This window comes from Stomoxys calcitrans, chromosome 2 (genome assembly GCF_963082655.1).
Source record: "Stomoxys calcitrans chromosome 2, idStoCalc2.1, whole genome shotgun sequence".
NCBI classification, from domain to species: Eukaryota; Metazoa; Arthropoda; class Insecta; order Diptera; family Muscidae; genus Stomoxys; species Stomoxys calcitrans.
The window spans coordinates 107,884,549-108,444,161 of NC_081553.1; the positions used below are offsets into that span (position 1 = coordinate 107,884,549).

Below are 559,613 nucleotides of genomic sequence, written 5' to 3' on the forward strand. Positions count from 1 at the left end.
TCTATAATCGGACGTTATTTTCCGACAGTTGGACCATAAATATTTTTCATCCCTATGCTCGCTTTAAATCTCCCAGAACAATTTTAATATCATGGGCGGCAGCATCGATTATTTTCTCTCTCTAGTAATCGTACAAAATATCCTTGGACTACTCGTCGTCCATGGGTTAAGTGGGTTCGCACACGTATCCCAAACTTCACGCCACAATTCGTAGTTATTAAAATTTGTCACTTATATGCATTAAATTTGGTACGAAAGGTACCTAGGTGCCAAAGTATATGAAGATTGGTTCAGAATTAGATAGGTTAGGTTTAAGTGTCAATCTGCCATCAGACTCACTTAGACGTTTTCGTCCATTGTGATACCACAGGAAGAGAAGAAGGAAGATGCCTTCTAGTTCCTACCGTTGAACCATCCAGATCGCTTTAAAAAGCCATATAACTTACGAATGTTCACATCCGCTAAATCAGACAGGTTCTCAAAGAAATGAGAAACTCCTTCTGACTGCTAGTGCGGGACACACACACAGTAGGTGTTCTATAGTCTCTTCTTCTTCGTTGTCCTTACAGCTTCTGCAAAAGTCGTTGCTGGCTACCTTCAGTTTGTCAGCATGTTTTCCGATTAGACACTGACCTGTCATGACGGACACAATGGCTGAGACGTCTATTCAAGCCAATGACAGCAAAGCGGTAGACCTCTTAAAGTCAAGATTAGGGCACATAGTTTTGCAATGCTCACTGCTCCCTCTTTGTGACCATCTATCATTTGTTGGCCTTCGGACCTGGTCCTGAAAACTTAGCTTACATGTCGCTAGAGGCATACCCACAGATTCCAGTATCCCTGGAATGTGTAGGGTAGATCCTAGTCTTGCAAGCTGGCATAGAGGCCAATTTTCCAATTGCACTTTGGGGGCTTATACTATTGGTTGCCCAAAAAGTAATTGCGGATTTTTCAAATAGTCGGCGTTGACAAATTTTTTCACAACTTGTGACTCTGTAATTGCATTCTTTCTTCTGTCAGTTATCAGCTGCTACTTTTAGCTTACTTTAAAAAAAAAAGTGTAAAAAAAGTATATTTGATTAAAGTTCATTCTAAGTTTTATTACAAATGCATTTACTTTCTTTTAAAAAATCCGCAATTACTTTTTGGGCAACCCAATAGAATCAAACTTTCCCCGGAAAGGCAGTATTTCGTGGAAAAAGCTTAATTTTAACTTAAATCTCTCTAAGTATATGTAAATCTATTTTTATGCAAAATTAAAATCTTACCTCGGGCTTGAGAATGAAAAAAGAATCCCACATGCAAATTTCTACTAGCAATCCTTTCAGTTTGTTTTTATAGATATGTGGGCTTTGAAATACGCATTTACTCCCACATCTCACTTTGCATGCAATGCAGAAAAACTCATGTGGATATTCGAATCAATGTCAAAGATTCCTTTTGGCTCTATCTAAGCATTTATTCAATCACATGTCGAAGCTTTCACTCTTCAATGCATTGCTCTTTACGTTGAGTGCCATATCAAAGGTAAGTTTGTGTGCGGGTACATCTGGCGCACGACTCACGTCCTTTCGGCAGTGGCATTTGGCTACATGGCCTTTTACCAAATCAATTTTCAGCAGCCAATATGTAAGATGGGCTTCCGAGGTCTTATTCTAATACAGTTTTGAAATGATTTTGCTCTTCTGTGTCCCATGGAACTGCAAGGACTCCCAAGTAACCAAATAAATGTTAGTTCGTTGTTTTTTTTTTTTTTTCGTTTGATAGACACCTAGGAACTCGAATGTCAATTTTGTATTTGCTACACCTTATGATGGTTAGTGGTCAAAGCAGCTTCAATTGAAATATTCGTGTGGGTGAATGCAAGTAAAGTACGTAAAGTAATTCGATTTGAATATGTAGTTGTAACTTGAAGAGTATGGTGTCCTTCATGTGAATTTAAATAAAGTGAGGGGGGAGTCCTTCAGGTATATTAGAAATAATGATGCCATGGAGCATACACTTCTACTGGCCCGTAATTTGGATACCCAGATTATTAATTAGTCTGTAAGGATCTCTTAACTTCCATCAAGACGGTAAGATCGCGAACAGTGTTGGAAGGTAAGAAGGAGCCAACGCCCTCTGAACATGGCACGATCGACATGGTTTGAGTGCCGGGTCATGGCGTAGTAATGGGGAATGAGAAAGCAGACGATTTGGCAATGAAGGCCAGAGAACTGCCGTCAATAAACTTGGTTAATCCAAAGCCTTTCGGGTCGACGCATTGCGAGTTTAGGACGTGGGCGACGAATGCGTATAAAACCCTGTGGAACAGCGAAACAGTCGGTAGAACTTCGAAATTCCGTAATGACACTTTAAGTCGATCTTGACATGTATGCCGTCTTTTCATCCGGCCGTCTGTTCATCCGTCCGGCCATTTATCGAACGAGCACCAACTTTCGAGAAAATAAAGGTAGACGCCTGAAATTTTTCCATAATAACTTTTTGCGAGTGTAGTTCAGTTGGGATTGTAAATGGATCAAATCGGTCCATGAATAGTAGATATTATAAATAAAAATCAATTCGTGTATGTTTGTGTGTTCCCTATAGACTCAGAAACAGCTGAACCGATTTTCTTGAAATTTTCACAGATGGTGCATAATGGTGAAAATAGGGTACTATATTTTTGATATCTGAAGGGGGGGCGGACCCTCCCCTTAGCCTAATTTTCAGAAACGCCAGATCTTGGAGATTGTTGATGCGATTTAAGCGAAATTTTGTGTGCTCTCATATAGCACCCTAAAAATAAAAATTTGGTATCCAAATTTCAGATGGGGTACCAAGGGGGGACGCCCCACCCTAAAACCTACCAAACATATTTTTAGACCAATCACGACAATATGCGACTCAAATGAAAGGTATTTAGGATAAGAAAACATATCTGATATCCAATTGTCGGACCAAGTGTTAAGGGGTCCACCCCAACCCCCAAAACACCCCTAAATCGGACATATTTACTGACCATGGCAATATGGGACTCAAATGAAAGGTATTTGCGAGTAGAATACGGATCTGATATCCAAATGTGGAACCACGTTTCTGGGGGTCCATCCCCTTTCCCAAAACACCCCCAAAACAGGACTTATTTACTGACCATGGGAATATGGGGCTTAAATAAGAGATATTTGAATGTAGAATACGAATCTGCTATCCAAATATGGGACCAAGTGTTTAGGGGGCCGCCTCTCACCAAAAACAGCCCCCAAAGGGGACAAATTTACGACCATAGCAATATGGGGCTCAAATGAAAGGTCTTTGGGAGTAAAGCACGAATTTTTAAAGTAAAGTAAAGTTTTTAAAGTGCAACACGAATCCGATATATATTTTCAAGGCCAACTCACTGAGTGGCCGCCCATGCCCCAAAACACCCCCCGAGCCGGTCATGTTTGCCAACTATGGAAATATGGGGCTCAAATTAAAGGTATTTGGGAGTAGACCACGTATCTGATATCAACATTAAGGGCAAACTGTCTAGCGGACGTCCCATCACCATAACAACCCCTAAATAGGACATATTTGCTCACCAAGACAATTTCTGTCTTAAAGAGAGTGGAACTAAATATTCATAGCTTTTAGGGCCAATACCCCAAACCGGACATATTTGCCGACTTTTGCAATAAGAAGTTTAAATGATATTAGAAAACGAATTTGATATCCAATTTTGAGGGCAATGGCAATATGGGGTTTAAATAAATTATTTATATTGGGTTGCCCAAAAAGTAATTGCGGTTTTTTTAAAAGAAAGTAAATGCATTTTTAATAATACTTAGAATGAATTTTAATCAAATATACTTTATTTACAATTTTTTTCTAAAGCAAGCTATAAGTAACAGTTGATAACTGACAAAAGAAAGAATGCCATTACAGAGTCACAAGCTGTGAAAAAATTTGTCAACGCCGACTATATGAAAAATCCGCAATTACTTTTTGGGCAACCCAATAGATATATGTGAAGCTTGAATTTTCTGGGGTCTACCCCTTTCCCAAAATACCCCACAAACAGCAATTTTTTACTGACAATCGCAATATGGGACACAAATAAAGGTATTTGGGAGTAGAATACGAATTTAATATCCAAATATAGGACCATATATTTAGAGCATCACCCCTTTCCCAAAACGCCCCCAAAGGAAAAAAATTTTCAACCATGCCAATATGTGGCTCAAATGAAAGGTATTTTAGAGTAGGAAACGAATTTGATAACCTATTTTGGAGCCATGTGTTTGGGGGACGCCTCATCCTGTAAACTCCTCTTAAGCCAATGGCAATATGGGGTTTAAATAAATGGTATTTGAGAGAAGAGCACGATGCTGATATTTTTTCAGGGCCAATTATCTGGGGGACTTTCTCTTCCCCGAAAACACCACTAAATCAGACATTATGCGAATGTCGGGCTTAAATGAAGTATTTCAAGAATGGAGTACACCTTACATCCAAACTTAAATTCGTAGAGCAATTAAGATCATACGGGATTCAGATAAAAGCACTTATATTGTTAAACTGTTGGTCATGTTAATATGGTATTTCACTAAAAGATCTTTAATTGTCGCAAATAAATATTCCAATGAAACTTTTGTTTCATATAAAGTTAAAGAAGGCAGAGCGGAGCGGGCCTGGGTCAGCTAGTAACTCCTATATAAACCGATGTCCATATTTTCCCTCTTGAGTCCTTAGAGAGCGCAATTCTTTTCCGATTTTCTGAAAATTTGAAAAATGACTTCTTTTATGACTCCCAACAGATGTTCTAAATATGGTTCGAATCGGTCAATAACTCGGTATAGCTCCCATGTAAACCGACTCCGAATATACTTCTTGAGCCTCAGAGGAAGCAATTCTCATCAATGCATATAAAAAATCCATGGCATTTCTTGTTGTGACCTTCCATTATTGTACCCACCACAATAGGATGGGGGTTTACCAATCTAGTCATTCCGTTTGTAACACCTCGAAATATTGATGTGGGACCCCAAAAAGAATATATATTCTTAGTCGTCCCGACATTCTGACTCGAACTAGCCATGTCCGTCCGTCCGTCTGTCGAAATCACGATAGCGGTCGAACGCGTAGATCTAGCCGCTTGAAATTTTGCCCAGATACTTTATATTGATGTAAAAGGTCCTCCTAATGGCTGGATTTGACGTGGTTCTTATCCAGGAACCATGGGTGTGTGGTGGAGAGATGGTACATGGACTAAGAATTCCGGGATTTTAACTTCTCAAGGGTACGGGGAATGGGGGACACAGAGCCTGTATTATTGCAAAGGGCAGTCTAAATGGTTATCTTCTTCCGTCGCTAAGCACTGAAGATTTAGTAGTAGCCAGCCTCGAAATAAATAAGTCTCAGTATTGGCTGGCACACGATTCAGCGATGCCGCCTTCAAGTCTTAAGTCTTGGAGCTGCTTCTGTAGGGAAGAAAATCCTCATTGCAGGAAGTGATGCTAATGCACATCATCAGGTATGAGGAAGTTCGGATGTCAACGAAAGGGGTGAGCTGCCGACCTTTATTACCAGAAACAGGCGGGAGGTACTAGATTTTATCTTTGTATCGGAAGATATAAAAAAAAAAAATATACGACTGGGAAGTGTTGGATGACCACAGCTTCTCTGATCATCGTTATAATAGTTTTAGCTTTGGAGAAAATACTGAAGTCCGGTCCCTCGGCTAAACAGAAGAAAGGTGGATTGAGATAAATTTAGGCACAAATTCTGCACCACTATCCCTTCTAGACCGGAAAAGGAAGTGGAAACTACGGAGGATATACACATAGTGGTCAAGCGGATCACGAAGGCTCTGAATGACTCGCTTGGGTCAGCATGCCCCTAGTGCCAAGCTAAGGGGCAAACAGCGACCGCCAGGTGGACCCCAGAGCTTGTTGGTCTAAGGAAGGACTGCAGAAAACTCTTCAACAGAGCAAAACCCACAAGAAAACCACACGATTGGGACATCTAAGGGTGGCCACCGTAGCGCAGAGGTTAGCATGTCCCCCTATAACGCTGAACGCCTGGGTTCAAACCCCGGCGTGGACATCAGAAAATTTTTCAGCGGTGGTTATCCCCTCACTAATGCTGGCTACATTTGTGAGGTACTTTGCCTTGTAAAAACTTCTCCCCAAAGAGGTGTCGCACTGCGGCACTCCGTTCGGACCCGGCTATAAAAAGGAGGCCCCTTATCATTGAGCTTAAAATTAAATCGGACAACACTCATTGATATGTGAGAAGTTTGTCCCTGTACCTAAGTGGAATGTTCATGGGCAAATTTGCATTTGCATAAGGCTGAGCTAAGAAAATATAAGGGCGAGAACGAATCATCAATCAATCAAATGCAGCTCCGTGGTGGATACGTCTGAGACCTCTAGGCTAAGGAAGATTCTGTCCTCGAGACCTATTACGGTGCGGTATATCCAGAAGTCAGAGAATGTATGGACAATGTCAAGTGGGGAATCAGTAGAAATACTCGTTGATACACACAACGAACAACGTGGCGCCAGAAGAGGTGGTCACTGATATGCATTCATCGGAGGCCATTAGTGAAAATTGTGTCTGAGCCGAAAATCCTTTGGGCGATAAGAAGTTTCGACTATTTTAAGTCGTCAGACCCTGATGATGTATCACCGGTTGAATTACAAGCTGTGTCTGATAGACTGGTTCTCTGGCTTAGGGAGATATACTCTGCTTGTATCAGAATGTCATATATATCTGTGGGATGGAAGGACACGAAGGTCATTTTCATTCCGAAAGTAGGAAAATCCTACCACACGAAGGCGAAAGATTTTCGTCCTATTAGTCTGTCATCTTTTATGCCAAAGACTCTTGAGAGGTTGATACAAACATATCTTAGGGAAAGGTCCCTCGAGGCGGTAGCCCTTTACGTCGGCTACATAGAGGGTTCTCTCGCTGTCATGGAATATACAATGGTAGCATTTCTTGGTGCTTTCAATTATGTAAAACCGACGTCAATCATGAAGGAGTTGGAGTTTCTGGGCATCAACTCTACCGTAAGAAAATTTATTAATAATTTACTTACTAAAAGATGCATTACGGCATGCTTGGGTCCTGTGGATCTAAAAAGATGGGTCAGCAGAGGATCTCCTCAAGGAGGTGTACTGTCTCCTCTCCTTTTGTATATAGCCATTAACAATATATTGGGTTGCCCAAAAAGTAATTGCGGATTTTTTAAAAGAAAGTAAATGCATTTTTAATAAAACTTAGAATGAACTTGAACTAAATCAAATATACTTTTTTTACACTTTTTTTTTAAAGCAAGCTAAAAGTAACAGCTGATAACTGACAGAAGAAAGAATGCAATTACAGAGTCATAAGCTGTGAAAAAATTTGTCAATGCCGACTATATAAAAAATCCGCAATTACTTTTTGGGCAACCCAATATTATTGTCTCTGAAAGAAAAAGGCGTAAAAGTGGTCGCATATGCTGATGACGTGGCAATTGCGGTTGGGGTAAGTTTCCCAGTACTCTAAGAGATATAATTCAGGAAGCTCTATGTGCAACAGCAAAGTGGGCTACCGAAAGTGGTCTGAGTATAAATTCGTGCAAGACAGAAGTAGTTCTTTTCAGCTGGAGATACAAGTTGCCTACAGTGGAACCTGTCTCCTTGGGTGAAGAGAATTTTCCTTTTACGGAAAACACAAAATACCTGGGTGATTTGCTGGACAGGAAACTGAATTTCAAATCCAACATTATGGAAAGGGCAAGAAAGGCAACTCTTGCTCTATACACTTGCAAGAGAGCCATGGGCAAAAGGTGGGGATTTAGACCGCGTGTCATGCATTGGCGTATCATGCAGGCCTATAATGCCATACGGTGATGTGGTCTGGGGGACGGCGATTCAAAAATCCACCTCCTACTCAATACTTAACCGGATCCAAAGGATGGCTTGTTTGTTTATAACAACCGCACTGAGGATGACACCATCTGGTGCACTGCATTTAATGCTACATCTTTTGCCTCTGGACATTGTGGCTACCCAAATTGCAGCGACCACTAACGTGAGGTTAAGGGAGCTTTCTCATTGGTCATGTGACGGCTACGGACACTGTGTTATCCTCGATACAATATCCGATGTTCCTGGCAGTGTGGATTACACCCTACCTAAGCCATTTTTTTGATTAAAATTACTATACCATTATTCCTGATAGAACCGATTGGAACCATGATATCCCTGGTAACAGAATTTACATAGACTTCTATACGGATGGTTCCAAACTACACGACCTGGTGAGCTTTGGGGTGTATTCTAAAGATCTAGATCTGGTCATATCGAAGAGGTTATCTGACCACTGCAGTGTGTACCAAGCGGAGTTCTTTGCAATTAAGGAAGTGGTGGAATGGCTAAGATATAATGTCATTACGACGATTGCTATAAATATCTTCTCAGACAGCCAGGCAGCCATTTAATCCCTGGAGAACGTATTTCTGAACACAAAAACCGCCCTCGACTGTGGCAGATCTCTCAACGAGATGGCTGAACAGCTCAAAATTCATCTGTTCTGGGTGCCGGGCCACAGAGATATCCCAGGGAATTGTAAAGCGGATGAGCTTGCGAGACTAGGAACTACCCTACACTTTCCAGGGATACTGGAATCTGTGGGTATGCCTCTAGCAACATGTAAGCTAAGTTTTCAGGACCAGGCTCGAAGGTCAACGAATGAAAGATGGTCACAAAGAGGGGGCTGTGAGCATTCCACAACTATGTGGCCTAATCTAGACTTGGAGAGGTCTACTGCTTTGCTGTCATTGGCTAGAACTGAAGTCTCAGTCATTTTGTCCTTCATGACAGGTCACTGTCTAATCGGAAAACATGCTGATAGACTGAAGGTTGCCAGCAACGAGTTTTACAGAAGCTGTAGGGACATCGATGTAGAAGAGACCATAGAACACCTTCTGTGTGTATGACCCGCACTAGCAGTAAGAATGAGTTCCACTTTAGGTTCTCATTTCTTTGAGAACCTGTCTGATTTAGCGGATGTGAACATTCGCAACTTTTTGGGCTTTTCAAAGCGATCTGGATGGTTCAACTGTAGGAACTAGAAGGCATATTCCTTCTTCTGTTCCTATGGACGAAAAGGTCTAAGTGAGTCTGATGGCAGACTGCCACCTTATATTGATGTAGGTCGTTGGGGATTGAAAATGGGCCATATCGGTTAAGATTTGGATATATTGGGTTGCCCAAAAAGTAATTTAGGATTTTTCATATAGGCGTTGACAAATTTTTTCACAGCTTGTGACTCTGTAATTGCATTCTTTCTTCTGTCAGTTATCAGCTGTTAATTTTAGCTTGCTTTAGAAAAAAAGTGTAAAAAAAGTATATTTGATTAAAGTTCATTCTAAGTTTTATTAAAAATGCATTTACTTTCTTTTAAAAAATCCGCAATTACTTTTTGGGCAACCCATATGCTCCCGATTTGACTTCTTGAGCACCTGAAAGACGCAATTTTTGTTCGATTTGGCTGAAATTTTTCACTTGGTGTTCATTTATGACTTCCAACAACTGTGCTAACCTGATTTGGCTTCCATATAAATCGATCACCTGATTTGACATCTTGAGCCCCTAGAAGTCTCAATTGTTGTCCGATTTAGCTAAAATTTTGCACATAGTGTTCTGTTATGACTTCCAACAACTGTGCCAAGTACGGTCCAAATCGTAAGAGAACCTGACATAGCTCCCTTATAAACCGATCTCCCAATTTGGCTTCTTGAGCCCTTGGAAGCCGCAATTTTTATCCGGTTTGGCTGAGATTTTGCACATAATGTTCTGTTATGACACCCAACAACTGCACTAAGAACGGTCCAAATCGGTCTGTAACCTGGTACGGCAGGAGTTAACAAAAATATGAAACAAATATTTTTGGTGGATAGATTGTGTGTCTCATGGCATAAATATAAGGGAGAAAGTGGTTCAAGTGGTACTCCTATGGGTGACCACCATAAATGACCTATTACGGACGCTGACTGAGGAGGGATTTGAAGCCATCTACGCAGACAATGTTATAATACTTTTAAGGGGTAAAGATTTGAAACAGCTTTCGCAGAAGGGCCGAAAGGGTCTTGCATTGCTGGTAGGTGGTAGCTTCCACACAGCAACCATGGTATGACTCATTTTGACCTCTTAGTTAAGGAGGCGGAATGTTGTTAGGTTATATTTATTGGGTTGCCTAAAAAGTAATTGCGGATTTTTTAAAAGAAAGTAAATGCATTTTTAATGCATTAAATTGCCATTTTGTTTGATAACCTTTTGCCATCTTCCTGGCAAATTTAGTATTCCACGCTCATAGAACTTCTGGCCTTTATCTGCAAAAAACTGAACCAAGTGCGATTTTATAGCCTCATCATTGCCGAAAGTTTTACCATTTAAGGAGTTCTGCAAAGATCGAAATAAATGGTAGTCTGATAGTGCAAGGTCAGGGCTATATGGTGGATGCATTCCCAGCCAAGCTCACTCAGTTTTTGGCGAGTGACCAAAGATGTGTGCGGTCTAGCGTTGTCCTGGTGGAATATGACACCTTTACGACTGACCAATTCTGGTCGCTTCTCCTTGAAGGCTTTATTCAATTTGTCCAAGCTGTCACTTTTTATACCCTAAACCACTACTGTTGTACAGAGTATTATAACTTAGTGAATTAGTTTGTAACACTCAAAAGGAAGAGAGATAGACCCATTGATAAGTACACCGATCGACTCAGAATCAATTTCTGATTCGATTCAGCTACGTCCGTCTGCCTGTCTATCCGTCCGTCTGTCTGTCCGCCCGTCTGTCTGTCCGTCCGTCTGTCTGCCTGTCCGTCCGTCTGTCTATCTGTCTGTCTGTCCGTCCGTCTGTCTGTCCGTCCATGTTAATTTGTGTACAAACTACAGGTCGCAATTTCCATCCGATCGTCTTCAAATTTGGTACGGGCATGTTTTTCGGCCTAGAGACGAAGCCTATTGAAATTATAAAAAAAATCGGTTGGGATCTGGATATAGCTCCCATTTATATGTACATCCGATTTTCAGTAATAATGCAATAAAATGGTCATTTCTTAACCGATTCTCTCGAAATTTTAGCAGGAATGATTTTTTTACGACTCTCGACATTAGTGGTGAGTTTCAAGGAAATCGGTTCAGATTTTGATATAGCTCTCATATATATATCTCGGACGATTTTCACTCCTAGAGCCACTGCACGAACATTTATTGACCAATCTTGCCAAAATATTCAACAACGCTTTCCTTGACGACTACCACAATTTAGATAGAATGTGATCAAAATCGGTTCAGATTTAGATATAGCTCCCATATATATGTTCGTCCGATATTCAGTAATAATGCAATAAAATGGTCATTTGTAAACCGATTTTCTCGAAATTTGGCAGGAGGAATTTTCTCTTGACTTTCAATATTACTGGTGAATTTCATGGAAATCGGTTCAGATTTAGATATAGCTTCCATATATTTATATCGCCCAATTTTAACTTCTGGAGTCACAGCAAGCGCATTTATTGATCCATCTTGCCAAAATTTTACAAAACGCTTTCCTCGACGACTGCCACGGTATCTGAGGAGTTTGCTCGAAATCTGTTCAGATTTAGATATAGCTCCCATATATATGTTCGTCCGATTTTGAGAAATATTTCAAAAAAGTGCTCATTTGTTAACCGATTCTGTCGAAATTTTGCAGAAAGGATTTTCTTATGACTCTCAATATAACTGTTGAATTTTGTGGAAATCGGCCCAAATTTAGATATAGTTGTCATACATGTATATGGCCAGATTTTTACCCCAAGAGCCACTGCAAGCGCATTGTTTGACCAATCTTGCCAACATTGTGCACATTGCTTTCCTTGACGACTACTAAATTATCTGAGAAGTTTTTCTCGAAATCGGTTCAGAAGTATTGGGTTGCCCAAAAAGTAATTGCGGATTTTTTAAAAGAAAGTAAATGCATTTTTAATAAAACTTAGAATGAACTTTAATCAAATAAACTTTTTTTACACTTTTTCTCTAAAGCAAGCTAAAGGTAACAGCTAATAACTGACAGAAGAAAGAATGCAATTACAGAGTCACAAGCTGTGAAAAAATTTGTCAACGCCGACTATATGAAAAATTCGCAATTACTTTTTGGGCAACCCTATAGATATAGCTCCCATATATATGTTAGTCAGATTTTGGATAATTTGCCATAATGTAGTCACATGTCAACTGTAGTTTTTACAGTTTGAACATATTTGCTCACCGAGGTCAATCAAAATTGGTTCAGAATTGGATATAGGTCCCACATTGTATTTACAGGGTAGGTGTAGGGTATTTTACAGTCGGCAACGCCCGACTTTTGCCCTCCCTTATTGGTTTAAGGCTACATTTAGTTTTGTCAATAAGGCCTATTGTCTGTGCATCGTTTGGACCTCATTATTTTAGATTTAGGTTTAATTATCCACCCAAAAATCCCTCTCATTTGAGAACCAAATTGTTCAGATCTCTCCACATTTCCGTTTAGTTTGTGGTAAGAGGAAGTGAAGTCCATTGAATTCCATTTTTAGTGCCTTAACTCTGCTGCAAGCTTTTGCGCTGTGAAACGTAACCATCTGTTGCCCATTTCTACTTACATCGAATGATGCACCAAATCCGCATTTTACAACTATCAATGATAACTGAGTTAACTGCAATTGCTCGTTGATGCAGATGCTTATGGCCCAGATGGTTAAGGGCTATAAAAATAGTTATTTTTGGACATTTCATGCCATCGTGAATGGCCGCCAGTGTTCAGTTGGTCTTTTTTTTTTTTTTTTGCTGCTGTTTTCAGCTCTAAAGCTCTTTCTCTTCCCCGCCCTAGGACAAGGTATCTCTGAACACCATGCGAACGAATCACCAGACAAAAGAAGTGAAATAAAATTCAATTGAATTTTTCTACGCTCACCCACGCATCCGCTCAATTGCCACCTGTACAGCGGTGACGTGACTGCTTCATGTGGTCGTTGCATTTGCGGCAGTTACAAATTTCTTACAGGCGATTACACGCGCCTCCATTTCTGTCTATCTGTCGATTCCTATCAGATCCATATTGGCACTTTAATGCTCGGGGCAAATTACCACGTGCCACGGAATGACTGGAACACATCGGATTTAAGTGTTGCCACATTCAAACAATGTCTGTCATGCCACAGAGAGCAATATCAATGTGGTCGATTATGCTGTGTTAGCGAAACGCATGACTGCTATGGTTATGGCTGGGGGAGGTGGCATCTGAGCATTGACTGTTAGTAAAGTAACCATAACACACAAAAAAGGGACGATTTGAGATCTTGTGAAGAGATATTGTGCCTACCCTGTTGTTGTCAAAGGGGGTAGGTGGTAAATGGAGAACTGTCAGATGTAGGGCAAAATTTATAGAGTCAAAGGCATGTTTTTCGATTGTGAAGTAATATCTTTAAAGTTTTTGTTAAATACTTTAAGTTAGGTTGAAATGAGGGTGAAGATATTAATCAGCTCCTTGCCACTATAGACATACATCTAAGTCAGTAATCTAACATCTAACCTCGAAAAAGAAAATCTCTGTTAGGAATTCCGTGCTACTTAAAAAATCCTAAATAATTATCCTTAATATCTTAAGTTGGCAACCACAACTGTGGGAAGAGCTCAGAGGGACACATATACCATCTACCGTGGTAAGCATTTATTCTTTAGACGCTTTCTATTTATAAGCAAAACCTAAAAAATAATCCATAACGAATAAAAATTGATCCTTCTAGGTTCTCAAGAACTTCAAGAACTTTGAAGATCTGCCTATATATGAGAGCAATATCAGACTATTTTTTGTGAAGACTTTTTAAAAAGGTGTCCTACTCTGGCACGCCATTCATGCTCGGCTTTAAAAAGGAGGTCCCTTATCACTGAGTTTGAAAATTGATTCGGATGGCTTTCATAGATTATGTGATAAGTTTACTCCTGTTCCTTAGTGGAATTTCCAATGGCAAATTTGCAATATCAGGTAATGAGTCGATTTAACAATGTGCGGACCAACACACCGATCCAATCCTTAGACCAGTATCGGGTGGACCCAGCCCTTAGAAACTGGATAAACCATATGCTAAGGAATAGGTGGATAAATTGTGTGTTCCATGGCATAAATATAAAGGAGAAAGCGGCACAAGGCACGCCACAGGTGGGCATTTTATCACCACTCCTATAGGTGATCACCATAAATGACCTATTACGGATGCTGACTGAAGAGGGATTTGAACCCGTTTGCTACGCAGACGATGTTATAACGCTTCTAAGAGGTAAGTATCCGAACCAGTTATGCAGAAGAGCCGAAAGGGTCTTGCATATACCATGTGACTGGGCTATACCCAGAGGTCACAATGTTAACCCAGAGAAGACAGAAATATGTCTGTTCACGAGGAAGACGAAGATGGGCCAATTTAATGCACCACGTTTCCTCAACGAAACGATTTCGATATCTGACAAGGTCAAATACTTAGGTGTGATCTTGGACAGGAAACTAAATTGGAAGTGTCACATTCAGAAGCGTACTGAGAAGGCTCACAGATGTTGGGCACAAAGTAGTCGGGCCATGGGATCGCAATGGTGCCTGAATTCGAGGATAGTTCTATGGGTCTACAGAAGCGTGATTAGACCAATACGCCTCAGCAATATAATGGGGAATGAATCCGATGATAGTCCACTGGCTCTACAGGAGCCTGATTGGAACAATATTTACTTATGTCTCAGTAGTTTAGTGGACTTCTAAATAGGAAAAGTGCAACAGGACCAAACAACAGGTTTAGAGAACATGTTGTCTTGGCATAGGTGGAGCGATGAGGACCACGCCCACTAGGGCACTGGAGACTATTCTAGATATCCAACACAGAGACGTGCAGATTAAGTGTGCGGCTATGAGACTTAAGGCGATGGGAAAATGGATTGAGGATGAGAGCAGCTCATACCATCGCGGTATAATCGAGGTGACGATAGGAAACCGATAGGAAGGGAAGAGATTTCCGATCGGATACCTGAGATGAACCTTGAGGTCGAGTGCGAGGCACTGCTGCCAGCGGCACAGTCTTGGATTAATGGAACCCTAGTATTGCCATCTGGAAGATCGTGCTACACGGATCGATCAAAGCTAGAGGACAGAGTGGGCTTGGGGGCCTACATTGAGAACCCAAGGAGTGAGATCTGTTCTAGGCTGCCTGATCAAAACCCAGTCCTGCAGGCGGAGATACGGGCGATTACGGAGTTCGTGAAGTGGTGCGATGCTAACGCGAGGACATCGAGTATGAACTTCTTTACGAACAGTAAAATGGGCATAAGGGCAATTACAATCAGGACGGTAAGGTCAGGAACAGTCTTACAGTATAAGAAGGAGATGGCGAAAATCCTATTGGGGGATCCAGATCGTGAGAAGACGAGGCTATTGCTGAAAGGAAGTAAGAAGGGGATCAGTATAGCTATTGGTATCATAACGGGCTCGATTATGTAAAATCGGTGCGGCAAGTAATAGCATGTGTAGGGGTTGCGGGGAAGATGATAAGACATTGTAGCATTTCCTTTGTCTTTGCCCGCCTTTCGCGTCTAACAAATACCGGCACTTAGGTGGGAACACAATGCCAGACATTAACCAACTTAGGGGCGCGACATGGAAAACAGTTAGGATTTTGCCAGTAACACTTACAATAATACCTAACAAGATTTTCTATTTTGATGTAACTTTTTTTAGTATTTAGAGCATAAAACAAGCTGATTAATGGCTTAGGTGTATGTCCATAGTGGCATGGGGCGGAATAACATCAGCACCCTCTTTTCAACTTAACCCAAGCTATACGCAGTGTAATAACTTACCTGTCTGTAATATGCTCCTTTACGAACTGCAACAAATTGTATCCTAAATTCATGGAGGCCGTTTTTTGTCCCGCTGTGGAATCAGATGTAGATTTACTAGGTAGCCGCTCTACAAAATGCGATGGACTTTCTCAATTTGACCAGTTCCATCAGTCGACAAATATCCTCAAAATGATAAAACAATTAGGCACGGTTTTTCAGCAGCTTTTAAAAGGAAAGAAGAAAAGGAACAAAACAGAAACAAGAGAAAAGGCACTAAGTTTGGAGGAGCCGAATTTTGGATACCTACTATTTCGTGGATAAGCAATAACTGCGCTTAGACGTCAGGTTGGGTCCTCAAGATCTGGAGCTAGATTTTCAGTGAAACCAAGGAGAGCCTCTAATAAAGCAGCGTATCAGGCAAGTTAAAAAAGCATATATAAGTATATCCGGAAGTGGAAGCGGTAGACACTTACTATGCTTTACTATTTTATATCCTACACCACTACTGTGGTACAGGGTATTATAACATAGTGAATTTGTTTGTAACACCCAGAAGGAGGAGAGATAAACCCATTGACAAGTATACCGATAGACTCAGAATCACTTTCTGATTCGATTTAGATATGTCCGTCTGTCTGTCCGCCTGTCTATGTTAGCTTGTCCATGTTAACTGGTGTTTTTTTTTAACAACCCATTTAAAAACATCCGCAGAGGCCCATCAAAATTGACTCAGAATTGCATATGCCTCCCACATTGTACTTACAGGGTAGGTTTAGGGTAATATACAGTCGGCATCGCCTGACTTTTGTCCTTAATACCACAGGAACAGAAGAAGGAAGATGCCTTCTTGTTCCTACCGTTGAACCATCCAGATCGCCTTAAAAAACCCAATAACTTGCGAATGTTCACATCCGCTAAATCAGACAGGTTCTCAAAGAAATAAGAACCTAAAGTGGAACTTCTCCTAACTGCTTGTGCGGGACACACACACAGAACGTGTTCTATAGTTTCTTCTTCTTCGATGTCCCTACAGCTTCCGCAAAAGTCGTTGCTTGCAACCTTCAGGCTGTCAGCATGTTTTCCGATTAGACAGTGACTTGTCATGACGGACACAACGACTGAGACGTCTGTTCTAGCCTATGACAGGAAAGCAGTAGACCTCTTCAAGTCTAGATGAGGCCACATAGTTTTGGAATGCTCACAGCCCCCTCCTTGTGAGCATCTATCATTAGTTGACCTTCGGGCCTGGTCCTGAAAACTTGGCTTACATGTCGCTAGAGGCATACCCACAGATTCCAGTGTCCCTGGAATATGTAAGGTAGCTCCTAGTCTCGCAAGCTCATCTGCCTTAGAATTCCCTGGGATATCTATGTGTCCCGGCACCCAGAACAGGTGAATTTTGGACGGTTCAGTCATCTCGTTGTGAGATCTGCGACAGTCGAGGGCGGTTTTTGTGTTTAGAAATACGTTCTCCAGGGATTTAATGGCTGCCTGGCTGTCTGAGAAGATATTTATGCCAATCGTCGTAATGATATTATGTCTAAGCCATTCCACCACTTCCTTAATTTCAAGGATCTCTGCTTGATACACACTGCAGTGATCGGGTAACCTCTTCGATATGACCAGTTCTAGATCTTTAGAGTACACCCCAAAGCCCACCTGGTCGTTTAGTTTGGAACAATTCGTCCCCAATTGATTCTATCAGGAATAGTGGTACAGTAAATTTTATCACTGCCTGGAACATCGGATATTGTATCGAGGATAACACAGTGTCCGTAGCCGCCACATGACCAATGAGAAAGCTCCCTTAACCTCACTGCAGTGGTCGCTGCAATTTGGGTAGCCACAATGTCCAGAGGCATAAGATGTAGCATTAAATTCAGTCCATCAGATGGTGTCATCCTCAGTGCGGCTGTTATGCACAAACAAGCTATCCTTTCGATCCGGTTAAGTATTGAGCAGTAGGTGGATTTTTAAAGCGCCGTCCACCGGACCACAACACCATAAAGCATTATTAGTCTGATAACTGCAGTATATACCCAATGCATGATACTTGGTCTAAATCCCCAACTTCTACCAATGTCTCTCTTGCAGGTGTATAGGGCAGGAGTGGCCTTTCTTGCCCTTTCCAAAATGCTGAATTTGAAGTTCAATTACCTGTCTAGCTAAACAATCAGTTTTTTTTGCACTTTCTGTGAAATGGAACATTCTCTCCACCCAAGGAGACAGGATCTACTGTAGGCAACTTGTACCTTCTGCTGAAAACAACTACTTCTTGGATTTATACCCAGACCACTTTCGGTACCACATTTTGCTGTTGCGCTAAGAGCTTCCTGAAGTATATCTCTTAGAGTGCTGGGAAACTTTCCTCTAACCGCAAGTGCCACATCGTCAGCATACGCGACCACTTTTATGCCATTTTCTTACAGAGACAATAATATATTGTTAATTGCTATATTCCATAGTAGAGGAGACAGTACGACTCCTTGAATTGTTCCTCTGCTAAACCATCTTTTTAGATCCACAGATCCCAAGACTGCCGTAATGCATCTTTTAGTATGTAAGTTATTAATAAACTTTCTTACTGTAGAGTTGATGCCTAGAAACTCCAACACCTTCATGATTGACGTCAGTTTTACATTATTGAAAGCAGCTCCAATGTCAAGAAATGCTACCATTGTAAATTCCTTGACAGCGAGAGAACCCTCCAATATAGCCGGCTAGGTCGTGAAGGGCTATGTCAATGGATTTTCCTTTACTATATGCATGCTGCTTCCGCGACAGGCGATCTTAAGGGATCTTTGCCCTATGATATGGTTCTATCAACCTCTTAAGGGTCTTCAGCATAAAGGATAACAGACTAACAGGACGAAAATTTTTCGCCTTCTTGTTTTAGAGTTTTGCTGCTTTCGGAATGTAAATGACATTCCCACAGGTATATATGACATTCTGATACAAGCATAGTATATCTCCCTAAGTCAGGGAACCAGTCTGTCAGACACAGATTGTTATTCAACCGGTGATACATCATAACCATTGTCTGTTGGAGAATTTCCCGGGAAATGTATCAACGAGTAGTTCTAGTGTTTCCTCACGACATACTGTTCATACATTCTCATGACAGAAATCGCACGATCTAGGAGGCCAATTGACAAGTCCCGAATGTGTAATAAAATGTCCACCGAACTCGCCTCTCAATAAGTCCATTTTCAGAGTGCTGTGTGGCATGTGGCACCGCCTTGTTGAAACCACAAGTCACGCAAATCAAGCTCTTGGGTTGAATATCATCGCACAACCAGAATGGTAAGATGACTAACAGCCTTGGAATGTAAGAAGGAGATTGACGCTTTTTCTGAGGATGGCTTGATCTGCATCGTTTGGGTGCTGGGCCAAATCGGAATAAATGGGAATGAGAAAGCAGAGAATTTGGCAATGAAGGCCAGAGAACTGCCGTCAATAAACTTGGTTAAAATGAAGCCATTCGGGTCGACGCAGTCCGAGTTAAGAGCGTGGGCGACAAACGCGCCTGTAACACTGTGGAACAGCGAAACGGTCAGTAGAACTGAGAAAATCCTATGGGGAGGTCCAGATCGTGAGAAGATGAGGCTATTACGGAAAAGAAGTAAGAAGAAGGTCATTGGTATCATAACAGGACACATTGCACTACAAGCTCACTTATATTAAATCGGTGCGGCAAGTGTAAGCATGTGTCGGGCATGCCTAGAAGACGACGATCGGCAATCCCTTGTCATTGACCGGCAGTTAGGTGGGGACACAATACCGGACATGGAGCAACTAAGGGGCGTGGCATGGAAAATTATTAAGGATGTTGTAAGTAACACGGAATTCCTAATTTAGATTTGCTTTTTCGAGGTTACTATTTTAAGTATTTAGTATTTAGAGCACACAACATGCCGATTACTGGCTTAGGTGTATGTTCATAGTGACATGGACCTAACCTAACTTAACCTAACCATCTCACGATAGCGCTCACCATTCACAATTACGTTACGATTCCCATCAGCTTTGAAGAAGTACGGTCCAATGATGCCACCAGCCCATAAATCACACCAAACTTTGACTTTTTATAGATGCGTTGGTAGCTCAAAAATCGACAATTCTGTTTATTTACGTAGCCATTGAGCCAAAAAATGAGCTTCGTCGTAAAATTGAAAAAGCGTGCAATGATCTTTCGTAACAGAGCTCGCATTTTGATAATAAAATTCAATGGTGTACAAGCGTTGTTCGTTTGTAAGACGATTCATGGTTAAATTATAGACCAATTTGAAGACGTTCAGCGGTGAAACAAAACACGAAACGTGGGTCAGCTGTTTAAACCAGTTTTGCTAAAAGATAATAGCTAAAAAATCACCCTTTATAAATAAAAAATGGGATTTCTAGTTGTGGTATTTATTAAATTCTGCCTATACAGAGAGAATGTGCAAAGATCTCTACAAATGCGATCAATTGGGGAGGCTATTTAAGGTTCGGCCCAGCCGAGCCGAACATACTTTCATATACCTTTATCTATGTAAGGTGTCACAATGGAACAGAATGAACCTCCGAGTGAGCTCATCCCATTAGTCGACTATCCATTGAGCTAACCTAAGCATCAGTTCAATATAAATAAAGCGTGAGACAAATATGACTTACACTTCCTCAAAATGTCATTCATGTTCCAAGTACGTGAGTCATATGCTCATTTTTACAGGGAATTCAATTTGCCATTGAATGTCATGTACCATTGAAGAAATCCTTTCTTAATTTCTTAAATAAAGCCATTAGAAAATTACAACACAAAACACTCTCACTTATCAAATTAAACTATTATTCAAAGTTTGGGTAATTACCTTAATTATGGCCATAAATTATTTAAGGGAATTAAGAAGGCGGTGTGTGACAATAACAAGAAATACGCCGTTTTACTCTTTCGAGTTGGAAGGACATAAAGATTAAGCCCTCATTAAAATCATCCATCCTGGCTGGCAGTTAGGTCAGTGTGTAAACGTGAGTGTGTGTGTGTAAGTGTAAGCAACAACTATAAATAAATTTGCCAAGGTTACTAAGCCAATGGTTGGATACATTGAAGAAGAGAGACAAAGTTTTAAAAGGAAACAGTAAGAGAGGGCAAGAGAGAGAGATAGAGAGAGAGAGTTTTAGAATGCCCTTGTCATTGTGAACTTTGAGCTAATCGTTAAATTAAGCAATTGTCGTAAATTTCTAATGAATTGGCATATTTGGTTAAAGGCAACCCCAGCGATCACCCATGTACCACATTACCAACCAACACCAACCCACTCACATTGACTTTTAGACCCACCCAAGCCATAGGAAAAGCCAATTACCCGGATTCTGTAAACACAGTTGACTTAAAATAGAACAACGCTAGCGAGTGGGTGGACATCCGAGCACAACTGTTTATGTGTGCGTGCATTGTCCCTTGATCAGAATGGAATCGTTACGACACCTTGGGTAAACATATTCACATTCCCATTGGCATTGTGGCTAATGTGGAGGAAATGGGTTTTTGCATTTTATGTCATTTTAATTAATTCCTTTTCTTTGGTCTCTAACAAATTGCAATTTTTATGATACCAAATTAGTTGGATCAATTTCGGAGAGAAGTTTTTCAAATAAAATACCCATAAAGACGGCGCACATAAATGTATCAATTATCCGAACACGTACGTAAAGGCACGTTGATGATGCCACTTTGCCATGCAAGGACATTAAAATAAATGTTCATTTAATTGGCCCAACATTTTGTGAGAATGGCAAGGGGGAAATAAATCTGTGTATCTATGTTTTGTCCTTGAAGCCAATATCTAATAATTGAGTCAATTTAGTTCGGAGAACAACTTAAAATGATACGTTTTGGAATGCACTCATTCTTGATGATATTAACGACATTGAAGTAATGGCAACTGAAAACTTAGTTTAATAAAAATGTCTATTCTGATAAGATAGAAACAAGTAAAAAGGCGTTAAATTCGGCCGGGTCGAAATTTGGATACCCATCACCTCGGTTATATATGTAAACCACCTTTCGTCATAATCCGGTGAAAAATGGAAAATGTATGCCCCTATAGCAGCTATATCGAAATATGTTCCGATTTAAACAAAATTCGACACGGAGTGCAAAGGTTTGTATGTTCGCCTATGGCGCTGAACGCCTGTGTTCGAATCCTAGCTAAGCCATCAGGAAAAATTTTCAGCGGTGGTTTTCCCCTCCCTAATGCTGGCAACATTTGCGAGGTACTGTGCCATGTAAAACTTCTCTCCAAAGAGGTGTCGCACTGCGGCACGCCGTTCAGACTCGGCTATAAAAAGGAGGCCCCTTATCTGTGAGCTTAAATTTGAATCGGACTGCACTAATTGATATGTGAGAAGTTAGCCCCTGTTCCTTAGTGGAATGTTTATGGGCAAAATTTGGAATTTTGCCTTGGAGATTTCCAATGGGCCACATCGGCTCAGATTTGAATATAGCTCTGGAATTTTTGCACGATTTAGCTGAAATTTTGCATGTAATATTCTATTATGACCTTCACAGAGCTCCCATAAAAACCGATCTCCTGATTTGCACATTGTGTTCCATTATGACTTTCAACATCTGTACGTATTGGGTTGCCTAAAAAGTAATTGCGGATTTTTTTAAAGAAAGTAAATGCATTTTTAATAAAACTTAGAGAGAACTTTAATCAAATATATAATTGCCATTTTGTTCGATAACCTTTTGCCATCTTCCTGGCAAATTTAGTATTCCACGCTCATAGAACTTCTGGCCTTTATCTGCAAAAAACTGAACCAAGTGCGATTTTATAGCCTCATCATTGCCGAAAGTTTTACCATTTAAGGAGTTCTGCAGAGATCGAAATAGATGGTAGTCTGATGGTGCAAGGTCAGAGCTATATGGTGGATGCATCAAAAGTTCCCAGCCAAGCTCACTCAGTTTTTGGCGAGTGACCAAAAATGTATGCGGTCTAGCGTTGTCCTGGTGGAATATGACACCTTTACGATTGACCAATTCTGGTCGCTTCTCCTTCATGGCTGTATTCAATTTGTCCAATTGTTGACAGTTTTAATTAATTAATTGTTTGGTTCCTTGGAAGCAGCTCAAAATGTACCACACCCTTCCAATCCCACCAAACAGACAGCATAACCTTCTTTTGGTGGATATCAGCCTTTGAAGTGGTTTGAGCTGGTTCACCATGCTTGGACAATGACGGTTTTCGACTAACGTTATTGTAAACAATCCATTTTTCATCTCCAGTTATGATTCGTTTTAAAAACGGATCGAATTCATTGCGTTTAAGGTGCATATCACAAGCGTTGATTCGGTTTGTTAAATGAATTTCTTTCAATACATGTGGTACCCATATTAAAATTGACGCCAAACAAACAAATGTAAACAAAATTTGGCGCACTTTTTTTCTAAAGCAAGCTAAAAGTAACAGCTGATAACTGACAGAAGAAAGAATGCAATTACAGAGTCACAAGCCGTTGAAAAAATTTGTCAACGCCGACTATATTACCGACAATTACTTATTGGGCAACCAATTAGTACGGTTCAAATCAGTAAAGAACCTGATACAGCTCCCATACAAACTGATCTCCCGATTTGTCTTCTTGAGACCCTGGGAGCCATAACTTTCCTCCGATATGGCTGAAATTTTGCACATAGTGTTCTGTTATGACTTCCAATAACCATGTCAAAATAGGTCTATAACCTGATATAGCTCCCATATAAACTGATCTCCCGAATTGATTTCTTGAGCCCCTGAAAGAAGCCATTTTTATCCGATTGCTGAAATTCTATAACCTGATATAGCTTCCATAGCAGAATCCATAGTGTTGGGTTCTCAAGTTTCGGCCCGGCCGAACTTAGCACTCTTTTACTTGTTTCTTCTATGATCCCTTCCAGGATTTGGTGAATATGTGGTCTAGGGTGAATTATCCTGGACTTAAGCCGCATTGATAGGGCCCAATTATCTCTTTGACTTTAGGTTTTAATCTTTTACACAGTACGCTCGAGAGTATTTTGTATGCGATGGGGAGGAGACTTATTCCTCTGTAGTTGGCACATTCCGTCTTATCTCCTTACTTGTGTACGGGACATCGTATGCTGAGATTCCAGTAATCGGGTGTGCGTTCTTCTGACCAAATTGCGCAAACAAGCTGATGCATATGCCTTATCCACGTATCGCCTCAGGTCTTAAATAATTCAGCGGGTAACCCGTCGGCTACTGCTGCCTTGTTGTTCTTCATTTGGGTCACAGCTATTGTATTTGGACCTTTTTCTAACTAGGAGGTAAACATTCTATACCATCATCAGGGATTGGTTCTGCAGTATCCTCTTCGCCGCCATCGTCGGACTCCAGGTAAGGTTCGGTTACAGTGGCTGTCTAGTCTTCTAGTTCCTAACGTTCAACCATGCAGATCGCTTTAAAAAGCCCAACAACTTGTAAATGTTCACATCTGCTAAATCAGACAAGGTCTCAAAGAAATGAGAACTCCTTCTGACTGCCATTGCGGGACTCGCACACAGCAGATGTTCTATTGTCTCTTCTTCCGACATTTTCACAGCTTCGGCAAAAGTCGTTACTGGCTACCTTCAGTTTGCCAGCATCTATTCCGATCAGGCAGTGGCCTGTTGACTGAAACGTCTGTTGTGGCCAGTGACAGCAAAGCGATAGACCTCTTCAAGTCTAGATTAGGTCACATAATTTTGAAATGCTCACAGCCGTCGGACACTAGCACACTATCTGTGTCAGTTACCAGATTTCCTTCGTTGTCTCTGTAGGAGGAGTTGCCTGTATCAAAGCTATGGGTTTGATGTTTAATTCGGATAAAAAATTGAGGCTTTCAGGGGCTCAAGATGACAAATCTGGAGGTCGGTTTTGATGGGGGCTATATCTATCAGAGCCGATATGGCCCATTTGCAATCCCCAACGGATAACTTTAAGTGTTCGACCACTATCGTGATTTCGACAGACGGACGGACGGACATGGCTAGATTGACTCAGAACGTCGAGACGTTCAATAATATATATGGGGGAATATTTATGGGATCTTAGACGAATATTTCGAAGTGTTACAAATGGAAAGACTAGATTAGTATACCTCCATCCTATGGTAGTGGGTATAAAATATGGTTTTATGCTGATTATGGCTAGCCTTTCATCCACCGGAGTAATGCTGGAGACAAGGTGTTTCAGTCTCCGACTAACCACAAATCCACAGCCAAATTGATTGATCGTTGAGTGCTGTTGTGACGCCATTCCCGATCCATCGTACTTTGTGTAAGGCGGTAATATCTGCCTTGTACTTCTCCAATACATCCGCCAATGCGTAAACTGCACCTTCTCTATAAAGGGTCCGGACATTACAGATGCAAATTCGCAAATCATGGTCCTTTTTTCGTTTACGTGAGTCGTCAACGTTGGGGGATCCTTTGTCTCTCATAGTAGTTCTCAAATTTTTTCGTTGGCGGGTTACTGGCCCAGCGCCCCAATCGCATTTGAGATTGCGCATCCAGCCGCCCCCAACCTGGGAACAGACGCTGATGTTGGCCATTGGTTATTTGAAGGTGCCAAAACGTGCCTTGTCATCTCGAGTATAATTTGCACTCAGTATTTAAATAAGACCCGGTGACACCTGACCCCCCACCGAGACTCTCCTCTCGAAATCGCTGACTGTCCGCTGCCGCATTTGCAGTTACTCCACATAAAAACGAAGCTTTCCACTATCAACAACCTGTGGACGCGCTCTGTAGCTTTCAGCTAAGCTTCCCGTGATAACGATGAACACCATACAAGTCGGAGCTAAAAATTTTAGCGTAGACAGACAGACAGCCAGGCAGCCATTAAATCCCTGGAGAACGTATTTCTGAATACAAAAACCGCCCTCGACTGTCGCAGATATGCCAACGAGATGGCTAAACAGTTCAAAATTCACCTGTTCTGGGTGCCGGGTCACAGAGATATCCCAGGGAATTCTACAGCAGACGAACTTGCGAGACTAGGATCTACCTTACACACTCCAGGGACACTGGAATCTGTGGGTATGCCTTTAGCAACATGTAAGCTAAGTTTTCAGGACCAGTCCCGAAGGTCACCTAATGATAGATGCTCACAAGGAGGGGGCTGTGAGCATTCGAAAACTATGTGGCCTCATCTAGACTTGAAGAGGTCTACTGCTTTGCTGTCATTGGCTAGAACAGACGTCTTAGTCGTTGTGTCCGTCATGACAGCTCACTGTCTAATCGGAAAACATGCTGACAGACTGAAGGTTGCCAGCGACGACTTTTGCAGAAGATGTAGGGATATCGAGGAAGAAGAGACTATGGAACACCTACTGTGTGTGTATCCCACACTGGCAGTCAGAAGGAGTTCCACTTAAGGTTCTCATTTCTTTGAGAACCTGTCTGATTTAGCGGATGTGAACATTTGCTAATTATTGGGCTTTTCAAAGCGATCTGGAGTTCAACGGTAGGAACTAGAAGGTATATTCCTTCTTCTGTTACTGTGTTACCATAATGGACAAAAACGTCTAAGTGAGTCCAATGGCAGACTGCCACTTAAACCTAACTTAACATGTTCGTGAGCCGAAAGAATGCAATTCGCGTGAACATCTTATATTGCTCAGATCAATAGATCAACAGGTGTGGGCTGATTCTCATTTTACTCCATTTGGACCAGTTTGAGCCGATACACGTGTCACTTGGTTTCACGATTTCTGTCATTATCGTTTCAGTTTTAATTTTAATTTTCAAAAAAATTGTTTCTGGTTGTTAATTATCTTTCCGTACATCTATCATTTAAAATTTATTCTCACACCCCGTGGAATAATCAAAAAGTCAATGGCATTTCTTAGTTGTGTAACTGAAATTTATGGTAAAAAACTTGAACTTGCTGCACAAAAGCGTTTTGACCATTGATCACATGCAGTATCACTGACATGCAACGCTTCAGCACTTTCGTAACTCAGGTCTTAGCCCACTGGGAAATTTAAGCTGAACTTGGGTTATTGCAGTTCACGCCACCACAGCCCAAACCCTTCTATGCCGTGTTTGGTTTTTGTTTTTTTATTTGAATTTACAAAATAATCAATGAATATGAATATCAAAATATTCAAAAACGTGTTTAATACACAAACACCATATCTGTGACATTTTAATACAATTGGGGCGGAGTGACATATGGAACCGGGCAGATTAGGCAGACTGACGCGTCGTCAGTTCGGCAAAGTAACACTCCCTAGTAAATCATCAGTGCGCCTCAGCATAATATGCAAATTAATTGCTTAATTATATGCAAAATTAATTTTGTCAAATAAACAAATTCAACGTAATCTGCGCCAACTAAATATTTGCATTTATAATAAAGATGAACTAAGGACTGTCCACAGTTGAAATGGGAAGAGATACACCATTAAGTTACAATAGACTCAACAAGTTGACCATCTCTCAAACTGGGAGTCCACGTTACAAGCTTCCCCAAAAAAAATTTGCTTGTGGGTTATTGGATCTTGGCCCAGTTACCATACTATTGGTTGCCCAAAAAGTAATTGCGGATTTTTTAAAAGAAAGTAAATGCATTTTTAATAAAACTTAGAATGAACTTTAATCAAATATACTTTTTTACACTTTTTTTCTAAAGCAAGCTAAAAGTAACAGCTGATAACTGACAGAAGAAAATATGCAATTACAGAGTCACAAGCTGTGAAAAAATTTGTCAACGCCGACTATATGAAAAATCCGCAATTACTTTTTGGGCAACCCAACAGTTCTGGCTTCTGTAGTACCGTTACCTCATCTGTTGGGTCTTTGAGGTCTTTCTTAATCATACACCTTGGCTTGATATCTGCCGCTCTACTTTAAAATCGAAGATTAACATAGACTACTTAGGATTTAAAAGCTGTTCCCAATTTAAGATGCCACCACTTCCTTAACTTAACTAGGGCTGCGGAGTCTGACGCTTGACTCCAACCTCGGAAAGAAGTCGGAGTATTTAACCGACTTCGATTCCAGCTAAAAAACCTCTTCTGCTATCATTGCTGTAAACCAACTTTGATTTTTATACCCTACACCACTACTAGCAGGCCACCGTAGCGCAGAGGTTAGCATGTCCGCCCATGACGCTGAATTCATGGGTTCAAATCCTGGCGAGACCATCATAAAATTTTCAGCGGTGATTATCCCCTCCTAATGCTGGCGACATTTGTGAGGTATTATGCTATATATTGGGTTGCCCAAAAAGTAATTGCGTAAAGTAATAATATAGTCGGCGTTGACAAATTTTTTCACAGCTTGTGACTCTGTAATTGCATTCTTTCTTCTGTCAGTTATCAGCTGTTACTTTTAGCTTGCTTTAGAAAAAAGTGTAAAAAAAGTATATTTGATTAAAGTTCATTCTAAGTTTTATTAAAAATGCATTTACTTTCTTTTAAAAAATCCGCAATTACTTTATGGGCAACCCAATAAAAACTTCTCCTCAAAAGAGGTGTCGCACGCCGTTTGGACTCGGCTATAAAAAGGAGGTCCCTTATCACTGAGCTTAAACTTGAATCGGTCTGCACTCATTGATATGTGAGAAGTTTGCCCCTGATCCTTAATGGAATGTTCATGGGCAAAATTTACAATTTTCACCACTACTGTGGTACAGGGTATTAAAACTTAGTGCATTTAATTGTAACACCCAGAAGCAAGAGAGATAGACCCATTCATAACCATACGATCCACTCAGAATCACTCTCTGATTCGATTTAGCTATGCCCGCCTGTCTGTCAGTCTATTTGTCCGACTGCCTGTCTGTCTGTCTGTCCGTCTGTCCATGTTAATTTGTGTACAAACTACAGGTCGCAGTTTTTAACCGCTCGTCACAAAATTTTAGTACAGGCATGTTTTTCGACCTGGAGACGAAGCCTATCAAAATTCAAAAAAAATATTGTATAACGCTTTTCTCAACGACTTCCTCCAAGTTTCCTCGAAAGCGGTTCAGATATAGATATAGCTCCCATGTATATGCTCGTCCGATTTTGAGAAGTATTGCAATAAAGTGCTCAATTGTCAACCGATTCTCTCGATAGTTTGCAGAAAGCTTTTTCTTATGGCTCTCAGCATTGCTGGCGAATGTCATAGAAATCGGTTCAGATTTAGATATAGCTACCTCATATATATAACCAGATTTTCTCTCCTAGGCCACTGTCCGTGTGTCTGTCCATCCGTCTGTTGTAAATACTCTACAGGCTTCAAAAATTAAAACATTGAGATGAAATTTGGCACAGATACGTCTGTTTGATGCATGCTGGTTAAGTTCTTGAACGGGCCAAATCGGACCATATTTGGAAATAGCTGCTATATAGACCGATTTTCCGATAAAGGGTCTAATACCCATAGAAAATTCATTTTTCATTCGGTTTTGCTGAAATTTTAAACAGTGAGTTATTTTTGGCCTCCTGAGTCCCGACCTAAATATGATTCAGATCAGACTGTATTTAGATATGTCATATTGACCGATCTGCCGATAAAGGGTCTGAAGCCCATAAAATCTTTATTTTTTCACCGATTTAGCTGAAATTCGAAACAGTGAGTAATTTTAGGCCTACCAATATCTGACTCAAATATAGTTTAGATCGGATTATATTTACAATGGATATAGCTGCCATATAGACCGGTCTCACGATATAGGGTGTGAAGTCCATAAAAGCTTTATTTATTGCCCATTTTCGCTGTAATTTGCAACAGTTGGTAACTTTAAGCCTCCCGACATCTGACGTAAGTATGGTTCAGATCGGAATATATTTAGATATATTTATAGCTGCCATATAGACCGATCTGCCGATAAAGGGTCTGTAGCCCATAAAAGCTTTATTTTTCCACCGCTTTCGCTAAAATTTAAAACATTGAGTAATTTTAGGCCTACCTACATCTGACCCAAATATGGTTCAGATCGGATATTTAGATATAGCTGCCATACAGACCGATATACCAATAAAGGGTCTGAAGCTTTTAAAAGCTTTATCTTTTTAACCAAGGGGTAAGGATCCGAACGAGCTATGCAGAAGGTCTGAAAGGGTCTTGCATATGGCATATGACTGGGCTAGACCCAGAGGTCTCAGCGTTAACCCAGAGAAGACTGAAATATGCCTGTTCACGAGGAAGACGAAGGTGGGCGAATTTAACGCTCCACGTTTCCTCAATAAGACGATTTCGATATCTTACAAGGTCAAATACTTAGGTGTGATCTTGGACAGGAACTGAATTGGAAGTGTCTCATTCAGGAGCATACTGAGAAGGCTCCCAGATGTTGGACACTATGTAGACGAGCCGTAGGCTCGAAATGGGGCCTGAATCCTAGGATAGTCCACTGGCTTTACAGCAGCGTGATTAGACCAATACTTATTTACGCCTCAGTAGTTTGGTGGACTGCTATGGAGAAAAAGTGCAACATAAGGACCATACAACAGGTTCAGAGAACATGTTATTCTGGCATAGGCGGAGCGTTAAGGACCAAGCCCACTAGGGCACTGGAGACTATTCTAGATATCCGACCCATTGACATACAAATTACGTGTGAGGCAGCCACTGCGGCTATGAGACTTAAGACGATGGGAGAATGGATTGAGGATAGGAGCAGCTCACCCCATCGCGGTATAATCGAGGCGACAATAGGAAACCTGAAAGGAAGGGAAGAGGTTTTCGATCGGATACCTGAGATGAACCTTGAAGTTGAGTGCAAGGCACTGCTGCCATCGGCACAGTCTTGGATTGACGGAACCCTAGTATTGCCATCTGGAATATCATGTTGCACGGATGGATCAAAGCTAGACGACAGAGTGGGCCTGGGGGTTTACATTGAGAACCCAAGGACTGAGATCTGTTTTAGACTGCCTGACCATAATACAGTCCTGCAGGCGGAGATCCGGGCGTTCACGGAATGCGTGAAGTGGTGTGGTGCTAACGCGAGGATGTCGAGTGTGAACATCTTTACCGACAGTAATCAGGCCATAAGGGCAATAACAAGCAGGACGGTATGGTCACGAACAGTCCTGCAGTGTAAGAAGGAGATTGGAGATTTCTCTGAGGATTGCAAAATCCTCATCGTTTGGGTGCCGGGTCATAACGGAGTAAGGGGAAATGAAAGGGCAGACGATTTGGCGGTGAAGGCCAGAGGACTGCCGTCAATAATCTTGGTTAACCCGAAGTCTTTCGGGTCGACGCAGTCCGAGTTAAGGGAGTGGGCGACGAATGCGCATGCCATTCAACATTGTGGAACAGCGAAACGGTCGGTAGGACGGCGAAAATCCTATGGTGGGATCCAGATCGTGAAAAAACGAGGCTATAACTGAAAGGAAGCAAGAAGGAGGTCTGTATAGCTATTGGTATCATTACAGGACACATAGGACTACGAGCTCACTTATGTAAAATCGGTGCGGCAAGTGTTAACATGTGTAGGGCATGCGGGGAAGATGATGAGATGTTGGAGCATTTCCTTTGTCATTGTCCGGCTTTCGCGTCTAACAGATACCGGCACTTAGGTGGAGACACAATACCAGACATGAGCCAACTTAGGGGAGTGGTATTGAAAACAATTAAGGATTTTGTAAGTAGCACGGAATTCCTAACTTAAAATTGTCTTTTTAGAGGTTACTTTATAGTTCTTAGAGCGCACAACAAGCCGACTACTGGCTTAGATGTATGTCCATAGTGGCATGGGGCGGATTAATATCGGCACTCTCTTTTCAACCTAACCTAGCCTAACCATGGTCAAAATCGGTTCAGATTTAGATATAGCTCCCATATATATATGTTCGTCAGATGTTGGGTAATTTACAATAATGTTGTCATTTGGCAACCGTAGTTAATACGGTTTGAACATATTTGCTCGAAACCCATCTGAAAACATCCGCCGAGGTCCATCAAAATTAGTTCAGAATTGGATATATTGGGTTGCCCAAAAAGTTATTGCGGATTTTTTAAAAGAAAGTAAATGCGTTTTTAATAAAACTTAGAATGAACTTTAATCAAATATACTTTTTTACCCTTTTTTTTTAAGTAAGCTTAAAGTAACAGCTGATAAGTGACAGAAAAAAGAATGCAATTACAGAGTCACAAGCTGTGAAAAAATTTGTCAACGCCGACTATATGAAAAATCCGCAATTACTTTTGGGCAACCATAGCCTCCACTTTGTACCTATAGGGTAGGTGTAGGATATCATAAAATCGGCACCGCCCGACTTTCCCCATTTTCTTACTGGTTTAAAAGCTTATATTGGGACAGTCTTTATTTTAATTTCCGCATATAACATTCACATCTATGCTTGTATGCGTGCACATCTCATTAGCACATGAAATTCAAAATAAATATTTTTTTTTTTTTGTAGATCAAAGCCTTTTGTTGCTGCTGTGGGTTGATGAGCGGCACTTGAAAGAAATCATAATCGTGTAAAAATTTGTAATATAAAGGATTTTAATGGGACTCTTTTGAATGCCATTACGCAAATATTATGGTTATCGCCTTCTTTGGTGGGCTATGGGTGGGCAAGTAGGTTCATCAAAAACTGTCAATAAAACCAACAATCATGCGAAATGCTGGAACGACAATGGGCTTAGAGTATCCAAATGTGGCCAACCACAGTTGGATAAGACCACATTAACTTGACCCATTTTGTATGGGAATTTCAGCTTAGCCCTTGCAAGACAATACCAATTGATTAGTAATTTAATAGCATTGTTTGCCATTGTGTCTCTGTCATAAATTATGTCGCTATGGTGATTTTTCATCTTCTTCATTGACCGAACATCAAACTCTTCTATTTCATTATGTTTCGCCTTTCAAATGGTGTCGAATGGCAGATTTCCAAGATTTGTGTTAATTTCAAAACAATTTCCCGCTTTAATTAACCTCTCATTATTAATGAAGGCTCTAATGCGATTAAAGTTATTAAGGTGGAATTTCATGCCGTATTAGGTGTTATCTCCATCAACATCAAACCTAAAAAGTTTTTTTTTTTTATTAAATTATAGCCAATGGCTGTAGTTTGATGGATTAAAATTCCTTTTAAAATTGACTGTGCGCGTGTAAGCTACACAAATGGAATAGGCCTTTTTTCAAGTGAAACAAAGAGACAATAGATTTAGGTTGATATTAAAAATCGAATTTTATAGACCTAGAGAAACCGAACTAAATGAGTTTTCTTTTCTTATTGAAAAAGTTGGTATAATGACTTTTGATGTTGTCATTATATGCGCGTAGCTAACACCTTCCACAAAACTTTACACTTGCAGGTTTTTTTTTTAAGTTAAAGTGAGTTGAGTTTTAAAATGGTTATGTACTTCATTCATTTATTTATTTTATCACTTAACTTTGGAAAACGTACTGTACGTAAATTAGGTTAGGTTAGGTTGAAAAGAGGGTGCAGGCTTTAATCCGCCCCATGTCACTATGGGCATACTCCTAAGCCAGTAATCGGCTTACTGTGCGCTCTAAAAACTACAAAGTAACCTCAAACAAGTAAAAAGGCATTAAGTTCGGCCGGGCCGAACTTTCGATACCCACCAACTCGGGTATATATGTAAACCCCCTTTCGTCACAATCCGGTGAAAATTGGATAACTTAAGCACCCAAATTCGACACGGACATTGAGTGGTCTAATATATATGTCACTATTCAATTTTGTAGAACAAAATATTGATCTTTTTGGCAGATATATCCAATTATAAACCGATCTGAACCATATTAAGGTCGGATATCGGAGGGCTCTGAAAAACGCACTGTTTTAAATTTTAGCGAAATCGGTAAATAAATAAAACTTTTATTGGCTTCAAACCCCTTATCGACAGATCAGTCTATATGGCAGCTATATCCAAATATAGTCCGATTTGAACCATATTTAGGTCGGGTATCAGGAGGCTAAAAATAACTCACTATTCCAAATTTTAGCGAAATCGGTGAAAAAATAAACCTTTTATGGCCTTCAGACCCTTTATCGGGAGATCGGTCTATATGGCAGCTATATCTAAATATAGTCCGATCTGAAACATATTTAGGTCAAATATCGGGAGGTTAAAAATAACTCACTGTTCCAAATTTCAGCGAAATCGGACAAAAAATAAAGCTTTTATGGCCTTCAGACCCTTTATCGGGAGATCGGTCTATATGGCAGCTATATCTTAATATAGTCCTATCTGTACCATATTTAGGTCGGGTGTCAGGAGGTTAAAAATAACCCACCGTTTCAAATTTAAGCAAAAGAGGTTAAAAAATAAAGCTTTTATGGGCTTCATACCCTTTATGGGCAGATCGGTCTATATGGCAGCTATATCTGAATATAGTCCGATCTGAACTTTATTTGAGTCATATATTGGTAGGCCTGAAGCTACTTACTGTTTCAAATTTTAGCTAAATCGGTGGAAAAATAAAGCTTTTATGGCCTTCAGACCCTTTATCGGGAGATCGGTCTATATGGGAGCTATATCGAAATATAGTCCAATCTGAACCATACTTAGGTCAGATGTCGGGAGGCTTAAAATAACCCACTGTTTTAAATTTCAGCGAAATTGGGCAATAAATAAAGCTTTTATGGGTTTCAGACCCTTTATCTGGAGATCGGTCTATATTGGAGCTATATCGAAATATATTCCAATTTCAACCATACTTAGGTCAGATGTCGAGAGGTTAAAAATAACTCACTGTTTCAAATTTTATTGAAATCGGCTAATAAATAAAGCTTTTATGGGCTTCAAATCCTTTATCGGGAGATCGGTCTATATGGCAGCTATATCTAAATAAAGTCAGATCTGAACCATTTTTAGGTAAGATATCGGGAGGCTTAAAATAACCCACTATTGCAAATTTTAGCGAAATCGGGTAATAAATAAAGTTTTTATGGGCTTCAGACCCTTTTTTGGCAGATCGGTCTATATGGCAGCCATATCGAAATATAGTCCTATCTAAACCATATTCGAGTCAGTTGTCGGTAAGCTTCAAACTACTCACTGATTCAAATTTTCAAAATCGGATGCAAAATAAAGTTTTTATGGTCATTACATGGGCATTCCTTTATCGGAAAATCGGTCTATATAGCAGCCATATCCAAATATGGTCCGATTTGGTCCGTTCTAGAACTTAACCAGCGTGCACCAAAAACACGTATCTGTGCCAAATTTCAGCTCAATATCTCAGTTTTTGAAGGCTGTAGAGTGATTACAACAGACGGACGGACAGACGGATAGACGGACAGACACACGAACATCGTTAAATGGTGTTAGAATTTTACAACGATCCGAAATATATATACTTTGTAGGGTCGGAAATTGATATTTCGATGTGTAACAAACGGAATGATTAAATGAATATACCACCTATCCTACGGTGGAGGGTATAAAAAGAAAATTTTAAGTTAGGAAATCCGTGCTACTTACAAAATCCTTAATTATTTTCAATGCCCCTCCCCTAAGTTGGTTAATGTCTGGTATTGTGTCTCCACCTAAGTGTTGGTATCTGTTAGACGCGAAAGCCGGGCAATGGTAAAGGAAATGCTCCAACGTCTTATCATCTTCCTCGCATGCCCTACACATGCTATCAATTGCCGCACCGATTTTACATAAGTGAGCTCGTAGTCCTAAGTGTCCCGTTATGATACCGAAAGCTATACTGACCTCCTTCTTGCTTCCTTTCAGTAATAGCCTCGTCTTCCCAGGATTTGGATCCCCCCATAAGATTTTCGCCGTCCTACCGGCTGTTTCGCTCTTCCACAATGTTGCCTGCGCATTCGTCGCCCACTCACTTAACTACGGACTGCGGCGACCCGATAGGCTTCGGGTTAACCAAGTTTGTTGACAGCAGTCCTCTGGCCCTCACCGCCAAATCGTCTGCCCTTTCACTCACCCTTGGATTGTGCCATCCTCAGAGAAGGCGTTTATCTCCTTCTTACACTGCAAGACTATTCGTGACCTTACCGTCCTGGATGTTATTGCCCTTATGCCCATTTTACTGTCGGTAAAGAAGTTCACGCTGGACGTCCTCGCGTTAGCACCACACCACTTTACGCATTTCGGGATCGCCCGAATTTCCGCCTGCAGGACCGTATTATGGTCAGGCAGTCTAAAACAGATCTCAGTTCTTGGGTTCTCAATATAAACCCCCAGGCCCACTCTGTCTTCTAGCTTTGATCCATCCGTGTAACATGATCTTCCAGATGGCAATACTAGGGTTCCGTCAATCCAACACTGTGCCTCTGGCAGCAGTGCCTCGCACCCAACTTCAAGGTTCATCTCAGGTATCCGATCGGAAACCTCTTCCCTTCATTCCAGGTTTCCTATCGTCGACTCGATTATACCGCGATGGTATGAGCTGCTCCCATCCTCAATTCATTCTCCCATTGCCTTAAGTCTCATAGCCCCAGTGACTGCCTCACACGTAATTTGTATGTCAATGGGTCGGATATCTAGAATAGTCTCCAGTGCCCTAATGGGCGTGGTCCTCATCGCTCCGCCTATGCCAACACAAAATGTTCTCTGAACCTGTTGCATGGTCCTTATGTTGCACTTTTTCTCCATAGCAGTCCACCAAACTACTGAGGCGTATGTAAGTATTGGTCTAATCACGCTCCTGTAGAGCCAGTGAACTATTCTCGGATTCAGGCCCCATTTCGAGCCTACGGTCCGTCTACATAGTGCCCAACATCTGTGAGCCTTCTCCGTACGCTCCTGAATGTGACAATTCAGTTTCCTATCCAAGATCACTCATAAGTATTTGACCTTGTCAGATAGCGACATCATCTTATTGAGGAAACATGGTGCGTTCGTCTTCCTCGTGAACAGGCATATTTCAGTCTTCTCTGGGTTAACATTGAGACCTCTGGGTCTAGCGCAGTCATATGCCATATGATCTTCGGCCCTTCTGCATAGCTCGTTCGGATCCTTATCCCTTAGAAGTATTATAACATCGTCTGTATAGCAGACGGGTTTAAATCCCTCCTCAGTCAGCATCCATAATAGGTCATTTATGGTGGTCACCCATAGGAGTGGCGATAAAATGCCCCCCTGTGGTGTGCCCTATGCCACTTTCTCCCTTATATTTATGCCATGGGACACACAATTTATCCACCTGTTCCTTAGCATATGGTTTATCCAGTTTCTAAGGACCGGGTCCACCCGGTACTGGTCTAAGGAGTGGATCAGAGTATCGGCCCGCACATTGTTAAAAACCCTCTCGATGTCAATGCATACCGCCTGTGTGTACGTTTTGGCATCGAAGGATTCTTCTATTTTATGCACAACCACGTCCAGGGCAGTCTCCACCGACCCTCCCTTGATATAGGCATGCTCTTTGTATTTGAGCAGTTCGTTGGTTGTCCTACTCGTACTCGTTAGCGTATGGTTTATCCAGTCTCTAAGGACCGGGTCCACCCGGTACTGGTCTAAGGATTGAAGCGGTGTGTCGCTCCGCACATTGTTAAAAGCCCCCTCGATGTCAATGTATACCGCCAGTGTTAACGTTTTGGCATCGAAGGATTCTTCTACAATATTTTATGCACAACCTCGTGCAGGGCAGTCTCCACCGACCTTCCCTTGATATAGGCATGCTGTTTGTATTTGAGCAGTTCGCTGGATGTCCTACTCTTTATCATGGTGTCCACAATACGTTCCATGGTTTTGAGTAGAAAGGACGTAAGGCTTATGGGTCTGAAGGTCTTTGGTGTCGCATAACTTGCCTTGCCGGGCTTGGGTATAAACACCACCCTTGCCTCCTGCCAGGCTTTCGGAGTATATCCGTATATATAGTATATAAGTCCTAGGTACGCTGTGAAAATTTTAGCCAGACGAGGCGCTAGATAGTCTTCCTCTTTCTGTAGGAATGCCGGAAATATTCCATCAGGTCCAGCTGACTTAAATTTTTTGAAGCTCCTCAAGGATTCCCTCACCATAAATTCCGTTATTATAAACCTTCGATCTACATCATTATTCCAAGATTCCGGTGTCTCCGTGAGTCCCTTCGTATCCTGTGGAAAATTGGTTTTCATCAAAAGCCTCAACATGTCCTCCATTGTCTCTGCTCTTACTCCCATGTCGTCTACTAAAGTTTCAGTTTGGTCATGGGTGTTGGAAAGAAGCTTTTCTATCTTGGCGGCGTCATTAACGCTATGGACCTGTTCGTAGAAAATATTCCAGGAGGCACGTTTTGCCGCACTGGTAATCTTATTGTATTCCTTGAGCCGTGTGTAATACTCATCCTAATAAACTTCCGCTTTTTTACGATGTGCTCTGTTAAAAATCTGCGGACCTCTTTCCCAATATTGCGAATCTCCCCGTTCATCCAGGGTTTTTCTTCGGCTGATTTCCTTTGCTGAAGAGGACAACAAAGTGGGCTACCGAAAGTGTTCTAGGTATAAATCCAATGCAAGACAGAAGTAGTTCTTTTCAGCAGGTGATACAAGTTGCCTACAATGGAACCTGTCTCCTTGGGTGGAAAGAATGTTCCATTTACTTAAAACGACGAATACCTAGGTGTTTTGCTGGACAGGAAATTGAACTTCAAATCCAACATTTTGGAAAGGCTAAGAGAGGCCACTCTTGCCCAATACACCTGCAAGAGAGCCATTGGCAAAAGTTGGGGGTTTAGACCGCTCGTCATGCATTGGGTATATACAGCAGTTGTCAGACCTATAATGCTTTATGGTGTTGTGGTCTGGTGGACGGGTCTTCAAAAGTCCAACTACTGCTCAATACTTAACCGCAACCAAAGGATGGTTTGTTTGTGCATCACAGCCGCACAAAGGACGACACCATCTGATGGACTGAATTTAATGCTACATCTTAGCCTCTGGACATTGTGGCTACCCAAATTGCAGCGATCACTGCCGTGAGGTTAAGGGAGCTTTCTCATTGGTCATGTCGCGGCTACGGATACTGTGTTATCTTTGATACAATATCCGATGATCCAGGCAGTGTGGAATACACCCTACCTGAGCCGCTTTTTAATAAAAAGTCCGTCATGACTGGTCACTGTTTAATCAGAAATCATGCTGACAGACTGAAGGTTGCCAGCAACGACTTTTGCAGAAGCTGTGAGGACATCGAAGAAGAAGAGACTAGCAATTAGAAGGAGTTCGACTGTAGGTTTTCATTTCTTTGAGAACCTGTCTGATTTAGCGGATGTGAACATTCGCAAGTTATTGGACTTTTTAAAGCGATCTTGATGGTTCAACGGTAGGAACTAGAAGGCATCTTCCTCCTTCTGTTCCTGTGGTATCACTATGGACGAAAACGTCAAAGTGAGTCTGATGACAGACTACCATTTAAAACAAACCCAACCTAACCTAAGGGCTCAAGAAGTCCATTCGGGAGATCAGTTTATATGGGAGCTATATCTAAATATTAAGTATCTGTACAAACAGCTAGCCTTACGCGTTCGACCGTTTTCGTGATTTCGATAGACGGACGGACATGTCTAGATCGATTCAGAACTTCGAGACGATCAAGAATATGTATATTTTATGGGATCATAGACGAATATTTCGAGGTTTACAAACGGAATGATTAGATTAGTATACCCCCATCCTATGGTGGTGGGTATTAAAAAAGATGTCACAGCGCTGAACACAACTCACGGACAAAATCGGACGATAAATGCGCCTTTTAAGGTCCCATGACCTTTTTCAAATTTGGACCTACCTGAACCAAATTGAAAAAGTATGTCGAAGGGACGAACGCCACTCATTGTCGCAAATTGCGGCGAAAACGGTTAATAAATGCGCCTTTTATGGGTCCATGACTTTAAATCGAGAAATCGGTTTATATTGCAGCTATATACAAATCTAGACCGATCTGGGCCAAATTAAAGAAGGATGTCGATGGGCCTAACACAACTCACTGTCCCTAATTTCCGCGAAATCGGACAATAATTGCGCCCTTTATGGCCCCAAGACCTTCAACCGAGAAATCGGTCTATATGGCAGCTATATCCAAATCTAAATCGATCTGGTCCAAATTGAAAAAAGGATATCGAGTGGACTTACACAACTCACTGTCGTAAATTTCAGCAAAATCGGATAATAATTGTGACTTTTATGGGCCTAAGACGTTAAATCGGCAGATCGGTCTATATGGGGGATTAGACCGATCTCATGCATATCTATCCAAAATTATTGTAACTATGCTATTTTAAGAGTAAATAGGGGCTATATCTAAATCTGAACTCATTTTTCACAAAATTGATAACGTTTGTTTTTAGTCTTACAACGTTATATCTGCAAATTTTCTCGATGATTGATAAACAAATGCGATCTCCACCTTAATTACAAACAAAAAGTAAAATAAGTGGATCGGTTTATATGAGAACTGTGTCAGGCTATAGACCGATTCAGACCATAATTGAAACGTATATTGAAGGTCATGGGGAAAGTCGTTGTACAAAATTTCCGCCAAATCGGATAAAAATTGCGCACTCCAGAGGCTGAAGAAGTCAAGACCCCAGGTCGGTTTCTATGACAGATATATCAGGTAATGGACCGATTTAAACCATACTTAACACCGTTGTAGAAAATCATAACAAAACACCTCATGCAAACTTTTAGACCTCTAGTGACTCAAGAAGTCAAGATTCAAGATAGGTTTATATGACAGCTATACCAGATCATACTTAACACAGTTGTTGGAAGTGATACCGAAACACTACGTGCAAAATTTCAGACAAATCGGACAAGAATTGCGCCCTCTAGAGGCTCAAGAAGTCAAGATCCAAGATTGGTTTATATGGCAGCTATATCAAAACATGGACCGATTTGGCCCATTTACCATCCCAACCGACCTACACTAATTAAAAGTATTTATGTAAAATTTCAAGCGGCTAGCTTTACTCCTTCGAAAGTTAGCTTTCGACAGACAGACGGAGGTGTTTTGTTATGACTTCCAATAGCTGTGCAAAGAATGCGCAAATCGGTATATAACCAGATATAGCTGCCATATAAACCCATCTGGGATCTTGACTTCTTGAGCCTCTAGAGGGCGCAATTCTCGTCCGATTTGGCAGACATTTTGTACAGCGGCTTCTCCCATGACCTTCAACATACGTGTCTAATATCGTCTGAATCGATCAATAGCTTGAAACAGCTCCCATATAAACCGATCTGCCGATTTTGCTTCTTGAGCCCCTACACGGCTCAATTCTTATCCGAATGAACAGAAATATTACACAATGACTTCTACAATGCTCAGCATTCATTTATGGTCCGAATCAGACTATAACTTGATATAGCTCCAATAGCATAACAGTTCTTATTCAATATTCTTTGTTTGCCTAAAAAGAGATACCGCGCATAGAACTCGACAAACGCGATCCATGGAGGAGGGAATATAAGATTCGGCCCGGCCGAACTTAGCCCGCTCTTGCCGGTTAAATACTGTGACCGTGATTTCAACAGACAGATGGACGGACGGAAATAGCTAGATCGTCTAAGATTTTTACTACGATACAGAATTTATTTAGTTTATAGCGTCGGAAACGGATATTTCGATGTGTTGCAAAGGGAATGACAAAAAGAATATACCCCTTCTCCTGCGGTGGGTATAAAAATGGTATGGCAGCCATGTAAAAACTTCTACCCATAGAGGTGTCGCACTGCGGCACAATGTTTGGTATCGGCTATAAAAGGGAGGCCCCTTATCGTTAAGATTAAACTTGAATCGGATAGCACACACTGATATGTGAGAAGTTTGCCCCTGTTCCTTAATGGAATGTTCATGGGCAAATTTGCATGTGCAATAGGATGGGGTGATTAGTATGGAAGAAAAAACATCTTAATGAGCCCTTCGCGTTTCTCATTCTTGGGGTTGTACTGACAAACACGTCCACTAGACCATACACCTACGGTGAGAATCAAGCCTTTAAATTTTGAATTGAAGTTTTTTCTCAGATTTCTATCAAGCTTTTTTTGGGATATTTTGACCTTTAAAACTCAAACCATTGAGATTTTGTAGTCCATTCGCTCTGGAAACAGACCCATATCACCAACCGACTAGTGGATAATTCAATCGTTGCTATAAAAGGCTTTAACATTTTTTTGCGCGACAGGTAACCCTACTCGCAGACTAAGACTCGTTTTATCGCTTTTCTTATACACAATTAAAAAATATTTAAAAAACAACAACTTTGGTCAAAAAAACAACTACTAAAATTGTCAATTTTCTCAACTATCCAAAGTACAAAGTTGTTGTTGAAATGCACTCTTTGCAAGCTATCATATAACAACAACAACAATATATTCATAATCAAGCCAAACAAGTAAAAGCGTGGTAAGTTCGGCCGGGCCAAATCTTATATACCCTCCACCATGGATCGCATTTGTCGAGTTCTATGCGCGTTATCTCTTTTTAGACAAACATAGAATATTGAATAAAAACTGTTATGCTATTGAACCTATATCAAATTATAGTCTTATTCGGACCATAAATGAATGCTGAACAAGAAGTCATTGTGTAATATTTCAGTTCATTCGGATAAGAATTGCGCCTTGTAGGGGCTCAAGAAGCAAAATCGGGAGATAGGTTTATATGGGAGCTGTATCAAGCTATTGGTCGATTCAGACTATATTAGAAACGTATTTTGAAGGTCATGAGAGAAGCCGGATGAGAATTGCGCTCTCTAGAGGTTCAAGAAGTCAAGATCCCAGATCGGTTTATATGGCAGCTATATCAGGTTCTATACCGAGTTACGCCATACTTAGCACAGTTATTGAAAGCCATTACAACATACCTCAACATACCTGGCTCAAAAAGTCAAGCTCCAAGATCGGTTTATATGACAGCTATACCAGATTATGAATCGATTTGAATCATACTTAGCACAGTTGTTGGAAGTCATACCAAAACATTACGTGCAAAAGAGGCTCTAGAGGCTCAAGATGTCAAGACCCAAGATCGGTTTATATGGCAGCTATATCAAAACATTGACCGATTTAAACCACACTCAACGTTGATGTTGGAAGTGCCACCAAAACACTAGGTGCAAAATTTCAATAAAATCGGACGAGAATTGCGCCCTCTAGAAGCTCAAGAAGTCAAGACCCAAGATCGGTTTATATGGGAGCTATATCAAAACATGGACCGATGTAAACCATACTTAGCGCAGTTGTTGGAAGTGATACCGAAATACTACGTGCAAAATTTCAATAAAATCGGATAAGAATAGCGCCACCTAGAGGCTCAAGAAGTCAAGTCCCAAGATCGATTTATATGACAGCTATATCAAAACATGGACCGATATGGCCCATTTACAATACCAACCGACCTACATCAAAAAGAAGTATTTGTGCAAAATTTCAAGCGGCTAGCTTTTTATTCCTTCGGAAGTTAGCGTGCTTTCGACAGACAGACGGACGGGCGGACGGACGGACGGACATGGCTAGATCGACATATGGGGTCTCAGACGAATATTTCGATTAGTTATAAACGGAATGACGAAATTAGTTTACCCCCCATCCTATGGTGGAGGGTATAAAAACCATCCCACCAGCCCCAACCTGTGCTTTGCTTCGGGTGGTGGTGTTTTTATTTTTTTTGTTCGGCTCGTGCTGCTTTTTCTCGTTCGTTTTATTGCAGCTCTCGGGTTTTTCTTTGTCTCTCTCTCTCTCTCTATAATTACCCTTAAAAATGTTAATAATTTTGGTGCCGCAGAGTATTGAACTCATGATTTCATGTTTGGTAGTCTTGCATGCATCCTCTAACCTACCGACATCATATTCTTTATGATGAAATAAATCAATAAGTACTGCTGCACAGTAATAGGTGTCTCAATTAATTAAATTAAGAAATTCAGAATACGAAATTCATATTTTTTATGCCGAAATTTCTTTAGAGAGAGTGACAAAGAAAAACCCCAGAGCTGCATTAATGCGAACGAGAAAAAGCAGCACGAGCCGAACAAAGAAAATAAAAACACCACCATCCGAAGCAAAGCACATATGTTGGCTGGTTGGATGGTTTTTATACCCTCCACCATGGGATGGGGGGTATACTAATTTCGTCATTCCGTTTGTAACTACTCGAAATATTCGTCTGAAACCCCATATGTCGATCTAGCCATGTCCGTCTGTCCGTCCGTCCGTCCGTCCGTCTGTCCGTCCGTCTGTCCGTCCGTTCGTCCGTTCGTCCGTCCGTCTGTCCGTCCGTCCGTCCGTCTGTCCGTCCGTCCGTCCGTCCGTCCGTCTGTCCGTCCGTCCGTCCGTCTGTCCGTCCGTCTGTCCGTCCGTCCGTCCGTCCGTCTGCCCGTCCGTCTGTCCGTCCGTTCGTCCGTTCGTCCGTCTGTCCGTCCGTCCGTCCGTCTGTCCGTCCGTCCGTCCGTCTGTCCGTCCGTCCGTCCGTCCGTCTGCCCGTCCGTCCAATGATATTTGCCCCATCACCTGCGTAATGCTAATACAGGTTCATTCCAATTTTATAATAATAGATGAGAAATGCATTAAAATGTCACTTGGTTTTTTTTATCTACATAAGCCAACCTCTTTTTTTTACAAAAAAAAAACCATTTTCACTCTCCTAGGCCTTGACCTTGTACAAGTTTAAATAAAAAGTTGTCCCACATTCACTAATTAGCCCACATTAATTTTTACAAAAATTGAATTGATTTTATAAAGAATTCCCCAAACGGGATGGGCTTAAGTGTTCATAAGCAGACAAAAAGACGGCATACATTGACAATGGGTCATCATCATCATCATTGAGGTTGAATTGCCTTTAACTCAAAACATTTCTATGATAAAGCATTTGGACCACATGTGGTTTTCAATAGGGGTACATCAAATCTGTGCCATTTGTCGAAGGCAACACCGCTTTTGTCGCTATGGTTGTTTTTACCAATTAATTATTGACTTGGCTTAATCAAAATGTAAAACGTGTGTAAGCCATGATATTTTCTTTGGCTGTCTTTTGAGCGGCTGTGGCAGTTGAGCCCCTATTACAAAAAGAGATATGTAAACAACCCCACAAACACACTTGGCCTTTTCGACTTGTCGCCGCAGTGAGTGACGGTTACATAAAATTTGAATTTGAAAATTGAAAATGTTTGGTTACAGTTTGTTGTGGCTGGTAGCACACAGACAGACAGTTAGATAGTCAACATTGCATGTGGTTTCAATCATGGCTGGGTATGTGGTAAATGTTCCTCTCTGGGTGAGTGTGAGTGTGTGTGTTAGTATGTGTTTTGTGCCATTGTCTTTAGTATCCAAATATACGCTAATAATGGGTATTTAGAGGGATATTTCCAAAAAGGTTTTGGTAACAGCAGCCGTTTTTTCTTTGTGGTTACATCCCAATGCCTTGGGAAATGATACGGGCTATAATAACTTTTAATCTCCATCATTTATAAGTCTAGCATTCAAGTGTGTTTGGGAGGAAAAAATATGCATTTAGGAATTTAATGGATTCGCAAACTTACACTGGCGAATATAATGATAGCAAACGTTTCTTATAAAATTGATTTAAAATTTAATTTGTATGGTCTTTGATATTGGAATGCAAATGCAAATATTTATATGTAAATTTGCGCAAATATGTGTATTAATATGTAATTCGTTTTCTAATCTCAAATACCTTTCATTTGAGCCACATATTGGCGTGGTCGAAACAAATACCCAAATACCCCTCATTTGAGCTCCATTTTTCCATAGTCGGCAAACATGACCGGCTTAGGGGGTGTTTTGGGGAATGGGCGGCCACTCAGTGAGTTGGCCTGGAAATATATATCGGGTTCGTGTTCCACTCTAAAAACCCTCTTATTTGAGCCTCATATTGTAAAAGTCAGCAAATACTTACTATTTGGGTGGTGTTATGGGAGTGATGTGGCCCCATGGACACTTTTATGGACACTGGACCCAAATACTGATATCACATTCGTGGTTTACTTCCAAAGACCTTTCATTTGAGCCCCATTTTGCTATGGTCGTAAATTTGTCTTATTTGGGGTATGTTCTCGGGGATGTGCGATCCTCCAAACACTTCGTCCCATATTTGGATATCAGATTCGTATTCTGCATTCAAATACCTTTTATTTAAGCCACATATTCCCATGGTCACTAAATAAGTCCTGTTTGGGGAGTGTTTTGGGGAAGGGGTGAACCCCAGAAACGTGGTCCCACATTTGGATATCAGATTCGTATTCTACTCACAAATTCCTTTCATATGAGTCCCATATTGCCATGGTTGGTAAATATGTCCGATTTAGGGGTGTTTTGGGGTTGGGGTGGTCCCCCTAACACTTGGTCCGACAATTGGATATCAGATACTATTTCTTATCCTAAATACCTTTCATTTGAGTCCCATATTGTCGTGATTGGTCTAAATATATGTTTGGTAGGATTAAGGGTGGGGCGGCCCCCCTAGGTACCCCATCCGAAATTTGGATACAAAATTTTTATTTTTAGGTTACTATAAGAGAGCACACAAAATTTCGCTTAAATCACATCACCCATCTCCGAGATCCTGCGTTTCTGAAAATTAGGGTAAGGGAGAGGGTCCGCCCCCCTTCAGATATCAAAAAATTTAGTACCCTATTTTCACCACGGGATCATTATGCACCATCAGTGAAAATTTCAAGAAAATCGGTTCAGCCGTTTCTGAGTCTATAAGGAAGTATAGTCCAATGACCCCGCCGGACTATAAACCGCACCTAACAGTCACACGTTGAGGATGGCTTCTCAAAAATAACTCCTAGGTTTTCCTGCGTCAATTTTGAAGTAATTCGGTCCGCAAGGTGCTTCACAGCGACCCAAAAATGCTTTTTTTTTGCGAATTGGGACTTTAAAATTTTTACTGCAAATGCAAATTTGCCCATGGACATTCCACTAAGGAATAGGGGCAAACTTCTCACATATCAGTGAGTGTTGTCCGATTCAAGTTTAAGCTCAATGATTAGGGACCGATTCCAATAGCCGAGTCCAATCGGTGTGCTGCATGGCTGCCATACCAAAAGGTACAGTACCTCCCAAATGTCGCCTACATAGGGAGGGGATAACCACCACTGAAAATTTTCATGATGTTCTCACCAAGAGGCGAACCCAGGCGTTTAGCGTCATGGACGGACATGCTAACCTCCGCGCTACGGTGACCTCCGAGTGTGTTTTTCACTGCTACTATGGAACTTAAGGCGATGGCAGAAAAGATATTTAGAATACACGAACAGACGAGGAGAGACGTCGATAGGAAACCTGGATGGATTGGAAGGGGTTTTAGATAGGATACCTAAGGCGATTTTTGATATCGAATGCAAGACACTACTGGCAGTTGCACGTTCTTGGACTATCTGAACTCTGATTTGCTATTTGGTAGTTGATGTTACACAGATGGATCAAAGCTAATGTATCAATTCCCGACTGCCTCACCATATTAAAGTTCTGCGGACGGAGATCCAAGTGCTCACAAAATGCGTGAGGTGGTATGGTATTAAGTAAAAACGTCGAGTGTGAACCAGAAGACCGATTGCTACCATTCGCTTTTATAACCGAAAATAAGAGATAATTTGCACCATTCGTTCAGTATTCGTTAACATTTTGGTGTGGTTCGAAACATGGAGTTAGAAATTTTCGAAATAATTAAAAGTACCTTACGCCAACAGCATCGCCTAAAAACAAAATTGGACCGCTCGGGGGCATATGTGGCTCAAATAAATGGTATTCGCGAATAGAGTACGAACATCATATTAAAAATTAGGTACAAGTATCTAGGGGGCCGCCCAAGCCCTAAACCGCTCCAAAAGTTCTGCCTAAAATCGAAGTGGACCGATCGGGACAATATGGGACTCAAATGAAAGGTATTCCAGGGGTAGAGTACGAATATCATATAAAAAATTGTGTCACCCCAAACCCAAAACCGTCTAGACACAACGTCCAGAGACATTAGGTGTAGCATTATAGTCAGTGTATCAGGTGGTGTCGTCCACAATGCGGCTGTTATGCACAAACAAGCCATCCTTTGGATCCAACTGAGTATTGAACAGTAAATTAAGTTTTGAAGCGTCGTCCACCGGATCACAACCACAAATTTAACCGCTCCGTTCGGTCTTTTTTTTTCACTCCGCTCTCGCTCCTTTATGTTTAAATTGACTATTTATTTTTCACACCTATATAGTACAAGTGACATACATACATACTAATTAAGTTGTTACGTTTAATCCGATTTATGTATTCTTGATCGACGTCAATATCGGATCATATCTTTAGATAGTTCTTACTATTAAACCATGTTAAACTTTTGAACAAAAAATATGTTGGCTTCTCTAAATTAGCGCCATCTACTGTCAGTTGAATCAAGTAAATTCAATTGAAATCTGCCAGTAGATGGAGCTAATTTAAATGTTAGTGCTACTCGATTGGAGTGTCATTATTCAGTCTTTTTTAAATTAATTCAAATTCAAACCTATTTTAGGGGGTTTTGGGGTTATATAGCCTATTGCTCCTTCCAGAACAACCTACACAATCTGTAAAAATTTCATAGGAATCGGTTCAGCCGTTTTTGAGTCTATACGGAGCAAACAAATTTACAAACCCACAAACAAACAAATATACAAACAAACACAAATTCATTGATATATGTATCCAATAAGGAACACACCCCTTTCATTTCAATGACAGTTCAATGTCATAATTAGTACCACGTTTAAAATTTCAACTAAATAATTGCGCTTTCTAGAGGCTCAAAAAGTCATAGATCGGTTTCTATGTGAGCTATATCAGGCTATAAACCTATTTGCGCTATACTTGGCACGGCTGTTGGAAGCCATAGCTAAATTTTACGTGCAAATCTGATTATAATTCCGCCGTCTATAGAGTCAAGAAGTCATATCAGAAGATCTGTTCGGATCGGAAATAAAAGACATTTATTGCTGGTTAAAAACCGATCTAGACCATACTTATCATAGTTATTGGAAATCAAAACAAAACACCTCATGCGAAATTTCATCCAAATCGGTTTAAAATTGCGCTCTCTAGAGGCTAGAGAAGTCAAAATCTTAAAACGGTTAATACGGCAGCTATATCAGGATATGAACCACTTTGGACCATACTTGGCACAGTTATTTAAAGTCAAAGCAAAACACCTCTTGCGAAACTTCAGTCATCGGATAAAAAATTGCGCCCTCAGCAAGCTTAAGAAGATAATAGTGCAGTTATATCAAGACGTAGACCAATATGGCTCATTTACAATACCAACTGAAGGAAATAATTGAGCAAAATTCAAGCACCTAGCTTTACTCCTTTGAAAGTAATCGTGTTGTCGACTCAAAGATAGACAGACAGACGGACATGGTCAAATCTACTTTAAATATCAAGAACATCAACAAGTAAAAAGGCATTATGTTCGGCCGGGCCAAACTTTGGATACCCACTACTTTGGGTGTATATGAAAACCCCCTTTCGTCATAATCCGGTGAAAATTGTATAAATAAAGCACCCAAATTCGACACGGACATTAAGTGGTCTAATGTCTTTGACACTATTCAATTTTGTAGACCAAAATATTGGTCATTTTGGCAAATATATCCAATTATAAACCGATCTGAACCAGAAAAACTCACAGTTTCAATTTTCAGCGAAATCGGGTAATATATAAAGCTTTTATGGCCTTCAGACCCTTTATCGGCAGATCGGCCTATATGGCAGCTATATCTAAACATAGTCCGATCAGAATCATATTTAGGTCAATGTTGGGAGGCCTTAACCTACTCACTGTTCCAAATTTAAGCGAAATCGGATAAAAATAAGGCTTTTATAGCCTTCAGACCCTTTATGGAAAATCGGTCTATATGGAATATCTAAATGTAGTCCAATCTGAACCATATTAAGGTCAGAGATCGGTCTATATGGCTGATATATCTAAATAAAGTCAGATGTCGGGAGACTTAAAATAACCCACGGTTTTAAATTTCAGCGAAATCGGGTAGTTTATAAAGCTTTTATGGGCTTCAGACCCTTTATCGGCACATCGGTTTATATGATAGCTATATCTAACATAGTCCGATCAGAATCATATTTAGATCGGATGGTGGGAGGCCTTAACCTACTCACTGCTCCAAATTTCAGCGAAATCGGATACAAAATAAAGCTTTTACGGCCTTCAGACCTTTTATAAGGAGATCGGTCTATATGGCTGCTATATCTAAATATAGTCCAATCTGAACCATATTAAGATCAAATGTCGGGAGGCTTAAAATAACACACTGTTGCAAATTTCGGCGAAATCGAGTAACAAATAAAGCTTTTATGGGCTCAGACCCTTCATCGGGAAATCGGTCTATATGGCAGCTTTATCTAAATTTAGTCCGATCTGAACAATATTTGGGTCAGACGTCGGGAAGCCTTAAGCTACTCACTGTTTCAAATTTCAGCGAAATAAGAAAAAAAAATAAAGCATTTATGGGCATTAGACCCTTTATCGGAAAATCGGTCTATATAGCAGCTATATCCAAATATGGTCCGGTTCGGCCCAATTAAGAACTTAACCAGCGTACAACAAAAAGACGTATCTGTGCCAAACTTCAGCTCAATATCTCAATTTTTAATGGCTCTAGAGTGATTACAACAGACGGACGGACAGACGGAAGAAATTAAGAGCAGTCTTTATATAAGACCGCTCGACATCTGTGGCGGGCTAGGCTAGTAGTTTCTTTATCGCTTCATAATATAATATTTGCGTATATATGTTGCATAATTTACGTTTGTTTCTATAAGCCTGCAAGTCGCCAAAAGCATGTTTCTCGGATTTATATCTAATTGCGTACATTAACGTTTGTTTGCACTGGAAGGTTTTAAGGCTCATATAAGACCCAACAATTTATTGTATTTTAAGACATTTATAATTATTACATATAAGTCTTTTATATTGAAATTGAACAAAAATAATCTGTAGCACTTGATAAAACCAATAATGAAATTTATTCTAAAACTAATGTGAAATAAAAATTTAGATACCTAAGTAAGCTCTCTTTGATGCGTATTTTTCCCTTTTTTTTAATCCAGTTGACACTTACCGGAACTCGTTTTTGAGAAACTGTAATTTCCCATTAACGTTTATCTTCTCTTATTTTTGCCATTGCATCCCCATCATGCCAACTTAAGCGTGGCCATTTAAAGTAAACTGAATTGTCAATACTTTGGACCGCCACCCAATGGCAGTCAAGCATCTAACTTGTTTTTACATAATTTCCAAACAACTATGCTTTGTTTGGGTTTTTTTTTATATCTTGGCGCTAAAATTTCTTGTATCAGCCATTTAGTGTTTGATGTTTTGCAAAATAGACATTTTCGGCGACGGGTATCACATCGACATGGGTGTCTCCATGCCTGTTATTAATCAGCTTTGTAAAATGTCATATTATTGGCTCTGCAGTGTTGCAATCATTTCAGAGGGTAAGCCGTTATGCATACACCGTGCCGTGGAAACTAAGAAATAAAAAAAGCAGAAAAAATTAAACAATTTCTCTATAAAACACCATGAGTGACCGGTCGTTGGGCTTAAACACTAACTAAACGTCGCGACATCGGTTTCCGTTAGCGTTTTTTTGTAAATATTCGTTAAAATTGATCCAAACACGAAATGCGTAGATTTCTCGTAAGTGACCAAATATTTAACAAAAACAAAATACTGAAAAAATGATAAAACAAAGATAAAATTAACTGAAATTGAAATAAACAATGATCAATGTGAAATATTCCCTTAGCATGAACTGAAAAATTCTATACAAGAACTCAAAAAGTGCAAAAGTGAGAGTTAGTGGACTCTACACACCTAATTGAAATTATTTATGTGCATTCAGTGAAAACTCCTACACAATATTAACCCAGTGAAGAACTTGCGGAGGATAATTTCTGGACTAATGTGATATGAGCCGATTGAAGACGGCTAATACAGTGAAGAAGAACTCAATCTAAATTAAACAAAAACTTTAATCATATGTTTCTATAAGACGATTAGACTTCAATTATTATTCATAAGTTGAGGATAAACAAAATGTGGCACATATTGATTTCTTCGAGGTTTTTATTTCTTTTATTAAGTTAGACGCATATAGCATACAAATTTGTGAATTGAAAATGATTGAGCGACGTATATATGACTGTCTGTCCGCCAGGGTGCAGTATAAAACCAATATCACAAAACTAGATGCAACCCTTCCTTTTGCATCTTTCATATTCCGTGATTCGAAGAGGTTCTTTCCTATTTTAAGTGAGGATTGTGTGCCTTCTAGTGTCGTCCTACAAAGTCATACCAATTCTGCAGGCATACCGATTTAAGATATTGCTTGAAATACCTTTGAACGCGTAAGGCTGTCGAAAGCGGCTTTGTAGTGGCCAAATGTACTTGACATAGTAAGTACATTAGGGCGGGTTGATTTGTATGGATGATAAAAAAAATGATAGAGCAAAAATAAAACAAGTAAAAAGGCATTAAGTTCGGCCGGGCTGAACTTTGGATACCCACCACCTCGGATAAATATGTAAATCCCCTTTCGTCTCACAATCCGGTGAAAATTGGATAACTTATGCACCCAAATTCGGCACGGACATTGAGTGGTATAATACATATGTCACCATTCAATTTTGTAGAACAAAATATTGATCTTTTTAGCATATATATCCAATTACGAACTGATCTGAACCATACAAAGGTCGGATATCGTGAAGCTCAGAAAAACTCACTGTTTCAAATTATAGCGAAATCTGGTAATAAATAAAGCTTTTATGGGCTTCAATCCCCTTATCGGCAGATCGGTCTATATGGCAGCTATATCTACATATGATCCATATTTGGGTCGGGTATCAGGAGGCTAAAAATAACTCACTGTTTAAAATTTCAGCGAAATCGAGTAATAAATAAAGATTTTATGGGCTTCCGACCTTTTATCGGCAGATCGGTCTATATGACACCTGTGTCTAAAAAAAGTCCGATCTGTACCATATTCAGGTCGGATGTAGGGAGGCTTAAAACTGCGCACTATTCCAAATTTCAGCAAAATCGGATGAAAGATAAAGCTTTTATGGCCTTCAGACCCATTATCGGGAGATCGGTCTATTTGGCAGCTATATGCAAATATGGACCCATCTATTTAAGTCAGATATCGGGAGGCTTAAAATAACCCACTGTTTCAAATTTCAGCAAAATCGGGTAATAAATAAAGCTTTTATGGTCTTCAGACCCTTTATCGGGAGATCGGTCTATATGGCAGCTATGTCTAAATATAGTCCGATCTGAATCATACTTAAGTCAGATATCGGGAGGCTTAAAATAACTCTCTGTTATAAATTTCTGCGAAATCGGTTAAAAAATAAAGCTTTAATGGGCTTCAGGCCCTTTATCGGCAAATATGACAGCTGTATCTAATTATGGACCAATCTAATCCATATCTGGGTCAGTTGTCAAGAGGCTAATAATAACCCACTGTTGCAAATCTAAGCGAAATCGGTTAATAAATTAAGCTTTTATGGCCTTCAGACCCTTTATCGGGAGATCGGTCTATATGGCAGCTATGTCTAAATATAGTCCGATCTGAACCATACTTAAGTCAGATGTCGGGAGGCTTAAAATAACTCTCTGTTGTAAATTTCAGGGAAATCGGGTAATAAATAATGCTTTTATGGTCTTCAGACCCTTTATCGGGAGATCGGTCTATATGGTAGCTATATCTAAATATAGCCCGATCTAAGCTATATTTGGGTCAGTTGTCGGGAAGCCTTAAACTACTCACTGTTTTCAATTTCAGCAAAATCGAACAAAAAATAAAGTTTTTATGCGCATTGGACCCTATATCGGAAAATCGGTCCATATAGCAGCTATATCCAAATATGGTCCGATTTGGCCCGTTTAAGAACTTAAGAAGCATGTGTCAAAAACACGTATCTGTGCCATATTTCAGCTCAATATTTTAATTTTTTAAGACTCTAGAGTGAGTACAACAGACAGACGGACAGACACACGGGCATCGTTAAATCGTCTTAGAATTTTACGACGAAATAGATATACTTTGTAGGGTTGGAAATTGATATTTCGATGTGTTGCAAACGGAGTGACCCACCACCTATCCTACGGTGGTGGGTATAAAAATATAGCAAAAACGTAATTTACATAAAGAAAATTCACCAAAGAATCCATGGATCTAAAATCAAAACCCAGGTTAGGGGTGGCTGGGGGCGGGCATCGGATCTTGAAGCTTTTCACTTGAAGCAATCGGATACATGCAATCAAGGGATACATGCGATCTCACATAACCCATGCGGTTGGGACGCTACGCCTGTAATCCGCACCCGAAAAATTATAGCAGTTACACGAAGAAACAAAAGAATAGCATAAACGGACTCATCTACAGTTGACAACCCACGCAAACGAAAAAAGGACCATAATCAGTAGATCTGCACCTGGCCTGTTTGTAGTGAAGGTGCTGTATATGCACTGTCCGATGTATTTGTAAAATACAAGGCAGATACTACCGCCTTACAGTAAGTGCGATGTATCGGGAAAGGCTCCACAACAGCACCAAACGGTGACGAACTTTACTATAGCTGTTATGATACGAGGCATGCATTTGGCTAAGGTTAGTCGGAGACTGAAATAGCATGTTTTCAGGTTTCATCCGGTGGATGGGAGGCTATCCACAATCTGCGAAAAGGCACAGATGTTGGAAGTCGTAACAGATCACCATATACAAAATCGGCCAAAAATTGCGGCTTGTAAAGGCTCAAGAAGTTAAATCCGGAGATCGGTTTATATGGGAGCTATATCAGGTTATAGACCCATCCGGACCGTACTTGACACAGTTATTGGAAGTCGTAACAGAACACCGCATTAAAAATTTCAACCGGTAGGTCGGTTTATATGGGGGCTATATCAGGTTATAGATCAGATTGGAAGTCATAACAAAACACTTCATGCAAAATTTCAGCCAAATCTAAGTCACCCGAAACTAATTCAATATTTCCGGTGTTACTACAGAAAGAGGCATACTCTCTGGTGCCCCACCTGGCCAATATTTACACAGTGTGCCTGGGACTTGCACATACTCCGAAAGCCTAGCAGGAGGCAAAGGTGGTCTTTATACTCAAGCTCGGCAAGGCATGCTATGTGCCACCAAAGGCATACAGACCTATTAGCCTTACGTCTTTTCTATTCAAAACCATGGAACTTATTGTGGGGACCATGATAAAGAGTAGGACATCCGGCGAACTGCTCAAATACAAACAGCATGTCGAGGGAAGGTCGTAGGAGACTGACCGGCTTGAGGTTGTTTCATAAAATAGAAAAATCCTTCCTTGCCAAAATGTACACATTGGCGGTATGCATTGACATCGAGGGGGCTTTTACCAAGGTGCGGACCGACACACTGATCCAATCCTTAGACCAGTACCGGGTGAATCCTGTGCTTAGAGACTGGATAATCCATATGTGGATAAATTGTGTGTCCCATGGCATAGATATAAGGGAGAACTGTACCACTTTCTCCATTTTATCGCCACTCCTATAGGTGACCTGCATAAATAACCTATTACGGATGCTGACTGAGGAGGGATTTGAAGCCGTCTGCTATGCAGACGATGTTATAATACTTCTAAGAGGTAAGGATCTGAACGAGCTATGCAGAAGCGCAAAAAGGGTCTTGCATATGGCATATGACTGGGCTATACCCAAAGGTCTCAATGTTAACCCAGAGAAGACTGAAATATGCCTTTTCACGAGGAAGACGAAGGTGGGCAAATTTAACGCACCAGGTTTCCTCAATAAGACGATTTCGATATCTGACAAGGTCAAATACTTAGGAGTGACCTTGGATAGGAAACTTAATTGGAATTGTCACATTCAGGAGCGTAATGAGAAGGCTCACAGATGTTGGGTACTATGTAAACGGGCCATAGGCTCGCAAGGGGCCTGAATAAGAGGATAGTCCAGTGGCTCTACAGAAGCGTGATTAGACCAATACTTACTTACGCCTCAGTAGTTTAGTGGACTGCTATGGAGAAAAAGTGAGAAACACGCCCACACTGGAGACTATTCTATATATCCGACCCATCATAATTTCGGGGCTCTGGCGGCCTACATTTATTTGTGTTCCCCCACACATTAATTAAATCACACAATGTCCTGTTAGGTCATTATAATTTATCGACTGTTTTGGGGTGAGGTGGTCCGCTAGATATATGAGCAGAATAAAGATATCAGATTCGTATTTCACAACCTTATACCATTAATTTAAACCCACATTGTCATGATTGGGGTATACAGCCGTTTGATGGAGGGCGTTATGTGCCACACCCCATATGCCACTTCACCACAAACACTCAAAAAAATCAATCCCTTGATTACCCATTGTTTTAATAGGTCAAATAACTTATTTGAGGCGATTTTAGGAGGTAAAGCATCACGTAGATACTTGGACACAAAGATTAATGTAATATTCGTAATCTGCTCTCAAATGCCTTTCATTTGAGTATTATCAAGCTATGATCGAGGTAGGCTTATCGGAGATGGGGCAACCATCTATTACTTGAACTTCATTTTATGTCATATTCGTAGTCTACTCCCGCATACCTTTCATTTGAATCCCATGTGTCTGTTTGGAGCAGTTTTTGCAATATCTTTCAATTGATACCTATATTGTCCCTATCGGTCCACTTTTGATTTTGGGCGGCGTTTTTGGGGTAACGGGGGATGGTCCGCCCCCTTCCAATATCAACAAATTACATAGCCTATACCTATTTCCTGACCATATTTGTAATCTAACCCCAAATACTTTCCATTCGAACCCCATATTGTCATTATCGTCCAATAAACCTATTTAGGGAGTTTTTGGGTTGGGGCGGTCCCCCAATTACTTGGACCCAATTTTTAATATGGAATTCGTACTCTACTCTTGAATACCTTTCATTTAAGTCCCATATTGTCCCAAACGGTCTTTTTTTATTTTTGGGTGGTACTTTTGTGGCAAGGGGGAGGGCCCGCCCCCATCCGATATCAAAAAATTAAACATAGCCTATTGCTCCTTCCGGACCATTCCCCACAATCAGTGATAATTTTAAAGAAATCGCTTTAGCCGTTTTTTAGTCTATACGAAACAAACAAATTTACAAACCCACAAACAAACAACAATACAAACAAACACAAATTCATTTTTATACCCACCACCAAAGGATGGGGGTATATTCATTTTGTCATTCCGTTTGCAACACATCGAAATATCCATTTCCGACCCTATAAAGTATATATATTCTTGATCAGCGTAAAAATCTAAGACGATATAGCCATGTCCGTCCGTCTGTCTGTTGAAATTACGCTACAGACTTCAAAAATAGATATATTGAGATTAAACTTTGCACAGTTTCTTTTTTTTTCCCTAAGCAGGTTAAGTTCGAACATGGGCTATATCGGACTATATCTTGATATAGCCCCCATATAGACCAATTCGCCGATTTAGGGTCTTATGCCCATTAAAGCCACATTCATTATCCGATTTTGCTGAAATTTGGAACAATGAGTTGTGTTAGGCCCTTCGACATCCTTCCTAAATTTGGCTCAGATCAGTCCAGATTTGGATATAACTGCCATATAAACCGATCCGCCGATTTAGGGTCTAAGGCCCATAAAAGCCACATTCATTATCCGATTTTGCTGAAACTTGAGAGTGAGCTTTGTTAGGCCCTTCGACATGCTTAGTCATTTTGGCCCAGATCGGATCAGATTTGAATATAGCTGCCATATGAACCGATCCTCCGACTTAGGGTCTTTGGCCAAATAAAGCCACATTTACTATCCGATTTTAGTGAAATTGAGGACAGTGAGTTGCGTAAGGCCCTTCGACATCCTTCTTTAATTTCACTCAGATCGGTCCAAATTTGGATATAGCTGCCATATAGACCAATCTCTCGATTTAATGTTTTGAGCCCATACAAGGCGCATTTATTGTCCGATGTTGCGAAATTTGGGACAGAGAATTAAGTTAAGCCCCTCCACATATTTGTGCAATTTGGTCTAGATCGATCAAGATTTGCATATAGCTGTCATATAGACTTATGTCTCGATTTAAAGTCTTGGCCCCAAAAAATTACGCATTTATAATCCGATTCAACTGAAATTTGACACATTGACTTATGTTAGGTTTTTCGATACCAATGTTGTATATGGTTCAGATCGGTTTATTTTTAGATATAGCCACTAAAATGGCCAATATTTTGTTATACACAATTGAACAATGACTTGTACTTATTAGTATTTGGTCCAAACAGGATCATATTTCGATATGGGTTATATGGGACATAAGGTATGCATTTTTCACCGGATTTTGATGAAAGGTGGTTTACATATATACCCGAGGTGGTGGGTATCCAAATTTCGGCCCGGCCGAACTTAACGCCTTTTTACTTGTTATAAGTATATTTTTTTCGAAATATTTCTATTGTGCCCACTTATGTAAGCTATTTTTTTTTTTTTTTGAAGAAAGCTTCCATATTTCCATTCGATTTAAAGTCCAGTTGAGCAACCCCCAAACGGCTCAATTGCATACTCGACCATAGAAATGTGCAACAGCTTAAAGAAAATTACAATTCATAAAATTCACGTTGTGCAGGCCTTTAGTTAAAGATACTACCATTAACACTTTTTGTTAATTTCAATATGTGTTTTGCTTAATTTTTAAATTGGATGTTTTAAGCATCTCTTTGTGATGCTCATAAAAACGGCTTATCTGATTAACCGTCTCGATCACTGCTTTTAAATCTTTTTCCGGACTTATACTCTGCTATAAAATTAAGTGAGTTGGTTATGGTATTTTATCTAAAGATCTTTAGTGCTTTCAAATAAAAATACAAAGGCTATTCTTCATTAGTAATGATAATTAGGATAGCAAGAATTTTATAACCCTTTAAAAAAGTTAATACCGATATTCACAAAACTTTAAGCAGATTTGAAATTGGTTTACTTGACAGATTTCCTTTGTAGAACTGTCAAATAAACCAATTTTATGGCTTCATTAAGTTTGGTGAATAAGTCTTTTACGATATAAAAGTGTACTACTAATGGCTTCAAAATGGCTTTGTATGAATACACCAATAACTCCTTTATCTGTCTCTCTTTGTCTGCAGATCCTTGTCTGCTTCGCTCTGGCCCATGCTGAAAAACTGGGATACAATTACCCAACGGGTAGACCGCTTAATGGATTTGGAAATCGATTTAAACACCGTGGAAACTCCAATGCCACCCCAGCACCCACACCAGCTCCCACCCACTCCAACCAGGGAGTTGCCTCTGGGACTAACACTGGACTTGGTGGATTCCCTGCCGATGCAGTTAACGGAGACCAACAGTACCAATCCCTAGCGCCCCAATCAGAGTTCAACAAAGAGTTCTACTCGTATACAGCACCCGAAGATGCCTTTATGGACATTGAGGGAGCCGAACGTGCAGCAGCAGCTATGCGTAAAAATCTGCGCATTGTATTCATACGGACACCGGAAAACAATGCTCTCACCAATGCAGCCTTGCAGTTGGCCAAACAATCGGCCGAATCTAAGACAGCCATTTATGTGCTCAGCAAGCAGACCGATGTCTCCGAATTGGCCAACAAATTGCAAACAGCTCAGCAAGGCCTGTCTGAGAAGCCCGAGGTACACTTTGTCAAATATCGTACGCCAGAAGATGCTGTGCGTGCTCAGCAAATCATTCAGCAAGAGTATGATAATTTGGGTGGCACTTCACGCTACTCGAATGAAGGCATTGCTCCCGTATTGGATTTTGCCTCTATAAATGAGGGTCTCTTGGGACCCGTCATACCTCAGGCATCAGACAGTGATCTTATTGCACCACCTGCACCAACGAACAACGGATATTTGCCTCCTAAGATAAGGCATTAGCATTTGTTATTGTAGTATTAAGGCATATGCCATCGCTTAGTAATTTATTAAGTATTAAATTATTATGTACAATGTAAATAAATTCGTTTTAGAAAATACACTACGAAAAATATCAATAAAGGAGGATCAACAATGGAGGACCCTTATCATTGAGCTAAACATGAATCGGACAGCACTCATTGATATGTAAGAAGTTTGACCCTGTTCTTTAATGGAATGTTCATGGACAAATTTGCAATTTTGTAATGACAATTTTTAATTACTTCTAACTTTTACTTACTTTAGGTACTTTAGGTTCTTTTTGCCACTCACATGATCCCTATTTGATCCCAATAAGCAAACTAAGAAATATCGGGTTTTTCAATACGACCGCCGCAAGTTTTTTTTTTCTTTTAATAAGACATGAACAGTTGTGGATGTCAATGAAATTCTTTATTTCTGTGAAAGTACGTTCAACGCCGTTATGTATGAAACTCGATTTTTTTTGCATAGCCACCACGGGCATTGCCACCAAGTCCATACAGTTTTCAAGCATAAAACGACCGATACTGCTGCAATTTCGCTTTCGATATTGTACGAAGTTCATCAATCGTCACTGGCTTGTTGGCATAGACCATTAACTTGACGTAGCGCCAGAGGAAATGGTCTAACGGCATCAAATCGCACGACCGATGTGGCCAATCGACACGATCATTTCGCGAGATAACACTTTCTCCAAACTTCGCTTTCAATAAATTGATTGTGACATTCGCTGTGTGGCTTGTGGCGAAGTCCTGTTTGGCAACACATGCCTTCTAGGTCCATATCATCCAATTGGGGCCAAAAATATTCTGTTGACATTGAACGGTAACGTAGCGGTCTTGATAATCACTGAAGAAGTACAACCCAATGACGACGCCGGCCCATAAACCGTACCAAAACCATAATTTTCATACCCAGCACCATAGGAGGGGGGTATACTTATCTAGTCATGCCGTTTGTAACACCTCGAAATATTCGTCTAAGACCTCATAAAGTACATATATTCTTGATCGACTCGTCGTTCTGAATCGACCTAGCCACGTATGTCCGTCCATTCGTCCCTCTGTCGAAATCAAGACAGAGCTCGAACGCGTAAGGCTAGCCGTTTGAAATTCTATACAGATACTCAATATTGATGTAGGTCGATGGGGATTGCCAAAGGACCATATCAGTACATGTTTTGATATAGCTGCCATATAAACCGATCTTGGGTCTTGACTTCTTGAGCCTTTAGAGGGCGTAATTCCTATCAGATTTGACTGAAATTTTGCACGTGAACTTTCGATATTACTTCCAACACCTGTGTTAGGTATGATTGAAATCGGTTCATAATCTGGTATAGCTGTCATATAAACCGATCTTGGATCTTGACTTCTTGAGCCGCTGGAGGGCGCAATTCTCATCCAATTTGGCTGAAATTTTGCATGACAAGTTTTGTTACAACTTCCAGCTACTGTGCCAAGTAAGATTCAAATCGGTTCATAATCAGGTATAGCTGTCATATAAACCGATCTTGGGTCTTGACTTCTTTAGCCTCTAGAGGGAGCAATTCTTAACCGATTTGACTGAAATTTTGCACGTGAAGTTTCGATATCACTTCCAACGCCTGTGTTTGGTATGATTAAATTCGGTTCATAATTTGGTATAGCTGTCATATAAACCGATCGTGGATCTTGACTTCTTGAGCCTCTAGAAGGCGCAATTTTCATCCGATTTGGCTGAAATTTTGCATGAGGTGGTTTGTTATGACTTTCAATAACTGTGCTAAGTATGGGGCAAATCGGTATAGAACCTGATATAGCTGCCATATAAACCGATCGGGGATCTTGACTTTTTGAGCCTCTAGAGGGCGCAATTTTCATCCGATTTGGCTGAAATGTTGCATGAGGTGGTTTGTTATGACTTTCAATAACTGTGCTAAGTAAGATTCAAATCGGTTCATAATCTGGTATAGCTGTCATATGAACCGATCTTGGATCTTGACTTCTTGAGCCTCTAGAGGGCGCAATTTTCATCCGATTTGGCTGAAATTTTGCATGAGGTGGTTTGTTATGACTTTCAATAACTGTGCTAAGTATGGGGCAAACCTGATATAGCTGCCTTATAAAACGATCTGGAATCTTGACTTCTTGAGCCTCTGGAGGGCGCAATTTTCATCCGATTTGGCAGAAATTTTGTACAACGGCTTCTCTAATGACCTTCACCAGACGGGTTCGATATGGTCTGAATCGATCAATAGCTTGATACAGCTCCCATATAAACCTATCTCCCGATTTTGCTTCTTGAGCTCTACAAGGCGCAATTCTCATCCGAATGACCTGAAATATTACACAATGACTTCTACAATGTTCAGCATTCATTTATGGTCCGAATCGGACTATAATTTGATATAGCTCCCATAGCATAACAGTTCTTATTCAATATTCTTTGTTTGCCTAAAAAGAGATACCGCGCATAGAACTCGAGAAATGCGATCCATGGTGGAGGGTATAAAAGATTCGGCCTAGCCGAACTTTGCACTCTCTTACTTGTTTAGTATATTTCCAACTTACAGATGGGACGTCATAAACAAGTTCAAAAATTCACAAAATCAACCACCTCAGTGGCTCATAAAATCATCAGTATGATCTAAAAACGTTTATAAGCCGTTACATAAAAGCCAATATTGGAAGTCATCTCGAATTTCGTTTTATTCAAATGCAGAATGGAAGCCGCTCCTTAGTCGCCAAATTTTAGATATTCAGCCAGCTTTAAAGACTTCCCTGCTGTGATCCATATATAACTCAAGTCAATAGAGATGGTTGTGCCGCTCTAAATGATATGAAATTGGGAAATTTCAGACAATCCATAATAATATCAAATTCCGATCTTAATATATTCCCAGTCACAGTATGAGGCCGATCATAAAATTTTTTCAATCAATGCTAATTCACCGACTGTGCCGGCGCTTGAAATTTATCTCAAAATCTTTTCACTTAAAAACCTGTTGCATGTTTTTGGGGCTTGAGTGTTTTTTGTTGATGGTTGTGGATGTTTTTGTTGTTACAAATCCCTCGTGAAGACCGTTTTCAACTCAACCACACAATGAGCGTTTTCCATGCTGTTGTGGCCCATAATAAGGGCCATTTATCAAAAACTTGTTAACACAAGTAGCTTAACTACTCTTAATGACCCTTAGTTTATGGGACTTACCATCAGAATGCACAAAGTGTGACATACACACACACACACGACACATGACTTTGCCTAACATGGATGAATGAATTTTTCTTTCTTCTCAGTTTTGAGCCACGAAAGTGGAATTTTACATTCAAGTTTACCGTAATAAAATGTGGGCAAAACTGCCAATGTATTTGTTTCAAAACAAAGCGTGTAAAATCATAGGCATAGGGTAAGGTAAATAAGTTTGGAGTGGGTATGTGTTGAACAGATTACCTGCTTCTTAGACATAGACTTAAGCCTGCGGAAAGAAAATTATTCATAAATTCGGTACGATGAATTGTTAGGACATGCTTTTATACGAGAGATCTTTATTTTGGATCATCAGGAGACTTGGAGCGGAGCGGAACAGACCTATTTTTGCCGAAGCTGGTGCGAAATTTTTGGAAACCAGAGCGGAATGGTTTCCAATATCAAAATCCGCTCCGTTAAAATAAAACCAGTAAGGAATGCAAAAGTCGGGCGGAGCCGACTATATATTACCCTACGCCTACCCTATAATTAATAATTCGGGCAATATATAAATATATATGTATACTAGATGACCCGGGCCCGCTCCGCTGCGCCTTCTTTTACTTTACATGGAACAAAAATTTCCTTGGAATATTTATTTTCGACAATTAAAGATTAGTTAGTGAAATACTATGCTAACTTGACTAACAGTTTAACAATATAAGTGCCTTTATCTGAATCTCATATGAACTTTATTGGTCTACGAATTCAAGTTTGGATGTAAGGTGTACTCCATTCTTAAAATACTTCATTTCAGCCCGAAATTCTCATGATGTCTAATTTAGTGGCGTTTTCGGGGGAGAGGTGGTCCCCTAGGTGCTTGGCCTTGACAAAATATCAGTATCGTGCTCTTCTCTCAAATAACATTTATTTAAACCCCATATTGCCATTGGCTTAAGAGGAGTTTAAAGGATGAGGCGTCCCCCAAACACATGGCCCCAAAATAGGTTACCAAATTCGTTTTCTAATCTAAAATACCTTTCATTTGAGCAACATTTTGGCATGGTCGAATTTTTTTTCCCTTTGGGGGTGTTTGGGAAAGGGATAATGCCCTAAATACATGGTCCTACATTTGGATATCAAATTCGTATTCTACTCCCAAGTATCTTTATTTGAGCCCCATATTGCGATGGTCACTACAAAAATGTTGTTTGTGGGGTATTTTGGGAAAGGGGTAGACCCCCAGAAAATTGGTCCCGAAAAAAGGTATCAATTCTTGCTCTACCCCCCAATACCTCTCATTTAAGTTCCACATTGACATGGTCGGTAAATATGCCCGATTTAGGGGTATTTTCGGGTTTGGGGTGGTCCCCCAAACACTAAGCCCGGAAAATATATCAGCAACGTGATTTATTCTAATATATCTACATACTATTTATTTGAACCCCATATTGTCATTGCCCTCAAAATTGGATATGAAATTCGTTTTCTAATCTGTTATAAACTCCTTATTCCAAAAGTCAGCAAATATGTCCGGTTTGGGGTATTGGCTCTAAAAACTATAAAACTCTCTTTAAGACCCAAATTGTCTTGGTGAGCAAATACGTCCAGTTTGGGAGTTGTTATGGTGGGGGGACTTCCGCTAGACCATTGGCCCCTAATGTTAGTATCAGATGTGGTCTACTCCCACATACCTTTAATTTGAGCCCCATATTTCCATAGTCGGCAACATTACCGGGTGGGGGGTGTTTTAGGGGATGGGCGGCCACTCAGTGAGTTGGCCTTGAAAATATATATCGGATTCGTGTTGCACTTTAAAAACCCTCTTATTTGGGCCTCATATTGCAATAGTCAGTAAATACTTTCTATAGACACTTTTCCCGAATATTGATATCAAATTCGTGCTTTACTATCAAATACCTTTCATTTGAGCCCCATATTACTATGGTCGTAAATTTGTCCCCTTTGGGGGATGTTTTTGGGGAGAAGCGGCCCCCAAACACTTGGTCTCATATTTGGATATCAGATTCGTTTTCTACATTCAAATACCTTTTATTTAAGCCCCATATTCCCATGGTCAGTAAATAACTCCAGTTTGGGGTGTGTTTTGGGGAAGGGGTGGACCCCCAGAAACGTGGTCCCACATTTGGATATCAGATTCGTATTCCACACGTAAATATCTTTCATTTGAGTCCCATATTGTCATGGTCGGAAAATATGTCCGATTTAAGAGTGTTTTGGGGCTTGGGGTGGTCCCCCTAACACTTGGTCCGACAATTGGATATCAGATACGTTTTCTTATCCTAAATACCTTTCATTTGAGTCCCATATTGTCGTGATTGATCTAAATATATGTTTGGTAGGTTTTAGGGTGGGGCAGTCCCCCTAGGCACCCCATCCGAAATTTGGATACCAAATTTTTATTTTTTGGGTACTATATGAGATCACACAAAATTTCGCTTAAATCGCACCACCCATCTCCGAGATCTGGCGTTTCTGAAAATTAGGGTAAGGGGGAGGGTCCGCCCCCCTTCAGATATCAAAAAATTTAGTACCCTATTTTCACCACGGCGTCATTATGCACCATCTGTGAAAATTTCAAGAAAATCAGTTCAGCCGTTTCTGAGTCTATAAGGAACACACAAACATACAAACAAACAAACACAAATTGATTTTTATATATAAGATGAGAGCTATATCTAAATCTGAACCGACTTTCAAACAGATCGTTTGAAAATTGTTGTTACTACGGTCATATAAGTTCAAATCCAGCGATAAATATGTATGGAAGCTACATCCAAATTTGAACCGATTTTGATGAAATCTCGCAAACAGTCACAAAGCTGTCCGTGTCAAATTTTGGGCAGATCGGTTGAAAATTGTAGCTACTACGGCCACTTAAGTGCAAATCGGGTGATACATATATATGGGAGCTACATCTAAATCTGAACCGATTTTGATGAAATTCTGCAGATATGTTAAGATCAGTAGCAAAACAATCCATGCCAAATTTTGTGCAGATCGTTTGAAAATTGCAGCAACTACGGCCATTTAAGTGCAAATCGGGCGATACATATATATGGGAGCTATATCTAAATCTGAACCGATTTTTCACCAAAATCAATAGCGTCCGTCCTTGGACCAAAAAAGTGATATATGCAAAATTTTGTGATGCTTGGACAACAAATACGAACTGCACTTTGATTACAAGAATACATGGACTCATAGACGGACGGACGGACGGACGGACGGGCAGACGGACATGGCTAAATCGAATTCTGAGTCGATCGGTATACTTATCAATGGGTCTAGATCTTATCCTTCTTTGCGTTGCAAACAAATGCCCAAACTTATAATACCCTGTACCACCCTGTACCCTGTCGTCAATATGCCCCAAATTGGTCTTCATTTGGACACAGCTGCCTAAGAAACCGATCTCCCGATTTAAGGACGCATTTCTTATCCGATTGCCCTGAAAATTGGAACAGTGAGCGACGTTAGGCTTTTCCAAATCCATGACCAATATGGTTAAGATTGGTCAATATTTGGATGTTAATGTCATATATACCGATCGTCTTATTTAAGTTATTGGGTCCATGAAATGCGCATTTGTTAACCGATTTCGCGAAATTTGCTAAGGAGAGTAGTATAATATCCTCATATATCCTTTCCGAATATGGTGGAGATCGGACTATATTATTTAGATACAGCTATCACATAGACCAATATTTTGTGTTACCGTCTTGAAGAGTGAATTGTTTTAGACCACTCGGCCTCTGTGTCGAGTTTGGTCCAAATCGGGCATGCATTTTTTACCGGACTATGTGGAAAGGGGACTATGAGGTAAGGGGAAAGGAGTACATATCTAAGGTGGTGCGTATCCATAGTAAAGCTCCACCATAGGATGGGGTTATACTAATTTCGTCATTCTGTTTGTAACACCTCGAAATATGCGTCTAAGACCCCATAAAGTATATAAAGGGTGATTTTTTTGAGGTTAGGATTTTCATGCATTAGTATTTGACAGATCACGTGGGATTTCAGACATGGTGTCAAAGAGAAAGATGCTCAGTATGCTTTGACATTTCATCATGAATAGACTTACTAACGAGCAACGCTTGCAAATCATTGAATTTTATTACCAAAATCAGTGTTCGGTTCGAAATGTGTTCATTCACCGTAACGTTGCGTCCAACAGCATCTTTGAAAAAATACGGTCCAATGATTCCACCAGCGTACAAACCACACCAAACAGTGCATTTTTCGGGATGCATGGGCAGTTCTTGAACGGCTTCTGGTTGCTCTTCACTCCAAATGCGGCAATTTTGCTTATTTACGTAGCCATTCAACCAGAAATGAGCCTCATCGCTGAACAAAATTTGTCAAAATTTGAACACATTTCGAACCGAACACTGATTTTGGTAATAAAATTCAATGATTTGCAAGCGTTGCTCGTTAGTAAGTCTATTCATGATGAAATGTCAAAGCATACTGAGCATCTTTCTCTTTGACACCATGTCTGAAATCCCACGTGATCTGTCAAATACTAATGCATGAAAATCCTAACCTCAAAAAAATCACCCTTTATATTCTTGATCGTCGTGACATTTTAAGTCGAACTATGTCCGTCCGTCTGTCTGTCGAAAGCACGTTAACTTTTGAACGAGTAAAGCTAGACACTTGAAATTTTGCACAAATACTTCTTATTAGTGTAGATCGGTTGGGATTGTAAATGGGACAAATCGGTCCATGTTTTGATATAGCTGCCATATACACCGTTTTTGGGTCTTGACTTCTTGAGCCTCTAGAGGGCGCAATTCTCGTCCGTTTTGACTGAAATTTTGCTCGTAGTGTTTTGATATTACTTCCAACAACTATGCCAAGTGTGGTCCAAATCGGTCCGTAACCTGATATAACTGCCATATAAACCGATCTGGGATCTTGACTTCTTGCGCCTCTAGAGGGCGCAATTCTCGTCCGATTTGACTGAAATTTTGCCCGTAGTGTTTTGACATCACTTCCAAATTTTTGCGAAGTATGGTCCAAATCGGTGCATAACCTGATATAGCTGCCATATAAACCGATCTGGGATCTTGACTTCTTGCGCAATTCTCGTCCGATTTGACTGAAATTTTGCCCGTAGTGTTTTGGTATCACTTCCAACCAGTTTGCGAAGTATGGTCCAAATCGGTATATAACCTGATATAGCTGCCATATAAACCGATATGGTATCTTGACTTTTTTCGCCTCTAGAGGGCCCAATTCTCGTCCGATTTGGCACAAATTTTGTACATGGCCTTCAACTTACGTGTGCAATATGGTATGAATCTATCTTTAGCTTGATACAGCTCTCATATTAACCGATCTCCCGATTTTTCTTCTTGAGCCCCGAATCGGACTATAACTCGATATAGCTCCTCCTCCTCCGTCCTTATTAATTATACTTTGTTTGCCTAAAAAGAGATACTGCGCAAAAAACTCGAGAGATGTGATCCATGGTGGAGGGTATATAATATTCGGCCCGGCCGAACTTAGTACGCTTTTACTTGTTACTAGTTTATTTTTGTAATTCCCACTTGATGTCGCTGTACCTAACTTTAAGATGTTAACAATCATATAGCCAAAAACAAACTGTTTATTTTACTTAAGATGCAACATCTTTCCGCCCAAAATTTTTATGGGAAAATTTGGTTACCCACGGGTTCCTCAACCTGTTTTTGGTCTTTTTAAATTATGTACTATTAAAAAAAGAGCGTCAGCATTAAAATGCAGATATTTCAACAAATGAATTGTGTAAACTCTTGAGATCTATGAGCCCATTGATAGGCACATTTAGACACCATATGTGATAAGGTGTACAAAATTTTCAAAACACTTCTCAATGACAGATTGCAACTGTTTCTTTCATTTATTTCGTGACGCGGTATGCAAATGACTGCATAAATGTGGCTGATTTGCTTAATTTGGTAATTAAGCGAATATTTTCAATGGGAATGTGCAAACGTAGCAAACATTCCACGATAATTAAGCTAATTTTGATATAGATGTCAAAAGAGCTGTTTCGATCGATTATCTAGTTAAAATATCTCCCTTTGTCGTACGTTACACACAAACAAATAACTAAACACACTCACTCAGACATTATGAAAATATTTTCCATTTTTTTTTATTTTCTCAAAGTGATAAAAGATTAGTCTCGTCATAAAAGTTGAAATTGATTTAAATCCCATTGAGAAGAAATCAAATTGCTACACGTATGCAGAGGCGTGGCATTAACATCTAGACGATAGGGGCAAATAAAAGAAACCAATCAGACTTTGTAATCTAATGAATGTTATGTCTCTCTTACAATTTCAATTGGAGCTAAAGAAATCTCATTGCGATTAACTGGTGATTAGATCTACGAAAGGAAGCTCATATTCTTCCAGGGAAGACAGGTGAGAACTTTTGAAATTCCAATCATAGCAACAAGTCCTTGTAAAACATAGCACTGGTCTAAGCAAGTATCGGCATGCATAATTTTCCAACTGGCTGCAATACGCCCGTGGTAGATTAATTTCACCATTACTGTTCATTTTTGATAATAGGAACAAGCAAGCGCTGATTAAAGTGGGGCCGACCTTTTAATACCCTACACCGGATTGGGTCTAGCCGCTATACCGTCGATATTTTTTTCGATCAAATTACGTACATATTGTTGGTGTCATAGGGAAAATCGCTGTGCATAATATTGTGAAGATCGGTTGATAAATGCGCTCCAAAAGGGAAATTCGGATCGAATATATATACGGGAGCGATATTTAAATCTAAACCGTTTTCTGTGAAATTTCACAGCAATGTCGGCAGTTGTGGAAATCGGTTAAAAAAATGTCAAACTATTGCAGGATTAATTAAAATCAGTCGAACATCTGTATATATTGGGTTGCCCAAAAAGTAATTGCGGATTTTTCATATAGTCGGCGTTGACAAATTTTTTCACAGCTTGTGACTCTCTAATTGCATTCTTTCTTCTGTCAGTTATCAGTTGTTACTTTTAGCTTGCTTTAGAAAAAAAGTGTAAAAAAGTATATTTGATTAAAGTTCATTCTAAGTTTTATTAAAAATGCATTTACTTTCTTTTAAAAATCCGCAATTACTTTTTGGGCAACCCAATATAAAAGCGTTTGGGCTAGGCGAAGATCAGTCAGCTAGAATCATGAAATTTTGCATGAATATTGGTCTAGGGTTGTAAGCAAGGGATAAGGCTGGATTTAGTGATATTCGTACGATTAGGTACTAAAAAGAACCAAATAGTAGGAAATGGTACATATTTGCCCAACGCGAAAGGAAGGGGCTAGAATTATGTTCTTGGGCTCAAATTAAAGAGCATCTCGAACAAATAAGTTTAACTACAAAAAATATTGGAAAATCGTACCAGAAGTGGGACAAATAGAACGTTTAGTACCGCAATTGGTACTCTTTGGTACTTTCTATATAATTCTATATAGAGCTCTAAATTTTGGAACTTAGGTACACTATGGCAACCTTAATTGGGTGACCATAAGAGTTTTTACAAATCTGTACATTTAGGTACAAAAAAGGTTCGAAATGGGTGAACTTTGTACATGGCGGATGGATAGAGGTAAATTTTTGAAATTTGACTTAATAGACATCTGGTGCAAAAGGATGAGGGTGAAAAAAAAATGGAACAAGTAAAAAGGCGTTAAGTTCGGCCGGCCGAACTTTGGATACCCACCACTTCAGGTATACATGTAAACCACCTTTCGTCAAAATCCGATGAAAAATCCATACCTTATGCCCCAAAGAAACTATATCGAAATATGTTCCGATTTGGACCAAATACTTATCAGTATTGTAAATAGAATCAATTGTATATAAAAAATATTGGTCTTTTAAGTTGATACATCTAAAAATAAACCGATGTGAACCATTTACGACACGGATGTCGAAAAGCCTGACATAAGTCACTGTTCCAAATTTGAGTGAAATCGTATTATAAATGCGCCTCTTATAAGGCCAAGACTTAAAATTGAGAGATCGGTCTTTATGGTACCTAGTCGAAGAAGAATGAAGTCGAAGGGCCGAAATCGGACAATAAATGCGCCTTTTATGGCCCCAAAACCTTAAATCGAAAGATCGGTCTATATGGCAGCTATATTCAAATCAAGACCGATCTGGGCCAAAGTGAAGAGGAATGTCGAAGGGCCTAACACAACCCATTGTTCCACATTTCGGCGAAATCGGACAATAAATGCGGCTTTTATGGGCCCAAAACCTCAAATCGAGAGATTGGTCTATATGACAGCTATACCCAAATCTGGACCGATCTAGGCCAAATTGAAGAATGTAGTCAAAGAGCCTAACACAACTCACTGTCCCAAATTTTTGCGCCAACGGACAATAAATGCGCCTTTTATGGGGGCAAGACCTTAAATCGAGAGATCGGTCTATATGGCAGCTAAATCCAAATCTGGACCAATCTGGGTCAAATTAAAGAAGGATGTCGAGGTGTCTTACACAACTCACTGTCCCAAATGTCATCAAATTTGGATAATAAATGTGGCTTTTATGGGCCTCAGACCCTAAATCGGCGGATCGGTCTATATGGCAGCTATATCCAAATCTGGACCGATCTGGGCCAAATTGACGAAGGATGTCGAGTTGCCTAACATAACTCCCTGTCCTAAATTTCATAAAAATCGGATGATAAATGTGGCTTTTATGGGCCTACTATATCAAGATATTGTCCGATTTAGCCATTCCTCGAACTTAACCTGCTTATGGACAAAAATAATCTGTGCAAAGTTTCAGCTCAATATCTCCATTTTTATAGACTGTAGCTTGATTTCAACAGACAGACGGACGGACATGCCTAGATCGTCTTAGATTTTTACGCTGATCAAGAATATATATTCTTTATAGGGTCGGAAATGGATATTTCGATGTGTTGCAAACGAAACGACAAAATGAATATACCCCCATCCTTCGGTGGTGGGTATAAAAATAGTACTGGTTTTGGGAGATATCGTACGTTTAGTACCGCAATTGGAACCATTTCTTTACAGATGGAGCTAGAGGTCAGAAATTTGGCCTGTAAGTAAAACTAGGAAAAATGTGATGGATGAGTAAATGATTTATTCAAAATTCGTACATTTTGGTACCAAAATTTGTACCATTTGGTACTTTTTTTTATAAATAGAACTGGTGGTGTGAAATTTAGCATTCAGGTACAACTAGGAAATATATATATGATGAGTGACTATGATATTTTTACATTTCGTACATTTTGGTACTAATGTTGCTACCACTTGGTACTTTCTGCGTAGATGGAGCTAGCGTTCTGGATTTGATAAGTAGGTGAAACTTAGATATATATGATGGACGACTAAATAATTTTTTCAAAATTCGAACATTTTGGTACCAAATGGTACATTCTTTGTAGATGGAGCTAGAGGTCCGAAATTTGGAATCTAGGTAGAACAAGGAAATACATGATGGGTGACTAAATAATCTATTCAACATTCTTACATTTTGGTACCAAAACTGATAACATTTTGTACTTTCTTTTCAGCTATAACCTGAGGTCTGCAATTTGGCATGTAAGTACAAATAAGAATATATGATGGGTGACTAAATGCTCTATTAAAAATTCATAAATTTTTGGTGAAACTAGGAAATATATGATGGGTAACTAAATTCGTACATTTTGGTACCAAAATTGGTACCATTTGGTACTCTCTTTACAAATAGAACTTGAGGTGTGAAATTTAACATGCAGGTACAACTAGGAAATATATGATGGGTGACTATGATCTTTTTACATTTCGTACATTTAGGTACCAATATTGGTACAACTAGGTTCTTTCAGTTAAGTTATAGCTTGAGGTCTGAAATTTGGCATGTAAGTACAACTAGGAAATATATGATAGGTGACTAAATACTCTATTAAAAATGCATGCATTTTTATACCATTTGGTACTTTCAGTTCAGATGGAGCTAGAGGTCTGAATTTGGCATGTAGGTACAACTAAGAATTGTATGATGGGTGGCTAACTGATCTGTTCACCATTCGCATATTTTGGTACCATTTGGTACTTTCTTCAATGATGGACTTAGAGGTCTAAAAGTTGACATGTAGTTACAACTAAGGAATATATGAATGATGACTAAATGATCTATTAAAAATTTATGCATTTCGGTACCAAAATGGGTACTATTTGGTAGTTTCTTAAGATATGGAGCTTGAGATTTGAAACTTGGCATGGAGGTGCAACCAGGAAAAATATGATGGGTGACTAAATAATCTAATCACAACTCCAACATTTTGGTACCATTTAGTACTTTCTTTTCAGATGTAGCTAGAGGTCTAAAATTTGGCATTTAGGTACGAAAAGGAAATATATAATGGTAACTGGGTGAAGATACATTCAAAATTCGTACATTTTGGTACCAAAAAGTGCAAAATAATACGAAATAGCTTATCTTTGCCTGATATAGGCGCCATATAAACCGATCTCCCGATATACTTCTTGTCCAATATCGTTGAAATTTTGTATATGTCGTTTTGGTATGACTTCTAAGTATGGTCTAAATCGGTATATAACCTGATATAGCTGTCATATAAACCGATCCCCCAGTTTGACTTTTTGGGCCTCTGGAGCCTCGATTTGCCTGAAATTTTGGAGTTGGTGTTTTTCTATGACTGGTGTTCCATGGTGGAGGGTATATAAGATTCGGCCCGGCCGAAGCACGTTGTTTTACCCACCACCGAAGGATGGCGGTATATTCATTTTGTCATTCCGTTTGCAACACATCGAAATATCCATTTCCGACCCTATAACTTGATCAGCGTAAAAATCTACGACGATCTAGGCATGCCCGTCCATCTGTCTGTTGAAATCACGCTACAGCCTTTAGATGGAGATATTGAGCTGAAGTTTTGCACAGATTCTTTTTTTTTTTTTGTCCATAAGCAGGTTAAGTTCGAAAATGGGCTATATCGGACTATATCTTCATATAGCCCCCATATAGACCGATCTGCCGATTAAGATCTTAGGCCCATAAAAGCCACATGTATTATCCGATTTTGATGAATGGAACAGAGTGGTATGTTAGACCCTTCGACATCCCTTGTCAATTTGGCTCAAATCGGTTCAGATTTAGATATAGCTGCCATATAGACCGATCTCTCGATTTAAGGTTTGGGCCAATAAAAGGAGCATTTATTGTCCGATGTCGTCGAAATTCGAGACAGTTGGTTAAGTTAACTCCCTCGACATATTTCTGCAATATGGCACAGATCGGTCCAGATTTGGATATAGCTGCCATATAGACCGATCTCTCGATTTAAGATTTTGGGCCCATAAAAGGCGCATTTATTGTCCGATGTCGCCGAAATTTAGGACAGTGAGTTAAGTTATGCCCCTCGACATATTTCTGTAATTTGGCCTAGATTGATCAAGATATGCATATAGCTGACATATAGATCTATTGATCAAGATATGCATATAGCTGACATACAGATCTATCGATTGAAGGTCTTGGGCCCATAAAAGGCGCATTTATTGTCCGATTTCGCCGAAATTTGGGACAGTGACCTATGTTAGGACCTTCGACATCCTTTTTTATTTGGTCCAGATTTGAATATAGCTGCCATATAGACCGATCTCTCGATTTAAGATTTTGGGCCCCTTAGACATAGTTCTTCAAATTGGTCCAGATTGGTCCAGATTTGGATATAGCTGCCATATAGACAGATCTCTCGACTGAAGGTCTTGGGCCCATAAAAAGCGCATTTATTGTCCGATTATACCAAAATTTGGGACAGTGACCTATGTTAGGACCTTCGACATCCTTTTTTATTTGGCCCAGATCGGTCCAGATTTGAATATAGCTGCCATATAGACCGATCTCTCGATTTAAGATTTTGGGCCCCTTAGACATAGTTCTTCAAATTGGTCCAGATTGGTCCAGATTTGGATATAGCTGCCATATAGACAGATCTCTCGACTGAAGGTCTTGGGCCCATAAAAAGCGCATTTATTGTCCGATTATACCAAAATTTGGGACAGTGACCTATGTTAGGACCTTCGACATCCTTTTTTATTTGGCCCAGATTGGTCCAAATTTGGATATAGCTGACATATAGACAGATCTATCGATTGAAGGTCTTGGGCCCATAAAAGGCGCATTTATTGTCCGATTATGCCAAAATTTGGGACAGTGACCTGTGTTAGGACCTTCGACATCCTTTTTTATTTGGCCCAGATCGGTCCAGATTTGAATATAGCTGCCATATAGACCGATCTCTCGATTTAAGGTTTTGGGCCCATAAAAGGCGCATTTATTGTCCGATATCGGCGAAATTTGGGATTGTGGGTTAAGTTGAGCGCCTCGAAATATTTCTGCAATTTGGCTTAGATCGATCAAGATTTGCATATATCTGCTATATAGACCGATCTCTCGATTTAATGTTTTGGGCCCATAAAAGGAGCATTTATTGTCTGATTACGCCGAAATTTTGGGTCAGTGAGTTGTGTTGGGCCCATCGACATTCTTCTTCAATTTGGCTCAGATCGGTGTCGATTTGGATATAGCTGCCATATAGACCGATATCTCGATTTAAAGTATTGGCCTTATGAAAGGCGCATTTATTATCTGATTTCACTGAAATTTGACACAGTGTCTTATATTAGGCTTTTCGACGTTCGTGTCGTATATGGTTAAGATCGGTTTATTTTCATTGGATATAGCTTCATAAAAGACCAATATTTTGTTTTACAGAATTGAACAAAGACTTGTACTTATTAGTATTTGGTTCAAATTGGAACATATTTCGATAGAGGTTATATGGGGCATAAGCTATGCATTTTTCAGCGGATTGTGACGAAATGGGGTTTACATATATACCCGAGATGGTAGGTATCCAAAGTTCGGCCCGGCCGAACTTAATGCCTTTTTACTTGTTTTTCTTTTTTTTTTAATTTAGTACATTTAGGTTCTAAAACATACAAAATGGTACTTTCTATATGAATTGAGCTAAAGCGCTCAAAATTGGGATTTATTTATACCTTGACAATATATATAGGGTGACTTAATTAATTTTTCGATGTTTTGTTTTTCTTGGTACTATTTGATACTTTCTCTACAGAAAGGGACAGATTTCTGAAATTTTATTCACAATTATTACAAAACTCTATAATCTTATAAACTGAGCGACTACCAAGGTTTTTGGAAGTCCTTCGGTAAAAAGGGGGTATCAAAAACGGGGGCAGCGAAGTGGACCACCGAGATGCTAGTTCATATTTATAGGAGCTACATGTGATTGTTTTTTAGATGCCTGTGCCAAGTTATAGAACGATGGTATGAAAATTGCGACCTGTACTTTGTGCAGGCAGACAGATAGATGGACAGACAGATAGCTAAATAGAAACAGAAAGTGATTCTGAGTTGATCAGTATACATATAATTGGGCCTATCTCTCCTCCTTCTGGCTATTACAAACAAATGCGCCAAGTTATTGTACCTTGTACCACAGTAGTGGTGTAGGGTATAAACAATATGAAAACTGTGGTACAGGGTATTATAACTTAGTGAATTTGTTTGTAACACCCAAAAGCAAGAGAGATAGACCCATTGATAAGTATACCGATCGACTCAGAATGACTTTCTGATTCGATTTAGCTATGTACGTCCGTCACATTATCTGAGAAGTTTGCTCAAAATCGGTTCAGAATTAGATATAGCTCCCACATATATGTTTGTCAGATTTCGAGTAATTTGCAATAATGCTGTCATTTGTCCACCGTAGTTATTACAGTTTAAACATATTTGTTCGCCGAGGTCCATCAAAATTGGTTCAGATTTGGATATAGCTCCCACATTGTATTTATAGGGTAGGTGTAGGGTATTATACACTAGGCACCGACCGACTTTTGCCCTCCCTTACTGGTTAATCTATTAAACAATCACATTATGTGTACATTCAAACAAAGAAGAATTAAATAAGTCAAAACTTCCCCATGCCATGTAGCATGCGTTATTTGCGCATCCATTTATTGAACGATTGGGAGTTTCGCATTACTGCCATCTGTTAGAGTTATTTGGAACACATTCATTACTGTCTTCACATTCCTTTTAGTTGCTAAAAGCTTTAGTAAAGCCACAGAGCTTGTTTGTATTTATATTGGAAGCAAACCTTATCCAAAGCACTTAACGTATTTTTGCCACATCAAATCTCATGGTGGATAAAAGCTTTCAATATTTTGCTTTTGACGTATATCTGCTAATAAATGATTTTCGTAATGACGACACTGTTGTTGAGTGTAGCTGTTAAAACTTGGAAGCTTTGAAAACAATACTTAAAATGAAATGTAGATGCCGTTAGAAAAATCAGATAACATTAGAACAAGTAAAAGCATGTTAAGTTCTGCGTGGCCACATCTTATATACCCTGTAGCAAATATAGCATGTGAGAAGTTTTTGAATGACAATGATCGCGATTTCGGCCTTCTGCGCTCATTCTAGAATCTCTGACACTCGTAGTTTCGAGGTGCCTCCCACCACTTGATCTTTCCATCGGGCTTTTGGTCTTCCCGGTTTGCGTGTACCACCGCCGTCGCCTTCAAAAGACATCTTTGCTGGAGCTTCTTCATCTATTCTGACAACATGACCTAGCCAACACAGCCGTTGAATTTTGACATGTGCAACTATCGTCGTCATACAGCAATATTCTCCATTAACTCAAACTGGTCCATATATTTTACGAAGAATCTTTCTGTTGCTGGTTTAACCAGCTTAGAGCAATGTGTTTTTATTTCTTGCTTCTATTTCAAAACAAAACAACAAAAACACTCTAAAGTGTCTCAACATTTGTGGTGTGTTAAATGTATCAAGGGGCGGGCTGCAATGATTGCGATTTCGGCCTTTTTCAGTCTGACGAGGCCCCTGGCAAAGGCCGAAATTGCGATCATTGCAGCCCGCCCCTTGATACATTTAACACACCCCAAAAATTTGAGACTCTTTAGAGTGTTTTTGTTGTTTTGTTTTGAAATAGAACCAAGAAATAAAAACACATTGGTCTAAGCTGGTTAAACCAACAACAAAAAGATTCTTCGTAAAATATATGGACCAGTTTGAGTTAATGGAGAATATAACTGTATGACGACGGTAGTTACACATATCAAATTGCAAAGGCTGTGTTGGCTAGGTCATATTGTCAAAATGGATGAAGAAGCTCCAGCAAAGATGTCTTTAGAAGGCCACGGCGGTGGTGCACGCAAACCGGGAAGATCAAAAGCCCGATGGAAAGATCAAGTGTTGGGAGACACCTCGAAACTTAGTGTCAGAGATTTTAGAATGAGCGCAGAAGATCATTCTAGAATCATGTACCACACTGTAGGTTTTTTTTTGTATTTTTTTTTTTTTGGTTCTTTAATATATAACTTCACATAATGCTATGGAGGCGCTTGCAACGCTATTCTACGTTAAAGAAGCAGAAGACTTACCTTATTTGCAACTACCTATATGAAATGATACCAATTATCTGGGATAGTTTATATATATGTATGTATATATAAATTTATTTACAAAAATCATAAGGAAACATTATTTAAAAATAATCAAAATGAAGAACTTAAAAATAAAATTATATTTATATGCTTATATCTTGTTTTCGGTTGCGGCTGTCACTGCAAATTATCAATAATTACAATCATAATAATAGTAATAATAATAAAAGATGATAACATTTTGTTTTGTTGTTGTGTTTTGTCGCTTTACTACATCAATGATTAAAATAACAATATTATATACTTTGGTTTAGTTTTATTAATGCATGTGTATATATATGTTCTTTATTTACTTTATATCGATTTTATCATACGTATTTTATATATATATATTTATTTTGTATATATAGTATATATGTTTCATTTATTGAATGTTTGTTGTTTTTTTGTTATTCTTTATTTTATTATTTAGCAGTTTGTCTGTCTGTTATTATTTATTATTGAGATTATTGTATCGATAATGATGCTGTACATTGAATTATTTTACTTTTAGTTGCTGCTTTTAGGTATATATATATAGATGTATATTTTTGTTCTTTTCTTTTATTTTTATTTAAAAAATATCTGTTTTCATTATTATTAGCATTATTTATAACGTTTCATCTTTGATTATATTATACATTTATATATAAATATTTTTCTGTTACTATTGTTAGATTTTTTGTTTTTATATATTTTTGGTGATGAGTGAAACATCCATAAACTTTAACAATTAGTTATTGATTCTCTAAGTTCTTTGTCATGTGTTTGCCTTTTCTTCATTATCCTCTTACACATTTGTTTATAGTTCTGCGGTTTCTGTTATTGATATAAGGTATGCATGTTTGTTTTTCTTGTTTTATTTTAATATGTTTGGCCCCCGAAAGTAAGAAACTAAAAACCAATTGTCAAACATAATGGAAATTACTGGAAGGAAGTCAACTACCATGCAGAGAGGAAAGACAATGTTGTATATTTTGTTTTTGTTTTTTCTTTCTTTTTGAGAGAATGATAGTTTCTTTATTTGAATTTGACGATTATATAATTGGGTTAAAGTTTTACCTTCATGTACCACACTCTAGGTTTTTTTTGTATTTTTTTTTTTTTTTTTGTTCTTTAATATATAACTTCACATAATGCTATGGTTTTTATTTTATAAGCTTTTTACCTTAAATTTGTCTATACTTCCGTATTCTTTCTTTTATTTCCTTCTTCACTATGCAGTATATTTTTATATAGGTAGTTTTCAGTTCTAATATTTCTAAATATTTTAATGTTTGTATGTGTGTGTGTATGTATGTATGTATTGGTTTTTTATATTACAGAGCTGGATAAAGTTTCACGTACATTAATAGATGGTTAGCTTGTTTTTACTTCTTTTGATATAGAATAAATATAATTTGTAATATGTTTTTGATTTAGTTTTTTTTTTCATTCATTTTTTTGAATTTGCAAATAAGTTTAAAGAGATCAATTTTTGAAAGAAAAACAAATTAAATTCATTTACTTTTCATAAAACCAAAGCAAAAAAGAAAACTAAGATAAGTTTATTTTGTTTTAATTACCCTTTCAAAATAATAAATATGGGGAAGAATAATGAAAGTAAGCCATAAAGAACAATTTTTTGTGATTTTTGATAACGAAAAATGTGTTATTTTTAAAATTAATACAGTAAGGAAGATTCGCAAAAACTAGAAAGAAATGATTGAAAAAAAACTTTATTATAATCTTGTGATTGTTGATTATTATAATTTGTATTGAAAATTAAAAAAAAAAAAAAACATAAATAAAAAAAGAATGCCGAATGTTATGAGTTTGTTAAGCGAAATCTTGAAATAAGGAACAGTGGCAAAAAAAAACACAATATGAAATACATCTTTGGGGAAAAATTGAGAGATACCGATAACTTGTTGGAAATTCGTGAAAACTGCCAAACTTTCCCCAAATCTCAAACTTCGAACACATCTAGCAAAGAGAGTATTGCGGAAGGAGGAATAAGGAAATTTTTTAAGGAATCGTACCACAAAAAGGAATATTGAATGTCAAACTTGTTACAGTGTGATATCATCTTGACGAAAATTGCACTACAACTAAACGATTTCGTTATACTTCTTCACTTAATATCACTTTAGAGGAAGAAGGCGCAGCAATGATGTATTGAGCACTTATACACTGGGATATTTCAAAGTAAGTGATAACATCATTTTAAATGTAAGTACAACAATTTGATCAATTGATGATTTAGTGCTATAAATCAAAACTTTGTCCATTAACAAATTAGGGCATATTTCCCACGAGATTTCTTCCATATCAATGAGAACTATGCAAGTCTTTATTTAATTCCAACAACAAATGAAAATTTATTCATGAATAGTTTAAAATTTAGTTCTTGAAATTCAGTTCTAATCTTCAAAGATAGTACAAACCATTGTCAGTGTGCAGTTTGTGTTGTACTCCATATCATTTAGTATTTTATTTGCGGAGAAATTAAATAATCTTGAATCTATGGGAATGCAGATTAAAAAATAAGCAAAGTCAAGGCTAATTTGGGCCCCTTCTTCATCTCAACCGTAATGGTAAGGCAGCATGCTGTATTATTTCAACCATAAGAATTTCAGAAGCTTGGATTATGGTTTTGGCTTGAAAGCCACTTTTGAGAAAAAGAAACGAACTTCAAGAAAAAATAAGTAGTAATATCCTTTTTATTGTTGTTGTAGCCACATTTGCATGTAGATGTAGCGAAGTAGATATTTGCGATCCATATGACCGACCGCTTCTTCTTGTTGTTGTTGTAGCCACATTTTCGTGTGGAGGTGGCGATCCTCATCAAGCCATTGGTTATTTAAAGGCACCAATAACTCGCCTTGTTATTTCGAGCACCATAGGGACTCAGTACTTGTGCAAGAGACAGTTCCGCTTCCCGTGACAGCAATGAACACCGAATAGATCGGACCTCAATGTTCCAGCCTGTGCGGTACTCACTGCTATCCCGTGCTAGGCACCTTCATAGGCAAGTGTTCGATGGGAGAATGAATAGACGATAGGAGAAGACCATCACAGTATAGTCGAGGCAACGATAGGAAATCTGAAGAGGTTTCCAATCGGATACCTGAGACGACACTTGGGGTCGAGCGCGAGGCAATGTTGCCGGCAGCACAGTCTTGGATTTGACGGAACTCTAGTATTGCCAACTGGAAGTTCAGGCTACATGGATGGATCATTGCTTTAATGGGCCTGGGGCCCAAAAATTAATGCCCAAGGTCTGAAATCTGTTTCCAACTGTCTGGCAATAATACACAGATAAAAATAATTTTGAAAAACAACAACTTTGGTTGAAAAAATAACCGCGCAAGTTGTAAATTTGCCTGTAACAATTTATTTTGTATCTCAACGAGCCAAAGTACAAATTTGTTGTTGATAGGCACTCTTTGCAAGCCAACATACAACAACAATAATATATCCATAAGCAAGACAAAACATACAACAACAACAATATATCCATAAGCAAGACAAAAACCATATACCAACCCGCCGCGTGTGCTTTGCTTCGGGTGGTGGTGTTTTTATTTTCTTTGTTCGGCTCGCGCTGCTTTGCCTCGTTCGTTTTATAGCAGCTCTCGGGTTTTTCTCTGTCACTCTCACTATTACCCTTAAAATGTTAATTGGTGCCGCAGAGTATTGAACTCATGATCTCATGTTTGGTAGTCTCGCACGCATCATCTGGCCTACCGACATCTACTCCTTTACCATGAAATAAATAAATAAGTACTGCTGCACAGTAAAAAGTGTCTCAATTAAATGAATTTAAACAGAGAGGTAAAAATCACTCTAAAAAAATTTGTCTGAGATGGTTGTAAAGCACCATGATCGCAATTGAAATCGCGATACGGGTAACCAGTCAAATGCATCTGGCAACAACACACTTTTGTTTTTTCCTATACTGTTCTTTGAAAAGAAGGCATTAAACAATATCAGACAATATCCTGCAATGAAATCTCAACGAATTAGGTTAGGTTGAAAAGAGGGTGCAGATATTAATCCGCCCCATGCCACTATGGACGTAAACCTAAACCAGTAATCTGCTTGTTCTGTGCTCTAAAAACTATAAAGTAACCTCTAAAAAGAAATTTTTCAGTTAGGAATTCCGTGCTACTTACAAAATCCTTAATTGTTTTCAATACTACTCCCCTAAGTTGGTTCATATCTGGTATTGTGTCTCCACCTAAGTGCCGGTATCTGTTAGACGCGAAAGCCGGGCAATGACGAAGGAAATGCTCTAACGTCTCATTATCTTCCCCGCATCTCAACAAATTGGATAATATTTGCATCGTCATGGAGCTAGAGAAGTTAGATAGGAAGATTAGATTATATTGAACCCTAATCAGGCTAAAAACCAACATGAACCAATTGGTTGTGGATTTATGACGGAAAATAAAGCACCACATTCTACCAGCTTAAGATCGGTTTATGTGGGACTATATATAAATACGAAACGATTTGGGCCATTTATAGTCCAAACCGACTTATACTAATAAGAAGTTTTCTGCAAAATTTCAAGCTTTACTTCTGGGCCATTTATTGTCCAAACCGATTTGCGCCATTTATTGTCCAAACCGACTTATACTAATAATAGGTTTTCTGCAAAATTTCAAGCTTTACTTCTGAAGCAGACGGACGAACAGGCATCGCTAACATAGGACCGTTATTTGGATGTTCAACAAACGGAGCGACATTGAAGACATGAACTGTGTTCCGAAATCTGATAAAAAAATATATTCTGTGTGCCCTGATAGGGTAACATTGGGAAAATCATCTATATGAGGATCATACCATGCGGATATTAATCCGCCCTATGCCACTATGGACATACTTCTTAGCCCCACAGTTGAACCTACGTATCCAATACTTGCCACTGATGTAGAGGCTGCTTATACAACTCATCATTTCAAACTTCGTACACGGATAGCATTATTTGTGAAACTAGTAGTGTGCTTAGGGGGAAACAGTAGCTCAGAGGTTAACATGTTCGACTTTGACGCTAAACGTTTGGATTCAAACACCGTCGAGAACATCAGAAAATTTTTCAGCGTTGGTTTTGACGTCTTAGTACCATCGACACTTGTGAAACTATGTACCTTAGATAATCCATCGTTAAACCTGCTAAGTGAATTCGCTCTGCCGCAAGCCGTTCAGTCCCGGCATTAAAAAGAAGGTCTCTAATCATTGTGCTTAAACTTTTATCAGACATTACTGATTGATAAGAGGGAAGTATACCCGCTCTTCCTAAATGAAATGCTTATGAGCCAATTTGTAGTAGTGTCCTTAGAGCAAATAGACAGGCAAATATACGGACGACATATAGACACATGGGTGGACATACATATATGTCTAATTCGACCGCTTCAAATATTTAAAATTGATTGCACACAAATTGTTTTCGTAGCATTTACTATTACTGACAATGTACTTCCATCATATTTGTACGATATTTAGAAGACTTTAAATGTAATATGTTCACATTTTCCCCAATAATCGGGAGTCGGGACAGCCGTAAAAAGCCGCGATAAACCCGACTATGCACAAGTCATTCCATCAAGAATCTGGAGTCGGGACAGCCGTAAAAAACCGCGATAAACCCGACTATGCACAAGTCATTCCATCAAGAACAGGCAAAATATTTGGTAATCAACAAAACAAAGATAGAAACACAAACATTCTACATTCTATAACCACCACACAAAAATGTTATGATGGTATTGCCAGGATTCGAACCCAGGCGTACAGCGTCATATGCGGACATTCTAACCTCTGCGCTACCATGGCCTCCAATATACTCTTTCGCATTTCTCTCTCTCAATCTCACTTTCTTTCACAGCAACCCATTATTTAAAGTGTTATGAACTGCGTTCTTAACATACAGAAATCCGAACATAGGCAACACTTTAGGTATACTGTTCATAAAATACATGAATAGATTTTGCGGTGTAGGAAATCAGCAAATATCCTTAAATATATATTCCCCAATGTACTACTCACTGTTAATGGGTAGAAGAGGCATGGTAATCAATTTAGCGGATCTGGCTGATGGACAAGGTAAAGCCTGAAAATTGGGAGTTTATCAAATTCAATGTACTTTGTGTTTTAAGTTGAGAAGTTGAATGTCGATTTTACATTTAAGGTGGGTATTAAGTTCGTTGACTGTGGAATGTTTCCACAAAACATTGTTTCAATAAAAAAAAAAGTAGTACAAGCATTTATTTTGGTAAATTGTGTTGCTTGCGTAGTCATCATAAAAATAATAGTGGAAGAGCTATTTTTGCTAATAATCGTTATTTAAAAGTCAATGAATGCAAATGCGACAAAAAATCTACTTTCGCTCAAATTAAAATATGCTCCGTACAGTCTTTTAATGAATATCAATTTTCCGCTCAGTGGAGAACTTAGTATCTCAAATGAAAATGTCTTCACAGATTGTTTCACAATTTTTTTATGGAATACCACTGTGAAAACTGAAGTTAATACCCACCTTTACCTGTTGCGCATTAAAACTTTCGAACTCGATAATCTTCTCTTTTCTAATCACTATTAACCGGTAGATGGGATAAGTTAAATTAACTTAACAAATCAAACGTCGTTGAATATATTGGAAATAGTTGAATATTCACTAGGGTTTTTACTGAAGTGAAATTTGTATCACTAATTAATTTGTTACTTAATAGAGAAAGGATAACATTTTAAGGTGCCAAAGCATAGAATTTAACTGAAATAAGCAAAAACTCAATCAGATTCTTCCAATAAATATAAATACAAAGATAATAATATTTTTGAGTGAATGTTGAATTTTACATTACATTATTCCGAAGAATAAATGTTTGGCATCCAAACTCATTCCGAACTTAGGCAATATGTTGCTCATACGATTGTTATAACGAAATGGGTACCATGTTGTCTAGATTGGGGTACTGGTCTACTCAGGGAGTTTTTCCCTCAAACGTTAGAGAAAGATTTGTGTTTCTGGGACAAATGTGAAGGGTGCGCACTAAAACATTCTTTATGTCTAGATTTCTATTTTAATTATTGTTATGAACATATACTGTAAATACACCAGAAAAGTTTTCAATACAATTGGAATGGTATAAAAACAAAGAGAACAAAATTTTCAGAAAGATTCAAACATATCACCCCCCAATGTATAACCACAAAAGATAATTTTCGGATAGAAATTATGAAGAACTTTAAAAAGATGCTTAAAGCAATTAACAACCCATGTTTCGGTTTCCAAAATCACAAAATATAAAAGAATAAATGATTGCCTTTATCCTTTAATCCATATTCCTTTAATGTTTTAAATCACGAGGTTGCTCTTAGTATATAGAAATCTTATTAAACTAGAGATCCAAGCAACGACATAGCAAGGTTGCATGAAATGAGAAAAATAACATTTTACCTTTTGCCATTTGGGAAGCCGAAACATGGGGAATAGTCCTAACAAATTATACAATACAATTGTTAATATTTCTAATTTAATGTGAGTTCAAAATTTAGTATCATTTGGAAAGAAATTATTTAAATTTTGCCGAACAAGAATCTTTAGAAAAACCGTAATAGAATCATTTACATCTTGGGGCAACAAGAACCCTTATAAAGTTCTTTAGTAACCTAGTTGGGAATTTGATTTTTTATGGAAACTGTATACTCACTATACAACTTTTTTTCATGAAATTATGTTCGTTCTTCAATTAAATATGTATAACAAAACCATTCATTTCTTTTTTCCTTGACTATTTTTCTACTACTCAAATATTTTCGTTTTTAAACCTCCTACACACATACTCGGAAAGAAATGTTCTTTTTTTTTAAACAAAATCAGAATAGTTTTAAATAACCATATGCAATATTTCTCAAATATGTACTTCAACAACTATTCAATTCCCTCAATTATATAATTATATAGTGTTTTTATCCATTCACATTTACCTAATTAGTACATAAATACATACATGTCTATATCATTATCTCATTGCACTTTTCGTTAGTTTTCTCTTTTATAAGAACTTCTGTTTTTTTGTTGTTTTTTTTTGGTTTTTCTCATGTAAATTTGTAACTTTGTAAATTTCGAAACTGAATTCAATTGGCCTTCTGTTACTGAATGTGGTTTGGAATGTGTGTTGGTTAGTGGGTTGGTTGTTTGGTTGGTTGATTAGTGTCTCTCCTTGACGTAATACATCACGCGCGTTCTACTAATTCCAGCATAGCCAATGTAAAGGCTGGTGTTTTACTTGGTAGCCCCTGAATCTCTCCTATTTGAGTTGTTTTATGTTGGCGTTGCTTTGGCCTGAACGAATTATTGCATTTTCTTCTCCTCGTGGGCCTTCTTGACAATGGCCAGTTTTGAGTGAGGTGAAGCGGGTGATAATGTTCGATAGGGTGCCTCTTTTGTGCCGTGTAATACCAGTGACCAATCGATTAGCCAGCCGGAACGAGGTTGATTTGAATTAAAGCGAGCCTATGAATTGAAATAGAATTAGGGATTTTATTCAATATTTTTTGTTATTTTACAAACCTCCAGTTTCCAGGTACCATGAGGATATTCACCCCATGAGTGTGTTGTCATAAATGGCCATTTGGTAAATCCATCACGATGATCATCGTCATTGACACGACGTGATAAAATCATAGATCTGAAAAGAAATTATAGTTAGTATTCAATAGTTTATGAGACCTTCATCTTGAAGATCAAATCAAGAGTTAGGTTTATATGGCAGCTCTTATCAGGTTATGGACCGAGAAATGATTCCGACCATCAAGTATCCCAAAATACTTGACGTCACATTTGACAGCTTTTACACATTCTCCCCACATGCCTCAGCAATTTGCGATAAAGTCAAAAGTAGAAACAAGGTCCTCAAGCCGATTGTAAACAGGGACCGCACGATACACGTCATCAGTTTAACTGCCCAGCCAGACCCAGTTCCCTGTGGACGCACCCCGTCTTAGTCGCAGAGTTTCTGGGTCTTGACACTCAACAGATCAAGCAGACGAAATATAGAACACAACAAACTGCTACAACAACAACAACAAAAACCGACCTGAACCATATTTGAGTCGAATATCGGTAGGCTTTTATGAACTCACAATTTAAAATTTCTGCGCAATCGGGTTATAAATGCAGCTTTTTTGGGCTCAAGACCCTTAACCGGCAGATCGCTCCATATGGAAGCTATATCTGAATATAGACCGATCTGAAATATATCGGATATCGGGAGGCTTGATTCAACTCCCTTTTTTTAAATTTCAATGAAATCGCATAATAATTGTGGCTTTTATGGGCTTAAGACCCTAAATCGTTAAATCGGTCTATTGGGTTGCCCAAAAAGTAATTGCGGATTTTTTAAAAGAAAGTAAATGCATTTTTAATAAAACTTAGAATGAACTTTAATCAAATATACTTTTTTTATACTTTTTTTCTAAAGCAAGCTAAAAGTAACAGCTGATAACTGACAAAAGAAAGAATGCAATTACAGAGTCACAAGCTGTGAAAAAATTTGTCAACGCCGACTATATGAAAAATCCGCAATTACTTTTTGGGCAACCCAATATATGACAGCTATATCTACATATATTGCGATCTGAACAATATTTAGGTGTGACGACGGAAATCTTAAAATCGTGTTACAAATATAGCTTTTATGGGCTCAAGTCCCTTAGTCGGCTGATCGCTCTGAATGGTAGGTATATATGGACCGATCTGAACCATATTTGAGTCGAATATCGGGAGGCAGAAAACAACGCACTATTTAAAATTTCAGCGAAATCGAACAATATTTGCGTTTTTTATGAGCTTAAGACCCTAAATCAACAGATCGGTCTATATGACAGCTATATCTAAATATGATCCGATCTGAACCATATTTGAGTCGGATGTCGGGAATCTTACAACAAATCACTGTTTTCAATTTCAACGAAATCGGATAATAAATGCACCTGTTTAAATATTTATGTTCGACAATGAAAGAGCTTTTAGTGAAATACCATGCTACGAAAATAGTGTTTGTTGAAGGCTCCCAGGTGGCAAACCCAGAAACGTGGTCCCAAAAGTGGTTATGAATTTCGTGATCTACTCCCATATACCTAACATTTGAGTCCCATATTGCCTTGCCTTAACCCCATATTGCCATTGGTGAAAGGGAAGTTTATGGGATGAGCTGTACCCCAAACACTTGGCCCCAAAATTGGTTATCACATTTGTTTTATAATCTCAAATACCTTTCTGGTCGGTAAATTTGTACCCTTGGGGAAGGGGCGGTGCCCCCAAATATATGCTCCCACATTTGGATATCAGATTTGTATTCTACTCCCAAATACCTTTACTTGAGTCCCCTATTACGATGGTCAATAAATAATTGCTGTTTGTGGGGCGTTTTTGGGAAGGGGTAGACCCCCAAAAAAATTGGTACCGAAAATGGGTATCAATTTCGTGCTCTACTCCCCAATACTTTTCATGTGAGCCCCACAATGACCTGGTCGGTAAATATGTCGGATTTAGGTGTGTTTTGGGGAGTGAGGTTGTCCCCCAAACACATAGCCCTGAAAATAAATCAACATCGTGCTCTACTCTCAAAATATCATTTATTTGAACCCCATATTGCCATTGGACTCAAAGTTGGATATCAAATTCGTTTTCTAATCTTAAATACCTTTCATTTAAATCCCTTATTGCAAAAGTCAGCAAATATGTACGCTTTGTGCAAAGCTACACTCTCTTTAAGTCCTAAATTGCTATGGTGAGCAAATATGACCTATTTGGAGGTTGTTATGGGGGTGGGATATCTCCTAGACAGTTGGTCCCGAATGCTGATATCAGATTCCTGGTCTAATCCAAAATATCTTTCATTTGAGCCTCATATTTGCATAGTCGGCAAACATGTCCGGTTCGGGGGTGTTGTCGGGGATAAGGCGGCCACTCAGTGACTTTCTCCAAAAATATATATCAGCTTCGTATTCTGCTCTAAAGTACCTCTTATTTGAGCTTCATATTGTAATGGTCAGTAAATACTTCCTATTTGGGTGGAGTTATGGGATGGGTTGGCCCCATAGAAACTTTTTCCCGAATATTGATATCAGATTCGTGCGGTTCTTCCAAAAACCTTTCATTTGAGCAACATATTACTATGCTAGTAAATTTGTGCTCTTTGTGGGGTGTTTTTGGGGAGGGGCGGCAATCAAAACACTTGGTCGCACATTTTGATATCAGATTCGAATTCTACTCGTAAATACCTTTCAGTTGAGCCCCATATTGCCATGATCGGTTAATATGGCCGATTTAGGGGTCGGGGTGGTCCTCCAAACACTTAGCCCTGAAAAAAATTAGTATCGTGCTCTACTCTCAAATATCATTTATTTGAACCCCATATTGTCATTGGACTCAAAGTTGGATATCAAATTCCTATTCTACACTCAAATACCTAATATTTGAGCCCCATATTGCGATGGTCAGTAAATAAGTCCTGTTTGGGGGTGTTTTTAGGGGGAGACGGCCCCCACTCTTGACACTTGGTCGCACATTTTGATACCAGATTCGTATTCTACTCGATAATACCTTTCAGTTGAGCCCTATATTTCCATGATTGGTAAATATGTCCGATTTAGGGGTGTTTTGGGGGTTGGGGTGGTCCCCCAAACACTTGATCCCACATTTGGGTATCAGATTCGTATTCTACTCTTAAATACCTTTCAGTTGAGTCCCATATTGTTGTGATTAGTCTATATATATATTTGGTAGGTTTTGGGGTGGGGCGTCCCCCTAGGTACCCCATCCGAAGTTTGGAAAACAAAATTTTTGTTTTTAGGTTACTATAAGAGATCACACAAAATTTCGCTGCAATCGCACACCCATCTCCTAGATCTGGAGTTTCTGAAAATTAGGGTAAGGGGAAGGGCCAGCTTCAGATATCAAAAAATGTAGTACCCTATTTTCACCACGGGAGTCTATAACCACAAATGTATTTTTATATATAAGACAAGATGTGGCCCCAAATGAAGAAGCTGCAAGGTGTTAAAACACAATACCTCGGTGGTCAAATGTGATCACCACTTTCACAGATAACACGACCCGGAAACTTTTCACGTAGAATAGAAATGGATTCGTTGCTCGTGTATCACGTTGCGATATTGTTCAAAGTAAACGTTGTCCAGACCAATGCCTCCAATTCCGACCATAAAAGTGAGGTCTAATGACCTCGCCGAAAAATAAACCGCACTAAACAGTCGCCTATTGAGGATGGGGAGGCTTCTCAACAATAGGTAAGGTTAAGTTTAAAAGAGGGTGCACATATTAATCCTCCCCATGCCACTATGGACATACAGCGGTCAAAAAAAGTATTCATCATTAGCAAAATTGATAATAAATTCTCTTATTTTGGGTAATTGAAGAAAATTTAAAGTAAACAAATAATGCAGTTTTATGCAATAGTTTATTTTTCGTAATATGTTTTAAAATAAATTCAAAAAATAAATTTAATTAGCGCAAAAAAGGCAATTTTATATAATAACACCAAAAACAGAACAAAAAAAGTATTCATCATTGATGTGCTATCATCAAAGTCAAATTCAAATATTATTTGGGAATCCCCCTTTTCTGTTTTATTTAGTAAAGGAGGCTTTGCCCTTGACAGCAAATATTTAATTTCATTGAAAATATAGTTTTTGTCAAAATGGGTCGTAAGCAAAACGAGGTTTCTGATGAGGTAAAAGTTTTGATAATAAAACACCACAGGAATGGTTTAACTCAAAAAACTATCAGTGAAATATTAAATAGACCACGATCTACTATACAATCCATCATCAGAAAGTGGACAGAAACGAAAACTGTTGACAATAAACCAAGATCTGGTCGACCAAAAGCACTTTCAGTTGGAGATGTGCGTTGGCTAGTGCGGCAAGTTCAGAAAACTCCGAAGACAAATGCGACCATTCTTCGTAAAAACACTATGGAATATTTAGGGAAGGAAGTTACTACACAAACAATTCGAAATACACTCAAAAGGCATAGTTACAGAGGAAGAACTGCACGTAAGAAGCTCTTTATAAATAAAATAAACCGAGTGAAAAGGCTAAACTTCGCAAAAATGTATGTAAAACAGCCCGAATCATTTTGGAAAACAGTCATTTTTGCAGACGAGAGCAAGTTTAATCTTTTTGGGTGCGATGGAAAGGTCATAGTGTACAGAAAACCAAATACAGAGCTTGAAGAACGAAACACAGTTGCTACTGTAAAACATGGTGGAGGTGGTTTAATGGTTTGGGGGTGTATGGCGGCTTCAGGAGCGGGAAATCTTGAAATTATTAATGGAGTAATGGATCATAAGTATTACATTGACATTTTAAAGAGGAATTTAAAAGATAGTGCTGTAAAACTTGGGCTTGGTAATAACTTTCAATATTATCAAGATAATGACCCCAAACATTCTGCTTTAAATACCAAGATGTGGATGCTGTATAACTGCCCCAAAGTCATTAAAACTCCTCCTCAAAGTCCCGACTTGAACCCAATTGAACATCTTTGGGAACATCTCGAACGCAAATTGAGAACGCGCAATTTTTCGAGCAAGAGTCAAATGCAACAGGTGATAATGGAGGAATGGACTAATATAGACCAAAATATAACCGCTAAATTAGTCCAATCGATGTCAAACCGTTTAAAAGAAGTTATAAGACGCGGTGGTGTGTACATATATATCACACAAGCACTACTGCATCATTAGTTTAATATGTTTTTATTCCAATTGTCTTTTGTAGACTTATTAAAAAAAAAACATTGAATGATGAATACTTTTTTTGACCGCTGTACACCTAAGCCAGTAAACGGCTTGTTGTGCGCTAAAAATAAATCTTTAAGCTAGGAATTCCGTGCTACTTACAAAATCCTTAATTGTTTTCAATACCACTCCCCTAAGTTGGTTCATGTCTGATATTTTGTTTCCACCTAAGTACCGGTGTATGTAGGACGCGAAAGCCGCCCGGCAAAGGAAATGCTCCAACGTCTCATTATCTTCCCCGCATGCCCTACATTTGCTGTCACTTGCCGCCCCGATTTTACATAAGTGAGCTCGTAGTCCTATGTATCCCGTTAAGATACCAATAGCTATACTAACCTCCTTCTTGCTTGCTTTCAGTTATATCCTCGTGTTTTCACGATCTGGATCCCCCCATAGGATTTTCGCCGTCCTACCGACCATTTCGCTGTTCCAAAATGTTGCATGCGCATTCGTCGCCCACTCCCTTAACTCTGCGTCTGCGTCGACCCGAAAGGCTTCGGGTTAACTAAGTTTATTGACGGCAGTCCTCTGGCCTACACCGCCAAATCGTCTGCCCTTTCTCTTACGCCGTTATGGCCTGGCACCCAAACGATGCGGATTTTGCCATCCTCAGAGAAGGCGTTAATCTCCTTCATACACTGCAAGACTGTTCGTAACCTTACCGTCCTGGTTGTTTTTGCCCTAATTGCAATTTTACCATCCGTAAGATGTTCACCCTCGATGTCCCCGCGTTAGCACCACACCATTTCACGCATTCCGTGATCGCCCGCTTCTCCGCCTGAAGGACCGTATTATGGTCAGGCAGTCTAAAACAGAACTCAGTCTCTGGGTTCTCAATGTAAACCCCCAGGCCCACTCTGTCCTCTAGCTTTGATCCAACCGTGCAACATGATCTTCCAGATGGCAATACTAGGGTTCCGTCAATCCAAGACTGTGCCACTGGCAGCAGTGCTTCGCACTCGACTTCAAGGTTCATCTCAGGTATCCGATCGGAAACCTCTTCCGTCCAGGTTTCATACGGTCGCCTCGATTACACCGCTATGGTATGAGCTGCTCCCATCCTCAATCCATTCTCCCATCGCCTTAAGTCTCATAGCCTCAGTGGCTGCCTCACACTTAATTTGTATGTCAATGGGTCGGATATCTAGAATAGTCTACAGTGCTTTAGTGGGTGTGGTCCTTATCGCTCCGCCTATGCCAAGACAACATGTTCTCAGAACCTGTTGTATGGTCCTTATGTTGCACTTTTCTCCATAGCAGTCCACCAAACTACTGAGGCGTAAGTTAGTATTGGTCTAATCAGGCTTCTGTAGAGCCAGTAGCCTATCCTAGGATTCAGGCTCCATTTCGAGCCTACGACCCGTCTACATAGTGCCCAACATCTGTGAGCCTTCTCGGTACGCTTCTGAATGTGACACTTCCAATTCAGTTTCCTATTTATGATATTTGACCTTGTCAGATATTGAAATCGTCTTATTGAGGAAACGTAGTGCGTCAAATTGACCCACCTTCATCTTCCTCGTGAACAGGCATATTTCAGTCTTCTCTGGGTTAACATTGAGACCTCTGGGTCTAGCCCAGTCATATGCCATATGCAAGACCCTTTTGGGCCCTTCTGCATAGCTCGTTCCGATCCTTACCCCTTAGAAGTATTATAACATTGTCTGCGTAACAGACGGGTTCAAATCCCTCTTTAGTCAGCATCCGTAATAGGTCATTTATGGTGGTCACCCATAGGAAATTGCAAATGCAAATTTTGCTCATGAACATTCCACTAAGGAACTGGGGTAAACTTCTCACATATCAATGAGTGCATTCCGATTCAAGTTTTAAGCTCAATGATAAGGGGCCTCCTTTTTATAACCGAGTCCGAACGGCGTGCCGCAGTGCGACACCTCTTTGGAGAGAAGTTTTACATGGCATAGTACCCTCACAAATGTTGCCAGCATTAGGAGGGGAAAACCACCGTTGGAAATTTTTTCTGATGGTCTCGCCAGGATTCGAACCCAGGCGTTCAGCGTCATAGGCGGACATGCTAACCTCTGCGCTACGGTGGCCTCCATAGGAGTGGCGATAAAATGTCCCCCTGTGGCGTGCCCTGTGCCACTTTCTCAAGAATAATTCTTGGGTTTTCCGAACCTCAGATGTGACAATTTTGCTGTACTGCTGACCGATAGGGTGTTTCACGACAACCCAAAAATGCTTTAGTTTTGCGAACTGGAACAGCCAGTGAGGTAGTAACCTTGGGTAATAAGACGTTTAAACTTCTCTGTTTAGTGGTATCGCTCTGTGACAAGCCGATCGTTACCAATGAGCTTAAGCTTGTATTAGACAGCACTAATTGTTATGACAGAAGTACTTATCCCCGTTGTCGGCAGTATCATTACAACCTTATCGTTAAAGATCTTCTTACCTTGTTCCCATCGGTGATGTCAAGAATAACTCCAAATCGCCTCTCCGTGATGCATTTGCTGAAATCACCGCCTGAACATGTTCCAAATAATTTACTTCGGTGTCGGTTCCCTTGCAGGCATCTGTCTTAATTTCCAGAAACATGGAACGACCTGAGTAAATAGCACTGAAATAGAAAATAGTGACCTCTATGGCAATAAGAAAGGAGAAAATCTATTAAAAATATTTACTGTGTCTCTTGAATATCTCCTGCCTCGCAATGATATCTTGGCGGTACGGTGTGCCACTGTTTGGCCAATGTTACCATGCCGCCGGCATCTAAAACGCCAAAACCGAACAGATGATTAAATTCAAGGCCTACTCCATTCATGGTCCAATGGAAACGATTTTTGGCATCAAAAAGAGAATTACGTTTCGAAGTTAGAACAGTCAAATGTTGAATATCACGCCAAGTTAACTCAGGGCTGAAAATAAAAAAACAGGATTTTTTAAAAAATGGAAATCCTTGATATTCTGTAGCTGGCTGTAAAATTCTACGATTTATGTCCATCTGTTTGTAAGTCCATCTCCTTCTCTCCCCATTTTGACTCTCAATTATATTGGGTTGCCCAAAAAGTAATTGCGGATTTTTTAAAAGAAAGTAAACGCATTTTTAATAAAACTTAGAATGAACTTTAATCAAATATACTTTTTTACACTTTTTTTCTAAAGCAAGCTTAAATTAACAGCTGATAACTGACAGAAGAAAGAATGCAATTACAGAGTCACAAGCTGTGAAAAAATTTGTCAACGCCGACTATATGAAAAATCCGCAATTACTTTTTGGGCAACCCAATATATGTTTAGAATCTTTTGAGCTCTGTTCACCTTTTCCCCCAAGAAATTACGATGAGTCGGAAGAGCAGCGTTCCAGGAGACAAAGCTGACCAACACCTGCAGCTTGCACAGCTGTCACGGTTACAATGTGCTACGTAAACATCACGCAAGGAATGGAGGTGGGGGATTGGCCTTCGTGATACACCATTCCGTGCAATTTAGACCTATCTCGCGCTTGACGCTAGTGACCCTTACATGGAATGCATGGGGATAGCAGTCAAGTCCGGTACTGCCGAGATAGAGCTATACAACGTTTACATACCGACGGTTGGTAGCTGTGTCCCGAATAATGGCCACGCTTACAACCCTGACATAAGTGGGTTGCTATCTGGCCATAATCGTCTGGTTCCAGGGGACTTTAATGCGCATCACTCTTCATGGCATTCTCCCCTATGTAACGACCAGCGTGGCATAGCTTTGGCAGAGCAGATTGAAAACTCCACGTTTTGCACGGTGAATGAGTATGCCCCCACTAGGATTACGAGGAGGTGCAGCAGCTCGCCAAACATCTCCATTGCATCCCCTGATCTCCTGAGTGACGTATCCTGGCAAGCCGTCATCTCTTTGGGGTCAGACCACCGACCCATAATTCTCACCATCGACCGACCACCACCACCACCACCAGAGATTATACCAATCGCCGCTTCAGTGAATTACCACCCCCCTCTAGTGGCCAAGAGGAAATTCCGCGGCCCAATTTCCCGGCGCCAGCAGTGGTACTCGCAGACGAGCGTGATGGGATTCATGGTATGGACCCCTCTAACCCCATAATCAGCGAGCTGAATGTGGAAATAAACAGGGTAGTCAACGAACATAAGCGGAATTTGTGGCTGGAACACTTGGAGCAATGTAACTTAGGCACCGGTGTGGTCTACTGTTAAGTCACTCTCGAACCCCGGTAGACGGAATGACAGGACCTCAGTCACTTTGGGCGAAATAACCGTGACTGAGCCGAAGAGATGCGCCAGGTTGTTCAATGTTCAATTTTTTGTGCATCCCTAGAGAGACAGGGCAAGGAGGAGAGCCATTAGCCATATTCATGGTCTCCGAGCCGATGAACAGCCATCACAATTTACCGTGGGCGAAATTACGCATGTCATCCGTGGCGCCAAATCATCTAAGGCGTTGGGCCCCGACGAAATCTCTACATTGATGTTGAAGAATCTGGATTCACCTGGAGTTCAGTACCTTTCCACTGTCCTCAACCTTTTTTTGAACACTCTTATGATTCCCGATGTCTGGAAAATGGGCAGAGTGATCCCGCTACTGAAGCCTAGAAAAGACCCGAGTTTGGGGGAGTCGTACAGACCGATCACCCTTCTCTCACTAGTGGCAAAGACGCTTGAGACATTACTCCTCCCGAGCCTCGTAGAAGAATTTCCATTCGCCGAGTATCAACATGGATTTCGAAGACTGCACAGCACAACAACAGCTTTGCATGCCATCACCGCACCCATTTTCCGTGGCTTCAATCAGCCCAGGCCATGTGATAGGGCGATCCTTGTGGCACTGGACCTATCGAAGGCATTCAACACCGTCAGCCATGACATTTGAGGACATCGCCAACACGTCCCTCCATTCAGGCCTGAAAAGCTGCTTCGCGAATTATCTGTGTGGTCGCCAGTTATTTGTGGAATTTAGGGATACGAAGTCGTGGAGCCGTAGAGTGAAACAGGGAGTTCCCCAAGGAGGGGTGATATCTCCGGCACTGTTTAACCTCTACCTATTCTCCATTCCACCCCCTCCAGACGGCATAGAGATCGTATCATATGCGGACGATTGAACGATCATGGCATCAGGCCCCCCAAACATTGATGACATCAGCGATAGGTTGAACGTCTACCTCAACGAGCTTGCCTCATATTTCGCTGCAAGAAATCTGAAGATATCCGCCACCAAATCTTCAGCCACAAATACGCCTGAGGTGAATACTGAGTTGACTGCGATGATCGATGGGCAAATGATTCCGACCACCAAGTATCCCAAAATACTTGGCGTCACATTTGACAGCTCTTACACATTCTCCCCACATGCCACAGTAATCTGCGATAAAGTCAAAAGTAGAAAAAAGGTCCTCAAGTCACTTGCTGGCAGCACTTGGGGTGCAAAAAAGAAACCTTGTTGACCACGTACAAAGCAATTGGCCGTTCTGTGGTAAATTATGCAGCGCCAGTGTGATCTCGTCAACTATGTGACACGCAGTGAAATAATATTCAGATCTGTCAGAATGCCGCCCTCCGAACTGCGATGGGCTGTCTCCTTTAGCTCTCATGTGGACCACCTCCATCAGGAGACAGAGATCCTACCAGAGCGAAGACATAACTACATGCTGTCTAAGCAATACCTTTTGGGCTCAGACCATCGCAGAGACCATCCAAATCATCATCTTGTGGATAAATATCCACCGCTCAGAAGCCTTAAGGGAGATCTATTGGGTTGCCCAAAAAGTAATTGCGGATTTTTTAAAAGAAAGTAAATGCATTTTTAATAGAACTTAGAATGAACTTTAATCAAATATACTTTTTTTACACTTTTTTTCTAAAGCAAGCTAAAAGTAACAGCTGATAACTGACAGAAGAAAAAATGCATTTACAGAGTCACAAGCTGTGAAAAAATTTGTCAACGCCGACTATATGAAAAATCCGCAATTACTTTTTGGGCAACCCTACATGATCTAGAGCGTGAGGTTCAGCGCTACAAGAGAGAACCTCTAGATCAAGCGGCGTATCTAGCAGGTCTAAACAACATTCAAGCAGACATGGCAGCAGATGTGGTAATTGGCTACCGGGTGAATATAGTCCTAGGAGAACGACCGCCTCCCATTGCACCTGAAGAAATTGGCCTCCCCCGTCAAACCAGACTAATTCTGGCTCAATTACGTTCCGGCAGATACAGCTGCCTCAATTCCCACAGAGCTAGGATTGATGCCGACCTGCAAGATGTATGTCCCGATTGTGATCAGGGACCGCACGATACACGGCACCTGTTTAAGTGCCCGGCCAGACCCACTCGACTTAGACCCAGATCCCTGAGGACGCACCCCATTTTAGTCGCAGAGTTCCTGGGTCTTGACACTCAACAGAATCAACAGAATCAAGCAGACGAAGGATAGAACACAATAAACTGCTACAACAACTACTACTTATGATTTCATTATAAGCTGTCAACATTCCTCCTGTGTTTATAAATTTTAATCACTGTGGGGTGTTTTGTTGTGATCATTCTACGTCACATCTAATCATTATGTCCCGCCTCATATCCGCTAACTCATAAGACTTGGAAAACCGTTTAAATAACAGGCTCATATAACAAAAAAACAAACGATTCCCCCTAATTTGCACTGATAACAAATCTTGTTTTTTGTTTCACTGCTTGTGTGTTAGATACCCCACCAATTTACTTCACCATTCAGACTGACTAAACAAATACCGAACGTTTGTTTTGGTGGGCAGCAACATTTTTCCAAGTAATTCAAGTACATCCGCCATCCACATGTGATACTCACTTTGCTTCCAAGGCCAACGCAAATACGCCAGCTGCTTCCGGTGCGGCTGCACTGGTCCCGGAATGGGTTGTCGTACACTTGCCATACAAATCTGTTGTTGCCACCCCGGTGTTGGGATCCTTGGCTCCATTGCTGAAGGTGCTGGCCAGAGTGGAGCTACAGCTTTCATCGTAATGGGCATTTTGGCCATCGTTTATGGCACTGTTAATGGATATTGTCCACATGGAGGCCGCATAGCCATCGCAATTGCAGTCATCCTCCTCGCCGCCATCGCCCGAAGCCCAGACGTATATGTTGCCCAATCCATTACGGCCCTGTGTGTGAGAAATATGTAACATGACATTTAGTTTTACACCATTACCATCACCATCAGCAACGCCATCATCATCGGCAGTAGTTGTGGCAATGGAAAAGCAACGCCAAATGACCATAATAATACACACCTCATTGACGCCCTGGACAATGGCTCTCATGGTGGCGTTGCGAGGTCCATCCACAGTTTTGCCATCGTCGGTGGGACCCCATGAGGCACTGTAGATGTGAATCTTGTGCGGTTCGTGGCCCATCGAGTTGGCCTCTATCAAGTCCGTCATATAGGGTTGATCCAACATGCGTATACCTGTTGAGGAGAGAAGAGAAAAACAGCAGAGGGCAGTGAGCAAAGGTAAATCAACAATCGAAATGTTTATGGCTAAGTAAAAAAATGCTACTTTCGTCCTTCTTCTTCCTCCTCCATTGCCCACCTTCAGGACCCATCATCTATCCAGTGTTTAATCAATGCCTACAATCACCTAATCTGACACTTTATCGTGCACTTGTCCATACAACATTAGACGTTCGTTTGACGCTCGCCTCGACACAGTTTTGTTTGCTCGAATCCACTGTGCCCATATGGCAATAATGGCTACGGGATATCGCTCAAATTTATGATTCGTAATAAAAATCACTCTGGCCATGTTTACACATTTACGGCCAAAGTACAATGGTGTACCCATGGACACGTACACACATGTATACACACATTTGATACATATTTAACTAGTTTAGTGTAGGAGTTCCTTATAAAATTTTCCGAAAGGGATTTAGTAAAATCCCTAAATGGTACTTGTCATGTTTCCACTTTCTTTATGCATAAATTTGGGAACTCGAAATGTTAAAGAAAAAATCATTTTTAAACTGGAAACAAAATGAGAGGATTGCTTGGAGATTTTTTTTTTAATTTAAGTTTATTATATCCAGCCCAGTATGCGCATTGTAATGACGGTAGACTCTCTTCATTTCGTGCTCGACCCCTCACTATTTTCTTGATATTTTAAGTCGTTCTTACCATGCCAGGCCATTCATGGGTACAATACCTTCAAATGATGGATCGCTTTACATGGGCGCTATTTCGAAATATATTCCGAACAAAACTATACCCGGCACGGACGTCAAATATAGTCCTCACAGTACTATTTATATTGAACTATTCGGTTAACTCGTTAAGAGATCTCCGATAGTCAATGGCGTCTTTTGAATGCAGAAATACGTTTTGCTGAGATTTTATGAATGGCTATGTGAGAAAATATTTATGCTAACTCTTAACCTTTCATCACACTCTGAATTGCAAGGACCTCCTCTGGATGCATACAATAGTGATCCCATAACCTACACGATATACCCAGTCCCAGTTCTTCAGATCACATGGATCAGTTTGGAAGCATCCGTTCAATATAACTCCAATCGGTTCAATCAGTTTCAGTGGTACAGCACTTTTTTTTTCAAATACCGGCTGAGACATTGGTATATTGGATATTGTATCAAGGATCATATAGGATATCAAGGATCATAGATAGATCAATAGTATCCGTGATTGCCGAATGACAAAAAGGATAGCTTCTTTAGGCTCACAATAGTGATTGCAGGAATTTGTCTTGCCACAATGTCATTATGGGCCTTAACATAGGTGTAGCATTAAATCCGATGGAGCCATCACCAATGCGACTGTGATATAAAAATATGCAATCCTTTGGAAACGGCTGAGTATTGAGCAGTAAAGGATTTGTTCGGGTACCAAGCACTAGACCACAAAATCATATAACATTGCAGGTCTGACAATAGCAGTAAGTCAATGAACTGTTGGCTAATGAATGGCACTCTTGCAAGTAGGTTCGAAATCTGGTTAGAACATCAGAAAAAATTTTCTGAGGTGATTATCCCCTGCTATTGCTGGTGACATTTGTGAGGTACTATGCCATGCAAAAATTACTCCCCTATGAGGTGTGGCATTGAGCTTAAACTTGAATCGGACAGCACTCATTGATCTGTGAGAAATTTGCCCTGTTACCTAATGGAATGTTCATGGGTAAATTTATGTTATATTTACTTGCTGTTTAACCAGTAAGGAAGGACAAAGTCGGGCGGTGCCGACAATATAATACCCTACACCTACCCTATAAGTACAATGTGGGAGCTATATCCAATTCTGAACCGATTTTGATGGACCTCGGCGGATGTTTTCAGATAGGTTATTCAACAATCCATATCAAATTTCGAGCAAAGCAAATATGTTCAAACTGTAATAAATACGGGGGACAAATGACAACATTATTGTAAATTACCCAAAATCTGACGAACATATACTTGGGAGCTATATCTTAATCAGAACCGATTTCGAGCAAACCTCACAGATATTGTGGTAGTTGTTGAGGAAAGCATTGCCCAAAATTTTGGCAAGTTTGGTTAAACAATGCGCTTCCAGTGTCTCTTGGGGTGAAAATCTGGCGATATACATGCATGACAGCTATATCTAAATCTGATCTGATTTTTATGATATTCACCAGTAAGAGTTAAGAGTCGAGAGTCAAGAATATATGTTGGAGACCTGTGTAAAATGTCAGCCAATTCGAATAAGAAAATTGTGCCCTTTGGGGACTCAAGAAGTAAAATAGAGAGATCGATTTATATGGGAGCTGTATAGGCCGATTCAGACCATAATAAAGACGTATGTTGATGGCCATGGGAGGATTCGTCGTATACAATTTCAGGCAAATTGGATAATAATTGCGACCTCTAGAGGCTCATAAAGTCAAGATCCCAAATCGGTTTATGTGGCAGCTATATCAGGCTATAGACCGATTTGAACCTTATTTGGCACAGTTATTGAAAGTCACAATAAAATATGTCATGCATAATTTCAGCCAAATCGGACAGGAATTGCGCCCTCTAGAAGCTCAAGAAGTCAAGTCCCCAGATCGGCCTACATGACAGGTTATGGACCGATTTAATCCATACTTGGCACAGTTGTAGGATATCATAATAAAATACTTCGTGCAAAATTTCAGCCAAATCGAATAAGAATTACGCCCTCTAGAGCCTCAAGAAGTCAAGACCCAAGATCGGTTTATATGCCAGCTACATGAGGTTATGGGCCGATTCGAACCATACTTGGCACAGTTGTTGGATATCATAACAAAAAACGTCGTACAAAATTTCAATCCAATCGGAAAAAAATTGCGTCCTCTTGAGGCTCAAGAAGTCAAGACCCAAGATCGGTTTATATGACAGATATATCAGGTTATGTACCGATTTAAACCATTCTAAACAAAGTTGTTGGATATCATAACAAAATACTTCGTGCAAAATTTCAGCCAAATCGAGTAAGAATTAGGCCCTCTAGAGGCTCAAGAAGTCAAGATTCAAGATCGGTTTATACGGCAGCTATATCAGGTTATTGACCGATTTGAACCATGCTTAGCACAGTTGTTGGAAGTCATAGCGAAACACGTCGTGCACAATTTGAATCCAATCGGATAAGAACTGCGCCCTGTTGAGGCTCAAGAAGTCAAGAAGTCATGACCCAAGATCTGTTTATATGACAGCTATATCAGGTTATGGACCGATTTGAACCATATATGGCACAGTTGTTGAATATCATAACAAAATACTTCGTGCAAAATTTCATTCAAATCGAATCAGAATTACGCCCTCTAGAGGCTCAAGAAGTCAAGACCCAAGATCGGTTTATATGGCAGCTATATCAGGTTATGGACCGATTTTAACCTTATTTAGCACAGTTTTTGGAAGTCATAGCAAAACATGTTGTGCAAAATTTCATTTCAATCGGATAAGAATTGCGCCCTCTAGAGGCTCAAGAAGTCAAGACCCAAGATCGGTTTATATGGCAGCTACATCAGATTATTGGCCGATTCGAACCATACTTGGCACAGTTGTTGGATATCATAACAAAACACGTCGTGCAAAATTCCATTCAAATTGAATAAGAATTACGCCCTCTAGAGGCTAAAGAAGTCAAGACCCAAGATCGGTTTATATGGCAGCTATATTAGTTTATTGACCGATTTTAACCTTATTTTGCACAGTTGTTGGAAGTCATAACGAAACACATCGTGCAAAATTTCATTGCAATCGGATAGGAATTGCGCCCTCTTGAGGCTCAAGAAGTCAAGACCCAAGATCGGTTTATATGACAGCTATATCAGGTTATGGACCGATTTCAACCATGCTTGGCACAGTTATTGGATATCATAACAAAACACGTCGTGCAAAATTTCATTTCAATCGGATAAGAATTGCGCCCTCTAATGGCTCGAGAAGTCAAGACCCAAGATCGGTTTATATGGCAGCTATATCAGGTTATGGATCGATTTGAACCATACTTGGCACAGTTGTTGGATATCGTGGTGAAGGCAATCACGATGGCACACTCAAAGCGGGACAACCAAAAGCCTAACGGAAAGATCAAGTGGTGATAGACATCTCGAAACTTGGTGTCAAAGATTTTAGAAAGAGCAAATTTCTGTTATAGCCTATTAAAGTAAGTAAAGTATGAATATGCAACCTGTGGATGCGCTGGAAAGCATTTCAGCTTAGCTTCCCGTGAAAACACTGAACACCACACAAGAGGTCAAAGTTCCAGCCCGTGTGATGCTCACAGTTATCCCATGTGCACTTGTCGATATAAAAATCCAATTACTAAAATTTCTCCCGCATTGGCATCCCTATTTCCTTTCATTTTCATTATGATATGTGGCCTGTTGAAAACGGAAATGTAATGATATTTGTGATTGTTTTTTTTTTTATTTTTCCTCTTTATTTTTATCGTCAACGCGTATTTGGAGATAATATATCGTGCTTTGATTTCACTTTATGCCATAAACTATAACAGCCATCAAGCAATGGAATGGAAAAGAAATTTTCTATTCCATTTTGTCATTCTGTTGAGAGCATTCAATTAAATGCTCTTAGAAAAGAAAGTTAATAAAAACCAATAATGACGATGACGATAATAATGATGAATGAAAGCAAATTGATTTAAAGTGATATTAGATGTCCTATTAGCAGAATCAATGAAATAGATTATTAGAGGATTAGAGTTTGACAAAGCTTCTGACAGTAACAACAAGGGAAACTAAAAAAAGAGAAATGACCATGAGGGGATATAGGATTATGTCCAAAATTAGGACTACACGGTATTTCATGTGAACATTATAGAGCAATTTTTAAAAATGTGTGTTATAGTGGTTCGAAAAGCGAAAAAAATAGAAAAGGTAGGTATATACAGCAAATCTATTGGAAATTCTGCACCCATAGAAAAATTTCTTATATTTTTCCAATTTAATTAAAATTTTACTTCAAGCTCCGTGGAGGATACATTTGAGACCTCTAGGCTAAGGAAGATTCTGTCTTCGAGACCTATTATGGTGGGGTATATTCAAAAGTCCGCGGAGGCCACCGTAGCGCAGAAGTTAGCATGTCCGCCTATGACGCTGAACGCCTGGGTTCGAATCCTGGCGAGACCATCAGAAAAATTTTCATCGGTGGTTTTCCCCTCCTAATGCTGGCAACATTTGTGAGGTACTATGCCATGTAAAACTTCTCCCAAAGAGGTGTCGCACTGCGGCACGCCGTTCGGACTTGACCTTTAATTTGAAACGAACTCCACTCAATGATATGTCAGAAGTTTGCCCTTGTTCCTTAGTGGAATGTTCATAGGCAAAATTTGCATTTGAAGGTGCTTTCAATAATGAAAAACAGACGTCAACCATGAAGGAGATGAAGTTTTTAAGCATCAACACTATCGTAAGAAAGTTTTTTAATAACTTACTTAATAAGAGATGTATTACGGGAAAAAGGTGTAAAAGTATGCTCATGACGTGCCTATTGCGGTGAGGGGAAAGTTTCTCAATACTCTAAGATATGTACTTCGGGAAGCTGCCGAAAGTGGGTCTAGGCGTAAATCCATGCAAGACAGAGGTAGTTCTTTTCAGCAGGAGATACAAGTTACCTACAGTGGCACCTGTCTCCTAAGGAGGAGAGAATGTTCCATTAAATAAAAGCGCAAAATATCTGCGTGTTTTTCTGGACAGGAAATTGATCTTCAAACCCAACATTCTGGAAAGGGCAAGAAAGGCAACTCTTGCCTTATATACCAGCAAGAGAGCCATTGGAATAAGTTGGAGGTTTAGACCGCGCGTGTATACTGCAGTTGTCAGACCTACAATGCTGTATGGTGTTGTAATCTGGTGGACGGCGCTTCAAAAGTCCACCTACTTCTAAATACTTAACCGACTCCAAAAGATCGCTTGTTTGTGCATCTCATTGAATTTAATGCAAAATCTAATGCCTCTGTATATTGTGGCTAGACAAATTAATGCGATCACTGACGTGAGGCTAAGGGAGCTTTCTCTTTGGCCATGTGGCGGCTACTGGCATTATGTTATCTTTGATACACCCAGCCTGAGTTGCTTTTTTATAAAAAGTACTGTACTACTATTTGTGATCGAACCTTCCAATCGGTTCGATATTCCTGTCAATAAAAATACAAAGTCTTCTATACGGATGGTACGAAACTAGACGACAAGGTGGTTTGATGTGTACCCGAAAAGGGTACCCGAACACTGCAGTGTGTATCAACCGCAGGTACTTGCAATTAAGGAAGTGGTGCAATGTCTAAGATATAGTGTCATAACGACGATTGCCATAAAATCCCTGGAGAACGTATTTATGAACACAAAAACCGCCCTCGACTGTCGCTTTGCTGTCACTGGCTAGAACAGGCGTCTCAATCATTGTGTCCGTCATGGCAGGTCACTGTCTAATCGGATGAAACATGCTGACAGACTAAAGTTTGCCAGTAACGACTTTTGCGGAAGCTGTGAACCCAAGAAAAGACTAAAGAATACCTTCGGTGTGTGTGTCTCGAAATAGCAGACAAAAGGAGTTCCACTTTAGGTTCTCATTTCTTTAAGAACCTGTCTGATTAAGCGGATTTGAACATTCACAAGTTGTTGGGCTTTTTGAAGTGATCTGGATGGTTCAAAGGTAAATAAATTAAGCAAAGTTACTGATACACTATATAAAAAAAATTTAAAAAAGCCGAAAAAGAAACTTAAAAGAAGATTTAACAATTTAATCAAAGTTATTGACAAAGTAAATAAATAAAAAGTTATACAAAAGACAAAACCAATAATAAATTCAAATGATTGCAAATCGAAGATTTGAACTGTCGTTCATTACTTATAATTTGAATATTATTGCGAAGATTATTCCAGAGACGTATAGCATTAACAAAGAACTGTTGTTCAGATACACGACATTGATGACGCATTTGTATTACTTGTTTACCTCTTGTAGAGTTGGCAAAACGCATTACAGAAGCCAGATGTGAAGGTTCATTGGTATAAATAATTTTGTGGATCATTTTCAACGAGCGTACCTTAAGGAACGAGTTAAATGAGACACCATATACTTTTTTGGTAATGTCAGATTCCGGGTCTCTTCTAGGGAAACCAGAAATGTCTCTAACGACTTTGTTAAAGGCTACGTGCAATTTATTCCTATGAGTTGCATCATAACCGCAAAAACTTCGCAAGAGTATAATAGTTTCGGCAGAATAAATGTCCTAGCCAAAAGATTTCTTATGGACAAAGGGGTGTACTGTCGACTCATATATATCAGTTTCGTAAGACGCCATAGGTACTGATTCTTCTATGAAAGTCTATCATTAAACTCCAACCCAAGGTTTCTTGCAGATGATACAATCTCAATGGGGCTCCAGCAATTGCCACATCAAGATTGGGCGGCATTGTCATCCGATTGGCGTTGCCCATGTGTTTATCCTATCCAAGTCACTATTAAGGTGAAGTACGCCATCGATCAGCTTCTCGGGCGAAGAGCTCAAATACAGCTGTACGTCGATAGCATACATATGAATACCACAGTTCTGCAACTGTCCAGGAAGGTTATTGCTATATAAGGAAAAAAGGAGTGGACCCAATACAGACCCGGGTGGAATACCTCTTGAGCCTGGAAGATAAGTAGAACACCGGCTATTAACACATACTGATTGGCTTCCATTCGAAAGATAGGAAAATATAAGATCCGTTGTTCTTTCAGGAAATTTAAATACAATATATGTTTCAGTTTAAGGCAAAGTATTGGGTTCCTAAAAAGTAATTGCGGATTTTTTAAAAGAGAGTAAATGCATTTATAATAATACTTAGAATGAACTTTAATCAAATATACTTTTTTACACTTTTTTTCTAAAGCAAGCTAAAAGTAACAGCTGATAACTGACAGAAGAAAGAATGCAATTACAGAGTCACAAGCTGTGAAAAAATTTGTCAACGCCAACTATATGAAAAATCCGCAATTACTTTTTGGGCAACCAATATATTGGGATCAACGGAATCAAATGCCTTTGAATGATCTAAAAGAACAAAAAAGGTAACTTTATCGCTGTCAATATCACTCCTTACATCTTCAACTACTTTCAAAAGTGCAGTAGTGTAACTGTGCTTTGGCCGGAAACCAGATTGAAAATCTGTTAACAGCGAATTATTTGCAATATATTCTGATATTTTCCGGTTGACTAGAGTCTCAAATATCTTAGAGATGAATGGAAGTATTGCTATTGGCCTAAATTCCTGGCTATTCTTCCAAGACTGTGGATAGAAACTTCTTAAAATAGTATTGTTAAAAAGATGGCACATATACGGAAGAATAAAGGGTAGAATTATCCTAAAAAATCTTGAGACAATACCTTCAGAACCAATGGCATTAGACTCTATCGAATCTACAGCGCTTACGACATCGCTTTGTTCAAAACGCTTAAGAACAAAACGTAGGTCTGGTGAGGTGTTGTTACTACCATGGTTTACGTTACTAAATTCAATGTCATAGAAATGTACGTTTGTATCAGGAAACGATATGTTCAAGAAACTCCTATTAATCTTATCCAAGTCAACATGACTACCAATTGTTGCATTATCACTTCCTATTCCAATTGACTTAATATGTCTCCAAGAATCTTTCGTGTTCAATGCCTCTTGAAATTTACGACTCAAATAGGCTATTTTCTTCATCTTTATCTTTGTCTGTTGAACCAGACGAAGCAATGGGTTTGAAATCCATGTCATACCATCTCTGTACGATCTGATCTAAAACTGTAACCATATACGGATACCAGTCTATTCCCATAATGTGGTTGAAACCACGTCTCAGAGACTACAGTGGAATTTTGTTAAAAATATGTTCATAATATTTTGGCCTTTAAAAAAGTTCTTATTGAAGTTTTGTCCTTAGAGAACATCTCACTAAAATTTTGTGTTTAAAGAAAATTTCACTGATATTTTGTCTTAAAAAACAATTTTTACACATCGGTCCTTGGTTAAATTTTCATCGAATTTTTTATGGCAATTTTTTTGCAGGTTTGAAAAAATTTAATTAAGAATTTGACTTTGCTTTTTACTGCTTAACCTAAAATGTACTTCTACTCATGTCAGCAGCCATATCACTTCAATAGGATTGAAACTGTATTAAGCCTCAGTATTAATTTCTTGAAACTGATTTGAAGTCTGGAGTCGCCAAAAGCCTCAATGTTTTTTTATGTTGTTAAATATGTTTGATACAGCATATTTTTTACTTTTAAATATCATGTCAAAATTTAACTTCAAAAACCCTGGCATTCCTCATTTTATTGTAGATTGCATTACCTACACATTTGCTTTAAATATTTATTGTTCCCATGCTTCTTTAAGCAAACATGTTACTTTGAATATGGGAACATCTTACTTGGAAATTTGTATTTAACAGACTCACCTGCAATTTTACTGTCATAGGCAACGCCAACACCGCAAATTCCATTATCGCGAGCAGCAGCAACTTCACCAGCACAACGTGTTCCATGACTTTAGCAGCAGAATATGGAGCAGTAGAAGAACACAAACAATGAGAGAAAAGACAAATAAAACAAAAAGTTTAAATCCCGCACATTTTTCGTTATCACATTTTATTATTTTATGTTGTTACTGTAGTCCTTCAAAAGTAGACCCCTCCCTCAATCTTCACCATTCTCCCCCACATAAAAATACCCAGGTGGCCAAATGTGATGGCCTTCATGATTTTTCCTTACCTATTAAACCAATCATCAGTGTAACGTGGATAAGGGAATGGATCATTGCTGCTGAAATCGTAACTGGCTTCGGCATTCTGTAAATAAACGCAAAAAAACAAAAACAAATACAAAATTAATTAAATTTTCAATGAAGTTGCGGTGTAGGAGGTGAAAGAAAGATATTGAACAAATCAAGATAGCATTATAAGGGCCATTTGATTAATAAGAAATATAAAAAAAAATATTTTTCATGTATCCCTCCTTAATCAAGAGAATTAGTGTTCAAAATTCTACCAACAGTGAAAGTATGGGGTTTTAAACGTTCTGAAAGGACCGTATTTATAAAGACCCACCGTAAAGGTTTTTATAAAGATGGTTATAGCTGTTGAAACACTTTTAAATAAATCCTTTCCTTTTTTTACAATCACATGACTACCTGCTTAGAGACTTCTTTTTATATCCATTTTTATTGAAGTATGGATGTCAGTTGGATTTTAAAAGGGCAAAATATGATCATTTTAATATACAGATGAGAAGTAAATTTTTATCAAATTTTACTAAAATTTCGTTAGTAAAGCTTTATTATTATTTCCTGATATGGTTCAACTACAAACGGATAGTCTGCATTGACTTCCCACCGGCAGACGGAAAGGCGTGTCTAGGAAATTCATAACAATCAAGCGTTCGATTTGCACCGTAAACTGTATTGGAAGTTTAATAATAAGCCTATTGGAGTCTCAGCCAACCTATTGGTCGAGCCCACGCGTTCAGCGTCATAGGCGGACATGCTAAACTTTGCGCTACGGTGGCCTTCTAGATAGACTTCTTGAGACTCTGGAGAGCGCAATTCTTATGCGTTTTGACCGAAATTAAGCACGGTGGCTTCCAACGGATATTACAGGAATGGTTCTACTCGGTCCAAAACCTGATATAGCTCCCATACAAACCGACCTCTCGAATATACATCTTGAGCCCCTAGAGAGCACAATTCTCATCGGAAATTATGCACTATGACTTTTCTTATGACTTCCAACAGATATACCAATTATGTTTTAAATGGGTTCAAAGCTAATACAGCTCCCATATAAACCGATCTTTCGATTTTACTTCTTCTCAATTCTAATCCAAGCATATAAAAAAGACAATGTGGATTTCTTGTTCCGATGTCCCATGCGGCCCTGCTGAATTTAACACGCTCCACTGGGGCGAAGTTAAAGACTGGGAATACTGGATAAAGTCTCTGGTTACCTAACAATGACTACAATTCATGATAGAATAGTCAGTATACGAATTTCAAACAGAAAAGGTTTTGTGTGGACGATGAGATTTGGAAGCTGTCAAGACAGTCGGTAACGGAATTGAAGGTATAAAATTTTAAAAATTAAGGATGTTAGCGAGTTTTCACAAGCGTTGCATAAATATATATAGGTACCGACTATTTCTGAGAAGCTACTCTTTGCCTTCAGCGAAACGTGGATGGTTGATGACTTTTCATTGTATGGTATCAAAAAAAAATCTACTAACAAAGGGTGATTTTTTAGCTATTATCTTTTTGGTAACATTGGTTTTAACAGCTCACGCATGTTTCGTATTTTGTTTCACTTTCAAACATCTTTAGTTTGGTCTATAATTTAACCATGAATCGTCATACAAACGAAAAACACTTGCAAATTATGGAATTTTATTATCAAAATGCGTGCTCTGATAAGAAAGTTTATCGCGCACTTCTTTCATTTTACGACGAAGCTCATTTTTGGCACAATGGGTACGTAAATATGAAGACTTGTTGATTTTGGAGTGAAGATCAGACAGAAGCATTGCTAGAGCTACCTACAATATATCCGTCTGTCTGTCGAAAGTACGCTAGCTTTCGAAGGAGTAAAGCTACGCGCTTGAAATTTTGTAAAAATACTTCCTACTAATGTAGGTCGGTTGAGATTGTAGATTGGCCATGTCGGTAAATGTTTTGATATAGCTGCCATATAAACCGATCTAGGATCTTGACTTCTGGAGCCTCTAGAGGCCGCAATTATTATCCGATTTGGCTGATATTTTGCAGTAGGTGTTTTGTTTTAACTTCCAACAACTGTGCCAAGTATAGTCCGTATCTCGAATTTTGACTTTTTGAGCCGTTAGAGGGCACAATTATTTTGCATGAAGTTTTTTGCTTTAACTTTAATATAAAAATATTTTCCAAACAATTTTTGATGACAAACCTGATCTTCTGATCTCAAAAATTGGATTTTAGTTATATATAGCCGCTATATAGATCGATCTCTAGACTTTCTATGTCATGTACTATGTCAGTAACAAGGTGCTTTAGGTGTCTAGAATTTGGATATATTACAAAAGCTTGTAAGTCTCAGGTGGATAGATCCAGACTCTGCCGAAAATGTGTGTGGGACATATATCTAGAGAACGCAACGAACCGCAAAACTATCAAACTGCATGCTGAATTCAAACAGCGTTGGCAAAAAACGAAACAACATTACTGGAAACGACAGTTACCCATTTTAAAAAGGGCTGAGTTCCACGGCAATGAACCTAAACCACCGCAGGACAGCCCAAGACCTTCTAGCCTAGGTGGTCTATGGGTAATTTATTGACGTCGCAATTATCTGCGAGCAGTATAACTTAGAAAATCATGTGTCTGCAATATGGGCAACAGAAAAAATAGTCATAGAAGAGGAAACGAACAACCCCGAAACCGGATTCATCAAAATCAAGATGGGAGGTATATATTTATACAGCTGTTACATATCTCCTAACATCCCACAAGGCGAGTTCGAAGAGATCATTGATCATATATTTAATGATGATGAGCCTTCACAGACCTGTATTTATAGGGGAAGACTTCAATGCCTGCGCAATAGATTGGGGAAGTCGGAGGACAATCGACAGAGGCAGAATTCTACTAGATGCTATAGCAAGGGCAGATGTAGCCCTACAAAATATAGGAGATACGGGAAGCTGACTCAAACTCGTAGTGTAAAGCATAGCAGGTTTTAATGTCTAAGCTGAAAGGGAGGAAATCGCCGCAAACAACATGGGTATTTGCTGTGTGTGTATGTACTTTCACGATTGTGAAGATATTTTTTTCTAGAGAACCTTGGGTACACGTAGCTCTAAATGGCCAACAACACGAAGTGGATATATCGGAAGAAGAAATTGTTAATCTCTGTCAGAACATAAAGGACAAAAAGAAAAAACGCCAGGCCGAATTTCATACCGAACCAGAGCTCTAAAGCATGCAATGAAACTGAGACCATCATTACTTGCTATGATCTTTAAATGGAATTTCCAAAAAAGACAATACGGCTTCCGGTAAGCTACATCAACAGTCGATGCGATCAGACTCGTAATGGAGACTGTTGAAATGCCATTATGGCAAAGGGTAAAAGAAGAAAGTACTGCGCAGTCATTACTCACGCCATCAAAAACGCTTTCAATTCTGCGAGTTTGAAACACATTGTTATACCCTCCACCATAGGATTGGGGATGTACTAATTTCATCATTCCGTTTGTAACACTTCGAAATATGCGTCTAAGAACCCATAACGTATATATATTCTTGATCGTAGTGACATTTTAAGTCGATCTAGTCATATCTGTCAGTCCACCCGTCTGTCCGGCTGACGTTAACATCCGAAACAGTATAATCAGCGGCTTGAAATTTTGCATGAGATGTCTTGTTATGACTTCCATTAACTGTGCTAAGTATGGTTCTACTCTGTCTAAAACCTGATATAGCTCCCATATAAACCGATCTCCCGAACATACACCTTGAGAGCACAATTCTCATCCGAAATTTTGCACTAGGCTTATGACTTCCAGGAGATATATCAATTATGTTTTGAATCAGTCCAAAACCTAATATAGCTCCCATATAAACCGATCTTTCGAATTTACTTCTGGAGCATCTGGAGGGAGCAATTCTTATCCAAGCATTCAAAAAATCCTATGTGGATTTCATGTTCTGATCTCAGACTCGGCCACGCTTTTACTTGTTTTTATACCTACCATCATAAGATGTCGGTATACTAATCTAGTCATTCCATTTGTAACACCTCGTCTAAGGCCCTATAAAGGATATATATTCTTGATCGACTCAACATTCTGAGTCGATCTTGCCATGTTCGTCACTCTGTCGAAATCACGATAGCTGTTGAACGCGTAAAGCAAGCCGCTTGAAATTCCGCACAGATACTTACTATTGATGTAGGTCGATAGGGATTCCAAATCAGCCATGTCGGTTCAGATTTAGATATAGCTCCCATTATGACCGATGTCGCGATTTGACTTCTTGAGTCCCTGAAAACCACAATGTTTGTCCGATTTGGCTGAAATTTTGCATTAAATGTTCCGGTAAGACTTGCAACAACTGTGCCAAGTACTGACATAGCTCCCATATAAACCGATCTCCCGATTTGACTTCGTGAGTCCTTACAAAATGCAATTTTTTCCGATTTGGCTGAAATTAAGCATGCTGTTACTTCTTCCAACAACTTTGCCAAAAAACGTTCCAAATCAGTCTATAACCTCATATAGCTCTCGATTATCCTGGTACGGTTCCCAGAAACTTTAATGTTTGCTGTTTCGAAAGAAGTATGGTATGTATGCCCTTCAACTAATTTTATTTTTGTATAAATTGTTAACAGAATCTTGGAGGCGAATTCCCAAGATTCGGCCCGGCCGAACTTACCACGATTTTACTTGTTTTAAATACCCCCCACTGGGGCGAAATTAAACACCGGGAATACTGGATTAAGTCTTTGATTACTTAACACTGACTATAATTCATGATAGAATAGTCGGTATACGAACTTCGAACTTCCAACAGATATGATTGTGCTTATACGATGAGACTTGGGCCATCAAAACAGTCGCTAACGGAATTGAAAGTATAGAATTTAAACAAGTAAAAGCGTGCAAAGTTCGGCCGGGCCGAATCTTATATACCCTCCATCATGGATCGCATTTGTCGAGTTCTTTTCCCGGCATCTCTTCTTAGGCAAAACAAGAAGTAAAATAGAGAGATCGATTTATATGGGAACTGTATCAGGCTATAGACCGATTCAGACTATAATAAATACATATATTGATGGTCATGAGAGGATCCGTAGTACAAAATTTCAGGCAAATCGGATACTAATTGCGCCCTCTAGAGGCTCAAGAAGTCAAGACCCAAGATCGGTTTATATGGCAGCTCTATCAGGTTATGGACCGATTTAAACCATACTTGGCACAGTTGTAAGAAATCATAACAAAAGACGTCGTGCAAAATTTCATTCCAATCGGATATGAATTGCGCCCTCTAGAGGCTCAAGAAGTCAAGACCCAAGATCGGTTTATATGGCAGCTATATCAGGTTATGAACCGATTTGAACCATACTTCGCACAGTTGTTGTATATCATAACAAAACGCGTCGTGCAAAATTTAATTCCAATCGGATGAGAATTGCGCCCTCTAGAGGCTCAAGAAGTCAAGACCCACGATCGGTTTATATGGCAGCTATGTCAAAACATGAACCTATAAATGGGCTATTTACAATCCGAACCGACCTACACTGATAAGAAGTATTTACTCCATCGAAAGTTAGCGTGCTTTCGACAGACAGACGGACGGACATGGCTAGATCGACATAAAATATCACGACAATCAAGAATATATATACTTTATGGGGTCTCAGACGAATATATCGAGTAGCTACAAACAGAATGACGAAATTAGTATACCCCCATCCTATGGTGGAGGGTATCTAAAAAGAGATACCGGGAAAGAACTCGACAAATGCTATCCATGGTGGAGGGTATATAAGATTCGGCCGGCCGAACTTAACACACTTATACTTGTTCTATATATGAAAGCGTGGGTGGTTGTATGGTAACAGGGAAAACATTTACACCTACCATCTTCACTTGATAACACAATTCTACAACATTAGAAACAAGCGCACGTGCCGAAGTAGCAATAGCTTCAAATTTTAACTTCTTTTTGTTTACTATGGTTTTGCAACGCCATATAATTTTAAACACAATGTCAAAGGTCAATTTATATTAACCATCCTATATCAAAAACTTTTTTTCTCTTTTCTCAACATGCTTATTCTAATATGCGTTTACACAACCTTCTAACTAGCCCCATTTAATAAGTATTTATTAACCCAACAATTCGCAAACGTGAGTTTTAAACGCAATAAAAATTGTTCACAAATGTGCATTTCTTTTGCTCCCTCCAGGGTCCAATTCTAAGTACTTCCTAAGAGAATCCTATTACACTTAAGATGATTTCGTTTTAAGCAGATTTTGTTCGTTTTAATGGCATTTTGAGTTCTTGCCTTTATGGGGTATGTTTGGGCCGCAAAGACAGCAAACGATGAAGATGGTGAGCGTTGACTTAGGTTCAGTTCACTTTTCAAATACGCGCAATCTTTAGTCGCTTCGAACTAGCGCTTGCATCATTATTCATATTTAATCTGTTTTTATGGAAATGCTTTTTATGATTTATTTCAGCCAAGGGATATAATTCAGTTCGGTTCGTTTATTCGTTCTTTGCAAGCCATTTAACGGATGAGGCTTTCTTGCAACACACAAACATATCAATTGTTGGTTAGATGTTGCTATGAGACTTTTAAATAGAAAGAATTGGCTCTAACTTGATGAAGACATGTTGAATTGCTACAGAAGTAATTGACGATTTTAATTTGTGGCAGTTTAATGGGGAAAAAGTTGAGGAATTACAAGAATATACTTGTTCACCAAGCTATTCTCATCGAATGTCAAAAGCAGCTACTTGTGGTGTTTCCGGTTTCCTGTCTGACGACAGCCCATAAGCGCAATAATCTTAAAATGTGAATGAGGAAATGTGTGGATGTATCCAAACGGATAGAAGGAAGTTAAAGCCTGGAGAAAGGAAGTTAAGGCTACTCGTGTTTACAAAAAGGCACAACCGGTGTTTGAACTCTCCTAAATGAAAGTAAAGTTTACGCAGTCGCAAATGTGTTGGAGAAATATACGGCCCATATTAACGGAGGCCACCCTAGCGCAGAGGTTAGCATGTCAGTCTATGACGCTGAACGCCTGGGTTCGAATATTGGCGAGATCATCAGAAAATTTTTCAGCGGTGGTTTTCCCCTCCTAATACTGGCAACATATGTGACGTACTATGCCATGTAAAACTTCTCTCCAAAGAAGTTTCGCACTGCGGCACGCGGTTCGGACTGGGCTATAAAAAGGAGGCCCTTATCTTAGAGATTAAACTTGAATCGGACTGCACTCATTGATATGTGAGAAGTTTGCCCCTGTTCCTTAAGGGATAAAATTTGCATTACCATGTTCCTGGAAGAAGGATGGAGTCATAAAGCCTTCAAAATGTTTGCCCTTTGCTAGCCAGGAAACACAACTGAATGCAGATCGTCTAAGTGATCGTCTAACCTGACCTACATCAGCACTCAGGCTGGTGGCATATATGAGGTTTTCTGTCATGTTAAACTTCTCTAAAATGAGCTTTTACCCCACAGAATGCCGCTTATACCAATGAAAAACAAGTAAAAAGCGTTAAAAATCGGCCAGGCCGAACTTTGGATACCCACCACAATCCGGTGAAAAATGCATACCGTATGCCCCATAGCAGCTATATAGAAATATGTTCCGATTTGAACCAAATACTAATGAGTACAAGTCATTGTTCAATTGTGTGTAGAAAAATATTGGCCTTTTTAGTAGCTATATCTAAAAGTAAACTGATCTGAATCATATACGACACGGTTTCGAAAAGCCTAACATAAGTCATTGTGTCAAATTTCAATCCGATTATAAATGCGCCTTTTATGGGGCCAAGACTTTAAATCGAGATAGCGGTCTGTATGGCAGCTATATCCATATCTAGACCAATCTGAGCCAAGTTGAAGAATAATGTACAAGGGCCTAACACAACTCACTGTCCTAAATTTCGGCGACATCGGACAATAAATGCGCCCTTTATTGACCCGAAACCTTAGATCGAGAGATCGGTCTATATGGCAGCTATATCCATATCTAGACCAATCTGAGCCAAATTGAAGAAGAATGTCGAAGGGACTAACACAACTCACTGTCCCAAATTTCGCTGACATCGGACAAAAAATTCGCCTTTTATGAGCCCCAAACCTTAAATCGAGAGTCCGGCCTATATGGCAGCTATATCCAAATCTGGACCGATCTGAGCCAAACAACTCACTGTCCCAAAATTTGTCAAAATCGAAAAATAAATGTGGCTTTTATGGGCCTAAGACCCTAAATCGGCGGATCGGTCTATATGGCAGCTATATCCAAATTTGGACCGATCTACGCTTAACTCAACTCACTGTACCAAATTTCGCCAACATCGGACAATAAATGCGCATTTTATGGGCCCGAAACCTTAATTCGAGAGATCGGTCTATATGGCAGCTATATCCAAATCTGGACCGATCTGAGCCAAACAACTCACTGTCCCAAATTTCGGCGAAATCGGACAATAAATGCGCCTTTGATGGGCCCAAGACCTTAAATCGAGAGATCGGTCTATATAACAGCTATATCCAAATCTGGACCGATCTTTGGCATATCCATATCTAGACCAATTTAAGACAAATTGAAGAAGAATGTCGAACTCACTGTCGCAAATTTCAATGACATCGGACAATAAATGCGCCCTTTATTGGTCCCAAACCTTAAATCGAGAGATCGGTCAGCTATATCCAAATCTGGACCGATCTGTGCCATATTGCAGTAGTATGTCGAGGGGCTTAACTTAACTCACTGTCCCAAATTTCGCTGACATCGGACAATAAATGGGCTTTTATGGGTCCAAAACCTTAAATCGAGAGTCCGGTCTATATGGCAACTATATCCAAATCTGGACCGATCTGAGACAAACAACTCACTGTCCCAAAATTTGGCAAAACTGGAAAATAAATGTGGCTTTTATGGGCCTAAGACCCTAAATCGGCGGATCGGTCTATATGGCAGCTATATCCAAATTTGGACCGATCTTTTCCATATTGCAGAAGTATGTCGAGGGGCTTAACTTAACTCACTGTCCCAAATTTCAGCAAAATCGGACAATAAATGCGTCTTTGATGGGCCCAAGACCTTAACTGGAGAGATCGGTTTATATGGCAGCTATATCCGAATCTGGACCGATCTGAGCCAAATTGATGAAGGATGTCGAAGGGCCTAACACAACCCACTGTCCCAAATTTCAGCAAAATCTGATAATAAATGTAGCTTTTATGGGCCTAAGACCCTAAATCGGCGGATCGGTCTATATGGGGGCTATATCAAGGTATAGCCCATCTTCGAACTTAACCTGCTTATGGACAAAACAAGAATCTGTGCAAAGTTTCAGCTCAATATCTCTATTTTTAAATACTGCGGAGTGGGCTACCGAAAGTACTCCAGTCCTTAATCCGTCTACGAGGGATGTTGTTCTCTTCAGCAGTTGGTTCAAGTTTCTCAAAGTGGCACCTGTCTCCTTGGGAGGAGAGAATGGTCTATTTACTGAAAACGCAAAATACCTGGGTGTTTTGCTGGACGGAAAATTGAACTTCAAATCAAACATTTTGGAGAGGGCAAGAAATTCACCTTTTGCCATTTACACCCGCAAGATAGCCTGGGTGTCTGCAAAAGTTGTCAAACCCATAGTCTTATATAGTGTTTTGGTCTGGTGGACGGCGTTTCAGAAGTCCTCACCATCTAACCACTGAATTTAATGATGTGAGGCTTAAGCAGCTTTCTCTTTGGTCATGCGACGGCTGCGGACACTGCGTTATTCGTAGTACAATGCCCATTGTTCCAGGCAGTATGGAGTCGAGCCGCTTTTTGATAAAATGTACTCTACTCCACCGTAGCGCAGAGGTTACCATGTCCGCTTATGGCACTGAAAGCCTGGGTTCGAATCCTGGCGAGACCATTAGAAAAAATGTTCAGCGGTGGTTTTCCCCTCCTGGAGGCCACCGTAGCACAGAGGTTAGCATATCCGCCTATGACTCTGAACGCTTGGGTCGAAACCTGGCGAGACCATTAGAAAAAATTTTCAGCAGTAGTTTTCCCCTCCTAATGCTGTCAACATTTGTGAGGTACTATGCTATGCAAAACTTCTCTCCAAAGAGTTGTCGCGCTGCGGCACGCCTTTCGGACTCGGCTATAAAAAGGAGGTCCCTTATCATTGAGCTTAAACTTGAATCGGACTGCACTCATTGATATGTGAGTTCATGGGCAAAATTTACATTTGCAAATTTTCATTTGGTATCCCCCTCCTAATGCTGGCAATCTTTTTGAGGTACTATGCCATGTAAAACTTCTCTCCAAAGAGGTGTCGCTCTGCGGCACGCCGTTCGGATATAAAATGGAGGCCACTTATCATTGAGCTTAAACTTGAATCGGATTGCATTCATTGATATGTAAGAAGTTTGTTCCGGTTCCTTGCGGAATATTCATGGTCAAAAATTTTCATTTACTCCACTACTATCCCCGATAAAACCGATTGGAACTACAATAACCCTGGCAATAGAATTAACGTAGACTTCTGTACGGATGTTTCCAAATTAGAAGATCGGGTAGGATTTGGGGTGCACTCTGTAGGACTGGTGATATCGAGAAGGCGAGCCGATATCACCAGAGTAGCGGAGATCCTTGCAATTAAAGAAGTGCTGGAATGGCTGAGATAGAAAGCCTTAACAACAACAGGCATAAATATCTTCTCAGAGAGCCATTAAATCTTTGAGGAACATTTTTCTGAATTTAAAACCCGCTCTCAACTGTTGTAGATCTCCTAACGAGATAGTTAAAAATTCAACTTTTCTGGGTGCCAAGACATCTCAGAGAATTGTAGGACAGACGAATTTGAGAGATTAGGAACTACCTTACACATTCCAGGGAAACTGGAATCTGTGGGTATGCGTTTTAGTGACCTGTAAGCTAAGTCTTCAGGATCTGTCCCGAAGAGCAACGAATGACAGATGGTCACAAATTGTGGGATGTGAACATTCCAGAATTATGTGGCCTAATCTAGACTTGAAGAGGTCTACAGCTTTGCTGTCGCTGGCTAGAACAGACGTATCAGTCTTTATGTCCGTCATGTCATGCTGGCAGAATGAAGATTTCAAGTAACGACTGTTGCATAGACTGTGAGGACATCGAGGAAGAATATCTGTTGTATGTGTTTCCCGCAGTAACACTAAGAGGGAGTTCCACTTAAAGTTCGCATTTCTTTGAGAACTTGTCTGATTAAGCGGATGTAAACATTCGCAAGTTGCTGGGCTTTGAAAATTGATCTGGATGGTGCAACGGTAAGAACTATGGCATCTTCGTTTTCCTGTTGCTGTGGTATTACAATGGACTGAAACCCTTTCCCAACCTAAGATTTTAAAACCAGTTCTTTAATAATACAAAACTTTAGTTCACTATCCTAAACTTAGATTTCAAAGCCAGTTCTTTTAAAATAAAAAACCTTAGTTCACTAAAAATATGGTAAACAGTCTGATATGGTATCTGGTCTTGTTTATGACACTTTTTATTAACCCACTCCATTGGATGTTACAAGTATTGGATTTAATTAGCTAAAATTTTCTATGACGCAATTGAAACATATTTTAAGCACTTATTTATTACAAAACCACCATAATACAGCAGACATAAATATTCTTTTAACATGAGTGGCGACAAAATTAATTTGTTTCATACGGCTAAGTATGGTAGGTGGTAGGTAAACAAATATCTTGCTTGTATTCATATAAATCACCATTGAAGATATTAATAAAATCATTGTTGATATTTACATATGATGAACAAGAACAATTTTATTGCTTGCAAACAATAGGATGTGTTCCAAGAGCTTAAGTAAATGTAATAAAACAATGTATAGCTAAAATTACTTACATAATTAAATTTAAGATCCGGATGCATATAATCGACACCTAAAAATAAAAAGAAGAACAAATATTTCATGGAGTATGAGATACGATATCATAGAGATTTTGTGTATGATCCCCTTGCGATACTTACCATCATCCATTATTGCGGTTGTAACATTTTTCCCGGTGATACCTTGATCCCAAGCAGCCTGAACATTTAAATCTAATCGGGCTTTGCCCCCATTTTGACCGGTATTTTTCAAATACCATTGAAATGGAAAGTAAGGATCTGTGGGCTCGGTGCTCTCCGTACTCGATTGTGTATTGTAGGTAGCATCAAATTTTAGGCCATGAATCGCATGTACAGCTGGTCGTAGACCCCGCTTAACACGCTTGAAACCAGGCTGCTGAACAGCAGTATGAATCTGAAAATGGAGAGAAAGAGGGAGATATCAATTTGGTTATGGTTTTAATTACCGTCACCAACTATGAGTTGATCATTATATTACGTAAGTGGTCCCTACACCCCCAAGTACCTATTACAATTTTTTTTTCTTCTTTTTTTGAAGTCTGGAAATTCTACCAAAGAATTAAATATCAAACCGATGGCTTTGGTGGAGGCACATGCTCCTGCAGAAACCAAAAAGAAATCTGGTAACTGATACAGATAACATGCTGAGGATATGAAAAGAACATTTTACCCAACTGCTAGTGTCCGACGTTGGCGGCAAAGAGTATACCGCAGAACCAATCCCTGATGATGATATAGAATGTTTACCTCCTAGTCAGAATGAGGTCCAAGTAGCAGTGACCCGACTAAAGAACAACAAGGCAGCAGGAGCCGACGGGTTACCCGCTGAACTACTTAAGACCGGAGGCGACACACTGAAGAACGGCTAGAAGAACGCATACGCGATGATTGGAACCTCAGCATACTATATCCCGTACACAAGAAAGGGGACAAGACGCAATGTGCCAACTACAGACGAAAAAGTCTCCGGCCCATCGCATACAAGACGCTCTCGAGTGTACTGTGTGAAAGATTAAAACCTAAAGTCAATGAGATAATTGGGCCCCATCAATGCGGCTTTAGACCTTGTAAATCCACCCTAGACCAGATATTCACACTGCACCAAATCCTGGAAAAGACCCGAGAAGGACAAATCAACACCTACCGTCTCTTTGTTGACTACAAAGCCGCTTTCAAGCCATGTCTGAGTTTGGTATCCCTGCAAAATTAGTAAGACTCAGCAGGATGACACTTGCTGATACGAGTTCCTCAGTAAGAATAGGAAAGAATCTCAAACACAAATTTTGCCCATGAACATTCCACTAAGGAACAGAGGCAAACTTCTCACATATCAATGAGTGCAGTCCGATTCAAGTTTAAGCTTAATGATAAGGGGCCTCCTTTTTATAGCCGAGTCCGAAAGGCGTGCCGCAGTGCGACACCTCTTTGGAGAGAAGTTTTACATGGTATAGTACCTCACAAATGTTTCCAGCATTAGGAGGGGGAAACCACATCTGAAAATATTTTCTGATGGTCTCGCCAAGATTCGAACCCAGGCGTTCAGAGTCATAGGCGGACATGCTAACCTTTGCGCTACGGTAGCCTCTCTCCGAACCACTTAATACCAAACGAGGTTTCAGACAAGTGATCTCTTTAATATTCACAAAAGAACCAATGCTACTCGCCTATGCCGACAACATCGATATCATAGGTCGGTCACCGGAAGTAGTAACTGCAGCCTTTGAAAGAATCGAAAGAGAGTCAGTGAAAATGGGTCTGGCAGTAAATAGTAAATGGAGATAAGACGAAATGGATGGTTTCAACTTCCAAAAAGCCTTGCACAACCGAGCAGATAACGAAAATGGAGAAAGTTTTCGTTTCCAGTTTTGAGATTTAGCGAAGAATAAAACTGGCAAATAGATGTTACTTTGGACTAAGTAAGCAAGGCCACCTCTCGACAGGCGAAGATAACACTATGCAAGACACTGATACTACCCGTGCTGTTATATGGTTCTGAAGCATGGGTACTTATGAAAGCAGATGAGACAGTGCTTGGAGTATTTGAGAGAAAGATTCTTCGTAAAATATATGGAGCAGTTTGTGATAATGGAGAATATAGGCGACATATAAACCACGAGCTATATGAGCTGTATGACGACGATAGCATAGCTACGCGCATCAAAATACAACGGCTGCTTTGGCTAGGTCATGTTGTAAGAATGGATGAAGAAGTTCCAGCAAAGAAGTATTTTGATGGCAAACACGGTGGTAAACGCAAACCGGGAAAACCAAAAGCCCCATGGAAAGATCAAGTGGTGGGAGACACCTCGAAACTTGGTGTCAGAGATTATAGAATTAGCTGAAGATCAAGGCGCTTGGAACGCTATACTACGTTCGGCTAGTGGAACAAAGTTGCCCAGGGCCTTTGATCTTTTTCGGATCCACAATATTTAATATGTTTATCATATGTTGGTAGAAATACATACAGGATTTTTTCAGGGAAGCTACAAAAAAGTAGATCGATAGGCACAGTAAGAGCTCTTTTGACATTTCTTTTCAGTAAGGTTTGCCATTTGATGATGGAAAGATATACGAGCCAACAACAAGTCGAAATTATTAGAATTTATAGCCAAAATTCGGAGTCAGTGGCCTCATCGTTAAGAGCGCTACGTCCAATTTAGCTATGAGGCTCATTTCTGGCTGAATGTTTTCCTCAATAAGCAAAATAGGCTTTATTGGTCAGACAGCAATCTATATGTACTTCATGAGTGCATCCCGAAAAAATACGGTTTATTTCGGTTTATGGGCCGGCGGCGTCATTGGGACGTTCTTCTTCTGTGATGCTCAAGACCGGCACATTACTGTGAATGGGAATCGCTACAGCTCAAAATTAATAGAATTTTGTTGACCCCTTTGGATGATATGGACTTGGAAGACATGTCGTTTCAACAGGACTGTGTCACAAGCCACACAACGAATGTCACAATCAATTTATTGGAAACCAAGTTTGGAGAACGTGTTATCACACGAAATGGTCCAGTTGATTAGTCGCCTCGTTCGTGCTATTTGACACTGTTAGACTATTTGCTGTGAGGCTATGCCAAGTCTTTGGTCTACGCCAACAAGCCAGCGACGATTGATGAACTTCGTACGAATATCGAACGCGAAATTTGCACGTGGTGTTCCGTTATGACTTCCAAGTACGGTCCGAATCGGTTTATTACCTGATATAGCTCCCATATAAACCGATCTCACGATATGACTTCTTGTGACCTTGCAAGCTGCTATTTTTGTCCGATTTGGCTAAAAATTTGCTCGTGGTGTTTCATTACGGCTTCTAACACATGTGCTAAGTACCGATCTCCCGATTTGATTACTTGATCCCATGGAAGCTGCAATTTTTGTCCGATTTTGCTGAAATTTTGCATGTGGTGTTCTGTCAAGTGTCGGTCCGAATCGGTCTATAAACTGATATAGTTCCCATATAAACCGATCTCCCGATTAGACTTCTTGAGCCCTTACAAGCTGAAAGTTTTGTCAGATTAGGCTGAAATTTTGCGTACGTTCCTCTGTTATGACTTTTAATAATTTTTACAAATACGGACCAAATCGGTCTATAATCTGATATAGTTCCCATATAAACCGATCTCCCGATTTGACTTCTTGAGCCCATACAAGCTCCAATTTTTGTCCGATTTGGCTGAAAATTAGTACGTGGTGTTCCGTTATGACATCCAACAACTGTGCCTAGTACGGTCCGAATCGGTTTATAACCTCATATAGCTCCCATATAAACCGATCTCACGATTTGACTTTTGAGCCGCTGGAATCCGCAATTTTTGACTGCTTTGGCTGAAATTTTGAATGTAGTGTTCTGTTATCACCTCCAACAACTATGCGTAGTACGGTCCAAATCGGTCTATACCCTGATATAGCTCCCATATAAACTGATCTCCCGATTTGGCTTCTTTAGCCTTTATAAGGCGCTATTTTTGTCCGATTTGGCTATAATTTTGCATGTGGTGTTCTGTTATGACTTTTAATAACTGTGCCAAATACGGTAGAAATCAGTCTATAACCTGATATAGCTCCCATATAAACCGGTCTCTCGATCATCCTTGTTCGGCTCCTAGAAGCTTTCATTTTAGCTGGCTTGACAAAAGTTTGGTATGTGGAATAAAATTATGCCCTTCATGGAGGTGTGTTCCCAAGATTCGGCCCGGTCGACCTTAGCACGCTCTTATTTGTTTATCTTTTTCACTGAAGGCTGAGTTTCCTCGGCCGATCCTTTCCTAGAGAAGTAGTGTGACGCAAGGTCGACGGTCCCTCGAATAGCTGCATGGTTCACCTTTTGCTGAAACTTCACTCTAGTATGAGGATATATCGGACCATATCTTGATATAGGGTCCATATACCGAAATACCGACCTGCCGATTTAAGGTCTTAGGTCCATCAAAGTCACATTAATCATCCCTTTTGCTGATATTTGGGACAGTGAGTTGTGTTAGGCCTCTCGGCATCCTTGTTTAACACGGCCCACGTCGGTCCAGATTTGGATATATTTAGCTGCCATATAGACCGATCTCTCGATTTTGTATCTTGGGCCCATAAAAGGCACATTTATTGCCAATATTCAGGTCAATTATGGTCTGAAATGAACCATAAATTGATATTGTTCCAATAACATAGCAAGTCTTTTCTTTTATCCTTTGTTTGCCTAAAAAGAGATACCGTGGCAAGAGCTCGACAAATGCGATCCATGGTGGAGGGTATATAAGATTCGGCCCGGCCGAACTTAGCACGTAGCGCAGAAGTTTACGTGTCCGCCTAAGAAACTGAAAGCCTGGATTCGAATCCTGGCGAGAACATGTAAAAAATTTTCAGCGGTGGTTATCCCTTCCTAATGCTGGCGACATTTGTGAGGTACTGTACCATTTGGTACGGCAGCCATGTAAAAACTACTCCACAAAGAGGTGACGCCCTGCGGCACGCCGTTCGGGCTCAGGAGGCCTCTTATCATTGAAAAAAGGGAGGCCTGTTGTCATTCAGTTTAAAATTAAATCATTGACATGTGAGATGCTTGCTCCTTTTCCGTAATGCAAAAATTTCATGAGCACATGTGCAAATAAAGGGCAATTTTTTTAAAGGGCTATAGGAAAGTTTTTCAAAAAACAAACACATAAAATTCAGAAAAATGCATGAAATCTTAATTTGAATTGATAGTACGGTCCATATAATTTAATGTTTGAAGATTATTTCATACAAATGTTGACCGTGACTGCGCCTCAAATGGTCCATCAAATTAGTCCAATTATACTCTTTCCAACATATCGGCCGGTATCTCATGAATACATGGTTCAATGTTGTCTTCCTATACGTCAATTGAAGAAATTGAAGCGGTCTTGTCTGTATAGACATGAGCTTTAACATAGCCCCACAAAAAAAAGTCAAATCGGGTCAAATCGGACCATATTTGGATATAGCTGCTATATAGACCGAATTTCCGATAAAGGGTCCAATGCCCATAAAAACTTTATTTTTCATCCGATTTTGCTGAAATTTGAAACAGTGGGTTATTTTAAGGCTATGTTTAGATATAGCTACCATATAGACGATATCCCGATAAAGGGTCTGAATTCCATCAAAGCTTGTTTTATTACCCGATTTCGTTGAAATTTAAAACAGTGGGTTATTTTAAGCCCCCCGACATCTGACCTAAATATGGTTCAGATCGCACTATATTTAGATATAGCTGCCACAAAGACCGATCTCCCGATAAAGGGTCTAAAGGCCATACAAGTTTTATTTATTACCCGATTTCGCTGAATTTTAAAACAGTGAGTTATTTTAAGCCTCCCGACATCTGATGTAAATACGGTTCAGATCGGACAATATTTAGATATAGCTGTCATATAGACCGATCTGCTGATAAGGGGTCTGAAGGCCATAATAGCTTTATTTTTTACCCAATTCCGCTGAAATTTGGAATAGTGCGCAGTTTTAAGCCTCCCAACACCTGAATTAAATATGGTTCAGATCGGACTATATTTAGATATAGCTGCCATATAGACCGATCTGCCGATAAAGGATCTGAAGCCTATAAATGCTTCATTTTTTACCCGATTTTGCTGAAATTTGAAACAGTCAGTAGCTTTAGGCCTCTCAACAGAGGACCCAAATATGGTCCAGATAGGACTATATTTAGATGTAGCTGCCATATAGACCGATCTGCCGATAAAGGGTCTGAAGCCCATAAATGCTTTATTTAGTACCCGATTTTGCTGAAATTTGCAACAGAGGGTTATTTTAAGCTTACCGACATCTGACTTAAATATGGATTAGATCGGTCCATATTTAGATATAGTTGCCATATAGACCAATCTCCCGATAAAGGATCTGAAGGCCATAAAAGTTTTATTTATTACCCGATTTCGCTAAAATTTAAAACAGTGGGTTATTTTAAGCCTCCCGATATCTGACCTAAATATGGTTCAGATCGGACTATATTTAGATATAGCTGCCATATAGACTGATCTCCCGATAAAAGGTCTGAAGGCCATACAAGTTTTATTTATTACCCGATTTCGCTGAATTTTAAAACAGTGAGTTATTTTAAGCCTCCCGACATCTGATGTAAATACGGTTCAGATCGGACAATATTTAGATATAGCTGCCATAAAGACCGATCTGCTGATAAGGGGTCTGAAGCCAATAAAAGCTTTATTTATTACCCGATTTCCCTGAAATTTGAAACAGTGAGTAGGTTAAGATCTCCCAAAATTCGACCTAAATATGGTTCAGATCGGACTATATTTGGATATAGCTACCATATAGACCGATCTGTCCATAAGGAGACTGAAGCCCATAAAAGATTTCGCTGAAATTTGAAACAGTGAGTTTTTCTAAGCCTCACGATATCCGGCCTTAATATGGTTCAGATCGGTTTATAATTGGATATATCTGCTAAAAAGACCAATATTTTGTTCTACAAAATTGAATAGTGACATATATATTAGACCACTCAATGTCCGTGCCGAATTTGGTTGCTTAAGTTATCCAATTTTCAATGGATTGTAATGAAATAGGATTTACATATATACCCGAGGTGATGGGTATCCAAGGTTTGGCCCGGCCGAGCTCAATGCCTCTGTACTTGTTTTAGATGCATTGGTAGCTCTTGCAATGCTTCTGGCTGATCTTCATTCCAAAATCGACAATTCTGCTTATTTACATACCCATTGAGCCAAAAATGGGCTTCGTCGCCGAATGAAAGAAGCGCGGGATGAACTTTCTTAACAGACCTTTACTACAGTAGAGGTGTAGGGTTTAAATAATCTTATACTTATCTTTAAATGTTTCTCCTTAAAAAAGATTATCGAAACATTCAAGCTTTTGGGATTAAATTCTAAATTATACTTTTGGGTTAAATTGAAGGTTAACATCCTCAACCTCATCCTTGAGCAATTCAATATCAACCTTTGAAGATAAATTTCCTTTTAATTTAATTAAATCTCCCTACCGTTATGTAAATTAAGGCGCATTCGTTAGATTACATTACTCTCCGCTCTTTAAGCGTTTAAAGTTATCAGGGTTTCATGAAGTCAAATTTATTTGTGTGTAACAAGAATACGAGCGATTCCACAATGTTGCCTTTGTGTTGAGAAGTGCCAGTAAGCAAAGACTCTTCAAGCTATTCCACAATACAATGAAGCAAAACATGTGAGAAGAGAAATTGTATTGTAAAGTTTTGCTACGTAATCTTTGGTGAAAAAAGACCAAAGAATTGCTAGTCACCTGCAGATATATTATGTAAAATATTAAAAAAAAAGACGATATAATGGTGGCTGTGGAACATGGGAAATAAGTCTTCATTTCTTAGTAATTTTTCTTTAAAATATCCTTATTTAAAAAGAAATAGAAAAAAAAATAGCGGCACAGGGAACAGTTCTTTAAAGGTTAAGGAAATTCTTTGAATTTTCGATCATGTTTCTTAAAATGTCAAAAGCTTATTCAATATTAAATATTAATACAAATAAATATTGAACTTTTAGAAAACTTGTCAGACAGATTTCACTAAACTTTCGAAACCAGTTAGACATTCATATTCATAGTACAGCGCTACTTATTACTTTCTTCTGCAGACGTCTATACATACAATTCATATAATATTTTCCAAAGTATGTCTGTGACAATAATTGACCTTTAAATGTATGATAAAATTGTTTTGATTGCAATTCAATTGTGAAGAAACTCCCCTAACTGGCCATTGCTCATTGACACATATGCTTGTCAACGTGCTCAAAATTACGTCCATAGCAATGATGTGGAAAAATCGATTGTTATTTACACTTACCATGGGATGACTCTTGAGAAGACGTGTGTGAGTGATACTTCGACGGGAACGTGCATGGGGCAAAGTACGATGTTTGAAGTGATATTCATGACCTTTGCCGCCCACCAGCTGAAATAAAGAAAAGAAAATTTTAAATCAGAGTGTGAAATTGTGTATTGAATTATTAAAGAATATTGTTTACAAGCCACCAGCCAGCATTTGTTTCTAAGTTTGATTAAATAAGAAAGTAATTCGTGATGGAGTTCAAATGCAATAGTGTGATTGCTGTTTATTTGGCTGGAATCACAACCGGCTATTGTTGGCGAACTCAAACACCTTAAAAAAGGTGTGTACCGCATCATAAATCGCTTTAATGATACTGGTAGAGCCGTGAATTCGGTAAGGGAAAGCAGGAATTCAGCGAAATCCGCACCGTAGTGGCAATCAAATGCATTAAGAGCTGAACAATTAAAAGTGGGTCATGTTATGCTGGGGCCAATCTTGGGAACGCACTACCATAGATTCTGCTAAATGTTAACACAAAATTAGCTTTGTTGAAATTTCTGCCAAACCAAGTGAAAACTGTAGAAGGAAGTAATATTAAAAGGAATGAGATTGTTCATTCCGACTAAGAATTCATTGTTAAATCAAAAGATAAAATTTGGTTTAACCGGGCAGCCAGAGATGCTGTCAGATCAAAAGAGGATGCATTTAGGACTTGGCGTCTGAACAAAAATGCGAATACCGAAATGCAGCGCAAACAGGCAAAAACTTCGTGTACCAGAGTACTTAGACACGAACATTTTCTTTACGAACAGCGTCTTCTTGCCAAAGTTATTGCTTCTCCGAGGGAAAGCAAGAGCTTTTGGTCATTCGTAAAAAGAGTAAAGGGCAACCTATCGGCAATCCCAACTCTTGTTAATGATGATCAGGTATTCACTGAACCGGTTGATAAGGCTAATCTACTGGCTGAAATGTTTGCAGGAACTTCTTCCTTGCCGTTTAGCAATCAACCTCTCCCCGTGATTGATAGTGTACCTAGTTCGATGCCTCAGATATTCTTTCGAACACGTGGAGTTGAAAGGGTTCTTGCGGATCTCGATGCTAATAAATCTCTGGGCCCGGACGGTATATCAACACTTGTCCTTTTCATCCTTGCTTACCGTGTGGGAGTTTTTCCGGCGCGTTGGAAGGTTGCGAACGTTCAGCCCATCACCAAAAAAGGTGGGGCCAACAACTCTGCGAATTACCGGCCAATTGCGATATGCTCCGCACTCTCCATGGTTATGGGGAGTATGGTTAACCATCATCTTGTCAGATACTTAGAGTCCAATGGCCATCTTAGCGACAGACAGTATGGGTTCCGCAGTAATCGCTCTACGGTAGACCTAATGGCATTTTTATCGGAAAAATGGTGTCGCTCTAACCACCAGTTTGGTGAGAGTATGGTCGTGGCGCTGGATATCTCAAAGGCATTTGCTAGGTTCTGGCACGGTGCACTTTTATCAAAGCTTGTCGCTGTTAGAGTCGGTAATAACTTTGTTCGATTTATTTCGAGCTTTCTCAGAGATCGCACTATACGAGTTGTTGTAGATGGGTTATCATCAGATGAGTATACATTGACCGCAGGTGTGCCACAAGGCTCTGTCCATTACCCTTCCCTTTTTCTTATTTTCATTGACGATGTATTGGATCAGACTGCGAATCTAGTCTACTCATTTGCCGATGACAGTAGTCTGTGTCATTCATATTAATTCGACCACAGGCCCAGTCCTCAAGAATTTGTGGACAAGAGGCGCATTATGGATGAGACGCTCGCCTAGGATTTGTTGGCCATTTCCGAGTGGGATAGAATGAACAGAGTAGACTTTAACGCAGAGAAGACGCAATGCTGTTTCTTGCCTCACAATCAATTCACTGACCCATTTCAATCTTCGATATTTATCGAACTGTCAGATGCTCTTGATGTTCTGGGGATGAAGATACAATGTGATGTCCGTTGGTTAAAGCACGTATTCGAAGTGTCGAAAGAAGCATTCAAGTGTTTGGGCTTTCTTAAGCGGTGCTAGCAATATTTCACCTCTTTTGATCTTCTCAATAGGAGGATGTAGATATAACTCTCATATATGGGCAGGAGCTCCAGAATCATCCTTGAAGCTACTTGACCGTGTCCAACGGAGAGCAATGGTGTTGATTGGGGACAGTAGAGTATTCAACTCTATTGCTTCTCTTGAACATCGTCGGAATGTGGCTAGCATTGTATTGCTCTATCGTTATTTTCATGGCGTGTGATATAAGGATATTCGTCTTCTTATCCCTGACGTTAGGATGTTCACCAGGAATACAAGACTTGCCAGGAACTCACACCCGTTTGTAATTGATTTGCCAATCGACCGAACCATGCATTTCCGAGAAAATTCATTTTTCGCCCGAACCATTCGTATGTGGAATCGACTTTCGGCTAAAGTCTTTCCCACCGGCATTGACGTTCAGAAATTTGAGACTAATATCAATAAACACTACTAACTCTTTCCCCCCTCCAACCCTTAACTTTCCTAATTGCCAACGCAATGCACTGCATATATAGGGGCCATCCCCTGCCTGTTGGTTACGTAAAAAAAAACAAACCATCCATGCTGGAAGTCTCTACAAATCACTACATGAAAAATTTGAAATCGAATAACAATTGCGACATCCCGTGAGATAGGTTTATATGGGAGCTTTATGGACTGATTTGAACCATACTTCTCTCGATGGTTGTCCCGAAGTTGTAACAGAACACTACGTACAAAATTTCAGCCCATTCAGAAAACAATTAGGGCTCAAGATAAAAAATTGGGAGATCTGTTTATATACCGCGATCGTTGAAAATCGTAAGAGAACATTATGCGCAAAATTCAGCCAAATCGGGCTATAATTGCCACTTCTAGAGGCTCATGAAGTCAATTCGCAGAATCAACATAAATTGCGAGTTATATCCAAATTGTTATATACATATGGCCAGATCAATATTTGGAGGTGCCACAAGCGGATTGACTAGACTTGTAAACCCCCCCTCCTATAGTGGTGGGTAAAATTACAACCTTAAGATAAAGATGTTCAAGTTCGCAAGAGGTAAACATTCCTACTCTAAAGCAAAAACAAGGAATCTGTATATCCTCCACCACGGATCGCATTTGCCAAGTTCTTTGCACGGTCTCGTTTATTGGCAGAAAGTAAAACAGGATAATGGGGCGTCATAAAAAGAAATCCCCATAGATTTTCTATAAAATTGGAAAATAATTGCCTACTTTAGGTGCTCAAGATGTCAAATCGAGAGATTGGCTTTCAAAGGACATACATTGGGTAATGAAATCATTTGGGCCATATATTTTGGATGTGGTAGCAGAAGTAATCGTGCGAAATTTTAGCCAAAACGGATAAGAATCACGCCCACTAAGGTCTGAAGGAGTAAAATCGGGTAATCGGCTTATATGGTTGTAGAGCGATATGGCGGCCTTTAATTAGGATGGCTGTTAAAGGTACACGAGAAGTAATCTTGCAAATCTTCAGCCAAATCGATTAACAATTGCACCTTCTAAAGAGAAGTATTCTAAGGAGATCGCTTTACTAGAGAGCTATATCAGGTTTGAGACCGATTCAGACCGTACGTTTTACATCTGTTGGAAGACGTAGAAAATCGTGACAACTTTTAGCCATATCGAATAAGAATTGCGATCTCTTGAGGTTCATGAAGTAATGATGTAATGATATGGAACTTTATGATCAGTTTCTGCTTTACCCATAGCGAAAAAATCGAAATTTGGAACAAACTTCGCATGGAAGTCGAGGAATATAATACAATTCACGGTATTAGATGGTAAAACAGAATATTGATCTATAACGCAGCCATATCTAAATATAGTCCGATCTCCATCATATTCGGAAAGGGCATGAAAGGGTCAAATACATCTGATTGTACCAAGTTTCATCGAAATCCGCTTATAAAGACCAGAACTTAAACCGGGAGATCGGTGTATATGACAGCTTTATCCAAAAACAGACCTATCAGAACCATATCAGGCATTAATGTCGATAAACCTATCAAACCTCAGTGTGCTAAATTTTTAACGAGATCGGATAACAAATGCTCATTTTATTGACTCAAGACCTTAAGAAGATCGGTTTATATGGCAGCTATATCCAAAAATAGACCGATCTGCGCCATATTAAACACGGGTCTCGAAGAGCCTAATTTGCCGAAAGTGGGTAATAAATGCACCTCAAATCGCGGGATCGGAATATATGACAGCTTTATTCTCATATTGTCCGACCTTTTCTATAGTTTAGGTCAGGTTTAAGTGACAGTCTGCCATCACACTCACTTAGACGTTTTCCTCCATTGTGATACCGCAGGAACAGAAGAAGGAAGATGCCTTCTAGTTCCTTGTGTTGAGCCATCCAGAACGGTCAAAAAGCCCAACAACTTGCGAATAATTACATCAGCTAAATCTCACAGGTTCTCAAATAAATGAGAGCCTAAAGTGGAACTCCTTCTGACTTCCAGTGCGGGACATACACATACATGTCCTCACAGCTTCTGCAAAACTCGTTACTGGCAAACTTCAGTCTGTCAGCATGTTTCATCCGATTAGACAGTGACCCGTCATGACGGACACAATATCCGAGAAGTCTGTTCTAGCGTCTAGATGAGGCCACATAGTTTTGGAATGCTCACATCCCCCTCTTTGTGACCATCTATCATTCGTTGGTCTTCGGGCCTGGTCCTGAAAACTTAGCTTACATGTCGTTAGAGGCATGCCCACAGATTCCAGTATCCCTGGAGTGTGTAGGGTAGTTCCTAGTCTCGCAAGCTCGGCTGCTTTAGAATTCCCTGGAATATCTCTGTGGCCCAGCACCCAGAACAGGTGAATTTTGAACAGTTCAGTCATCTTGTTGAGAGATCTGCAACAGCTGCAATTTGGGTAGCCACAATATCCAGGGGCATAAGATGTAGCATTAAGTCGTTGCCATACTAAGTACGAAAATCGAGAGGACTAACGCAACTCATTGTGCCAAATTTCACGCAAATCGGGTAATGGGCCCATACCCGATCAAGGTATGGGCCCAAAACCTTAAGTCGGTATATTGGTCTATATGGCAAATATAGACCGACGTGGACCATTTTTGGGTCTGGTTTTGGCCATTGTGGTACCCTAGAGAGAGAAAGGGAAGAAAAAGAAAAAATGTGAGACCTCCTACTAGAGGTTATACACGAATACAAACAAAAAGACAAAAGACAGGAGGAGTGGAAAAAAACCCGAGCGGGAGCTGAAGAACCGCCCTTCGCTACGCAAGCACGGACCTACCTACGCCGGAGCCTATTTCACTCCCTTTTCGGAAGCATCCTGTTCCCTCAACAAATCTCAGGAGAGATACCAGAGGTACGTTCACAAGTTCACCCAGATCACAGAAGAAACGGCTCCCCATAAAGGAAAGCCAAAATCTCTGCAGACGCGGACAGGAACAAAGCAAGTGCTCAATAGTCTGCTCCTCATCGAGGTATCTCCTACAGAAGTCATTGTACGGTATCCCCATGCGCGCCGTCATGTGGCCTATGGCACAGTGTCCGGTTATGATCCCTGTCAAAGTACTCATTGACCTCTTATCGAACGCCAACAATTGCCTCCTCCGGTCGATGATCGGCCATAGCGCCTTTGTAGTCGCTCAAGAATATAAAGGCTGATTTTTTACCTATAATCTTTTTGGCAACACTGGTTTAAACCCGCTCACGCACATTTCGTGATTTGATTCACTGTCAAACATCTTCAGTTTGTTCTATAATTTAACCATGAACCGTCTTCCAAACGAACAACTCTTTCAGGACAAAGCTCAGTTTTGGCTCAATGGGTAAGTAGAAAAGCAGAATTTTCGATTTGGCGTGAAGATCATCCAGAACCATTGCAATAGCTACCAATGCATCCAGAAAAAGTCACAGTTTGGTGCGGTTTATGGGCTGGTGGCAACATTAGACCGTACTTCTTTAAAGATTGTGCTAATCGTAAAGTAACTGTGAATGGTGAGTGCTATCTTGAGATGATATCCAACTTTTTTTTTGCCCAAAATGCAAGAGCTTGACTCGTATGACATGTGGTTTCAAGACGGTGGCGGCCTAGATCGTGCGATTTAACGCCTTTAGATTATTTTTTGTGAGGCTATATAAAATCTCATGTTTATGCAGACAAGCCCAATTGACGCATTGGAAGACAACATTGAAGCATTTATTCGTGAGATATCTACCGAAATGTTGGAAAGAGTATGCCAAAATTGGACTTAGCGGATGGAGCATTTGAGGCGCAGACACGTTCAACATTTGCATGAAAAAATCTTTAAATATTTAATTAGGTGAACCGTACTACCGACTCAAATAAACATTTCATGCATTTTTCAAATGTTTCTAATTTTTTTTCCTATAGCTCTTAAAAAATCTGCCTTTATATACTTTGTGGGTCAGGGAATGAATATTTCGATGTGTTGTAAACGAATTGGCTAAATGAATTTGTCTCCCTGGTGATGGGTATAAAAAAAAATTCACTCAGAAAGAACACTTCTTGTCATTTCTTGTACCCATATTTCCTTTCGTAAGACTTCGACAGTTTAAAGATATTCGTGGACATGGTGTCATTCAATATAGTACCATATCATGTTGTAAACATTATTCACAGGTTTATGATTTAAATATGACAATCAAATTATTTGCAATCATTTGGTTAAGGCCTACTCAATAGTGCTGTACTTCGATGGCATTCCTTAAAGTAGGAGACCTAACGAAAAAAGATCTTTTTATTTTTCAACATAATCTTCCTTTAGCTTTCCATAGCTTTGATATCCTGTTTTTAGTAACAACTGTCAAGCTCCTAAAAAAAATAGCCACCAACTGCAACTTCTACTTCTTCATTTCTAATACTATATTTGGCATGAACATTCCATTAAGGAACAGGGGATACTTCTCTCATATCAATGAGTGCAGATCGATAAAAATTTAAGCTCAATGATAAAGGGCCTCCTTTTTTATGCCGAGTCCAAACGGCGTGACATGACAAAAATTGTCACAATTCATACAATTCGTCTTTTCATAGTCTTAGTAGACAACAAAAATCTGTTCTAATGTTGGCAGATAAGAAAATGATAGGCATATAGGCCACAATTGTTTGCAAATGCAAATTTTGCCCATGAACATTCCACTAAGGAACAGGGGCAAACTTCTCACATATCAATGAGTGCAGTCTGATTCAAGTTTAACCTCAATGATAAGGGGTCTCCTTTTTAATGCCGAATTCGAACGGCGTGCCACATGGCATAGTACCTCACAAATGTTACCAGCATTAGGAGGAGAAAACCACCACTGAAAATTTTTTCTGATGGTCTCGCCGGTATTCGAACCCAGGCGTTCAGCGTCGTAGGCGGACATGCTAACCTCTGCGTTACGGTGGCCTCCAATCCGTTGTCTGGCTTTAATCCACAATCTTCCTCCGGAATAAACATAATCTTGTAGTGTCTTCATCCCTTCCAATCAGGGAACCAGGAAAGCGTTTGTTAAACATTTGTTCTAGTTTATCGCAATAGATAAAAGTTAAATAGCCCGTTTTGCCTGCAAACTTTCCTTCAAAACTACCAAAGTTAAATTTTTCTTCTTCTGTCCTTATCCCAATTCCTAATATTTCACTTTATAACGCTATTGTCTTAATTAAAAGTTTTTCAGTATTTTCAGCAAAAACATAATTAATAGCATTTTAACATTTATAGCCCCTATAATGGTCGTAATCATGGCAAGAATCAAAAGATAATAAGTTTTCTCATGAAGCACTTCTTTCGATTGAGAAATAATTACTTTCGCAAGAGTATGGAGTATTACCACAACCACACACACACACACAGACAAGAACAGATGCAAATCCAGCACCCTTTATCCCAAAGAGCAAACATTTAACATTGGGTATAAAGTACAAGTACAACGTTAAACAGTATTCAAGCTATGATGGGTTATGGAAAACATTCAATTATTTATTTATGCCACATTTAAGCAAATATTTAATGAAAATCTAATTCCAGTGTAATTTTTGGATTATTTTAAAGTTTAAAAAAATCTCAATTTTGGGGAAAATAATAATTCAAAGAGATATTTAAGAAGATGAAGGAGTTTTTTTCGCATTTATGTCCATCTTGGATATGGGATAACAGATTTGAGTCAAATTTGGTACACTTCATTATGTTTTCTCATGTTCGTCTTTCAACTTTTGAAGGCAGTGATCGTTTTATATATCGATCCGCTAGAATATCTCTGAATTAGGTACTTTGTAATAGGTACTTCTTTTCTATGGACTTTCTACCACTTTGGTAATTACAACAGTACTTTGCTCCACACGGTTCATGGTCTACGTCTGTTTTCGGGCTTAGAATAAGCTCCAAAGGCCCAACAGCTATGGTGGTGGTATCCAACCGTAGCTTGCTGTCTGCTACTGAAACCTCAATTAGCGGTATGGCTGTACAAGGCTCCAGTAGGCGACGGGCGAGTCAATACTCGCTTGTGACGAAGACTCCTGGGTCAAGATTGATGCAATATCGTCTACGCATTGTCCAGGCCATCGGTTTCTCTGGCAATAATATAGGCCCCTTGAAGATGTGGAATACCCAGCATGATGTATTTCGTAATTCGGCAACGGTAAAGCAGTCACGGATATCGCAGTGAGAATATCATCTTCAAACAAGTAAAAAGGATTTAAGTTCGGCCTGACTGGCTTAGAATAAACACCAAAGACCCAAAAGCTATGGCTGTGGTATCCAACCGTAGCATGCTGTCTGCTACTGAAACCTTGACTAGCCGTATGGCTGAACAAGGCTTCACTAGGCAACGGGCGAGTCAATACTCGCTTGTGACGAAGACTCCTGGGTCAAAATTGATGCAATATCGTCTTCGCATTGTCCAGGCCATTGGCTTCGTGGGAAAAATATAGGCCCCTTGAAGATGTGAAATACCACGCATGGTGTATTTCGTAATTCGGCAACGGTAAAGCAGTCACGGATATCGCAGTGAGAACATCATCATCAAACAAGTAAAAAGGCATTAAGTTCGGCCTGGCTGGCTTAGAATAAACACCAAAGACCCAAAAGCTATGACTGTGGTATCCAACCGTAGCATGCTGTCTGCTACTAAAACCTCGACTAGCGATATGGCTGTACAAGGCTCCACTAGGCGACGGGCGAGTCAATACTCGCTTGTGACGAAGATTCCTGGGTCATGATTGATGCAATATTGTCTTCGCATTGCCTAGGTCATCGGCTTTTCAGGCAAAAATATAGGCCCCTTGAAGATGTGGAATACCCAGCATGATGTATTTCGTACTTCGGCAACGGTAAAGCAGTCACGGATATCGCAGTGAGAACATCATCATCAAACAAGTAAAAAGGCATTAAGTTCGGCCTGGTCGAACTTTGGGTACCCATCACCTAGGGTATATATAAATAACATTTCGTTTAAAACCTGTGGTCTGAACCGGTAGCAGCTATACAAACATTCCACAATTTCAGCAAAATCGGCTAAAAAATTAGTCCCATATAGGTTCAATACGGTAAATCAGGAGATCGATACATATAGCAGCTGGTAGAGGTTAAACATAGCTAACTCTACTCTCCTTAATTTCAGCAAAACCGCAAATGACTTTCAATGGGGAGTTCAGTCTATATGGGGGCTCAAAAATGGACCGATCTAAATAATGCCCGGCACTGTGTATAATTTCAGCGAAATCGGGCAATCAACCCGTCTTTTGTTGGCCTGAGACCATAAATCGGAGATTTAAACCATATTCGGAACGCATGTCTAGAATCTCATCACAAGTCATTGTGTGAAGTTTCTTCCTGTTCGGGTAGGTTAGGTTAGGTTTAAATGACAGTCTGCCATCAGACTCACTTAGACGTTTTCTTCCATTGTGATACCACAGGAACAGAAGAAGGAAGAAGCCTTTTAGTTCCTACCGTTGAACCATCCAGATCGCTTTAAAAAGCCCTATGACTTGCGAATGTTCACATTCGCTAAAACAGACAGGTTCTCAAAGAAATGAGAACCTAAAGTGAAACTCCTTCTGACTGCTAGTGCGGAACACACACAGTCTCTTCATCTTCAATGTCCTCACAGCTTCTGCGAAAGTCCTTGCTGGCAACCTTCAGTCTGCCAGCATATTTCCGATTAGACAGTGACCTGTCATGACGGCCACCATGACTGAGACGTCCATTCTAACCAATGACAGCAAAGCGGTAGACCTCTTCAAATCTAGATTAGCCCACATAGTTTTGGAATGCTCACAACCCCCTCTTTTTTGACCATCTACCATTCCTTGTCCTTCGGGCCTTATTCCAGTATCTCTGGAATATGTAGGGTAGTACCTAGTCTCGCAAGTTCGTTCGCTTTACAATTCCCTGGAATATCTCTGTGGCCCGGCACCCAGAACAGATGCATTTTGAACTGTTCAGCCATCTCGTTGAGAGATCTGCGACTGTCGTTGGCGATTTTTGTATTCCAAAATACGTTCTCCAGGGATTTAATGACCAGGTCGTGTAGGTTGGAACCATCCGTATAGAAGTCTATGTAACTTCCGTTAACAGGGATATCGTAGTTCCAATCGGTTCTATCTGGAATAGTGGTACAGTAATGTTCATCAAATAACGGCTCAGGTAGGTGGAATCCACACTGCCTGGAACATCGGATATTGTATCAAGGAGAACGCAGTGTCCGTAGCCGTCACATGATCAATGAGAAAGCTCCCTTAACCTCACGTCAGTGGTCGCTGCAATTTGGGTAGCCACAGTGTCCAGAGGCATAAGCAAATTGCAAATTTTGCCCATTAACATTCCACCAAGGAACAGAGGCAAACTCTCACATAGCAATGAGTGCAGTCCGATTCAAGTTTAAGTTCAATGATATGGGGCCTCCTTTTTATAGCCGAGTCCGAACGGCATGCCGCAGTGCGACACCTCTTTGGAGAGAAGTTTTACATGGCATAGTACCTCACAAATGTTGCCAGCATTAGGAGGGGAAAATCACCCCTGAAATTTTTTTTAACCTCTGCGCTACGGTGGCCTCCCAGGGGCATAAGATGTAGCATTAAATTCAGTGCATAAGATGGTGTCATCCTCAGTGCGGCTGTGATACACAAACAAGCCATCCTTTGGATTCGGTTAAGTATTCAGTAGAAGTAAAATTTTGAAGCGCCGTCCACCAGACCACAGCACCATATAGCATTGTAGGTCTGACAACTGCAGTATACACCCAGTGCATGACACGCGGTCTAACCTCCAATTTTGCCAATGGCTTGCTTGCAGGTGTATAGGGCAAGAGTTCCTTCCAGAGACAATAATATATTGTTAATGGCTATATTCCAAAGTTGAGGAGACAATACACCTCCTTGAGATGTTCCTCTGCTGGCCCATCTTTCTAGATCCACTGATCTCAGGCCTGCCGTAATGCATGGTTTAGTAAGTAAGTTATTAATAAACTTTCTTACGGTAGAGTTGATGCCTACAAACTCCAATTCCTTCATAATTGACGTAGGTTTTACATTATTGAAAGCACCTTCAATGTCAAGGAATGTTACCATTGTATATTCCTTGAAAGCGAGAAAACATCAATGTAGCCGACTAGGTCGTGAAGGGCTGTTTTAGTGAATTTGCCTTTACTATATGCATGCTGCTGTCGCGACATGCCATCTCTAGGGATCTTTGCCCTAAGATATGTTTCTATCAACCTCTCAAGAGTCTTCAGCATAAAGGATGACAGACTTATAGGACGAACATATTTCGCCTTCGTGTGGTAGAGTTATCCTGCTTTCGGAAGGAAAATGACCTTGGTGTCCTTCCATCCCACAGGTATATATGATATTCTGATACAAGCAGAGTATATCTCCCTAAGCCTGGGAACCAGTCTATCAGACACAGCTTGTAATTCAACCGGTGATACATCATCAGGGCCTGGCCACTTAATGGAGTCGAAACTTTTTATGGCTCAAAGGATTTTCGGCTCAGACACAATTTCGCAAATAACCTCCGACGAATGCATGACAGTGACAACCTCTTCTGGCGCCACGGGAAATGTCTATCAACGAGTAGTTCTAGTGTTTCCTCACTAGACATTGTCCATACATTCCAGACTTCTGAATATACCCCACCGTAATAGGTTTCGAGGACAGAATCTTCCTTAGCCTAGAGGCCTCAGATGTATCCTCCACGGAGCTGCAGAATTCTACCCAGGATTTGTTCTGAGCCTTTCTCAGCTCGTCCTCGACACAAGCGAGTCATCCAGGGCCTTCATGATACGCTTCACCAATTATCTATATCCTCCGTAGTTTCCACTTCACTTTCTGGTCTAGAAGGGATAGAAGTGCAGAATTTGTGCCGTAATTTATCCTAATGCGTCTTTTTTCTGTTTAGCTGAGGGACCACTACTTCAGAATTTTCTCTCTATGATCTTTATTGGTCCCCATGATCTTTATTGGTCTACGAATTTAAGTTTGGATGTAAGGTGTACTACATTCTTAAAAAACTTTATTTAACCCCGACATTCTCATCTTATCTGATTTAGGGGTGTTTTAGGGGGTGAGGTGGTGCCCCAGATACTTGGGCCTGAAAAAATATCAACATAGTGTTCTTCTCTCAAATACCATTTATTTAAACCCCATTGCCATTGGTTTAAGGGGAATTTGTTTTCTAATCTCAAATACCTTTCATTTTGAGGGTGTTTTGGGGAAGGGGTGATGCCCTAAATACATGGTCCTACATTTGGATATCAAATTCGTATTCTACTCCCAAATACTTTTATTTGAGCCCCATATTGCGATGGTCAGTAAAAAATTGCTGTTTGTGGTGTATTTTGGGAAAAGGCAGTAGACCCCCAGAAAATTGGTCCCGAAAATGGGTATCAATTCTTGCTCTACCCCCCAATTCCTTTCATTTAAGCCCCACATTGACATGGTCAGTAAATATTCCCGATTTAGGGGTGTTTTGGAGAGTGGGGTGGTCCCCCAATCACTAAGCCCTGATAATATATCAGCAACGTGCTCTATTCTCATATATTCGAACCCCATATAGCCATTGGCCTCAAAATTGGATATCTAATTCGTTTTCTAATCTCAAATACCATTCACTTAAACCCCTAATCGAAAAAGCCAGAAAATATGTCCGGTTTGGGGTATGGGCCCTAAAAACTATGAATATCGAGCTCCACTGTCTTGAAGACCCAAATTGTCTTGGTGAGCAAATAGGTCATACATGGGGGTTGTTATGGTGGTGGGACGTCCCCTTGACAGTTGGTCCCGAATGTTGATGTCAGATTCATGGTGTACTCCTAAATACCCTTCATTTGGCATACATAACCGGTTTGGGGGGTGTTTTGGCGTATGGGTCGGCCACTCAGTGACTTGGCTTTGAATATATATATCAGATTCGGGTTCTACTCTAAATTAACTCTTATTTGAGCCTCATATTGCAATGGTCAGAAAATACTTCCTATTTAGGTGGTGTTATGGGGGTGGGGTGGTCCCATAGACACTTTTCCCGAACATTGATATCAGATTTGTGCTTTACTTCCAAAGACGTTTCATTTGAGTCCCATATTGCTATGGTCACAAATTTGTCTTCTTTGGGGGATGATCTCGGGGATGGGCGTCCCCCTCCCCCCTCCCCTAACACTCGGTCCCATATCTGGATATCAGATTCGTATTCTACACTCAAACATCTTTTATTTAAGCCCCATATTGTCATGGTCAGTAAATAAGTCTTGTTTGAGGGGTGTTTTGGGGAAGGGGTGGACCTCCAGAAACTTTGTCCCAAATTTGGATATCAGATTTGTATTTTACTCACAAATACCTTTCATTTGAGTCCGATTAAGGGGTGTTTTATGGGTTGGGGTGGTCCCCCAAACACTTGGTCCGACAATTCAATATTAGATACGTTTTCTAATCTTAAATACCTTTCATTTGAGTCCCTTATTATCGTGATTGGTGTATATATATATATATATATATATATATTTGGTAGGTTTTTGGGAGGGGCGCCCCCCTTATGTACCCCATCCGAAATTGGGATACCAAATTTTTGTTTTCATTTCGCTTAAATCGCACCACCCATCGCCGGGATCTGGCGTTTCTGAAAATTAGGGTAAGGGGGAGGGTCCGTTCCCCCTTCAGATATCAAAAAATGTAGTACCCTATTTTCACCATGGGATCATTATTCACCAAGAGTGAACATTTCAAGAAAATCGTTTCAGCCGTTTCTGAGTCCATAAGGAACACACAAACAAACCTACAAACAAACACAAATTGATTTTTATATAAAAGAAGAAGATGTAGCTGCCATATAGACTGACCCCTTGATTTCAGATCTTAAGAATGATTTTTTATACTATTGAGCTTCTGGAATTTTATTTTAAGCGATTCCCTATGAAATGATAACTAAATTTAGTTGAAATAATCTGTGAAAGTTTAATCTTACTCCCTTAACTGCTGCAGGTAATTTATTAACCATTACCCTTGAATGTCCTTCGGCATGTTCTTCCTGCTAAAACATTTCTTCGTATGGCATCCCAAAGTGCATATCCTACTTATTACATGTCGTGATGGGAAAACTAGTTTCTGACCTAAAGTTCAAAGTTGAAAAAAGCTGTTTTTAATGATTGCTATCTGGGTAGATGTGATGCTAGAAGTTGTGTCCTTCTTCCATACAAAATGAGAAGAAAATAGTTTTTAAAAACATTTGACCACAAAAGGAACTGAGTATTTTGGTTACATAAACCCCATAAGCAAGTAGGATAAAAAGCAAAAAGAAAATTTTAGTTAGGATTTAAAATAGCTCACTCTACTCTACTTAATGGAAGATTTAAGATTTTTAAAGTTTATAATTTTTGCCAATATTTTTCTTTAGACATAAAATAAAAAAAATTGCGTTTTACTATTCTTATGGAATAAAGAATGGATAGTTTTGCAACGATTTAAGACCTTTTGAAATGCTTTATTCATTAATAATGGCGCAGCTAAACTTTCCGTTGCCATTTCTTTTGACCCATTTTCTCAAATAAATTGTAAAAGCCGATGAAGACATTATCTGATCCCGATATTTACATGGAGATTTTGCGAGTGGGAAGGCCCCTAAGGTGGTGATTGGTGGGTTTAGGGGGTGGCTTGAAACCTCATTGTGGACTCCAGAAAATGGGTATTAATTTCGAGCTCTACTCGCAAATACCTTGAGCCACATATTACCATGGTCGATAAATTCGGTGCACTCACTCTGTGGGGGGTGTTTGGGGGAAGGGGCGGTGCGCCAAGTACATGGACTTACATTTTGATATCATATTCGTATTCTACTACCAAATACCTTTATTTGAGTAAATTATTCGATGGTCAGTAAATAATTGCTGTTTGTGGGGTGTTTTGGAGAATGGGTAGACCCCAGCAAACTGGTCTCGAAATTGGGTATCAATTTCGTGCTCTACTCCCCAAAACCAATCATTTGACATGGTTGACAAATATGTACGATTATAGGATATTTGGGGGAGTGTGCCGGTCCCCCTAACACTTTGCCCCGAAAATAAATCAGCATTGTTCTCTACCCAAAAATATTATTTATTTGAACCCCATATTGCCATTGGCCTCAAAAGTGGGTATCAAATTTGTTTTCTAATCTCAAATACGTTTCATTTAAACCTCTTATTGCAAATGTCAGCAAATATGTCCGGTTTTGGATATGGGCCCTAAAAACTATCAATACCGAACTCCACTCTCCTTAAGGCCCAAACTCTCATGGTCAGCAAATACATCCTATTTGGGGGTTGTTATGGAGATGGGTCGTCCCCTAGAAAGTTTCTCCGGAATGTTTTTATCAGATTCGTGGTCTACTACCAAATACCTTTCATTTGTGCCCCATATTTCCATAGTCTGCAAATATGTCCGGTTTGGAGAGTCTTTTGGGGGATGGGGCGGCCACTCAGTGACTTGGCCCCGAAAATATATATCATTCGTGTTCCACTTCCCACTACCTTCCCGTATTGCAATGGTCAGCAAATACGCCCTTTTTAGATAGGGTTAGGGGGGTGGGGTGCCACCACAGAAATTTTTCCCGAATATTGATATCACTCCCAAAGACCTTTCATTTGAGCCCCATATTGTTATGGCCTTGAATTTGTCCTCTTTGGGGATGTTTTTGGAGAGGGGTGGCCCCAAAACACTTAGTCCCACATTAGGATATTGGATTCGTATTCTACACTCAAATACCTATTATTTGAGCCCCATATAGCCATGATCAGTAAATAAGTCCTGTTTGGGGGGTGTTTTGGGGAAGAAACGTGGTCCCACATTTTGAAACGAAACGTGGACCCACATTTGGATATTAGATTCGTATTCTACTCGCAAATACCTTTCATTTGAGTCCCATATTGCAATGGTCGGTGAATATGTCCCTTTTGGGGGTGTTTTGGGGGTTGGGGTAGTCCCCCTAACACTTGGTCCGACAATTGGATATCAGATACGTTTTCTTATTCTAAATACCTTTCATTTGAGTCCCATATTGTCATGATTGCTGTAAATAAATGTTTGGTAGATTTTAGGGTGGGGCGGTTCCCTAGGTACCCCATCCGGAATTTGGTTACCAAATTTTTGTTTTTAAGTTAATATAAGAGATCACGCAAAATTTTGCTTAAATCGCACCACCCATATCCAAGACATGGCGTTTTTGAAAATTAGGGTAAGGGGGAGGGTCCGCCCCCCCTTAAGAAATTAAAAAATGTAGTACCCTATTTGCACCACGGGATCATTATGCACCATTTGCGAAAATTTCAACACAATTGGTAAAAAGGAAGATATGCCATGTATAGAAGTCATGTAAAAATTTCTCCCTAAAGAGATGTCCCACTGTGGTACGCCGTTCAGACTCGGCTATAAAAGGAGGTACCTTATCATAGAGCTTAAAACTTCAATCAGCACCTGCTCCTTAACGGAATGTTCATTAGCAAATTTGAAATCTCGCCAGGATTCAAACTCAGAAGTTTGACGTCAACAACAAAGACATAACAACCTAAACGCAGCGAATACCTTCAATTGATCTGGTGAGTCAGTGATTAAATGGGGGATCGCCCCTCCCTAATCTCATAACTTATTAGTCTGCACTACTTGCCTTTTTTAGCTTAGTTTAGTTTCCCCCAACATCAAGCTGCCATTGTTACATGCACGTACACCCATACAACGCAAAGGACTCTCGGTTGTCTTGTGCCCGTGAGAAAATATCCTTTTTTCCTTCAAATGGACATTGAATACAAATTCTTAGCGAAATTCCACATCGCATGACTTTTATTTACCCAAAAATTACCTTCATCACGGATGATGAAGCAATGACATTTTCTTCAAAATCGCTTATTTTCGGCAAAGGAATTCCACAGCGACTACCATATCGCACAAAGCACGACTCCAACTTATCCTCTTTGGCTCCACATCTCGTTCCTATTACATGCCAAGTGAGTATTAGCTTCCAGCATCCTTTGTCCTTCATTCGTGCGGAAATGTTAAATTCAGGGCACTAGAGAATTCATAGAGGGGTGGTTTTCTTTGTTTTGGCAATAAAGTTGTACAACAAATTGCAAGGAATTCAATTCATTCGGTCTAAGCGTTTGTAGTTTTCGTCAGTGGAGATGTTTAAACGCTTCAAAGAGTTTTCGTCCAACGAAATTAGGGGAAATGTGAAAGGCTCTGAGGCAGCATTTACCTGGAACTTTAAGCGTGGGTTTGAGGTTAATTAAAGACTTTGCATTAATCTGTGGATGATTTTAATGAGATGTGGAGGTCAAAATAAAGTGTAGAGGTGTGTTCAATTAATTGTTTGTTCTAGGAGTTAGTAGAAAAATTACTTTTTTGTTAATACTAAGAATTATACAAAAGCACCATCAGTATTTAGTTAAAGTTAAAGCTACGAGGTAGGTGACTCAGCAACCGACCTGACATACAGATAGTGATAGTAGTATGAAAATAAATACTTTCGTGAGAAGTAACAACCATCCTAAAACATGTATATTAAGTTTCAAGCCGCCCGTTGTTAAGTTTTTATTTTTATTGGAGCACTCAATAGTTAACGATTTCAATGAATTTGTAAAAATGGGAAACAATGGGAATACTTCCTATTCCCCATATTCCTAGGATATGTTTTTGTTTCAAAACTTGAGCATAGTGTGTCGAAGCTATTGAAAAACAAGTAAAAAGGCGTTAAGTTCGTCCGGGCAGAACTTTGGATACCCACCACCTCGGGTATATATGTAAACCACCTTTCGTCAAAATCCGGTGCAAAACTCATACCTTATGTCCCATAGAAGAAATATGTGGAGGGGCTTAACTTAACTCTTTGTCCACAATTTCGGCAACATCGGACAATAAATTTGCTTATTATGGTCCCAAAACCTAAAACCGAGAGATCGGTCTATATGGCAGCTATATCCAGATCTGGACCGATCTGTGCGATAATGCAGAAGTATGTCAAGGGGCTTAACTTAACTCACTGTCCCAAATTTCGGCGACATCGGACAATAAATGCGTGTTTTATGGGCCTAAGACCCTAAATCGGAGGATCGGTCTATATGGAAGCTATATCCAAATCTGAACCGATATGAGCCAAATTGACGGAGAACGTCGGAGGGCCAAAGACAGCGCACTATCCCAAATTTCAGCAAAATCGGATAATAAATGCAGCTTTTATGGGCCTAAGACCCTAAATCGGAGGATCGGTCTATATGGCAGCTATATCCAAATCTTGACCGATCGGAGCCAAATTGACGGAGGATGTTAAAGGGCTCAACACAACTCACTGTCCCATATTATAGCAAAATCGGATAATAAATGTGGCTTTTATGGGCCTAAGACCTTAAATCGGAGGATCGGTCTATATGGCAGCTATATCCAAATCTAAACTGATCTAAGCCATATTGACGGAGGATGTCGAAGGGCCTAACACAACTCAACTGTCCCAAATTTCAGCAAAATCGGATAATAAATGTGGCTTTTATTGGCCTAAGACCCTAAATCGGCGGATCGGTCTATATGGGGGCTATATCAAGATATAGTCCGATATAGTCCATCTTCTGTGCAAAGTTTCAGCTCAATATCTCTATTTTTGAAGACTGTAGCATGATTTCAACAGACAGACGGACGGACATGTCAAGATCGTCTTAGATTTTTACGCTGATCAAGAATATATATACTTTATAGGGTCGGAAATGGATATTTCGATGTGTTGCAAACGGAAAGACAAAATGAATATACCCCCATCCGTCGGTGGTGGGTATAAAAACGGAAAAAATATATCCAACTAAAAGGAAATACGCCCCATGCCACTATCGACATAGAGCTAAGCCAGCAATCAAAGCGTTGTGCGCTCTAAAGCCTAAAAGTATCCCAGAAGAAATCTATCTCGGGAGTTTCGTGCTGCTCACAAAACCATATTCCGTTTTGTGCTCTTAAGCTGGTTTAAATCTGGTATCGTATCCTATGTACTAAAGTCTATATGCTGCGACAAGAAAACTTTCCAGTCTCACCAAATCCCCCACATGCCCCACACTATCTATCACTTTCCGTACTTATTCTGCCTAAGTGCACCCATACCACTATGTGAACTGTAATCATACCGATACTCATACGTAGCTCTTTCCTGCTTTCTCTCAGTAATAGCCTCATCTTCTCATGATCAACATCTACCCATACTACACTACATGCCTTTTCGTTCTCCATTGCCTTATCTCGGACTGCGTCACCCCGAAAGTTTTCGAATTCACCAAGTTTACTGATGGTTGTCCTTTAGTCCCTTCTGCCAGTTCCCCCATACTCCGCTTTAGCCCAGCAACCAAACGAAGCGGATTGTATAATCCTCAGAGTATGCGTAAATCTCCTTGTTACACTCCAAAACTTTTTCTGACCTTACGGTGCCGTTTTTTAAGACATAAAGGCCAGTTTACTGATGGCTGTCCTCTGGCCCCTACTGCCAGTTCTCCTATACTGCTCTGTGGCTCGGCAACCGAACAAAGAGGGGCGTGCAATCCACAGGGAAGGCTTTAATCTCTTTCTTATACTCCAAGACTGTTTTTGATCTTATCGTACTGTCTATTATAGCCCTAATGGCCAGTTTACTGCCAACTCAACGTCTCCAAGTTGACATCATACCACCTCAATCATTTTGTGATCGCTTGTCGAAAATAGACTCGTCCTCAATGTGGAACACTAGGCCCACTCTATCTTCTAGCTTTGTTCCAGTCATGTTGCATGAACTTTCAGATGGCAATACCAGAGTTCAAGACTATAACGCCGGCAGAAGTACCTTGCACTTGATTTCAAGCTCTTCCAATATCCATCGGAATCGAAATCGAATCGATCATACCAGAATGGTATGACCTCCTTTTCTCTTGTGAACAATCAGATTTCTGTCTTCCCTAGGTTACCATTAGACCCCTAGGTCCTTTAGGTAGACCTAGACCTTGCACTTGACTTCAAGCTCTTCCAATTCCATCCGAATCGAAATCGAATCGATCATACCAGAATGGTATGACCTCCTTTTCTCTTGTGAACAATCAGATTTCTGTCTTCCCTATGTTACCATTAGACCCCTAGGTCCTTTAGGTAGACCTAGACCCCTAGGGGTGTGCCATTTCCAAGATCCTTTCGGCCATTCTGTGTAGCCGATTCGGATCCCTACCCCTTAGGGCTATTTTAAAATCGTCTGCGTAGATGGCTTCATATTCCTACTCATTCAGTGTCACTGTGTCCTGTGTCATTCTCTCCCTAATCTCTATGTCATGGAACTCACAATTTTTCACCTGTTCCTTAGGATATGGTTTATCCAGTCTCTAAGGATAGAAATAAAGTAAGGTTTATTTTTGGAATCACATTTTACGATATAGCGGAAGACACGGTAGCGCAGAGGTTAGCATGCACTCCTATGACACTGAACGTTTGGGTTCGAATCCTGGCGAAAACACCAGAAAAAAAGTCATAGGGATATAGGTTAGAAGAGAAATGCTTGCAACATTTGGCAGTGGTAAATGCTTGCAACATTTGTGAGGTACTATGGCATGTAAAAACTACTCCCAAAAGAGGTGTCGCACTGCGGCACCGTTTGGACTCGGCTATCATTGAGCTTAAATGTGAATCGAACAGCGGTTAGAAAGTTAACAAGGTGCGGACCATATCCTAAGGAATAGAGGGATAAATCGTAGGACCCATGACATAAATAAAAGCGAGAAAGTGTCACAAGGCACGTCACAGGGGGGCCACCATAAATGACCTATTACGGATACTGACTGAGAAGGGGTCTGCTACTCAGACGATGTTATATTACTTCTAGGGGTTGAGGATCCGAACCAGCTATGTAGAAGGGCCAAAAGAGTCTAGCAGATTGCATACGACTTGGCTAGACCTAGGTGTCTCAAGGTCAACTCAGAAATGACTGATATCTGCCTGTTCACGAAGAAGACGAAGGTAGGCCAATTTGATGCACCCCATTTCCTCAATAGAACGATTTCGATATCTGACAAGGTCCAATACTTAGGTGTGATCTTGGATAAGAAACCGAATTAGAAGTGTCACATTCAGGAGCGAACCGAGAAAGCTTACATATGATGGACACTATGTAGACGGGCCGTAGGCTCGAAATGGGGCCTGAATACGACGATAGTCACCTGGCTCTACAGAAGCGTGAAGACAAAACCACAGGTTCAGAGGACATGTTGTTTTGGCATAGGCGAAGCGATGACGACCAGGTCCACTAGGGCACTGGAGACTATTCTTGATGACGGACCCATAGACATACATATAAAGTGTGAGGCAGCCACTGCGGCTATATGGTTTAAGGCGATGGGAGAATGGATAGATGGTAGCAGCAGGTCATACCATCGCGGTACAATCGAGGCAACGATAGGAAACCTGGAAAGAATGGAAGAGGATTCCAATCGGATACCCGAGACGACACTTGTGGTCGAGTGCGAGGCACTGCCGCCAGCGGCACCGTCTTGGATTGACGGATTCTTGGTATTGCCATCTGGAAGATCATGCTACACAGATGGATCAAAGCTAGAGGATAGAGTAGGCCTGGGAGTATACATTGAGAACCCAGAAATTGAGATCTGTTTTAGACTGACTGACCATAATACAGTCCTGCAAGCGGAGATCCGGGAGATCAGGTAATGCGTGAGGTGGTGTGTTGTTAATTTGGGGACATCGAGTGTAAATATCTTTACGGACAGTAAACTGTTCATCGGGGCAATAACAACCAGGACGCTAAAGACACGAACAGTCTTGGAGTGTAAGCAGGAGGTTAACGCCTTCTCTAAGGTCGTTTGGATGCCGAACCATAACGAAGTAAGGGGGAATGAAAAAGCAGGCGAATTGGCTGTGACAGCCAGAGGACTGCCATCAATAAACTTGGTTAACTCGAAGCCTTTCGGGTCGACGCAGTCTGAATTAAGGACGTGGGCGACGACCGCGCATTTAACACTGTGGTACAATGAAACGGTCAGTAGGACGACGAAAATCCTATGGGGAAATCCAGATCGTGAGAAGACGAGTCTATTACTGAAAGGAAACAAGAAAGGGACACTTAGGACAACGAGCTCACTTATGTAAAATCGGTGCGGCAAGTGATAGCATGTGTAGGGCTCACAGGGATATAACTGAAATATCAAATAAAACTTGGAAATTTTATTCTTGAGCACCTAGTGATAGTAGTTCTTGTTAGATTTGGTGAAAAATTGCACAACGACTTCTCCTATGACCTTCAAAGTACGTGCCAAGTAAATCCAAACAATTGGGACATCTATAAGGCTGAGCTAAGAGCTGAGGCTGAGCTAATTTAAGGGCGTGCTGTGTAATTCTGGGTGGGTATAAAAACGCTACTAACGAGTTTCGATAGAATGGTAGTAATCGTAGTAAAATTCTAAAACGATTTAACGATGTTCGTGTGTCTATCCGTCTGTCCATCCGTCTGTTGTATCTCTCCAGAGATTTCTGAAATGGAGATATTGAGCTGAAATTTGGCACAGATACGTCTTTTTGATGCACGCTGATTAAGTTCTTAAACGGGCCAAGTCGCACCATATTTGGATATAGCTGCCATATAGACCGATCTGCCGATAAAGGGTCTGAAGCCCATAAAAGCTTTATTTTTAATTCGATTTCGCTGAAACTTGCAACAGTGAGTTTTTTTAAGCCTCCCAACATCTGAACTAACTATGGATTAGATCGGTCCATATTTAGATATAGCTGCCCATAAAAACTTTATTTTTCATAAGATTTTGCTGAAATTTGCAACAGTGAGTAGTTTCAGGCTTCCCGACAACTGACCCAAATATGGCTTAGATCGGACTTTATTTAGATATAGCTGCCATATAGACCGATCTCCCGATATAGAGTCTGAATAACATAAAACCTTTATTTATTACCCGATTTCGCTGAAATTGGCAACAGTGAGTAGTTTAAGGCTTCCCGATAACTGACCTGTATATGGTTCAGATCGGACTATATTTAGATATAGCTACCATATAGACCGATCTCCCGATAAAGGGTCTAATGCCCATAAAAACTTTATTTTTCATCCGATTTTGCATAAATTTGCAACAGTGGGTTTTTTTAAGCCTCGTGAGAACTGACCTAAATATGGTTCAGATCGGACCATATTTAGATATAGCTGCCATATAGACCGATCTGCCGATATAGGGTCTGAAGCCCATAAAAGCTTTATTTATTACCCGATTTCGCTGAAATTTGCAACAGTGAGTTATATTAAGCCTCCCGACAACTGACTTAAATATGGTTCAGATTGGACTATATTTAGATATAACTGCCATATAGACCGATCTGCCGATATAGGGTCTGAAGCCCATAAAAGCTTAATTTTTCATCCGATTTCGCTGAAATTGGCAACAATGAGTAGTTTAAGGCCTCCCGACAACTGACCTGTATATGGTTCGATAGGACCATATTTAGATATAGCTGCCATATAGACCGATCTCCTGAAAAAGGGTCTAATTCCCATAAAAGCTTTATTTTTCATTCAATTTTGCTTAAATTTGAAACAGTAAGTAGATTCAGGCTTCCCGAGAACTGACCCAAATATGTTTCAGATCGGGCTATATTTAGATATAGATGCCATATAGACCGATCTCTAGATAAAAGGTCTGAAGCCCATAAAAACTTTATTTTTTAACCGATTTTGCTGAAATTTGAAACATTGAGTAGCTTTAGACCACCCAACATAGGACCCAAATATGGTTCATATCGGACTATATTTATATATAGCTGCCATATATACCGATCTGCTGGTAAAGGGTCTGAAGCCTATAAAAGCTTTATTTAGTACCCGATTTCGCTGAAATTTGAAACAGTTTGTAGTCTTAGTTCTCCCAACAACCATCCCAAATATGGTTTGGATCGGACTTTATTTAGATATAGCTGTCATATAGACCGATGTGCCGATTCAGGGTCTGAAGCTCATAAAAGTTTTATTTATTACCCGATTTTGTTGAAATTTCAAATACAAAATTCAACAGTGACTTATATTTATTAGACTACTCAATATCCGTGTCGAATTTGGGTGCATCCAATTTTCACCGGATTGTGACGAAATGGGGTTTTCATATATACCCGAGGTGGTGGGTATCCAAAGTTCGGCCCGGCCGAACTTTATGCCTTTTTACTTGTTTAACCTAATTTGCACCTATAATCATAGATTTCCCATGCCTATTTTTCACTCCAACCCAATGTTCGTTTATTTTGCAATAGGGACTACTTTAATATCATTCTTTATATTGTTAGCTTAAAGGATTCAACAACGTTTGGTGTAATGCAAAGTTGTTACAATGAAGTTTGTCTGAACTGAAATTGATAACATTGTGTCTTAATCCTACCAAAGACCTAGATGAACACATACACATTCACTTACGCACACCAGTGTATACCGTAATGGATATAAGATAAAAGTGGGTGCGTTTCATCCTAAACGTCTCCCTAACAATGTCCTTTTTGGAATTACCTTTAAGTTTTTTTTTTCCCCAATGGTCTCAGTGTGGTCATGGAAAATAAGAAGAAATACTTTAAATTTGACATTTTTGTACGGCGAATCACTCAATGTCGGTGAAAATATTTTAGATTCTACATTCATTTCACGTTATAAGGACTAAATGGATTAACTCAAAGTCAAATTAACATCATAATGTTGCCAAGGGACGGCTGCTATTGGTATGCTTAACTAAGAATATGTTTTTTCGTAGTTGAATGGTTGTCAATCAGTTTTTGTTAAACCAATTTTTATTAAATTTTCTTTTACATGAGAAAAATTTCTGAAATATTGTATTTCGAAATGAACACAAACACCTGCTCTTTAGTTAGGGGAAGTGGTAAGCACCCCTTCTTGCCCGTGGCAAATACTCGTATAACGTCCATTCTATCCCTTAGAATGGATTTTATAGACATGAAACATATGACATTTTATCCCTTAACTTAGGGCATGTGAATTGACCACATTTCATATTTTATTTGATAAAAGCTTTTCCTATGACATTTCATCAACGCCATAGTTGAACGAATAGACTGGCTCAACATAATTACATTAATATTTCATTAAGTTAAATTATGACATTTCTAGATGGATTATTGAATGAAGGACAGCATTGGAAATCAATTTGACATATTTTACGTCAGTAACTTAAATGGATTTGATTTTACGAAATAGAATTACTCTACATGCGTATGTATGTGTATAATTAACAGCCTGTCCCACCAAGTTTTTTGCTTCCATTCACTTGTACGCTATTAGAAAAACAGCTGATTTGAGTCCCAATAAAAAGCAGAGAAACAAATAATCGAGTGAGGGGCAATGCAAAGCAATTTGCTATGTAATCGGGTTTCACTATGGGTGTATTGGTGTCAATTATAAGAATACAAGCATTAAAAACGTTCACTTGCTTTTTATACCCTCCACCATAGGATGGGGGTATACTTATTTCGTCATTATATTTGTAACACCTCGAAATATGCATCTGAGACCCCCTAAAGTATATATATTCTTGATAGTCATGCCAATTTAAGTCGAATTTGCCATGTCCGTCCGTCTGTGCCAAATTAGGTTCAAATCGGTAATTAACCTGATATAGCTGCCATATAAACCGATCTGGGGTCTTGACTTCTTGAGCCTCTAGAGGGCAAAATTCTTATCCGATAGGAATGGAATTTTGCACGACGTGTTTCGCTATGACTTCCAACAGCTGTGCTAAGCTAGGTTCAAATCGGTGAATAACCTGATATAGCTGCCATATAAACCGATCTTGAATCTTGACTTCTTGAGCCTCTAGAGGGCGCAATTCTTATTCGAATTGGCTGACATTTTACAGAGGTCTCCAACGTATAATTTAATTGTGGTACGAACCGGACTATATCTTGTTTTTATACCCACCACCGACGGATAGGGGTATATTCATTTTGTCATTCCGTTTGCAACACATCGAAATATCCATTTCCGACCCTATAGAGTTTATATATTCTTGATCAGCGTAAAAATTTAAGACGATCTAGACATGTCCGTCCGTCTGTCTGTTGAAATCACGCTACAGTCTTCAAAAATAGAGATATTGAGCCGAAACTTTGCACAGGTTCTTTTTTTGTCCATAAGCAGGTTAAGTTCGAAGATGGGCTATATCGGACTATATCTTGATATAGCCCCATATAGACCGATCCGCCGATTTAGGGTCTAAGGCAAATAAAAGCCACATTTATTATCCGATTTTGCTTAAATTTGGGACAGTGAGTTGTGTTAGGCCCTTCAACATCCTCCGTCAATATGACTCAGATCGGTTTAGATTTGGATATAGCTGCCATATAGACCGATCCTCCGATTTAGGGTCTTAACGCCATAAAAGCTACATTTATTATCCGATTTTGCTGAAATTTGGGACAGTGAGTTGTCTTAGGCCCTTCAACTTCCTTCGTTAAATTGGCCCAGATCGGTTCAGATTTGGATATAGCTGCCATATAGACCGATCCTCCGGTTAAGGGTCTTAGGCCCACAAAAGCCACATTTATTATCCGATTTTGATGAAATTTGGGACAGTGAATTGTGTTAGGCCCTTTGACATATTTCTTCAATTTGGTCCAGATCGGTTCAGATTCAGATATAGCTGCCATATAGACCGATTTCTTGATTTATGGTTTTGGGCCCATAAAATGCTCATTTATTGTCTGATGTCGCCGAAATTTGGAACAGTGAGTTAAGTTAAGCCCCTTGATATACTTCTGCAATATCGCACAGATCGGTCCAGATTTGGATATAGCTGCCATATAGACCGATATCTAGGTTTTAGGTTTTGGGGCGATAAAAGACGCATTTATTGTCCGATGTCGCTGAAATTTAATACAGTGAGTTTGGTTAGGCTCTTCGACGTCCTTCTTCATTTTTGCCCAGATTGGTCCAGATTTGCATATAGCTGCCATATAGACCGATCTCTCGATTTAAGGTTTAGGGCCAATAAAAGAGGCATTTATTGTCCGATTTCGCCGAAATTTGGGACAGTGCTTTGTGGCTTTTCGACATGTTTGTGCAACTTGGGCCAAATCGATCCAGATTTGGATATAGCTGCCATGTAGACCGATATCTCGATTTAAAGTCTTGGCCCCATAAAAGGCGCATTTATAATCCGATTTCACTGAAATTTGACACAGTGACTTATGTTCGGCTTTTCGACATCGTGTCGTATAAAGTTCAGATCGGTATGAGGTATATGAGTATAAGGTATGTAAATTTCACCGAATTTTGATGAAAGGTGGTTTACATATATACCCGAGGTGGTGGGTATCCAAAGTTCGGCCCGGCCGAACTTAACGCCTTTTTACTTGTTTTTTTTTTATTTTTTTAATACCGACCACAGAAGGATGAGGGTATATTCATTTTGTCAATCCGTTTGCAACACATCGAAATATCCATTTCCGACCCTATAAAGTATATATATTCTTGTTCAGCGTAAAAATCTAAGACGATCTAGACATGTCCGTCCGTCTGTCTGTTGAAATCACGCTACAGTCTTTAAAAATAGAGATGTAGAGCTGACATTTTGCACAAATTCGTTTTTTGTCCTTAAGCAGGTTAAGTTCGAAGGTGGGCTATATCGGACTATATCTTGATATAGCCCCCATATAGACCGATTCGCCGATTTAAGGTCTTAGGCCCATAAAAGCCACATTTATTATTCGATTTTGCTGAAATTTGGAACATTGAGTTGTGTTAGGCCCTTCGACATCTTTCTTCAATTTGGCACTGATCGGTTCAGATTTGGATATAGCTGCCATATAAGCCGATCTCTCGATTTAAGGTCTTGCGCCCATAAAAATCGCATTTATTGTCCGATTTTGTCAAAATTTGGGATGGTGAGTTGAGTTAGGTCCTTTAACGTCCTTCTTAAATTTGGCTCAGATCGGTCCAGATTTGGATATAGCTGCCATGTATACCGATCTCTCGATTTAAGGTTTTGGGCCCATAAATGGCGCATTTATTGTCCGATTTTGTCAAAATTTGGGACGGTGAGTTGAGTTAGGTCCTTTAACGTCCTTCTTAAATTTGGCTCAGATCGGTCCAGATTTGGATATAGCTGCCATATAGACCGATCTCTCGATTTAAGGTCTTGCGCCCCTAAAAATCGTATTTATTGTCCGATTTTGTCAAAATTTGGGATGGTGAGTTGAGATAGGCCCTTCGCCGTCCTTCTTGAATTTGGCCCAGATCGGTTCAGATTTGGATATAGCTCCCATATATACTCATCTCTCGATTTAAGGTTTTGGGCCCATAAAAGGCGCATTTATTGTCCGATGTGGCCAAAATTTGGGACAGTGAGTTGTGTTAGGCCCTTCGCCGTCCTTCTTCAATTTGGCCCAGATCGGTCCGGATTTGCATTTAGCTGCCATATGGACCGATCTCTCGATTTAAGGTTTTGGGCCCATAAAAGGCGCATATATTTTCCGATTTTGCTGAAATTTGGGACAGTGAGTTGTGTTAGGCCCTTCGACATCTTTCTTCAATTTGGCCCAGATCGTTTCAGATTTGGATATAGCTGCCATGTAGACCGATCTCACGATTTAAGGTTTTGGGCTCTTAAAAGGCGCATTTCTTGTCCGATGTGGCCGAAATTCTGGACAGTGAGTTGTGTTAGACCCCTCGACATACTTCTGCAATATGGCACAGATCGGTTTAGATTTGGATATAACTGTCATATAGACCGATCTCTTGATCTAAGGTATTGCGCCCATAATTTGTCCGAATTTGTCAAAATTTGGGACGGTGAGTTGAGATAGTCTCTTCAACATCATTCTTCAATTTGGCCCAGATCGGTCCAGATTTGGATATAGCTGCCATATATACCGATCTCTCGATTTAAGGTTTTGGGCCCTTAAAAGGCGAATTTATTGTCCAATGTCTCCGAAATTTGGGACAGTGAATTGTGTTAGGCCCTTCGACATCTTTCTTTAATTTGGCCCAGATCGTTTCAGATTTGGATATAGCTGCCATATAAACCGATATCTCGATGTAAGGTTTTGGGGCCATAAAAGGCGCATTTATAATCCGAATTCAATGAAATTTGACACAGTGACTTATGTGAGCATTTTGACATCCGTGTGTATTGACGAAAGGTGGTTTACATATATACCCGAGGTGGTGGGTATCCAAAGTTCGGCCCGGCCGAACTTAATGCCTTTTTACTTGTTTAACTTTTCCCTTTCCAAAATGACTTATTAAGAAATTTAGGTATGATTTATTGGTAACACAAATGCATCCTATAATTACATATGTTAGCCATAATTTTCCTTAATTGTGTTTCCATATGCTGAAAATAAAAGTTGTAGCATGATTTAATTAGACCTCCTACATACTAATGAAGCTATGAGCCTACATAATTTCACTCTCAAAATAATATCAAATTCTTCAAATTAATCCCGCTCCACCAAAATAGGAATTCATGCAGCTTTATGCGGAATAATATGTTTTTTGTTGCGTAAGACAAGATTACCCAAAAGAAAAAAATGCCTTAACATTCTTATATATATATAAAATTAACGACGCAAATTTCGCTTTCATATAAAATACTAAAGGCAGGATTGTCTGCATGTCTATACCAGCTGAAGCATGTAAATAAATAAATATGTGGAAATAATAACGGCTATAAAACAATAATGATTATAATGAATTTCAGCCACAGTCCTTGGGCCTGTCATATTACAATATTTATACATTCATTTTATTTCAAATTTTGCATGTAATGGATTCCACATACGGACATCTGTACACATACATGTGTGATAATCTTGGCAACAAATTTGGGACCTTCTAATGTTTGGTTGGAATTAGAGGATATAAAATGTGCTAAAAATGGAAATTCAATACATCCATGTGTGTATTTCCTTTATAAAATACATACATTTTACATTGCTTTATTTATGCAGGGGAAAGTATCTCATATTTAACCGGAGATTACTTCTTCACTCCCAAGAGATTGAAAACCTACAATACTTAAGTAGAGGTATTAGTGAATTCAAACGAGGGAATCTTTGGAATGTTGGACAAGTTAAACAACGTAGTTACAGGGATCAATCCTGTTTATTATTTGGGAAAATGCAATTCGGGAAAATCCAATTTGGGAAAATGCTAAATTAATCTTCTATTCTTTGAAGACTTGTATAAATTGAGGAAGTGAACATTGACAAGTTATTCTCTGAATGCGGAAGATTCTTATCTGATTCGATTGAAATTTTTAATTCTGGGGTTTTGTTTTGACATCCCACATCCATGTTCAGTATGCTCCATATCGACTAATAACCAAATACACCTACCATATAATTGCTCCCACAATTGTGTTCTAGAACTCAAACTCTAATACGAATAATGAAAAATTACAAATGATCTTCTTTCATAACCTCATATTGTGTTTTAGTTTTTACCAATAAAAAGGAATCGTTCAAAGAATTCAGCAATGTTCTCTATACCGGAAAGCATATAAAGTTCAGCCTGACCGCCCTAAACACATGTCTACTGGTTAAGTATTACAATTTCTCTGGGGGTGAACTAAAAAATTTCCATCTGTAAAGCCCTTAATGCACACATATGGGGAACAAAATTCTCTAAATCTAACATTAACATAGTAAAGTGTGTTAAAATAAACTCCACTCATTCCAAACGCTGTTCCAAACAGGGAGAGAGAATTTGCACCTTCCTAGTCCTTTCAATTTGTTTCTTCATAATTCATGGAAAACATTCGATTTGTTTACTCTGCCATGGCATGGTATGCAATTAAGAACTTCCATCAAGACAAATGTACCAAAGCGTAGACATAAACTTTTGCTACACGCATCCAAGGCAATCAATCAATCAATATTTATGTATCCAAAAACAAATTGATATCGTTAGCCAAGGGTCATTTGGTCTCCGCTCCAGCTCATGCTGCTGCCTTGCAACGGAGAAGAAAGCTTCTTATGGTTCAATGGCATTTTTCCAATGAATGTGGGAAAATTCCTAAAAATATCGACATTGAGAGGAAAAAAAAAACTGAAGAAAATATTGCAATTAGTAACATGAACATGGAATGAGATAAATAATGATTATATTTTATATATTCTAGGCAGAAATTAGCATGGGAAATTTGGTCAGCATTATTTAATGCTCATGACCAATTTGGGATTTTATATCATACAATATATAGGAATTTATTGTATTCATGAAAATGATGCATATGAACATGAAAGCTTGTCATATGATATATTGATTCATCTACAGAAAATATACATGGGCGTGCGTAGCATTGGAAAGGGGAGAGTGGGGGCAGCAGTATGGTCCTTGTTTGGGAAGATTTAGTCAAGTTGGCACTCAGAAGTCTCAAAGAATAATTCTTTTGGGAGCAGAGCTGCGTAGTCAACCGGACATAAGATTCAGAATCAAGAGTCGATGAACTTATGCAGAGACAAAGTTTTGATCGGATAACGCAGCCCTTCTGATAGGCGACAAAGTCGGATCGACTACGAAGAAGGCGCTTGCAACAAAGGATTTTTCTCTGCCACCTCCTTGAACCAAGGCAAGGTAACCAGAAAGCACAGCACATTTAAGCTGATGTAAGCAGTCATCGACACATATGGTGTTTCCGGGAAATCACCAATCAAAGGTAGAGGATCTGGTCAACAAGCAAATGTAACAGAAGCTAAATTTTTTTCTGATCATTAGCTGTAATTATGAAAGGGATATCCTGATGCTGAGATTTGCTTCAAAAGGAGCCTAAGGCTTATTTGAAACACCCACTTTTGGCCAAGACTATAGCTTAGATTTGCTTCAAAAGGAGCCCAAGACCAATTGGAAACACCCACTTTTGGCGAAGACTATAGGGATGGCATTCTCTGAGGAAACCGACACACTTGCCCCTCTGCGCTTTGAACAAATGGCTTCATAAACTCTTAGCGCCGAACGTATGTAAACCAGCAGAAAGCTGACTGGCCTGACTTCAACCTCCATACCGAACAACGTGTGCTAATGCACAGTGGGCCAAACGGTGAAAAAACTGGAAATAAGTGGTAAAAATGTTCCACCGTCATAATTGGTTGAAAAATTCATAATTTATCGCTATATCGAAATACGGTCCGATTTGGACCAAATTTGGCACGGACATTGGTACAAGTCATTGTTCAATTTTGTAGAACAAAATATTTGCCTTTTTGGTAGCTATATCCAAATATAGACCGTTCTGAAACATATACGACACGGATGTCGAAAAGACTAACACAACTCACTGTCTCAAATTTCGGCGACATCGGACAATAAATGGGCATTTTATGGGCCCAAAACCTTAAATCAAGAGATCGGTCTACACGGAAACTATATCCAAAACTGGACCGATTTGGGCCAATTTGAAGGAAAATGTCGAAGGGCCTAACACAACTCACTGTCCCAAATTTCGGCGACATCGGACAATAAATGCGCCCTTCATGGGCGCAAGACCTTAAATCAAGAGATCGGTGTACATGTAAACTATATTCAAAACTGGACAGATCTGGGCCAAATTGAAGGAATATCGAAGGGCCTAACACAACTCACTGTCATAAATTTTTAGCAAATTCGGACAGCAAAAGCGCCTTATATGGGCCCAAGACCTTAAATCGAGAGATCAGTCCATATTGCAGCCATACCAAAATCTGGACCGATCTGGGGCAATTTGAAGAAGGATATCGCAGTACCTTACATAATTAACTGTCCCAAATTTTGGCAAAATCGTACAATAAATGCGCCTTTTATGGGCTCAAGACCTTAATCGAGAGATCGGTCTATATGGCAGCTATATCCAAATCTGAACCGATTGGGGCCAAATTGTAGATGAATGTTGATTGGCCTAACACAACTCACTGTCCCAAATATCAGCAAAATCAGAAAATAAATGTGTCTTTTATGGGTCTGAGACCCTATGGTCTTTATGGGGACAATATCAAGATATAGTCTAATGTAGCTCATCTTCGAAGTTAACCTGCTTATGGACAAAAAAAGAATCTGTGCAAAGTTTCAGCTCAATATCTCTATTTTGAAAGATTGTAGCGTGATTTCAACAGACAGACGGAAAGTCGGACAGGAGTCGGAAATGGATATTTCGATGTGTTGCAAACGGAATGAATATACCCCTTTCCTTCGTTCGGACTCGGCTGTATAAAGGAGGCCCTTATCATTGACCCTAAAACTTGAATCAGACAGCACTCATTGATATGTGAGAAGTTTTCACCTGTTCCTTAATAGAATGCTAATGGGCAAATCTTCAGAAAAATTAGCAATTTTTGCCAAATAAATCGATCACGTATCTTGACTTCTTGCGCCTCTAGAGGACGCAATTGCTATCCCAGTTGGCGGAAATTTCGTATAACGTGCGTTAATCTTCTTTTTACAGTGCAAGACTGTTCGTGATCTTACCGTCCTAGTTGTTATTGCCTTTATGGCAATTTTACTGTCGGTAAAGATGTTCACACTCGACGCCCTCGCACCTCACCACTTCACGCAGTCCGTGATTGCGCGGATCTCCGCTGCAGGACCGTATCATAGCCAGTCAGCCTAAAACAAATCACAGTCCCTGAGTTCTCAATGTAGACCTCCAAGCCCACTTGGTCGTTTAGCTTTGATCCATCCGTGTAACATGACCTTCCAGAAGGCAATACTAGGGTTCCGTCAATCCAAGACTGTGCCGATGGCAGTAGTGCCTCGCACTCGACTTCAAGGTTCATCTCAGGTATCCGATCGGACCCTTCTTCCCTTCCCTCCAGGTTTCCTATCGTCGCCTCGATTATACCGCGATGGCATGAGCTGCTCCCATCCTCAATCCATTCTCCCATCGCCTTAAGTGGCTGCCTCACACTTAATCTGTTTGTCATTGGGTCGGATATCTAGAATATTCTCCAGTGCCCTAGTGGGCGTGGTCCTTATCGCTCCGCCTATGCCAAGACAACATGTTTTCTGAACCAGTTGTATGGTCCTTATGTTGCACTTTTCTCCATAGCAGTCCAGCAAACTACAGAGGCGTAAATAAGTATTGGGCTAATCACGCTCCTGCCAGGGGACTATTCTCGGATTCAGGCCCCATTTCGAGCCTATGGCTCGTTTAAATAGCGCCCAACATCTGTGAGCCTTTTCAGTACGCTCCTGAATGTGAGACTTCCAATTAAGTATCCTATCCAAGATCACTCCTAAGTATTTGAATTTTTTCAGATATCGGAATCGTTATATTGAGGAAACGTGGTGCGTAAAACTGGCCCACCTTCGTCTTCCTCACGAACAGGCAAATTTCAGTCTTCTCTAGGTTAACATAGAGACCTTTGGGTCTAGCCCAGTCAAATGCCATGTGCAAGTCCCTTTGGGTCCTTCTGCATAGATGGTTCGGGTCCTTACCCATAGGTAAGTATTATAACATCAAATCCCTCTTCAGCCAGCATCCGTAATAGGTTATTCGTGGTGGTCACCCAAAGGAGTCATCCAAAGGAGTGAGGAGTTAAAACGGCCCCCTGTGGCGTGACGTGTGCCACTTTCTCCCTTATATTTATGCCCTGCGACCCGCAATTTATCCACCTGATCCTTAGCATATGATTTATCCAGTCTCTAAGGACCGGGTCCATCCGGTACTGGTCTAGGGATTGGATCAATATTTCGGTCCACACATTATTAAACGCCCCCTCGATGTCAATGCAGATCGCCAATGTGTACATCTTGGCATCGAAGGATTCTTCTATTGGGTTGCCCAAAAAGTAACTGCGGATTTTTTAAAAGGAAGTAAATGCATTTTTAATAAAACTTAAAATGAACTTTAATCAAATATACTTTTTTTAAACGTTTTTTCTAAAGCAAGCTAAAAGTAACAGCTGATAACTGACAGAAGAAAGAATGCAATTACAGAGTCACAAGCTGTGAAAATATGAAAAATCCGCAATTACTTTTTGGGCAACCCAATATTTTATGCACAACCACGTGCAGGGCAGTCTCCACCCATCTTCCCTTGACATAGGCATGCTGTTCGTATTTGAGAAGTTCGCTGGGTGTCTTACTCTTTGTCATGGTATCTACAATGCGTTCCATGGATTTGAGTAGAAAGGACGTAATGCTTAAAGGCCTGTAGGCCTTTGGCGTCGCATAACTTGCCTTTCCGGGCTTGGGTATAAATACCAACCTTGTCTCCTGCCAGGCTTTTGGAGTATATGAAAGTCCTAGGCACGCTGTAAAAAATAGTGGCCAGATGAGGCGCCAGATAGTCGGCCTCTTTTTGTAGAAACTCTGGAAATATTCCATCAGGTCCGGGTGGCTTAAATGGTTTGAAGCTCTTCAATGCTTCCTTGACCATAAATTCCTTTATTATAAACCATCGATCAACCTCATTATTCCAAGATAGCGATGTCTCCGAGAGTCCCGTCTTTTCAACCTAACATAACCTATTAATGTCTATCTTTTATTGCAAATACCCTGTACCACAGTAGGGGTGTAGGGTGTTAAAACTAGATACAGCATAAATCAGGCTTGTAGAAACAACAATGCTTCTTTCAGTTTATATTCCTTCTATTATAAACTTATTATTCAATTCCAACATTTAGAAAATACTCTCGATTTTAATATAAATATTATTAATAATAAAATTTTTCCATAAACATCCATACATTCATTCTTCCACTCGTGGTGCATGGAAAATGAGGATGTGTTAATAAAGCCATATTATTAATAAAACCTATTCTTAAGCATCAATTTAACGCAGCCCTCCTCCACTCATCATTTATACTGTATGAAATTTAATATCATAAACTCATGCTCACGTATGCATGGCTGGATTCATGTGCACAACAAGGACTTCTATGGAAATAATCGCATATAAATTCAAGTCTTAATACTCATGCGCCTTCACATATAGATATACAGCGGTCAAAAAAAGTATTCATCATTAGCAAAATTGATAATAAATTCACTTATTTTGGGTAATTGAAGAAAATTTAAAGTAAACAAATAATGCAGTTTTATGCAATAGTTTATTTTTCGTAATATGTTTTAAAATAAATTCAAAAAATAAATTTAATTAGCGCAAAAAAGGCAATTTTATATAATAACACCAAAAACAGAACAAAAAAAGTATTCATCATTGATGTGCTATCATCAAAGTCAAATTCAAATATTATTTGGGAATCCCCCTTTTCTGTTTTATTTAGTAAAGGAGGCTTTGCCCTTGACAGCAAATATTTAATTTCATTGAAAATATAGTTTTTGTCAAAATGGGTCGTAAGCAAAACGAGGTTTCTGATGAGGTAAAAGTTTTGATAATAAAACACCACAGGAATGGTTTAACTCAAAAAACTATCAGTGAAATATTAAATAGACCACGATCTACTATACAATCCATCATCAGAAAGTGGACAGAAACGAAAACTGTTGACAATAAACCAAGATCTGGTCGACCAAAAGCACTTTCAGTTGGAGATGTGCGTTGGCTAGTGCGGCAAGTTCAGAAAACTCCGGAGACAAATGCGACCATTCTTCGTAAAAACACTATGGAATATTTAGGGAAGGAAGTTACTACACAAACAATTCGAAATACACTCAAAAGGCATAGTTACAGAGGAAGAACTGCACGTAAGAAGCCCTTTATAAATAAAATAAACCGAGTGAAAAGGCTAAACTTCGCAATAATGTATGTAAAACAGCCCGAATCATTTTGGAAAACAGTCATTTTTGCAGACGAGAGCAAGTTTAATCTTTTTGGGTGCGATGGAAAGGTCATAGTGTACAGAAAACCAAATACAGAGCTTGAAGAACGAAACACAGTTGCTACTGTAAAACACGGTGGAGGTGGTTTAATGGTTTGGGGGTGTATGGCGGCTTCAGGAGCGGGAAATCTTGTAATTATTAATGGAGTAATGGATCATAAGTATTACATTGACATTTTAAAGAGGAATTTAAAAGATAGTGCTGTAAAACTTGGGCTTGGTAATAACTTTCAATATTATCAAGATAATGACCCCAAACATTCTGCTTTAAATACCAAGATGTGGATGCTGTATAACTGCCCCAAAGTCATTAAAACTCCTCCTCAAAGTCCCGACTTGAACCCAATTGAACATCTTTGGGAACATCTCGAACGCAAATTGAGAACGCGCAATTTTTCGAGCAAGAGTCAAATGCAACAGGTGATAATGGAGGAATGGACTAATATAGACCAAAATATAACCGCTAATTTAGTCCAATCGATGTCAAACCGTTTAAAAGAAGTTATAAGACGCGGTGGTCGAATAACAAAGTATTAATTTTTTTAAATTATGTTATTTATTTTTTTGTTTTTTTGCAATGATGAATACTTTTTTTGTTTAATTTTTTGTGTTCAGCTGTAAAATGGCCCTTTTTGTTCCAATAAATACTATTTTTTTCTTTAAAAACAATGAAATTGTGTACATATATATCACACAAGCACTACTGCATCATTAGTTTAATATGTTTTTATTCCAATTGTCTTTTGTAGACTTATTAAAAAAAAAACATTGAATGATGAATACTTTTTTTGACCGCTGTATGTATTAAATTTATAAAACCCGAATAAGCGAAATCGGAAACGACTAAAATACTTTCTTCTCTTCATGTTGTCATTTTTTGGTACCCCTAGGAAGAGAACGAAAAGAAAAGCTGAATCGATTTAATCAACATATGGTGGCAATATTGTATATCAACTGAACATACGGTAAGAAATGCTTTACACACACACACTAGAATGGGTCAGTGAAAAGGAAGTCTAACCTTTTTATGTTCAGTACAAGTGACTTGGGTAAGAGTTAGAGTTGTTAATATTAACTTGATTTAAATCAAGCACAAGTACAATTTAGTATCAAGTTATTGGAATACTTTTGAAAAAAAAAAAAAAAAAAAAAAAACATGGAAGAGCGTGCTAAGTTCGGCCGGGCCGAATCTTATATATCCTCCACCATGGATAGCATTTGTCGAGTTATTTGCGCGGTATCTCTTTTGAGGCAAACAAAGAATAATGAATAAGAACTGTTCTGCTATTGTAGCCATATTAAGTTGTAGTCCGCTTCGGACCATAAATTAATGCTGAACATTGTAGAAGTCATTGTGCAATATTTCAGTCCATTCGGAGAAAATTTGAACCAGGTAGGGGCTCAAGAAGCAAACTCTGATGATCGGTTTATATGGGAGCTGAATCAAGCTATAGATCGATTCAGACTATATCTCACATGTATGTTGAAGGTCATGGGAGAAGCCGTTGTTCACAATTTCAGCGAAATTGGATAATAACTGCGCCCTCTAGAGGCTCAGAGAAGTCAAGATCGGTTTATTTGGCAGCTACATCAGGTTATGCAACGATTTGCGCCATACTAAGCACAGTTGTTGGAAGTCATAACAAAACACCTCTTGCAAAATTTCAGACAAATCGTATGAGAATTGCGCCATCTAGCGGCTCAAGAAGTCAAGATCCAAGATCGGTTCAAATGGCAGCTATACCAGTTTATTAACCAATTTAAACCGTACTCTGCCCTGTGGTTGGTAGTGACACCAAAACACCACGTGTAAAATTTTAGACAAATCATATGAGAATTGCGCCCTCTAGCGGCTCAAGAAATCAAGACCCAAGATCGGTTTTTATGGCTGCTATATCAGGTTATGAACCGATTTATTCCATACTTAGAACAGTTGTTGGAAGTCATAATAAAATACCTTATGCAATTTCAGACAAATCGGACGAGAAATGCGCCCTCTAGAGGCTCAAGAAGTCAAGACCCAAGATCTGTTTATATGGCAGCTTTATCAGGTTATGTAACGATTTGCGCCATACTTAGCACAGTTGTTGCAAGTCATAACAAAACACCTCATGCAAAATTTCAGACAAATCGGATAGAAATTGCGCCCTCTATAGGCTCAAGAATCAAGACTCAATTCATGTTTATAAAGGGTGATTTTTTTGAGGTTAGGATTTTCATGCATTAGTATTTGACAGATCACGTGGGATTTCAGACATGGTGTCAAAGAGAAAGATGCTCAGTATGCTTTGACATTTCATCATGAATAGACTTACTAACGAGCAACGCTTGCAAATCATTTTCAGTGAATCATTTTCAGTGAAATCATTTTCAGTGAATCGACAAATTTTGTTCAGCGATGAGGCTCATTTCTGGTTGAATGGCTACGTAAATAAGCAAAATTGCCGCATTTGGAGTGAAGAGCAACCAGAAGCCGTTCAAGAACTGCCCATGCATCCCGAAAAATGCACTGTTTGGTGTGGTTTGTACGCTGGTGGAATCATTGGACCGTATTTTTTCAAAGATGCTGTTGGACGCAACGTTACGGTGAATGAACACATTTCGAACCGAACACTGATTTTGGTAATAAAATTCAATGATTTGCAAGCGTTGCTCGTTAGTAAGTCTATTCATGATGAAATGTCAAAGCATACTGAGCATCTTTCTCTTTGACACCATGTCTGAAATCCCACGTGATCTGTCAAATACTAATGCATGAAAATCCTTACCTCAAAAAAATCACCCTTTATGATAGCTGTATCAAAACATGGGCCGATTCAGCCCATTTACAATCCCAACCGACCTACACTAATAAAAAGTATTTGTCCAAAATCTCAAGCGCTTAGCTTTACTCCTTCGAAAGTTAGCGTGCTTTCGACAGACAGACAGACGGACGGACGGACAGACGGATTAACGAACAGACGGACGGACAGCCGGACGGACAGACAGACAGACGGACGGACAGACAGACGGACAGACAGACGGACAGACAGACGGACAGACAGACGGACAGACAGACGGACTGACAGACGGACTGACAGTCGGACGGACATTGTTAGATCGACTTGAAATGCCACGACCATCAAGAATATATATACCGTATGGGGTCTTAGACGCATATTTCGAGATGTTACAAACAGAATGACGAAATTAGTATACCCCCATCCTATGGTGGAGGGTGTAAAAAGAAATTACTTTTCCTTTTATCACACATTGAAAAGAATAACTTCGAGGAAAAATCATCATTACATTTTTAAATCAAACAGTTAACGTTCAATGATCTTTTCAAGTATGTGTGAAGTGATTTAATCAAGAAAGTATTGGAAATTATATTGAACTCCAAACAAATTTTTTTGTTGAGTTAATGGTTGTCATACCCATACATATGTATACACATGTATACAGCATATGGCACATCTGAATGCACCAGTAGGTAAAGAAGCCTCAGAAGCCTCTCTCCTTTCGGCCATCGTAGCGCAGAGGTTAGCATGTCCGCCTATGACGCTGAACGCCTGGGTTCGAATCCTGGCGAGACCATCAGAAAAAAATTTTCAATGGTGGTTCTCCACTCCTAATGCTGGCAACATTTGTCAGGTACTATGCCATGTAAAACTTCTCTCCAAAGAGGTGTCGCTCTGCGGCTCGCCGTTCGGACTCGGCTATAAAAAGGAGGCCCCTTATCATTGAGCTTAAAACTTCAATCGGACTGCACTCATTGATATGTGAGAAGTTTGTCCCTGTTCCTTAGTGGAATGTTCATGGGCAAAATTTGCATTTGGATGCTTCTGTTCCTTAATGGAATGTTCATGGGCAAATTTGCAATCATCGCAATCTATGTACATCGACAGTTCTGTCGTGGTTATATTATGCTCGAGAAATAAATCGGTTTCTCAAGGACATTCCTCCAATGAACCTCCAAGTTCAACAAAGAAGAAGAATAACCCAAGCTTCAACGGAAAAGAACAAGTAAAAAAGGGTTAAGTTCGGCCAGGCCGAACTTTGGATACCCACCACCTCGGGTATATATGTAAGCCACCTTTCGTCAAAATCCGTTGAAAAATGCATACCTTATATCGAAATTTGTTCCGATTTGGACCAAATAATATTAAGTACAAGTCATTGTTCAATTGTGTATAACAAAATATTGATCTTTTTTGTAGCTATATCTAAAAACTAACTGATCTCAACCATACACGACACGGATGTTGAGAAGCCTAACATAAGTCACCCTGTCAAATTTTATGGGGCCAAGACCTTAAAACGAAATATCGATCTATATGGCAGCTATATTCAAATCTGGACCGATCTGAGCCAAATTGAAGAGGGATGTCGAAGGGCCTAACACAATTCACTGTCCCAAATTTCGGCGACATTGGACAATAAATGCGCCTTTTATGGCTCCAAAACTTAGCTCAATGTCCCAAATTTCGGCGACATCGGACAATAAATGCGTCTTTTATGGGGCCAAGACCTTAAAACGAAATATCGGTCTATATGGCAGCTATATTCAAATCTGGACCAATCTGAGCCAAATTGAAGAAAGATGTCGCGGGCCTAACACAACTCACTGTTCCAAACACATCGGACAATAAATGCGCATTTTATGGGCCCAAAACCTTAAATCGAGAGATCGCTCTATATGGCAGCTATATCCAAATCTGAACCGATCTGTTCCATATTGCAAAAGGATGTCGAGGGGCTCAACTTAGCTCACTGTCCCAAATTTCGGTGACATCAGACAATAAATGCGTCTTTTATGGGACCAAGACCTTAAAACGAAATATCGGTCTATATGGCAGCTATATCCAAATCTGGACCGATCTGGGTCAAATTGACGAAGGGTCGAACACAACCCACTGTCCCAAATTTCAGTGGGCCTAAGACCCTATATATGGGGGCTATATCAAGATATAGTCCGATATAGCCCATCTTCGGACTTAACCTGCTTATGGACAAAAAAAAGAGAATCTGTGCAAAATTTCAGTTCAATATCTCCAACTTTAAAGACAGCCGGACGGACATGGCTAGATCGTCTTAGATTTCTACGCTGATCAAGAATATATATACTTTACTAGCCGAACCGGGTCCGCTCCGCTGCGCCTTCTTTTACTCTCTAACATCTTTTTAGGTTGGGCACACTTCGCCCTGACTGTGGATATCGAATTACTGCCATTGTAGCCAATGACGCTGTACGCGTTCGAATCCCGGTGAGAACATCGGACAAAGCGGTGTTTATCCCCCTCTTAATGTAGCCGACATTTGCAAGGTAAAATGCCATGCATGGTCATTTAAAAATTTTTTCTCCCAAGAGGTGTCGCCGTTCGACCTCGGCTTTAAAAAAGGTCCCTTATCATTAAATTTAAACTTGAATCGGAAAGCACCCATTGATGAGTGAGAATTTGCCCCTTCTCGGTTCTGGGTGGTAATGTTCTTCTTTAGGGTAATGTTCTTATTAGGGGAGGGATGGCACCTCAGACATTTCGTCTCAAATATGGATATCAATTTCGTTCTTTATTCCCAACGGACATGAAGTTCAGTTTAGGGGGTGCTTTAGGGCGTACCCCAAAACACTTGGCTCCAAGATTGGATATCAAATTAGTTTTCTACGCTCAAATACCTTTCATTTGAGTCCCATATTGTCATAATGGGTCAAATAACCAATTTGCCGTATCTTGGGAGGAAAAGCGCCACCTAGACTTGAACGCAAATTTTCATGTCATATTCGTAATCTACTCCTCAATACCTTTCATTAGAATCCCATATAGCCATGGTCGGCTAATATGCCCAAATGGCGGGTATTTGGGGGTGGGTGACCTCCCATTACTTGGACTTTTATGGTTTATGCCATATTTGTAATCTACTGCCTAATACCTTTCATTTGATACTCCTATTGTGCCCATCGGACCACTTTCGGAAATGGGTGGCGTTTTTGGGTAAGGGGGAGGGTCCGTTACCACCCGATATGTAAAAATGATATAGCCTTTGTTTCCTTCCAGATAAACGTACACAATCTATGAAAATTTTAAGAAAATCGGTTCAGCCAAGTATCATATAGATATAATGGGTCTAATGGTGTTTTTGGGGATTGCCGTAACTTTTTTTTTGATTTTGAGTTGCGTTTTTGGCATAAGGGGGAGGGTCCGTCCCCGGTCCGATATCGAAAAATTATATAGCCTATGTTTCCTTCCAGACCAATCTACACAATATGCGAATATTTCGAGAAAATCGGTTACTCAGTCACGGAACAAACAAACCGAGTCCCATATATCCATGATTGGCTAATGTGCCCGTTTTGGGCGTTTTTGTGGGGGTGGGGTGACCCCCTATACTTCGACACGAATTTGTATGCCAGATTCGTTACCTACTCCATTCATTTGATACCCTTATTGACCTTATCGGTCCACTTTAGATTTTTGGGTTGTGTTTTTGGCATAAGGAGAGAGTCGGTCCCCCGTCCGATATCGAATAATTATATAGAAGGGATGGCACCTCAGACATTACGACTCAATTTTAATACCATATTCGTATTATACTCTCCAATACCTTTCATTTGATACCTATATTGTCCCGATCGGTACACTTTTGATTTTGGGTTGCGTTTTTGGCATAAGGGGGAGGGTCCTTCCGATACCGAAAAACTATATAAAGCCTATACTTCCTTCCAGACCAACCTACACAATATGCGAATATTTCGAGAAAATCGGTTTCTCAGTCACGGAACAAACAAACCGAGTCCAATATATCCATGATTGGCTAATGTGCCCGTTTTGGGCGTTTTTGTGGGGGTGGGGTGACCCCCTATACTTCGACACGAATTTGTATGTCAGATTCGTTATCTACTCCCGCATATTTTTCATTTGGTACCCATATTTTGCTTATCGGACCACTTTTGATTTTTGGTGGTATTTTTGGGGTAACGGTGAAGGGTGCGTCCCCTTCCGTTATCAATAAATTATAAAGTATATTCCTAATTCCTGACCATATTCGTAATCTATGCCCGAATAACTTTCAATTGAGTCCCATATTGTCATGATCGTCAAATAAACCTGTTTTATGTGGTTTTGGGGCTGGGGCGGCCCCCCAGGTACTTGGACTTAACTTTTATTATGGAATTCGTACTCTACTCTTGAATACCTTTCATAAGAATCCCATATTGTCCCGATCGGTACACTTTTATTTTTGGGTAGTCCTTTTGAGGTAAGGGGAGGGTCCGCCCCCCTCCCGATATCAAAAAATTATGTAGCCTATGTTTTCTTCCAGACACAATCTGTGGAAAGTTCAAGGTTTTTGAGTCTATACGGAACAAACAAACAAACAAACAAACACAAATTGAATTTTATATACAAGATAGGGTCTGAAATGTATATTTCGTTGTGTTGCAAACGTAATGACAAAATGAATATACCTCCATCCTTCGGTGGTGGATATAAAAAAGTCGATGGGTTGAAAGTGTTGAATATACTGGAAATTTATTCTGAGTAGCCTAAACCTATTTCAATAAAACTAATACAGAATATTTCCTTCCACTCAATACCTATATCCCAATGCTTATTGAAAGCTTAAGGATTATGTTACTTTAACTCTTATCTGGGATAGTAACCACTCATGACCCTAATTCCAATGTCTTGTTAATACATGTGTGTCATTATTCCATCCTGTTCTCCATTAGAAGAGTAATGTAATTATTTGCCATGACTTGTAAAACATTTTTCATATATATTCCCATTGTTCGTACGTCTACTTCAGCACATTCTGTCATAAAAACTGATATGAAAGGGAAGTGAATGAAGAAAACTAAGTCGCAACTGCTGCCATATGTGAATATAATACCACACGTTTCAAGAAAAACATGTCCCTAAACAGTAACAAAATTAAAAATCAGTGCATTTTTTGTTGGACATAATAAAAAGGAAGAGTGATGCAATTCAGTTTAAGTTGGTCGTAAAATCTGTTATAAGCAGAATTTTCCATGGACTCATAGAGCATGAAGTAAAAGGGTATGCAATAAAAGAGATATTATGTACTCAAGTTATGTGGCTGTTAATAAAACAAAAAAAAAGTTTAACCGAAGCCTCTCTTGTAACTCTGCGCAAAGCAATAACAAAATTTATTTAGACCGTTTTCAATTCTGGGCGAGATAATAATTTAGTCTCCTTTACCGAATATTTAGCCAGAAACCCTACAGTAAAGAGTCTAAAACATTTCAATGAGAGCAAGCAATATCATCGTAACATCAGGTATGTTTCAATGGAAGCCTTTTTTTACAACTGTGTGTGGAGCAATAACAAAATTTATTTATACTTTTTTCAATTTAGGACGAGATAATAATCTGGTCTCCTTTGCAGAATATTTAACCAGAAACCCTGCAGTAAAAAGTCTAATACATCGTAACATTATATTGGGTTGCCCAAAAAGTAATTGCTGATTTTTCATATAGTCGGCGTTGACATATTTTTTTCACAGCTTGTGACTCTGTAATTGCATTCTTTCTTCTGTCAGTTATCAGCTGTTATTTTTAGCTTGCTTTAGAAAAAAAGTGTAAAAAAAAGTATTTGATTAAAGTTCATTCTAAGTTGTATTAAAAATGCATTTACTTTCTTTTAAAAAATCCGCAATTACTTTTTGGGCAACCCAATATATGCTTGAATAGGTAAAAGGCATAACAAGTAAAAGTGACCTAAGTTCGGCCGGACCGAAAATTGAAAATCATCCACCATGGATTCAGCAAAAGTATCCAAATTTCTACTAAATCAGGCAAAATTTTAATGATACAATTTTAATACTAGCCACGATTGTTGGACGCCGCAACGAAACACTACAAACAAAATTTCAGCCCAATCGAGCAACAAGTGCGGCTTCTATGGGATTAACATGTCAAGTCAGTAGATCGGTTAATATGGGAGCTATTGTATATTAGGTTATAGAACCATACGACTCATACTTGACACGAATGTTGGAAGTCGTAACACAACACTACGTTCAAAATTTCAGCCCAATCGTAGAACAATTGCGGCTCATAGATTCTCTAGAAGTCAAATGGGGAGACACAGTTATATGGGAGACTAGCCGAACCGGGCCCGCTCCACTTCGCCTTCCTTAACTCTCCAATATCTTTTTAGGGTTGGGACACTTCGCCCTGAATATGTATATCGAATTCGTGTCACTGTAGCATATGTCCCCCTATAACGCTGAACGCCTGCGATCAAATCCTGGCGATAACATCGGACAAAATATAAAGCAGTGGTTATCCCCTCTTAATGCTGGCGGCATTTGCCATGCACCGGCTATAAAAAAGTCCCGTATCATTGAGTTTAAACTTAAATCGGAAAGCTTTCATTGATGTGTGAGAAGTGTGCCCCTTCTCGGTTCCTGGTAAATTTTTACTCCACTCCCAAATGCCTTTCTTTTGAGTTCTATTGGGTTGCCCAAAATGTAATTGTCGGTAATATAGTCGGCGTTGACAAAGTTTTTCAACGGCTTGTGACTCTGTATTTGCATTCTTCTTCTGTCAGTTATCAGCTGTTACTTTTAGCTTGCTTTAGAAAAAAAAGAACGCGAAATTTTGTTTACATTTGTTTGTTTGGCGTCAATTTTAATATGGGTACCACATATATTGAAAGAAGAAACATTTAACAAACCGAATCAACGCTTGTGATATGCACCTTAAACGCAATGAATTCGATCCGTTTTTAAAATGAAATATAACTGGAGATGAAAAATGGATTGTTTACAACAACGTTAGTCGAAAACGATCATGGTCCAAGCATGTTGAACCAGCTCAAACCACTTCAAAGGCTGATATCCACCAAAAGAAGGTTATGCTGTCTGTTTGGTGGGATTGGAAGGGTTTGGTACATTTTGAGCTGCTTCCAAGGAACCAAACGATTAATTCGGATGTTTACTGTCAACAATTGGACAAATTGAATGCAGCCATCAAGGAGAAGCGACCAGAATTGGTCAATCGTAAAGGTGTCATATTCCACCAGGACAACGCTAGACCGCACACATCTTTGGTCACTCGCCAAAAACTGAGTGAGCTTGGCTGGGAACTTTTGATGCATCCACCATATAGCCCAGACCTTGCACCATCAGACTACCATTTATTTCGATCTTTGCAGAACTCCTTAAATGGTAAAACTTTCGGCAATGATGAGGCTATAAAATCGCACTTGGTTCAGTTTTTTGCAGATAAAGGCCAGAAGTTCTATGAGCATGGAATACTAAATTTGCCAGGTAGATGGCAAAAGTTTATCGAACAAAATGGCAATTATATATTTGATTAAAGTTCATTCTAAGTTTTATTAAAAATGCATTTACTTTCTTTTAAAAAATCCGCAATTACTTTTTAGGCAACCCATATATTATCGTATTGGTAAATATTTCCGGTTTAGAGACACACTTGGCCCTTAATGTAAATATACGGTTCGTGTTCTACTTTCAAATACATTTTATATAAGCCCCATAAGGCCATGATCTGTAAATAAATTCTGTTTGAGTGTGGGGTGGCCTCCAGGGTCCTATCTACTCCCATATAGACATGGTCGGCTAATATGTCCATTTGGGGTACCTGGGGGTGGGGCGACCTCCCATTACTTGGACCTAATTTTTTATACCATATTTGTAATCTATTGTCGAATACTTTTCATTTCAGGCCCATATTGACATGAACGTCGAATACATCTGTTTAGAGGAGTTTTTAGGTTGGAGAGACCCGCTGGGTACTTGAACCCACATTTTAGTACAATATTCGTTTTCTAGTCTTCAATACCTTTCATTTGATACCCATATTTTGCCCATCGGTTCACTTTTGATTTTGGATTGCATTGTTGGGGTAAGGGTGAGGGACCGCCCCCATCCTATATATAAAAATTATATAGCCTATGTTTCTTTCGAGACAAACTTATACAATCTGTGACAATTTGAAGAAAATAGGTTTAGCCGTTTTTGATTCTACTGAACAAACAAAAAAAACCGATTCCCATATAGTCATGGTGGGTCATAGGCCCATTTAAGGCGGTTTTGGGGGCAGGATGACCCCTTATACTCCGATCTGATTTTGTATGGCAGATTCGTGATCTACTTCTGAATGCCTTTCATGTATGTTTGGGGGAAATTTGGGGTTGGGGCGGCCCGATGGGTACTTAGATCCAAATTTTAATACCATATTCGTATTCTATTTTCCAATACCTTTCATTTAATACCCATATTGTTCCGAACGGTCCACTTTTGATTTTGGGTAACAGGGGAGGGTCCGCCCCTTCCGAAATTGACAAAGCCTATTTCTCCTTCCTGGCCATATTCGCAATCTACTACCGAATACTTTTCATTTGAGTGCCATATTGTCATGATAGTCCACAAAACCTATTTTGGGGTTGGGGCGGCCCCACAGTTACTTGGAACCTCCTTTTTAATATGAAATTCGTCCTCTACTCCTCAATATCTTTCATTTGAGTCCCATATTGTCCCGATCGGTCTACTTTTATTTTTGGGTAGTACTTTTGGGGTTAGGGGGAAGGTCCGCCCCCTTCCTATATAAAAATATTATATAGCCTAAGTTTCCTTTCAGACCAACCAACACAATCTGTGAAAACTTCAACACAAATTCAATGAAATCTTTATTTAAACAGAAGAAAGGTCCGTGTCATTTAATATTTGAAGTCTATTCAATGCAAGTGTTGACCGTGACGGCGCCTCAAATGGAATATCCGCTTAGTCCAATTTTGGCAAACTTTTTCCAACATTTTGGCCGGTATCTAACGAATAAATGCTTCAATGATGTCTTCTAATGCTTCAATTGAAGCGGGCTTCTCTGTATAGACATGAGCTTTAACATAGCCCCACAAAAAATAGTCTAAAGGCGTTAAATTGCACGATCTAGACGGCCAATTGACCGGTCCCGAATGTGAAATACGCGTGCATGTGGCATAGTCTTGTTGAAATCACAAGTCAAGCTCTTGAATTTTGGGCAAGAAATGTTGGATATCATCTCACGATAGCGCTCACATTCACAGGTACGTTACGATTCGCATCATCTTTGAAGAAGTACGGTCCAATGATGCCTCCAGCCCATAAACGGCACGAAACTGATTTTTTCTTTTTCTGACTAAAAAAATATCAGAATTTCTGAGGAGTGAAATCTGCCTGATCACGAGGAAGATGAAGGGGGGCCAATATGATGCACCACGTTTCCTCAATAGAATGATTTCGATATCTGACAAGGTCAAATACTTAGGTGAGATCTTGGACAGGAAACTGAATTGGAAGTGTCACATTCACGAGCTCACCAAGATGGCTACAGATGTTGTGCACTATTTAAACGGGCTGTAGGCTCAAAATGGGGCCAGAATCCGAGGATAGTCCACTGGCTCTACAGGGGCTTGATAAGACTTACTTGCGCCTCAGTTGTTTGGTGGACTGCGATGGAGAAAAAGTGCAACATAAGGACCATACAACAGGTTCAGAGAACATGTTGTCTTGGCATAGTCGGAACGATGAGAACCACGCCCCTAGATCACTGCAGTCTATTCCATATATCCGATCCATAGACATAGAGATTAGCCGCAGGCACTGCGGCTATGAGATTTAAGGCAATAGGAGAATGGATAGAGGTTAGGGACAGGTCATACCAATGCGGTACAATCGAGACGACCATAGGAAATCTAGAAGGATTTGATGAAGCTTTCGGATCGGATACCTGAGATGACTCTAGACGTTGGCAGGACTCTGGATGTAACATTGACATGATCATGCTACGCAGATGGATCAAATCAAGAGGACAGAGTGGGCCTAGGGTTCTACATTCAGAACTCAGGGACTGAGGGACAGGGACATCCGAGCGATCTCGGAATCCGTGAAGTGGTGTGGTGCTAACGCGAGGACGTCGAGTGTGACCATCTTTACCGACAGTAAAATTGCCATAAGGGCAAAAACAACCAGGCCGGTAAGATCACGAACACTCTTGCAGAAGAAGGAGATTAACGCCTTCTCTGAAGATGACAAAATACGCGTCGCCTCTCTACGGCCCGGCTACACAGTGCCCAACATCTGTGAGTCTTCTCAGTGCGCTCCTGAATGTGACACTTCCAATTCAGTTTCACGTTCAAGATCACACCTAAGTATTTGACCTTGTCAGTTATCGAAATCGTCTTATTGAGGAAACGTGGTGAGTAGGCCTTTGGTGTCGCATAACTTGCCTTGCCGGGCTTGGGTATAAACATCACCCTTGTCTCCTGCCAGGCTTTCGGAGTATATGAAAGTCCAAGGCTTGCTGTGTAAATTTTGGCCAGACGAGGCGCCAGATGGTCGGCCTCTTTCTGTAGTAACGCCGGAAATATTCCATCAGGTCCGGGTGACTTAAATCGTTTGAAGCTCCTCAAGGATTCCCTCACCATAAATTCCGTTATTATAAACTTTCGATCAACGTCATTATTCCAAGATTTCATCAAAAGCCTCAACATGTCCTCCGTTGTCTCTGCTCTCACTCCCATGTCGTTTAGTAAAGTTTCAGTTAGGACATGGGTTTTTGAGAGAAACTTTTTTATCTTGGCGGCGTCATTAACGCTATCAACCTGTTCGCAGAAAAGCTTCCAGGAGGCACGTTATGCCGCTCTGGTAATCTTATTGTATTCCTTGAGCCGTGTGTAATACACATCCCAATAAACTTCCAAGTAAGAGCGTTCTAAGTTCGGCCGGGCCGAATCTTATATACCCTCCACCATGGATTGCATCTGTCGAGTTCTTTGCGCAGGATCTCTTTTTAGGCAAACAAAGAATAATGAATATGGACGGAGGACGAGGTGGAGCTATAACAAGTTATAGTCCGATTCGGGGCTCAAGAAGCAAAATCGGGAGATCGGTTTATATGGCAGCTGTGTCAAGCTATAGACAATATTGCATACGTATATTGAAGGCCATAGGAGAAGCCGTTGTACAAAATGTGTGCCAATTCGGATGAGAATCTCTAGAGGCTCAAGAACTCAAGATTCCAGATCGGTTTATATGGCAGCTATATCAGGGTATGGACCGATTTGGACCATACTTCGCATAAATGTTGGAAGTGATATCAAAACATTATGTGCAAAATTTCAGTGAAATTGGATGAGAATTGTGCCCTCTAGAGGCTCAAGAACTCAAGATCCCAGATCGATTTATATGGCAGCTATATCAGGGTATGGACCGATTTGGAACATACTTCGCATAAATGTTGGAAGTGATATCAGAACACTATGTGCAAAATTTCAGTCAAATTGGAAAAGAATTGCGCCATCTAGAGGCTCAAGAAGTCTTGAGTCTTGACTTCTTGAGCTCTCTAGAGGCTCAAGAACTCAAGATCCCCGATCGGTTTATATGACAGCTATATCAGGTTATGGTTATGGTTAAACCATACTTCGCGCAGAAGTCTTGAGTCTTGACTTCTTGAGCTCTCTAGAGGCTCAAGAACTCAAGATCCCCGATCGGTTTATATGACAGCTATATCAGGTTATGGTTATGGTTAAACCATACTTCGCGCAGTTGTTGAAAGTGATATCAAAACAGTCAAATTTCAGTCAAATCGGACGAGCATTTGGCCTCTAGAGTCTCAAGCAGTCAAGACCCAATATCGGTTTGTATGACAGCTATACCAGGTTATGGACCGATTTGAACCATACTTAGTACAGTTATTGGAAGTGATATCAAAACACTATGTGCAAAATTTCAGTCAAATCGGAGGAGAATTTCGCCCTGTAGAGTCTCAAGAAGTCAAGACCCAAGATCGGTTTGTATGGCAGCTATATCAAAACATGGACCGATTTGACCCATTTACAATCCCAACGGACCTATACTAACAAGAAGTATTTGTGCAAAATTTTAGGCGGCTAGCTCTACTCCTTCAAGAGTTAGCGTGCTTTCGACAGACAGATGGACGGACGAACGAACAGACGAACGGACAGACGGACGGACATGGCTAGTTTGTTTTACAATGTCACGACGATCAATAATATATATACTTTATGGGGTCTTAGACGCATATTTCGAGGTATTACAAACAGAATGACGAAATTAGTACACCCTCATCCTATGGTGGAGGGTATAGAAAGTTATGGAAAGATTACATTCAGTGGTGATTATAAACATCCACTGAGATGTTTATACAGCTGTCATTTGCAGCAAACAACAGACTTTTCAGCTGTAAGCCTGCTACTCTGTAATTGCAGTGGTACTGTTGCAATAGCAGAACTACTGCTACAATAGCAACAAAATGAACTGCTAATATTCAGCAGACAGTGTTTGCTATTTTCAGCAAACTTTTTTCTTGGAGTGTATCGCCAACCTAACATTTATTTAAGGGTAGACTCTCACAACTATTTATTATTTATACAAAAGGATTTCAGTTAGAAGAAAAATCAGTTTTTAACCACACGCGCAAGCACCCAAGGCCAAGCAAGGTTGGCCTACTTTTCCAGCTGTGCGAAAGAACATTCATCAATTACCATGGTGACACTTTGATGATTTCTAAGAAAAATTAAAAAAAAAAAAAATACAAAAAATGGCCCAAAACTTCTAAGGAAAAGCTTCTCTTTCATTCCATGTAGCCCATGTCGTTGAGTATCGTGCAGCGTATGCTTTGTTAAAATTCATGACAAGTTCATTGTAGCCGCTTTGCTTTGGGATCTTAAAATAACAAAATAATAAAAAAATGTCTCTTTTTTTATTCTTTAGCTATTTGATGAAATTTCCACACATTGACATTCGTATGTTTACCGCTGCATGAGTAGTGAGTGAGTGAGTCAGTGTATGTGTGTGGTAGATTCATGGGAACACCAAGATCAGAGGCTATACAAACGTCTACATACTTTGAAATAACAGCGGGGTAATAACATACGAACACTAAAACCCTGTTGGCGCCTTGCCTCTAGATAAATTTCATTTAGATTGTTTGCCTTTTGTCATGCTTCTTCCTGTGGTTCTTTTTTTTTTCGTTCTTCATTATTCTGCATATTCACAACATTGCGATTATATCAACCATACGTACTATTATTGCAGGTCCAATCTATTCAACTTGCTGACTGTATGAGACAATGTTAGGAGCATGAATGGAATTGACACAAAACCCCATTTCCAGGATACATTTAATCATTCATTCGCGCCCACACAGCAATATATGTGGCGGTTACTATTGTCATCATCATCATCTGTGGTAGAGTGATGCATATGGGAGAGCAAGAATGAATAGGAAAACTATGCAAATCAGCGCAGTTTCAATGAAACCATATGGGGTTGATGAAAAAATAACAAAAATAGTTGAATTTTGTAGGCAGTGAAGCGCAACAGATTTCATTTGGGCATATATATGCCCTTAACCAGCGAATTGAAAAAGCCCACGCAATGTCTTTCACTTATCAAAATTGGCCAACCTTAGAGCCGTTGCATCGATCTCAAGAGCTCTAATAATATCATGCCGCCAAGCCATGAGTATACGAGTACTCATAGTGAAAAGCTTTGAAGTTTTATATGACTCGCCAACTCACAAACTCGTCTCAGCCCGACTTCTCTGATGCTGAAAAGCATACAAGGTGACATATGAATTAAGCAGGAAACAGGCTTATGTAGTGGGTTGCCCAAAAAGTAATTGCGGATTTTTTAAAAGAAAGTAAATGCATTTTTAATAAAACTTCGAATGAACTTTAATCAAATATACTTTTTTTACACTTTTTTTCTAAAGCTGATACATGACAGAAGAAAGAATGCAATTATAGAGTCACAAGCTGTGAAAAGATTTGTCAACGCCGACTATATGAAAAATCCGCATTTACTTTTTGGGCAACCCAAGAGCATACTGAACGTACTTCTATTTCAACCGATACAAAGAAGCTGCCTTCTAAATTATCCTATGTAGTGAGTTCACAATTCCGTACCGTTTCAATTCTCCGTTCAAAACATCCTGCTAACACACACTCAAATACAGCGGAAGTACACTCAATAATATTTGGGTGGCATCCGTAGATAGAACAGTGTGAGTCGCAGTAATTTTGACAAAATCGCTACCCACAGAAATAGCATGAATAAGACATGCCGCACATACACATGCAACATACAGACCATCATACATGACAAAATCAAAATTTTATACTGCTCAGCCATCCGAAGAGCCTGTATGTTATACCACCCCAATCCAGAGACTGAGCTAAACGCGGGTTGATGTCTAGACTAAATGCTGACAATTACAGTGCGCCATCCTAGTTACTCGAATCCTTTTGAGATTCAGTACTGAGACGTTGGGTGAGGCACACAAGCTTTTTTATTACAAACTCGCTGAAACGGGCCCGGTCCGCTGCGCCTTCTTTTACTTCATATGGAAAAAAATTATCCTTTGAATATTTATTTTCGACAATTAAAGAGCTTTTAGCGAAATACCGTGCTAATTTGACTAACAGTTTAACAATATAAGTGCCTTTGTCTGAATCCCATATGATCTGTATTGGTCTACGAATTTAAGTTTGGATGTAAGGTGTACTCCATTCTTAAAATAAATATTGGGTTGCCCAAAAAGTAATTGCGGATTTTTTAAAAGAAAGTAAATGCATTTTTAATAAGACTTAGAATGAACTTTAATCAAATATACTTTTTTTACACTTTTTTTCTAAAGCAAGCTAAAAGTAACAGCCGATAACTGACAGAAGAAAGAATGCAATTACAGAGTCACAAGCTGTGGAAAATTTGTCAACGCTGACTATATGAAAAATCCGCAATTACTTTTTGGGCAACCCAATACTTCATTTTAGACCGATATTCTCACGATGTCTGATCTATGGGTGTTTTCGGAGGAGAGGTGGTCCCCCAGATACTTGGCCCCTAAAAAAATATCAGCATCGTGATCTTCTCTAAAATACCATTTATCTGAATACCATATTGCCATTGGCTTAAGAGGAGTTTACAGGATGAGGCATCCCCCAAACACATGGCTCCAAAACCTATTTTGGGGTTTCGTTTTCTAATCTCAAATACCTTTCATTTGAGCCACATATTGGCATGGTCGAAAATTTTTAACCCTTTAGGAAAGGCGTGATGCCCTAAATACATGGTCCTACATTTGTATATTAAATTCGTATTCTACTCCCAAATACCTTGATTTGAGCCCCATATTGCGATGGTCACTAAAAAACTGCTGTTTGTGGGGTATTTTGGGAAACGGGTAGACCCCCCAGAAAATTGGTCCCGAAAATGGGTATCAATTCTTGCTCTACCCCCCAATACCTTTCATTTAAGCTTCACCCCGATTTAGGGGTGTTTTTGGGGATTGGGGTGGTCCCCCAAACACTAAGCCCAGAAAATATATCAGCAACGTGCTATATTCTCATATAACTATATATCATTTATTTGAACCCCATATTACCATTGGCCTCAAAATTGGATATCAAATTCCTTATTGCAGAAGTCAGCAAATATGTCCGGTTTGGGGTATGGGCCCTAAAAACTATAAATATATAGTTCCACTCTCTTTAAGACCCAAATTGTCTTGGTGAGCAAATACGTCCTATTTGGGGGTTGTTATGGTGGTGGGACGTCTGCAAGACAGTTGGCCCCTAATGTTGATATCAGATACGTGATTTACTCCCACATACGTTTAATTTGAGCCCCATATTTCCATAGTCGGCAAGCACGACCAGCTTGGGGGTGTTTTGGAGGATGGGCGGCCACTCAGTGAGTTGGCCTTGAAAATATATATCGGATTTGTGTTCCACTTTAAAAACCCTCTCATTTGAGCCTCATATTGCAATAGTCAGAAAATACTTACTATTTGGGTGGTATTGTGGGGGTGGGGTTGCTCTATACACACTTTTTCCCGAATATTGATATCAGATTCGAGCTTTACTCTCAATACCTTTCATTTGAGCCCCATATTGCTATGGTCGTAAATTTATCCCCTTTGGGGGATGTTTTTGGTGAGAGGCGGCCCCCAACTTGGTCCCATATTTGGATAGCAGATTCGTATTCTACACTTAAATACCTGCTATTTGAGTCCCATGGTCAGTAAATAAGTCCAGTTTGGGGGGTGTTTTGCGGAAGGGGTGCACCCCTAGCAGCTTGGTCCCACATTTGAATACCAAATTTGTATTCTACTCGCAAATACCTCTCATTTGAGTCCCATATTGCCAAGGTCATTAAATATGTCCTATTTGGGGGTGTTTAGGGGGTTGGGTTGGTCCCCCAAACACTTAGTCCGACAATTGGATATCAGATTCGTTTTCTACTCCTAAATACCTTTCATTTGAGTCCCATATTGCCATGATTGGTCTATATACATATTTCGTAGGTTTCGGACAAAACGGACAAAAATTGCGGCTTCCAGAGGATCAAGAAGTCAAATCAGGACTCCTACCAAAGGCCTTTTATTGCTGTCCTTTTCTATCCTGATCGGCATTGCCCTCTGACACGTTCTTTCATTTGAATGCAATATATCCGGCTTAACGGAGGACGTGACCCATATACTGAACCTTTCGTTCAATTCCCATATTATCCCGATCGATTTACACGTCTTATGGAAGCGTTTTAGGTGGGTGAGCCGGTCGCAGACTCTGTTCCAGATTCAGATTTGTAGGGTTCAGATTTGTAGTCAACTCTCAAAGACCTTTCATTTTATACCCATTTTGTGACATTGGACATTCATGCCCGTTTTGGAGGTTTTTGGGGTTGGAGAGGCCCCGTAGACATCTTGGACCAAATTCTTATAACAGATGTGTACTCAACTTCAAACCCTTTTAATTTGATACCCATATTGTCCCAATCGGTAAATATGTCCTGGTGAGGGTTTTATGAGGGGTGGGGAGACCCCCCATACACCAAGGAATAAATTTGTATGTCAGATTTGCACTACTCCTAAATACCTTTCATTTGATATTGCCCATATTGCCCAAAGCATTGAAAGTGTCCTGTTGGGTGATGTTTTTGGGGGTGGGTAACCCCCCGACACTTAACTCACTCACTCCCTATCCCAAATTTCGTCGAAATCGCACAATAAATGTGCCTTTTATGGGCCCAAGACCTTAAAACGAGAGATCGGTTTATATGGCAGCTATATTCAAATCTGAATCGATCTGGGCCAAATTGAAGAAAGAGGTCGAAGGCCCTAACAAAACTCACTGTTCGGCGACATCGGACAATAAATGCGCCTTTTATGGGCCCAAAACCATAAATCGAGAGATAGGGCAACTATATCCAAATCTGGACGGATCTGTGCCAAATTGCAAAAAAAAATTTGAAGGGGTCTAACACAACTCACTGTCCCAAGTTTCGGCGAAATCGGACAATAAATCCATTTTTTATGCAACCAAGACCTTAAATCGAGTGATCAATCTATGTGGGTATAAAAATCTAAAAATTTGCCCATCACTGTTCCACATGTGAAGTTTTGTGGACACTTTCTTTTCACAACAAAACACCATTCGTTCCTATCCCCATAGAAAATCCAACTTTATATGCGCAGCAGATGAGAGGCAAAATCTTTGTGAAAAGCAAGGACAGATTATTTCATGGGTGGTAGAATTTCCTCAGCCATACGACATAATGTTAACCCCCATTATGGATGGATGTCGTTGAAAACTTCTATCCTACATTGCATCTTTCATCCATAGTTCAAAAAACCATAGGAGTCCCGTCGTATGTGAATGTCGTTCATTCATTTGCCATCCAATCGTCCATATGTATGCCATTTGAATCCCATCAAGGGAACATCCTGAAAATTCATTTAAAATTAGTGCCTTTTATCCGTGTATGTGTGTGTGTGGTTAATTTTCATCTTGATTTTGGTTGAAATTGAAGTGGATACAAGTGTATAACGATGTCTGCACTGAGAAAAATTTCTCTATTTATATGCATATACTTAATTCTTTGATAAAGGTTCCATAAAAAAACATTCGTTATGAATTTTTAAGGCGAAGCACTTGAGCCATATGAAAGATTCGATTTCAATAACTCCATTAACGGAATGCATAATGCCACCCACCCTATGGTGGTGTTGTTATACAATAAACAAATTTTATTTGAAGCATAGGCGCTCCAGTAGTCAAGTTGATAGCGTGCTCGGCTTGCCAGTGTGTTGGTTCGATTCCCACCAGAAGCCTTGGTCTTTCGCAACTGTGGTATCGCAATGGACTAAAATTGCCTAAGTGAGTCTGCAAAGGACTCCCGGTCTTACCTTACCTTATTTGAAGCAGTAAGAATATCATCATTCACTCAGGTCACAGTATTCAGATCTACTTACGGAATTAAACTAATATAATATGATTGAAAATGGCTTACCTAAAAAGAAAAGAAAGTAAAAAAAATTACCATTAAAAGTTGTCAGTGGTAATGATGTAGCAAAAGAGAAAACTAATAATTTTAACAATGTTATCGTTAGGTACTTATTAGGCATTTATTTTACACGAAAATTTAATAGCCACTCTGACTAGCAACAGCAGAAGTATCCTCTAAGTGGTTGGTGGTCTGCGTCTGTATCCAGTGTAGCAGCGAATCTAAATCCCAGTTTAGAATGGGTTAGAAGTTCAAAGACCCAACTTCGGCTGGTGGAGCGGTTGCGACAAGTTATTCTAGCCAACAGGCAACTGGTATTCAGAGGCTTTTGCCGAAGTCACCTGGTTCGAATCTTGAGGACACAGCCGATCCTATATCACCTTCGCATGAATGTAATTAGTTTAGGCCCACGGGTTTCACTGGCAAACGAATGCGAATTTTGACGGCGTGGGATAAAAAAGGCGTACCGCTCTAAGACTCTTATCTGTCCAATCCTATGGCAGCCGGTTGTATGTACCGGATAGACACGATGAAGGAATTCATCGGGTCTATCCGGTTTGGTGAAGGAATTCATCGAGTCTATCCAGTACATACAACCGGCTGCCACAGGATTGGACATATAAAAGTTTTGGAGAGGTACGCCTTTTTTATCCCACGCCGTCAAAATTCGCATTCGTTTGCCAGTGAAACCCGTGGGGCTTAACTAATTACATTCATGCGAAGGTGATATAGGATCGGAATGAATGATGAATTTCTTCATCGGGTCTATCCGGTACATACATCGGTTCTATCCGGTACATACAATCGGCAAGGGCTGCCGCCTCAGCGTACCTCACACTGCTACTACAACAACAACTCTTACCGGTAACTGCGCTCGGGGACAGCAGTCAACACGCTTTCATCCCTTCCTTTAAAGAACTTAAGCGAACAATAGTAATGTGGGTCCAATAATGTCTGTTACTAAAGACAGGTTGGTGACAGTTATTGTCGACAAGGGAAAAGAAGAGGGCTGCATACCTAAGACTAAATTGAGTGGGATATTCTATAGATTGTCATCAGAAAACTTTAAATTTCTCGCAGATTTACTGGCAACTCTTACAGGGATCAACCTTCTTTTGACATTTATCTATGCGACTGCAGATTGCAAGTAGTCCTTCTTATGCTAAATCCAAAATTAGGGGAACTAATTAACAGCAATCCCAATTTTTAAAAAACCGTCTGGAAGATTAGTAGAGGCATACAGTAATCGTACCAAAATCCGGCTGCCTCACAGACCTCAACAAATTTGAAGGAGTTTATCCTACGAATTCAACAAGTTACACCAAAATGTGTATAGAACCGATGGTAAAAAGTAATAAGCAGACAACTCAGCATTTGTTGCTGAAGACCTTGATGAAGAACTATCACCCTGAAAAAGTATTAAGTCTGAAGGATTACAGGAAACTGAAGAATTCCCTATTAAAATCAAAAGAGGAGGAGAATGCGTCGAGTAGGGACCCGTTAAGTATAAGAAAACTAATCATGAAGACATCGTGAGGATGAAATCCTGGCGGACTCGAGGACATCGAGGACTCAGACATCGAGTGGTGTAAAATCTGAACTTGGCATATTGTTCGATTAAGTTAGGTTTATGTGGCCGTCTGATATCAGACTCACTTAGACGTTTTCATCCATTGTGATACCACCGGAAGAAAATGCTTTCTAATCCCTATCGTTGAATCATACGGACCTCTTCAAAAAGCTCAACAACTTGCAAATGTTCACATCCACTAATTCAGACAAGTTTTCAAAGAAATGAGAGCCTAAAGTGGAACTCCTTCTGCTTGCCAGTGCAGGACACATACCCCAGACGTTTTAAAGTTTCTTCAACGTTCTCACAGCTTCTGCAGAAGTCATTACATGCAACCTTCCGTCTGTCAGCATATTTTCCAATCAGACAGTGAACTGTCATCATGGACACAATGACTGAGACGTCTGTTTTATCCAGCGACAACAAAGAGGTAAAATTCTTCAAGTATAGATTCAATCACATAATTTTGGAGTGCTCATAACCACCACTTTGTGACCATCTGTCATTCGTCAATCTTTGTGATTGTTCCTGATGACTTAGCTTACATGTTGATATAAGCATACCCACAGATTCCAGTTTCCATGGAACGTGTAAACTAGTTCTTAATCTCGTAAGCTCACCTGCTTTACAATTCTCTAGGATGTGTCTATGGCCCGTCACCCAGAATAGGTGAATTTGAAACTGTTCAGCCATCTCGTTGAGAGATCTGCGACAGCGGAAGGCGGTTCTTGAATTCAGGCATATGTTCCCCAGAGATTTAATGGCTACCTGGCTGTCGGAAAAGATATTTATGCCAATCGTCGTTATAACTTTATATCTTAGCAATTCCAGCAATTTTTTAATTGCAAGGATCTGCATATGATAAATACTACAATGGTCGGGACATCTTCTCGATATTACAAGTCCAAGTTATTCAGAATGCATCCCACAGCTCACCTGGTCGTCTCGTTTGGAACCATCCATATAGAAGTCTATGGAACTTATATTATAAGGGATATTGTAGTTCCAATCGGTTCTGTGGGTGCTTTTAATCAAAAAGCGGCTCAGGCAATGTGCAATCCTCACTGCCTGGAGCATCAGGCATTGCAGTGTCTGTTTCGGTATAGCTTCACAACAGTGGTTGCAGCAATTTGCCACTCTGTCCAAATGCAACAGATATAGCAATAGTTCAGTGCATCAGATGGTGTCGTCCTCAGTGCGGCTGTAATGCACAAAAAAGCCAATATTTGGATCGGGCTGAGTATTGAACATCAGTGGACTGTTGAAGTGTCGTCCGCCACATCACAACACCATATATCATCAATCCCATGGCAGCCGGTTGTACGCACCGGATTGACCCGATGGAGTTCTTCATCGGCAAGGGCTGTCTTCTCAGTGTTTAACACACTGCTACAACAACAACAACAACCATATATCATTATAGGTCTGACAACTGCAGTATACACCCAGTGCATGACACACGATTTAAACCCCAATTTTATCCAATGGCTTTCTTGCATTTCCAAAATGTTCGATATGTAGTCCAGCAATACCCAAGTATTTTGCACTTAAATTAAATGGAGCATTCTCACCTCCCAAGGAGACAGGTGCCACTGTGGACAACCTGTCTATCCTGCTGAAAAGAACTAATTCTGACTTACACAGATTTATACATAGGCCACTTTTGGTAGACAGCTTTGCTGGCAAACGTAGGGCTTCCTGAAGTATATCATTAAGAGTGCTGGGAAACTTTTCCTTTATCGCAATAGCATACGCGTTGACACCTTTTTCTTCCCGAGACTATAATATATGGTTAATGACTATATTCCAAAATAGAGGAGACAGTACATCCCTTTGAGGTGCCCCAATGCTAATCATCTTTTTAGATCTAGAGGTCCCAATCCTGCCGTAATGCATCTTTTAGTTTTACATTATCAAAAGCACCTTCAATGTCAAAAAAATGCTACCATTGTGTATTCCGTTACAGTGAGAAAACCCTTTAATAGCCGACTAGGTCGCGAAGGACTGTTTCAGTGGACTTGCCCTTACTACATGCATGCTGTTGCCGAGACAGGGGATCTCCACGGACCTTTGCTTAAGACATGTTTCTATTGACCTCTCAAGAGACTTCAGCATAAAGGATGACAGACTTATAGGACAAAAATCATTGCCCTTCGTGTGGTAAGGTTTTCCTGCTTTTGAACAGAAAATGACCTGTGTGTTCCTCTATCCCATGGATATATACGACATGCGTTGCGACTTAAGAAAAAGAATAAATAAAAAGATTGATGACATCTGGCCAGGCGATTCAGGGTATTTATTGGAATAGGAAGATATTTATTCTCGAGCAATAATACACACAAAGGAGGCAGGGAGTCCTTCAGATCCAGAATCGAAAGCTTGGGGGACTACATGACTGCAATAACCAACTTTCAAAAACCGATTGAAAGATTAGATGAGGCTAATGGCTATCGAAGGAGTTGTATTCTACGAATTCGACAAGGTATAGCTAAATGTGTGTAGGAACGGCGGAGTCGGGATATATGTAGACAACAAGTGTCTGCGGCCTGCGTGGGTACAAATTCAAATTCGAACATTCCATTGAGGAACAGGGGCAAATTTCTTACATATCAATGAGTGCTGTTCAATTCATGTATAAGCTCAATGACAAGGGTCCTCCTCTTTATAGCCGAGTCTGAAAAGCATACCGCGGTGCGACAACTCTTTGGCGAGAAGTTGTTACATGGCATAGTACATCTAAAAATGTCGCCAGCACTAGGAAGGGATAACCACCGGTGAAAATTTTTTATAATATTGTCGCCAGGATTCGAACCCAGGTGTTCAGCGTCATAGGCACTCATGCCAACTTCTGAGCTATGGTGGCCTCCTCGGTGTGGCTTGGGAATCGAATTGGATTGGGCTCAAGTTGTGGGCCAGCGGGGAATGATTGAACTAAGAAGATACTTCGACAGCAGCAGCTGGGAACTCATCTTAGTGTCCAGCAGCCTGAAGAAGTGTTTTCTTAAATTCTCCTGGAGGAATCTCATCATAAATACAATCGAATGCATCTTTTGAGGATGTACTGCTGGCGGATTCGGACTACAGGGCTAATGCTACAGTGGTGAAAAATCTAAGTACTGACTATGGTGCGGTTTTTGCAGATAAATCTCCAACACTAGAAAATCGCTTCGGCGATACATGGTACAGGTAATGTGAGAAACAGTAGTTTAATTACTCAACTTGGTTTGTGGCAAAGCACGGAAGATTCAGTAGTAGTCAGACTTGAAATTAAGAAGTCCCATTATTGGCTGGCTTTCCCATATATATGTGGCACACTTTTCAAAGATACCGCCGTCAATTCTTTAAATTGCTGGTTGAAGCAGCTTCTGCAGCGATAAAGAGCCTCATTGTGGAAGTGATGCTAATACACCTCACCAGATTTGGAGCTGTTCGCACATCAATGATAAGCGCGAAATGCTTATCAAATATATTATAAGCTCCAATTTGGCGATTTGTATTAAGGAAATGAACCGACGCACAGTGGGATGGAGAAAAAATTAAGTGGAAATAAGTCTGCCATTTTAGAACTGATAAAGATATCTTGATCCACTGTATGCAAAGCTATACTTAATGCTTCTCGACATTGAACAAATTGCTGCGACCTCTGCTGAGTTTGAGTGAGCTTTCTCTATTATTTTTGACACAATACCCTATATCCCAGGCAGTGTGTTTTATGCACTGCCGCTATTTGCTCCACCTAGACAATTGTCGAGCAGGAAACTGTGGACATGCCTCCAGCGTAAGCTTATTCCTTGAGATAAAGCGCCATGGGCAACGGATGAATGATGATAAAAAGTTATGAATGTTCCATGTTTATGAGGTCTATTCTACGTTAGGTTAGGTCGATAAGAGGGTGCATATATTAATCCACCCCATGCTACTATAGATAAACACCTAAGTCAGTAATCGGCTTGATGTGCGCTCTAAATAAAAAAAAAACTGTAACTTCAAAAAAGAAAATCTAAGTTAGGAATTCTGTGCTACTTACAAATTCCTTAATTGTTTTCCATACCGCTCCCCTATGTTGGTTCATGTCCAGTATAGCGTCCCAACTAAGTGCCGGTATCTGTTAGACGCGAAAGCCGGGCAATGACAGAGGAAATGCCCCAATGTCTCATCATCTTCCCCGCATCCTTTCCTAATAGCCTTTCAGTAATAGCCTCGTTTTCTCATGATCAGGATTACCCCATAGGATCTTCGTCGTCCTAGCGACCATTTCGCTTTTCCACAGGGTTACATGAGCATTCGCCGTCCACTCCCTTAACTTGGACTGTGTCAAGTTTATGGACAGCACTTCTCTGGCCTTCACCGCCTAATCGTCTGCCCTTTCAATTTCCCTTACACCGTTATGGCCCGGCACCCAAACGATGCGGATTTTACCATCCTCTCCTTCTTACACTGCAAGACTGTTCTTGACCATACCGTCCTGGTTGTTATTGCCCTTATGACAATTTTGCTGTCCGTCAAGATGTTCACAATCGACGTCCTCTCGTTAGCACCACACCACATCGTGCAGGACAGTATTATGGTCAGGCGGTCTAAAACAGATCTCAGTCCCTGGATTCTCAATGTAGACCCCAGGCCCACTCTGTCCTCTAGCTTTGATCCATCCGTGTAACATCAGTACTAGGGTTCCATCAATCCAATACTGTGCTGCTGGCAAGAGTGCCTCGCACTCGACACCAAGGTTCATCTCAGGTATCCGATCAGAAACCTCTTCCCTTCCTTGCAGGTTTCCTATCGTTGCCTCGATTATACCGTGATGGTATAAGCTGCTCCCATCTCCAATCCATTTTCCCATCGCCTAAGTCTTATAGCCGCAGTGGCTGCCTCACCTTAACCTTTATCTTAATGGGTCGGATATCTAGAAAAGTCTCCAATGCCCTATTGGGCGTGGTCCTCATCGCTCCGCCTATGCCAAGGCAACATTTTCTCTGAACCTGATGTATGGTCCTCATGTTGCACTTTTTCTCCATAGCAATCCACCAAACTACTGAGGCGAAAGTAAGTATTGGTCTAATCACGCTACTGTAGTGCCAGTGGACTACCTCCGGATTCAGACCCCATTTCGAGTCTACGGCCCGTCTTCATAGTGCCCAACATCTGTGAGCCTCAGTACGTTCCTGAATGTGACACTTCCAATTCAGTTTCCTGTCCAAGATCACACCTAAGTATTTAACCTTGTCAGATATCGAAATCGTCTCATTGAGGAAACGTGGTGCGTTAATTTGGCCCACCTTCATCTTCCACGTGAACAGGCAGTCCTCTCTGGGTTACTACTGAGACCTCTGGGTGTAGCCCAGTCAAGTGCCATATGCAAGACCCTTTCGACCCTTCTGCATAGCTCTTTCGGATCCTTATTATAACATCGTCTGGGTAGCAGATGGGTTCAAATCCCTCCTTAGTCAGCATAGGTAATTTTTGTTAAAATGTCCCCTTGTGGCATGTCTTGTGCCACTTTCTCCCTTATATTTATGTCAAGGGACACACAATTTATCCACCTGTTCCTTAGAGCATGGTTTATCCAGGCTCTAAGGACCAGGTGCACCTATTGTCTATTCTAAACTTGAAGAGGTCTACCGCTTTACTGTATTTTTTTTTTTGAAACTGAAACCGCACTTATTGTGACATCTCAGCAATTGGAAAACATACTGATAGCCAAAGGATGCCGAGGAGGAGAAAACTGTGGACACATATTACATATTTGTTCCGCACTGGCTCAGAAGAAATTACACTTCAGGTTGTTATTTCTTTGAAGTCTTGTTGTAGGATGTAAACATTCGCAAGTTATTGAGTTTTTTAAAAGGATCTGACGATTCAATGGTAAACTAGAAGGCTTCTTCTATCGCCTGACAATGTGTTATCAGAATGGAATAAAATGTCTATCCGTATTCGTATATGGTTCTGATCGGTCTTTATTGGATATAGCTACCAAAAAACAATATTTTGTTCTACAAAATTGAACAATGACTTGTACATAATAGACCATTCAATGCCCGTGCCGAATTTGGCCCAAATAGGCCCATATTTCGATATAGCTGCTATGGGGGAGTAAATTATGCATTTTTCAACGGATTTTGACGAAAGGTAGTTTACATATATACCCGAGGTCGTGAGTATCCAAAGTTCCCTTTTTAAATTGCTTCGGTATTTTAATTTTCCTATAACCTGAATGAATAATGCGCAATAATAAAACATTTAATTAAATTCAAAATGTTTATATTGGCTTTATGTAAATATCAGCATATTTATGCTGAACAACTAAAAGACAATTTTTAAAAACGCTAATCCACATCAAATACTGAATGATTGACATTAAAAGAGGCCTCCCTCCCCCACTCATCATTTTAAAATTCACCTGCAATTTACCTTCAATAACAAAATTTTAACATAAGATCACTTCACAAAAAGCAGCCCATCAAAATTTATTCACTTGAAAAATGTTTTGAAATTTTTCACATATTCCACATACAACAGCATTCCATGGCTGCTCATATATCGACGATGGTGATGCCAAAATGAGGCAATTTGAATGCAAATCATGAAATGTCAACACATATTAGCATAGCAATACAATCATGTGTTTAAGTATTAAATGTTTGTGGGTTTTTGTGGCTGGATGGAGGGATGGAAGGACAACAAAGACTACAGATATTGGTTGCTTTGTGAGGTCGTTATAACTTGTTGTATATACATGAGTATGGGATATGCACGAGGCATATTAAAGTAAGTTTAACAAATAACTGTTGAATTATTTTCGCAAATTATTTTAGTTATTTCAAAAAATCTAAAACTTTTATACTCTATATTGGTCACGAGCCTTGGTCGGCCTTGTACTTAGGGCAGGTAAGGGCTAAGTTATTTGAATATTGGGAGTGCCCTAACGTTTCATTCCGTTGTTGTTGTAGCAGTGTGTTTCCACTGCTGAATTACTTTCAACATCTATTGGTCTATGATTTGAAGGTTTTGAGCCGATAAAAGGAGTACTTCTCATCCGATTACAATGAACTTTGGAAGAGCAAGGTTTTGTGAAAAAAACGAGGAAAAACAAGCAAAAGCATGCTAAGTTCGGCCGGGCAGAATCTTATATACCCTCCACAATAGATTAAATTTGTCGAGTTCTTTTCGCGATATCTCTTTTTGGGCAAACAAAGGACAAAAGATATGAATTGCTTTAATATTGGAGCTATATCAAGTTATGGTCCGAATCGGACCATAGTAGAAGTTATAGTGAAAATATTTAACCAATTCGCGTAACAATTGCGCCCTTTAGGGGCTCAAGACATGTATGATGAAGGTCATGGGAAAAGCCGTTGTAAAAAATTTCAGCCAAATCGGATAATATTGAGTTGCCCAAAAAGTAATTGCGGATTTTTCATATAGTCGGCGTTGACAAATTTTTTCACAGCATGTGACTCTGTAATTGCATTCTTTCTTCAGTCAGTTATCAGCTGTTACTTTTAGCTTGCTTTAGAAAAAAAGTGTATAAAAAGTATATTTGATTAAAGTTCATTCTAAGTTTTATTAAAAATGCATTTACTTTCTTTTACAAAATCCGCAATTACTTTTTGGGCAACCCAATAATTACGCCCTCTGGAGGCTCAAGAAGTCAAGATCCCAGATCGATTTATATGGAAGCTATATCAGGTTAAGTATCGATTTGAACCATTTTTGGCTTTTTTGGGTATAACAAGTTTTTGGGTATAACAACACAAAACACGTCATGCGAAATTTCAGTCAAATCGGATAAGAATTGCGCCCTCTAGTGGCTCAAGACGTCAAGATTCAAGATCAGTTTATACGACAGCTATATCAGGTTATTTACCGATTTAACCATACTTAGCACAGTTGTTAGAAGTCATAACAAAACACGTCATGCAAAATTTCAGCCAAATCGTATAAGAATTGCGCCCTCTAGTGGCTCAAGACGTCAAGATCCCAGATCGGTTTATATGGCAGCTATATCAAAACATGGACCGATTTGAACCATACTTGTCACAGTTGTTGGATACCACAACAAAACACGTCGTGCAAAATTTCATTCCAATCGGATAAGAATTGCGCCCTCTAGAGGCTCAAAAAGTCAAGACCCAAGATCGGTTTATATGGCAGCAATATCAAAACGTTGACCGATCTAGCCCATTTACAATCCCAACCGACCTACACTAATAAGAAGTATTTGTGCAAAATTTCAAGCGGCTAGCTTTATTCCATCGAAAGTAAGCGTGCTTTCGACAGAGAGACGAACGGACAGACGGACGGATAGACGGACGGACAGACGGACGGACATGGCTAAATCGACTTAAAATATCATGACGACCAAGAATATATACTTTATGGGGTCTTCGAGATGTTACAAACAGAATGACGAAATTATTGTAGTATACCCCCATCCTATGGTGGAGGGTATAAAAAACGAACCCCCCTATGTAAACGACCTCATAAACGTTTTAAGGACTATAACATGCGTAACGGCACCTGGAATGTCCGCACTCTTTAAAGAAAGGGTGTAGTATACGCACTGGCCGATATATTAGGGAAGTACAAGAAGTGCGGGGAACTGGGAAGGGCTCCACAACAACTACGAGAGGTGACGATACTATAGCTGCCATGAAACGAGGCATACATTTGGGTGAGGAGGTTAGTCGGAAAAAGAAACACCTTGTCTCCAGGTTTACTCCAGGGGATGAGAGGCTAGTCACAATACGCATAAAGGCCAAAGTCTTCAACACCAGTCTTATTGGAGCCCATACCTCGACGGAAGGTAAGGACGAACCAAGGACCAAGGATATTTTCTACGAGCGCCTAGAATGGGAATATCACCATTATCCCTCCTACGATATCAAAATCGTTCGTGGAGACTTTAATGCGAAAATAGGGAAGGAAAATATCGTTGGCCCAACAGTGAGAAAATTTTGCCTACACGAAGAAACTTCCGATAATGGACTGAGGCTTATAGACTTCGGCCCGGCAAAGAACATGGTAGTTAGCACCACTAGTTCCCAACATCGAAGGATTCATACGGCCACATGGCTGTCACCCGATCAAAACACGAGAAACCAAATAGATCATGTATTGATGAATGGAAGGCATTCAACCAACGTGTTCGATGTACGATCGATCCGAAGGGAGAACATCTATTCGATCATTACCTTGTTGCAGCAAAGGTTCGCACACGTCTTAGTGTGGTGAAAAACATACGATTTGACACTGAAAAGGGCTGGACATTGAAAATCTGCAAACACAACATATGGCAACGGCATACATCACTCGACTGACCCATCTGCTTGATGAAAGCACCCTGTCTCGATCATATAACGAAGCAGTGGCAATCCATTCCCTACTCCATGGAAAATGCCGCGAAATCCGTACTTGGGTACAGGAAGCCTCCCCCAAAAAAACCTTGGTACAACCAAGAGTGTCGAAATGCTACTGAAGCCAAGAATGCGGCATATAGAGCGATCCTGCAATCAGTTGCAACGCGCCAGATGAAAGGGAAGTGTCGGGAGAAAAGAAGAAGAGTGTATACCGCACAAAGAAAGGGAACTAGAACGTCGTGAGTGTGAGCGAATTGAGATGTTGTAACGACAAGTTACCTCTAAATGCTGGGGTTAAACTTAGCAAGGTTCGTCACAGGAATTTATTGGATCTGGGACTGAGAGAGTGAAACGCTTTTGAATTTGGTTTTATATGCCTTATTTGCTGGATAGTGTCTTAAAGCTAAAAGGTGAAGCGTGTGTTTCAGGGCCACGGTCGCTAAGGGGTTCGGTGGGTCGGTTTGCGAGCGGGCACACCCTAATATACGGTTGGGCACTGGGGTTAGACAGCCGGTAGGTGAAACGAAGCACAACCCAATTATCGGTTGGGCACTGTGGGTGGCTGAAGGCACGCCCTAATAAACGTCGCTGTGCGGGTAAACCGGCGTTCACGGCACGAAGATGCGGAAGGTCACACCGTTGCGAAGCGAGATATTGGGTTGCCCAAAAAGTAATTGCGGATTTTTTAAAAGAAAGTAAATGCATTTTTAATAAAACTTAGAATGAACTTTAATCAAATATACTTTTTTTACATTTTTTTTTCTAAAGCAAGCTAAAAGTAACAGCTGATAACTGACGGAAGAAAGAATGCAATTACAGAGTTACAAGCTGTGAAAAAATTTGTCAACGCCGACTATATGAAAAATCCGCAATTACTTTTTGGGCAACCAATATATTCGGGCACGGTAAACGAAGGAAGAGACACCCTAATATGTGGTACGATACGGGGTTTGGTGTCAGGGGCACACCCTAATACATGGCACTGTTCGGGTTCACAGGGGAACGGCACGAGGAGAGAGGACACTCCTTTGATAAAAATAGGGATTTCGAGCGCGGTGGCAAGCGAAGCCTATTACACGGTACTATACGCGGGTTGGTGGCTAGGAGGCACACTCTAGTACATTGGACTATTCGGGTTAACTCGGTAACGGTACGATAGAAGTCTCCTCCCCATGATAAAGTGGTATTTCGAGGACGATGACAAGCAAGTGGCAAGGAGGCACACCCTATTATACGGCACAATATGCGTGTTGGTGGCTAGGAAGCACACCCTAGTACACGGCACTGTTCGGGTTCACTAGCTGACGCCATGAGGAGCCGAGAGAGGGCACTCCGTTGATAAAGGGGGAGTTTCGAGTGCGGTGGCAAGGGAATGGCAAGGAGGCATATCCTAATATACAACACTGTTCACTCGCGATCACAAAACTAAGAGACAAGAGGGCACTCTGCTAACACTAGGCACTGGGCGATGAATGAGCACAACCTAATATATTTGAGGCAGTAAAGCACCCTTAGCTCACTGCACGGCTTCTGGCTCCTTCCTTGACAATCTCAAGTATTCGTTGCGACTCCCTTTTATATACGCCCATCCTAAGCTTCGCCACTTTTCTCCTTGAAAACAAGTTGTTTATCATTTTTTAGAAGTAAACCACTCCATGTTTTGTTGTTGCAGTAACGGTTGGAAATAATTTTGGCGAAAACAAACCCCTGTGTAGTCTTCTGGTCAGAATGAGGTCCTAGTAGCTGTGAGCCGACTGAAGAAAACAAGGCAGCAGAAGCCGACGGGTTACCAGCTAACAACTTAAGACCGGAGGGGACAAGCTGATAAGGCGTATGCGCGGTGGCAAGCAAGTGGCAAGGAGGCACACGCTATTATAGGTCACAATAGGCGGGTTGATGGCTAGAAGGCACACCAAGCTGATCTGGCGTATGCTTCAGCTTGTCTGCGCTATCTGGATAGAGGAACGCATACCCGATGGTTGGATCCTCAGCATACTATGTCCCGTACACAAGAAATGAGACAAGATGGAATGTTCCAACTACAGAGCATACAAGATACTCTCGGGCGTACTATGTGATAGATTAAAACCCTAAGTCAATGAGATAATTGGGCCCAATCAATGTGCCTCTATACCTGGTAAATCCACAATAGACCAGATATTCACACCGCGCAAATCCTGGAAAAAACCCGAGAAGGACAAATCAACACCTACCATCTCTTTATAGACTACAAAGCTGCTTTCGATAGCCCTATATGTTCAACTATGTCTGAGTTCGGTATCCTTGCAAAATTAAGAAGACTCCGCAGGAAACACTTTCCTCAGTAAGAATAGGAAAGAATGTCTCCGAAGCATGGTGGGAGACACCTCGAAACTTGTTGTCAGAGGTTATAAAATGAGCGCAAAAGATCGAGGCGCCTTGAACGCCATTCTACGTTCGGCTAGTGGAACAAATGTTCTGTCATAGCCAATTAAAGTAAGTAAAGTAAAGCAAAGCCCCTCCACATCTACTTTGCTATAAGCAAAAACAATAATCGCATATACAGATCTTGTGCTGCTTATCCCAGGCAAATAAGTTTCGGAGATTTGTGAGATCTTGGAAGTGTCGCCGAGCATTTTAACAAATTGTGCGTCGTAGAATGAGATGAGGATGGTCCCAGGGAAAATGGTGTTGGCGTTCTACTGCTTATTTTTATACTCACCACCATAGAATGGAGGTATACTAATCTAAGACCCCATAAAATATAGATATTCCTGATGGTCTCGAAGTTCGGAATCGATCTAGGCATATCCGTCCGTCCGTCTGTCGAAATCACGATAGAGATCGAACGCGTAAAGCTAGCCGCTTGAAATTTTGTACAGATACTAAACATTAATGTAGGTTCTTGGGGTTAGCAAATGGGCCATATCGGTTCAGATTTAGTTAGAGCTTAGTTAAGACTTCCAATAACTGTGCTATGTACGGTTCGAATCGGTTTATAACTTGAATAGCTCCTATTGGGTTGCCCAAAAAGTAATTGCGGATTTTTCATATAGTCGGCGTTGACAAATTTTTTCACAGCTTGTGACTCTGTAATTGCATTCTTTCTTCTGTCAGTTATCAGCTGCTACTTTTAGCTTGCTTTAGAAAAAAAGTGTAAAAAAAGTATATTTGATTAAAGTTCATTCTAAGTTTTATTAAAAATGCATTTACTTTCTTTTAAAAAATCCGCAATTACTTTTTGGGCAACCCAATATATAAACCGATCTCCTGATTTGACTTCTTGGATCCAAATCGGTCTATAACTTGGTATAGCTCCCATGTGAACCGCTCTCTCGACCATCCTTGTTGGATTGCTATAAGCTTTAATTTGGCTGGTTTGACAGAAGTTTGGAATGTATATATTTTTAGCAGAATCCATCGTGGTGGGTTCCCAAGATTCGTCCCCGACGAACTTATTCGATTTATTATTCTTGCTATTTTATTTCACACTTATTTTCATACACAACAATGACCTTGGCACTCATTCTGACCACTGCAAATATTAAACGACAATTTATTTTATTTTTCTATTTTTTTCTTTTTTTTTCAACGCCCCCAAGAGGTTGATTATTTCATTCCCTGTATCCAGACACCCCATGTCGTCTATTGCACAATGATTGATTACGCCATGAATTACTTGAAATCTCTGTTGAGGCTTGAAAACCATCATTAATCATAATACATTTCAATGTGAAATTGCTTTGTGCCCAACATTCAGGTAATAAATGAAAAATGGCCATGTTTAGTGTGTGATATCCGAATAATATAATTTACTAACAATTGTAATTTGCCACCAAATGGCAAATAGTAAAATAAATCACTTGCAGACAAAAATAAAAACAAAAAAATTATATTAAAAATAGATGCAACACCTCTGGAGTAGGAAAATATGGACAAATTTATAGGGCTGTGCAAAAAATGTGTAATTTAAATCACCCACATAATGGAGTAAGCAATTCGCTTGTTATTATTATGCCCACTAGCAAAGGTACCAAAGGATGGGGGGGATACATTAATTTTGTTGTTCCTTTTGCAGCACAGCGAATAGTTGATTTCTAACCCCATCAAGTATATATTTAATATTGATATCACTAAAGATTATATTATATATAGAACTAGCTGAACCGGGCCCGCTCCGCTACGCCTTCTTTTACTGTATATGGAACAAAATTATCTTTTGAATATTTATTTTCGACAATGAAAGAGCTTTTAGTGAAATACCATGCTACGAAAATAGTATATCGCTTGGCTAACAGTATAACAATATAAATGCCTCTATCTGAATATACGCCTTCATTGGTCTATGAATTCGTTCGAAGGGGTGTTGGTCCATTAACGTTTGGATGTTAGATATACTCCATTCTAATAGTCCTTATTTCAGCACAATATTTTCATGATGTCCGATTTAGAGGTGTTTTCGGGGTCGAAGTGGTCCCGTTGACACTTGGCCGTGAAAAAAATATCAGCATCGTGCTCTTCTCTCAAAAACCATTTATTTATGAGGGATGAGGTGTCCTCAAACACTTGGCCCTAAAATTTTTTCTCTTTGGGGGTTGTTTTGATAAATGGGCGGTGAACCAAATACACGGTCCAACATTTGGATATCAAATTCGTATTCTACTCCCAAATACCTTTATTTGAGCTTCATGCTGCGATGCTGTGTAAATAATTGCTGTTTGTGGGGTGTTTAGGGGAAGGGGTAGACCCCCTTCCTCCCGAAAGTGGGTATCAATTTCGTACTCTTCTCCCCAATACCTTTCATTTAACCCCCCTCCCCCATTGACGTGATCGGTTAATATGCCCGATTTTGGTGTGTTTTGCGGAGTGGGGTTATCCCCCAACATCGATAGGGCTAAACATATATCAGTATCGTGCTTTACTCTCAAATATCATTTATTTGAACACCATATTGCGATTGGCCTCAAAATTAAATATCAATTTCGTTTTCTAAACTTAAATACCTTTCATTTAAACCCCTTATTGGGCTATGGGCCCTAAAGACTATTAATATCGAGATCCACTCCCTTCAAGACCGAATTTGGGGTTGTTGTGGAGATTGGACGTCCCCTAGGCGGTAGGTCCCGAATATTGATATCAGATTCGTGGCAATGTCTCGCTTTCTATCAAAGTAATGGTCAAAGTATTCTCTTTTACTTATCATTAGTACCAACATTGGACAAGTACTTGGTTGGCCCTTGAAGTGTTGGGCGTGCAAGTATCCTTTGCGGCAGTGTCTCTGACTTACAATGACAAAGTTTCATCGATTCTATTCATGATTAGTATGCTTCATTGGCTCTGAGTGAGCTAAACAAAGAGGACGCAACAGATTGTTTGTGAATAATGGAATATTCCGACTATTTTTAAAGTTTGTTGTGGCTTGGAGTGCTTAACAGAAGGGCCCATATCATTTGCATAAATTGAATAATAAATAAGTCACACGCTTCCAAGTGAGAAGAACGTCATTAATAATTTCACACTTATCGGAGCATGAATATCGATGGATGGCCCCAAGCCCACACACACACAAGCATACACACAATTGCTTGCACGTGTACAATTTTTTCCTTTTTTGTGGGAGAGAGGCATAGCATGGGAACTCTGCTTACATTGTCAGGATCAACATAATCATTTACGCGTGGGCGTCATCTATCTAATGACGAAAGTATGTTATTTTCCATTGTGCTGTAATCACAAATGATTCCGGTCTTTGGTGTAAGATAAAGTGCTTCAGACAGTCATTTTTCGGGGAATTTGCTTAAATGTATCAAATTAATTTTCATAAATTATTTAAAGCAGAAGGAATTTAGCAGTTGCAATTTATGTATAATAACTGCAGACAATGATAACTGCTAGAGATTCATGCGAAATTCATACGAATTTTCACAATTTTCAGCCAAAGTACACCCAGATCTTAAATGAAGAGAGACTGTTCAATTTAGCCAAATTTGAGGCATTTTATAACATAAAATACCCAAACTGCTGATTGCTTTCACAACTTCTACCACAATAAGAAAAATTAGATTGTAAATTAGAATATCCCATTCAGCCGTAGACCTTAGTTAATAAATAAATCACAATAGTCTTTTAAATTATGATCGATATGAAGCTGCTCTTAACTAGTTTAAGGCATATTTTTGTTTCCCTTGCATATGTCATTCCCCCCACGCAGATATTCCATTCTCATAGCCTTAAGTGTGAAGTATATGAGTGAAAGCTTACATGACATGACAAAGGATAAACACAGAATATAATCCAAACAAATAGTTATGAATGTCTTACACGCTCAGATAAATGTATGTGTGCGATTAAGGGGTTTTTTCTGTGTGTGTTTACTCTTTATGTCATATTTGTTTTTCCATGTGACAAATGGATAGGCTATAGCAAATAAGGCCTGTTTAGTGGCAGGCAAGGAATTTTCCTTTATACAATACTAGCCGAACCGGGCCCGCTCCGCTGCGCCTTCTTTAACTCTCTTATGTCTTTTTAGGGTGGGGACACTTCGCACTGAATGCGGATATCGAATTCGTGCCATTGTAACTTATGACGCTGAACGCGTTCGAATCCTGACGAGAACATCGAACAAAGCGGTGTTTATCCCCTTTTAATGTTGGCGACATTTGCGAGGTACAATGCCATGCATGGTCTTTTAAAAAAATTTCCCCAAAGAAGTATCGCACTGCGGGACGCCGTTCGGACTCGGCTATGAAAAAAGGTCCCCTATCATTGAGTTTAAACTTGAATCGGAAAGCACTCATTGATGTGTGAGATTTTGCCCCTTCTCGATTGTTGGTGGTAATGATCTTCCTTAGGGTAATGCTCTCATTAGGGGAGGGATGGCACCTCAGACATTTCGACTCAAATATGGATATCAAATTCGTGCTGCCCTTCCAAACCCCTTTAATTTGAGCCCCATATTGCCATGGCCGGTATATATGAATCGTTTGGAGGGTGTTTTGGGGCTGAAGCGTTCAAATTCGTTCTTTATTCCCAACGGAAATTAAGTTCAGTTTAGGGGATGCTTTAGAGCGTTCCCCAAAAACACTGGGCTCCAAAATTGGATATCAAATTCTTTTTCTACTTACAAATAACTTTCATTTGAATCGCATATATTTATAATCTACTCCCTAATACCTTTCATTTGAGTCTCATATAGCCATGGTCGGTTAATATGCCCATTTGGAAGTATTTGGGGGTGGGCAACCTCCCATTACTTGGACATTGTTTTATACCATATTTGTAATCTATTGCCTTATACTTTTCATTTGAGTCCCATATTGACATGAGCTTCGAATATATCTGTTTAGAGTAGTATTTGGGTTGGGGAGGGGAGCCCGCTGGGTACTTTGACCCAAATTTTTATTCCATATTCGTTTTCTGATCTCCAATACCTTTCATTTGAGTGTCATATAGCCATGGTCGGTTAATATGCCCATTGGGAAGTATTTAGGGGTGGGCGACCTCCCATTACTTGGACCTTATGTTTTATACCATATTTGTAATCTATTGCCTTATACTTTTCATTTGAGTCCCATATTGACATGAACTTCGAATACATCTGTTTAGAGAAGTTTTGGGGTTGGGGGGGGGAGCCCGCTAGTTACTTTGACCCAAATTTGTATTTCATATTCGCTTTCTGATCTGCAATACCTTCCATTTGATACCCTTATTGTGCCCATCAGACCACTTTCGGATATGGGTGGCGTTTTTGGGGCAAGGGGGAGGGTCCGCCTCCACCCGATATCTAAAAATTATATAGCCTTCCAGACAAACTTACACAATCTATGAAAATTTTAAGAAAATCGGTTCAGCCAAGTATCATATAGTCATAATGGCGAATACCTATCATTTGATCCCCATATGGAAATGAACGTCCAATATGTGTGTTTGGAGGAGACTCAAATTTTGAATACCATATTCGTATTCTAATCTCCAATACCTTTCATTTGATACATATATTGTCCCGATCAGTCCACTTTTGATTTTGAGTTGTGCTTTTGGCATGAGGGGGTAGGTCCGTCCCCCTTTCAATACCGAAAAATTATAAAGCCTATGTTTCCTTTCAGACCAAACTACACAATATGCGAAAATTTCGAGAAATACGATTCTGCCGTTTTTCAGTCTAAACGGAACAAACAAACCGAGTTCCATATATCCGTGATTGGCTAATATGCCCAATTTGGGCATTTTTGTGGGGGTGGGGTGACCCCCTATACTTCGACATGAATATATATGCCAGATTCATTATCTACTCCCGAATACTTTTCATTTGAACCCATATTGTTCTTATGGGTCCACTTTTGATTTTGGGTGGTGTTTTTGGCGTAACGATGGAGGGTCCGCCCCCTTCCGTTATCAATAAATTATAAAGCCTATTCCTACTTATTCGTAATCTACTCCCGAATACCTTTCATTTGAGTCCCATATTGTCATGATCGTCAAATAAACCTTTTTTAAGGGGTTTTGGGACTGAGGTGGCCCCCAGGTACTTGGACCCAACTTATGTACTCCCCCATACTTTTCATTTGATACCTATTTTGTCCTTATCGGTCCACTATGATTTTGGGTGGTGTTTTTGGGGTAACGATGGAGGATCCGCCCCCTTCTGTTATCAATAAATTATAAAGCCTATTCCTACTTCCTGACCATATTCGTAATCTACTCCCGAATACCTTTCATTTTGAAATAACCCTATTTTAAGGGGTTTTGGGGCTGGGGCGACCCCCCAGTTATTTAGACCCAACTTTTATTATGAAATTCGTACTCTAGCTTACATTTGAATCCTATATTGTCCCGATCGGTCCACTTTTAATTTTTGGTTAGTACTTTTGTGGTAAGGGGAATGGTCCGCCCCCTCCCGATATCAAAAAATTATAAATCCTATGTTTGCTTCCGGACCAACCTACACAATCTGTAATTGGTTCAGCCGTTTTTGAGTCTATACAAACAAACACCAATTGAATTTTATATATAAGACTAGCTGAACCGAGCCCCCTCCGATGCGCCTCCTTTTACTTTATATACCAAATTATCCTTTGAATATTTATTTTCAACAATGAAAGAGCTTTTAGTGAAATACCATGCTACGAAAATAATATATGTACAATATATCGCTTGAGTAACCGTATAACAATATAAATGTATTTATTTATATCTCATATGGTCTTTATTGGTCTATGATTTCGCGCGGCGGTTTTAGGGTCATCTAAGTTTGGATGTTACACGTACTCCATTCTTAAGATTTTATTTGAACCTGATATTCTGATGGGGATTTTGGGAGTGGGAAGGACCCCATTGTGGTGGTTGGTGGGTTGAGGGAGTGGTGTGGACCCCCAGAAACGAGGTCTTGAAAGTGGGTATGAATTTCGTGATCTACTCCCAAATTTCTTTCATTTGAGCCCCATATTGGTGTCGGCGGTAAATACATATGTCCAATTTAGGGGTGTTTCTGGGGGTGAAGTGGTTCCCCAGACACTAAGCCCTGAAAAAATATCAGCATCGTGCCTTACTTTCAAATATCCATATTGTCATTGGTTAAACGGAGTTTAAGGAATGAGGCGTACCCCAAACACTTCGTCCCAAAATTGGTTAACAAATCTAATTTTTCTAACCTCAAATACCCTTAATTTGACCCACAAATGGCCTTGGTTGGAAAATTTTTACTATTTGGGGGGTGTTTTGGGGAAGTGAACCTAGACATGGTGCCACATTTGGATATCAGAATCGTCTTCTTCTCCCAAATACCTTTATGTAAGCCCCATATTGGTTAGTAAATAATTGTATGTCAATTTCGTGCTCTACTCCCCAATACCTTTCATTTGAACCTCATATGACCTGGTCGGTAAATATGTCCGATTAAAGGGTGTTTTGGGGAATGGGGTTGTCCCCCAAGCACTTACCCCTGAAAATAAATCATCACCGTGCTTTACTCTCAAACATCATTTATTTGAACCCCATATTGCCATTGACCTCGGTGGAGTCCCATATTTCCATGGTCGGTAAATATGTCCGATTTAGGAATATTTTGGTGAGTTGGTCTCACAAACACTTGGTCCGACAGTTGGATATCAAATATGTTTTCTAATCTTAAATATCTTTCCTTTGAGTCCCATACTGTCGTGACTGGTTTTGGGAGTCTCCTCCTCCAAATCTCCGGGATCTGGTGTTTCTGAAAATTAGGGTAAGAGAGGGTCCTCTAGCCAAATCGCGCAGACAAGCTGGTGCATACGCCTTATCAGCGTGCCACCTCCCATCTTAAATAGTTCAGCGGGCAACTAATCAGCCTCAGCTGTCTTGTTGTTCTTAAGTCGGGTCGCTGCAACTTGGACCTCATTCTGACAAGGAGGTAAACATTCAATATCATGATAAGAGATTGGTTCTATGGTATCCTTTTAGCCGCCATAATCGGACACAAGCAGCTGGATAAAATGTTCTTTTCATATCTCCAGCATACTATCTGTATCAGTTACCAAAATTTCCTTTTTTGTCTCTGCAGGAGGATGTGAGTGTACCATAGCCATCACTTTGATGTTTGATTCTTTGGTAGAATTTTCGGAGTTAATTCTAACTCCTGTACATCTCAATTCGCGCACTCGTTTTTCCATTTCCTTTCTGCGGATAAGACGTTTGTCCTCTCTCCTTTTCTCTCGATACCTCTCCTTCATCAGTTCAATTGCTACTGATTGTAGGGTTGCTCTGTATGCCGCATTTTTCGTTTCGGTAGCATCTCGACACTTTTGGTCGTAGCATGGGTATCTTGAGGAAGGCTTCCGGAACCCAAGTACGGATTTCGCGGCATTTTTCATGGAGTGAGCAATGGTTTGCCACTGCGCCATTATATCATCGCAACAAGGAATGCTTTCGTCAAGCAGTTGGATCAGTCGAGTGGAGTATGCCATTGCCGTCTGTTGTGTTTGCAGCTTTTCAGTGTCAGATCATACTTTTCTCTTCATACATAATGATCGGAATTATATTCGCTGTTCGGATCGATCGTATATCTAACACTATAGGTGAATGCCTTCCATCTATCAGAACGTAATCAATATGGTTTTTCTTGTTCTGATCGGGTGACAGCCATTTGGCCGCGAAAACTATTTATTAGCCTCAACCCATTATCAGACGTTATCTCGTTAAATCTTCCAACTGTTGGACCAAAGATGTCTTCCTTTTCTATCTTTGAGTTCAAATCTCCCAGAACGATTTTAATATCATGGGCAGCGTTCATATTCTCTCTCTAGGCGCTCGTAGAAAATATCCTTGGCCTGCTCGTCCTTTTCTTCCGTCGGGGCATAGACACAAATAAGACTGATGTTCAAAAGTTTGGCTTTTATGTGGATTGTGGCTAATCTCTCATCCACCGGAGTAATGCTGGATCAAAGGTGTTTCAATCTCCGACTGAATGTGGCAATTAGCAACCCTAATGATGTCACTGTTGAATTTCAGTTCAGATTTAAATATAGCTTGCATATGCATTTTGTTTTCCGCCGACTTTTTGAAACTACTTTGATAATAAAAGTTACTGGTGCAGTGTTTAAAAAGATCGATTATGCCCAACTTTAATCAGTACTTGCTGTTTACAAGAAGTGGTGGAATGGCTAAAATATGTCATAACGACTATTCTTAGCCAGCCAGGCAGCCAAATCAAAAAACTTCTTCGACTGTAGCAAGTCTTTCTCACGAGTTGGCTAAATAGTTTAAAATTCAGCCTTTCTGGGTGCCGGGCCACAGAGATATCCCAGGGAATTGTAGAGCAGGCGAGCTTGTAAGACTACGGTTTATCATACACATTCCAGGGAAACTGAAATCTATGCGTATGCCTCTCACGACGTATAAGCTACGCCTTCAGGATCAAGTTTGAGAGGCAACAAATGACAGATGGTCACAAAGTGGGGATTGTAAACACTCTGATATAGATTTGGAGAGGTTTGCTGTTTTGCTGTCGTTGACTAGAACGGGCGTCTCAGTCATTGTGTCCGTCATGACAGGTGACTGTCTGAACGGTAAGCATGCTGACAGACTGAAGGTTGCAAGTAACGACATCTGTAGATGACGTGGTGTTGTCGAGGAAGAAGGGACTTTATAACATCTGCTGTGTGGGTGTGTGTGTCCCGGTTTTTTTGTTGTTGTTGTGGCCACATGTCTTTATGTGGCGGTGAGCAAACTCGTTCCGATCCAAAGGACCAATCGCCGCGGGAACATGATGGCCATTAGTTATTTAAAGGCCCCAATAACTCGCCGTGTCATATAGAGCATTAAAGGCACTCAGTATTTATGCAAGAGCCGGTGCTGACCGTCCTCTCTTTGAAACTGTCCGCTCGATTGTCCGCTACTGCAATTACAGCTACTTCGTATGGATCATTCCACTATCCGCATCCTGTGGACGCGCCCGGTAGCTTGCAGCTAAGCTTCTCGCGATAACAATGAACACCACACAGTTAGGAGCTCAAATTTCCAGCTCATGTGGTGCTCATAGTTATACGCTGCCGCACTGGCAGCGACCTCAAAAGGAGTTCCCCTTAAGGTTCTAATTTCTTTGAAAACTTGTCTGATTTAGGATATGACCTATTACGGATGCTGACTGAGGAGGGATTTGAACCAGTCTGCTACGCCGACGATGTTATAATACTTCTAAGAGGTAACGATCCGAACGAGCTATGCAGAAGGGCCGAAAGGGTCTTGCATAAGGCATATGGCTGGGCTAGACCCAGAGATCTCAATGTTAACCCAGAGAAGACTGAAATATGCCTGTTCACGAGGAAGACGAAGGTGGGCCAATTTAACGCAACGATTTCGATATCTGACAAGGTCAAATACTTAGGTGTGATCTTGAACAGGAAACTGAATTGGAAGTGTCACATTCAGGAGCGTATGGAAAAGGCTCACAGATGTTGGGCACTATGTAGACGGGCCGTAGGCTCGTAATGGGGCCTGAACCCTAGGATAGTCCACTGGCTCTACAGGAGCGTTATCGGACCAATACTTACTTCCGCCTCAGTAGTTTGGTGGACTGCTATGGAGAAAAAGTGCATCATAATGACCATACAACAGGTTCAGAGAACATGTTGTCTTGCCATAGGCGGAGCGATGAGGACCACGCCCACTACGACACTGGAGACTATTCTATATATCCGACCCATTGACATACAGATTAAGTGTGAGGCAGCCACTGCGGCTATGAGACTTAAGGCGATGTGAGAAAGGATTGAAGATGGGAGCAGCTCATACCATCGCGGTATAATCGAGGCGACGATAGGAAACCTGGAAGGAGGGAGAGAGGTTTCCGATCGGATACCTGAGATGAACCTTGAAGTCGAGTGCGACGCACTGCTGCCATCGGCACAGTCTTGTATTGAAGGAAACCTATTATTGCCATCTGGAAGATCATATTACACGGATCGATCAAAGCTAGAGGACAGAGTGGGCCTGGGGGTTTACATTGAAAAACCCAGGGACTGACATCTGTTTTAGACTAAAGTGCAAATTTTGCCCATGAACATTCCACTAAGGAACAGGGGTAAACTTCTCACCTATCACTGAGTGCAGTCCGATTCAAGTTTTTAGCTCAATGATAAGGGGCCTCCTTTTTATAGCCGAGTCCGAACGGCGTGCCGCAGTGCGACACCTCTTTGGAGAGAAGTTTTACATGGCATATTAACTCACAAATGTTGCCAGCATTAAGAGGGGAAAGCCACCGCTGAAAATTTTTTCTGATGGTCTCGCCAGGATTCGAACCCAGGCGTTTAGCGCGGCGGTGGCCTCCATCTGTTCTGTTTTAGACTGCCTGACCATAATACGGTCCTGCAGGCGGAGATCCGGCGGATCACGGAATGCGTGAAGTGGTGCGGTGCTAACGTCGAGTCTGAACATCTTTACAGTAAAATTGCTTTAAGGGCAATAACAACCAGGACGGTAAGGTCACGAACAGTTTTGCAGTGTAAGAAGGAGATTAACGCCTTCTCTGAGGATGGGAAAATCCGCATTATTTGGGTGCCGGGCCATAACGGAGTAAGGGGAAATGAAAGGGCAGACGATTTGACGGTGAAGGCCAGAGGTCTGCCGTCAATAAACTTGGTTAACCCGAACCCTTTCGTGTCGACGCAGTCCGAGTTAAGGAAGTGGGCGACGAATGCGCATGCAACATTGTGGAATAGCGAAACGGTCGGTAGGACGGCGAAAATCCTATGGGGTGTTCAAGAACGTGAGAAGATGAGGCTATTACTGAAAGGAAGCAAGAAATAGGTCAGTATAGCTGTTGGTATCATAACGGGACACATAGGACTACGAGCTCACTTATGAAAAATCGGTGGGGCAAGTGATAGCATGTGTGATAGCATGTGTGATAGCATGATGATGAGACGTTAGAGCATTTCCTTTGTCATTGCCCGGCTTTCTCGTCCTACAAATACCGGTACTTAGGTGGAGACACAATATCAGACATGAACCAATTTAAGGGAGTGGCATTGAAAACAATTAAGGATTTTGTAAGTAGCACGGAATTCCTAACATAAAATTTTCTTTTAAGAGGTTGCTTTATAGATTTTAGAGCGCACAACAAGCCGAGTACTGGTTTAGGTGTATGTCCATAGTGGCATGGGGCGGATTAATATCGGCACCCTCTTTTCAACCTAACCTAACCTAGGATATCAACATTCGCAAGTTGTTGGGGTTTTATAACGATCTGCATAGTTCAACGGTAGGAACTAAAGGGCATCTTCCTGGTTCTGTTTATGTGGTATCACAATGGGCGAAAACGTTTAAGGGAGTTTGATGGCTGACTGCCACTTAAACTTAACTTAACCTAACCTAAAGCGATCTGCATAGTTCAATGGTAGGAACTAGAGGGCATTTTCCTTCTTCTATTTTGTGTGGTATCACAATGGTCGAAAGCGTCTAAGTAAGTCTGATGGCTGCCTGCCACATAAACTTAAACAAACCTACTGTTAACCTTTGATTTATTTGCAAGGCCTTATTACCTAAATTTCAATACCTCCGTATTGACACCTGTTACGAAATAGACAATGTCTCAATGGGATTTTTTTCGCTTCTTGTTAAGGCACACAGATTAAGTGAATACGAAAAATTACGTTACAGGTTTCATAAATGGGTACATCCTACTCGCTACATCTGCTTACTCTCCATAGACAGCGGGAAAGAGGAATGTACATTAGATACAGCAAAAATATGTTGAGAGGGATTTATTTCAGCCATATCAAACGTGCAACGATGTGGGAAAACATTATGCGGAATCGCAGATTTTGGTTTTCGTTATGTTGTTTTTTTTTTTCTAACAACTCTGTTATGTCTTTCACAAATCAATGGTGGTTTGGCTCTAAGGTTAAACGCCATTTGCCATGGTAAGGTTGGGTTTTGCTTGAATTGCTGTTTCCAAGAGCTGAAGAGGATATATTTCTTTACAAATTTAAATACAAACTGAGTTTGTACAAAAGTATTCAATACACCATGAATATCGTGCAAATCTCACGTTGACGCCTCTTATTTGGGGTCTTGAAAATTTATGCAGACAATAAGGCGAATTAATAATCCTCATCATAAGGCCATTGTCGCAGCATAATAATTTAAGAACCACAATGCATCAACCCATACCACTTTGAGACAAGTAAATGAAGAGCCACCTGTGTAAAATTGTTAGGTACCGTGTCACTTGAAAAAAATGGTTTGGCAGCCATATAAAAACTTATCCTCAATGAGGCACTGGCGTGACTGCGGCACGCCTTTATTGGGTTTAAGGTTAAATCGAAAAGCACTCTTGGATATGTGAGCAGTTTACCCTCTGTTCCTTAATGGTATGTTTGAGAGAAAATTTGCAATTTTTTTTACGCTGAATTAAAGTTGAATCCCTTTTCGTAGTTTAAATTTCAATTGCGATTTTTTGAGTTCTGAAATCACTTTCATAAATTTGATTTAATTTTTTCCTTCTCCTACTCCTTAAAGCAACTTAAACAATTTTGCTTCTCGCTAGTTGGCAAAGTTGATTTAAAATATTATTGTGGTCATCCCCAACCTCAAGTTCCGTTCAACGCTAATGAGGATGAGAGCATAATCAGCAAAAACTCAATTGTGCACATTTACTCGGTACCTTATCTGTAAGTTAGTAGCCGAGGAATAAAGAATTGCCGCTGACTAAATAAACACTCTGATAGATAAACTCTCTGTTTATGCTCCAATACAGGCACCGTTTTAAAAGTCACGTATTTCTATCCTTGCCAAGATAAGGACCACAATGAAGTAGCAGCTGCATACGGTCTTCTACTGGCCAGAAGCAAGAGAGGTAGCACGCACGCAAATAAAATATATAATGTACTGTGGGCCCTAGGCAGAGTTTAAGAGGATAAAATCGATTTTGAAACCAAGCTTTTATTTAATGAAAAATATGTAATAACCAGTTAGGCTATATCTTCTTCTTGTATATAAAATTCAATTTGTGTTTATTTGTCGGTTTGTTCCGTATAGACTCAAAAAAGGCTGAACCGATTACAGATTGTGTAGGTTGGTCTGGAAGGAAAAATAGGCTATATAATTTTTTGATATCGGGAGGGGCGGACCCTCCCCCTTACCACAAAAAAATACCCCAAAAATAAAAGTAGACCGATCGGGACAATATAGGATTCAAATGAAAGGTATTCAAGAGTAGAGTACGAATTTCATAATAAAAGTTGTGTCCAATTACCTGGGGGGCCGCCCCAGACCCAAAACCCCTTAAAATAGGTTTATTTGACGATCTTGACAATATGGGACTCAAATGAAAGGTAATCGGGAGTAGGTTACGAATATGGTCAGGAAGTAGGAATTGGCTTTATAATTTATTGATAACGGAAGGGAGCGGACCTTCCGCCGTTACCCCAAAAACACCACCCAAAATCAAAAGTGGGCCGATAAAGACAATATGAATATCAAATGAAAAGTATGCAGGACTAGATAAGGAATCTGGCATACAAATTCATGTCGAAGTATAGGGGGTCACCCCACCCCCACTAAAATGCCCAAAAATGGGCACATTAGCCAATCACGGATATATGGATATATGAACAACGGCAGAACCGATTTTCTCGAAATTTTCGCATATTGTGTAGGTTGGTCTGGAAGAAAACATAGGCTATGTAATTTTTCGGTATCGGAGGGGAAACGGACCCTCCCCCTTATGCCAAAAATACAACCAAAAATCAAAAGTGGACCGATCAGGAGAATATAGGTATCAAATGAAAGGTATTGAAGAGTAGAATACGCATATGGTATTAAAATTTGAGTTCAAGAACCCATCGGGCCGCCCCAACCCCAAAACAGACATATTGTACGTTCATTTCAATATGGGGCTCAAATGATAGGCATTCGGGAGTAGATTTTGAATCTGACATACAAAATTACATTGAAGTATAGAAGGTCACGCCACCCCTCAAAAACGCCATTAGACCCGTTATGACTGTATGATACTTGGCTGAACCAATTTTCTTAAAATTTTCATAGATTGTGTACGTTTGTTTGGAAGGATAATTTTTAGATATCGGGTGGAGGCGGGTCTCCCCCTTACCCCAAAAACGCCACCCATATCCGAAGGTGGTCCGATGGGCACAATAAGGGTATCAAATGAAAGGTATTGGAGACCAGAAAACGAATATTGCATTAAAATTTGGGTCCAAGTACACAGCGGGCCCCTTCCCAACCCCAAACCTCCTCTAAACAGATATATTCGAAGTTCATATCAATATGGGACTCAAATGAAAAGTATAAGGCAGTAGATTACAAATATGGCATAAAACATTAGGTCCAAGTAATAGGAGGTCGGACACACCCAAATACCACCAAATGGGCATATTAGCTGACCATGACTATATGGGACTCAAATGAAGAAATTAGGGAGTAGATTACGAATATGACATTAAAATTTGCGTTCAAGTCTAGATGGCGGTTTTCTTCCTGAAGATACGTCAAATTGGTTATTTGACCCATTTGACGCATATACTATATAAAGCTATATAAGACTATATATACCCCTACCCTACAATTATAAATTCGGGCAATGGATATATGTATATGAGAGTTATATCTGAACCTGAACCGACTTTTTTCGAACAGATAGGTAGTAATTGGTATTACTAAGGCCACACAAGTGCAAATCGGACGATACATATATATGGGAGCTATATCCAAATCTGAAGTCTTGCAGATATATTAAGATCAGTAACAAAACAACCCGTGCCAAATATTGTGCAGATCGGTTAAAAATTGGAGTTACTACAGCCATAAAAGCGCAAATCGGGCGATATATGTATATGGGAGCCATATCGAAATCTATATCTAAAAAGAGACTTATGCAAAATTTCGTGACGATCGGACAACAAATACGACCTGTACCTTGATTACAAGAATACATGGACTCACAGACGGATATGGCTAAATCGAATCAGAAAGTGATTCTAGGCCGATCGGTGTACTTATCAAAGGGTCTAGCTCTTTTCCCTCTTAGCGTTGCAAACAAATGCACAAACTTTTAATACAAACTATTAATTTGTACCACAGCGGTGGTGTAAAATAGAAAATCTAACGCCTTTTACAGCTCCAATATAAACCGAACTCTCTATTTTACTTCTTGAGCCCCTAGAGGGCGCAATTTTCGAATTGGTTGAAATTTTACGCAATGACTTCTTCTATGGTCTCAAACATTCAATTAAATTATGGTTCAAATCGGACCACAACTTAATATAGCTCCAATATTATAGCAATTCTTTTCTTTTATCTTTTGTTTGCCTAAAAAGAGATATCGGGAAAAGAACTCGACAAATGCGATCTATGGTGGAGGGCATATAAGATTCGGCCCGGCTGAACTTACCACACTTTTATTTGTTTCTGGTGGTCTTGTCAGGATTTGAACCCAGGCGTTCAGCGTCATAGGCGGAATTACTAACCTCTGCGCTACGATGGCCTCCGGCGGTGGTGTAGGGTATAAAAATAGGCGCCCAAGTAGCGGGCTCGTAAAACCAGTGCAGGGTACTGGGTTCGATTTGTATCAGAGACTTTGGTATCAAACTGGATAAAAAATGTTCAAATAGTAGTCCTATTAAAGATATGAAGCCGAGTCCGTGCGGCGTGTGACACCTCAAATGTCCCTAGCATTATTGAGAATATAACCACCGTTGAAATTGTTGATGTTCGATGTTCTTGTGGGGATTTGAACCCAGGCGTTCGGCATCAATAGCCTCACTACTGTTGATGTTCGCTAAAATTGTTGATGTTCGATGTTTTTGTGGGGATTTGAACCCAGGCGTTCAGCATTACTGGCCTCAAAACTGCTTCTAGACCCATGTTAGAAGCTCATAATTTCCATGAAATCTACCCAAATCTTATGAAAGAGATCAGTTTTTGGCCTTCGGTAGACTATAAGTGTCCAATTTATTGCCTTGAACCTATTTTTTTCCTTGAAATTTCTCAAACAATGATCCTTATAGCCACAGTGCAATGTCACAAAAGAAGAAAATGAATACCCGAGCATCTCATCTAACCGTAATGCAAAAGGTCATTTCAAGTTAAATTCATGTAAAATCAGTTAAATATGTAAATGTGCAAATAATTCGAAGCCAACGGTACCGAACGGCACGAGGCAAGTCACTTATACCGTAAAATCTGCAGCAGCACTCTCAAATAAACAACGGTAATGACTTGACAAAATGGGCATATAAAATAGAAGAGAATAAAACAAGTTGAACGTAAAAAAAGATGTAACGAGGAGCTAGGCTGAGATAGGTGCGCATGTTGATTAATGATTACTTTTGGGTTTTTATGTACATGCATAGACTTATGTATGCTGTTATCAGCAAACACTGTTTTGCCAATTCAATAAAAACATTTAAATTTTTCTGATATGTTAGAAGACATTTTAAGCATTGACTAAACATTAATAAAAAAATTAGTTGAAACCCATTTATTGAAAATTTTTCCCATGAACATTCCACTATGTAACAGGGGCAAACTTCTCACTTATCAATGGGTGCAGTCCAATTCAAGTTTTAAGCTCAATGATAAGGGGCCTCCTTTTTATAGCCGAGTCCGAGCGGCGTGCCGTAGTGCGACACCTCTTTGGAGAGGAGTTTTACATGGCATAGTACCTCACAAATGTTGCCAGCATTAGAAGGGGAAAACCACCGCTGAAAATTTTTTTCTGATCGTCTCGCCAGGATTCGAACCCACGCGTTCAAATTCATAGGCGGACATGCTAACCTCTGCGCTACGATGGCCTCCAAACCCATTTATACTTTGAATAAAAACAAGTAAAAGTGAGTTAAGTTTGGCTGGGTCCAATTTTTATAAAGGGTGATTTTTATGAGGTAGAGGAAAGTCTTTAAAAAACGCACATAAAATTCAGAAAAATGCATGAAATCTTCATTTGAGTCGATCGTACGGTCCATATAATTTAATGTTTGAAGATTATTTCATGCAAATGTTGACTACAAATGCGCCTCAAATGGTCCATCTGCTTAGTCCAATTTTGGCATACTCCAACATTCCAACATTTCTGCCGGTATCTTACGCATAAATGCTTCAATGTTGTCTTCCAATACGTAAATTGAAGCGGGCTTGTCTATGTAGACATGAGCTTTAACATAGCCCCACAAAAAATAATCTAAAGGCCTTATATTGCACGATCTAGGCAGCCAATTGACCGGTTCCGAACTTGAAAGAAAATGTTCAACGAACGCGCCTCTTAACAAGTTCATTGTTACGTCTGCTGTGTGGCATGTGGCACCTTCTGATTAAAACCACATGTCATGTAAGTCAAAATCTTCCATTTTGGGCAAAAAGAAGTTGGATATCATTTCACGATAGCGCTCACCATTCACAGTTACTTTACGATTCGCATCATCTGTGAAGAAGTACGGTCCAATGATGCCACCAGCCCATAAACCGCACCAAACTGTGAGGTTTTCTGGATGCATTGGTAGCTCTTGCCATGCTTCTGGCTGATCTGCACTCCAAAATCGAAAATTCTACTAATATACGTAACCATTGAGCCAAAAAGGAGAAAATGGAAGAAGCGCGCGATGAATTTTCTTAAAAGAGCACGCATTTTGATAATAAAATGCAATAAATTGCAAGCTTTCTTCGTTTGTAAGACGATTCATGGTTAAATTAAAGACCAAACTGAAGTTCAAGCATCTTCAGTTTGGTCTATAATTTGAAATAAAACACGAGCTGAGCTGTTTGAACCAGTAGTGCCAAAAAGAGAAAGCTAAAAATCACCCTTTAAATTGGAACTATATTCAAATCTGAACTGTTTTTTCGAAATTAGGAAATACAAATTTGTTCAGAAATTATATGTGTGCGTCTTTATACTCACCACCATAGAATGGGGATATACTACAATAATTTAGTCATTCCGTAAAGAATATATATTCTTGATCGTCTCGAAATTCTGATTCGAACTAGCCATGTCCCTCCGTCTGTCGAAATCACCATAGAGGTCAAACGCGATAAGCTAGCGTCTTGAAATTTTGCGCAGATGCTTTATATTGATGTAGGTCGTTGGTGATTGCAAATGGGCCTTATCGGTTTAGATTTGGATGTAGCTCCCATATAAACCGATCTCCCGATTTGGTTTTTAGAGCCCTTGGAAGCCACAATTTTTGTCCGATTTGGCTGAAATTTTGCACATAGTGTTTTGTTATGACTTCCACCAACTGTGAGAAGTATGGTCCAAATTGGTCAATAGCCTGATATAGCTCCTATATAAACCGATCTCCCGATATGGCTTCTTGAGCCCTTGGAAGCCTCAACTCTCATCCGTTTGGCTGAAATTTTGCACATGGTATTCTGTTACGACTCCTAACAGCTGTGCCAGGTACAGTCTTAATCGGTCTATAACCTGACATAGGTTCCATATAAACTGATCGCCCGATTTGACTTTTTGAGCCCTTAAAAGCTGCAATTTTTGTCCGATTTATCTGAAATTTTGCATGTGGTGTTTTGTTATGACTTTCAACAACTGTGCCAATAACATCCAAAATCAGTATATGACCTGATATAGCTTCAATGTAATCCGTTCTCTCGGTCATCCTTTTTCGGTTCCTGGAGCCTTGAATTTTAGCTGGTTTGATATAAGTTTGGTATGTAGAATAAAATTAAGCCCTAGAACTTTATTTATTTTGTATAAATTTTTAGCAGAATCCATGGTAGAGGGTACCCAAGATTCGGTTCGGCCGAACTTAGCACATTTTTACTGGTTATATCTTCCATCATAGGATGTCGATGTCAGTCAAAGACTCTTTAAAACACTCTATAGAAATATATCATGAGGAGGGTCTCAGTGAGGAGTCAGGTGGCACTGGCTCTTAATTAAATACTGAGTGCCAATGATACTCCAGATGACAAGGCGACTTATTGGCGACTTAAAATAACCAATGGCCAAAATCACCGTCTGTTCCCAGGTTAAGGGCGGCTGGAGGCGAGCTTCGGATCTTGGAGCAAGTGGCTTGCCACAACGAGGGATACTGTGCAATCCCACAAAACCCATGCGTTTGGGGCACTGGGCCAATAACCCGCCCCCGGAAAACTATGAGAACTACTATGAGAAACAAAGGAATAGTAAAAACGGACCCCTCAACATTGACGACCCACGCCAATGTAAAAAGGACCATGAATGCACCTGGAATGCCCGCACTCTTTATAGAGAAGCTGCAGTATACGCGCTGGCGAATGTATCAGCGAAGTACAAGGCAGATATTACAGCCTTACAGGAAGTGCGATGGATTTGGAATGGCGTCACTACAACACCAAACGGTGACGAACTATACTATAGCTGCCATAACACGAGGCATGAATTTGGCTGTGGATTTGTGGTTAGTCGAAGACTGAAACACCTTGTCTCCAGCTTTACTCCGGTGGATGAGATGCCAGCCACAATCCGCATTAAAGCCAAATTCTTCAACATCAGCCTTATTTGTACCCATGCCCCGACGGAAGACAAAGACGAACAGACCAAGGATATTTTCTACGAGCGCCTGGAGAGAGAATATGACCGCTGCCCCGCCCATGATATTAAAATCGTTCTGGGAGATTTTAATGCGTATATAGGGAAGGAAGACATTTTTGGACTAACAGTCGAAAAGTTTAGCCTCCACGAGCTAACGTGCAGTAATGGGTTGAGGCTGATAGATTTCGCCGCGGCAAAAAAGCATGGTAGTTATTATACTATAAAAATATTCACAAAGCTACATGGCTTTCACCCTATCAAAACACGAGGAACCAAATTGTTCACGTTGTGATAGATGGAAGGCATTCATACAGAATGTTAGATGTATGATCGATCCGTGTAGCGAATATAGATTCGGATCATTACCTTGTTGCAACAAAGGTTCGCACCCGTTTGAACATGGCGAGGAAAGTACGATCTGACACTGCGCGGAAGTTGGACATTGAAAAGCTTCAAACACAACAAATGGTAACAGCACTCCACTCGACTGACACAACTGCTTGATGAAAGCACTTCTTGTTCCGACTATTGCTCACTCCATGAAAAATGGCGCGAAATCCATACTTGGCTACCGGAAGCCTTCTCCAAGAAGCCCAAGGTACGATCAAGAGTGTCGAAATGCTACTGAAGCCAAAAATGCGGCATATAGAGCAACCCTGCAATCAGTAGCAAAGCGCCAGATGAAGGAGAGGTATCGGGAGAAAAGGAGAGAGGAGAAACGTCTATTCCCCAGAAAGAAAAAGGAAATGGAAAGACGTGAGTGTGAGCGAATTGAGATGTACATGAGTCAGAATGAAGTCCGGAAATTCTACCAAAGAATTAAACATCAAACCGATGGCTTTGGTGCAAGCACATACTCCTGCACAGATAAAGAGAGAAATCTGGTAACTGACACAGATAACATGCTGAGGATATAGAAAGGACATTTTACCCAACTGCTGGTGTCCGACGTTGGCGGCGAAGAAGATACCGCAGACCCAATCCCTGATGATGGTATAAAATGTTTACCTCCTAGTCAGAATGAGGTCCAAGTAGCAGTGACCCGACTGAAGAATAACAAGGCATAGGAGCCGACGGGTTACCCGCTGAACTACAATAAGATCGGAGGCGACACGCTGATAAGGCGTATGCATAAGCTTATCTGCGCAATCTGGCTAAAAGAACGCATATGCCGCCGATGATTGGAACCTCAGCACACTATGTCCCGTACACAAGAAAGGAGACAAGACGGAAGAAAGATACTCTCGAGCGTACTATGCTAAAGATTAAAACCTAAAGTCAATGAGATAATTGCGTCCTACCAATGCGGCTTTAGACCTGTCAAATCCACCCTGGACCAAAAATTCACACTGCGTCAAATCCTGGAAAAGACCCGAGAAGGACATATCAACACCTACCATCTCTTTGTTGACTACAATGCCGCTTTCGATACCCCTTTAAGTCCAAGTATTTCATGCCATGTCTGAGTTTGGTATCCCTGCAAAATTAATAAGACTCTGCAGGATGACACTTGCTGACACGCGTTCCTGAGTAAGAATTGGAAATAATCTCTCCGAACCATTTAATACCAAACGAGGTTTCAGGCAAGGAAACAGCCTATCGTGTGATCTCTTTTATATCCTGCTGGAGATGAAGATTATACGAGATGCGGATGTGAATAGATATGGCACACTAATCACAAGAGAACACATGCTACTCGCCTACGCCGACGACATCGATATCATAGGTCGGTCACCGGAAGTAGTAACTGCAGCCTTTGAAAGAATCGAAAGAGAGTCAGTGAAAATGGGTCAGGCAGTAAATGGAGATAAGACGCTGTAACCGAAACGAATGACACCAGTTTTGAGATAAAGCGAAAAATAATTCTGGCAAATACATGCTACTTTACTTTAGAAACAAGGTTCTTAAGAATGGCTACTAGTGAAAACAGATGAGACAGTGCTTGGAGTACTTGAGAGAAAGATTCTTCGTAAAATATATGGACCAGTTTGCGTTAATGGAGAATATAGGCGACTTATGAACCATGAGCTGTATTATGACTATAGCATAGTAACACGCATCAAAATACAACGGCTGCGTTGGCTAGGTCATGTTGTCAGAATGGATGAAGAAGCTCCAGCAAAGAAGTCTTTTGAAGGCAAACTCGGGAAGACCAAAAGCCCGATGGAAAGATCAAGTGGTGGGAGACACCTCGAAACTTGGTGTCAGATGTTTTAGAATGAGCGCAGAAGATTGAGGCGCTTTGAAAGCTATTCTACGATAGTGGAATAAATGTTCTGTCAAATAAAGTAAGTAAAGTAAAGCAACCATACCCACCACCGTAGAATGGGGATATAGTATTTTACTCATTCAATTTACAACTTCTCGAAATAGTTATCTACGACACCATAACGTATGTATACTCTTGATCGTCTTGACATTCTAATAGTCCATCTATGGAAATCACGATAGCGACCTAATGAACATGAATATCCGCTTGAAATTTTTGCACAGAGACTTCGTTTTGATGCAGGTCGCTAGGGACGGTTAATGGCTGCATCGATTCATATTTCAATATAGCAGCTACTTAAAGCGGTTCTTCGATTTGATTAGCCGATAATCTAGTATAGTTAGCCGATAACCTAGTATAGCTTCCATATAAATCGATTTCTCGGCAAGTCTTCTATGGCCACTAGAATTATACATTTTTGCCTAATTTGGTTGGCGGGGGTCACCGTAGCGCAGAGGTTAGCATGTGCGCCTATGACGCTGGACGCCTGGGTTCGAATCCTGGCTAGACCATCAGTAAAAAATTTCAGCGGTGGTTTTCCCCTCCTAATACTGGCAACATTTGTAAGGTACTATGCTATGTAAAATTTCTCTCCAAAGAGGTGTCGTACTACGGCACGCTGACTCGGCTATAAAAAGGAGGCCCCTTATCAATGAGCTTAAACTTGAATCGGACTGCACTCATTGATATGTGAGAAGTTTGCCTCTGTTCCTTAGTGGAATGTTCATGGTCAAAATTTGCAATTTGGTTGAAAATGTGTACATAGAGTACACATATATACTCCAACTAAGTTTATTTAAAAGCCATCGCAGCGTAGAGGTTAGCATGTCCGCCTATGACGCTGAACGCCTGGGTTCGAGTCCTGGCAGGACCATCTGAAAAAATTTCTGCGGTGGTTATCCCCTCCTAATGCTGGCGACATTTATGAGGTACTTTGCCATGTAAAAACGTCTCCCCAAAGAGGTGTTGCTCTGCGGCACGCCGTTCGGACTCGGCTATAAAAAGGAGGTCTCTTATCATTGAGCTTAACATTGAATTGGACGGCACTCATTGATCTGTGAGAAGTTTGCCCCAGTTCCTTAATGGAATGTTCATGGGCAAATTTACATATACAAGTTTATTTGTGCACATTTTAAGCAAAATCCATGGTGGTAGGTTCCCAAGATTAGTCCCCTCCATTGAGCTAAGCACGTGTTTACTATTTTTGTATAAGTTAAAACTTGTGTGTGTTTTAAATAATTTTGAACCTTTCTAGCTTATATTTTTATCCTTTTGGTTACCCCATTGGCCTACACTTAACTGGCTTCATAAATAGCTCAAAAACCCATTTTTGTATTACAAGGATTTGCATATCAGGTATACAGAAACAAGAGTTTATGTCTCACCGCAAAGCGGCAGCACGTAAATTTTTAATCAAAAATATAATATTGCATTAAAATATTTATAACAAAACAAACCCTAATTGTAGGCAAAAAAAAACCAACAACTTGTTTTCGTAAGGCCAGGCAATTTGTTGTAGTCAAAGCAAGTCACAGCAACAACTTTCTATGGCTACCGATATGACTACTGGTGGTCGGTGTGTGTGTTTGTGTGTGCTCTTTTGAGTCATAAATTAATAATGAAATTTATTAAAAGACCAATTTCATTTTTATGTTAAATGAGACGTTGCACAGTGGGCCAAATGGCAAAAAAATTGGAAATAAGTCTACAACTTTTTATCTGTTGATTTTAGCCATACAAAATGTTCTAGACATTTGTAGAGGAGGACATAGGCTTTCAGAAAAGTGCTGTTGTTGGTCCATATCTTTAATACAGGGTGAGCTACAGGGTGTCAAAGTTGACCACTTTTGACTTCTCCAAGCTTCTGGGGGCCATAACTTTTGATCTACTCAACCGATTTACATGATTTAGGACTCTAGAGAAAGAGCTTGACAAGATCTAAAAAACTTATGCATAAAGTACCATGCCATCGTGTACTGTTAAGGAGTTATGAATTGTTTAATTTTAAAATATGAAAATTTGGCCTTGGTTTTTTTCAGTGTTTTTTAAATAACTCCGTCAATTTTAAAGCTATAAACTTCATACTTCACACAAATTATGCCAGCATATGTGTGCATAAAATACAAAAGGAATCACGTGAATATCTTTGGCGGTTTAAAAATGGCATCGTTTTCAATATGAAAAATATTTTTTTTGTCAAAAAATTGCAAAATTTTTCAAAAAAGATACTCCCATTTCCTTTAAGTTTTCGCAAACTTTGGCCGTCAAAGCATTATCATTTCTTTCCATTTTCACAAAGTCGAGGTATTAAGAAAAGTTTTAAGTGCTAATTTGGCTAATTTCGATATCAAACAACACCGTTATCTTAAGACCAAAATGGCCAATTTTTTTACTAAACTTCAAAAGTTTCTCACTGGAAAAAAAGTTCCACGGGGATTTTTTCGCTTTTTTTGAACTTAAATGAAAGCTTAAAATGTTCCCAACATTTTAAGGTATGTCTCGCCATATCCTAGCCATAAATGAGATCGTAGCGATCAAAATACTGAAAAAAGTCAATTTTCAAGTAGTGCTATATTCATTGCTAAAAAACAAGTATTACGTCACATTTTATTGCAAAGATGTTAAATAAACTTTTATTTGGTAACACTTCTTCTACAAAACACAAAAAGAATCATGGAAATATCTCTATTCTATTCCATTTTATGGAACCGGCAATAAAAAAGTCAATTTTTCAAAAAAGTCGAATTTCCCAAATTTTGTTTTTGTTGTCCTAATTGCACATGACACACTATAGCCATATTTACGCAACATACCTTATCGTAAAGGAAATTTTCATACCTTTCCAACAATGTATAAAACATTTCTCAACTCGGATTCTATCTACTCTAAAATTCATTTACACTTCATTAAACTCTATATAAAAATGTCTATTTGTGAAATGGAACCTTATATGGGGCCTACACTAAAACATTGATAGATTTGCCCAGGGTTTACAATACAAATGTGTTAGAATAAAAAAAGGTCTCCTGCCAAAGTTTAAAAAAATTGGAATAAAAATATGTGTTTTAGAGCGAAAACACTTCGCATCGGCGTGCGTTTATATGTATATTAGCTACTCCCAAAATAAAAAAGCATTTTAGTTTTGTATTATTTGATTTTATTCTCTACCAAATAATCTAAGGTATCAAAATTTAAAAGCTCTTTAATTTGAATGGCATCGGGATCGTCCTTATCTATATCGTCACATATTTTTGGTAGCCATTTAGTTCTGATGCTGTATAGTACCGGATCAGACGATAACAATAAATATTGAAGTAAATCATAATTTTGGTTAAATTTGGTGCTCTTTCGGGTATTGAAAAGCCGGAACTGTTTAACATCTCTATTACGGGATTCCTGAGCTTCTTCTGTAAGTTCTCCTAACGGAAGTATGTTGTATTCCACAATTTCCTTGCCATGATGTAAGACTTTATGTACTGTCGGTGTTAAAGCTTTCCACGAATATAAATCAGATAAAATGTTTTTTGTGTCATTACTATAAGCTTCAAATTTGGTTGAATTTATCATCTTTTTGCTATTGATTACAGCCAAAATCACTTTGAATCGTCTTAGCAAGTGTTCATCAAGACCGGTTATTTTAGATGTCGATACGGGGTCCTCAAAAAACCGCCTTGCCGAGTTGCCATCATTTGTGCTTCCGTATCCGTAAAGAGGTTTATCTATTATAAGTCCCTTTTGTTTAAACTCCAACTGGATTCGATTCTTCTCTTCCTGCCTCATTTTGTGAAGATCTTGGTTGTTTCTAGCAGAGACATCGCGGTTTCCAGGGCTAGTCCGATATTTAAGGTCATACGATAAATGCAAACAATACTCCATGAATCGAATTCTACAGTGCAGGGGCGAAATACCGAAATTGAGCGCATTTTCGTTTACTAAATTTTCATCAGACTTGTCCTCGAATTGCCCATTCTTCTTGCCACAAATATTGCATCTCCAATTGGACATAACGCCAGTTAATGCGTTTGCCACCTTTCCATCGATCATAGTGAGTTGTAGTTGAAACGAAACTTTTATATTTCTTCCCAATTGGTTTATAACAATCATGGGTAATGCAGCAATTTCTTCCTTTATTTCGTTCACCAAAGATCGTGTTGTGTTCCGGTCTTCCTTTGTATACTCAAACCGAATTGGGCGACATAAATATTTTGACCCAGGTGTTCTATTTATCCATATATCTTGAAATGCATTTTCTTTCGATGATGAAGATTGGTCCTTGTACAATCTCATTCTCAATGGTACTAATGATGCCATGAAAATTGATGCGAAGTTGGTATCTATTTCTGTTTGTTGCTTATATTCGGAAAATCCAGATGATCCATCACAACCCCATTTGCTGATCAAAACCACTTCGGAATTATTACATGTGTTCAACTGTTCTTCAGTAAAATTAGAAATAATTCTAACAGCTGTATTTTCAACAAGATCAGCAAGTTTCACTCTTGCTTTTAATTCGTCCACGTATATATTTGATGGCACCATTTTCGTCCTGGTGTTGTACAATTTATGTTTTGAGGGTAAACAACCCCATCCTTTTTCACGAAGAGCCTTCCTCATTGTTGAGTATTTGTTTCTTGAGAGGCCTAGGTTCAAAATCAGGGCCAGTGCATCTTCCTCCGTGAATTCTGTAGTCGATTTTGGAGTTGGAATACTTTCTACCATTCTCTTAACCCTTTTCGGAGATGCTAATGGTAAAACATCGACAATTCGTCCAACATTTTTTGGTTGTGTTTTTAACAATGCTGTTTTGAACGTATCTTTTATTAAATTTGGCGGATGTGCCGCCAATAGTTCCTCTTGTTTTTTCTTTTTGGTTTTCTCCGTAACTTCGTCGTATGCTTTGCTAGGCCGGCCGGGAATCAGCGGTTTAATTTCAATAAGTAGATCCGATTTCAGCCACTTCTCATACATTTTGAAAAACTTGATTTTTGCGAATGAACATTCTGGCAACCTTCTCTCAAATGATTTGTAGAATTTTTCAAGTTTGTCTAAAGCGTCTTTATTTAGCCTTATTCCATATATGTGGTCCAAAGTGTAAACAAGTTCCTTAAATGACTCCGTGTATGATTTGGAATCATTTTTGATGTCCCATACAATTTTCGAAAGAGTGGAATACTTCAGTATGACTTCCATAACTTATAAATGTCCTTTACGCCTCTACAAAATATAATGAAGAAAATTTGGATTTTGTTCAAATATTTATGCAATATATTCACAATTAATGACCCATTTCAGGTATCAGACGCAATCGTAAAAAGGGGTCCAAAGTGCCTCTTTTTACTTACTCTTCTATAATTATTTACCTGGACTCGAATTTGGTTAAAAAAAATGACAATGAATTTTTTATGGGTAGGTTTTTTCACATTCATTGATACGGTGGATTTCCTGGGAATTCGACATAGCGAAACAGGTAACATTTGTCTGCATCAAATCTTAACACAAATATATATATATATGCAGGTATATTTCTAGGTTACTTTTTATTCAAAAATCATCAGCTTACATTAAAAATAGATGTAGGTACTATACAAACGCACGCCGATGCGAAGTGTTTTCGCTCTAAAACACATATTTTTATTCCAATTTTTTTAAACTTTGGCAGGAGACCTTTTTTTATTCTAACACATTTGTATTGTAAACCCTGGGCAAATCTATCAATGTTTTAGTGTAGGCCCCATATAAGGTTCCATTTCACAAATAGACATTTTTATATAGAGTTTAATGAAGTGTAAATGAATTTTAGAGTAGATAGAATCCGAGTTGAGAAATGTTTTATACATTGTTGGAAAGGTATGAAAATTTCCTTTACGATAAGGTATGTTGCGTAAATATGGCTATAGTGTGTCATGTGCAATTAGGACAACAAAAACAAAATTTGGGAAATTCGACTTTTTTGAAAAATTGACTTTTTTATTGCCGGTTCCATAAAATGGAATAGAATAGAGATATTTCCATGATTCTTTTTGTGTTTTGTAGAAGAAGTGTTACCAAATAAAAGTTTATTTAACATCTTTGCAATAAAATGTGACGTAATACTTGTTTTTTAGCAATGAATATAGCACTACTTGAAAATTGACTTTTTTCAGTATTTTGATCGCTACGATCTCATTTATGGCTAGGATATGGCGAGACATACCTTAAAATGTTGGGAACATTTTAAGCTTTCATTTAAGTTCAAAAAAAGCGAAAAAATCCCCGTGGAACTTTTTTTCCAGTGAGAAACTTTTGAAGTTTAGTAAAAAAATTGGCCATTTTGGTCTTAAGATAACGGTGTTGTTTGATATCGAAATTAGCCAAATTAGCACTTAAAACTTTTCTTAATACCTCGACTTTGTGAAAATGGAAAGAAATGATAATGCTTTGACGGCCAAAGTTTGCGAAAACTTAAAGGAAATGGGAGTATCTTTTTTGAAAAATTTTGCAATTTTTTGACAAAAAAAATATTTTTCATATTGAAAACGATGCCATTTTTAAACCGCCAAAGATATTCACGTGATTCCTTTTGTATTTTATGCACACATATGCTGGCATAATTTGTGTGAAGTATGAAGTTTATAGCTTTAAAATTGACGGAGTTATTTAAAAAACACTGAAAAAAACCAAGGCCAAATTTTCATATTTTAAAATTAAACAATTCATAACTCCTTAACAGTACACGATGGCATGGTACTTTATGCATAAGTTTTTTAGATCTTGTCAAGCTCTTTCTCTAGAGTCCTAAATCATGTAAATCGGTTGAGTAGATCAAAAGTTATGGCCCCCAGAAGCTTGGAGAAGTCAAAAGTGGTCAACTTTGACACCCTGTAGCTCACCCTGTATTAAAGATATGGACCAACAACAGCACTTTTCTGAAAGCCTATGTCCTCCTCTACAAATGTCTAGAACATTTTGTATGGCTAAAATCAACAGATAAAAAGTTGTAGACTTATTTCCAATTTTTTTGCCATTTGGCCCACTGTGCGTTGTTTACTTTGGGAGTTGTATTGTGGGGCCAATGTCGAGACTGCCCAGCCAACCAGCCGGGTAGCAGAGTGGCTGGCAGTATAATAATGCAGCCTGACAAAAATTAACGAAGGAGTATGTGGCAAACAATGTGAGAAATAGCCTTACGTGCAGCCATTCAGCAAGACGTTCGCAGCAAAAAGACCAATCAACCATCCACAACACCCTGGATAATATACACAATTTTCCCACTGTTGCTGTTGCTGGAGCTGAGGTAACCTAGTCACTTGGCCAAGCAGCTGGCATTCTAATTCTATTTTGGTTGGCCCTATTCAAAAATGATGGACGTTATTGCTTCATTTGTTGGCCACCAAAAAGGAAGGTATCAGCTGAGCCTCAGCTCTGAAGGCGCCACCAACGCAACACTCCTAAGCAACAAACAGAAACACAGCAAACACACATGCTTGAGAACATCATGGTCAAATACATGGAAAATGGCTCTTGGACTCCTTCACATACCAACATGTTGACAATGAAGACAAATATATTTACCTAGGACTTTGAGTATGTGGTGTGTCCTTAGGCTTTAATAGAGAAATCCTTAAATTCACATTACGTAGACATAAAATATTGGACCTTTGTGTTTACTCCTCTTCCTCGTTATGCGAATATGTAGAGAAAGGGAGTCGGAATGAAGCAATGATGAACGAGCCCCTGTTATGAACGGTATGGTATGCTTTCATGAAGGACATCTTTTTGAATGTATGCCCTTGGGCCCTCCACACCCCCAAGAGTGCTTTTGGATTTAATGTATGTATGCGTGTGTTGTATTGCGCCTTGCGTTTTCAAGGAAATCTCAGATTTACACAGTATCAACTGTTCCAAAACAAAACGACTTTGAGACACTGAAAACTCTTTACAAAAATATCAGCAGATTATTTATTATGCTTTAAAAATGATTTCGGGCAATTGGGCTAGGTTCAACTTCGAAAAAAACGTAGCGAGGTTGAAAACCGCAATGTTTTCGTCTGCCTGCTTGTCGAAAGTACGTCAACTTTCGAAGGAGTAGAGAAAGATTAGCTTGAAATTTTGAACAAATACTTCTAATTGGTGTAGGTGGGTTAGGAACATAAATGGGCCAAATCGATCCATGATTGAATATAGCTGCCATATAAATCGATCTCCCGTTTTGACTTGTTGAGCCTATAGAGGGCGCTATTACTATCCGATTTGGTTGAAATTTTGTGCTATGATGTTTTCTACAACATTCAACAGATGTACCAAGTATGGACTGAATCGGTCCTAAACCTGATGTTGCAAATTTTGCCCATGAAAATTCCACTAATGGACAGGGGTAAAGTTTCTCATATATCAATGAAGAGATCGTTCATCTTGACTAAGAATTTATCGGTTAAAGATAAAATTTGGTTTAACCGGGCACGCAGATATGCTGTCAGATCAAAAGAGGATGAATTTAGGACTTGTCGATTGAACAAAAATGCCAATACCGAAATGCTGTTCAAGCAGGCAAGGACTTCGTGTGCCAGAGTACTTAGACCCGAAAAGTTTCTTTACGAACAACGTCTTCGTGTCAAAGGTATTGCTTCGCCGAGGGGAATTAAGAGCTTTTGGTCAAAGAGTAAAGGGCAACCCATCGGCAATCCCAACTCTTGTTAAAGTATACACTGACCCGGTTGATAAGGCTAATCCACGGGCAGAAATGTTTGCAGGAAATTCTTCCTTGGCGTTTAGCAATCAACCACTCCCCGTGATTGGTAGTGTATCTAGTTCAATGCCTCAGATATACTTTCGAACACGTGGAGTTAAAAGGGTCCTTGTGGATATCGACGTTAATAAATCTCCGGGCCCGGACGGTATATCAACACTTGTCCCTTCTAAGTATACTTCGACGCTTGCTCTTCCACTACGCAACCTTTTCAACTTTGCTTAGCGTGAGGGAGTTTTCCCGGCGAGTTGGAAGGTTTCAAACGTTCAGGCCATCCCCAAAAAAAAAAAAAAAAAAAAGGGGGGGGGGGCGAAAAACCCTGCGAATTACCGCCAATTATGATATGCTCTGCGCTCTCCAAGTTTATGTTAAATAACACGCCGGTTGATAAAGCTAATCTACAGGCTGAAATGTTTGCAGGAAATTCATCACTCCCCTAGTTCGATGCCTCAGATATACTTTCGAACACGTGGAGTTAAAAGAGTCCTTGCGGATCTCGACGTTAATAAATCTCAGGGCCCGGACGGTATATAAACACATGTCCTATGTAAGTGTTCTTCGACGCTTGCTCGTCCACTACGCCGTCGAGTTGGAAGATTGCGAACTTTTAGGCCATCCCCAAACAAAGGAGGGGCGAACAACCCTGCGAATTACCGGCCAATTGTGATATGCTACGCGCTCTCCAAGGTTATGGAGAGTATGGAAAACCATCATCTTGTCATATACTTAGAGTCCAATGACCTTCTTAGTGACAGACAGTATGGGTTCCGCAGAAATCGCTCTGCGGGAGACCTAATGGCATTTGTGTCGCAACGAGGGAGTCGCTCTATCCACCAGTTTGGTGAGAGTAAGGTCGTGGCTCTGGATATCTCCAATGCATTTTATAGGGTCTGGCACGGTGCACTTTTATCAAAGCTTGTCGCTGTTAGAGTCGGTAATAACTTTGTTCGATTTATTTCGAGCTTTCTCAGAGATCGCACTATACGAGTTTTTGTAGATGGGTTCTCATCAGATGAGTACACATTGACCGCAGGTATGCCACAAGGCACTGTCCATTCCCCTTCCCTTTTTCTTATTTTCATTGACGATCTATTGGGTCAGACTTCGAATCCTGTCTACTCATTTCCCGATGACAGCAGTCTGTGTCATTTGCCGATGACAGCAGTCTGTGTCGACCATAGGCCCAGTCCTCAAGAAATTGTGGGCAGGAGGCGCATTATGGATCAGACGCTCTCCCAGGATTGGGGTATGGGTTCTGCAGAAATCGCTCTACGGGAGACCTAATGGCATTTTGTCTGAACGAGGGAGTCGCTCTATCCACCAGTTTGGTGAGAGTAAGGTCGTGACTCTGGATATCTCTAAGGCCAAGGCCAAAGCCTGTCGCTTTTGGAGACGATAATAAGTTCGTTCGATTTATATCGAGCTTTCTCAAAGATCGCACTATACGAGTTGTTGTATTGGTTGCCCAAAAAATAATTGCGGATTTTTTAAAAGAAAGTAAATGCATTTTTAATAAGACTTAGAATGAACTTTAATCAAATATACTTTCTTTACACTTTTTTTCTAAAGCAAGCTAAAAGTAACAGCTGATAACTGACAGAAGAAAGAATGCAATTTCAGAGTCAAAAGCTGTGAAAAAATTTGTCAACGCCGACAATATGAAAAATCCGCAATTACTTTTTGGGCAACCCAATAGATGGGTTCTCATCAGATGAGTATACATTAACCGCAGATGTGCCACAAGGCTTTGTCATTTCCCCTTTCCTTTTTCTTATTTTCATTTAGGGTCTATTGGGTCAGACTTCGAATCTCGAAGTCTCCTCATTTGCCGATGACAGTAGTCTGTGTCATTCATATTCATTCGACCATAGGCCCAGTCCCCAAGAAATTGTGGACAGGACGCTCATTATGGATGAGACGCTCTCCCAGGATTTGTTGGCCATTTCCGAGTGGGGTAGAATGAACAGAGTAGACTTTAACGCACAGAAGACGCAGTGCTGTTTCTTGTCTCACAAGCGATTCACTAACCCACTTCAATCGTCGATATCTATCTATGGTATAGATATTGAACAGTCAGATGCTCTTGATATTCCGGCCATTAAGATACAATGTGATGTCCGTTGATCAAAACACCTATTCGAAGTGTCGAAAGAAGCATTCAAGTGTTTGGGCTTTCTTAAGCGATGCAAGAAATATTTCACCTCTTCTGATCTTGTCAATATCTGTACTACCTACATCAGGCCGAGAATGTAGATATAACTCTCATATATGGACAGGAGCTCCAAAATAATCCTTGGAGCTACTTGACCGGGTTCAACGGAGAGTGATGGTGTTGATTGGGGACAGTAGAGTATCCAACTCTATTGCATCTCTTGAACATCGTCGGAATGTGGGAAGCGTTGTATTGCTCTATCGTTGTTTTTATGGCGTGTATTACAGGGATCTTCGTCTTCTTATCCCTGACGTTAGGATATTCACCAGCAATACAAGACATGCCAGGAACTCACACCCGTTGGTAATTGATTGGCCAGTCGACCGAACCACGCATTACCAAGAAAATTCATTTTTCGCCCGAACCATTCGTATGTGGAATCGACTTCCGACTTAAACTTCCGTTCAGAAATTTAAGACTAACATCAATAAACACTACTCCCTCTTTCCCCCCTCCAACCCTTAACTTTCCTAATTGCCAACGCAACGCACTGCATATATAGGGGACATCCCCTGTGTGTTGGTTATGTGAAAAAAAAATACAAATCGTTCTCTTGAGACCACATGGGGCTGCCTGAAATTTTGTACAATGACTTCCATTAGTCTTCATCATCCAAACCAAGTATGTCTCGAATCGGTCCATGGCATAGCAATTCTTATTCATTATCCTTTGTTTGCCCATAAAGAAATTCCGGGCAAAGAACTTGATGAAGAACTTGAACCATTTCAGGTTCTGCCGTTTTTCCCACTATCATGGCTTTTGGAAACGCCATCAGTATCACTGTAACGATTTATGGTGCGATATACAAATATCAGGCCTTTATTCACAAAACTTAGAGAAGATTTGAAATAGATTTGTTTGACATATTTCCTTTATAGAACAGCCAAACAAACCTATTCTAAGACTTCATATGGTTTCATGAATAAGGCCGTAAATTCTTTTTGAGGTGTTGAAGTTCCCCAACTATAGCCGGCTGTGACGTCTTTCTTAGCTAGGCCCAAACACATTGAAAAAACTTAACATAAAACCTCAATCACTACATTCGTATAAGTGAAATCACTTCGCACCTTTCCTATATACATTTCAAGGCTATCGTTCCTTTTAATAAGGATTGAAGAAAGATTCCAACATTGATGCTAAAAATACAATTTTCAATCAGAAAATGTAAGACGACCCTTAAAAACCGCATAAAAACATATCGTTTGCTTAAGACCTTGAACAAAAAAAAAGGAGATGCTAGCACAATGCTTCTTTATATTTATTCAATGACAAAAAAACACAGAAAGAGACATGAGGAAAAGCAATCCTTGTTTTTCCTTTGAACAGTAGAGATAATTAAGCCTTTTCAGGCAGCTCAAGTAGGCATATAAATTTCACCTTTTCAATTTTATTAATTTGTTAGATTTACTTTCATTCTAAGATATGAAAATGGCAAAAAGTTCGAGGTTAGCAAATTTATGTATACTAGAGTGTCCCAAAAAACAAAAAGTCTATTTTTTGAAACGCATACCCTCTATTTTCGTCCTTTTGATCCCGATACGAAAAATACGAAATATTATGACAAGCGGTTAAAATACACCTTAGGAATCCGGTTAAGTATTTTAGGCCCCAGCATAAAATTGGTGAACTACTCACTTACTTTTATTGCCTTTACAGAACATTTGTTCCACTAATCGAACATAGAATAGCTTTCCAATCGATTTTCCGCGCTCATTCTATACTCTCTGACACCAAGTTTCGAGGTGTCTCCCAACACTTGATTTTCCATCGGGCTTCTAGTCGTCCCGGTTTGCCTGTACCACCGTGTTTGCCTTCAAAAGACTTCTTTGCTGGAGCTTCTTCATCCATTCGGACAACATAGCCTAGCCAACGCAACCGTTGTATTTTGATACGTGTAACTATGCTATCGGGCCGGGGTGGTAGCCAAGCGTGCTTGGAAAACCAGTGCAGGGGTCGTTCGTCTTATCCATTTCGTCTTATCTCCATTTACTGTCAGACGAATTGTCACTGATGATCTTCCGATCCTTTTAAAGGAATCAAAGGAATTCCGTGCTACTTACAAAATTCTTAATTGTTTTCAATGCCACTCCCCTTAGTTGGTTCATGTCTGATATTGTGTCTCCACCTAAGTACCGGTATCTGTTGGACGCGAAAGCCGGACAATGACAAAGGAAATGCTCCAACGTCTCATCATCTTCCCCGCATGCCCATGATGTCACTAGCCGCACTGATTTTACATAAGTGAGCTCGTAGTCCTATGTGTCCCGTTATGATACCAATAGCTATACTGACCTCCTTCTTGCTTCCTTTCAGTAATAGCCTCGTCTTCTCACGATCTGGATCCCCCAATAGGATTTTCGCCGTCCTACCGACCGTTTCGCTGTTCCACAATGTTGCATGCGCATTCGTCGCCAACTCCCTTAACTCGGACTGCGTCGACCCGAAAGGCTTCAGGTTAACCAAGTTTATTGACGGCGGTCCTCTGGCCTTCACCGCCAAATCGTCTGCCCTTTCATTTCCCCTTACCCCGTTATGGCCCGGCACCCAAACGGTGCGGATTGTGTCATCCTCAGAGAAGGCGTTAATCGCCTTCTTACACTGCAAGACTGTTCGTGACATTACCGTCCTCGTTGTTATTGCCCTTATGGCAATTTTACTGTCGGTAAAGATTTTCAGACTCGACGTTCTCGCGTTAACACCACACCACTTCACGCATTCCATGATCGCCCGGATCTCCGCCTGCAGGACCGTATTATGGTCAGGCAGTCTGAAACAGATGTCAGTCCCTGGGTTTTCAATGTAGACCCCCCTGCCCACTCTGTCGTCTAGATCCATCCGTGTTACATGATCTTCCAGATGGCAATACTAGGGTTCCGTCAATCCAAGACTGTGCCGATGGTAGCAGTGCCGCGCACTCGAGGTTCATCTCAGGTATCCGATTGGAAACCTCTTCCTTCCAGGTTTCCTATCGTCGCCTCGATTATACCGCGATGGTATGAGCAGCTTCCATCATCAATCCATTCTCCCAACGCCTTAAGTCTCATAGCCGTAGTGGCTGCCTCACACTTAATCTGTATGTCAATGGGTCGGATATTTAGAGTAGTCTCCAGTGCCGGGCGTGGGCGTTGTCCCCATCGTTCCTCTTATGCCAACACAACATGTTCTCTGACCGCATTGATAGGGCCCAACTATCTCATTGACTTTAGGTTTTAATCTTTCACACAGTACGCTTGAGAGTATCTTGTCTGCTATGGGGAGACTTATTCCTTAGTAGTTGGCACATTCCGTCTTGTCTCCTTTCTTATGTACGGGACATAGTATGCTGAGGTTCCAATCATCGGGTATGCGTTCTTCTAGCCGGATTGCGCAGACAAGCAGAAACATATGCATTATCAGCGTGTCGCCTCCGGTCTTTAATAGTTCAGCTGGCAATCCGTCGGCTCCTGCTGCCTTGTTGTTTTTCAGTCGGGTCACAGCTACTTGGACCTCATTCCGACTAGGAGGTAAACTTTCTATACCATCATCAGTGATTGGTTCTGCGGTATCCTCTTCGCCGCTAACGACAGACACAAGCAGTTGGGTAAAATGTTCTTTTCATATCCTGCGTCATTTACCAGATTTCCTTCTTTGTCTCTGCAGAAGGATGTGCCTGCACCAAAGCCATCGGTTTGATGTTTATTTCTATGGTAGAATTTTCGGACTTCATACTGACTTCTGTACATCTCAATTCGTTCACACTCACCATTTCCTTCTTCTTTCAGCGGAATAGACCTTTTTCCTTTTCTCCTGAAACCTGTCCTTCATCTGGGGCGTTGCTACAGATTGCAGGGTTGCTCTGTATGCCGCAGTTTTGGCTTAGTAGCATCTCGACACTCTGGGTCGCACGATGGATTTCTTAGGGCGGGCCTTCGGTACCCAAGTACGGATTTCGCAAAGGTTTGCCACTGCACCATTATATCATCGGGACAAGGAGTGCTTTCAGCAAGCAGTTGGATCAGTCGAGTGGAGTATGCCGCTGCCATTTGTGGTTTTTGCAGCTTTTCCAGCTTCCGTGCAGTGTCAGATCGTACTTTCCTCGCCACGTTCAAACGGGTGCAAACCTTTGCTGCAACAAGGTAATGATCCAAATCTATATTCGCTCCACGAATCGATCGCTGGATGAAAGCCTTCCATCTATCACAACGTGATTAATTTGGTTTCTCGTGTTTTGATCGGTTGACAGCCATGTGGCTTTGTGAATCCATCGATGTTGAAATCTCGTGATACTAACTACCACGTTTTTTTCCGCGGCGAAGTCAATCAGCCTCAAGCCATTACTAGACGTTATCTCGTGGAGGCTAGACTTTACGACTGTTGGACCAAAAATGTCTTCCTTCCTTATCTTCGCATTAAAATCCCCCAGAACGATTTTAATGTCATGGGCGGGGCAGCGGTCATATTCTCTCTCTCTAGGCGCTCGTAGTAAAGGTCCTTGGTCTGCTCGCCCTTTTCTTCCGTCGGGCATGGATACAAATAAGGTTGATGTTGAAGAATTTGTCTTTTACGCGGATTGTGGCTAGCCTCTCATCCACAGGAGTAAAGCTGCAGACAAGGTGTTTCAGTCTCCGACTAACCACAAATCCACAGCCAAATTCATGCCTCGTGTTATGGCAGCTATAGTATAGTTCGTCACCGTTTGGTGTTGTAGTGACCCCATTCCTAGTCCATCGCACTTTCTGTAAGGCGGTAATATCTGTCTAGTACTTCTCTAATACATCCGCTAGCGGGTATACTGCATCTTTTCTTCTATAGAGAGAGCGGACATTCCAGGTGCAGGTGATTTTTTGGTTTGCATGGGTCGTCAACGTTGGGGGGTCCGTTTTTACTATTCCTCTGCTTCTCATAGTAGTTCTCAGATTTCCGGGGCCGGGTTACTGGCCCGGCGCCCCAACCGCATTTGTGGGATTGCAAATGTATCCCTCGTTGTGGCGAGCTGCTTGCTCCAAGATCCCACGCTCGCCTCCAGCCGCTCCCAACCTGGGAACAGACGCTGATGTTGGCCATTGGTTATATGAAGGCGCCAATAACTCGCCTTGTCATCTCGAGTATCATTGGCACTCAGTATTTAATTAAGAGCCAGTGCCACCTGACTCCTTACTGAGATTCAGCTTTCGAAAATCGCTGACTGCCCGCGGCCGCATTTGCTGCTACTCCGCATAAAAACGGAGCTTTCCACCATCCGCAACCTGTGGACGCCCCCGGTAGCTTACAGCTAAGCTTCCCGTGATAACGATGGACACAAAACAAGTCGGAGCTCAAAGTTCCAAACTGTGTGGTGCTCATAGTTATCCCGTGTCGGCCGGTGCAAATTTGCATTTGTAATTTAATGGAGGCCATCGTGGCTTTAAGTTTAGAATATCCATCTATGTGTGATTCTGATCACTTGTACTAAGATCACAGTGCGAACACCAAAAGAAAAACTATATTGACTCTAGTTGATAAACTTCACCTATTTTCCTTTTTGAAGGAATGACGAATAAACACATCCCCATTCCATGGAGTCTTGTCCCTTGCTATATCTTACAATAAAATTCTAAATTTATGAAATTTAAATTCACTATGGCCTTCTGTTTTATTTTGCTTTATCTTGAATTTTTTCATTATTCCTTCAGTGTCCTTTAATGTCCTTATTACAACCAATCTTGTGCATGTCAGACTCGTTTCAAATACGCACAAAGTTATTTAAGTCAACATTTGCAACCTCGCGAAATGGGTCAAGCAAACACTCTGCTTTATTAATATTCCATTTTATTCATGCAATGCGCGCGCTGCAACGGCATCTGCGATGAGTTCACATCGTCAGTTACTTGATATAAAAATCATTTCATGAAAAAAGTACGGAAATGCCCCCAAACTGTCCGTTTCATATTCCATGTTGTACTTGGTACTTTAGTTTCCTATTAAAAACAGCTGCAGCTGAAAAACCCACTGAAATATACATGAAGTAGTGAGAAGATTTGGTTTGGCGAGCATGAGGATAAAGTGTGGACTTCTTGAAATGATTTGTTTTTAAATTATAACAGTAGCATGTAAAAGTGCGTTACGTTTGACCAGGACGATCGTCAGACCGGTCCATATGGCAGATTTATCAATTACAGAATTTCACACGAATCCTGTAATGATTGGAGGCCACCGTAGCGCAGAGGCAAGCATGTCCGCCTATGACGCTGAACGCCTGGGTTCGAATGCTGGCGAGACCATCAAAAAAAATTTTCAGCGGTGGTTTTCCCCTCCTAATGCTGGCAACATTTGTCAGGTACTATGCCATGTAAAACTTCTCTCCAAAGAGGTGTGGTACTACGGCACGCCGTTCGGACTTGGTAATAAAAAATAGACCCCTTATCATTGAGCTTAAACTTGAATCGGACTGCACTTATTGATATGTAAGAAGTTCCTTTGTGGAATGTTCATGGGAAAAATTTGCGATTTTGATTGCGCTGACCAGAAGTGCAATAAGTTTGATTGGGAGTTAGGTTTGTATCAGTCTAGATGGCCCAGTGCGACTAGATGCACCATAAAATTGATTTTTGAAAATAGATTTTTGTTTTAAGGTTAGTTTAGCTTAGATTGAAAAGTTGGTGTGGACATTAATCCGCTCCATGCCACTATGGACGTACTCCTAAGCCAGTAATCGGCTTGTTGTGCACTCTCAGTACTAAAAAGTAACCTCGAAAAAGAAAATTTAAGTCAGGAATTCCGTGCTGCTTACAAAATCCCTTATTGTTTTCCATACCACACCCCTTAGTTGGTTTATGTCCGGTATTGTGTCCCCACCTTAGTGCCGGTGTCTGTTAGCCGCCTAAGCCAGGCATTGACATAGGACATGCTCCAATATCTCATCATCTTCTCCGAATGCCCTACACATGCTATCACTTGCCGTACAGATTTTGCATTAGTAAGCTCGTATTCCTATGTATCCTACCGAAAGCTTTATTGACCTCCTGCTTACTTCCTTTCAGTAATAGCCTCGCCTTCTCAAAATTCGGATCTCCCCATTAGATTTTCGTCGTCCTGCTGATCGTTTCGCCGTTTCAACGTGTTACAAGCGCATTCGTAGCCCACTCTCCTAACTTGGACAGCGCCAACCAGAAAGGCTTCCGGTTAACAAAGATTGTTGACGGCAGTCCTCTGGCCTTCATTGTAAAACCGCCTGCTTTTTCATTCCGCCTTACTGGGCTATGGCCCGGCACCCAAACGATGCAGATCGTGCCATTCTCAGAGAAGGCGTTAATCGCATTCGTCCTAATTGTTATAGCCCTTATGGCAATTTTACTGTCCGTTAATATGTTCTATATACAGGGTCCAGACGCCGTTTTTTTAAGATGTACTATTAATTGTTCTTTAAATTTCCTTTTTGGAGTTTCACTACCCTACCATACTGAAAGTCTGTCGTTAGTCAACAAAATAAGATCGATAAAATCATACTAACTGTGTTGTTATGTGGTACCGAAGCCTGGGTACTTGTGAAAACAGAAGAGATAGTGCATGGAGTGTTTGAGAGAAAAATTCTTCGTAACATTTATGGACCAATTTACATTGATGGAAAATATCGGCGTCGCATGAACGAAGACCTGTTACCATAGCTTAACCACGACTTCAGCATAACATTATGTATTAAAATACAATGGTTGCGTTGGTTAGGTCATGTTGCCAAAATGACTGTAGGAGCTCCAGAGAAGAAGTCTTTTGAAGGCAATCACTGTGGTACACGCAAAGCGGGACGACCAAAACTCCGATGGAAAGATCAAGTGGTAAAAGGCATCTTGAAACTTGGTGTCAGAGATTGAATAACAGGCGCAGAAAATTTAGGCGCTTGTAAATCTATTCCAAATCGGCTAATGCAACAAATGTTCTGTCTTAGCCAATTAAAGTATGGAAAGTAATCTATTATATAACAAGTAAAAGCGTGCTAAGTTCGGCCGGGCCGAATCTTGGAAACCCACCACCATGGGTTGTGCTAAAAATTTATAAAAAAATAAATTTAGTTGAACGGCAAAATTTGATTCTACATACAGAACTTCTGTCAAACCACCAAAAATTACAGCTTCTAGTAACCGAACAAGGATAAACGAGAGATCAGTTTATATGGGAGCTATATCAGGTTATGAACCGATTTGAACCGTATTTGGCACAGTTGTTGGAAGTCATAACAGAGCACTATGTGCAAATTTTCTGCCAAATCGGACAAAAATTGAGGCTTCCAGGGTTTATATGGGAGCTATATCAGGCCATAGACCGATTTGGACCGTACTAAGCATAGTTGTTGGAAGTCATAACAAACCACTTTGTGCAAAATTTCAGCCAAATCGGACAAAAATTGCGGCTTCCAGGGGCTCAAGATGTCAAATCAAAAGATCAGTTTATAAGGGAACTATTTCAGGTTTAGACCGTACTCGGCACAAATGTTGGATGTCATAACAAAACCCTACGTGGAATTTAAGCCCAATCCGGTGAAAATTGCGGCTTTTAAGGGGTCAAGAAGTCAAATCGGGAGATCGGTTTATATGGGAGCTATATCGTAATCTGAACCAATATGGCCCATCTGCAAACCCCAATGACCTACATCAATATTAACCAAATGTAAGAAATTTCAAGCACCTAGCTTTACCCGTTCGACCGCTATCAGACAGACGGACATGGCTAGATCGACTCAGACCGTCGAGGCGAATGTTTCGAGGTCTTACAAGCGGGATGACTAGATTTTGTGAGTGTGAGCCCCCGGTAATTTTTTGATATCCGAAGGGGGGCCGACCCTCCCCTAATCACAATTTTAGTAAACGCCAGATCTCGGAGATGGGTGCACTGATTTAGGCGAAATTTTGTATGCCACCTCCAAAAACACGAAATGAGTACAAAAACGGGTTCCCAGATAGTAGAGTGTGAGCTCCCGATGAAAATAGGGTACTAAATTTTTTGATATCCGAAGGGGGGCCGATTATCCTCCTTATCTCAATTTTTATAAACGCCACATCGAGGAGATGGGTGCTCTGATTTAGGAGACATTTTGTATGCCACCTCCAAACACAAGAAATTAGTAAAAAATGTTGGGGCCAAATAACCTGGGGGGACGCCCCATCCCAAAACCCACCAGAACGGCCATGTTTACCGATTGGGGCAATATGGGTATCAAATTAAAGGTATTTAAGAGTAGAATACGAACTTGGCTACAAGTTTCACCCTTAGTGTTCGGGAGGTCCCCCACCCCTAACAGGACACTTTCACCGCTTTGGGCCATATGGGTATTAAATGAAAGGTATTCAAAAGAAGAGAGCAAATCTGACATAAAAATGTATTCCTTGGTGTCATGCAGACACGGTAGTAGGTAGGTAAGGTAAATAGCTACCGGGTGAATGTAGTCCTTGGAGAACGACAGCCTGCCATTACATCTGAAGAAATTGACCTCACCCGGCAAACCAGAGTAGTTCTAGCTCAACTATGTGCCGGCAGATGCAGCCGCCTCAACTCCAACAGAGCAAGGATTGGTGCCGACGTGCAAGATGTATCTCCCGATTGTGGCCAGGGACCACACGTCACACATCACCTGTTTAGCTACCCAGCCAGACCCACTCGGCTCTGACCCTGATCCCAGTGGACGCACCCCATCTTAAGCGCAGAGTTCCTGGATCTTGACACTCAACAGAATGAAGCAGACGAAAGATGGAACACAACAAACTGCTAAAACAACAACAACTACAACCGATTGGTACAATATGGGTATCAAATGAAAGGTATTTGGAAGTTGAGTACACATCTGTTATAAGAATTTGGGGAGGACCCCCAACCTAAAAAAACCCCCAAAACGGGAATGAATGTCCAACGTTAAGAAATGGATATCAAATGAAAGTTCTTCGGAGTTGATTACGACTCTGTTATACACATTTGGCAGAGTTTGGGACCGACCTACCCACCAAATGCCCATCAATAGGACGTATAGTTCGATCGGGATAGTATGGAAATTAAAGGAAATATCCGCGACAGTAGAGTTCGAATCTAATGTTAATATAAGGATCCAAGTATATAGGTCATGTGTTACCATTCAGCAGGACAAGCAGATCATGACAATAAAGGACTCATATAAATGGTCTTTTGGATCCTAGCGTCGGGGGGCCGACTCTTTCCTCCCAATATAAACAACACCATACTGTCATATAGAACGAATGAGCACATATTGTACACAAAAAGCAAAGGACGTGTCAGAGGACAATCCCCTCCCCCCATCCTATGTAAAAAAAGGAATTAAAAATAATATTTGAAGTTTGGTCAGGATGTAATAGGACAGTTATAAAAGGTCTTTGATAGTAGAGCACACTTTTAAACTGGGATAGACACAGGAAGGACCTGCGGATCTTTAAAAGTGCGTCATCCCGAGCGATAGCTGTGGAATATGATGTTGAAAGTAGATAACCTATACAAAAACAAAATAATTAGTGTTGACTGAACTAGGCCCGTAGTCTTGATCACCAGCTTAAAAGAAAAAGCACTTTAAAATTTAACATCATTAAAATCTCTTCTTGTTAGGAATGTTCTTTCGTGAGTGTAGCCAAATGATTTTTTTTTTTTTTCAATTACCAATTAAAATTCATTTGAATGAAGAATTGAATTACATTCATCATCGTGTAAGACATTCTAGGGCAATCCATCACGCATTTCATTGGAAAAATATCTTTGGTAATTCAATCAAAAGCAAAAGTCTCTCCCCAGTTCAGTAAATCTTTCTGTTGTTTTTATTAATGCCAGACTTCTTGGAAGCGAGTTTCTCTTCTCGAAAAACATATCCTGGACATCAGTTTTAATTATGAATTAAGTAGTAAGCCATTAAGGAAACAGGCCTTTAGCAATTTTATGATTCCCAACATCATAGCCCAGTATGCATAGGCAAATGGAATCATTTGTTGGTGTGTCAAATACCAATTGGATGTGAAATTTTTATATTAAGGCAGTTCGACAAAAATATGAAAGCCAGAATTTTCTCCATTTTATGACCACCAACATAGGATCTGCGTCCCGATAATGTATTTCTGGACATTTTGAGTCGATCTAGCCATGTCCATCTGTCCCTTCGTCTGTCAAAATCACGAAAGCGGTCGAAAGCGTAAAGCTAGCCGCTTACAATTTAGCACAGATACATTTTAATGATGTAGGTCGCTGGGTATTGCAAATGGGCCATATCGGTTCAGATTTTGATATAGCTCCCATAGAAACCTATCTCCCCATTTGAAATATTAAGCCCCTAGAAGCCGCAATTGCTATCCAATTGGGCAGAAATTTTGCAGGTAGTGTTCTGAAACGACATCCAATATCCCTGCCAAGTATGGTTGAAATCGGTCTATAACCAGATATAGCTCCCATATAACCCGATCTCCCGATTTTCCAACTTGAGCCCCTGGAAGCGGCACTTTTTGCCCGATTTGGCGAACATTTTTCATGAAGTGTTCTGTAACGACTCTTAACAACTGTGGCAAGCACATTTGAAATCGGTCTATAACCTGGCATAGCTCTCATATAACCCGATCTCCTGATTAGACATTTTGAGCCCCTCCAGTCCGTAGTTTTTGTGCGTTTTGGCTAAAATTTTGCATGTAGTGTTCTATTAAGACTTCCAGCAACTGCTCCAAATACGGTTGTAATCGATGTATAACCTGATATAGCTCCCATATAACCGATGTCCTGGTTTAACGCATGGAACCCCCGAAAGCCGCAGGGGTTTCATGCGATTTGGCTAGCATAGGCGGAGCGATGAGGACCACGCCCACTAGGGCACTGGAGACTATTCTAGACATCCGACCCATTGACATATAGATTAAGTCTGAGGCAGCCACTGCGGCTATTAGACTTAAGGCGATGGGAGAATGGATTGAGGATGGGAGCAGCTCATACCATCGAGTTATAATGGAGGCGATGACAGGAAACCCGGAAGGAAGGGAAGAAGTTTCCGACTGGATACCTTAGATGAACCTTGAGTTCATCTACGGCATCCGATCGGATACCTAAGATGAGTGCGAGGCACTGCTGCCAGCGGCACAGTCTTCGATTGACGGAACTCTAGTATTTCCATCTAGAAGATCATGTTACACGAATGGATCAAAGCTCGAGGACAGAGTGGGCGTGGGGGTGAAATTCGGGAAGAAAGGGAAGAAGTTTCCGATCGGATACCTAAGATGAACCTTGAAGTCGAGTGCGAGGCACTGCTGCCAGCGACACAGTCTTCGATTGATGGAATCCTAGTATTTCCTTCTTGAAGATCATGTTACACGGATAGATCAAAGCTAGAGGACTGAGTGGGCCTGGGGGTGGAAACCTGGAAGAAAGGGAAGAAGTTTCCGATCGGATACCTGAGATGAACCTTGAGGTCGAGTGCGAGGCACTGCTGCCAGCGGCACAGTCTTCGATTGACGGAACCCTAGTATTGCCATCTGGAAGATCATGTTACACTGATGGATCAAAGCTAGAGGACAGAGTGGGCCTGGGGCTGGAAACCTGGAAGAAAGGGAAGAAGTTTCCGATCGGATACCTGAGATGAACTTTGGGATCGAGTGCGAGGCACTGCTGTCAGCGGCACAGTCTTCGATAGACGGAACCCTAGTATTACCATCTGGAAGATCATTTTACACGGATGGATCAAAGCTAGAGGATAGAGTGGGCCTGGGGGTCTACATTGAGAACCCAGGGTTTGAGATCTGTTAGACTGCCTGAACATAATACGGTCCTGCGGACGGAGAAATGAGCGATCATGGAATGCGTGAGTCGACACGTCGAGTGTGAACATCTTTACGGACAGTAAAATTGCCATAAGGGCAATAACAACTAAGACGCTAAGGTCACGAACAGTCTCTTAGTGTAAGAAGGAGATTAACGCCTTCTCTGAGGATGGCAAAATCCGCATCGTTTGGGTGCTAGGCCATAACGGAGTAAGGGGAAATAAAATGGCAGACGATTTGGTAGGGAAAGCCAGAGGACTGCCGTCAATAAACTTGTTTAACCCGAAGCCTTTCGGGTCGACGCAGTCCGAGTTAAGGGCGTGGGCGACGAATGCGGAAGCAACCCTGTGGAACAGTAAAACAGTCGGTAGGACGGCGAAAATCCTATGGGGAAGATTCAGATCGTGAGAAGACGAGGCTATTACTAAAAGGAAGTAAAACAGGGATCAGTATATCTTTTGGTATCATAACGGAACATTAGGACTACGAGCTCACTTATGCAAAATCGACTCGGCAAGTGATTGGATGTGTAGGGCATGGGGGGGAAAATAATGAGAAGTTGGAGCATTGCTTTTGTCATTGCCCGACTTTCGCGTCCAACAGATACCGGCACTTAGGTGGGGACACTAAACCAGACATGAACCAACTTAGAGGAGCGGCATGGAAAACAATTAAGGATTTTGTAAGTAGCGCGGACCTTCCTAACTTAGATTTTCTTATTCGAGGTTAATTTTTTTTTGGTATTTAGGGCGCCCAACAAGCCTATTACAGGCTTTGGCGTATGTCCATAGTGGCATGGGGCGAATAAACAACCACAACCTCTTTTCAACCTAACTTAACCTATGTTCCGATTTTCACTAACTGTGCTAAATACGTTCCAAATCAGTCTTTAACCTGATATAGCTCCCATATAAACCGATCTCTCGATTTTCCTTCTACGGTTCTTAGAAGCATTTATTTTTGCCGGGTTTGGCAGAAATTTGTTATGTAGAGTAAAATGATGTCCTTCAAAAATCTATTTTGTGTAAATTTGTAACAGATTCCATGGTGGTGGGCGATTCTGCACATTTTTATACCCTACACCACTACTGTGGTACAGGGTATTGTAACTTGGTGCATTTGTTTGTAACACCCAAAAGGAAGAGAAATAGAGCCATTGGTAAGTATACCGATCGACTCGGAATCACTTTCTGATTCAATTTTGCCATGTCCGTCTGTCTGTCTTTCCATCTGTCCATGTTTATTTGTTTACAAACTACAGGCCGCAATTTTCGTCCGATTGTATTCAAATTTGGTACAGACATGTTTTTTGGCCTAGAGAAGAAGCCTTTTGAAATTGAAAAAATCGGTTCAGATTTGGTTATAGCTCCCATATATATGTTCGTCCGATTTGCAGTAAAACTGCAATAAAATTGTCATTTGTTAACCGATTCTCGCGATTCGCGATTCTGGCAGGAGAAACTTTCTTGTGACTATCAACATTATCGGTGAATTTCATAGAAATCGGTTCATATTAAGATATAGCTCCCATATATATGTTCGTCCGATACGCAGTAATAATGCAATAAAATGGTCATTTGTTAACCGATTCTCTTGAAATTTGGTACGAAGGATTTTCTTTTAACTCTCGACATTACTGGTGAATTTCATAGAAATCGGTTAAGATTTAGATATAGCTCTCATATATATCGCCCGATTTTCACTCCTAGAGCCACTATAAGCGCATTCATTGGCCAATGTTCCCAAAAGTTTGTACAGCGCTATCCCCAACGGCTACCACAATATCTGAGAAGGTTGTTAGAAATCGGTTCAGATTTAGATATAGCTCCCATGTAAAGGGTGATTTTTTTGAGGTTAGGATTTTCATGCATTAGTATTTGACAGATCACGTGGGATTTCAGACATGGTGTCAAAGAGAAAGATGCTCAGTATGCTTTGACATTTCATCATGAATAGACTTACTAACGAGCAACGCTTGCAAATCATTGAATTTTATTACCAAAATCAGTGTTCGGTTCGAAATGTGTTCAAATTTTGACAAATTTTGTTCAGCGATGAGGCTCATTTCTGGTTGAATGGCTACGTAAATAAGCAAAATTGCCGCATTTGGAGTGAAGAGCAACCAGAAGCCGTTCAAGAACTGCCCATGCATCCCGAAAAATGCACTGTTTGGTGTGGTTTGTACGCTGGTGGAATCATTGGACCGTATTTTTTCAAAGATGCTGTTGGACGCAACGTTACGGTGAATGAACACATTTCGAACCGAACACTGATTTTGGTAATAAAATTCAATGATTTGCAAGCGTTGCTCGTTAGTAAGTCTATTCATGATGAAATGTCAAAGCATACTGAGCATCTTTCTCTTTGACACCATGTCTGAAATCCCACGTGATCTGTCAAATACTAATGCATGAAAATCCTAACCTCAAAAAAATCACCCTTTATATGTTAGTCCGATTTTGAGAAATATTGCAATAAAGTGGTCATTTCTTAACCATAAATTTCAAACGGGTTGTTTAATAACCGATCTGAAAACATCCGCCGCGGTCCACCAAAATTGGTTCAGAATTGGACATAGCTTCCCCATTATACTTTTAGGGTAGGTGTAGGGTATTATACAGTCGGCACCGCGCGACTTTTGCCCTTCTTTACTGGTTATTTATTAATTAACCACTAACTATTTTTTTGTCTGCTCATAAATCAACCCGCCTTAATGTCTATGAAAGTTATTATCATATTCTTTCCCTTTGCCACCAAGTTCTAAAGACCAACAAGTGTTCTGCGAGTGTATAAGTTTCCGGGTCATGGAAAATGAATATTTCTGTGGAAATTTAGCACGCTGCACCAGCTACCATCATCATCCGTAGTTACCAGCACAAGAAGCCAAGGCACCAGTAATGAAAACACAAAAAAAAAACAAGAGAAAGCCAGCAGCTGTTACTTGAAATATTAATACCAGCAACGAGCATTATGCTGAATGAAAGGTGAATTGCGATGATGATAATGATGGTGATGTATTTTAAAATAGCAACGCTGATAATAACTCGCTCTTGATGTGTTTCATTTGAACTTGTATGGAATAAAAGTAAATCATGTGCATGGCGTTATAATCAACCTTGAGTTGTGAAATAGTTGAAAGGCTTCTGGAGTGGCATCAGAGATGTATGTGGGTTTGTAAACTGTGCGGGATTTGAATGTTTATTCCGTTGTCAATGCTTCCATGCGAATGACTTTTACATTTAATTCAACTTTATGATTCCCAAGAAAATCTCTGCATTTTATGTGGCATAAACTTTAAAGGAAATGACATATAACTGGAATTATTATTGAAAAATATGGCAAATAAATCCTTAAAGAGGATTTCGTTAAATTACATATGCTCTTTGTACTTAATTTCATGATGAATGGAGAAATAAGTTACACGTGCGTAAATTTCAACTCAATTACTATGCAATGTGAATGAAAAAATGGATAGTGTACTTAACTAATAGAGCATGTAGTAGTTGTGCATTTATTAAAGAGTATGACTATATTATATTGTTTTTCCTTATATAAATTGTTTTACAAATTTAGGAAAAAATCTACTTGTGCTATACGTTACCTACTTTTATATAAAAAAAAGTATACATGGCATCACTTACCTGAAAAGAGAAAAATAGCAATTAGTTAACTGCCACCACATTTTTAAGTCAAACAAATGGGGAGCAAAATTTCATTAAACCATAAACGCCTGACCCTTGTCCGAATTTGATGAAATATCATATATTTATTTTATTACCTAATATTAGGTTGCCCAAAAAGTAATTGCGGATTTTTCATATAGTCGGCGTTGACAAATTTTTTCACAGCTTGTGACTCTGTAATTGCATTATTTCTTCTGTCAGTTATCAGCTGTTACTTTTAGCTTGCTTTAGAAAAAAAGTGTAAAAAAAGTATATTTGATTAAAGTTCATTCTAAGTTTTATTAAAAATGCATTTAATTTCTTTTAAAAAATCCGCAATTACTTTTTGGGCAACACAATATATCTTTGTTTGTTCGGTATAGACTCAAAAGCGGCTGAACCGATTACCTTGTTATTTTCGCAGATTATGCATGTTGGTCTGGAAGGAAACATAGGCTATATAACTCTTTGATATCGGGAGGGGGCGGACCCTCTTCATTATCCCAAAAGTAATACTCAGTTGATAGGTATTCAAGAGTAGAGTACGAATAAAAGTACGGTCCAAGTACTTGGGGGGCCGCCCCAGTCCCAAAACCCCTTAAAACTGGTTTATTTGACGATCATGACAATATGGGACTCAAATGAAAGGTATTCGGGATTAGATTACGGGAAGTAGGAATAGGCTTTATAATTTATTGATAACGGAAGGGCGGACCCTCCACCGTTACCCCAAAAACACCACCCAAAATCAAAAGTGGACCGATAGGACCATATGGGTATCAAATAAAAAGAATGCGGGAGTAGATGACGAATCTGGCATACCAATTCATGTCGAAATATAAGGAATCACCTCACCCCCACAAAAACGACCAAAATGGGCACATTAGCCAATCACGAATATAAGGGTCTCGGTTTGTTTGAACGTAACTGAAAAACGGTAGAACCGATTTTCTCGAAATGTTCGCTTATTGTGTAGGTTGGTCTGGAAGGAAACATAGGCTATATAATTTTTCGGTTTCGGAAGGGGGACGACCCTCCTCTTTATGCCAAAAACACAACCCAAAATCAAGAGCGAACCGATCGGGACAATATAGGCAGCACATGAAGGTATTGGAGGGTAGAATACGAATATGGTATTAAAATTTGAGTCTAAGTACCAATATTGGACGTTAATTTAAATATGGGGCTCAAATGAAAGGTATTCGGGAGTAGATTTCGAATCTGGCATACAAAATCAGATCGAAGTATAGGGGGTCACGCCAGCCCTCAAAAACGCCATTGGACCCATCTATTCGTTATGACTATATTATACTTGGTTGAACCGATTTTCTTAAAATTTTCATAGATTGTGTACGTTTGTCTGCAAGGAAATATAGGCTATAAAATTTTTAGAAATCGGGTGGAGGCGGACCCTCCCCCTTGCCCGAAAAATGCCACCCATGTTCGAAAGTGGTCCGATGGGCATAATATGGGTATCAAATGAAAGTTATTGGAGACCAGAAAACGAATATGGTATTAAAATAACCCCAAAACTTCTCTAAAGAGATATATTCGAAGTTCATATCAATATGAAACTCAAATGAAAAGTATTAGGCAGTAGATTACATATATGGCATAAAACATTAAGTCCAAGTAATGGAAAGTCGCCCACCCCCAAATGGGCATATTAGCCGACCATGGCTATATGGGACTCAAATGAAAGGTATTGAGGAGTAGATTACGAATATGACATTAAAATTTGCGTTCAACTCTAGGTGGCGCTTTTCCTCCGAAAGTTACATCAAATGGATTATTTTACCCATTATGGCAATATGGTACTCAAATGAAGGGTATTTGAGAGTAGAAAACGAATTTGATATCCAATTTCGGAGCCAAGTGTTTTGGGGAACGCCCTTAAGCACCCACTAAACTGAACTTCCTTTCCTTTGGAAAAAAATAACGACATTGATATTTATTTTCAGTGCAAATTGCCGGTGGCTACCCCAGCCCCAAACCACCCTCCAAACGTTTCATTTTTACCGGCCCTGGCAATATGGGGGTCAAATTAAAGTGATTTAGGAAGTGCAGCATGAATTTGATATCCCTATTTGAGTCGAAATGTCCGAGAAGGGGCAACTTCTCACACATCAATGAGTGCTTTCCGATTCAAGTTTAAACTCAATGATAAGGGACCTTTTTTTATAGCCGAGTCCGAACGGCGTCCCGCAGTGCGACACTTCTTTGGGGAAAATTTTTTAAATGTCCATGCAGGGGATTGTATCTCGCAAATGCCGTCAACATTGAAAGGGATTAAACACCGCTTTGTCCGATGTTCTCGCCAGGATTCGAACGCATCAAGCGTCATGGGCAACAATGGCACTAATTCGATATTCGCATTCAGGGCGAAGTGTCCCCACCCTAAAAAGATATTAGAGATATAAAGAAGGCGCAGTGGAGCTGGCCCGGTTCGGCTAGTATATTATAAAGGAAACCATCTGGACAGGGCCCGCTCCGCTGCGCCTTCTTTCACTGAAATATTGTAATATCAGCATCGTGCTAGAGCACGATTTTGTATAGCCCCATAATGTCAAGCATTTTGAAGGTGGCTATCAAGATATTCAGAGCAACTGGTCTCGTACAGATCCTCAATAATTATTATTTTGTTGTAATTTTGGTTATCTACATTCAAAATCATATTACAAAGCTACCACTTGGGATATCACAATTTTAAAGATCAGTAGGTCCTCCTGTGTCTATCCCAATCGGCCTTCATATATTATTTTTAATCCCTTTTTTTGGGTAGGATAGGAGGAGGTGGATTGCCCTCTGACAAATCCTTTCATTTGAATACAATATATTCTCGGTCATCCTATATGACAGTTTGGCGTTCCTTTTTTTGGGCAGGGTAGGGGGAGATGGATTTCCCTCTGACAAATCCCTTTATTTGAGTACAATATATTCTCGGACGTCCTACATGACAGTTTGGTGTTGTTTTTATTGGGAGGAGAGGGTCGCTCGCCCCGACTCTAAGACCCATAAGACAATTATTTGAGTCCTTTATTGTCGTGATATACATATCTTGCTCAACGGCAGGACGGCTGGACGTGACCCAGATTCCTGAGGCCTTATATCAACATTCAGTCATGTCGTCGATGAAGAAATGACTTTAGTGTGTTTCGCGCACTGGCGAGCAGGAGGAGTTCCAATTTAGGTTCCCATTTCTTTAAATACTTGTCCGAATAAGCAAATGTGAACATTGGCGATTTTAAAGCGATCGGGATGGTAAAAGGCAAAAACTAAAAGTCATCTTCCTACTTCGATTTCTAAGGTATCACAATGGCTTATATAGGGTGGAGGCCATCGTAACGCATGGGATTGATTGTCCTATAAGCTAAACTTCAGGTTTAAATCCTGGAAAGAACACCAAAAAATTTGTCTGCGATTGTTATTCCCTTCTAATGTAGGTACTACATGCATGGATAGAAGCCATGTAGTGAGGCACGCCTCTCGCATTAGACCAAAAAAGGGAGGTTCCTTAACACTGAGCTTAAAATTTAGTTGGGCAGCATTTATTCATATGTAAGAAGTTTGCTCCTGATCCTTAACTGAGTGCTTTTAACTTTTATTGCAACCTAGGGAAAATTATGAAAATTTTTGCAAATTTTGCCTATGATCATTCCACTAATGAACACCGGCAAACATTTCACATATCAAATAGTGCTGTCCGATTCAAGTTTAAGCTTAATGATAAGGGACCTTCTGAATTTCGTAAATTTTGAATTGTTCAGCCATCTCCTTAAGAGATCTGCGACAGTCGAGGGCGGTTCTAATATTCAGAAATATGTTCCCCGGTGATTTAATGACTGCCTGGCTTATTATTATTCGTTTTTGCGCTTGTTTAATTTGGTCACACAAATTATTTCATTTTGTTGTTGGATTAACCAGCTTAGGTCAATGTAAGTCAGTAAGTAAGTAATACTTTAAAATATATGTTTTAACTTTGAAGCCGCCACTGTATTTAGTTTTTTATACCCACCACCCATTCATTTAGTCATTCCGTTTGCAATATATCGAAATATCAATTTCCGACCCTACAAAGTATATATATTTCGGTTCGTCGTAAAATTCTAAGACTATTTAACGATGTCCGTGTGTCTGTCCGTCCGTGTGTCCGTCCGTCTGTTGTAATCACTCTAGAGTCTTCAAAAATATTGAGCAGAAATTTGGCACAAATACGTCTTTTTGATGCACGCTGGTTAAGTTCTTGAACGGGCCAAATCGGATTATATTTGGATATAGCTGCTATATACACCGATTTTACGATAAAGGGTCTACTGCCCGATAACTGATCCAAATATGGTTCAGATCGGACTATATTTAGATATAGCTTCCATATAGACCGATCTCCCGATAAAGGGTCTGAAGACCATAAAAGCTTTATTTATTACCCGATTTCGCTTAAATTTGCTTCAGTGGGTCATTTTAAGCCTCCCAACGTCTGACCTAAATATAGTTCAGATCGGTCCATATTTAGATATAGCTGCCATATAGACCGATCTCCTGATAGAGGGTCTAAAGGCCATAAAAACATTATTTTTTATCCGATTTCGCTGAAATTTAGAATAGTACGCAGTTTTAAGCCTCCCAACATCCGACCCAAATATGGTACAGGTCGTAATATATTTAGCCACAGCTGTCATATAGACCGATCTGCCGATAAAGGGTCTGAAGCCCATAATAGCTTCATTTTTTTACCGATTTCGATAAAATTTGAAACAGATTCCCGACCTTAATATTGTTCAGATCGGACTATATTTAAATATAGCTGCCATATAGACCGATCCGACGATAAGGGGACTGAAGCCCATAAAAGCTTTATTTATTACCAGATTTCGCTGTAATTTGAAACAGTGAGTTTTTCTGAGTCTCACGATATCCGACCTTAATATAGTTCAGATCGGTTTACAATTGGATATATCTGCCAAAGAGACCAATATTTTGTTCTACAAAATTGAATAGTGACATATATATTAGACCACTCAATGTCCGTGCCGAATTTGGGTGCTTAAGTTACCCAATTTTCACCGGATTGTGACGAAATGGGATTTACATATGGGTGGGTATCCAAATTTCGGCCCGGCCGAACTTAACGCCTTTTTACTTGTTACTTGTTTTCAAATGGCAGATTTTTTACAACTTTTTTCGATGCTTTCCCACTGTGCGATGGCAGAGTACATAGAAGATAAAAGCAGATCTTGCCATCGCACCGACGATGGGAAAACTGGTTGGATTGGAGCGAGACACTGTTGCCTGCGGACCAGCTTTGGAATGACAGAACTCCGATTTGCCATTTGGAAACAACAGTCCTGGGATACTTTATTGACTCATTGATGCAGAGCCGATGATTCATTGATTTAGAGACGATGCAGAGGGATGAGAGATGCCAAGAAATGCCCTAACAACTTAGGGCCTTAAAATAGTCCACATAATCTGGTTAACCTCAGCTCTGATCATTCAAAATCTGTCGTTCTTAAAGAACAGTTTTAGTCTATCCTAGATTCAGTCTATCCCACTTTCCGACACCCTTGTAGAGAAGTTTTTAGTTGGTTGGATATCTCACAAATGTCACCAGCATTAGTGAGAAGATAAACACCGTTGAACCCTTTTTCAGATGTTCTTGAATCGTATAAAACGATGAACTAAAACACGAATTGGAAGTTCTTCCTCTACCAAACTATACTATATGCACCTGTAAAATTAATTAGCCTATGAGTATTTCATTAAGGACAGGGGCAAACTTCTCAAATTTAGGCTCAGTTATAAGCTGCCGATTCAAGTTAAAGCTTATCTAAAAGGGGTCTCCATTTTATAGCCTAGTCCAAACTGCGTGCCGCACCTCTTTGGGTAGAAGATTTAACATGGCTTCAATGCATGGCATAGTACCTCACAAATGTCAGCATTAGGAGGGGAAAACCAACACTAACATTTTTTCTTCTGATGTTTTCGCCGCCAATCGAACCCAGACGTTCAGCTTCATAGACGGATATGCCAACCCCTGCTCTACGGCTGCCTTCCACATGCTTCTGTTGTTCACATTTAAAAGTATGTAATTTTAATCAGTGATTTAAAATCCTGCTCTTTAATTAATGCCACAACTATATTTCATAATTTTTAGGCATTCGGTGTTACACTACGGCACTATGTCTCAAATAGACATGTCGCTCTCTAATAGAGCTTAAATATTTCACATTCATCAAAGTCAAAGCGTACACCCACATAATGATGTGCTCATTTTTTAAGTACTTAAAATATTTCTCGTCTCGTGTTACACTTGGTTAACTATTTCATGTGTGAAAGAGCACCCTCAGCGCAATTGGGCCCAAAGGTGTGGGGGAGTAGTGTTGAGTGAGTGTATATGTGTTTATCTGCAGAGGTACACACACACACATCAATAAGGGAATACGCGTGTGTGCGAAAGTATGCAGTGACAAGTAATTATGTGTCAAATGACATTGACATGTTGGCATTTGAATGTGCAAAACAACGATTATTGTTACTCTTACCGTCGATCTCATTCCTCACTGTTCCCTGTCATGAGTTCTCTCTCTCTCTCGCTCTCTCTTGTTGGCTCTTAACATGTACATATATAGCTACAGTCGTTTTTAATGTTTTTCCCTGTTAATGGTGTTGGTGGGGGTTAAGGCATTAACATTCAAGCGCTCATAAAAACATTACCCAGTCTTTAACATTAATCTGTGCAACATACATTCGCATACTTGCACATACTTGGGGGCGCACACACACATGTGTATGTATAAACATGCCAGCACTTGTTTATTTTTTAGTGCTCAGCGACTATGAATGTCTAGAACATGAGACAAAAGCAACAAGTTGTGGTGCTGAAATGTTCCAAATGACTGCGACGATTGAATTGCGCTCAATGTGGCGTAAGTTTAATGGCAATTTATGTGAATGTTGCTCATTGGCACCCATGTTCCAACAAAGTGCAATGTTCATAGTAGAGTAGGGATACTTAAAATGCGGACAATATACACAAGCACCATGTACATTGAATGTTAGTGCTTAAAAGTTTAATGAAAATTAAAACATGGTGTTTTAACTCTGAGAAAACTATCCTACAAACTGGTTTTTCATAGAACAAAAGCAAAAATGTCAGCAGAAGGCATACTCTTTAAAAATGTATTAAATGTGAAAACAAGGTAGAGTGTTATGGATATTGGGGAAAACAAATATAGAGTATTGTGGAAAAAAAGACGACTCTCAGAAAAAAATTTGCGGCAACCCTCGAGAAACCCAAGTTAAAACTTAAAAAATCAAATTTTTTTAAGATATGTCCCAATTTAGACAGTTTTCTACAAAAATCTATTTATAATTAAATTCTACGGTTGGCATAGCACAAAATAGAATATCAACATAGCGGCTAGCAGACAAAAAAACATCAATCACTCACAATGTTAAAAATTCGTTGCGATTTCTATTCCATGTTCTCATGAAAATCTAATTTAAGTGAAACATTATATAAATTTTTAATTTAATCAATTTCTATATAATGCCTCTGGCGAATTGAGAACACAACACAAACAAATCTATGCTAAACTAATTAAAATACACAAGACACTAACACGGCGCACAGAGAAGGCAGAGGGACAGACACACAAAATGAGAAGCAGAGGCAGAGACAGAGATATGCTTTAGTTTAGTTCACATTTTATATAGAAATGAAACAAAAGCCAAAGTTTGTGCTTTGCTACTTTGAAAAAAAAGACACACTCATACATACGCATTAACCAACACCTACATAAGTTTATTCAATTTTTATCGTGACAATTACTTTATTGACAAGAACAATGCAAGCGTAGTTGGAACACTGAAGTACGTTGTCTCCAGCCACCTACTCATGAAAATTTGTATTGAAACTTTGTGGTGCAGATCCATCAATCTGATGGTGAAATACATCAAATTGGACAAACAAGCGGCAGTGGACCAAGTTATTAGAGTGATAGCAACAAAATCAAGCTGACTACACAGGGAGAAAAAGGGCACAGAACCAATTCACCTAGTCACGGTGTCATTTTAGGTACTTTTTAAACAAGAAAGCTGCTCGTTTAAGTTAAGTTTTTAAACGAGAAGGTTTTTTTCGCGGAGTTCTTATTGTCTGCCGCCGGCAATGAAAAAGAAAAGTAGAAATTCTTGCACAGCCTCGTCACCCATAGAAACGCAGTTCTTTCTTCTTTGTTCTTACATATCAGCAATAACAAGCGAACAAACGCCATTCGATAAGCCCAGCGTCGTCTTTAAAGGCCAGTCATATAAAATTATCAAATCCGAATTTCGTAATAAGTAAAAAACCAAAATTGCAAATTGCAAATTTTACCCATGAACATTCCACTAAGGAACAGGAGCAAACTTCTCACATATCAATGAGTGCAGTCCGATTCAAGTTTAAGCTCATTGATAAGGGGCCTCCTTTTTATAGCCGAGTCCGAACGGCGTGGCGCAGTGCGACACCTCTTTGGAGAGAAGTTTTACATGGCATAGTACCTCACAAATGTTGCCAGCATTAGGAGGGGAAAACCACCGCTGAAAATTTTTTCTGATGGTCTCGCCAAGATTCGAACCCAGGCGTTCAGCGTCATAGGCGGACATGCAAACCTCTGCGCTACGGGGGCCTCCTAGTAAGTAAGTAAAAAACCACCTGTACAAAATTCGGAAGATTAATCAGGCCACGGTAGAGTAAAGGTAATGACGCTGAAGACATGGGTTCGAATCCTGGCAAGAACATCATAAAAACAAATAAAAGCGTTCTAAGTTCGGCCGGGCCGAATCTTGGGAACGCACCACTGCACGGATTCTGCTAAAATATGGGAGCAATATCTGGTCATATACTGATTTGGAGCATACTTGGCACAGCTGTTGAGAGTCATAACAGAACACTATGTGCGGTTTATATGGGAGCTATATCAAGTTATAGACCGATTTAGACCGTACTTGGCACAGTAGTTGGAAGTCATAACAGATCACTATGTGCAAAATGTCAGCCAAGTAGGATAAAAAGGCTAGCAGGGGCTCAAGAAATCAAATCAGGAGACCGAAAGATCGGTTTACGTGTTCGACCGCTATCGTGATTTCGACAGACGGACGGACGGGCATGCCTAGATCAACTCATGATGTCAAGATGATCAAGAATATATATATTTTACAGGGTCGTAGATCAATATGTCGAGATATTACAAACGGAATGACTAAATTGGTATACCCTCATACTATGGGAGCCACCGTGGTGCATAGGTTAGCATGCCCGCCTATCGTGCCCAAAGACCGGGCTCAAATCCTGCCGGCGAAAACACCTTAAAAAATTTTTCAGCGGTGGTAATCTCCTCACCAAATGCTGGCAACATTTGTGAGTATTTCAGCCATGTACAACTTCTCAACCAAGAGGTGTCACTTTTCAGCGACACGCCGTTCCGACTCGGCATAAAACAGGAGGTCCCCTTATCATTGAGCTTAAATTTGAATCGGGCAGCATTCAATTGTTATTGTGAGAAGTTAGTTTCCCTCTAATTTGTTCCGCAATGGGATGTTTGGGAAACACTAAATCACAAATCACATACTATGGTGGTGGGTAATCCTTTGAAGCCAAGAAGTACACATTGGCGGTATGCGTCGACATCGAGGGGAAGTTTAACAATATGCGGACCGACAAACTGATCAAATCCCCAGACCAGTACATTTTGGACCGGGCCATTAGAGACCGGTTAAACCCTATGCTAAGGAACAAATGGATAAATTGTGGCTTCCATGACATAAATAAATGGGAGAAGGTCGCACAAGCCACGCCACAGAGTGCATTTTATCGCCACTCCCATGGGGAGTAAGAATTCGAATGAGCTATGTGGAAGGACCGAAAGGGTCTTGTAGATGGCATACGACTGGGCTAGGCATAGGGGTCTCAATGTTAAGTCAGAGAATACTTAAATCTGCCTGTTCACAAGGAAGACGAAGGTGGTCTAAGTTGATGCACCACGTTGCCTCAGTATAACGATTTCGATATCTGACAAGGTCGAATATTTAGTAGTGATCTTGGGCAGAAAACTAAATTGGAGCGTACCAAGAAGATACGGGTTATGTTGGGTTCTATGTTGATGGACCGTAAGCTCAAAATGGGGCCTGAATCCAAGGAAAGTCCACTGGCTCCACAGGAATGTGATTAAACCAATACTTGCTCATACCTCAGTAGTTTGCTGGACTGCAATGGAGAAAAAGTGAAACGTAAGGATAATACAACATTTGGTCTCGGCATAGGCGAAACGATGAGGACCACACCCACTAGGGCACTGGAAAATATTCTATATGTCCAACCCATAGACATACAGTTATGAGACTTAAGGTGATGGGATAATGGATGAAGGATGGGAGCAACTCATACCATCGCGTTATAATCGAGTTGACGATAGGAAACCCGGAAGAAAGGGAAAAGGTTTCCGATCTGACACCTGAGATGAACCTCGAGTGCGAGGCACTGCTGCCAGCGGCACAGTCTTCGATTGACGGAACCCTAGTATTTCCATCTGGAAGATCATGTTACACGGATGGATCAAAGCTAGAGGACTAAGTGGGTCTGGGGTGGAAATCACGAAGAAAGGGAAGAGGTATCCGATCGGATACCTGAGATGAACCTTGGGATCGAGTGCGACGCACTGTTTCGAGCGGCACAGTCTTGGACTGATGAAACCCTAGTATTGCCGTCTGAAAGATCATGTTACATGTATGGATCAAAGCTAGGCGGAGCGATGAGGACCACGCCTCCTAGGGCACTGGAAACTATTTTAGATATCCGACCTTTAGACATACACATTTAGTGTAAGGCAACCACTGCGGCTATGGGACTTTAGACGGTGGGAGAATGGATAGAAGATAGGAGCAGGTCATACAATCAAGGCATAGTCGAGGCGACGATAGGAAGTAGGCCATGATAGCGCAGTGGTTAGCATGTCCGCCCATGACGCTGAACGACTGGGTTAAAATCCTGGCAAGACCATCATGAAATTTTCAGCAGTGGTTATTCCCTCCTAATGCTGGCGACATTTGTGAGGTATTATGCCATGTAAAAACTTCTTCTCAAAAGAGTTGTCGCACTGCAGCATGCCGTTCGGACTCGGCTATAAAAAGGAGCCCCTTATCATTGAGCTTAAACTTGAATCGGACTGCACTCATTGGTATGTGAGAAGTTTGCCCCTATTCCTTAATGAAATGTTCATGGGCAAATTTGCATTGATAGGAAATCTGGATGGAATAGAAGACGTTTCCGATCGGATACCTGAGATGAGACTTGAGCTCAAGTGCGAGACACTGCCACTGACACGAGACGGCACAGTCTTATATTGACGAAACTCTGGTATTTCTATCTGGGAGATAATGCTATACAGATGGATCAAAGCTAGAGCGCAGATTGAGCCTGGGGGTCTACATTGAGAACCCAGAAACTGAGATCTATTTTCGACTACCTGACCATAATACGGTCCTGCAGGCAGAGACCCAGACAATCACAAAATGCCTGAAGAGGTGTGGGGTTTACTCCTGGACCTCAAGTGTGAACATAATACCAGGCATGAACCAACTTATAAGCGTGGTTTGGAAAACAATTAGGGATTTTGTAAGAAACACGGATTTCCCGACTTAGATTTTCTTTTCTGTTTAGTACTTAGAGTGCAAAAACAGCCAATTACTTGCCTAGGTTTATATCCATAGTGGCCTGGGGCGTATTAATATTGACACCCTCTATTCAGTCTAACCTTACCTTTACTTGTACACCACTATTATTGATCGTCTTCACACTTTTATTCAGTCTAGGCGCATGTTTGTTCATCTTTTTAAATCATTATAGCGATCAAACGAATAAAGATATCTGCTTTGAATTTTGTAAAAAAAAAAAGTTTTTATTGAGGAAATGTCGTTGGGCATTTTAAACCTCAGGTGTTTGCCTGACTTTTGCTGAAATTTGTCACATGAAGGACTTTATCTGAGTTTTGGTATGTGAAGTGTACTTCAAGTGCCTTTGAAGTATAAACAGTCAAACGTTTATATTTCTATTAAATTTAATGAAAATCATTTCAGATTAAGATATGGCTTCCATATATACGCAAAGCTCATGGAACTTCACATTAGGTCCCCAAAGAACTTGACATTAAGTTTCTTAGACTATGGGTATGATTCAGAGATATTCAGTCTTTTCGGCGGAGGTTTTCGAAATTCTTATTAAGTCAATGAAGTAGAGACTGTCCGGTCGGAATGTCACGATGTACCTTGACGGTCGGCTCTGGCATCAAGCCATATTGGGTCGAAGTTGGCTATGAGATGCAAAGAGTTTCTTCGAATCATGGGGAAGGTTTTAAGGCACTACTTGGTTCCGGCTCTGGCATCGGGCAATATTAGGTCGAGGCTGACTAGCAGATGCAAGGAGTTTCTTCGAATAATAGGGCACTGCTTGGTTCTGAGCTATCAAGAGTGGCAAGGAAGGAGGGAGCCGACGAGCTAGCTAGAAATGAGCGCATATATTGGGTTGCCCAAAAAGTAATTGCGGATTTTTTAAAAGAAAGTAAATGCATATTTAATAAATCTTAGAATTAACTTTAATCAAATATACTTTTTTTACACTTTTTTTCTAAAGCAAGCTAAAAGTAACAGCTGATAACTGACAGAAGAAAGAATGCAATTACAGAGTCACAAGCTGTGAAAAAATTTGTCAACGCCGACTATATGAAAAATTCGCAATTACTTTTTGGGCAACCCAATAGATCAAATGAATTAGTGAACTGTTCGAGCTTGGTAGAATGGACGCTCACAAAAGCAGCGTTGGCGGAACAGTGGCTTCAAGGATTGCAGGTCACCGAAAGCCTAAGTCCGAGCACTTCAAGATAAACAAGGACACTCACGCTACAGTGAGAAAGCATGGCTTCAGACTGCTGATAAGAGTCCTCCCTGGTCATTGTAACTTCGGATTTTTGATATCGCAACGGAGGACAACTCCAGGGTTTCCAATGACTCGGAGGACGTGGAGACGGTTGGACATCTTTTGTATCACTCCACCGTTAATAACGTATAATCCCATTTAAACACCGCATCAAATGTGGTGTACATCTAAATTCCACTTTTGTTTCTTAAGCACAAGTCAAGCTTAGTTTCTCTCCAAATTATGGTATGATTGCATATTTAAATTAATTTCAAAACATTTTGAATTCTTATTTTATTAAACGTTTTAATTGAAAATATTTTCCTCTGCACCACCAGATCGATCCATTTTTTCTCCATGTAAATTAGTGCTGTGCTAACGAATACATTAACGTAATTATCTTTAAGTAGAAGTTCGTGATTTATGTGATTTCATGCTAAAACTCAAATCCATTTGCATTCATAATCACCGATTGTGTTTCATTTTTCCCCTGAGTTTTTGCGTTTCATGGTATCGCTGTTATTTGAACGTAGCACGAAATACATTCACGATAATGCAATAATGGCAATATAACACCGGAAAGATATCGCATTTAACGGCTCATTCATTTTCTTTTGATACGCTTTGGATTGTCAAAAGCATGAAGAAGCAATCAATACTTTTACAACAAAATACAACTAAAAAGTAGATTAAATTCTAGGTAAATTGGTGCAAATAGACCTTTGGGTTTGGGCCAGCATGGACATTTCCTTTTTATTTGATATGCTATTTAAAAAACGCCCTTGGATCGAAAGTAATTAGGAATTATTTTTTATTATATTAATACACTTAATTAATTTTTCGTGACCAGTGCATTCCCTTTAATGTTCAATAAAACAAAAAAAATATCAAATGGTCAAATCAATTGAAGTGATTTCCTTTTTAGGCCATTGCCAAAATTTCTTTGTTTTCCCGTGATTCTTGAATCCTACTTCCTACCCCTAAGGACAAATGTTTCTCAAAGCCATTTAGTCAAATATTTTATATCACTTCAGTTGTATGAATGTACCACCCATGCATACATGCCAGCTATACACGTGACCCCAAGCTAACGAAAACTTAATACCCAAGCCCTATTTAATTTTAATTGCCATTCCCTATGATTCGCTTTAAACGATGGCTGGGTTCACAGCTTAATGAAGCGAATGAGAGGATTTATGTATAAGAAAGCACATTTGTACATAGGTTAGGTTGAAAATAGGGTGCAGGTATTAATGCGCCCCATACCACTATGGACATGCACCTAAGCCAGTTTGTACATACATATGTACTATGTACACTTTATAGTGTCATGGTGATATATCACATATTACCAAGAGATGAAATGAAAACCAATTGAGAGAAAGTCTTGAGCAAGATATTGTAATTTGGATTTGCCAAACAACAATGATACAGACTAAAATGTCGACATGATAACAACTGCAACATTGGGGACTTTCGAAAATACCTCTCCTGTCCTCTCCGAGAAAGGAAATCAGCCCAAAACCAGCCCTGAATGACCAAGGAGATTAAAAACCTTGGGTAAGAGCTCCGCAGACCTTATAACCGAACACATCGTAAAAGAGCCGCAGTTTTATAGGGTGTTTAATATACAATGCTCAAGGCATACAATAAGAAGATCAGAGCGGCAAAGGCACCTCCTGGCAACATTTCTGCTAAGATGTCGATGGCGTTAAAAATGCCGTCAAAGTGAAAAAGTTTCTCTCAAAAACCTTTGGCCAAACTGAAGCATTCGTAGACAACATAGGACTTAGTTTAAAGATAACTGAGGACACGTTGGGACTTTTGGTGAAAACGCATTTTCCAAAAGATACGACACACAGCAGGCCAAACGGCGGAAAAATTGGAAATATGTTATCAAATGTTTATACCCTAAACCACTAGTGTGGTGTGGAACTAGATTGTAACACCCTAAAGGATGAGAGATAGACCCATTGAAAAGTATACCGATCGACTCAGAATCACATTCCGATTCGATTTAGGTATGTCCTGCCTGTCTATCTCTCTGTCTGTCCGTCCGTCTGTCTGTCCGTCCGTCTGTCCGTCAGTCTGTCTGTCCGTCTAGCCATGTTAATTTGTGTACATAGTACAGATTGCATATTACAGATGGTCTTCAAATTTGGTATAGGCATGTTTTTCGGCCCAAAGATGAAGCCTATTGAAATTGGTAAAAATCGGTTCAGATCTGGATATAGCTCCCATATATATATTCGTCCGATTTTCAGTAATAATGCAATAAAATGGTCATTTGTTAACCGATTCTCTCGAAATTTGGCAGGAGGGATTTTTTTACGACTGATGAATTTACGACATTACTGATGAATTTCACGGAAATCTGTTCAGATTTAGATTTAGATCTCATATGTATATATCGCCCGATTTTAACTTCTAGAGCATTTATTGACCCATCTTGCCAAAATCTTGCAAAACGCTTTCCTCGACGACTGCCACAGTATGTAGATAAGGACATACTGTATACATAATGTGGCAGACATCGAGGAAAGCGTTTTGCAAAATTTTGGCAAGATGGGTCAATAAATGCAGGACAATCCCATGGCAGCCGATTGTATGTACCGGATCGACCTGATGAATTCCTTCATCGGCAAGGGCTGCCGCCTCAGTGTACCACACACTGCTACTACAACAACTGCTACAGTATCTGAGTTCAGAATTAGGTATAGCTCTCATATATATGTTCGTCCGATTTTGAGAAATAATGGAAAAAAGTTCTGATTTGTTTACCGATTCTCTCGAAATTTTGCAGGAAGGATTTTCTATGACTCTCAATATAACTGGTGAATTTCATAGAAATCGGCCCAGATTTTGATATATGGCCAGATTTTCACCCCAAGAGCCACATTGTTTGATCAATTTTGCCAAAATTTTGCACAACGCTTTCCACGACGACTGCCACAGCATCTGAGAAGTTTGCTTGAAATCGGTTCAGTATTAGATATAGCCCGTCAGATTTTGAGTAATTTGCCATAATGTTGTCATTTGTCAACCGCAGTTTTTACAGTTTGAACATATTTGCTCGCCGAGGTCCATCAAAATTGGTTCAGAATTGGCTATAGGTCCCACATTGTACTTATAGGGTAGGTGTAGGGTATTATACAGTCTGCACCGCCCGACCCTTGCCCTTTCTTACTGGTTTCTTCTTGTCTTATGCATTAGTTTCGTTTTTCTGTCCTTATTTGCTCTCTTGTACCGTTCTGTGGTGTATGTTGAGCTATTTCGCTCCATCTTCTCTCTCTAGGGTGTACACAATGGATCTAAGGTCTCCGAATGAAGCGGTTAGTAACCGAAGTCGCCGTCCGCATGTTTGTGTGTTCCTTATAGACTCAGAAACCGCTGAACCGATTTGCTTGAAATTTTCACAGACAGTGCATAATGACCCCGTGGTGAAAATAGAGAACTACATTTTTTGATATCTGAAGGGGGGGGGCTGAACCCTCCCCCTTACCCTAATTTTCAGAAACGCCAGATCTCGGAGATGGGTGGTGCGATTTAAGCGAAATTTTATGTGATCTCATATAGTACACTAAAAATAAAAATTTGATATCCAAATGTCGGATAGGGTACCTAGGGGGGCTGCCCCACCCTAAAACCTACCAAACATATATTTAGACCATTCACGACAATATGGGACTCAAATGAAAGGTATTTGCGAGTAGAATACGAATCTGATATCCAAATGTGGGACCACGTTTCTGGGGGTCCACCCCTTTCCCAAAACACCCCTCAAACAGGACTTATTTACTGGAATATTGGGCTTAAATAAAAGGTATTTGAATGTAGAATACGAATCTGCTATCCAAATATGGGACCAAGTGTTTGGGGGGCCACCTCTCACCAAAAACATCCCCCAAAGGCGACAAATTTACGACCATAGCAATATGGGGCTCAAATGAAAGGTCTTTGGGAGTAAAGCACGAATTTGATATCAATATTCGGGAAAAGTGTATACGGGGCCACGCAACCCCCACAACACCACCCAAATAGTAAGTATTTGCTGACTTTTGCAATATGAGGCTCAAATAAGAGGGTTTTTAAAGTCGAACACGAATCCGATAAATATTTTCAAGGTCAACTCACTGAGTGGCCGCCCATGCCCCAAAACACCCCCAGGCCGGTCATGTTTGCCGACTATGGAAATATGGGGCTCAAATTAAAGGTATGTGGGATTAGAACACGTAACTGATATCAACATTAGGGTCCAACTGTCTAGCGGACGTCCCACCAACATAACAACCCGCAAATATGACGTATTTGCTCACCAAGACAATTTGGGTCTTAAAGACCCATCGCAATATGGGGCTTAAATAAAGGTATTTGGGAGTAGAATACGAATTGAATATCCAAATGTAGGAGCATGTATTTAGGGCATTACCCCTTTCCCAAAAAAAAAACCCCAAAGGAAAAAAAAAATTCGACCATGCCAATACGTGGCCCAAATGAAAGGTATTTGAGATTAGAAAACGAATCTGATAACCTATTTTGGGGCCATGTGTTTGGGGGACGCCTCATCATGTAAACTCCTTTTAAGCCAATGGCAATATGGGGTTTAAATAAATGGTATTTGAGAGAAGAGCACAATGCTGTTATTTTTTCAGGGCCAAGTATCTGGGGGACCACCTCTCCCCCGAAAACACCACTAAATCAGACATCATGAGAATATCGGGCTGAAATGAAGTGTTTTAAGAATGGAGTACACCTTACATCCAAACTTAAATTCGTAGACCAATAAAGATCATATGGGATTCAGATAGAGGCACTTATATTGTTAAACTGTTAGTCAAATTAGCATGGTATTTCACTAAAAGATCTTTAATTGTCGAAAATAAATATTCCAAGGAAACTGTTCCAAAGAAGGCGCAACGGAGCGGGCCCGGGTCACCTAGTATCTCATACAATCGATTTCCAAATTTAACTTCATCAAACGACTGATGCTTACTTCTGATTACATAGCTTTTCTTTTCTTACCTAGGCAAATATGCATAACATGTCCCATGCTGCATATCAAAATCCCACTTCATTAAATATTAATTAGCTTAAATTTCATTTCAACAACAAACGTTTACAAAATTTTTCGACTTGAATTTTCAACAACTGTTTATGTCAGAATGTTAACGCCATCTGCATGTGAAATGGTGTTATCAACATTTTGACCCGTTTATCTATAAAATAGAAGTTAGCTGCAATTCTTGAAATGTCAAGAATCTTTTCCGAAACAAGCATATCCAAGGCTTTAAATAAGATTGGATGCGCAATTAACTTCTTCTTGTTATCCCAACCTTCGATGAACTAACTCTGTTCGTTTAGACTAAGCTCTATAAATCCGTCCACCAAAGCAGTTTTGTTATTTATTGGTAAGAAAACATAAAATCCAAATAAAAGTATATTTGCTATTTCTGCAAATTTATTCCAATTGTGTATGTTTCTATTTCTTTCCAAAACGGCAACGAGGAATTTGCGGTCATATTCTGTGCCTAAAATTCATCAACAATTCGTCTTTCAGAGGGCCTAACTACACCATCCTAGGATTAATTCCAACCTTCAATACAGTCCACCATACCGAATTTGTTCATGGTCCTTCGAGCCGGATAAGGCAATCCCCGAAAGCGATTAATATTGAAGACCGTGATTCCAATGCCACCACTTCAAAGCTGCAGGTACGTTTGCATACAAGTTTTTGTAAAGTTCCAAATGTTAGGCAGTAAAATTATGAAATAGAACAAGTTGTTAATTAGCGTGCATTCGCTATAAGTTAGACACAGAAACCGATTTAAGGTTATGGATTCATTGCCATCAGATCGTACGTGGAAAACAACAACTAATATGAGTGAATAACCAGAGCATAGCCCGTCAATATTTCTACCGTCATTCCGAACTGTGTCCGTTGGGAAACAACATAAGACTATTTGTCGCAGGAATCTCCGTCATCATCTTATGCTTAGGTACAAGAATATTTCCATTGCGTTTCATTCCCATTGACTCCCACTCCAATCGCGAAACTGCAAGTTAAAGCGTACATGTGAAATTTATGCTAGAGAAGAATTTCATTTCTTTCCTACAATCATTTGCTTTTCGCATGTTCAAGTGATCAAATTTTGGCACAAGGCGCAGAATTGTTGAAGTGTTATTTCTAACTGTACGTTAAATCAATTTTTTTATGAGGAAGAAATATGACCGTGAAGGCTGGTGCCTGAAGTTTTATTGTATAGTGCATGTGCAGTAAGAAGGATCAATGATGTCACTAGTGGGATTATAGAGAAGACTACAAGAGGAGCCACGCCATAATTTTTAGTGATTGTTATCAGGTATGTTGTTCTTCAGTTCCAAATTTGATACAATATGATGAAAAGTGATATTTTTTTAAATGATATGCATGCATTTTGAATTCGTATTGAGATAAAGTGCTTGTAAACACTAATAAAGTGTATGAACTGGTTTCATCATAAAACTCAGACGAGAATATTTTCAGTGCGAATTTTCATTATTTTTTTATTTGAAATCTTATATTAATCGAAGATAAAGTATCTTTGCTGTGAATTTTAACGCAGACGGACAAGTGTTTTCATTCGCCATTGATTTACTGTTTCAGAAATTCTACTGGTAACAACAAGTGTATACCCTCTAAAATAATTTCTATTCTGCGAGTTAGCCTTCTTTGACACTCATAGGCAAAGCATTACTTTTTTTGGCTGTGCTTCTGTCACCGCCTATTCTTTTGCTTAGTTACACATGAACGCATGCTACACATAAAAGCAACGTGCTTTACAAATTATATCTTTCCCCCTCGCCATTTCTGAATTTTGCCCTATTGTCAGTTCAAGTTTTTTGTTGGGTGCTCTCTTTGATATTTCGCTGAGAGTTATGTTATTCATTGCGCCTTAAGATTATGTTCCAGTTTTCGTTCACTCTCTTCAGTTCTGCTCCTACCAATGAGAGCGCATTTTATATTTCCACTTATTTTATAACAAGCATTACATTTTCCAGTCTGTTACATTCTTCTTGAGAATAGTTGAGAGTTTAACATTTTTGGACTGCGGGGAATTTACTTGCTATTAATGGTTTTAGTTCCGATTCCACTTGTTTCAACCTCTCTTCAGCTCACAGCAGTACCATTTTTTTTTTTTTTTGCTATTAATCCGCCTGGTCATCTGCATTCGAGAAGATACAATCTGTGGATTAGATTTATTTACGTTGCATCCATGGGATACATTTGTATATATTTTACATGGCATATTTATAACTGATGTTTTCATTAAGTTTATAAAGTTTTCGTTTACACTGCTATATAATTGATATTTTTCCAATTTTAATTTTAAGGAGAAAAGAGACAAATGAAGTAAATATATAAGTAAATATATACATACATATATTGATATTAATTTCTGCTTGAATTCCTCTCGCCTTTTATGTATCTCTGGTTTCTACGATCGACGATCAGATTGTGTTATTGGTTCTCCGACTGGCTTCATTATTTAATTTGATTGATACTTTATTTTCGAGACTACTCTCTTCCTACAATGACTTCCCTTTCCAATTTTATTTTGATTTCTGATGCGTTGATAGAGTTCAATGCAGATATTTGTGGCGAGACCCTATCCTCTTCAACAGTTCACTCTTTGGAGGTACACAAAGAGGAGTTAAGAAATCTATGGCTACGTGTTAGGCCAGTTTATGAGTCCAGTATGAGCGAGGTCTCAAGATCTGACGAAAATGCAAAGGTTGATATTGAGACGTTGAAAGCTCGATACCAGACTGCATACCAGACATATGTTTCCAGTATTTCTAGGATCTGCGAGCAGATTGAGCTCAAGAGGGCAATTTCGACAGCATCTTCCGCTCCAGTGGTGCAGAATTCCGACATAGGTCTCCATTCTAACGTTCATTTACCCCCTTGCGACATTGAGGCATTCTCCGGTGATTATTCCAGTTGGCCGTCATTTCGTGATTTATTCACCGCTCTTTATGTTCGGAATGCACGATTGTCTTCCGTGGAGAAGTTGTTTCACCTTAATAATAAGACTCGCGGTGAAGCACTGGAAATTGTTCGAAAGGCTCCACTTACGAATGAGGGGTTTGATGTCGCATGGGGGGCTTTACGAGCAAGATTTGAGAATAAGAGGCTGCTTATAAATACCCAGCTAAGGATTCTCTTTAGTCTTGAAAACGCTTCTGTCGAATCCAGTGATTCTATTAAGAGACTTCGAAGCGCCATTAATGGGGTTATATCTGCATTGAGGCTGTATGACGTTGATATTTCAAGTTGGGATCCTGTATTTGTGTATCATTGCAGCACGAGACTCTCAGAGACTACACTGTCACTGTGGGAACATTCGTTGCAGGATAAGAGGGAGATCCCCTCTTGGAATGAACTTGATTCATTTTTGACCAGCCGCTTTCAGACTTTAGAGACAGTATCCGATTTTAATAGGTCATTACCGTCCGCTAGTTCGAATGATAAGCCCAAGAATCAGGCCAAGAGTCACATTCCGAAACGTGTGGGCTCATATCAGAATAGTTTGGCTCCTCCAGTTTGCAAGCTTTGCCCAGATGAACGTCACACTATTCGATTGTGTCCACGCTTTATTTCTATGAATTATTCTGATCGATTGTCGTGTATAAAAAAGTACAAATTGTGCTTAAATTGCTTCTCGAAGGCTCATGGGGTTAGGGATTGCAAGAGTGCTTATAACTGTGGTGAGTGTCAGAGAAGACACAACACTCTTCTTCATAGAGATGTGCCTGAGCCGGTCCAAAATGCCCCTCCAGCCGAGGATCCCACCGTGGGGGACAATACATTGCAGGTTCAGTCTTGTGCCGCGACTCGCATTAACATGGTTCTCTTGGGAACGGTGGTAGTTAATATTGTCTATAATGACGAGATTTTCCCTGCACGGGCCTTGATAGATTCGGGTTCCGAGGCATCCTTCATCTCTGAGAAACTTTTTAATCAATTACGGTTACCCTCTAAATTCGCTTCCACCAAGATATTTGGTTTGAATGGGACTACTTCGGCTCAATCCAAAAGAATGTGTTCGTTGACCATCGGATCTCGATTTGATGCCGAGGTAGTCATTGAGGCAACGGCCATAGTTATTCCACATCTCACATCGGCTTTGCCCACTTTTGGTGTTGAACGGGGAATATTTTCATCACTTCCCGATTTGCGACTTGCTGACCCGGAGTTTTACAAGACCTCACATATAGATATGTTACTGGGTGCTGACTTGATTCCGTTTATCATGCTGGGTGGAGTTCGGCGTAACGTATGCGATTCACTTATAGCTCAGGAGACGGTGTTCGGATGGATTTTGACTGGCCCGGTCAAGTTGTCTCCGATTAGCTCCTTTAACGCCCGTGTCTCCTTTTTCAATGGGGCTTCCTTGGATAGGCAGATATCTAGGTTTTGGGAGGTGGAAGACCTTCCCAGACATAGAGAGATGAGTCCAGACGATTTCATATGCGAAGAGAATTACAAGAATACGACTAGAAGGGACTCCTCCGGACGTTATATTGTATCTCTTCCATTCAGAGAGGGGTTCCCCCACTCCCTTGGCTTGGGACACTCCCGAAAGTTGGCGGTAGCCCAGTTTCTTCGGAGTGAGAAGCGTCTTCTTGGAACGCCCGATGTTAAGGCTCAGTATGACGCTGTTGTTAATGAGTATCTTGAGCTGGGACATATGAGGGAGGTATGCCAGGATCCGGAATTAGGTTATTACCTTCCTCACCACGCGGTGTTTCGTCCAGAGAGTTCGTCTACGAAGATCCGAGTAGTGTTTAACGCTTCAAGCCCGACTAGCAATGGACGAAGCTTGAATGACGTTTTGCTCAGTGGGCCATCCTTGCAGCTCGATTTGACCCTGTTACTCCTACAGTGGCGTTTCTTCCGCTATGTTTTTAACTGTGACATCGAAAAGATGTACCGCCAAATTCTGGTGGATAATGAACACACACGCTTTCATAGGATTGTCTTTCGTGACTCGCCCTTGAATGCCATTAGAGAATACGAATTGAAGACAGTCACGTTTGGGGTCAATTGTGCTCCATATCTTGCGATACGCACGCTCCTGCAATTGGCTGAAGATGTGGGTGAGATCTATCCTATAGCCAGCCACATTTTGAGGACATGCATGTATGTCGATGACGTTTTGGCTGGCGCTCACGATATTGAGGAGGCTATGGAGGCTCAACGTCAACTGATAGGGGCACTTGAATCCGCAAAATTCTCCCTAAGAAAATGGACTTCGAATTCCGCTACCTTCCTACGAAACATTCCGAAGGAGCATCTTTTGAACGGAGACTTTCTTCAACTCGAGGATAGAAGCACTGCGAAGACTTTGGGAGTGCGCTGGAATGCCAAGTCCGATTCTTTTTATTTTTCCGTTGAGAGATTGAGTATTCCTTCCCATCCCACTAAACGGCAGGTCCTTTCGGAAATATCGAAGCTTTTCGACCCTGCGGGGTGGTTGTGTCCTTTTATTGTTTTGGCCAAGTTACTAATGCGGGACATTTGGGTTTCAGGAATTGACTGGGACGATAAGTTGTCCCCTTCACTTCTCGCGAAATGGCAGGACTTTTCCAATAATTATCCAAGTATAGAGCAGATTGTGATTCCACGTTGGATAGACTATTCTCCGGAGTTTGATGTCCAAATTCATGGGTTTTCCGACGCTTCCGAGAAAGCGTATGCCGCTGTGGTTTACATTCGTGTTGAATCACCATCCGGTGTGGTAACGACACATCTTCTGACGGCAAAATCTCGTGTATCTCCTCTCAAGACATTGTCGATTCCTAGATTGGAGCTTTGTGGGGCCGTTCTACTCGCTGAGACAATTTCTTCACTTGCAGGTCATATTCCAATTCAAGACTTTAAAGTCTTCTGCTGGACTGATTCGATGATAGTCCTTGCCTGGCTCAAGAAGCCGGCATTTCATTGGAAGACTTTTATTGCCAACCGAGTTTCGAAAATTTCTGAGCTTGTAAGTGTAGAGTATTGGTCTCATGTTGAATCCGGACAAAACCCAGCGGATATCGCCTCCCGCGGTTCAATCCCTTTGGATCTAATTCCCTCAGATTTATGGTGGTTTGGGCCTCCATGGTTAGTGACCTCGGCTAGTCTGTGGCCTCTTGAGTCTACTTTTTCCATAGACGAAGACATGCTGGAGGCAATGGCTGTCGCATGTAACTTTTCTTATTTTCAAGACTACGATGACTTATTAGCGAGATTTTCTTCATTTCATCGAGCTTTGAGAGTATTTACTTATGTATTTCGTTTTATATGCCGTACCAGGAGACAGACAACCTTTCAATCCGAACAGCTGGCTTTAGATTCTCGTGAGGTTAAACTTACACAAAACAAACTTATTTTGCTTTCTCAAAAGCTGGTATATCCGGAGGAATACAGATGCTTATCAAGAAAGGAAGTCATTAAAACGTCCAGTTCTCTATCCAACCTCAATCCATTTTTGGACACAAATGGCGTTTTAAGAGTTTGTGGTCGTCTTTCAAATTCGGGGAGTCTTTCTTATAACGAAAGATATCCTATCATCCTCCCATATAGTTGCACATTCTCTCGGTTATTACTGAAGTTTATTCATACCATTACTTTACACGGGCCGAATAGTTTAATGCTTCGTACGCTAAGGCTTTGTTTTTGGGTTCCTAGAGCAAAGAACCTCATTAAGACAGTAATTCATCAGTGCAAGATTTGCGCGATTTCCAAACAAAAATTGCAGGAGCAGTTAATGGCCGCACTTCCTCCTGAAAGGACAACCTTTTCACGTCCATTCACTTATACGGGCCTCGATTTCGCGGGACCGTTTGATATTAAGACTTATACTTGCAGATCCTGCATAATAACAAAAGGTTATGTTTGTGTGTTCGTGTGCTTCTCCACACGAGCTATTCATTTAGAAGCCACGAGCACTCTGTCCACCCCTGCCTTTTTGGCAAGTTTCCATAGATTCGTATCTCGTCGAGGTTGTCCACGATCACTATACTCTGACAACGGCAAAACATTTATTGGTGCCTCTAGAGAGTTAGCGAGGAATTTTCTGCAAGAGTCCCGAAGGTCTATATTATACCAATTTGCTCACCAGGAAATCGTTTGGCATTTTATTCCTCCCGGATCCCCACATATGGGTGGATTATGGGAAGCGGGAGTTAAGAGCTTCAAAGCCCATTTCCGAAAAATGGCTGGAAGTCACAAATATACTTACGAGGAGTTTTCCACTATTTTATCCAGAATAGAGGCTTGTTTGAATTCAAGACCCATTTCGCCAATGTCTGAAGATCCGAATGACCTATTGGCTCTCACTCCTGGTCATTTTTTAGTTGGAGGACCAATCCTATCCATTGCTGAAAACTCCGAATCCGAAACCAACTTATCCATTTTAAACCGTTGGCGTCGAGTAAAGGCAATTTCCCAGCAATTCAGCACTCGTTGGAAACATGAGTACTTAAAAGAGCTCCACAAAAGACAAAAATGGCAAAACCCCCAAAAGAATATTGACGTAGGTGCTCTGGTTGTTATTAGGGACGAAGCTCTGGCTCCTACCGAATGGAGATTAGGACGAGTCTCAAAGATTTACAAAGGCAAAGATGGTTTAGTCCGGGTGGCAGATGTTATCACTCAAAGGGGTACTATTACGCGGCCTTTGGTAAAACTTGTTCTACTTCCTTAATTACCCTATATTTTACATTCATGACCTTTCGCGTATCACATCATGTATTCATATTTCAGAATGCCGTCTACGAAAAAAAGATTAACAGAACCCACAAAAGATCGAATAATTGATAATAATTTTTTATGTCGCGTATGTAAAGGAAAGCATGCTCTTCGAGACTGTCGCAATTTTTTAAGTAAACCGGTTGATGGGCGAATGCGTTTGGTTTTACTTCACGGTTACTGTCCCAATTGTTTGGCCCATAAGCATTCTGCAGGCTCTTGTTTTACCAAAAAGGGCTGCAAAACCTGCGGAAGTAATCATCATACATTACTTCATATAAACGGTGAGCAAAGATCTCCGAAAGCCAGTAAGATTAAAGGAAGATCTGCTAATAAGAAAAATGATACCAGCAAGTCAGTCATTCCAAAGTCAGTTTCCATAACTTCAATAACGACACCAAATGGGGTTGCACCTTTCCCAACGACTGTGGTTACTGTTCAAGCCGAAGCAAACCAGACCCACGTAAGAGCTGTACTGGACACCTGTAGCTCCGTAAGCAAAATTTCTATGTCATTGGTAGAGGAATTGAAACTACCCACTATAAAATTTGGAAATGACACTATCTGTTCGGTTGTTATTCGATCTCGAAAATCTCCTTACGTTACTATTGAGGCAACCATGGAAGTCAACAATCGGATGTCTTTGAAGATCCCAGCCAGAGAAGTGAATTCTGCGATTAGGACTAGGCTGAATAACATTGTATTGGCAGACCCAAATTTTTTTAAGCCTAGCTCAGTGGCTATTGTCTTTGGGGCAGATTTATATTCAAAAATTGTTTTACCTGGATTGATTCCAAGCCATGATGGCTTACCAGTAGCAATGAACACTATCTTCGGGTGGGTTTTATCTGGGTCGTGCAATACCTCTGATGCATCATAATTTTTGTCTTTCTGTTACGAAATCGGCAAAGCCAATTTACACAATCTTGCTCCAAACCGAAATAAGATAGTTTCTCGATTTTTTAGAATCTTAAGACTTTATCACTACAATTTGGAACTAATTGTATGCAAACGTATCACATATTTTATAATTTGAATTAAATAGAATAAGAATTGTACTACATATGAATTTCTTAGATTAACTTTAAAATGAATTCCTTAAAAAAAAATTTTGCAATCCTTGCAAAGTGGGCCGGAAATGTTTATGTCAGAATGTTAACGCCATCTGCATGTGAAATGGTGTTATCAACATTTTGACCCGTTTATCTATAAAATAGAAGTTAGCTGCAATTCTTGAAATGTCAAGAATCTTTTCCGAAACAAGCATATCCAAGGCTTTAAATAAGATTGGATGCGCAATTAACTTCTTCTTGTTATCCCAACCTTCGATGAACTAACTCTGTTCGTTTAGACTAAGCTCTATAAATCCGTCCACCAAAGCAGTTTTGTTATTTATTGGTAAGAAAACATAAAATCCAAATAAAAGTATATTTGCTATTTCTGCAAATTTATTCCAATTGTGTATGTTTCTATTTCTTTCCAAAACGGCAACGAGGAATTTGCGGTCATATTCTGTGCCTAAAATTCATCAACAATTCGTCTTTCAGAGGGCCTAACTACACCATCCTAGGATTAATTCCAACCTTCAATACAGTCCACCATACCGAATTTGTTCAACAACCTTAATATGCTGAGAGCATTTTGCGATACACACGCACATGCACACGCAAAACCAATCATTCTCATCAACTGTCCTCTTAACCAAATTGTGGACCACACAATTAAGTCCCTTGCCTCAGGCAACAAGTGCTGTCCATGACATGTGCTGGAGTTCATTACACCATTGGTAATTGTTTGAACATCATTGCACTTTGATGGCTTATGAAAAATCCATGTACATTCTCCTCACCAATGGCCATGAACTTTTTGGTGTTCCCTGCGATTTCAGTCTGTATTGGGCTTTGCATGGCTTACTCCATGAACATTCATGTTTTCTCTATTTAGTCGATTTGCAAATATCACACAGCTTAATGAACATAAATTGAGCGCAAATGTGTAGGACTTTGATAACCATTTAGATTGGATTGGGTATTTATCTTTGGCAATTGGAGGCAATTAAAGGCAAAACGTTTAAAAATATAAAAACGACCATAATTTTAACCATTAATTGAAAATTGTTAGCCGCGAAAGCCGGGCAATGACATAGGAAAAAAAATGCTGAAGGCAGTGTAGTTAAGGTAAGGTTAGGTTTATGTGACAGTCTGCCATCAGACTTAGACGTTTTCGTCCATTGTGATACCACAGGAACAGAAGAAGGCAGATACCTTCGAGTTCCTACCGTTGAACCATCCAGATCGCTTTAAAAAGCCCAATAACTTTCGATTGTTTACATCCGCTAAATCAGACAGGTTTTCAAAGAAATGAGAACCTAAAGTGAAACTCCTTCTAACTGTGGTGCAGGAGACACACTCAGAAGGTGTTCTACAGTCTCTTCTTCTTCGATGTCCTCACGGCTTCTGCAAAAGTCGTTGCTGGCAACCTTCAGTCTGTCAGCATGTTTTCGGATTATACAGTGATCTGTCATGACGGATACAATGACTGAGACATCTGTTCTAGCCAATGACAACAAAGCGGTAGACCTCTTCAAATCTAAATTAGTTTTGGAATGCTCACAGCCCCCTCTTTGTGACCACCTGTCCTTCGGGCCTGGTCTTGAAAACTTAGCTGGAGGCATACGCACAGATTCCAGTATCCTCTGAATGTGTAGGGTAGTTCCTAGTCTCGCAAGCTCATCCGCTTTACAATTCCCTGAGATATCTTTGTGGCCCGGCACCCAGAACAGGTGAATTTTGAACTGTTCAGCCATCTCGCTGAGTGATCTGTGACAGTCGAGGACGGTTTTTGTGTTCAGAAATACGTTCTCCAGCGATTTAATGGCTGCTGGCTGTCTGAGAAGATATTTATGCCAATCGTCGTAATGACATATCTTAGGCATTCCTTAATTGCAAGGATCTCTGCTTGATTAAGACTGCAGTGGTCAGGTAAGCTTTTCGTTATGACCAGTTCTATATCCTTAGAGTACACCCTAAAGCCCACCTGGTCGTTTAGTTTGGAAACATCCGTATAAAAGTCTATGTAACTTTTGTTACCAGGGATATCGTAGCTCCAATCAGTTCTATCAGGAATAGTGGTACAGTACTTTTTATCAAAAAATGGCTCAGGTAGGGTGTAATCCACACAGCCTGGACCTTCGGATATTGTATCAAGGATAATAGAGTGTCCGTAGCCACCAAACGATCAATAATAAACCTTACGGCAGTGGTCGCTGCAATTTGGGTAGCCCCAATGTCCAGAGGCATAAGATGTAGCATTAAATTCAGTGCGTCGGATGGTGTCGTCCTCAGTGCGGCTGTGATGCACAAACAAGCCATCCTTTGGATCCGGTTAAGTATTGAGCAGTAGGTGGACTTTTGAAGCGCCGTCCACCAGACCACAATACTATATAGCATTATAGGTCTGACAACTGCAGTATATACCCAATGCATGACGCGCAGTCTAAACCCCCGACTTTTGACAATGGCTCTCTTCCAGGTGTACAGGGCAATAGTGACCTTTCTTTCCATTTTGAAAATGTTGGATTTGATGTTCAATTTCCTGACCAGCAAATCACCCAGGTATTTTGCGCTTTATGTAAATGGAACCAGTTCAACTGTAGGCATCTTGTATCTCCTGCTGAAAAGAACTACTTCTGTCTTGCACGGATTTATACCTAGACCACTTTCAGTAGCCCACTTTGCTCTTGCACGTAGAGCTTTCTGAAGTATATCTCTTAGAGTGCTGGGAAACTTTCCCCTAACCGCAATTGCCCCGCCATCAGCATACGCGACCACTTTACGCCTATTTCTTCCACAGACAATTATATATTGTTAATGGCTATATTACAAAATAGAGGAGACAGTACACCTCCTTGAGGTGTTCCTCTGCTAAACCATATTTTTAGATCCACAGATCCCAAGCCTGCCTTAATGCATCTTGTAGTAGGTAAGTTATTAATAAACGTTCTTACGGAAGAATTGATGCCTAGAAACTCCAACTCCTTCATGATTGACGTCGGTTTTACATTATTGAAAGCAGCTTCAATGTCAAGGAATGCTACCATTGTATATTCCTTGACAGCGAGAGAACCCTCAATGTAGCCGACTAGGTGGTGAAGGGCTCTTTTAGTGGATTTGCCTTCACTATATGCATGCTGCTGCTGCGACATGCGATCTCCAGGGATTTTTGCCCTAAGATATGATTCTATCAACCTCTCCAGATTCTTCAGCATAAAGGATGACAGACTTATAGGACGAAAATTTTTCGCCTACGTGTGGTAGGGTTTTTCTACTTTCGGAATGAAAATGACCTTCGTATCCCTTCATCCCACAGGTGTATATGACATTCTGTCTGATAGACTTGTTCCCTAAGCCAGGGAATCAGACACAGCTTATAATGCAACAGGTAATACATCATCAGAGTCTGGCGACTTAAAGGAGCCAAAACGTCTTATCGCCTAAAAGATTTCCGGCTCAGACACAATTTCCCTAATGGCCTCCGACGAATGCATATCAGTGACAATCTCTTCTGGCGCCACGATGTCCGTTGGACAATTTCCCGGAAAATGTGTTTCAACAAGTAGTTCTAGTGTTTCCCTACTAAACATTGTCCATACATTCTCTGACTTTTGAATATTACCCACCGTAATAGGTCTCGAGGACAGAATCTTCCTTAGCCTAGAGGCCTCAGATGCGTCCTCTACGGAGCTGTTCTGTTCTGAGCCTTTCTCAGCTCGCCCTTATGTTTTCTTAGCTCAGCCTTATAGATGTCCCAATCGTGTGGTGCTCTTGTGGCTTTTGCTCTGTTGAAGAGTTTTCTGCAGTCCTTCCTTAGACCAACCACCATGGCGGTCGCTGTTTGCCCCTTGACTTGGCATTAGGGCATGCTGATACAAGCGAGTCATTCAGGGCCTTCGTGATCCGCTTGACCACTATGTCTATATCCTCCGTAGTTTCCAGTGTAAGTATTCACAATATTGTAAAGTTTCTTTCTTTTTTATGATTGTTTTTATTTTTCAGGAAAAAAATTAATTGCCCTAGGGCAACTCTATCGCAGTACTCTGCTCTCAAAACGTCATTACAAGAGGAAAAAGGCTTGGCAGAGGATAAAATAGCAAACCTACATTGAAAGACAGGGCAAAGAAGAAGTCGATAGAAGTGGCGGACGTATCAACAAGTCTCGGCACCGTCACATAAAGTACGTGTTAACCTAGAATGTCTAAAATATCATGTTTCTCACTTTATTTTGTCCACACAGTGGCTGTCCAATTTGCCAGATGCCAATCCGATGGACTTTTCTATTTGGGTAATTTTAGTGAGCCCGGTAAGGATTAACAAGTAAAAGCGTGCTAAGTTCGGCCGGGCCGAATCTTGGCAACCCACCACCATAGATTCTGCTAAAATATGGGAGCTATATCTGGATATAGACCGATTTGCGGCGTACTCGGCACAGTTGTTGAGACGCATAACATATAATTTCAGCCAAATCGGACAAAAATCGCAGCTTGTAAGGGCTCAAGAAGTCAAATCGGGCCATCGGCTTATATAGGAGCTATATCACGTTCTTAACTTATTTGTAACGTACTTTTCACAGTTGTTGGTAGTCATAAGCTTATATGGGAGCAATATTATGTTCTTCACTGATTTGGACCGTACTTGGCGTAGTTGTTGGGAGTCATAACAGAATACTATGTGCCAAATTTCAGCCAAATCGAATGAAAACTGAGGCTTCCAGGGGCTCAAGAAGTCAAATCGGGAAATCGGTTTATATGGGAGCTATATCAGGTTAAAGACTAATTCGGACCGTACTTGGCTCAATTGTTGGAAGTTACAACACAATACCACGCGCAAACTTTCAGCCAAATCGGACGATAATTGAGGCTTCCAGGAATTGAAAAAGTCAAATCTGGAGATCGGTTTATATGGGAGCTATATCAGATTATAGACCGGTTCGGACCGTACTTGGCTCGGTTGTTGAAGCTCATTACAGAACGCTATGTGCAAAATTTCAACCAAATCGGATAAAAATTGAGGCTCCCAGGGGCTCAAGAAGTCAATTCGGGAGAATTATTCCTCACAAAAAAAAAAATAATGACAAAATTAGTGTTCCCCCATCCTTCGGTGGTGGATAGAAAAAGGCACAGAGCTTGGGTGGGCTACTTTCTTCTCTTTAAAATTTGAATTTTCAAAACGTTTGAATACTGTTGGTAACGCTTGGCGACTACTATTTTTATACCCACCACCGAAGGATGGGGGTATATTAATTTTTTCATTCCGTTTGCAAAACATCCAAATATCCATTTCCGACCCTATAAAGTATATATATTCTTGATCAGCGTAAAAATCTAAGACGGTCTAGACATGTCCGTCCGTCTGTCCGTCTGTCTGTTGAAATCACGCTACAGTCTTCAAAAATAGAGATATTGAGCTGAAATTTTGCACAGAGTCTTTTTTTTTGCCCAAAAGCAGGTTAAGTTCGAAGATGGGCTATATTGGACTATATCTTGATATAGCCCCATATAGAGCGATCCGCCGATTTAGGGTCTAGGGCCCATAAAAGCCACATTTATTATCCGATTTTGCTGAAATTTGGGACAGTGAGTTGTGTTAGGCCCTTCGACATCCTTCGTCAATTTGGCCCAGATCGATCCACATTTGGATATAGCTGCCATATAGACCGATCCGCCGATTTAGGGTCCAGGGCCCATAAAAGCCACATTTATTACCCGATTTTGCTGAAATTTGGGACAGTGAGTTGTGTTAGAACCTTCGATATCCTTCGTCAATTTGGCCCAGATCGGTTCAGATTTGGATATAGCTGCCATATAGACCGATCCTAAAATTTAGGGTCTTAGGCCCATAAAAGCCACATTTATTATCCGATTTTGCTGGAATTTGGGACAGTGAGTTGTGTTAGGCCCTTCGACATCCTTCGTCAATTTGGACCAGATCGGTCCAGATTTGGATATAGCTGCCATATAGACCGATCCTCCGATATAGGGTCTTAGTCCCATAAAATCCACATTTATAATCCGATTTTACTGAAATTTAAGACAGTGAGTTGTGTTAGGCCCTTCGACATCCTTCGTCATTTTGGTCCAGATCGGTCCAGATTTGGATATAGCTGCCATATAGACCGATCCTCCGATATAGGGTCTTAGTCCCATAAAATCCACATTTATTATCCGATTTTACTGAAATTTAAGACAGTGAGTTGTGTTAGGCCCCTCGTCATTCTTCGTCAACTTGGTCCAGATCGGTCCAGATTTGGATATAGCTACCATGTAGACCGATCCTCCGATTTGGGATCTTAGGCCCATAGCCACATTTATTTTTCGATGTCGCCGAAATTTGGGACAGTGAGTTATGTTTGGCCCTTCGACATCCTTCGTCAATTTGGCTCAGATCGGTCCAGATTTGGATATAGCTGTCATATAGACCGATCTTTCCATTTAGGGTCTTAGACACATGAAAGGCGCACTTTATTGTCCGATGTCGCCGAAATTTAAGACATTGTGTTAGGTTTTACCCCTAAACATAGTTCTGCATTATGGCACAGATCAGTCAAGATTTGGATATAGGTGCCATATAGACCGATCTCTCGGTTTAAGGTTTTGGGGCCATAAAAAGCGCATTTATTGTCCGATGTCGCCACAATTTGGGACAGTGAGTTGTGTTGGGCCCTTCGACATCCTTCTTCAATTTCACTCAGATCGATCGAGATTTGGATATAGCTGCCATATAGACCGATATCTCGATTTAAAGTCTTGGCCCCAAAAAAGACGCATTTATAATCCGATTTAACTGAAATTTGACACATTGATTTATATAAGGCTTTTCGACATCTATGTCGTATATGGTTCAGATCGCTTTTTTTTTTTTAGATATAGTATAATGGAACAATGACTTGTACTTATTAGTATTTGGTCCAAATCGGATCATATTTCGATATAACTGCTATGGGACATTAGGTATGCAATTTTCACTGGATTTTGATGGAAGGTGTTTTACATATATACCCGAGGTGGTGGGTATCCAAAGTTCGGCCCAGCCGAACTTAACGCCTTTTTACTTGTTTTTTTGGTTATTAACTTACCAACAATTAACGGTAGTTACCGACAATTCATATTGGTAAATTTCGGTACAAATTTTCCACAAATATCGTTAATTCTGTCGATAAGAAGATAGAGAATCGCATAGCAAGTATCAAAGGTAGCTGTTTTAACTGTATAATATGTCATTAGGTTGTAGGTATTGAAGAATTCAGCTAGAATTCACCTTGGCGCCGCTTATTTATGTTAGTTCTACCGCAAAAAATGTGCTGACAATTGGCATGTTTTGCTTTCCTCAACGGTCGTTGCAGCTCCCATAAGCAACGTGCTTTTTATAGGCGAGTCCAAAAGGAGAGCTGCTATAACACTCAGCCATGTTTTACATGTCTGAAGATCTGACAAATCACGTTGGCACACTACAACATATTTTAAAGGTCAACCTTTAGTTCATCCTTCTCTATTTTGTTTACCGTTTGATAGGGGAATCTAACTAAGTTAAGCTAGGTGGCGCAATGCATACATAAATTATCACAACTCTGTTTCAAAAGTAGTCTAACTGTAAACAGCAGCAGATATTTCCAAGAAAGAAAGTCTTTGAATGTAACACTGTGTAAGTGAGCCATACAAGTGTCTGCTTGTGAAAGCTTTGACGTAGTCCAAATACAGCCTCTGACGCAATTGAATGGATTTTGAGTATCTGAGAACTATTGAATTATTGAACTATTGAGAATGCATAATGCATACAATGAAATATGTCTTTGTTGTCATTTAAAAGACAATTAAAATTTAAATGCCTCCATTTTAAGACAATGTTTCATTTGTCCGAACAACGAAAACGTAAAACTCCCAATAAATATACAATAAGCCATTAAATAATTTTAATTAATTCATTTTACAGCATGAATGGGTAAAAATACGACATATTCGTTGATTTTAATGTGTTATCATTACATTGACAGCCATGTCACGCAATGCATAACGTACGTTAAGTAAACTTAATTAATATCAATTATACCCACCAACCAATATACTGCTCTGGATGCATGAGAATCATTACAGCATTTAAGCAGCTGGAATTTATAATGTTTTTATAGAAAAATTTTTTAATTTATAGAAAAATATTTTCTCAATATATGTGAATAAGAGCGTAGACAACGTAGGTAAAGTTAAGGCTTTTGATGCAAATGCATTTTCTACTGGATAGATGGGGAAGCACGGAGATAAAGGCGTCTTGAAACAATGAAGTTCATCGAAGGCTCTCCATATGGACTTTATACTCGTAGTTAAGGTACCTTGAGAAGCTTAAAATTATTACAATCAGCCAGACCTGATGGAATATATCTGCTGTTTCAACTAGCCTGACAAAGCAAGCTGAGCCTTACGACTCAAAACTACAGATAACATAGAGGATACCATGATAAACAAGTAAAAGCATGCTACGTTTGGCCGGGCCGAATCTTATATACCCTCCACCTTGGATTGCATTTGTCGAGACCTTGGAGACCTGTGTAAAATGTCAGCCAATTCGAATAAGAATTGCGCCCTTTGGGAGCTCAAGAAGTGAAATAGACAGATCGATTTATATGGGAGCTGTATCAGGCTATAGACCGATTCAGACTATAATAAACACGTATGTTGATGGTCATGAGAGGATCCGTCGTACAAAATTTCAGGCAAATCGGATAATAATTGCGCACTCCAGAGGCTCAAGAATTCAAAATCCCAGATCGGTTTATATGGCAGCTATATCAGTTTATGGACCGATTTGAACCATACTTGGCACAGTTGTTGGATATCATAACAAAACAAAATTTCATTCCAATCGGATAAGAATTGCGCACTTTAGAGACTCAAGAAGTCAAGACCCAAGGTCGGTTTATATGGCAGCTATATCAGGTTATGGACCGATTTGAGCCTCATTTAACACATTTATTGAAAGTAAGAATAAAATACGTCATGCAAAATTTCAGCCAAATCGGATAGGAATTGCGCCCTCTAGAGGCTCAAAAAGTCAAGACCCAAGATCGATTTATATGGTAGCTATATAAGGTTATGGACCGATTTGAACCATACTTGGCACAGATGTTGGATATCATAACAAAATACTTCGTGCAAAATTTCATTCCAATCGGATAAGAATTGCGCACTCTAGAGGCTCAAGAAGTCAAGACCCAAGATCGATTTATATAGCAGCTATATCAAGTTATGGACCGATTTGAACCATACTAGACACAGTTGTTGGATATCATAACAAAGTACTTCGTGCAAAATTTCATTCCAATCGGATAAGAAATGCGCACTCTAGAGGCTCAAGAAGTTAAAACCCAAGATCGGTTTATATGGCAGATATATCAGGTTATGGACCGATTTTTACCTTATTTAGCATATTGGTTGGATATCATAACAAAATACTTCGTGCAAAGTTTCATTCCAATCGGATAAGAAATGCGCACTCTAGAGGCTCAAGAAGTCAAGACCCAAGATCGGTTTATATGGCAGCTATATCAGGTTATGGACCGATTTGAACCATACTAAACACAGTTGTTGGATATCATAACAAAATACTTCCTGCAAAAATTCATACCAATCAGATAAGAATTGCGCACTCTAGAGGCTTAAGAAGTCAAGACACAAGATTGGTTTATATGGCAGCTATATCAAAACATGGACCGATATGGCCCATTAACAATACCAACCGACAATACCAATAAGAAGTATTTGTGCAAAATTTCAAGCGGCTAGCTTTACTCCTTCGGAAGTTAGCGTGCTTTCGACAGACAGACGGACGGACGGACGGACGGACAGACGGACAGACGGACGGACATGGCTAGATCGACATAAAATTTCACGACGATCAAGAATATATATACTTTATGGGGTCTCAGACGAATATTTCGAGTAGTTACAAACAGAATGACGAAATCAGAATACCCCCATCCTATGGTGGTATAAAGTTTCGTATTTTGTTTCACTGTCAAACATCTTCAATTTGGTCTATAATTTAACCATGAATTGTCTTACAAACGAACAACGCTTCCAAATTATCCAAGAACAAGTTCCAGTTCGGTACGGTTTATGCGCTGGGCGCATCATTGGACCATACTTCTTCCAAGATGATGCGAATCGTAAAGTAACTGGGAATGGTGAGCGCTATCGTGATATGATATCAAAGTTTTTTTTGCCCAAAATGCAAGAGCTTGATGTGCATGACATGTGATTTCAACAAGACAGTGCCACATGCCACGCAGAACGCGTAACAACGGACTTATTAAGAGGCGAGCTTGGTGAACATTTTATTTTATGTTTGGGAGCGATCAATTTGCCGCCTAGTTTGTGTGATTTGTACTCTCATGTACGAATTGTAAAACGATCATAGTCACCCATCATAGTATTCCTAAATGTATCTGCATGCTAAATTTTAGACCCCTAGCTCCATCTATAAGGAAAGTACCAAATTTTCCACTTTACCAAAGGTACCAGTTTTAGTACCAAAAAGTACGAATTGTGATAAAATCATGTAGTCACCCATCATATATTTTCTAGTTGTACCTACATCCCAAATTTCGAATCTCTAGCTCCACCTATCAAGAGAGTACCAAATGTACCAATTTTGGTACTTAACGAACGTTTTCTCCGATTATCAGTACTATTTCCCCTTTTAGTTTTTCACCGTCATCGTTTTGCACCAGATGTCTTTTAAGTCAAATTCCAAAATTCCAGCTCCATCCAACCGCCCTGTACAAAATTTCATCCTTTTCGCACCTTGTTGGTACTTTTTTGATCAATAAATGTACAAACTCTAATAGTCACCCACTAAGGTTGTCCAATCCTATGGCAGCCGGTTGTACGCACCGGATTGACCCGATGGAATCCTCATCGGCAAGAGCTGCCGCCTCAGTGTACGTGTTCGTCTTTTTTCGTCATGGGAGAGGCAGATCCCGAAGTGCCTTCACCGCACCCTTCTGGTCAGTGTCGGGATTAAAAAGAACCCCGGATCCTGGTTCTGTTCGGTTTGCCAGAACCGCCTTCATCATAGGTCGGTGTCGGTGAGGTGTAACCGGTGCATGGAGTGGCTACATTTCCGATCTTGCTCTGGCCTCACTTCACTACGGGAGTATAGACATACTGGCTATGTCGCAAGGTGCTGTGCGAACATAGCCAGCAGTGGGTCACAAGCGTCGTCGTCGTCGCCTTCTGCGTCCTCGTCGCAAGGCGCTAGTGACCCCTAAATGGATTAGACCATTTTTTCTGGAGCTGTGCTAAAGCTCATGTCTATACAGACAAGCCCACTTCAATTGACGCATTGAAAGACAACATTGAAGCTTTTATTCGTGAGATACCAACCAAAATGTCGGAAAGAGTTTGCCAAAATTGGACTGAGCGAATGGACCATTTAAGGCGCAGTCACGGTCAACTATCGATTCAAATAGTGATTTCAAGCATTTTTCTGAATATTTTATGTTTGTTGTTTTGAATAACTTTCCTATATCCCTAAAAAAAACACCCTCTACAAGCAGCTTGCCTATGTAAGTAATGTAAGGACTAACACACACACAACAGGTCCACACATTGTGGGTCTTACGACACAAGTATAAGGAAGTGACAAAAGGCACGTCACAAGGGGGCATATTATCGCCACTTCTGTGAGTGACCACCACAAATAGTCTTCTGCGGATACTGACTGAGGATGGATTTGAATCCGTGTGTTACGCAAATGTTAAAAAATACTTTAAAGGGATATGAATCCAAATATGCAGAATGATGAAACGGATCTTGGAGATGGCATACGTCTGGGCTAGACCAAGAGTTCTTAATGTAAGACTGGGAAATTTTGAAAATGATCTTGGATAGGGCATTAAACTAGTCACGTTGCTAACAGGATGTAAGGAACTTTGTAAACGAGCCGTAGGGTTCGTAATGGGGCCTGAATCCAAGATTTTCAAATAGCAAATTTTGAACTATCCCTTAACGAACAGGCGTAAACTTTCACATATCGATGATTCAAATTTAAGCTCAATTATAAGGGGCCTCCCTTTTGTAGCCGAGTCCGAACAACGTGTCGCAGTGCGACAATTCTTTGAGAAGAAGTTTTGAAGTTCAATATTTGTTTTTTGGCAGCTTTATCAGCGCAGAGGTTAACATGTCCGCCTATGACGCTGAACGCCTGTGTTCGAATCCTGGCGAGACCATCAGAACAAATTTTCAGCGGTGGTTTTCCCCTCCTAGTGCTGGCAACAATTGTGAGGTACTATGCCATGTAAAACTTCTCTCTAAAGAGGTGTCGCACTGCGGCACGCCGTTCGGACTCGTCTATAAAAAGTAGGCCCCTTATCATTGAGCTCACATTTGAATCAGACTGCACTCATTGATATGTGAGAAGTTTGCCCCTGTTCCTTAGTGGAATGTTCATGGGCAAAATTCGCATTTGCATATCAAAATATAGACCGATCTGTATGGGTGCAATATCAGGTTATAAATCGATTAGGATTGTACTAGACACAGTTGTTTGAAGGCATAACAAAACCTTGCATGCAAAATTTCCAAATCGCACAAAAATTGCGGCTTGTAAGGACTCAAGAAGCCAAATCGGGAGATCGGTTTATATGGAAGCTACATCAGGTTATAGACCGATTAGAGCCGAACTTAACACAATTTTTGAAATTCTTAACGGAACACTACATGCAAAATGTCAGCCAAATCGAACAGAAATTGCGGATTACAGGTGCTCAAAAATCAAATCTGGAGATCGGTTTGTATACTTTTTTTCTGACCATTGCAATATGGGGCTAAAATAAGAAGTCTTTTAGAGTATAACACGAATCTGATATGTATTTTTAGAGCCATGTAACTGCCCCATCCCCGAAAACACCCCCCAAACTGGTCATGTTTGGCGACTATGGGAATATGGGACTCAAATGAACAGTATTTGGGAGTAGATCACGAATCTTATATCAACATTCGGACTCAACTGTGTGGGGGACGTGCCACCCCCATAACAACCCCCAAATGGGACGCATTTGCTCACCATGACAGTTTGGGTCTTAAAGAGCGTAATGCCCGATATTGATAGTTTTTATGGCCCATACCCCAAACCGGACACATTGACTGACTTTTGCAACAAGGGGTTTAAATGAAGGGTATTTAAGATTAGAAAACGAATTTATTATCCAATTTTGAGGCCAGTGGCAATATGGGGTTCAAATAAATGATATTTGAGAGTAGAGCATGATGCTGATATATTTTCAGGGCTAAGTGTTTGGGGGACCACCACACTCCCCAAAACACCCCTGAGTCGGGCATGTTTATCGACCGTTTCAAAGCGGGACTCAAAGGAAAGGGAGTAGAGCACAAAATTAATGCCCACTTTCAGCACCGTCGAAAATAAATATCCAAAGGATAATTTTGTTCTAGAAAAAGAAGGCGCAGCGGAGCTAGCCCGGTTCAGTTTGTTTTCAGTCTTTATTGAAACTACTTTCTTACTTCGAAATTGTTTAACTTTTAACTGAATAATCGTTGACGCATACTGCAACAAAGTCATTGTTGATTTTGTCACCAATCCAAATCATTCATCAAAATAAAAATCGACCACAAATGCCTTTGTAAATCGCAAAATACCAAGCCAATTTGAGCCAAAATTGCAAAAACTGAAAATTAAAACTGGAATATCCCCAAAACCAGTGAGATATTGTATACCTCAAGCTGATTTTTTTTTTTTTTTTTTTTTTTTTTTTGTAGGAATTTTTGACCAATATCTTCCAAAAAATCCTGCAAAGAATTTTGAAAAATGGACCACAAATAAAAATTTGGTAGCCCGAATAATTTTTCGAAATCCCGAGGTGACAAGCTTTAGGGCCCTCCCAAGGGGAGACCACTTAGGGACTTGCAATTTTTCCTTTTGCAACACATCGAAAAATTAATTTCCGACCCTACAAAGTATATATATTTCGAATCGTCGTAAAATTTTAAGACGATTTAAGGATGTACATGTGTCTGTCCGTGTGTCTGTCCGTCCGTCTGTTGTATTCACTCTATAGCCTTCAAAAATTGAGATATTGAGCTGAATACGAGCACAAATACGTCTTTTTTGAGCACGTCAGCGTTAAGTTCTTGAACGAGCCAAATCGGACCATATTTGGATATAGTTGCTATATAGACCGATTTTCCGATAAAGAGTATAATGAACATAAAAACTATATTTTTCAACCGATTTCGCTGAAATTTGAAACAGTGAGTAGTTTAAGGCTTCCCGACAACTGACCCGAATATGGTTCAGATCAGACTATATTTAGATATAGCTACCATATAGACCGATCTCCCGATAAAGGGTCTGAAGACCATAAAACCTTTATTTATTACCCTATTTCGCAACAGTGAGTTATTTTAAGCCTCGTGACAACTGACCTAAATATGGTTCAAATTATACTATATTTAAATACAGCTACCATAAAGACCGTCCCCCCATTAGGGGTCTGAAGGCCATAAAAGCTTTATTTTTTATCCAATTTCGCTGAAATTTGAAACAGTGCCCAGTTTTAAGCCTCTCAACATCCGACCTAAATATGGTACAGATCGGACTATATTTAGATATAGCTGCCATATAGACCGATCTCCCGATAAAGGCTCTGAGGCCCATAAAAGCTTTATTTATTACCTGATTTCGCTGAAATTTGGAACAGTGCGCAGTTTTAAGCCTCCCAATATCCGACCCAAATATGGTACAGATCGGATTGTATTTAGATATAGCTGTCATATAGACCGTTTTGAAATTGAAAATACAAAATTCTAAATTCAACCACTCAATGTCCGTGCCGAATTTGGGATCATAAGTTATCCAATTTTCACCAGATTAAGGCGAAAGGGGGTTTACATATACACCCGAGGTGGTGGGTATCCAAAGTTCCGCCCGACCAGACTTATTGCCTTTTTACTTGTTTTAGTTTTTTCGATTTAATTCCACTGTGCGTCGTATACTGTGGAAAATGCGTTTTCACGAAAATCCTCAGCATGTCAACTAAGTGTCTTCATACTTAAGAGACTACAGCATGATTATAACAGTGAAACGGACAGAGAAAAATATGAACGAAATAACCCTTAAAGTCATCCATGCAGAATTTTATGCCGAAATTATAATAGAAAGTGGATTAAGTGAAGGATGAAACTGAGGGCGCTTGTATAAATTTACAAACATTGTTCGTCCAAAGACAAAAGGCAAGCATTGTGCAAGGAAATGTTTTGAAATTCTGTCATAATTTTAACACATGTTCGCCATGGAAGTGCTGAAATACATTTCGTCGGCTTAATTTTGTTTGAAGGCAATATTTTATTATTTCCCCTTTTTTTCCCATTGGGGCCAAACTTCTCCATACATCCTTATGGATGACAAGCTGACACCAATCAAAAAACCTAAACAGCATATATTTTGCAGTAAAGTATGTGGAAATTCTTTTTATTTGAATGAAGAGACAATTATATATTTTGTTGTTGTTGTTTTTTTTCTTCTTTTTTTTTGTGACAAACCATACAGGCCACTCAGCTCGAAGGAAAAGCCTCAAGGTAGTATTTAATGTATGAATTCATAGAAATACAAGATTTTCGCGTTGTCAGCATGAGGTGTGTTCCAAGACAAGATGAAGGTTGACATTTAATAAAAAGTGTTAAAATCATACATTTTATACGTATGAGCAAAACAAATTAAAATACAAACCTACGCTACGTTTAAGTCATTTGTGGCATAACCTTCCCTATCTGCAATGATTTATGAGTTCAATAAAAAATTAAATTTACATAAGCCCGTTGACATTTGACCTTTTTCTGTTTTGAAAAAGGCTTCTCGCTTGATTGCTATGAAAAATATGAGGAATATAATAAAATGCGACTAACTTGAAATGTCCCTTAAGGACCATGTTGCGTATACGTATTATGCATGAGTTTATATGAAGTATACGCAACAAATGCCCAAGTGGTGATCAGTGTTGCCTTTTTAGTCGCCTACCAAATTTGATATGCTTTTCTCTTGGCAGCATAACCTCGATTTTAGAAACTTTCCAAATACATAAATATTAATTTTATATTTTATTTCAGCTTTTTGAAACCTCCATATTTTCCAGGCCTAGATCTATTACTCACTCTGTCTAGAAAATATTACTCAATCGTAGGATTTAAATTGGATAAAGTATACGCCTTTTATGAACCCAGAATTTTAAATCAGATGTTGAGCACATCTAGCAGCTACATCTGAATATATTCCAATCTGGATTGGTCTATATAGCCTTTTATTATTAAGGGCTGTAACGCGATTTCAAATCATTCCAGAATTTTACGAAGATCTAAAAGTGTTATCAAGTAAAAAGGCATTAAGTTTGGCCGGGCCGAACTTTGGATACCCACCACCTCGGGTATATATGTAAATCCAATTTCATCACAATCCTGTGAAAATTGGATAACCTAAGCATTATGTCACTATATATGTCACTATTCAATTTTGTAGAACAAAATATTAGTCTTTTTGGCAGATGTATCCAATTACAAACCGATCTGAACCATATTAAGGTCGGATATAGTGAGGCTCAAACCAGCTCACTGTTTCAAATTCCAGCGAAATCCGGTAATAAATACAGCTTTTATTGGCTTTATTTTATTCCTTATCGGCAGATCGGTCTATATGGCAGCTATATATAAATATAGTCGGATCTGAACCATAACTAGGTCGGGTATCAGTAGGCTAAAAATAACTCATTGTTTCAAATTCTAGCGAAATCAGTTTAAAAACAAGTAAAAAGGCGTTAAGTTCGGCCGGGTCGAACTTTGGATACCCACCACCTCGGGTATATGTGTAAACCACCTTTCATTAAAATTCGGTTAAAATTTCATACCGTATATCGAAATATGTTCCGATTTGGACCAAATACTAATAAGTACAGTAGCTATACCTAAAAATAAACCGATCTGAACCATATGCGATACGGATATCGAAAAGCCTAACATAAGTCACTGTGTCCAATTTCAGTGAAATCGGATTATAAATGTCGATCGGAATTATAGACCGATATATAATCGTATTATATATCGGTCTATATGGCAGCTATATCCAAATCTGGACCGATCTGTGCGATATTGCAGAAGTATGTCAAGGGGCTTAACATAACTCACTGTCCCAAATTTCAGCAATATCGGATAATAAATGTGGCTTTTATGGGCCTAAGACCCCAAATCGGAGGATCGCCCAATATAGCAGCTATATCCAAATCTGAACCGATCAGAGCCAAATTAAAGAAAGATGTCGAAGGCCCTAACACAACTCACTATCTCAAATTTCAGCAAAATCGGATGATAAATATGGCTTTTATGGGCCTGAGACCCTAAATCGGCGGATCGGTCTATATGGGGGCTATATCAAGATATAGTCCGATATAGCCCATCTTCGAACTTAACCTGCTTATGGACAAAAGAAGAATCTGTGCAAAGTTTCAGCTATTTTGAAAGACTGTAGCGTGATTTCAGCAGACAGACGGACGGACATGTTTAGATCGTCCTAAATATTTACGCTGATCAAGAATATATATACTTTATAGGGTCGGAAATGGATATTTCGATGTGGTGCAAACGGAATGACAAAATGAATATACCTCCATCCATCGGTGGTGGACATATCCCTTTATCCGCAGATCGGTCTATATGACAGCTATATCTAAATATAGTACCTATCTGTCCATATTTGGGTCGGATTTTGGGAGGCTTAAAACAGCGTACTATTCCAAATTTCAGCGAAATCGGATAAAAATTAAAGCTTTTATGGCCTTTATCAGGAGATCGGTCTATATGGTAGCTATATCTAAATATAGTCCGATCTAAACCATATTTGGGTCTGTTGTCGGGAAGCCTAAAACTACTCACCTTTTTAAATTTCAGCAAAGTCGGATGAAAAATAAAGTTTTTATGGGCATTAGACCCTTTATCTGAAAATCGGTCTATATAGTAGCTATATCCAAATATGGTCCGATTTGGCCCGTTCAAGAACTTAATGCTGGCGTGCATTAAAAAGACGTATCTGTGCCAAATGTAAGCTCAGTATCTCAATTTTTGAAGGCCCTAGAGTGATTACAACAGACGAACGGTCAGACACACGGACATCGTTAAATCGCCTTAGAATTTTACGGCGATCCGAAAGATATACACTTTGTAGGGTCGGAGATTAATATTTCGATGCTTTGCAAACGGAATGACTAAATGAATATACCCCCTATCCTACGGTGGTGGGTATAAAAAGGGATAATTCGATATACAGACTCACATAGACAACTTCTAGTCTACTACAATGCCACAACGACTTTTTTTTTGTAACGATGAAACATAAAACTCTAACGATGAATGTGTCCATAACGCCCACATTGATAAAGCAAAGCTCGCTGCCAGCTCAGCCACCAAAACGGTTTTGCACTTAATCTCAAAAAATGTTTCGTGACAATCCCTATCACTCCATGAATAAGATTTTTATCGATAACACCTTTAGTTTTGGGGGGTATATATATAACCACATATTTAAATTGGGTAATGGGCTTTTCACCTCAACAACATGCCAAACCCCACACCAAATGGAAAATGTAATTAAAAAAGTTTTTTGTTAATATTTATTTTTTTAATTTTTAAATCTTCAAGCGTTGACACAAAAACTGTTCTCACAAAATCATTACTTCAATAAAATTAAATTAATAAAAGCTTATAATAAGAAAAAAATTTTTGGTTTTGCAATCTCATTTATCGCCTTCCACGAAAAAATACCAGGAGTAGAAAAAGTTAAAGCAAACATATTTATTTTTGTTATTTTCCAGCAACACAATGTCTAAACTCACACAGAAACAATTAAAAAAATGTGCGAAAATCTCATTTAAACTTTTTCTACTAATGACGGGATAAACAGAGAAGGTAAACAAAATGATGTAAAAGCGTGCTAATTTAGAGACAATAGGGTGTAACGAAAAACTTTTACATATAAAGTAAACTAAGTAAGTTTTAAATGAACCTTTTCCTCGAAAAGGATAAGAACGAAGGACACATTCGACGAATGCCTAGCGAAAAAAAACATGATATTGAAATCGGTAAAAAAGGATAATATCTTTAATTCGAAATGAATTAAGAGTAATAGACTTTTCAACGGTCAAAACAAAAAGGCTTGCAATAACAGATTTCAATATCTTGACATTTACAAGGCTAGAAGGTTGTTTTCCGTGTCTTTCTCAAAAGAGAAACAAAATTGATCTCGTTGCGATAGAAGACATTCAACTGATGATCTGGCACTGCTCGGAAGCTAAATATCGGAAAACTGCAAACGAAACAAATGGCAAGGGCACACTCCACTCAACAGAACAAATTGCTTGTAGAAAACATTCCTTGTGCCGCAGCTAAAACGCTGCTAAAGCAAACCATTGATCACTCTATGGAAAATGTCCGGAAAACTTCTATTGGGTACCCAAAGCCTCTCCAAGAAACCAAAAGTACCTACAGTAGTCCAAATACTGCTAAGGCCACCCCAATCCAGAGACTGAGCTAAACGCGAGTTGATGTCTAGACTAGTTACTGACGATTACAGTACGCCACTTGAGTTACTCAAATCTTTTTTAAAATTCACTACTGAGCCTTTGAGTGAGGCACACAAGCTTTTTATTTCAAACTAGCTGAACCGGGCCCGGTCCCGGCTGCGCCTTCTTTTACTTTATATGAAACAAAGTTTCCTTGGAATATTTATTTTGGACAAATAAAAAGCTTTTAGCGAAATACCATGCTACGAAAATAGTATATCGCTTGCCTAACATTTTAACAATATAAGTGCCTTTATCCGAATCCCATATGATTTTGGTTGGTCTACGATACATTATTTCAGCCCGATATTCTCATGATATCGGATTTAGGGGTGTTTTCGGGGGTGAGGTGGTCCCCCAGATACTTGGCCCCGAAAAAATATCAGCATCGTGCTCTTCTTTCAAATACCATTTATTTAAACCCCATATTGCCATTGGTTTAGGGGAGTTTACACGATGAGGCGTCCCCCAAACACATGGCCCCAAAATAGGTTATCAAATTCGTTTCCTAATCTCAAATTCCTTTCATTTGAGCCACATATTGGCATGGTCGGAAAATTTTTTCTCTTTGGGGGGTGTTTTGGGGAAGGGGTGATGCCCTAAATACATGGTCCTATATTTGGATATCAAATTCGCATTCTACTCCAAAATACCTTTATTTGAGCAACATATTGCGATGGTCAGTAAAAATTTGCTGTTTGTGGGGTATTTTGGGAAAGAGGAAGACCCCTAGGAAATTGGTCCCGAAAGAGGGTATCAATTTTTGCTCTACCCCACAATAGCTTTTATTTAAGCTCCACATTGACATGCTCGGTAAATATGCCCTATTTTGGAGTGTTTTGGGGGTTGGGAAATCCACACACCCGCGAAATATATCAGCAACGTGCTCTATTCTCATATATTTGAAACCCATATTGCCTTTGGCCCCAAAATTGGATATCAAATTCGTTTTCTAATCTCATCTAAAGTTCTTATTGCAAAAGTCAGCAAATTTGTCCGGTTTGGGGTATTGGCCCCAAAAACTATATAAATATTTAGTTCCACTCTCTCTAAGACCCAAATTATCTTGGTGAGGAAATACGTCTTATTTGGGGGTTGTTATGTTGGTGGGACGTCTCCTAGACAGTTGGTCCCTAATTTTGATATCCGATACGTGGTCTACTCCCAAATACCTTTTATTTGAGCCCCATATTTCCATAGTCAGCAAACATGACCGGCTTGGGGGGTGTTCTCTTATTTGAGCCTCATATTGCAATAGTCAGCAAATACTTCCTATTTGGGTGGTGTTGTGAGGGTGGGGTGGCCCCGTATACACTTTTCCCGAATATTGATATCAAATTCGTGCTTTACTCCCAAAGACCTTTCATTTGAGCCCCATATTGCTATGGTCGCAAATTTGTGCCCTTTGGGGGATGTTTTTGGGTAGAGGCGCCCCCCCAAACACTTGGTCCCATATTTGGATATCAGATTCGAATTCTACACTCAAATAGCTTTTATTTAAGCCCCATATTACCATTGTCAGTAAATAAGTCCTGTTTGAGGGGTGTTTTGGGGAAGGGGTCGACCCCCAGAAACGTGGTCCCACATTTGGATATTAGATTCGTATTCTACTTTTTCATATGAGTGCCATATTGCCATGGTCGGTAAATATGTCCGATTAAGGGGTGTTTTGGGGGTTGGGGCGGACCCACTAACACTCGGTCCGACAATTGGACATCAGATACGTTTTCCTATCCCAAATACCTTTCATTTAAGTCCCATATTGTTGTGATTGGTCTAAATATATGTTTGGTAGGTTTTAGGATGGGGCGGCCCCACTAGGTACCCCATCCGAAATTTGGATACCAAATTTTTATTTTTAGGGTACTATAAGAGAGCACACAAAATTTCGCTTACATCGCACCACCCATCTCGGAGATCTGGCGTTTCTGAAAATTAGGGTAAGGAGGAGGGTCCGCCCCCCCTTCAGATATCAAAAATGTAGTACCCTATTTTCACCACGGGATCATTATGCACCAACTGTGAAAATTTCAAGAAAATCGGTTCAGCCGTTTCTGAGTCTATAAAGAACACGCAAACAAACAAACAAACAAACCTATTGGTTGCCCAAAAAGTAATTGCGGATTTTTTAAAAGAAAGTAAATGCATTTTTAATAAAACTTAGAATGAACTTTAATCAAATATACTTTTTTTACATTTTTTTCCAAAGCAAGCTAAAAGTAACAGCTGATAAACGACAGAAGAAAGAATGCAATTACAGAGTCACAAGCTGTGAAAAAATTTGTCAATGCCGACTATATGAAAAATCCGCACTTACTTTTTGGGCAACCCAATACAAATAAACACAAATTGATTTTTATACTTAAGAAAGATAAGATATATTTTTTTATTATACCCACCACCGTAGGATAGGGTGTATATTAATTTAGTCCTTCCGTTTGCAACGCATCGAAATATCAATTTCCGACCCTACAAAGTGCCAGACTTCCTAGTTGTGCAAGACTTCCTAGTAAAAATTTACTTGGCAATGTCGCCAGCATAAGTGAGGGAATAACCACCGCTGAAAATTTTGTCTGATTTTCTAGGATTTGAAACCAAGCATTCAACATCGTAGATGGACATGCGCCAAAATGTCCTTCTATTTTAAGCTACTTGGGAAAAATATCATCAATGGTAGACCCATATAGATTCTATGTTAGTCATATGTTTTTTTTTTCAGCACTCAACGGGCACCCTTGTTTGCAATTATGTTCTCATGTTTCCAACAATTGCTTTGTGCTTTGTAATAGCCTCATATGCAACAAAACCTCTAAAAACACCATTCAAGTGCCAGGCGTATATACAAAGTGTTGTTTAAAACAAACCACCTACACACCTTGACAATGCCCTCTTTCAAGGACATACTGGATGAATGCGCGCAACAACTATGAATAATGTTTACCTAAATACTTCACAACAAAACAGTAGGACTAACTTTCCCGTAAATATTTCCTTTTTTACTTTGCATCCCTTCAAACAAAAGCATTAAAATTGATAATGCTTAGACAATGCTCCATAAGGATACACATAAGCATATAACCCACAAGGACTAAGTTGTGATTGCATAGTAAAAAGATAGGAGATAGAGAGAGTTAGAGTGCATATATTTATTGAATATTCTCATTAAAAGTTTGCACACAAACGAAAGGTGTTATTAATAAAGCTAAACCATTGTTCTTATACCCAAGGGATTAGGACAAAGTTGGGTGGAAAAAAAATGGAAAATCATGCGGAGGACGCCTTAAATGGCATGATCAATATAAGGCTAATAATATACATAATGGCCCACCAGCAAAATTTATTATGAAGCCAATAAAGGGGAAATCACTAGGAAACATTTGCCACAAAAATCCCTGAATCCCAAATATAATCATTCATTGAAGCCTTCGCACAATACTTGAGAAAAAATTCACATGAATACAAACTGTTAACTTTTTTACTAAAAAACTACATGTATCATAAACTGATATAACTACAACTGAAGCAATGTTGTACCTGAAAAGCTTACCTTAGAGCAGAATGTTTCTTAAGTAAAAAGTCACTTACCTGAAAGAAAAAAAAATAAAATAAATTAGCATTAGAAAATTACATAATTTTAAAAATGTTGCCATAAAAAAGATATTAATCCGCCTCATGCCACTACGGACATACACCTAAGCCAGTAATCGTCTTGTTGTGCGCTCTAAAAACTACAAAGTAATTGTTTTCAATATCACTCCCCTAAGTTGGTTCATGCCTAATATTGTGTCTCCACCTAAGTACCGGTATCTGTTGGACGCGAAAGCCGGGCAATGACAAAGGAAATGCTCCAACGTCTCATCATCTTCCCCGCATGCACTACACATGCTATCACTTGCCGCAGTGATTTTACATAAGCGAGCTCGTAGTCCTATGTGTCCCGTAATGATACCAACAGCTATACTGACCTCCTTCTTGCTTCCTTTCAGTAATAGCCTCGTCTTTTCACGATCTGGATTTTCGACGTCCTACCGACCGCTTCGTTGTTCCACAATGTTGCATGGGCATTTGTCCCCCACTCGTTTAACTCGATCTGTGTCGACCCGTAAGGCTTCGGGTTAACTAAGTTTATTGACGGCAGTCCTCTGGCCTTCACCGCCAAATCGTCTGGCCATTCATTTCCCCTTACACCGTTATGGCCCGGCACCCAAACGATGCGGATTTTGCCATCCTCAGAGAAGGCGTTTATCTCCTTCTTAGACTGCAAGACTGTTCGTGGCCCTACTGTCCTCGTTGTTACTGCAATTTCAAATTTCGAAAAATATTTCATGATGGAAAGAAGTCTAATGTAAAGGTCGGTTAATATGGGAGGTCGATGTCGGTAATGTCAGCAGAGACCAACGTAGCGAAGAGGTTAGCATGTGTGCCTATAATTTTACTGTCGGTAAAGATGTTTACACTGGACGTCCTCGCGTTAGCACCACACCACTTCACGCATTCCGTGATCGCCCGGATCTCCGCCTGCAAGACCGTATTATGGTCAGGCAGTCTAAAACAGATCTCAGTCCCTGGGTTCTCAATGAAGACCAACAGGCAGGCTGTGTCCTCTAGCTTTGATCAATCTGCGTGCAACACGATCTTCCAGATGGCAATACTAGGGTTCCGTCAATCCAAGACTGTGCCGATGGCAGCAGTGCCTCGCACTCGACTTCAAGGTTCATCTCAGGTATTCGATCGGAAACCTCTTCCCTTCCTTCCAGGTTTCCTATCGTCGTCTCGATTATACCGCTATGGTATGAGCTGCCGCCATTCTCAATCCATTCTCCCATCGCCTTAAGTCTCATAGCCACAATGGCTGCCTCACACTTAATCTGTCAATGGGTCGGATATCTAGAATAGTCACCAGTGCCCTAGTGGGCGTGGTCTTCATCGCTACGCCTATGCCAAGACAACATGTTCTCTGAAACTGTTGTATGGTCCTTATGTTGCACTTTTTCTCCATAGCAGCTGACCAAACTACTGAGGCGTAAGTAATTATTGGTCTAATCATGCTGCTGTAGAGCCAGTGGACTATTCACGGACTCAGGCCCCATTTCGAGTCTACGCCCCGTCTACAGAGTGTCCAACATCTGTGAGCCTTCTCAGTACGCTCCTGAATGTGACACTTCCAATTCTGTTTCCTGTCCAAGATCACACCTAAGTATTTGACCTTGTCAGACATCGAAATCGTCTTATTGAGGAAACGTAGTGCGTTAAATTGCCCCACCTTCGACTTCCTCGTGAACAGGCATATTTAAGTCTTCTCTGAGTTAACATTGACACCTCTGGGCCAAGCCCAGTCTTATGCCATATGCAAGATCCTTTCGGCCCTTCTGCATAGCTCGTTCGGATCCTTACCCCTTAGAAGTATTATAACATCATGCAGTGCAGACTTACTTACATACTTTATTTGGCTATGACAGAACATTTGTTCCACTAGCCGAACATTGAATGGCGTTCCAAGCGCCTCGATCTCCTGCGCTCATTCTAAAATCTCTGACACCAAGTTTCGAAGTGTCTACCACCACTTGATCTTTCCATCGGGCTTTTGGTCTTTCCGGTGTTTGCCTTCAAAAGACTTTTTTGCTGGAGCTTCTTCATTCATTCTGACAACATGACCTAGCCAACACAGCCATTGTAGTTTGATGCGTGTAACAATGCGCCGGGCGCCCCGGTAGCCGAGTTGGTAGCGTGCTTGGATTACCAGTGCAGGGGTCGTGGGTTCGATTCTCGCCAGAAGCCTTGGTCTGTCCATTGTGGTATCACAATGGATTTAAAATTGCTATCGTCGTCATACAGCTCGTGGTTCATACGTCGCCTATATTCTCCATTAACGCAAACTCGTCCATATATCTTACGAAAAATCTTTCTCTCAAACACTCCAAGAACTACCTCGTCTGCATGGGTAGTATCAGTGTCTTGTATAGTGTAATCTTCGTCTGTCGAGAGGTGGCCTTGTTTCTAAACTGCTTACTTAGTCCAAAGTAGCATCTGTTTGCCAGCATTATTCTATGCTTTATCTCAAATTTGGTGTCATTCGTTTCGGGAAAGTGGAGAAAGTTGGGTTGAGCTGCGCAAAAATAAGGCTGATGTTGAAGAATTTGGCTTTTATGCGGATTGTGGCTAGCCTAGGAGAGCAGTTCATGGGCAAACCAAATATAGAGTGGGAGCAATGATACAATTGGGTGGCTGTGTGTTGTGCCATTACCTTAGATAGGAAAAAATTTTCAGTCGTGGTTGTCTTTTCCTAATGCTTGCGACATTAGAAACGTACTATGCTATGCAGGGAAACCATGTAAAACTTCGCCCCAAAATGGTGTAGCACTGCATCACTCCACTCGAACTCGGCTATGAAAAGAATGTCCCTTATCATTGAACTTAAACTTGAATCTGGGAGCACTCATTGATATGTGAGAAGTTTGCCCCTATTCCCCTATAGACATCAATTTGCAGTGTCTATGTTCGAGTTGTCTTTTGTACTGGCAATTTATTTGAATTCTACTAACATTCTCCTAGTCATTTACTTCGTTCGATCTATATTAGCGTCACTAACGTTAAGGGAATAAGAAACAAGTACAAGGGCATATAATTTGTCTGGTCCGAACTTTGGTTACCCACCACCTCCAATATATATTACATAATTTCGTCGAAATCCGACTCAAAATAAAGCAAATAAATTTATTCTGGGAACCAGCTTTTATGACAGCTATGTATATAAAAATTTAATACGATCTTGACCACAGTCTAAATGGATGTCGAGGAATCTAACAGAGCGCACTGCTCCAAATTTTTTGAGAAATCGGTTAATGCAAATGCATATTTGGCCATGAACATTCCATTTCAGAAACAGGGGCAAAACTTCTCACATATAAATGAGTGCTGTCCGAATCATGCTGAACGATAAGGGGCCTCCATTTAAAGCCGAGTCCGAATGGCGTGCCGCGGCACCTCTTTGTGGAGAAGTTTTTACATGACTGCCATACCAAGTGGTACTGTACCTCCCAAATGTCGGCAGCATTAGGAGGGGATAACCACCGCTGAAAATTTTCATGATGTTCTCGCCAGGATTCGAACCCAGGCGTTTAGCGTCATAGGTGGACATGCCAACCTCTGCACTACGGTGGTCTCCAAGAATAAAGTGGCTTATTTTGGCCCAATTCATTAACTCTAGTGATCGGTTTATATGGTAGCTTCATGCCAGTATTGTTCTACCTGAACCAAACTCGTCACAGATGTCGACATGCCAAACACAGCTCACTGATACAAAATTCAATGAAATGGGGTAATAAATGTAATTTTATAGGGAACAAGACCTTAATAGGGGTATCGGCCTATATACCCGATATTCAAATATGGTTCGATGGTCACCTTGTACGGAAAGAAAGTACAAGTATAGGTTCTTATAGAACTAATAATTCAACATTTCAGTTAAATCGGAAACAGAAACGCGTTTTATGGGTTCAAGATCTTAAATCGAGAAATCAGTCCATACTGCGCAAAATTTAAGCTTAATATCCCCGTATTTAAAGATTGTAGCGTGATTTCAAGAGACGGACATGGTACAGTGGGATAGAGTCGAAAAACTCTGCTGTTTGAGAAGTAACTCTTAGAAATTTTAAGAGGTTAGAACTGAGGTGTTAATGAAGCTATGGCCCCAGGTGATCCGGGTGCCTTTTAGCAGGCAACTAGTGTTGTTCACATAGCCATTCTAAAAATCCGTTCAGATCCCCAATCCTTCATTTGTAAGCCAATTTTTGCTGGATAGTGCTTAAATATCCCTTAAAAAAAAAGTCGGCTTGAGGTCTATAAAATCTCTTCTGGTTTCGGGAATATTCGAATTTGATTTTACTTACTTGTTTTATGTTTAAACTTACATTTGAAGCATAGTAGTATCTATGAAAATGTTCCCCAAATATACCATGGCTTCTTAATTGCCTGTGAGGAATATGAAAAGGTACAATATTTTCTATAAAAGATCTGGTCAATCGATTTTGCCATCAACGACATGGGTTTCAGACCATAAACCGGTAGAACGGACTATATGGCAGCTCTATCTAAATATGATCCCATATGGGCCATACTCAAATTAAATGACGTTGGGCTTAAAGCGACTCACTGTTTTAAATTTTAGGCCGAAGTGTCAAATTCAGCGAATAAGGCACCATCTATGAACGTATTGCAGCTATAACGAAATATGGTCCGATCTGGGCCAAACTTGGTGGGACGTCAAGGAGCTCAACACATCGTGACTATTAGAAATCCTATCCATAGCGAGGAAATGTCCAAGTTGAGATAAAAGAAGTCCAATTTTAGCGAATATTTGTTGATAAATGGGCTTGTTGCGTGGAGTTTTATCTAAATCTAAACCGATTTCTCTCCTTAGCAGGGTGACAATATCTGGCACTTGATGATTAGTAAAAATAGACAAGAATGTCTCCGAACATTTCTGCACCAAACAATTTGACAATCTGTCATGTGACCTTTTTACCTTTACCACTTTGTCTTTAGAAAAATTGAGAAATAATCCCCCTAGGTTAACTGGGATTTGAATAAATCAAAGATGTTGCTCCTACGAGAAAGTCATCTCTTTATCTTCCTATATCATCTGTTTTCTTTTTGTGAAACTACCTTCTAAAGGGTGATTTTTTTGAGGTTAGGATTTTCATGCATTAGTATTTGACAGATCACGTGGGATTTCAGACATGGTGTCAAAGAGAAAGATGCTCAGTATGCTTTGACATTTCATCATGAATAGACTTACTAACGAGCAACGCTTGCAAATCATTGAATTTTATTACCAAAATCAGTGTTCGGTTCGAAATGTGTTCAAATTTTGACAAATTTTGTTCAGCGATGAGGCTCATTTCTGGTTGAATGGCTACGTAAATAAGCAAAATTGCCGCATTTGGAGTGAAGAGCAACCAGAAGCCGTTCAAGAACTGCCCATGCATCCCGAAAAATGCACTGTTTGGTGTGGTTTGTACGCTGGTGGAATCATTGGACCGTATTTTTTCAAAGATGCTGTTGGACGCAACGTTACGGTGAATGAACACATTTCGAACCAAACACTGATTTTGGTAATAAAATTCAATGATTTGCAAGCGTTGCTCGTTAGTAAGTCTATTCATGATGAAATGTCAAAGCATACTGAGCATCTTTCTCTTTGACACCATGTCTGAAATCCCACGTGATCTGTCAAATACTAATGCATGAAAATCCTAACCTCAAAAAAATCACCCTTTACAATACCCGTCAACATCGTCATACAGGGAAATATACCCCACCTACCCTATTGTATTGGAATGTTGTAAGTTAAGTTAGATAAAAGTTGCAGTCTGTCAGACTCACTAAGACGTTTTCGTCCATTTTGTTACCACAGGAAAAGAAGAAGGAAGATGCCTTTTAGTTCCTTCCGTTGAACCATCCAGATCGCTTTAAGAAGCCCAATAACTTGCGAATGTTCACATCCGCTGAATCAGACAGATTCTCAAAGAAATGAAACTCCTTCTGACTGCTAGTGCGGGTCACACAGTTAGAAGGTGTTCTGTAGTCTTTTCTTCTTCGATGTCCTCACAGCTTCTGCAAAAGTCCTTGCTGGCAATCTTCAGTCTGTCAGCATGTTTTCCGATTAGACAGTGACCTGTCATGACGGACACAATGACTGAGATGTCTATTCCAGCCAATGACAGCAAAGCGGTAGACCTCTTCAAGTCTAGATTAGGCCACATAGTTTTGGATTGCTCATAGTCCCCTATTTATGACCGTCTATCATTCGTTGTCCTTCGGGCCTGGTCCTGAAAACTTAGCTTACATGTCGCTAGAGGCATACCCGCAGATTCCAGTATCCTTGGAATGTGTAACATAGTTCCTAGTCACACAAGCTCGTCTGCTTTACAAATCTCTGGTATGTCTCAGTGGCCCGGCACCCAGAACAGGTGAATTTTAAACTGTTTAGCCATCTCGTTGAGAGATCTGCGACAGTCGAGGGCGGTTTTTGTGTTCAGAAATACGTTCCCTAAGGATATAATGACTGCCTGGCTGTCTGGGAAGATATTAATGCCAATCATCGCAATAACATTACATCTTAGTCATTCCCTCACTTCCTTAATTGCACGGATCTCCGCTTAATATACACTGCAGTGGTCGGGTAATCTCTTCGATATGACCAGTTCTAGATCTTTAGGGTACACCCCAAAGCCCACCTGGTCGTCTACTTTGGAACCATCCGTTTAGAAGTCTATGTAACTTCTGTTGCCGGGGGATATCGTAGCTCCAATCGGTTCTATCAGGAATAGTGGTGCAGTATTTTTTATAAAAAAGCGGCTCAGGTGGGGTGTAATCCACACTGACTGGAACATTGAATATTGTATCAAGGATAACGCAGTGTCCGTAGCCGCAACATGACCAATGAGAAATCTTCCTTAACCTCACGGCAGTGGTCGCTGCAATTTGGGTAGCCACAATGTCCAGAGGCATAAGATGTGGCATGGAATGTTGTAGCATGCTCTTAAATTTAAAACGCAGTTCTGAACGCTACTTATTTCTAAAAACGGAACAAGGAAGAATGTGAACTCTTCTTCCTAAATCACAACAAACATTTTATAAAAAATAATTTTCATAAGTTTTTAAAAAAAAATTATTTTACTTAATTTGCTATTCATACTTTGGCGAAATCGTATAGGGAAAGAAGCTTTTATTAATTTTTTTCATAAAATTTTTATGAGTTTTTTTGGTCATACATGTATTTTCCATTATATTGTTGTGTCATTTGTAAACAAATTTAAATCCCTTGTAGCCCAGCTTCATATTAAATTACAAAACATATCGCTGTATTCCAAAAAAAAGGATAATATTGTCATTGTGTTAAAACAACATCACCTACTCACAAAACCTATATGTCACTGTCATCCCACATTTCAACTGAATTCAAGAGATTTCTTGAAAATCACCCATAAAGCTGTTGAAAAGCTTTTCCAATGAATTGTACAACACCATGATTTCCGCTCAACTCTCAGGAAATGAGCTGATCCACAAAGTAAAAAAAAAATCTAGTCAAGGTATTTAGGTGCTTTGAAGAAAAAGTGAAATCCTTGTTAGAAGGCAGCATATTTTCAACGCCCACTATTGTATTTGCCCACTTTCTAATGCCAGGTGCTATGAATAGCTCTGACAGAGCAAATGATATGGTATGTGACAAAAGACAATATTCTTTGGTGCAAGCTCTAAACCCATTCAAATTGCCTGCTAAGTTGTGTAAACATTCATCTAATCTATGCCTGGGGCTCACCTGAGTAAGGAGCTCACTTACTGATTCCCGACTCTAAGGCTGATTTCTTCAACTAGTGTCACTCACATGATGAGAAAAAGGGGTTCGTTTAGAATAAATGGGGTTTGATTAAAAATGGGGTTCGTTTAAAGCTTATCGTTTTAGACAATCATTCCACAAAGTCAATGTTTGAGCCAATGACATACAATTGTGGCTATGGGTAAAACCGATTAAATTTAATTTGCACTCCATCATGATGTTGACGACACTATGTTAACAATATGCATAGCAAAAAAAAAAAAAATAACCCAAAAGGATTATCATGAGTATATGCAGGAGGAGGAATTCAAAGTCTAAGAATAAAAGAACATTGATGTCAAACATGTAAGAGTGTGCTAAGTTTGGCCAGGCCGTTTTTTATATACCCTACACTATGGTTCACATTTGTCGAGTTCTTTGCGCGGTATCTCTTTTTAGGCAAACAGGGAATACATGTTAAGAACTGTTATACTATTGGAGATATATCAAGTAATAGTTCGATTCGGACCATAAATGAATTGAATGTTGAAGAACATAGTAGTAGTCATTGGGTAATATTTCAGTCCATTCGCATAAGCATTGCGCCTTGTAGGGTCTCAAGGAGCATAATCGGGAGAATGGTTCATATGGGAGCTGTATCAGGCTATAGATCGATTAAGACCATATTGGACATGTATGTTGATGGTTACGGGAGAAGCCGTTGTAAAAAATTTCAGCAAAATCTGATAAGAATTGCGCCCTCTAGAGGCTTAAGAAATCAAGATCCCAGATCGGTTTATATGGCAACTATATCAAACTATGGACCAATTTAAACCCACCTTGGCACAGTTATTGGAAGTAATAACAAACAAGTTCATGAAAAAATTCAGCGAAATCGGATGAGAATTGCGCCCTCTAGTGGCTCAAAAATCAAGATCCCAAGATCGGTTTATATGGCAACTATATCAGGTTATGAACCGATTTAAATCATACTTAGCACATTTGTTGGGAGTGATAACAAAAAAACAAACAACGTGCAAAATTGCAGTCAAATCGGTTAAGAATTGCGCCCTCTATTGGCTCAAGAAGTCAAGATCCAAGATGGGTTTATATAGCAGCTATATCACGTTATCGCCCGATTTAAACTTTACTTAGCCTGTTGTTGGAAGTCATAACAAAACACCACGTGCAAAATTTCAGCCAAATCAGATGAGAATTGCGCCCTCTAGAGGCTCAAGAAGTCAAGATCCAAGATCGGTATATATGGCAGCTATATCAGGAAGTCAAGAAGTTGGAAGTCATAACAAAACACTTCATGCAAAGCTTCAGCCAAATCAGATGAGAATTACGGCCTCTAGTGGCTCAAGAAGTCAAGATGCCAGATCGGTTTATATGGCAGCTATATCAGGTTGTGGACTGATTTGAACCATACATAGCATAGTTGTTGGAAGTTACAACGAAACATTTCGTGCAAAATTTCAGCCAAATCGGATAAGAATTGCGCCCTCTAGTGGCTCAAGAACTAAGATCCCAGATCGGTTTATATGGCAGCTATATCAGGTTATGATCCGATTTAAACCTTACTTAGCACAGTTGTTGGAAGTGACACCAAAATACAACGTGAAAATTTTCAGCCAAATCGGATGAGAATTGGGACCTCTAGATGTTCAAGAAGTCAAGACCCCAGATCTGCTTCTATGGCAGCAATATCAGGTTATGGACTGATTTGAACCATACATAGCTTAGTTGTTGGAAGTCAAAATGAAACATTTCGTACAAAATTTCAGTTTAATCGGATGAAAATTGCGACCTCTAGAGGCTTAAGAAGTCAAGGTCCCAGATCGGTTTATATGACAGCTATATCAGGTTATGAACCGATTTGAACCTTATTTGGCAAAGTTGTTACAAGTCATAACAAAATACGTCATGCAAAATTTCAGCTAAATCGGATAAGAATTGCGCCCTCTAAATGCTCAAGAAGTCATGATCCAGATCGGTTTATATGGCAGCTATATCAGGCTATGGACCGATTTTAACCCTACTTGGCACTGTTGTTGGAAGTGATACCAAAACACAACGTGGAAATTTTCAGCTAAATCGGATAAGAATAGCGCCCTCTAGATGCTCAAGAAGTCAAGACCCCAGATTGGTTTATATGGCAGCTATATCAGGTTATGAACCGATTTGAACCTCGTTTGGCAAAGTTGTTACAGGTCATAATAAAATACGTCATGCAAAATTTCAGCTAAATCGGATAAGAATTGCGCCCTCTAGATGCTCAAGAAGTCAAGATCCAAGATCGGTATATATGGCAGCTATATCAGGCTATGGACCGATTTGAACCATACTTGGCACAGTTATTGGAAGTAATAAAAAACAACCTCATGAAAAATTTCAGCCAAGTGGTATGAGCATTGCGCCCTCTAGTGGCTCCAGAAGTCATGATCGGTTTATATGGCAGCTATATCAGCACAGTTGTTGGAAGTCATAACGAAATACAACGAGCAAATTTTCAGCCAAATCGTATGAGAATTGCGCCCTCTAGATGCTCAGGTAGTCAAGACCACAGATCGGTTTATAAGGCAGCTATATCAAAACATGGACCGATATAGCCCATTTACAATGGAAATGGAAATTGTGCAAAATTTCAAGCGGCTAGCTTTACTCCTTCAAAAGTTAGCGTGCTTTCGACAGACAGACGGATGGACGGATAAACAGACGGACGGACGGACAGACAGACGGAAGGACAGACGGATAGACGGACGGACAGACAAACAGACGGACGGACAGACAGACAGACAGACGGACAGACAGACAGACGGACGGACAGACAGACGGACGGACAGACAGACAGACGGACGGACAGACGGGCGGATGAACAGACGGGCGGACAGACGAACTGACAGAAAGACGGACGGACAGACGGGAGGACATACGGACGGACAGACAGACGGACAGACGGTCGAACAGATGGACGTGCAGACGGACGGACGGACGGACGGACGGGCGGACAGACGGACGGACGGACAGACGGACGGACGGACAGACGGACGGACAGACGGTCGAACAGATGGACGGACAGACGTACGGACATGGCTACATCGACTTAAAATGCCATGACAATCAAGAAAAAATATTCTTTCTGGGATCTTCGACGCATATTTCGAGGTGTTACAAACGGAATGACGAAATTAGTATACCCCCATATCCTATGGTGGAGGGTATAAAAATGGTATGGCAGCCATGTGAAAACTTCTCACCAAAGACGTATCGCACTGCGTCAAGCCATTCGGACATAGCTATAAAAATGAGGCTCCTTATCACTGAGCTTAAATTTTAGTCGGTGCTGTCCGAGGTAATATGTGAGAAGTTTGCTCCTGTTCCACAATGGAATGTTCGTAGGCAAATTTGTATTTGATGTCAATATTTAGAGCTTCTGATAGTCTGAAGTGCTACCCATATCAAAATAGTTGTGGTTTTATAAACGGCCGGGAAGTTGAGATTTTAAGAAGTAGACCATTTAAGTAGTTGACCATGTTACCCAGTTTTGTTAAGAGTCAACATCGTCCTAGCTCTGCTCATCGAGCAGACTAAAAAGGAGCTGCAAATGCAAATATTGCCCATGAACTCTTCACAAAGAAACAGGGGCAAGCTTCTCACAAATCAATGAATGCAGTCCGATTCAAGTTTAAGCTCAATGATAAGGAGCTTTCTTTTTACCAGCCGAGTCCGAACGTGCCGCAGTGCGACACTTGTTCGGAGAGAAGTTTTTATATGGCATAGAACCTCAGAAATGTTGCCAGCATTAGAAGATGAAAACCACCACTGAAAAATTTGTTTCTGATGGTCCCGCCAGGATTCGAATACAGGCGTTTAACGTCATAGGCGGACATACTAACATCTGCGCTACGGTGGCTTCCTAAAAAGCAGCTACAGAGGATGAAATCTGTATCGTTTTTGAATAACCAAATTAAGTGTGGTTTAAAGGAGTTTGTATGGATTAAAATCGTTCAGAGAACTTGCCAAATATAATCATTGTATGCTATTCGGCACGACCAAACTTAGGGAATGTTTAATTCATTTATTTTACATTTTTCAAGCATTTTGTAATTTTGAGACCCAGAAACTTTAAAAGTAACAAATTTCGTTTATATAAGAGAGCTCCACTCCCAGTCTATTAGTTCGTTAAATTGCCCTTGCATATTTCCATTTCAAATCATTCAAATCACATTATACCTGTGCAAATACATATACAAACATCTGTACCCTGATGCGCTTAAAGGATTTTAAGATTCTTTTTCGTTTGGATTTCGAATGGCTGTTACTTTTAATCGGCATTTGAAAGCGAATTTATGGGGGCTCAAAACATTTTAATGCGTCAGCAACAAGACCATAACTGAAGTGGCCATATTTCAAGTGTGGCAAACCTTCAAAGCACAAACAATTTATTTCTCTTGGATGGAATGAAGTGTTCAACAACATTTTTTGGGCTAAAATGAAAAGTTTGACGCTGTTGGTGTTTTGTTAACACCACACCAATATTCAATTGGCTGGAGCAAATGTTTCGCATTAAAAGCAAAAAAACAAGAAAAACATTGCAAAAATTTCACTTCAAACTTTTTTCTGGCCTTGTATTATTGTCTCCGGGGGCAAAACTGTTAACAAATTGTCCCCAACGAATGCGGGGGGAAAACATGTATGGAATTTCTGTGTATGAGGGCTTTGGTTTTCTGCCTTTTGTATTTTATTTATTTTTTTATACGACAACACTACTTGGAAACCAAGTTATAATAAGTGAGTGCATTTACTTGTAACAACCCAAAAGAGAGGGAGTTGGCTAAGAAAAGTTTGTGGGTTGGTATTGGAGTGCTCATGTGTTCATTCATTTCATTGGAAAGTTTGAAGATTTGCGTCAATACCACATTTATTGTAGAAAAGAATTTGCCAGCTTGCCAAAAAAATGGTGCCTAATGGTTAATCTTTCGATTTGAGGTTCAAATCTGAACATTGGCAAAAACTGTATATATATGGAAGGATATCTTAGTCAGTTCCAAATTTATATTCATCCAATTGTCTGCAATAAAAAAATCATAAGCTAAAGCGTGCCTTATTCTGCCAGGCCGATTCTTATACAGCTCGTACCAAGATTCACATATGGAAAGTTCTATAAATGACTTCTTAAACTTAAGGGATCGCCTTTTATAAGTGCTACATCATGCTATTGGTACAAATCGTATCGACATGGCTATTAGACATCACAACAAAACACCATGAAAAAATTTTCTGACAAATCGAATAACTGCACGCTCCAGGGACTCAAACAGTCCAGTTGGGATATCGATTCGGGTTTGGGCCATACTTGGCACGCATCTTGGAAGTCAAAACAGTCTCAGGGTCTCAGATTCGAAATTCGATAAGCAACAACCCGAATGACACCTCTATTATCTTATGGTGGAAAGTATTGGGTTGCCCAAAAAGTAATTGCGGATTTTTTAAAAGAAAGTAAATGTATTTTTAATAATACTTAGAATGAACTTTAATCAAATATACTTTTTTTACACTTTTTTTCTAAATCAAGCTAAAAGTAACAGCTGATAACTGACAGAAGAAAGAATGCAATTACAGAGTCACAAGCTGTGAAAAAATTTGTCAACGCCGACTATATGAAAAATCCGCAATTACTTTTTGGGCAACCGATATAACAATAACATATTTCTGGGTTTCAGAACGAAACATGTGTAGACTGGTATAGAAATCGTCTCAGGAGAACACTTGACAAAAAAAAACTTTTGACAAAAGCATTGGTTTATATGGATGATACATAATTCATAGAAATGTATAAAAATGTTAAACTCCGAATATGTAATATTTGAGGAACGAAAGCCTAGTGCAAGCCAAATGGTCGTTCGGTCGGACACAATATCAAAACATAGGCCACCTAAGGCCATCTTATACCATATTGCGCCAACCAAACATCCTAAGTCCTTCCAAGGCCACCTAAAAAACCAAAGTCCTTCCAAGGACACCTTTAATCATCTTAGTCCTCCCCATGTCCATTTAAACAATTATAGACTACCTCAGATTATCTTAGACCATCTAAGACCTCTATAGTCCAATTTATTCCACCCTAGACAACCTAAAACATTCTTAAGCCACCTAACACCATCTAAAATCATCTAAAACAACCTTAAACCAGATTAACGCAGAGGATAGCAGGTCCGCCTATAACGCTGAACGACCGGGTTCAAATCCTGGCGAGACTATCAGAAAAAATTTTCAGCGGTGGATTTCCCCTCCTAACGCTGGCAACATTTGTGAGGTACTATGCCATGTAAAACTTCTCTCCAAAGAGTTGTCGCACTGCGACACGCCGTTCGGATTCGGCTGTAAAAAGGAGGTCCCTTATCATTGAGCTTAAAATTTGAATCGGACTGCACTCATTGATATGTGAGAAGATTGCCCCTGTTCCTTAGTGGAATGTTCATGTGCAAAATTTGCATTTGCAAACCACATTAGACTGCCTTCTACCATCTTAAATCACCATACACCATCAAAGACAATCTTACACCACTTAAGACCGACCACTTTATTGCAGAAGCCTTATGAGACCATTATTTACTTACACCTCCGTGGTTTGGTCGACTACGGTGGAGAAAAACTACAACGTACAGGTTCAGAAAATAAATTGTTTTGGCATAGGCGGAGCGATGAGGACCACGTCCACTACGGCACTGCAGACAATTATTGATATCCTACCCATTGACATACAGATTAAATGTGAGGCAGCCACAGCGACTATGAGACTTAAGGCGATGGGAGAATGGATAGAGAATAGGAGCAGGTCACACCATTGCGATACAATCGAGGCGATGTTAGGAAACCTGGAAAGAATGAATGAGGTTGCGGACCGGATACCAGATATAAAACTAGTGGTCGAGTGCTGTGCTGCTGGATTGACTGAACTCTGGTATTGCCATTGACTGGACTCTGGTATTGCCATCTGTAACCCTACACGGATGGATCAAAACTGGAGGACAGAGTAGAACCCAGCGGCTGAGATCTGTTTCCGACTGCATTACCATTGTACGGTCATGCAGACGCAGATCCTGGCGATCACGGAATGCGTGAGGTGGTATGGTGTTAACACGTTGAGTTCAAACTTCTTTACGGATTGTAAACCGGTCATTAGGGAAATAACAACCAGAACGGCAAGGTCACGAAAAGTATTGGTATGTAAGAAGGAGTTTAACCCCTTCCCTGAGGATAGCACGGTTCGTTTGTTTGACTGTCGGGGAGTGAAAGATGATTTGGCCGAGAAAGTCAGATAACATCTGTCAACACCACCTAAGACCATCTTAGACCACCTGAAACCGCCTTAGACCACTTTAGACCACTTTAGACCATCTTAGACCACCTTAGAACACCTTAGACCATCCTTAGACAACCTACAAATCCATAGATCTTCTTAGACCACCTTAGACAACCTTAAACCACCTTAGATCACATTGGACCACCTGAGACCATCTAAGACCACCTTAGACCACCTGAGAACACCTGAGACCACGTTAGACCACCTTTAGACCACCTTGGACCACTTTAGACCACCTTAGGCTACCGTGGACCAGCTAGACCTGTGAACCGAAGCTAATGGCGTCAACAGGATCACATCCATTGCTAGATATAACTGTTTCGAATATGCAGTAGCTACAGAACCATCTCAAGCGACGCAGCACATATGGTAGCAAGGATGATAATCTTCGATATGCTTGCTATCAAGGCACAGTGGTTAGCATGCCCGCCTATGACGCTGAAAACCTGGTTTCGAAACCTGGCGAGAACATCAGAAAAAAACCAGTAAAGAAAGGCAAAAGTTTGACGGAACCGACTATATAATACTCTGCATCACCGAGCCAACGTACTATTTTCAATGTAATTATGTATGTTTGTCTAAATCTAGTCAGATTTTAATTTTCAATACCTATTGAAATATCAAATAGAACCTTGCAAGATTATTGTACGATAGGATCTAAATTGTGGTTATTTTATTCTTAACAGCGTATATCGGCTAAAAGATATACAGTATCGGCCAAAATCTAAGCACTCATTAATGGGATATCTCTTAATGTCTCTCTTCCTTCTGGGTGTTACAAGCAAATGAACTAAGTGTTAATAAACTGTACCACATTATTTTTGGTGCGGCACGCCTTTAGGACTCGTCTATAAAAAGAAGGCCCCTTCTCATTGAGCTTGAACTGGAGTCGGACAACACTAAAATTCCTAAAATTGCAAATTTGCATTTTACGTGAGCACTTCAAGACAGGCCATTAATGGGTCTGAGAGAGAAACAACGATGCAAAACTTAGCTCCACCTTGATCTAATTTTAAACAGGTCATGGCTGCTGCAAAAGCTTCATGTATTGCTTCGGACATGACATCTCTCCATGGTGCCATGGTGGTATTCACATGTCCCAGATTCCTTTTAGGTTGGTAGATGATATAGCAACCGTCATGATCGAATCGGATGATAATTGGAACGCGATAAATGCATAGCTAACGATAGTTCATGATAGACTGAGAGAGGAAGAGATCGCCCGAACGGCGTCACAAGCAATACAGAACAACCGAAAAGCAAATAGTGTTTGAGAAAGTGGAGCAAGGGTGTAATTGAGCCGGAGATGGAGATGGGGCTGTGGTTTAGTATTTTCTAACCATGCATGTTTTTCAGTATGGTCTGCGTTATTTTTTTTTAGGATTCCTCACCTCCAGCGATGCAAAAAAAAATAAATAAAACACCTAGACCATCTTAGGTAGACTATCAGCCAGACACCTTGAATTGTTCTCATCACCTCGACAATGGCACAAGTTTTTTGAACCTGTTTTAGTGTCCTTATGCTGTAATTCCTTTCCATTACCGTCCACAATATCATATTCGAACCGAATGGTCCAGATCGAGCCACATGAACATATTGCTTATATTGGGTTGCCCAAAAAGTAATTGCGGATTTTTCATATAGTCGGCGTTGACAAATTTTTTCACAGCTTGTGACTCTGTAATTGCATTCTTTCTTCTGTCAGTTATCAGCTGTTACTTTTAACTTGCTTTAGAAAAAAAGTGCAAAAAAAGTATATTTGATTAAAGTTCATTCTAAGCTTTATTAAAAATGCATTTACTTTCTTTTAAAAAATCCGCAATTACTTTTTGGGCAACCCATATATACACCGATCTCCCCATTATGGACCGTAAGCTCATAAAGGCGTACTTATTGTTCGATTTCACCGACATTTTAGACTGTGACTTGTATTTGACCCCTCGAATTCCGAACGGAATATGATCCGATCAGGATCACATCACATATTGATATACCTGCAATATAATCCGATCTGCATATTTAAAATCTTCAGCCTATAAAATGCATCTTTAATGTCTGATTTCGTTGGAAATTTAAACTGTGTTTAGGCCCATGGAAATTCGAACCAAATATTAAACAGATTAAACCATGTTAGGTTATGGCTGGATAAAATAAATACGTCTAATCTTTTACTAAGTAAAAATTAAATTGTTGCTCTTTTTTTGTTTATTATTTGTTTGTTAGTTTGTTTGTCTGTTCAGGCTCAAAAAATGACTTAACCGATTTTCATAAAATTTTTCACACATGGTAGAGTTTGAGCCCCTGGTGGTTCTAGGATACTACATTTTTTGTTATTCGAAGGGAGGGGCGGACCCTCCCCCTCACCTCAATTTAGAAAAACCTCAGATCTCGGATATGGGTACCGCTAGAACACAAAATTGGTTTAAAATTTTGGGGTCAAATATCCTGGGGGGACGCCCCATCCTAAAACCCACTCGAGCGGACATTGTTTACCGATTGGGACAATATGGGTATCAAATGAAAGGTATTTAAGAGTAGAGTGTGAACTTGGTATACAAATTTCACCCTAAGTCTTCGGAGGAGTCCTCCACCCCCAAAAAACTTCCAAAAAGACACTTCGCCGCCTTGGGCAATATGGGTATCAAATGATTGGTATTTCAAAGTAGATTACAAATCTGACATGAACATGTATTTCTTGGTGTCTGAGGGTCCTCCACACCACCCAAACCTCCCCCGAAGGGTATTTATCAATTGGGACAATAAGCATATCAATTGAAAGTTATATGGAAATTGAGTACACATCTCTCCAACCTTAAAAATCCCCAAAACAGGCATGAATGTCCAACATTACAAAATCAGTATCAAATGAAAGTTCTTTGGGTGTTGACTACGAATCAGGTTGTTGTTGTATTTAGCAACTTGTTGTGTTCCATCTTTCGTCTGCTTAGTTTAATTGAGTGTACAGATCCAGGAACTCTGCGACTAAGGGATCTGGGTCTGGCTGGACAGTTAAACCGGTGACGTGTGGTCCCTGGCCACAATCGGGACATATATCATGCACATCGGCATCAATCGCTGCTCTGTAGGAGTGGAGGTGGCTGCAAACTGCCTGAACGTAATTGAGCCAGAACTACTCTGGTTTGTCGGGGGGAGGTCAATTTCTTCAGGTACAAAGGGAGGCGGTCGTTCTCCAAGGACTAGCTACCGTGTCTGCATAATTGTTATATAGACCCGCTTGATATGCCGCTTTATCTAGAGGTTTTCTCTGTAGCGCTGAACCTCTTGCTCTAGATCATGTAGATCTACCTTAAGGCTTCTGGGCGGTGGATATCTATCCACAAGATGATGATTTGGATGGTCTCTGCGATAACAGCCCAAAAGGTATTGCTTAGACAGCATGTAGTTATGTCTTCGCTTTGGTAGGATCTTTGTCTCCTAATGGAGGTAGTCTACTTGAGAACTGAGGAAACAGCCCGTCGCAGTTCGGAGGGCGGCAGATCTGACAGATTTGAATATTATTCCATTGCGTGTCACAGAGCTGATGAGACCACACTGGCGCTGCATATCTTACCACAGACCAGCCAATTGCTTTGTACGTGGTCAACAAGGTTTCTTTGTCTGCCGATAATTGACTTGAGTACCGTGTTTCTACTTTTGATTTAATCGAATTGGGTATACACATTTGGCAGAGACGGGGACCGACCCACCCACAAAATACCCTTCCATAGGACGTATAGTTCGATCGAGATAACATGGGAATTAAGAGAAAAGTCTATGACAGTAAAGTTCGAATCTCATGTTGATTCAAGTATCTGGGTCATGCCCTGCCGTTCAGCAGGGCATTTGGATCGCGACAATAAAGGATTAAAAAAAATGGAATTTTGGGTCTGAGCTTCGGGGGGATCGACCCTCTCCTCCTAATATTAACAACACCAAACTGCCATGTAGGACGACTGAGAACATTTTGTACACAAATGGAAGGACGTGTCAGAGGGCAATCCCCCTCTTCGCATCCTACCCAAAACAAAAAGGTAATAAAAATTTATATATGAAGGTTGGTCAGAATCGAATAGGACAGCAATAAAAGACCTTCTACGTGTCAGAGGGCAATCCCCCTCATCCCATCCTACCCAAAACAAAAAGATATTAAAAATAATATATGAAGGTCGATCAGAATCGAATAGGACAGCAATAAAAAGCCTTCGATAGTAGAGCCTCAAATTTGGATGGACATAGGAAGGACCTGTGGATCTATAAAAATGTGTTATCCCAAGTGGTAGCTTTGAAATATGATTTTGAAAGTACATCTGGATCTGAACGAGACCCGTAGTCCTGAATGTCTTGATAGCCAGCTTAAAAATGATTAAAGAAAAATCCATTTTCAAAAAACCATTTTATGGTGTAGCGAAGCGCACCGGGCCAACAAGTTAAACATAATTTTGTGGTGTTATTAGTTAAATGTAGAAACTTTACAAAACCTAGTACATACAACGTCATCAAATAATTCTGTCGAAATACAGCCACTCTCTTCTATTGTGCTTTAGGGTGTAGTATTTTAAAAGTTCACCATCGCTAGCCGATTTCATTCTCAACTCAACTCATTTGTGAATGGAATGGATAAAGAATTTTTTCTTAAAATGATTTGTGAGTTTAGTAGCATTTTTCATCTAACCCCAAGTTTTTTAAACGAAATTGTTTTATGTTGTCGGGAAAAACAAAAACCCTTTTTCTGCTGTTTTGTAGCCAAATTGATCGAAGGGCCAAAGTTTAGATGAAATTTTACGCAAATACGAAAAGAAAAACAGGAACAAATTCCCTTTTGTGGTGGCCCGACACTTTAGCAGCAGCTGAATCCCATGTTTAAGGCTGGCACAAGAGCAAACAAAGTCGGGCAAGGTAGGTAGGGTGCGAGGGATAAATGGGGAAAAAGTTACTTTTGTTATTTCGTATTCAAATTAAAATGAGTTCTTTCGCTTTGTCGTCGTTGTTGGATAAATAATAAAGAGCGAATAAATTTCGATGGCATTTGATATGCAAATTAAATCCTCGTGTTAACTACATGCCATGCTTGGGCTTTTAGAAATTTCGGTTGTTTAAATAAAATCAACATTTAGTGAAAGAGAAAAAAACCGGCGCTAGGTAGGTAATCCAAAAATACTCCGCATCATGATGAACTTCAACGCAGTTGCTAATAAATGATTACAGCGGTAAAGCTTTCAAACAACCATTTCTAAAAATGAGTCTTTTGGAATGGAGTGCCTAGTAAAGGAGTCCTTATACTAAACTGTCGCCCATTTGAGCTTTGAGCACATGCTTATCCAACACATCAATGCCTTTATATACTAATTTTTATGACATTTTACCCTCATTAATATCATCATCACTTATGAGTATTAAACTCTCAAGATTTTTCCCCTTCCCAAAAAGAAGGTGATTAATTAACAACTAACCACTTTGCCATGAGTTTCCATGACAAAACTCATTAAAGTTAAATGCTTGAGTGCATACCATACAAAAGAAGATTTGTGCACTGTCTCAAAACTTCTGACATTATAATCACGCAAAGCAAGCAGCATTTGGTGAGAGTTCTCAACTTTCCAAGCAATTTACCATGCTGCGGCTCATTTCCATAGAATGAGTTTTCACATACCCAAACTAAAGAAACTATAAAGCTCATATATTTATTAGAGACACTACAAAATAAGCAAAGAAAGAGAAGCATTATAACAAAGCTGATGGTATTTAATCCCAAACTTTGCCCATTGGAGATCTTGACTTTTTAAAAAATGTCTAAATTAGAAACTATAGTAGAGACGTCATGCAAAAGATAATGCATGAGATAGAAGAATCCTTCAATGGCAAGACATACACATTGGCGGTAGGTATTGTCATCGGGGGGATTTTAACAAACTGAGGAACGACTAATGGATCCAATTCTTAGATCAATAACGGATGGACCGGGTCCTTAGAGACTAGGTGAGCGTTTTGCTAAAGTGCAGGTGGTTAAAGTGTGCGTCCCATGAGTGCCCCCAGGGGGGCGGCATTCTGTCAACACTATGAATGCCCTACTATGGATCCTAACTAAAGAGAGATTTGAACCTGTCTACTCCACAGACGACTTTGGCATACCTCTAAATGACAAACACATTAATTAGATTTGCAGAAATGCTGAAAGAGTCTCTGCGTCATCATACGGGCCGATCGGAAATTCACATGCCAGCGACAGTCAGGCAACGTAGAATGTAAAACGTGCGTGCAATCCAAGATCCTGGGCCGCTGTCGGGAGTTTATGATGTAATTGCGGAAATACCATACTTTGACCTTATGCAGGCTGCCGGGGCACAAGGATATAAATTGAAATGAAAGGGCCGATGTACTTGCTAAGTCCGGAGTCAAACTCCCCCTTGTGTCGGTCATAGATGTGTATCCTTCCTCTTCCCACACATACTCTCTCGCTATCGTTTCAAGGAGCGCTACAAAAAATCTTGGTTGAATAGCTAAATGCAAGCAAAAGTTGTGAATAAACGAAGTGGATGTGGGACAAACATTCGAGGTGGAACATAGATGCTCTATTGTCAATGGAGAAGATTCATTTAGGTGCGATCATTGGGATCATAACTGAACATAACAAGCTAATTAAACACATATCTCACATAGCCGTTAGAAATTATGATGATTATGATAGAGGACAGCTCTATCCTAAAGTAGACAAGTAAAAAGGCGTTAAGTTCCGCCGGGTCGAACTTTGGATACCCACCACCTCGGGTATATATGTAAACCACCTTTTATCACAATCCGGTGAAAATTGCATACCTTATGTCCCATAGCAGTTATATCGAAATATGATCCGATTTGAACCAAATACTAATAAGTACAAGTCATTGTTCAATTGTGTATAACAAAATATTGGTCTTTTTAGTAGCTATATATGAAAATAAATCGATCTGAAACATATACAACATGGATGTCGAAAAGCCTTATATAAGTCAATGTGTCAAATTTCAGTTAAATCGGATTAAAAAAGCGCCTATTTTGGGGTCGAGATAACGGTCTATATGGCAGCAATGTGCAAATCTTGATCGATCTAGACCAAATTGCAGAAATATGTGGATGGGGCTTAACTTAACTCTCGTTCCAATAAATGCGCTTTTTATGGCCCCAAAACCTAAAACCGAGAAATCAGCCTATATGGCAGCTATATCCAAATCTGAACCGATCTGTGCCATAATGCCATAACGTATGTCAAGGGGCTTAATTTAACTCAACGTCCCAAATTTCGGCGACATCGGACAATTAATGCGCCTTTTATGGGCCCAAAACCTTAAATCGAGGGATCGGTCTATATGGCAGCTATATCCAAATCTGATCCGATCTGTGCATTAATGCCATAACGTGTGTCAAGGGGCTTAATTTAACTCACTGTCCCAAATTTCGGCGATATCGGACAATAAAAGCGCCTTGGGCCCATAACCTTAAATCGTGAGATCAGTCTATATGGCAGCTATATCCAAATCTGGACCGATCTTAGCCAAATTGACGAAGGATGTCGAAGGTCCTAACACAACTCACTTTCCCAAATTTCAGCAAAATCGGATAATAAATGTGGCTTTTATGGGCCTTACACCCTTTATCGGCAGATCGGCCTATATGGCAGCTATATCCAAATCTGATCCGATCAGAGCCAAATTAAAGAAAGATGTTGAAGGACCTAACACAACTCACTGTCCCAAATGTCAGCAAAATCCGATAATAAATGAGGCTTTTATGGGCCCAAGACCCTAAATCGGAGGATCGGTCTATATGGCAGCTATATCCAAATCTGATCCGATCAGAGCCAAATTGAAGAAAGATATCGAAAGGCCTAAGACAACTCACTGTCCCAAATTTCAGCAAAATCGGATAATAAATGTGGCTTTTATAGGCCTAAGACCCTAAATCGGAGGATCGGTCTATATGGCAGCTTTTACCAAATCTGGACCGATCTGAACCAAATTGACGAAGGATGTCGAAGGGCCTAACACACTCACTGTCCCAAATGTTAGCAAAATCGGATAAAAAGTGAGTCTTTTATGGGCCTAAGACCGTACATCGTGAGATCCGTCTATATGGCAGCTATATCCAAATCTGGACCGATCTGAGCCAAATTGACGAAGGATGTCGAAGGTCCTAACACAACTCACTGTCCCAAATTGCAGCAAAATCGGATAATAAATGTGGCTTTTATGGACCCAAGACCCTAAATCGGAGGATCGGTCTATATGGCAGCTATATCCAAATCTGGACCGATCTGGGCCAAGTTAACAAGGGATATAGAAGTACATAACACAACTCACTGTCCTAAATTTCAGCAAAATCGGATAATAAATGTGGCTTTTATGGGCCTAAGACCTTAAATCGAGGGGTCGATCTATATGGCAGCTATATCTAAATCTGGACCGATCTGAGCAAAATTGACGAAGGATGTCGAAGGGCCTAATACAATTCACTGTCCCAAATTTCAGCAAAATCGAATAATTAATGTGGCTTTTATGGGCCTAATCGGAGGATCAGTCTATATGGTAGCTATATCTAAATCTGGACCGATCGGAGCCAAATTGACGAAGGATGTCGAAGGGCCTAACACAACTCGCTGTCCCAAATTTCACCAAAATCGGATAATAAATGTGGGTTTTATGGGCCTAAAACCCTAAATCGGAGGATCGGTCTATATGGCAGCTATAACCAAATCTAGACCGATCTGGACCAAATTGACGAAGGATGTCGAACGGCCTAACACAACTCGCTGTCCCCAATTTCAGCAAAATCGGATAATAAATGTGGCTTTTATTGGCCTAAGACCCTAAATCGGCGGAACGGTCTATATGGCAGCTATATCCAAATCTGGACCGATCCGGGCGAAGTTAACAAGGGATATAGAAGTACCTAACACAACTCACTGTCCCCAATTTCAGCAAAATCGGGTAATCAATGTGGCTTTTATTGGCCTAAGACCCTAAATCGGCGGATCGGTCTATATGGGGGCAATATCAAGATATAGTCTGATATAGCCCATCTTCGAACTTAACATGGACAAAAAAAGAATCTGTGCAAAGTTTCAGCTCAATATCTCTATTTTGGAAGACTGTAGCGTGATTTCAACAGACAGACGGGCGGACATGTCTATGTCGTCTTAGATTTTTACGCTGATCAAGAATATATATACTTTATAGGGTCGGAAATGGATATATCGATGTGTTGCAAACGGAATGATAAAATGAATATACCCCTACCCTTCGGTGGTGGGCATAAAAATGGTACGAGAAAGTGCATTGAAACATGTCTCCTTCAGGCGGGTGCTACAGATCAGAAAAGAGGAAGAGCTCATGTGGAATCACAATGGGTCACGCGAATGCTAAGACATAAATCTTGACGTCATCCTATTTCAACCTAACCTAACCTAGAGGTCTGATGGTTAATTCAAAATTAAGAAAACTGCAAATTTTTCCTAACATCCTATAAATGTGGCTTTTATGGGCCTAAGACCCTTAATCGGTGAATTGGTCTATATGGGGGCTATAACCAAATCTGGACCGATCTGAACCAAATTGACGAAGGATGTCGAAGGGCCTAACGCAACTCACTGTCCCAAATGTTAGCAAAATCGGATAATAAATGAGGCTTTTATAAGCCTAAGACCCTTAATCGGCGGATCGGTTTATATGGCTGCTATATCCAAATCTGAACCGATCTGAGCCAAGTTGAAGAAAGATGTCGTGCAATCCGATTCAAGTTAAGGCTCAATGATAAGGGGCCTTCTTTTTATAGCCGAGTCGGAATGGCGTGCCGTTGTACGACACCTCTTTGGAGAGGTGTTTTACATGGCATAGTACCTCACAAATATTGCCAGCATAAGGAGAGTGAAACCACCGCTGAAAATGTTTTCTGATGGTCTCGCCAGGATTCGAACCCATGCGTTCAGCGTCATAGGCGGACATGCTAACCTCAGCGCTACGGTGGCCTACGTTACTTCAAGAATACCTAAATCTGCCTAATTACGAACAAGATAAAGATTGGCCGATTCGAAGAGCGATGTTTCCTCAAGAGAACGATTTCGATATCTGATAGGGTCAAACACTTAGGAGTGATCTTAGATTGAAAAATAAACTGAAAGTATCAAGTCCAAGAGCTTAACTTGAACGGTCGCAGAAGTAGGGCATTACGTAGCCGGGCCTTACTCCAAAAATAATCCTCTGCGTTCATAGGAGCGTGATTACATCCCCAATCCTCGATAGTATGCTGTATGGCGAAAGAGAGGGAGTGGGACATAGGAACATTACAACAGGTTCAGAGAACTTGCTGTCTTGGTATAGGCGAGTCGACGAAAACCACGCCTACTGGGACAATTCTAGATATTCGTCCTATATATGCTTATTAAATATTTGAAAGTAGAGCCCACAAGAAGCCGATTACTGGCTTAGGTGTATGTCCATAGTGGCATGGGGGATTAATATCTGCACCCACAAAACTTCATGAGAAAAAATTTTTGTAGTTATCAGGTCTGTAAATCGACAATGAATATGAAAACAGAAAACTCGCTGTTCTTTAGCTTCAACAAAACCTTAAGGTCCATATTTTGTGAATAAGTAACCGCTGGCGTGTTACAATAAAACAAACATGGCTACCATTACTCAAACATTAACATGTTCCGGATCATTTGTTGATGAAAATTGACATGTTATTCAATCATTAGGCGTTTTTGGGGCAGCTGACCCTAATGGATTTTCATCACAAATACATACATCACTAGCTTTATGGGGAAACAGCTCATTCGAAAAGCGGAGAGACATAATTCAAATGTTTCAGCTGCCACATATTCAAGAGATGTAGGATGGATGTCAGATGGAAAAGGATTTAGTAACCATAGTCCCATAATATTGCCTTCTGGCTTTGTCTCTCCCTCTATCTCTCCCAATCTTGGTAATTGACCCATTTCACATAAGCCTTTAGCATTTTGATATGAACATTTTTTTGCAGATTAAACACAATTTTTCTCAAAAGAAATTCCATGAATAACGTATGAAGGTACAAAAGGTATTTGATGCCCGAAGCCATAGTTGTTTTTAATTTTTAAGTAAAATGTCATTTCTCTCATTTTTATGGCTAAACAGCCATGTCAATTAATTGCAGCCTTTGAATCAAGTCCTATTGTTCAAATACCTTTGATAAACAGAAAAGGTCCAGCACAATGTCCATATTACCCCGCCATCGAGAAAAGAAGGATTGAAAAAACCATTGATGAAAATGGACATTATTCCTTTATGACCTTATGACCCCCTCTCTTTCACTCTTTCTCTCTTTGGCAATCAAATAAACAAAACTCTGAACAAAAGTTTATGCAAAAAAAACAACAAAAAAACTAAAAAATAACCCTCTGCAAAGAGTAAAACAAATAAAAGCAAACTCAATTCAGATTCTATTGTTCTTTCTGCTGCCAGAGCACCGTGGTGGGGGGGCAGGAGACAGAAGAAGAAAAATCACTACGTCAATAAAACCGAAATAAAATTGTTCAAATACTTGAATAACCCTTCCATCAGAAGCAACAATAACAACCAAATGGCTTTTCCAAACACTTATCATTAGTGTGACACTGAGCTGTTTTCAAAACGAAGTGGATGAGTGACAATAAACTCGACTTCCCACTCTGCGCCATCATCATTTTGAAAATTGAGACAATTATTAAAGCGAAGATGTTCTTAATGAACTTTGCTAAAGAAAACTTTCTTGTGATGGTTCTGTGAGAGAGAATGATTGAAATTCAATTTTCTACTAAATTTTTTGAAAAATTAATACGATACGGCCATTTTAGTGGCAGCCATAGAATAAATCATTGTGCATGAAATTCGGCATGCTGCACTTTGGACTCCCCCACCATGGATATGCAATTTCAAAAACATTAGCAAAGCCAAGAAATTTATACGGAGCATCGGTACGATCTAAACCAAATAGTGTAAGGATGTCGAGGGAATTAAAACTAATGACTATTCTAAATTTCGTAAATATGGGATAATAAATGATTTCTATAGCCATCATAGCCGAACCGGGACCGCTCCGCTGCACCTTCTTTAGCTCTCTAATGTCTTTCAAGGGTGGGAACACTTCGTCCTGAATGTGAATATTGAATTCGTGCCATTGTACCACCTACGACGCTGAATTGTCGTGATTGGTCTATATATCCATTTGGCGGGTTTTGGTCGGCCCCCGAGGCACCAGACTACAACAATAGAAACCATGTTTTCTTGTTGGTGACGGTAGGTTACGTTAGGTTAGGTTGAAAAGAGTCGAATATATGTGTCTAGAGGAGTTTTTGGGTTGAGGCGGCCCGCTGGATACTTGGTCCTAAACTTGAATACGATATTAGTTTTCTAGTCTCCAATACCTTTGATTTGACAACCATATTATGCCCATCGGTCCAATTTTGGTTTTGGTTGACGTGTTTGGGGTAAGGGGGAGTGACCGCCTCCATCCGATATCTAAAAATTATATAGCCTATGTTTCCGTGCAGAAAAACTAACACAATCTCTAAAAATTTTAAGAAAATCGGTTTAGCCGTTTTTGTTTCTACGGAACAAAAAAAAAACAGAGTCCCATATAGTCATGATGGGTCATATGCCCATTTATGGCATTTTTGGGAGGTAGGATGAAACCCTATACTTTGAACTGATTTTGTATACCAGATTCGTAATCTACTCCCGAATACCTTTCATTTGAGGCCCATATTGACATCAACGTCCAATATGTGTTTTTGGGGAAATTTCGGGTTTTTGGCGGCCCTATGGATACTTAGATCCTAATTTTAACAACGTATTCGTATTTTATTATCCAATATCTTTCATTTGATACCCATATTGTCCCGATCGGTCCTGTTTTTATTTTGGGTGGTGTTTTTGGGTAACGGGGGAGGGTCCGCCCCCTTCCGAAACCAACAAATTATAAAGCCTATTTCTCCTTACTGACTATATTCGCAATCTACTCCCGAATACCTTTCATTTGAGGCCCTTATTGTCATGATCGTCCAAAATACCTATTTTAGGGTGTTTTGGGGTTGGGGCGGCCCCCCAGTTACTTGGACCCAATTTTTAATATGAAATTCGTAGTCTACTCCTGAATACCTTTTGAGTCGTATATTGTCATTTGAGTCCTATATTGTCTCGATCGGTGCACTTTTATTTTTTGGTAGTACTTTTGGGGTAAGGGGAAGGGTCCGCCCCCCTTCCGATATCAAAAAATTATATAGCCTATGTTTCCTTCCAGACCCACCTACACAATCTGTGAAAATTTCAAGGTAATCGGTTAAGCCGTTTTTGAGTCTATACGGGACAAACAAACAAATACAAATTCAATTTTATATATAAGATTTATCCAAATATGGAAATGGAAGGAATGGAAGAGGTTTCAGATCGGATACCTGAGTCTGTTACTTGAGGTCTAGTGAGAGGCACTGCTGCAGCAGCACAGTCTTGGATTGACGGAACTTTGGTATTGACATCTGGAAGCTAATGCTACAGGATGGATCAATGCCTACTAGGGTCTACGTTGACACCGTAAACAAGGCTTCAGGCCATCAAGACGGTTAGGTTATTAAAAGTCTCGAAGTGTAAGGACCCTAATGCCTTTTATGACGGGCCATAGTCCGCTATGGCCCGGAGGAATTAGAGAGAACAGACGATTTTGCAGTGTAAGCCAGAGAACTGCCGTCAATAAAGTTGGCTAATCTGAAGCCTTTTGGGGCAACGCAATCCGAGATAAGGGCGTGGGCGACAAACGTCATGAGGCACTGTGGAACAGTGAAATGGTAACTACTGTGACGTAAATCCTATGTCGAGATTCGGATCGTGAAAAAACGAGGTATGAACTGAAAGGCAGTAAGAAGGATATGAGAATAGATTTTGGTATTATAACGGGACACAATGGACTACGAGCGCACTGACGCAGAATAGGTGTGGCAAATTATAGCATGCGGGCAGGATAATGAGACATTGCACTGTGGTATAGAATAAAATTCGGCCGGAACGAATCTTTGAAACTCACAACCATAAATTCTGCTAAAAATGTACACAAATTAAATTTAGTTAAAGGGTTTAATACTATAACCTATGTACCAAATTTCTGCCAAACCAGGAAAAAAATTAAAGCTTCTAGGAACCGAACAACGAGAATCGAGATATTGGTTTATTTGGGAGCTATATTGCGTTAAAGGACGATTTGAATCGTACGGTACGAATCTAGGCGCTGTGGAACAGTGAAACGGTAACTACGGCGACGAAAATCGTATGTGGAGATTCGGATCGTGAAAAGCCGAGGTATGAACTGAAAGGCAGTAAGAAGGATATCGGAATAAATTTTAGTATTATAACGTGACACAATGGACTTCGAGCGCACTGACGCAGACTAGGTATGGCAAATGATAGCATGCGGGCAGGATAATGAGACATTGCACTGTGGCATAGAATAGAATTCGGCCGGTACGAATCTTGGAAACCCACCACCATGGATTCTGCTAAAAATTTACCTATGTACCAAATTTCTGATAAACCGGGAAAAATGTAAAGCCTCTAGGAACCGAAAAAGCATAATCGAGGTATCGGTTAATATGGGACCTATATTGGGTTAAAGACCGATTTGGACCGTACTTGGCATAGTAGTTGGGAGTCGTAACAAAATACTACGTGTAAAATTTTAGCTTAGTTGGAAGAAACTTGTGGATTCCAGAGGCTCCAGACATGAAATCGAGGGATGGGTGAATATTGGTGCCACTTGAGGTGAAAGACCGATTTTTATGTAACACTCAACCAAATTTGTTATTCAAAACAGCAAAAATGTCTGCTAAAACAGCAGTTTTTGTTCGCTAAAAATGGGAAAGCAGACATTACTGCTGTTTCAGCAAACAAAGGGCTGCTGTATTAGCAGACATTTCTTACTGCTATTTCAACTATCAAAATCTGCTGTTTTAGTACACAAATCTGCTGAAAAAAATTTTATGCAACTTTTTATGGATGCCTGTTACGTTTTTTGATTACTTAGGCACCTTTTAGATTTTGTTTTTTAAATTTCGTTGGAAGAGATGATTTTAATTTGTGGAATATTACTGTCAAGATGCTACCTGATCCGTTCATTGGTATACATTTCGAAATGTAGATGAGCTAGTTCGCATTTTTTGTTATTGCTCTACTAAAGTGAACATGGCTTGGGCAAGCTAACCTCTGCGCCACGGTGGCCCCCACATGTGAGTTCTATCTAAATCTGAGTTATAAAAGAAATCTTCGTGCCATATTTCGTGGGGATCGGTTAACAAACAACCAAATTATGCCGTGTTAGTCATAATCGGATGAATCAGGAGCTAAATCTGAACCGATTCCTATGAAAATCCGTACATGTAGTGCAAGTTTTAAAGAAACATGTTGTGCAAATTTGTGAAAAGATCATTTGATAAATTCGGACGATATAGAAGCTATATAAATCTGCACCGATTTGTCACTAGAGAGTCGTCTGTGCCAAATTCTGTGAGAATCAGTTAAAAAATGACTACAAATTGCAAAATTAGTCGAACGAATGGAACGAACTTATATATGGAAGCTTTATCTAAATCTAAATCTACTTTTCCGATTTCAATAGACTTCTAGACGAAAAAAACACATGTGCGAAATATAAAATATAATGAAATATCGGAAGAAAATTAAATCATGTAGTACTTTGTAAACAAATTAAAATTCCAGGCCATAGTTCGATTCTGGTTTAACTCATTTTGGGAGTGTCGCTAAACCCAGAAATGGACTTGAACAGACCAAACGGAAAATATCGATGATACGCTGCAAAGAGAGGAAACGAGTTTCAATAATCGACTTAAACTATTTATGCGCATTTAGGCGACGTCATTTTTAAGACTGCATGAAGAAAAACATTGCGATATTTTATTCTCTAATAAAAGAAGAATTAAAATCATAACTGAAGTACTTTCGATTTTATTGATCTTTCAAATAAGTATGTTTCTATGGAGCACCCCACCCCTATCCCAATAAATCAATCTGGGTTTCTTGAGGATCGCAACTGTTATGGTTTTCCTTTTTTTACGTGGTTCAACTATAATTAGCTATATGGCAAGGTTGCATTTACCCTTGTTCTGTTGTTTCTACATGGTTTGTGTTGAATAAGATTAACATTGATGTCGAATTAGGTTAACAGAGACTATGCATTTACTTGCTCTCTATTCTATTTTGAATGCACGAAACTCGTCTCTTCCCACTGTTAACACATCTTCGATATGCGAACACACCACTCTGTACAAAGCATAAGCAGACCATAACATACTTTACTCACCACATCGCTGTTAACACTCTTGTTTGTTTACATTTTGAAATTCACCGCTCAGTCTCTTGGCTAGCAACTTATTCACCAAGGAAAAAAAATAACACAGTACAGAATGCTAATTTTTCAATGTTTTTATCTTCGGTTTTTGTAAGCTATAAACACTTGTTTGCCACAACTTTTTGCACATTTCTTATAGATTTTATATTGAACTATTGATTTATAGGAATAAAACAACAACATTTTATATGTTTCATGGAAATAATTAACTTTGCACCGGCAGCAACTATGAACACAACCAAACCGTTTAAAGAGAAAACTTCAACTGAGGCTATGCGAGAAAATAAGCCAACTATAGTGTTGCCATATTGAAGTAATATACTGCGATCAAGATTGAAGAGAATGACCAAATAATAATGAATTCCATTAAGGAACAGGGGCAAACTAATAATAAAATACGAAGGAAATTAGTTTAGCTTTCGGTATTGAACGACAGGCCACCGTAGCACAGAGATTATCATGTCTGCCTACGACGCTGAGCTTGGGTTCCAATCCTGGCGAGAACATCAGAAACAATTTTTGTAGCCGTGGTTTTCATTCCTAATGCTGACGACATTGGTGAGGAAATATGCCTTGCATAGACCCTACATAAAAACTTTTCCCTAAAGAGGTGTCGCAATCCGGTACGCCGTTCGGACTCGGCTATAAAAAGGAGATCACTTATCATTGAACTTAAACTTGATCCGGACAGTACTCATTGAAATGTGAGAAGTTTGCAACTGTTCCATAATGGAATGTTAATGACAAAGTTGCATAACAATGGGACAAATAGGACTAAGAGCATACTTATGCAGCATAAATGCGGCAAGTGATAGCATGGGTTGGACTTATGAGAAAGATAACGAGACCACGGCACTTTTATTATGTGAATACCTTGTTTCGTTGGTAACAGACACCGGCACTTAGGTGGTGACACAATACCAGGGGCGTGGAATGGAGAATTTAGGGAAGTAAGGTGGAGAACAATAAGGGACTAACAAAACAAAACAAAACACGAAATTCTTTATTATTTTTTTAATTTTTGAGGTTACTATTTAGTATTTAGAGCGCGCAAAAGGCCAATTACAGGATAAGGTGTATGTCCATCGTGACATGGGGTGGATTAATAACCGCATAGGGACACCACAAGCAGGTGTACTCTCATCTCTACTTTGAAATATAGTAGGAGAAAAACAAAAAAACACTAATAAAAAAATGCCGTGTGAAAGCGAATGGAGATATCTCTTTGAAATTTGAAATGATTAGATAGGAGGTGTTAATGAGATCGTGTGCAAATTTGCAATTTCAACCTCTAAAGTTGGAAGTCAAAAAATGTGAAAAGTGTATTTTTTCCATTCTTTCACGAAAACATATTGTAGATGCCCTTTAAGTGAAATTTGAACCATATATGTCAACTTAAGCGGGTGCTATATGTTCTGCAAAATAGGCAATTTTTATTACAAAATCGGAAAACCCCTTGAGCTCTCAAATTCCAAAGCACCATTTGGACACATATGTTTTTATTCCATATATCTCTAAACCCATGCAAAAAAATTTTGAAACTTAACAACATATGTAGCCTCCACAGCAAAATTTACTAAAAAATTCCGATTTTGAAACCATCTTTTCCCGTAAGCTGTATATTGGGAATTTTTGTAAAAAAAATCGGGCAGAATTTATTTTTGGTTTTTTAAAGACACTTTTGTCAGCAAAACTCAGAAAAAAATTTTCATATCTGTTTTCGTTTTTTTCTTTTAGAAATCGGACGACAAACGAAGATTTAGCAGTCCGAACAAATTTTCCAAGTGCGCCAAAAGGCTACCGAACATCTCCGCTCTAACTATTACAAACTTCAAAGAAAGGACTGTGTTATGGTAAGACTACCGGAAACAGAACTCAGTCTCTGGATCCTCATTACCCAGACCTCTTGTATCCTCCAGCTTTGATACATCCATTTAGCATAAACTACCAGATGCCAATACCAGAGTTCCCTTAATACTATAATGTGCCGCTGGAGAAACGGTCCCACAGGCCCTTCCTTACTTAAACTTATAACGAATTTGAATCTATGATAAGTACTCTTCTCCCAAAGCCTCCTCATTTCAGTTCCATGCTATCCCAGTCGCCTTGTAAAGGGTGATTTTTTTGAGGTTAGGATTTTCATGCATTAGTATTTGACAGATCACGTGGGATTTCAGACATGGTGTCAAAGAGAAAGATGCTCAGTATGCTTTGACATTTCATCATGAATAGACTTACTAACGAGCAACGCTTGCAAATCATTGAATTTTATTACCAAAATCAGTGTTCGGTTCGAAATGTGTTCAAATTTATATAAGATTCTTATATATCTGCAAATTTATATAAGAATCGTATTCTACTCCCTAATAACTTTCGTTGGAGTCTCTCCCGATCGGTTTTTATGTCTGAGTTCCACTTTGAGACTTGTCCCCAATTTATTATATAAGTTTCGTACCGTAATATCAAATACATTTCATTTGTGTCTCATATTTTCCCTATCAGTCCACTTTTCAGTTTGAGTGGTATTGTGGTAAAATCTATAAAATCTTTAAGAACATCGGTTCAACCGGAACAAATTACCAAAGAAACAAAAAATACAACTACTGTCCGAATAAATCAAAAATGTTGCTTAATGATCGCAAATGTTATGGTTTTTCTAAGACTAATGTCTCTGTTCTGTCGTTTCTACACGTTTTGCGCAATTGCAACTACATAACAGAGCCAATACATTTACTTGCTCTCTTTATTTTGCAAGCATGAAAATAGTCTCTTCCCACTGTTAATGCGTCCACCATATGCGAATACAACACTCTGAACTAAACTTATGTAGAACATAACATAAAGCACTTTACTCACCACATTGCTGTTAACACTCTTGTTTGTTTACATTTTGAAATTCACTACTTAGTCTCTTGGCTAGCAATTTATTCACCAAACATAAAAAGGAACACAATACGGAATGCAGATTTTTCAATGTTTTTAACTTCTGTTTTTGTTAGCTATAAACACTTGTTTGCCACAACTTTTTGCACACTTCTTATAGATTTTATATTAAACTATCGATTTATATGAATAAAATAACAACACTTTATATATTTCACCCAAATATTTAACTTTTCACCGGCAGCAACTATGAACACAACTAAACCGCTTAAAGGGAAAACTTCAACTGAGGCTATTCGAGAAAATAAGCACACTAAAGTGTTGCCATATTGAAGAAATGTACTGCGATCAAGATTAAAGAGAATAGCTAAAGTTTGCCCATGAATATAAATTCCATTAAGGAACAGGAGTAATAAAATAATAAAATAATTTATTTACCCCAAATAATAGCTGAGACTTAAATATATTCGTTTTACTGATATCTGGGACACCTTTCTGGTCAACGCAGTCCGAGTAAAGGGAGAGGGCGACGAACGCGCATGTACAGTGGAAGAGTGAAACGGTTTGTAAGACTACGAAAAACCTATGAAGAGATCAGCATCCTGGGAAGATTGAAATGAAGTAAGAAGTCAGTATAGCTTTCGGTATCATAACAGAACACATAGTAATACAAGCTCACTTATTAAAAATAGTTGCAGCAAGTGATATCATATGTAGGCCATGAGCCGTTGCCCGGTTTTCGCGGATAACAGACACAGGCACTTAGATGGGGCACATGTCTCTGTGGGGGGAAAGAATACCTCATTTACTGATCCAAAGAATGGTTTTTTGTGCATCACAGCCGAACTGAGGACTACGCCATCGGATGCTTACTAACTTACTTAAATTGTCTATGACAAAACATTTGACCCATTAACCGAACTTAGAATAACGTTCCATGAGCACTATGGGCAAAATCACCGATCTAGCGCGGAAAATTCAATTGTCAACTTGTTTAAAATAGGCAAAATTGTACCTCAATCGATCACAAGCATTCCACTGATCTTAGAAATCGATTCTACATTGATTGATTTGTTCCAGTAGAACAGCTGTAAGCTGCCAAATCCAACGTATGTTTCAGCGGGTGCATACTAAGCCTTACCACGTGGTTTTTTGCATTGTCAAACAAGTTATACATTTACGCTTGTGTCAACTAATTAAACAAAAAATTGTGTTTTTAATTAAGAGAGGTATGTATTAACTTAAAAAAAAATATTTTTGTGAAATGTGCTTATATCTTATAAAAATTATAACTTCCATTGACTGAAACTTGCGGGTTGCAATCTCGTTTCTTTCTCATAAGCTTAAATATTATCTTGTGATTATTTTGCGACATGAATCATCCGCGTCCACCTCCAACTTTACGAGATATTGAATTTTTATGGGTGCTTATTTAAGCGGGTGCTATATGTACTTCAACATAAGCAATTTTTTATTACAAAATCTTAAAAACCCCTCGAGTTCTCAAATTCCAAAACTGAGATCTCCCATTTGGGCACATATTTTTTACTTCATATATCTCCTAAGCCCATGCAAAAAACTTAACAATATTTTGAACTTAACAATATATGAAGCCTCCAGAGCAAATTTACTAACAAATACCGATTTGAAACCATCTTTGCCGAAAGGGGTATTTTGGGGATTTTTGTAAAAACTCGGGAATTTATTTTTGGTTTTTCAAAGACACTTTTATCAGCAAAACTGAGAAAACAGTTTTCTGTTTTCTTTTTTTTCTTTTGAAAATCGGACGACAAACGAAGATTTGGCAGCCCTAACAAAAATCTCAACTGCCGATGTGACCAACTCTAGGAGCCTGCCAGACAATGGATTTGAAATTTCCAACACCTCCGCTCTAACTATTTCAAATTAGCATGAAGATGGCAATACCAGAGTTCCTGTGCCGCTGGAGAAACGGTCCCGCAGGCCCATTAGTGATTAGTACTCTACTATCAAAGTCCCCTCATTTCAGTTCCATATTGTTCCAGTGGGCTTGCATTTCCATTTAAGGGTTATCTCGGAGGGAACCATTCACTTGTATACAAATTCGGATATCAGCCTCACACTCATTTGAAATTTTATAGTTTTCTAAGCCCAATGTAATCCTATAATTAGTTACAAGGAAATATTTTCTCTGTTCTATCGTTTCTACATTTTTTGCGCAATTCCAACTAGATTAACAGAGCCATTGCATTTACTTGCTCTCTTTAGCATGCATGCACGAAACAAGTCTCTTCCCACGTTAACGCATTTTCGATATGCGAACACACCACTCTGAACTAAGCATTAGCAGACCATAACATAAAACACTTTACTCACCACATTGCTGTTAACACTCTTGTTTGTTTACATTTTGAAATTCACTACTTAGTCTCTTGGCTAGCAATTTATTCACCAAACATAAAAAGAACACAATACGGTATGCAAATTTTTCAATGTTTTTAACTTCTGTTTTTGTTAGCTATAAACACTTGTTTGCCACAACTTTTTGCACACTTCTTATAGATTTTATATTGAACTATTGATTTATATGAATTAAACAACAACATTTTATATGTTTCATGGAAATAATTAACTTTGCACCGGCAGCAACTATGAACACAAGTAAATGGTTTAAAGAGAAAACTTCAACTGAGGCTATGTGAGAAAATATGCAAATATGCAGTGTTGCCATATTAAAGAAATATACTGGGATCAAGATTGAGGAGAATGAATTACTAATTTATTTGCAAATACAAATTTTGCCATGAACATGAATACCATTAAGGAACAAGGGCAAACTAATAATAAAACAAGTAAAAGCGTGCCAAGTTCGTCCGGGCCGAATCTTGGAAACCCACCACCATGGAATCTACTAAAAATGTATACAAACTAAATTTAGTTGAAGGGCATAATTTTTTTCTACATACCAAATTTCTATGAAACCAGCAAAAATTAAAGCAACCGAACATGGATGATCGAGAGACCAGTTTACATGGGTGCTATAACAGGTAACAGACCGATTTTGACCGTACTTAGCACAGTTATTGGAAGTTATGACAAAACACTGCAAAATTTCAGCCAAATCGGATAAAAATTGCACCTTGTAAAGGCTCAGACTCAAATCGGGCGACCGGTTTATATGGGAGCTATACCAGGTTATAGACCGATTTGGAACGTACTCTGCACATAACGGAATTCTACATGCAAAATTTCAGCCAAATCGGACAAAAATTGCGGCTTCCAAGTGCTCAAGGAGTCAAATCTGGAGATCGGTTTATATGGGAGCTATATCTAAATCTGAACCGATATGGCCCATTTGCAATCCCCAATGACAAAAATGAAAATTCTGTATAAATAAGTAGACAATTCTATTTATATATGCAGAATTGTCGATTTTAGAGGGAATATCAGCCCGAAGCATTGCAAGATCTACAAATACATCCAGAAAAAATCACAGTTTGGTGCGGTTTATGGGCTGGTGGTATCATTGGCCCGTACTTCATCAACGATGATGCGAATCGTAACGTAATTGTGAATGGTGGTCGCTATCGTGAGATGTTATCCAACTTTTTTTGCCCAAAAGGCAAGAGCTTGACTTGCATGGCATGTGCTTTCAACAATACGTTGTCATATGCCACACGGCACGCGTAACAATGGACTTATTGAGAGGCGAGTACGGTGAACATGTTATTTCACGTTCGGGGCCGATCAATTGGCCGCCCAGATCGTGCGATTTAATGCCTTTAGACTATTTTTGGTGGGGCTATGTTCAAGCTCAAGTATATAGAGACAAGCCCGCTTCAATTGATGCACTGGAAGACAACATCGAAGCATTTATTCGTGAGATACCGGCCGAAATGTAGGAAAGAGTATGCCAAAATTGAACTAAGCGGATGGACCATTTGAGGCGCAATCAAGGTCAATATTTGCATGAACTAATCTTCAAACATTATATTATGTGGACCGTACTGTCGACTCAAATTAAGATTTCATGAATTTTTCTGAATTTATGTGTTTTTGTTTTTTTTTTTTTGTTTTTTTGAAAACTTTCCCATAGGTCTTCGAAAGCACCCTTCAATTTGATGCGTTCAACTATGCTATCCTCATCATACAGCTCGTGGTTTATACGACGCCTATATTCTCCATTAACGCAAACTGGTCCATATATTTTAAGAAGGATTTTTCTCTCAAACACTTTAATTACTACCTCCTCTGCTTTCGCAAGTACCCATGCTTCGGAGACATAGAACATCACGGATAGTTTCAGTGTCTTGTATAGTGCAATCTGTGTCTGTCGTCTGTCGAGAGGTGGCATTGCTTCTCAGCTGTTTGCTGTTGATCTGTCCTTCTCGTGTCTTTTCCAGGATTTGGCGCAGTGTAAATATCTGGTCTATGGTGGATTTACCAGATCTACAGACACACTTATAGAGCCCAATTATTTCATGGACTTTAGACTTTAATCTTTTATACAGTATGCTCGATAGTATCTTGTATGCGATGGTGAGGAGACTTATTCCTCTGTAGTTGCCACATACCGTATTATCCCTTTTCTTGTGAACGGGGCATAGTATGCTGAGGTTCCAATCATAGGGTACGTATTTTTCTAGCCAAATTACGCAGACGACCTGATGCATACGCCTTATCAGCGTTTGGCCTCTGGTCTTAAACAGTTCAGCCGGTAACCCATCGGCTCCTGCTGCCGTATTGCTTTTCAGGCGGGATACTGCTGTGTAGACCTCGTGGAATGCATTATACACAATCACCAGGGATTGGTTCTGCGGTATACTCATGGCCACCATCATCGGATACTAGCAGCTGAGAAAAGTATTATTTCCACATCCTCAGCACACTATCTGTATCAGTAACCAGATTTCCTTCTTTGCCTCTGCAGGTGTTAGTACCAAATTCATCGGTTTGATGTTTAATTCTTTTGTAGAATTTTCGGACCTCATTCTGGCTCCTTTACATCTCGACTCGCTCACACTCACGTCTTTCTGTTTTATTCTTTTTCCTGCGGAAGAGACTTTTCTCCTCTCTCCTTTTCTCCAAATACCGCTCCTTCGCCTGGCGCGTTGCTACTGCCTGTAATGTTGGCCCTATATCCCTGTAAACCGTGTTCTTGGCTTCAGCAGCTTTTGGGCTGACCTGGTCGTACCACGGGTTCCTTGGAGAAGGCTTTTGGTACCCAAGTACTAATGTTGCGGCTCATTTCATGGAGTGGGCAATGGTTTGCCATTGCGCTGCTGTACTATCGGGACAGGGAGTGCTTTCTGCAAGCATTTGAGACAGCCGAGTGGAGTATGCCGTTGCCACCCATTGTGTTTGCAACTTTCCGATATCCAGCTTCCGTGCAGTGTCGGATCACACGTTTTTTGCCACACTAAGACGTGTGTGAACCTTTGCTGCACCAAGGTAATGATTCAAAACGATGTTCGTCCCTCGGATCGATCGTACATCTAACACACTGATAGAACGCCTTCCATCTATCACAACATGATCCATTTGGTATCTCGTGTTTTGATCGGGTGACAGCCATGTGGCCGTACGAATTCCTCGATTTTGGAATATGATGCTGCTAACTTCCATGTTCTTTGCCGCTGCGAAGTCTATTAAACTCAATCCATTATCGGAGGCCACCGTAACGCAGAAGTTAGCATGTCCGCCTATGGCTCTGAAACCCTGGGTTCGACATTTTAAGTCGATCTAGCCATGTCCGTCGGTCTGTGGAAAGCATGCTAACTTTAGAAAGAATAAGACTAGGCGCTAGGCATAAGGACCATACAACAGATTCAAAGAACATATTTTCTTGGCATAGGCGGAGCGATGAGGGCCAAGCCCATTAGGGCACTGGGAACTATTCTAAATATCCGACCCATTGACATACAGATTAAGTGTGTATGGCACTTGAGGCGATGGGAGAATGGATTGAGGATGGGAGCAGCTCATACCATCGCGGTATAATCGAGGGGACAATAAGAAATCTGGAAAGAGGTTCCGATCGGATACCTGACATTAACCTTGAGATCGAGTGCGAGGCGCTGCTGCCAGCGGCACAGTCTTGCATTGACGGAACCCTAGCTCTGTCATCTGGAAGATTATGTTACACGGATGGATCAAAGCTAGAGGACAGAGTGGGCCTAGTGGTCTACTTTGAGAACCCAGGGACTGAGATCTGTTTTAGACTGCCTGACCATAATACGGTTTTGCAGACGGAGATCCGGTCGATCACGGAATGCGTGAAGTGGTGTGGTGCTAACGCGAGGACATCGAGTGTGAACATCTTTACCGACAGTAAAATTGCCATAAGGGCAATAACAACCAGGACGGTAAGGTCACGCAAAAGTCTTGCAGTGTAAGAAGGAGATTAACGCCTTCTCTGAGGATGGCAAAATCCGCATCGTTTGGGTGCCAGGCCATAACGGAGTTAGGGAGAATGAAAGAGCAGATGATTTGGCAGTGAAGGTCAGACGACTGCCGTCAATAAACTTGGTTAACCCGAAACCTTTCGGGTCGACGCAGTCCGATTTAAGAGCGTGGGCGACGAAGGCACATTCAACACTGTGGGACGGCGGAACGGTCAGTAGAGCTGCGAAAATCCTATCGAGGGATCCAGATTGTGAGAAGATCAGGCTATTACTGAAAGGAAGTAAGAAGGAGGTCAGTATGGCTATTGGTATCATAACGGGACTCATTGGACTACGAGCTCACTTATGCAAAATGCAAGTGATAGCATGTGTAGGGCATGCGGGGAAGATGATGAGACTTTGGAGCATTTCTTTTGTCATTGCCCGGCTTTCGCGTCTAACAGATACCGTCACTTAGGTGGGGATACCATACCAGACATGAACCAACTTAGGGCAGTGGCATGGAAAACAATTAAGGATTTTTTAAGTAGCAGGGAATTCCTAACATAGATTATCTTTTTCGAGGTTACTTTTTTTTGTATTTAGAGCGCACAAAAAGCCGGTTACTGGCTTAGGTGTACGTCCATGGCATGGGGCGGATTAATATCATCATGCTTTTTTCAACCTTAACTAAGGCTAGGCGCTTGAAATTTTATACAAATACTTCTTATTAGCACAGATAGTATGGGAATGTAAATAGGCTAAATAAACCAATATTGGGTCTTGACTTTTTAAGCCTCTAGAGGGCGCAATTGCTATCCGATTTAGCTGAAATTTGGCACATGATGTTATGGTATTATTTCCAACAACTGTGCTGAGTATGATTCAAATCGGTTCATAACCTGATATAGCTGTCATATAAACAGATCTTGGGTCTTGATTTCCTGAGCCTCTAGAGAGCGCAATTCTCTTCCAATTTGGCTGATATTTTATACATATCGTTTTGGTATCACTTCCAACGTCGGTGCTAAATGTGGTCAAAACCGGTTCATAATCTGATATATTGGGTTGCCCAAAAAGTAATTGCGGATTTTTGATATAGTCGTCGTTGACAAATTTTTTCACAGCTTGTGACTCTGTAATTGCATTCTTTCTTCTGTCAGTTGTCAGCTGTTACTTTTAGCTTCCTTTAGAAAAAAAGTGTAAAAAGTATATTTGATTAAAGTTCATTCTAAGTTTTATTAAAAATGCATTTACTTTCTTTTAAAAAATCCGCAATTACTTTTTGGGCAACCCATAGCTGCCATATAAATCGATCTCCCGAGTAGACTTCTTGAGCTTGTAGATGGCGCAATTCTTACCCGATTTGGCTGAAACTTTGCACATATCGTTGAGGAATGACTTCCAACAACTGTGCCAAGTATGGTCTAAATCAGTCCATAACCTGTACATCGGCCATATAAACCGATATCCCGATTAGACTTCTTAAGCTTTTAGAGGGCGCAATTCTTATCCGATTTACATATGTCGTTTTGGAATGACTTCCAACAACTGTGCCAAGTATGGTTTTAATCGGTTAATAACCTGATATGCAAACTTGTCCATGAACATTCTATTAAGGAACTGGGATCAACTTCCCATAAATCCGATTCAAATTTAAGCTCAATGATAAGGGACCTCCTTTTTATAGCCGAGTCTGAATGGCGTGTGGCAGAGAGACACCTCTTTGGGGAGAAGTTTTTCCTTGGAAAAGTACCTCACAAATGTAGCCAGCATTAGGAGGGAATAACGACCGCTGAAAAATTTTCTGATGTTCCTGCCAGGATTCGAACCCAGGTGTTCAGCGTCATAGGCGGACATGCTTACCTCTGCGCTACGGTGGCCTCCTAACCTAACCCATAAAACAGAAAAATTACCTTATCCTGAATTTACGACTAGATTACACAGAAAGAAAATTTTTATTCTGATTTGATTTTCTGAGACATAGACTAATCCCCATCAAATCAAATTTTAAACATATTTTTGTTTGTATTGGATGCCACCGTTGCGCAGAGGTAAGCATGTCCGCCTATGACGCTCAACGCCTGGGTTCCAAGCGCGGCGAGACCATCAGAAAAAAAATTTCAAAAGTGTAAAAATCTAAGACATTCGAGACATGTCCGTCCGTCTGTCTGTTATACAGTCTTTAAAAATTGAGATATTGAGCTGAAACTTTGCACAGATTCTTTTTTTCTCCCTAAGTTGGTTAAGTTCGAAGATGGGCTATATCGGACTATATCTTGATATACCCCCATATAAACCGATCCTCCGATTTAGGGTCTTAGGCCCATAATAGCCACATTTATTATCCGATTTTGCTGAAATTTAAGACATTGAGTTATGTTAGGCCCTCCGACATCCTTCGTTAATTTGGCCCAGATCGGTTCATATTTGGTTATAGCTGCCATATAGACCGATCCGCCGATTTAGGGTCTTAGGCCCAAAAGGAATTTAGGATTTTGCTGAAATTTGGGACAGTGAATTGTGTTAGGCCCTTCGATATCCTTCGTTAATATGGCCCAGATCGGTCCAGATTTGGTTATTGCTGCCATATAGACCGATTCGCCGATTTAGGGTCTTGCCCCCATAAAAGGCGCATTTATAGTCCGATTTTACTGACATTTTAGACAGTGAGTTGTGTTAGGCCCTTCGACATCCTTCGTTAATTTGGCCGAGATCGATCCAGATTTAGTTATAGCTACCATATAGACCTATCCGCCGATTTAGGGTCTTGGGCCCAAAAAAACTTCATTTATTATGCGATTTTGATGAAATTTGGGACAGTGAGTTGTGTTAGGCCCTCCGACATCCTTCGTTAAATTGGCCCAGATCGGTTCAGATTTGGTTATAGCTACCATATAGACCGATACTCCGATTTAAGGTTTTGGCCCCATAAAAGGCGCATTTATTGTCCGATGTCGCCGAAATTCGGGACAGTGAGTTAATTTAAGCCCCTTGAGATCCCTCTGCAATTTGGCCCAGATCGGTCCAGATTTGAACATAGCTGCCATACAGACCGATCTCTCGATTTAAGATTTTGGGCCCATAAAATTTGCATTTATTGTCCAATGTCGCCAAAATTTGGGGCAGTGCTTTGTGTTAGGCTCTTCGGCGTCCTTCTTCAATTTGGCCCAGATCGGTACAGATTTGAATATAGCTGCCATATAGACGGATCTCTCGATTTTAGGTTTTGGGCTCATAAAAGGCGCATTTGTTGTCTGATATCACCTAAATTTGGGACAGTGCTTTGTGTTAGGCTCTTCGATATTTTTCAGCGGCTTGGCCCAAATCGGTCCAAATTTGGATATAGCTGCCATGTAGACCGATATCTCGATTTAAAGTCTTGGCCCCATAAAAGGCGCATTTATAATCCGATTTCACTGAAATTTGACACAGTGACTTATTTTAGGCTTTTCGACATCCGTGTCGTATATGCTTCATATCGGTTTATTTTTAGATATAGCTACTGTTCTTATTGGTATTTGGTCCAAATCGGAACATATGTCGATATAACTGCTATGGGACATAAGGTGTGCAATTTTCGCCGGATTTTGATGAAAGGTGATTTACATATATATCCGAGTTATCCAAAGTTAGCGCCTTTTTACTTGTGTATTTTTGTTCGAGCTCATTACCGACACTGCTTTATTAAAAAAGAACCTATTGTGTTAAGTTGATCACAAAGCAAGTTATATCAAATTACCTAAAATGTGTGTTCGTTTTTTAAGTGTCACTTTATTAGCCTTATTAAAATGAAAATGTTTATTGGTGTCAAAGTGCAGGTGAAGTATATCTGTTTGAAATTCTACTCTGACAAGCTGTTATCCTCCATGCACCAGTTAGCCGAGTGATAGATGTGTGCGCAGTAAATCCAGTGCAATTTCGAAAGTAACTAAGCAAAGTACTCGTAAATATTCCATAAATCTACAAAACACAAAGAACTTGGTTCAGATTGTCACCTCTTGCAGTGTGCAGAACAAGGATATATCCTACTCGAGGCAGAGACAAGATGCTACAGTAAAATGTGTGTGAGACTTGATATTAAACAAACAAGCACACGCACACACGCACACACGCTCACAATCAAACGCAGTGACAGTGACAAAGGCAAACAAACACTCACTCGCTGTAAAGGCGTCGTCTTCTGCCGTTGTAGCTGTTATCGCTGCAGGCAATGAATCCTTTGAAATGCCATTTAAATAAGAACATGTAGGTGTTGGGCTCAGTCTCAGTCTCAGTCAGCTCTATGCTGGTGCTGGTGATTTTCTTCGTTTTCGTTTGGTTGGTCTTGCTAGCTGCTTGCCAGGCACAACAACCAGAATAATCACACAATTTCTTGTTCTTGTGAGAACGAGAAAAAGTCAGTAATGGTGGTCCCACAAAACAGTCCAACGTGACATTTTACATTTTACACGCACTTGAGTAAGAAAACAATTCCTTAAATGGTCTCTAGCTCATCATTGCAAAGATAATAAAAAACAGACAGAGAAAAAACAGACAGACGAACGAACGGAATAGACAAATATATTCTGCAAGTAAAACGGAAGAAATAGAAAGTGGCAACACCTCCAACAGTGTCCCCATAAAATGCTTCCGTTTTTTGATGAACACAATGAATTTGGCTAAGGAACGAAATCACTTGACGTTAAGGGAAATGGGGTTCCTTGTTAAGTGCAAATGTAAAACGTTTCTGCTTTCATTTCATAGCACACAAACAAAAGCCACTTTTTTTTTTGTTTTTCAGATGGTTGTTTGGTTGGTCGGTTGCTTCATTATCATTGCTGTTGTTTGCTGTGGCTGTTGTTATGACGTCTAACAATTACATTGCAAACAAGAAGTGCCACGACAACAACTTGTCCTTAGCATAACGAAGGCAATTAATACGAAAAGTTTCTAAGCTATTTTGTTAGGGTAGAACTGCGTTTACGGCCAAAAAGTTGCAAACGCTTTTTTACAAAATTTCTGTATATGATTTGGTTAGGACATTACATATCAAAAAAAAAATGATGAGATATATCGACAAGAATTTTTCAAGGCGATAGGATTTAAAAGCCAAACACATGGATTAAAATTAAAACAAAGAAGTAAAAGCGTGCTAACTTCGGTCTGATCGAATCTTGGGAACTCACCACCATGGATTCTGCTAAAAATTTATACAAAATAAATTAAGTTGAAGGGCACAATTTTCTTCTACATACCAAACTTCTGACAAACGAGCAAAAAGTAAAACTTCTAGGAATCGAACAAGGATAATCGAGAGACCAGTTTATTTGGGAGCTAAACCAGGTTATAGACATATTTGGGCGCTAGGTTAGGTTGAAAAAAGGGTGCAGTTATTAATCCACCCCATGCCACTATGAACATACACCTAAGCCAGTAATCGGCTTGTTGTGCGCTCTAAAAACTATAAAAAAAAACCTCTAAAAAGAAAATCTATGTTAGGAATTCCGTGCTACTTACAAAATCCTTAATTGTTTTCAATGCCACTACCCTAAGTTGTTTCATGTCTGATATTGTGTCTCCACCTAAGTACCGGTATCAGTTAGACGCGAAAGGCGGGCAATGATAAAGGTAATGCTTCAACGTCTCATCATCTTCCCCGCATGCCCTACACATGCTATCACTTGTCACACCGATTTTACATAAGTGAGCTCGTAGTCCTATGTGTCCCGTTATGATACCAATAGCTATACTGACCTCCTTCTTGCTTCCTTTCACTAATAGCCTTGTCTTCTCACGATCTGGATCACCCCATAGGATTTTCGCCGTCCTACTGACCGTTTCGCTGTTCCACAATGTTGCATGCGCATTCGTCGCCCACTCCCTTAACTCGGACTGTGTCGACCCGAAAGGCTACGGGTTAACCAAGTTTATTGACGGCAGTCCTCTGGCCTTCACCGACAAATCGTCTGCCCTTTCATTTCCCATTACTCCGTTATGGCCCGGCACCCAAACGTTGCAGATTTTCCCATCCTCAGAGAAGGAGTTAATCTCCTTCTTACACTCTAAAACTGTTCGTGACCTTACCGTCCTGGTTGTTATGGCCATTTTACTGTCCTTAAAGATGTTCACATTCGACGTACTCGCACTAGCACCACACCACTTCACGCATTCCGTGATCGCCCGGATCTCCTTCTGCAGGACCGTATTATGGTCAGGTAGTCTAACACAGATCTCAGTCCCTGGGTTCTCAATGTAAACCCCCAGGCCCACTCTGTCCTCCAGCTTTGATCCATCCGTGTAACATGATCTTCCAGATGGCAATACTAGGGTTGTGTCAATCCAAGACTGTGCCGATGGCAGCAGTGCCTCGCACTCGACTTCAAGGTTCAACTCAGGTATCCGATTGGAAAACTCTCCCCTTCCTTCCAGGTTTCCTATCGTCGCCTCGATTATACCGCGATGGTATGAGCTGCTCCCATCCTCAATCCATTCTCCCATCGCCTTAAGTCTCATAGCCGCAATGGCTGTCTCACACTTAATCTGTATGTCAATGGGTCGGATATCTAGAATAGTCTCCAGTGCCCTAGTGGGCGTGGTCCTCATAGCTCCGCCATAGCCTGTTGTATGGTCCTTATGTTGCACTTTTTCTTCATAGCAGTCCACCGAACTACTGAGGCGTATGTAAGTATTGGTCTAATCACGCTCCAGTCCATAGCCAGTGGACTATCCTCGGATTTAGGCCCCATTTCGAGCCTACGACCCGTCTACATAGTGCACACAATCTGTGAGCCTTCTCAGTACGCTCCTGAATGTGACACTTCCACTTCAGTTTCCTGTCCAAGGTCACACCGAAGTATTTGACCTTGTCAGATATCACAATCGTCTTATTGAGGAAACGTAGTGCGTTAAATTGGCTCACCTTCGTCTTCCTCGTGAACAGGCATATTTCAGTCTTCTCTGGATTAACATTGAGACCTCTGGGTCTAGCCCAGTCATATGCCATACGCAAGACCCTTTCGGCCCTTCTGCATAGTTCGTTCGAATCCTTACCTTGAGCCCTTACAAAAACAAATACCAATTTTGCTCATGAACATTCCACTAAGGAACAGGGGCAAACTTCTCACATATCAATGAGTACAGTCCGATTCAAGTTTTAAGCTCAATGATAAGGGGCCTCCTTTTTAAAGCCGAGTCCGAACGGCGTGCCGCAGTCCGACACCTCTTTGGAGAGAAGATTTACATGGCATTGTACCTCACAAATGCTGCCAGCATTAGGAGGGGAAAACCACCGATGAAAATTGTTTCTGATGGTCTCGCCAGGATTCGAACCCAGGCGTTTAGCGTCATAGGCGGACATGCTAACCTCTGCGCTACGGTGGCCTCCACGTTGAGCCCTTACAAGCCGCAATTTGTGCCAAGTATGGTATAAATCGGACTATAACCTGATAAAGCTCCCATATAAACCGATCTCTCGATTCTTGAGCCCATGGAAGTCAAAAATATTTGTCCGATTTGGCTAAAATTTCGCACATAGTGTTCTGTTATGACTCCCAACAACTGTGTCAAGTACGGTTCAAATCGGTCATGAACATTATATAGCTCCCATATAAACCGATCTCCCGACTTGATTTCTTGAGCCCTTATAAGCCACTATTTTTATCCGATTTAGCTGAAATTTGGCATATAGTGTTCTGTTATGACTCTCAACAACTGCGCCAAGTACGGTCCAATTGGGTCTATAACCTGATATAGCTCCCATGTTTTAGCAGAATCCTCGGAGGTGGATTTCCAAGATTCGGCCCGGCCGAACTTAGCACGCTTTACTTGTTTAAAATCGCTTATTGGTCACCATTTAATTCTGAAATAAAACAAATTTTTGAATAAACTTTGCTAGGGAGCTTTATGCACTAATGGGTTAACTTTCCCAACTCTTTATATTCCTAATAACTAACATCAATCGCCATTTACCCTTCCAATAATTAACAAACGTTGTTTGGTGTAATTATAAATAAATACAGGATATGCACTACACACTCACACCAATGAAATATGCAAAACATCCTTTATCCACTGGCACCAAATACGCCTGTATACCTGTCGCACTGTCTGTCATGTTGTCGAATGTGTGAAGGTTATTGGTTAGTATAGGCGCAACAGGAGTTTCCCCAAAACTGTCAAGAACAGACATTTACCAACGTTGTGGTCGTGGTGGTAGAGCTACGTTATGTTATTGTCAGAATTATTGCAAGCTCTTGTTGGGGATAATACATTTTTGACACATTAGATGATATGTTCTTGGGACTTGTCAGCAGACGACCTTCTAGTGCGTGGTTTTCTATGTGTGTGTGCGTGTGTGTGTGTGTGTGTTATTATTATCGCACGTAATAATATATAATTACCAGTAGTCGGCTTTTGTATTGTTTTTACATTTTTATAACAAAAGCCAACATCACAATTCAAATGGGCGTAATTTTAGGTTGTAATTTATCCTTACACCCACGGGGGGTTGATTTTCTGGCAAATGTTTAAAATTAAAGTTCAACAACATGAACTGTAGCGGCCTTTGCGTCCTTGAAACGCGAAAAATTTTCATGCATTTCAAATTCATTTGCGTGAATAGACTCTATTAGGTTCGGGGGCCAAGTAGTTTAGGGCTTAAAAATAAAAAATTTTTTGAAAAAAAATTGCACTTTGACGTTGCTGGCAAGGCTAAGCGTTTGCAGTTTGTTCGAAACACGCCATATTGTGGGATGAATGAGTTTAAATTAGAACAAGTAAGAGCGTGTTAAGTTCGGCCGGGCCGAATCTTATATACCCTCCACCATGAATCGGATTTGTCGAGTTCTTTGCGCGGTATCTCTTTTTAGGTAAACAAAGAATAATGGATAAACAAGTTATAGTCCGATTCGGACCATAAAAGAATTGAATGTTGAAGACCATAGTAAAAGTCATTGGTTCATATTTCAGTCCATTCGGATAAGAATTGCGTCTTGTAGGGGCTCAAGAACCATAATCGGGAGATTGGTTTATATGGGAAATGTAACAGACTATAGATCGATTCAGACCATATTAGACACGTATGTTGAAAGTCATGAGAAAAGCCGTTGTACGACGATCAACAGTATCCATATTTTATGGGCTCTTAGATGCATATTTCAAGGTGTTACAAACGCAATGACTACATTAGTATACCCCCTATCCTTAGGTGGTGGGTATAATAGATTAGATTCCTCACGGAATATCTCGAAAACTTTAGAAGATACAAACAAGTAAAAGCGTGCTAAGTTCGGCCGGGCCGAATCTTATATACCCTCCACCATGGATCGCATTTGTCGAGTTCTTTTCCCGGCATCTCTTCTTACGCAAAAAAAGGGCGATATAAAGATATGGTCCGGTTTGGACCACAATTAAAGTATATGTTGGAGACCTGTGTAAAATGTCAGCCAATTCGAATAAGAATTGCGCCCTTTGGGGGCTCAAGAAGTAAAAGAGAGAAATCGATTTATATGGGAGCTGTATGAGGCTATAGACCGATTCAGACCATAGTAAACACGTATGTTGATGGTCATGAGAGGATCCGTCGTACAAAATTTCAGGCAAATCGGATAATAATTGCAAACTTTAGAGGCTCAAGAAGTCAAGACCCAAGATCGGTTTATATGGCAGCTATATCAGGTTATAAACCGATTTAAACCTTATTTGGCACAGGTGTTGAAAGTCATAATAAAATACGTCATGCAAAATTTCAGCCAAATCGGATAGGAATTGCGCCCTCTAGATGCTCAAAGAATCAAGTCCTCAGATCGGTTTTTATGACAGCTATATCAGATTTATTGCGGATTTGAACCAAATTTGGTACAGTTGTTGGATATGAAAGCAAAACACTTCGTGCAAAATTTCATGCAAATCAGATAAGAATTGCGCCCTCTAGTGGCTCAAGAAGTCAAGACCCCAGATAGGTTTATATGGCAGCTATATCAGGTTATGAACCGATTTGAACCTTACTTAGCACAGTTATTGAAAGTCATAGCGAAAAACGTCCTGCAAAATTTCATTCAAATTGGATAAGAATTGCGCCCTCTAGAGGCTCAAGAAGTCAAGACCCAAGGTCGGTTTTTATGGCAGCTATATCAGGTTATGAACCGATTTGAACCTTACTTAGCACAGTTGTTGGAAGTCATAGCGAAACACTTCCTGCAAAATTGCATTCCAATCGGATAAGAATAGCGCCCTCTAGAGGCTCAAGAAGTCAAGATCCAAGATCAGTTTATATGGCAGCTATATCAGGTTATGAACCGATTTGAACCTTACTTAGCACAGTTGTTGGAAGTCATAGCAAAACATGTCCTGCAAATTATCATTCCAATCGGATAAGAATTACGCCCTCTAGAGGCTCAAGAAGTCAAGACCCAAGGCCGGTTTTTATGGCAGCTATATCAGGTTATGAACCGATCTGAATCTTACTTAGCACAGTTGTTGGAAGTCATAGCAAAACATGTCCTGCAAATTATCATTCCAATCGGATAAGAATTACGCCCTCTACAGGCTCAAGAAGTCAAGACCCAAGATCGGTTTATATGGCAGCTATATCAGGTTATTAACCGATTTGAACCTTACTTAGCAGAGTTGTTAAAAGTCAGAGCGAAACACGTACCGCAAAATTTCATTCAAATTGGATAAGAATTACGCCCTCTAGTGGCTTAAGAAGTCAAGACCCAAGATCGGTTTATGTGGCAGCTATATCAAAACATGGACCGATATGGCCCATTTACAATCCCAACTGACCTACACTAATAAGAAGTATTTGTGCAAAATTTAAAGCGGCTAGCTTTACTCCTTCGGAAGTTAGCGTGCATTCGACAGACAGACAGACGGACGGACAGACATGGCTAGATGGACATAAAACGACGATCAAGAATATATATATTGGGTTGCCCAAAAAGTTATTGCGGATTTTTTAAAATAAAGTAATTGCATTTTTAATAAGGCTTAGAATGAACTTTAATCAAATATACTTTACACTTTTTACACTTTTTTCTAAAGCAAGCTAAAAGTAACAGCTGATAACTGACAGAAGAAAGAATGCAATTACAGAGTCACAAGCCGTTGAAAAAATTTGTCAACGCCGACTATATGAAAAATCCGCAATTACTTTTTGGGCAGCTCTATACTTTATAGGGTCTCAGACGAATATTTCGAGTAGTTACAAACAGAATGACGAAATTAGTATACCCCCATCCTATGGTGGAGGGTATAAAAACACTACCAAAAATTTAAATGATACAGGATGGAGCACCTTATGCTAAAGGATATTTAGTACAAACAGTCAAAAGTGACGTATGGAACTCTTAAACATCCAATCGCCAGTATGATAAGTGTACTCTAAGCTTGTCATTCCGTTGGTATTGCCACAATACCAAAAACCACCACATCTTCAGATTTACTCCCTTAGTTAAGGGCTAATTTTCAGGCTAAAACTTGAATGGGACAGCATTCATTGACATAACAGAAATGCGGGCAAGTTCATAAGATTTACTTGAGCAATGCTTTAAGTTGCCTTTTCCGTGTCAATTTATGGTGACAATAGAATGAAATTTACTTATATACGCCATAACTTGGCGAACATCATCTCCATTGTTGAGGTACTTGGAGTTGAAAATTGTGCGCAATATTCACAATGCTTATAACAAATTTGTCTAGCTTGTAACTTTGTTTGTTAAAAATAGACTCGTTGAAACTTATTATGGTTTCAAGTTCCATTTGACATAATTTGTTGCTTAACAAGGTCTAAGGCCAATGAAATAAAGAAAAGTTATTGTATTATAACTTCTGTCAGTGATTAGTGCAATGCTGTAAATGACATGAAAGACTTGGTGACGTCAGACCAAGGCTATACAAATAAAAGATGATTTTTAAGAGCTGTAGAAAAGTTTTTCAAATAAAAAAACAAAAACACATACAACTCAGAAAAATACATGAAATCTTTATATGAATCGATAGTACGGTCCATATAATTGAATATTTGAAGATTATTTCATGCATATGTTGACCGTGACTGCGCCTCAAATGGTCCATCCGTTTTGTCCAAATTTGGCAAACTCTTTTCAAAATTTCGCAAATAAATGCTTCAATGTTGTCTTTCAGTGCTTCAATTGATGAGGGCTTGTCTAAAGGCGTTAAATTGCATGATCTAGGCGACTAATTGACCGGTTCCGAACGTGAAATAATATGTTCACCAAACTCGCCTCTCAATAAGTCCATTGTTACTCGTACTGTGTGGCATGTGGCACCGACTTGTTGAAACCACATGTCATGCAAGGCAAGCTCTTGCATTTTTGGCAAAACAATCGTTGGATACCCTCTCATGATAGCGCAAACCATTCACAGTTACGGTACGATTTGCATCATCTTTGAAGAAGTACGGTCCAATGATCTCACCAACCCATAAACCGCACAAAACTTTGACTTTTCATATCCTCCACCATAGGACGGATGGATAGTAAACTAATTTCGTCGTTATGATTGTAACACCTTGAAATATGCGTCTGAGAGTCTATAAAGTACATATGTTCTTGATCATCATGACATTTTAAGTGGATCTAGCCTAGTCCGTCCGTCTGTCAGTCTGTCTGTCGAAAGCACGCTAACTTTCGAAGGAGTTAAGCTAGCCGCTTGAAATTTTGCACAAATACTTTTTATGATTGTAAATGGTTTAAATCGGTCCATGTTTTGATATAGCTGCCATATAAACCGATCTTGGGTCTTGACTTCTTGAGCCTCTAGAGAGCGCAATTCTTATCCGATTTTGCTGAAATTTTGCACGTAGTGTTTTGGTATCACTTCCAACAACAACGCTATGTATGGTTTAAATCGGTCCATGTTCTGATATAGCTGCCATATAAACCGATCTTGAGTCTTGACTTCTTGAGCCTCTAGAGGACGCAATTCTCGTCCGATTTAACTGAAATTTTGCACGTAGTGTTCTGGTAGCACTTTCAGCAACTATGCTTGGTATGGTTTTAATCGGTCCAGGTTTTGATATAGCTGCCATATAAACTGATCTTAGGTCTTGACTTCTGAAGCCTTTAGAGGGCTCAATTCTCAGCCGATTTAATTGAATTTTTGCACGTAGTGTTCTGGTAGCACTTCCAACAACTGTGTTTAGTATGATTTAAATCGGTTCATAATCTGGTATAGTTGTCAAATTAAACCGATCTTGGATCTTGACTTCGTGAGCCAATAGAGCGCGCAATTCTCAACCGATTTGGCTGAAATTTTGCATGAAGTGTTTTGTTATGACTTCCAATAACTGTGCTAAGTATGGCGTAAATCGGTATGGAACCTGATATAGCTGTCATATAAACCGATCTCGGATTTTGACTTCTTGAGCCTCTAGAGGGCGGAATTCTCTCCCGATTTGGCAGAAATTTTGTACAACGGCTTCTCTCATGACTTTCAACATCTTATATGGTCGGGATCGATCAATAGCTTGATACAGCTCCCATATAAACTTATCTTTCGATTTTGCTTCTTGAGCCCCTACAAGGCGCAATTCTTATCCGAATGAACTGAACATTGGCACGTAGTGTTTTGGCATCATCGGTCCATGTTTTGATATAGCTGCCATATAAACTGATCTTGGGTCTTGACTTCTTGAGCCTCTAGAGGGCACAATTCTCTTCCGATTTGACTGACGTTTTGCAAGAAGTGTTTTGTTATGACTTCCAATAACTGTGCTAAATATGATGCAAATCGGTCCATAACCTGATATAGCTGCCATATAAACCGATCTTGGGTCTTGACTTCTTGTGCTTCTAGCGGACGAAATTCTCATCCGATTTTGGAATTTTGTACAACGCCTTCTCTCATGACCTTCAACTTACATGTCTGAATCGACCTATAGCTTAATACAGCTCCCACATAAACCTTTCTCCCGATTTTGCTTCTTGAGCCCCTACAAGGCGCAATTCTTATCCGAAGGAACTGAAATATTACACAATGACTTCTACAATGTTCAGCATTCATTTATGGTCACAATCGGACTATAACTTTATAAAGCTCCAATAGCATAGCAGTTCTTATTCAATATTCTTTCTTTGCATAAAACTCGACAAATGCAATCCATGGATGAGGGTATATAAGATTCGGCCTGGCCGAACTTAGCACGCTCTTACTTGTTCTAGATGCATTGGTAGCTCTTGCAATGCTTCTAGCTCATCTTCACTCCAATATAGACAATTCTTCTTATTTACGTACCCACTATGTCAAAACATAGCTTCGTCGCTGCGATGCGATCGCGAGCAATGAACCTTCTTGACAGAGCACGCATTTTGATAATAAAATTCCATAATTTACCAGCGTTGTTCGTTTGTAAAACGATTCATGGCTAAATTATAGACCAAATTGAAGATATATTACAGTGAAACAAAACATGAAACGTAAGTGAGCTGTTTAAACCAGTGTTGCCAAAAAGACCATAGCTAAAATATCACCCTTTATTAACAAGTAAAAGTATGCTAAGTACGACCGGGCCGAGTCTTGTATACCCTCCACAATGGATATGCATATGTCAAGTTCTCTGGCCGATATGATTATGGATCGCGGTATAATAGAGGCGACGATAGCAAACTTAAAGGGAAGGAAGAGGCTTCCGATCAGATACCTGAGTTATTCTGCTTTTGACCATTAGAATTGTTTTTTCTCACATTTACAGTTGCAGTTATGAGGTTGTTCAGCTCCCGTTCCTCTATGTTTTGGAAGTGCCAATTGTTTTGTCAGTATCAGTAGAAATGACCGTCATCTCTCACTTCTTTTTATTGGCTTCATCTCGTTGTATGAAATAAATGCAGCAATGTCCACCATATTATAAAACATGGCCAATGGGCAGCGGTTTATTGGGCGCTTACATGTATATGTGCCAAACATCTGGTCCATTGTTGGCATTGTAATCCAAAATAGCAAACGGCTTCTTCTTTTCAGTTTGCATGTCCATACCACAAGTATAATGTTGTGTCGACAGCAAAATTACCGCTTTGTTCTTCTTGGGCACATATGATCATAACGCAATATCGCCTTCATTGAAGCCGAACAATGTGCTGTTGACAGAACGCGTATGATTTTTTTGGAATTCCCGAGGCACACATGTTTCTTTCGATCGCACTTTTCCAACATATGTGGTTTTCTTACTGACCAAAGTACGCGCCAAATCCAAAGTTGTGAAAAAATTGTCGGCATTAATTGTGCGACCTGTATTCAAATATCTCTCCGAAAGTTGAAGTACAACATTCTGCCCTTGATTCACCTCTCGTGCCTGGTGAGGCAATTTCCCAGAGTAAATCATTCCTTTGACAGGATAAAATGATTTTGAGTCGAACAACCACCCTATCTTTATACCGTACTTGGCAGGCTTCGATGGAATGTGTTGTGTGAAGCGGGTAAGGCCTCTGTGTGGGAATAACTGCTCATCAACGGCCACTGCATCATGCGAAGTGTAGGCTACTGCCAAGTTAAACTGCAACATTTGCGAAATATTATCAATAGCAGCAGTTTTGTTGTTGATTAGTCGCTTCTGTCACGTATTTTCATTGTCGAATCTAAGGCATTGTTTTATGCACTTCATACGATCTAATGATGATGCAGCTTGAGTTATAACTTTCAACATCCATGCCAAGTATGATCCAAATAGATCTATAAATAGGTTTAGCCCCCATATAAACCGATCCCCGGATTTGACTTCTTCAGCTCCTAGGCCTCAATTTTTCCGATTTGACTGAAATTTGGAACAAAGACTTGAGTCTTTCTTTCAACCTCCATGCCAAATATGTTCCGAATCGGTCTATAAACAGACATAGCACCGATATAAACCAATCCCCGGATTTGAATTCTTGAGCCCTTAGAAGCCACAATTTTCGTTCGATTTGTCTGAAATTTGACGCAAAACCCTACCATATGTACAACATCAGTGCCAAGTTTTACACGAATCGGTCAATATGGTGATATGGGGCCCCCTAAGTACCTGTATCCCGATATGACCTCTTGAGACCAACATAATTCAAATACAAACTCAGTTAACAAGGGTAAATTTTTAGCGGAATCCACGGTGGTTGGTACCCAAGATTCGGTCGAACTTAACACTCTCTTGCTTGTTCCCATTCAAATGCATTTTATTGATTTAAATTAATCTGTAGTTTAAGTCTTAAGACCCTAGAGAGCAAATTCTTATTAAATTTGGCTGAAATTGTCCATATGGTGTACTATGCTCTACAGAGTGAGAGAAATCGTCCGGGAAGCCCTATAGTGCATAGTCGAGGACGCATACGAATCGAACTTTATGCCTATATAGAGTGTGGCACTTTTGTGCCACCTTTTTAGAAAAATTTTGCTACTTTTTTCAACGAATGCCACGTTTTGTGCCCCTTTTTGAAATTTACCAACGGTAACCCTGATTCCATGCAGCGTTCACTTTCCTGCCTTTCCGATTTGATTCGCGTATTATGATGTACGCCATGCCTTCGGTGATGAGCAAGCGGAATGTGGTAAGTGGATCAAATGTGGTTTCTACTGGTCCCGGAAAACAAGCCAAAAGACAGCGGACCTTTTCACACATTCGCGTACTAAACACATTTAAATCTCAATAGAAACAAAACTATTGGTCGGATCGCTTTAAAATTTTTTTTAAACGATTCTGAATAAAATTTTCTTGGAATACATGTGGGTGTCGGGTTTACTTCCCATAGACCACCAAGGAGCAATTTCAGTTTGAAAATGAAAAAGGGGCACCGAGGCCTTCTCACCCGCTGGGGGAATAAATCCTATTTCTAAACATGTACCTATCAATTCTTACACAGTTCTAAACATAAAGGATGACAGAATAGTGGATGCCCTTGCTTTTGACTTAAAATGCTAAATACGTCTAACAGCTGTATTTAATTTCATAAATATGTATTAACAGCGGCATTCATAAAACTTAATGTAGACTATAAAACAGTCAAATAGTCCTTTTTTTAAGGCTTCATTAAATTTTATGAATACATCCGTTAGTATATTTATTGTAGGTTTATCTACAGCATTGAGCTAGTACATCGCCTAAAGTTATGCATTGAAACCATTCAAATTACATGCTCCTAAAAGATGACCACACAATACTTGAAAAAGCTGAGTATTTTCCACAAATGATTTATGCTCATGAAAAATACCGTTAAAATGATGTTACCGAAAAAAACAACCTAAACCTTCCTTCATTGGATTTTTGAAATATTCTAACTTGTTGCAAAATAATGCCCCAGATTTCAACTCACCACAGAAATTTGTTGGTATCTTTGAAACACATAATTGCGCAGTTCATTACAAAAGAGTAATTTTCGGAAGATATTCCAAACTAAAAAAATGCCAACCCATATTTAATTGCAAATAGGAACATTTTTCGAGGAAGGCAAAAATAAATATGGAATTTCGTTTCTTTACTATTGGTATTCTATTTCACTACATTTTCAACAACAAACCATCCATTAAAATGTTCATCATCATCGTGCAATGCAAAAAAAAAGCGCAACATATGGTTGTGACTTTTTCCAATGAAATCACTTAAGATTCGGGCAGGTTTAATGGCGAACTGCTTAAAAATGACTGTCACATAAACTCAAGGTCATAAGCAATAAAATACCGTTACTCGCAAGAGCACTAAAAATATTCACAAACGCACCACAAAGAACACAAAAATATAATTCCCGAAAATAAACCAGACAAAGCGCCTAAAAGCAAGCTACAAAAATGTATGCATGTAAATGGCACCCCAAAAATATGCCAATATATACATGAAAAAGCCAACTTTTCGTAAAGCAACAAAAACAGGCGAAGCCATCGAATTTTTGTTTCTTCTCTCTAAAATTAACATTTTGATTGAATTTCGCATCACATACATAGCCGAAAAAAGCTACATAGTCACTCATACCTAGACCCACCATACACCGCATACAAAATGAACATATGGAATGGCACAGCAAATGAGATGAAAATATGTGATATTCCCATGGAAAAAGGGTTACGGATTTGACTGAAATAAGAATTTGCACAGAGATATGTTCGACTTTGTGTGTCACAGCAACTCAAAGCAGCTTATGTGGTCGTTGTGGTTTCCACTGATGCTTTGTGTCCTTTGTGAGTGTGCCTGATATTCTACTGCTTAAGGGAAGGGTGATGATGATGGTACCACAGAAACGATTTTTTTGTTCTTGTTTTTTTTTTTTTGCTGTGGAGAACTTTGAATGTTCTCACACTTAAACTGTCAAGCATATTTGTATCCTTAATTTGCCAAGGAAATAAGTCTGTGGCTGTGTGTCAGTAACAGCAGTGTAGAGACCCCATAAGAGATGATTGCCATCCGTTTCAGGAAGCTGCAATCACTTAAAGCAACAAACGTCCTTCCAAAGGTTATCAAAATAAGCATAAATAATTACAATTTCGAGGGTCAATAACATGGAAGCGGAGGAATTTATCAGACATTTGAATGAAAAATTAACGATTTAAGACCTTCTTAAATCAGGTCATTTACCCAAAGAGGCTGCCAGGCCCGTAAAGCGTTAATGATTACTAGAAAACATATCCAAAGAGTCGTGTTGCTTGATAGTTCAGCACTAGGTGGTTGGTAAACTCCATCTAAAACTAAATATAACAATGAGACCGATAGTTAACAAGTACCGTGAGGGAAAGTTGAAAAGAACTCTGAATAGAGAGAAGAGTACGTGAAACTGCTTAGAGGGTAAGCCCGATGAAGCTGACTATACATACGGAAAATTCAATACTATGACTGCGGCATGAGCAATACTGAGGGGATGGTGTGCATTTTTATACCCTCCACCATAGGATGGGGGTATACTAATTTCGTAATTCTGTAACTTCTCGAAATATTCGTCTAAGACCCCATAGAGTATAAATATTCTTGATCGTCATCTGAGGTCTTGACTTCTTGAGTCACTAGAGGGCGCAATTATTATCCGATTTGGCCAAAATTTTACATGAGGTGTTTTGTTATGACTTCCAACAACTGTGTTAAGAAAAATGCAAATCGGTCCATAGCCTGATATAGCTGCCATATAAACCGATTTGGGGTCTTGACTTCTTGAGCCACTAGAGGGCGCAATTATTATCCGATTTAGCTGAAATGTTGCATGAGGTGTTTTGTTATGACTTCCAACAACTGCATTAAGAATGGTTCAAATCGGTCCATAACCTGATATAGCTGCCATATAAACCGATCTGGGGTCTTGACTTCTTGAGCCACTAGAGGGCGCAATTATTATCCGATTTAGCTAAAATTTAGCATAAGGTGTATATTTATATTATTTATGCCTTTGTACCTTAAGCATATATGCTGTGACCCGAAAGATGGTGAACTATACATGAACAGGTGGAAGTCGGGGGAAACCCTGCTGGAAGACCGAAACAGTTCTGATGACCAAATCGAGTGTCAGAATTGAGTATAGGGGCGAAAGACCAATCGAACCATCCAGTAGCTGGTTCCCTCTAAAGTTTCTCTCAGGATAGCTGGTGCATTTAAAAATTATGTGAAATAATCCTATCTGGTAAAGCGAAGGATTTGAGGCCTAAGGGTCGAAACGACCTTAATCTATTCTCAATCTTTAAAAGGGTAAGAACCTCACCTTTCTTAGTATGAAGGTTGTGATATTATGTGCCCAGTGGGCCATTTTTGGTCAGCAGAACTGGCGCTGTGGGATGAACCAATCGTAATGCTACCGTGCCAAATTAACAACTTATGAAAAAGCCATAAAAACGTTGGTTGGTTAAAACAGCAGGACGTTGGACATGGAAGTCGTAATCCGCAAAGGAGTGTGTAACAACTTATCTTCCGAAGCAATTAGCCCTTTAAATGGATAGCGCTTAAGTTGTATACCTATACATAACCGCTAAAATAATGAGTAGAAGGGTACAATGATGTGCATGGAAGTGTTTGGCGTAAGCCTGCACGGAGCTGCCATTGGCACAAATCTTGGTGGTAGTAGCAAATAATCGAATGAGACCTTCGAGGACAGTAGTGGAGGAGGGTTTTGTGTGAACAGTGGTTGATCACTAGTTAGTCGGCCTTAAGTTCAAATCGAAAGCTGAAATTTTTCAAATTATAATAACAAAAAAAAATATGAGAATTACAATTGAAAGAGTAATTATACACTTGCATAATTTTGAATGAAAGGGAATACGGTTCCAATTCCATAACCTGTTGAGTATCCGTTTGTTATTAAATATGGGCCTTGCGCTCAACTTGATGAAGATGAAGCTTTTAGAAGAGCTCTCAATCATTCAATTCACCAAGGCCTGATGGAGTGTTTCAGGTGTTACTGCAGAAAAAGGCAGTTAACCGGTAGGCAGTTTAAAGCGTGTCTGGGACTTCAAAAGCGTGGCAGGAGGCAAGAATGGATATTTATGCCTAAGCCAGTTATGCGCCCCAAAGGCCTATTGGCCTAAAAACCTTCAGTCTTTTCTACTCAAAACCATGAACCGTTTTAAAGAGTAAAACATGCAACGAATTGCTCAGATACAAACAGCATGCTTATGTGAATAGGAGATCGGTGGAGTCCGCCCCACTCGAGCTTGGCCATAAAATAGAAGAGTGCTTTGATGTTAAGATGTACAATTTGTCGGTATGCATAGACATCGAAGGGGCTTTTAACAATATGACGAGAGACATACTCATCCAATCCTTAGACCTGTATCAGATGCATCAGGTCCTTACAGTCTGGATAATCGAAATGGTAAGGAATAGATGGATAAATTATTAGTCTAATGACATATGTATAAAGGACAAGGTGGCACAGTTCACAGTCCCCAGGAGATCCGGGTCGTGAGAAGGCGGGACTTTTACTGAAAGGAAGTAAGAAGAAGGTCAGTAAAAATTTCGGTTTCAGAACGGGCCACAAAGGCCTACGAGTTCACTTGTGCGAAATCGGCGCAGCAAGTGATGCCATGTGTAGGACATGTGGGGAAGATGATGAGACGTTGCACAGTGGGAGAAAATCGAAAAATCGACACATTTTCTACTGGTTTTTATTCGATTTTCTCCCACTGTGCAACGTCTCATCATCTTCCCCACATGTCCAACACATTGGTATCACATGCTGCACCGATTTCACACAAGTAAGCTCGTAGGCCTTTGTGGCCCGTTCTGAAACCGAAAATTTTACAAAAAAATCTTCTTGAGGTATACAATACTTCCTCAGGTTTTGGGGACATAATAGCTTTAATATTTATTTCTTAAAATTTTGCCCATTTTTAAATCATCTTTGCCCGAAATGGGCAAAAAAAAATCGGGCATTATTTATTTTTGGATTTTCAAGGATATTTTGCGAATTGCTCAACTAAAAACAACATGCCTAAGTGAAGAGCAGATCGGTGGAGACCTCTCTGCACGAGCTTGGCCATAAAATAGAATTCTTTTGATATCAAGATGTACAATTTGTCAGTATGCATAGGCATCGAAAGGGTTTTTAACAATGTGACGACCGACGTACGCATCCAATCTTAAGTTCAGTACAAGGTACATATGGTCCTTACAGATTGGATACTCCACATGCTAAGGTATAGGTGAATAAATTGTTAGTCTCACGACATGTGGATAAGGGACAAGGTGGCGCTGTGCTCGCCGCAAGGGTATATTTTACCGCCACTCCCATAGGTGACCACCATCAATAGTCTGCTATGGATCCTGACTGACTATGTCATAATACTTCTGAGGGGTTGAAGTCCGACTAAGCTAAGCAGAACGACCAAAAAGGATCTTGGAGGTGGCATTCGACTGGGCTGGAGTTAAAGGGTCTGAACGTAAGTCCTGCGAAGTCTCATATCTGCCTGTTTACGATCAAGACGAAAGTGGGAAAATATGATTTAGATTTCCGACAAGGTCAAATAGTTGGGACTGAAAATTTGTTAAGATATAAAGCTGTAAGAGGCGTACCGTATGCTCGAAATTAGGCCTGAATCCGAGGATAGTCTACTGGGTCTACAGGAAAGTTGTAAGACCATCACTAACATATGCCTCAGTAGTTAAGTGCACGGCGATAAAAAAAAAAACGTTCGACATAAGGGCATTACAACAGTCATTGGAAACATGTTGACTTAGCATAAGTGTGGTAAGATTGTTGTTATAGCCACATTTTCATGTGGAGGTGTCGATGTAGGCGAGCAAGCTCGTTCCGGTCCAAAGGACCGATCGCCCCGGGAACAAGTTGGCCATTGGCTATTTAAAGGCGCCAATAACTCGCCTTGTCATATCGAGCACCATAGGCACTCAGTATTTGTGCAAGAACCGGTTGTACCCGGCCTCTCACTGAGACTCTGCGCTCGATACCGCGTAGTAATGAGGATCACGGCTTCTAAGGCATTAGAGACTATTCTAGATATCCTGCCCCGAGACTTACAAATTAAGTATGAGCCAGTCACTGCGGCTATGATACTCAAGGCGATGGGAGAATGGATAGACGATAGGAGCAGGTCACACCATCGCGGTATAATAAAGGCGACGATAGAAAGCCTGAATGGAACGGAAAAGAATTGAGCACTCGGAGTGGATAACTGAGACGTCACTTAAGGTCCAGTAAGAGACCCTCCTGCCAACGGCACAATCTTGGATTGACTGAATTCTGATATTTCTGTTTGGAAGTTCATGTTAACGGATAAATCAAAGCTCGAAGACAGAGTGGGTATGGGGTCTTCATTGGTGGCCCAAGGAATGAATCTGTTTACCACGGCCGGACCATAATAAGATTCTGCAGGCTGAGATCAAGGAGATCGCGACATGCGTCAGGGGGTATGGTGTTAACGCGAGAACATCGAGTGTGAACATCTGCATGGAAAGTAGACTGGCCTTCATTTATAGGCCTGAAGGCCAGTAGGGCCCAGAAGGTCAATTATGACTTTAAGCTCAAGAGCAGTCTAAGAGTATAAGAAGAAGATTAACGCTCTCTTTAAAGATGGCACGGTTTAGGTGCCAGCCCACAGCGTAGTAAGCGAGGACGACAAGGATGGATCACAGCTAGAGTACAGAATGGGCGTGAGGCTCTACATTAAGGAGCCATGGCCTGAGATCTGCTTCCCACTGAGGAAGTCGAGTGTGAACATCGTTTTAAACAGTAAATTGGTCATCAGGGCTATAACAACCAGGACGGGGGACGCAACGTATGGTCTTGTATGGGAATATAGGAGATTAACGCATTTTCTGAGGATGACGCCGGGCCAAACCGGAGTATAGGGAAATGAAGGGCTGAAAATTTAACAGTGAAAACCAGAGGATTGCCATCAGTAAATTTGATCCCAAGCTGTTCTGGCCGACACAGCTCAAGTTTAGGTGGTGGGCGACGAAATCATGTGTCGCACTTTGGAACTTTGAAGCGGTCGGAAAGACGACGAAAACTCTTTGGAAAGCAGGAAGGACGTCAATATGGATTTCGGTATCATTTCTGCAGAACATACAGGGTGGCTGATGAAAGCCGCTACCAAAAAAAAATGTAATAACTTTTTTTCTATTTAATAATAATAATTTAATAATTAATTTAATTAATTAATTAATTAATTTAATTAATAATAATTTAATAATTAATTTAATAATTTAATTTAACATGAATAAAAGAAAAATGTATTCCATACACCGAAAAAAAAATGTAGCAATATTCATCATTGTAGCAATATTCATCAGCCACCCTGTATGATAAAATTGGAATAATACAGAGAGGATTAGCATGGCCCTTACGCAGGGGCCACAATTCTGAACTTGAACCAACTTAGGGGCGTGAAATGGAGAAGAATTAGAAATTTTATGAGGGGCACGGCACACCGATTTTCATGAAGTTTTCACAGGTGGCAGGGTTCGGTCTCCCGGTGAAAAAAAAGGTGCTTCAATTTTTGATATACGAAAAGAGGCGGACTCTCCCCTTACTCCAATTTTCAAAAACACCATATCTCGAAAGTTGGAGCATCGAATTAAGCGAAATTTTGTGTGCACACTAATGGCAATCCAAAAACACGAAACTGGTATATTAATTTGAGGTTGAATTTCTGTGGGAGCGGACCAGCCACACAAAAAAAAACACCGAGCAGAGTGCTAAAGAGGGTGCCGCTCAACTCATTCAATACACCCAAAAAGGACATTTCTACCGATTGGGGCAATACATATCATATCTTAGTGCAGCGTCGATGAATTCGAGTTAAAAATACTCCCAAGCACAGAATGGTGGTTGTTTTTCAAATTATCTACTCAACAGCAGCTTGTTCATTTTACTCTATCTTTAGTGTCTTGCTCTCCAGTAGCCTTGCACATCACATCATGTAAGTGTAGCGTTCACGAGTTTAGCAAAAACAGTCACCAATGAATGGTTTTGTGCAGGCCTTTGATGTCCAGCGACACAAACTAGCTATCAAATAAAAGGAGAAGAGCACTACCCTGATATTCATAGTAGTGACAACCAATCTGGATCATGTCTTGAACTTAATACTTAACTTAAAAATCGCGACAATAAGCAGTTCAAATAAAAGATCTTTGATTGTAGAGTACAAATTTGATATTATTTTTGTCCCCTCCATTTAAACTAATTCCAAATGATCATATAAGCTGACGTTGGACTTCAATCAGAGGTGTATTGGTGTGAAGCTCGAATCTGATATTCAGTTTTGGGACATGTAGAGCGACCGGGACAAATGAAAGGTCTATGAGGACCGTTCACCATGTGATATGATTTTGAAAGTAAATAGCAAAAACACCAAAAAATTTTATTTATGTGGATATGAAGGCTTTTTAGGGTGTAGCGAAGCGCACCGGGCCAGCAAGAAAAATCTTGAATCGTCACATATGCAGAATTGGTGCGGCAACGTGTGTGGCATGTGGGAAAAAATGGCACTTGGGTGCGGTAACGATAACATACATGAACCAACTTAGGGGCATATATTGAAAAACTTAATGCAAAAATCTTATTTAAAGAAGAGTATAAAGGCAACCGTGACACAGAGGTTAGCATGTCCCCCTATGGCGCCGAATGTCTGGGTTAATAATCCCGGCTTGAATATCAGAAAAATTTTCAGCGGTGGTTATCCTATTACTGACTATTGACTATTGCTGACGATATTTTTGTGAGGTATCGTGCCATGTTTAAACTTCTCTAGCAAGTGGTGTCGCTATGCGGCACGCCGTTCGGACTTGGCATAAAAAAGGAGGCCCCTTATCATTGAGCTTAAACTTTAATCGGACTGCACTCATTGATATGAGAGAAGTATCCGTTGTTCCTTAGTGGAATGTTCATGGGAAAAATTTACCTCTCGTGCTCCTTAGTGGAATGTTCCCGACGCTGAACCCAATTTTTTATGGTTTTCAAGCATAAATCGGCCGATACTGCTGCAATTTCGCGTTCCATATTCGTAAGAAGTTCATCAATCTTCACTGGCTTGTTGGCATAGAACAAAGACTTGATGTAGCCACGCAGGAAATAGTCTAACGGCCGACCGAGGCGACTGCACCATTTCGTGCGATAACACGTTCTCCACACTTGGTTTCCAATAAATTGATTGTCACATTCGCTGTGTGGTTTGTGGCGCCGTACTGTTGGACCATATCATCCAATTGGGACCACAAATATTCTGGTATCATTGAACGATCGCGATTGCCATTCACAGTAAAGTGCCGGTCTTTATCATCGTGAAAGAAGTACGGCCCAATGACGCCGCCGGCCCCTAAACCGCCGGCAAAAAATTTAAGTCGTTTGCAAACCCTATCGGTCTACTTTTGTAGCGTCCCTGTTGAAAAACCCTGTAGTAGTATAAAAACAACATTCAAATATTGACCGATTCACCCATGTTTTGAAACATCTTTAAGTGAGTCCCTGAAAAGGTGTTTGGCTAAATTTTCTAAAATAAAGCTGAGAAAATATATGAGACCTAAAGCAGAAAAACTTAAAATCAGGGGAATGCTTGTATAGATCGTTCTTGCAGTTAAACCGTCTGCGACACAAATTAGAAAATATGTAAGTAAAGCCAAACTAAGTCTCGGTTATCTTGTCCAATATGACAGGATTGGAAAAAAAATGGTATGGCAGCCAGGTAAAAACTTCTCCCCAAAGAGGGGCGCCGTTCGGACTCGGCTATAAAGAGGAGTTCCCTTGTCATTGAGCTTAAACCTGAATTGGACAGCACTCATTGATATGAGAGAAGTTTTCCCCTGTTCCTTAGTGGAAACTTCATGGTCAAATTGCATTAGCAAATTTTCAGCAGGACCCATGGTGGTGGGTACCCAATATTCGGCCCGGTCAATTTTACTTGTATCTCCTCTTCCTATAGTATCACAGTGGGCTGATTGGAGACTGTCACTAAAACTAACTTGACCTAATCTATGTACTGTGTTGATGAGTACGGTGAATACGAGCTGGTAGAACGCTTAGATTAACAACGCGTGGGACGTGGGTGTGGACTTCACTGGTGTCTTTGATGAAATCGAACCAACGATTCACTGTATTTATGGATAATTTACCCGATTTTTTTCGATTCTCGTCCAATGGGTGTCGATAGGCACTACCAAGTTGGACATATCCGACATATCTCTAGACAACTTGTTGAACGTAATGCTCAGTTAGGCTACCGCAGATGAAACCCCGTAGGCTATTACAAGCATAGACTACTTGACATATTAAAGCCAATAGGCTTATGAACGTCTTGGGCTTCCTCTTCTCCATCGTTACACCCCAATACACATCAATATATATTTTTATACAAACGTACATTGACGCTATGTAAACATTGACAGCTGCAATAACATGAAACATTGATTTTTCCCCACAATAGTAATCATGCCCCTTCCCTGCGGCTACAGCACAAACACACGGACACATGAAATATCCTTTTGCAATTTAATTTCTTTAGAAACAAAAATATATACTCACCGCTCCTAGATTTTCAAATCCGTATTTATGGGCAACCGAATGGGCGAAATCATTGTCAACACTGCGCCGGAAGCGAACTAAAAATGAACTTGTAAAGACGTCATTGCCTCCGGCCACTGGTCGTCGACCACCAGTGACAGCAGCGCCCTCATCTATTCCAGTTCCTTGGCCGCCATGGTCGTTATTGGAGGATCCCGCAAAGCTAAGGCTGAGGATGCATAAAAGCAGCAAGCCCGACTCTGGGTTAACGCATGCTGTCAAAATCATGGCACGCGTTTTATGGTCTCAAAACTTCGACGTTCACACACGCACTCACACTCACACAGAGCAACAAAGCAATAACAAATCGAGGTTTCTTTTGTTTGATTTTCTGTTTTGTGTAAGCGTTAATTCTTTTATTTGGCACTTAAACTCCCGACAGGAGATCGCTGCTTTACGTTTCAGGGAGGTTAATGGGACTTTTTAACTATTTTCACTGCCGAATATTACACTTTGTGGAGTATTTTCTTTAATTTCATTCACTTATCCGATTTTTTCTTCTTCTTCTTCTTCTAGTTTTCTTTCTCTTCTTTAACTTTGTTTTGTGTGGCCTTTCTGCTTTACACCACCAAGGCAAACGTACGATAACCGAATGTTGGGGAGAAGTGACAGTAGATTTGTTTGTGTGGCATATATTTTTGACACTTGCCAAAAACACACAGTGAAAGAAACGAAAAATACCTTTCCACCACTTATGTTAATGTTACTACACCTCACTTTACCACTAACTGGCCGAGTACTAACAATTACACTCAGTCTCACTTGTACACACACAAACAATCATACACGCTCACGAAATCACCTCAATTTGCTGGTGGGGAAAAGAATTTTCAATCTCGAATTTAGTAATGTTCAAACTTTTATTTCACTTTTGCCATTAATATTCGAAAGGTTTTCGATAATAATCCCTAATTCTCCAAAGAATTTTCTGTGTTTCTTCTTTGATTCTGTTTATCTGTCTGTCTGTGGTTAGTCTTCTTCTTCTTTTTCTCTTTGGCCCTTTGGGTTTTGTTCTTTGTTTTGTGGTGCTGTGCGCTGTTAAACAGGTTGATTGGTTGTTTAGTTTGGTTTACTTGGCAGTTGTTATGGCCTTCCGCCGTTTATAACTTTACTGCTGTGCTTACCGAACAAAACTGCGCTCGTTTGGCTTTTCGCCTGTCCGTCATTACATGCCAATTTCGCCTGTGTGCTTTTAGTGGTGTTTTGTGCTTCTTCTGAGATGAATGAATGCTTATCGAGCTTTGGTATGCTCTCAAAAGCTTTCTCTTTGCTCTTGTTATTCTTGTCATTGCATATTTGAGTGTATTGTGTTACTCGTTCCCCCACTGCTAATGCCATAGCGACTTCATTCCACTTGTTAGTCCTCTTATGGAGATTACCAATGTAAGGGAATTAGAAATAGTTCTGGGGATGTAAAACGAAAAACGTGTTAAAGAAGGATTTGTAATTACGTTCAATAAAGGAAGTATCAACCCTTACCAGAAAACTTCTAAAACCCATGGTATAGGATATAGGAGCAACGATTTAAACAAAATTTGTTTTCACACTTATGGTGAACCTAAAACTATAAAAACTTCTCCCCATGGGGAAAGTAATGTCGCCCTACAAGAAAGTGTTATCCAAAATGATTTTGTTTTTGGAATATTAACGAGTTATATGTCAGTTTGGTGGGAATTGAAGGAGGGGCGAGCACTAGAAACTTGACTTTATATAGCCATTTCAGGTGCTTATCATACTGAGGTTAGGTTAGGTTAGGTTGAAAAGGGTGTGCAGATATTAATCCGCCCCATGCCACTATGGACATACTCCTAAGCCAGTAATCGGCTTGTGCGGCTGTACGCTCTAAACACTAAAAAGTAACCTCTAAAAAGAAAATTTTAAGTTAGGAATTCCGTGCTACTTACAAAATCCTTAATTGTTTTCCATGCCACTCCCCTCAGTTAATGTCCTGTATAGTGTCCCCACCTAAGTGCCGGTATCTGTTAGACGAGAAAGCCGGGCAATGACAAAGGAAATGCTCCAACATCTCATCATCTTCCCCGCATGCTATGACTTGCCGCACCGATTTTACATAAGTGAACTCGTAGTCCTATATGTCCCGTTATGATACCAATAGCTATACTGACCTTCTTCTTGCTTCCTTTCAATAAAAGCCTTTTTACGATCTGAATCGCCCCATAGGATTTTCGCCGTCCTACCGACCGTTTCACTGTTCCACAATGATGCATGGGCATTCGTCACCCACTCCCTTAACTCGGACTGCGTCGACCCGAAAGGCTTCGGGTTAACCAAGTTTATTGACGGCAGTCCTCTGGCCTTCACCGCCAAATCGTCCGCCTTTTCATTTCCCTTACTCCGTTGTGGCCCGTCACCCAAACGACGCTGATTTTGCCATCCTCAGACAAGGCGTTAATCTCCTTCTTACACTGCAAAACTGTTCGTGACATTACCGTCCTGGTTGTTACTGCCCTTATGGCCATTTTACTGTCTGTTAAGATGTTCACACTCGCCGTCCTACCGACCGTTTCGCTGTTCTACAATGTTGCATGCGCATTCATAGCCCATTCCCTTAACTCGCACTGCGTCGACCCGAAAGGTTTCGGGTTAACCAAGTTTATGGACGGCAGTGCTTCGGCCTTCACCGCCAAATTGTCTGCCCTTTCTTTCTCCCTTACTCCGTTATGGCCCGCCAACCAAACGATGCGGATTTTGTCATCCTCAGTGAAGGAGTTAATCTCCTTCTTACACTGCAAGACTGTCCGTGACCTTATCATCCTGGTTGTTATTGCCCTTATGGCATTTTTACTATGGGTAAAGATCTTCACACTCGACGTCCTCGCGTTAGCACCACACCACTTCACGCATTCCGTGATCGCCCGGATCTCCGCCTGCAGGACCGTATTATGGTCAGGCAGTTTAAAACAAATCTCAGGGCCCCAGGCCCACTCTGTGCTCTAGCTTTGATCCATCCGTGTAACATGATCTTCCAGATGACAATACTAGATTTCCGTCAATCCAGGACTTCGCCGATGGCAACAATGCCTTGCACTCGACTTCAAGATCCATCTCAGGTATCCGGTCGGAAATATCTTCCCTACCATCCAGGTTTCCTATCGCCGCCTCGATTATACCGCGATGGTATGAGCTGCTCCCATCCTCAATCCATTCCCCCATCGCCTTAAGTCTCACAGCCGCAGTGGCTGCCTCACACTTAATCTATATATCAATGAGTCGGATATTTAAAATAGTCTCCAGTACCCTAGTGGGCGTAGTCCTCAACGCTCCGCCTATGCCAAGACAACATGTTCTCTGAACCTATTGTAAGGTACTTATGTTGCACTTTTTCTTCATAGCAGTCCACCAAACTATTGAGGCGTAAGTAAGTATTGGTCTATTCACGCTGCTGTAGAGCCCGTGGACTATCCTCGGATTCAGGCCCCATTTTGAGCCTACGGCCCGTCTACATAGTGCCCAACATCTGTGAGCCTTCTCAGTACGCTCCTGAATGTAACACTTCCAATTCAATTTCCTGTCCAAGATCACACCTAAATATTTGACCTTATCAGATATCGAAATCGTCTTATTGAGGAAACGTGGTGCGTTAAATTGGCCCACCTTCATCTTCCTCGTGAACAGGCATAATTCAGTCTTCTCTGGGTTAACATTGAGACCTCTGGGCCTAGCCCAGTCATATGCCATATGCAAGACCCTTTCGGCCCTTCTGCATAGCTCGTTCGAATCCTTACCCCTAAGAAGTATTATAACATCGTCTGCGTTAACAGACTGGATCGAATCCCTCCTCAGTCAGCATCCGTAATAGGTCATCTATGGTGGTCACCCATAGGAGTGGCAATAAAATGCCCCCCTGTGGCGTGCCCTGTGCCACTTTCTCCCTTATATTTATGCCATGGGACACACAATTTATCCACCTGTTCCTTAGCATATGGTTTATCCAGTCTCTAATGACCGGGTCCACCCGGTACTGGTCTAGGGACTGGATCAGTGTGTCGCTCCGCACATTGTTAAAAGCCCCCTCGATGTCAATGCATACCGCCAGTGTGTACATTTTGGCATCGAAGGATTCTTCTATTTGATGTAAAACCTCGTGCAGGGCAGTCTCCACCGACCTTCCCTTGACATAGGCAAGAGCAATTCGCTAGATGTCTTACTCTTTATCATAATGTCCACAATATGTTCCATGGTTTTGAGTAGAAAGGACGTAAGGCTTATGGGTCTGTAGGCCTTTGGTGTTGCATAACTTGCCTTGCCGGGCTTGGGTATAAACACCACCCTTGTCTCTTGCCAGGCTTTCGGTGTATATTCAAGTTCTAGGCATGCTGTGAAAATTTTGGCCAGACAAGGCGCCAAATAGTCTGCCTCTTTCTGTAGTAACGCCGGAAATATTCCATCAGGTCCGGGTGACTTTCACCATAAATTCCGTAATTAAAAACTTTCGATCAACGTCATTATTCCAAGATTCCGGTGTCTCCGTGAGTCCCGTCGAATCCTGTGGAAAATGGGTTTTAATCAAAAGCCTCAACACGTCCTCCGTTGTCGCTGCTCTCACTCCCATGTCGTCTACTAAAGTTTCAGTTTGGGCATGGGTTTTTAAGAGAAACTTTTTTATCTTGACGGCATCATTTACGCTTTGGAGCTGTTCGCAGAAAAGCGTCCAGGAGGCACGTTTTGCCTTACTGGTAATCTTATTGTATTCCTTGAGCCGTGTGTAATACACATCCCAATAAACTTCCGATTTTTTTACGACGTGCTCTGTTAAAAAGTCTGCGGACCTCTTTCCCAATGTTGCGAATCTCTACGGTCATCCTGGGCTTTTTTTGGGCTGATTTCCTTTCTCGAAGAGGACAACTATCTTCAAAGGACCCCACCAGTGCAGTCGTAATCCTGTTGACATTTTCATCAATGTCTTCCATGCTTGGACAATCTAAATTATCTTGCCCAAGTCTTCTTCTGAGTAGCCTTCCAATATAGTCCCATATAAATAAATCCGCCGTTTTAACCTCTTGAAACCCTAGAAGTCTAATAAATTTTTTCATTTAACTTCTTAAAAATGTTTTATATAGAAACTAGGCATAGGTTAAGCATAATCCATGAAATGTTTGCCCTGACCGAATTTAGTCCATTGACATTGTGTTTTTAATCTTTTTCAGTTTAGGTATTTTGGGTATTATGGCGAAATTTTTTTAAATAACAAGTTCGGGTTACCCAAACATATGTTTGGCGCTATTTTATTCCACTTTTTCTTCGAATTCGTTTTCGTCGCTTTCCTCATCTTTTTAAAAACAAATGAGAGCATGCGAAAATTATTACTCTCTTTGGTCATTATCGTCTCTCCATCTATGCCTCAGTGTTACGGAAGTCGTTGTAAATCCTGTTAACATCATGGCTGCAGTAGCAACAATAACAACATTTTGTGTGTGCACAAATTTTGAACTTGTGGTAGGTAGGTAGGTAGGCAAGTTACGTTGATGGGTTGGGGGGAGAAAAATGTGGGTGGTACTGAACACAGTTGCCTTACCATAAGCTTAATGGCAATTCGAAATTTTTCTGCACAAACTTACACATTAAGAAAAACAATTGTATGTGTTTGCATGTATGTATACGCCAACAGCATATGTATGGTCTCATAGCTGCTGTTGTTGCTGCCCGCTCACCCACTGTGATTGTGATTGTTTGGCTTGTGTTGTGTGGATGAGGTGACTAGGGGGAGAATGTTGTAAGGGGTCCTGCCTACAACTCCCCTATGCAATGGGGGTTGTTTTTTGTTTTGAATTTCTTCACACAATCATAGACGTCATCACCTTTTATGTTGTTGCTTGCTTCGGCATTTGGTTTTGTTTTTGATGGTTTGTGCGTTTATGTTGCCATACGCTTGGTTTCTCTTCTTCTTCTTCTTCTACATTATCATCAGCAACATTGTCGTTGTAGTTCTTCTCTTCTATTTATGTTTTCCGTTGATTTGTGGTTCGTTGTTGTTTTCCGTTCAAGTTTAAAAATATTTGTTTTGTGCCCAACCACAGGATGGATATTTGTGTGAAGGAATGTTCGTTTGTGTGTGTGTGTGTGTGTGTGTGTGTGTGTGTGTGTGTGTGTGTGTGTGTGTGTGTGTGTGTGTGCGGTAGGTTGTTTATTGCTCTATTTTGTAACAATGTGAATGGGTCTCGACTAGTCGCCTTTATAGATTCTGTGGTCGGACTTCAACTTGAGCCATGTTTATGACAAAGTATGTGTGCGAGAGCTCTTGCATATGCGTCAGTGTTAGCTAACGTCTGTTTTGCTTGTCTAACGTGCGATTGGCAGTTTGCAATTTTTTAGCCATATGTTAACCTATTTTTCGTTGCATATTTTAAGGTAAACTTACTTCGGCCACACTTAATTCCAAAAATTCACAACAGGCATCAACCGGAATCCATTGAATAATGAGTGAGTCAGTGACTGAGTGGGAGAGTGAGTGAATGGGTGAGGAACTGATAATTACGCATATCATTTTGTGTACACAAAATGTATTTGTAAATCCATGCATTTATCGAAAACATATGGTAGCCGTTTTGAAGTGATTTAATGATAAGCAGTTGATATCAGATAGTGCTGTCGCATTTGAATTCAGTATTCAAGTGCAAATGGAAGAGCTTCTCTTCACTAGACATAGCCAAGCAGTACATGTTTTTGTAACCTGCCTCATAGGAAGGGGTTATAATCATTTCATTGGCAATATTGCAAAAAGGACTGCGGAGTTTAAGCCCCGAATGGAAACATCTAGCAGGAGTAGGATCAAGCCTGCTCAACTCCGAACCGGACTTGGGCTAAATGCTTCTACTTCAAAAACTCGACTCCATAGCCGATCTAGGCATGTCCGTTCATGTGTCAAAAGCATCTGCTTTCTATGCTGCACAATAACTATTTGAAATAATCATAGGTCGTAGGTTGGGAATTGCAAGTGGGCCATATGGGACTTGGAGTTTAATTTGTGAACCCTCTTTTAAACTAATCATCGAATCAATCTATTTAGTAAACTCAACTTTTTCATCATGGTAAGGTACACAAATGAACAACGCACAGTGGGATGGAACCAAAAAAAAATAGTAAAATATATGCCATCTGCGAACGAGTAGAGATATATATAATTTGGAAAATTTCGAAATATCGAGGTAACTTATGGGGGCTTGGAAAATTTTTAAATATCGAGGTAACTTATGGGGGCTTCCAAAAGGCGCGGGACAACCAAGGGCCTTAAATTTTGCTAACGATTTCACTAATACCTCAGATCTAATCATTCCAAACTTCAAAGAGATATCTCTACCCACACTCACATGCCATATTCCTTACAAGTATTTTGCGTTTTTTTCCCACTGTGCAACGTCTGTAAATCATAAAATTTGACTACTGAAATTTGGAGTCGGTGACCGCTACTTTACGACCAAAATCATCTTCAATGACGAAGCTCATTTTAGGCTTAATGGGTTCGTCAATAATCAAAATATGCGTTACTGGTCAGGTGGAAATCCACATATGCTTTCCGAATCAATTCGTCATCCACAAAAAATAACTGCTTGGCGCGGTTTGCATGCAGGCGGAGTCATTGGGTCATATTACTTTGTCGACCATACCAATTGCCACGTTTTCGTGAATGGACAACGTTACCGCATTGTGTTCACTGATTATTTTTGGCCTGAATTGGAAGATATGGACCTGGACGACATGTGGTTTCAAACGGATGGTGCCACAAGCCATACAGCAAACGTTACAATCGTTTTTTGAAGAGTAAGTTTGATGAGCGTGTTATTTAAAAAAATTGCACAGTAGATTGGCCAACTTGTTCGTGCGATTTAACGCCTCTAGACTATTTTCTTTAAAACTACGTCGAATCATTGGTCTGTGCCAAACGCCGAAAAACTTGGAAATAAGTCCGCGTTTTTTACCAGCTGATCTGACCTTTAAAAATTGTTCTACACATTTGTAGAGGAGAACATAGGCTTTCAAACTTTAATACAGTGTGAGATACATCTAAAGATAATGCGTATCTTTTATCGGATTTGTCTGAAATTTGGAACGAACAGTTTTATTAGACCTATTTACAGCTGTGCTGAATATGGTCCAGATCGCTCAAACTTTAGATGTAGGTTAGGTTTAAGCGGTAGGCTGCCATCAGACTCACTTAGACGTCACTCCTATTGACTTATTACGGATTCTGACTGAGGAGGGATTTTAAGCCGTCTGCTACGTAGACGATCTTATAATTCTTCTATATAGCCCATGAACATTCCACTAAGGAACAGAGGCGAACTTCTCACATATCAATGAGTGCTGTCCGATTTAATTTTAAGCTCAATGATAAGTGGGCTACTTTTTATAGCCGAGTCCGAACGGCGTTTCGCAGTGTGACACCTCTTTGGGGAGAAGTTTATACATGGCAAAGTACCTCACAAATGTAGCCAGCATTAGAGAGGGGATAACCACTGCTAAAATTTTTCTGATGTTCACGCCGGGGTTTAAACCCAGGCGTTCAGCGTCATAGGCGGACATGCTAACCTCTGCTCTATGGTGGCCACCATATAAACTTGGTTAACCCGAAGCCTTTCGGGTCGACGCAGTCTGAGTTAAAGATGTGGGCGACGAACGACGCATGCAACATTGTGGAACAGCAAAACGGTCGGTAGAACGGCGAAAATCCTATGAGGGGATCCAGATCGTGAGAAGACGAGGCTATAACTGAAAGGCATTAAGAAGGAGGTCAGTATAGCTATTGGTACACATAGGACAACGAGCTTACTAATGTAAAATCGGTGCGGCAAGTGATAGCATGTGTAGGGCATGCGGGTAAGATTATGAAACGTTGTAGCATTTTCTTTGTCATTGCCTGGCTCTCGCGTCTAACAGATACCGGCACTTAGGTGGGGACACTATGCCAGACATGAACCATCTTAGGGGAGTGGTATTGAAAAAAATTAAGGATTTTGTAAGTAGCTCGGAATTCCTAACTTAAAATTTTCTTTTTAGAGGTTACTTTATAGTTTTTAGAGCGTGCAACAAGCCGACTACTGGCGTAGGTGTATGTCCATAGTGCCATGGGGCGTATTAATATCTGCAACCTCTTTTCAACCTAACCTAACCTAAACGCAGTTGTTGGAAAGCATAGCAAACCATCTCATGCAAAATTTCAGCCAAAACTGACGATAATTGCGCCTTCTAGTGGCTCAAGAAGTCAAGATTTAATATCAGTTTTTTTGGCAGCTATATCAAAACATGGACCGATATGGCCCATTTACAAACCCAACCGACCTACACTAATTAGAAGTATTCGTGCAAAATTTCAAGCGGCTAACTTTACTCCTTCGCAAGCTAGCGTGATTTTGACTGACAGACGGATGGACGGACATTGCTAGATCGACTTAAAATGTCATGACGATCAAGAGTATATATATCTTATGTATAAAAATTAATTTGTGTTTGTTTGTTTGTTTGTGGGTTTGTAAATTTGTTTGTTCCGTATAGACTCAAAAACGGCTAAACCGATTTCTTTAAAATTTTCACAGATTGTGGGGAGTGGTCCGGAAGGAGCAATAGGCTATATAATTTTTCGATATTGCATTGGGTGCGGACCCTCCCCCTTACCCCGAAAGTACCAGCCAATAATAAAAACAAATTGGGACAATATGGGACTTAAATTAAAGGTATTCAAGAGTAGAATACGATTTCTACATTAAAAATTGAGTCCATATAATTGGTGGCCGCCCCGACCCCAAAAACCCCCCAAATTGGTTTATTGGACGATAATGACAATATGGGGCTCCAATGAAAGGTATTCGCGACTAGATTACGAATATGGTCAGTTAGGAGGTAGGTTGCCCAAAAAGTAATTGCGGATTTTTCATATAGTCGGCGTTGACAAATTTTTTCAACGGCTTGTGACTCTGTAATTGCTTTCTTTCTTCTGTCAGTTATCAGCTGTTACTTTTAGCTTGCTTTAGAAAAAAAGTGCGCGAAATTTTGTTTACATTTCTTTGTTTGGCGTCAATTTTAATATGGAGCCCACAAAGGAGCATTTTCGTCATATTTTACTTTATTATTTCCGTAAAGGAAAAAGAGCGGAGCAGGTTGCTAAAAAGTTACGAGATGTGTATGGTGATAAAGCCTTAAAAGGAAGACAGTGTCAAAATTGGTTTCGCAAATTCCGTTCTGGAGATTTTTCACTTAAAGATGAGCCACGTTCAGGTCGGCCAAATGAAGTTGATGATGACCAAATCAAAGCATTAATCGAATTGGATCGTCATGTAACTGAGCGTGAGATAGGAGAGAAGTTAAATATACCAAAATCAACCGTTCATTATCACATAAAAAGTCTTGGACTGGTGAAGAAGCTTGATATTTGGATTGTTTACAACAACGTTAGTCGAAAACGATCATGGTCCAAGCATGGTGAACCAGCTCAAACCACTTCAAAAGCTGATATCCACCAAAAGAAGGTAATGCTGTCTGTTTGGTGGGATTGGAAGGGTGTGGTATATTTTGTGCTGCTTCCAAGGAACCAAACGATTAATTCGGATGTTTACTGTCAACAATTGGACAAATTGAATACAGCCATCAAGGAGAAGCGACCAGAATTGGTCAATCGTAAAGGTGTCATATTCCACCAGGACAACGCTAGACCGCACACATCTTTGGTCACTCGCCAAAAACTGAGTGAGCTTGGCTGGGAACTTTTGATGCATCCACCATATAGCCCTGACCTTGCACCATCAGACTACCATTTATTTCGATCTTTCTAGAACTCCTTAAATGGTAAAACTTTCGTCAATGATGAGGCTATAAAATCGCACTTGGTTCAGTTTTTTGCAGATAAAGGCCAGAAGTTCTATGAGCGTGGAATACTAAATTTGCCAGGAAGATGGCAAAAGGTTATCGAACAAAATGGCAATTATATATTTGATTAAAGTTCATTCTAAGTTTTATTAAAAATGCATTTACTTTCTTTTAAAAAACCCGCAATTACTTTTTGGGCAACCATAATTTGTTGATGTTGTAGGGGTCGGACCCTCCCCCGTTGCTCCAAAAACGCCACCCAAAATTAAAAGTTGACCGATAGGGACAATATGGGTATCAAATGAAAGATATTGGAGAGTAGAAAACGAATGTGGTATAAAAACTTGGGTTCAAGTATCCAAGGGATAGCCCAAGCCCGAAAACTGCTCCAAATAGACATATTAGACGTATATACCAATATAGGACTCAAATGAAAGGTATTCGGGAGAAGACTACGAATATGACATAAAAAAAGAGGTCCAAGTTCTTATATATAAAAATCAATATGTGTTTGTTTGTAGGTTTGTTTGTTTTTATGTTTGTGTGTTACTTATAAATATTGTAATTAGTATACACCCATCCTATGGTAGAGAACGACCGAACATAGCACATGTTTACTTGTTAATATTTTCTATTGGCCTTATTTGCAGAACTTTAGGATATAAACATAATGAAATTTAATTTTCAAGTATTTCAATTAACCGCAGCATTCTCTAAATAAAAAGATTTCTTAATTATTGTTAATTTTTGGAATATATTGCAAATCATCTACTTTAAGTAACATCGTAAATTCAAGTGGGTTAATAATCGCATATTTTCAACCAGTTTCTGGTTACACAGTTCTTAAATTTATTGCTCGTTTTGTTAACAAGGTATTTATTAGACTGGAACTTATCCAAACACATTTATTCCTTGAAGATATCTTAATGAATGGAATGATTCAAAGATGGGTGAAGTAGTTCCGTTTTTAATAGAAATAGTCACCAACGAAGCATAAATGCTTAGATGAGATGAAAAGGATTTGCACCTGCAATCATGAATAAATTGTAGACTATTTCAGTAAATTGTAATATCCAGTGGTGGTGGGTATACAGAACCTCATGATGACGGACACCTACTAAGCCCCAGTCTAATATTCAGCATTTTTAATGAATTAAATATTTTTTTTCTAAAAACGTTATTATCCATTTCTAACTGATTGAATATATGAGATTATTAACCCATCAAAAATCAAATCGTATAACGATATTTATTTACCAACGAAAATGCATGCCCAAATACATTTCTCAAAAATAATCAATAAATTCTGAATGACAATAAAAAAAGTTTTGGTTAAGGCTAATGCATATAATTCACAATCAACTAATTAGAACAAATTCCAGAAAGTGAATAATTTAACACCTAGAAACTGGAATGAAACGAACGATTAAGTATAAAACAGATGGTTTTTCTTGAACTCAATATCCACAAAGTCTCGAACTTTCACAGGAGCAGTATCATCAAAAAATGAAATTCCTCATTGTTTTAGTTGCCCTTGTTGCCTTGGCAGTGGCTGCTCCCACTCCCGATGAGCATGATGAACACGCCGATATTGTGAAGCTCAATTCGAAAGTTGATCATCACAACTATGCATGGGAGTAAGTATTTCGGAAGCAACTTGTTCTCAAATCTACTCACTTTCTTTTCTTACTGCAGCGCCGAGACCAGCAATGGCATTCATCAAGAAGAACATGGCGAGGTCAAGGATTATGGCAAGGATCATGCCATTCTTGTTCATGGCTCTTACTCCTGGAAGGATCATCATGATGGTAAAACCCATACCGTTACCTACTATGCCGATGATCATGGCTACCATCCCAAAGTAGAACATAACTAAGATGTATGATGTTTATCCATCCGCAGTGGACCACAGCAGCAAATTATGCAAAAAAATTGCATTCAATGAAAATGTAAAAAAAAAAATAATGAAAATACAAAAAATTTTAGTCAAATTTACTTAAAAAGAAATGTATTTCCTTATAAGAACTAAGTGATGGGACTACTAACAATTTTAATCAAATAAAATATGCGGAACGAACAAGCAAGTAAGCACAAGCAGGAGGTGTCCCGCTTGCACAGATCCAAACACGATCACGATAGATGCATGCAGCGGATGAACCAAAGGAAATGGACAACGGTGGCGCTCGCAGATCTTTAGAAGTTTCACCATCAATAAAAAACACGGCTTAAAGGGTCACCGGCAGCCCCAGTACTCTAACTCCTTCGCACGTGCCTCTTCCCTACGGCGTCCCACCATACCAGTGCTCCATAGGCCAGTACTGGTCTCACAATGGCTCTATGCATCCAAAAATCATTTTGGGAGTCACCCCCCACTTCCTACCGAACATCCTCCTGCAAGAGTAAAAAGCGCACAGTGCCTTACGGCTTCTTTCCTCGGTGTTCCTCTTACAGGACAGTTTCGAATCGAGGACTATGCCTAGGTACTTAGCCTCCTTCAACAGTCGCAGGGTGACCCCGTCAAAGGACGGGAGTCTGAACTCCGGTATCTTATATCTACGCGTAAAGAGCACCAGCTCCGTCTTCCCTAGGTTGGTCCTCAACCCATTTCTGGTAGCCCATTGCGGCAACCTCCCCAGTGACCCTTCCATGATCTCGCTGATCGTCGACAGAAACTTGCTTCGATGCAGCAGCACGACGTCGTCCGCATAAGCGATAATCCTCGTGCCGTCCCCACCGAGATCCATCAGGATTTCATTAATCACGAGGTTCCACAGTATCGGTGAGAACACCCCTTCTTGGGCATTCCCACCTTCTGACCACACAATCTCCCAGGTTTGCATTAATAATCCTGCCATAAAGAATATTATTTGTCTGTTGGGAGATTAAGGGAAGAATCCCCACTTATCCCAATCCCCAATCATTGAAAGCCAGCTCAATATTCAATAAAGCCGCCAAAGTTTAATCCTTCTGTCGAAGAGACGTCTCGACCTCCTGTTCCATCTCCTGGCCGTCTCCACCGTCCTGCCTTTGAGAAATGCGGGTTGTGTCCCACTGAAGTTCTCCGGCGTCAGCCCCTTTTCACCCTGAGGTCAATCCGTCTCGCCAGTGTTTTCAGCAAAAACGATGACAGACTAATAGGCCTATAATCCTTCGTCGTACTGTGGTTTATTCTTCCCGCCTTGGGGATAAAAACCACCTTGACTTCCCCCCATGCCCTCGGTGTGTAAGACCATGTCAGACTCTCCCTGAAGATCTGCTCATGCCATGGCTGAGTGACTCCATGGGACTCCTGCAGCAGAGCCGGGATAATTCTGTTAGGACCGGCCGACTTAAATGGCCAGAAAGTGCGGACGGCCCACGCCATCTTCTCCTCGTCCACGATGTCCCTGATGAGATCATCCGTTAAGGCCACATATGTAGGTATTGCGGTGTCCTGATCGCCGACCTCTTCCTGGCCCCCCTGGGAAATGAGCCCCCATCGGGAGTTCTACCGTCTCCTGCCCACTCTCAGTGTAAGTCCCCCCCTCCCCCCTCAGGGATCTAGGCGTGATGGGATCCTTCGAGAGCACTTTGCTCAACCTAGATGCCTCACTAGTGTTTTCCAATTCCCCACAAAATTTCGCTCAGGAATTCTCCTTCGCCTTTCTCGTCTCCTTTTTGAACAAGCCAAGGGCGTCACGACACTCGTCCCAGCCCTCTGCAGTGTTCTCCCTCTTGGCCTTGTTAAAAATTCTTCTGCTCTCCCTCCTGAGAAGGTGCTCAGGACCGGTGATCGGTGACCACTATAACTGGCTGGTTTTGCGAGGCGGTACTCATTCGGGAAATGCCATCAAAAAGGCTTCATTCAGGCATCCCGTGACATAATGGACTGCGGTCTGCAGTTCCCTTACGTCCTCCAGAGGCACCCTATGGGGTCCCAATTTTTGCATCTGTTCCATGAACTTCTTCCAATCGGTCCTCCTCGGGTTTCTGTATGGCACCCTCCTCCCCCTCTTGTGGTCGACCCGAAAACATCCTAAAGTGATCCGAAAAGGAGCACTCGGTGGAAACGTTCCATTACAACACCTTCACTAAGTCACTACTCGTCACAAGCGTTATATCTATAATCTGTTGCCTGATTCAGTTGTAACAGGGGCGTTTCCCCTATAGCATTCAACTAGGCCCGTGGATAGGGGTTTTTGGGGTTGGGGCGGCCCCCAGTTACTTTGACCCAATTTTTAATATGAAATTCTTACTCAACTTCTGAATACCTTTCATTTGAGTCCCATATTGTTCCGATCGGTACACTTTTATTTTTGGCTAGTACTTTTGGGGTAAGGGGGAGGGTCCGCCCCCCTTCCGATATCAAAAAAAGTATATAGCCTATGTTTCCTTCCAGACCAACCTGCCTAATCTGTGAAAATTTCAACGTAATCGGCTTAGCCGTTTTTAAGTCTTTACGGAACAAACAAACACAAATTGATTTTTATGTATAAGAACAAGATATATCGCAAAAACGTGTGCACGGTGTTATCACGACAGTAACTACGTTTTACACCTATCACACTAGATGTTATTTTTCACCGAAGTGTTCCTTACTGTAGTGACAGACTTATTTCCCACAGGCTTCCAAATGCTTCCATGGTATACAATAATCATTTCTGCTTTTTTTGGAAGTTATATTGATGGCAACGAACACTAGTCAACGACAACGGCTCTCCCAGTTAATCTGTGTTTCCAGGTTCGAATCCCGGTCGTGCTCTGATAAATTTTTCTTTTCAAGTTTTTTGCCTGTTAGGCGAAGATAATCTATTACACAATTCTCCGTTCGATTCTTTTTCGAGATCGACGATTTTTACAATGGAAAAGAAAATGAAGAGATCATCACATCATCCGAATTTGAAACGTATAATCCGAATTTCAAACGGAATTCTGAATTCCAAATAAAATATCAAAATTTGAAATGGAATTCCTGAATTTCAATTACTGTTTTCTGAATTATGTTTGAAAATGGTGTTGATAATACATTTTGCTGTAATTACTTACAACTTCTAAAGTAGATTCATTTAATCACCTATATTCCATACTAAATAGGCTCTAAACAAAAGAATACTCAATTCGCTATAAAATGTATTATTCCAATAGTAATTATTTATAAACCAGTTAATATCAATTACTACATAAAGCGAAAGCGATTATTTGTCTTCCGAAATTAACAATAGAAATAAAATCAAATAAAACTGTAAGCTCAATGCATGCCAACGCCTATGTTAAATCAATTGCTAATAAACCGAAATCAATTAATTAGCAGAAGCTCTTTGTGATAACAATAAGTTGAATTTCAAAATTCCCAAAATGCCTAGAAAAACCAATAATCTCTGAAGTACAGGGTTTACGGACTAATATAAAATGACTACTGCTTTGTTCCAAAGTTCATACGGAACCAAAGTAACTATACTTCGGAAAATTAAAAGATAAAATCCGCTTTGCCTATATAGGTTTATTTAACATAGCCTTAGCTGCTCCCTTTCCTCATGAACATGCCGATAATGTGAAGATTCACTCAAAACCTGATCAAATAAAACTGTGAATGGGAGTAAGTCTTGGTTGTGCAACTCCTCAGAACTCACATACTTATCCACGAATACCAAATTTTAATCCTAGTATCGAGACTAGCAATGATAATCATGAACATAAAAAGGGTCAAGTGATGTCTAATGAAAAAGAACATACCAGTCCTGAAAAACAATCTTGATGGTATAGTTCATAATGTCATTTATTATTATGCCAATGATCATAGTTTCCATTCCACAGTAGAACATCATTAAGCAAGATTTAATTACCTAAAACAACAACAAAAGCAAATTAAATATAATGACTGCAATGAAATACTTGCAATTGAAGTAATAAAAGAAACAAAATTTAATGATTGGTTTTAACAAATTTTATATATAAACTAGCTGACCCGGGCCCGCTCCGCTGCGCCTTCTTTTACTTTATATGGAACAAAAGTTTCCTTGGAATATTTATTTTCGACAATTAAAGAGCTTTTAGTGAAATACCATGCTACGAAAATAGTATATCGCTTGGCTAAGAAGTTAAACAATATAAGTGCCTTTATCTGAATATATGATCTTTATTGGTCAACGAATTTAAGTTTGGATGTAAGGTGTACCCTATTCTTAAAATACTTTATTTCAGCCCGATATTCTCAAGTTGTCTGATTTAGGGGTGTTTTCGGGGGTGAAGTTGTCCTCCAGATACTTGGCCCCAAAAAAATATCAGCATCGTGATCTTCTTTTAAATACCATTTATTTAAACTCCATATTGTCATTGGTTTTGAGGGGAGTTTTCAGGATGAGGCGTCCCCCAAACATATGACCCCAAAATAGGTTATCAAATTCGTTTTCTAATCTCAAATACCTTTCATTTGAGCCACGTATTGACATGGTCGAAAAATTTTTACACGTTGGGCGGTGTTTTGGGGAAGGAGTGATGCCCTAAATGTATGGTCCTTCATTTGGATATCAAATTCGTATTCTACACCCAAATAACTTTATTTGAGCCCCATATTGCGATGGTCAGTAAAAAATTGCTGTTTGGGGGGTATTTTGGGAAAGGGGTAGACCCCCAGAAAATTGGTCCGAAAGTGGGTATCAATTCTTGCTCTACCCCACAATACCTTTCATTTAAACTCCACATTGACATGGTCGGTAAATATGCACGATTTTGGGGTGTTTTGTGGATTGGGATGGTCCCCCAAACGCTAAGCCCGGAAAATATATCAGCAACGTGCTCTATTCTCATATATCTATATTTCATTTATTTGAACCGCATATTGTCATTGCCCTCAAAATTGGATATCAAATTCGTTTTCTAATCTCATTTTAACTCTTTATTGCAAAAGTCAGCAAATATTTTCGGTTTGGGGTATTGGCCCTAAAAACTATAAATATTAAGCTCTACTCTCTTTAGGACCCCAATTTTGTCTTGGTGAGAAAATACGTCCTTTTTGGGGGTTGCTATGGTGGTGGGACATCCGCTAGACAGTTGGTCCCTAATGTTGATATCAGATACGTGGTCTACTCCCAAATATCTTTAATTTGAGCCTCATATTTTCATTGTCGGCAATCATGACCGGCTTAGGGGGTGTTTTGGGGGATGGGCGGCCATGGGACAGTGAGTTGGCCTTGAAAATATATATCGGATTCGTGTTCTACTCTAAAAACGCTCTTATTTGAGCCTCATATAGCAAAAGTCAACAAATACTTCATATTTAGGTGGTGTTGTGGGGATGGGGTGGCCCAATAGACACTTTTCCCGAATATTGATATCACATTCGTGCCTTACTCCCAAAGACATTTCATTTGAGCCCCATATTGCTAGGATCGTAAATTTTTCCCCTTTGGGGGATGTTTTTGGGGAAAGGCGGCCCCCAAACTCTTGGTCCCATATTTGGATATCAGATTCGTAATCTACATTCAAAAACCTTTTATTTAAGCCCCATATTCCCATGGTCAGTTAGTAAGTCCTGTTTGGATCGTATTTTGGGGGAGGGGTGGACCCCCAGAAACGTGGTCCCACATTTGGATATCAGATTCGTATTCTACTCGCAAATACCTTTAATTTGAATCCCATATTGGCATGGTGGGTAAATATGTCGGATTTAAGGGTGTTTTGGAGCTTGGGGTGGTCCCCCTAGCAATTTGGTCGACAATTGGATATCAGATACGTTTTCTTATCCCAAATACCTTTCATTTGAGTCCCATATTGTCGTGTTTGGTCTAAACATATATTTGGTAGGTTTTTGCGATTTTCGCTTAAATCGCACCACCTATCTCCGAGATCAGGCGTTTCTGCCTCGCACTCGACCTCAAGGTTCATCGCAGGTATCCGATCGGAAACCTCTTCCCTTTTTTCCAGGTTTCCTATCATCGGCTCGATTATACCGCGATAGTGTGAGATTCTCCCATCGCCTTAAGTCTCATAGCCGCAGTGGCTGCCTAACACATAATCTGTATGTTAATAGGTCGGATAGCTTGAATAGTCTCAAGTGCCCTAAAGGGCGCGGGGGCCTCATCGCTACGCGTATCCCAAGACAACATGTTCTCTAAACCTGTTGAATGGTCCTTATATTACACATTTTCTCCATAGCAGTCCACCAAACTAAGTCTTAAGTAAGTATTTGTCTAATCACGCTCCTGTAGAGCCAGTGGGCAAAAAAATTGTAGCCACGTCAATTATAATTCGGTCATGAGAGCGCTAAGTCACCCGGACCTGATGGAATATTTCCGGCATTGCTACAGAAAGAGTCGAAGGCGTCCCATTTGGCCGCTATTTTCACGTGCCTAAGACTTGCAGAAAGCAAGGGCGCTATTTATACCCAAGCCCGGCAAGACAATTATGCGCCACCAAAGGCCTATAAGCTCAACGCCCATTCTACTCCAAACCATCGAACGTTGGAAGTGCTCAAACACAAACAGCATGCCTATAACCCTGTTTACACTGCTCTTTAAATCTTATAAAATCAGCTGACGCATTAAATCCGAATTTATTGAGCAGTGTAAACAGGGTTTATGTCAAAGGAAGGTCGTTTGAGACTGCCATATACGTGGTTGTGCATAAAATTAAACAATCTTGCGATGACAAGACGTACACATTGATGCCAAGACGATGCCATGGTGCAGTAAAGGAGAGCAAAAGATTTGGCAATGCAGGCCAGGGGAATGCCGTCGATAAACTACCTTAACCCAAAGTCCTTCGGGGGGACGCAGACTAAGTTAGGGTCGTAGGCGACGAAAGCGCATATAACACAATGGAACAGCGAAACGGTCGGTAGGACATCGAAAATCTTATGGGGAGATCCGGATCGTAAAACGACAAGGCTATTACAGAATGGAAGTAAGAAGGTGGTCAGTATAGCTTTCAGTATCATAACGGGACACATAGGACTTCGAGCTCACATGTGCAGAATAGGTGCAGTAAGTGATAGTATGTGGTATGATGAGACTATGCACAGTGAGAGAAAATGGATTAAAAAACTTGTAAAAAATATGCTGTGCGAGAATGGGTAAAGATATCACTTTTAAATACGGATTGGTTAGAGCTGAGATGCTATCGGAATCGTGTGCAAAATTTCAAAGCCCTAGGTGGTCCGGACAGCTCCAGCAGGCCACTAAATTTGGACACCTCGGCATTTCGAAAAATTTTTCGGGCTGACAAATCTTCATTTATGTAACAGCTGGATAGTGCTAAAAAATCCCTACAAAAAAATCAGCTTGAGGTATACAATTTTTATTATTTTTTTTGAAGGTTAAGTTCGAAGATGGGCTATATCGGACTATATCTCCATATAGCCCCGATATAGACCGATCTGCCGATTTTGGGTCTTAGGCCCATAAAAGCCACATTTATTATCCGATTTTGCTAAAATTTAATACAGTGAATTGTGTTAGACCCTTCGACATCCTTCCTTAATTTGTCCCAGATCGGTCCAGATTTGGATATAGCTGCCATATAGACCGATCCGCCGATTTAGGGTCTTAGGTCCATAAAAGCCACATTTATTACACAATATTGCTGAAATTTCGGGCAGTGAGTTGTGTTAGGCTCTTTGACATACTTCTGCAATTTGGCCCAGATTGGTCCAGATTAGGATATAGCTGTCATATAGACCGATATTTCTCTATAAAGTTTAGGGCCCATCAAAGGGCATTTTTTGTCTGATTTCGCCGAAATTTGGGACCGTGAATTGCATTAGGCTCTTCAACAACTTTCTGTAATTTGGCCCAGATCGGTCCAAATTTGGATATAGCTGTCATATAGACCGATCTCTCGATTTAAGGTTTTGCTGCCATAAAAGGCGCATTTTTTGTCTGATTTCGCCGAAATTTGGGACAGTGATTTGCATTAGACTCTTCAACAACGTTCTGCAATTTGGCTCAGATTTGGATATAGCTGTCATATAGACCGATCTCTCGATTTAAGGTTTTGGACCCATAAAAGCGCATTTTTGTACGATTTCGCCGAAACTTGTGACAGTGAGTTGTGTTAGGCCCTTCAATAGCTCTCTTCGATTTGGCCCAGATCAGTCCAGATTTGGATTTAGCTGCCATATAGACCGATCTCTCGATTTTAAGTGTTGGTCCCATAAAAAGCACACTTATTCAAAAAATGCTTATCGCTGAAATTTGACACAGTGACTTATGTTAGGCTTTTCGACATCCGTGTCGTATATGCTTAGATCGATTATTTGGATATGGCTACCAAAAATACCAATATTTTGTTCTCCAAAACTAAACAATGACTTGTACTTATTAGATTTCACAATATCCGTGTCGAATTTAGTGCAAACCGGACAATATCTCGATAAAGCTGCTATGGCGGCATAAATGATGCATTTTTCAGCGGATTATGACGAAAGGTGGTTTACATATATACCCGAGATGGTGGGTATTCAAAGTTCGGCCCGGCCGAACTTAACGCCTTCTTACTTGCTTTTACTTCATATTTAGAGCACGTTTGAAGTAAAAAAAAAAAAACATATGCCCAATTTGGAAATCTGGGCTTGCAAATTTTTTTTTGCACCTAACAATATTTGTAACCTCTAGAGCAAATTTACAAAAAAAAAAATACCGATTTCGACACCATTTTTGACCAAAAGCGGTATTTTGGGGATTTTTGGATACTAAAGTTCGGACAGTATTTAATTTTGGTTCCTTAAGGATACTTTTATCTGCAAAGTTCCAGTTTTTCCTGTATTTCCTGTTTTTACACACAATTCATTTTCCACATTCGTGCTTCTTACATTCATTCCAAAAATAAAGGAAAAATTGCATTTTTCTGAATACGAAAATTCACATTGAAAACAATTCTAAGAAAAAAAAACAAATAGAGACATCTATGTAAATCTTTTTGAACTTTGCAGATAAAAGTGTTCCTCAAAAACCAAAAATAAAATCTGTCCTATTTTTTTTACAAACTTTAAGCTAACTTTATTGGAAATTAAAGCCACACATAGAAAAATTCACTGACTATGGGATATCCTATCACCTTTATACAGGATCATGTATCAGAAAGCGCACACTCAATTCATTCTAGCGTGCAAACAAAGAAACATTTCGCCAAAAGCGAAACGTAGAAAAGCCTAATTAAAAAGCAATTGATTCAAATATAGGTCTATTCACCTTTCCCAAATAGAAATAATTTCGAATTGGTTAACTGCCTACCAAGCTTCAAAAAATGCCAATACACTCACCCCAAGGCTAGGTCATTAAATTCATATTCTTCTTCTTAAAATAAATAGATGTAAATATTCAACATCGTTTGCCAATAATTTGCAATTAATATTTTCCAACAATTTCTATGCAGTAACCTGATTGTATCGAAAAATATTTAGAAACTGAATTAAATTGAAAAGTATAAAACAGTCGAAATGCTATAGCACAGCATCCATTAAATCCACAAGATCCCAGTGGGAAACAACACAAAAACTTCATAAAATTTAATCAGAATGAAATTCCTAATTGTCTTGATTGCCTTGTTTGCCGTAGCCTTGGCTGCTCCCCATGAGCATGAAGATGCTGATATTGTGAAACTCCATTCGCAACCGGACAACAAACACTACAATTGGGAGTAAGTATTCATTGTTGAAATTTACACAGGTGAAGTGTAATCATACTGACTTTCTCTCATTCAGCTTGGAGACCTCCAATGGCATTCATCAACATGAAGAGGGAGAAGTAAAAGATTATGAGAAGGATCATGCCATTTGTGGTGTGCGCCGAATAATGGCGCTACAGCGCCACCTGGTTGTGACTTGCCTTACTCCAGCGACACCTACTGGCTATGGTTGGCCCTCATCAGGGAGAGGGAGACAACCAGCTGACACCAACCTGTCATTATGGCTGCCCCCATATGTTTTGTTGGTGCCGGCTGGAAGACCAACTTCATGATGGAGACCAACCAAAGCCAAGCTGGCTAGAGTCCCCAAGATGAAGCGTTCTTTTTGGTTATGGACAGCAAGCTTACCGGAGGTGGAGTGAGACCCAAGTGGAAATAAATAAAGAAAAAGACAGGAACGTAAAAACCTGTAAGGGAAGAAAACACTAAACACCTGAAAAGAAAACGATACCTGAAAAGAGAAAAAAAAACATTAACCTGAAAAGAAAGGAAAATAAAGTTATCTGTAAATAAATAAGATAAAACGAAGAAAGTAAATACTTAAAAAACCCAAAACTCCACCTCCACTGTCCCGACGTTGGAACATCAGCCAACCAGGCGATAACAGCACAGCGTTGGTCAGCCGACAACGCCAAAGGTACCCTCTATCAGAGCCCTTTTCCCATACATAAAACAGGACAATACGCTTGACTTAGACGGACGGACAGACAGCTACCTGACACAAAACTTCTGAAAATAAAGGTTTTTAAATAAGGAAACCATTATAGAAAAGTTGTTGAGGCAGGGCTGACATCATTTCTTGTATTTTATTTAGCGCCAGGAAATTAGGAAGCGCCCTTTCAGCTTAGGTTGAGCGCACCCATAGGCCAGGAAGGTTTCAGTAAAAGGTACGTGGGGGCCCTTGCTCCATCATAGATGTCCACCTTGTTTTAGCGTTGACCAACAACATCCTATAAAAGAAAGCAATACAACTTTTATTTAAAGAACACCTACATAAGACTACAGCAACATTATACTTACCATCAGACGGACGGACAGGAAATAGGGTAGACGACAAGCAGGGTCGGTACCATTGCAGGACTGGTGCTACAGCTAGGCAATCCCAGCTCCGACATCAAGGCCATCACTAGGCGAGACCAGAAAGAAGATTCGATGACCCATATTGCTGGAAGGAAGAAGAGAGAAAAGAAAACGAATTAAATGCTGAACTGAAAGCATTTTCTTTTATATATATATATATAATTTTTTTTTTTTCATTGAATTTAGGACATGAAATTTTGAATCAACCTATATTTTAAATTGATTTTTGAATTGCTTCATTCGATCTTCCTATTTGTTTTTTTTTGTTTATTTATTTAATCATCATTATAATGATTTGTTAGAATTTAGCTACTGCGAAAATGCAATAAAGCCAAAACTGGAATTTTATAACGTTTTAACATGAAATAGTTCAGTTTTATCTTATGAATATGGAAGGCTAAAAAGCAGGTAAGAAAAAGGGTAGCTCAAACTTACCGGTCCAGGACAAACAGGTGTATTTGGGGTGTCCTCATAGATTATGACGCAAGAGGGCACCATGGTGGGGTGGGTGCGTCCAGACACCAGCTGAATGCTAAGTGGTGTCAACATGGTAGTGTGTGTCTGTCTAGTATTGTTCATGGTTGTTGTGTAGGTATCAGTGTCCCTCCATCAGCTGGTTGATTTTTGTTTTTTTGTCACCTGCTTTGGAGGAGGTGAACTGGCAAGAACCGCGCCCTTTTCGACTGAGCCACAGCCGGTGCTCGAACGCCAGCAGCCAGCGCCCGTCAGTTCATTTCCTCCCCTCCAAGCAAAGCAGGGTTCCTTCGGGAGCTCGACAAGAGTGGCGCCCGCAACATGGGGCCCGAGAATTCGGGTGACCGTTTCATTTTTTTTTTTATAGTGGCTGTTACGATGTGTCCTTTGTGAGTGTACTTGTGTGTCTCGACAGTTAATGTTTTAATACAACATTGGTCGCAAGCCCCAAGGAAAGCGAAGAATATAATTGTGACAGAGTTTCCTGCCCATTGCTTATGTGCGACACTGAGTCTGTAGTAGGCAGTATGTATGGATGGCCTTCGACATAGCCTTGTGGCCATAGAGATGGAACAGGAAACATCCATTTCATTCAATAGCACTGCAATAGCCCAATTTGTGTTTGCCAGTCCTCTCTTCAGGACAATAGACCGGCTCTCCTGTTGAGTCCGGCAAGTAGGGACGTTGTTTCACGCCGATTAGCCGACAGGCTGGTTTGTTGGCAAACACAAACCCAGTCTTTTCAATTTCCTGATACCGAGATGTTAACCTATAAGAAGAAGACAGATTCAGAATTTATTTGGAGATTTCTGTTTTATGTTTGTTTGCACATACTACCATGTTTTTTGTTTGTCCTGGATGATATGAGGGAGAGCTACCATTTTTCTTTATAAATTGAATTGTTGTTAGTAACACATAGTTTTTACAGGATCTGGTAATCCGATTACCTGTAGGAATTTAAAGAAGCAGAGAATTTATTTAGTTGTAATTTTTGAAGTAACATTTAGGGTTAGATGGTGAATACAAGAGCGAATAGTTATTCGAGCGCAACTACTCTTGCAAACGGCGAAGCGATGGCAACAACAACAACCATAACCACGACGGTCCCGTCAGCAACGGTGTCAACCACAACAACAGCCATGGCTCCCATGATGGTAACTTCCGCGGTGGCGACTCCAGCTCCATCCGAAACGAACACCTCTGGCTCTTCTTTGGGTCAGTCAACTCCCGAAACACCGAATTTCAGCAGCATAACAGCGCGAACAATCCAGCGGGAACGACGAGAACAGGGAGACCAAGCAGGAACTGGTCAAGAGCACGCCACTGTGTGTCAAGAGAGTCAAGCAGACGCGCAGCTCAACGCAGTTATAAACTCTGCAATTGGTGTGGGGCAGATGGAGCTTGTAAGGCTTTTGGATGAAAGGCTGCGGTTGTTAGTTCCGCAGTTGGTCCATCAAACATTGGAAGGAACCCGAGGTCCTACCATGCAGGGTTTTGACCAGCGAGCGAACCGAGAAATACAGGCGAGTGATCAACAACCAATCGGACTGGCGGCAACGCATGTAGTCCTCACAGAAAGACCGCATCTACCACCTGTAGGTCATGCAAGGCAAGCCTGTCAGATAACGCCACATCCACAAAGCGCCCAGCCAGTGCAACAACGCCAATATGGCACAGCGGCAGAGAGTCAATGGCCAGTGTTTTCAGCTCACCAGCGAGGACAACCAGCAGCTGAAATGGAATATGGTGGAGATTACCAGTACAGCCAGCCACCAATCCAGTCACATCCAGCAGCAGCTCATATGTCTCCCGGCCGATTCCAAGCACCTGAGTATCCACACGCGCCAATGCGCGCAAGCCCGAGGAAAGTGGACATAGAGAAATGGAGGCTGAAGTTCGATGGAACTTCAAAATCGATAACGGCCGAAGATTTTATGTTCCGGCTCGAGCAGCTCCGTCAAGATTTTGCATGTGATTGGGATGAAGTGCTGGTAAAGTTTCCCCAGCTCTTGGATGGCCCTGCTGAAGACTGGTACTGGATGCAGCGAAGACTAGGACGCATCAAGAGCTTCCCTGATTTGAAAGAGGCCTTTCTCAGCCAGTTCCGCAAATTCGAAAGCGATTTTGACGTGCAGCGGAAAATGATGGATCGTCGACAGGCACCGCATGAGTCGTTCGAAGATTTTTACAACGCCGTGCTACGATTGCGGAACCAGCAGCGAGAGCCTCTACAAGAGCAAATGCTGGTAGAAATGATGAAGGGGAATCTGAAATCATCATTAGCAGCCCTGGTTTTCCCTATACGCATGTTTGGCCTACAACATTTTAGAGAGGAATGCCGCAAAGCAGAGCTTCTGCTAACTAACCAAAGGCAGGCGGCCATGGCGCATCGGCAACAGTTTGCTCCTCGAGTGAGTGAGTTAGAATATGAAGAAAGAGACGCTGAGCTTGAGGTGGAAGTTATATCAAGGCAAAACAATTATATCTGCTGGAATTGCAGAGAAAAGGGCCACGGTTTCATGGATTGCAGATCAACCACAAGGAGTTTGTTTTGCTATGGTTGTGGTTTGGAGAATGTGGTAAAACCAAACTGTCCTAGGTGCAAGGGAAACCGACAGACGGGCACGACGAAGGGGGAGACGCGCCCGCACTTTGCGAACCCCCAGTAGTTAATGTCTCCTCCGAATTGCAAGAGGAAAGTGCCAAAATAACTATTTTAAGTAGGAATAAGGATATCATAGATTTAGATGAGGGTGAAGGTGAAAATAGTTTAAGCAATGAAGTAAATAATGAATTCAAGAATAGTTGTAAGATTAGAGAATTAAAACCTTGGAGTAGCAGAATGGAGGAGTATCAAAAAGCTCGAAATATAATCTTTAGCATACCCGAAAGCCGGAAGATGAGCAAGAAAGTCGAAAGGGCAAGAAACAGATACTTAGACCGAAAAAGGCTTAGGAAGGAAATAGCGGCAGCCCGATTGTATGAGGGGGAAGACACCAGGCTATACATGCGTATTAAGATTGGCGATGAGGAAGTTGAGGGGCTCTTGGACAGCGGAGCCACAGTTAGTTGCTTGGGCAAAGATTGTCTAGGTAGAGTAGAAAGAGCTGGAGTTCCAATCTACGCGTATAGCGCCGCAGTTCACACGGCAGACGGTACACCCTTAGAGGTACTGGGCCGGATTAGGCTGAAGGTTAGAGTTAAGAAATTAGAAAAGGAAATTGATTTCTTTTTAGTCCCTGCTTTGAGTAAAGCCTTGTATTTGGGTGTCGACTTTATGAAGGCCTTCAATCTTTTGGCTAGTGTGGAAAGTCTTTCTCTAGGTGACGAAGAAGAGGAAGACACAAATGATCCATCCCGTCATCGTCTTAGCGTTGAGGAGGACAGAAGGCTCGCCGATGTCATTAGCCTTTTTCCATCTTTTGAGGTTCGGGGCTTGGGCAAGACGTCCCTAGAAATGCATACCATTGACACGGCAGATGCGGAACCAGTGAAGCAAAGGCACTACCCCGTTTCTCCAGCTGTGCAACGCTTGATGTTTGCCGAGCTGGACAGAATGCTTGACATGGGGGTCATTGAGCCTAGCCAAAGTCCGTGGAATAATCCTGTAACCTTGGTCCGAAAGGGCGTCAAGAACAGATTATGCCTGGATGCGCGAAAGCTCAATGTCCTCACTGTCAAGGATGCTTATCCGCTCCCAAACATTGAGGGATTGCTTAGCCGGCTTGGGGATACACATTTTATATCGAGTGTGGACCTGAAGGACGCCTTCTGGCAAATCCCACTCGATATAAAGAGCCGAGAGAAAACTGCCTTTACGGTTCCCGGAAGACCCTTATACCATTTTACAGTCATGCCTTTTGGGCTGTGCAACGCAGCCCAGAGGCTATGCCGGTTGATGGATAAGGTGATTCCAGCGCATCTCCGTGAAAGGGTATTCGTTTATTTGGACGACTTGCTGATAGTCGCCCCCGACTTTGAAACTCATCTAGTCCTTCTCCGTCAAGTGGCGGATTTGTTGACGAACGCCGGCCTGACCATAAACGTCGCAAAGTCGAAGTTTTGCTTTCGGGAGTTGCGCTACCTTGGGTACATTGTGGGTGAAGGCAAATTAAGACCGGACCCAGGGAAAATTTCGGCGATTATGGATTTTGATTACCCCAAGAGCGCCAAACAGGTGCGAAGTTTCACCGGTATGACCGGATGGTACCGCAGGTTCATTGCGGACTACGCTACCATCGCAGAGCCGATATTTAACACCCTGAAGAAAGGCAAGACATTTGAGTTTGGTGACGCAGCCAAAGTGGCTTTTTGCCGATTAAAAGAAGCCCTAACGAAAAGCCCAGTATTAAAGCACCCGGATTTTGACAAACACTTTTACATACAATGTGACGCTTCGGATGTTGGCGTAGGCGGGGTGTTGTTCCAGAAGGATGAAGAGGGTGGAGAACATCCAATCGCATACGTGTCCAAAAAGCTGACTTCGGCCCAAAGAAACTACTCCGTTACGGAGCGAGAGTGCCTGGCAGTAGTGGTGGCTCTTAAGAAGTTTAGGCCCTATGTCGAACTTATGCCCTTTACAGTAATAACAGACCATTCCTGCTTGAAGTGGCTAATGTCCAATAAGGAGTTGAGTGGACGATTGGCTCGGTGGAGTTTACTGCTTCAAGGGCATAGCTTCGACATAGAGCATAGACGTGGGAGTCTAAATGTAGTGCCAGACACTCTCTCAAGGTACAACATGGACGAGCTGGAGTTCAGCAGTGCAGTGGATTTGGAAGCACCTGAGTTCAAGGCTGACAATTACTTGGAGAAAATTCGCGTAATAGAGGAAAACGGAGAAGCCTTCCCAGACTTAAGAGTGAAAGAGGGTCGGATTTACAAAAGGACAATTCCGGTGGCGGTAGACTTGCCGTCCGAGGAGTTTGCTTGGAAACTTTGGGTGCCCGAAGAATTAACAACCGAGACCATTACTAAGGCCCACAACCCGCCTTCGTCAGCGCATGGAGGATTCCACAAGACGCTGAAGCGGTTGAAACAGTTATATTATTGGCCAAATATGAGTGCCCAAGTCAGAGCCTACATACAAAGATGTCACACCTGCAAGGAGTCAAAGCCTAACTACCAGAACATGCAACAGCCTATAGGTGAAGAGGTGAAGATCGATCGGCCTTTCCAAAAGATCTATGTCGATTTCCTGGGCCCATATGTCCGATCTAAATCGGGGAATTCATTTATATTTATTGTTTTAGATCACCTATCGAAATATGTGCTCCTAAAGCCCATGTCAAAAGCTACATCTCGCAACGTCATCAAGTTCTTAACAGGAGAGGTTTTTCATAAGTTCGGGGTGCCCGAGACACTTATGTCCGATAACGGGAAACAGTTCACCGGAAATGATTTTTCTACATTCCTTGACGCCTTCGGCGTGAGACATTTCAAGACTGGTTTGTACTCGCCCCAAGCTAATGCTTCAGAGCGAGTCAACCAGTCCATCTTGGCGGCAATAAGATCCTATTTAAAAGATGATCAACGCGACTGGGACCAGAACCTGACCGCTATCGAATGCGCGCTTCGGTCATCTGTACACGCTTCCACCGGGATGACACCATACTTTGCCTTGTTCGGGACAAGTATGATAACACACGGAAGTGTCTACAGAGTGGCTCGCCAGCTGGACGCACTGAAAGACCCAGAATATACGGCTTTACCTAAGGCTACGCAGTTAGAGTTAATCAGGGAACAGCTCAGGAAGAACATGGCAAAGAGCTACCTAGGTAGGGCCAAGAAGTACAACACGAGAGCCAGAGTAGTTAAATTTTTCCCCGGCCAAGAAGTTTATCGTCGAAACCACCAGTTAAGCGATTTCAGCAAGAATATTAATGCGAAGCTGAACAGAAAGTACTTGAAGTGCAGAATAGTGCGCTCAATAGGAAGATGCCTTTATGAGATAGAGGATACTAGGGGTAAACTAATTGGCGTTTATCACGCCAAGGACCTAAAACAATAGAACACCTTTTTTTTTTAAGTGAGGAACAGGAGGTCTGGAAGCCCATGACTCATCCGCGAGATTTCACCTAACACCTGCCACCAGAGCAGTCTTCAGAGATTCCAAAACAAGATTACGATGGGAAGCTCCCCGCTGTCTGACTCGAGCGGGAATGTATACATTTATGGGATAAGACAAGTATGTCTGTCGTTGGCGCAAGGTTCAGCTCATCTCGCTAAACACCGCATTGCTGCGGACGCTTAAGTATCCGTCTGGACTATGCCACGGGATCGTGAGCTGTGATAAACAAGGCCTCGGAGCTATCGGTATGTATCGAAGCTGAGTCAGAGATGGGGGAGAACAAGTATCAAGACTCACCGCGGTGTACCTGATGGGTTATCGTATCCGGTATCGGTGGCTCTGGATAGTGTTCTGGTTGGTGGTGGTCGGTTTCATCTTTTGGATGTGTGCCCGAAGAGATATAAGACCTGAATAAAATCCTATGTTTAAGAGGTTTTGAAAGTTTGAAGTTTTTCCAAAAAAAGTTTCGCCATACTATGCGAGCTTCAAGGGTTCTTACTAGAGGGTGATCACTAAACCGTTTTTTTTTTTTCCTAAAACCGGTTATCGAACTATCCGAAAAATGAACTTTTTAAAGAGCCGGTTTGAGTTTTGAGATTAAAAAAAAAAACCGGTTTAGGCGGTTATTTTTTTTTTATAAACGTAAACCATTTTAAAATTTTTAGATAAGCCTTAGGGGAGGTCAAAAATCTAGCAGCGTATCCTTTTTCAGTGGCTGAAAAAGGTTTGCTGAAGGATTTTTGAAATTTTGAGAAGACGAAATATCGAATGCAATTTTCTCTAACGACAACATTTTAATAAAGTTGATTATAAAGACCAAATTTCAATGAGAATTTTCCTTAAATCAATTTTCAATAAAGTTTTTTAAATTATTTTCTTTTATGTCTAAATAGTCATCAAAGGTATTCTTTTTTGAATTTTCAAAAAAAGAAATTGATGAAATTTTTCCAATTAATTTTTTTTTCCAACAGAAGTTATTTTATTTTTTTTTTTTTTTTTAATCTTCTCAATTTTTTTTGTTTTCTCAGGAAAAATGGAAAAAAATTCCAAAGAAAAGTTTTAAGTAAATTATCGGTGGAAACAAAAGTTATAATTTTTAGACAAATGTAGATAAAATTTTTAGACAAAGCTTCGATTAAATTTTTAAAACAAAATTTCAATAAAGTTGTTCATAGACCAAATTTTAGTTAAAGGTTCCATAAAATAAATTTGATTCTTCAAAATTTTTCCAAAAATGGCAATTTTTTTTTTGTTTTGAAATTCTCTCAGCAGAAAAGGGGTAATTATCATAAACATGGTTAAAAATTAAATATTAGTAAGAAACCGGTTAATTTTGGCAAGAAACCGATTTACCAAATACCCGGGAAATGGCCATCTTAAAGAAGCCGATTAGTATAGTGAGCTCAAAAAAAAAAAAAAAAAAAAAAAAAAAAAAAAAAAAAAAAAAAGAACAACTGAAAACCCGGTTTTCAAAAACCGAATTGATCACTCTAGTTCTTACACGCGAAGCTCTCTAAGACTATTGCTTGGTTAGGAGTAATTCATTAGTGGAAAACCGGTTATGTTTTTTGCGAAAACCCGATTTGCAAGAACCAAATTGGCCATCCTAGGTTATATGGACTTACCTTGAACTAGGGGTTTTCCACGAAGACTCCTTTTTGGGTGTTTTCTACCACTGCGGCTTCAGTATTGGGTGTAGCCGCATGCTTTGCGTGCGGAGAACCTGGAATGAGGACGATATATTTAGTACAAGCCCGCTCGAGGGTTGGGTTGGAACTGATACTTACCTGTTTATCCTTTGATCCCAACGTGCTTCCTTGGTCACTCCAGGTTTTACTTCAATCCGTCGATCTGAAACGAGAATGATGAGGAAATGCATTATTCACTTTGTTTAATTAATGGAGAAATGTTCTATATGAATTCTCTTGGATATAGTTCCAGATGGGTATGATTCTTTTTTCTGGCAAATGATAATTTTTGTTATTTATTTTGGATCTTTCTTTTGCATTTTATTATTTAATTTTTTTTATTTGTGTTTTTTATCATATTCGAGTGCGGCTTTGGTATTGTTGATGTACCGGCCTTAGGGCACAAGGTTCGTATTTTAACATTTAACACTTAGCCTTTTTCCCGATTGTATGGACGAAGACTAAGCATGCTGATACACCTTGAATACTGGTACACTTTGCATACTGGTACACTTTTTCCCTCCCATCCTTTGATAGGAATATCGGCAGGGTGGTTGGGTTTGTGGTGTGCGCCGAATAATGGCGCTACAGCGCCACCTGGTTGTGACTTGCCTTACTCCAGCGACACCTACTGGCTATGGTTGGCCCTCATCAGGGAGAGGGAGACAACCAGCTGACACCAACCTGTCATTATGGCTGCCCCCATATGTTTTGTTGGTGCCGGCTGGAAGACCAACTTCATGATGGAGACCAACCAAAGCCAAGCTGGCTAGAGTCCCCAAGATGAAGCGTTCTTTTTGGTTATGGACAGCAAGCTTACCGGAGGTGGAGTGAGACCCAAGTGGAAATAAATAAAGAAAAAGACAGGAACGTAAAAACCTGTAAGGGAAGAAAACACTAAACACCTGAAAAGAAAACGATACCTGAAAAGAGAAAAAAAAACATTAACCTGAAAAGAAAGGAAAATAAAGTTATCTGTAAATAAATAAGATAAAACGAAGAAAGTAAATACTTAAAAAACCCAAAACTCCACCTCCACTGTCCCGACGTTGGAACATCAGCCAACCAGGCGATAACAGCACAGCGTTGGTCAGCCGACAACGCCAAAGGTACCCTCTATCAGAGCCCTTTTCCCATACATAAAACAGGACAATACGCTTGACTTAGACGGACGGACAGACAGCTACCTGACACAAAACTTCTGAAAATAAAGGTTTTTAAATAAGGAAACCATTATAGAAAAGTTGTTGAGGCAGGGCTGACATCATTTCTTGTATTTTATTTAGCGCCAGGAAATTAGGAAGCGCCCTTTCAGCTTAGGTTGAGCGCACCCATAGGCCAGGAAGGTTTCAGTAAAAGGTACGTGGGGGCCCTTGCTCCATCATAGATGTCCACCTTGTTTTAGCGTTGACCAACAACATCCTATAAAAGAAAGCAATACAACTTTTATTTAAAGAACACCTACATAAGACTACAGCAACATTATACTTACCATCAGACGGACGGACAGGAAATAGGGTAGACGACAAGCAGGGTCGGTACTATTGCAGGACTGGTGCTACAGCTAGGCAATCCCAGCTCCGACATCAAGGCCATCACTAGGCGAGACCAGAAAGAAGATTCGATGACCCATATTGCTGGAAGGAAGAAGAGAGAAAAGAAAACGAATTAAATGCTGAACTGAAAGCATTTTCTTTTATATATATATATATAATTTTTTTTTGTCATTGAATTTAGGACATGAAATTTTGAATCAACCTATATTTTAAATTGATTTTTGAATTGCTTCATTCGATCTTCCTATTTGTTTTTTTTGTTTATTTATTTAATCATCATTATAATGATTTGTTAGAATTTAGCTACTGCGAAAATGCAATAAAGCCAAAACTGGAATTTTATAACGTTTTAACATGAAATAGTTCAGTTTTATCTTATGAATATGGAAGGCTAAAAAGCAGGTAAGAAAAAGGGTAGCTCAAACTTACCGGTCCAGGACAAACAGGTGTATTTGGGGTGTCCTCATAGATTATGACGCAAGAGGGCACCATGGTGGGGTGGGTGCGTCCAGACACCAGCTGAATGCTAAGTGGTGTCAACATGGTAGTGTGTGTCTGTCTAGTATTGTTCATGGTTGTTGTGTAGGTATCAGTGTCCCTCCATCAGCTGGTTGATTTTTGTTTTTTTGTCACCTGCTTTGGAGGAGGTGAACTGGCAAGAACCGCGCCCTTTTCGACTGAGCCACAGCCGGTGCTCGAACGCCAGCAGCCAGCGCCCGTCAGTTCATTTCCTCCCCTCCAAGCAAAGCAGGGTTCCTTCGGGAGCTCGACACATTCTTGTGCATGGCTCCTACTCCTGGAAGGATCATCATGATGGTAAAGTCCATAGCGTCACCTACTATGCCGATGACCATGGTTTCCATCCTAAGGTTGAGCATAACTAATCCAAAGAAGGTTTTACCGAACGAACAGCAACGTACATACTTGTAATATAAATACATACTGATACATTAAAAAAATATATACATGTACATATAAATAAAATTGAGAATATAAACCAATCTATGCCAGTTATTTTTATCATTTAATATCACCAGGTAGATTGAAAAGGAGCCCTCGGGACTGCTTCGTAATATTAGCTTGAGCCCTTGGGGACTAATATGTAAAAGGATTTTTAACTAGCAGGAACTCGGAAATTACAACTATGGAAATTACAACTATGGAAATTACAACTATGGAAATTACAACTATGGAAATTACAACAACAACCACCTTTCGTCATAATCCGGTGAAAAATGCATAATTTATGCCCCCCAGCAGCTAAGTCGAAAACTGTTCCGATTTGGTCCAATTCGACACGGATATTGAGTGGCCTAATAAGTACAAGTCATTGTTCAATTTCGTTAAACAAAATATTGATCTTTTTGGTAGCCATATCCAGATATAGACCGATCTGAATCATATACAACACGAATGTCGAAAAGCCTAACATAAGTCACTGCGTCAAATTTCAGCGAAATCAGATTACAAATATGCCTTGTATGGGGCCAAGACTTTACATCGAGAAATCGATGTATATGGCAGCTATATCCAAATCTAGACCGATCTGAGCCATATTGAAGAGGGATGTCGAAGGGCCTAACACAACTCACTGTCCCAAATTTTGGCAAAATTGGACAATAAATGCGCCTTTTACGGCCAAGACATTAAATCGAGATATCGGTCTATATGGCAGCTATATCCAAATCTGGACCGATCTGAGCCATATTGAAGAGCGATGTCGAAGGACCTAACACAACTCACTGTCCCAAATTTTGGCCAAATCGGATAATAAAATCGGCTTTTATGAGCCAAGACCTTAAATCGAGATATCGGTCTATATGGCAGCTATATCCAAACCTAGACCGATCTGAGCCATATTGAAGAGGGATGTCGAAGGGCCTAACACAACTCACTGTCCCAAATTTTGACAAAATCGGACAATAAATGCGCCTTTTATGGGCCAAAAACCTTCAATCGAGAGATCGGTCAATATGGCGGCTATATGAAAATCTGGACCGATCTGAGCCAAATTGAAGAAGGATGTCGAAGGGCTTAACACAAATCACTGTCCCAAACTTCGTCGGAATCGGACAATAAATGCGCCTTTTATGAGCCAAGACCTTAAATCGAGATATCGGTCTATATGGCAGCTATATATAAACCTAGACCGATCTGAGCCATATTGAAGAGGGATGTCGACTGACCTAAGACAACTCTGTACTAAGACAACACTGTACCAAATTTCAGCAAAATCAGACAAAAAATGCGCTTTTTATGGGCCTAAGACCTTAAATCAAGAGATCGGTCTATATGGCAGCTATATTCAAATCTGGACCGATCTGAGCCAAATTGAAGAAGGATGTCGAAGGGCCGAACACAACGCATTGTCCCAAATTTAATCGGAATCGAACAATAAATTCGCCTTTTATGGGCCCAAAACCATAAATTGAGAGATCGGTCTATATGGGAGCTATATCCAAATCTTGACCGATCTGAGCCAAATTGCAGAAAGATGTCGCAGGGCCTAACACAACTCACTGTCCCAAATTTCAGCGAAATCGGACAATAAATGCGACCTTTAAGAGGCCAAGACCATAGATCAAAAGATCGGTCTATATGGGAGCTATATCCAAATCTTGACCGATCTGAGCCAAATTGCAGAAAGATGTCGCAGGGCCTAACACAACTCACTGTCCCAAATTTCAGCGAAATCGGACAATAAATACGACTTTTATGGGCCCCAGACCTTAGATCGAGAGATCGGTCTATATGGCAGCTAAATCCAAATCTGGACCAACCTGGGCCAAATTATAGAAAGATGTCGAGCGGAATCGGACAATAAATACGACTTTTATAACCCAAGACCTTAGAGTTAGTAGTTTTTATGGACCTAAGATCTTAAATCGGCGGATCGGTCTATATGGGGGCTATATCAAGATATAGTCCGATGTAGCCCATCTTCGAACTTAACTTGTCTATGGACAAAAACAGAACCTATGCAAAGTTTCGGCTCAATATCTCTATTTTTAAAGACTGAACCGTGATTTCAACAGACAGACGGACGGACAGAAAATTCACTTATTTCACATTGTCTATAACCTGATATAGCACCCATATAAACCCGTCTTTCGATCATCCTTGTTCGGTTCCTAGAAGCTTTAATTTTTTATGGTTTGACACAAGTATGGTATGTAGATAAAATTATGCCCTTCAACTAAATTTATTTCGTATAAATTTTTAGCAGAATCCATGGTGGTGGTTTTCCAAAATTCGACCCGATCGAAGTTAGCACATTTTAAGTTGTTTTCATTGGTTTTTTTAGTTTTTAAGAGGCTTAATCCCAGCTTTTTCTTAAAACTCACACTGATCTGAAGCCTAGTTATAGGCGATTTCATATTTATACTGCATAGTCGTATATTCATATTCCTACAAATAGACTTTGGAATGGAAAGATGTTTTATTAAGGAAGACATTTAGACATCTAATGAGTTGATGTACCCTGTAATTTGGGTTAAGCGATTCGGTAAAATTTAAAATACAAAGCCTTAAAGATAGACCAAATGATTATTATGGAATCTCATTCGCACTAGGAGGTAAACATTCTGTGACATCATCAGGGATTGTTTCTGCGGTATCCTCTTCGCCGCCATCGTTAGACACTAGCAGCTGGGATAAATGTTCTTTCCATATTCTCTGCACACTAGCTGTATCAGTTACTAGATTTCCTCTTTTTGTCTCTGCAGGAGGATATGCCTGCAGAAAAAAAAGTCATAGGATTGATATTTGATTCTTTGGTGAAGTTTCCGGACTTGCTTCTGACTCCTGTACATCTCAATTCGCTCGCACTCCCGACTTTTCATTTTCTTTTATCTTTCTTTTTTTCTCCTCTCTCCTTTTTTCCGATACCTCTATTTCATCTGGCGTGTTGCTACCAATTGCAGGCTGCTCTGTATGCCGCATTCTTGACTTCAATACCATTTCAACACTGTTGGTCGTAGCATGGGTTTCTTGGAGAGGCTTCTGGTACCCAAGGACGGATTTCGAGCCTTTTCCATGGAGTGGTTTTGGGCCAGTATGCCGTTGCCATCTGTTTTGTTTGCTGTTTTTCAATGTCCAGCTTCCGAAAAGTGTCAGATCGAACCTTTCTCGCAAAGCTCACGCAACAAGGCAATGTCTTTGCTGCAACAAGGCAATGTTTGCTCCTCGGATCGGTCTGCCTTCCATCTATTAAAAATGATCAATTTGGTTCCTTAGTCCTGTATCTGGGGACAACCATGTGGCTTTGTGAATTTGTATACCACCACTGTGGTACAGGGTATTATAACATAGTGCATTTGTTTGTAACGCCCAAAAGGAAAAGAGATAGACCGATTAATAAGTATACCGATCGACTCAGAATCACTTTCCGATTCGGTTTAGTTATGTCCGTCTGTCCATGTTAATTTGTGTACAAACTCAGGTCGCAATTTTAATCCGGCGTTCTTCAAATTTGCTACAGTTATGTTTTTCGACCTAGAGACGAAGAATATTGAAATCGGAAAAAATCGGCTCAGATTTGGGCATAGCTCCCATATATATGTTCGTCCGATTTGCAGTAATAATGCAGTAAAATGGTCATTTGTTAACCGATTCTCTTGAAATTTGGCAAGAAGGATTTTCTCTTTACTCTCGACATTACTGATGTATTTCAAAGAAATTGGTCCAGATTAAGATATAGCTGCCATATATGTATATCGCCCGATTTTCACTCCAAGAGCCACTGCAAGCGCATTTATAGACCAATCTTCCGAAAATTTTGTACAACGCTTTCCTCGACGACTACCACAATACATGAGAAGTATGCTCGAAATTCAGTTCAGATTTAGTTACAGCTCCCATATATGTTCCTCCGATTTTGAGAAATATTGCAATAAAGTGCTCATATGTTAACCGATTCTCTCGCAATTTAGTACGGAAGATTTTTTTATGACTCTCGACATTTATTTAGATATAGCTGTCATATATGTATATCGTCCGATTTTCACTTCAAGAGCCACTGCAAGCGTATTTATTGACCAATCTTGCAAAAAAAATTGCACAACGCTTTCCGCAATATCTCAGTTTTCTCAAAATCGGTTCAGATTTAGATATAGCTCCTAAATTATACTTAAAGAACAGGTGTAGGGTATAATACAGTCGGCATCGCCCGACTTTGCCCTTCCTTACTGGTATTATTTTAAAATCTAGTGCTGCTAACTACTATGTTTTTTGCTGCGGCGAAGTCTATTAGTCTCAACCCATTATCCAACGTTATCTCTTGGAGGCTAAATTTTTCCAACTGTTGGACTGAAGATATTTTCCTTCCCCTTTCTTAGTCTTCCTATAACTCTTTAGTTATTAACCCTTTAGTTATTCACCTCTTTTTTTTTTTTGTGTCGCCTTTCCCAATTCCTATCGCATTTCCTGTAAGGCAGTTATATACGCCTTGTACTATTCCAATACGTCCGCAGGTGCGTATATTGCACCATGTATATAAAGGTCCGGACATTCCAGATGCAAATCCACAGTTCATGGCCCTTTTTTTCCTTCCAGCTGCCCCTTCATTGAATGCACACGCTGATGTTGGCCCTCGGTTATTTAAAGCCGCCAAGGCCGCCAAGACACTTACAGAAGTCCAGACGCTGAACCCCGTTTTCAAGCATAAATCGGCCAATACTGCTGCAATTTCACGTTCGATATTCGTATGAAGTTCATCAATCGTCTCTGGCTTGTTGGCATAGACTATAGACTTGACATAAACCCCAGAAAATAGTCTACCGGCATCAAATCGCACGACCGAGGCTGCCAAACGTCTGAACTATTTCGTGAGATGAAACGTCCTCCAAACTTGGTTTCCAATAAATTGATTGTGACATTCGCTGTGTGGCTGTGAGTATGGCCGAATGACGCCGCCGGCTCATAAACCGAACCAAGCCGTAAATTTTTCTGAATGCAATGATGACTCATGAAGTACGTGCGGATTGCCGACCAATTATGCATATTTTACTTATTGACGAAGTCATTCAGCCAAAAATGAGTCTCATCGCAGCCCTCTTTACGTTGAGGCCACTGACTCCGAACTTCGGTAGTAAATTTTAATATCTTTAACTAGTTGTTTCCTCGTGTATCTTTCCACCGTGAAATGGCAAACCTTATTGAAAAAAAATGGCAAAAGAGCGCCAAAGAATATGACGTCGTTTGCTTTCCTTATCTGTCTACTTTTGTAGCTTCCCTGTTTAAAATCCCTTTACATATACCCTGCACCATATAGTGGTGCACAATCAACGCGGCCACCCTCACGGATGACCGAACACAACCATAAAAGCTACGGGAACCAACGATGGGCAAACGCTGCTGAATCAATATGGGCAAGGCAGGTGCCAGGCCATGTCATGCGCAGCACCAAATCACTCGGTTGCGCCAGTACAGCAACACCTCGTTATGGATAACTAGCGTATATTCATCCCTCCACTAAGTCTTGTCCGTCTCCTAAGAAATACTTCCCGGGAAAAGGTAGCCAGCCTTGCAACAGTCATCATCAGTATGAAGCCCAGACTTAGGCCGAAGCCAAATTCCAGGCGGTCTGGTACGAAAGTCGCGTCACTAATAAATTCGTATGTCACCCGACCATTGTCACTGTTCGTCCATCTAGTTCTCCACCTATCATCAAGACGATCCACAAGGAGTGCCTTGAGCCACCTAACATCCCCATCTGCAAGCTCAGAAGCGGTGAGCCAATCCTCACGCACTAATGGAATTCCCTTTTTCACACTATACGGAACGGCCATGTAACTCACGAGTAAATCAAGCGGGGGTGCGCCAAGCAATGCCTGTAGTGCATCTGTTTAAACAGTCCTACACACAGGTAAGCAAGCCAGCATTGCCATCCTCTGATAAGAGGGGAGATCTTCTTTCGTCATAAGACTGTCGCAGCAATTTCGTGCCATACAGGCGTCCATAAGTTGCGCAAGCAACAAATAGACCACCATATATAGACCAAACAGCGCGACGACTAAGACCTCAATCGCTTCTCAGAACACGCTTAACCATACTGGCTACTCCAGTTATCTTCTCCTTCACCCGATCCAAATAAACCAGGAAACCCATTCCCTCCGAAATTGTCACTCCCTGATATAGTCGAGCGCTACATTCTTGAACCCTCCCTCTTACCCTAATTTTCAGAAACGCCAGATCTCGGAGATGGGTGGTGCGATTTAAGCGAAATTTTGTGTACTCTCATATAGTACCCTAGAAATAAATATTTGGTATCCAAATTTCGGATGGGGTACCTAGGGGGGGCTGTCCCACCTTAAAACCTACCAAACATATATTTAGGCCAATCACAAAAATATGGGACTCAAATGAAAGGTATTTAGGATAAGAAAACGTATCTGATATCCAATTGTTGGACCAAGTGCTTGGGGAGACCAACCCAAGCCCCAAGCACCCCAAAATCGGACATATTTACCGACCACGGTAATATGGGACTCAAATGAAAGGTATTTGCGAGTAGAATACGAATCTGAAATTCAAATGTGGGACCATGTTTCTGGGGGTCCACCCCTTCTCCAAAACACCCCCCAAACTGGACTTATTTACTGATCATGGGAATATGGGGCTTAAATAAAAGGTATTTGAATGTAGAATACGAATCTGATATCAAAATATGGGACCAAGTGTTTGCGGGGGGCCGCCTCTCATCAAAAACATGCCCCAAAGGGGACTTATTTACTGATCATGGGAATATGGGGTTTAAATAAAAGGTATTTGAATGTAGAATACGAATCTGATATCAAAATATGGGACCAAGTGTTTGCGGGGGGCCGCCTCTCATCAAAAACATCCCCCAAAGGGGACAAATTTACGACCATAGCAATATCGGGCTCAAATGAAAGGTCTTTAGGAGTAAAGCACGAATTTGATATCAATATTCGGGAAAAGTGTCTGTGGGGCCACGCCACCCCCACAACACTACCCAAATAGTAAGTATTTTCTGATTATTGCAATATGAGGCTCAAATAAGAGGGTTTTTAAAGTGGAACACGAATCCGATATATATTTTCAAGGCCAACTCACTAATTGGCCGGTCATTTTTGCCGACTATGGAAATATGGGGCTCAAATTAAAGGTATATGGGAGTAGACCACGTATCTGATATCAACATTAGGGGCCAACTGTCTAGCGGACGTCCCACCACCATAACAACCCCCAAATAGGAATAAAGAGAGTTTTATAGTTTTTAGGGGCAATACCCCAAACCGGACATATTTGCAGACTTTTGCAATAAGGAATTGAAATGAGATTTGAAAACGAATTTGATATCCAATTTTGAGGGCAATGGCAATATGAGGTTTAAATAAATGGCATATGAGAATAGAGCATGTTGCTGATATATTTTCCGGGCTTAGTGTTTGGGGGACCACTCCAATCCCCCCCCCCCCCCCCCCCCCTAAATCGGGCATATTTACCAACCATGTCAATGTGGAGCTTAAATGAAAGGAATTGGGGGGTAGAGCAAGAATTGATACCCATTTTCGGGACCAATATTCGGGGGGTCTACTCCTTTCCCAAAATACCCCACAAACAGCAGTTTTTTACTGACCATCGCAATATGGGGCTCAAATAAAGGTATTTGGGAGTAGAATACGAATTTGATATCCAAATGTAGGACCCTGTATTTAGGGCATCACCACTTTCCCAAAACACCCCCAGAGCGAAAAAAATTTTCGACCATGCCAATATGTGGCTTAAATGAAAGGAATTTGAGATTAGGAAACGAATTTGATAACCTATTTTGGGGCTATGTGTTTGGGGGACGCCTCATCCTGTAAACTCCTCTTAAGCCAATGACAATATGGGGTTTAAGTAAATGGTATTTGAGAGAAGAGTACGATGCTGATATTTTTTCAGGGACAAGAGTCTGGGGGGCCACCTCTCCCCCGAAAACACCACTAAATCAGACATCATGAGAATATCGGGCTGCAATGAAGTATTTCAAGAATGGAGTACACCTTACATCCAAACTTAAATTCGTAGACCAATAAAGATCATATGGGATTCAGATAGAGGCACTTATATTGTTAAACTTTAATTGTCGAAAATAAATATTCCAAGGAAACTTTTGTTCCATATAAAGTAAAGACGGCGCGGCGGCGCGGGCCCGGTACAGCTAGTATCTCCATATAATGCACATTATTCGAATGATCTTTGCAAACTTTTGCGTGAACATATATCCACTGTGGAGTTGGATATTAAAATGGCGCCTCTTACCAATTTTAGCATAATCAAATAATAATTTTTTGTTCAAAATACTTTTCGCAGCAATTCGAGCTTTTCTAATTTGAAAATCTCGCCTTATTTGTCAATGAGACAAGCTTACTAAGCAAATACCTTATTACTGTCCATATGTATTTAGTTTTCCCCACCTCTCTTTCAACAAAATGGGAACTAAAAGTCTTGGTTATTGGGTTTAAAGTTTGCTGAAGTAAGAGACCTCTGGTCCTGGTTTTCCCTTTAGCTGCCTTTAAGATGGATATTTCTCAAAAACAAAACAATGTATGGTTGAAATGCTTACATTTCAGGCAGTGTATTTTGCAAAGTCATTTTGCATATCGAATCTCTTATGTAAAAACCAAAAAAAAAAAACTATCTCTTTTTAATGGTGATTGTCGGGCAAAGCAGGAATATGTTCACCAGTTGGCTGGAAACCATGTTCATCGGCCACATAGTTAACGGTATAAACTTTGCCATCATGACTATCCTTCCAGGAGAATGAACCATGGACAACAATGGCAGCATGTTCAGAGCCGGCATCTTTTACTTTGCCTTCTTCGTGATGAGATGTACCATCGCTGGTCTCAACACTGGAAAAAGGATAGAAATGCAAGTTAAGGTAATAATGCAAATATAACAAATGGCCAAAGCAAACTCACTGATATGAAAAACCATCATGTTCTACTTTCGATTCCAGCTTCAAAATTTCGGCATGCTCATCGGGTACTGGAACAGCCAAAGCGATGGCGAAGAGAGCAGCAAGGACAATGAGGAATTTCATTTTTAAATCTTCGATATTTGGATGTTGTTCCTGTGAAAGTTATCAACCTTGTGGATACAAACAATGGTCAAATGCATTCTTTTTATATAAGACTAGTCCACCACATACACATGTCGATCAATCCATAGTAGCATTTTTAAGAACTTGTTCTATTTGAATAATTAATTGGAGATTTCAGGTTAGAAATATTAAATGATTTTTACTTGTACTTAGTCCATCTAGAGTATAGTACTTATTAGTCTGTTAAGTGCCCTCATACAAAGTAATGAAGCAATTTAATTGATTTAAATAGAATCTTTTAATTTTACATCATATCTCAATTATCATATGTATATTAAACCTATCCGTCAAATTGGGGATGTTGGAAACCAAGCAACAGTTCTGATTGATTTTAACTTGGCAAAATCCAGGCCTTGGTCTTCCTTCATCTCAAATGTGGACACAAACCTCCCCGCGGTGTCACCTGGGTAGCTAAAGGGTGATTTTTTTGAGGTTAGGATTTTCATGCATTAGTATTTGACAGATCACGTGGGATTTCAGACATGGTGTCAAAGACAAAGATGCTCAGTATGCTTTGACATTTCATCATGAATAGACTTACTAACGAGCAACGCTTGCAGTTATTACCAAAATCAGTGTTCGGTTCGAAATGTGTTCATTCACCGTTCAGCGATGAGGCTCATTTCTGGTTGAATGGCTACGTAAATAAGCAAAATTGCCGCATTTGGAGTGAAGAGCAACCAGAAGCCGTTCAAGAACTGCCCATGCATCCCGAAAAATGCACTGTTTGGTGTGGTTTGTACGCTGATGGAATCATTGGACCGTATTTTTTCAAAGATGCTGTTGGACGCAACGTTACGGTGAATGAACACATTTCGAACCGAACACTGATTTTGGTAATAAAATTCAATGATTTGCAAGCGTTGCTCGTTAGTAAGTCTATTCATGATGAAATGTCAAAGCATACTGAGCATCTTTCTCTTTGACACCATGTCTGAAATCCCACGTGATCTGTCAAATACTAATGCATGAAAATCCTAACCTCAAAAAAATTACCCTTAATGTTTAATAGGGTGGGTTGATTGGTATTGATGAATAAAAAAGTTAAAAATCGTATAGCAAAAACCTAATCTACATAAAATTCACCGAAGAAACAATGGATCATTTGCAAGTCGAGAGGCGCAGATTAGCATTATATTGTATATACATGGTATCTTCGGAGAAGTTTTTTAGCATTTTATGTAGTTTACATTTTTACTTTATTAATTAAAAAGAAAAAATCAATCCGCCGTAATGTTTAACATACGAGTTCATCTGTAGAATGATGAAAAATGGGTTGGGGCTTCGGGTTAGTAGCCAATCACCCGGAACACTTGTGGAGATTGCATTGAAACAAGTAAGAGCGTGTTAAGTTCGGCCAGGCCGAATCTTATATACCCTCCACCATGGACCGCATTTGTCGAGTTCTATGCGCAGTATCTCTTTTTAGGCAAACAAAGAATATTGAATAAGAACTGTTATGCTATTGGAGCTATATCAAGTTATATTCCTATTCGGATTATAAATGAATGCTGAACTTATTTTCTACGAGCCCCTAGAAAGAGAACATGAACTCTGTCCAGCCCATGATATTAAAATCATTCTGGGAGATTTTAATGTGAAGATAGGGAAGGAAGACAGTCGGAGAGTTTAGCCTTCGCGAGATAACGTCCAGTAATGGGTTGAGGCTGACAGATTTCGCCGCGGCAAAAAACATGGTAGTTAGTAGCACCAGATTTCAACATAAAAATATTCATAAAGCCACATGGCTGTCACCCGATCCAAACACGAGAAACCAAATTGATCACGTTGTAATAGATGGAAGGCATTCAACCAGCGCGTTAAATGTACAATCGATCCGTGGAGCGAATATAGATTCGGATCATTACCTTGTTGCAGCAAAGGTTCGCACCCGTTTGAACATGGCGAGAAAGTACGATCTGACACTGCACGGAAGCTGGACATTGAAAAGCTGAAGACACAACAAATGCCAGCGGCATACTCCACTCGACTGACCCAACTGCTTCATGAAAGCACTCCTTGTTCCGATGATATAATGGCGCAGAAGCAAACTATTGCCCACTCCAAATCCGTACTTGGGTACCGGAAGCCTCCTCCAAGAAACCCATGGTATGTCGAGATGCTACTGAAGCCAAGAATGCGGCATAAAGAGAAACCCTGCAATCAGTAGCAACGCGCCTGATGAAGGAGAGGTATCGGGAAAAAAGGAGAGAGGAGAAACAACTATTCCGCAGAAAGGAAGAGGAAATGGAAAAACATGAGTGCCAGCGAATTGAGATGTACAGGAATCAGAATGAAATGTTCTAAATTAAACATCAAACCGATGGCTTTGGTGCAGGCACATTCTCCTGCAGAGACATAGAAGGAAATCTGGTAACTGACATAGATAACATGCTGAGTATATGGAAAAAATATTTTACCCAACTGCTAGTGTCCGATGTTGGCGGCGAAGGGGATACCGCAGAACCAATCATGCTGATGGTATAGAATGTTTACCACCTAGTCAGATTGAGGTCCAAGTAGCTGTGACCCGACCAAAGAACAACAAGGCAGCAGAAGCCGACGGGTTACCCGCTGAACTATTAAAGACCGGTGGCGACACGCTGATAAGGCGTATGTATCAGCTTATCTGCTCAATCTGGCTAAAAGAACGCATACCCGATGATAGGAACCTCGGCATACTATGTCCCGTACACAAGAAAGGAGACAAGACGGAATGTGCCAACTACAAAGGAATAAGTCTCCTCCCCATCGCATACAAGATACTCTCGAGCGTACTATGTGAAAGATTAAAACCTAAAGTCAATGAGATAATTGGGCCCTATCAATGCGGCTTTAGACCTGGTAAATCCACCCTAGACCAGATATTCACACTGCGCCAAATCCTGGAAAAAACCCGAGAAGGACAAATCTACACCTACCATCTCTCTGTTGAGTACAAAGCCGCTTTCGATACTCCTTTACGTTCAAAGGTATTTCAAGCCATGTCTGAGTTTGGTATCCCTGCAAAATTAATAAGAGTCTGCAGGATGACGCTTGCTGATACGCGTTCCTCAGTAAGAATAGGAAGGAATCTCTCCGAACCATTCAATACCAAACGAGGTTTCAGACAATGATCTCTTTAATATTCTGCTGGAGAAGATTATACGAGATGCAGATGTTAATAGATATGACACACTAATCACAAGAGAACACATGATACTCGCCTATGCCGACGACATCGACATCATAGGTCGGTCACCGGAAGTAGTAACTGCAGCCTTTGAAAGAATCGAGAGAGAGAGTCAGTGAAAATGGGTCTGGCAGTAAATGGAGATAAGACGAAATGGATGGTTTCAACTCCCAAAAAGCCTTGCACAACCGAGCAGATAAAGAAAATGGAGAAAGTTGGGAACCAACAATTGAAGACAGTCAGTTACTTTATCTACCTCGGCACCGCCGTAACCGAAACGAATGACACCAGTTATAAGATTAAGCGAACAATAATACTGGCACACAGATGGTACTTCGGACTAAGTAAGGAGTTTAGAAACAAGGTAACCTCTCGACAGACGAAGATTACACCATACAAGACACTGATACTACCCGTGCTGTTATATGGTTCTGAACCATGGGTACTTGTGAAAGCAGACGAGGCAGTGCTTGGAGTGTTTGAGAGAAAGATTCTTCGTAAAATATATGGACCAGTTTGCGTTAATGGAGAATATAGGCGACTTATGAACCACGAGCTGTATGAGCTGTATGACGACGATAGCATAGTTACACGCATCAAATACAATGGCTGCGTTGGCTAGGTCATGTTGTCAGAATGGATGAATAAGCTCCAGCAAAGAAGTATTTTGAAGGCAAACACGGTGATACTCGCAAACCGGGACGACCAAAAGCCCGATGGAAAGATCAAGTTGTGGAAGACACCTCGAAACTTGGTGCCAGAGATTTTAGAATAAGCGCAGAAGATCGAGGCGCTTGGAATGCTATTCTACGTTCGGCTAGTGGAACAAATATTCTGTCATATCCAATTAAAGTAAGTTAACCATAGCTTAAGTTATATTTATATCAATACTGAAATATTTTTTACAATTCGGCGTCTTTGCTTTCTTGCATACCATTTACTTTGAATATATACCAGATAAGCTGCTGTAAACCGGATCCCATTTAATTTTAGATTTAATAACAGTTAATTTTATATAAAGAAAAAAGTAATAAAGTCTCCCCATCTTACATAAGTAATTTGAGTTTATATCGAATACTAGAAAGTGAACGAACAACTTTATCAAACGTATTCCCATTTTTGACGTTTTGCATAAACATCCAATGATTGCATTGCATCGAATGTTATCACAATAGGGAGGAGTGGAGTTCTAATTGTTTCATATCATACTTGTTCTAATATGGGTTGCCCAAAAAGTAATTGCGAATTTTTTAAAAGAAAGTAAATGCATTTTTAATAAAACTTAGAATGAACTTTAATCAAATATATAATTGTCATTTTGTTCGATAACCTCTTGCCATCTTCCTGGCAAATTTAGTATTCCACGCTCATAGAACTTCTGGCCTTTATCTGCAAAAAACTGAACCAAGTGCGATTTTATAACCTCATCATTGCCGAAAGTTTTACCATTTAAGGAGTTCTGCAAAGATCGAAATAAATGGTAGTCTGATGGTGCAAGGTCAGGGCTATATGATGGATGCATCAAAAGTTCCCAGCCAAGCTCACTCAGTTTTTGGCGAGTGACCAAAGATGTGTGCGGTCTAGCGTTGTCCTGGTGGAATATGACACCTTTACGATTGACCAATTCTGGTCGCTTCTCCTTGATGGCTGTATTCAATTTGTCCAATTGTTGACAGTAAACATCCGAATTAATCGTTTGGTTCCTTGGAAGCAGCTCAAAATATACCACACCCTTCCAATCCCACCAAACAGACAGCATAACCTTCTTTTGGTGGATATCAGCCTTTGAAGTGGTTTGAGCTGGTTCACCATGCTTGGACCATGATCGTTTTCGACTAACGTTGTTGTAAACAATCCATTTTTCATCTCCAGTTATGATTCGTTTTAAAAACGGATCGAATTCATTGCGTTTAAGGTGCATATCACAAGCGTTGATTCGGTTTGTTAAATGAATTTCTTTCAATACATGTGGTACCCAAATATCAAGCTTTTTCACCAGTCCAAGACTGTTGATTTTGGTATATTTACCTTCTCTCCTATCTCACGCTCAGTTACATGACGATCCAATTCGATTAATGCTTTGATTTGGTCATCATCAACTTCATTTGGCCGACCTAAACGTGGCTCATCTTTAAGTGAAAAATCTCCAGAACGGAATTTGCGAAACCAATTTTGACACTGTCTTCCTTTTAAGGCTTTATCACCATACACATCTCGTAACTTTTTAGCAACCTGCTCCGCGTTTTTTCTTTTACGGAAATAATAAAGTAAAATATGACGAAAATGCTCCTTTGTGGGCTCCATATTTAAATTGACGCCAAACAAACAAATGTAAACAAAATTTCGCGCACTTTTTTTCTAAAGCAAGCTAAAAGTAACAACTGATAACTGACAGCAGAAAGAATGCAATTACAGAGTCACAAGCCGTTGAAAAAATTTGTCAACGCCGATTGCCCGCAATTACTTTTTGGGCAACCCATAATAAGCGCAAAATTCTTTATTGTTTACATAGTTTATACTAGCCACATTTCAATTAAGAAAACAACTAAAATCAAGATTTCTCTTCAATATGCTTGCAATTCATCATATCCATTAAATTAGTTTCAACACCTTAAAGCAATACAATTGAGTTCTTAGGATTTAGTGGCCATTGTGGGGTAAAGCAGCCAAATGTTTACCAGAAGGTTGGAAACCATGTTCATCGGCCACATAGTTGACAGCATAAACTTTGCCATTATGTTCATGCTTCCAGGAGAAGCTTCCATGTACTACAGTGGATCCATGTTCGTGATCAACCTGGAGTTTGCCATTTTCGTGTCTGACAGTGCCATTACTGAGCTCCCTGATACAAAAGAAACACACATGCGGTAAATTCCACAACAGCAAGTACGATAAGGAATTACATTTTTGAACTATTTCGCTTGGTATATTCTTCTTTCAGAGAGTGTTATTAACTTTATAAATGTTGATGATGGTAACATCGAATTTTTTATACCCTCCACCATAGGATGGGGGTATACTAATTTCCTCATTCTTTTTGTAACACCTCGAAATATGCGTCTGAGACCCATAAAGTATATATCGGGTTGCCCAAAAAGTAATTGCGGATTTTTCATATAGTCGGCGTTGACAAATTTTTTCACAGCTTGTGACTCTGTAATTGCATTCTTTCTTCTGTCAGTTATCAGCTGTTACTTTTAGCATGCTTTAGAAAAAAAGTGTAAAAGAAAGTATATTTGATTAAAGTTCATTCTAAGTTTTATTAAAAATGCATTTACTTTCTTTTAAAAAATCGGCAATTACTTTTTGGGCAACCCAATATATTCTTGATCGTCCATCCGTCCGTCCGTCTGTCTGTCAAAAGCACGCTAACTTTCGAAGGAGTAAAGGTAGCTGCTTGAAATTTTGCACAAATACTTCTTATAGGTGTAGATCAGTTGGGATTGTAAATGGGCCATATCGGTCCATGTTTTGATATAGCTTGCGTATAAACCGATCTTGGATCTTGACTTCTTGAGCCACTACAGCGTGCAATTTTTATCCAATTTGGCTGTAATTTTGCATGATGTGTTTTGTTATGATTTCCAACAACTTTGTTAAGTTTGGTGGAAATCGGTCTATAAGCTGATATAGCTGTAATGTAAACCGATCTGGGGTCTTGACTTCTTAAGCCTCCAGAGTGTGCAAATCCTATCCGATTTTGCTGTAATTTAGCATGACGTGTTTCATTATGACTTTCAACAACTGTGCAATGTATGTTTCAATTCGGTCCATAACCTGATATAGCTGTCATATAAAGCAATCAGGGGTCTTGACTTCTTGAGCCTCTATACGGCGAAATTATTATCTGATTTGGGTGAAATTTTGTACAACGGCTTCTCCCATAACCTTTAACTTGCGTGTCCAATATGTGTCTGAATCGGTCTATAGCCTAATATAGGTCCTCTATAAAACGATCTCTCTATTTTGAGCCCCTAAAGGGCGCAATGTGAACCTCTAAAGGGCGCAATTTGAGCTCCTTAAGGCGCAATTCTTATTCGATTTATCTGAAATTTTACACAATAACTTCTACTATCGTCTCCAACATTCATTCCATTATGGTCCGAATCGGACCATAACTTGATGTAGTTTCTTTCCTTTCCTTTGTTTGCCTAAAAAGAGTCACCGGGAGAAGAACTCAACAAATGCGATCAATGGTGGAGGGTATATAAGATTCGGCCCGGCCGAACTTACCACACTTTTACTTGTTTTCAAATATAGATGATTCGGGAAGTAGCCGTTGAGTGGAGCGGACGTGTTTTCGTTTCGCTCCTCAAAGAAAAATATCCGGGTCTCAGAATAGGTACTACCAATTACGAAAAAAATTGTAAACCCTTTTTAGAGTATGCTGAAAATGAACTCCAAAGACCCAACAGCTGCGGTGGTTACGTCAGACCGCGGCATATTGTCCTCCCCTTCCGTAGGTGTGGGTGCCTTAGCACCTGTAGTCGAGAGTAATCCTTCAACGTACAAGTAGTCGTCAGACTTACTCATGAGGAAGAGACAGATAAACCAGAAGGACGCACAGTTTGTCCCCAGTCTTTAAGTAAAGGTGGTGTTTCCGACTCGGATTTAGACAGCGACAGCGTCAATGAAACAGTAATCGCAGCCGAATTGAGAGATGAGGGCAGCGAGATGATGGAAGAAGTGAGCCATGGCTTTGCTAAACTCACAAGCAGACCGGGAAAGCGATCCGGGGCACGACGAAGGAGACAGAGGAGTATGTAACGGCAGCGCAATCGGGTGAAAGTGCAGGATGCTGGAAGGGATAGAACTGACATTCTAAGCACTTCTACGGAAGTCGGAAAGAGAAGAGCTTAACACAGCTAAAATGCTGAAGAAGAAAAAGAGCTCCCCGTTTTCAAGTACTCTGGGAAGACCAAGCCAACCCCGCGCAATGAAGACACCAGACAGTGTCCTGCGGAGGGAGACAAAGTCGGAACAGCAAGGAAGGAATCGCGCACGGCATCTGTGACTTTCAAAAGGATGCCACAGCTATCGCAGAAGGGGAAGATGATCGCTGAGAAAGGCAAGGAGCCGACCTTTATCGCCGGAGTGGCAAGGAAACACAACAGAGATGAGATGACTTATGCAGTCATCGATATCGGCGTGCATCCGGTAGGATTCCACCGTATCGTCGGTCCCAGGTGAGGCATTTGGTAAACGATCGAGTTATAGAACATGAATTGAACTCTGTAGGGGGTCCACCCATACGAATTACGAGCTGTGAGTATAGAGGTGACATCTTAACGCTACGCCTTGCGTCATCTTGATAACGTCAAAAAGCACGTTGGAAGTATCCACACTCTCTGGGTCGTAAAGTTGGACCTTGTAAAAAAGATGGACAACCCACAGCTCACGAAGGCGACGCACAGTGGGCCAAATGGCAAAAAAATTGGAAATAAGTCTACAACTTTTTATCTGTTGATTTTAGCCATACAAAATGTTCTAGACATTTGTAGAGGAGGACATAGGCTTTCAGAAAAGTGCTGTTGTTGGTCCATATCTTTAATACAGGGTGAGCTACAGGGTGTCAAAGTTGACCACTTTTGACTTCTCCAAGCTTCTGGGGGCCATAACTTTTGATCTACTCAACCGATTTACATGATTTAGGACTCTAGAGAAAGAGCTTGACAAGATCTAAAAAACTTATGCATAAAGTACCATGCCATCGTGTACTGTTAAGGAGTTATGAATTGTTTAATTTTAAAATATGAAAATTTGGCCTTGGTTTTTTTCAGTGTTTTTTAAATAACTCCGTCAATTTTAAAGCTATAAACTTCATACTTCACACAAATTATGCCAGCATATGTGTGCATAAAATACAAAAGGAATCACGTGAATATCTTTGGCGGTTTAAAAATGGCATCGTTTTCAATATGAAAAATATTTTTTTTGTCAAAAAATTGCAAAATTTTTCAAAAAAGATACTCCCATTTCCTTTAAGTTTTCGCAAACTTTGGCCGTCAAAGCATTATCATTTCTTTCCATTTTCACAAAGTCGAGGTATTAAGAAAAGTTTTAAGTGCTAATTTGGCTAATTTCGATATCAAACAACACCGTTATCTTAAGACCAAAATGGCCAATTTTTTTACTAAACTTCAAAAGTTTCTCACTGGAAAAAAAGTTCCACGGGGATTTTTTCGCTTTTTTTGAACTTAAATGAAAGCTTAAAATGTTCCCAACATTTTAAGGTATGTCTCGCCATATCCTAGCCATAAATGAGATCGTAGCGATCAAAATACTGAAAAAAGTCAATTTTCAAGTAGTGCTATATTCATTGCTAAAAAACAAGTATTACGTCACATTTTATTGCAAAGATGTTAAATAAACTTTTATTTGGTAACACTTCTTCTACAAAACACAAAAAGAATCATGGAAATATCTCTATTCTATTCCATTTTATGGAACCGGCAATAAAAAAGTCAATTTTTCAAAAAAGTCGAATTTCCCAAATTTTGTTTTTGTTGTCCTAATTGCACATGACACACTATAGCCATATTTACGCAACATACCTTATCGTAAAGGAAATTTTCATACCTTTCCAACAATGTATAAAACATTTCTCAACTCGGATTCTATCTACTCTAAAATTCATTTACACTTCATTAAACTCTATATAAAAATGTCTATTTGTGAAATGGAACCTTATATGGGGCCTACACTAAAACATTGATAGATTTGCCCAGGGTTTACAATACAAATGTGTTAGAATAAAAAAAGGTCTCCTGCCAAAGTTTAAAAAAATTGGAATAAAAATATGTGTTTTAGAGCGAAAACACTTCGCATCGGCGTGCGTTTATATGTATATCTTTATATGTATATCTGTATGTATATCTGGACGAATTGTCGATGTTTTACCATTAGCATCTCCGAAAAGGGTAAAGAGAATGGTAGAAAGTATTCCAACTCCAAAATCGACTACAGAATTCACGGAGGAAGATGCACTGGCCCTGATTTTGAACCTAGGCCTCTCAAGAAACAAATACTCAACAATGAGGAAGGCTCTTCGTGAAAAAGGATGGGGTTGTTTACCCTCAAAACATAAATTGTACAACACCAGGACGAAAATGGTGCCATCAAATATATACGTGGACGAATTAAAAGCAAGAGTGAAACTTGCTGATCTTGTTGAAAATACAGCTGTTAGAATTATTTCTAATTTTACTGAAGAACAGTTGAACACATGTAATAATTCCGAAGTGGTTTTGATCAGCAAATGGGGTTGTGATGGATCATCTGGATTTTCCGAATATAAGCAACAAACAGAAATAGATACCAACTTCGCATCAATTTTCATGGCATCATTAGTACCATTGAGAATGAGATTGTACAAGGACCAATCTTCATCATCGAAAGAAAATGCATTTCAAGATATATGGATAAATAGAACACCTGGGTCAAAATATTTATGTCGCCCAATTCGGTTTGAGTATACAAAGGAAGACCGGAACACAACACGATCTTTGGTGAACGAAATAAAGGAAGAAATTGCTGCATTACCCATGATTGTTATAAACCAATTGGGAAGAAATATAAAAGTTTCGTTTCAACTACAACTCACTATGATCGATGGAAAGGTGGCAAACGCATTAACTGGCGTTATGTCCAATTGGAGATGCAATATTTGTGGCAAGAAGAATGGGCAATTCGAGGACAAGTCTGATGAAAATTTAGTAAACGAAAATGCGCTCAATTTCGGTATTTCGCCCCTGCACTGTAGAATTCGATTCATGGAGTATTGTTTGCATTTATCGTATGACCTTAAATATCGGACTAGCCCTGGAAACCGCGATGTCTCTGCTAGAAACAACCAAGATCTTCACAAAATGAGGCAGGAAGAGAAGAATCGAATCCAGTTGGAGTTTAAACAAAAGGGACTTATAATAGATAAACCTCTTTACGGATACGGAAGCACAAATGATGGCAACTCGGCAAGGCGGTTTTTTGAGGACCCCGTATCGACATCTAAAATAACCGGTCTTGATGAACACTTGCTAAGACGATTCAAAGTGATTTTGGCTGTAATCAATAGCAAAAAGATGATAAATTCAACCAAATTTGAAGCTTATAGTAATGACACAAAAAACATTTTATCTGATTTATATTCGTGGAAAGCTTTAACACCGACAGTACATAAAGTCTTACATCATGGCAAGGAAATTGTGGAATACAACATACTTCCGTTAGGAGAACTTACAGAAGAAGCTCAGGAATCCCGTAATAGAGATGTTAAACAGTTCCGGCTTTTCAATACCCGAAAGAGCACCAAATTTAACCAAAATTATGATTTACTTCAATATTTATTGTTATCGTCTGATCCGGTACTATACAGCATCAGAACTAAATGGCTACCAAAAATATGTGACGATATAGATAAGGACGATCCCGATGCCATTCAAATTAAAGAGCTTTTAAATTTTGATACCTTAGATTATTTGGTAGAGAATAAAATCAAATAATACAAAACTAAAATGCTTTTTTATTTTGGGAGTAGCTAATATACATATAAACGCACGCCGATGCGAAGTGTTTTCGCTCTAAAACACATATTTTTATTCCAATTTTTTTAAACTTTGGCAGGAGACCTTTTTTTATTCTAACACATTTGTATTGTAAACCCTGGGCAAATCTATCAATGTTTTAGTGTAGGCCCCATATAAGGTTCCATTTCACAAATAGACATTTTTATATAGAGTTTAATGAAGTGTAAATGAATTTTAGAGTAGATAGAATCCGAGTTGAGAAATGTTTTATACATTGTTGGAAAGGTATGAAAATTTCCTTTACGATAAGGTATGTTGCGTAAATATGGCTATAGTGTGTCATGTGCAATTAGGACAACAAAAACAAAATTTGGGAAATTCGACTTTTTTGAAAAATTGACTTTTTTATTGCCGGTTCCATAAAATGGAATAGAATAGAGATATTTCCATGATTCTTTTTGTGTTTTGTAGAAGAAGTGTTACCAAATAAAAGTTTATTTAACATCTTTGCAATAAAATGTGACGTAATACTTGTTTTTTAGCAATGAATATAGCACTACTTGAAAATTGACTTTTTTCAGTATTTTGATCGCTACGATCTCATTTATGGCTAGGATATGGCGAGACATACCTTAAAATGTTGGGAACATTTTAAGCTTTCATTTAAGTTCAAAAAAAGCGAAAAAATCCCCGTGGAACTTTTTTTCCAGTGAGAAACTTTTGAAGTTTAGTAAAAAAATTGGCCATTTTGGTCTTAAGATAACGGTGTTGTTTGATATCGAAATTAGCCAAATTAGCACTTAAAACTTTTCTTAATACCTCGACTTTGTGAAAATGGAAAGAAATGATAATGCTTTGACGGCCAAAGTTTGCGAAAACTTAAAGGAAATGGGAGTATCTTTTTTGAAAAATTTTGCAATTTTTTGACAAAAAAAATATTTTTCATATTGGAAACGATGCCATTTTTAAACCGCCAAAGATATTCACGTGATTCCTTTTGTATTTTATGCACACATATGCTGGCATAATTTGTGTGAAGTATGAAGTTTATAGCTTTAAAATTGACGGAGTTATTTAAAAAACACTGAAAAAAACCAAGGCCAAATTTTCATATTTTAAAATTAAACAATTCATAACTCCTTAACAGTACACGATGGCATGGTACTTTATGCATAAGTTTTTTAGATCTTGTCAAGCTCTTTCTCTAGAGTCCTAAATCATGTAAATCGGTTGAGTAGATCAAAAGTTATGGCCCCCAGAAGCTTGGAGAAGTCAAAAGTGGTCAACTTTGACACCCTGTAGCTCACCCTGTATTAAAGATATGGACCAACAACAGCACTTTTCTGAAAGCCTATGTCCTCCTCTACAAATGTCTAGAACATTTTGTATGGCTAAAATCAACAGATAAAAAGTTGTAGACTTATTTCCAATTTTTTTGCCATTTGGCCCACTGTGCGACGGTTTCTCATCAAGGATGTGGGCGGCGAAATTGCGACAAAACGCATGACGGAAGTTGTTCTGGGAGAAATGGTAGGTTTTCCACAGGGAGGAGAAGGAAGAAAGAACTCTCCTTGTGAGCATTGATCAAGTCTCCGTGACAAGTTTGGCTAAGACTAAAGGCATGGCGTACTACGGGACCATGGCAGTCTTTTTCAATATTGGAAAGACAAGGATTGGCAAATATCCTCATATTAAGCCATCAGGCTGTGCAGTGACGGTACACTCAATAACGTCTAATGGACAAGGGGCCGACGACGAGATTATCACCGACTCTCTCAATAGTGGGAAGACTTAGATAAATAAAGATCCTAATACCAAAACATCAGGCAGTGCAGGGGCAAGAGACCCAACACAACCTAACGAACAGGGACCCGACGACTTTCTCGAGATTCGGAAGACTAAGCTGGACAAAGATCCTAATGCTGAAACATCAGGCAGTGCAGTGACAGAGAACTCAATGCCGCCTAACGCACAGTTAGCCGACGATAAGACCACAACGTACTCCCTAGAAGCCCATTTACTCAAGATTTGAAAAACTAGTATAGGCAAAGATGCTAATATTGGAACATCAGGCAGTGCAGGGACGGTAGATTCTATACAGCCTCACTAACAGGCATCCGACGATGTAACCATTACCCACTTTCTCACGATTCGGAAGACTAGGATATGCAAAGATCCTAATATTAAAACATCAGGCAGTGCAGTGATGGGAAATTCAATGTGGGCCTAAAGAACAGAAAGCAGACGTTGAGGCCAAGAGGCCATCACCCACTCCAAAGAGGCCCATCACCCACTCTCAAGAGGCCCATCACCCACTCCCAAGAGACCCATCACCCACTCCCTAGAGGCCCATCGATGTCAATGCATACCGCCAGTGTGTACGTTTTGGCATCGAATGATTCTTTTAATTTATGCACATCCTCGTGCAGGGCAGTCCCCACCGACATTCCCTTGACATAGGCATGCTGATTGTATTTGAGCAGTTCGCTGGATATACGTTCCATGGTTTTGAGAAGAAAGGACGTAAGGCTTATAGGTCTGTAGGCCTGTGGTGTCGCATAACTTGCCTTGGGTATATATACCACCCTTGCCTCCTATCAGGCTTTCGGAGTATATGCAAGTCTCATGCACTCTGTGAGAATATTGGCCAGATAAGGCGCCAGATAGTCTTGAATCTTGACTTCTTGAGCCTCTAGAGGGCGCAATTCTTGTCTGATGAAATTTTGCACGTCAAACTTTGGTGTCATTTCCAACAATTGTGATAAGTATGGTTCAAATCGGTCCATGTTTTGATATAGCTGCCATATAAACCGATCTTGGGTCTTGAGTTCTTGAACCTCTGGAGAGCGCAATTCTCGTCCGATCTGACTAAAATCTTGCACGTGGTGTTTTGGTATCATTTCCAACAACTGTGCTACGTATGGGGCAAGTCGGTACATAACCTGATATAGCATATAAACCGATCTTGGGTCTTGAGTTCTTGAGCCGATAGAGGGCGCATTGCTTATCCGATTTGGCTGTAATTCTCCACGTGGTGTTTTGGTATCACTTCCAACAACTGTGTTTAGTATGGCGTAAATCGTTACATAACCAGATATAGATGACATATAAACCGATCTTGGATCTTGACTTCTTGAGCCTCTAGAGGGCGCAATTCTCATCCGTTTTGGCTTCTCTCATGACCTTCAACTTCGTGTGTAATATGGTCTGAATCGATTTATAGCTTGATACTGCTCCCATATAAACCAATCTCCCAATTTTGCTTTTTGAACCCCTATAAGGCGCAATTCTTATCCGAATGGACTGAAATATTGCACAATGACTTCTACAATGTTCAGCATTCAATTCCTTTATGGTCCGAATCGTACTAGAACTTGATATAGCTTCAAACAATATTCTTTGTTAGCCTAAAAAGAGAAACCCCGCAAAGAACTCGACAAATCCGATCCATGGTGGAGGGTATATAAGATTTGGCCCGACCGAACTTACTTGTTTTACTTTTCAAAGCGATTTTACACTTTATTCAAAATATTTTTTTTTTGTTCATTTTTATGCTTTCATATACAACGATTTCGATCTCACTTTTTAATGCTCATTATGTGGCAAAGGTGGAAGATGCTCACCACTGGGCTGGAAACCATGTTCATCGGCCACATAGTTGACAGTGTAAACTTTGCCATCATGATGATCCTTCCAGGTGAAGCTGCCATGAACAACAATAGATCCATCATGATCTCCGGTGACTTTACCGTCTTCATGGCGGACAGTGCCATCACTGGTCTCCACACTGAAATAGCAGGACAGATTATGTTCATTTCGGTCGGATTACCAATAGCTCACTGTAGTAGACAAACTTACTCGAATGAATAGCCATCATGGTCCACCTTAGAGTCCTGCTTCAAAATTTCAACATGATCGTGATCACCAGCAGGAGCAGCCAAGGCAACGGCGCAAAGAGCAGCCAAGACAATAAGGAATTTCATTTTCTTTTTGTTTTACTTTTTACGGTGTGGTTCCTAAGAGAGTTCTCAACTTTGTGGATGTCGATGATGGTAACATTTCGAGGTTTTATAGTCAAAATCGGCCTAATGCTGACAGCAAAGATTTCTAAATAAACTTGTTCCGCCGTTTTTTATTAAAAATTTAATTGGTCATTAACGGCCAGTATAAATAATTGTTTCTTCAATTGGAAACAATGAGGGTACGAATGAAACATACTCGTATAGGCGATGTTAAAGAGAATTTATATTATTATTATATTTTAAGTAATCAGCAAAGCAAAACAATTTAAAGCTTTACTGTTGTATCTGTACCACAGCAGCAAGCAGTTCAGATTCAGCGCTGTATCAGATCATAATCTTCTTGAGACATTCCAATGGGGTCGAATTTCTGTTCCTTCAAAACAAAGGAAAAAATCTATAGAAGTTGGCTTAAATAAGAAAACTACCGGTTGGCTTAAATAAGAAACAAAAGTGGACCGTTCCGGACATTTTAGGATTCAAATGAAAGGTATTCGAGAGCAAAATACAAATACCGCCTCAAAAGTACCTCTTAAAATCATAATTGAACTGATCCTTACGATATATGACTGAAATGAAAAGTATTTTGGAGTAGAGTATGAATATGGTCTGGAACGATGAACAGGCCATAAAATTTTTGATATATGAAGGGGGACCGATCAGAACAATTTGGATATCAAATGAAAGTCATTGGAGAGAAGACTACGAATATGGTATCGAAAATTGGGTTCAAGTACCCAGAGGCCGCCCCAACCCCAAAACAACCCACAAATCTGGCATATTAACGCACCTTAACAATATTGAGCCCAAATTAAAGATATTTGGGAGTAGAACAAGCAACTATTATTCCCTTTCAGGACCAATCTAGCAACCCTAATGTGCTGTGCGGACGTGTTATTAACTCGTTCTTATTTACATTACAAAGATCTTTCTTTGGTTTTATAAACAACTAGCTGAACCGGGCCCGCTTCGCTGCGCCTTCTTTTACTTTATATGGCACAAAATTATCCTTCAAATATTTATTTTCGATAACTAAAGAGCTTTTAGTGAAATGCCATGCTACGAAAACCGTATTAGTATGTAAATGGCTTGGCTAACAGTTAAACAATTTAAATTACTTTATCTGAATCCCTTTACTGATTTATGAATTCGCTCAACGGGTTTAGGGTCATTTAAGTTTAGATGTTAGATGTACTCCATTCTTAAAAGACTTTATTTGAGCCCGATATTCTCATGGGGATTATGGGAGTAAGATGGCTCTCAGGGTGGCGGTTGGTGGGTTTAAGGGGTGGTGTGGACCCCCAGAAGGCCCCCGTAGCGCAGAGGTTCGCCTATGACGCTGAATGCCTAGGTTCGAATCCTGGCGAGACCTCCAGAAAAAATTTTCAGCGGTGACCCGTAAATATGTATGTCCGATTAATGATTGTGTTCTCGGGGTGAGTTGGTCCCCAGACACTTGGCCTTGAAAAAATATCAGCATCGTGCTCTTCTCTAAAATACCATTTATTTTAACCTTATATTGTCATTGGTTAGAGGAAAGTTTATGGGATTAGGCGTAACCCAATCACTTGGTCCCAAAATTGGGGCGGTACCCCAAATACATTGTCCCACATTTGGACATCAGATTCGCATTGTACTCCTAAATACCTTTACGTAAGCCACATTTAACGATCGTCAATAAATAATTGCTGTTTGTGGGGGGGGGGTTTGTGGGAAAGGGTATACCCCCAGAAAATTTGTCCCGAAAATGGGTATCAATATCGTGCTCTACTCCCCAATACTTGTCATTGGAGCCCCACATTGACGTGGTAGGTAAATATGTCCAATCTAAACCCCTTATTGCAAAAGTCAGCAAATATGTCTGCTTTGTGGAGAGCTCCACTCTCTTTAAAACCCAAATCGCCTTGGTGAGCAAATACATCCAATTTAGGGGTTGTTATGAGGGTGGGACGTCCTCTAGACAGTTGGTCCAGAATGTTGATATCAGATTCGTATTCTACTCGTAAATACCTTTCATTTGAGTCCCATATTGCCATGGTCGGTAAATATGTCCGATTTAGGGGTGTTTTGGGGGTTGTGGTGGTGCCCCAAACACTTAGTCCGACAATTGGATATCAGATACATTTCTAATCTTAAATAGCTTTCATTTGAGTCCCATATTGTCGTGATTGGTCTACATATATGTATTTGGTAAGTTTTGGGGGTGGCCCCCTAGGTACCCCATCCGAAATTTGGATACCAAATTTTTGTTTTTAGGTTACTAAATATAAGAGAGCAAAGAAAATTTTGCTTAAATCCACCACCCATCTGGCGTTTCTGAAAATTAGAGTGAGGGGGAGGGTCCGCCCCCCCTTTATATATCAAAAAATATAGTACTAGGGTACTATATTTTCACCACGGGATCATTATGCACCATCTATGAAAATTTCAAGAAATCGGTTCAGCCGTTTTTGAGTCTATAAGGAACTCGCAAACAAACAAACCTACAAACACAAATTGATTTCTATATATACGATAAATGTCGATCTAATGGGTTTCCAAAGGTATTAAAAATGCGAACAAGCTGTTGCAGAGGATGATATTGAAATATATAGTTTTGCATAATTCTTTTAGACCACTTATTCCATTAAAAGAGGAGGCCACCGTAGCGCAGAAGTTAGCATGTCCGCCTAATGAGACCATCATCAGTGGTGGTTTTCCCCTCCTAATGCTGGCAACATTTGTGAGGTACTATGCCATGTAAAACTTCTCTCCAAAGAGGTGTTGCACTGCGGCACGCCGTTCGGACTCGGCTATAAAAGGGAGGCCACTTATCATTGAACTTAAACTTGAATCGGACTGCATTCATTGATATGTGAGAAGTTTGCCCCTGTTCCTTAGTGGAATGTTCATGGGCAAAATTTGCATTTGCATTCCATTAAAAGGCATGATGACACTTTCCAATACCCCTACCAGATTTCAGAATTCTCTAACATAAATGTTCATAGGTTTGATGTTCCAACTGTATGAGAAAACTTGAAATGCCTTGCAAGCATGACAGTTCTTGGGCCTGTTGGAATCCCAGCGTGCATACTGAAGCACTGTGCACTACCTATTTGTATGATTTTCAACAATCTTTAGGTTCCGAGTATGTTCTAAAGAAGTGGAAGGAATCTTGCATTGCTCCTCTTTTCAAATCCGGCAATAGAAATGATATTTTCAAAATATAGAGGTATCGCAAAGCTTAATGTTATACCTAAACTATTTGGGAAAATAATTATAGATTGTCATTCCAATTACTTCTATATTATCGAAATACCAGCATGGGTTTCGAAAACACACCTCGACAGTGATGAATAGTATAGAGCTCACTACCCATGAGAACAAAGGGTTTAGAAAAGATACCGAAGGATTAAGAAAAAGATACCGACTTCAGTAAGGCATTCGATAAGATAAATCAAAGGATGGTATACTAATCTAGCCATTCCGTTTGTAACACCTCGAAATATTGGTCTAGAACCCCATAAAGTATATATATTCTTGATCGTCTCGACATTCTGAGTCGAACTAGCCATCTCCGTCCGCCCGTCTGTCGAAATCACTATAGCGGTCGAACGCGGAAATCTAGCACCTTGAAATTTTGCACAGATATTTAATATTGATATAGGTCATTGGGGATTGCAAATGGCCCATATCGGTTCAGATTTGTTTATAGCTCCCATATAAATCAATCTCCCGATTTGATATCTTGATCCCCTGGAAGCCATAATTTTTGTTGGATTTGGCTTAAATTTTGAACATAGTGTTCTGTTATGACTTCCTATAACTGGGCAAAATAGGGTGCAAATCGGCCTATAACCGGATATGGCTCCCATATAAACCGATCTCCCGATTTGACTTCTTGAGCCCTTACAAGCCGCAATTTTTGTCCGACTTGGCTGAAATATTGCATGCGGTGTTCTATTACGAATTCCAAAAATTGTGCCAAGTACGGTCAAAATTAGTCTATAACCTGATAAGTTCCCATATAAACCGGTCTTCGGTTCCTAGAAGCTTTAATTTTTGCTGGTTTGACAAAAGTTTGGCATGTCGAATAAAATCATGTCCCTCATCTAAATTTAGTTTGTATAAATTTTTAGCAGAATCCATGGTGGTCGGTTCCCAAGATTCGGTCCGGCCGAACTTACACGGACCATATTACGATATCGGACCATATTTCGATATAGCTGCTATGGGGGCAAAAATTATGCATTTTTCTCCGGATTATGACGAAAGGTGGTTTACATATATATACCCGAGGTGGTGGGTATCCAACACAATTTTTATAAATGTATTTTACAGATTTGCACCTTTCATCATACCTGCTATTCCATACAGAACAATATCGAACTTCGACAAACGCCATTTCAGAGTAATTTTCCATCATCCACAAAGGTGTATTAAAATGTGGCAACAGAAGGACCTATGAAGCCTGTGAAATGTTTAGTTTGAACCGCTTTGAACAATGGTTGGTAGAGTTGTTAGAAGTCATAACAGAATCATTGTGCCAAATATCAACTAAATCAAATATAACTGCGCCCTCTGGAGGCTCAAGAAGTCAATTCGGTGAACCAGATTGTGTGGGATCTATATCTTTATATGAACCGATTTGATCCATGTGCAATCGCACTCAAACTACATCATGAAGAAGTATTTGCTCTAAATTTCAAGTGGCTAGCTTTACTCGTTCAAAAAACTTTTCCTAGCGATATTGTCCGTAAAAATTGTCAAAGACTTTATAGGCCTCAAATAAAATTATTGCTGGTAGTTTTAAGGGGAATAATTCCAAAAATTATCAAAAGCGATCAAAAATTCTCCTCTGTTTAGGTTACTTTGTTAAGAAAACTTCCAAACCATACCCATACATATGCCTTCAACATAACCTACTTCGCTCCCATCCTGCTCGATATTTCCTATAACTTTTTCCACAGTGTAATAATAAAATTCGTTTCATATCATATTATGTTTAACTCAAATGCTTTTTTATTTCGTAAACGTGAAGTGAAATCCTCATCGTTTAGTGAACATTATGGGGAATTTGAGGCAAATGTTCACCAGTAGGTTGGAAACCATGTTCATCAGCAACATAGTTAACAGTGTAGACCTTGCCATCATGATGATCCTTCCAGGCGAATGAACCATGAACAACAATGGCAGCATGATCGGAGCCATAATCCTTCACTTTACCCTCTTCGTGGCGTACAGTACCATCGCTGGTCTCAGCACTGCAATTGAAATAATGCCTCTTAGACAAGAACCCAAACCAACTTGAAGTGTTTCACTTACTCATATGAATATCCATCATGTTCAACCTTGGATTGTACCTTTAAGATTTCAGCATGCTCATCGGGAGCTGGAGCAGCCAGTACAACGGCGCACACAGCAGCAAAAACAATGAGGAATTTCATTTTATCTCTATTTGGTTGTTGTTCCTTTAAAGGTTCTAAACTTTTTGGATATCGCTGAGGCCAACATCATTCTATTTTATAGGCAAGAGTCTGCTACTTTTTAACGGTTGAAAACATGTTCCCTGCCATAATTGCTGTATTACAATTTCAGCAATAAATGTGCCAGCTCCAAGCAATTAAGCTGATTTTCGTTAGCAGCGATCTGATTTCGTTGATGACCCATAGAATCAGACACCCAGTTACGTAACTGGCCAGTCTATAAATATTAGTCAATTATTGAACGAATGAACAAAAGAATTTATTGCCCGAAAGATGAATACTCATATATTTAATTAGCGTTAGAATAAACCTAACCCCATTATTTGTATAGGAGAAAACACAAGTTTAACTTTATGGATATTTCATTTTGTCTTCATGACAAATCATTTCATAAAGTTTTTCACTGAAATGTTGCTCTAGAGAAAATTTTGAAGATATTGTATTTTGTCTCTAGAGAAAATTTCATAGAAATGTATAACGTTGAGAAAACTTCTTTAAAACTTTGTGTTTTTGGAAACATTCATAGAATATTTGCCTTCAGAAAATCTCACAATTTGCTTTAAGATAAAATTTAATAAAAAAATTGATATTAGAGAAATTTCGTCCGTTGACTTACTGTGATGATGACTTATGACTAATTCTCTGTAGTTGATACTTACTGAGTTGAGCAGGGCTACGGAATATAGCCCTCGACTCCGACAACAGGAGTCAGAGTATTAAGCTGGAGTCAGAGAGCGGTTAGAAGTCGGGGCAAGCATGCTCAACTCCAAACCAAAGTTCGAATTCGGATCAATGATTCGACACCGGCCTCAAAACACGACTCCGGTCGACTCCGCAGCGCTGGTGTTAACTCTTTCTTGTATACCGAACTTAGTATGCTAATGATTCAATATTGGGATATAACTTCTTCTAGTCAGATTGCACAGATGAACTCATTCAAATACCACATCAGCGAAACGCCTTTAATGATTCAGCTGGTAATCCAACGGCTCCTACTGTCTTGTTGTTCTTCAAATGGATGACTGCTATACAAACCTTATTCTCACTAGGCGGTATACATTCTCTAGTGTCCCCACCGCCTCCCCCTGGCGTCTGTCGGATGCGAACAAATGGGTAAAATGTATTTTCAATATCCAAAGCACACTATTTGTATATGTTCTCTAATTCCCTTGTTTGGCTCTGTAAAAGGATGTGTACGTACCAATCCTATCGGGTTGATGTTCAATTCTTTGGTAGACTTTCTAGACTCACTTCTGATTCCTGAACATGCCGATCACTTACACTCACAACTTTCCATTTCTCTTGCAAAAAAAAAATGTCCCTCCCGATTTCTCTTCTTGCTATCTATATCGCTTTCAGTAGCATTTCTCCACTTCGGGTCATATCACTGGTTCCCAGAAGAAGGACTTTGACACCTAGGTAGAGGTAAGGCAAGATTTCATCCTCTTAACCTAACTTCTTCTGATTCTCAATGCGGGACACACACATAGCAGATGTCCTACAGTCTCTTTTCCCTTCTGCAAAAGTCGTTACTTGCAACTTTCAGTCTGTCAACATATTTTCCGACCAGACAACGACCTGTCACGGCTGTTCTAGCAAGCGACAGCAAAGTGGTAGACCTCTTAGGCCACATAATTTTGGAATGTTCACAACCCTCCTTTGTGACCATGTATGAATGATGCCCTTCGTGACGGATCCTATAGACCTAGCTAACATGTCGCTAGGGGCATACCCACAGATTCCAGTTCTCCTGGATGTGCAAGGAAGTTCCTAGTCTTCTAAGCTCGTTGGCTCTACAATTCTCGGGGATATCTCTGTGGCCTGGCAACCATCTCTTTGAGACATCTGCGACAGTAGAGTGTGATTTTTGAATTCAGCAATACGTTCTCCAGAGATTTAATGGCTTTCTTACTATCTGAGAAGATATTCATGCGTATCGTCTGCAGAAACCGGACCATTGTCAGGATTCAGAATTTCCACCACTGTTCTGTAAGCCTCGTCCTCTGAGTCCGCCAGGAATTCATCCTAATAAGATTAGTTTTATCTTTCCATGGTGAGTTTCCTTGCGCATCCAGTGGCAGTTGATTAAGCAGTGGAACCACTCTTCCTCAGGACACTGCAAACCTGCGGTGTGGAAAAGTTCTCCTTATATGCTTCACTGCTGACGAAGTACCATTTGTGTTCCGTCATTTCCTTTAGAGATATGACCGATAGTTTTGCAGACAAGTGTTCAGCAATAACTGCTGAGTCGTTCACTGATTCCCCAACCCCTCCGCTTCCAAACACCTTTAGCTTCAACTTTTTGTATCTGTAGCGCAGATGTTAGCATTTCCGCCTATGATGCTGATCGCCTGAGTTTGAATCCTGGCGAGAATAACAAAAAAATATTTCAGTAGTGGTTATCACCTCCTGGCGACATTTGTGAGTTACTGTACCATCTGGTATGGCAGCCATGTCAAAACTTCTCCACAAAGAGGTGTCGGACTGCGGCACGCCATTCGGACTCGGCTATAAAATGTTAATGATAAGTGGCCTCTATCATTGAGTTCAAACTTGAATCGGACTGCACTCACTAATATGTTAGAAGTTTGCCCCTATTCCTTCATGGAATGTTCATGGGCAAATTTGCATTTGGAAAATATAACTCCTTCAGACTTGTTGAGGTCTGCGAGGCAGCCGGATCCAATCTAACAAACTTCCAATCTGTGGTTGAAAGATTGGGATTACAGTCCATTAGACTCACAAGCATAGTTTCAGGATCTGAGGAAATCCTTGGTATCCATGCATTTGCCAGAAAGTTGAGAAGGTATATCTTCCTTCTTAACTATGGCCTTGCCAGATCTCACCAATCTTTTTTTGGGCGCAACGACACATTTCAACTGAACGTTGATCCCCGAAAGCAATCAGATTGTATCGGCCCCGATATTAGCCTGCTTCATTACACACTAGAGGAAGCCCAGGAAATTCATCGAGATATGCAAATGATAGCCCATTGACTATCCCACTCCAATTGTTCTTAGGTATGCAGCCATGTTCTATTCACTTGTCGACAACTACCATAACCTAGCTGTTCTTAGCAACATTTGCAAAGTTCTTTAACCTATATTATTATTGTTTTCCTTCGTTTTTTTGGGCATGGGATGCCCTCCAGGTCACCGCAGTCTTTTGGCTGACTGCCGTTTCCGAACGGGAGCCTCCCTCCTTATCGTTGAGAGTTTAAGTATCATTCGCACCAAGCCTCTGAATAAACCTGAGTGCGGTACTCCTTTTATTGTTCCAACTTCTTTAAAAATGGGTTTAATTTGCCAGAAAAGGCCAAATTGCCTAGACACATTATAGGCATGGGAAGATAAAATAGGTTTGGTCTCGTCCACAAAACTCAAACCAGGTCTCTTCGTTAAAAGCCCCTGCAGACCAGTCGTTTGCAGAAGCGGCTTTAACAGGCTCCACTTATCGAGGTCTCAGAAGCAGACAATATGCTACGGCCTGATACAACCACCACAGCTGCTGGGTTTTTGGAGTCAATTCGAACCTGCTCCCGGGCTCTAGACCTACCGTTCCACTGAAAACAGACGCAGATCATCAAACGCCGCATTTGGTGTCGGTAATGGCTTCGTTCGATTTATTTCGAGTTTTCTCAGAGATCGCACTATTCGACTCGTTATACCCATCTATAACTCATCCAATGAGGACAAATTGACCGCAGGTGTACCCCAGGGCCGTTCCACTGGAAACAGATGCAGATCATCAAACGCCGCATTTGGTGTCGGTAATGGCTTCGTTCGATTTATTTCGAGCTTTCTCAGAGATCGCACTATTCGAGTCGTTATAGATGGGTTCTCATCCAATGAGCACAAATTGACCGCAGGAATACCCCAGGGCTCTGTTCATTCTCCTTCTCTTTTTCTAATTTTCATCAACGATCTGTTGGGTCAGACATCGAGCCCGATCTACTCATTTGCGGATGACAGTAATCTCTGTCATTCATTCCAAGTCTTCGAGAGATTGAGGACAAGAGGCGGGTTATGGACTATACACTCTGACAGGATTTGCTGGCCATTTCTAAGTGGGGTCGAATGAATGAGTAGATTTTAATGCACGGAAGACTCAGTGCTGCTTGTTGTCACACAAACCATTCGCTGACCCATTACGATCATCTTTGTCTATCAACGGTGTAGATGTTGAGCAATCAGAAGCTCTTGATGTTCTGGGCATGAAAATACAAAGTGATGTCCGTTGGGCTAAACATGTATTCGAAGTGTCGAAAGAAGCATTCAAGTGTTTAGGCTTTCTTAAACGGTGTAAGAAATACTTCACTCCGTCTGATCTTCTTAACATCTACACCACTTTCATAAGGCCGAAAATGGAGTACAACTCATATGTATGGGCTGGAGCTTCAAAATCATCCCTGGAGCTACTGGACCGTGTACAGAGAAGAGCGATTGCGTTGATTGGGAACAGTGGGGTATCCAAGTCTATTGCCTCCCTTCATCATCGTCGCAATGTGCGTTGTTTCGCGCTGTTCTATCGGTACTTTCATGGTGTGTGTTCGTCTGATATTCGTATGTAGGATTCGTAGGATGTATGTCAGGGATTCTAGACATTCCAGGAACCCACACCCGTTTGTAATTGATTGGCCAGCGGACCGCACAATGCATTATAGAGTGAATTCTTATTTCGCAAGAAACGTTCGTTTGTGGAATCGACTTCCGGCTAAAGTTTTTCCCACCCACATTGACATCCAAAGATTTAAGACAAATGTCATCCTTTTCCCCCCCTCCAATTCCTAATTTACTCGCGCCAATACAATGCACCGCATTTATAGGGGACATCCCCTGCGTGTTGGCTGACAGAAAAAAAAATAACACTGTCGTAGCTATCCATGAAGGATAGCCGCTTCGCCGCTCTAATGTGGCTCGGGAGAGTACTTCTTAGATCCTTTGATACTCTGACTGAAGGAGGTATTGGCAAATACAATATGAAGTTAAGGTGTCGGGGTAATAATTTTCTAGAGGACGCTTTAAATTGTAAAGCATTCAAAATCAATTTATTATCATTGTTAAGCATATATAATTATATCATTTCGACAATGATATCATTAGATATTAACCCATGAGATCCAGCTGAACCAACAAATCGGAAATACATGATACTACATAGTACTGAGAACTCATATTAGAAAAAAGAATTGAACAATGGTTACCAAACAAGTTCTTCATTTAGTAGTAAATTACCACAACCAGGCGACTAGCCATATCTTACATACATATCTGTGCTTTAGACAAAATAATGAAAGAACAATGTCAGGGGACAAGAAAATTTATGAGCAAAAAAATATATAAAATCTCTGAAACGATCGTAATTGGCATGCATTAAGTTTTTAGCTAATCTAAAAGAAACATTCGAAAAAACGTATAAGGAGCCATGAAATTCCTCATAGTCTTTGCTGCTCTTTGCGCTATAGCCTTGGCTGCACCTGCCCCCGATGAGCATGCTGAAATTTTGAAACTTGAATCGGATGTTGAGCCTGAAGGATATTCATTTGCGTAGGTTTTTGTTGTTTTGTAATCCTTAAAATTGCCCACTGTAAATAATCGTTTTTTAAATTATTTGCAGTGCTGAGACCAGTGACGGCACCTCTCGCCACGAAGAAGGCAAAGTCAAGGATGTTGGCTCTGAACACCCTGCTCTTGTGGTTCATGGTTCATACACCTGGAAGGATCATGTTGATGGCAAGGTTTACACCGTTAGCTATGTTGCCGATGAACATGGTTTCCAACCAACAGGTGACCATATTCCTGTCGTTCCTCACTAATTTTTTACTTTGCGGTTCAGTGATTGGTATGAGGGCAAGAGCTTAGAATGACAAGAACTAAATAAATATTCATTCGTGGCATCTAAAATGATAAACATGTATTGATTTTTTTTCGATTTTGAGAAAAGGATTTAAAATACTAAAGGTAGTTGGAGCAGGAGTGTAACTTTGGGTATGTTGAATACTGAGTAATGGTTTGGTTTGACTTTAATTTGGCAAAGTCCAGGCCAATCATGAGTTCTTCTTCATTTCAACGGTGAATACACAGTTCCTCATGATGCCACATGAGATGTCACATAAAGACGTAGGTTAGTAAGGTAAGGTAGGTCCGCTCCATCCAACTATTATTTTAAAGTAACCATAAAGTGGAGCGGACGTGTTTTTATCAAAAAAACTTCAAAACTTTTACAAAAAAAATGCATATCGGAATAGGACTACCAATTACCCAAAAATGTCAAAGCCTTTCAAGAGTAGGCTTAGAATGGACTCAAAGACCCAACAGCTGCGGTGGGGGCATCAGGCCATAGCATGTTGTTCCCATTCTTAAATGTGTAGTCGAGAGTAATTTAAAGGGATGGATGCGCAGTAATCGCACGAAATGGTGAGGTGGTGACGTGTTAACGCGAGGTTACGAATAGTTTGAACACTTTTACGGACAATAAGCAAGCCATCAATAGGGCGGTAAGGTCACGGACAGTCTTGGAGAGTAAGAAGGAGATAAACTGAGGATGTCACGATCCGCATTGTTTGGGCGCAGAGCCATAGCGGAGTAAGGGGCAATGAAAGAGCGGACGACTTGGAAATGAAAGCCAGAGGACAGACGTTCATAAACTTGTTTAATTCGAGGCCTTTCAGGGCGACGAAGACCGTTTAAGGGGCGTGGGCAACGAACGCTAATGTAACTCTGTGAAACAGCGAAACGGTTGGTTAACCTCTTATGGGGAGATCCGGATCGTGAGAAGACGAGGCTATTACTGTACGAAATAAGAAGAGAGTCAGTATAGCTTTTGGTATCATAACGGGACACATAAGACTTTGAGCTCACTTATGCCGAATATGAGCGGCAAGTGATAATATGTGTAGGGCAGGTGGGGGAAAAATGAATCGTTTGAGTATTTCCTATGTCGGTGCCGAGCTTTCGTATAAAACAGGCTTAAGGTCCGTTATGTTCAACCCAGAGGAGCTTAGAAGAGAACAAGAAAAAGGGCATGAAGTTCGGTCGGGCTTAACTTTGGATGCCCACCACCTCGGGTATATATGTTAACCACCTTTCGTCATAATCCGGTGAAAAATTCATTATTTATGCACCCATAGCAGCTATATCGAAATATGGTCCGTTTTGGACCTAATTCGGCACCGACATGAAGTGATCTAATAAAAAGAAGTCACAGTTCAATTTTGGTTCAATATTGGCCTTTTTGACAGCTATATCCATATATAGACCGATCTGAACCATATGGCCACGGATGTCGAAAAGCCTAACATAAGTTCAGTGTAAAATTTCAGCGAAAGCGGATAATATTGGGTTGCCCAAAAAGTAATTGCGGATTTTTCATATAGTCGGCGTTGACAAATTTTTTCACAGCTTGTGACTCTGTAATTGCATTCTTTCTTCTGTCAGTTATCAGCTGTAACTTTTAGCTTGCTTTAGAAAAAAAGTGTAAAAAAAGTATATTTGATTAAAGTTCATTCTAAGTTTTATTAAAAATGCATTTACTTTCTTTTAAAAAAATCCGCAATTACTTTTTGGACAACCCAATAATTGCGCCTTTAATGGGGCCAAGACCTGAAATCGAGCGATCGGTCTATATGGCAGCTTTATTCAAATCTGGACGGATCTGGACTATTTTCGAGAAGGGTATCGAGGGGCCTATCTGTCCCAAATTTCAGCGAAATCGGAAAAAAAGTTGCCTTTTATGAGACCAAAACCTTACATTGAGAGACCGGTCTATATGGCAACGATCCAGTCCAAATTGAAAAAAAGATGTAGAAGGGCCTAACGCAACACACTGTCCCAAATTTCAGCGAAATCGGACAGTGAATGCGCCTTTTAAGGCCCCAAAACCTTAAATTGAAAGAACGGTCTATTTAGCAGCTATATCCAAATCTGAACCGATCTGCGCCAAACTGAAGAAGGATGTCGAGAGACCTTACACCACTCTCAAATCTCAGCAAAATCGCATAATAAATGTGGCTTTTATCAGGGCTGCGGAGTCGACCGGAGCCAATTTTTGGAGGCCGGAGTCAAAGTCGGAGGCGGACTATTGAGCCGGAATCGGAGTTTGGTTCGGAGTTGAGCACGTAAGCCCCGACTCCGAACCGCTCTCCGACTCCGGCTTAATACTTCGACTCCGACTTAGACTCCGCAGCCCTAGCTTTTATAGCCCTAAGATCTTAAATCGGCATATCGATCTATATAGGGTCTATATTAAGATATAGTCCGATATAGCCAATTTTCGAACTTAACCTGGCTATGGACAAAAAAAAAAATCTGTGCAAAGTTTCAGCTCAATATCTCTATTATAGACTGTAGAGTGATTTCAACAGACAGACGGACAGCGGGTAAGCGGACGGAAGGACAGACGGACGGAAGGACAGGGACGGAAGGACAGACGGACTGAATGACAGACGGATAGAAGGACAGACGGACGGAAGGACAGAGGGACGGAAGGACAGACGGACTGAATGACAGACGGACGGAAGGACAGACGGACGGAAGGACAGAGGGACGGAAGGACAGCAGACTGAAGGACAGACGGACGGAAAGACAGACGGACGGATGGACAGACGGATGGATGGACAGACGGGCGGAAGGACAGACGGACGGATGGATGGACAGACTGACGGAAGGACAGACGGACGGAAGGACAGACGGACGGAAGGACAGACGGACGGAAGGACAGACGGACGGAAGGACAGACGGACGGAAGGACAGACGGACGGAAGGACAGACGGACGGAAGGACAGACGGACGGAAGGACAGACGGACGGAAGGACAGACGGACGGAAGGACAGACGGACGGAAGGACAGACGGACGGAAGGACAGACGGACGGAAGGACAGACGGACGCAAGGACAGACGGACGCAAGGACAGACGGACGCAAGGACAGACGGACGCAAGGACAGACGGACGCAAGGACAGACGGACGCAAGGACAGACGGACGCAAGGACAGACGGACGCAAGGACAGACGGACGCAAGGACAGACGGACGCAAGGACAGACGGACGCAAGGACAGACGGACGCAAGGACAGACGGACGCAAGGACAGACGGACGGAAGGACAGACGGACGGAAGAACAGACGGACGGAAGGACAGACGGACGAAAGGACAGACGGACCGAAGGACAGACGGCCGCAGACGAATGCAAGTCCGTCCTTCCATTGTCTGCGAAGGACAAAAGGACTCACTTCATTCAGTGTCTTTTCCCAATTGCGTGACAATGGTATTTGTCCCTCTTCAAATCCTACTCGTCATACCATATCTTGCAGAAGTCTGCCTCTCCATGTGTTAAGAGTGATGTCAAAGACCTAAGGTTGCAGTAACCAATAGCCACTTCCATCAGCAGTGCTAAGACATGTCCCTAGCCTCAGGAAGCTTACCCAGGATTAGATCGACTGAAAAAGTCAAACGATTTATTATATATTTTATAAGGTCACATTGAATAAATCGGTATTAAAACCGAAATTATGATCCCCTTTTCCTTTGACAATTAGTACAAAAAGAAGGCAAACACTTTTTTTTGCATTTTAAATGCTCATTGCACGTTAATTTATTTGACTAGATTTATAAAAAAAAGATTTATTGATATCGATCTGCCTAGTGATCAACATGGGGTAGAGGAGGAAGATGTTCACCAGTAGGTTGGAAACCATGTTCATCGGCCACATAGTTGACGGTGTAAACTTTGCCATCAACATGATCCTTCCAGGAAAAGGTACCATGAACAACCAAAGCAGGGTGTTCAGAGCCAGCATCCTTGACTTTGCCTTCTTCATGGCGAGAGGTGCCATCACTGGTCTCAGCACTTTAATGCAACAAAAATACATTATTAAAAAAAATCCATAAAGTTTTAAACCATATACCAACACTTACGTGAAGGAGTAACCCTCTGGATCCACATCCGATTCAAGTTTTACAATTTCAGCATGTTCCTCATGAGCGGGAGCGGCCAAGGCAATAACGAATAGAGCAGCAAAGATAATAAGGAATTTCATTTCGTTGTCTTTTCTTCTGCTTGTTATTTTTGTGAAAGTTTCAAACTTTATGAATATGGTAAACGCTGGTCGCCAACATTTTATACCTTGCCTAAGCAATGGCTAAGAATGTTGCAAATCAATGTTATCAACATGATGCGATCATGTTCACATTCATCATCAAATGTTCGAGTCGTTAAATGCAAAACTTGTTCTAAATAATTGATTTTTTAAGCCTCACTCAGCAGAGGTCTTACTTGTCATCATAAAAAAAAAAAACGTTCTTAATATTGGTTATACGTTGAACGTGTAATTTTTTTTTTTTATATAAGCTACTTTACATTACTTTAGACTAAACTAATGTTAACACATTCGAAACTCATTTACAAATGCTTCAATTGATTACCTTAACAAGTCATTGTGCCTATTATGGGATTAAAAAAACAAAGTATACATTATAGTTAAATTCAATCTCAATTACCGAGCAGCCGTTTGAGCCTTGATAATTGAGCTTGAATCACAACACCAAAAAGTTGTAAGAAGAAAAATTGTTACAGAACCCAAGATGAATTTTACGCTCATCGTGTTAGGTATTTCTTGTGGTGATTTCGATTCTAGAAAACAACAAAAACAAGTAAAAAGGCGTTAAGTTCGGCCGGGCCGAACTTTGAATACCCACCAACTCGGGTATATAAGTAAACCACCTTCCGTCAAAATCCGGCGAAAAATTCATACCTTATGCCCCATAGCAGCTTTATCGAAATAAGTTCCGATTTGGACCAAATACTTATAAGTACAAGTCATTGTTCAATTGTGTATAACAAAATATTGATCTTTTTAGTACCTATATCTACAATAAAAATAAACTGATCTCAACCATATACGACACGGATATTGAAAAGCCTAACATAAGTCACTGTGTCAAATTTCAGTGAAATCGGACTATAAAAGCTCCTTTTATGTGGCCAAAACTTTATATGGAGATATCGGTCTATATGGCAGCTATATCCAAATCTGGACTGATTTGGGCCAAGTTGCAGAAAAATTTCGAAGAGCCTAACACAACTCACTGTCCCAAATTTCGGCGAAATCGGATAATAAATGCGCCTTTTTTGGTTCCAAAACCTTAAATCTAGAGATCGGTCTATATGGCAGGTAAATCCAAATCTGGACCGATCTTAGCCAAATTGAAGAAGAATGTCGAAGGGCTCAACCGAACTCACTGTCCCAAATTTTGGCGTCATCGGACAATAAATGTGCCTTTTAATGGCCCAAAACCTTAAATCAAGAGATCGGTCTATATGAATGCTATATCCAAATCTGGACCGATCTAGGCCAAATTGAAGAAAGATGTTGAGTGGTCCAACACAACTCACTGTCCCAAATTTCGGCGACATCAGACAATAAATGCGCCGTTTATTAGCCCAAAACCTTAAATCGAGAGATCGGTCTATATGGCAGCTATATCCAAATCTGGATAGATCTAGGCCATATTGCAGAAGTATGTCGAGGGTCTTAACGTAACTCACTGTCCCAAATTTCGGCGACATCGGACAATAAATGCGCTTTTCATGGACCCAAAACCTTAAATCGAGAGATCGGTCTATACGGCTACTATATCCAAATATGGACCTATCTGGGCCAAATTGAAGAGGGATGTCGAAGGACCCAACACATCTCAATGTCAAAAATTTTGGCAAAATCAGACAATAAATGCGACTTTTCTGGGCGCAAGACCGTAAATCGAGACAGCTATATCCAAATCTGAACCGATATGAGCCAAATTGAATAAGGATGTCGAATGGCCTAACAGAACTCCTTGTCCCAAATTTTATCAAAATCGGATAATATGTGTTTTTTATGGGGCTAACACCCTAAATCGGCGGATCGGTCTATATGGCAGCTATATCCAAATCTGGACCAATCTGAGCCAGATTGAAGAAGGATGTCGAAGGGCCTAACGCAACTCACTGTCCCAAATTTCAGCTTAATCGGATAACATATGTGGCTTCTATGGGCCTAAGACCCTTAATCGACAGATCGGTCTATATGGGGGCTATATCAAGATATAGTCCGATAGATCTTCGAATCTTCGAACTTAACCTGCTTATGGAAAAAAAAGAATCTGTGCAAAATTTTAGCTCAATATCTCTATTTTTAAAGTCTGTAGCGTAATTTCAACAGACAGACGGACAGACGGATGGACATGGCTAGATCGTCTTAGATTTTTACGCTGATCAGGAATATATATACTTTATAGGGTCGGAAATGGATATTTCGATGTGTTGCAAACGGAATGACAAAATGAATATAACCCCATCCCTCGGTGATGGGTATACAAATTTACACCAATGTTGGACTTATACGGTACAACATTTTGCAAATGTAGACCTAATCCTTTCAAATTGTTGCTCTTTTTAAATTTTTAAATTTTCAATCGATCATGTTCCGCATATGAACATGTAAAAATTAAGTTAACTTTGCATACCCACCACCTCCGATATATATATTAACCACCTGTCGTCATAATACGGTGAAAATGCATCAATCATGAACCCAAAGCAGCTATATCTAAATATAGTCCGATCTCCACCATATATAGAGGAAAGCTATGTAAGGGTCTAACACAACTCATTGTAACAAATTTCATCAACATAGGTTAAAAAATTTACCTCTTATGGGCCTAAGAACTTAAATCGGGAGATCGTTATATGTATATGACAGCTATTTATATCCAAATATAGACCGATCTACACTATACAGAGCATGGATATCGAAGAGTTAAAAAAGGGCTCACTGTGCCAAATTTCAGCGAAATCGGACAATAATTGCGCAATTTATAGGTCCAAACCTTAAATCGGGAATTGGGCCATATTGAAAACGATTGTCGAAGAGCCAAACACAGCTAAATCGAGTAATAAACTTGCTGTATATCCAAGTATAGCCCGATCTTGACCATACTCGGTACGAATTTAGAAGGGCCTAATGCAACTCATTATGCCTAATTCCAGCAACATCGTTTAATAAATTCACCTTCTAAGGGCCCAAACCATTGATAGTTATATATGGCAGCTATATCCAAATCTGGACTGCTCAAGCCCGTATTGGACATCAAGCTCAAGCCCGTATTGGATATCAAGGAGACTAACACAAAAAATGCAAAATGCAATGCCCATGAACATTCCACTAAGGAACAGGGGCAAACTTCTCAATGAGTGCAATCCGATTCAAGTCTAAGCTCAATGATAAGCCTTTTATGGTCCTAAATCCTTAAATCTAGAGATCGGTCTATATGGCAGCTATATCCAAATCTGGACCGATCTAAGCCAAATTGAGGAAGTATGTCGAAGGGCTCAACAGAACTCACTGTCCCAAATTTTGGCGACATCGGACAATATGTGCAATCCGATTCAAGTCTAAGCTCAATGATAAGAGGCCTCTTTTTTATAGCCGAGTCCGAACGGCGTGCCCCCATACGGATGGTTCCAAACTAGATAACCAGCTGGGCTTTGTGGTGTACTCTGAAGAACTAGGAGTGGTCATTTTTTGTTTTTACGAGATTACTGAACAAAATTCAACTGTTCTGGGTGTCGGGCCACCGATATATCCCAGGGAATTGTAGAGCAGACGAGTTTGTGAGAATGGGAACTGCCTTACACATTCCAGGGGAAATTTGTTGTGCTTTCTTTGTTAGGTCGGAAGGTGCATTTGATGCATTTGGATAGATAAGAAGTATTGGAAGACGCGTTTCTTGAATGTTTTGTCAGTTCATCAGAGGCTGTTACATATATTTTATTAACATAAAGAAAGCTACAATAAAATTAGCTTAATATCCAATAATACTACAACTATACCAATGTGACACCTCTATAAAAACAACTGCCATTGAAGTTGATCTATAACACTAACCTAGTTGAAGTTATTCTCGAAACAAGATTCTAAGCGTTCACACTAACAGATCGGCTGGTAACATCGATGACTATTTGTTTTGTTAATTTAGATGCGAATTCGGATTTTGTTAATAACTAAAACAAACAAAACATATTTAATTTAATCAAATAAAAGGCAACCGGTTTTCAAGAAGATACATTTTCATCTCCCTCATCTTAGCGGCAATTAAATCGCCAGAACAAAGAACAAATTCTAACACAGAAAAAGACGTGTTCCCGTGGGGCAAACCAAACACGCCGAAACTAGTCAAATTGCTTATTTTCGATATTTTGATTTGGAGAATATATGAGAATGCTCGTTGGAGAGTGAACGTGTTAGTTGAAAGTGTTTGTTGGCATATAAAACATATAATTAATAATATTTCGCCATAAAATTATGTGGAGTCAGAGGATAATGACGGATATATTAATGCCAAGAAAGCGCCACCCTTTAGGGCCTTTAAAATTAAATTTGATAAATTAAAATTGTGCGAAGAAATAGTGCTGATTGATGCATCAAATTAGGGCATTGAAACAAATTTAGGAATAATGTTTAATGAGACAATAGTTTAGTAAAATTATTGCATAAACTGGGGAATTTGGGAAACTCGTAGCGGGTTTAAGAAGGTAATACTATTTATATACCGAATTCAGGCAAAAATAATTCGTTTCCATAAAAGAAATTTTCGACAAGTAAACTTCTTTTGTGATAAATTCATGCATGAATTCATGACAAGTACACGTTTATCATGTTTATAAAAGGTGATTTTTAAGCTATTATTCTTTTGACAATACTGGTCTTAACCGCTTATGCACGTTTCGTGTTTTGTTTCACTGTCAAACATCTTCAATTTGGTTTATAATTTAACCATGAATCGCCTTACAAACGAACAATGCTTGAAAATTATTGAATTTTCTTGTTAAAATGCCTGCTCTGTTACGAAAGTTTATACGTTCAAAATTGCGTTTGCTATTTTTATACCCTCCACCATAGGATGGGGGGTATACTAATTTCGTCATTCTGTTTGTAACTACTCTAAATATTCGTCTGAGACCCCATAAAGTATATATATTCTTGATCGTCGTGACATTTTATGTCGATCTAGGCATGTCCGTCCGTCTGTCCGTCCATCCGTCCGTCTGTCGAAAGCACGCTAACTTCCGAAGGATTAAAGCTAGCCGCTTGAAATTTTACACAAATACTTCTTATTAGTGTAGGTCGGTTGGTATTGTAAATGGGCCATATCGGTCCATGTTTTGATATAGCTGTCATATAAACCGATTTTGGGTCTTGACTTCTTCTGCCTCCAGAGGGCGCAATTCCTATCCAATTTGGCTCAAATTTTGCATGAAGTATTTCGTTATGATATCCAACAACTGTGCCAAGTATGGTTCAAATCGGTTCATAACCTGATATAGCTGTCATATAAACAGATCTGGGGATTTGACTTCTTGAGCTTCTAGAGAGCGCAATTCCTATCCGATTTGGCTGAAATTTTGCATGACGTATTTTATTCTTACTTTCAACAACTGTGTCAAATAAGGTTCAAATCGGTTCATAACCTGATATAGCTGCCATATAAACCGATCTGGGATCTTGACTTCTTGAGCCTCTAGAGGTCGCACTTATTATCCGATATGCCTGAAATTTTGTACGACGGATCCTCTCATGACCATCAACAAACGTGTTTATTATGGTCTGAATCGGTCTATAGCCCGATATAGCTCCCATATAAATCGATATCTCTATTTTACTTCTTGAGCCCCCAAAGGGCGCAATTCTTATTCGAATTGGCTGACATTTTACACAGGTCTCCAACATATAATTTAATTGTGGTCTAAACCGTATGATATCTTGATATCGCTCTAATAGCAGAGAAAATCTTTTCTTATATCATTTTTTGACTAAGAAGAGATGCCGGGAAAAGATTTCGACAAATGCGCTCCATGGTGGAGGGTATATAAGATTCGCCCCGGCCAAACTTGGCACGCTTTTACTTGTTTTTAAAAATTTTTTAATATTTTTAACGGTTTTTTAGCTATTTTTAATAATTTTTATACCCTCCACCATAGGATGGGGAAACACTAATTTCGTCATTCTTTTTGTAACATCTCGAAATATGCGTCTAGGACCCCATAAAATATATACAATATATTCTTGATCGTCATCTGTCCGTCCGCCTGTCTGTCGAAAGCACGCTAACTTTCGAAAGAGTAAAGCTAGGCGCTTGAAATTTTGCAAGAATACTTCATATTAGTGTAGGTCGGTAGGGATTGTAAATGGGCCATATCGGTATATGTTTTAATATAGCTGCCATATAAACCGATCTTGGGTCTTGACTTCTTGAGCATCTAGAGGGCGCAATTCACGTCCGATTGGAGTGAAATTTTGCACATAATGTTTTGGTTTCACTTCCAACAACTGTGTTAAGTATGATTCAAATCGGTTCATAATCTGGTATAGCTGTCATATGAACCGATCTTGGATATTGACTTCTTGAGCCAATAGAGCGCGCAATTTTCATCCGATTTGGCTGAAATTTTGCATGAGGCGTTTTGTTATGACTTCCAATAAATATGCTAAGTATGGCGCAAATCGGTATATAACCTGATATAGCTGCCATATAAACCGATCTGGGATCATGACTTCTTGAGCCTCTGGAGGGCGCAATTCTCATCCGGTTTGGAAGAAATTTTGTACAAGGGCTTCTCTCATGACCTTCAACATACGTGTCTAATATGGTCTGAATCGATCCATAGCTTGATACAGCTCCCATATAAACCGATCTCCCGATTTTGCTTCTTGAGCCCCTACAACGCGCAATTCTTATCCGAATGAACTGATATATTACACAATGACTTCTGCAATGTTCAGCATTCAATTCGTTTATGGTCCGAATCGGACTATAACTTGATATAGCTCCAATAGCATTACAGTTCTTATTCAATATTCTTTGTTTGCCTAAAAAGAGATACCACGCATAGAACTCGGCAAATGCGATCCATGGTGGAGGGTATATAAGATTCGGCTCGGCCGAACTTAGCACGCTCTTACTTGTTTTTTCTATCTTTAGCCCTTGAACTGATGTCAAGACTTTTGAGATTAAAAATTATATAGAAATTTCCATTGTTGGGCATTTGCATAACATGAAGATGGTCGAATTAGCTTTTACTTGAATCTCCAACCTAAGTACCGTTTAAACCGTTATGAAATCAAGTTCTAATTTATTTCAACGATATCGTAATATTTGCATCATTCGTTTGCCTTGTCTTATCCCAATGAAATGACAAAACAAAAAAAAAAACGGAATAAAACAACAAAAATAAAAACAAAGAAATTAGCGCTGATTATATATTTTATATAGATATTATATTATCGATATGGTAGTCGTTTTTATATACAAATCAAGATAATTTATGGTTGCATTTTTTTTTTTAATTTTATACCGGCTTTGTCTATTAAACAAATCGTCGTGATGGCAAGGATGTTAAACAGCCAACAAGTAATGCAGAATATCATTCTACGAGTACATACTACACAATTCTTGTATCTGCATTCGTAACTCATTCGCATCCTACACTCGTTCCAGTTGGTAGTAACCAAGCATATGTTATCATCTTCTGTCACAATGTCACAAATAGTAAGCAGACGGTATTAACGCGTACAACACTCCCACTGAAAAATCAAAAAGCACGTAAAATAGAACGTCATATCTCGACATGCTGAATAAATAATGAAGTGCTTCTATTAGTCAACCAAGTGGAAATTATCAAACTAGATGTTATTGATATGAATTCGGTGGAAGCAGTAAAAAGGTCATCTGAGGTCAAGCTGGAAATAAAAATGCACATTGCCAATGGCTGCCAAACGGCAGCAGTTCTGTCTCCTTCCTTGGAATATATCGATGGTTAAGAACATTTCGTCTTATATTTCTACGAGTAATACACGATATTTTTTAAAGATTTAGCTTCTCATAATAGGCCATTTTTTGAACATATTCTCAAAATGTTAGAGTCACTAAAACTAGAAAATGTCATGAAATAAAATTTAAGGTAAACTTGGATTAAATTCACAAGAAGTTTTAGTCTGTCGCTATTACAATGAACTAAAAATGGTCTGGATGAGTCTGACAATTGGGACATGCGTCCTAGATATAAAAGGCCGGTAATTCGTGACTCCATAACAAAAATCAAAATTGCATCTTACTTTTTTAATCTTATATTATGGATGTATAATATATTCGACTAGCTGACCCGGGCCCGCTCCGCTGCGCCTTCTTTTACTTTATATGGAACAAAAGTTTCCTTGGAATATTTATTTTCGACAATTAAAGATCTTTTAGTGAAATACCATGCTACGAAAATAGTATATCGCTTGACTAACAGTTTAACAATATAAGTGCCTTTATGTGAATCCCATATGATACTTATTGGTCTACGAATTTAAGTTTGGATGTAAGGTGATATCTGATTTAGTGGTGTTTTCGGGGGAGAGGATATATTTGGCCCTGAAAAAGAATAAGCATCTCAAATACCATTTATTTAAACCCCATATTGCCATTGGCTTAAGAGGAGTTTACAGGATGAGGGGGTGTTTTTGGTGGTGGGACGTCCGCTAGACAGTTGGCCCCTAATGTTGATATCAGATACGTGGGCTACTCCCACATACCTTTAATTTGAGCCCCATATTTCCATAGTCGGCAAACATGACCGGCTTGGGAGGTGTTTTGAGGGATGGGCGGCCACTCAGTGAGCTGGCCTGGAAAATTTATATCGGATTCGTGTTTTACTCTGAAAACCCTCTTATTTGAGCCTCATATTGCAATAGTCGGCACATACTTTCTAGTTGGGTGGTGTTGGGGCGTTGGGGTGGCCTCATAAACACTTTTCCCGAATATTGATATCAGATTCGTGCTTTACTTCCAAAGACCTTTCATTTGAGCCCCATATTGCTATGGTCGTAAATTTGTCCCCATTGGGGGATGTTTTTGGGGAGAGACGGCCCCCAAACCCTTGGTCCCATATTTGGATATCAGATTCGAATTCTACACTCAAATACCTTTTATTTAAGCCCCATATTACCATGGTCAGTAAATAAGTCCTGTTTGGGGGTATTTTGGGGAAGGGGTGGACCCCCAGAAACGTGGTCCCACATTTGAACATCAGATTCGTATTCTACTCGTAAATACCGTCAATTTGAATCCTATATTGCTATGGTCGGTAAATACGTCCGATTTAGGGGTGTTTTGGGGCTTGGGGTGGTCCCCCTAGCACTTGGTCCGACAATTGGATATCAGATACGTTTTCTTATCCTAAATACCTTTCATTTGAGTCCCATATTGTCGTGATTGGTTTAAATATATGTTTGGTAGGTTTTAGGGTGTGGCGGCTCCCCTAGGTACCCCATCCGAAATTTGGATACCAAATTTTCATTTTTAGGGTACTATATGAGAGCACACAAAATTTCGCTTAAATCGCACCACCCATCTCCGAGATTAAGGTAAGGGGAGGGTCCGCCCCTCCTTCAGATATCAAAAAATGTAGTACCCTATTTTCACCACAGGGTCAGTTTGTACCATCAGTGAAAATTTCAAGAAAATCGGTTCAGCCGTTTCTGACTCTGTTTCTGTCGCCTTCTGCGTCCTCGTCGGAGAGGAAATTCCGAGACATCATCAGCGAGCTGAATCTGGAAATAAACAGGGTAGTCAACGAACATAAGCGAAATTTGTGGCTGCAACACTTGGAGCAATGTAACTTAGGCACCGGTGTAGGCAAACTGTGGTCTACTGTTAAGTCACTCTCGAACCCCGGTAGACGGGATGACAGCACCTCAGTCACTTTTGGCAAAATAACCGTGACTAATCCTAAGAGATGCGCCAGGTTTTTCAACCGTCAATTTATTGTGCATCCCGAGAGTGACAGAGCAGGGAGGAGAGCCATTCGCCGTATTCGTGGTCTCCGAGCCGATGAACAGCCATCACAATTTACCGTGGGCGAAATTACACATGTCATCCGTGGCGCCAAATCATCTAAGGCGTTGGGCCCCGACGAAATCTCTACATTGATGTTGAAGAATCTGGATTCACCTGGAGTTGAGTACCTTACCACTGTAATCAACCTGTCTTTGAACACTCTTACTGTTCCCGATGTCTGGAAAATGGGAAGAGTGATCCCGCTACTGAAGCCTGGAAAGGAGCCGAGTTTGGGGGAGTCGTACAGACCGATTTCCCTTCTCTCACAAGTGGCAAAGATGCTTGAGGCATTACTCCTCCCGAGCATCGTAGGAGCTTTTCCATTCGCCGAGCATCAACATGGATTTCGGAGACTGCACAGCACAACAACAGCTTTGCATGCCATCACCACACACATTTGCCGTGGCTTCAATCAGCCAGGCCATGTGATAGGACGGTCCCCGTGGCACTGGACTTATCGAAGGCATTCGACACAGTCAGCCATGCCAAATTATTTGAGGACATCGCCAACACTTCCCTCCAGCCAGGCCTCAAAACGATGGGTCGCGAATTATCTGTGTGGTCGCCAGTCATTTGTGAAATTTAGGGATAAGAAGTCGAAACACCGTAGAGTGAAACAGGGAGTTCCCCAAGGTGGGGTGATATCTCCGACACTGTTTAACCTCTATCTATCCTCCATTCCACCCCCTCCAGACGGCATAGAGATCGTATCATATGCGGACGATTGTACGACCATGGCATCAGGCCCCCCATCCATTGATGACATCTGCGATAGATTGAACGTCTACCTCAACGAGCTTGCCTCATACTCTAACACATTCTCCCCACATGCCACAGCAATCTGCGATAAAGTCAAAAGTAGAAACGAGGTCCTCAAGTCACTTGCTGGCAGCACATTGGGTGCAAACAAAGAAACCTTGTAGACCACGTACAAAGCAATTGGCCGGTCTGTGGTAAGTTATGCAGCGCCAGTGTGGTCTCGTCAACTTTGTGACACGCAGTGGAATAATATTCAGATCTGTCAAAATGACGCCCTCCGAACTGCGAAGGGCTGTCACCTCAATTCTCATGTGGACCACATCCATCAGGAGGCAAAGATCCTACCAGTGCGAAGACATAACTACATGCTGGCTCAGCAATACCTTTTGGGCTGTTATCGCAGAAACCATCCGAATCATCCACCGCCCAGAAGCCTTAAGGTAGATCTACATGATCTAGAGCGTGAGGTTCAGCGCTACAAGAGAGAACTTCTAAATCCAGCGGCATATCAAGCGGGTTTAAACAACATTCATGCAGACACGGTAGCAAATGCGGTTATTGGCTACCGGGTGAATGTAGTCCTTGGGGAACGACCGCCACCCAGTGCACCCGAAGAAATCGAGCTCCCCCGGCAAACCAGAGTAGTTCTGGCTCAATTACGTTCCGGCAGATGCAGCCGCCTCAATTCCCACAGAGCTAGGATTGATGCCGACGTGCAAGATGTATGTCCCGATTGTAACCAGAGACCGCACGATACACGTCACTTGTTTAACTGCCCGGCCAGACCCACTCCACTTAGACCCAGATCCCTGTGGACGCACCCCATCTTAGTCGCAGAGTTCCTGAGTCTTGACACGCAACAGAATCAAGCAGACGAAAGATAGAACACAATAAACTGCTACAACAACAACAACTTATTTCTTTCAACGCTGGCTACTTCTAAATCTTCAGTGCTTAGCGACGGAAGATGAAAAACATTTAGACTACTCTTTGCAAGAATACAGGCTCTGAGTCTCCCATTCCCCGTATCATTGAATGGATTAAATCTCGGAATTCTTAGTTCAAGAACTATTCCTCCACGCACCCATGGTTACTGCATAAGAACCACGTCAAATCCCCCTGCCATCAGGAAGACCTAAAGTGCCGCCGAAATGGCCTTAAAATGGTGGAGATTTATCTTTAGAAACCAGACAATAGTCAGTATTCAAAACTTCCACCACTGTTGCGTTAGGCTCGTCTTCTGATTCTGCCAGGAGTTCATCCTCGCAAGATTCGTTAGATCTTGTCATGATGAGCTTCCGCATGCATATCCAGGGGCAGGTGAGAAAGTAGTGAAACCTCCTTAGATGCTTCACAAGCTGCTGCTATCGTCCTTCCCCGTTGGCGCACACCTTGAGTCCAGTCCAACCGGATGACCCACTCACCCAAACTGGGCTTGACGGGTCCCGTTTCGTTGCCTTCCCCACCTGTTTTGATCTAGGCAGGGGGATTTTCAGTATTCTGCAATCCGCCAGACTTTAGCGATGTGGTTGATAGTTCCTCAGGCAAGTGTGAACTACTTGCCTATGTGAACTACCATATAACAACTGCTGAGTCGTCTCCTGATTCACCAAACCTACCGCTTCTATAGACCTTCAGTTTCAACTTGTTGAATCCGTAGGATACAACTTCTTCAGACTTGTGGAAGTCTGCCAGACTGCCGGAGTTTAGTACGAACACTGCATGTCTCCGGTCACCATCAGCCTCATCCAAAAAGATTGGGATTAGATTTTCTTAGTCTTCCAATTATGGATTCCGTATCTGAGGGAATTCTATTGGTCGAGAAGGAATATCTTCCTTTTTGATTAAATCTAGTGCTACGCCCGGCCAGGTCTCACCAATCTTTTTTAGCGCACAACGATACATTTCAATTGAGCGTTGATACCGGAGGCAATTAGTCTGTATCGGACCCGATACCAGTCTGCATCGTCACAAAACGGAAGAGACCCAGGAAATTCCGCAAGAACATCGAAGTATACTGATGACAGTCCCTTGACTATCCCACTCCAATTATTCCTAGGTATGCAAGAAAATCTAAGTTAGGTGTTCCGTGTTACTTATAAAATCCTTAATTATTTTCATTGCCTCGCCCCTTAGTTGGTTCATGTCTGGTATGGTGTCCCCAGCTAAGTGCTATCTGTTAGCCGCGAAAGTCACGTCTCATCATCTTCCTCACACTCCCACAATTGCCGCACCGATTTTACATAAGTGAGCTCATAGTCCTATGTGTCCAGTTATGATACCGACAGATAAACTGACCTCCTTCTTACGTCTTTTAGGTAATAGCCTCGTCTTCTGATAATCTACCTTACACTTAATTGGTATGTTTATGGGTCAGATATCTTGAATAGTCTCCAGCAGTCTAGTGGGGGTGGTTCTCATCGCCCTGCCCATGTCAAGATAAGACGAGACTATAGAATATCTGCTGTTTGGGTGTCCCGCACTTGCAGTCAGAAGGAGGACCTTTTTAGGCTCTCTTTTCTTTGAGAACAAGTTGTTGGGCTTTTTAAATAAATCTGGTTGGTTCAACGGTAGGAACTAGACGGCATCTCCTGTTCCCGTGGTATCACAAATGGCGAAAACTTTGCAATAAGTCTGAATGCAGACTACCACTTAAACCTAATCTAACCTATTTCAAGACAACATATTGTCTGCACCTATTGAATTGTCCTTATGTTGCACTTTTTCTTCATCGCAGTCCACCAAACTACTGAGGCGTAAATTAGTATTGGACTACTTACGCTCCTGTAGAATGAGTGGACTATCCTACGATTCAGGTCCCTTAGGTGCCCAGCATCTGTGAGCCTTCTCGGTACGCTCCTGAATGTGAAATTTCCAACTCAATTTCCCGTCCAAGATCACACCTAAGCATTAGGCCTAGTCGTAAATTCGATTACAATAAAGTTATTATTTTGAGAAGGTGATATAAGCTTCTATCCATAGTCTCTGTCTCCTTGAAAGGAGTGAATGATTAATTTATTGAAAGTGCAAAAATCCTGGGTGTTTGTCGACAAGTCCAACATTTCGAAAATGGACGACTTCCTCTATAAATTTTTAGGTGTTTAAACCGCATGATATACACTGGCTGAATACTGTAGTTGTCAGAGTTGTAACGCTATATGGTGCTGTGATCTGTTGGATGGCATTTAAAAAGTCCATTTACCATTTATATTCCCACGAATCCAAAATAAGGTTTGCTTGTGCATCATATCCAGCCTGAGCACGACACCATCTGATGCAGTACAATAATAATACAAGATCTGTAATCTACTTCCAAAGATATTCAATTTAAGCCTCATTTTATCACGATCAGACCACATGTAAATCTATTACGAGGGTTCTGTGTGGGCTACACTTCTCTTACGCGTCCCGGTTCAAGTTAACTTCATGATATCGGTTTATACTACTAAATTTCCCATGAGCATTCCATTAAGGAATAGGAGATACTTCTCTCATATCAATGAGTGCAGTCCGATTAAATTTTAAGCTCAATGATAAGGGGCCCCCTTTTTTATTCCGAGTCCAAATGGCGTGCCGCTTAGCTACAACACTTGATAGAGAAGTTTTAACATTGCAGGATACCTCACAAATGTCGCCAGCATTAGTAAGGGGATAACGACCGCTGAAATTTTTTTATGTTCAGACTGTAGTTTGAACCCTGGCGTTCGGCGTTATATGTGGACATGATAACCTCTGCGCTACGGTGGCCTCCATATCGGCTTATAACCAACTCAAATCCAAATCAAAAGGCACTTTATATCGCACCGACTTACAATGGCATATTTTCTTCCAATTAAGCTGATATTTACAATAGAAGACCAACGTAGAGCAGAGGTTAGCAAGTGGTTCAATTCCTGGCGGACTCATATCCTAATGCTTGCGGCATTTGTGAGGTACAATGCCATGCAAAAACTTTTTCCGATAGAGGTATCGCTCTTCGGCACGCTGTTCGAACTCGGCTATAACAAGAATGTCCCTTATTATTGAGTTTCAACTTGAATCAGACGGCCATCATTGATATGTGAAAAGTTTGTATGCCCCTGTTCCTTAATGGAATGTTCATGGACATATCCACATTTGCAAGCTGATATTGAATGGTGAATTGTTCTGGATCCCTCGATATCCGCGCCAAATACTATCTAAACATATTTGGATTTACAATAGTAGCATTTAAACCGATGTTTCGATTTCAACTATTAAACTGATAAATTTGCTGAAACTTGGAATGCTGAGTTGTTTAAGATCCGCACACATGCAATTGTGCAAAAAGTACCATATTACACGGCATAGAATACTTTATTGCTTCAAAACTTTAAATTTTCGCACCCCTTTACTTGGGTGCCGCTGGTAAAGGTGGCAGATGATCACCAGTGGGTCGGTAACCATTCTCATCTGCTACATAGTTGACTGTATAAACTTTGCCATCAGCAGGATCCTTCCAGGAGTAGGAACCTTGTACACTAATAGCAGGATATTCTGAGCCAACATCCTTAAGTTTGCCCTCCTCTTGGCGAGTGGAGCCATCACTCAATTCAGCTCTGTAAAATTCTCAAAATAGAAAATCCAAGATTGATCACAGATAAACAAGCAACTTACAAAAAGGAGTATCCCTCAGCTTGAACATCGGATTGTAATTTAACAATTTCAGCATTCTCATTGCCAGCAGGAGCAGCCAAGGCAACGGCCAACATGGCCCCAAAAATAATTAAAAATTTCATTGCCGCTTTTTAACAGAGTGCTGATTTCTTCAAGGTTTTAATACTCAATGCCTTTTGATGCAGGCAGCAATAGAACTTTTATATCGATTCTCCCCCCCAGGGGCAGTGGTGCATCATGACCAATTAATTGACCATCAATGATTTTTGATTAATCACTACTGTTTTGGTATTTGGATGCAAATATACATTTGAAACTTGTTCCCTTGGGATGTTTTGAAGAAAAAAAACTTTGCATTTATTATTGCTTATCTATGTATATTTAGCATAAACTAACAATTAGAGATATAAATCTTCAATTATTCTGCAATTATTCAAAGCTCAATTGGTGTGGACAAAACAAGCAACGTGTTTGGTATCTTTCCATTGGGGTTTTTAATATAAAATTTTTGTCTATTTAGAATTTTGTCAAAAGAGAACAGAAAAGACTGTCTAAAGTGGGAAAATATCTTCGCTCTTAGCTGCAAGATGTATAAAGAGTGGAATGCTAAAACAGCACATTCAAGTTATGTCAATGGTATGGTATGCATATATTTATAGCAAATACTTTAGCTACTGTTTTCTACTATTTTTAGACAATGATTTAAATTATTTAAAGTGGGTATTTAAAATAAGCTAAATAAAATTTAAAAGTATAAAAAAGGGGCCTCAAGAAATAAAACCGTAGCACAGTGTTCCCTAGTCGAAGAACCCGAAAAAAGTTTAGAGCTTTTAAACGAGTAGAGAAATCTTCACTACATCTACATCTACAATGTTGAGTTATTTTTCAATAAGTTTGCAAATTTGGGAATCTTAAAGGGTCCAGTGGTTGACTAGAGACTTGATCTGTCGCTACTGTGTTGCTAACCTAGTATCCGACATAGGCGGCGACGAGTATACCCAGAACCGATCCCTTATGACAGTACAGAAGGTGTGACGTATAGTTATAATGGGGTCAGCGTAGCATAAACTTGGCTGGAGAACAACAAGTCAGCAGGAGCCGACAACAAAACTATTTAAGATCGGGGTCGACTCTGTCTTAAATATTTCTCTTCATATGATTATGGATCGATTTGGAACATCCTTTATATGAATGGTGAAAAATTGTAAACAAAGCTGGATATTAGTAGCCCCCTGTAGAGACACATAAAGCCGGTTTATATTTCAACCACATCAAAATATTAACAATCCCAATTGAACAATCCCTTAATCGACTTAGAATGTAAAAACGATCAAGAAAATGTACACGAAGGCGATCCCAAAAGAAGGCGAACTAACAACAGGCGAACAAAAGACAAGAGGACTTGATGTTGTTCTTTTTCAGGAACCATGGGTGCGTTGAGGAATGGTTCGTAGATTGAGAATACCTAGATTTCAACTAATCATAGGTGCGGGGAATGAAAGACGCAGAGCCTGTATTATTGTAAAGTTTAGTGGAATTGTTTGTCTTCTTCCGTCGCTAAGCATTGAAGATTCAGTAGTAACTAGGTTTAAGTTGCTGATTGAAGCCGCTTCTGCAAGGAAAAAGAGTCTGATTATGAGAAGTGATGCTACTACACATCCCAACTATAGGAAAGTTTTGATATCAAAGAAAGGGGTGAACTGCTTATCGAATACATTGGAAGTCACAATCTGGTGATTTTTTTGTCAGCATCGGACAGGAGATACTAGATGTTACCTTTGTATCAGAAAACATCAAGGGAAGGTTATGTGACTAAGAAATTTTGGATGAACACAGCTTCTCTGATTATCGTAATAAAGGGTTTTTAAACAGGGACGCTACAAAAGTAAACCAATAGGGACAACAAACTTATTTAATTTAAAATTTATTTTTTATTAACCAATTTAATCACATTAACTACTGAAATTTGGAGTCAGAGCCCTCAAAGTCAAGAGCGCTACGCCCAAGACTCATTTCTGGCTGAATGGCTTCGTCGATAAGCAAAATATGAATTTTTGGTCAGAAAGAAATCCATTCGTACTACATGAGTCATCATTGCATTACGGTTTGGTGCGCTTTATGGGCCGGCCGTGTCATTGGGCCGTACTTCTTCCGTGAAGACGATTCAAATACATCATACCAACGCACGGCCCTTGAGGCCATCACACTAATATGGTTGAAAAGTCTTCTAACCAAAGATAAAACATGTCCCATAGTAGTTGGTGTGTGTTGCTATCTTTGTCTTTCCTTTTCCATTTACATCACCGATCATTGAGCTCGTCTCGAAAGAGAAACAAACAAAAATTATAACTTATAACTGTGTGGCTGTTGGAACCACGTGCCCTTCAAGTCCATGAGCGGTAGCGATTCCCATTCATAGTAACGTACCGGTCTTGATCTTCACGGAAGAAGTACGACCCAGTGACGCCGCCGACCCATGTCCATGTCAATTTGTGTATAAACTACAGATCGCAATTTTCATCCGATCGCATTCAAATTTGGTACCTAAATTTTTTTGACATTGATACGATGCCTATTGAAATGGGAAAAAATCGGTTCAGATTCGGATATATGTAGCTCCCATATACATATATTTTCATCCAATTTTGGGTAATATTGCCATAATGTGGTCAGTTTTAAACAGATTCTATCGATAATTTGGTAGGAAGGATTTTTTCTTGACTCTCGACATTACGGGTGAAATTCAAAGAAATCGAATCAGATTTAGATATAGCTCTCATATATGTATATCGCCCGATTTTCACTCTTAGAGCCACTGCAAGCGCATTTATTGACCAATCTTGAAAGTCTCGGCTCTTCTCGATGACTACCACAATATCTAATAAGTTTGCTCGAAATAAGTTCAGATTTAGATATAGCTCTATTATATATGTTCCGACCGATTTTAAGAAATATTGCATTGAAATCGGTTCAGATTTAGATATAGCTGTCATATATGTATTTCGACTGGCCAATAAAGCATTTAAATCTCTGGACAGCACGGATTTTGTTTATTTAAGTTTTGGTTGATAATTTTAAAATATTACATATTAAAATTATTGAGATATTGAGCTGAAATTTGGTACTGATACGTATTTTTGCTACACGTAGGTTAAGTTCTTGAACAATCGGACCATATTTGGATGTAGCCGCCATATAGATTGATCTGCCGATTTAGGATCTGAAGCAAATAAAAGCCGAAATACTTATCCAATATCGCTGAACAGTGACAGTGAGTTGTTTTAAGAATCCCGACATCCCTCTCCAATATGGTCTAGATCGATCTATATTTGGATATAGTAGCCATATAGTAGCCATATAGAGCGATATGCCGATCTAGCGTCTTAAGCCCATAAAAGTCGCAAATATTATCCGATTTCGCTGAAACATGAAACAGTGAGTTGTTTCAAAATTTCCGACATTTGATCCAAATATGATTCAGATCGGAGACTATTTAATATAGCTGCCATATAGACCAATCTGCCGATTTAGGATCTTAAGCCCGATTTTTCTGAAATTTGGAACAGTGAGTTGTTTTAAGTCTCCCGTCATCACACTCCAATACGGCCGAGATCTGTCCATATTTGGATACAGCCGCCACATAGACTGATTTGCCGATTTAGGGTCTTAAGCCCATAAAAGTATTAAAGTTTATTATCAGATTGCAGTATAATTTTAAAAAGTGAGTTATTTTAAGCCTCCCGTCATCCCAGATTGCACCATATTTAAATATGCTGCCGGGCTAGCTGGTACCACGGGAAGTCAAAGTCCACAATTGAGATCAGGGAGGAACCAAGATTGGTGGGAGACTTTGCCAAGTTGAAGCTCAGATCGCTTCTTGGTATCTCTCATGCCCTACTTCCCCTTGTTTCTGCCAATACCTATGGATAACTTTCAAAAGCTTTACAAATACGATTTATAATCCAACAAACTTAACGCACTGTTACTTCTTTTGTTTCACATTATGAAAAGACGTCATGAACTTTATGCTGAACATTAATTGAAAGGGATTTTTAGGTCTACATTTGGACATATTCCTATCTGTGACCTTTAATGGTATTTTAATTCCATTATGTGTGAATCACAGATATTATCCAAGCGTGTGCGCATCGTATTTGTTAGAATCATTCGTCTTCATCATGCCAGCAGAATCAAACAGCGCACAGTGCTTAAAATCTGAAAAAATACTGAAATAGGACAACAATTTCAATAGCATATTTTATCATCGTAAGTATCATTTACGAAGGCTACCATGGGGCGGAGGTAAGGATATAACACTTATGACGCTGTACGCCTGGTTTCGAATCCTTGCGAAAATATTATAAAACAAGTAAAAACGTGCTAAGTTCAGCCGGGTCGAATCTTATATACCCTCCACCATGGATCGCATTTGTCGATTTCTTTTCCGGGTATCTCTTTTAGGCCAACAAAGGACAAAAGAAAAGAATTGCTATGTTATTGGAACAATATCAAGTAATGGTTCATTTCGGACCATAATTGAACTGAATATTGGTGACCATTGCGCACTTTAGGGGTTGAAAAAGGAGGGAGATCGGTTTATAGAGGAGCTATATTAGGCTATATATAGCAATATTTGACACGCATGTTAAAGGTCATGATAGGAGCCGTTGTACAAAATTTCAGCCAAATTGGATATACTTGCTCCCTTCAGAGACTCAAGAAGTCAAGACCCCATATTGATTTATATGGCAGCTATATCAGGTGATGGACCGATTTGAACTATTCTTAGTACAGTTGTTGAAAGTTAAAACAAAACATGTTATGCAAAATTTCAGCTAAATCGGATAATAATTGCGCCCTCTAGTGGCTCAAGAAGTCAAGACCCCAGATCGGTTTATATGGCAGCTATATCAGGTTATGGACCGATTTCAACTATTCTTAGCACAGTTGTTGGAAGTAATAACAAAATACGTCATGCAAAATTTCAGCCAAATCGGGTAATAATTGCGTCCTCTAGTGGCTCAAGAAGTCAAGACCCCAGATCGGTTTATATGGCAGCTATATCGGGATATGGACCGATTTCAACCATACTCAGCACAGTAGTTGGAAGTCATAATAAAACATCTCATGCAGAATTTCAGCCAAATCGGATAAGAATTATGCCCTCTAGCGGCTCAAGAAGTCAAGATCCCAGATCGGTTTATATGGCAGCTATATCAAAACGTGGACCGATATAGCCTATTTACAATCCCAACCGATGTACACTAATAAGAAGTATTTGTGCAAAATTTCAAGCGGCTAGCTTTACTCCTTCGAAAGTTAGCGTGCTTCCGATAGACGGACGGACGGACGGCATCTCTTTATAGGCAAATTAAGGATAAAGAAAGAATTGCTATGCTATTGGAGCTATATCAAGTTATGGTCCGATTCGGATAAATTGAATGTTGGAGACCAAAGTAAAGGGTGATTTTTTTGAGGTTAGGATTTTCATGCATTAGTATTTGACAGATCACGTGGGATTTCAGACATGGTGTCAAAGAGAAAGATGCTCAGTATGCTTTGACATTTCATCATGAATAGACTTACTAACGAGCAACGCTTGCAAATCATTGAATTTTATTACCAAAATCAGTGTTCGGTTCGAAATGTGTTCATTCACCGTTCAGCGATGAGACTCATTTCTGGTTGAATGGCTACGTAAATAAGCAAAATTGCCGCATTTGGAGTGAAGAGCAACCAGAAGCCGTTCAAGAACTGCCCATGCATCCCGAAAAATGCACTGTTTGGTGTGGTTTGTACGCTGGTGGAATCATTGGACCGTATTTTTTCAAAGATGCTGTTGGACGCAACGTTACGGTGAATGAACACATTTCGAACCGAACATTGATTTTGGTAATAAAATTCAATGATTTGCAAGCGTTGCTCGTTAGTAAGTCTATTCATGATGAAATGTCAAAGCATACTGAGCATCTTTCTCTTTGACACCATGTCTGAAATCCCACGTGATCTGTCAAATACTAATGCATGAAAATCCTAACCTCAAAAAAATCACCCTTTATAAGTCAATGTTTAAAATTTCAACCAATTCAAATAAGAATTGCGCCCTCTAGAGGCTCAAGAAGTAAAATATGGAGATCGGTTTATATGGGAGCTGTATCAGGCTATAGACCGATTCAGACCATATTTGACACGTATGTTGAAGGTCATGTGAGAAGCTGTTGTACAAAATTTCAGTCAAATCGGATAATAATTGCGCTCTTTATAGGGTCAAGAAGTCAAGATCCCAGATTGGTTTATATGACAGCAATATCAGGTTATGAATCGATGAGAACCATACATGGCGTATTTGTTGGAAATCATAATAAAGCACATGTCAAATCGTATGAGAATTGCGCCTTCTGGTCGCTCAAGAAGTCAAGATCCAAAATCGGTTAATATGACAGCTATATCAAAACATGGTCCGATATGGACCATTTACAATCCCAACTGACCTACACAAATAAGAAGAATTTGTGCGAAATTTCAAGCGGCTAGCTTTACTCCTTCAAAAGTTTGCGTGATTTCGACCGGCGGACGGACGGTGGGACATGGTTGGATCGACTCAGAACGTCGTGATAATCAGGAGTATATATACGGGGTCTTAGACGAATTTTTCGAGGAGTTACAAACAGAATGACGAAATTAGTTTACCCCCTTCCTATGGTGGAGGATATAAAAATTGCAGCGGTTGTTATTCCTTAACGGTATGTCGCTTGGGTAGCCGAGTTGGGAGCGTACTCGGATTACCAGTAATGGGGTCAATGGTTCGATTCACACTAGCAGGCTGGTTAGTCGTCCTCTAAAAGTTAGGAAAAATAAAATTTCCTTTTGGTTTTGATTGCCACGCACTGTGTACTTCATCCTAAGCCACTCGTGTCGTCCATCCATGTGGAGTGGCATGCGCCACATTAATCTAATTGAAATCATATAAAGAAATGTAGTCAAATGAAATGTTGAGCAACAGATGTCATTTTAACGTACGTAACGCTAAAATGGAATTATGAACACTTGCCATTGCCAGCATACATTTCAAACCACAAAGGACGTTCAACGACCAGAGAGTATTATGAGGTTGACAGGCACTCCCTAAAGTTCCATGTGTTCAGCGAGGTGGGAACAGGAATTTATCGCAAAACAAGTATGGCCAAATTTTGAAACTCCGGTTTACATAGATATCGAGGAGGCGATTAATAATGTACGGACCGACATTTTAATTCAATCCTTAGATTAGGATAGGGGGTATATTCATTAAGTCATTCCGTTTGCAAAACATCGAAATATCCATTTCCGACCCTACAAAGCATATATATTTCGGATCGTCGTAAAATTCTAATGAGATTTAACGATGTCCGTATGTCTGCCCGTCTGTCTGTTGAAATTTGGCACAGATTAAGTTCTTGAATGTGCCAAATCAGACCATATTTGGATATAGCTGCCATATAGAGCGATCGGCTGATTAGGGGTATGAAGTCCAAAAAGCTTTATTTATGACCCGATTTCGCTGAAATTTTGAAACCGGGAGTTATTTTAAGCTTCCCGACACCTGGCTCAAATATGGTTCAGATCGGATTATATTTAGCCCATAAAATCTGCATTTATTACCCGATTTTAAGCCTCCTGTCTTGCCACTCCAATGTGGTCTAGATCGAACTATATTTGGATATTGCGACCTTATAGACCGATTTGCCGAATTAGGGTCTTAAGCCCATAAAAGCCGGTTTATCGATTACGCTGAAACAGGAACTGCCCAAATACAAACAGCATGCCTATATCCAGGGAAGATTGGTGGAGACTGCACGATGTTGTGCATAAAATAGAAGAATCCTTCGACATATTGATTCAATCCTTAGACTGGATGAACCAGATGCTTAGGAACGGGTGGATACATTGCGGGCCCCATGACATAAATATAAGGGAAAAAGTGGGCATTTTATCGCCACTCTTTTAGGTGCCCATCATAAATAACCCATTACGGATGCTGACTGAGGAGGGATTTGAACCACTCTGCTATGCAGACGATGTAATAATACTTCTTAGGGAGTAAGGATCCGAACCAGCTATACAGAAGTGCCGAAAGGGTCTTGCATATGGCATATGACTGGGCTAGACCTAGGTGTCTCCAATGTTAAGGCAGAGAAATATGCCTGTTCACGAGGAAGACGAAGCACACGTTTCCTCAATAAAACGATTTCGATATCTGACAAGGTCAAATACTTAGGACTGATCTTGGATGAGAAACTTAATTGGTAGTGTCACATTCAGGAGCGTACTGAGAATGCACACAGATGTTGGGCACTATGTAGACGGGCCGTAGGTTCGAATAGAGCCTGAATCCGAGGATAGTTCACTGGCTCTTCAGTAGTGTTCAGTAGACTAAAACTTACTTACGCCTCAGTAGTTTGGTGGACTGGTATGCAGAAAAAGTGCAACGTAAGGTCCATACAACAGATTCAGAGAACATGTTGTCTTGGCATAGGCGAAGCGAAGAGAACCACGCCCACTAGGGCACTGGAGACTATTCTAGATATTCGACCCATTGACATACAGATTAAATGTGAGACAGCCATTGCGGCTATGAGACTCAAGGCGATGGGAGAATAGATTGAGGATGGGAGCAGCTCATACCCTCGCGGTATAACCGAGGCGACGATAGGAAACATGGAAGGAAGCGCAGAGGTTTCCGATCAAATACCTGAGACGACACTTGAGGTTGAGTGCGAGGCACTACTGCCAGCGGCACAGTCTTGGATTGACGGAACCCTAGTATTGCCGTCTGGAAGATCATGTTATACGGATGGATCAAAGCTGGGGGACAGAGTGGGCCTGGAGGTCTACATTGAGAACTCAAGGACTGAGATCTGTTTTAGACTGCCTTACCATAATACAGTCCTGCAGGCGAAGATCCGGGCCTTACGTGAAGGTGGTGTGGTGTTCACGTGAGGACCTCAAGTGTGAACATCTTTACGGACAGTAAAATGGCCATAAGGCAAAAACAATTAGGAGGGTAAAGTCACGAATAGTCTCGCAGTGGAAGAAGGAGATTAACGGCTTCTCTGAGGATGTCACAATCCGCATCATTTGGGTGCCGGGCCATAATGGAGCAAAGTGGCATGAAATGGCAAACGATTTGCCAATGAAGGCCAGAGAACTGGCGTCGATAAACTGGGTTAACCCAAAGCCTTTCAGGACGACGCAGTCCGAGTTAAGGAAGTGGGCGAAGAACGCGCAAGCAACATTGTGGAACAGCGAAACGGTCGGTAGGACGGCGAAAATTCTATGGGGCAATCCGGATCGTGAGAGGACGAGTCTATTACTGAAAGGAAATAAGAAGGAGGTCAGTATAGCTATTGGTATCATAACGGGACACATAGGACTACGAGCTCACTTATGTAAAATCGGTGCGGCAAGTAATAGCATGTGTAGGGCATGCGGGGAAGATGATGGAACGTTGGAGCATTTCCTATGTCATTGCCCGGCTTTCGCGGTTAACAGACGGCGGTACTTAGGTGGAGACACGATAACAGACATGAACCAGGGGAGTGATATTGCAAACAATTAAGGATTTTGTAAGTAACACGGAATTCCTAACATAAAATTTTATATTAAGAGGTTACTTTATAGCGCACAACAAGTCGATTACTGGCTTAGATGTATGTCCATAGTGGCATGGGGCGGATTAATATCTGCACCCTCTTTTCAACCTAACCTAACCCAACCTAATCCGGATCGTGAGAGGTAGAGGATATTACTGGCAGGAGGTAAGAAGGAGGCCAGTATAGCTTTCGGTGTCATAACGGGACACGTAGGGCTACTACGAGCTCACTTATGCAAAATCGGTGCGGTAATTGATAGCATATGTTGGGGATGTTGGGAAGATGACTTTACATGAACATTACCACTTGTACTTAATTAGAATGTAATCCAAATTTTTTATACCCACCACCATAGGATGGGGGTATACTATTCTAGTCATTCCGTTTGTAACACCTCGAAATATTGATCGAGGACCCCATAAAGTATATATATTCTTTATCGTCTGGACATTTTGAGTCGAACTAGCCATGTCCATCCATCTGTCGAAATCACGATAGCTATCGGACGCGTAAAGCTAGACGATTGAAATTTTGCACAGGTACTTAATATTAATGTAAGTCGTTGGGGATGCTTCAAAAGTTCCCAGCCAAGCTCACTCAGTTTTTGACGAGTGACCAAAGATGTGATTTGATCATCATCAACTTCATTTGGCCGACCTGAAAAACCCAATATTAATGTTGGTCGTTGAGAATTGCAAATGGGCCAAATCGGATCAGATTTAAACTTAGCTCCCATATAAACCGATCTCCCGATTTAACTTCTTGAGCCCTTGGAAGCAGCAATTTTTGTCCGATTTGGCTGAAATTTTGCACGAAGTGTTCTGTTATGACTTCCAAAAACTGTGCACATAGTATTTTGTTATGGCTTCCAACAACTGTGCTAAGTACGGTCCAAATCGGTGAAGAACCTGATATAGCTCCCATATAAACCAATCTCCCGATTTGACCTCTTTAGCCCCTGGAAGCCGCAATGATCATCCGATTTGGCTGAAATTTTGCACATAGTGTTCTGTTATGACTTCCAGCAACTGTGCCGATCCAAATAGGACTAGAGCCTGATATAGCTCCCATTTAAACTGATCTCCCGATTTGACTTCTTGAGCCCTTACAAGCCGCGATTTTTATTCGATTTGGCTGAAATTTTGCAAATCGTGTTCTGCTATGACTCCCAAGAACTGTGCCATGTACGGTCCAAATGGGTCAAGGACATGATATAGCTCCCATATAAACTGATCTCCCGATTTGACTTCTTGAACCCTTACAAACCGCTATTTTCATCCGATCTGACTGAAATTTTGCATATAGTGTTCTAGAACCAAATATAGCTTCCATATTTTTCCAGAATCCATGGTGGTGGGTTCCCAAGATTCGGCCCGGCCGAACTAAAAAAATATCTGAAGGAGATTAGTGTGCAGGGGACAAGATATTTATTGATGAAAAAATAAATACTTAAAAAAAATTAAAATAACGGTTATTTTTTGATCAGACCTCGTACGTGATTCTCCAATAGTTTCAACACGTGCGTATTTGGTATGTTAGACTGGCGTTCTTGGCCAGCTCTGAGATGTAAAGTTTAACTGATTCCTTATGAGTGACCATATTAGAGGAAATATTGTTTTATTAAATGAAATAAAACTGAACCTTACATCGATTCCCGTTGAAATATATACACAGAGATTTTTGAATTATTTTAGGAATTTAATTTTTTTACTATTACCCACTTTAATATCCATCTGTTGATATGTAAATATATGGTGGTATATATAATAAAAAAAAACAGCAATAAATACTGATATATAGTCGACACCATAAACAAGTATCAAAATGCAGAGATATGAAAGCTTTACGAAGACATGACGTCAAATAGAAAAAAATCACTACAAAACAACAAAATTTATTACTCGCACTTTTACATTCACAGTAGGCTTCAATGTTTTCGCACTGGGAGAATCTAAGAGAACAACATTTCTTAATCAATGTGCCATTAATTTTAATAAAAAAAATTAAGTTTGGATAAAATGTTAAATGAAAATTTAAACACCACATAAAATAAAACAATGGATCTCATTTGTCAAATTCTTTGAATGACTTTTTCAAAATATATATGAGTACTTTCTGGCAAATCGAGAAAAAATTGTCCCTTCCAGTGGCTCAGAGTGTTTATATGGCAGCTATATCAGGTAATGAACCGATGTGAACCATACTTAGCGCAATTGGGAGTGATACCAAAACATCACGTGCAAAATTTCAGCTCAATCGGAGGAGAACTGCGCCCTCTAGAGACTCAAGAAATCAATACCCAAGATTGGTTTATATGGTAGCAATATCAAAACATCGACCAATTTGACCCATTTACAATCCCAATCGAGGGGGCCTCCTTTTATAGCCGAGTCCGTACGGCGTGCCACAGTACGACACATGGCATAGTACCTCACGTATGCAATGTGCTACATCGCATAAGGAGTGGAGGTGGGGGAATGACCTTAGTGATACACCATTCCGTGCAGTAAAAACCAATCTCACCTGTGCCTGGCGCCAGTGACCTCTACATATAAAGTTTAAGGAAAGCAGTTAGGTCCGGTAATGCCGAGATAAAGCTATACAACGTATACATACCGCCGGTTGGTAGTATTGACCCAGATAATGGCCAAGTTTATAGGACCGACATTAGTGGCCTACTATATGCCCATAATCGCCTAGTTCTAGGGAAACTGAAGGTGCATCATGTTTCATCGCATTCTCCCTTAGGGAACGACCAGCAGGGCATAGTTTTTGCAGAGCATATTGAAGGCTCCACGTTTTTCACAGTGAATGAGAATGCCCCCACTAGATTTACGAGGAGGTACAGTGGCTTGTCAGACATTGCCATTACATCCCCTGTTCTCCTGAGTGACGTACCCTGGAAAGTCATCATTTCTTTGGTAACAGACCACCTCCCATTAATACTCACCACCGACCGACCAAAGGCTTCATAACCTCTAATCGCCGGACGTTTATCAATCAAAAGAATGCCGATTGGGAGAGAGTTCTCCAATCTCCGCTTCAGTGAACTGACACCCCCCTCAAATGTGCTAGTTGCCGAGAGGAAATTCCAAGACATCATTATGCAGCAGCCGCTCGCTTTATACCAGCCGGTCGAATACCTCAATTGCGGCCAATTTCTCGGCGCAGGCAATGATACTCGCAGACGAGCGTGATAGGATTCGTTGCACGAACCCCACTAACCCCAGAATCAGCGAGCCGAATCTCGAACAAATAAAAGGGTACTAAGTTCGGCTGGGCGAATCTTTGAAACCCACCACCTTGGTTTCTGCTAAAATATGGGAGCTACATCAGGTTATAGACCGATGTAGACCGTACTTGGCACAGTTGTTGAAAGTCATAATGAAACACCATGTGCAAAATTTCAGTCAAATCGAACAAAAATTACCGCTTCAAGGGGCTCAAGAAGTCAAATCGAAAGATCGGTTTATATGGGAGCTATATCAGGTTATAGATCGATTTGGACCGTACTTGGGACAGTTGGTGGAAATCATAACGGAAAACCACATGCAAAATTACAGCCAAATCGGACAGATTGCGGCTTCCTGGAACTCAAGAAGTCCAATCGGGTCGGTTTATATAGGAGCTATATCGAAATCTGAACCGATATGGTCTATTTGCAGTCCCTAACGACCAACATCAATACCAAGTATCTGTGGAAAATTTTAAGCGTCTAGCTTTATGCGACATGGATAGTTTGACTCAGAATGTCGAGAAGATCAAGAATATATATACTTTATGGGGCCTTAGATCAATATTTCGAGGTGTTACAAACAGAATGACTAGATTAGTACACCCCCATCCTATGGTGGTGGGTATGAAAAAACAGGGTAGTTAAGGAACATAAGGGAAATATGTGGCTGGAACACTTTAAGCAATGTAACTTAGGTACCGGTGTCAGCAAGCTGTGGTATACTACAATATCAAGTCATATACTACAATATCAAGTCATATACTACAATATCAAGGAGCTCAGCCACTTTTGGCGACGTAACTGAGACTGACTCGAAGAGATGCGCCAGGTTTTCCAACCGTCAATTTATTGATCTCCCAGAGGGCAATGACAGAGTTCCGTAAATCCAACATAGTCTTGGATAGCTCCTGGCAGCAGCGTCTCGCACCCGACCTCAAGTGTTACCTCAGGTATCCGATCGGAAACCTCTTCAAGTCCATTGGAGTGATCTTGAACAGGAAACTGAATGTGACAGTTTCCTGTTCAAGATCACTCCTAAGTATTTAAGCTTATCAAATATAGAAATCATTCTATTGAGAAAGCGTGGTGCGTCAAGTTGGACCACGTTCGTCTTTTTCGTGAACAGGCAGATTTCAGTCTTCTCTGGGTTAACATTGTGACCCTTAGTTCAATCCCAGTCGTATGCCATCTGCAAGACCCTTTCGGCCTTCCTGCATAGCTGATTCGGATCCTTACCTCTTAGAAGTATATAACATCGTCTTTAAATACCTCCTCAGTCAGCATTCGTAATATGTCATTTATGGTGGTCACACATAGGAGTGGCGATATCCACCTGTTCCTAGCATATGGTTTATCCAGTCTCTAAGAACCCGCTTCACACGGTACTGGTCTAAGGACTGGATCAGTGTATCGGTCCACACATTGTTAAAAGCCCCCTCGATGTCAATGCATGCCACCAATTTGTACGTCTTGGCATCGAAGGTTTCTTATATTTTATGCACAACCTCGTGCAGGGCATTCTCCATCGACCTTCCCTTGATATTGCATGGTGTTTTTATTTAAGCAGTTCCCTGGATGTCCTACTCTTTATAATGGTATACACAACATGTTCCATGGTTTTGAGTAGAAAGGACGTAAGACTTATATGTCTGTAGGCCTTTGGGGTCACATAACTTACCTTGCTTGGCATGGATATGAAATACCACCCTTGCCTCCTGCCAGGCTTTCGGAGTATATGCAAGTATTAGGAACGATTTGAGAATAGTGGTCAGATGAGCCTCCTTCTGTAGTAACGCCGGAAATATTCCATCAGGTCCAGCTTTCTTAAATGGTTTGAAGCTTCTCAAGGCTTCCTTTACAATAAATTCCGTAATGATAAGCCTTCTATCAACCTCATTATTCCAAAATTCCGGGGTCTCTGTAAGTTCCGCCTTGTCTTGTGGAAAATACGTTTTCATCAAAAGCCTCAACATGTCCTCCATTGTCACTGCTCTCACTCCCATGTCTTCTATTACCCTTCAGCTTGGACATGGTTTTTTAAGAGAAACTTTTTCATCTTGACGGCGTCATTAACGCTATCGACCTGTTGGCAGAAAAGCTTCCATGAAGCACGTTTTGCTGCTCTGATCATCGTATTGTATTCCTTGAGCCGTATGTATCCACATCCCAATAAACTGTCGCTTGTTTACGACGTGGTCTGTTATAAAGTCTGCGGACCCCTTCCCAATGCTGCGAATGTCCCCAGTCATCCAGGGTTTCCTTGGGTTGATTTCCTTTCTCGAAGAAGACAACTATCTTCGAAAGGTCCCATGCTTGGACAATCTAAATTGTCTTCCACAAGTCTTTTTCTGATTTGTCTTCCGAATTTTGTCCAGTTGCTTTTTCAACTTATTACGGAAGCTTATCGGATTCGGCGCAGGCCGGGCTATTCTAAACCTGATGTAGCGATGGTCTGAGATGTAGTGCTCCTTGGTGACCCTCCAACCTCATCGATCAGATTTTCCGAACATATTATCACATCTAAAACCTCCTATCTAATCCTATTAACAAAGGTAGCAGTGTTAACAATATTGAATGTTGTTAGGTCGTTAGTATTCAAGAATTCTGCCAGGGCTTGGCCCCGCTTATTAATGTTGGTACTACCCCACGAAATGTGGTGAGAGTTCGCATTGCACCCTATTGGTACCTCATTTCCTGTCTGTTTTGCTTTCCTCACCAGCAGTTGCAGATCCGACGTGGGTGGCGGTGTCGGAGAGTCGAAAGGCATACTCTGCCGTCTCCCTGTCTCATCACTATTGCATCCGATGTTGACAACTCTAGGGAAAATACATAATTTAAACTTTTATGGCAAATAACGCAGGTCCTCCGACGAGAACCAGTTTTATCATAGAATAATTGGTAGATTATATGGTTCAGCCCAGAAACTTTTTTCCGGCTCGTCCATGGCTCCTGAATTAAGGCATTATGAATCTTGCTCTTGCAGATTCTCTACATAACAGCGTGTGTAGCCATCTAGATCCGGTGAAAGTTTGTCTGGATTACTTCAATCATTGGTACTGCAGTAAAAGAGGATCTTGGGAGTAGGCGATGGTCTCATCATCTGCTCCCTGTTCCTTAGACTACATTGAGTTTTCTGTCACTGCACTGCCTGATGTTTTAATATCAGCATCTTTTCGTGTAACAAATCGTATTTTACTGTAAACGAAGCATTTTTAGCTTAAAAGAAGTCTGAGTTTTAGGGTAAAAGAGGCAACCTTTTCTACAGAAGGAATTCTTAAAAGTTTTACCATAGCCGTAGTGTCTTCAACATCAAAATATGGACGGATATGTTGCACAGTAACTACAAAAATTGTACGTCCCCAACAAATTAGATTTGTTTATCTCAAAAATATTCCAAACGTTTTAATGTTTTGCGTGTACGTAGAGTTCCCCTCCTTTGACACGGAGTCGAATACCCAAAAATTCAACTGGGAGTTCCCCAGGCAGGTGTTTCTCCCGCCCCTGTTTAACCTCTACCTCTCTAAGTTTCCTCTACCACCAACTGGCGTGGAGATAATATCACACGCAGACTACTGATCTGTCCTGGCGAAGGGGAATAACTTTAACGAGTTGTGTTAACGAATAAACATTTATCTCTTATACCTAGCAGAATTTTTCAAGAGTCGTTTCACCTCATAAACTCCCCCTAAACCACACATATATACCGACTATAGCAATATGTAGCTCAAATGTGGTTTTTGGGAGTGAAGTATGAATCCGATATCCACTTTCGGGTCAAAGAGTTTGGCTACTCCAATCCACCACCAAATCCAAGAGAATGAAGTAGATCTAACATCCAAACTTTAATGGGCGGACCCAACCCTTACTCTTTTTTCAAAAACGCCAGATCTCGAAGATGGGTGGGGCGATTTAAATCAGTTGGTTTATAATAACTTAAAAACAGAAATTTGTATCCTTATTTAGGGTGGGATACCTAGGGGGGCCGCCCCACCTCCAAAGCCACCAGCCAAATAGAATATAAACCAATAATGACAATATGGGACTCAAATTAAAGGTATTTGAGACCAAAGCACGAATCTGATATATTGGGATCACCCCCAAAAACTCCCCATACCGGACATATTTATTTGGAAGAAGAGCACCAATACAAGATCCACATTGGCGCGAAATATCTGAAAGGTCGTACCAGCACCCCCAAACAGAATTTATTTCCTGACGTGGCCGTATAGGGCTCAGTTAAAATACGATAGTGAAAGAAGGTGCAACGGAGCGGGCCCTGTACAGCTAGTCTTCTACATAAAAATCAATTGGGGTTTGTTTGTCGGTTTTTACGTTTATTTGTTTGTGTGTTCCTTATAGACTCAAAATCGGCTGACCCGATTTTCTTGAAATTTCCACAGATGGTGCACAATGGTCCCGTGGTGAAAACAGGTTACAACATTTTTTGATATCTTAAGGGGGGGGGGCAGACCCTCCCCCTTGCCCTAATTTTAAGAAGCACCAGATCTCGGAGATTGTTTGTGCGATTTAAGTGAAATTTTGTGTGATCTCTTATAGTAATCCAAAAACAAAAATTTGGTATCCTAATTCCGGATGGGGTACCTAGGGGGGACGCCTCACCCCCAAAACCCACCAAATACAAAAACAGACCAATCACGACAATATGGTACTCAAATGAAAGGTATTTTAGATAAAAAAAACTTATTTGATATCCAATTGTCGGATCAAGTGTTTAGGGCACCACCCCAACCCCCAAAACAACCCTAAAACGGACATATTTATTGACCATAGTAATATGGGACTCAAAGAAAGGTATTTACGAGAAGAATACGAATCTGATATCCAAATGTGGGTCCAATTTTCTGGGGTTCCATCCCTTCCTCAAAACACCCCCAAATAGGACTTATTTACTGGCCATGGCAATATAGGTCTCAAATAAAAGGTATTAGAGTATTGAGTACGAATTTGGAATTCAAATGTGCGAACTACGGTTTAGGGGGCCATCCCTTCCCAAATAGAACAAATTTACGACCATAGCAATATGGGGCTTAAATTAGAGGTCTTTGCGACTAAAGCACGAATCTGATTTCTATATTCGGAAAAAGTATCTACAGGGCCGCCCCAACTCCATAACACCACCTAAATAGGACGTATTAGCTGATAATTGCAATATGGGGCTCAATTAAGAGGTATTTTAGAGTAGAACACGAATGTGATAGAAATTTTCGGAGCCAAGTCACTGAGTGGCCGCCCCATTCGGCAAAACACCCTCAAACCGAACATGTTCTATGGAAATATGGGTTCAAATGAAAGGTAATTAGGAGTAGACCACGAATTTTAAGTCAATATTCGGGACCAACTGTCTGGGGGACGTCCCACCCCCATTGCAAATTGCAAATTTTGCCCATGAACATTCCACTAAAGAACAGGGGCAAACTCTCACATATCAATGAGTGCAGTCCGATTCATGTTTAAGCTCAATGATAAGGGGCCTCCTTTTATAACCGAGTCCGAACGGCGGGCCGCAGTGCGACACCTCTTTGGAGAGAAGTTTTACATGGCATAGTACCTCACAAATGTTGCCAGCAATAGGAGGGGAAAACCACCGCCGAAAATTTTTTCTGATGGTCTCACCAGGATTCGAACCCAGGTGTTCAGCATCATAGGCAAACATGCTAACCTCTGCGCTACGGTGGCCGCCCACCCCCATTACCACCCCCCAAAAGGACGTATTTGCTCGCCATGACAATTTGGGTCTTAAAGAGGTTGGAGCTCGATATTAATATTTGTTGACTTTTGCAATAAGGTGTTTAAATGAAAGGTATTTTAAGATTAGAAAACAATTTTGATAACCAATTTCGAGGCCAATAGCAATATGGTAAATACAAATTTACCGACCATGGCAATATGTGGCTCAAATAAAAGGTATTGAGATTAGAAAACGAATTTGATAACCAATTTTGGGGCCAAGTGTTGAGGTAACGTCTCATCCTATAAACTTCCCTTAAACCAATGGCAATATGGAGTTTAAGTAAATGGTATGGTATATTAGAGTAAAGCAAGATGCTGATATTTTTTTTTCAGGGCAAAGCGTCTGGGGGACAACCTCACCTCCGAAAACCCGCAAAATCAGACATACGTATTTACCGATCATGGCAATATGGGACTCAAATGAAAGGCATTTGAGAGTAGAGCACGAAATTCATACCCCTTTTCAGGACCACCCCCTGATCCTTCCAACCTGGGGCCCTTCCCACTCCCAAAATCCTCATGAGAATATCGGGCTCAAATATAGTCTTTTATGAATAGAGTACATCTAACATCCAAACTTAGATGACCCTACCCGAGCCAATTCAGAGACCAATAAAGTTCATAAGGGATTCAAGCGATATACATATACTATTTTTCGTAGCATGGTATTTGACTATAAGCTCTTTAATTGTTTAAAATAAATATTCAAAGGATAATTTTTTCCATATAAAGTACAAGAAGGCGCAACGGAGCGTGCCTGGTTCAACTAGTTGTCTATAAAATCAAAGAAATCTCCCATCAAAATTTAAGTTTTTATAATTTTTGTATTATTATTTTTTTTTTCTTTTAATTTCATATCTTCAGCCACTAAATAAATAAAATTGTTAATTAATTTCAATTAATAATTACCATGAAAGGTAATTAAAAATAATTGAAAGGATTTCTCAGTGTTGAATTGAAAAACATTGCAATTATAACCTGTGACCATCTATCTAACTATGGCAACATCATCAGCTCTCAATTGTCAACAACAATACCTCGATTCATGTCAAAAAGTGGTAACTAATGAGTGCGAGATAAGTTATAACGATAGTGACAATGGCAATGAAATCTACCAGGTGATAATAAATCAGATTTTCCCATTAAATGTGACAGGAGCGTTAGTCAATTAGCGACTAAAACTATGAATCTATGTAATTTTCTTTGATAACAACTACAGCGAGGGTATTTTCGCAGTATTTATTTTGAAAGTGGTGTTATTATCACAACTGTACTTGAAATTTAGTACCAAAAGGGGGAGAAATGGAAAGGTCGGTAAAAAGGAAAGGAATATTGGTATGCGCACTAAAAACACTGGGGCCGAATTACCGCATATGTGAACGAGTAAAATCGTTCGGAAAGCTTTAGTGTTGGACTGATGTGGCAGAAATTTTGTACATATTGTACACCTGGACCCATCTACTGCGTACATTTGTGTATATTTTTAGTGGATTATAGCACGGTGATGAGTCCCCAAGATACGGCCCAGCCGAACTTAACACAATTTTACTTATTTCTAAGTTTTGAATTCGGAAAGGTTGGGTTAGGGAATAAAACCAAGGTGCGTGCGGATCGGGAGTGCAAGAGCAAGGTGAAATCATCCAATAGGTCCTCATGGACCTGGTTTTGTGCGTCTGTAGTGAATGAGTTCTCCAGCTTCCGCAGGGTACTCTCTACGTATCCAAAAACACTTATGAGCATCATAAGAGATAACAGAACCTGGATGGAGTCTGGATGCTCTTAGCTGCTGGCTGCTACGCACTTCCCAGGGTGCTCGGACGAAGCCGCAGGGTTGATAAACAAGTATGGGTTCGATGTCCCTCCGATACAACAGAGTGCCGAGTTACTGTCTTTGATTGAAGAAATGATAATGGAGAGGAAATAGTCAGGGCGGTGAATTCGTTTGTATTCTACATATCAACAGGACGACGTCAAGGAAACCGAGTCACTCTCTGCCCAAGGACTACAGTATAGCATTTGGTATTATGTCAGGACACATAGAACTAAGAGTTCACTTATGCAAAATCGGCGAGACAAGTGATATCGTGTGTAGGGCAGATGGGGAAGATGATGAGACGTTGGAACATTTCCTATGTCATTGCCCGACTTTCACCGCTAACAGACACCGGTACTTAGGTGGGGACACAATACCAGACATGAACCAACTTAGGGCGTGGTAAGAAAAACAATTATGGATTTTGTAAGTAGCATGTAATTCCTAACTCTCTATTCAACCATACCTTTGCACCTGCCACAACTCCATAGGAAGAATTTGGGGCTACAGTGTAGCGGGGACGGCACACTGGATGTTTATGGCGACATCGGGCTCTGGACGACTGTGCCCTCCGCAGTATGATCGAGAAGGTACAGGGAAGTGCTGATTTCTGAAGTATGGAATAATGTTAGTAGAGGCTTTTGGACATGTGGCATCGTATATTGCCCTAAAACAGTGGAATTATGGCGCCTGCCTCCCCTCAAACTTTGGGCATTTTTCTGTTCTGCTAGCGGATGAAGATGCGGCGTGGAGCTATGCTTTATGCAGAGCTACTGATAATATACCAGGGGAGTCCTTCCTTGTTAACGTCATTTTCCCGAGTAGGAAACTCTGGGCTGGGTAAACCCCTTTTTTTGAGACTTTCTATATACATGGGTAGATGGAGCACCTGGGCAGAAATAGAGCTGGCAAAATATCTATAGCACTACCGGCTATAGATAGATAAATATCGTTAGATATTTTTCCTATCGATAAAATCGGCAAAATTAAATTTCTTGCAAAATCGAATGGAATTAAAAGATAAATTGCGACTATAGAGGGCGCAATTTCCACCCGATTATGCTAAAATTTTGTACAATGATTTCTTTCATGACTTCCATCTGACTTATTTGATTTCATAATTTTTACTTCTCATTTTCGTTTGAAATATAGATGAAGGGAAATTAAAGATAATATCGATAATATATTTTCCCCAAAAGGGGTCTCTGGGCTGGGCCACTTCGTCCTCTGTATTCACTAATGGGCCTAAATTTTGATGAAATAAAGGAACCTTATGGGCTTTTGGACGGGTGCAGCGTCTTTCAGGCGGAGGACTTCGCGGTCCCGAACTATGGGAAAGGCTGGGTCCCGGGCCATCAAGGTGAACAACCACAATAAGTGAACAAGCTTGTCGATAGGACCGATCCCCACGGACTTCCACTATCCGCCACCTGTGGGCGCGCTCGATAGCATTCAGCTCAGCTTCTCGTGATGAACTAGTGAACTTTATCTGCCTCTCACTATATTATTTAATTACTCACTAGATAGGGTATAATTTTCCACGCTGCTGGAGATCGAGCTTTGTTATCCTCCTTCATAAGTCCGCTAATAGATGTTCTACAGTTAATTGTGGGTGTATTCCAAAATTGAGTGTCATTCCTTAGATTTTCGAACTTCTGGTTTCTCGAAGAATATCACATTTTCTAAAGGGTATTATTTCGCCTTTTCAGCGCGGTTTTGTAAAGGGTAGATCCACATCTTTTAGCCTCATGGAATTTGTATGCCTCGTTCGTAAGGGTTTTGTGGAAAGGAAAACAGACAGACGTTAATTTAACCGATTTTAGCAAGGCTTTTGTACTGTGATATACGGGCTTCTGCTTCTTAAACTCGATGTTATGGGTTTTCCGATGGCTCTTCTAGATTGGATATCATCCTATTAAGAGGTACGGCCCTCTAAGTAGAGGCTACTGTTCAAGGGATCTGTTTCGAAGGAGATCATTGTTTCTTCTAGTGTTCCACAGGGAAGTCACTTAGGTCCATTATTTTTTGTTCTTTATTTTAATGATCTTCCTGATGTGGATTGGGTCTTTGCGGGTGCCATGACATAAATATAAGGGAGAAAGTGGCACAGGGCACGCCACAGGGGGGTCTTTTTATCGCCACTCCTTTGGTTGACCACCATAAATAACCTATTACGGATGCTGACCGAGGAGGGGTAAGGATCCGAACCAGCTATGCAGAAGGGACGAAAGGGTCTTGCATGGCATACAACTGGCCTAGATCTAGGAGTCTTAATGTTAATTCGGAGAAGACTGAAATAGTTTGACGCATCACTTTTCCTCAATAAAATGATTTCGATATCTGACAAGGTCAAATACTTAGGAATGACCTTTAACAGGAAAATTAATTGGTCACATTCAGGAGCGTAATGAGAAGGCTCACATTTGTTGGGCACTATGTTGACGGGCGGTATGCTCGAAATGAGGCCTGGACCCGAGGATAGTCCACAGGCTCTACAAGAGCGCAATTGGACCAATACTTACTTATGCCTCAGTAGTTTGGTGGACTCATATGGAGAAAAAGTGCAACAAAAGGACCATATAACAAGTTCGGAGAACATTTTATCTTGGCATAGGTGGAGCGATGAAAACCACGCCCACTAGAGCACTGGAGACTATTCTAGATATCCGACCCATTGACATACAGATTTAGTGTTAGGCATCCACTGCGGCTATGAGACTTAAGGCGATGAGAGAATGGATTGGGGATGGGAGCAGCTCACACCATCGCGGTACAATCGAGGTGACGATAGGAAACATGGAAGGAAGGGAAGAGGTTTCCGATCGGATACCTTACACGACACTTGAGGTCGAGTGCGAGGCACTGCTGTCAGCGGCACAGTCTTACTGACAGGCAGGGTGAATCTGGGGTCTAAATTGAGAACCCAGGGACTGAAATCTGTTTTAGACTGCCTAACCATAATACGGTCCTGCAGACGGAGATCCTGCCATCGCAGACTTTGTGAGGTGGTGTGGTGCCAACGCGATGTCTTCGAGTGCGAACATCTTTACGGACAGTAAAATGGCCATAAGGGCAATAACAAGCAGGACGGTAAGGTCACGAACAGTCTTGCAGTGTAAGAAGGAGATTAACGCCTTATCTGAGGATGGGAAAATCCGCATCGTTTGGTATGTTTTAGTCACATTACTGGTTGCAGTACTATCTGTAGCCGGAACTATAGAAGTACGACTAACCCGCCACATTCCGGAATTTGGTGTGTACGCGTTCTCCTCGCATAGGGAAGCACCCCCTCGGTCGACAGGCGCCCGACCTGGGGTGGCGTGGAAATGAACGAAAAAATCAGCTGATTTCGATTATTTGGCGAACGAATCTATTGACGACATGTTAGTGGTTCTGGCAGTTAAAAACATACTAGGAAAAAAGAATATTAGGTGTAACTTTTTCTCCTGCTAGTGCAGGAAAGGAACACAACCGACGTACTGCAGTCTCCTCTTGCTCTACGTACACACAGGTTCTGCCAAAGTCGTTACTTGCAACCTTGAGAATATCAGAATATTTTTTGATCAGACAGAGGCCTGAGATGAAGGACACAATGAGACTTTAGATCTAGGGAACGACTGCAAAGCGGTAGAGCTTTTCAAGTTTAAATTGGGTTGCATAATCATGCAGGGTTCACAGTCCCAATTCGTGACCATCTGTCATCAGTTTGCTTATGTCGAAGAATTAGCTTAAACATTTCAGAGGCATACCCATATGTTCGAGTTCGAGGTAACAGTAACTGAGAAGATGCAACGCCCTGTTGGGTTTTGGAGACCATTCGAATTTGTATATGCCGGTCCACTGGAAAAAGAATACAGACCACCAACCACTTCGAGGATGATACTCCTTTAGTTTTTCTGATTAGCTGTAAAATTTCAGTATAAATTAAGTAAGTACCTCTAGCAAGTTGAACAGATATTTCTGCGGAGAGAAATAAAGGGTAATTTTTTAAGAGCTATAGGAAAGTTTTTCAAAAAACAAACACAAAAAGTTTAGCATATAATTTAATGTTTGAAGATTATTTCAAGCAAATGTTGACCGTGACTGCATCTCAAATGGTCCATCCGCTTGTCCAATTTTGGCATACTCTTCCCAACATTTCCGGCGGTATCTCACGAATAAATGTTTCAATGTTGACTTCCAATGTGTCACTTAAGGCGTGTTTGTCTGTATATATATGGCTTTAACATAGCCCCACAAAAAATAGTCTAAAGGAGTTAAATCTCACGATCTAGGCGGCCAATTGACCGGTCTCGAAGGTGAAATAAAATGTTCACCGAACTCGCCTCTTAATAAGTCCATTGTTACGTGTGCTGTGTGGTATGTGGCACCGTCTTGTTGAAACCACATGTCCTGCAAGTCAAGCTCTTGCATTTTGGGCAAAAAAAAGTTGGATATCATTCCACGAGAGCGCTCACCATTCACAGTTACCTTACGATAAGCATCATGTTTGAAGAAGTACGGTCCAATGTTGCCACCAACCCATTAACCGCACCAAACTGTGGCATTTTTTGGATACATTGATAGCTCTGCAATGCTTCTGGCTGATCTTCACTCCAAAATCGACAATTCTGCTTATTTACGTAACCAATTGAGCCAAAACTGAGCTTCGTCGATGAACACAATTTCTTTCTTTCAAACTTTCTAAACAGAGCACGCATTTTGATAATAAAATTCAATAATTTGCAAGCGTTGTTCTTTTGTTAGACGATTCATGGTTAAATTATGGATCATACTGAAGATGTTTGACAGTGAAACAAAACACGAAACGTACGTGAACTGTTTAAATCAGTGTTGTCAAAAAGATTATAACTAAAAAGTCACCCTTTAAAAGTCCACTCCACTCAATGGATTAAACAAAAAAATATTACTTAGCTTCTACTACTTACTCACAAATCCAAGGGAAATTTCAGAACTACGCATTTCAATGCTTTCCCAACTATTTCCCTGCTCATTAAATAAAGAACAGCTCCATTGTTTAAGATTGATATTCAAAAATATTTCATTACTCTATCATTTTTTTTTTGTTTTGTTTTTATTTCTTTCTTTTTTCTTATAAACAACAAAAATAAACATTGATGTTTTTATTGTTGTATAAAAATAAAGCTAACTTAAAGATAAACAATTCATAGGAATTATCACACAAAACGAATTACAAAAAATAATTAATTGTATATAACAGCAGTCATCACCACTTACTTAAGGACTTTGCTGTCACAGCAAGTCGAGAAAAGGGAGATATAAGTTATCTTAACTTCTAAGTACATCGCTCATTATGTGGCTTCCATTGAAAATTTCGTTGGTTGCTATACACCACAATATCATCTTTGGCGAAATTGGGGTGGACAACATTCCATAGATTAAGATGGGGGTGGTGGATAGCAAATATTCTTGAGTGGCAAAAGTGAAAAATGGCAAATCTCCAAGGTGATGTTTTAATAGATGAAAGCTTTTATGAATTCCTAACAAATGAAAATTAATAAACTAAAGTAAAGAAAACTTAAACATTGCTAGGGGTAGTATGTATATCATTATTTTCATGAATTACTTAGTGGGTTTTTTTCTTAATTTTATTGAAAGTAAGATTTGTTCAAGTTTATGGTGATATTTTATGTCTATAGTATGTTAAGTCACGTATGATAGATTCTACTTCACTTTAATTGGCTATGACAGAACATTTGCTCCACTAACCGAACGTAGGGATCGATTCTAGGTGAACCAAAATTTTTATTCATCTTTATCAAAATTTTTAGTTATTGAAATTATTCTCAAGCCCTAAAATTCATAACATTGATAAAATGTTTTCCTATATTACTCTTCACTGGCCTTCAAAGCCTAGCATTATTTTACCCAATCACTTTTGTCCATATCGTATAAGTCATTTTATTAACGAATATGCTCACAATCACATAAATGTAATACGCTTAGGTGAAAATCCCGCTTTAGTGAAAATCCCGCATTAGTGAAAATCCCGCTTTAGTGAAAATCCCGCTTCAGTGAAAATCCCGCTTTGGTGAAAATCCCGCTTTAGTGAAACATAATGGAAAGAACTATGAAATTTTTGGTGTTAATGCATGCAATGAATTGGCTTAAATGAAGCATCGCCTAACTAAAAACACCGCTTAACTGATCAAATCCGATCGCAAAAAACATACAACCTAGCCTCTATTTCACAGAACGACGTCCCAAGTTCAACAACACGAGTTGATGGAAGAACTAACCCCATCGGATTACATAAAAAAAGGTTTTCCCAAAAGATACCAACCCAAGCTTGAAAATAGATTCCTAATAATCTATCCATGGTTCCGAAGAATTAAACAAAAAGAACTACTCTCAACTCTATTCAATATTCATTGAATTTGAATTCAAGTGAATATAAAAGAAAAAAAAGAAAAAATACACAAACACAGAAAATCTGTTAAAAATATCCCAAAGAACTAATCTCAATTCAATATTAAATGAATTTAAATTAAAGGGAAACAAGTAAAAGCGTGTTAAGTTCGAATGGGCCGAATCTTATATACCCTCCACCATAGATCGCATTTGTCGAGTTCTTTTCCCGGATAAAAGAAAAGAATTGCTATACTATTGGAGCTATACCAAGTAATGGTCCGATTCAGACCATCATTGAAATGAATATTGGCGACCATAGTATAAGTCATTGTGTAAAATTTCAGCCAATTCGAATAAGAATTGCGTCCTTTAGGGGCTCAAGAGCAAAATATGGAGATCGGTTTATATGAGAGTTGTATCAAGCTATAGACCGATTCAGACCATATTTGACACGTATGTTGAAGGTCTTAGGAGAAACCGTTGTACAAAATTTCAGCCGAATCGGATAATAATTATACCCTCTAGGTGCTCAAAATTCAAAATCCCAGAGATCCCAGATCGGTTTATATGGCAGCTAAATCAGGTTATGGACCGATTTGAACCATATTTAACACATATGTTGGCTGTCAAAATAAAACACGTCGTGCAAAATGTCAGTCAAATCGGATAAAAATTGCGCCCTCTAGTGGCTCAAGAAGTCAAGATCCCGGATCGGTTTATATGACAGCTATATCAGGTTATGGACCGATTTGAACCATACTTAGCACAGTTGTTGGAAGTCATTAGGAAATAAGTCATGCCGAATTTCAGATAAATTGGATAAAAATTGCGCCTTCTCGTGGCTCAAGAAGTCAAGATCCCGGATCGGTTTATATGGCAGCTATAACAGGTTAAGTTCCGATTTGAACCAAACTTAGCGCAGTTGTTAGAAGCCGTATCAAAACACGTCTTGCCAATTTTAAGCAAAATCAGATAGGAATTGCGCTCTCTAGAGGCTCAAGAAGTCAAGATCACAGATAGGTTCATATAGCAGCTATATTAGGTCATGGACCGATTTCAATCATACTCATCACAGTTGTTGGAAATCATAACAAAGCACCTCAAGCTAAATTTCAGCTACACCGGATGAGAATTGTGCCCTCTAGTGGCTCAAAAAGTCAAGATCCTAGATCGGTTTATATGGCGGCTATATAAAAACATGGACCGATAAGGTCCATTTCCAATCCCAACCGACCTACACTTATAAGAAGTATTTGTGGAAAACTTTAAGCGGCTAGCTTAACTCCTTCGAAAGTTAGGGTGCTTTCGACAGACAGACGGACGGACAATCGGACAGACAGACAGACGGACAGACGGACGAACGAACAGACGGAAATGGCTAGATCGACATAAAATGTCACGACGATCAAGACTATATATGCTTTATAGGGTCCTAGACTTTATAGGGCGTCATCGAGCAACTATTGATCTATGCAGTACCAACACTAAATTGGTGGAGAATGGAACGATCAGTGGCAACTTTCCATATTTAGTCAGGCAGTTGGAGCCAAAATCAACATGGGAAAAGATAAAAAACGTACTGAAACACCACCTTCAACCCAGGAAAACGTATTCTGACATCTTTTACGCCTGTATGCTAGCTAAGACAGAAATAGCTCTACAATAGTTCAGAAAATCTGGGAATTTCTAGCTATAAAAGGAAGGGTGAAGACATTTGTATTTAACAACGAATTTAAATCAAACAATGTTATTGACTTTCTCCCCCAAGAATGGATAGAATTCCATTTGACAGAACCTAATAGCCATACCGGCAATTCAGATGATGAAACGCTGAGTAACACAATAACGGAACTGATAAGGACCCTTAGCCTAGAAGAAAAATTACCTATAACAGAACAGATAACCTAAGCTATCAAGTTTTACAATAAAATGTACCCCCCTTGTTGCCCAAAATGGCAAAGTAAAAATAGAAGATTTGAAGATGAGAATGAATGAAACGAAGAAGAAAGTCATTTATAAACAGAACATTTCTGGAGAAGACTATTGTGAGAATAGAGAAGACGGATACATAAAGAACTAGAAAAGCGTTAGACATAAGGAGGAACCAAAATTTATAAAACGAAGAGGAATTTACGAAACAAATATCAAAAGATCAAATAAATGTTCATCACAATAATCCAGCTATTGCTACTGTCCCGACCATTCCTAGTGAAAGTACCCTTGAAATAACTCCCGTACAATGTAATACTGAATATAGCATACTAAATACAGCCGAAACTGAGATAGTTAAGGAAACTATGGGACTATGATCCCCATAATTCAACCTACCGAAATAGGCCATATTATGGAACGGAATGCAATAGACTTGAGTAAGGAATTTGGGAACGCCCTAATTCACACAACCGGAAAATACATGGCCTGTTAAAGTTGTGGGAACTGTGGGTAGGCTTGTCAGGTCCTCAAAGCTCCAAGGCGAGGAATCCAAAACTGATGGTCTGGGTTCGCCAAAAAAAACAAAATTTGAGTTGAAATTCAGTCTTTATTACAAAGAAACGAGAAACGAATTGTAGGACGGATCATTCTTTTTAGACATTTTTGGTATAAACGTGATTTATGTAATGGTGCAGCTTTCAATGTAGTTTCTACATTTTTCCGATAACATTTCTTTGCAGCCACGAAAATTACTGGTCGTTCGTAAACTCAAATTCTTGTACGTAAGTTACGTACCTCCACCTTAATAAGAAACCTATCCAACCTAATATCCATAGTTATGTTGAATTTGATGAAATCAGCATAATCATGCAGAAATACTTAAAAAAGTAATTTGAACTATAAGCAATGAACAGCAAACAGCGACCTAAGCATAGATATCGCTTCCGTCGCTTTTGCTGATTCAACAATTTACAAAATATTTTAAGCAACAAACCAATTGTTGGAAAATAAAAATTTTAATCTGAAGATCAAAGCAAAAGAATAAAGAACGTACCAACTGAAGTTCGGTGGTTTTATTCAGGTTCGTAAGAGGCGCAGTCGTGAAACGAACCAAAATTGACAAATTCGTTAAAGTGTAAAGTTAATCAACAAATCAAATTTAAAAAATATATACAATTAACACATCTCAGACTCCACAAACCAATGTGCTGTCCTGCCGCTAAGTCAGCACTTTGAAATAATTTTTCCACATATTGTTAGACTGCAATATGACACTTTCACACGGCTACTGAACCTGTGCACTAGACGCATCGGCAGCTTAGAGCACCTGTGGGAAACATATTCACAGCATAATTCCGGCATCTCTGCCAGCAGTGGAAGACTTCAACAACGGCTAAAGAAGACTGGAGAGGGCTGCTGAGCTCGGGAGGCAAACGGCCATAGTCAATCTTAAATCATTGTATTTTTTGGGCTTAGAAATCACTATCATCACTTCAATTAGAAATAAATCAAATTATAACTTTAAAATATTGTCTCATTAGACGACGGTGTTGGTCGGATTTATTTTTTTTAACAATACATGACAATAGTCCATAACTGGCGCCCGAGCAGCAGGACCCGTGCGGATGTCTTGTGAAAAGGAAAAGAAAATTTGTGAAAAATAAAATAAAGTAATGGTGATAAAATAAAAGAAAAAAGGAGAAAGATAACAACAAAATAAACGCGCCTTGTCATAAAACAATCTAGTATTTGGTGTGGAAACAAAAGAAAGAAAAGATATATTTTTATAAAGTTATAGAGTAAACGAAGTTGCCCCCCATTTAAGGGAAAACAAAATAAAAAAAAAGAAGAAAATAAAGAAAACGATAACAACAATATAAAAACGTCTTGTCGTATAACAAAATAGTTGGTGTGGAAACAAAAGAAAGAAAAAAAATATTTTTGTGAAGTTAAAGATTAAGGAAGTAAAGAAAGACAACAAATAGAAAGTTCTCTAAAACGAGGGAAGGGAAAAAGGGAAAGTTCTCACTTAGAAAATAATAAGTAAAATAAACAATATCGTATAACTCAGGAGAGGAAAATTCAAAGGAATTTCGGTCACTTTTCATAGACACATGCAGTTGTGTCTAATTGCCACGTAAGATTTTATTCACTGTTCAATAACACTAGAGAATTTGAGTATGGAACAAATGAGTGCCAACGTGACACAGACAAAAAATATGTGAATTAGGAAACAAAAGAGTGCCAACAGATCACTGGGGAAAGGAGGGTGTCACATTTGGACGCATTGAATACCTCTACGGCTGCAGCCTCGACTAGCAACCAAGCGGATACAGTTCAAGAGGACGTTGTACAGGCTCCTACGATCATTGAAGATATCAGGGAAATTAATCGTCTCCCTGACTGTGTAAAGAAGATCCAGGTCTTTACAAGGAAAGGAACCCTGTACAATATGTGTCATGGGTTCATTCCATCGAAAACATTTTGGTGGTAAGGACGAAACCCGTATACCGCGCTATCCTGCAACACATTAGGCAGAAGGTTAGCTGGGCAAGAAATAAATAATGCCTATCGTTACACTATGCGGACAAGAAGGACATACGGACTGTCGAGCACCAGTTGCACCGTCCTATAAGTTATGCTGTAGAGGACGTAACCAATTTTAAGCATTTACCTGCCATGCTCCAACACCAGAAAGAAGCCAACCAGATAGAATAAGTCCTCTCGCTTCAACTACTTAAATCACTCCACTTGACGAACAGAAAGAAGATTGAACATCTAGAATAGAAAACCAGCTTGGACATGAACTTTGGTCTCACACCAGTGATTGTCGTTCTTTCGGCGCTAGTCATAATAAAATGCAGAAATTTATCAACAAACCAAAATGTCAGCCGGCCACTCTCCCTCGAACTCATAGAAACAACAAGGCGGCCTAATACAAACCGTGAACGAATTCCTACTGATCCATGGTAGCCCATACCCTCGAAAGCATCCCAGCATCATCAAATTTGAGACAGACCTCCAAACTTAATAATCTTGCATACTTCTAAAAACAAATCAAAATCTAATAAGAAAAACGGACGACATAGTGTGTAGATATGAAGTTCACAAACTCAATGCTGAAGAACGAAAGGTTAAGAAGAAGCCCAACATTTATTTGGCACCACAATCAATACCTACAGCACCCCAGAAAATTCTAGACTACAAAAACCTTTACAACCTTCCCCTTTTTTAATCAAGCGAAATGCTTGCTCTTTCAATAGGGAGCAGTTTACGCCTTAGACCCGCTGACATAACAGATTTCACGAACCAGCAACTCGCCTAATAGCATTCCGCTGACATCGCTGTTTTTATGCAGAACAACAAGACACCCCATAGGTTCGACAACTTTCAACTTAAGGAATATATTCCCATCGACAATAGGAATTGTATTTTTCTCGATCAGCATTCTCTTTTAATCAGAAAGCTCATTTAAAAGGTGCATAGCACCGCCTTAATTCAAACAAGCGTAACTGTGTAAGGCGGTCACCATGAGTTGTTACGGATGCCCTTCGGTCTCAAGACAGCACCTCCAATTGTTCAAAGATTAATAAAAGAGGTTTAAATATTGAAGTTAACAACATTTGACAGGAAATAACACAAATGAAGATAAGTCTGGATCAGTGATTAGTAGCCACAATTAAGGTCCTTTCGTAAGCAAATGTTACAAGGTTCTATGCAGTATATCAATCGGTACCCAAAATTTAAATCTAACTATATTTTAACATGGTTTCCATGAAATTTAAAGTAGTACGCAGACTCGGTGGTATAGGTTATTACATAGTCGGCTTCGCTCGAATTTTGCCTTTCCTTACTGGTTTATTTGATAGTATTCGGTCCATAAGAGAGCAATTAATATATAATCAATAATAAAGGGTGATTTTTTTGAGGTTAGGATTTTCATGCATTAGTATTTGACAGATCACGTGGGATTTCAGACATGGTGTCAAAGAGAAAGATGCTCAGTATGCTTTGACATTTCATCATGAATAGACTTACTAACGAGCAACGCTTGCAAATCATTGAATTTTATTACCAAAATCAGTGTTCGGTTCGAAATGTGTTCATTCACCGTTCAGCGATGAGGCTCATTTCTGGTTGAATGGCTACGTAAATAAGCAAAATTGCCGCATTTGGAGTGAAGAGCAACCAGAAGCCGTTCAAGAACTGCCCATGCATCCCGAAAAATGCACTGTTTGGTGTGGTTTGTACGCTGGTGGAATCATTGGACCGTATTTTTTCAAAGATGCTGTTGGACGCAACGTTACGGTGAATGAACACATTTCGAACCGAACACTGATTTTGGTAATAAAATTCAATGATTTGCAAGCGTTGCTCGTTAGTAAGTCTATTCATGATGAAATGTCAAAGCATACTGAGCATCTTTCTCTTTGACACCATGTCTGAAATCCCACGTGATCTGTCAAATACTAATGCATGAAAATCCTAACCTCAAAAAAATCACCCTTTATATAATCAATTTAATTATTGATTATATATTATTGATAATATATAATCAAGTTGATTATGATTAATCAATAATATATAATCAATTTGAGATGTAGAAGAAAAATGAATAAATCGTTTTAGCAGGCTGCTTCAATTTTTAAAGGCAATTAATTTAAAAGTAAATTCGGTAAAGACGAATAACATCTTTCCATAACAGAAACTCCAAAGACAACGAGATAGATCATTTTGACACATACATAACAGTAAGCAACCATTTATAATTTTTATAGATAAGTTTTCGAAACATGCAATACGTTTTCACTCCGTGATAGAAATACGAGAACTATTGCAAACAAAATTCAGAAATGTCTCGCTTTAAAAGGAATCAAAGAATTTCTTTCCATAACTATTCAAATATAGAATTTCATACAACTAAGCGAAGTTGGCTTTGTTACTTGATAGAATGCGGTTCGTAAGAGAGCAACGGATAAAAATGTAGCTAGATATCATAAATGGACACAAAAAAGAAAACAACAAATGGCCGTTTTGTGAAAAGTGTAACAATATAATCAATTTGAGATATGAGTTTGTTTGATGTGTGGAGGTGCAAGCTATAATACCATCCAACAAGCACAAACACAATAATAAAGTACAGATGATCATTATAAAATCGTTGAAGATGTAGCACCCATAATCAAGCAGTCGGAAAATAATAACGCCTAATAAACGGCTCCGATAATATATTAAATGGTATGCATTGTTAATTTTCTTATTTTTTTTTTGTATTAAAATAACTCGATAATAAAAAATTATAACAAAAATAATAAAATCGCATTGCAATGAAAGCATGTGATCGAAAACAAACAGTGCGGCAAGAGATTGCTGGATGCGAAGATGAGTTAGGCAGCTACCATTATGGCTACTGACTTATCGGACTTCATCAATCCTTTTAATCTACATTGGTACAAGAAACGCGAAGCATAAATTATTAAGTAAGATAATATTTTTATGTGAAGATGCATTGATGACTCAGAGGCATCTGAATGAAAACTGTCGAGAAACTTAAGTCAATAATTTATAGTCGGAATTTGAGAATTAAAAATCACAGATTCATAAACAATGTGATACAGGCAGTGGCAGAAATATGATCGTAATCCCTTTAAAAGTAAATTTTGGATAACAGAAACCCCAAATTCAATAAACAATTAGCAATAATTTATAATTTTTATGGAAAAGTTTTAGAAAAATGCACTATGTGCACCTCTCCCTGATAGGCATACGGGAACTATTGTTAGCAAAATTCAGGAGTACATGACTATAAAAGGAAAAGTAAAGAAATTTGTATTGTATAAAGAGTTAAAGTCGGGAATAGTTTTGGAATATTTTAAAGGTGAAAATATAGAATTTCATACAACTAAACTGGGTTTGCTTTGCTATTTGCTAGAATTCGGTTCGTAAGAGAGCAACGGAAAAATATTAGTTGCTTTGCTATTTGATAGAATTCGGTTCGTAAGAGAGCAACGGAAAAAAATTATGACATGATATCACATATGGACACAACAAAGAATACAACAAATGATCGTATTATAAAAAGTATGAAAATATAATCAATTTGAGATATAGAAGAAAAATGACTAAATCGATGCTTTGACTTTTAAAGGTAAATTAATTTAAAGGTAAATTCGTCGAAGACGAATTAACCGGTTCGGTTCGTAAGAGAGCAACGGAAAAAACAAGAAATGGTCGTATTATAAAGTGTGACAATATAATCAATTTGAGATGTAGAAGAAAAATGACTAAATCGTTGTAGCAGTCTGCTTTGACTTTTAAATATAAACTAATCGGAAAGATAGGTAATTATGTTACTATAACAAAGTATTTGACTCACTTAATTCACAGATTGGACTGGATAATTTATCGCAAAAACTGCGACAATATAATCACTTTGAGATGTGGAAAAAAAATTAATAAATCGTTGTAGCAGTATGCTTTGACCTTTAAAGGTAAATCAATAGAAAAGAAGTGTAATTATATTACTACAAAATAGAATTTAATTAACTTACTAAGTTCAGAGATTGACTGGAGCAAAAATATATTTGTCGTAACGCCATGACGTAAATAAAAGAAAACGAAATATTTTGTCACCAAACACCAAAGTCATCGTGAAGGTAAATTGTTAACCTCGTGCAGTGCGGACGCCCTTTTCTTCGAAAGTGAAATTTTAGTGCCTATGTTAATATTGAATGATCAGCTTTTTCATTGGATCAAGTCAATCAATAACCTAATTCCCGACAATCTTGTTTAGCTGAAATTTATTAATTTATTTAATTTTACTTATTACTTATTAGTATGAATAAGACACATCGAAAGCATCGTAATCAAATATCATTCCAAGCCATAATTGTGCATTACCACAATTAAAAAAAGTGTTTAATAAGTGAAACTCAAATTTGTTTTATTTTAAAATAAAACAAGTACGTAACCGTTATAATTGTGTAACACCACAAGTGAACAAAAGTATTTGAGCAAAACTCAAATAAAGTTGTTTTATTTTTTAAATAAAAATAAAAAAAAAATATTGTGACTCCTGAACCGGTCTTTAATTTCGTAGCACTACAGTAGAAAAATCTAAGAAGAGAGCAGTAGAAAAATCTAAGAGAAACTTATATATTACAAACGATAACTCCTCCTCAAACGAACCATGATTTAGACATTGGAACGTTCCTTGTCATAACCAGAAGGCGAGTCCACATTTCAATAAACAAGAGGAAATGGATGAGAAACAATTTAACATATTACAATTTACGTTTAACAAGAATGCAAATAGTATGCCAACAAAGATTTAACATTCACGATAGAACTCCCCAAGGAATTCTATCAAATTATCTAGCATCGGAAAAGAATTAAAAAATCTCTAGCATCAATATTTTAACCAAAAACTAAAAATTTGGCACAGAAGACAGAAACCTCAGTTAACACCGGACAATAAAACGTAAAGCAATGCACTTAATGTAATTAAATATTATATGTAAACATTTTTTTTGTGTTTTTCGTACTAGATTGCCCTGAAAACAGTATGACGGCTTCAACCGAAATATGACAACAGTCAAATGGCACAGAAGACAGAAACCTCAATTAACATCGGACAATCAAACATAAAGCAATGCACTTAATGTAATTAAATATTATATGTATAATTTTTTTGTGTTTTTCGTACTAGATTGCCCTGAAAACAGTGTGACGACTTCAACCGAAATATTGCAACATAATTAAAGAAAACATTACAATAACTGTATTAAAGGAAGGATATAGCTTAAAAGAATAAAAGAAAGTGTTAAGAATATTCAGATGATTTTTGTGTAAGAAAAACTAAAAATTATTAAATCTCACCCCACGCTTAACCCGATTTTTCAGCATTGTGACACTTTTTGGGCTATATAAAATTCATCGTTTTAGGCGAAATAATGCTAAACCATTGTTCAACTTTAAACTTGTATGTATGTCTACTACTCTTCGAGATTTGATGGCCACAAGCATCATCAATATACATGCTTTTGTATAAAATTTGATGTTTTAATACTACTATAGGCTATAGACCATAATTTTTATGTTAAACCTAATTTTTTTTAAATTTTCAACCGAAATATTACAACATTAATAAAGAAAACATTACAATAATTGTATTAATGGACGATATAGCTTGAAAGAATAAAATAAATTGTTAAGAATATTCAGATTATTTTTGTGTAAGTAAAATCAAAATTTTTTAAATCTCACCCTACGCTTAACCTGAGTTTTCGGCATTGTGAAACTTTTTGGGCTATATAAAATTCGTCGTTTTTGGCGAAATAATGCTAAACAATTCTTCAACTTTAAGCTTGTATGTATGCCTACTATTTTTCGAGATTTGATGGCCACAAGCACCATCAATATACATACTTTTGTATGAAATGTGATGTTTTAATACTACTATAGGCTATAAACCATAATTTTTATGTTAAACCGAATTTTTTTTTTAATTTCAACTCAAATATTACAACATTATTAAAGAAAACATTAATATAATTGTATGAAAGGACGATATAGCTTGAATGAATAAAATAAATTATTAAGAATATTCAGATTGTGTAAGTAAAATCAAAAATTGTAACCTGATTTTTCGGTAATGTGAAACTTTTTGGGCTATGTAAAATTCATCGTTTTGGGTGAAATAATAATTAGCCATTCTTCAACTTTAAGCTTGTATGTATGTCTACTACTTTTCGAGATTTGATGGTCACAATCATCATCAATATACTTACTTTTGTATAAAATGTGATATTTTAATACTACTATAGGCTAAAGACCACAATTTTTATGTTAAACCTTAAAAAAATTTCCGATAAATAATTTTAGTTTGCTTGGATTTAAAGATCCAAAAGCAAACATTTCTTGAATTATTCTAACTTACTTGACTTAACACACTATACTGTTGGACATATATTAAGATAATCTTAAGAGTATACATGAATGGGAAAAATTTTTAAAAATTCTTTTATCACATTTTTAAAAAGAATTGATTTGATAATTCTACTTTGCTGTCATATTATTATTGCTAGCATCAACTCTTTTATGTTTTTAGTGAGGTATTAAATCACAGTTTTTTTTTAATTTTTTAAGATTTTTATGCAAGTAGTAAAGTTAATTTGTTCATATTTAAGGAAATCCATTAATCAAAAAATGGCAAAGGAATATAAAGCCATCAATCATTTTTTATTTTAATTAAGCTTATTGTATTAGCAGGAGAATATTACTGTTAAGGATATCCCTAATATAAGGACTTTTTCCATAAACTTTATTTTCTTGATAACGTTGTTTTGATTTTGGCAAATATTCATAATTTAAGAACCCTAATAATATGATACCCTTTTTGGCACATTTGGATATCATCTATCATCTACAAACATAACATTTTGATAAGTACAAGAGATTTAACAGATAAAAATAATTCACCTAAATCCTCCGAAACTTGGCCTTACCCCAAGTTTCAAAAACGACAAATCTCGGAGATTTAAGAGAAATTTTGGAACAAAGAATAATTCTCTCATACCAATGAGTCCGATTAAATTGTAAGCTCGGTGATAAATTGCCCACTTTTTTATGCCGAGCCCGAACAGCGTACCGCATAGCGACACCACTTGTTAGAGAAGTTTAACATGGCAGGAACCTTAGAAATGTAGCCAGTTAGCCATTAATAAGGGGATAACCATAGCTGAAATTTTTTCTGATATTTACGCCGGGGTTTGAACCCAGGCGTTTGGCGTCACAGGCGGACATTCTAACCTATGCGGTGGTTTCCGTATGCCGCCTTAGGGTAAGCCAAAAACACAAAATTGGTATATTACTTTGGGGTCAAATATCCTGGAGGGACGCCCCACCCAAACGGACAAGATTACTGACAATATGGGCATCAAATGGAAGGTATTTAAAAGTAGAGTACTTACTTGATATAAAAATTTGACCGCAAGTGTCGGAAGGTCTTCCCACCCCGAAAAAACCCCCAAAACGGACATGTGCACCAATTATGACAAAATGGGTATAAAATGAAAGGTATTTCAAGGTAGAGAATAAATCAGATACAAAGATGTATTCCAAGGTGTCTGGGGCCTCCCCACCCCCCAAAAAAATGTCCAACAGGACACATTTAGCGATTGGGACAATATGGATATCAAATGAGTCGTATCTCATTTACGAATTTTGGTACTTTGATATTTGGGCAGCTGCCACCTCTCATACAATCCTGACTACGTCCCTGCACCCAACGACATGAAATTGGTATCAAATGAAAAGTTGTTGGGTGTAGACTACGAATCTGGTAATCATATTTGGGTCAAAGAGTCTGGGGTGCGACCCATTTCCTAAATACCGCTCAATAGGGCATGTAGGTCGATCGGGATAATATGGGACTTAAATGAAAGATCTTTGACAGTGGAGTACCATTTGCCATTTGTTGCCTCTTAACAAGCCAAGTAGATCGCGACAGGAAGAAACTCAAATAAACGGTCTTTGATGGGCCCCAACACCAAACGATCATGTATGCCGACCGGGACTTCTACTCAAATTAAAGGAGAAGTGTCTGGAGGCCACTCGCACCACAAGAAGGAAAATTTAAAAAACACATGAAGGCCGTTCGGCCCGTCCTGTTGACACAGGAATGACTTGTGTTAATTTGAAAATGGAGAATTTGAGCGAAAAGTTGTTTGCGCTCTGGATATAGCGTAAAAACAAAAATTTGGTATCAAAATTTGATTATGTAAGGAGTAAGTGTACGCAAAACCCGCCAAAAGTGACATACAGACTAATCATGACAAAGTGGGACTCAAATGAAAGGTAGAAATGACAGTAGAAAACGAATCGGACATCCAATTTGGTGTCAAGTGTTTGGGGGCACGGCCGACTCCGGAAACTTCCCCTGAACCAGACATATTTACTGACAATGGCAATATGGGGCTCAAATACAAGGAATTTGGGAGTAGAGCACGGAATGGGTATCCACTTTCAGGACCGAGGTTCTGGGGGGCGACCGTCAATCCACTCCCCAAAGTTGTCTTATTTACTTATCGCGGCAATATGGAGCTTTGAGAGCACAGCGTCTGAGTCTGGGCCAAACCAGCCCCAAACCAGACATATTTACAGGCGATAACAATATGCAATTTAAATGAAAGATATTTGCGAGTAGAGCACGAGTATGATAACGACATTCGTTCTATCAAATCTGTCTACACACCATGCATCGAGAACAACGTAACAAATGAGGCAATGTGCAAGCTAGTACATGAGAATGACCGGAAGGCGCGGCTTATCTTGGGTTTTAAACCTATGCGCCTCGCTCAAGCGCAAGGAAAGCTCTATCTAAAACACTGGATATAGGTCAATTTATGATTTTGGTCTGTTAGTTTGAAAGAGCGCAAACTTGAATCGGACAGCACTCATTGATATGTGAGAAGTTTGCCCCTCCCTGTTCCTCAATGGAATGTTCATGGAAAAACTTGGCAATGAGAAAAGTGACCAGGATACACACCAAGGAGGAGTTATTTCAGATTCTCATGGTCAATGGAATTCTATGAGGACTTGAGGCATCTGTGGTGTGCGGTTATGCATAGGAACTGATTACTCTTATGAAGTTCTTGACAACGTACAAGGGGTGATAGCCTCTTGGTCAAATGGGTGCGGCTTAGAGGTGAATGCTACGAAGACAGAGTTGGTCTTGTACCTCAGATCAGACTATGGAGACTGCAAGGGACCTCGTTGGACCGAAATCGGTAGTTTCTTGGAGTGGATCTGGATAGTAAGCTGAACTCGACCTTTAATAGGAATAATAGAGTAAAAAAATCTTTCGCGGCTCACTCATCGTGGCAGAGATTCGGTGACAGCAGATGAGGTTTATGACCCTGGTGGGTCCCCAGATTTCGGTTAGTGGAAAGTTCTGTATATAGAGTAGCTGTACTGCAGTCGTCCCGAAAATCAGCGGTAACGAGTGGATAGCCTCAGTGAGAGATCGGCCGGCTTAAATACGGAGTGTCTATAACGCTCCGTAAACCCAATCAAAGAGTCAGCGTCAAGTTGTTTTACAAGCATTTCATATGGGATTCTCACAGGCCGGAATGCTCCGGTTCATAGGACCGAGTGAATAGGAGGCAGTAGTAGGGCACTACTGCGACCAAGTCCTTGGAGACCCTGTTTGAACTACATATCGACGTTTTTCTTCATGTGAGGTACAGCATCGTTCAGGCGTTCTTTGCAATTAAAATGGCTGCGTAGATAGTGCTTTTAAGGAACATCGACCAATCGAATGTCTGCATATTTGGGATAACTTCAAATCCCTTAACAATGAATCTTCCCTTAACAAAGGTGACCAGTATGAAACTGTTGTGGATGCAAAAAAATAACAGGACTTCGGCCGGGTTTAAAATTGCCTCCTCTCTCATAGGTCCACTAGTAAAATAAAGTCAATATTCTTCTAAATTAAAACGGCTATTGCATTTCAATGAGGGGGAAATTAGACGGCCTTCGGTCGTGCTGTAAAAAAGCTTCCAATCTAACCCAACCTAAGAAAACCGGAAGCTTTAAAACTTTTCTGGAAGGGGCTCACGTTTAATGAAAAATTAATAAAAGGCTACCATACATATCGCAGAGGTTATATCTTGTCTTGTCTTATAGTCCCAGAAACGGATGAACCGATTTTCTTGAAATTTTCACAGATGGTGCATAATGATTCCGTGGTGAAAATAGGGCACTACATTTTTCGATATCTGAAGGGGGAGAGACCCTCCCACTTACCCTAATTTTCAGAAACGCCAGATCTCGGAGATGGGAGGTGCGATTTAAGCGAAATTTTGTGTGCTCTCTTATAGTAACCTACAAACAAAAATTTAGTATCCAAATTTCGGATGGGGTACCTAGGGGGGGCGCCCACCCCCAAAACCTACCAAATATATAAATACATATATATATACCAATCACGACAATATGGGACTCAAATGAAAGGTATTTAGGATAAGAAAACGTATCTGATATCCAATTGACGGACCAAGTGCTAGGGGGACCACCCCAAGCCCCAAAACACCACTAAATCGGACATATTTAACCACCATGGCAATATGGGACTCAAATGAAAGGTATTTGCAAGTAGAATACGAATCTGAAATCCAAATGTGGGACCACGTTTTTGGGGGCGTCGACCATCCCCGAGAACATCCCCCAAAGAGGGCAAATTTACGACCATAGCAATATGGGGCTCAAATGAAAAGTCTTTGGAAGTAAAGCACGAATCTGATATCAATATTCGGGAAAAGCATCTATGGGGCCAACCCACCCCCATAACACCACCCAAATAGGAAGTATTTGCTGACCACTGCAATATGAGGCTCAAATCAAAGGTATTTTAAAGTAGAACGCGAATCTGATATATATTTTCAAAGCAAAGTCACCAAAACACCCCCCAAAACGGTCATGTTTGCCGACTATGAAAAAATGGGGCTCAAATGAAAGGTATTTGGAAGTAGACCATGAATCTGATATTAGCATTCGGGACCAACTGTCTACGTGACCTCCCACCACCTTAACAGCCCCCAAATAGGACAGTGGACAGTCAAGACAGTGGAGCTTGATGTTCATAGTTTTTAAGGCCCTACCCCAAATCGGCATTTTTGTTTTTTGGTTTAAGGGGTTTAAATGAATGGTATTTGAGATTAGAAAACGAATTTGATATTCAATTTTGAGGCCAATGGCAATATGAGGTTCAAATTAATGGTAATATCGATACATGAGAATAGAGCACATTGCTGATATATTTTCAGGGCTTAGTGTTTGGGGGACCACCCCACTCTCCAAAACACCCCTAAATCGGGCATATTTACCGACCTTGACAATGTGGGGCTTAAATGAAAGGTATTGGGGGGCAGAGCAAGAATTGATACCCACTTTCGGGATCATTTTTTAATACCCCACAAACAGCAATTTTTTACTGACCATCGCAATATGAGGCTCAAATAAAGGTATTTGGTATTCCCCAAGACACCCCCCAAAGGGTAAACATTTTTCGATCATGCCAATATGTGGCTCAAATGAAAGGTATTTGAGATTAGAAAACGAATTTGATTACCAATTTTGGGGCCATGTTCTGTAAACTCCCCCTAAACCAATGACAATATGCGTTTTAAGTAAATGGTATTTGAGAGAAGAGCACGATGTTGATATTTTTTCGGGGCCAAGTGTCTGGGGGACCACCTTAACCCCGAAAACACCCCTAAATCAGACATCATGAGAATATCAAGCAGAAATAAAGTCTTTTAAGAATGGAGTACCCAAACGAGGTTTCAGACAAGGAGACAGCCTATCGTGTGATCTCTTTAATATCCTGCAGGAGAAGATTATACGAGATGCAGATGTGAATAGATATGGCACACTAATCACAAAAGAGCACATGCTACTCGCCTATGCCGACGATATCGTTATCATAGGTCGGTCAACGGAAGTAGTAACTGCAGCCTTTGAAAGAATCGAAAGAGAGTTAGTGAAAATGGGTCTGGCAGTAAATGGAGATAAGACGAAATGGATGGTTTCAACTCCCAAAAATCCTTGCACAACCGAGCAGATAGAGAACATGGAGAAAGTTGGGAACCACAACTTTGAGATAGTCAATAACTTTATCTACCTCGGCACCGCCGTAACCGAAACGAATGACACCAGTTTTGAGATAAAGCGAAGAATAATACTGGCAAACATATGCTACTTTGGACTAAGTAAGCAGTTTAGAAACAAGGCCAGCTCTTGACAGACGAAGATTACACTTTACAAGACACTGATACTACCCGTGCTGTTATATGGTTCTGAAGCATGAGTGCTTGTGAAAGCAGATGAGGCAGTGCTTGGAGTATTTGAGAGAAAGATTCTTCGTAAAATATATGGACCAGTTTGCGTTAACGGAGAATATAGGCGACTTATGAACCACGAGCTGTATGAGCTGTATGACGACGATAGCATAGTTACACGCATCAAAATACAGCGGCTGCGTTGGCTAGGTCATGTTGTCTCCTTGTAGCTTAGCCTAGGTTAGTCTATTTTTTAAGTAGACTTATATAAGGTTAGCCCATTATGTAAAAAATTAAAAATAAATGAAATTCATAGATTTAGGCGAACATTCTACATAGAATATATTTATGAATGATGGGAACATTTTTTGTTTTTTAATCCGTAATTAAAATTTTTCATCACATTTTAACTTTTTGTCTCTTACTACTCATTTGTACGTATATTTGCTTATATTGTTTTTTTTTTTTGTAATGTAAACTTAGAGTAAAACAATAAGCGGGTCACAATTATAACTAAGGAAAAAGTGCATAAATATCTTACAAAACGTTACAGTCCTTAATATATATTAACAAAAACTAAAGGAAATAAACTAATTTCATATAAAACAATAGCATGGCAAATCTCATTTCAAATTCAATAAAATACTGGGATTATCTTTTTTTCGTTTTTTAACTTCATTCAATGTATGTAAGGGGGAAGGGGGATGCATGGGGGTTATATTTAAACTTACTTACTTCATCTATTGATGTTGTCGTCTGCGATCTGTAATGGAGAGAGAGAAAGGAATGAATAAGCAAGGAATGTTTTTTATTTTCATTTTTAAAATCGGACAAATGCAATGCATGCCATGTCAAGTTATGAGACTCTAGGATGCCAATTTTCAGTTTAGTTTTCACAATGTTTAGCTAATAAATTAAAAAATGAATGAAAAAAAAAACAAGTAAAAAGGCATTAAGTTCGGCCGGGCCGAACTTTGGATACCCACCACCTCGGGTATATATGTAAACCCCATTTCGTCATAATCCGGTGAAAATTGGATAACTTAAGCATCCAAATTCGGCACGGAAATTCAGTGGTCTAATATACATGTCACTATTCAATTTTGTAGAACAAAATATTGGTCTTTTTGGCAGATATATCCACTTATAAACCGATCTGAACCGTATTAAAGACGGATATCGTAAGGCTCAGAAAAACGCATTGTTTCAAATTTCAGCGAAATTGGGTAAAAAATAAAGATTTTATGGGCTTCAGTCCCCTTATCGGCAGATCGGTCTTTATGGCAGCTATATCTAAATATAGTCCGATCTGGGCTTCAGCCCCTTTATCGGCAGATCGGCCTATATGACAGCTACATCTAAATATAGTCCGATCTGTACCATATAAGGGTCGGATGTTAGGAGGCTTAAAACTGAGCACTATTCCAAATTTCAGCGATTTTTATGGCCTTCAGACTTATTATCGGGAGATCGGTCTATATGGCAGCTATATCTAAATATAGTTCGATCTGAACCATATTTAGGTCAGATGTCAAGAGGCTTAAAATAACCCACTGTTGTAAATTTCAGCGAAATCGGGTAATAAATAAAGCTTTTAAGGCCTTCAGACCCTTTATCGGGAGATCGGTCTATATGACAGCTATATCCAAATATAGTCCGATCTTAACCATATTTATGTCAGATGTCGGGAGGCCTAAAATAACCCACTGTTTTAAATGGAGACCACCGTAGCGTAGAGATTAGCATATCCGCTTATGACGCTGAACGCCTGGGTTCGAATCCTGGCGAGACCTCAGAAAAAATTCTCAGCGGTGGCTTTCCCCTCCGAATGCTGGCAACATTTGTGAGGTAATATGCCATGTAAAACTTCTCTCCAAAGAGGTGTCGCACTGTGGCACGCCGTTCGGACTCGGCTATAAAAAGGAGGCCCCTTATCATTGAGCTTAAAACTTGAATCGGACTGCACTCATTGATAGGTTAGAAGTTTGCCCCTGTTTCATAGTGGAACGTTCATGGGCAAAATTTGCATTTGTTTTAAATTTCATCGAAATCGGGCAATAAATAAAGCGTTTATGGGCTTCAGACCCTTTATCGGGAGATTGGTCTATATGGCAGCTATATCTAAATGTGAAAATATGGACCGATCTAATCCATATTTAGGTCAGATGTCGGAAGGCTTAAAATAACCCTCTGTTGCAAAATCTAGCGAAATCGGGTAATAAATTAAGATTTTATGGTCTTCAGACCCCTTATCGGGAGATCGGTCTATATGGTAGCTATATCTAAATATAGTCCGATCTGAACCATATTTGGGTCACCCTTAAACTACTCACAATTTCAAATTTCAGCAAAATCGGATGAAAAATAAAGTTTTTATGGGCATTAGACCCTTTATCGGAAAATCGGTCTATATAGCAGCTATATCTAAATATGGCCCGATTTGGCCCGCTCAAGAACTTAACCAGCGTGCATCAAAAGGACGTATCTGTGCCAAATTTCAGCTCAATATCTCAATTTTTGAAGGCTCTAGAGTGATTACAACAGACGGACGGACAGACGGATAGACGGACAGACAGGCAGACACACGGACATCGTTAAATCGTCTTAAAATTTTACGACGATCCAAAATATATATACTTTGTAGGGTCGGAAATTGATTTTTCGATGTGTTGCAAACGGAATGACTAAATTAATTGACATGAACTATTGGAGCTTTATCAGGTTATGAACCGTTTCGGGCCATAATTGTCCTGAATGTTGGAAACCACCAATCAAATGGGAAAATAATTGCGCCCTATAGGGACTCAAGCAATAAAATCGGGAGATCGTTTCATATGGGAGTTATATTACGTTGTGGAGCAATTCAGATCATATTTGGCACGTATGTAAGAGGTCATAGAAACAGTGATTGTGCAATTTCAACCAAATCGGATAAGAATTGCGCTCTCTAGAGGCTCATGAATTATGATCGCGAGATCGTTTTATATGGAAGCTATATCAAAATTTGATGTGGCCCATTTACAATCCCAACCAATTTACACTAAAAGAAAGTGCTTGTGCCAAATTTCAAGCGCCTAGCTTGACTCCTTCGAAAGTTAGCGTGCTTTCCACTGACAGACGGACGGACATGGCTAGAAAGACTTAAAATATCATGGCGTATGGGATCTTAGACCTATATTTCGATGTTTTACAAACGGAATGACGACGTTAGTATACCTCCATCCTATGGTCGCTTTGCAACATCCAAAAATTTCTTTTTATATCCACCACCATAGGATGGGGGTATACTAATCTAGTCATTCCCTTTGCAATACCTCGCTTCATATAAACCAATCCCCGGTTTGGACTTCTTGAACCCCTAGAGGCCTCAATTTTCATACAATTTTCTGACTTTCTATATCTGTGCCAAGCATCAACGTCTGTGCTAATTGGCCAGTAATCTGATATAGCCCCCATATAAACCGATACCGGGATTTGATTTCTTGTGAACACAGAAGCATAAATTTTCATCCGATTTGGATGAAATTCGTCACAAGAACTTCTGTTCTCATTTCCAAAATCTGTTCCAGGTATGATCCGAATCGGTCTGTAAACTGATATATACCCTATATACTCTAATCTTCGGATTCTTAAGACAATTTTCACCTGATTTGGCAAACAAAGACTTCTGTTCTGACTTCTAACATCTATGCCAAGTATTATCCGAATCGGTCTATGTTTTTGTTGTGGCAGTTCGTTGTGTTCTATCTTTTGTCTGCTTGATTTTATGAATGTCCAGATCGGGCACTTTGCGACTTAGATGGGTGCGTCCAGAGGGATCTGGATTTGACGGGGCAGTTAAACAGGTGACGTGTGTCAATCCCGGCACGGACCAGAATCATGTGGAGAAGGCACCGAGATATGCCTCTCCCATGACGGAAAAAAGGACGACCACGTGCGCTGAGGCGACAGCCCTGAACATTCCATTCAGGATCAGGGGCAAACTTTTCACATATCAGTGAGTGATGTTCAATTTAAGTTTTTAGCTCAATAATAAGGGGCCTATTTTTTATAGCTGAGTGCGACACCTCTTTTAGGAAGAAGTCTTTACATGACTACCATGTTATTTTTTCAAATGACATAGTTCCTCACAAATGCCACCAGCATTAGAATGGTATAACCACCGCAGAAAATTTATTGATGTTCCAACCCAAGCGTTTAGCCTCATAGGCGCGCATGCTTACATTTAGTCTCAATTTACATCAAATTTGGTTGAAATCTTTTACGTGAGTTACACTTATGCACTCCAACATTCACGCTAAAACCCAAACAGATAAGTTGATAGATAAATATAGGCACCAAATCCAATCTCGGCGGATTATCCCCTCCTAGTGCGCTGACGAAACTTGTGAGATATATACTACTACACCCAAATTTCCTATGAACATTCCATTTCTCTCATATCTATGAGTGAAGTCCAATTAAAGTTTAAGCTCAATGATAAGGGACCTCCTGTTTTAAGTTGTTGTTGTTGTAGCCACATTTTCATGTGGAGGTGGCGATCCTCGCAAGTGCTGTAGGTGCGCAAGGTCGTTCCGATCGAACAGGGTGACCTTTGGCTATTTAAAGGCGCCATTAACTCGCCTTGTCATATCGAGCATCAAAGGCACTCAGTATTGGTGTAGGAGCCAGTGCCGGCCAGCCTCTCACTGAGACTCTCTGCACGATTCCGCTGATTGTCCGCCACTGCCATTCTATCCGTAACCTGTGGACAAGCCCGGTAGGTCATAGCTAAGCTTCCCGTAACAGCAATGAACACCACACTGATCGAACCTTAATGTTCCAGCCTGTGTGGTGCTCACAGCTATCCCGTGCCGGGAAACGAATACTTTTGTCATGCATCTCAAATCACACGCCATTTCAATGCGCTCGATCCCGCTTATTGTCCGCGACTGCCGTTGCAGCTTCTACAACGATGCATGGGTTAGAAGTTTCGCCTATAACAGAAAACGTCTCGAGCTCGAATCCTGGCGAGCACATGAAACACATTTTCAACCTTTGGTCCCTTTCACTAATGCTGGTAGCATTTATGAATATATTAACGTGGTCAAAATGCTCCGCAAAGCGTTTACTAGTTTTTATACGTTTTATACAAGTATTTGCCATTTTCAACAACAACTTTTTGACAGTCGAAAACCTAAAAAATCGTCGTACGGACCATCTCTTGTCCTATGGACTGGAACGAGCTTACGCATCTTTTGGTGTTTGACGAGGATCGCTACCTCTACATGCAATGTGGCTACAAGAACAGCAACGGGGAATACTCTCTCGTAGGGTCACGTGAGGACGAGACTCGTAAGAAGATGCAAAGAGTTTCTACGAACCATGGGGAAGGAAGGAGTCGCTGGTAAGTGACACTGATTCGATATGCTCTTCCCTACACGAGAATTTCTTGATAGGGTGGACGTTTTCTATGGTAACTGCGCCATGGGGCGTAGGTTGACGCTATGTATTACAGGAATGCCATGGCCTGCGGTCGATTATTTCCGCAAAACACAACGTAATCATTGCTAGGATCCCAGAGTTCTGCAGCCAGGTCAACAAAGAATGGTACTGGAATTTTGTGCTCCGATGTGTTTGGTATCTATCGTTATCATGAGAAGTCCAGCTGAGAGCTACCAGGTGAGTCCACTGGTTAGTGGAATGTTCCGTAAGAATACGGAGTGCTGCAACTGTAGTCACGGACTCTCAACGGTACCGAGTATTGAGCCTCAATGAGAGGCCGCACGGCAACGGCTACTAACTAAATTTTCCACGAACATTCCATTTTGGAACAGGGGGTACTTCTTCCATATCAATGAGTGCAGTCCGATTAAAGTTTAAGCCACGTTTGTCATGCCGAGTCGGAACGGCGTGCTGCATAGCAAGACCACTTAGTAGAGAAGTTTTAACGTGACAGAATACCTCACAAAAGTATTCAGCATAAGTAATACAATGTCACGTCGAGATTTGAAACCAGGCGGCAAGATGGCCTCCGGGCAACAACGGGCCTTACTTAAATACCTTTGATACTCGATATGACAAGACGGGTTATAGGCGTTTTTAAATAACCAGTGGTTATCACGTTCGCGCAGCTATCGCTTCTATAGGCCGGAGCGACCTTGCTTACCTAAGGGAGATTTACGAGGATCGCTACCCCCACTTGCAAATATGTGGTTATACCAACATCAAGAACTTCAAAAAAGTCTAGTCGAGCCAGAACTCTTATATTTTATAGGCTGTTAGATTTTGCAATAATCTTAATCGTTTTTTTTTTATTCATTTAGAACTTTTCTTTTCCTCTCTTTGCAGCTACCCTAAATATCGGTACTTTTAATTGAAATAGTTACTTACAATTTGCATTTGAAGGACTCAACACATGGCTACTAGAATGTCGCTTGATCTTCGATCGCAACGTTGTTGATGTTGATGAAGAAGAAGGAGTTGTTGACGATGATGTTGCTGCTTCCATTGCCTCCACAAGTAGTGAATCGTTAAATAAACTTTCGTTTAACGTTGTGTCACTGGTGGTAGTTTTTGTTTTTGAGGTATTTTGGTTATTATTTGCCACATCATTGCTGTTCGCAGGCATTGACTTGTAACGTTGGAATGAAGTGCGTGGTTTTTTCGATTGTGTGGCTTGTTCGATAATGTCATCCAATGATATAAACCAATCATCAGGACAATCATCTTCGAGAAACTTCATATAGAATGAAGAACGTTTTTCTTGTTTTGGTGAGTCAGCACAAGTGGCCGGTGATGATGATGATGGCAAGAAGGTATTGGAAGAAGAGGAATGCGTTGCCGTTTTACTCTTAGACTTGTCGTTGGACGATAATAAGGAAGTAGTAGTTTTCGCTTTGCATGGGTTTTGTGTCGGTTGGGTTTGATTTTGTGCATTCATTTGCGTTTCAATTTCTTGTGTGGCAGCCAACAAGAAACAATCTTCATCGGAGTCATTAAAGAAATCGTTCAATTTTGGAGTAACCTTCTCCATGGTATCCATGGGCGAAACCATTTTCACTGTAGATGAAGTACTTTGACTGGTTGCCATTTCGGCATCAGTGGCTGTTAGTGTACACGATGATGTTGTGGCTTCGCTCTTATCGAAACCATTATTAGGACTCGGACATGACTTTTGCGTTCCAGCGCCTTTCAATTGTTCCTGTAGCTTAGCACAACGTAACTTAAGCTTCTGATCTGCTCGCGTCTTTTCAACTTTTCTCAGGTGCTGTTCTCTTAATGCATCGTAGGCCATGCGTTGATTATAAGTCTCAGTACGAGCGCGTGCATTTATCAGCTCTGTGCTGCTGGAACCAGCAGATGTGAAACTACTGTCTGCTGCATAGGCTGAATCTGGTGTTCGTGTTGCGATTTCTTCCTTTGATCCCGCTGAATAACGACTCCATTTCCATCCAACCTCAGGACTGTCAATGGCCAAGGTTTGGGACAGCAGACACGAGGGTGAAAAACTACTGTCGAACACCTTTGGTGAATAATCTCCACAGTCGTCGGTAAACATTCCATTCCTCTTCTGAGGCGGGGTACAGCACTCAATGCCGCCATCCGAACATATTGAAATGACGGAAGGCGATCGAGGAACTTCACTTGTTGTGCTCGACTCACGATTGTTTGCGGCGACACTGTTTGAGGCAGCTGTTTTAGCTATATTCTGAGGCGAGCCTAAAATATTACATTTACAATCAGTCGTAATTTCCCAAACAAGAAAAAAGAAAGAAAACTTACTACTGTGCCGCTTCTTGCTTAAGCGAGTAGTCAAGGACAATGACGATTTTTTCTGTACTTTCGCCGTATTGTCCATGTTAGAAAAGATTCTAAACGTTCTCGCTTTATTCGTGCTCAAAATATTGGTATTAATTAGATCTTTGTTAACAAACAAAATATAATTCAACCAAAAATACAAAATGCGGGAAAGATGACATTTTGACACAATTCAACACGGTGTTGCCACTAACAAGAGGGTTGGGAAAACACTAGGGATCCCAAAGTCGACTTTCGCTTAATCGATTAGTCGACCTATTGTGTAAAAAAGTCATGGTACAATTAAGAGATAGGGTCATTAACATAACAACAAAACACTCACCTTACAACTTTGTACAATTAGAAGGAAGCTGCACAGAGATTCAAGTTTGGCTTTGCTTATGTTGCTAGGCAAGGCGAATTAAAAATGGCGGCCTTATGGATCTAATGGCCCTTTTCGACGGCACGTCATGGCCGTACTCATCGTGTATTCGTGTTGATTACAGGTTTTGCCAAAAACGGTACATCGATTTTGTTCTTTTCTTTGATTTTATTTAATTTTTCATACTTTACTTCCCATTTCTTAATCTTATTTGATTACACATTTCTTTGTAAACTGTAATCGATAGACGTCATTCAATGAAAAATTTGAATGATTTTGATTTTTCAGCCATGACTGATGGTTATGTGACATAACTAAAAACAGCTGAATACTATTTTTACGCGTAGTCCACTATCTGACAACGTGTTTTTGTTGTGTGTGTAGGAACCATACACACACAAACAACGAAAAATGGCGCGAACTAGTAGCATACACAAAATCGGAGTTGCACTAATCAATGATTTTGACAAATAGTGTATTCAATAGTTTGTTGTTTGTCAACTGCCACTACCTGTAATATGAATATATCCTGATTATGTGTACATGTGACGAATACACCTTTGCTTTCATCAATACTACTACAATGACCATACTTCAAATTTGCCATGTAAATTTAGCTTAAAAGTCGACTTTCGACTTATCGATTAATCGACTTTTTGAGTAAAAAAGTCGAAGTCGTCTTTTACTGATTAAAAAAGACTGCAATCGACTTTAAAGTCAAACAAAGTCGAAATGGATTTAGTTTCAAGTCGATTTTTGCCGCCGATTTGTATGGTTTCGATAGGTACAAACGTGATCTTTATAGGGGAAAAAATACCAAAAGTAACTCGAAATGGAGCGTTTAAAAAAAGAAAGTAAAACTGCTCATTAAATCCGGATTTAAGGCTCTCGTCAGCTGATTTTATAAAGGGAAAGGTGATCGAGCCATTAAATCCGGATTTGAAGAGCAGTGTAAACGGGTTTCAAGACATACCCACAATCAAAAGTGGATTTATCGTGACAATATGGGTATCATATGAGTCTTAAAATCTATTTTCCTGTAAAAAGTTTATTTTTTCTATAAAAAAATTTACTTTTTGTTAATCGAAAAAATCGAATGTCGACTTTTTAACTGTCAAAAAGTCGACTTTTTAATAATCGAAAAAAGTTGACTTTTTGATTATCAGAAAAAGGCGAAAAGTCGACTTAAGAAAAAGTGGAAAATTCGACTTTTTGACTTCACTTTGGATCCCTAGGGGGCTCACGCGAGCATCTGTAAACAGCCGGCCTAGTTTAACGCTATTAAGATGTCACATTTCGAACCGAACACTGATTTTGGTAATAAAATTCAATGATTTGCAAGCGTTGCTCGTTAGTAAGTCTATTCATGATGAAATGTCAAAGCATACTGAGCATCTTTCTCTTTGACACCATGTCTGAAATCCCACGTGATCTGTCAAATACTAATGCATGAAAATCCTAACCTCAAAAAAATCACCCTTTAGTTGTTTGGGTTTTGACAAAGAATAGAGTCAAAAAGAGGATTTTGCAATAATTTAATAGGCATTTACGTTCTAGCGAATGAACTCAGTACTAGACTATAAAGTTGTCACCCGAAGCATGTCGCATATAGCTTAGAGTAAAACATTCCATTCATGAAAGCAACGAGTAATGACTTGGACCAATCAGAATCGTTTGCGTGTGAACAAATGAAACAAAACAACAGCGTTGGACTGATTTGGTTCAAACAAAGAAATATTTATATAAAATCATAAAGATACCCACATTGATTCAACAATTTTACAAATTTATTATTAAAATTTAAAAAGGTATTTCAAATTTCTTTATGAATTTAGCCAAGCAAATCTTTTATTGTGATTAATTTTTATTTGTCTGGTATTTAGTACTTTTTATAGCAACCGTGTGAGCAAAACAATGCAGAAAGTTGACAAGTAACATGAGTTACTTTCTCAGTTCACTTATTATTTGAAATTTGGCGAGGCAAGAACTGTAAAAAAAGGGTGGACACTTAAAACTGAAAAAAACTGCTTTGCAGCAGACGTGGCCAATTTTAAAACAAATTGTGTTTGTTATTAGATTATTAAAAAGTATTAATTGTTAGAAACAAATATAAATAAACATAAGCAGACAATATGAAGTACTTACTCTTAGTGGGATTGTTATTAATTGCCGGTAAGTTAGTACCTAGTGCTAAGCGCTGCTACCATGCATCATTTCATTTAAAATAAACCCAAAAAACCGGTGTGAAAATCGTTAAAATTTGCTAATTCGTTTTATTGTTTTAAATTTGTAGGCTTTGGACAAATAAGGGCCGATGACTCGCAAGAAGAAGTAGCCACCGAAACTGTCGACCTGAACTTGGGATCATTCAAAGAAGCTTCTAGAACCGGTACGTAGAGATTTTGTTACCCCCACCCCCCTAAAAGCAATCTGATATCAACACATGAGTATGTACATATCTGTCCATTGGGCTTAGCAAAGATAACTTCCATTACTTGTTTTGAAATTCCGAGTCTCAGCACCACGTCATACGTACAAGTAATGCATATAATCAATGGGCAGTCAATGTGATAACAAGCTGAAAATGCTTTTGATATCAAACTAATCTTGACAACTAATACGCATTGATTTAATTATGATTTTTGTTATTGTTTTCCACAGATTCCGATGCTGTTCAACGTGAGGAAGAAGCCATTAAGCTGGATGGTCTTAATGTGGCCCAGCTAAAGGAAATACGCGAAAAGGTTTGTAAATTTTTTTTATAATTTGCCATTATTTGCAATGCTTACAAAGAAAGTGAATGTGAAGTATTTTTGTGAGTTACATTCTCTTGTGGAAAGTAGGTCACGCCTTTAATTAAAAGTTCGTGATTTATTTCTGGTAGTTAAAAACTTTATTGACATTCGTTTGGGTTGTGTGTGGTATTCAAGAAGTCAAGGCCGCTTAACTGGCACTTACTTTGTATCTCTGGAATTATTGGCTTGTTGTCCGTTTACCATGGCAGCCGGTTTTAGGTACCGAATTGAGCAAATGGAGCCGCAGTGTACAACACACTGCTACAACAACAACAACAAATAAGGGATATCTTAACTCGTTTATGTCTCCTTTTTTTAAATACATTATGTTCCTATAAATTAAGCATTTGAGAATCGCCTTGGTCCGAAACGAACATTAGAAAAAATATTCAGAGATGACTATGCCCTCCTCATAATATGGGCAACTTCTCAAAAAGTTGACGCCGTTCACCAAGCCATTCGCACACGGCTATAATAAGAGCTCCCTTATCATCGAACATAGGCTTGAATTGCATAGCACTCCACGCCGTTCAGATTCGTCTATAAAAAGGAACTCCCTTATCATTGAGCTTTGACTTGAATCGGATACCACTCTTTGATATATGAGAAGTTTGGCCCTGCTTCTTTATGAATTTTTCGTGAGTGATGTGCAATCGATTTCATATTTTTTACTTAAATTGTGGGCGGAAAACCAGACAGATTAAATTTTATTTGTGGGCGTAAAGAATGTGAATTTCATGATAGGCAACCTTACATTATCTGTCCGACCCAGTATGTTTGCCAATTGCTGAGATCGTTGTTTTTGAAGCAGTGTTTTTACTTTACTTCTTCAGGCCCTAAAGGGACTGAGATTTTACACTACGACTTCTACTGTGGTATCCAAAATTCAGTTGAATTGTGGTCGGACGATAACTTGATATTATAGCTCCAATATCATAGCAATTCTTTCCTTGTTTGCCTAAAAAGAGCCTGGAAAAGAACAAATGCGATCCATGGTGGATGGGGGTATATATGTTTCGGCCCGACCGAATTTAGCACGCTTTAACTTGTTTTTTTTTCGATTGCTTAATATCCAGATACAGAAACTGCGATCGAGAAACGCTAGCTGGGAAGTTGAATAGGTTACGCGTATCAGTTACCCATTAATTGCAAGAAGGATTAGTACGGCCTGCTTAAATCAGGCCTGATAATAGCTCTTCAAGGCCTTCTAACAAAAAGACCGTATGCCTTACCTTGCAACCCAATGATAATGGGCCTCCTTTTTATAGTTGAGTCCGAACGGCGTGCCACAGTGCGACACCTCTTTGGAGAGAAGTTCTACATGGCATAGTACCTCACAAATGTTGCCAGCAATAGGAGGAGAAAACCACCGTTAAATTTTTTTTTTAATTGTCTCGCCAGGATTCGAACCCAGGCGTTCAGCGTCATAGGCGGACATACTAACGTCTGCGCTAAGGTGGCCTCCTGTCACTGTATGTTAAAAAAGATATAAACATGGAATTCGGAGACCAGGCCTCACGGATGTAGAACAAGGAATGATATCAGGCCACGAAGTCCCCGCTTTTTCCAGCTGGGTAGTTGTTCACCGCTCCACTATCACCGTATCCCGCGAATGCTATTAATAACCGCCAGATACGTTGCTTGATGTTTAATAGGATGGTCTCTGCCATAACAGCCCAGAAGAGGCGATGTAGGAGAAGTTTGTCTCCTGATGGGGGTGGTCCACATGAGAATTGAGAATACAGCCCGTCGAAGCTCGTAGAGCCGCAATATTCCACTATGTGCTGCTCAGCTGAAGAGTCTACACCGTCGCTGCGTAGTTTGCCACTGAGGTCACTTTCTATTTTTACTTGTTTTTGTAGTTGTGGCAGTGTGCTGTGATTTGTGCTTACGTCTCCTGGTTTCTGTAATATATCCAGATCATGAGCTCTGCGACTAAGTTGGTGTGCATCCAAGGGGATATAGTCCTAAGACGAGGATGATTGGCAGTCTAGTTAAACATATGCCACCTGTCGTGTGACCTCTAGTTACAATCGGGGCACACATTCAACACCTTACGGTCTTTAGGGGTTGAAGCAATTGAGTCAGAACTACTACTGAAGATTGGCGAGGGAGATTAAGGGGATAACTTCTTCAGGTGCAATGGATGGTGATCGGTCTCCAAAGACTGCGTTCACTCGAAAGTTGTTCACCGCTTATGCTGCTATGTTAGCGTGAATGCTATCTAGGCCTGCTTGAAATCCCGCCTGGCCAACACTCTCCTCAAGCCCCTGTAGATGAGCAAGCCCGTTCCGGTCCATAGGACTGATCGCAGCGGGAACATGAAAGCCATTAGTTATTTATTAAGCCGGCAGTTAATCCTACGGGTCATCCCACTATCCGCAACCTGTGGACGTGCCCGGGTAGTTCTCAGCTGAGCTTGTTGTGATGACTAAAAACACCACACAAATTGGAGCTCAGAGTTCCAACCCGTGGAGTGCTCATAGCCCGTGCCGGGTCAAAATCAGTGTTGCCGTTTTCGGTAGGTTCGTACCAAAATTGGTAGGTTGGTAGGCTAACCTCAATTTTTGGTAGATTTTTCCAACATATAAATACCAAGTTAATTACTGAAAAACCATGGATGTCGAGGAGCCAAGTACTGTTACAAGGCATCTAAATGCTACAAATTTCAGCAAAATGGGCTTAAGTTCTGATATTGACTGTAATTGGTACTTGTGTTAAAGGATCTCTTCCAAATTTGGTAAATTCTGGGTAAGAAATGCGGCTTTTTTGCGTTCAATAACTTCAATCGGAAAACGGGACATCTCCAGCTGCATACAAATATGGCCAGATCGCGGCGAAAATTGGTAGTAAATGTGCACTTCTTGCGCCTTATCCAAACACGGCACAGTTGTTCTTTGAAATCAGGGCAAAAATACGTCTTTTTCTTATCGGGATATCGGTATTAAGGATGCGATATCAAGATATAGGCCACTTTGACAAAGAAGATGGTTGCATAGCTTTTAAGTTTTGTTCGTGTTCTTTGTTACTCTAATGATTATTTTCTTGAAAATTCCCACCAACGGCTGGGCAAAATATCGAATGAATAAATAATCAAATCTGAAGACCTCGAGCTTGATTTCACGAAATTTAAATGGCCACTGTTGAACTTTAGGCTGTAGATTGATTTAAACAAACAGACGGACAGACATGTCTACATCGTATGTAACTATAACGACGATCTACTAGCATGTATACTTTGTAGGGTTCAAAATGTATAATTTGATGATTTTGAAAATTGCCAACCCTTCGGTGATGGGTTTAAAAACCACATTTTTGGCTTGAAGAACATTTGGCAGGTTTGGTGGGAATTTTCTTAAATTTAGGTAGGAAATAATTTTATTGAGTGGCAACACTGGTCCCAATATGTATTTGTAGTTTTTGTTGTTGTTGTAACCACATATTTGCGTGTGGCGGTAGCGATCCTCATCCAGCTCCTATAGGTGATGAAGCCCGTTCTGGTCCATGGGACCGATCGCCACGCCAACCTAATGACAATTGGTTATTAAAAGGCGCCAATAACTCGTTTTGTCATATCGATCATCATAGGCACTAAATTTTTAAGTAAGAGCCGGTGCCGCCCGGTCTATCACTTAGACTTTTCACTAATACCGCTGATTGTCCGCGACAGCAAATTATGTTAATCCATGGGGTACATTCAACTATCAGCATGCAGTGGTCGCGACCGGTAGCTCCTACACAGATCAAAGCTCAAAGATGCAGCTCGTGCGGTGCTCAGGATTATCCCGTACCCTAACTAAATGCATGGTGTTGCCAAGACATGTGACCTCCAGGGATCTTTGCTCTAAGATAGGTTTCTATCAATCTCTACAGTCTTCAGCATAATGGATGACAGACTAATAGAATGAAAATCTCTCGCCTTTGTGTTGTAAGGTTTTTCTGCTTTTTGAATGAAAATGACCTTTTTGTCTCTCTATATACAACATACTGATACAAGAAGAGTATATCACCCTTGTTCTAAAGACATACACATTTAGACTTTTTTATCCATTGTGATTCCACAGTAGTGACATACCAAAGACAAGCAGACGGTTGTATGTACCGGATTGACCTGATGGAGTAATTCATTGGCAAGGGCTGCCGCCTCAGTGTACAACACATTGCTACAAAAACAATCTAAGACAGGCCCGGCACGGGTTAACTATGAGCACCACACATGCTGTAACTTTGAGCTTCGATCTGTGTGGTGTTATTCGCTGCCACGAGAAGCTTAGCTGGTAGCTCAATCAACCGGCACAATTTTTCTATTTTTTTTACCTTTTTCGACTGTAACACAAATAATTACTTAGACTCTCTTTGGTATCTATTAACTTGGATAATAATTGTATTGTCACACTCGCTATTGTTTATTGTTACACCCACAAACAAATCACACAAGAACGAAGCCATGAGCTTTTAATCTGCCTTTCTCCAACTATCATTTTATATTTTCCATAAATGGCTTCAATTGTATCTAGTCCGTTAATGGTTACCTTTTTCCATAGATAGATGTCTTTTTAGTCTGTTGTACTTGTGGTTTTCATTACATTCTGCCATATGGATAACTATTGAATTACATCTAAAAACTTGCACAGTTCATATTACGTCTGGAAAGATGGGTAAAAATCATTTGTGTGGTACTCATCGTTGGTCATGTGGGTACTACAACAACACAACCTGCAGATGTCGCCAGCATTAGAAGGGGTTAACCATTGCTAAAATTTTTTTTATGCTCTCGCTGGGGATTTGAGCCGGGCGTTCAGCACTAAAAGCGTGTATGCTTATATCTGCACTACGTTGAGGAGCCTCACAAACTCAACATAGTCTAGGAATGGTGATATGTCTTTTCTATATTTTGTCTCTCCTTTCTAAAAAACCTCTGAAGAAGATATCAAAGAGATTTTATTTTTAGTTTTTATACCCTCGACCACTGGATGGGGGTATACTAATTTCGTCATTCTGTTTGTAATACCTCGAGATATACATCTAAAACCCCATAATGTATATATTTTTGATCGTCATGACATTTTAAGTTGACCTAGCCATGTTCGTTCGTCCGTCTGTCTGTCGATAACTTTCTAAGGAGTAAAGCTAGGCTCTTGAAATTTTGCACAAATACTTTTTTATTAGTGTAGTTCGGTTGGGATTGTAAATGGGCCAAATCGGTCCATGTTTTGATATAGCAGCAATATAAAACGATCTTGGGTCTTGATATCTTGAGCCTCTAGAGGGCGTAATTATTGTCCGATTTGACTAAAATTTTGCACGTGGTGTTATGGCCTAAATCGGTTCATAACCTGATGTAGCCTGCCATAGAAACCGATCTTGGGTCTTGATTTTAGAGCTTCAACAGGGAGCAATTTTTATCCGATTTGGCTGAAATTTGGCATGAAGTGTTCTGGTATGACTCCCAACAACTGTGCCAAGTATAGTCTAAATAAGTCCATAACTTGATATAGCCACCATATAAACCGATCTCCCGATTAGACTTCTTGAGCCTCTAGAGGCCGCAATTCCTATCGGATTTGGCTGAAATTTAGCATGAAGTGTTTCGTTATGACTTTCAACAACTGTATTAAGTATGGTTGAAATCGGTTGATAACCTGAAATAGCTGCCATATAAACCTATCTTGGGCCATGACTTCTTGAGCTTCTAGAGGGCGCAATTCTTATCCGATTTGGCCGAAATTTTACATGATGTGTTTTATTTTGATTTTCAACAACTTTGTCAAGTATGGTCTAAATCAGTTCATATCCTGATATAGCTGCCATATAAACCGATCTCCCGATTAGACTTCATGGACTTCTAGAGTGCGCAATTCCTATCCAATATGGTTGAAATTTTGCATATGTCGTTTTGGTATGACTTCCAACAACTGTTGCAAGTATGGTCTAAATCGGTATATAGCCTGTATAGCTGCAATATAAACCGACTTCCCACTTTAGACTTGTTGATCCTTTAGAGGGCGCAAGTATTACTCGATTTTCCTGATATTTTGAAAGTGGTGTTTTGTTTGTTGGTGTGGAGGGTATATAAGATTCGGCCCGGCCGAAGGTAGCACGCTTTTACTTGTTTTTAGTTTTTTTTCTCATTTGTATTTAAAAACAAAAATCTAATAATCTTCATCATGTCTGTTTTTATTTTACTTCTTTCAGGCTGAAAAGTTCAATTTCCAAACCGAAGTGAATCGTATGATGAAACTCATTATTAATTCATTGTATCGCAACAAGGAGATATTCTTGCGTGAATTGATTTCGAATGCCTCAGATGCCATCGACAAGATTCGCCTTTTGGCGCTTACCAATAGGGATGAGTTGGAAACGAATCCGGAATTGAACATACGCATTAAGGCCGATAAGGATAACAAAGTCCTGCACATTATGGACAGTGGTATTGGTATGACCCATCAGGATTTGATCAATAATTTGGGAACAATTGCCAAATCGGGCACTGCTGATTTCTTGGCAAAAATGCAGGATCCCTCCAAGGCTGATGGTCAAGATATGAACGATATGATTGGTCAATTTGGTGTGGGTTTCTATTCGGCCTTCTTGGTTGCTGATCGTGTGGTCGTCACTACCAAGCATAACAACGACAAACAGTATGTTTGGGAATCAGATGCCAACAGCTTCAGCATTACCGAAGATCCCCGTGGTGATACCTTGAAACGTGGTTCAATTATCTCCTTGTATTTGAAGGATGAGGCTCAAGATTTCTTGGAGCAGGATACATTGCGTGATTTGATTCGTAAATATTCGCAATTCATTAATTTCCCCATTCGCTTGTGGACCAGCAAAACTGTAGATGAAGAAGTACCCGTAGAGGAGGAAGTCAAAAAAGAGGACGAAACTGAAAAGCCCGCTAGCGACAATGAGGATGATGTGCAAGTCGAGGAAGATACCAATGAAGATGGTGATGATAAACCCAAAACCAAGACAGTCTCGAAAACCGTTTGGGATTGGACTTTGATCAATGACAGCAAACCCATCTGGACACGTAAACCCAATGAAGTTACCGATGAGGAGTACAATGAATTCTACAAGAGTCTAACAAAGGACACCAGTGAACCTCTAACCCATACACACTTCATTGCTGAGGGCGAAGTTACATTCAAGAGTTTGTTGTATATACCCAAAATTCAACCCTCGGAATCGTTCAATCGTTATGGCACCAAATCCGATAACATCAAGTTGTTTGTACGTCGTGTTTTCATCACCGATGAATTCAACGATATGATGCCCAACTATTTGAATTTCATTCGCGGTATTGTGGACTCGGATGATTTGCCTTTGAATGTGTCGCGTGAAACTTTGCAACAGCACAAACTGATTAAGGTCATCAAGAAGAAATTGGTGCGCAAAGTTTTGGATATGATTAAGAAGATCAACAAGGAGCAATACGAGAAATTCTGGAAGGAATATTCAACAAAGTAAGTTGACTAATTTCCCTTGTTGTAAGAACTTTTATAGCTTTCTGCGTGATCAGCAAAATAACATAAATTTGTTGTGTTCTTTTCCATTTTCAGCATTAAACTCGGCATCATGGAAGATCCCAGCAATCGTTCCCGTTTGGCTAAACTCTTGCGCTTCCAGTCATCACATGGCAAAGATGTCACCTCATTGACGGAATATGTTGAACGCATGAAGCCCAAACAACAAAACATTTACTTCATTGCCGGTGCCAATCGTGCTGAAGTTGAGAAATCTCCCTTCGTTGAACGTCTCTTGGCCAAGGGCTATGAAGTTTTGTATCTAGTCGAAGCCGTTGATGAATACTGCATCTCTGCCTTGCCCGAATTCGATGGCAAGAAATTCCAGAATGTCGCCAAGGAAGGTTTCAAACTTAACGAATCCGAAAAGAGCAAAACTAAATTCGAAGAATTGAAGAATACATTCTCACCCTTGGTCAAATGGTTGAATGAAATTGCCCTCAAGGGACAAATCTTAAAGGCTGAAGTGTCCGAGCGTTTAAGCAACTCACCTTGTGCCTTAGTGGCCGGTATGTTCGGCTGGACCGGCAATATGGAACGTTTGGCCATGTCCAATGCCCATCAAAAGTCCGATGATCCTCAGCGTACCTACTATTTGAATCAAAAGAAAACTTTGGAAATCAATCCCAGACATCCTTTGATACGGGAATTGCTCAGGCGAGTCGAGGCCGATGAGGCTGATGAGACAGCCAAGGATATGGCTGTCATGATGTTCCGCACTGCTACTTTGCGTTCCGGCTTTATGTTGCAAGAAACTGCCGACTTTGCCGATACCATTGAGAAAATGATGCGTCAAACACTGGGTGTCTCACTCGATGAACAAATCGATATGGATGACGATGAGGGGGAGGAGGGCTGGGAGAGCAATGAGGAGAACACCTCCACTGCCAGCAATGACAACGAAGAAGATGATGATGCTCAACACGATGAACTCTAAAAACATTCGCAGCATTTTTTTCTCTTTAGTTTCTAGACTGAATTTATAGTTTCCTTTGGAAGACAAGAAGACGGCGTAGCTGTAAACATTTCATTGGAGAGAGCGGGAAAGTTTATGCTTTCCTTGTCACCATTTGCATCTAAATTCAACATGATTAAGTTGTTTTGTTTAGTTTTACAATCATTATTAAGTTAAACATAGCATATCTAATTGTAAATTTTGTATAATTTTTTATTTATTTTCAAGCCATGTTTTTTCTTTAATTTTTTTCGTAAAGAAACTCATGGTTGCATTAGAAAAGAAACAGAAAAACAAAACTCTAAGATATTTTCTATGATAAATATATTTAAAAAAAAATATTTCTATCTTGTGTTTTCAACCTCCCCCTCCTGTCACAAGTTGGCAAACAGTGTGGGGGGATATAATACAAAAATATCTCAACCATTAGCACATGAGGCAACAATCTGTAAAGTATGTGGTAAAAAATATTAGCAAAAATTTTAAATTCAAAATATTTCGAAAGCGCAGCTTTTTTTCTTGCAATTAAAAATATGTAAAGTAAAAGATTTTAAGTGATATGACAACAAAAAACAACATTTCCAATAAGATTTTATAGCCACATCAAAGTTCGCCCAGAAATGAATTTTCGTTTTGGGCCTCTGTGTAGGACATGTAAGCATCTTGATCTTCGATATGTTGTATGGCCTCGGTACGTTTCAAATTGTATCTTTCCATGAAAATGCGCAGTACCCATTCTGGCAGCAGAGCATTGGCATATAGAGTGGCTTGCTAAAAATGTTGAACTATTAGTCAAATTCATAGTGACTTTTGGGTCGATTATGGATTACAATGCAACTTAAGTTGCTTGTAAGTTTTGCTCTGTTTCATTTAATATCGGTGTTTTGAACATTCAGCTGCTGGGATGGGGATGGAATTATTTGTAACAAACTTGCATTGCAATCCTTTATCGACCCATATCTCATTTGACTTACTGTTGTACTATTTATGCTGTTGTATACTTCGGATAATTGTTCCAACATTTTAAATTGTATGTTGCGATCGATCAGACCTATGACAAGACAGTGATTGGCACCTTCATGACTTTTCACATGATCCTTTTTGCAATATTTCTCATAGATCTTATCCAAATCGGGTTTATATACTTCAAATGTGTCCATCAAGTCTTTGAGAGTCATGTCTTTGAGCGATCTGAAAGGGGAAAATATTGTAAATAAAAAGTACATTTTATTTACAACCTCGTGCAGGGCAATCTGCATGAGGTTGTGCATAAAACAGAAGAATCCTTCGATGCCAAAACGTACATCATGGCGGTATGCATTGACATCGATCCAATTATTAGACCAATACCGGGTGGACCCGGTTCTTAGAGACTGGATAAACCATATGCTAAGGAACAGGTGGATGAATTGTGTGTCCCATGAGATAAATATAAGGAAGAAAGTGGCACGCCACAGGGGGGCATTTTATCGCCACTCCTATGGGTGACCACCATAAATGACCTATAACAGATGCTGACTGAGGAGGGATTTGAGCCCGTCTGCTACGCAAACGATGGTATAATATTTTTAAGCGGTAAGGATTCGAACCAGCTATGCAGAAGGGCCGAAAGGGTCTTACATATGGCATACTAGCTGACCGCTGCGCCTTCTTTTACTTTTTATGGAGTAAAATTTTCCTTTGAATATTTATTTTTGACAATTATAGAGCTTTTAGTGAAATACCATGCTACGAAAATAGTATATCGCTTGACTAACAGTTTAACACGGATGGACTGAGAGGACAGAGTGGGCCTGGGACTGACCCAGGACTGAGATCTTTTTAATACTGCCTGACCATAATACGGTCCTGCAGGCGGAGATCCGAGCGATCACAAAATGCGTGAGGTGGTGGTGTGTTAGCGCGAGGACGTCGAGTATGAACATCTTTAAGGACATTAAACAGGCCATAGGGGCAATAACAACCAGGACGGTAAGATCACGAATAGTCCTGCAATGTAAGAAGGAAATCAACGCCTTTTCTGAGGATGGCGAAATCAGCATTGTTTGGGTGCTGGGCCATAACGGTGTAAGGGGGAATGAAAGGGCAGACGATTCGGCGGTGAAGGCCAGAGGACTGCCGTCAATAAATTTGGTTAACCCGAAGCCTTTCGTGTCGACGCAGTCTGAGTTAAGGGCGTGGGCGACGAATTCACATGCAACCCTGTGGATCAGCGAAACGGTAGGACGGCGAACATCCTCTCGGAACACCCAGATCGTGAGAAGTCGAGGCTATTACTTAAAGGAAGTAAGAAGGAGGTCAGTATAGCTTTCGGTATTATAACGGGACACGAGCTCACTTATGTAAAATCGGTGCGGCAAGTGATAGCATGTGTAGGGCATGCGGGGAAAGTGATGAGACGTTGGGGCATTTCCTTTGTCATAGCCCGGCTTTCGCGTCTAACAGATAACGGCAGGTGGGGACTATATACCAGACATGAACCAACTTAAGGCCGTGGCATGGAAAACAATTAAGGATTTTGTAAGTAGCATCGAATTCCTAACATAGATTTTCTTTTTCGAGATTACTTTTATTTTGTATTTATAGCGCTCAACAAGCCGATTACTGGCTCAGGTGTTTTTCAACCTAACCTAACCTAGTATCAGCAGAAGAATATGAGAATATGTATTGGATAGTCATAGCGCAGCCATTGGCACCAGTGCCCCTTCCATTGACCGCTGACATAATGCAAATTTGAACACTCCTTTAAGGTACAGGGGCAAATTTTTCACATATCAATGAGTGCGGTCCGATTCAAGTTTAAGCTCAATGATAAGGGGCCTGCTTTTTATAGTCGAGTCGGAACGGCGTGCCGCAGTGTGACACCTCTTTGTGGAGAAGTTTTTACATGGCAACACTACCAATTGGTATAGTGCCTCACAATTGTCGCCAGCAATGAGAGGGGATACCCACCGCTGAAATGTTTTCCGATGTTCTCGCCTGGATTCGAACTCAGGCGTTCAGCGTCATGGTGGACAGGATAACGTCTATGCTACACTTCCCTCCGCTGACATAATAAGGGAACTAAATTTTGAAATCAATAGGCTGGCGAGCATGAGGAATTTAATGGTTAAAGCCAGGCACGTATTCAGGGGGAAGGGCTATCGGGCCGACCCCTATTCTAAAATTCCTATTTTTTGAATGGTAACGCGTATACGTATTTATTATTGCTTTGTAGTTCAAATATCCTCCTCCACCCAAATGAAATTCTGGCTACGTCCCTGGTTAGAGCATCTGAAGCACTGACTTAAGCACCGGTATTGGCAAGCCATGGTCTACTATTGTTACTCTTTATTCAATAATTTGAGCATTGAAAGCGTAGCAGGCGAGGAGGGCAGGACAACTCGTGGCATCTATGGTGTCTGAGCCGATGAACGACCATCACAATTTAACTGACCAAGTACCTCAAACCGTCTCTGAGCACTCTCATTGTTCCCAAAGTTGTTTTTATAGTGTTTTGTGTTCTATTTTTCGTTCGCTTGGTTCTGTTGAATATCCAGATCCATATATATATGGATCTGGATATTCAACCGAGATCAAGGTGATCTCGGTCTGGCTTGGCAGTTGAACAATTGACTTGTGATCCTAGGTCACAATCGGGACATACATCCTACACGTTGGCATCAATCCTTGTTCTGTAGAAGGTATTGCTCAAACAGCATTTAGTTGTCTTTGCTCGTATGTAGTTCTAGATGTCTGTGTGGGCAGTGTGGTCCCCTTACTGAAGCATGGAAAGGATTTTACAGTCCGATTTAACCTTTTTCACTGGTAGCCAAGACCCTTGAGGAATTACTACTCCGAGCCCCGTTTGAGAATTTTCATTTTCTGAGCATGGATTTTGTACATTGTACAACATGACGACTGCTGAGCATGCCATAACTGCATATTAGCTGTAGTTTCATCCAGGTCAAGCCGAATCATAGGACGGCCCTCATGACTTTGGATCTACGTTTAGTATGTGGAATGTAAGGATAAGAAGTTAAAGCACCGTTCGGTAAAACGGGGAGTTCTTCAAGGAGTTGCAATATTTCCGACATTGTTGTACCTCTGCCTCAACCAGGTCAAGCCGAATCATAGGACGGCCTTCGTGACTCTGGATCTACGTTCATAATGTCGAACGTGAGGATAAGAAGTTGAAGCACCGCTCGGTGAAACGTGGAGTTCCTCAAGGAGGGGTGATATCTCCGGCACTGTTTTACCTCTACCTTACTACCTCAACCTATCCTCTATTCCGTTTCCTCGGGACTACGATCATGGCTTTAGGCTATCGTGATAAGTTAAACATCCACCTCACCGATCATGCAAAAAATTTGAACATATTCTCCACCTATTTTCAGCTACAGTCTTCACTATATGGACAGCACCAGTATCTATTGGAAGCATAACGCATCAGCAATCCAAATCACCATCTTGTGGATAGGCATTTATCATCTACGTCAGGTTGAATCTACATGATCTAGCGCTACAAGAGAGAACCTCTTGTGCAAGCAGATCAAGTGATTCTAAATAGCATTCACGAAAATCGACCAACCGCCACTCATAACACCTGAAGATGTTAACCTCCCTCGGCAAACTACAGAAGATTCTCAGGACTCACATTTTAGTAGCAGACATCCTGGATGTGGATATTTAGACAAATCTAGCAAACGAATTAAGACACAACATACTGTTACAACAACAACAACAACGAAGGGAATGAGAGAGGAATTCTCATAGGTGAGAGCTTTGTCCGGTTAGTCGCTTCAGGCTTCATCCTTAGGGCTATTTGATCAAACAATGAGGGTTTCAATTATTCAAATGCATGAGAAGCGCTGATAAACGATCCACTCCTGGTCGGCCGTCTCGTTCCACTCCACTCTTTGAAGGCCCAGAACACAGAGCAGGCCGCCAGCATTCCCATGCTTCGATGAAACTCTTAGAATGTTACGATCTCACAAGGCCCGACGCCACAGCCTTCAGTGCGATTGTGGCAGTCGCAACGGCAGTGGCTCCAGCTACGAAAATTTGTTGCTGTAGTAGCCGAATATTTCTATGTGGAGGTTGCGATCCTTTTAAAGCTCCTGGAGGTGAGCAGGGCGTTCGGGTCCATAATACCGATGACTGCGGAAACGATGGCCATAGTTGTTTAAAAAAATTTTAAAGCCGGCCACCCGGCCTAGCATTGAGATTCTCCACTCGATACCCCTGAATACCCGCGACCGCAATTGCAGTATACCTAAGGAGCTTGACGAGGATCGCTAACACCACATGCAAATGTGGCTACGACAACAACAACAACCCAGGGAGTATTTCACTATCCGAAACCTGTGAAGCTTGGTTGAGATTCTCATGATACCGATGAACTCCATAAAGGTCGGAGCTGAAAGATTTGGCCTGATTGGCGAAAACTCTCACTGATGAGGGCCAGGCTCGGACTATCTGGTTCCTTTTCTTCTATTTGCATTTTACTGTCTTCTAACGTCCAGGATTGGAATTCTATTTGTTTTCTTCTCTTCTAAGGCACACACAATGGACATTCGATTTCCGTGTGAAGCGACAACTTTTCAAGGTTGCTAACCGCGTGTCCTTCAACCTATCCTCACCTTCCTATCCAATATCACTTTTAAGATCTTGACCTTGTCGAATGTCCTAACCGCGTGTCCTTCAACCTATCCTAACCTTCCTATTCAATATCACTTTTAAGTTTTTGACCTTGTCGAATGTCCACGTGGCACCTCCAACTGACCAATCTTTACTTCCTCCAGATTTGATTTTTTTCTAGTCGAGCTGACTTGAAGAACAAAAAGCAAAATCGGATCCCATATCGATTTATATGGGAGCTGATACATCTCCCATATCGGTTTATATGGGAGCTGTATCAAGCTATAGATCGATTCAGACCATATGGCACACGTATGTTGAAGGCCATGGGAGAAGTCGTTGTACAAAATTTGTTCCAAATCGGATGAGAATTGCTCTCTCTAGGGGCTCATGAAGTCAAGGACCCAAGATCGGCAGATGTATCAGGTTATGTACCGAGGTGCGCCATACTCATCACAGTTTTTGGAAGACATATCAAAACTCCTCATGCACAATTTTAGCCAAATCGGATGAGAATTGCGCCATCTAGCGGCTCAAGAAGTCAAGATCCCAGATCGGTTTATATGACAGCTATATCAGGTTATGGGCCGATTTGGACCATACTTCGCATAAATGTTGGAAGTGATTCCAAAACACCTCGTGCAAAATTACAGCCAAATCGGATAAGAATTGCGACTTCTAAAAGTTCAAGAAGTCAAGACCCCAGATCGGTTTCTATAGCAGCTATATCTGGTTATGAACCGATTTAAGCCATATCTAGCACAGTTATTGGAAGTGATATCAAATACTACGTGCAAAATTTCATTCAAAACGGACGAGAATTGCGCCCTCTAGAGGATCATGAAGTCAAGACCCAAGATCGGTTTATATGGCAGCTATATCAAAACATGGACCGATTTGGCCCATTTACAATCCCAATGGACCTACAAGAAGAAGAAGTATTTGTGTAAAAATTCAAGCGGCTTGCTTTACTCCTTCAATAGTTGGCGTGCTTTCGACAGACAGAGGGACGGACGGACGGACATGGCTTGTTCGACTTAAAATGTCACGACGATGAAGAATATATATACTTTATGGGGTCTTAGACGCATATTTCGAGGTGTTACAAACTGATTGACGAAATTAGTATAACCCCATCCTATGGTGGAGGGTTTAAAAATAAAACATTTATGTTTTTTCTTTTAAGTCGGTTTGTATTCCTGATCCTAATCTACGTAGTCCCTGCTGGCTGTTTACAGTAGTCAACCAAGGGAGCGGCAATAAAACACCACTTGTAATGTGCTGATTGACCGATTCATATAAAATCTTGTATTTGTTGGCATACTTGTACTTACAACTGTTCCACTTCCTTTGGTGCAATGTTGACTTTCTCCAAAGCAGCCTTTAACTTTTCATTATCCTCGCGTTGTTTCTTCGCTTTGGTGCGTATAATTTCCATTTCTTTTTCGGAAAGCATAACAATGTCCATGGGCTGAGGCGAGTCGGATTTTGAACGAGCAGTTTCCTTTCCATCTTTTGATGATTTTAATTTCTTTGATGATTTGTCCTCAAACGATTTAGATGACGACACTCCGGTTTCCCCCTGTGGTTTGCTGTCTTTCTTGCCCAGCCATTTGTTGATGTCAGCCTTTTCTTGTTCACAATCATTGCGTTTACGCTTCTTTTTCGCCGAAGATGATGAAGATGAGGAGAGTAGTATGGATTTGGGTTTATTATTTGATTTGGGTGTTTGGAATGCTGTTGTTGACAACTTATTGCTGGAATTATTATTGGAATCGCTAGCTTTTGGTTTGTTATCCGGCTCATCGTCGTCATCTGTGCCGAAAAGTTCTTTGTTCCGGGGTTTCTTTTGATGGAGGTATTTTTCTTGCTCTTCAATGAAACGTCTGGGTTTTGCGGGAGAACGTTCGGAACGTCTAATAGAGTTTAATGATGATGTGGAAGTTTTATCTTTTCTCGTTGTGGATTCAGTTAAGGGTACTTTTTCATCATCTTTTTTAGCATCCGTTTGTCCTGTGTCTGCTGTGGTTTCCTTTGATTTACGTTTTTCTTCCTTCTTTTTATCTCTATGCCTATTGGATTTATCTTCGCCATCAATTGAGGTTGTGGATTTGGCATCTTTCTTGGAGGACTCTGATTTTTTATTATTTTCAACTACTTCCTCTTTTGATCTACGTTTTTCCTTCTTTCTATCCTTTTCCTTTGGTTTTGTGAACCATTTTTCATAATCTTCTTCACTAGAAGATGAAGGTAACCCTGGGAGGTCTTTTGTCTCTGATTTTGCGTTCACCACTTTACTTTCTTTTGTATCTCTGCCAGTGCTCTCAGTTTTGCTGGACTTTTCCAATATTTCCTCCTTAGATCTACGTTTCTCTTTCTTAGTATCCTTTTCCTTGCTTGGGGCAGACAACTTTTCGAACTCATCTTCACTGGACGACAAAGGTGATGACTTTTTGGTGCTACGTGTCCTAGATTTTAATATAACATCCTCTTTACTCCCTTTATGACTTTTATTTTCCTTTGATTTTTGTCCATCAGTCTTTTTTTCTTTGTCTTTACTGCGGTGGATGAAATCCTCGTTCTCGCTGGAGGATTGAATTTCTTTATCCTCCTTGCGGCGACTGCTGCTGCTCTTGATTTCTTTAAAAGATTTATCACGTTTCTTATTCTTCGGCAGCTTTTTGCGATCCTCATTTGCTTCTTCCTCTTTGTTGATAAACTCCTTAGGCACTTTTGGTTTCTGTTGTTTTGCTGTGTCCTCAATTGGGGTGGGATTATAGGCGGGTGCATCTTCTACAATATCGGGAATATATTCTCCCAGGGCAGCATTGATACGTTGTTTCTCTCGTTTCAGTCTGTACCTGCCCGATTCATTTTCATCATCAGTCTCTTGAATTACTTCGTTAGCAATTGAATCTGGACTATCGCCTATTGGTGCCGCCTTGTATATTGGTACTGTGGCTTCACTTAGGGCCACATTTCCATCTACCAGGGGAGAATACCCATCATCCGCACTTTCAAAGCCCAAAAAATCCAAACCAGGCGTTTTAATTGTATCAGCAATACTGTATTTAGAAGAGGGTTTTTTCTTTGACGGTGTATACGGCTCATATGACAAGGAACCTGTGGTATTATCAAGAGCATTTGTTGTCGCAATGGGTTCATATTCATCTGAAGGTAATGATGGCGTTAGCGGCAGCTGGAACAAAAGAAAGAAAAAAAAAATGTTAATTTCTATGAGATCTTTTAAAAAAAATATTTTTATCCTTGAAGATTCGAGGTTGCTTGTCAACCGCTTTAATAGAAAAGGGTTTTCATCCATAGATGGAAATAAGAGTGTGCAACGATGTGGTGGTCTCTTGTATGTAGTAATCTCTTATACGTAGTGTCTCTTATACGTAGTTACCTTTTATGTGAAGTGATCTCTTATATTGTCTTTTCTAAGTTGCTCGTCCACTACGCAACCTTTTCAATCTTGCTTACCGTGCGGCGCGTTGGAAGGTTGGGAACGTTCAGCCCTTCCCCAAAAAAAGTGGGGTGAACAACCCTGCGAATTACCGGCCAATTACGATATGATCCGCGCCCTCCAGGTTATGGAGAGTATGGTTAACCATCATCTTGTCAGATACTTAGAGTCCAATGGCCTTCTTAGCGACAGACAGTATGGGTTCCGCAGAAATCGTTCTACGGGAGACCTAATGGCATTTTTGTCGGAACGATGGAGTCGCTCTATCCACCAGTTTGGTGAGAGTAAGGTCGTGGCTCTGGATATCTCCAAGGCTTTTGATAGGGTCTGACACGGTGCACTTTTATCACAGCTTGTCCCTTTTGGTGTCGGTAAAAACTTTGTTCGATTTATATCGAGCTTTCTCAGATATCGCACTATACGAGTTGTTGTAGATGGGTTCTCGTCAGATGAGTACACATTGACCGCAGGTGTGCCACAAGGAACTGTCCATTCCCCTTCCCTTTTTCTTATTTTCATTGACAATCTATTGGGTCAGACTTCGAATCCTGTCTACTCATTTGCCGATGACAGTAGTCTGTGTTATTCATATTCATTCGACCATAGGCCCAGTCCTCAAGAAATTGTGGACAGGAGGCGCATTATGGATGAGACGCTCTCCCAGGATTGGGGTCGAATGAACAGAGTAGACTTTAACGCACAGAAGACGCAGTGTTGTTTCTTGTCTCACAAGCGATTCACTGACCCACTTCAATCGTCGATATCTATCGACGGTATAGATATTGAGCCGTCAGATGCTCTTGATGTTCTGGGCATGAAGATACAATGTCCGATGTCCGTTGGTCAAAACACGTATTCTAAGTGTCGAAAGAATCATTCAAGTGTTTGGGTGTTCTTAAGCGGTGCAAGTAATATTTCACCTGTTCTGATCTCAATATCTACACTACCTATATCAGGCCGAGGATGGAATATAAATCTCATATATGGGCAGGAGCTCCAAAATCATCCTTGGAGCTATTTGACCGGGTTCAACGGAGAGTGATGGTGTTAATTGGGGACAGTAGGGTATCCAACTCTATTGCTTCCCTTGAACATCGTCGGAATGTGGGTAGCGTTGTATTGCTCTATGGTTATTTTCATGGCGTGTGTTCCAGGGATATTCGTCTTCTTATCCCTGACATTAGGATGTTCACCAGGAATATAAGACTTGCTAGGAACTCACCCCCGTTTGTAATTGATTGGCCAGTCGAACGAATCATGCATTACCGAGAAAAATCATTTTTCGCACGAACCATTCGTATGTGGAATCGACTTTCGGCTAATGTCTCTCCCACCGATATTGATGTTCAGAAATTTAAGACTAATATCAATAAACACTACTTCCTCTTTCCCCCTTCCAACTCTTAACTTTCCTATTTGCCAACACAATGCACTGCATATATAGGGGACATACCCTGCGTGTTGGTGACGTGAAAAAAGTTGTGGGTAATGAGTTCGTTGTCTGTGGATATTTGGGTGAGTGTGTGTATCACAGACTGTTGATGTGAGGAGTGTAGAATGTCGGCTACTTTTTGGATAATCCTGGCGTGAAAGTTATTGAGCATGGGGCTTCGATCTGACCGAAGCTGAGCTAAGATTGCCCTAGTGCGCCGAGGAAATAGGATTTCCTCTGCTGAGATTATTGCCTTTAGTCTGGCTTACCGTCTCAGTGTGTAGCCGTTTCAGCACCACTGTCAATGCGAAATCTTCGGAATAAAGATTTGGTTGGCTGATCAAAGTTGCCTGAAGTCCAAGGTGATGTGGCGCGGAGGAGGATAACGCATCAGTAGGTGATGGCTGTAATGTTGTTGCTATAGCCACATTTTCATATGGGAACAGGTTGGCCATTGGTTATTTAAAGGCGCCAATAACTCGCCTTGCTATATCGAGCATCATAGGCACTCAGTATTTATACAAGAGCCGGTGCCATGATACGCTCCACTCGATACTGCTTATTGTCCCCGACTGCAGTTGCAGTTACTGGGTATGGGGTATGTCATTATCCGCAGCCTCTGGACGCGCCCGGTAGCTCGCAGGTAAGCTTCCCGTGACAGCGATGAACTCCACATAGATTAGACCTCAAAGTTCCAGCCAGTGTGGTGCTCACAGTTGTTGTTGTTTTAGTAGCAGTGTGTGGCACACTGAGGCAACCCTTGCCGATGAAGGAATTCATCGGGTCATTCCGGTACATACAACCGGCTGCCATGGGATTGGTGCTCACAGTTATCCAGTATGTGTGGTTGTCTACCCATTCGTTGTTAATGGGTTAAAATGTATTATGCATTTGTGAGAGGATCAAGGCCAAAGAAGAGGGAGATGTTAAAAATTTATGTCTGAGCAAAACTTGGTTGTAATAAAATTTTATTTTGTTTCCAAAAGTTTGCTACTGCAAAATCAGTAAAATTTGATTTATAGTATTTCGGTTTGCACTAACAATTTGCCTTTTTAAAACAACCCAAGCCCGATGTATACTTCTTACTTACCTTTGTGGGGACATTCTCCTTATATTCTAATTTACAATCTAAAACTGGGAGAGCATCTGAAGTAGTCAATTCCTCTGCACTATCTGGGTTTTTGACACACTTGTAGAATACTTTTGAAGATAATTTGGATTTGCGTATTTTCACTTCTAAATTTGGTTTAACAATAAATTGGCACAACTTGTCCTCCTCTGAGTCGGAACTTTCATTAGTGTCCCTTATGTCCAACCATGAGCGTAATTCCTTATCAAAGCTAGACCATTGATCTGTTGTAAGGGCTCGGCAGGTGTTATGTGGATCGCGATGTTTCGCTGGCACCACATTAACTCGGCACAGAATTGTTTTATCTTTGTGCTGTGGGCAAAGACCATACGGAGAAGATTTAAGGAAAGAAAGGATATTAAATAATTTATAAATGGCTAATTGTATTCGAACATACCTGATATACAATTAATGTTGTCTCATATCTCAGTAACATCATAACGGCATGAATTTGTAGTGGGGCTTTTTCCAAGAGTTTAATACAAAATATTTTTTTTATTGTTTATTTTATCACTTTCCTCCCATTGCTTTTTAATAAACACAACAATGCAACGTTGCGATACCACCACACAGCTGATTTAAAATGCCGAACTTTTAAGTTTGGCAATGCTGTAGCAATAAAATGCACATACCCATTTCAATGCGTGTTTTTGATATGAGGAGTGTTCAGACTTACCCATGACATAATTACCAGGTAATGTACCGTAAGTAGTTAATTACAATTTTTTTCTCGTAAAGTTTACTATCTGTCAACGAGTTACGGTTGTGTGCATGACATAATTACCAGGTACTATACCGTAAAAAGCTGAGTACAATTTTTTCTCACGAAGTTCACTATCTGTCAACGAGTTCTGGTTGTGTGTGTGTATTATAGTTAAGAATCACAGCACAAAAACCACGAAAAATGCCGGGAACTAGTAACATACACAAAATCAGAGTTGCTCAAATCACTATTTTCGACAGACAGTGCACTCAATATTTTGTTGTTGGGCAACTGCCACTACCTGTAAATGAATATTTGTTGGATTTACCCAGGATGCATTTATAAGGTGAGTAGAATGCAAACAGCTGAGTAGAATTTTGCAAACAGCTGAGTAGAATTTTTTATATACAATATGTTTTGATTTTGCAGTAAATCTAAATGTCAAAGGCTTGATAATACATCTGTGATTTTTTTCTAAAATCTTCGAAATAAATTCTATTTGATCCGATACTACACACATAAACAAAAAACAGTGACGAAAATATAAAACACATTTGAAGAAGGTTTGTTGTAAAACAAAGTTTATTTCTAAAACCACTTTGACATTTCAATTTATGGCATTTACCACTCAAGGTCAATCCCATGCCAGCCGGTTGTACGTACCGGATTGACCCGATGGAGTTCTCCATCGGCAAGGGCTGCCTTCTCAGTGTACAACACACACACACCACTCAAGGTAGTTTCTTTGGGGGGTAGATTTTTGTTATTGTGGTAATGACACTACCTCTTAATTCTACCATGATATTTACCAAAGGATATTTCAAGGCGGATTTAAAAAGGTGGTCTCACGCGAACAGCTGTTAACAGCCGGCTAGGTTTATTGGTATTAAGATGTCAGATTTTTCTTTGTATTCTCTTTGTTGTTGTCTTCTTTCTCGTATATTCTCTGCTCATATTTACACACACGCACTCAAATATCTTTGTTTGTATTGACAAAACATCGATTAGCTTTATGACAAGATGGCGGATTGCTCCATGTGATTTGTAGTTGTTGTATAAATGAGTTCACCTTTAAATGTTTCGCCATGAGGATTCTTAAGCACCATTTACACTGCTCTTTCAATCCGGATTTAATGGCTCGATCATCTGTCTTCCCTTTATAAAATCAGCTGACGAGAGCATTAAATCCTAATTTAAAGAGCAGTGTCATGGCGAAACAATTAAAGGTGGTCTCATTTGTACAACAACCACAAATCATATGGTGTAATCCGCCATCTTGCCATCAAGATGATCGAGGTTTTGCCAACACACACAGAGAATTTGCGCACGTGCGTGTATATGTGTGCGTACATGATTAGAGAATATGCGAGAAAGAAGATAACAACAAAGAGAATACAAACAAAAATCTGACATCTTAATACCGTCAAACCTGGACGGCTGGTAACAGCTGTTCGCGTGAGACCAGCTTTTTAAATCCGCCTTGGAGCAGTAACACCCGGCCAGATGTCAGATTTATGTTTGCATTATCTTTGTGGTTATCTACTTTCTCGTATATTCTCTGCTCATGTACGCACACGTATGCACACACGTGCGCAAATTTCTCTGTGTGTGTTGGCGAAACGTCGATCAGCTTGATGGCTGATTGTGGTTGTTGTACAAATAAGACAGCCTTTAATTGTTTCGTCATGTGACATTATAAAGAATGTTGTAATATTACTTGCCCTAAACAAGAAGTGTAAAGGTCCCCATGAAGTAGTTTTCTTGTCCATATGTGTGCATGCTCCCTTTAAACAACTATTCAAATCATCTCAAGATGTACGTTTAACATTTTGACATTCTTTACAGTTTCCTATTTACGAATGTAGTTCTTGTTATTATTAGTTTTTAAAGTGAATTTTAAGTTTTTATTCAATATTTTTAAATACGAAAAGTAGTGCAAACACTTATTCTGATACCTAGGATAGTGAGAGAAGAGGTTGTGGAAACAAAATAAAAAAATTAAGTGTAACCTACTGTTAAAATATAATCCCAGATTGGACTTTTTTAAAAATATGTGTATCGATCTTATTATTTTTTTTTTTTTTATATAATTTCTATTATGCATTTTTAAATTTTCAATAGTAGAGTAGAATTATGGAATCTCTTTGTATTTGTACGTTAAATGTGCAGCCAGCAAAATTGCCCACAGATTGATGGAATCGGGAAACTAGTATTCTTTCGAGCTTGGCTACATCTCGATTCTGTTTGAATTAAAAGGGCTTGCGTTACACAATGGACTGCATCAATAGTTGTGGCATTTCTCAGACAGAGGTTTTTAATATTATGCAGGCTCTGGGAACGATTTCGCGGTATGAGTGTCCATCCGATCAGACACAAAGCGGCCCTAAAGGCTTTGGGTTTGTGATATGACTCATCTCATCTGGAGAATTTGAACCATGAACATTTTCTGGTATCTTGAGGTAAATCTTCACCGTTGTAAAGCCGTTTCGACGACTTTGTTGTTCCTCCTGATAGCAGGAGAATTTGATGTTTTCTTATACAGAAACTGTGGACTAGATTCAAACTACATAATGGTGCGGGGAATGTGAGACCTAGAGCCTTAATACTTTAAAGATATAGTCTATCTTTTATGACGCATGATTAGAAATGACGTCTTCGAACCTTAAGTTGCAAGTGGAAGTCGTTTATGCAGGAAAGAAGAACCTCATTGTGGGCAGTGAACATTACTATAGTTGAAGAAGTTTAGGGGCAAACGAAAGAAGTGTGCAACTTATCGAATATACATATTTTAAGTTGGAATATGGTGATATGTAATAAATGAAAGGAGTTTCTAGATGCCATCTATGTATTGAAGGATATCAGCGACAGAATATGTGACTGGGAAGTTTTGGATGACAAACGTTTCTCTGATCACCGTAACATTAGCTTTAGCCTATGTCTTCTGCAACCTTAAAGAAGACTTCAATACGGCCACCGTAGTGCAGAGGTAAGCATGCCAGTCTATGAAGCTGAACGAACGCTTGGGTTCGAATCCTGGCGAGAAGATTAAACAAATTTTTCAGCAGTGGTTATCCTCTGTTAATTCTGGCGACGTTTTTAAGGATTTGAAATAAATGGTATGGCAGCCACATTAAAATTTCTCCTCAAAGAGGTATAGCACTGCGGTACGCCGTTTGGACTTGGCTATAAAAAGGAGGCTATCCTTATCAACTTGAATCTCACAGCACTTATTATATATTTATTAGAATTCTACCACTATTCCTTAGTGGAATTATCATGGGCAATTTGCATTTTAAGCTTCAATTATAATCCACAAAGACACCACAAGTCGGGGGAATCTGTTAGGCTAAGTTAAGAAATGATGGATAGAACATCTGGGCCCTCCGTCTTACTGAAGATCCTATCTTACATTCAGAAGTCCAAGAAAGGACAATGTCTAGTAGGTTAGGTAAGGTAAGAGTGGCAGTCCTTTACAGACTCACGTAGACAATTTCAAGTCCACTGTGATACCACAGTAACGACAGACCAAGGCTTCTGGCCTTTAAAAAAAAAATGTAGACTGAGGTACGTGGTGAGGTGAGTACCGAGCTGACATCGATGGTTGATGGAGAAATGATTTCAACCATTAAGTGTTCCAAAATACAAAGAAACCTTGTTGACCACGTACAGAGCAATTTGACGGTCTGTGGTAAGTTATGCAGCGCCAGTGTGGTCTCGTCAGCTTTGTGACGTGCAGTGGAATAATATTCGGATTTGTCAGAATGCTGCTCCCCGAATTGCGACGAGCTGTCTCCTTAGTTCGCATGTGGACCATCAGGAGACAAAGATCCTACCAATGCGAAGACATAACTACATGCTGTCTAAAAAATACCTTTTGGGCTGTTATCGCAGAAACCATCGAAATCATCATCTTGTGGATAGATATCCACCGCCCAGAAGTCTTAAGGTAGATCTACATGATCTAGAGCGTGAGGTTCAGCGCTACAAAAGAGAAGAACCTCTAGATCAAGCGGCATATTAAAGAGGTCTAGACAACATTCATGCTGACACGGTAGCAGATGCGGTAAATAGCTACCGGGTGAATGTAGTGCTTGGAGAGCGACCGCCTTTGCACCTGAAGAAATTGACCTCCCCCATAGAGTAGTTCTGGCTCAATTACGTTCCGGCAGATGCAGCCGCCTCAACTCCTACAGAGCAAGGATTGATGCCGACGTGTAAAATGTATGTCCCGATTGTAATCATGGACCACACGATACACGTCATCTGTTTAACTGCCCAGCCAGACCCTCTCGACTCAGACCCAGATCCCTGTGGACGCACCCCATCTTAGTCGCAGAGTTCCTGAGTCTTGACACTCAACAGAATCAGAATAAGGCAGACGAAAGATAGAACACAACAAATTGCTACAACAACAACAACTTCAAAAATCAACGTGGCGCCGGAAGACGTTGGCACTGGAATGCGTTCGTCGAGAAATGTTGAGGAAGTCTTGTTAACTATAAAGAACAAACAATAAAGTCCGAAAGTCCTGGAATTCGGAGATATACTCAGCTTTTATCAGCATGTTAGACATATGTGTTAGATCTGTGTGTTGGAGAGACTTAAAGGTCATTCTTATTCCAAAATACGAGAACCGTACCTTACGAAAGCAACACATTTTCTTCCTATTAGTGTGTCATCCTTTATGCTAAAGAGTATAGATTCTTGTCCCAAAGATTCTTAAAGCGCTTCTATAAACCAGCTTTAGTTTGCTCTTTCCTCCAGTATACCTAGAAAAGTATGGCACAACAACATTATTGCTAACTTCACACATGTCAGCCAAAATGCATATTTGCCAATGAACATATCATTATGGAGTTGGGGCAAACTTCTCACAAATCAACGAGTGCTATCCGATTTAATTTTAAGCTCAATGATAAGGGACCTCCCTTTTATAGCCGAGTCCGAACGGCGTGCCGCAGAGCGACACCTCTTTGGGGAGAAGTTTTTACATGACAAAATACCTCAAAATTGTCGCCAGCATTAGGAGGGGATAACCACCGCTGAAAATTTTCTGATGTTCCCGCTAGGATGCTAACCTCTGGGGTGTGGATAATATCATATGCGGATGTCTTTTTTTGAATTGGTGAGGGGAATAGAATTGATGAGTTATGTGGACGTATAAATAAAACACCTTTTTAACCGCCTTTTCGGAACCCTAGTATTGCCATCTGGAAGATAATGTTACACGGATGTATCACAGCTGGAGGACAAAGTGGGCCTGAGGGTTTACATTGAGAACCCAGAGACTGAGATCTGTTTTAGACTGCCTGACCATAATACGGTCCTGCAGGGGGAGATTCGAGCGATCACGGTATGCGTGAAGTGGTGTGGTGCTAACGGATGATTGCTAACAATCAGGACGGGGTAAGGTCACGAACATTCTTGCAGTGTAAGAAGGAGATTAACGCTTTCTATAAGGATGGCAAAATCCGCATAGTTTGGATGCCGGGCCATAACGGAGTGGGCGACGAATGCGCATGCAACATTGTGGAACAGCGTAACGGGCGGTAGGACGGCGAAAATCCTACGGGAGGATCCAGATCGAGAGAAGACGAGGCTATTACTTCTGTAAGGATGGCAAAATCCGCATCGTTCGGTTGCCGGGCCATAACGGAGTAAGGGGAAATGAAAGGGCAGACGACTTGGCGGTGAAGGCCAGATGATTGCCGTCAATAAACTTGGTTAACCCGAAGCCTTTCGGGTCGACGCAGTCCGACATTGTGGAACAGCGTAACGGTCGGTAGGACGGCGAAGATCCTATGGGGGGATCCAGATCGTGAGAAGACGAGGCTATTACTGAAAGGAAGTAAGAAGGAGCTCAGTGTAAATCGAAAATTGTAAAATTGTTAAGGACCATCACAGGCTGTCTTCAGATCCAAACACTGATCTACAACACTGAGTAGCTGCAATTGCATTCTCGGACAAACAGCGATATCGAGTGGAATGTCGGGCGGCAACGGCACTTGCTTAAATAGTGAGTACTTGTGATATTCGACATGAGGCGAGTTATTGTCGCCTTAAAATAACCAATGACCATAACGTTCCCGCGGCGGTCGGTGCAGTGATCGGAGTGAGCTTGCTCACTTCTGGCGGTTGACGAGGTTTGCTACTTCCACATAGAAATATGACTGCAACAACAACATCTAAAGTCCTCCAAATTAAGAAATTGAGAAGTTCAACTTACCCAGCTGAAAGCTCTCCGAGACATGTCTATATATATATAAATGAATTTGTGTTCATATGAAAGGTATTCGGGAGTAGATTACGAATAGGGTCAGAAAGGATGGGGCGGCCCTCCCCCGTTACCCCAAGAACTCCACCCAAAATCAATAGTGGACCGATAGGAACAATATGGATATCAAATGAAAGCTATTGGAGAGTAGAATACGAATATGGTATAAAAACTTGGGTTCAAGTATCCAAGGGGTAGGCCAACCCCAAAAACTGCTCCAAACAGACATATTGGACGTATATATCAATATCGGACTTAAATGAAAGGTATTCGGCAGTAGATTACGAATATGACAAAAAATTAGGTCCAAGTAATTGATGGTCGCCCGTCTCAGATAAGCATCCTGATTGGGAATATTACTAGCTTGATGAAGCTCAAATGTAAATCTTTGCTCAAGTGGCAGATGGGGTGTGACGACATGCTGCTGGGCAACACTTTTTTGTTCAAAAGTTTTACATGGTTTAATAGTAAGAACTATCGCCACCGCACCAAATATATAGACAGACAAATTAGTTCTTTACCACAGAAAATCGTTTATTATGGCAATTTGATTAATTTAAAAAAAAGACTAAATGTTGACTATTTAATAGGTAGTCATACAGTATTTTATAGACAACTACCACATGAGGATCTATTTTATAGGCATTAAGCCACGCTGAGCGAGTAGCACTAACATTTAAATTAGCGCCATCTACGGGCTGTTTTCAATTGGATTTAGTTGATTCAACAGCCAGTAGATGTCGCTAGAGAATCCAACATGAACAGAAAGAGGGCAGAGTGGTCAAAATTAATCATACAGCATTTATCTTTGTAATGACAACCTATCGGTCCTTTGAATAAAGAAAAATAAACTATAGGAATTTCGTTGCGGTTGTTTGCGGCATTATTTTTTTTAACTTTCGCATCCTCCCCCTTACCATAATTTTCAAGAACCCCAGATCTCGGAAATGGGTAGGGCGATTTAAGCGAGATTTTGTTTGCACAGTTACAGTAACCTAAAAACAAAAATTTTGTATAAAAATCTGGGGTGGGGTGTCCACCCCCAAAAACTCGCCAAACGGATTTATAGATCAATCACTACAATATGGGTATCAAATTAAAGGTATTTGAGAGTAGACAACGAATTTGATATCCAGTTGTGAGACTAAGTGTTTCGTGGGTCACCCCATCTCCAAAAAACCCCTCAAATCGGACATATATATCGACCATGGCAGTATGGATCTAAAATGAAAGATCTTTGGAAGTAGAGCGCGAAATTTACTTTCACTTTTGGCACCAAGTCTCCGGGGGTCCACCACACCCCCAAACAGGATTTTTACTTACTTGGAGTTTAAATAAGAGGTATTTGAGAGTAGAAAAATTCACAGGAAAATTGGAATGCATTTGTAAAACAAATTAGGTAGAAATTTCCAAATTTAGAGTACTTTTCTCCAACATAGCATTATCGGGCACAGCAGAGTGGGCCCAGCTAGTCTTATATACAAAAATCAATTTGGGTTTGTTTGTTTGTCTGTTCCGCATAGACTGAATAACGGCGAAACCGATTTTCTTGAAATTTTCACAGATGGTGCATAATGATCCTAGAGTAAAAATAGGGCACTACATTTTTTTGATATCTGAAGGGAGGACGGACCCTCCACCTTTACCCTAATTTTCAAAAACGCTATTTCTCGGAGGTGGATGGTGCGATTTAAGCGAAATTTTGCCGGCTCTCTTATAGTAACCTAAAAACGAAAAATTGGTATCCAAATTTCGAATGGGGGGCTGCCCCACCCCAAAACCCACCAAATATATATATAAAGGGTGATTTTTTTGAGGTTAGGATTTTCATGCATTAGTATTTGACAGATCACGTGGGTTTCAGACATGGTGTCAAAGAGAAAGATGCTCAGTATGCTTTGACATTTCATCATGAATAGACTTACTAACGAGCAACGCTTGCAAATCATTGAATTTTATTACCAAAATCAGTGTTCGGTTCGAAATGTGTTCAAATTTTGACAAATTTTGTTCAGCGATGAGGCTCATTTCTGGTTGAATGGCTACGTAAATAAGCAAAATTGCCGCATTTGGAGTGAAGAGCAACCAGAAGCCGTTCAAGAACTGCCCATGCATCCCGAAAAATGCACTGTTTGGTGTGGTTTGTACGCTGGTGGAATCATTGGACCGTATTTTTTCAAAGATGCTGTTGGACGCAACATTACGGTGAATGAACACATTTCGAACCGAACACTGATTTTGGTAATAAAATTCAATGATTTGCAAGCGTTGCTCGTTAGTAAGTCTATTCATGATGAAATGTCAAAGCATACTGAGCATCTTTCTCTTTGACACCATGTCTGAAATCCCACGTGATCTGTCAAATACTAATGCATGAAAATCCTAACCTCAAAAAAATCACCCTTTATATATATAGACCAATCACGACAATATGGGACCCAAATGAAAGGTGTTTAAGAGTAGTATGCGAATCTGATATCTACCAAAACACCCCCCAAAGAGAATAAATTTACCGACCACATCAATATGGGGCTCATGTGAAAGGAGAAGAGCAAAAATCTGATATCAACATTCTCCATAACACCCCCAAATAGGACATATTTGCTAACCATTTCCATATTGGGCTTAAATAAAGATATTTTAGAGTAGAACACGAATCTGATATACATTTATTTTCAGGCCTAAGTCACTCAGTGGCCGCCCCATCCCCCAAAAAACACCACCCCAAACAGGACATTTTTGCTAACTATGGAAATATGGGGCTCAAATGAAAGATATTTGGGAGTACAGCATGAATCTGATATCAACATTCGGGACCTGGGGGATGTTCCACCGCATAAAACCGCCAAATAGGAGGTATTTGCTCACCATGGGAATTGTCTCAAAGAAAGTGGAACACGATGTTGATAGTGTATGAATTTGATAACGTATTGAGGCCAAGTGTTTCGCCCCCTTTAACCAATGGCAATATGGGGTTCAAATAAATGATATTTGATATTAGAGCACGATGTTGATATTTTTTCAGGGCTTAGTTTTTGGGGCCACCCCACTCCCCAAAGCAGTCCTTAATTGGACTTGTTTAGCGACCATTACAAAATGGGGCTCATATGAGTAGGGCACCTAATTGATATCCGCTTTCGGGACTTAGTTTCTGGGGGTCCATCCCTTCCGCAAAACAGCCCTAAACAAAGGTCGGTAAATATATATGCCCCTAAATCCGGCATATATATTTACCGGCCATGACAATTTGGGCTCAAATGAAAGGTATTTGGGAGTAGAGCACGAAATTTATACCCACACTCGGGACCACGTTTCTGGGGTTCCACACCTCACCTTAAACCCACCTACCACCACCCTAGGGCCCTTACTACTCCAAAAATCCCCATTAGACTACCCGTCTCTCATACAGTATTTAAAAACAGAGTACATCTTACATTCAAGCTTAAATGAACCTAAACCCTCGGAGCGAATTCATAGGCCAATAAAGATCATATGGGATTCACATAAAGACATATTTTATTATACCGTAAGTCATGCCACATACATATACCACTTTCGTAGCATGGTATTTCACTTAAAGCCACTTATTTCACTTAACTCTCGAAAATAAATATTCAAAATTAATTTTTAAGAAAAAAAGACAAAAAGTCATCACTCTAGTGACTATATCGTTTAGACACCAATGTAGCCCCCCTTTGCAGATGGTAAAAAAATCTGTCTAGGAATGGCAGAGGTACTATGTCTTCACCGAAGTCCAAATAATGTAGTAGACTAAACTCGTATTGATCGAGTATGCACTACACCATCTCGACAATTTTCAAAAACCACAGTACCAGTAATGATAGGACCATATATGATAACCCGAGACACCAGAAGAAGAAACAAGAAACCATGTACAACCCCACACAAAAACCCAGTCAAACGCATATATTTACCGCGTGGGACAATATTGGTTTCAAATGCAAGCGATTTGGGAGTAGCTAACGAATCTGAGGGGACCCCAGATTCTGTTATCACGAAACTTGACACCAAATTTACAAAATGTTGGATATTCAACCACCGATCAGTTCGTAGAGTTCCCAGCGAAGATAATGTTGCAGCCTCAACGAGGATAGTGAAAAGTTCATCGCCGTTCTCAGGTATAGGGCCTGTGTTATTCAACCACGGTGAATGAACCATTTGACCTGGAGGTGGTGGGCATCATTTACATAAAGTCCTTCGCCGTAGGAATAGGTTAGACTAATTTCGTCGTTTGTAACACCTCGATATATTCGTTTGAGACCCCATAAAGTATATATATATATATATATATATATATATATATATATATATATATATATATATATATATATATATATATATATATATATTATTGATCGTATTGACGTTCCAAGTCGATATAGGCAAGTCCGTCCGTCTGTTCGTCCGTCTGTCTGTCTGTAGAAAGCTCACTAAATTTCGAAGGAGTCAAGCTAGGTTCTTGAAATTTTCGCTCGGGTAGCCGAGATGGTAGTTATATGTTTTAGCTGAAATTTTGCAAAAAGTATTTTGTTTCGACTTCCAAAAACTATGCCAAGTATGGTCTTAATCGGGTCATAACCTGATATAAACCGATCTTCATATTTGATTTCATGAGCCTCTAGAGTAGGCAATTCTTATACGATTTGAAAATTTGTACATTGACTTCTCTTATTACCTTCAACATACATCCAAATCTGGTCTGAACCGGTCCATAACTTCTTAAGTCTCTAAAGGGCCCAACTCTTATCCGATATGGCTAAAACTTTGCTCAATAATTTCCACTATGGTCTCTAACATCCAAACTAAATTAGGCCCGAATCGGTCCATAACCTAAATAAAGCCTTTTTATACCCACCACCATAGGATTGGGGTATACTAATCTAGTCATTCAGTTTGTAACACCTCGAAATATTCGTCTAAGACTTTTGATCGTCTCTATGTTCTGAGTCGATCCAACCATGTCCCACCGTCCATCCGTCTGTCGAAATCACGATAGCGGCCGATAGCGGCCGCGTATAGCTAATCGCTTGAAATTTTGCACAAATACTTAATATTGATGTAGGTCCTGGCACGGGATAGCTGTGAGCACCAGGCTGGAACATTGAGGTCCGATCTGTGTGGTGTTCACTGTTGTGATGAGAAGCTTAGCTGCGAGCTACCGTGAGCGTCCACAGGTTACGGATAGTGGAATACTTCATACGAAATAGTTGCAACGGCAGTCGCGGACAATGAGCGGAGAGTCTCAGTGAGTGGTCGGGCGGCACCGACTGTTGCACAGATACTGAGTGCCTATGTATATATGACAAGGCGAGTTATTGGCGCCTTTAAAAAACCAATGGCGAACTTGTTCCAGGGGCGATCGGTCCTTTGGACAAGAACGAGCTTGCTCACCTACAGGAGCATGACGAGGATCGCCACCTCCACATGAAAATGTTGCTAAAATAACAACAACAACTACATTGATGTAGGTCGTTGGGGATTGCAAATGGGCCATATCGGTTCAGTCGTTACAAGCCGCAATTTTTGTCCGATTTGGCTGAAATTTTGCATGCGGTGTTCTATTACGACTTCCAGTAACTGTGCCAAATATGGTCCAAATCAGTCTATAACCTGATATTGCTCCCATGTAAACCGGTCTCTCGATTATCCTTGTTCGGTTCCTAGAAGCTATAATTTTTGCTGGTTTGGCAGAAGTTTGGTTTGTAGAATAAAACTATGCCCTTCAACTACATTTATTTCGTATACATTTTTAGCAGAATCCATGGTGGTGGATTTCCAAGTTTCGGCCCGGTCGAACTTAGCACGCTTTTACTTGTTTAGCACATATAAACCGATCTTGGGTCTTGACTTCTTGAGCCTCATGAGTGCGCAATTCTTATCCAATTAGAATGAAATTTTGCACGACGTGTTTTTTTATGACATCCAACAATTGTGCCAAGTATGGTTCAAATCCGTTCATAACCTGATATAGCTGTCATATAAACAGATCTGGGGACTTGACTTCTTGAGCTTCTAGAGGGCGCAATTCTTATTCGATTTGAATGAATTTTTGCACGAAGTATTCCAACAATTGTGCCAAGTATGGTTCAAATCCGTTCATAACCTGATATAGCTGTCATATAAACAGATCTGGGGACTTGACTTCTTGAGCTTCTAGAGGGCGCAATTCCTATCCGATTTGGCTGAAATTTTGCATGACGTATTTTATTCTTACTTTCAACAACTGTGTCAAATAAGGTTCAAATCGGTTCATAACCTGATATAGCTGTCATATAAACCGATCTGGGATTTTGACTTCTTGAGCCTCTAGAGGTCGCAATTATTATCCGATTTTCCTGAAATTTTGTACGACGGATCCTCTCATGACCATCAATATACGTGTTTATTATGGTCTGAATCGGTCTATAGCCCGATACAGCTCCCATATAAATCGATCTCTCTATGTTACTCCTTGAGCCCCCATTTGCGTTTTGAGCTACTAATCCGATGCCCCAACTTATAACTTGATCTACCAATCCCTTTAGAAAAGGGATTGACATCTCTTATTCAATATTGGACATTTTCTTCATGTTGAGCTTAAGCTATAAGTCGAAAATGTGCGTGTCTCATTTGTTTCTTCATCGATTAAATTCATTGTAATACTTTGAACAAAGAAGTCCTTTATGTCTGCCAAATGGATTGCGATAAAGCCGAGAAGAGTAAACATGATCATACATATGTCCATAGCCATTCTTTCATGTATGCTCCACAAAATCCGCTAAATTCTTGTTACGACGGTCATAACTAACTTTAAAATGAGATGCGTAAAATTAAGCTCCTCCATATTGTTGGCTGTAAGCATCCAAGGAACCATATGTGAGTTCCAGAGTGGCCCCATGTGAAGATTATTGTTTTTTGGTAGCAAAAGTTTGTGACTTGCCTATGACTTGAGCCTGCGTGAGATTGCAGATTGAATCGGCGGCGTTTGCCCGCATGCAGTGTCGTCTTGGTATAAGGAAAAAAACACCGCAAACCAACCACCGCTGTATGGGGACATTCAGTGTTATAAATACCGATACTTCCCGCTGTCTTTCTGAAATATACATATTGATTATTTAATGTCCATTTGACACGATATATGGAGCCATTATTTCTTATTTTTTCTCAGCTTTGTTCAAAGAACAACAACAGCAACAGCGACAACAAAAGTTTCTGCTTAACCGACACGATCTGAGTGTAATTGGAAATAAAATTTCCAATTTTATTCAAAAGCAATTACCAAACAATTATTAAGAAATTCAAAAATGACCACTGATATTGATTTTATTGGACACATGTGAATGATACACACACACTGTAGGTAGGTAGGTAGCGTGTCCATACTTATGTTGTTACATTTGTATCTTACAAATTGTTTGACACTGTGTGATTTAATTTTCATTCAGCAATTATTCAAATTACTCAAATAATTCTTCAAGATCAGCATTGAGGTGAGAATGCTTGAAATGTTAAAATTATGAATGGTCGATACAAAAAATGTACAGCTACAAGTACGCCCTTCTGCTGAGCGAGTTTGGGCATTCCTCTATACTGTGCGAAACTCTAGTACTTATCATGGCTGCTAGAACTTATAGAAAAATATCACCACCAAAATTTCAGGCTATATCAGGTTATCCATACCCATTTAGACCATACTTGTTGGAAGTCATACCAAAATGAACTATGCAAAATGTCAACCAACTTGGCACAATTGTTGGAAGTCTTACCAAAACACCATGTGCAAAATTTCAGCCAAATCGGATAAGAATTGCGCCCTCTAGAAGCTCAAGAAGTCTACTTGGGAGATCGGTTTATATGGGAGCTATATCAGGTTATGAACCATACTTAGCATAGTTGTTGGAAGTGATAGCAAAATATCATGTGCAAAATTTCAGCCAAAAAGGGTAATAGTTCGGCCTCTAGAGGCTCAAGAAGTCTAGACCCAATATCGGTTTATATGGCAGCTATATCAGGTTATGGACTGATTTAGACCTTACTTGGCACAGTTGTTGGAAGTCATTTCTCAGCGATATGTGCAAAATTTCAGCCAAATCGGATAATTAATAATTTCAAGCGCCTAGCTTTACTCTTTTGAAAGTTACCGTTCTTTCGACAGACGGACGGACGGAGGGACAGACGGAGGGACTGACGGAGGGACAGACGGACGGACAGACGATCGGACAGACGGACGGACAGACATACAGACGGACAGACATACAGACGGACAGACAGTCGGACGGACAGATGGATGGATGGACGGACGGACTTGATCGACCTAAAATGGACGGACAGACGATCGGACAGACGGACGGACATACGGATGGACGGACAGGCGGACGGATGGACAGACAGACGGAGGGACGATAGACAGACGGAGGGACGACAGACAGACGGATGGACGGACGAACGGAGTAGATCGACTTAAAATGTTATGACGATCAAGAATAAATATACTTTATCGGACCTTAGACGCATATTTCGAGGTGTTACAAACGGAATGACGAATTTAGTATAATCCATCCTACGGTGGAGGGTATGAAAACACTTTCCAGCTCGATTAACAACGGCTCAACTCCTCTGCACCATTGTGGGACTCAGCAAAAAAGCACTGACAGGCCGCTGTGCTTCAGGTGACAGCTTACAAAGATCCTGATACTTATAACCTTAAAAACGCTTGGACGTCTGTCCGAACCAATATGGGAATATAAAAGAGAAGTAGTGAAAGAGTTAGTTTTTAAAAGGCAGGCATTGTAGTTGTGAAATTTATCTTTTTGGATCTCTTTCTATAGTATTCCTTGTCCTTCCCCAGTAGAAAGAGCTTTCTCTAGACAGGTAGAGGAGGGATTTTTGTTCCGGCCAAGTGGTCTGAAAATGCCGTTCGGCATATACCTACCATAACAATACAATATTCGGATACACCTAGGCGAACGGATAGCACGTAAGCGTTCAGTTGGGGCGAGACATTATTCTTGGCGGCCGAGTTCTCCGAAGAAATAGATGTCATAAAAATTCCATGGGACTAGAATTAAATTATACCCAATTTTTATACCCTCCACCATAGGATGGGGGTATACTAATTTCGTCATTCTGTTTGTAACTCCTCGAAATATTCGTCTAAGATCCCATAAAGTATATATATTCTTGATCGTCATGACATTTTAAATCGAACTAGCCATGTCCGTCCGTCCGTCTGTCTGTCGAAAGCACCCTAACTTTCGAAGGAGTAAAGCTAGCCGCTTGAACTTTGGCACAAATACTTCTTATTAGTGTAGGTCGGTTGGGATAGTAAATGGGCTATATCGGTCTACGTTTTGATATAGCTGCCATATAAACCGATCTGGGGTCTTGACTTCTTAAGTCTCTACAGGGAGCAATTCCTATCCGATTTGGGTGAAATTTTGCATGAGGTGTTTTATTATGACTTCCAACAACTATGCTGAGTATGGTTTAAATCAGTCTATGTTTTGATATAGTTGCCATATAAACCGATCTGGGGTCTTGACTTCTTATGTCTCTACAGGAAGCAGTTCCTATCCGATTTGGCTGAAATTTTGCATGGGGTGTTTGGTTATGACTTTCAACAACTGTGCTAAGAACAGTTCAAATTGGTCCATAACCTGATACAGCTTCCATATAAACAGATCTGGGGTCTTGACTTCTTGAGCCACTACTTAGCTGAAATTTTGTACAACGGCTTCTCTTATGACCTTTAACATACGTGTCGAAAATGGCATGAATCGGCTTATAGCCTAATGCAGCTTCCCTATAAACCGATCTCCCTATTTTATTTCTTCAGCCCCTAAAGTGCGCAATTTTTACTAGATGTGGCTGAAATTTTACACAATGACTTCTACTATGGTCTCCAATATTCAGTTCAATTATGGTCCGACATGAACCATAACTTGATATTGTTTCAATAACATAGCAATTCTTTTCTTTTATCCTTTGTTTGCCTAAAAAGAGATACCGTGGCATGAGCTCGACAAATGCGATCCATGGTGCAGGGTATATAAGATTCAGCCCGGCCGAACATAGCACGATTTTACTTGTTATATAAATAAAACGATTCGTGATGTGTGTAACGTTTTCCGAAATTGACTAAGATCATATAGATGTTGTACCGAAATGGGATAGGTAGGGATAGTTAGATGAAGAGGTAGGTACGGGGCAACCAGATATAATAGGTTGCTATGGTGAAGTTCTTGCTCCAGAGGGAGGGCATATTCCTCGCCAGAACATCCGGCGAGAAGGTATCCTTGCAGGTAGGTGTGGTGGTGATTTCTCGTTCAGCTAGACCTCTCAGTTTAGTCGTTTCTTTTTGGGTCAAACATACTTTTTTAATTTTTCCAGGTTTGAACGTAAAAATGTTGTTCCTGTTGGTGAGATCGGCATTTCCTAAGAACCACACCATCCGGCTAGCACTAGCTGCGCATACGACATTATGCCAGCAAAGTGACAACCGGTAGACAGAACCCATTGTATTTGGACAAGAACAGGACATCCTTGAGATGTTTCTCCACTGACCCATCTGTGTCTTTTAGTTATTCATATATTGGGTTGCCCAAAAAGTAATTGCGGATTTTTTAAAAGAAAGTAATTGCATTTTTAATAAAACTTTGAATGAACTTTAATCAAATATACTTTTTTTACACTTTTTTTCTAAAGCAAGCTAAAAGTAACAGCTGATAACTGACAGAAGAAAGAATGCAATTACAGAGTCACAAGCTGTGAAAAAATTTGTCAACGCCGACTATATGAAAAATCCGCAATTACTTTTTGGACAACCCAATACTTTTTGAAGGTGACATTTACGACTAGATTTGTCAGCACCTTCGTGATTGATGGCGGTTTAACATTACTGAAAGCCTTAATGTCAAGAAGTGCTACATATTGCATTAGTTTGGCAGCGAGAGAGCTTTCCACTATGTCCACTAGCTCATGAAGGCCTGTTTCAGTAGACTTGCCCTTGCAAAAGGTAAAATGTTGTCTATACAGGCGATTCTTAGGAATTTTAGACCTAAGATATGTTTCTATCAGCCTCTATAGAGTCTTTAACATAAAGTATGACAGATTATGGGAACGATTTTTTTTGTGCTTTCATGCTGTTCGTATTTACTACTTTCGAAATGAAAATGACCTTCCTAACAGTCTGTCCAAAAGTATGTATGACATACGTACTGAAACAGAGGGTTTCTATAGATACATAGATAAATCCTCTCCAAATATTTTGATCATTTTAAAATGTTTAGACCATTAAGAATTGTTAATGTGCTTGTAGTCCATTGGTAGTACAAGGGAACAATTAAAAACAACAACCATTTGTTAAGTAGGTTTAACCAATAAATTTACAACAACAACAAGGGGAATAAAATGTATATGACATCAGATGAAAGAAAGGCCCAATTTTTTTTGCCAAACATAAATCTTTATTCAAAATTGAATTTTAATGTCGTGTGTCAGCTGAAAAAAGACAATCTTGTTATTCGTGATAACATTCGTTAAAGAAGAAATAACGTTTCTACTCTTTCTTTAAACAGCCTCTTTGATTGTAGAAAAGAGATCAATTTGGCTGAAAAAGAAATCAGCTTAAATAGCGCCCAAAGCAATTAACTAAATAAGAGCAAACTTTGAGCTTGTGAGCACAAGAGCATAACCAAAAACAAAAAACGACATTCAAACACAGGCTTGCCAGATTTATCTAAACGTTAAAAGTATCCAAAATTTAAAGATATTTCGAAACAAAGCCGGATTTAGACCGACGGTTGCCGAGAGATGAAATTTAAAATACAGTTTAAAATTGAAGTCAAATTTATCAAAAATACCCCATTTATAAGCATCATACGATTTAAAGGGGATCGGTTTATATGATGGTAAGGCATTTTAAATACGCTTACTGATTTAAATAGTGTTGAAATATGCCAAAAATGTGACTTATGAGCTTAGGACTTTTAATCATATAGACAAATGTGACAGTTTAATCGAAATATGGTCCAATCCAAACCATATGCGGCACTTATTTTTGATTTTTATACAAATAACATGACAATTCTAATAAAAAACAGGCGAAAAGAAGCCTTTATTGAGACAACATAGAAAAAATATTTCTATTAAGCAGTTTAAGAATTGGTTTAAAAAAAGAATATTTCATTAAAATTTTTGTAGGCTACATCAAGAGGATCAAGATTTTTATGGCCATGGGTCCTTCTCCACCCAAAGACCTTTGAATACTATTGTCGCGATTGACCTAAGTGCCCGCTTGTATTGGATGCTCAGTTCAACCTTTGGCCAGCAGTCACTCTACAATTCTAATAAGCCAGTGTGAAACTTTAACTCATTCTTTGGTATGTGCACTGCTCTCATACTTTGAAACGCAGAGCATGAGCAGACCAAATACAGAGTGGGAGAAATGATATCGCGGTGGTGGTTAAATTACTTTTTTCTCATTGTGGGATGTTCTCCAGACACCAAATTATAACATTAGATTCGTTCTCCACGCTCTTTATAACTATCATTAGAGTATCATATTATCCGAGATTTTTAGGGGTAAGCGGTCCCTCAGATTCTTTGTCCCAAATTTGCATATCAGATTTATACTCTAAACGAAATTTCCCATCAACATTCCATTAAGGAATAGGTGAAACGTCTCTCATATTAATGAGTGCAGTCCGATTAAAGTTTAAGCTCAATGATAATGGGCCTCCTTTTTTATGCCGAGTCCGAAAGGCATGCCGCATAACGACAGCACTTAGTAGAGAAGTTTAACCATGGCAGGATACCTCACAAATGTTGCCAGCATTAGTAAGGGGATTACTACCCAGGCATTCGGCGTCAAAGGCGGACATGCTAACCTCTGCGCCACGGTGGTATACTTTGCTACTCCTTAATATTTTTCATTCGATATAAATATTAGTGTGGCAGTACCACATGTCAATTTTATGCCTTTAAGGGTGGGGCATAAACCAATTTTTTTTCAGATTCACCTAAGGGCGCAAGGAGGAGGGTCCTCTCTTCTTTAAATATCAAACCAGTTAGGAAAGGCAAAAGTCGGGCGGTACCGACTATATCATACCCTACACCACCTCGTGCATGTAGTACCCTTTATATGTAGAACTTATCTTAAAATCTAGTCAGACTATAATTTGGATAACAATTGAAATAGCAATTTAGAACCTCGTAAGATTTTCCTACCATAGGATAAAAGATTTGGACTTCCACATCTTTAAAATACCATATCGCATAAGAGATTATATGGGAGTTATATCGAAACCTGTGCTAATTTTAATGACACATACTGGGACATGAAATATTGAGTTGCCCAAAACGTAATTGCGGATTTTTTAAAAGAAAGTAAATGCATTTTTAATAAAACTTTGAATGAACTATAATCAAATATACTTTTTTTACACTTTTTTTCTAAAGCAAGCTAAAAGTAACAGCTGATAACTGACAGAAGAAAGAATGCAATTACAGAGTCACAAGCTGTGAAAAAATTTGTCAACGCCGACTATATGAAAAATCCGCAATTACTTTTTGGGCAACCCAATATTTCTCATTCGATATAAATATTAGCGTGGCAGTGCCATATGTCAATTTTGTGCCTTTAAGGGTGGGGCATGGATCAAATTTTTTCAGATTCATCTTATTGGGTTATCCTAAGGGAGCAAAAACAAAATTTCGTGCTAAGGAGGAGGGTTCCCTCTTCTTTAAATATCAAACCAGTAAGGAAAGGCAAAAGTCGGGCGGTACCGATTATATAATACCTTACACCACCTCGTGCATGTAGTACCTTTTATATGTAGAACTTATCTCGAAATCTAGTCAGACTATAATTTGGATAACAATTGAAATAGCAATTTAGAACCTCGTAAGATTTTCCTACCATAGGATAAAAGATTTGGATTTCCACATCTTTAAAATACCATATCGCATAAGAGATTATATGGGAGTTATATCGAAACCTGTGCTAATTTTAATGACACATACTGGGACATGAAATATTGAGTTGCCCAAAAAGTAATTGCGGATTTTTTAAAAGAAAGTAAATGCATTTTTAATAAAACTTAGAATGAACTATAATCAAATATACTTTTTTTTACACTTTTTTTCTAAAGCAAGCTAAAAGTAACAGCTAATAACTGACAGAAGAAAGAATGCAATTACAGAGTCACAAGCTGTGAAAAAATTTGTCAACGCAGACTATAGGAAAAATCCGCAATTACTTGTTGGGCAACCCAATATATGGGAGCTATATCTAAATCTGGACTGATTTTTATGAAATTTTGCACACATATGGAGACGTCAAATAAGACACTCCATGCCTTAAACGGCCATATCGGATGAAAGATATATATGGGAGCTATATGTAAATCTGGACCGATTTTCATGAAATTTTCCACACATATTAGGACGTCAAACGAAACACCTCGCGCAAAATTTTGTAAAGATCGGATGAAAATTGTGGCTTCTGCAGCCTTAAAAAGACATATCGGATGAAATATATCTAAATCTGAACCGACTTTTTCAAAATCAATAGCGTTTGTCCTTGGGCCAAGAAAGTTCCATGTGCAAAATTTCGTTACAATCGGACAACAAATGCGACCTGAACTTTGATTACAAGAATACATGAACTCACAGACGGACATGGCTAAATCGAATCAGAAAGTGATTCTGAGTCGATCGGTATACTTATCTCTCTCTCTTCTCCTTCTTAGCGTTGCAAACAAATGCACCATCACTGTGGTACAGGGTATAAAAATTATATTACCTAATATTGCCTGGCGAGAACATCAGAAAAATTTTCAGCTGGCTCTCTCTCCTCTCCTAATGCTGGCTCTCTCTCCTCTCCTAATGCTGGCTACATTTGCGAGGTACTTTGCCATGTAAAATATTCTCCCAAAGAGGTGTCGCTTTGCGGCACGGCGTTCAAGCTCGGCTATAAAAAGGAGGCCTCTTATTATTGAGCTTAAACTTGAACCGAACAGAACTCATTGTTATGTGAGAAGTTTGCCCCTTAACGGAATTTTCATGGCTGAATTTGTATTTGCAATTATTCAAGTTCGTGTCTTAAGTCTTTCGTTTCAATATTGTTTCGCTATTGTACGATTTGCTGAATACCCAGCAACATTGGAAGTTATTCTAATTTGGAAGTTATTCTAAAATAACAGCATTTTATGTAATTCCAACATCTTGAAAGTACTGTACAGTTCTGTGGAATATAAATTGGGAGAGTTATGAATGAGTATCATTTTTTTATACCCACGACAATAGGATGGGGGTATACTAATATAGTCATTCCGTTTGTAACATCTCGAAATATTGTCCTAGATCAATAAAGTATTGTATATATATTCTCGATCGTCTCGCCATTCTGAGTCGATCTAGCCATGCCCGTCCGTCCGTCTGTCGAATTCACGATAGCGGTCGAACACGTAAAGCTAGCAGCAAATTTTGCACAGATACTTCTTATTGATGTAGGTTGTTGCGGATTGCAAATGGGCCCCTGGAAGCCACAATTTTTTTCCGATTTGGCTGAAATTTAGCACATAGTTATGTTCTGTTATGAATTCTGTTATGACTTTCAACAAATGTGCCAAGTATGATCCAAATCGGTCAAGATCCTGATATAGCTCCCATATAAACCGATCTCCCGATTTGACTTCTTGAACCCTTACAGGCCTCGATTTTTATTTGATTTGTCCGAAATTTCCCATATAGTCTTCTGTTATGACTTTCAACAACAGTGTCACACACGGTGTTGTCCCATTTCTTGAGTACAGGACATAGTCAGGTAAGGTTCCAATCATCGAATATGGGATTTGAAAGTAAATTGTGCGAACTTCTTCCGTTCTGTAGCCTGGAAACTACTTCGATAACCTCATTCTGATTAGGCGGTATACATTTCAGTAGATATTGGCTTTGGTATCCTCTTCGCCGCCATTGATGGTTACCAGCAGCTGAGAAAAATGTTCTTTCCATATCTTAAGTATAGCATCTATTTTTGGCTGAAAATCGGACCACAAAAGAAGATTTGGCAGCCCGAAAAATTATTCACCAAGAGGCGCCCGGACCACCTATGGCCTTTATATTTTGCATATGATCTCGATTATACTTCAGCTTTAACCATTTCAAAGAGTTATTTCCATCCGGTCTAAAATGGAATATTGTTTACTAATGTTTTCGTTTCAATCCCACTGTGGATCAGTCCATATGAGGGCTATACCCAAAAATAGTCCGACCTAAAACATACTCGACACGGACGTCGAAGGGTTATATCAAGATATTGCGGATTCTGACTGAGGAGGGATTTGGGTAAAGGATCCGAAGCAGCTATGCAGAAGGGCCAAAAGGGGCTTTCATATGGCATACGACTGGTCTAGACTTAGGGGTCTCAGAGAAGACTGACATCTGCCTGTTGACGAGGAAGCTAAAGTGGGTCAATTTGACGCACCACCTTCAAATACCTAGGAGTGATCTTGGACACGAAACTGAATTGAAAGTCTCACATTCAGGAGCGTACCGAGAAGGCTCACAGTTGTTGGGCTCTATGTAGGCGTGGGCCCGAAATGGCGCCTGAAGATGTTTGGGGGACTGCGATGGAGAAAAAGTGTAGCGGAAAGATAATACAACAGACCCACTAGGGCACTGTAGACTATTCTAGATATCCGACCAATAGACCTACAGATTAAGCCACTGCGACTTTGAGACTTAAGGCAATGAGAGAATGGATAGAGGATAGGAGCAGGTCATACCCTCGCTTTGTAATTGAGGCAATTATAGCAAACCTGCAAGGAATGGAAGAGGTTGTCGATCGGATACCTGATCGAGTGCGAACCTGACGGAACCCTGGTATTGCCATCTGTAGGATCATGCTATACAGATGTATTAAAGCTAGAGGACGGAGTGGGCCTGGGCTTCTATATTAAGAACCCAGGGACTGAGAATTTTTTTAGACAGTATGACCATTTTTATTGTCCTGTAGGCAGAGATCCGGGCGATCACGGAATGCGTGAGGTGGTGTTGTTTTTACGCGAGGTCGTCGAGTGTAAACATCATTAAGGACAGTAGACAGGCCACCAGGGCAATAACAACCAACAGTCTTGGAGTGTAAGAAGAAGATTAACGCCTTCTCTGAGTATGGCACGATCCGCATCGTATGGCGGAGTAAAGTGGAATGGAAAAGCAGACAATTTGGCAGTGGAGGCCAGAGGACTGCTATCAATAAACTTCGAACGCCCATTTAACACTGTGGAACGCCGAAATGGTCGGCAGAACGACGAAAATCTCAGGGAGACTGATCGTGAGAAGACGAGGCTATTACTGAAAGGAAGTAAGCAGGAGGTCTTTCGGTATCATTAATGCAAAAGGATAGCATGTATAGGGTGCTGCAAAGGATAGTATGTATAGGGCATCTGGGGAAGGTGATGAAACGTTGGAACCCGCGACACCCTGGCAATGACATAGGAAATGCTTCAACGACATTCCACAGACGTCCGTCCGTCCGGCACTATAGCGGTCGAACGAGCTGAGCTAGCTTCACGAAAGTGTGCACAGATACATCTTATTGATGTTGGTCATTGGGGATTGTAAACGGGCACTATCGGTACAGATTTGGCTGAAGAGCTCCGATATAAAGTGATCCTTCGACTTGACCGATATAGCCCATTTGCGAATTTAACCTACGTATGGAGAAAAAAAGAATCTGTGCAAAGTTTCATCTCAATATCTTCCTTTCTTAAGACTGTAGTGTGATTTCAACAGACAGACTGAGGGTCAAACGGACGGTATTTTTACGAGGACCAAGAATATATATACCTTATAGGGTCGGAAATCAATATTTCGATGTGTTGCCAATGGAATGACAAAATTATTACCCTTTGGTGGTGGGTATAAAAACTGGAAAAATCTATGTTTTTACTATTACGTTTCTCTGAGTGTATTACTTAAATTGCCAAAAAATTCTCCAGATTTATATAATCATCACATCTGGCAAGCCTATGTGAACACACAAGTGACAAATGTGGTGGTGGGGGGCGCACATGCGAGCATTATGGTCAATAATTATTTTAAGTGATCTTTTGAAGTGTTTACACTGAAATTGAGCACATAAGAGCGTTCGAACTTAATTACTCTCTCTCTCTCTCTCTCTCTCTCTCTCTTGCTCTCTTTCTTTATGTCTTTTTCTGGGATTAATGCTAAGTGCTAAGTATGCCCCAAAGGGGGGCTTAAGAAGTTAAATGAGCAGCAATGTGAATGGATAAATGCCTTTTTTTTGAGGTTTGTTTTTGTTTTTGGGTCGATAAATGGCCAAGGGAGGGGGTTTTGATCTTTTGCAAAGGGGAGAACCGTGGTTAGTCCAGCCGGGCGTGTTAAATGAGTGATGGTGTGTGCGCTTGTGAGTGCGAGTGAGTGTAAGAAGCCAACTTGGTTGGGTGTTGCTGGCCGTAACTGTTACCTTTG

At 40.0% G+C, this 559,613-nt stretch overlaps 13 protein-coding genes and 1 long non-coding RNA gene across 18 annotated transcripts; 5 read left to right on the forward strand and 9 right to left on the reverse strand.

Annotated features, from left to right (window-relative positions):
* The first annotated feature begins 1,392 nt into the window (after positions 1-1,392).
* On the forward strand, positions 1,393-59,728 carry LOC106084610 (uncharacterized). The gene is made up of 2 exons (XM_013248430.2): positions 1,393-1,527; positions 58,961-59,728. The coding sequence occupies exons 1-2, from the start codon at positions 1,393-1,395 to the stop codon at positions 59,726-59,728; spliced, it is 903 nt and encodes a 300-aa protein (XP_013103884.2).
* Positions 59,729-85,094: 25,366 nt separating this feature from the next.
* LOC106093803 (neuroendocrine convertase 2) lies at positions 85,095-370,663 on the reverse strand. Its single transcript, XM_059362481.1, has 12 exons — positions 369,493-370,663; positions 129,714-129,821; positions 121,502-121,775; positions 121,376-121,413; positions 109,493-109,569; positions 109,180-109,268; positions 99,522-99,697; positions 99,079-99,392; positions 94,928-95,161; positions 94,699-94,863; positions 87,032-87,149; positions 85,095-86,974 (listed from the first exon to the last, which is right to left on the reverse strand). The coding sequence occupies exons 1-12, from the start codon at positions 369,757-369,759 to the stop codon at positions 86,813-86,815; spliced, it is 2,022 nt and encodes a 673-aa protein (XP_059218464.1). The 5' UTR covers positions 369,760-370,663; the 3' UTR covers positions 85,095-86,812.
* Positions 370,664-381,793: 11,130 nt separating this feature from the next.
* LOC131995234 (larval cuticle protein 65Ab1-like) lies at positions 381,794-382,334 on the forward strand. The gene is made up of 2 exons (XM_059363550.1): positions 381,794-381,986; positions 382,045-382,334. Exons 1-2 carry the CDS (start codon positions 381,856-381,858, stop codon positions 382,223-382,225), a joined length of 312 nt encoding a protein of 103 aa, XP_059219533.1. The 5' UTR covers positions 381,794-381,855; the 3' UTR covers positions 382,226-382,334.
* A 9,449-nt stretch (positions 382,335-391,783) lies between these two features.
* On the forward strand, positions 391,784-393,232 carry LOC106093584 (uncharacterized). Its single transcript, XM_013260657.2, has 2 exons — positions 391,784-391,962; positions 392,027-393,232. The coding sequence occupies exons 1-2, from the start codon at positions 391,841-391,843 to the stop codon at positions 392,280-392,282; spliced, it is 378 nt and encodes a 125-aa protein (XP_013116111.2). The 5' UTR covers positions 391,784-391,840; the 3' UTR covers positions 392,283-393,232.
* Positions 393,233-401,851: 8,619 nt separating this feature from the next.
* On the reverse strand, positions 401,852-403,646 carry LOC131995017 (uncharacterized). Of its 3 annotated transcripts, XR_009397066.1 has the most exons (5): positions 403,308-403,646; positions 402,815-402,959; positions 402,654-402,744; positions 402,356-402,523; positions 401,852-402,271 (listed from the first exon to the last, which is right to left on the reverse strand). It is a non-coding gene; the product is annotated as an uncharacterized LOC131995017 (long non-coding RNA). The 3 variants fall into 3 exon arrangements; XR_009397065.1 differs by having other exon boundaries at positions 401,852-402,520; XR_009397064.1 differs by having other exon boundaries at positions 401,852-402,523.
* An 8,813-nt stretch (positions 403,647-412,459) lies between these two features.
* On the reverse strand, positions 412,460-412,964 carry LOC106093583 (larval cuticle protein 65Ab1). The gene is made up of 2 exons (XM_013260656.2): positions 412,811-412,964; positions 412,460-412,741 (listed from the first exon to the last, which is right to left on the reverse strand). Exons 1-2 carry the CDS (start codon positions 412,930-412,932, stop codon positions 412,534-412,536), a joined length of 330 nt encoding a protein of 109 aa, XP_013116110.1. The 5' UTR covers positions 412,933-412,964; the 3' UTR covers positions 412,460-412,533.
* A 15,229-nt stretch (positions 412,965-428,193) lies between these two features.
* On the reverse strand, positions 428,194-428,732 carry LOC106094950 (larval cuticle protein 65Ab1). Its single transcript, XM_013262194.2, has 2 exons — positions 428,548-428,732; positions 428,194-428,476 (listed from the first exon to the last, which is right to left on the reverse strand). Exons 1-2 carry the CDS (start codon positions 428,670-428,672, stop codon positions 428,275-428,277), a joined length of 327 nt encoding a protein of 108 aa, XP_013117648.1. The 5' UTR covers positions 428,673-428,732; the 3' UTR covers positions 428,194-428,274.
* Positions 428,733-433,692: 4,960 nt separating this feature from the next.
* Positions 433,693-434,178, reverse strand: LOC106095363 (larval cuticle protein 65Ab1). Its single transcript, XM_013262596.2, has 2 exons — positions 434,013-434,178; positions 433,693-433,951 (listed from the first exon to the last, which is right to left on the reverse strand). The coding sequence occupies exons 1-2, from the start codon at positions 434,132-434,134 to the stop codon at positions 433,744-433,746; spliced, it is 330 nt and encodes a 109-aa protein (XP_013118050.1). The 5' UTR covers positions 434,135-434,178; the 3' UTR covers positions 433,693-433,743.
* Positions 434,179-439,570: 5,392 nt separating this feature from the next.
* On the forward strand, positions 439,571-440,068 carry LOC106094953 (larval cuticle protein 65Ab1-like). The gene is made up of 2 exons (XM_013262196.1): positions 439,571-439,719; positions 439,790-440,068. Exons 1-2 carry the CDS (start codon positions 439,598-439,600, stop codon positions 439,986-439,988), a joined length of 321 nt encoding a protein of 106 aa, XP_013117650.1. The 5' UTR covers positions 439,571-439,597; the 3' UTR covers positions 439,989-440,068.
* A 3,668-nt stretch (positions 440,069-443,736) lies between these two features.
* LOC131995293 (larval cuticle protein 65Ab1-like) lies at positions 443,737-444,252 on the reverse strand. The gene is made up of 2 exons (XM_059363776.1): positions 444,085-444,252; positions 443,737-444,016 (listed from the first exon to the last, which is right to left on the reverse strand). The coding sequence occupies exons 1-2, from the start codon at positions 444,204-444,206 to the stop codon at positions 443,809-443,811; spliced, it is 330 nt and encodes a 109-aa protein (XP_059219759.1). The 5' UTR covers positions 444,207-444,252; the 3' UTR covers positions 443,737-443,808.
* A 7,497-nt stretch (positions 444,253-451,749) lies between these two features.
* LOC106093811 (uncharacterized protein DDB_G0271670) lies at positions 451,750-510,911 on the reverse strand. Of its 3 annotated transcripts, none has more exons than XM_059363366.1 (4): positions 510,820-510,911; positions 509,428-510,756; positions 503,791-503,818; positions 451,750-451,790 (listed from the first exon to the last, which is right to left on the reverse strand). In XM_059363366.1, the coding sequence occupies exons 1-3, from the start codon at positions 510,893-510,895 to the stop codon at positions 503,796-503,798; spliced, it is 1,428 nt and encodes a 475-aa protein (XP_059219349.1). In that variant the 5' UTR covers positions 510,896-510,911; the 3' UTR covers positions 451,750-451,790; positions 503,791-503,795. The 3 variants fall into 3 exon arrangements, with proteins under 3 accessions (XP_059219349.1, XP_059219348.1, XP_059219347.1); XM_059363365.1 differs by lacking the exon at positions 451,750-451,790 and adding an exon at positions 485,000-485,412; XM_059363364.1 differs by lacking the exon at positions 451,750-451,790 and having other exon boundaries at positions 503,480-503,818.
* LOC106093812 (larval cuticle protein 65Ag1-like) lies at positions 459,162-459,635 on the reverse strand. Its single transcript, XM_013260972.2, has 2 exons — positions 459,481-459,635; positions 459,162-459,422 (listed from the first exon to the last, which is right to left on the reverse strand). Exons 1-2 carry the CDS (start codon positions 459,600-459,602, stop codon positions 459,215-459,217), a joined length of 330 nt encoding a protein of 109 aa, XP_013116426.2. The 5' UTR covers positions 459,603-459,635; the 3' UTR covers positions 459,162-459,214.
* A 2,249-nt stretch (positions 510,912-513,160) lies between the features above and the next one.
* LOC106093814 (endoplasmin homolog) lies at positions 513,161-522,694 on the forward strand. The gene is made up of 5 exons (XM_013260975.2): positions 513,161-513,388; positions 513,510-513,605; positions 513,878-513,960; positions 520,207-521,480; positions 521,577-522,694. The coding sequence occupies exons 1-5, from the start codon at positions 513,349-513,351 to the stop codon at positions 522,475-522,477; spliced, it is 2,394 nt and encodes a 797-aa protein (XP_013116429.2). The 5' UTR covers positions 513,161-513,348; the 3' UTR covers positions 522,478-522,694.
* Positions 522,695-522,802: 108 nt separating this feature from the next.
* Positions 522,803-534,729, reverse strand: LOC106093813 (DNA ligase 1). The gene is made up of 5 exons (XM_013260973.2): positions 534,539-534,729; positions 534,103-534,453; positions 529,449-531,313; positions 523,470-523,686; positions 522,803-523,266 (listed from the first exon to the last, which is right to left on the reverse strand). The coding sequence occupies exons 1-5, from the start codon at positions 534,578-534,580 to the stop codon at positions 523,099-523,101; spliced, it is 2,643 nt and encodes an 880-aa protein (XP_013116427.2). The 5' UTR covers positions 534,581-534,729; the 3' UTR covers positions 522,803-523,098.
* Between the last annotated feature and the right edge of the window lie 24,884 nt (positions 534,730-559,613).

What these genes read in the sequence shown, in the direction of transcription:
- LOC106084610 (XM_013248430.2), top strand. Translation starts at nt 1,393, where the DNA reads ATGCAGAAAAACTCATGTGGATATTCGAATCAATGTCAAAGATTCCTT. An exon ending in CGTTGAGTGCCATATCAAAG is followed by an intron (nt 1,528 to 58,960) that starts GTAAGTTTGTGT and finishes CTTTGTCTGCAG; the next exon opens with ATCCTTGTCTGCTTCGCTCT.
- LOC106093803 (XM_059362481.1), bottom strand. Translation starts at nt 369,759, where the DNA reads ATGATTTTGACAGCATGCGTTAACCCAGAGTCGGGCTTGCTGCTTTTA. An exon ending in ACTGATGATTGGTTTAATAG is followed by an intron (nt 109,269 to 109,492) that starts GTAAGGAAAAAT and finishes CTGCTGCTAAAG; the next exon opens with TCATGGAACACGTTGTGCTG. An exon ending in TTGTCCAGGGCGTCAATGAG is followed by an intron (nt 99,393 to 99,521) that starts GTGTGTATTATT and finishes TCTCACACACAG; the next exon opens with GGCCGTAATGGATTGGGCAA.
- LOC131995234 (XM_059363550.1), top strand. Translation starts at nt 381,856, where the DNA reads ATGAAATTCCTCATTGTTTTAGTTGCCCTTGTTGCCTTGGCAGTGGCT. An exon ending in CATCACAACTATGCATGGGA is followed by an intron (nt 381,987 to 382,044) that starts GTAAGTATTTCG and finishes TTCTTACTGCAG; the next exon opens with CGCCGAGACCAGCAATGGCA.
- LOC106093584 (XM_013260657.2), top strand. Translation starts at nt 391,841, where the DNA reads ATGAAATTCCTAATTGTCTTGATTGCCTTGTTTGCCGTAGCCTTGGCT. An exon ending in AACAAACACTACAATTGGGA is followed by an intron (nt 391,963 to 392,026) that starts GTAAGTATTCAT and finishes TCTCTCATTCAG; the next exon opens with CTTGGAGACCTCCAATGGCA.
- LOC106093583 (XM_013260656.2), bottom strand. Translation starts at nt 412,932, where the DNA reads ATGAAATTCCTCATTGTCCTTGCTGCTCTCTTCGCCATCGCTTTGGCT. An exon ending in CATGATGGTTTTTCATATCA is followed by an intron (nt 412,742 to 412,810) that starts GTGAGTTTGCTT and finishes TCCTTTTTCCAG; the next exon opens with TGTTGAGACCAGCGATGGTA.
- LOC106094950 (XM_013262194.2), bottom strand. Translation starts at nt 428,672, where the DNA reads ATGAAATTCCTTATTGTCTTGGCTGCTCTTTGCGCCGTTGCCTTGGCT. An exon ending in CATGATGGCTATTCATTCGA is followed by an intron (nt 428,477 to 428,547) that starts GTAAGTTTGTCT and finishes CTGCTATTTCAG; the next exon opens with TGTGGAGACCAGTGATGGCA.
- LOC106095363 (XM_013262596.2), bottom strand. Translation starts at nt 434,134, where the DNA reads ATGAAATTCCTCATTGTTTTTGCTGCTGTGTGCGCCGTTGTACTGGCT. An exon ending in CATGATGGATATTCATATGA is followed by an intron (nt 433,952 to 434,012) that starts GTAAGTGAAACA and finishes TTTCAATTGCAG; the next exon opens with TGCTGAGACCAGCGATGGTA.
- LOC106094953 (XM_013262196.1), top strand. Translation starts at nt 439,598, where the DNA reads ATGAAATTCCTCATAGTCTTTGCTGCTCTTTGCGCTATAGCCTTGGCT. An exon ending in CCTGAAGGATATTCATTTGC is followed by an intron (nt 439,720 to 439,789) that starts GTAGGTTTTTGT and finishes AATTATTTGCAG; the next exon opens with TGCTGAGACCAGTGACGGCA.
- LOC131995293 (XM_059363776.1), bottom strand. Translation starts at nt 444,206, where the DNA reads ATGAAATTCCTTATTATCTTTGCTGCTCTATTCGTTATTGCCTTGGCC. An exon ending in CCAGAGGGTTACTCCTTCAC is followed by an intron (nt 444,017 to 444,084) that starts GTAAGTGTTGGT and finishes GTTGCATTAAAG; the next exon opens with TGCTGAGACCAGTGATGGCA.
- LOC106093812 (XM_013260972.2), bottom strand. Translation starts at nt 459,602, where the DNA reads ATGAAATTTTTAATTATTTTTGGGGCCATGTTGGCCGTTGCCTTGGCT. An exon ending in GCTGAGGGATACTCCTTTTT is followed by an intron (nt 459,423 to 459,480) that starts GTAAGTTGCTTG and finishes AGAATTTTACAG; the next exon opens with AGCTGAATTGAGTGATGGCT.
- LOC106093811 (XM_059363366.1), bottom strand. Translation starts at nt 510,895, where the DNA reads ATGGACAATACGGCGAAAGTACAGAAAAAATCGTCATTGTCCTTGACT. An exon ending in AAGCAAGAAGCGGCACAGTA is followed by an intron (nt 510,757 to 510,819) that starts GTAAGTTTTCTT and finishes GTAATATTTTAG; the next exon opens with GCTCGCCTCAGAATATAGCT. An exon ending in GAGTCCTTCAAATGCAAATT is followed by an intron (nt 503,819 to 509,427) that starts GTAAGTAACTAT and finishes TCTCCATTACAG; the next exon opens with ATCGCAGACGACAACATCAA.
- LOC106093814 (XM_013260975.2), top strand. Translation starts at nt 513,349, where the DNA reads ATGAAGTACTTACTCTTAGTGGGATTGTTATTAATTGCCG. An exon ending in GGGATTGTTATTAATTGCCG is followed by an intron (nt 513,389 to 513,509) that starts GTAAGTTAGTAC and finishes TTAAATTTGTAG; the next exon opens with GCTTTGGACAAATAAGGGCC. An exon ending in TAAAGGAAATACGCGAAAAG is followed by an intron (nt 513,961 to 520,206) that starts GTTTGTAAATTT and finishes TACTTCTTTCAG; the next exon opens with GCTGAAAAGTTCAATTTCCA.
- LOC106093813 (XM_013260973.2), bottom strand. Translation starts at nt 534,580, where the DNA reads ATGATGTTACTGAGATATGAGACAACATTAATTGTATATCAG. An exon ending in CAACATTAATTGTATATCAG is followed by an intron (nt 534,454 to 534,538) that starts GTATGTTCGAAT and finishes CTTTGCCCACAG; the next exon opens with CACAAAGATAAAACAATTCT. An exon ending in CCAAAGGAAGTGGAACAGTT is followed by an intron (nt 523,687 to 529,448) that starts GTAAGTACAAGT and finishes TTCCCCTTTCAG; the next exon opens with ATCGCTCAAAGACATGACTC.